At 41.0% G+C, this 497,401-nt stretch overlaps 3 protein-coding genes, 1 long non-coding RNA gene and 1 pseudogene across 25 annotated transcripts in view; 1 reads left to right on the top strand and 4 right to left on the bottom strand.

The window, feature by feature from the left end:
- Positions 1–19,837: 19,837 nt before the first annotated feature.
- On the bottom strand, positions 19,838–129,918 carry MAP7D2 (MAP7 domain containing 2). 8 transcript variants are annotated; one of them, XM_078065181.1, is made up of 17 exons: positions 129,678–129,918; positions 77,182–77,259; positions 75,889–76,052; positions 70,533–70,644; positions 69,616–69,714; positions 67,218–67,328; positions 59,126–59,280; positions 56,285–56,412; positions 37,612–37,880; positions 36,873–37,005; positions 31,866–32,121; positions 30,753–30,854; positions 29,685–29,741; positions 28,952–29,030; positions 28,024–28,210; positions 24,859–25,131; positions 19,838–21,482 (listed from the first exon to the last, which is right to left on the bottom strand). In XM_078065181.1, the coding sequence occupies exons 1-16, from the start codon at positions 129,802–129,804 to the stop codon at positions 24,882–24,884; spliced, it is 2,307 nt and encodes a 768-aa protein (XP_077921307.1). In that variant the 5' UTR covers positions 129,805–129,918; the 3' UTR covers positions 19,838–21,482; positions 24,859–24,881. The 8 variants fall into 8 exon arrangements, with proteins under 8 accessions (XP_077921307.1, XP_077921306.1, XP_077921308.1 ...); XM_078065180.1 differs by having other exon boundaries at positions 30,753–30,857; positions 129,678–129,917; XM_078065182.1 differs by having other exon boundaries at positions 30,753–30,857; positions 59,126–59,256; positions 129,678–129,917.
- Positions 129,919–140,615: 10,697 nt separating this feature from the next.
- Positions 140,616–161,392, bottom strand: EIF1AX (eukaryotic translation initiation factor 1A X-linked). Its single transcript, XM_078064756.1, has 7 exons — positions 161,239–161,392; positions 154,455–154,538; positions 151,717–151,820; positions 150,928–150,978; positions 147,574–147,655; positions 145,133–145,224; positions 140,616–142,662 (listed from the first exon to the last, which is right to left on the bottom strand). The coding sequence occupies exons 1-7, from the start codon at positions 161,252–161,254 to the stop codon at positions 142,657–142,659; spliced, it is 435 nt and encodes a 144-aa protein (XP_077920882.1). The 5' UTR covers positions 161,255–161,392; the 3' UTR covers positions 140,616–142,656.
- A 10,327-nt stretch (positions 161,393–171,719) lies between these two features.
- Positions 171,720–282,452, bottom strand: RPS6KA3 (ribosomal protein S6 kinase A3). Of its 15 annotated transcripts, XM_078064480.1 has the most exons (27): positions 282,078–282,153; positions 279,499–279,654; positions 278,268–278,309; positions 258,361–258,454; positions 257,343–257,443; positions 252,643–252,685; positions 251,632–251,688; positions 224,461–224,577; positions 219,764–219,845; positions 211,072–211,152; positions 210,154–210,233; positions 209,444–209,550; positions 205,300–205,337; positions 204,718–204,860; positions 204,470–204,540; positions 195,803–195,891; positions 195,533–195,597; positions 195,354–195,456; positions 193,069–193,193; positions 190,301–190,426; positions 187,713–187,802; positions 185,594–185,752; positions 183,262–183,423; positions 180,250–180,326; positions 179,581–179,698; positions 173,733–173,873; positions 171,720–173,095 (listed from the first exon to the last, which is right to left on the bottom strand). In XM_078064480.1, exons 6-27 carry the CDS (start codon positions 252,643–252,645, stop codon positions 172,973–172,975), a joined length of 2,157 nt encoding a protein of 718 aa, XP_077920606.1. In that variant the 5' UTR covers positions 252,646–252,685; positions 257,343–257,443; positions 258,361–258,454; positions 278,268–278,309; positions 279,499–279,654; positions 282,078–282,153; the 3' UTR covers positions 171,720–172,972. The 15 variants fall into 15 exon arrangements, with proteins under 15 accessions (XP_077920606.1, XP_077920604.1, XP_077920605.1 ...); XM_078064478.1 differs by lacking the exon at positions 279,499–279,654 and having other exon boundaries at positions 282,078–282,160; XM_078064479.1 differs by lacking the exon at positions 279,499–279,654 and having other exon boundaries at positions 257,343–257,379; positions 282,078–282,160.
- A 99,633-nt stretch (positions 282,453–382,085) lies between these two features.
- The window catches only part of LOC144380556 (uncharacterized), a 945,783-nt gene continuing 830,467 nt past the window's right edge, over positions 382,086–497,401 (bottom strand). Inside the window, exon 9 of the long non-coding RNA XR_013444728.1 lies at positions 382,086–382,557. This is a non-coding gene — a long non-coding RNA (uncharacterized LOC144380556). The remainder of the gene's footprint in view (positions 382,558–497,401) is intronic.
- LOC144380639 (U4 spliceosomal RNA) lies at positions 410,509–410,639 on the top strand (annotated as a pseudogene).

Raw genomic sequence — 497,401 nt, 5'->3', positions numbered from 1 at the left:
CAGAGACAGGAGCTTGGTCCCATGGGCTTTCCACAAATTAAGTTTTCTACCCAGAAAACTAAACCTCCGCTCTGGACCTCCCAAATAGGTTAACAGTACCAACATCTCCCCACCATCCAATTCAAAATACTCACTTTTGTCTGCTCTCTTGATTTCTCTCTTCTCCCACTCCATCCACCAGCCCCGAAAGTAGTATATCCTCACTCTTGGAGCTTTCTCACTAGACACTTTGATATAGTTTTTACTCCCTGCAAGATTTCTCTTTCAGAGTCCACCTCATCTAGTAGTATCACCTTTTACCCTCCCTTGTCACTGCCAGCTGATTGCATTAGAATTTTCCTCTCCATCTAAATTGAATTACAGCCATCATCCCAATGAGTCCAACACCCATGATTGAGCCATGTTTCCTTAACTTCCCCAACCCAGATGAATTTACCTCTACTCTACTTTATCCACCCATTCCCAGGCACATATTCTAGCAAATCTAGACATTCATCACTTTATACAGCTCCATCTCTAAAACCTTAGAGATTTATTTCAAATCCTATTTATTTGGACTCACAGTCCTCATCCTTGCAGTCCTATCTCTCCCTTATTCCCAGTGAACTTGGTCTTCAAAGACCAGAGAGCTCTCACATCCCCGGAACCTTCTACCTGATTTAAGTCCATGGCCTTTGACTTCAACAACTCTTGTAAGCAGAGCCCCTGGAATTGCCCTTTGACAACATGGTAACATCAAACCACCACCTTTTAAACACTCCAGTTATCTGCATTTTCCATTCCTACATCTGTGTTTTCAAGTACCACTTGGGAAGAAAAAGTCACACAACTATAACAGAATGATGTCACTACAAATGTATGGATACCCGCTAGAACCTTGGTGCCTCTTTTACATGACCTCTCTCATTTCCAGTAACTGCTGTTATTAACTCTTACTACTCTCTTTAAGCCCCATAGCAATGATCATTTTCCTCTCTTCACACATGATATTGTTTCCTGCTTCACAGAGAAAAGTTCTCAGCACAGTATATAAGGCCTTTCTTTCTCCTTCTTCTTCCTCTTCCTCTTCCTCTTCTTCCTCTTCCCCTTCCCCTTTCCCTTCTCCTTCTTCTGTTTTGGCAATCAAAAAAGACCATGTTAAATCAACTTAAGACAGACTGGTCAGGATGAGAGAATAGAAGAGGCGACTGAAAAGAGAGAAACCTTTGGTAGCTGGAGCCAGGACTGGCCCTAGCTGAAGTAGTTGGGACATTCGTGGGCAACCAGGTGCCAGGCTCAATCAAAGCCCTGCACCACGGCCAGCTTCAGGGGCCCTTCCTCGGTTGCTGCCAAGTTCTGTGCCAGCTACCCCACGCTGGCCATGCCCAGGATGACTGCGTCCCCATGGGCACCTTGGAGCTGCGAGGGGTGGTACATCCACCGGAGGGCGGCCAAGCTCATGTGGGGGCGCTGCCGCTGTATGCGGCCTGCAGGGCCTTCTCCACCAGGGCAATGGCCTCGCAGTGGTGCTCCTTCCAGAGGCGATTGCTGTAGATCTCAGCCCAGTTATTCCCGAAGAAGCGGCCCACGGGTTGTTTCCCGTCCTTGTCCTCATACTTGTACTTGCGGGTCAGCAGGCCCCTGCGATAAGACTGTGATCAGAGCCGTGGGCCCACACTGCTCCCAGAGGCTGTTCTGGACTGGCAGGGGGCGGGGGGGATGGCGGGGGGCCATATAAGGCCTTTCATTATCTGGTCCCTACTTCACCTTTCTAGCCTTCTAGAGAAGTTTTTGGTGGGAATGTAAGCTGGTGCAGCCACTTTGGAAAACAGTATGGAGTTTCCTCAAAAAGTTAAAAATAGAGCTACCCTATGACCCAGCAATTGCACTACTGGGTATTTACCCCAAAGATGCAGATGTAGAGAAAAGAAGGGCCATATGCACCCCAATGTTCATAGCAGCAATGTTCACAATAGCCAAACTGTGGAAGGACCCAAGATGCCCTTCAACAGATGAATGGATAAAGCAGAAACAATTCTTGAAGGTAGAATAGAAGAAAACCTTCCTGGACTGAAGCCATATATATGCTGATAAAAAGGTCCACCCTTCTTAATCAGACAGATGGGACAATACGTGCAATGGAATGGAAGCAAAAGCAGTATTTGTCTTAAACTGCAAACACTTCAGTACGGTCAGAACACTGAGTACAAAGAGAGACAGAGTGAGAGAGGGAAAACAAGGCAGGAGGAGTGGGAGAGGGAGAAGTGCGCCCCTCTTTATCCTTTTTTGACATTCTGTACAACTCAAATTTGCTTTCAATATTACTGATAAGGGGCACCTGGGTGGCTCAGTCGTTAATCATCTGCCTTTGGCTCAAGTCATGGTCCCAGGGTCCTGGGATCAAGCCCCGCATCAGGCTCCCTGCTCCGCGGGAAGCCTGCTTCTCCCTCTGCCACTTTCCCTGCTTGTGTTCCCTCTCTCACTCTGTCTCTCTCTGTCAAATAAATAAATAAAATCTAAAAAAATATATTACTGATAAGGTTTCCCAAAGCATTATTTCTGCTTCTGTTTTTACTTAAATTCCATTATTGAGATTTTAGTTTCCTTGCTTCATTCCTTCCTCTCCCTCTCTCTCTTTCAAATCGTCCTATTGCCTTTGCATCTCATCTTACCTTCTTGAAAAAGGATGCTAAACTGGTGATAACATTTCCCTTTTGGATACTGTAGTCAATCATTTTCATAAATATGCTCTTTTCTCCCTTCCGTGATTAGTTTTTGTGTACTTTATTATATATAGATAAATAGATAGAGATATATATTCTTTGAATCATCTTTGAACAAGGTGATCTTTGTTCAGACGTATTGGTTAACAGCACAAGCAGACGGCCCTCACACTATTTGCTGTTCACTTGTGTGGACAGAGAGGTTAAGTAGCTTGCACAAGGTCACATAGCTCTTGGTGTGTATATGAATAACACACAAGTACACATAACACAAAACAAGCCAAACAGAAATAGGTTATTATTTGCCTTTCCATTTATTTTCTTTTTCTTTACGAAGCCAAATCTGCTACTGAATGCTGAGTATGCTTTTTTTTTTTTTTATTAACATATAATGTATTATTTGTTTCAGGGGTACAGGTCTGCAATTCATCAGTCTTACACAATTCACAGCGCTCACCATAGCACATACCCTCCCCAATGTTCATCATCCAGTCACCCCATCCGTCCCACTCCCCACCACTCCAGCAACCCTCAGTTTGTTTCCTGAGATTAAGAGTCTCTTATGGTTTGTCTCCCTCTCTGGTTTGTCTTGTTTCATTTTTCCCTCCCTTCCCCTATGATCCTCTGCCTTGTTTCTCAAATTCCTCACATCAGTGAGATCACATGATAATTGTCTTTCTCTGATTGATTTATTTTGCTTAGTGTAATACTTTCTAGTTCCATCCACGTTGTTGCAAATGGCAAGATTTCATTTTTTGATGGCTGCATAATATTCCATTGTGTGTATATATATATATATATATATATATATATATATATACACACACACCACATCTTCTTTACCCATTCATCTGTTGATGGACATCTTGGCTCTTGCCATAGTTTGGCTATTGTGGACATTGCTGCTATAAACACTGGGGTGCAGGTGCCCCTTCAGATCACTACATTTGTATCTTTGGGGTAAATACCCAGTAGTGCAATTGCTGGGTCATACGGTAGCTCTATTTTCGACTTTTTTTTTTTTTAAGATTTTATTTATTTATTTCACAGAGAGAGAGAGACAGTGAGAGAGGGAACACAAGCAGGGGGAGTGGGAGAGGGAAAGCAGGCTTCCTGCTGAGCAGAGAGCCCTATGCGGGGCTCGATCCCAGGACCCTGGGATCATGAACTGAGCCGAAGGCAGACGCTTAACGACTGAGCCACCCAGGCACCCCTCTATTTTCAACTTTTTGAAGACCCTCCATACTGTTTTCCAGAGTGGCTGCACCAGCTTGCATTCCCACCAACAGTGTAGGAGGGTTCCCCTTTCTCTGCATCCTCACCAACATCTGTTGTTTCCTGACCTTTTTTTATTATGTTATGTTAATCACCATACATTACATCATTAGTTTTTGATGTAGTGTTCCATGATTCATTGTTTGCGTATAACACCCAGTTCTGACTTTTTTAAGTTTTAGCCATTCTGAGTGGTGTGAGGTGGTATCTCATCGAGGTTTTTATTTGTATTTCCCTGATGCTGAGTGATGTTGAGAACTTTTTCATATGTCTGTTGGCCATTTGGATGTCTTGTTTGCAGAAATGTCTATTCATGTCTTCTGCCCATTTCTTGACTGGATCATTTGTTCTTTGGGTGTTGAGTTTGTTAAGTTCTTTATAGATTTTGGATACTAGCCCTTCATCTGATATGTCATTTGCAAATATCTTCTCCCATTCTGTCGGTTGTCTTTTGGTTTTGTTGACTGTTTCCTTTGCTGTGCAAAAGCTTTTTATCTTGATGAAGTCCCAATAGTTGATTTTTACCCTTGCTTTTGGCGATGTTTCTAGGGAGAAGTTGCTGCACCTGAGGTCAAAGAGGTTGCTGCCTGTGTTCTCCTCTAGGATTTTGATTGATTCCTGTATCACATTTAGGTCTTTCATCCAGGACCCTCGGGGTCACAGAAAGACCGGGGGTGCCTGAGTGCGGCAGAGCTCCCAGGGATCGGAGCGGGGAAGCCGGCTGCAGAGACGGAGCCCAGGCGCGGGCTCTCAGCTCGGGGTTGTCATAAACCGTGATCCGCGGCACAGTCGGGCCACTGCTCCTCCAGCAGGGACCCAACAAGCGGCAGATCCGGGGAGACTCACCTTCTTCCCCCGGGAGGAGAGGCGTGGGAGCGCACCGCGGGGATCTGCTGGGTTTGGAGACTCCACCCGGGGTCGGGTGCCAGATAGAAAGGCGCGGTCACAGGCCAGGTGAGCGCGGAGTGTGGCCGGAGACCGGGGAGACGGGAGTGACTGACTGCTTTTCTCTGGGGGCGCACTGAGGAGCGGGATCCCGAGTTCTCGGCTCCGCCGGGGCGGAGACTGGGAGGCCGCCATTTTCACTCTCGGCCTCCAAAGCTGTACGGAAAGCTTGCAGGGAACAAAAGCTCCGGAGAGCAAACCCGAGCAGATTACTTTAGCCCGGACCGGCAAGGGCGGGGCAATTCTGCCTCCGGCAAAGACATTTGGGAACCACGGCAACAGGCCCCTCCCCCAGGAGATCAGCGAGAACAGCCAGCCAAGACCAAGTTTACCGATCAGTGAGAACGGCAGAACTCCAGCACTAGGGGAATAATGCACATAGAATTCATGGCTTTTTTACCATGATTCTTTAGTCTTTCAAAGTTAATTTTTTTTAATTTTCTCTATTTTTTCTTTTTCCATTTTTTTGAACTTTTCTTTCTTTTTTCAACTAACATCAATTCCTTTTTAAAAATGTTTTTTTAATTTTCATTTTTACAGTCATATTCTATCCCTTCATTGTATTTAACCTTATTTTTGTGCCTATATATAAGTTTTTCTTTCTTTAAAATTTTGGGATACAGTTTCTTCTAATAGACCAAAATATACCCTAAATCTAAGGTATGGCTTTGTTTAGTCTCCCGCCTGATCACATTCTCTCCTTTTATTTTATTTTTTAAATTTTTCTCCTTTCTTTTTTCAACCAACTTCTTATCAATTCCTTTTTAAGAATCTTTTTTTAAATTTTCATGTTTACAGTCATGTTCCATCCCTTCATCGTATTTACCCTTATTTTTGTACATATATGTTTTTCTTTCTTTAAAATTTTCAGAGGCAGTTTCTTCTAACAGACCAAAATACACCCAAAATCTAGTGTGTGGCTCTGTTCTATTCACTAGCCTGATCATATTCCTTTTTTTTTTTTTTTTTTTTTCTTTTCCCCCTGGTTCCAGGTCTTTTCTGAGTTGTTTAGTGTATATTTTTCTGGGGCCGTTGTTACCTTTTTAGCATTTTGTTCTCTCATTCATCTATTCTTCTCTGGACAAAATGACAAAATGGAAAAACTCACCTCAAAAAAAAAAAAAAAAACAAGAGGCAGCCGACTGGCAGGGACCTAATCAATACGGACATTAGTAAGATGTTGGAACTTGAGTTCAGAATGACAATTATAAAGATACTAGCTGGGCTTGAGAAAAGCATAGAAGATACTAGAGAATCCCTTTGTGGAGAAATAAAAGAACTAAAATCTAACCAAGTCGAAATAAAAAAGGCTATTAATGAGGTGCAATAAAAAATGGAGGCTCTAACTGCTAGGATAAATGAGGCAGAAGAGAGAATCAGTGAGATAGAAGACCAAATGATGGAGAATAAAGAAGCTGAGAAAAAGAGAGATAAACAACTACTGGATCACGAGGGCAGAATTCGAGAGATAAGCGATATCATAAGACAAAACAATATTAGAATAATTGGGATTCCAGAAGAAGAAGAAAGAGAGAGCGGGGCAGAAGGTATATTGGAGCAAATTATAGCAGAGAACTTCCCTAATTTGGGGAAGGAAACAGGCATCAAAATGCAGGAGGCACAGAGAACCCCCCTCAAAATCAATAAAAATAGGTCAACACCCCAACATCTAATAGTAAAATTTACAGGTCTCAGAGACAAAGAGAAAATCCTGAAAGCAGCTCGGAAGAAGAGGTCTGTAACCTACAATGGTAGAAACATTAGACTGGCAACAGACCTACACACAGAGACCTGGCAGGCCAGAAAGGACTGGCATGATATATTCAGAGCACTAAACGAGAAAAATATGCAGCCAAGAATACTATATCCAGCTAAGCTGTTGTTGAAAATAGAAGGAGAGATAAAAAGCTTCCAGGACAAACAAAAACTAAAGGAATTTGCAAACACCAAACCAGCCCTACAAGAAATATTGAAAGGGGTCCTCTAAGCAAAGAGAGAGCCTAAAAGTAACATAGACCAGAAAGGAACACAGACAATATACAGTAACAGTCACCTTACAGGCAATACAATGGCACTGAATTCATATTTTTCAATAGTTACCCTGAATGTAAATGGGCTAAATGTCCCAATCAAAAGACACAGGCTATCAGACTGGATAAAAAAACAAGACCCATCGATATGCTGTCTGCAAGAGACTCATTTTAGACCCAAAGACACCTCCAGATTTAAAGTGAATTGGTGGAAAGCCATTTACCATGCTAATGGACATCAAAAGAAAGCTGGGGTGGCAATCCTTATATCACACAAATTAGATTTTAAACAACAAAGACTATAATAAGAGATGAGGAAGGACACTATATCATACTTAATGGGTCTATCCAACAAGAAGATCTAACAATTGTAAATATCTATGCCCCTAACATGGGAGCAGCCAATTATATAAACCAGTTAATAACAAAATCAAAGAAACGCAGGCGCCTGAATGGCTCAGTCGTTAATCATCTGCCTTCGGCTCAGGTCATGATCCCAGGGTCCTGGGATCGAGCCCCGCATCAGGCTCCCTGCCCTGCAGGAAGCCTGCTTCTCCCTCTCCCACTCCCCCTGCTTGTGTTCCCTCTCTTGCTGTCTCTCTCTGTCAAATAAATAAATAAATAAAATCTTTTAAAAAAGCAAAGAAACACATCAACAACAATACAATAATAGTGGGGGACTTTAACACCCCCCTCACTGAAATGGACAGATCATCTAAGCAAAAGATCAACAAGGAAATAAAGGCTTTAAATGACACACTGGACCAGATGGACTTCACAGATATATTCAGAACATTCCATCCCAAAGCAACAGAATACACATTCTTCTCTAGTGCACATGGAACATTCTCCAGAATAGATCACATCCTGGGTCACAAATCAGGTCTCAACTGGTACCAAAAGACTGGGATCATTCCCTGCATATTTTTGGACCACAATGCTTTGAAACTAGAACTCAATCACAAGAGGAAAGTTGGAAAAAACTCAAATACATGGAGGCTAAAGGCAGCCTACTGAGTATGCTTAATACAAGGATTCTGTATTAGTAAGAATAAATTATGCTACAATAACAGTCCCCAAACCTGATTGACTTATAACAACAAATGTTTATTTCTTGCTTACATTTCGAGTCCATCAGAGGTCAGCTTTGGTTCTTCTGTCTGGGACACCGGCTGAAGGAATAGACCCTCTCTGAGATATTACTGGTGTCAGATCAGAAGAAAAGGAGCAAGAGTGGGACCATGCACTAGATCTTAAAACTTCTGCTTCAAAGCTGAATCGGAACCTCTGGGGGTGTGGCTCAGTACATTTCCAACAAAGGCCCTCCAGGGGGTTCTGAAGCACTCTCAGGTTTGAGAACCGCTTCTCTAAGTCTTGTATTCCCTGTAAACCAGAAGATGGACATAGAGGCTTGTTGAAATTCATGGCAGTTTTTAGAGTACTAATTCTTAAACCAGAAAAAAAAGTCAAATTAAAAAAAAAAAAAGAAGGAATCATGTATTGATACAGACTTAGACCAAGTGCCCACTGTCATTGTCATTTTTTTGGAGGGACACTGCTTTGGGGGAACCCTGCCAGCCGCCCTGACATGTGTCTCCAGCTTTCTTCTTCTTCTTCTTTTTTTTTTTTTTTTTGGATTTTATTTATTTATTTGAGACAGAGAGAATGAGAGAGAGAGAGCACATGAGAGGGGAGAGGGTCAGAGGGAGAAGCAGACTCCCTGCCGAGCAGGGAGCCCGACGCGGGACTTGATCCAGGGACTCCAGGATCATGACCTGAGCTGAAGGCAGCCACTCAACCAACTGAGCCACCCAGGCGCCCTCCAGCTTTCTTCTTAAAAGGCTGATGTGAGAATTAGATAATTAGAAATAAGTAGGACAAATAGCTTTCTCATCCCTTGACAATGCTGTTGGCCCAGATTTTTCTCATAGTTTTTGTATAGATGGTTTGTATTGCGCTGGTCATGCCTTCAGCATCTACATTAGTCCTTATAACCCAGGACTGCCAAAACCAGGTGAGTTTTCTCTTTCCTTAACTATCTGACTTTGGGTTGCTTATTACTGTAAATGAAATTTGATGTGTATTACTTACCTGGCCCTGTTTCCTCCTCCTTTTCTTCCATCCCATAAGATAGGCATTTTTTTTTTTTTTTTTTTTTTTGGTGGATGCTGTCCTTTCTTTACTTTTACTTGTTTTTTTTAAAAGATTTTATTTATTCATTTGACAGAGAGACAGCGAGAGAGGGAACACAAGCAGAGGCAGAGGGAGAGGGAGAAGCAGGCTTCCTGCAGAGCAGGGAGCCTGATGCGGGGCTTGATCCCAGGACCCCGGGATCACAACCCGAGCCAAAGGCAGACGCTTAACGACTAAGCCACCGAGGCGCCCCTACCTTTACTTTTTTAAGGGTTTTGTCAACAACAGGGCACAGACAGAAATGATTTATAGTGTTTGGAAGAAAATGTTTTTATTTTTTTATTTTTTATTTTTTTATTATTATGTTATGTTAATCACCATACATCATTAGCTTTTGATGTAGTGTTCCATGATTCATTGTTTGCATATAACACCCAGTGCTCCATGCAGAACGTGCTCTCTTTAATACCCATCACCGGGCTAACCCATCCCCCCACCCCCCCTCCCCTTTAGAACCCTCAGTTTGTTTTTCAGAGTCCATAGTCTCTCATGGTTTGTCTCCCCCTCCGATTTCCCCCCCTTCATTCTTCTCCTCCTGCTATCTTCTTCTTCTTTTTTTTTTTTAACTTATAATGTATTATTTGTTTCAGAGGTACAGGTCTGTGATTCAACAGTCTTATACAATTCACAGCACTCACCATAGCACATACCCTCCCCAATGTCTATCACCCAGCTACCCCATCCCTCCCACCCCCCACCACTCCAGCAACCCTCAGTTTGTTTCCTGAGATTAAGAATTCCTCATATCAGTGAGGTCATCTGATACATGCCTTTCTCTGATTGACTTATTTCACTCACTTTCAATCTGGGGGTGTCTTTGGGTCTAAAATGAGTCTCGTGCAGACAGCATATCGATGGGTCTTGTTTTTTTATCCAATCTGATAGCCTGTGTCTTTTGATTGGGGCATTTAGCCCATTTACATTCAGGGTAACTATTGAAAGATATGAATTCAGTGCCATTGTATTGCCTGTAAGGTGACTGTTACTGTATATTGTCTGTGTTCCTTTCTGGTCTATGTTACTTTTAGGCTGTCTCTTTGCTTAGAGGACCCCTTTCAATATTTCTTGTAGGGCTGGTTTGGTGTTTGCAAATTCCTTTAGTTTTTGTTTGTCCTGGAAGCTTTTTATCTCTCCTTCTATTTTCAACGACAGCTTAGCTGGATATAGTATTCTTGGCTGCATATTTTTCTCGTTTAGTGCTCTGAATATATCCTGCCAGTCCTTTCTGGCCTTCCAGGTCTCTGCGGATAGGTCTGTTGCCAATCTAATGTTTCTACCATTGTAGGTTACAGACCTCTTCTCCCGAGCTGCTTTCAGGATTTTCTCTTTGTATCTGAGACTCGTAAGTTTTACTATTAGATGTTGGGGTGTTGACCTATTTTTATTGATTTTGAGGGGGGTTCTCTGTGCCTCCTGCATTTTGATGCCTGTTTCCTTCCCCAAATTAGGGAAGTTCTCTGCTATAATTTGCTCCAATATACCTTCTGCCCCGCTCTCTCTTTCTTCTTCTTCTGGGATCCCAATTATTCTAATGTTGTTTCGTCTTATGGTATCACTTATCTCTCGAATTCTGCCCTTGTGATCCAGTAGTTGTTTATCTCTCTTTTTCTCAGCTTCTTTATTCTCCATCATTTGGTCTTCTATCTCACTGATTCTCTCTTCTGCCTCATTTATCCTAGCAGTTAGAGCCTCCATTTTTTATTGCACCTCATTAATAGCCTTTTTTATTTCGACTTGGTTAGATTTTAGTTCTTTTATTTCTCCAGAAAGGGTTTCTCTAATAACTTCCATGCTTTTTTAAAGTATCTTTAAAATCATCATTCTGAACTCTAGTTCCGACATCTTACTAATGTCCATATTGAGTAGGTCCCTGGCAGTCGGTACTGCCTCTTGTTCTTTTTGTTGAGGTGATTTTTTCCATCTTGTCATTTTGTCCAGGGGAGAATAGATGAATGAGAGAACAAAATGCTAACAGGGTAACAATGTCCCCAGAAAATATACACTAAACAAATCAGAAAAGACCTGAAACTGGGGGAAAAGAAAGGGAAAGAAAGAAAAAAGAAAAAAAAAGATAAAAACAAATAAACAAAAACAAAACAAAACAAAAAACCAGAATATGATCAAATATGATCAGGCTGGTGCATAGATCGGTGCCACACACTAGATTTTGGGTGTATTTTGGTCTGTTAGAAGAAAGTGCCTCTGAAAATTTTAAAGAAAGAAAAACTTATATATGTACAAAAATAAGGGTTAATACAATGACGGGATGGAATATGACTGTAAAGATGAAAATTATAAAAGATTTTATAAAAGGAATTGATAAGAAGTTGGTTGAAGAAAGAAAGAAGAGGATTAAAAAAAAAGGGAGAGAATGTGATCAGGCAGGAGACTAGAACAAAGCCATACACTAGAGATTTAGGGTATATTTTGATCTGTTAGAAGAAACTGTATCCCAAAATTTTAAAGAGAGAACAACGTATATATATATATATCCCAAAAATAAGGGTAACTACTATGAAGGGATAGAATATGACTCTAAAAATGAAAAATAAAAAAGATTTTTTAAAAAAGGGATTGATAAGATGTTGGTTGAAAAAGGGAAAAAGAAAAATTCAAAAAAAAAAGAAAAAAGAAAGTTAAAAAAAAATAATTAACTTTGAAAGACTAAAGAATCATGGGGAAAAAGCCATGAATTCTATGTGCAGTATTCCCCTGGCGCTGGAGTTCTGCCGTTCTCATTGATCGGTAAACTTGGTCTTGGCTGGCTGTTCTCGCTGATCTCCTGGGGGAGGGGCCTGTTGCCGTGGTTCCCAAATGTCTCTGCCGGAGGCGGAATTGCCCCGCCCTTGCCGGTCCGGGCTAAGTAATCTGCTCGGGTTTGCTCTCCGGAGCTTTTGTTCCCTGCAAGCTTTCCGTACAGCTTTGGAGGCGGAGAGTGAAAATGGCGGCCTCCCAGTCTCCGCCTCGGAGGAGCCGAGAACTCAGGGCCGTTCCTCAGCGAGCCCCCAGAGAAAAGCAGTCAGTCACTCCCGTCTCCCCGGTCTCCGGCCGCACTCCGTGCTCACCCGGCCTGTGACCGCGCCTTTCTATCTGGCACCCGACCCCGGGTGGAGTCTCCAAACCCAGCAGATCCCCGCGGTGCGCTCCCACGCCTCTCCTCCCGGGGGAAGAAGGTGAGTCTCCCCGGATCTGCCGCTTGTTGGGTCCCTGCTGGAGGAGCAGTGGCCCGACTGTGCCGCGGATCACGGTTTATGACAACCCCGAGCTGAGAGCCCGCGCCTGGGCTCCGTCTCTGCAGCCGGCTTCCCCGCTCCGATCCCTGGGAGCTCTGCTGCACTCAGGCACCCCCGGGCTTTCTGTGACCCCGAGGGTCCTGAGACCACACTGTCCCATGGGGGTTCCACCCCCCACTCAGCCACCGGAGTGACGTCCCTCAGCGGAGCAGACTCTAAAAGTTCCGATTTTGTGCTCCGCGGCTCTATCACTTGCCAGAAGCGGCCGACGGAGGCCCCTCCCCCGCCGTCTATCCTCCCGAATATCGCCTCGGATTCACTTCTCCGCACGTCCTACCTTCCAGAAAGTGGTCGCTTTTCTGTTCAGAGAGTTGTTGCTATTCTTTTCTTCGATCTCCTGTTGCGTTTGTAGGTGTTCAGAATGGTTTGATCCCTATCCAGCTGAATTCCTGGGACCAGACGAAATCCAGGTCTCCTACTCCTCCGCCATCTTGCTCCTCCCTCCGCCTGGAAGAAAATGTTTTTAAACAGGCTTATGCTGCAGATTCCTTTTTGCTCATTCTAGTCACTGTCTTTATGTCTGTTTTCTACTGAGATGGAGGACAAATCCCTAAACAAGATTTGGTAGTTACTACCAGCTCACTGGTCCCATAAAGTATTTCTGACGAACTCTTGTGTAATGCAATGTGTGAAGTGGCTTGCCCCTGATTCTGAAAAGTCATATCATATTTGTATTAAAATGTGTTGCAACTCAGCAATTATTTTGAAAAAAAAAAATGATATGGACTACCTACATTGATGCAAGTCAAAAAGGAACAATGAGGTTAGGTTTAAAACTTAATTTTACTGCAAAATGTTTTTTTAAGCTCATTACTCCCCTTATTTAAATCTTTACTGCCTCTTCCCCTGAAGCTCTTCCCTCAGATCCTTGATAAATTCAGTTCATATATCTCTTCCTACCATAAACAGTCTGGTTTTGTGTCCTGGTGCAACCCAGATGCCAATCCAAAAGTTATTAAGCTCTTAAAAATTTCATTTGTCTGATAAATTTGACTTAACTCCATATTTATTAAGTACCCCTCACAGTTTCTTCTACTTTTTCATACCAATTCTTACGGTCCCTTAGACTAGTAGGGAAAAAGAACATAATGGACCCTGTGGTAGATTTTATGATAACGCAATCAAAATATTTACTGCCCCTCTCTTCCCAGGTCCCCTAGTTGACACTGAAAATGACATATGTGGCTCACATTATATTCCCATTACACAGCTCTGGCTAACTTAATCATGGCATGGCAGAAACAAAGAACTATACACCCAATTACTTGTGCTCCCCTTTGCATAGTACAGGTTTCCCCTTCCATCCAAGCTTCCTATGAAAACTTTCCTAAGCCAAAATAGCGTACAGCCAAGAGTATCCCGTTTTCTGAAAGTTTGCATTAGGCCACTTCACTTTTATGAAAGACCTACCTCAGTGTGGTAACAACTTTTTTCTTGAAAGTGAAAATTATTTTCTGATTTCTTTCAGTTAGCAAAAACAGGTATGAATGTAGGTCTTTCGTAAAAGTAAAGCAGTATAACCAGAATTTTTGGAAAGTGAGGGGTTAGCAATATCTCTGTTAAGAAGCAAACCAGCCAGGGGCTACACTTCCCAGCATCACTTGCATTTATCTATCTATCTATCTATCATCTATCTATCTATCTATGTGGGGCCATGTGAGTAGTTCTTGCCAATGAAATATGAGTGGAAATGGTATGCGTCCCTTAGAGGACAAGTTGGTTGGTAAGAGATATGTCTTCTCCATACTCCTTCCCTATTCTGTGGGCTTCATGCAGAAAAATATGATAAAGTTGGAAGATGAAGGAGCTACAAGATGGAAGGAGCCTGGTCCCAGAATTACAGCTTAGAGGAGAGTTAGAAGAAAGCACATCTGTTTTGGACTTCACATGAGGGAAAAAAAAGTTCTGTTGTATCTGAGACATTTGGCATCTTCGGGGGGTAATTGTTATAGAAGCTGGCATTACTTTAACATATTTTAACATACATGATCATCATCTTCCCTTTGGCCAGTGATTATCTTCGGGGTCAGTATAAGACTTAGTACTGGCCAAGGAGAAGTAGGTATCTGCTGGGAGCTTCTTCCTGGTATAAGAAGGGAGCAGTACAAGGAGCAGGCTGCTACTAACATCTTGATGCATTTGACCATAATGACATGAGGATGGGATGCCACCCACAGCAACCTTCTTAAAGCCAAGACACTCAGAGAAATGCTGCCCCAGAATCCTGTCATTGAGCTGCCTTTGGAGCTTATTATATATGTGATTAATAAATACCCTTAAAATTGAAGCCACTTCCTGCTGTGTGCAGTGGAACCATCCACACTGGTATACTTATCCCCAATTAAAACAACAACAACATTCATTTAACAAAGATTTATTGTGGGGCAACTCTGCGACAGGTGGTGTTCTAGGTGCTAAGGAATCCAAAAGCAAACACAAAAACCAGGATCCTTGAGAGTGTCATCCCATGTTAGAATGTGGGTCTGGCAGAAAGATATGCAGATCAGAGGCCATGGATTTTAATTCATTATTTCCTTAGTAACAACTGTGTTTATTCACTCACAAATATTTATTGAATTTCTGTGTTACGTGGTAGGCATATTAGGCAGTTAGACAGCCCTGATGTCAAGAAGCTTACAATGAAGGAAATAGACATTAAAGAATCACACAAATAAATGTCTCATCCCAAACTGTAATAATACACAAATATGTAACAGCAGACCTGACCTCATTACCCATCACAACTACAAATAATAATTGGGAAACTTGCAAATATAGCTAGGAGATGTGTCGATTGGCAAGAGCCTCAAAGGGTTGAGTCTGTGTGATTTCCCTAAGCAGGAACTTTGAGGTGTAGTAAGCCAAGGCAAGCACAGGCTTAAAAGCAAACCTTGGATTTGGAGCCCAGCTGTGTACTTCCTGACGTATGTGGCCTTGCATGAGCAACTTCACCTGTCTTGGTCCTCATGGTAAAGTGAGCATGACAACAATAGTGCTTGGTTTAGAGAGAGAGTGCATGGACAGCCCTTAGTACAATGCCTAGCTGGCTCAGGTCTGGTTCTCCGGGAACAGAGTCTGAGACCGGGTGGCGTGCAGGAGGTGCATGGGGAGTGCACAGAGGAGCGGAGGAAGTAGGAGGGAGAAAACTTGGGCTGCAATGCAGCCTCAGCAAAGGCCTCAGGTGAACACACCGGGAGCCGCTCTGAAGCTGAGACAGCCTTTCTGAACTGCCCCACCTTGAGGCATGGGGTTTTGTACACCGAATTATCCACTGGACAGGCTACCCAGGTGAGGGGCTTTCACCTTGGTGAGGCAGCCTCCCTTAGTCAAGGCAATTCTTAGAGAGCAACTCCACCAACAAGCCTCACGAACTGTACTTCCAGCATCTGGAAGGAGACATCTGGAAGGACAAATACCTCCGTCTTAAAGAGGAGGCCCACCCAGGTGGTACACCATGACATCCGCTACATCAGCATTTAATGTAAACCATTAAAGCCCTTATAGCAGCTGCTCAAAATTTCCCAAACCTGCTGAGGACTTACGGCTTCCTCATCGTCAAAGTATAACTTCCTAAAGGTTACAAGCAGAACTGTGATGCAAATATACATGAGAATAGGTAAAAAATGTGCTGAATTCGTTAAGGAGCAGGATGACAAAACTGGATTGGGGGAGGATATGGGGATTGCTTGGTGGGCACATGGATGTAGGTATACACACAGCACCACAGGACATATGTTTAGTGGGGAAACAAATGCTGGGATGAGATCACAAAGTTAGATACAAAACTGTTCAGTGCCCTGCAGGAACAAAGAGACATAACCTTTAGAGTTAGCTTTTCTGTAAGACAAAAGTCATCTGCAACTTTCTGTCTACAAGTAAATAACTCGAGCCCGGGTCCTAGTCCAAGCACATGGTCTGTCATACAAAGCTACATCCCGAGACTCAGCGGTCCTTGGGCTGCTCAGGTGTTAGCAGGTCTTTGAAAGGGCATACAGTTATCTTTTGGCCTTATTTCCATGTTCTGGATAATTTCTTACCATCAGTGAACACTGAACACCCCATACCAGCTGTCACTGCACAGGAGTGACCCCTGAGAACCCTTCCGAAGGTCAGGTCCCCTGAGCAAATGAAATTTATTCTTTCCTTCCGGTGGTACCAGTAAGATTCTGTTTGTTCTAAAACAACCTTTGCATCCCACCCTGGGGACCACATTCATTCCAACAAGCTCTCCATACGTCTACTGTGCGTGACCTAGCCCCTTCTTAGCTATCACTTCTTTGTTGACAACTTTCTGGTCGTTTCAAAGATAAGCATACACAAGCTGTTAGGAAAATGTGATTAAAAGACAAGTACAGTCAACAGAGGGCTGTTGGTTCTAATTTGAAGAAATTATTTTACACAAAGGTTCAATTCCTTGGAACTCTATTCCTTGTGTTTTGCATTTCCTGAGATAAGGGGACATGGGGAAAACCTGCCTTAATACTATCTTAGAAGTCCAGAAGGCTGGTCACTTTAGACTTTTTTCCCTAACATCAATCATCCCTCAGAGCCAATTGGAAGGATTAAACTTTGGCATTTCCTAACTGCTTCATAGAAGCTTCTCTCTTATTTACTGCACAGCTGAAGGGAGGGGTGGGGAGTGAAGTCTCTAGGTGTCACATCTGAAGCCTACCGGCTCCCTCTGCCTTTTGCAAGGTGACTCTCAGGCTCTGGGCTGCAGCAAGGGTGATTTCTTTCCACCGTGTGTGGAGTGCCCACTGTCTTGAACCCCGACCTGGATCTTAGGGTCAAAAAAGAAAAATATTTCCCTCCTGGTTAACATGGGCCATCTGTCTCGAAAACAAGAACAAGTAGAGCCATTCCACACCCACTAGATCTGATGGTCACTGTTAAAGGCATGTATGTCTTCAAGGGTTCAGAATTTTCAAAGCATTTTGTTTCACCCACTCCATGTTTCTCTTCAACTTAGAAGGCCCACACTGGGCATCTGAGTCCGTGTCGGGCATTTGATCCAATATTTATGCACAGAGAATGTGGAACAACACAAAACAGCCTACATAAATCAGGTTACATAAACACCACATTAATCTGGCCTGTTAGGACAGGAAGATGGGGAAGTGATTGGTTCAGGGAATACTACTTTCAAATCCCATGTTCTTGCTTCTAGGTACGGTGGGGACATGAACTAATAATACAACCAAGCTCTGCTGCTTTGAGTGAATGGATGGATAAGACACGCTTACAAAAGCACACTCGAATGAAAATTAAGATAGTGGTGATGGTTGCACAACTTTGTGAATGAATCAAAGATGGAGTTGTACAAAAGGGGGATACTTTTTATAGTATGTGAATGATATCTCAATAGTTTGTTTTTTTTTTTTTAAGCACACTCAGAACTAGGATTCCCCATGCGGGTCCTGGCCCTTCTCAGCTGTAAACACCTGCTCTAACAAAAGAGCTTCAGCTGCTCTCAGGGGCAGAAGAACCTGTCAACTCCCCTGGAGGTACCAAAGCAGGGGCCTGGAGTCAACCCCAGCTCTGTCAAGTTCTAGCTCTCTGTCCTCAAGGAAGTAACCCTCTCCTACCTACCTCATAACTTGGAGAAGTCTTAGGACCACCTCATGTACAGCAGGAACTGAGAATGTATTGCTCTTCAGGTACATTCCTGCAGAAGCAACTTAAACCATGGCAAGTAGAGGCCACTGCTTCTCACCTCTTGAGATCATGGCGGGGCATCTGTTCAAGATCTTTAGAGGCTCGTCCCAAGCCTTGTGCCTAAATTTTCCCCTGAATTAAACCTTGAACCAAACCTGGTACCCAACCTTGGACCCTGATCCTGTCTTTATAATTTACTCATTGACTTCTGGGCCCTTATTCACATCCCACCAGAGATATTAAACTCAGTTGACCCTCAGGAGACATTAAACCAAATGCTCTTTTTCCACAGGAAGAAATAATCCACCCCTGCGCCATCATACATTATATTCTTATGTCTCTTGGGTATGTCACTGATGTCTATTTTCGATTCCAAAATCTATTTATCAGACTATGCTGTTTTAGTTTGGAAGTTTTATCATAATATTTAGCTATTTGTTCAGGGAAATTCTCCCTTTTTAAAAGCTCATTTTTTTAAAGCTTCTTAGCTTTGTGTTTACTTTCTTACATGTACTGTATAATTATATTTACAAGTTGCAAAAAAAGAAATTCCATTAACTGGGACTTGATTTAATTTATAAATACTGCACAAATGTGAGGGCTACCTACTATTAGTCTACTTCACACACACAGTTTTCCCACCTGGGCACATGACATGTCTTTCCATTCACATCTAATGTCCCCCAATCAAGTTTTAGATATAGCTTGTTATTTCCAGGAATTTTCTGAGTTTTCTTTGCATCAATTTCCTATTGTTAATGTGTAAGAAAACTACTTATTTTTCTTTAGTAGTTGGCTCACCTGTGAAAATATTGTAAGAGTTTTTCACTTGTTTCTCTTTGGGTCTGCCCCGCCCCCAAACACTATCTGTAAAGGCTTCTCTTTTCCGTTTCTAAGCATTCTCACTCTACTTTCTCACATAATTGTGTTTCTTGAACAATACTGAAGAGTGGGGATGGAGGTCACTCTGTGTTGTGCCCCAAAGTAATGGGTAATGTGCCCCAATGCACCTCTAGAAACAAAATAGTTCTTTACATTTGCTTTCCAAATTTAGTTTACAAATTATTTGACTAGTAGAAAACCTGTACATACTAAGAAAAATTTAGAATGTTCATAAAATAAAAATTGCTCTTAGGAGTGACTGGCCACCACCACGACCTGTGGCCAGGGCTCAAGATGACAGAAGCTACTTGTAATGCCACTGTCAAGGACCAGCATAGGGAAAGAGAATGTCCACTCCTGTGCACTCAACAGAGGTTTTGTCAGCAGAGCTGAGGTGGGCTGCATTGACTGGATCCCTGGCTTCAGAGACGGCAGCCCAGAAAGTTATCATGAGGGTTCCAACATTCCCATTCCTGTTCTGCCCTCCTGGCTCTTGGTCTTGGCTGGTACTGTCTCCCAGGCTATATAGACAAGCCGTGAATCAGATACAAAAAAAAAAAAAAGCTGGTCTGGGTTTTAGCTTACTGGAAAATAAGGGTCACCATACCCACTATAATTCTGTTTAAATGCCAGATTGCTATGTGGAATGTTTTTGTGGATTACACTAAGGTTAACCGCATCTTAGCTAGCTAGAATTGCCTACATCAGTGGTATGAAAGTACAGCAACTTTACTGTACCTAGAAGTTCATCATGTCCTGGGGACAGCTCATCACTTAAGCTTATTTCCACAGTTGGCTGCACTTGGAACCGACAACAGAGAAATTTTAATGAGTTTGACAAGGAAAGGACACCAACACAGGATTTTTGGTTTTTCTCCACATAGGTTTTTAAAAATGTGATTTGGTTTCAGAACATTTCTTCACTGAGCCTACAGAAACAAACAAAACACTAGCAAGTCATCAGACTCTTCAATGAAAATGTGTTTCATGTTAAACACAACATACACATCATGCAAATGAGGCATCACCATGGTCACAATGGTGCTGTGAGGTACAACAGATCACAACAAAACAGACATTTAGCAAAATAAAGCTGTAAGAAAGATGGTGAGGCATTTTTTGAAAGTCAGACCATGCTATCATTTTCTGTGTGCTTGTCATAAAAGGGATTTTCCCCTGATATGCATCAAGATCAATGGCACTGCATTACTGGAGGCATGTATTTTATTTAATATATACACATACACAAACATACACAGTTTCCATAACTAATAAAGTCTTAAACTGTAGCTGGTTTTAAAAGCACATGAACAAGATTACTATTGAGACGTCTTTTTATCTCCTGGTTGCAAACCTCAGTCAAAATTATGGATCTTTCCAAACGCTTTATCGTACAAGTCAAAAAAAAGTTTCAAAGAAGGTCATTTTAATTTGAAAGTCACATTTCACCACAAGAAATAAAATTAAGAAAACACATTATTATATGTGTCTTGAAAATGTGCATGAAACACGTGGAGTATACATTCTAGTGTCATTTGTCCCCCGCTCAGATGTTTTTATGTTGAAGTCAAAGTGATATATTGGGTCCAGTTCAGGGCCCCCTTGTTCCAGAGCACTATCATTTTCACTTGTGCCTGGCTTCATCAGAGTTGAGCAAACACAGGAGCAAACAAACAAGGGCCCCAAGATCCAAGAGAAAAGCAATAGCAACAACATGAAAACCAACCACCTGTGCATGAGACAACACAATTCATTCAAACTTCCTTCGGTCCAAAAGCCACTCAATGGCTTGGAGATTTTTTAAGGTGCAACAATGACAAGATCCTTGCTAGACTGAGGTGCCCACGTCTATAAGAAAATGCATAAGTGAACAGAAATCAGTCCGCAGTGCTTGTTTCCATAATCAACCAGACTTATTCTGGTAGGTCCCCAAGGAGTAATGTGGGGCAACACATTTTACAGGTAGTTAAGCTTAATATATTTAAAAAAAGCTTCTTGATAGTAACTTCCAACAAAGAAACCCCAGAGAAGGGGGAAACCCTCTGGAATTTCTTCTAAACACAGACAAGGAGATAAGCAGCCCAAGTTCAGTATATATGTTTAAGTAGAGTCTGGGTTAATGTCTAGAATATTTATAGGAAAAGACATCTACATGTTTATGTACTCCAACTTTGGGAATAAGAACAGTTGTAAGGTGAATTTCCAACACAGAATCACCTGGGCTATTCAGGGGATCACTATGATAATAAAGTAGTACAGGAAGTGCTTTATCAGCAGCTGAAGCTCATAAATAGAACTGTAACATGAAACTTTGCTAAAGCCCAACAAGGCCAATGTTTCAAGGTTTCTATCAAGAGTGGCCAGTGTTTGACATACTAACTAGGAATATACAGTTACATTTGATCTAATAATTTGGAATCCAGGGATTTAGGACAACAGAAGCTTCTTCAGAGGACCAGCAGCTTGGATTTGACTACCAGCAGCTTCATGGGTTCTCCAAACACCACCTGTGTCAATTCAAAAACAAAACCACGTGAAATCAATGAAGAGACCACATTGTACCTATTCTCCCTCACTAAAATGATCACACTCTCTGGGACTTTCTACCTTCTTGGTAATTATATTTTCCTTGGCTCATAAAGTATGTTTCAACTGAGGTGCTACAGCATTTTGGGTAGGACTATTCTATTAAGTGGCCAAATTCTCTTTGGGTGGGACTGTCCTAAAACCTGCAGGATGCTTAATGTCCCGAACTCTGCCTTCTAAATGGCAGTGCTGCCCCCCAGCCATTAGGACAACAAAAACCCCCCAACACATTTTAAGATTTCAGAAGACAACTTATTTAAGAAGCCAAATGCAGTCAAAACAAACAACTAACAAAACACATGCTTATATATGTTTATTTCTATCCCATTCTTTTTAAAGTTTTTAATTCAGTTAACATACAGTGTACTGTTAGTTTCAGGTGTACAATATAGTGATTCAACACTTCCTTACATCACCCTGTGCTCATCAGCACGAGGGCCCTCTTTCATCCCCATCACCTGTCTCACCCATCCCCCCCACCCACCTCTCTTCTGGTAACCATCAGTTTGTTCTCTAGAGTTCAGAGTCTGTTTCGATAGCATGAAGGACATTAGGAGAAGGAAGGGAAAAACGAAGGAGGGGGGAATCGGAGGGGGAGATGAACCATGAGAGACTATGGACTCTGAGAAACAAACTGAGGGTTCTAGAGGGGAGGGGGGTGGGAGGATGGGTTAGCCTGGTGATGGGTATTAAAGAGGGCACGTACTGAATGGAGCACTGGGTGTTATGCACAAACAATGAATCATGGAACACTGCATCAAAAACTAATGATGTAATGTATGGTGGTTAACATAACAATAAAAAATAGAGTCTGTTTCTTGGTTTGCCTCTTTTTTTTTTCCCTTTTGCTCGTTTGTTATATTTCTCAAATTCCACATATGAATGAAATCATATGGTATTTGTCTTTCTCTTGCTGGCTTATTTCACTTAGCATAATACTCTCTAGGGACATGGTTTATTCCAAAAATTACCTGCCATGCATTCCCTTTCATGTGTGAAAGGGCCACAACTTCTTTCCCAAGAGTCAGGAGAAGAGATGCACTGTCTACAGCCGAAAGCTGAGCACAGGAAGATGTACACAAAATACAGTGACCTTGGTCGTGTGGCCTCCCCAACCTGTTTCCTCATTTGATTTTACTTAAGTAATCTCTGCACCCAACATGGGGCTCAAACTCCCTGAGATCAAGAGTCTCATGCTCCTCCGACTGACCCAGGCAGGTGCCCCAAAATAGACTTTAATATTCTTTTTAGTAGGCTCTATGCCCAACATGGGGCTTGAACTCACAACCCCATGATCAAGAGCTGCATGCTCTACTCACTGAGCCAGCCAGGAACCCCATGTTTCCTCATTTGAGAAACAGAAAGGTTGGACTATATCATATCAGGCATTGAAGTTGTGTTATAGGAGTGGAGCATAAGAGACATTTAACTCTAGGAAACAAACTGAGGGTTGCTGGAAGGGAGGTGGGTGGGGGATTGGGGTAACTGGGGGATGGGCATTAAGGAGGGCATGTGATGTAATGAGCACTGGGTGTTATATGCAAATGATGAATTACTGAACTCCACCTCTGAAACTAATGATATATATGTTAATTAGTTGAATTTAAATAAAATAAAATTTTTAAAAAAGAAAGTGAGAGTGTGCTGAGAATATAAAAATGTTTTGAAGAGGGGCGCCTGGGTGGCTCAGTCATTAAGCGTCTGCCTTCAGCTCAGGTCATGATCCCAGGGTCCTGGGATCGAACCCCGCGTCAGGCTCCCTGGTCAGCGGGAAGCCTGCCTCTCCCTCTCCCACTCCCCCTGCTTGTGTTCCTGCTGTCGCTATCTCTCTCTCTGTCAAATAAATAAGTAAAATCTTTTAAAAAAATGTTTTGAAGAGTCTAAAGTGGGAGGACAATTGGAATTAAGTTATGAAAGGATTTGATGATAGATTCTAATTATGTTTTCATCATCAAAAACAAGTAAGCCCCAAACTGAAGTAAATCCAATGTGAGGTATGTATAACTAAGTCACACAAATGCAGAGTGTTTATAACCCATTTTGGCTATAAAAAAGGCCAAAGGCGGGGAACAAAAGCTTTGGGACACAAACTTCAGTTCTCCATTCCTCCACTGCCTCAGGTGTGATCCAAGAATAAATGTTTGCTTTAAAAGATGGGTCAATAGAACAGCAAATCATTTGGCCCAATGCTCATCACTGTATATAAATGACTGTAGACAGAACGTGGAATGTCACTGAGTAAAACTAGGGGAGACATTCATTTTATTAATACCACCTTGTGGGGCGCCTGGGTGGCTCAGTCGGTTAAGCATCTGTCTTCGGCACAGGTCATGATCCCAGGGTCCTGGGATCGAGCCCCACATCAGGCTCCTTGCTCAGCAGGGAGCCTGCTTCTTTCCTGCCTGCTGCTTCCCCTGCTTGTGCTTGCTCTCTCCCTCTCTCCCCTTCTCTCTGTCAAATAAATAAAAAATCTAAAACAAAACAAAACCAAATCCACCTTGCACCACTATTACAGCATTCTCTCTTTGCCTCTAAAAATGGTGCTACTGCAGACAGATGGCTGGTCAAACTTTAGGCAGTGCTTCTCAACACACACACCCATCCACAAACCCCGAACAGCAGGGGCGGGCACGGTGGAGTGTGGCAGTGAAGACTCTCATACAAAGGATTTACTTGAAATCCATCTCAATTACTGTGTATGTGTTGCAGGTTTTCCCATCTGAAAGAACCTTCCTATGAAACCTTCTGTAATGGCATAAGGTGAAGAAGCAATTACCACTAACTTACATGAAAAAATTTTTGAGCATTTCCAGGCTCAAAAATAACCTCTTAGGCTTTTCTGACACTTTAGGACACATCTTGCCAATGGATGTGCAAAATAAATGGAGATAAAGCACAGATGCTCACAGACAGTGCAAAGCTATGGCAGCTGAATTGAGTGCAGTTCTCAGGAAGGAGCTTGGCGGAGCTACTCTCACTACTCTCAAGCTTCTGTAACAGCTGGTTCCAAGACGAACACTGAATACTATTTTCACATTTTTTTTTTTTTTGTAAGAGTGAAACCCTCTTTGGATTACTTTCAGTTAATATAAACAGATACTAATGTAGGTCTTTTGTAAACTACATTTGGCCTAGTGCAGAACTTTTGAAAAACAGGTGACACCCGTATTCATGTTCACGTTTGTACTTTTCAAATAAAACTGACCATCCAAGAGACTGAGTGATGTTTATCCCACCTTCACAAACCCCAGTTGGAGAGGTATAAATTTAGACTATAATCAAAAGACTGTACTATACCTTTCATTAAAGAGATGTATTTGTCAACAGAAGGTGTTCAGAGTATTTTCTTGGCCAGGACTGTTAAATCCTTCAATCAGGTTTTTGTTACAATCATCCAGGCTGAGATTTTCACTGGATCGCTTAGGGTACATGGGGGGGCCGGTGAAATCTAAGAGATCTTGAAGTGCTCGGGCATTACCAGTTCCATTTTGGTCCAGAGACACCCCAGGAATCATTTCACTTACTGGTGAAAATTCTGGGATGGAGATAAGCTCTTCCTTTGAAACAGGACTGGAATGTGGGGAGGGGAAGAGAAGGAGAGAGGTAGAGAGAGAGAAAGAGGCAAAAATTAATTCTATTTGCAATATTTGGTTATATTACTCTTCTAGAGAAGATGCATTTAAAGCCAGAGCTGGTGTGAAACATACTACACAAAATACAAGTTAGTTCAACTCTGAGACACTGATAGACACAAGGCCCCCATGGAGGAGAACAAGGGAAGTAGACTGAGCAGGGCTGTGAAGGCCAAGTTCACACTGTCCACAGGAAGAAAGAAAATAAAAACCAAAGGCACCAGCACTGCAGAGAAGCCAACCACTTCCAAAACCTTCAAAATGGGAAAACCAAATAGAAAGCAAATGCTAGAAGTTAAAACTGAACTGAGGAAGGGCCCTAGTCAGCACTGGGGCTCCTGGTGCCACTTTTCTTTTGCAGTGCCACTTTGGACGAGCTGCTTTTTCTCCCCTGGCTTCAGTTTCTTCTGCTGTACAATGGGGTGAATAATCATTTCTCCCTACCAGGGCTCCTCTGACCGTGGTGTGATCATACCTAGGAAGTCTGTGTAGAGCCACCTGCAGTAAGTGTTCAGTTTAGATGGGAGCCATTTTTTTTTTTTTAAAGATTTTACTTATTTATTTGACAGAGAGAGACACAGCAAGAGAGGGAACACAAGCAGGGGGAGTGGGAGAGGGAGAAGCAGGCTTCCCGCGGAGCGGGGAGCCCGACGTGGGGCTCAATCCCAGGACCCTGGGATCATGACCTGAGCCGAAGGCAGACGCTTAACGACTGAGCCACCCAGGCGCCCCAGGGAGCCATTGTTAATAAGGACCCCACCATCCACCCAGTCACCTGCAGAGCAAATCTCTCCCACGTTCCCTCTCTAAAGTGAGGCCCCACTCCACCCTGACTTATCCAACTCCTGCCCAGCAGGCCTGGCTCTCTCTCTCTTCAACCTAGAGATGGAAGAAGGAGTTTCACAGCTGTGTCAACCACAGGCCTAGCTCAGATGAGTGGTGGGCTGGCATGTGAGGTCCCATCACTCGGAGTCTTTCTTAACAGCCAGAGTAGGGCTGTTGCCAGGTTTGACTGTTCTTTTCTTCCTTGATAAGATCTGAGAGAAGAATCTACAAAAACCAGCTGAACTGAAGAAACTCAGAAAATCCATCTCCCTCATACTCAGCCTAGTTAAGGGGCAGGAGAAGACCTAACACCACTTCTGGTGGCTGGAGCCTGGGAAAACTGCCCCATCAGCAGAAACACCCACCCCATCTCCACCTTACCTTGCCTCCTTTCCCTGGGTTTAAACAGCTGGTCAGAGCGTGAGGAGAAAATTCCACAAGCTCGGACACAACCTCCAGGAGTCATCTCTCTCTAAATGCAGAGGTGGCCACAGGAGAACTTGGAGCACATACAAAGCCCCTTCGCTTTCTTAAACCCGGGCGGGTGCTGTCTTATCCCCTACCCCACTCCCAGAGATATAAAGAATAAGCAGAGGTAGGCTCAACATGGGGTGGGGGCATAGATGTTGCCTTAATGTTTAAGATGCCTCAGCTGTTTTGCCCTGGGGGCTGAGGAGACCGACGATGGAGGCAAGGGCTGTCTGTGGAATTTGCTCTACTGGTGACGGGGTGCTGAACCCTGGGTTTTTACATATCTGGCTCAAGGCCAGGATGCACAAGCTGGGATATTTACAATCACTGTGCCCTAGGAAATACCCTCCTCCCCAGACGAAGCTGAGAATTCACAGCCAAGGAGAGAAGGGTAAGCTCTGGCCAGCTGGAGCTCTGACAGAACTTTTGCAAAACACTGTCACTGCCTCCGGACTCAGACTGCTGCCCCCACTCAACTGCCCTGCCCAAGGCTCTCTCTTTCCAGTGTTTCTGCCCCAACCACATGCTGAGTTCTCCTTTTGATTGGGATTAATTTGCCAGGTGATATCATCTACAAACACACTAGTTTAAGAATTCCTTAAGATTTTAGCACCTGAGAGCAAATTAGATTCCTTATCAAGTCCCCAATGACAAGTTTATTTAACATAAGACACTGGATACAGTGAGTCCTGTTGGTGTTCCACTCAGATCCCCTTTGGCTATAGGTGCAGCCATCTTCCAGCTGCAGAGAAAGCAGGCTGCTAATAGCCATCTTCCAGCTGCAGAGAGAGCAGGCTGCTAATAGCTGCCACCCTTTCTCTGAACAACTGCCTTTGGCTGACAGGAGCCCTATGCCCACAGTAGTTAGACCTGCATCCCCCACCTTGGGTGACCACACTCAATGACTGATGGATACAGTGGCACAAAGGCTGCCTCCCTTAATCTGACCACTCTCTGGTAGAAATTCATCCTCCAGAGCTCCCATAGGATCAGCTGAAATAATCCTTGCTTAGTGACTTCCCCTGCCCCATCCTGCTTCCCATCCTCCACTTGCTCCAGAGAACTCTTTCCCTATAAATCCCATGCCTTAGAATACCTATCCCAGGCTCTACTTCTTTTTTTAATATTTATTTATTTGAGAGAGAGAGAGAGCACATGCACACGCGCACGCACATACACACACACACACATATGCATGCACAAGTCGGGGAGAGGCAGAGGGCGAGAATCTTCAAGCAGACTCCCTGCTGAGCACAGAGCCGGACATGGGGCTCAATTCCATGACCCGTGAGATCGTGAACTGAGCCGAAACCAAGAGTTGGACGCTCAACCCACTGAGCCACCCAGGCACCCCTCCCAGGCTCTACTTCTAAGGAACCGACCTAAGACACTAATAAACCACTGATAGCTTTCCAATGCCAATGGAACCTACTTAAGTTAATTCAGGTGTATAAAAGATGAAAAAAATCAATGAAGAGGCAGTGGAGGTGTTTGGAGAAGAGATGAGGCTCATATGCAAAATAAATCAACTTACCTCACATCCATAGACTGAACCTCTTCAGTTGAATCATCCAGACTGTTTGATTTCCCATCAAGGGTGTCCAGATGAACAAGTCCCCCAACTGGTTTAAGCCCATTAGAGAAAATGTCTCGAGGAAAAGTTTCTGGGGCAGTACGCCCCATACCATTAACTTCCTGGCAAGTGTTTAATCCATTTATTTCTGATTGAGAAGACAAAATCATTCTGTTAACCATAAAATATCCAGAACAATGAAATAACAGAGGAAATATATATTGAGGCAATTAATTTAATCCTCTGCTTTACCAACAGTGCAACATCTTTTGCAAAAAACAAGAAACAAAAAACAAAAAACCCCCCACAAAACCCATGTCATCACCTTCACACAGGGAAAAGAAGACTAATGACATCATCAGTGTCTGTGCAGGGCTCCTGACCCACCCAGGAGGCTTGGGGTCTTATACTGTGCAGGTCCCCAGGCTCTGTATAGTGTTTTCTTGAGCCCCAAGGCAAAGGAGAGATGTAAAGTGCCTCTGAGATGGACACGCCCTTCTGACTTTGGTTGCCATGATATATTCACATCTAAGGAGTTTTAAGTATACTCGAGAGAGAAGAGCTGGACTGCCTGGAAGTCTGGAAGACAGGAGAAACCACTGTAGAATAGCAGAGTCAGTTCTGAATAGAACCTGACCAGCTGTCTCCCTGGAAAGTAGCATGGGCCAGGAGGTGGCCAGCTTTCTGTGCTGGGACTATTAGAGTACCACCTTCTGAATGGAGCTGACAGACATGTGGTAGAGATGGGAGACTCCACCAGAAGGGAAACTACACAGTCCCCTTCCAGCAGTAATGCTCTTAAAACCCACGGGTGTTTGTCCTCCGCAGGAAGTGTTATGAGCCTGTACCTGCTGAAAGGAAGAACCCGAGAACCAGTTCTCACACTCACCTATTTTGTTCAGGACAGCTGGTTTTGTCTCTTTTTCTACACACACAGCAGACTGAAGCTCCACCTTTGGCTCTTCTTTCTGAAAACAAATACAGGGAAAGATGACTTTACACAGAAAGACAAGTGCTTCTGAAAAGCATCAAAGGATATTTGGAACTGTGCTGAGCCATCTGCCTGTTCCATGGTAATTCCTGGAATCTTTTGAGTTTATTACAAATCAGCTGTGTTTCCCTTATTAATATGTCACCATTTTCTGTTTTTTTTTAAAGATTTTATTTATTTATTTGACAGAGAGAGACACGGAGAGAGAGGGAACATAAGCAGGGGGAGTGGGAGAGGGAGAAGCAGGCTTCCCTGGAGCAGGGAGCCCGATGTGGGGCTTGATACCAGGACCCTGGGACCATGACCCGAGCTGAAGGCAGACGCTTAATGACTGAGCCACCCAGGCGCCCCACCATTTTCTGTTTTATTCAGGGACTACTATGCCTCTCTCTGCATCCCTACCCCTACCTCTCGGAGGAAATTTTTCACTATCACCCAGTCTCTGAAACTCCTCTTAAACTTCTCTTCCCTTCCAGGTACGTACAGCCTCCTTAATCTAGTCAGGAACAAAGTAGGAAGAATTCAGTTTTTCTGGCTGTTCCTCTCCAAGACCTACAATTCCACTGAATATACTGTGCCATTCTTTTCTCCTCAGTCCATAAACTGCTAAAATGACACTCTGAACACCTACCTTCACTTCTAGAGACACATCACTCTTCCTTGTTCTCTTCATGATTTCATCAATTCTCTGGAAACCAAAAAGAATCAGGTAAGAGGACTATAATACCAAATACATATAAAAGCAGCTGGGTCTATATGCAAATTCATAGGTCAGAAAACTTATAAAAGAGAAACATTAGTAGAGGATAATGAGTACAGAAAAGTTTTCCATTGGTTTTGCAGATATACACCTCTGCCCTATGAACAAGGTCAAATGCTTGAGAAGTGAACTAGTATCTAGAATCAACAGTTTAGATCCCATCTTTTTCCTTCCTCTCTGTAGGTTACCTAAAAATCAACAAATCACCACTTGCCATTCTAGAGGACCACCCTAGAGAAAGTGAAGCTGAGGTGCAGGTCAGGAGGGGAGGCCAGAGATTGGTCTCCTAGCTCTCAGGCCTAAAGTAGTACAAAGCCTGGGCTGGATCTAGGACACCTTGGGAATGGAACTTTATCATCAGCCTCCTTAAACCCAACTTTATCCCTAATCACGTTAAATGTAAATGGATGAAATACTCCAATGAAAAGACAAAGACTGTGAAACTGGATTAAAATAACAAGCCCTAACTATATGCTGTTTACAAGAGACATACTTATAAGGACACACATAGGTTCAAAGTAAAAGGATGGAAAAATATTTACCATGTAGACACTAACCATAAAAAGTCTGACAAAGTGGACTTTAAGACAATTATTCCTGGAGATAAACATATATTAGTGATAAAGGGGTCAATTCAACACGAAAATTTAATAATCTGAAATATGTATTCACCTAACAGCAGAGCTTCAAAAACATATAAAACAAAAGAAATGGATAAATCCATAATCACAAATAGAGCTTTCAACACTCTTCTCTCAGTTACTAATAGAACAAGATGACAGAAAACCAATGGAAATACAGAAGATTTGAACAGCACTACCAACAAACTTGACCTAATTAGATAATTTTAAGATCACTCTACCCAAAAACTACAGAACAGAACTAGATTCATTTCCTGTTCTTGCCTCACCTTAACTCCTCCTGATCCTTAGCTCTTACCTTCTTCCTCTCCAGTCGCTCCTGCTCAATCTGCAGCATGATCTGTTCTCTTTCTAGACGCATCTGTTTAGCTGCCTCCTGGGCCTTTGCTTCTGCCACTTCCTTCTGACAGAAACAGGAAAACCAAGGCACAGACTTTACTAAGCTGAGAAAACAGTGTAGTGGGATTCCTTGGGATATGCACATGTCCTTCCACTTTATCATCTACCTCAAAGTGGATGTTGTTTCAATATTCAGTGTGGATTTACACGGCTTGCTCTATGACACAGCAGACATGGCCAGGCCTCACCCATATACCCTCAGTCCACCATGCAAATTACCTGCAGATCGTTCCCATACTGCCTGCCAAAGTCTTTCTGTGTCTGAGGGCAGTTTCTAGCCATGTGCATCTGGCCAAGAGTTTCAGAAACTTTTGTTTTTTTCTTTTCAAGATTTTATTTATTAGAGAGAGCATGCATGCACAAATGCAAGTGGTGGAGGGGGGGCAAAGGGGGAGGGAGACGAAAAGGTAAAGAATCCCAAGCAGTCTCCACACTGAGCGTGGAGCCTGATGTGGGGCTCGATCCCATGAGCACAAGACCACAACTGGAGCCGGAATCAAGAGTTGGATGCCCAAACAAATGAGCCACCCAGGCACCCCAGGAGTTTCAGAAACTTAATTCCCCAAGTAATGACCTACAACCATGATAGGGAGGAGTTCACAGATAAATAATCCAGTTTCCTCACCCCTCAGGGGGACAATTCTAAGGCATACTGCACAGTCTCTTAGAGAATCCAAAGGGACTAACTCCCAGTGGTCCACAATAAGCTACTAATCAGTTCACTTATATGGGATTTCCTCTCACTTCCCTACCAGCTTCCTGGGATCTTATCCCAAATAAACTATCGGCACCCAAATTCTCATCCTAGGGTCTACATGTTGGGGAATGTGAACTGACATACTGCAAACACTATAAACTTCACTTTTATTGCCCAAAGTAACTCATACTTAATAACCAGCCCAGTTAAAGAAAAAACTTCAAGTAAATATTATGAGTCATTCAAATTTAATTCATTTTACCTAGTATTAACTAAAGCCCATAAAGAAAGTCCATATGAAGACTCATACAGTACCTGCTTTTCAATCATGACTTTTTCTTGCTTTTCTTTTTCTTGTTTTTCCTTTTCTTGCTTTTCTTTTTCTTGTTTTTCCTTTTCTTGCTCTTCTTTTAATAACAGCTCCTCCTTGGCCTTTCTCTTAGCCTCCTCTTCTGCCTTTCTTTTTTCTTCCTCTTCCTGCCGCTTCTTTTCCTCTTCCTGCTTACGGGCTTCCTCTTCTAGGTGAAGTCTTTCCTCCTCTGCCTTTCTTTTCAATTCCTCTCTCTCCAGCCTTTTGAGAACATAACTGTTGTTAGGAGATGATGACATTCTCAAAAGGCAAAGTGCCAAAGAACTGTGTGTTGACAGGGAGCGTAAGGTACAACACAGTCACAGATATGTGCACTTGAATTAGTATCCACTCAAGAAAATGACTCATCCTTCCCAGAAAGCCACTTCAGTCTATACATTTACCAAGATATATATATATATATATATATATATATAAATTCTGTTAAGACAAAGAGTAATGATGTACTGACTTGTGAACATACCGTAATGAAGACACAAATGTTCCCTAGTCAACCTACAAATGACCACAGCCCCATCATTCTTACTTAATGACAATTCTTTTAAAAACTAAGTGAAATAAATATTTAAAACTAATTGGAGCTGAAAAAAAAACCCTACAAGTGTCTCGATGGCTACAACGGTGCCAGTCAGCAATTTAAGAGCAGAGACTATGAGCTCAAAAAGTTCACTTTGGGTTCCAATTGCTACGTGACTTCTGAAGCAGCAAGTGGAAGAAAATGCTCAACAGAACCCTTATATTTAATATAGAAATTAAAACATCTATTTCTCATTTGTTTTACCAATCTTTAAAAATCTCTTTTAGCTTTGGGTGCCTGGGTGGCTCAGTCAGTTAAGCATCCAACTCTTGATTTCAGCCCAGGTCATGATCTCAGGATCGTGAGATTGAGCCCCACACTAAGCGGGGAGTCTGCTCACAATTCTCTCTCACCCTCTCCCTCCGCCCCGCTCCCCATTCATGCTCTCTAAAATAAGTAAATAAATCTTTAAAAAAAATGAAGTGTTAAAAAACCTCTTTTATCTTTTATTCTTTGCTATATGAAAATTAAATGACATTTAGAAATTTTTCATCCACAGATGAATGGTTGATAATAGAATGATAAAGAGCTCTAAGCAGTGAGGGAAAACCCTATAAAGTCTAACTGCTTGTTTTTACATTTCTAACATTCTTCCTGTTCACAAGTGTGTCACTTTCCTCATCCATAAAAAAATGTAAGTAATCATACTCATCTTACAGTATGTTACTGAATGGCAATGTGACATACGGGCAAGACTGCACCTGAGGCACCTGGGTGGCTCAGTTGGTTAAGCGTCTGCCTTCAGCTCAGGTCATGATCCCAGGGTCCTGGGATTGAGCCCTACATCAGGCTCCCTCCCTGCTCTGCGGGAAATCTGCTTCTCCCCCTGCCCCTCCCCAGGCTCGTGGTCTCTTTCTCTCTCAAATAAATAAATAAATTGTTAAAAAAAAAAAAAAAAAGATTCTCTCTCTCCCTCCCCCTCTGCCCCAGATCAGGACTTAAGAAGAATATCTTCCTATCTTGCAGGAACTGTGGAGGCGATTAGCCTATGTATCACCAAAGAAATATTTTAAAAGGTAAAGAAATACTGAAAGACATTAGCCCAAGACTAATAGTGCACAACATATTCTACATTAGCAAAAGTTGCAGTGCCTAAAAGCAGTGCTGGAACAACTGAAATTATTAACAAACATTCTGGACAACTCTGGACAAGAGCATTACAGGGCCTAATCAGAAAGAAACTCCAGTTCTTAGATTCCTCAAGGAAAGACCAAGTATGTCTAACACAAGAGTATCAAAATGGGTGTGTCAATAACAAAACTTACCCAAAGATTAATTCAGAGCACTGTTTTAGTTCTTATCCCTCATTTGATGAGACGGTTTGACTGTCCCCAAGAAGTTAATACACAAACAGTACACTGTATATGAATTAATGCACAAGCTACTTCATCTTTATCTTCATCTTCAGGATCTGAAAAGCCATTCTGTTTCTTCTGTTTTACCATGAGGACTTCAGAGGTGCCCAATGCATCTGCGCGCGCGTGCGCGCGCACGCGCGCGCGCACACACACACACACACACACACACACACACAGAGTAAGTGACACATCCTCTTGGCCCCTAAGTCTCCCTAATCCTCACCATCATGTATCCACATTCCTCTCCACAGGCCCATTAGCCCTTGCTTGTCCCTCCTGTTACAGACAAAATACCCTCCATTAACCATAGTGTGCTTCTCCCAAAGTAGGTGAAAACTAGGTTCTTATGTGAAGCTGAGTCCCTCAATATCCTCTGCAAGGACAAACATTCTTTCTCTACCTGCTTAAGAAACCAGAGAACATGGATTTCGTCATTTCTCCAATGTCCTGCTGCTGCAGGCTGCCCCACCCCCTTGCCCTTGCCATCTTCACCAAGTTCCCTCTGGAGTTCACAAGACATGTGCAGTTCTATCACTCCTCTGTCTTAATTCCTGTCATCTACTCCAAACCTATCCCTTTTCCTTACCAGGTAGAAAGTACCAAAAAACTATGCACCATAGTCATCATTCAGGATTTAGCATATGCATCCCTTATCCCTGTCAATAGCCACAGGTGAGGGTCTTTGTGTAATGACCCCCATCTCTCATCCTCCAGCTCATGGCCCCTCTTGAACTTGCATCACATCCCTGACACATGCTTAGCCTTGAACTACTAAATCTGTGAACAAGGTGTGGGTTTCACGATTCTCTCTCCCTTGTGTGCTTAAAAGTTTTCATTAAAAAAAAAAAAAAGCTTAATCTTCAACATCCTGAACTTGTACTTCTTTGATCTGTTCTCACCCTATCCTTCAGCACCTTCTCTCCTAACCTGCTCTGGACATGGTGAATTTGAGATGCATATGGGACACACTCAGATGAAAGCATAAGGCAGCTGGGATATGGCCTCTAGGTTCTAGACCAGTGCTATCCAAGAGAACTTTCTGTGATGAGGGAAATGTTCTAGAGATTTGTGCTATCCAATATGGTAGCTGCTAGCCATGTAGCTATTGAGCACTAGAAATGCAGGAACTGAATTTTACTTAATTTTAGTGCATTTGCATTTTGGTAGCTGCATGGGAATAGAGGCTATGGTAGTGGACAGCACAGCCCCAGCAAGAGACCGGGCCACAGGCACAGAGTCAGAGGTCACCAGTGTGCATGTGTTATTTACTGCCTCCCTTGTACCAGGAAGTACTGAAGGTTTTCAAAACAAGAAATTAGCTTCAGAAACAGATGGTAAATGAGGCAAAGGGAAAATGAGGATAGAAGGGGGGATGGGAGCAGAGTTGCTTTAGCACATCAAATGCTCAACAGGAAACCGTTGTGTGAAATGTGGGCCCCAAATCTTTTGAAGCCAGAGGAAAATTGCTGAACAGGAGGGAGCACCACTGCTCACAGAGGGCTTGTCAGGTGAAGCTGGCCAAGGACTGAGGGTTGAGAGTCCAGGCAACATGTGAGGGGATACTGGGTGAACAGAAGAGACCGAGAAGGAGAGGCCAAAGAAGCAAGGGCAAGCCTGACAAGGTCAAAGTCAACAAAGAAATGGATTAGGAGTCTGGCAATTAGGAGGAATGTGAGTGTGAAGTATGAATATGAGCCGAAGAAATAAAGACAGCAAGTATAATCAATCCTTTTAGGAGCTGGGCTGTGTGGGAAGTGTAAGAGAGAGGGTGATTGTTAGAAGGTAAAGAACTTCACCTTCCTAAGCATATAGCCACAATCACGTTACCTACCTGCTTAGAACCTGTAATCACCAAGGCCTGTCATCTGAGGTCCTGTGATTCATCTTTACCTCCTGTGACCTCTCTTCACACATCCTATGGCCCCCTCAAACCAGCCCAAACACACCACTCAACAAAAAGATGTGTCACTGTTGACCAGAAGGCTGGAGGTGGGAAAATCATCAGAAAAGTACAGAATTTGAAGAAGTGATAATTAAGACCTACTGCCCAGCCTTAAAAAATAAATAAATAAATCAGCAAACCTGTAATTAGAGACCACAAAGGACTTGCCAAGGTCACTTAAGGATCAAGGCTATTCTATTATTTATCACTCGAAATTCAGTACCAGTCTTGAAGTGCTGTGGCATGGCTTGCTTTCTGTCAAGTTAATTCTCTCAACATATTGGGCTGCACCGTGTGATTACCCTAAAAGTTTCCTTATCAATTTAATGATAAAATCTACCTTGTCCTTCAACGTGTTCTGAATACAAAGATCAGAAAAGGCAGAACTGTCTGTACTTTGACCAAAGTGCCCTGGTACTAACAACACAATGATTCTCACACTTTGGTGAGCTATTGAAACAGGGTAAGGCCTAGGCCTGTGTATTTTCACTGCACTCCCCGGATGGTTCCGACACCTCCCTCCCATATTTAAGGACCACTACTATGATGTCCTCTGTTGTGCTCCAGGAATGGAGTCCCTCTACCTTGTTGCTTGTGGACAATGACATCAGCTTCCACCCCACTTAGGGGCCTTTGGTCAACCTTCCTCCCTCTCACCTGGGGGTGCAAGTTAGGATAATTTAAGGAAAAAACATGATTTGGGAAGCAGAATCAAGATCTCTACCTCTGGAACCTCCTACCTTCAGGGAGAATCTCATTCCATGAACAAAGCTAAAAAAACTCCCTTGATAGCTCTACGAGGCCTCGCTGGTCCTAGCGTCTAAGGGGAGAATGGGAAGCCATTGGTAACATTTAGATCCAGGAGCTATGAGTTTCCAGGTAGTCTTAAAAGGGCAATGTTCCATTGCTGTTAATTATACATAGTAGAAGACGCAGTCTCCTGAACACCTGCCATGCAGACCTGTACTTCTGCCCAGTTTTTATCAATAGTCAAACCCTAGAAAGAAAGGTGAGTTGCTCTTTCTACCACAGCCTCTTACACGAGATGGCACCGAAACGCTGAGCAGCCCCATACCTGTCCTGTTCTTCCTTCTCCAGCCGTTCCTGCTCCTCCTGCTCCTTCTGTAGCCGGGCCTGTCGTCTCTTTTCAGCCAGGATCTTTGCAGCCTCTCCTGCGTCCGTGGTGCCTGCTGTAGGCTTCCCTGAGGCTGCATCAGAGGAAAAGATCACGGGACATGAAACACCGATCGCAATCACAAGGGCAGCTGCCACTTGGGAACAAACAAGTCCAACTCAGTGGGTGATGGGAAATGCTGCTGGGATGAGCACAATTAGCCACTGAGCAGAGAAGCTGCAATGGGACAGCTGTGACCCTGTGAACATATCTCCCAGTGGAGGGTAGCGGAAAGGTGGGGAGGAGAGACAGGGTGGAGAGCCTGATCCACAGGAGCCACCACCGCAGCGCCCATCTGGGTGAACTCACTGCCTCTAGCGGAAAAGCTTGAAGGACTAAAGGAAGACCTTCTCTGTGGGAAGTGCTGATGCTGGCTGGAAGCAGCTCACCCCCATGAGCTTCCAAAGCCATGACCAGTGTCAGTCCCTCCTCCAGGAGACATAGGAGACCAAGGGGAAGGATTCAGGGGCAACGCGCAAGCCTGAGAAAACAGCGTAAGGGCATGAAGTTGTCCCAGGGAAAAATCTCCTTCCCTCTCTCCCTCCCACCCCCACACATGAGACTCCAACATGGATCCGGCCAGAGAGAGAACCAGCTTGTAAATCCAAGCCCTGGGGCAGCATCGACAAGAAGGGCTTACCTCCGCTGCTCTCGGCCTTCCCTCCTGTGGCCACATGCTTCTCAGTGACATGCTTGTCCACCACATGTTTCTCTGGGGCTTCCTCTCCACACAGGCCAGCTGCCTGCTGAGCCAGGGCACCTTCCCTTTCCTTATTGCTCTTCTCTTTCTCTGCTTTCCTCTTGGGCGTTTCCTGGCTGGGAAAGGTGGGAAAGCGGTACTTCACAGGAGACCCTGGGTATGGCGGCTTCGTATTCTTTGGAGACTGTGGATACGCTTTTGAAGTTGCTCTGGAAAGCCAAAAACGTGCCAGAAGATGATTACTGAGCCTGACCACAGAACCTTCTCTGGGTTCCTAACAGGCTTGGTTCCAAAAATCCATCCAAAAGGATGAACAATTTCATCCTTCAAGAGGAACAAGTGGAACACTTAGCACACACTCAAAAGTCCTTGAAGTACTATCACCCTAATAGCAATATAGGTATCTATAAGATATCCCTGGTAGAAGGGACAAAATTTTAGGAAGCCCAGCCATGTCCTAACTTCACTGAAGTTTGACTGACAATGTAAGGATAAAGTGTTAGGCACTGTCCTCCCTCTTTTCAAATGAATACCAGGGTTGGATCTGGCTTCAGCATATGGCAATGGATGAGCTAGCTCTTTTTTTTTTTTTATTGTGGCAAAATACACATAAGACTTACCATCTTAGCCATTCTCTTTCTTAAGATTTTATTTATTTATTTTAGAAAGACAGAGACAGAGAGACACAGAAAGGGTAAGGGGTCGTGGGGGGGAGGGGCAGCGGGAGAGGGAGAGAATCTCAAGCAGACTCTGTTCTGAGCATGGAGCCTGACATGGGGCTTGTTCCCATGACCCTGAGATCATGACCTGAGCCGAAACCACGAGTTGGGCCATTAAATGACTGAGCCACCCAGGTGCCCTTTAGCCATTAAGTGTACAGTTCAGTGGCATTAAGTACATTCACAATGTGGTGCAACTATTACCACCATCCATCTCCACAACTCTGTACCTATTAAACACTAACTCCCTATTCCTGCCTCCCTCAGCCCTTGGCAACCACCCTTCTGTTTTCTCTCTGTAGGAATCTGACTACTCCAGGTACCTCAAAGAATTGAAATCATACAGTATATGTCCTTTTGTTTCTGGCTTATTTCACCCAACATAATGCCTTCAAGGTCCCTGGTTCCTTTTTTTTTTTAATTCACCTTTACTGAAGTATGATTGATATCCAGTTCCTTTTTATATGCCAAGGAGCAAATTCATCCAAGAGGTGGGGAGAAGAGGTGCCCTTTTTTTGAGGTTCTTAAGGTTTAAAAGAATCTCTCCTGCTACTGGAAAGATGTGAAAGCTGAGAACAAGCCTACTGTCACTCAGGGGAAATACTGCTTTGTTAAAATGCAGGAGCCTGTCTTATGTTGAAAAAAGGTCCATTATAAGTACACTGGTCTAGGCTTGGCTCCTGGTGCGTGCTAGGTGTTGAGGATACAGGTAACAACCCAGCTTCAGAAGCTGATTTTACCCAGAAGGTTGCACAGGGAGGAAGCATTTGCAGAGTTCCTTCAGGAAGAAGTAATCTGTACATAAATTACAAATCGTCACTCTCAATCCTGTAGCAGATTGAACCATATGGAACTGCCAATGTTCAACTGTTTTTGATCTATGAAAATAGCGAGAAAAAAAAATAGCAACTCAACATAATATTAAAGGCCAATTTATCACCACAGGCTTAAGAGTTACCTAATCAGAGGAGGGGGGAAAGATGGCAGAGGAGTAGGGGACCCTATTTCAACTGGTCCCGGAATTGAGCTGGATATCCACCAGACCACTCTGAGCACCCACAAAACCAGCCTGGGATGTAAGAAGATCTGGATCTCTACAAACAGAATATCGTAGGCGGTTGGTTTTGAGGTACCAAGCGGGGAGCCGTGATTCCGCGGGCAGATATCGGAGGATAAACTGCAGTGGGAGGGAGCCTGGCCGTGGGGATCCTACACCGCAGGTGAGCGACAGCCTCGCGCACTGCGGACGGGCACAGACTCGCAGCCCGGTAGCGGCGGGAAAGGACTCTAGGGCAGCCCCCACCCCCACCCCGGGGCAGAAACCCGGAGCGGTGGGGTCACGCTGGCGAACTGCAGCCACCCCCCCCACCCGCACGGAAACCCGGAGCGGTGGGGTTGCGCTTGCGAACTGGGAGCGGCTGGCGGTTTTAGAAGCACAAAGGACAGAGACGTGCCCCGATCTGGAGGCAGGACGGGGAGCGCTGCGAAGGGGCGCACAACCCAGGCTGCTGCAGTTTATAGCAAGCAGCACGGACAGAAACGGAGACGGTGTGGCCTGGAGGGCTCACTGAAGAACAGACTGCGGTCTCTCTGCTCTGAGGCAGAGGGTTGGAAACGGTCTCTTCTGCTCTGACTCGCGGAAGAGACGAGGAAAGCCGCCAGGGAAAGGCGCCAGAGAACAAAAGCCCCAAAGACTGATTCCCACTGAGCCCATCCCCCGCCACAGGGGCGCAGGGCAACTCCGCCCACACAGGGTTGCCTGAGTAACAGCAGGGCAGGCCCCTCCCGCAGAAGACAGGCTGGGAAAACAAGAGGCCAGCAACCCTAAGGTCCCAAGAAAACAGGTGCATCTTGCTTGGGTTCTGGTCAATAATTTGGACTCTATACATTCCCTCAAACACCCATCAACAGAATGACTAGGAGGAGGAGCCCCCAAAATAGAAAAGACTCAGAGATTATGACTTATGCTGCAGATTTACAAATGGATGCAGATATAACCAAGATGTCGGAGATGGAATTCAGGCTAGCAATTGTGAAGACAATGGTTAGAATGGAGAAATCAATTAATGGCAACATAGAGTCTCTAAGGGCAGAAATAAAAGGTGAATTGGCAGAACTTAAAAATGCTATCAATGAGATCCAATCCAATCTAGATAATCTAACAGCTAGGGTAACTGAGGCAGAAGAGAGAATAAGCGACCTGGAAGACAATATGATAGATAAAAAGGGAAAAGAGGAGGCCAGGGAAAAACAACTCAGAATCCATGAAAATAGAATCAGAGAAATAAGTGACACCATGAAGTGTTCCAATGTCAGAATAATTGGAATCCCGGAGGGAGTGGAGAGAGAGAGAGGACTAGAAGATGTATTTGAGCAAATCGTAGCTGAGAACTTCCCTAATCTGGGGAATGAAACAAACATTCGAGTCCTAGAGGCAGAGAGGACCCCTCCCAAGATCAAGGAAAACAGGCCAACACCCCGGCATGTAATAGTAAAACCTGCAAATCTTAGAACCAAGGAAACCATCTTAAGGGCAGTTAGAGGGAAGAGATTCTTTACGTACAGAGGGAGGAACATCAGAATAACGTCAGACCTATCCACAGAGACCTGGCAAGCCAGAAAGGCCTGGCAAGACATATTCAGGGTACTAAATGAGAAGAACATGCAGCCAAGAATACTTTATCTGGCAAGGCTTTCATTTAGAATGGATGGAGAGATGCAGAGCTTCCACGACCGGCAGAAGCTGAAAGAATATGTGACCACTAAGCCGGCCCTGAAAGAAATATTAAGGGGGGTTCTATAAAAGGAGAAAGACCCCAAGAGTGATCTACAACAGAAATTTACAGGGACAATCTATAAAAACACGTCTTCACAGGCAACATGATGACAATTAATTCATATCTTTCAATAATCACTCTCAACGTGAATGGCCTAAACGCTCCCATAAAACGGCACAGGGTTGCAGATTGGATAAAAAGACAGGACCCATCCATATGCTGTCTACAAGAGACTCATTTTGAACCTAAGGATACATCCAGACTGAAAGTGAATGGAGATCCATCTTCCATGCCAGCGGACCTCAAAAGAAAGCTGGGGTAGCAATTCTTATGTCAGACAAATTAGATTTTAAACTCAAGTCTGTAATAAGAGACACAGAAGGACACTATATCATTCTTAAAGGGTCTATCCAACAAGAAGATCTAACAATTGTAAATATCTATGCCCCCAACATGGGAGCAGCCATCTACATAAGCCAACTGTTCACCAAAATAAAGAGTCATATTGATAACAATACGTTAATTGTAGGAGACCTCAATACTCCACTCTCAGCAATGGTCAGATCATCTAAGCAGAAAATCAACAAGGAAACAAGAGCTTTGAATGATACATTGGACCAGATGGACCTCATAGATATTTACAGAACATTCCACCCTAAAACAACAGAATACTCATTCTTCTCGAGCACTCATGGAACTTTCTCCAGAATAGACCATATACTGGGTCACAAGTCAGGTCTCAACCGATACCAAAAGACTGAGATTATTCCCTGCATATTCTCAGACCACAATGCTCTAAAACTGGAACTCAATCACAAGAAAAAATCTGGCAGAAATTCAAACACTTGGAAGCTAAAGACCACTCTGCTCAAGAATGTTTGGGTCAACCAGGAAATCAAAGAAGAACTTAAACAATTCATGGAAATCAGTGAGAATGAAAACACATCTGTCCAAAACCTATGGGATACTGCAAAGGCGGTCCTAAGGGGGAAATACATAGCCATCCAAGCCTCACTCAAAAAAATAGAAAAATCCCGAATTCACCAACTAACTCTACACCTTAAAGAACTAGAGAAAAAGCAACAAACGACGCCTAAGCCATGCACTAGAAGAGAAATAATTAAAATTAGAGCAGAAATCAATGAATTAGAAACCAGAAACACAGTAGATCAGATCAACGAAACTAGAAGTTGGTTCTTTGAAAGAATTAATAAGATCGATAAACCACTGGCCAGACTTATCCAAAAGAAAAGAGAAAGGACCCAAATTAATAAAATTATGAATGAAAGGGGAGAGATCACGACTAACACCAAGGAAATAGAAACAATTATTAGAAATTATTATCAACAACTATATGCCAATAAACTGAGCAATCTGGATGAAATGGAAGCCTTCCTGGAAACCTATAAGCTGCCAAGGCTGAAACAGGAAGAAATTGACAACCTGAATAGGCCAATAACCAGTAACAAGATTGAAGCAGTGATCAAAAACCTCCCAAAAAACAAGAGTCCAGGGCCTGATGGATTCCCTGGGGAATTCTACCAAACATTCAAAGAAGAAATAATACCTATTCTACTGAAGCTGTTTCAAAAAATAGAAACAGAAGGAAAACTTCCAAACTCATTCTATGAGGCCAGCATTACCTTAATCCCTAAACCAGGCAAAGACCCCATCAAAAAGGAGAATTTCAGACCAATATCCTTGATGAATATGGATTCCAAAATCCTCAACAAAATCCTAGCTAATAGGATCCAACAATACATTAAAAGGATCATCCACCACGACCAAGTGGGATTTATCCCTGGGATGAAAGGGTGGTTCAACATTCTCAAATCAATCAATGTGATAGAACACATTAATAAGAGGAGGGAGAAGAACCATATGGTCCTCTCAATTGATGCAGAAAAAGCATTTGACAAAATACAACATCCTTTCCTGATTAAAACTCTCCAGAGTATAGGGATAGAGGCAACATTCCTCAAGTTCATAAAATCCATCTATAAAAAACCCACAAGCGAATATCATCCTCAATGGGGAAAAGCTGAGAGCCTTTCCCTTAAGATCAGGAACACGTCAAGGATGCCCACTCTTGCCACTATTGTTCAACATAGTACTAGAAGTCCTAGCAACAGAAATCAGACAACAAAAAGAAATAAAAGGTATTCAAATTGGCAAAGAAGAAGTCAAACTCTCTCTTTTCGCAGACGACATGATACTTTAGGTGGAAAACCCAAAAGACTCCACCCCCAAATTACTAGAACTCATCCAGCAATTCAGTAATGTGGCAGGATACAAAATCAGTGCACAGAAATCAGTTGCTTTCTTATACACTAACAACGCAACTGTAGAAAGAGAAATTAAAGAAACAATTCCATTTACAATAGCACCAAAAACCATAAGATACCTTGGAATAAACCTAACCAAAGAGGTAAAGGATCTATACTCTAGGAACTACAAAACACTCATGAAAGAAATTGAAGAAGACACAAAAAGATGGAAAAATATTCCATGCTCATGGATTGGAAGAATAAACATTGTTAAAATGTCTATGCTACCCAGAGCAATCTATACCTTCAATGCCATCCCGATCAAAATTCCAATGACATTTTTCAAAGTGCTGGAACAAACAATCCTAAAATTTGTATGGAATCAGAAAAGACCCCAAATCGCCAAGGAAATGTTGAAAAAGAAAAACAAAGCTGGGGGCATCACGTTGCCCGATTTCAAGCTATATTACAAAGCTGTAATCATCAAGACAGCATGGTACTGGCACAAAAACAGACATATAGACCAATGGAACAGAATAGAGAACCCAGGTATGGACCCTCAACTCTATGGTCAAACAATCTTTGACAAAGCAGGAAAAAACATGCAATGGAAAAAAGACAGTCTCTTCAATAAATGGTGCTGGGAAAATTGGACAGCCACATGCAGAAGAATGAAACTCGACCATTCTCTAACACCACTCACAAAGATAAACTCAAAGTGGATGAAAGACCTCAATGTGAGACAGGAATCCATCAAAATCCTAGAGGAGAACATAGGCAATAACCTCTTTGACATCGCCACAGCAACTTCTTTCAAAATACATCTCCAAAAGCTAGTGAAACAAAAGCAAAAATGAACTTTTGGGAGTTCATCAAGATAAAAAGCTTCTGCACAGCAAAGGAAACAGTCAACAAAACAAAGAGGCAACCCACGGAATGGGAGAAGATATTTGCCAATGACACTACAGATAAAGGGCTAGTATCCAAGATCTATAAAGAACTTCTCAAACTCAACACCCAAAAAACAAATAATCAAGTCAAAAAGTGGGCAGAAGATATGAACAGACACTCCTCTGAAGAAGACATACAAATGGCTAACAGACGCATGAAAAAATGTTCATCATCATTAGCCATCAGGGAAATCCAAATCAAAACCACACTGAGATACCACCTTACACCAGTTAGAATGGCAAAAATGGACAGGGAAAGAAACAACAAATGTTGGAGAGGTTGTGGAGAAAGGGGAACCTTCTTACACTGTTGGTGGGAATGCAAGTTGGTACAGCCACTTTGGAAAACAGTGTGGAGGTTCCTCAAAAATTTAAAAATAGAGCTACCCTATGACCCAGCAATTGCACTGCTGGGTATTTACCCCAAAGACACAGATGTAGTGAAAAGAAGGGCCATATGCACCCCAATGTTCATAGCAGCAATGTCCGCAAAAGCCAAACTGTGGAAAGAGCCGAGATGCCCTTCAACAGATGAATGGATAAAGAAGATGTGGTCCATATATACAATGGAATATTACTCAGCCATCAGAAAAGATGAATACCCAACTTTTACATCAACATGGATGGGACTGGAGGAGATTATGCTAAGTGAAATAAGTCAAGCAGAGAAAGTCAATTATCATATGATTTCACTTATTTGTGGAACATAAGGAATAGCATGGAGGACATTAGGAGAAGGAAGGGAAAAATGGGGAGGGGGAATTGGAGGGAGAGATGAACCATGAGAGACTATGGACTCTGAGAAACAAACAGGGTTTTAGAGGGGAGGGGGGTGGGGGGATTGGTTAGCCCGGTGATGGGTATTAAGGAGGGCACGTACTGCATGGAGCACTGGGTGTTATACAAAAACAATGCAGCGTGGATCACCACATCAAAAACCAATGATGTATTGTACGGTGACTAACATAACATAATAAAATTAAAAAAAAAAAATTAAAAAAAAAAGAGTTACCTAATCAGGTTCTGATGGTAAGGAAAAACATGATCAAATCAACATTATACTTGGTCTTGAAATGGAAACTAATCGTCAAGTGGTATGTGGATTAGGTAAAATGCAGGCCAGTTTTCCAGTGATGCTCTCATGCTAAAAGGCCAGCTACACACACCCAGGAAACCACCTTCTTTTAGTCAAAGCCAGACTGAGGGTCACATAATGGTGTCATACTCGACCCAATGAATACAACTTGAACCTGATTTGAATTTTTAAAATTCAGCTGTTTCAATATCCACCGTTTTACTGATTTACTGATAATCAGTCCAGGTCTCACTTCCATGGTAGGCTGTCTGCCTTTATGAACAGTCTGCTCCCAAGCTGGACAGCTCTGGCCCCAGAAAGAATAGTTTCATACTGGCCACACCAACTTCCCTGTGTCATCATCCTGTAGGCTTGGGGCCACACAGAACCCCTGTGACAACTTGTCCACATGGATGGTGCCTCCTCCCTGCAGACTGTTCTCACTCTGCCTTTGGGCTCAGCTGACTCAGGCCCACGATTCCTAAGGGACTTCTCAGCAACCAGGTGTTTCTTTCCAGTTGCACCATTTAACCCTGATTTTCTAATTTTGTTCCTAGACTCTTACAAAAAAAAAAAAAGAAGAAGAAGAAAGAAAAAGAAAAGAAAGCCATGTACAGAATCCTGCCCTCTCCATATACGTATCCATATGTACCAGGGTTTTTCAACCCTGCTGTTATTGACAGTTGGGGCTGGACCATTCTTTGTTGTAGGGCTGTCCGTGCATGTAGGATGTTTAGCAGCATCCCTGGCCTCAACTTACCAGATGCCAATAGCTATTGTCACCCTCAACTCCAGGTTGTAACAACCAAAAATGTCTCCAGACACTGTCAAATGTCCCCTCAGGGACAAGGTCACCTCCAGGTGAGAAGCACCTGAGTGATACATACATACAGCTACCCCCCACACATTCTATCTGTATAAAGCTGATAAGAGTAGAGCTATTCTGGTTGGAGAGGTGGTGTCCTAATCCCCACAGTCACCCCAAGCCACAACTATGGGCTTCCTGAGAGGTAAGTAGTAGTGGCTTATGTGTTTTGACAGAGAGTCACAGCTGGATCCCTCACGGCTGGTGAGACTGAGCAAAGGTGCTGGACACATGCAGCCCAGTCCAACCACATTCACTCTGGGACTTGCCTATAGCAAGCATGCACTCTGAGCTTCTCGGAGCAGTGCCTGAAGAGGTGGGCTCTACCCAAGGGGGCCTGCAGTGTGCTGGTGCCTCTGCCAGTGAATGAGGAGATGGATGAGAAGCTCTTCTGCAGACACAGCTCCCACCATGAGGGTTCCCAGGGATGGAATGGGGGCAGTGAGTAAGAAGCCTGAACTGGCTGCAGGCCCAATCCATTCTATAATCCCCTTAGCAGCCTGAACATCTGCATGTGGATCCTGATACACCCCAGGGTCTGGTTTAAATGGCTCACTATCAGAAGGGAATGGAATGTGATGAAGTCACACCCTCAGTCAGTATGCCTGGAACCTGTAGATGGAGGTGCATGGCAGTACTACAATCCCAGGGAGAAAAGGCTGGAATGGCCTGGATGGGGGAGGTCTGACAGCCTCAGGTCAGCTTAGCCCTGAGCAGTCTTGCTTCAACAGAAAAGTCATGCAATGGTTCTGTTCACACCACAGACTGTGAGGTTCTATTCTAAGTAAATATGCAGAATTAGAACACACACACATAAACACACACACACACAAACACAACCTTTAAATTAGAGAAGTGTAGGGATTACAGATTATTTTTTAAACAGCAAGTAACCAAAATACAGAATACAATCTTAAAAATTTCCTATTTATCCCCATTTATGTAGTTTCCTGCTCATCCTGTCTTGCTACTTTTCTATATGGATTTAGGACTTTGTTAGGTTCTTGCAAGAGATGCTGAGTACAGGCATCCTGAACCAGGTGATATTGGTCTGGCAGGCTCCAAGCTCTCTGGCCAGCCCTGCTCACTACTGCAAACCAAATGAAGTCTGGCAAAGTTATTATTATTATTTTTTTTTTTTACAAATTCCTAGAAATAGGTATCTTTAGCTGTTGAAAGAAATTAAGTATTAATTGATCGGGGAACTTACCATGCTTTCACAGAGAAGTACTTTCTCATCTACTCAAAAAGTATCTATTTGACTGCCACAATAACCTAGTGAGGTAGGTGGGAAATTACTATTACTCATATCTGAGATAAGAAAACCATAAAGTCCTAAGCATTTAAAGGACCTTTCCCAAGAGATGTTACCAGTGAGACAGCCAGGGCTGGCCCCCAAGTCATTTGATTCTTCATCTTGTTTTATAGGCTTCCCATTTTAATTTTTTAAAAGTTCAATACCTCTGGGGTGCCTGGGTGGCTCAGTCAATTAAGTGTCTCCCTTCAGCTCAGTTTGTGATCCTGGGGTCCTGGGATCGAGCCCCGCATCGAGCTCCCTGCTCAGCAGGGAGTCTGCTTCTCCCTCTCCCTCTGTCACTCCCCTTGCTTGTGCACTCTCTCAAATAAATAAATAAAATCTTTAAAAAAAATAAATCCAGCCACTTTCTTTAAAAAAAAAAAAAGTTCAATACCTCCAGTGATTAAAGAGCTAACAAAGGGGATTCACAAATTTTGCTGGGGTGGTAGAGACAGGTCTTCCTGGTGCACAAGGTAGGATTATATAATATTCTGAGGTTCCATGACTGGTAGGAAATATGAGCAAACCCCTCTGTAAGTAGAGCAGCAAACATAAGTGTTGAGAGAGGGCTGTCACACTTCTGGATGTGAGTTTACTGCAAAGCAGAACCCCAAAGGACTTTTTTCCTCCACATCTTGGAATCTAATTCTAGTTTCTCTAAAGCCACTTGACTCCAGCCATAGTGAACAGAGCCCACCCACATGATGGGAGGGGTCTCTGGCCTCCTCATCAGCACAGCTTGGCCAACATTCTGAAAAGTCAATGTTTATGGTCAGAGTTTATTACTTTCCAGGGAGGAAAAGAGCAATTCTATACCAAAGAAACTTGTGGATACCACCTTAAGCCAGTGATCAAAGTTACCATCACCAGTAATGGAACAACCTGACGTCATGGCCTCCTGATATGATGTACTGAGAAGGAACCAACATGCCTTCTGTGGGATTCTTGCCCCAAGTGCACAACCTGAGTCTAATCATGAGGAAACAGTAGACTGACCCAAATTGAAGGACACTCCTCAAAATATTTGGCCTGGGGGCGCCTGGATGGCTCAGTCGTTAAGCGTCTGCCTTCCGCTCAGGTCATGATCCCAGGGTCCTGGGATCGAGCCCCTCGTCGGGCTCCCTGCTCAGCGGGAAGCCTGCTTCTCCCTCTCCCACTCCCCCTGCTTGTGTTCCCTCTCTCGCTGTGTCTCTCTCTGTCAAATAAATAAAATCTTAAAAAAAAAATATCTGGCCTGTACTCTTTAAAAATGTCAAAGGGTCCTGGGATTGAGTCCTGCATCGGGCTCCTTGCTCAGCGGGGAGCCTGCTTCTCCCTCTGCCTGCTGCTCCCCCTGCTTGTGCTTGCTCACTCTCTCTCTCTCTCTGACAGATAAATAAATAAAATCTTTAAAAATCTCAAGGTCATGAAGAAGAAAGGCTGAAGAACTGTTCAAAGTTCAAGGAGACCAAGAAGACAAAACAACTAAATGCAATGTGGGAGCCAGGGTTGGATCCTGGATGCAGGGGAAAAAATGCTATGAAGAATCTCGCTGAGACAGTTAGTAAAAGCTGCATATAGACTGTAAATTAAGTAACAATAACATGTCAAAATTAAATTTTGTGATTTTCCACAATTGTACTGTGGTTACACAAAAATAACGTCTTCATTCCTGGGGGTAAAGAGTCATGATGTCTTCAACTTACTCTCAAACGGTTCTGGGAAAAAGTGTGTGTGTGTGTGTGTGTGTGTGTGTGTGTGTGTGTCTATAGAGTGAATGAAAGTGAGTGGGGGGGGGGCGCCTGGGTGGCTCAGTCATTAAGCGTCTGCCTTCGGCTCAGGTCATGATCTCGAGGTCCTGGGATCGAGCCCCGCGTCAGGCTCTCTGCTCAGCGGAGAGCCTGCTTCTCCGTCTCCCACTCCCCCTGCTTGTGTTCCCTCTCTCGCTGTGTCTCTCTCTGTCAAATAAATAAAATCTTTAAAAAAAAAAAAAGAAAGAAAGAAAGTGAGTGGGGGGATGGCAATGATGAAGCAAATATGGTTAAACATTAATAGGATGAAAGGCATATAGGAGTTCTTTGGTATAGTTTTGCAATTCTTCTGTAGGGCTGAAAGGGTTTAAAAATAAAAAGGCTTTTGGGGTGCCTGGGTGACTCAGTTGGTTAAGGGTCTGCCTTAGGCTCAGACCATGATCCCAGGATCCTGGGATCAAGCCCTGCATCAGGCTCTCAGCTCAGTGTGGAGTCTGCTTGTCCCTCTCCCTCTCTCCCCTGCTTGTGCTTGCACTCTCTCAAATAAATAAAATCTATTAAAAAATAAAAATAAAAAGGCTTTTAAAATTGGTCTAAACTAAAAAAAATGGTCTAAACTCAAATTATCCTCTAGTAAAACTGAAAAAATACAGGGCTATAGACTGGGGGAATGTATAAGTATGGCTATGAAGAGGGAGCATAACTTAACATTTTCAATTATCCTTTTCAAGAAAATGTTCAAATAAGAATGTAAAAGCCTATCTGAGAACAATGGTGGTGGCAAAAACAATAGGCAGATTGTCAATACAGAGGCCCTGATCCACAGTAGATGCTCATCCGTAGGCAGGGGTAACCACACCATATATGCACCAGGGAAATGTATGCAATGATGCTCAGTAATGATTGATTAAATGTCCTCAACCATTGAAGGAATCAGCTGGCTCCAGGAACCTTCCATGAGCCCATGATTCTGAGTGGGAGGTACTTATTTTGGGCCACGCTGACAACCTGGTCTTAATTTTTTCCCTTATGTGGACAAACAAAATCTGTTTTGTTTCTCAAAATGCATGATAAAGTAGAGTTAACCTAGGCTCCTGACACAAAACTGATCTCAGGTATAAGCTATCTCTCAAAGTGATTATGTTTGGCAGACTGTATTTTCCAAAGATGATCACAAAAATATCTCCTCTGACCCCACATGATCTTTTGAGTTCCTTTCTCCATCCCACTGAATCTCGGATGGCCTGACTGCTTTGACCAATAAAACACAGCAGAAAAGGAACGCTGTGACAATTCATGGCACAGTACTTAACTAGCCTGGCAGCTTCCATGTTCTGGGAGATACTTGCTCTTGGGAACACTCCCTCTTAGAACTCAGTGCCATGTTGTGAGATGCCAAAGTGATATGGAGAGGCTATGTGTAGGCATTCTATTCTGGTTCCCAGCCCCCACTGGGCTCCAGCCAATAGCCAGCATTAACTGCCAGCCAGGTGAATGGGCTATCTCAGACTTCCAGCTCAGTCAAGACAGGTAACTGCAGCCCCAGGTGACAATGAACCTATGGTGGAAGACCCCAAGTGAGAACCACCAGGTGAACCCAAGTCAAACCTCAGAAAAACCACACAAAAGACCCCAAGAGAGACCCTCCTGGTAAGCCCAAGTCATAGAGCTGTGAAAACTAGTAACAAATTGTTATTTTGTGCTACTAAATTTTGGGGGATGGGTTATTACAGCAGCAAGAGGTAACTGAAACATTCCCCATCATAATGACCAAAGTGACTTAGAATATATTTCTAAAAACCTGAAACCATTAGAGAACATTTCACACTGAAGAATTAGGAGTACAGGCAGCACTAACACTCAGAGGCAGGGACAGGTTGGACAAACGCACATGACCACACTTGATTTCCTCTCTCTAGGTTACAAGAAGAAAGCTATGCTCCATCCACATCTTTGAGAGTGTTGCTGAAGCTAGTTTTCTAAAACCCATACAAGTACCCAACAATGCAAACAATGGAAATAAACTTGAACGCTTAAAAGAGCAATGACATTAATATGCACAGCCACGGAACACTGACTTAATTTATCTGAGACTCAGGAGGAGAACAATGCACTGCCAGAGCCATTTATCACATGACGTGTCTGAGTTTCTGGATGGGGGTTCAAAAGGACTGACTAAACCACCGTTCAAAGCCACATTGCTCCCAGTATGCTTTAAAGATCACACACACTTAGTCTGCACAGAGGGAAGGTTGAAAATTCCACTCTGGTTGGGATTTTGTATGTGACACCATTTTAAAAATCAAGGGTTTCTTTTTTTCTTTCTTCAATATTGAACATAAAAAAATTTATAAAATAGGGAAAGTATGAAGAATGACATAACAAATACCCACACACCTAACAACCAGTTCCAAAGAAAGACATTAGAAATATTCTGGAATCTCCCATGTACCCCTCCCTCACCCCTTCCCCCACTTCCCACTCAGAGGCCATCATTACTTTGCATTTTATATTTGCCATTTTCTTACCTTTTCTAATCATTTTTACCACATTTATATTCTTAAAAACATGCTGGTTTTACACATCTGGGAACTCAATATAAATGTCACTGCTGATATTCTTTTACAACTTCCTTTTGCTGCTCAACTCTATGTTCCTGAGATCCACCCACTGGTTGTGGGCAGCGGCAGTCCATTCTTTTTCACTGCTGTAGAGTTTGGCTGAATTTTCAGAACTTATTTACAGTCTACCTGACTTTCCACATTTCTCAGACCTGGTTCATACCCATTGTGGTTCAGCCATTAATTTTCACCTGGGGAGGGGCGCCTGGGTGGCTCAGTCGTTAAGCGTCTGCCTTCGGCTCAGGTCATGGTCCCAGGGTGCTGGGATCGAGCCCCACATCGGGCTCCCCGCTCAGCGGGAAGCCTGCTTCTCCCTCTCCCACTCCCCCTGCTTGTGTTCCCTCTCTGGCTTTCTCTCTAGCAAATAAATAAAATCTTAAAAAAAAAAAAAATTTTTCACCTGGGGAGAAATTATCTTTCTTTTTGAATGTCTTAAAATCAAGAAATGTTTGCTTCTCCTTAGACCTCTCAAATTGGTGATTCTGATTTAGAGGTACTGGAGCAAACTCCTGTCCCCAGGGCACTTCTTTTTTTTTTTTTTTTAAGATTTAATTAATTTATTTGACAGAGAGAGAGAGAGAGCGAGAGAGGGAACACAAGCAGGGGGAGTGGGAGAGGGAGAAGCAGGCTTCCTGCCGAGCAGAGAACCCGATGCTCCATCCCAGGACCCTGGGACCATGACCTGAGCCGAAGGCAGACGCTTAACTACTGAGCCACCCAGGCACCCCCCCAGGGCCCTTCTTAAGGAGAATGATTCTGGTAGTTTTGACAATACACACGAAGTCCAGCTGTGTTAGAGTTTACTATTTTTCCTGCCTGCACGAGGGATGGCATGCATAGGGCTCTGAAAAGAAAGGGCATTCCATTAATTTGTCTTTGCTGAAGTAGCAGGAATATACTGTAGTACTGTAGAAGCCAGTATCACTCAACCTTCAGGCATTTCCCAGGAGAAATACATGGCCCAGAAAAGAGAACATTTAAGGAACTGATTAGTAGGAGAAAAAAACCAACGAATGGCTCAGAAGGAAAGAGGAGGCAAAGGGCCTGAGTCCTTGGGCAGGAATGGTCCTAGCATTGCCCATACCCACCAGCCAATCCCCTCCCGCCCTCTAGGCTCTACTTTCCTTCTAGTTTTTGTCACATGGACACACACTAAGCACCTACTGTGCAATAAATCCAATCAGTCCCCACCCTCCCTGCAATCTAGCAGATGATACAGTGCAAGAAGCCACAGATCAACATGGCCTGCTTCCTCCCTCACTCCATACAGGGCTCTGTTCAAATGTCACCTCCCCAGAGAAGCCTTCCCTGACCACCATATCTAGCTACTACTCCCCTCCACCACTCTCTGGCATCTGACCCAGTTGTATTTTTCTTCATAGAACTTCTCACCACCTGATGTTATATTTGTCATTCACTGTCAGGTAAGCTTCCCATGGGCTGAGAACACTGGGCAAAGAGGAGGCACTGAGCATGCCCATGAGGCTCTGTGAGCACAGAGAGGGGGGTGAATTCAGTTTTGGCTGGTTCTGTAGAGGATGACAGCTGAGCTGAGTTCTGAGGGATGAGCAGTTTAAGTTGGACAACTCTCTCTGCACTAGGCCTGCAACTGTCCTCATCTGCATTCCCATCTCTCTCTCCCCTCACTTGGGGTCTGTTCAAATGGAAACTGTTCTCACTCATTTGGGGATTCTCCGAAGCATACGGGACACAGGGACTTGCATTCATTCATTCCACAAATATTTATAAAGCACCTATGAGGTACCCATTACTCTTCTATATAGAGGGGAAATTCAAAAGATTTCTCTCAATTGAATTGCATTAAAAATTCCGGGATTTTGGGGCATCTGGGTAAGGCTTAGTCGGTTGAGCATCTGACTCTTGATTTCGGCTCAGGTCATGATCTCAGGGTTGTGAGATTGAACCCCACAATGGGCTCTGCACTCAGTGCACAGTCTGCTTGAGATTCTCTCTCCCTCCTGCTCTGCCCCCCTCCCCCGCTTGCTCTCTCTCTCTAAATAAAATCTTCAAAAAAAGGTCTGGGATTTTGTTTAAGTCTCTTTGGTCAGAATGAGCTTTTTATAAAATTTAGATGATGTGTCCTTTAAAATATAAAATAGCTCCATATATATATACAATGGAATATGATTCAGCCATAAAAAGAGAATAGAATCTTGCCATGTGCAACACATGGATAGAACTTGAGGACATTCATTGTGCTAAGTGAAATAAATCAGATGACAAGGACTTAAAGATCTCACTTACATATGGAATCTAAAAAATAAACAAAACCAAGCTCACAGATCCAGAGAACAGACTGGTGGTGGCCAGAAGGGGGGGCGGGTAGAGGAATGGATGAAATGGGTGAAGGGGTTCAAATGGTACTAACATCTGGTTATAAAATAAGTAACCCATGGAATGGAATGTACAGCAGGGTGACTCCAGTTAATAATACAGTACTGTAGTGCATATTTGAAAGTTGCTAAGAGAATAAATTTTAAAAACCCTCACAAGAAAAAAAAGAAAGAAAATGTTGCACCTATGTACGGTGATGGATGGTAACTAGACTTATTATGGTCATCATTTTGTAATGTATACAAATATTGAACCATTCATTCTGTCCACCTGAAACAAATATAATGTAATCTGTCAACTGTATCTCAATTTAAAAAATATAAAATAGTTCCTGAAACACACCATCAAGATTTTCAATGTCAAAGAAATAGCACAGAGCCCACTGTGAGCCTGCTTCCAAAAACCGAATTCTCATCTCTACAGAGGGCAACAACCCCCTTAGTTTACCTTAGTGAAATTTACAACGATGATGATGAAACTTGCCAGCTACTCTCCATGCAGGGACCATGAGTCAGTATCTATGAAAGAAAGGGGTGTAATCTGGAAAAACCCCAATATGAATAGGCTTTTCTGTTACTGTCCCACCCTAACACCGGAGTAGTAATGTGAATGGAAGGCTCAGAAATAAGACAGACAGGGCGCCTGGGTGGCTCAGTTGGTTAAGCGACTGCCTTCGGCTCAGGTCATGATCCTGGAGTCCCTGGATCGAGTCCCGCATCGGGCTCCCTGCTCGGCGGGGAGTCTGCTTCTCTCTCTGACCCTAACCCCTCTCATGTGCTCTCTCTCATTCTCTCTCTCTCAAATAAATAAATAAAAATCTTTAAAAAAAAAAAAAAAAAAAAAAAAAAAAAAAAAAAAAGAAATAAGACAGACAAATAGAGACCTTACAGCCCACCTAATGGATTCAGATTTTGCAAGAGAGCAATACCATAACCAAAGACAGGCAATACAAGCACAGAAAGAACACAATGGACTTAAAAACAAAACAAAAACTTGATGCTGTTAATTCAGCAATATGTTATGTAAGGATTTTCCTTATAGAAGACAGATATATCAATAACAGGTATTAGTAATCTATAAAAACTGTATGTTCTCTAAACAACATAATAGAGAAAAAGTTTCTGTTAGAAAGCAACAAATTAGAAATAAGAGCTGATGTCACTGAAATATTTTTTTACTCTGAAATATTTTTAACAAACGCCCAAGTGTTCGTTAAATCTGTGTTTTATCCTATGTTCTCTGAATCAAACTGATGCACTAAACAAGTCTTACATGATTCTCTACAGAGTTTTCTATTTTCCAAATTAAAATCATATTTCTCTTTCTCTCTCAGTACTACAGAAGACGATTCCATTCTGCTAGACTGAGTTATTTACTGAGTCATTCTTGTTATAAGCAAAATATTTTAATGACATACGAGAGTGGTCACACAGGGTGAATTTGCTTTTCAGTGACACGGTTTCATTGGCGAGTTTACCCAGTGCTTCACAAAAAAAAAAATAATGGCTTCATTTAAAAACAACATACTGCTGATGGTGACTGACAACTTATTATTTCCTCTCTGTTGAAGAGACAGATGAGGGAGGGAGAGAGTGAGTGCCCAAGTACATGAGCTTGAGCACACAAGCACAATGCAATCACTTCACTCCAGATGCAGGTGAAGGAGAATGCCAGAAAAGCAGAATGGAACTGATGGACCAAAAGAGAAAATGTTGAATGGATCATCTCCGGAAATCAGAATCTCATACTTAGCAGGCAACAAACCTCTGAAGAGCCCACCATTTATGCAAAAGATACACAGAGAGTAAATGAGGTAACTCAAAGTCCAGCATTCCTCCTGCTCACCTCTTCGGGTTGGCCATGACTCATGTGGCAGCAGGAAGCACACACCGCAGTGTACAGAGCCCCACCAAATTGCTTTCACTGTCCAACTATGGCAAAGCGAAAACATGCTTACTTGGATGTCACTGGAGAAGAAGACCTCTTAGCAATGCTTCCTGGAAACTCGCATCTTCTCAGAGGAGACCCAAGGCCCACACTGGGAACAGAAGTTGTTGTTCGCGGGCCCCGCTTCATCTTCTCTGACTGGAGGGGACACAGAAGAGGTCAGCCATGGCCCATCACTGGCAATACTTCTACAATTTCTTAAAAAAAAAACAAAACCCAGATGCAAGTGATGCACAGCTTTCTTCCAGAAGGGTCCATATGAAGCTATAGTGCTTCCCATAATGGGAACCTTTGCAGGAAAGCACCATGAGGTCATCAATTTGGTGGCCAATATTGAGGTCATCCAATTAAAAAAAAAAACTTCACCCTCAAAATGCAAAGATTTCCTACTCTTTGTTATCTTGCAAAAAGCTAACAACAGAACAGAATATTATGAATGTTATGAACAGAATATTATGATTCTGGACATATAGAAACTAGATCACTCATCATCAGGGAAATGCAAATCAAAACCTCCATGAGCTATCAGCTCACACCTGTCAGAATGGCTAAAATCAAAAACACAAGAAACAACAAATGTCAGCAAGGATGTGAAGAAAAAGGAACCCTCGTGCACTGTTGGTGGGAATGCAAGCAGGTGCCACCACTGTGGAGAACAGCATGGAGGTTCCCCCAAAAGTTAAAAAATAGAATTACCCTGGGGCGCCTGGGTGGCTCAGATGGTTAAGCATCTGCCTTCGGCTCAGGTCATGATCCCAGGGTCCTGGGATCGAGCCCCACATTGGGCTCCTGGCTCAGCGGGGAGCCTGCTTCTCCCTCTCCCTCTGCCTCTCTCCCTGCTCATGCTCTCTCTCTCTCTCTCTCTCTGTGTCTCAAATGAATAAATAAAATCTTTAAAAAAAATAAAAAAAAATAGAACTACCCTATGATCCAGCAATTACACTACTGGGTATTTACCCAAAGTATATGAAAACACTAATTTGAAGGGATATATGCACCCCTCTGTTTATTGCAGATTATTTATAACAGCCAAATTATGGAAGCAGCTAAAATGTCCACTGATAAATGAATGAATAAAGAGTATGTGAATATTAGCCATAAAAAGAATGAAATCTTGCCATATGCAACAATGTGGACAGATCTAGAGAGTATTATGCTAAGTGAAATAAGTCAGAGAAAGACAAATACCGTATGATTTCATTCATAAATGGAATTTAAGAAACAAAACTGAAGAAAGAAAGAGATAAACAAAAAAACAGACTCTCAAATACAGAGAACAAACTGGTGGTTGCTGGAGAGGGGAGGAGATGGGTCAAAGAAGTGAAGGGGAGTAAGAGTACACTTATCATGATGAGCACTGAGTAATGTATAGAATTGTTGAATCACTATATTGTACACCTGAAAGTAATATAACACTGTAAGCCTGTACTGGAATTAAAAAGAAAATTAAAAAAGAAAAAAAAACTGGGAAGAGTAGAAAAATACATAATCACCCAAAAAAACTACAGGTGGGTGTAAATGTGGTTAATACCCAAGACAGTGAGCTGTGGACTCTAACAGTGTACCTGGTGTAACGGGGACTACAGCCCCATAGGGACCACCTGTCCCTGTACATCATCCCCACGGCCTCCCTCGGCAAGAAGCAGGAAGTATGGCCTCTGTGCCTGGCACAAGGTGAGGGCTCCACAAGGGTGGTTCCCTTCTCTCCCTATTGCACTTTTCCACAACAAACCCTCCTTTGCCCCCACCCCATACACACACATACAGTAACTGACCCTACAGTAAAACCCAAGGTCGGACACATTCACTTCTCATGTAAGAACCTCAGGGCCACAATGGATTTTAAAAGTACATACAGTGTTATAAAATAAATGTCCAATAGTACAGTAATGTGGCAGTCTTAAAACAAGTCCACACGTCATTTGATGCTCCTCCCTTCGAGTGTGGGTTGGTATTAGTGACTTATTTTTAAGGAACAACATATGGCAGAATGATGGTGTGTAACATATAAGATTAGAGCATAAAAGGTGCTGCAGCTTTTCCCTTGCACGCCTGCACCCGCACCCCTCCCCTGGATCTCTCACTCTGGAGGAAGCCAGCTGCCATGTCATTTGGACATTCAAGCAGCTCTATGGAGAGGTCCACACAATAAGGAACTGAGGCCAGCAGCCATGTGAGCGAGCCATTCTGGAAGAGCCCAGCCACGCTTTCATAGGACTATAGCTCTGGCCATTATCCTGACCACACCCTCATGACAGACCCTGAACCAGAACTACCCAGCTAAGCCATCCTCAATTTCTGACCCAAAGAACCAGTGTGGTAATAAACATTGTTTTAAGCAGCTAAGGTTTGGGGTGATTTATTACATAGCAAGTGATAACTAACAAAAGCAGCATGGTATGTATAATTTCTAAATAAATACACATAATTGGGAGTACCCATTCAACATGTGTTTTACTGATGGTGTCAGTATGATGTCAAAAATGTTTAAAGGCCACTGTTATGGATTGAAGGCTGACCTAGAACCTTAGTTCTAGTTGCCTGTAGAGGCGAGACTGGCATCCTTAAAAGCAAAAAGACAACACTCAGAACATTCCTTTTGACTCCTGTCCCCTGGAGGGCAGTCTGTAACAAGGACAAGGTCTTTAGGAATTTGCTCCAAGGCACTTAGATTTAGGAAGATGCAAAAAGTTAAATGATTTTCAAAGGATGAGTGAATTTTTAAACCAAATCCACCAGTTGAGTAGTCTCTGGAGACTGATGGAAACAGAGACCCCCGGTGAAGCACAGGGAGTAATCATACTGTCAAATAAACCCGTCCCAAGGGGTGAGAGAGTGGGTTTAAACCTACCGGAGAGGCCTCCGCTCCTGCAGGGGCTCCTTTCCCAGAATCTCCTACACCAGATGTAGATGGAGTCTTCTTCCTCTCAGCACTCCGAGTGGGAGAAGACTTGTAAGAAGATTTAAGAGGACCAGCAGGAGCTACACGAGGACAGGCATGGGATACTAGAAGGTTACAATATCACAGCCAAAGAGACAGGGAGCACAGAAGGAAAAAGTAGGGAGAGGAGGGAATTGGGAAGAACACATTTTCTGTTAAAACATAACATGGGCAATCCACATTCTCTAAATACCACCATACTTTTTCTAGTATATGCAGAATAGATGCTATCTTGAAAGATTTCCATACTCCATGCTCAAGAGTCCAGTTCATTTCATGAGTTCAAAGTCTGGGCTTTGGAACCAGACAGAACTAGCACTGTCACCAAATAACTGGATCACCTTGGGCAGATTACTTAACCTCTCTAAATGTCAATTTCCTTGTGCAGGAAAGAGTTAACATAGCAGCCCTGAAAACTGTCCTTAGAAAGGCCTGCTTTACAAGGCTGGTCCTTGGTCAGCACCTGAGAACTTAGAGAAGGGTTCTTGCTATTAACTGACAAGTGCCTCACTGTGTCTAAGCTATATGTAAAACAACATGACTTAGCCGCTTTCCTTCTGAGAGTCTGGAATTCGGGTATGTAACTGGCCGAGGGTGCCTACGTGACCAGCCCTCAATAAAACCCCGACCACCAAGTCTCTAACGAGCTTTCCTGGTTGGCAACATTTCACATGGGTTATCACAGCTCGTTGCTGGGGGAATTAAGCACGTCCTGTGTGACTCCACTGGGAGAGGACTCTTGGAAACTCGCACCTGGTGTCCTCTGGACTTCGCCTGCGTGCCAATTCCCTCTGCTGATGTGCTGTGCAGCTTCTACTATAACACATCACAGCTGTGAGTGCCACCATATGCTGAGTCTCCTGAGTGCTCCTGGCAAATCAACAAACCTGGGGCTGGTCTTGGGGACCCCTGATACAATTGGTGACAGAAGCAGGAACTGCAAGAATGACCCTGATTCACAGACAAATGGTAAAAGCAGTGTTTGAAGAAGAAAGGCTAGGGGCACCTGGGTGGCTCAGTCGTTAAGCGTCTGCCTTCAGCTCAGGTCATGATCCCAGGGTCCTGGGATTGAGCCCCACATCGGGCTCCCGGCTCAGCGGGAAGCCTGCTTCTCCCTCTCCCACTCTCCCTGCTTGTGCTCCTGCTCTTGCTATCTCTCTCTCTGTCAAATAAATAAATAAAATCTTAAAAAAAAAAAAGAAAAAAGAAAAAGAAAGCCTAAAGGCATGGAGGATGATGACCTTCTGGTGCCTGGTGGCTATGGAGTCGGCCACTGTATCAAACAGCAACCCAGCTGCTGGCCGTTGCAAGAGGTAAAATACCTATGGTATTTGAAGATAACCCATCCAACTCCAAGAGTTGGGTTTGCTGGATCCTCTGGCTGGTTTTGGCCATGCTGGCTAAAGTGAGGGGAGAAGTACAACCCAGGTAATGTCTTTGGTTTTGGTTTTCTCCTCCAAGTGGGAGTGGGACACAACCTCCTTGTTTTTTGCCATCAGTGATTTGATAGGAATTTAAAACTCTAAGTACTAGAACCAGAACAAACCTCCATGCCTGATGATTTTTGCTATGACTTTTGCATAATGGAGCCTCTGGAAAAAGGGAGACATGAAAAGAGAGGCAATCTCCAGACAGAGATAGGTTTGGAGTTTTAAAAATCAACCTGGATCTATTACAGATACAGAACACCCCTCCATGGGGCCCTATCCTGTGAAAGTATCACGGATACTGGTTGCACCGTCTGGGTCACAGACAAATGCTCACAGGAAGGAGCTCGTTCCCTGATGGGACCACCTGACATGGAACTGCTGGTCAGCTCTTAATTTCTGATGCAGAGCCTAATTACATGCCTAACCTGTGATTCCTGACACAGCTGTGAGCTAGGACAGGGTACTTACAGGGAGTATGACCCCTTCACCCTCCCCTGATGATCAGACTCAACACCTGCTGACAAGATGTCTGGTATTTGACTTGCTGGGTTGGGTGCAGTTTGTAACAATGGACTAGGAGCCTAACTCTACTTCCCTTACCTTTCTCCTGCTACACACACCTCAGGAAGGCAATGCACCTGTCCCCAGAGAGGGACTGCTTTTTCCCTAGGCTGTTCACTGGATAAATGAATGGGACTACAAGAGATGGCAGTTGATGCAAACCTATCCTGAAATTTTTTTGAAAATTCAGGATTTTGTTCTGAACATGGTATGTCTTTCTGGTTAAGTTAAAATTTTTTTTTGTAAAAAAGGCTCTTGTCCTTCTTGCATTCAGCCTTTCCTTATGAAGGGTCATTTTAAAAGTAGAGGATGGTTGAGAAAATGTAAAGTCTTGATTACTGAATGGGGTACCGTGATAACAATGAAAAAAATAACAACAAAATCTAACACCTGTAGTGGTGCCGGGGATGGGAAGGACATTCAGGATCTTTGTTTTCCAGAACTGTTCCTGGGAACTCTGCCCTTTTCCTGAAGAAAAACTGTGCTGCCTGTGCCAGCTGCTGTGAGCACTTCAGATCCCCTTGGACTGCTGAGCCCAGGTCGCTGATGACAATGGGACTGGGAGCGGCAGGGCAGGCCAGTTCCTGCACGGTCCCTAAAGACCACCTCTATATGCCGCCCGCACTCAGCAGGTAATGAACTCATGTTGTTGACAGAACTGTGTGGAAAATGACCACCTCAAGTAGTCCCTCTGAAAGCAAGGACTGACCTGAATTCCTCGGGCCAGATTGAGAACCCTGGGGTGGGAGAAAGCATGGGGGGAAAGCCACAGTGGGGGCGCTGTTAGCCTGTACTGCCTGACCAATGTATGTCCTGCTTGGGGTGCGTGCAACATCGTAAGTGGTTTCCAGGGGACATGTGTGTCCTCAGGGATTATACTCCCTAGGTGTGTGTTCTGACTATTGTGACACTGCCTCCACCCTGGAAGGCTTGAGGACGGCTTCATCTTACTGACCAGGTTGTGCTGGGCCTGAACTGATGATGCCTTGGGCCAGGTTAAAAAAAGAAGTGTGGGGCGGGCGGCGACTGGGTGGCTCAGTCGGTTAAGCATCTGCCTTCGACTCAGGTTGTGATCTCAGGGTCCTGGGATCGAGCCCTGCATCGGGCTCCCTGCTCAGCGGGAAGCCTGCTTTTCCCTCTGCTGCTCATGTTCTCTCTCTCTGTCAAATAAATAAATAAAATCTTAAAAAAAAAAAAAAAGATTCATACAGAAAGTCAAGGAGGAAGCCACCTGGCTTTCTAAGACAGACCTTTATGCTAACCATCTGTGTTTTAACTGGCTAAGTCCAGAACCCCTAAAGGGTATAAGTGAGGTCAATACTGTAGGTTGGCCTCACCCTGCTGTGTGGAATCCTACTGATGGTAATTCTGCTGTAAAGCTGCCTTTGCCAAAGACCAAGGGGATGGACTGTGCAGAAAAGAAAAAAGAAGGGGTGCCTGGGTGCCCTATTCTGGACAAGTCATTAAGCGTCTGCCTTCCGCTCAGGTCATGATCTCAGGGTCCTGGGATCCAGCCCCGTATCGGGCTCCCTGCTCAGTGGGGAGTCTGCTTCTCCCTCTCCCTCTGCCTCTCCCCCTGCTCATGCTTGCTCTTGCTCTCTCCCCCAAATAAATAAATAAAATCCTTAAAAAGAAAAGAACAACATAGAAGGTCTGACTGCTGTCCTTGGAAAGGCCAGCTTACAAGGTTGGCCCTGGCATCAGGGAACTTGTTTTCCGGGAGAGCTCCCACCATTAACCGATAAGAGTGGCTCACTGTGCCTAAGCTGTTTGTATAAACAACATGATTTATGCTCAACACCTGCTTTCTTTCTGAGAGTCTGGAATTTGGGTATGTATCTGGCAGGGGGTACCTATGTGACCAGCCTCCAATAAAAACTCTGGGCACCGAGTCTCTAATAAGCTTCCTTGGTAGGTAACACTTCATACATGTCACAACTCATTGCTGAGGGAATGTGCTCTGTATGGCTCCACTGGAGAGAGGACTCTGGAAGCTTGTTCCTGCTCTTCCCCAGACTTCATCCCATGGCCTTTTCCCTTTGCCGATTTTGCTCTGTAGACTTTCACTATAAAAAATCATAGTTAGGAGTCCTCCTAGAGAATCAGTGATCATGCAAATGGTCTTGGGGACTTCCTGACACATTCCTTGTTCTCAAAGGGGGATACTTCCTACCTCCCAGGAATTTTTTGGTTAAGAGCTAATTCATGTACCATAAAATTTACCCTTTAAAAACTGTACAATTTAGTGGTTTTCAGTATATTCACGTTTGTACAATCATAACTACAGTCTAATTCCAGAAAATGTTCAATACTCCCAAAACAAACCCTGTAACCAATTAAGCATTCATTCCCTTTCCTCACTCCTCCAGTCCCTAGCAACCACAAATTTACTGTCTTTCTGGATTTGCCCTATTCTGGACAAGTCATATAAAGGGACTCAAGTAACTTGTGGCATTTTGTGTCTGGCTTCTTTCACTGAGCCTAATGTTTTCAAGGTTCATGGTGCAGCATATATCAGTAATCCATTCTTCTTCATAGCTGAGTAATATTCCACTTTATGGATATATATTTTGTTTATCCACTCATCTGTTGATGGACATTTGGGTTGTTTCCACTTTGTGTGGCTAATGATGCTAAGAACTACTCAGGGACAAGCTTTTGTGTGTTTTCAATTTTCTGGGCCCTATACATAAGAGTGCAATTGCTGGGTCACATGGTAACTCTATGTTTAACCTTTTGAGGAACTTGCCAGGTGGTTTTCCAAAGTGAGTACATCATTTTATATTCCTACCAGCAATGTATGAACGTTATAATTTCTCCACATCCTTGCCAACACTTACTATTTTCCCTGTTTTCTTTGAATTTTAGCCATTCTAGTAAGTGTGAAGTGGTATTTCATTGTGGTTTTCATATACATTTCCCTAATGACTAATGATGTTGAGCATCTTGTCATATGCTTATTGGCCATCTGTATATTTCTTTGTGGAAATACCACAACTACTCAAACTAGTATGCTGTCTCTAAAAACTAGTCAGAAGTAGATAGAGGATTTATATGTCATCTAAGTGAACACACTCTCTTGGGAACTAAGACCAGACCTGCTTTAATGTGGACACAGTGTTGCTAATCTGCAAACAGAGAATGTCAGCCCTCATTAATCTTGCCATGACAATTTAATCTGATTTAGTCAAGAAAAAGCTTTGATAGTGACGCCCATAGTTTCTCAGACTTCAGTGTGCAGGTCTGCTGGGGCCTGAGAGTGTGTCTTCCTAACAAGTTCCCAGGTGATACCAATATTGATGGTCCACGGGCCACCCCGTGAGCAGCAAGGCTCTAGATATTTGTTGAGCTCTTACTCTGCCAATCATTGTCCTATCTCATTTAATCCCCATGACAATTTAAAGTATTTCAATTTTGGATAAGGAAACTGAGGCTTTAGGGGCACCTGGGTGGCTCTGTCAGTTAAGTGTCCAACTCTTGATTTTGGCTCAGGCCACTATCTCAGAGTCATGAGATCAAACCCCGAGTTGGATTCTACACTCAGCAGGGAGTTTGCTCGAGATTCTCTCTCTCCCTCTCCCCCCAAGTGCGTGCTTGCACTTGTGCTCACTCTCTCTCTCTCAAATAAATAAATTAATCTTAAAAAAAAGGAATCTGAGGCTTAGAGAGGTTAATTAATTTACCCAAAGCGGTAAGAACTAGTAAGTGGTAAATCTGGTTATGGGACTCCAGAGACTGTGGTTTACAGGCTACTTTGCCAAATCATCTCTTTAAGAAAGTCTACTAACCTCCACAGCTCATGAAATAGATTCTTTTTCCTAATCCACATGCCCTCAATCAAAAATAAGTTACTCACCTCTGTGACACTGAAAAGAAAAAAAAAACATAGTAACAAAACACTGGTGGGTAGAAAATGTTATTAACCACTGAAGACATTTCACGAAGTAAGCAAATGGGAAACAAAATAGAAAAATTCAGGAATAACTCATAGGTCGACCAACACTACTTTGGGCATTTTCCTCAGTGTCACCAGCTTGGCCTCTTTTACCTGAGTCATTGGCCTGCTCAGAGAGTATGAGTGCACTTCTGCTTCTGGCTAAAGAAGCCTGTGTAGGTGTCAACAGTCGCATAACAAGAAAGGTTTCCATGGGACTAAGGTGTGTGCGATGAGCTGAGGGATGGAATCAAATGAAAATTTTAAAAAGCAAAATAAAATGTTTAAAACAACACAGTGTATGATGCAAATTAGCTTTTGGGTGGCAGAATGAATGTGGAAAATAAAAATACTCTAGCAAAGGATGGCTTTGGAGTTTGTCATAGTAAAATAAAACAAACGATGTGTCATTTGGAGTTTGGGAGAGTGTGTTAATTCTTTTGGGGTGCCAGAATTCATTCAATATGCTATTACAGTATCACAATATTACCTGTATCCCTTGAAGAGAATTAGCCCATCTCCCAAGATGTAATATGGACTCAAGAAACCATTTACTCACCAAGTAGATCTAACATTGAAAAAAGATTACTCCTATGAAACACTTTAGGGTCCTCTGTTAAAAAACATTTCATTATACACTGATTTTGTTAATGTATAAATATGCATCTGTTCATACTTTTTCCATGTACATAAGGGCAAAAATTAAATAAGAACCACAAAAACAAAAATAGCCAACTAATTATCGGCTTTAATGGAAGTAGCAGTAATCATAATCTAAAACACAGTGACTGAAATGTCATTTTGATGGCTTTGGAATATATTATATGGTAATGGATTAATTTTTCCATTACTTTGAATTTCTTGGGTACCCATTAGCCAGTAAATGGTTTGGGAATTAAAATTTTTCAATTTATAATCCACAAGCAGATAATTCAGTTGTCAATAATATGTAATAACATCTGGTATCTTTACATAGTAATCAATGCAAATATGAATTTAACCTCAATTTGTAACCATGTGAATTAATGAAAACATATGGAATACACTCACTATGGAAAAGCCATATAGAATTAAAAGCAAGGAGATGTTTTCTCATTCAGCTCTCAATTAATTCAAGGTTTCCAGCGTTCAGTTCAACCATGAACTGCATCAGAGATCAGCAACACTGACACTTATGGGGTCTCTGACACACATGATAGGCCTCTGTGCTGGAGGTGCAAGGTCAATGCCACTGAAAAACAACCAGAAAGGCACACTGGCCTCTTCAAAGTCACAAACACTCTCCTGCTTGCCCCTTGGTAATGCCTGACCTGTTAAATAGTCCACTGGCATCTGACACTTCTCCAGTGTTAAAATACGCATTTAATGCATGGAGTTTCCCTCACTTCCTTAACCTACATTCTCTGGAAGGTACAAATTCATACTTTTAGTAACTTATCTGAGCCTCTATTAGAACACGAGCAGTTTTAAATCTATTCAGTTCCTGGAACCGGCACATGTCCTATACGTATCATCCTCCACCTCAAAGTGAGTGCCGGAACAGGCCACCCGTCCTTTTCCCCTTTTAAAGGCTTCATATTAGCTCTGAACTTCTGTTTTCAAAACAGAAAGGGCAGGCCTACAAACCTCAGACAATAAAAGAGTCCAATTTTTTTTTCATACAACTAAGTTTTCCACTTATCTCTGCATGATCAATTCTGCTGTTTCTGGCTAATCAAGTAGATCACATCAATAACCAGTTACTTTTTTAACAGTCATATCTGCCCACTGGTCAATTAATTCTAGGGCAGGATAACTCCTACATGTACTGTGGAAAATGGAATAATCTCTTTCAGACTGAAAGAATATCATTAATTCCTGTAGCTATCCAACAACGAACTGGCTCTAAAGAGTGATGCCACTTTCCAAAGTCCCATTAAGTGAGGCCCTGGGGCTCCCACATTCACACCACAAGGCTGAATGCAAATAATGGAGGCATTTGCAGAAGGCTCAAGAGGGGCTCTCACAAAGACTGATGTTAAGACGCTCACACTAGAAAGAAGAAAACCAGAGAGACCAGGTCTACACATTCACTTGCCTCGGTCTGGGGAATAGGATATTGCCACGGTGGATGAAGACAGGCGCTTACTCATGGGAGGCTCCGTCTGCTTTGGCAAATTCATGGTTGATGTTGAAAGTTTGTCACATGCTGCAGAGAAACGCATTAAAGACATTGGTATTCACACCATTGTAGACTGAGAAACACATATCCCAAAGTGTTCTTCCTGTCCTCATCCACACGCCTCCTAAACTGCTGTGGCATAGCACATGGCTTCCATCATCCTGCTATGCATTTAGCCTATCTGGAAATGCCCAGGCCACGGCAGCCATCAGTCTGAAGCAAGATCTTCTCTTCAATTTCAAATATTCAACCTCACTCAACTATTCAACTAAAGCCATGCTAATCCCACCGGCAAATCATTTCCTGTGTCCAGGGACTTTTAAGCATATTCAGACTACACAAAAACAAAACCAATCTGGACCCAGAGACAAATCACCACTGGAAAAATGTTCTATGGTCTGAGACTGTGTGAACTGAAAGCAGACGTTTTCTGAAGGTTATCTACAGGCTCAGGGTGGAGAAAGGAGTAATATGGACTGCAAGTAGCTATATTTAAAGCAGAACAACCTTTAGCAGTTGATTTCTTTCTCCTCTCAAGAGATGGGATCACAATAGCCCTTTTTCTAATGCTGTGACTATTTATGGTTAGGATTTTAACATGTGGTCCTACATTTGGTATTCTTAATTTCCAGCCATTATTTTAGACTGGTTTCTGAATTAAACCATTACAGCAAATGAAGAGGTGCTGTTAATGCCCTGTCAAGCCATATCAAAGCCTGAAGCAAAAAGAAGGATGTGCACCCTTGGCTTTAAAGGAAGCAAACTCATCACTAATTAGGTTTAAAACTATTCCTCTCATCTTGTTTCCAAATGAGAAATTTGCTGTTTTACAATATGTCCTGACCAAGTGAAAATCTTAAGTAAATTTTAATTCTCTTAAGCTGAAGTGAAATTATAATAAATTCTATTTTGGTATAAATAAAATATTTAAATTTAAAATGATGTGAGTTTTAACATATCTACTCAATTTTTCAACTACTTTTTTTTTAAAAGATTTTATTTATTTATTTATTTGTCAGAGAGAGAAAGAGAGAGACAGAGCACAGGCAGGGGGAGCGGCAGGAGAGGGAGAAGCAGGCTCCCCCATGGAGCAGGGAGCCTGATGCGGGACTCGATCCCAGAACCCTGGGATCATGACCTGAGCCAAAGGCAGACGCCCAACGACTGAGCCACCCAGGCGCCCCATTTTTCAACTACTTTAATGAAAAAAAGTTAACCAGTAGAAATTATGTAAAACTATGTGTAAAGGGGTACACATTCCACCCTTTTGCCTCATGCTCCAATATGGCTGGCTCAGTATGGTACTTGTCTTTAGAAATTTGATATTTTGTTCATCATGGATTGTTCTGTATTAATTTTGATTTATTCAAATATTATTTAATCTTGATAAGGTGTTCCCTTAAACTGTATGCCCAAATCAAGTACTGTGGTTGCCTCACCCTGGCCCCAAACCTTGGGTGTGATTCCCAAGGGGTAATTATCAACTCTACCTACTGCCCCTCTTTTAGGAGCAGACTAGCGCCACACTACAGTTAATCTGACCCATGGAGCAAATTCTCTGCTACTCAGCAACACCAATAAGGAATTTTCTTTGTCAAAGGAATGCTGGGAACCAAAGATATCTATTTCTACTGCTGTAATTTGACCTGTACTCCTGGTAAATACTGCATCCCTTTTACGTCTTGTTTTTTCTCTGCCAGCCAAAGATAGATTGAATTTCTAAAGTATTAACTGGGAGAAAAGTTTTACTAATTCCGTTCTTGTCCTAGAACCTAAGAATTTCCCAGGCTTGAATCCAAAAACAAAGAACCTATTAGACGAAATCAAGAACAAAGCAAACTTATCTCCTTGCTTGGATTCCCAGTGTTAGCACTGATAAACTCCCTACCACTCCGTCTCAAACACCTCTTCCAGGAATCCATCACATTAACACCCAGAACTCTTTGTAAGAGTACAGGTTTTGGTAATCAGAAGTGACTCAAACACCCTACTACATAATGCCTAAAACCAATAATTAATGAGAATGTTAAAGATCTAAATGCACAAAAGTCAAACACTGACAAGATTTCCAAGGCAGAAGTTAGTGAGCTAAAGATGAAATGTTTCCAGGGCACTAGGGTGTAAGGCATGCACAGCTCCATGATGACAGAGGAACAAAGAAATATGGGCACGTCATTCACATTTCTAGAAAAATAGTTCTAAGGGGTCAGTCTACGAAATCAATTGTAAAGCGCTTGAGACAGACACAGTGATGGAGGGGAATGATCAGAACAGTCATCACAAAACGCCATGGCACGGTGAAGCTCAGATATACCGTTGGTGGACTCGGCAGCGGTGGCAGTGGTCCCTGGGTCCGGAGGGAGGGTGCTGGCTGCTAAACCTAGAGGAGGGGGTGGGGTATTTTCTGATTCACCTACACAGCAAAAAATCAGAGCAAAGAGAGGTAAAAGAAAAAAGTCCCAATTTCTGGTTGACTTTAGTTTCTAATTAGGAAATTAGAAAAAGTAACTGAAATGGGTTATTGACTTCCCAAAAAGAAATAAAGTATATTCACTGACAAAAGGTTAAAAGCACAGCACAGCAAAGTCAAACAACTGTACTACAAACAGAACCCATCTGTTCTCAGAAAGAGCTGTGTAATAGAATGACAAGATCACAGAAAAGACATTGAAGAGAGAGAAAGGCCACCCAGAGACTAGTGAGAGTTCACACATTAAACACTTGAAAATTTAAAGATGAGTATGATCTGGAAAATGAAATAAATAAGTCACCTTGAAACAAAATTGAAAGAGCAACAAAAATGAATAATGAGGAGGGAAAAGCCCCAGCCCCTTTTGGAGGTTAGGTAACCACTGCTCAGCCTTTCCGGGCCATGGTACAGCAGTGACTTAGTCTACTGCTACTTGACCTTCCCTGAAATCAGATTACCACTAGGCTTGCCAGGTGCATCTGGTTAACCAGGCTCTGCATTCATTTTCTTCGCTTTTCTTTTGCTTTCCCTTAAAGCCCAGTTACTGTATCAACTGCTGTTTGCTAGCAAAAGGAACACACAGACTCCCTTCATGAGAAATGCATACACAGGAAGCTTGGCATCACATCTGAAAAAGGTACCTGCAGATGACTACAAAGCATGCCCCGGATCCAATGGGCACCAGCCTGTGCCCATGATCTGCTGCCGGCCCCATGATCTCCCACCGGGGCCCTGCAATGCAGGGACAGCCCTATACTCACCATCACGACCTCCAGGCCCGGTGGCCAGCGAAGCTCCCCACGAGCACTTCTTCTTTAGCTCCAGTTGCTGCGTGCGCTCCAGGGACCTGCGCATCATCGCCTCCAGCCGCTCCTGCCCAGTTCACGCAAGGGAGAGCAACATAACCACCCAGCCCCACGGTGCTACTGTGCTCCAGTGCTCAGGGTGAGTCACCAAATGGGGCTGTCGGTGCTCAGCATCCAAAACCCAGGCACACGTGCTCTCCACCACACTAGCGAGATCTTAGTGGGTGGAGAGTAAACAATGCAGCTTGCGCTGGCTCCGAGCCCCAGGGGGCAGGCTGCTGCTGCAGCCAGGCCTTGATTAGTTTAAGAATAATGCCAGACAAGCATTAACTCTTTCAGGCCTGTCTCAAGTACCATTTTGCCTCATTGAATAGAACTGGAATTGTGCTCTGGAACCAAGGGCATTCTCTCTAGTAGAAAAGCATAAAGCATTCTGATTTGAGAAAATTTAAATTAAAATATAATTTAAATTTTTATAGCCCTAAGCATAACTTTTTGGGGTAATACATGGCTTTGAGATCTATTTTACCAAGCCTCATTTTCATCTTAGAACTTCTTAAAGGGAAATCAATTGTTTTCTACCTTGTAACATTTTCCTGCTACATAGTATTCTGGGGATAATGCTGCATATTTCAAATTTTAAAAGAGACAACAGTAGAGAACCTACTGGCCATAAAATAAAGCATCTATACATTCCCAAGAGTTAGATGGGGGGTAGGGGAGGAGGAACTAAACAGTTTTTAGCCAGAAGAAAACACAACAACAACCAGGCTTCTCCCTTACCAGAGTATTTATTAAAAGCACTCTCCTGTGTTAACCAAAGTGTTATTTTCATAAAGTTGGGTCTGAATGCTGGCAAATATTTCCTTGGCACTGGAGTGAAGCTCTTTTAATTTTCCATTCCCCGCCACCCCAATGACATTGCAAATACCAAATCCTCTCCCTGCCTCTACTGGACAAGGCCTGAAGCAAGGTAAACAGGTACATGCTGATGCCCTTCTGCCTTCATAAAACCCAACCCTGAGGTGCTCTAGGAGATGGGGTCATCCTAGCCCAACTCCAAAACAAAAAGATAACTATTTTCTCATGGCTTGAATAAAAAGTAAGCAAAATTAATTTAGGGCAGCACCAACTGTGTAACCATGACTTAAGAATCAGGGAAAGGCTCCTTTATTTTACTTACTAGAAACACAGAAAGGTCACTTAGGAGGTATCTGCATCTATCCCTTTTGTCTATACTAGAGGGATGGGATGAGCATCTCGGCTTCCTCTGCATAATTTTTCTCTGAACAGCACTTTGCTAAGAGATGGCCTCTCCAGGGACCTCTGAGTAGAAAGGGGACTTTTTTTTTCCTCCTGTAAATCTCAGATTTTTATTTGCACTAGTTTCTGGCTGAGACTCTACAATCATGAGTGTGCATTTCCTAGCAAAGTCCTGTCCTCATGACCCTGGCCCATTAAATTCTAACAGCCAACCCCTGGGGCCTACCCAAGAAAACTTGGCAGTTTGGAGGGACTAGAACTTTTTGACTATTCGATACTTGAAGTACAGTCGCTTGAGACTGGGGCTGAAAGGTATTTAATTATATGGATTTAACATAAAGTATTTAACCAATGATGTAATTTAAGTGTTGAAACCTTTTACCTCAGAGTGAATTTAGTATTGAGTAGGTTATAGGAGATTTCCTACATGCCAAAAGGACCTCACAAGACAGTCCTTCATTTATTAGGAGACCAATGACAAGACTTGCCAGCCAAACTTACCATTGAGCAGCTATATAGGGGTATAATTATAAGGGAATGCTCACCCAAATCCAGACCTACCACTGGACTGTTCAGTTACCCTAAAAAAAAGCCAAAAACAAAAACAAAACTTCTACCATCTACCTCCAACCCACTGAGCTGCTCCAAATTCCACTGTTAGAGATACATTCCTCTGAATCATAAGCAGGCTTATGAAAATGAAGCTATCCCTGAGAGAGGACACAATCACTCTGTGTCACCTGCTTTTGCAGAGATGATGAAAAATAGGTGGTAACCAAGCTCTACAGTAAGGAGACTTATGGAACCCCAAATCATCAGAATGGGGTGATTCAAACATGTCAAAAACAGAACTGGTCCAGGGGCACCTGGGTGGCTCAGTCGGTTAAGCGCTTGGCTTTGGCTCAGGTCATGATCTCAGGGTCCTGGGTCCTCAGGAGGTACTCTGTTTCTCCCTCTGCCCCTCCCCCTGCTTGTGCTCTCTCTCTCTCTCTCTCCCCCACCTCAAATAAATAAAATCTTAAAACAAAACAAAACAAAACAGGTCTACTTCACTCTTGTTAGAGGTTAGTCCTATATAAGTCCCTATTACCCTTTGTGTGTGTGTTGGGGCGGGGCGGGGGAGAGGGAGGCGGGAAGGGAATTTTTCTGTTACTTCATTTGATCGAATGGGGATGAGGGCACCTGGGTGGCTCAGTTGGTTAAATGACTCCCGGTTTCGGCTTCAGTTCAGGTCATGATCTCAGGGTATTGGGACTGAGCCCTGTATCGGGCTCTGTGCTCAGTGTTAAGTGTAGTGTCTGCTTGAGATTCTTTCTCTTTCCCTCTTTAATAAAATCTTTAATAAAATGGGGATGACATTACCTGTATCATCAGAGCACTCAAGTCTATGACACAATGACTAGCATAGTAAGTCCTTAACCAATACTAACTGAATCCAAATTGGTAAAGGAAAATTATTAACAGGACAGTTTAAAGGAGTGATTCTCAAACTTGAGTGAATTTGCATCAGAATCCCCTGGAGGGCTTGTTAAAACACCAATTGCTGGCCCCACATGCAGAGTTTCTGATTCTACAGGTCTGGGGTGGTACCTGCTAAGAATCTGCATTTCTGACAAGTTCCCAGGCTACGTGGATGCGGCTGGTCCTGGAACTCACTGTGAGAACCACTGGTTAGAGGAAAGGGTGAGCATGAGAGAGCATGCGAGAAAGTTCAATCACACCAGAAGAACAGTATTAATAAATGTTAGAGCTGCATACTGCATACCAAAATTCCTGCCAAATTCTCGTTCTCCTGAGTATCATCAGATGATCAATAGAGGATGGGAAAAGGGCAAGGCAGATTCTTGTCCTTAGAATGTCCTCTATTGGGTACAGCTTAGTGGAAGGAATGAGGGGACCTCACCCTTGACCCCTTTAGCTCTGGATCTGCCTGGATGAACTCAGAGAAGAACCAAGACCAAGATGACTCACGGAGCTGGCCAAGGAGTATAAAAGGCCTCCAGCAGGGCACAGCCTAGGCACTGCTGATGACCCAGACAGCCATCTCTGGCAGGAATGGAGAGCTGGCTGTGCCTTTTCCACTGCCCTTACTACATGTGTTCTTGGGAAAACAGTGTGGGAACAAGCCCCCAAGGGGTTCTCAGTCGGGCTCTGCAGAAGGTCTTTCTCTTTACAAACAGATGTCTACATCTGGCCAGGAGGCCACACTGTCACCACGACCCCATGCCAGCCAATGCCCTCTGAGACCAGCTAGCTCTCAGTTTAGTGAAGTTTTTGTTTAGGTGAGTTTAGAAATTTCCCCTTTTTACACTCAGCCTGGTGGGTTTTGTTAGGTATCAAGCAATAAGATTTTGAGAAGTAGGAGATGAAGCTACTCTTTGACAGAGGCCTTTCCTGGTTATCTGTTTAGCATGAGGAACGTGGAGTTGGCTTCACCAAATTCCATTTCCAGTCTGGGGCTCACCCACACAGATGTGAGGAGTTACCAAAAGCAACATCATGGCAACTCTAAGGACATGGAACCAGGACAGGGCTAGGAGGGAGGTGTGGAGTCAACAGGTCTTTTATGAGCTCCTAGTATCAGCCCCAGAGAGGTAGGCCTTGGAGGGCAACCCAAACAATTTCCAATAAGCTACAGAAGCAAAACTGGCTACAGTGGAATGAACCATTCCTGCAGAGGCTTCTCTCTGGTTGACAGAGACAGAACATGACAAGAAGAACGAGAAAAGATTGGAGAATCTACGTAGCCATGTGCCAAGCAGTCAGTAGCCCTGTCAAAGATTTCCAGGGAAACATGAGGGCAAATGCAAGGTTTTCCTTTGGAAAGGGGCCCCCGCACTATAGACCTATCCATCCTCTCCAAAGTTCACCCACAAGAATGCCAAACAGGTCTCAGCACTAGCAGACTGCTGACACTGATGTAGTTAACAGGCTGGCAGGTGTGTGGAAAGTCCCTAACCTCCACCTGGGACTCTGGGGGCCCTGAAGGTGGGAGTGGTGGCAGAGGAAGGCTGCTGTTTCCTCGTGTTGCTACACAACCACAGGAGGCCCAGACTCTCAGCCCTGCCGTGTTGTGTCTGGGGAGAAGAAGGAAGCAAGCTCAGTTTGTATTTGTAGGGACAAAGGTCAGGCAGCATCCCCCATACCCCATTATCATCCATGTTAGGGGTGAAAGGAAGCACACAAAGCAAACAGAAAATTATGCTGAAGTGCAACCATTAAAGATTCAACTGAAGTCACTGAAGGGAATCTAACATTTCTGAACACTACTCTGTGCAAGGTGCTTTGCTGGAACTTTTACAGAAGTCACTTCCTTTAATTCCTGTGACCACCTCTGCTTTGGGCTGAAGAGACTGAGTTAGAGGGTTATGAGGAGCTAGGTGACTTATTCCTGGCTACCAACAGCCCAGTAGTAGAGCTGGGATTTGCACAGGGAGCAGATGAATCCATGCAGTTGTCAGGCCCACAGCCACCAATGGTGAACTGGAGCTAAGACCCTGGCAATGACCCTCATTTGCCAAGAGGAACAAAGCAATCACCATTTAAACGAGTGCTTTGTGGACAAAGATGGGTCTAATTGTGGATGTGTGTGTATGTACACATGTGCACATGTTCACGTTTTTTTCATTTAAAAAAGAGGAAAGGGTAAAAGATGTATAGTCATAAACTATACAGAGATTTAAAAAAGATACCAAATCTATACAAATGTCTCTGAATCCTATAGAGCCGGTGATTAATAAACCTCTATATTATTTATACTAAATGATGAGTCATTACACCTTATGAATAAAAAATGATCATCACCTGATACAAGGCTTTGATTACATCCTTAAAATATACTTGTTAAGAAAATCTATACCCCAAATATCCTTTCTAAATATATTTTCAAAGTTTAGTAATAAAGGACTCTACAGTGGTAACAACATTCTGTTTCTTTTTTAAAAGGTAATGTAGAGAAAGGATGATTAAAGCAAGAGATTGCATTAAAATTTAAATATACTAGCATGTTTGTATTTGAAGGCAGACTGCTGTGAACCTGGGACCTTACCTCCTCCTCCCGGAGCTTCTGCTTCCTCTTCTCTTCCACAGCTGCCCTCTTCTGGTCCTCCCGCTGTCGCTGCTCTTCCAGTTTCCGCCACCGCTCCTCAATTTGCTTTTCATACTGGAGCTTCGCTCTTTTCTGTTTCTCCAAGATCTGCTGCTCCCGGGCAGCTGAGGGAAGGAAAGCAGAAGGGAGGTGTCATTATGAGAGCACCCCATGCGGTTTGGATTAACCAAAATGCAGAAGCAAGAGTGAGACCAAAGAAGAGCCCAGTGGGATTCTAGGCTACAGTGATTGAGATGAAAGGTTCTGGCATCTCTGCCACTAGATGGGTGACTCTGGGCATGCTAACCACATCATCTCTCTGCCTTGATTTCCTCTTCTGTGAAGTGGGGACCATCATGTCTGCAAACTCACAGTGTGGTGAAGATTAGATGAGACCAAGCATGGGAAGTACATGGTAACAGCCCCTGCACACAGCAGCCACAACTCCTGCTGCTACCACCAAGTCAGAGCTGTCATGGTGGCTAAGCCACACACTAGATCAAGAAATGACTTCTAAGTCATTTATTTAAATAAAGAGCATTTTTCCTAAAAAAAAAAAAAGAAAAAGTGGAAGACACTGAGCTAGGCGAGGGTGCAAACTCATGATATTCCCCTCAAGACATTTTCTAAGGACTATCTACCTGGTGGTGTCAGGGAAGGGTTCCCTGGGGAAAACAATATGTGACCAACTGGCAGGAGCCAATCAAGAAGAACCTGAAAGCTCACTTGTGTCAATTTAGTGGGGAAACCACTAGTTACCTACCCCACAGTACCCTGTGGGGAACACATCGTACTAATCTGTCTATAGTTTGTAAGAGCCAAGAGAGCCTTTCTCAACTGGGTTTCCCATCCTAACACAGAAAATGTCTTAAATGCTAATTTTCTCAGTTCTGAGGATGGCCCTTCTAGATGCCCGGGAAAGAGCCTGAGTGATTGCACATAGTGGATGCCTGAGGAGGTGGGGGCACTGACTGTTTCTTGTTCTTCACCATCTTACCCACAGTCTCTAGCAGAGTATCTAGAACATAGCAGAGGTTCAATGTTTGCTAAGTGAGTAAATGAACTGTTCTGAGAATTAAATAACAATTGTGAACATGCCAGCCAAAGTGTCAATTTGCTTCCCAGTGCTTCATGTTCATCTAGCAATTGTCCTAGCTCTCTCCCCATTCAGTCATCAATTTCTAAGGGTGTTCAGAAAAGGCACCACCACATCTCTATTCCCTTGGACCTAAACAGCCAAAGGGCACAACTTACCAAGACATTTTTCTCTTTCTTCTCGTCTTTCTTTAGCTAGTCTTTGTCTCTCATCAGATCTTAAAAATCCATCCATACCTATAAAAAACAAAACATGTTAAAATAATTCTTCCCTCTTTCCTTACCTGCTGAGTGTCAGGGGCCACTGGTCCCGCACCCTGGGTCTGGCCACACACATCATCCATCGCCATCACTTTATCCATGGAGGCCCAATACACCATTCCCCACCACACACACACACACACACACACACACACACACACACACGGCCAGGCCTTGAGAGCTGAGGGGTGGCAGCCACAGCTTCCACATTCACCCACCAAGCTGTGCTGTAGTGGCCCCAATGCCAATCCTGGAGAACCACGCCCTTTCCCTCTGTCCCCAGGACTGGACCTGGAGAGGGTCAGAAAATGCCAGGGAGGCCTGGCAGGGTGCAAAAAAGCCCACCAGGCCTCCCCAAGCCTGGCTCCCAGGGGAGAGAAAAAGCACAAAAATGGACACAATTATTACACAGATAGTCAACATTCTACTTTCTGAAGGGAGCCAACTGCTGAGGGACACATACAAGCTCCTTGGGTAAGCCCTGAGAAATACAACACTCAAGTTTGATTCTGGTTCTGCTAAATTTGCTCCAATGTCAATCTTAGTATTTTAGAATCAAAAAAAAGAAATATAACATATTCCTGTTTGTCATTTAAATATCTACAACAAACAAAATGGAACAGATGGCAGTTTCCTCCATAAATGTCCAGGAAACACCCCAGGAGCTCTGCATCTCCACCCACCCTCTACAGGACCATAAAGGGCTTTCTGAATGAAAGATCAAATGAGCTTCATGGTAATTTTAGGATTAGAAATAATTTACTGCACTCAGTCACAATCAATCATTAATGAGCATTACTTACATAACGTTCAAGCACGTCTTGGAGAAATCAGCTTCTGTGTTACTACAACCAGACTCACTGTCATGGTGCCCAGGCCCTCCTTTCTGGTAGTGTCACATGTTGACATCATTGTGTGCCTTGCTGCCACAGTTACCTGCACCCCTTTTGGGGAGGTTCCTGTGACTGTCCAAGAGAGAGACCAGAGACATGGACTCGGTATAGGCAGCAGGAATGCAGATAGGGATGGATGTGATAAACACTGGATTGTCACAACTCCCCATGGGCATCTGATTTTGCATCTTGGATTACATATCAGGGATATTAAAGCTCAAGACTGAAGTACTAGAAATCAACCTGGACTATAAATGCCATTATCCATGTTTGTTTTTAGTTAACTCTTAACTATGATACTACCAACAACATAAACATCATCAAGAATTTGAAGGCCCACTTCTTAGCTCATCATTGCTGGCTCCCCACAGTCTGACCTGAAACTCTCTTCCCAACTTGACATCAGCACTGCCCCTTTCTTCCACACACCTTCCAGCTCAAGATACCCCTTCTCCCACACCCCAACACCTATTTAAACCCCACCCACCTTCAAGACCCCACAGTTCCCCAGAACCTATAATGCTCTGTGCTCCCACACAGTTAGCAGAAGTCTAATTTCATTCTGCTTGGCTGCAGAATTCTCCTCTGATTCAGTCTCCCTGGGAGGAGGGAGAGGCTACTGAGGCAAGGGTGGCTTATGTATGTCTGGGTCACCCCAGCTCGGGGCACTGCCCCCCAACAGTGCCCCTAAAGTGAACACACAATGCTCAAAGGCAGGCATGTAGTCGGTGGAAGGGAGACAAAACCAGGTTTTTCTTTTCTCTAAACACTTTCAGGCTCTAGTGTCTACCTCAAAAGTTTGACTAATTAGAATTTCTTCTGTGTGAAAAGTTACAAAAAGAAGCTTAGCACCCCTGAACGGATGTTTGCTTGTGTCAGCACCCATATCAACCTGTCCATCCCAGCAGGACCCGAACCTTACTCTGTATTGCCCATGCCACCCTTCAGATGTTAATGGGCCAGCCCTCTATCTGAGGTACAGCCTGAGAACCACTGAAAGTGTTCTTCAAACAGAAGAAAAAAACTGAGGGAAAAGGGCCAACCACATTTGGAACTGGCCACATTACCCAGAGGCTTTACAAACACAAGTTGCTCTGTTCCAGGGATATGCATTATTTTGGGCTGCCCCCTTGTGGGCACTTGTAAGAGTCACAACTACAAATCATTTCCTTTCCAGAAAATCTTCATTATCATGCTCATAGTCATCACGTGCTTCATCATACTAGGAGGTCACCCAGTTACTATGGATCTAATGCACTTCTTGGATTTACTTGACTCAATCACCTTATGATGCAGGGACTATTTCGATCCTCATAGGTGCAGAAAGGGAGGCACATAGAGGTTAATTAACTTGTCTGACGTCACACCATCAGAAAGTGGAGAAGCCAGATCCTACCCCAAGAACGTAACTCCAGGACCCACACTCTTAATTACTGCTCTCCTGCAAAGGAAAAAATGTAACAGCTTGATCTTAGTGCCTATGAACGAAAAGCTGTGACCCAGTATCACACATAAGGAACAAATCCCATCCTTGTCCCAGGAATAAGCCTGCAAAGATGGGGAGAGGTCTAAGTCTAACTCATTAGAGAGGGATCAAGTAAGCACTACTATGAGCCACGCACTTGCTGGCTGGCCACAGATATGGCCACTGCCCAGACAGAGTAAATATTTGCTTCCTCTTCAAACTGATGGTTTGGAAATGTTTTAGAGAGGCTGATGCTGGGTGGGAAAGGGTGTTAGCCAAAGAATGTTGGGAACAACCATGAAAAGCAGTTCTGCTTTGGCCTCACTAAGGAGGGTGAAGCAACTCAAACAGTCTAACATGGGTAACTTGGAGTCTCTGTACTGTCACACACAGCCACAAGCCACGTGTGGCTACTTCAATTTAAGAAAATCAAAATTAAATGCAATTAAGGGTGCCTGGCTGCTCAGTCGGAAGAGCATGCGACTCTTGATTGCATGGGTTGTGAGTTTGAGTCTCACACTGGGTGTAGAGATTACTAAAATAAATAAATAAACTTAAAAAAATTAAATGCAATTAAAAGTTCAGTTCCTCAGCACACTGGCCACATTTCAGACACTCACCAGCCACATGAGGCTGGTGGCTACCATACTGGACAGCACTGAAAGAGAAAGAGAGCTCTGGCAGCTCCCTCTTGTGACTCTCTTCCTTAACACTCAGCTGCTCTGGGATGCATGTGGATAAGGAAGATCTCAGAGTTCAATCAGGGTTGAGTTTTGCTAGGTGAGTAAGGCTGAGGTAGGGCCTCATTCCTCCACACAGCGTCAGCCTCTCCTGATTACAAGAATTGTCAAGCAATTGTTTCTAGAACATCTGTTTGAAGAGAAGCCAAGTAATTAACTCATATCTCCAACTTCCATCTTGTGACTTTCCATGATCCTCTAGGAGCCCCTGCTGAGAAGCACAGGGCTTATCCCAGGGGAGAGCACAAACCAGACCACCCCTATTTGTTAGGGGCCATGGACTTAACCAGTTATTACCACTAGCACAACACAGCCAGAGGAATGGAGGTAGACCATGATTAATACAGCCAGGGTAAATAATACATGAACATTAACAATACTAAGAGACTTCCTCTAAAGACCCAGTATACTTAAGGGTTAATGCTCAATTTGGTTCCTAAAGGTAGCCTTCTTTCTGTATGGCCTGAAATCCTAAAGTATTTAGTTTTCCTACCCAATCAATCATCCTTTGTCCATTATACCTCATACTTTATGCGTATCCTTGTGTTTTATTAAACCAGAGACCCAATTTTATCTTTGAACCCCATGAGAAGAGATGGAGAATAGATCTGTGCTTGTCAGGGGGAAGGGAAGTGGGTGGCTATAGAAGGGCAGCATGGATCCTTGTGGTAATGGAAATGTCCTCTATCTTGACTGTACCAGTGTCACTACTCTGGTTGGGACAGTGTACTATAGTGCTGCAAGCTGGTGCTGTTGGGGGAAACCGGGTAAAGGGTACATGGGATCTCTCTGTAGTATCACTTATAACTGCATGTGAATCTACAATGACCTCAAAATAGGAACTTTAATTTAAAAAAAATATGGTTCAGGGGTGAAGCCCTGGAGGAGAACCAAATACATAGAGGGAGCAGAGGACACCTTCCTGGAGGTGTCCCACCCAGGAGAAGGACAAGCCGTATACATGTCAGAGCCAAGCCTGCCCCATTCCTGATGCAGTAATGCTTCCCAGGACAATAGCATTCAGGTAACGTGCACCACCGAAACGGAGGCCTTTTCCTGGGCAACTCATACCATGGAAATGAGAATGAAACAGGGATACTGAGTGGCTAAACAACTATTTTATGTTAACAAAGCAGCATAAAATTTCATACTTCACTGATGTGCTCTTGCTTGGAGTAACTTTCTGTTATCCTTGGGCTGTAGCAACACATTTTTAAAAACTAATTTTAAAATGAATTTTATTAGCCTGAACACTCTCCCACTAGAATATTAATGAGCTGGTATCAGTCAATTATTCATGGTACTGGTAATAACCATTATGAAAATACAAAGTTTTTAGGGGAAGCCAGCTGTGTTCAACTTTTAAAAATTAATTGTATTAAATGAATTTTAAAGTAACTTTCCCAATCACACTCATATCACTGCAACTGAGTCAGTGTCCAGAAAAAAGAAAGGGAAAAGAAATGAAGAGCTTATCAAATAAGAAGTTCAGTGCCAGCCAGCGCCCTTCTGTGGGGCGCCCTCCCCTCTGTGGACTGGCAGGCATGGACACATTTCACCTCCATGGTGACTCATTTGTGCTGTCATCTGTCTAAGTGCATCAAGACCAGTGGTTCTCAACTATGGCTACACACTGGAATCACCTTGGGAGCTTTTAAAATGACAGATGCATGCATCTCCCTCCCAGAGGCTGACCTAACATCTCAGGTGTAAATGGGGTGGCAGTGCTTTAAAAGCTCCCACATGATTCTAACATGCAGCAGGACTTAGAAATGTCTGGCCCATTACTCCTCCCACTGGAGCATGCATCAGAACCATCTGGAGGGCTTGTGAACTCTTACTGCTGGATGGCACCCCCAGAGCTCGTAACAGAGTGGGCCTGAGGTGAGCCAGAGAATCTGCCTTTCTAACAAGTTCCCAGGTGAGGCTGATGCTGTTGGTCCAGAGCCCACATCTTGAGAACCACTGTTGTAGATTGTGCTGACTCTGTAGTACATGGCCCTGCCTGTGGCTCCTCTGTGGATGTCCAGAACCCAGAAAAATGTGGGGCTCACAAAGTGGGATGGAAGGAATGCAAAGAGATGATCGACCACCTGCACCCCCCTCTCCTCCCCACACACAGCATTTCCCTTTGCCACGGTTGTTACTGCTCCACGTGCTATGGTCTGGGCCTGTTCATTTGCCCCATTGCCCTCTAAGCTCTTATCTGTGAATCTCCAGCACCTTGCACATGGTACTTAAATACTTATTGAATGAATAGGCCATGAATATTATGTCCCACTGACCGAAACTTCCCCATTTGTAGAACATTTAAACCTTTTTATCAGTAATATCTATATAAACAAGTAACATCTTGAAGCATCTTTGTACCTGTTATACTGCTGGAGTTGGGACAAGGAGTACAAAGGTAAAGAAAGGAAAGCAGCTTTTCCCACTGCTCCCCATGCTCCCCCACAAGGCTAAAATGAATCTTCCCTCTAAATTCCATCAGTGGTCCGCCTCTCTCAGTCCTTTTCCTTCTTTAATTCGAATTGGGATCCCTCTCTCATTCATGGTCCTCAAGCACAGGAAGCTCTACCCTCCAACCGTCCCCCTTTCCAGTCCATCTGTCAGGATATAAGCTTATTTTTTCTTTTTTTTTTTTTTTTAGATTTTATTTTTAAGTACTCTCTACACCGAATGTGGGGCTTGAACTTAAAACCCCGAGATCAAGAGTTGCATGTTCTACCGACTGAGCTAGCCAGGCAACCCAATATAAGCTTCTTAAGGGAAAGGCCCATGTCCCATTTCTTCCATAGCCCCTAGGGCCTAGCATAGTATTCTGTACATATTAAGCACTTAATAAATGCTCTCTGAGTTCACAAGCACCTACTGTGTGCCAGGCCTGGAGGGGATATTAAGACACACATTTCCTACGATCCTATGACAGCATCAGGACAAGGACATCACTCCTGTGGCCTCTGTATGACCAGGCCCACTTATTTGAGAAACGTCAATTTCCCATACTTAAAAGGGATATGGAACGCTAGCTCTGGGAACTCACCCTCTTATAATACATCCCCACGCTATGAGAAGGCCAAGTTAAACAGCGGGTCTCAGGGAAGGCTCCAACCAGCAGAGCCAAAAGCTACCACCAACTGCAGCCTCTGAGTTTGCCGTCTCAGCCCTTCAGCTGCCCCTCAGTAAAGACATCAAGTGAACCACCCAGTCAACCCCAGGCAACACACAGAACCCTGACAAAGAAGACAACATTATAAACTGCTCAGTCTTGGTGTAGTTTGTTTCACAGCAATATAACCAGAAAACCAGTCCACCGATCAACCAAAAGCAAACAAGCAACCGTTTCTGATCGCTCAGTGTATGGGACCCAGATTATGCACCACCCTAGACTCCTCAGCCTCATGGGCTCACCAACCCAGGACCTCAGCCACCTGGCATGCTTCTCAGGCAGAATTTAGTGATGGCTCATGTAGTTCCCTCACTCAACATGCCCTGGAAGCAGCTCCTGCCACTGACTCCGACAGAAGAGCCCCCATACACGGCATCAGCTGAAAAGGAACAACAATAGCACCTTGACATTGACTAGGCCAATCCTGCAGAGGCCAGGAAACATGACCCAGAAGACAAAGCGGTTAAGGCCCTGTGGCATGCACTCTGACTGAGACAGGAAGGCAACAATGGATGAATTGTTTGCCCTTGTTCCTACCAGCGACTGCTCTGAGTCACTGGGATTCATAACCTCCCTGGACATGGCCTGTGGATCCAAGCATCACAAGCTGTGTTCGGCTGCAAGGCCTTGGTCAGCTTGATGACGCATCACCTTTTATTTCCTTTCCTTCCTTTCCTAGATCACATACCTTTCCCCTCACTCTTAGTTCCCAGGGAGCAGACCCCTCAATAAAGTGCTGGTAAGTATAAAAGAGGAGGAGAAACTGTACATGAATGTTCATAGCAGCATTATTCATAATAGCCACAAAGTGTAAACAACCCAAATGTCCATCAACTATTGAATGGATAAATAAAACATGTTATGTCCATATAATGAAATATTATTCAGTTATAAAAAAAGGAATGAAGGGAATGATGGGCTGTTAATGGGTACAGGATTTCTTTTAGGGGTGATGGAAATAAATGTTCCGGTGTAATGATGGTTGTACAACATTGTGAATGTACTAAAACCCACCAAAGTTTACACTTCAAAATGGTAACTGTTATGTGAATTATATTGCAATAATACAATTTTGCAGAAAGAAAATAAAACCATCTTATGGAGGGCTCCACAACGAGATTTAAAATCTATAACCGGGGCGCCTGGGTGGCTCAGTTGGTTAAGCAACTGCCTTGGCCTCAGGTCATGATTCCAGGGTCCTGGGATTGAGCCCTGCATCGGGCTCTCCACTCAGCAGGGAGTCTGCTTCTCTCTCTCCCTCTGCCCCTCCCACCGCTCGTGTTCTTTCTCTCAAAATAAATAAAATCTTTAAAAAAAATAAAATAAAATCCAGAGCCTAATTAATCTCATCTGTGGCCTTCATCCAAGTCTCCCAAGTTACTGCTTTTACTTTTTCCTCTCAAACATCCAAATGATATATCTGGTTCCAACAAAGCATTTTCCATACAATGAGAATAAATGTAGTTCATCTGACTACGTAAAAATCATACATATGTGTATATATATGTATATATATACACACACACATCTTTGTGAAGTATCTGCCACACAATCTCAAGATCTTTGTTATATTTTATAAAACTGGGGAGCAAAAATGAATGTTTGTAATTGAAAGAAAATGAAATATATCTGCTATTTGTTCAAAAAGGGAGAGGGTAGAAAAAATACCAATAAATGGTAAATGTGTTATGATCAACAGTTATGATTACATGAAGTGATGTATATGAAAAACTTTCCATTATGATAAATGCTCATTAAATACTAGTGGCTATTATTTTTAGGGGGGATTATATTTTGAGATTAAAGAAATGGAGACTCAAAAAGTCAGTGACACACCCAATGTCATATTAAGTGGGAAGATTCTCATTACCTCTCTGACCCTCAATCCACTGTGATTTTTTCCTAGGCTCTGCTGTAGGATCAGATTCAGATCAATGAAGGGCAGGAAGGTGAAAGTTCCAGGAAGGGATAATGGTGTATGCAAAAATATGCTAGAAAATAATAGTTAAATCCTCAAATCTCATTGAACTTCAATCCTACCCGTCTAAACTGAAAATCAGTTGATAGAATCTAGAACCTTTTTCATCTTTGCATGAGGGTACTGTTATGGTCCAGAAAGCATGACATATCCCTGCCTTATATTTTTCTTTTTTTTTTTTTTTTTTTCTTTTTTTTTTTTTTTTAAAGATTTTATTTATTTATTTGACAGGGAGAGACACAGCGAGAGAGGAAACACAAGCAGGGGGAGCGGGAGAGAGAAGCAGGCTTCCTGCGGAGCAGGGAGCCTGATGCGGGGCTCGATCCCAGGACGCTGGGATCATGACCTGAGCCGAAGGCAGACGCTTAACGACTGAGCCACCCAGGTGCCCCCCTGCCTTATATTTTTCAATTAAAATCTCAAAAACAATTATAATCCCATAGGGTCACTAAACTTTCTATTTAAATTTCTTTCAATGTGGAACTAAATCTCAATTCTCAGTAGGTCCTGTCAGCATCCATCCATACTTCAGGATGACTGCTTTAATGCAGTGGACTGTAATGAAAACCAATAGCACTAAGAGTTGAAGAAGATTCTTGTCTGGCAACCTGATTTTTCTCCAAAATGAAATCCATATCCATTAAAGGCATTCTGAGAATAAAAAATCAACCCTTACACTGTTAAAATCAGGGCTTAATCATACCAGTGTACAATGCACAAAAAAATCCCCATAAAGTAAATTTAATAATGTATGATCGGCACTTTCGAGATCCCAAATCATGGAATTTCGGGTGAAAGAGCTCTCAGGGGCCCAATTCAACCCTCTACTTGCTGTGAGTGAACAAGCGAGCAGGCGGCAGAGATGGGGGGGGGGGTTGGTCCCTTTCCTCCACCAGAAAAAGAACTATCTTTATCCTCTTCGCTTCCTTCATCTGCCCATCGGATATGCTGGATGAATTCTTGGGCTTTTGTTATACAAATGGAGAATGTAGGTAAAAAGGGTTTCAGGACTGTAAGAAGTGAATCAGCTTTGATTAACAGACACTGTAAAGGGAAGCAAACCTTTTGTATGAGGGAACAAAAGAAAAAAGGAAGTAAGAGGTGGACATGGGAGTCAGAAGCCATGTTAAGGCTGCCTCTGGGTACAATTCTGCCTGGGAGCTGAACACAGGAAGGGTTTCAAGAAACTCCTGGAAGGTATGGTATGTATGTGTGTAATACTGGGAGCCAGAGGAATAGGCAAAGAGCTGCAGGTTAGAATTTAATCCTCTGACACTTTGCTAATCTCCTGTAAAGATCTGAATTGCTTTTAATCTCTTTTGGTTACTGAGTTCTATTTCTTTGGTTAACACATGAGCTTCTGATATTTATTTGGGATATTTATTTTAGAAACAAATACCTAGGGAGGAGCTAACCTCAGGAGAATCAAGGGTTATAGAGACCCTTTGGTGGCCATTAATTCCATTTTCTGTCTCTGATAAGAGCAGAACTGGGTGGCTTCAACTGCAATTTGTGTCTTAGAAAGATACCACTTCTCCCCATACCTTAATAACTTGCCGGACAATTTTGGGGCAAACACTAATCCAGTGATTCTCAAGCTTTAGCACACATCAGAAGAATCCCCTAGAAGGCTTGTGAAAAACAAATTGCTGGGCCCCACCTCCAGAGTTTCTGATTCAGTAGGGCTGGCCGGGCCTGGGAATCTGCAGTTGTAACAAGTTCCCAGGTGATGCTAATGCTACTGGTTTGGGGACCTCACTTTAAGAACCACTGATCCAATCCATTTCTCAAATGCTACAATCTTCTGAACTGGTTTAAATTCTATTTTCAATGGTGAGAAAAAGTCACTATTACCACCCAGGTCACTACTTTCAACATATCTCTTTTTCAAGGATGATGTCATAATTTATACTTTTGAAGGAGGCAGGGCTGGAACTAGCTTTTATGTTCAACAGCAACTGACTTACTAGGATGAAGGTATAAACATCCAGGTATCAAAATAAATTTTTAAAAATGCATACAGATACTAAAACATCCTTGAAAAGAAAGAAGTGGAGAAAGAGGGAATGACATAAGAATGTACACAAATCTATGCTGTTGTTATGTTTTTATAAAATACGCTCACTAAATTCCTATAGGTTTCCTTTAAAATAGCTAAATGAATTACATTTTCCAGAAAAATGCAGACGTGATAAGAGTATTCCCTAAATGATTCTTTTTTAAAAAAGATTTTATTTATGAGAGAGAGAGAGAGAGAGAGAGCATGAGCAGGGGTGGGGGATGAGCAGAGGGAGAAGGAGAAGCAAACTCCCCGCTGAGCAGGGAGCCCAACATAGGGCTCAATCCCAGGACCCCGACTTCATGACCTGAGCTGAAGGCAGAGGCTTAACCAACTGAGCCACCCAGGTGCCCCTCTTAAATGATTTTCTTAAACAAGAATTGCACAACAGAGAGAATGAACAGTTGTTTTTTTTTAAGTGTAGAACTGGGTGAAGTTCAAACAAACATAAAGAGCAGAGCACTTTGACATTAAGGTTGAATGATGAGAAGGAATCTCCTCCTCATCCTGGAACCTGGCACATAATCATCACCAATATGCCACAAAATTCTCTGCAGAGGGTTACTGGAAGAAGGCAGAAGGGTGAAGTCCTGTAGCAAGTGCTTTCAGATCCCTCTTCTAAACAATGGCGATAATAGTAGTCCCTATCTTACTCACAATGAGGGTTAAAGGGAAGATCACAGGCACTGCTTCACAGTGCCCAGCACATAGTGGGAGCTCAACAAATTGAACTATTCCTTGTTAGCCATTCCAGCCAGCCTGTTCCTGTTCAGTGCTCTTCTTTTTCCACTACTGAAGTCTTCTGAAAACCAATCCTGCTATCTTTCCTAATGGGGCAATTAGATAGAGTGCGTGCATGCAATAGCACCAGGCTAAAACCAGGGCAAGCTTTCTTCTTCCATAAAAATTATATTATATAGATATATAGATATAGATATATAGATAGATGATTTCTCATCTTCTGCCAAGAGTATTAGTTACCAATCATCATTTGTATCTACACACGTAGACACATGCCCCTTCTGGTAAATAAGTAGAAATGAGATCCTGTCTTTAACAGCGTAAGTAATTTCTTACCAGAAAAAGAATACATAGATGACATTTCACAAACATTAATTGTGAAGGCTGTATGATGCTGACGCTGTTCTTCACTACTTCAACAGTAAATTTCTAATTATATTCACATACACATAATCAGCTGTCCCAAGAATACCACCCCAGCAACTCCAGTAAGCTCCCCAGAATCAAGTGAAAATGTGTCACATTATAAAATGCAACTGTGCCCAGTTTCGTGAACTGTACACATATTCATGAGCCAGACTGTTTTTTTCTAAAGGTACCATTTATTAAGCACCTATTTCCTGCCAGGCATTATACTCTCCAAATGTTATTTAATGCTCACAATAATCCTAGGAGGTGGAAGGTACCTTTATTTCACAGATGAAGAAACAGACTCAAAGTTAAGAAATCTGTCCAAAGTCACAGGTGCTATGTAGCAAAGCCTGGATTTGAGGCCAGTCTGGCTGACTCCCAAGCTGACAGGCACCAACTCAGGACTGATGAAAAGGAAGGCCACCTAAAGGAAAGAATACTGCCCTAGGAATCTAGATGTCCAGAAACTGGGAGCTATTCTTATTGGGATGCACAAAGGAGCATAAGAAAATGGGCTCACTCAAATCCCTGCTCAGCACACACTGACAGTGTGACTACTAAGGAAGCTTCTAAGCCTTAGTTTTCTCATCTGTTAAACAGGGATAATAGTAGTACCTGTGCTGCAGAGTAATGTGAAGTCTGAAGTAGAATATATGTAAAGCTCTTAGCACATATTAAAAGCACATAATAAATATTAGCTAATGATATCACCATCATCATCATTATTGGTTTAGATGTGGTCCTTAAATAAGAATGTAAATACAAGTGCTTAGGACATATTAAGCTCTCAGACTGCATTCATATTCGTCAGTATCAATCGTTATTATCACCCTTACCACCACCACAATGGCTACTACTACTATAGTCTAGAACTAGCCCCTGATCCCCCCTCCTTATCTTTAAACCCTGCTTTCAAATCAGCGATGTCTTCAGCTCGCACCAGGCCTCCAATGGCCGACCCACTGGGCACCTCAGGAACTCTTGCCCCTGCCCGCCAAGGCCCTGACTGTTGGAGGACTACTATGCTCATGAGGGGGGCTTGGGTGAAGGCAATGTACACACTTGTCAAAAAAATCACCTGATGGTACACTTCAAATGTATGCATTTTGTGTATGATACCTATTTGGTTTTTTTTTTTAAGATTTTATTTATTTGATAGAGACACAGTGAGAGAGGGAACACAAGCAGGGGAAGCAGGAGAGGGAGAAGCAGGCTTCCCATGGAGCAGGGACCCCGATGTGGGGCTTGATCCCAGGACCCTGGGATCATGACCTGAGCCGAAGGCAGATGCTTAACGACTGAGCCACCTAGGCGCCCCTGTATGATACCTATTTGTAACACTACAACAACTATGATAACAAACTGAAAAGGCAAAATTTAGTGCTGGGTGACCTGCCATATGTCGTTAGTGCCCCCAGGCTGCCATGACTAACCCTGAATATCCCAGGCAACCACATTCTCACTGTGACCCTGTGAAGAAGTGTGCGGACTCAGACTCTTAAGGGCAGCATGGGAGACAAGAGGTACGTACGCCTCACCAGGGCCAGTGTGGAAACGGAAGTCACTTGCAAAGGCCCAGGGAGGGTGACTCAAGCTGCAGGGCTCTTCAAAAATGCCTCATGTTTCAGGAGATAAGGAGGTCTAACAAGCCAGCTCCTTGGTTCTGAACCCTGCCTTGAAAATCATCCTCTTTCAGGTTCATTATTAAACTTTACCTGTTTCCACACACACCAGATCCCAGCTACCAATGTCCAAATGGCTTGGCTCTTTTCTACAGCCACCAGGAAAACTGTCTCTGTTGATCACTTCCCTATTCATGTGTAAAGCATGGCCCCGGGGGCTTCTTCTTGGTTCCATCCATGCGGCCTGCCCAAAAGTACCCCAGTCAAAGGACCTTGAGTAAAATCTCTTCATATCTCAGAGCTTCCAGCTGCTCTTCTAAAAGCAGGAACATCACTACCTACTTCAGGGTTATATGGGCTCTTGTGAAAACACCTGGCAGCAGGAGTAGTCACAGTTGGCCCCATGCCCCTGGTGATATATGAGAACACAGACCAAACAAGTTGTGGCAGACACTCACTGGGCCCAAGCCTGGGCCATGTAATCATAACCTCCACATTTCAGTCTTCCCAAGAGCCCCACAAAATTCCCCCAGGAAACCCCCACAACATCCTAAGAAGTCACAGTTTCCATTCTAAGACTTGTTCTGCCTTGCTGATAATTCACTTAGAAAGTGAGAGGAACAAATTCAAAGGTGCCTAAAAGAAGACAACAAACAGCTAAAAAATTCAACTTGATTAATTATGGAGCACTGTGATGCACAAACTTATCTCCCACCCTGGCTCTTGATCTGGGAGGCAGGAGTTACCTGGATTCCTGTGTTTCCACAATAAATTTAATATAAATATATATCATTTCAAAAGGACCCAATATGCTCAGCATACTCTAGTCACAAAATGATTTGCTACTTAAATGAAACCTACATAATTTTCCCTCTACCGTCCTGAGTTCTTGGCCTGGACCCCCTGTAATACAAAGAGAAGTTTAAAAACCATCTTCAGCTAGAGACAAAAGAAAGATGTTGTTGGGGGGATGCAATTCATGGAAGGTGAGAGGAGGAAATATTAGTTAAACAAAAGTTGCCCTGCTGTGCAAGTGTGTCTCTCAGGTGAAAAAGTTTGCTCTGGTAATAGCTCTCTTCCTGGTATAGGCCCCCTTTCTACTGCAAAAAATTTTTTAGATGTACTGATTTTAGAGGGGGGAGGGGCAGAGGGAGAGAATCTTCAAGCAGACTCCCTGCTGATACAGGGCTCTATCCCACAACTCATGAGATCATGACCTGAGCCAAAACCAAGAGTCAGTTGCTCAACCGACTGAGCCACCCAGGCACCCCCTACTGCAAAAAATATTTTTTTAATAAACATAGACTTCCCTTACAAAATAATCCTTATGTAAAAGAGGCATATTTTGGGTGGCATATTCTGCCACCCTTCATAGCTAAGCACAAGGCTCACCAAGCAACGGGGTTGGTTCCATGCTGAAATCCACCTTCCCGGCCTTCTGTGCCATGTGGTGGCCAGACAATCACCTCTCGTCCACATCCATGCCCACTCCCCCATGTGTGTCTCTAGTCATCAAAGAATTGTTTGCAGTCACAGGAATTTGGACTCCACCCATCCTGTGAAGCGTGATCACAAAAAAACCAGAGAAGTAGGAGCTGGCACCAGAAAAGGGAGTGAACACGGAAAGCAGAGCAAATATAGAGGTTTCTACCATGGACAGGGCACACAAGGCCAGGTGTCTGAAGTTGGTCTCAAGGTCCTTTACAGGTGGGGAGGCTCTGACACATGGGGCTTTGGTTTGAGTATCCAGAGGCTCACTTGATGCAGGTATCCAAGCAAGGGGTAAGCCTCTGATTTGCAGACCGAATGACCCTTGAATAGCCCTCCCATCCCCAGAAAGTATGGAGAAGGCAGCTGGGTACAGTGTCTGGAAGCAAGAGCTCAGGAGCCAGATGGGCCTGGTTCCAAACCCACTGAGATCAAGGAGCATCAATGGAGAGGGAGAGGGAGGAGGAGAGGGGGAAGGGGAAAGAGGGAGGGAGAGAAAAAGAGGTGGGGAGGCTTTGAGTGAGTGAATAAGTGTGTGTGTGCACACATGTGTGTACTGCTCAGATAAATGTTAGGCATTGATATTTCTAAGCCTAAATCACCCAGGACTGTCCTTCAGGGGTGTGGCAGGGGCAGATTTTGGGGTTGCACACCAGGACAAGTGGTTGTTTACAGTGAGGGTTATGTGTGAAAATGCAAGCCCCCAACTCACCATCATCCTGAGATAAGATTCAGAAAGGCCTTGAACATCTGTTAAAAGGGCTAAATACAGGGGAAAAGGATGATTCTTACTTGCTTTGTCAGCAACAAAGTATAAGAGATTTACAAACATCTCTTTGAAACTGTGGACAGAATCCAGCAGGTAATAGCTAGTAAAGAGACATTAACTGTGACATTCCATTATTAGTACTGTCACTTGATGTTCTCTTCAGGGTGGTGTGTATGTTTGATGACCATGAAAGTGAAAGATGTGTCAAGGATCCCAGAGCATCACTGGAGGCCCTCTGGCCAATCCTCATGCCACTCCCAACCTAGCTGCTCATTAAGTCCCAGAGTCCCCATGGTGGGAAGAGCTCATGCCCTTGAGCATGAGCTAGGCAGGCCAGAGAGCTCCTTGTCCTGAGCCCCTTATTTTGTCCTTGTTTCCTCAGTGTTTCCACACAATGACATGCTCATAGGTACTTAAGATCCCTCCATCCTCACATTACAGAGTTGGCAGGAGCCTTCAGACACTCTCCCTGTGGACAGCCCCTTGTTCCTAGGCTGCCTGCTCCCCCTCTGCTGTCTCACTGGGCACTAGACCTGAACTTCGACCACAGCTGTACATTTCAACCATTCAAAGTGAACCCTCCCTGCTCCAAGCCCCTCTATTCCCAGTTTCAGTTCATGGTAGTACAACCCCACATCAGAGAAGTCCCCAGTTACACCAGCACTTTGAGGGACCGCTGACAGGGCTTCGGAAACCCAATCCAAGTCATCAGTGTGGTTGTCAGACCTGCAGTTCGAAAAAGATTCCTGAATTTTAAAACAAAATACAAAGGGGAAATAAAGAGGCTAGGGAAAAGACTGTGTATTACAAAACCTTTGTATTACAAACAATTTAGAGACATATTAAGAATATTCGAAGTCGGGGAGCTTGGGTGGTGCAGTCAATTAAGTGTCTGACTCTTGGTTTTGGTTCAGGTCATGATCTCAGAGTCGTGAGACTGAGCCCCACAACGGGCTCTATGCTCAGTGTGAAGTCTGCTTGTGACTCTCTCTCCTTCTCCCTCTGCCCTACTCTCCCCTTCAAATGAATAAATCTTAAAAAAAAAAAAAAGATTTTTCAGTTATAACCCCCTGTTCCTTTATTCCCTAAAAAGCACACCAAGGGGCGCCTGGGTGGCTCAGTCAGTTAAGCGTCTGCCCTCGGCTCAGGTCATGATCCCAGGGTCCTGGGATCGAGCCCCACATTGGGCTCCAGCCCCACATTGGGCTCCCTGCTCGGCGGGGAGCCTGCTTCTCCCTCTCCCTGCCACTCCCCCGCTTGTGCTCTCTGACAAATAAATCTTTATAAATAAATAAATAAATAAATAAGCAAGGAAACAAATAAATAAGGTTTCCTTAAAAAAAAATAAAATAAAAAATAAAAAGCACACCCAACAAGGTTGCTCCACCCCCATCCCAATATACAAGCCTGGCATCTGACATTCACAGCTCAGCCACAATAGAATTCTTAAACAAGGACAGTTTTCAAGGACATTTTGAGACCTTGAGGCAGAAACAGCTTCCTGGCTCAAATACATTGTTCTTAAACCACAGGAGCAGAGCAAAATGTGTGCCCTCACTCAGCGTCATTCAGAGCAATCTGATTTGTCTTTTTAAACAGCAGATATCTCCAGCTTGTTGATTAAATTTACCCTACACCTCATCCCCCTCCAACCGCCCCCCAGTACCTCTTTGGAAAAAACAAAAGGTACACGAATCTTAAAGTTCTACTTATTGCTGCCAGTGGTCAAAACCTTATTTTGTTTTTTGTTTTTAAGATTTTATTTATTTATTTATTTGACAAAGAGAGGGACAGTGAGAGAGGGAACACAAGCAGGGGGAGTGGGAGAGGGAGAAGCAGGCTTCCCGCTGAGCAAGGAGCCTGATGCGGGATTCAATCCCAGGACACTGAGATCATGACCTGAGCCGAAGGCAGACAGACGCTTAACAACTGAGCCACCCAGGTGCCCCAAAAGCTTATTTTGAAAACAGCCACATGCAGAAGAATGAAACTGGACCATTTCCTTACACCACACACAAAAATAGACTCAAAATGGATGAAAGACCTAAATGTGAGACAGGAGTCCATCAAAATCCTAGAGGAGAACACAGGCAGCAACCTCTTCGACTTCAGCAGCAGCAACTTCTTCCTAGAAACATCGCCAAAGGCAAGGGAAGCAAGGGCAAAAATCAACTATTGGGACTTCATCAAGATAAAAAGCTTTTGCACAGCAAAGGAAACAGTCAACAAAACCAAAAGACAACCGACAGAATGGGAGAAGATATTTGCAAATGACATATCAGATAAAGGGCTAGTATCCAAAATCTATAAAGAACTTATCAAACTCAACACCCAAAGAACAAATAATCCAATCAAGAAATGGGCAGAAGACATGAACAGATATTTTTCCAAAGACGACATCCAAATGGCCAACAGACACATGAAAAGGTGCTCAACATCGCTCAGCATCAGGGAAATCCAAATCAAAACATCAATGAGATACCACCTCACACCAGTCAGAATGGCTAAAATTAACAAGTCAGGAAACGACAGATGTTGTCCGGGATGTGGAGAAAGGGGAACCCTCCTACACTGTTGGTGGGAATGCAAGCTGGTGCAGCCACTCTGGAAAACAGTATGGAGGTTCCTCAAAAAGTTGAAAATAGAGCTACCGTATGACCCAGCAATTGCACTACTGGGTATTTACCCCAAAGATACAAATGTAGGGATCCGAAGGGGTACGTGCACCCCAGTGTTTATAGCAGCAATGTCCACAATAGCCAAACTATGGAAAGAGCCAAAATGTCCATCAACAGATGAATGGATAAAGAAGATGTGGTGTGTGTATACACACACACACACACACACACACACACACACACACACACACAATGGAATATTACACAGCCATCAAAAAAAAAAAAAAAAACAAAAAAACACCGAAATCTTGCCATTTGCAACAATGTGGATGGAACTAGAGGGTATTATGCTAAGCGAAATAAGTCAATCAGAGAAAGACACGTATCATATGATCTCACTGATACGAGGAATTCTTAATCTCAGGAAACAAACTGAGGGTTCCTGGAGCGGTGGGGGGTGGGAGGGATGGGGTGGCTGGGTGATGGACATTGGGGAAGGTATGTGCTATGGTGAGCGCTGTGAATTGTGTAAGACTGATGAATCACAGACCAGTACCTCTGAAACAAAGAATACATTATATGTTAAAAAAAAAAAAAAGAAGAAGAAGAAGATAGTAGGAAGGGTAAAATGAAGGGGGGAAAATTGGAGGGGGAGACGAACCATGAGAGACTATGGACTCTGAGAAACAAACTGAGGGTTCTAGAGGGGAGGGGGGTGGGGGGATGGGTTAGCCTGGTGATGGGTATTAAGGAGGGCACGTACTGAAGGGAGCACTGGGTGTTATACGCAAACAATGAATCATGAAACACTACATCAAAAACTAATGATGCAATGTATGGTGATTAACATAAAATTAAAAAATAAATAAAATAAATAAATCTTAAAAAAGAAAACAGATAACAGATGTGATAGTGACAAGAGAAAAAGTAAAATGTAAATCTTGGTATTTGTTTCTGGGCAAGATTTTTTTTTTTAAATTTTATTTATTTGACAGAGAGAGCCACAGCGAAAGAGGGAACAGAAGCAGGGGGAGTGGGAGAGGGAGAAGCAGGCTTCCCGCTGAGCAGGGAGCCTGATGTGGGACTGGATCGAGGACCCTGGGATCATGACCTGAGCGGAAGGCAGACGCTTAACGACTGAGCCACCCAGGCACCCCATGGGCAAGATTTTTGTAAAGTAAAACAAGGCCTTCAGAGAAGTGAAGTCGCAAGGCATATGGACATGTAAAGGCTTCTCTTTGGCTGTTTCACAGAAAAAGCCCCTGCCATTCAAAACAACACATAAGAAACACCCTTTTGTGCACTACAGTTATATCGAAGCACAGCTGCCTTGCCTATGGTGGCTGTCACTGTTTCTTTCCTTGTTTTTCACTGCAGGAAGAGAAAAACTGATGATGTACGTATTTTAAAGATTTTATTTATTTATTTGACAGAGAGAGACACAGTGAGAGAGGGAACATAAGCAGGGGGAGTGGGAGAGGGAGAAGCAGGCTTCCCGCGGAGCAGGGAGCCCGATGTGGGGCTCGATCCCAGGACCCTGGGATCATGACCTGAGCCAAAGGCAGTCGCTTAACGACTGAGCCACCCAGGCGCCCCTGTACGTATTTTTAAATCGTGCATGTTGCCTTTCATCTGCAAAAACCGCGAACAGAGAACAACAACATACTGTTGCTATTTAAGCATGCTAACCCATCAGAGCAATCCAGTTTTGGATTCACCACATTATTTTAAATAAGCCAAAGTGTCACACTTAAAGGTCACTACACACATTTCTATTAAAGCTGACTCAAAACCAACGCATAAATGACCACTGCTTTTAAAAACAGCATGCTACACAAACCTTATACTCTAATACAGAGGTTCTCAACCAGAGGTAATTGTGACCCCAAGCGACAGTTGGCCATGTCTGAAGACATTTGGGGTTGTCACAACTAGGGTGGAGGGGGATGCTACTGGCATCTAGTGGGTTGAGGCCAGGGATGCTAACATCTCACAGTGGACACAGGCCGCTCCCCTCCCCCCCCCCCCACACACATAACGAATCTTCCAACCCTAAAAGTCAGTAGTGCTAAGGTTGAGAAACCCTGCTCTAGTAAGCTGTGCCACATGTGACAAGGACAAAGTCTTCCTTTCCACACTGTAGACACCTTGGTTCGCGCTACAACAATACAGAGCAGTAAGAACAAAGCTAGAAAATGATAAATACAGAATAAATATTATTGTCATTTGGGCAGCTTTGTTAAAAGCTGTAGCAATCTGTAGTAGTTTTAAAAATTCTTCTTCAAAAATAGAGAATCAATAAAATTCTTATTGGTGTTTGACAGCATCAATAGGCACAATTTGTTTCCTTAGGCAGGACTGTGACTAAATGCATTAGTAGTACTGTTAAGGGTTTTATAACATCCTTTATGGAACAAACTGCCCCAATGCCACTTTCCTGGATGACAGTGCAGTGAAACCATGGTGCAAATCTGCAACAGAGGCAAAGATAATGCATTGCCCTGGGGACCTGGAGTGAGAAAGCTTACTTGGCCAGGTCACCTCCTCAACAGGCCACTCCAGGGAAGGCATACATATTCCCTCTGCCTTTAGGTGGCCTTCACAGGCCCTACTGGGCAAAGGAATTCCCTCCTAAGACCATTAGTACAAATTATATCCTTTATTACAATCCCTGCTAATGGAAACAGTTCATTCGTGTCTTGCAACAATTATCCTGGGGGCACCAGGGAAGAGGGTGAGAAGAAAGATGGATGGGAGCAGCTTTGGTCCCTGTAAAATCCAACAGCATTTAAAAATTGGATTTACTTGGGCGCCTGGGTGGCTCAGTTGTTAAGCGTCTGCTTTCAGCTCAGGTCATGATCCTGGGGTCCTGGGATCGAGCCCCGCATCGGGCTCCCTGCTTGGCGGGAAGCCTGCTTCTCCCTCTCCCACTCCCCCTGCTTGTGTTCCCTCTCTTGCTGTCTCTGTTAAATAAATGAATAAAATCTTTAAAAATGGATTTACTTGATTTGATCAGCACTAACAGGAAGTTTTATGTTTTTGATTAGAGTTATTAAAAAATATAGCGTTTCCCTGTGGGTACTTTTTTTTTTCACCACAAAGAATCAGTAAAATGTAGGTTGCCTCATGACTGCAGTCACTGTGTTCCTTTTTATAGTAACAGGAAGGATGTCTGTGTTCCCAAGGCAACCTGAGGTTTCACTCATCAATACAGCACTGGGTTTTTTCATCAAGCATAGTATCAATCTTCTGAGGTTTCAAAATTGGAGTTCTCTGCTCAGGACAGGGCATGATGGTCCTACACATACCATAGCTAAGATGGTCACCAAATGTCAGAAACAAAGATAAAGAGCAGGTATCGGGGTAAAACACTTTCTGAAGTTTTTCTCCAGGTGATCATTCAAGCTGATAATGAACGATTTGGTTCAATTTGATCTAAGGACTTTATGCAAAGAGATGTCCATGAAGAACATAAAAGCTACAGGCAATTCAAATACGGGGGGGGGGGCCTCTGAGGTGTGGCTTGGTCCTCCTCACAGCTCTCTCCCTACTTTCCTTTGCCCTGTCCCTCACACTGCCGAGGCCCACCCTGCACCCCATCCTGTCCTCCCAGCCCACCCAGGTGGGTCCAGGACCTGGCCCACAGAAACCCTGTCCTCCTATGTCAGCGCCACAGTGAATGAATAATCCAGATGAGAGTTTGTGAGGATTTAAACTGGAATGGAATGGAAAGGAAAGGATAAATTCTAGCACAGAGAGGTAGATGCTACACAAATAGGCAACTGAGTGAAGGTGGAAAGGAGAGAACCAAAGGCAAGCTGAGGTTCTGGGCCTAGGCAGCCTGGAGAAGAGTGGCTGACACCATTTACAAAAATAAGGAGAACTTGGGGGGAAGGTGATGAGCAATGAGTTAAGTCTGGTTGTTAAGGAATTTGGGGAGCCTAGAAAATAGCTAAATGGGAGATTTTGCCAATAGCTAGTTTAGAGAATAAAGATAATAACAACAATGATGATAATGATAACCAATATTGATCATGGCAGGCCCAGTCCTAAATGCTTGACATGTCTACACTCACTTAATTTTCCCAACAAATCTATGAGGTAAGTACTAATATTGTCTCCATTTTCCAGGTGGGAAAACTGAGAGGTTAAACACTTGCCTGAGGCCACACAACTGGTAAACAGCAGAAGCTACAAACTCAGGTGTTCTGACTCTAGAACTATAGACTGGCAGGTGGCAGGATGGGAAGAGTTGCCTAGAAAGACAAGGCCTTGCCTTAAAGTCATTGCTTACAAAGGAAAATGTATTACACACTGACAACAGAAATCTACAATATGTACTCAACTCTGGGCTTCTAAATCATTTAAGGACTGGACTTTTAGAACCTGTCGTGGACAATAAAACTTCACAAATCAAGCCCTCTATATTTTTGGAAATTGTATTATTTCAGACACATGTGACTGGCTACTGCTGAACAAAACAGCTGAAATCATTTCACCTCTTTGCAAACTGTTGGTCTAACTCACAACCAAACAACTAAACTAGATTCAAAAATATGTAGACATATCAACTCAAGGGTTTTAGATGGTCAAGATTCTTTTAACTTATAGATTCAGCAACTAATTTCTACATGTTTAAGTTCTTGTAAATATATGATGCATTGTTGTGTGACAGAAATATACTACAAATAACTTTCTGTGTAAAAGTAGTTCTGTGCTTGGAAGTCATGTCACAGGGCCTTTGGCCCAGTTCAGAACCACTTTTCGCCGAATCTGAGCACTGCTGTTATAGAGCTAGTCCAACTCCAGTGTAGGACTCTTTGCAAACTGTAGGTAGCTACCAGTATTTTAAATAAATAGTGTAGGATTGATTGTAAAAAGGCAGAAGGGAAAGTTTTGGGATGATGGAAGCATTCTAGAATTTGGCTGTGGAGTTAGCTGCACAGCTATATAAATTCAAACTGTTCACTGAGAATGGGTGAACTTTATAGTTCAACAGGAAAGAATAGGAAGGGAAGGAGGGAGGAATATGGTAGAAGAGAGGAAAGAAAAGGGAATAGAAAAGAAAGCAGAAATAAAGGAAGGGTAGTCACTGTTTTGTAAAAATCTGTTTCAGCTACATCGATAGGCACATTGTACTATGTGTTTCTAATTGTGGAGTTATTCATGATCCAAAAAGCTAGAAAGCTCTGTTTCAGGGGAATTACATCTAGGAGAGTGCTGTGCAACCCTGATGGGAATCAGCTGGGGATCTCATTATAATGAGTGCAAGTTCTAGTCACTAAGTCTGGGGAGAGGTGAGAATCTGCATTCTGAACAAGCTCCCGGATACCGCACTTTAAGCAGCAAGGAGCTGGAGTACAAACTGAAGCTGAGCTGGCAGGAATACAGAGACTTAAGATTGTCATTCTTGGAAGGATCTTTAGAAAACTCTAGTACAGTGTTTCCCAAGTGGACATGATCATGAGAAACTTCTAGGAGTACTTACTAAAAATATAGATTCCTATAATCAAGATAGTATGGTGTTGGTATAAAAACAGACACAAAGAACAAGAGGACACAATGAAGAGTCCAGAAATGTAGCCACACATATATGAGCAGCTGAATATTCAACAAAGGCATCAAGGTAATGCAATGAGGAAAGAATGGTCTTTTCAAAAAATGGTGTTGGAACAAGTGGCTATCCATATGCAAAAAAAAATGAACTTCAATCCGTACTTTGCATCATATACAAAAATTAACTCAAAACAGACCTATAAAACTTCTAGAAGAAAACCTAAGAGAACATCTTCATGACCTTGGAGTAGGCAAGGATTTCTTAGAACACAAGAAGCTCAAACTATAAAAGAAAAAATTGAAAAAAAAATTGATAAATCTCACTTCAACAAAATTTAAATCTTCTGTTCTTCAAAAAGACATCACTAAGAAAATGAAAAGGCAAACCAGACAAGTAGAAAATATTCACAATACTGACCTCTGATAAAGAACTTGCATCCAGAATATAATAAAAAGTTATAAAAGAGGGGTGCCTGAGTGGCTCAGTCGTTAAGCGTCTGCCTTCGGCTCAGGTCATGATCCCGGGGTCCAGGGATCAAGTTCCACATCGGGCTCCCTGCTCCGCAGGAAGCCTGCTCTCCCTCTCCCACTCCCACTGCTTGTGTTCCTGCTCTCGCTATCTCTGTCTCTGTCAAATAAATAAATAAGTAAATAAAATCTTTTAAAAAAAAGTTATAAAAGAAAAACACTTGAACCTAACATAAAAAAACTATTGACCAATCTTACCTGTGAATAAAGATGTAAAATTCTGAAATACAAGCAAATAAAAAATTCTTTCAGCTCAATAAACAAACTCATTAAAAAAAGGGCAAAATATGTGAACAGACACTTCTCATGCCAAGAAGCATCTGAAAAGATGCTCAGTATCTTTAATCATCAAGAAAATGGAAAGTAAAACCACAATGAGATTCCATTATACAACCACTAGAAAGAGAAAAATTTTTTTAAATCCCATAAAAATCTGACCATACTGAGTGCTGGAAAGGATGCAAAGCAACTAGATCTCTCCTGAACTGCAGGTGAGAATGTAAACTGGCACAACCACTTGGGAAAAGAGTTTGGCCGTTCCTTTCCCAGTTAAAGCATACATTTATCATGACCCAGCAACCCCACTCTGAGGGATCTGCCCCAGAGAAATGCAAATGTATGTCCACAAAGCGGTTTTGCACGTGAATGCTCACAGTATCTATTGCCCAAAACTGGAAACAATCCAACTATCAGCAAGAGAATGGTTAAAACGGCAATGCAGCAGAAACAGTGGTATATTCTTAGTACTCCTCAGCAACAAAATGCTTACACACACACACACACACACACACACACACACCACATATGAATCTCAAACACATGCCAGATGAAAGAAGCCAAAGAGAAAAGGGTACATTCTGTAAGATTCCATTTATAGGAAATGTTAAAAATGGCAAAGCTGATCTATGGTAACAGAAAGCAGATCAATAATTGCCTAGGGCTGGGGGTGGGGAGTGTCTGCAAGGTGTTTGGACCGACTGGTCTCTATTCTGATTGCGGGAGTGATTTCTGGAATGTATACATTTGTCAGAGCACATCTATTGGTACATTTAAGATGGGTGCATTTTCAGGGCGCCTGGGTGGCTTAGTTGGTTGAGTGTCCGACTCTTGATTTCGGCTCAGGTCGTGATCTCAGTCAGGGTCGTGGCATCAAGCCCGGCGTTGGGATCCACGCTCGGTGTGGAGGCTACTTGAGATTCTTTCTCCCTCCCCCTGTGCTCTTCCCCCTGCTTGCTCTCTCTCAAATAAATACTTAAAAAAAATAAAATGGGTGCATTTTTTGTATGTAAATTATATATACAAAAGTATGCCTGTACATAAATTATACATACACACACACACACACCATAAAGTTAATTTAAAATGTACAAATTCCCAAACTTCTCAGACCTGGTGAAATGGCATCTCCCAAGAGGAGGCAGAGAATCTGAATTTCCAACAAGCAGACCAGATAGTTCTTAGGATGAGACAAGCTAGGGTAATACTATTTTAGTCCACTTCAAAGGAGCAGAAAAGGGAGGCCTAATGAGATGAAGTGGCTTTATGAAGGTCCCAAATAAACAGCAAGTGCCCCTGTTCACAGAAATGAGTACATATCATTATTTTACTCAACAGCAAAATGCAGAGGGAACAGGGCAGCACAGGAGGTGAGATCAAGGCAGTGTCCATGACATGCCTGTTTTGCCCAAGCAGCATTTAGCGGGCCTTAATAAAAAGCAGTAAATAAATTATTTCCATTTAAGACAATGAGAGCCCGGTTCACATTAATAAATCATTTAAATATCATTCTGTCTACATCTGAACCTGCTTCTCAGATGCATCCCTGGGTCTGAGAGCTTAGAACCATTTCCCAGGGGACTCTGCCCTCCTGGCACACTGAGCTCTTGTCCCTTCTCTGAAGAAGCCAGGGTCTCTCTTACCTCTAGGCCTCTGCACAAGCTGCAGCCCCTGCCTGAACACCCCAATCTGTACCCCAACACATATACTTTGAATACTCTTGGATAAGCAGCTACTTCCTCCCGGAAACATTGCCTGCTCTACTTTGGTATCCCAGGAGGGAGCATTCTACGTGTACCCACAGTCCCTATCTGTCCTCATCACTGCAGTTGTGATACTTGAGTTCCACCATGTCTTTTTATCTTGTCTCCCACTGTTTTCTCTGCACTCAGCCCAGAGTCCAGCCCTGAGTAGGCCCTCAGCAAGTATTTGCTGTCTGAACACCTCAGATATCTGTGAGACTTTTTAAGTCTGGTGTCTCCTCCATCACCCTCTACTTACTGGAGAATTCTTTTCCACAGGGGAAACAAATATCTATACGTGTCACATTCAAAGGACTTCTAGAGCTCCACTGGGAATGGCAGGATATGGGGGCTTAAGCTGGGCTCAGACAGGGGCTTGCAGACCCAGACACTGACACCTCCAAACCCAGGCAGGTTTGACTGGGGCCCCCTGGGAAAAGCATCATCAAACCAATTGAGCCAATAGATCCACGTCACAGCCACTGGGGTAACTTGGCTGCCAGTGTTGACAAACCTGGTCCTCATCTTTACACAGAGGACTGATGGGTGAATGGCAGCTCTTTTCTTATCGACCCTGACAGCATCAGTTTTAGGAAAGCTACAATGGCTTAAACAAGGCCCTGAAACTTGATTTTGCATCAGAATCACCTGGAAGGGTTGTAAAAGTACAACTGAGCTGGACAGCACAAAATTCTGATTCAGAAGGGCTGGGAAAGAACCCATGAATTTCCATTTCTGACAGGCGCCCAGGTGACAATGATGATGCCGGGCTCTGAATCACACTTGGAGAAGCCCAGGACAAAGACATTTGTGATCTCATTCATCAAGAGGCATTTAGAAAAAGAGTCTTGGGGTTCCTTCAATGGCTGGAAGATGAAGGACTCAAGATCTGTTTGTTTTTCTACTCAGCCATCCTTCAGTGTATCTCCCCCTCATGACCACGAGATGGCTGCCACAGCTCCAATATCATATTCTCACAGGAGACCAGGTGAAGTGCAATGAAGAGGGTAGGAGCCAAAACAGGAAGGAAGGGGCTCTCTCCTCATGCTCATTTCTCTTTGATCCCAGAAAGACCTCTAGGTGTCTTCCCCTTAAGTCTTCATGGCAGGTATTAGGTCACATGGCTATAAGGGAGACCAGGAGAGTGAATACATGGCAAAGGAGAATGCAACCACCAAGAATGACTTAGGCTTGAAGTGACTCAGAGCATGGCCCCACTGCTGTCTACCCCAATACCTGAGCTCTGTAAGAAGGGAAGGATGGTTGTGAGGTAGGCAGTCAGTAGCCTGCCCCACCATTCATGCTCCTGTGTGGATGCCCCACTGCCAGCCAGTAAGAGGGTGTCCCTAAGCAAGGCCTTCACCAGCATGCTGCTAAAAAGCAATCTGGCTCCATGCAGTAGCTGTTTAACAAATCAACAGTTCTTTGAGTCTCCTTTCTCCCTGTAAAAGGAGGTTAGTTCTGCCTTTGCCCAGGGTGGAGGGGAGAACTAAACAAGAGAATAAATTTGTCCACTTTTTATCTTTACCAGACTGAGCTCTGGAAAGCTAAGGACTGTGTTGACTCTATCATGTATCACAGGTTGGCACATGTCAGGCACTCAATAAACATTTTCGGAATGGATGAAGCTTCATTTAAGCACCTGTCCTTAGACTCTGTCAAGGCTGTTAATAGAAATGTCTTCTGGACATTTTCACGCTAAAGGAGATGCTGCTGAAATAGAAGCTAGAAAGAAATGAGGACTAACAGAGATGACAAGCAGAAAAGACTAGCTGCTGTGGAAAAAGAGCAAAGAGTGTTACAGGGTTGTGATTCAGCCAGGCTCATGTTTAGATAGGACGTTCAAGAGACACTGCCATGGAAGAGTGGGGGTGCAGGTCAGCACCCTCACCCATACTACATGCTACAGGGGTGACAGCCAGCCTGCGTCTCTCCTGCTGACCTTGACTGCCTGGCAGTGGCTCCCTGGAGCATGGTGTTGGAAGCATGTTGAGGCCGCTTCCAGGTGATGAATTGAGTCTAGCATGGGATGGATGGGATAAAGGAGTGTCAGTGTGTGTCACACACTTTTTGCTCCCCCTGGATAAAATAACTGTTTTGTTTGTTTAAGTAGGTTCCACATGGACCTTGAACTCACAACCCAGAGGCCAAGACCTGAGCTGATATTAAGCTGGATGCTCAACAGACTGAGCCACCCAGGCGCCCCCTGAGGGATGTTTAATTGACCAAAAGAAACTGATTGGCCTGGTCTCTGTGCTCATTTGAAGGTGCCACAAAGCAAACTCACCATTCTTTTCCAAGCCCAGAAAGACTACTCAACAAGTCTAACCCCTGAAAGGCAGCATGCTGTGTGCTTTAGATGTATTTTTTCTAATCTTTAATACAACTGCAGGAAGTAATACCATTTTACTGATGGGAAAGTGAAGTCCTAAAAGATTTTTTTCCCAAGACAACACTGAGTTAAGGGGCTGAGGCTCTATCTAAAGATGCCTTTGGGAGACACTCTAATGCCCAGCCCCTGGCCCTATCCTCCTGTAGGTCAGAAGGCTTAGCCTGCACCAGACTGCAGCTGACTCTGACCATCTACAACCAGGTCAAACATGGTTCTCTCATGCTAAAACTGATACATGACTTCTACCATTAGAATGCTCACCATTTTCTGTTTTAAGAAATAAAAACCCCAAAGTTCCTCCCCAAACAGAAGTTTATTCTATTTCTCTCAACCAAAGTAGACTCTGGAACACAAGAAAAGGCAGGACAGATCTTGTTCTAAGACTACACTGTGCTTCTCTCTCACGTGGCTCAGAAAATTCCACAGAAACAGCCTGCTGGTACTCGTTCTGACAGCAGCAATATGGAGATGGAATAGAAGACATGTATACAGAGCATGCCTGGGAATGAACACTACTGATGTCTTTTTAAGACAAAAAAAATTAGGATATTCATTAAGTAGGATCATGACTACCCTTTTTTGTCAAGTTTGTTTTGAAAAACATGGTTTGCCTTGATTATGGCTACCAGTGGCCAACAGTAAATGATAAAATGTTTTAATTTGCCCACAAGAAATGACAATATCTAGGAGAATGCAACCACCAAGAATGACTTAGGCTTGAAGTGACTCAGAGCATGGCCCCACTGCTGTCTACACCAATACCTGAGCTCTGTAGGAAGGGAAGGATGGTTGTGAGGTAGGCAGTCAGTAGCCTGCCCCACCATTCATGCAGGGGATGAATGGAAAAACCTAACCTCAGCCAAATCTTTCCTGTGTTGATGTTTATAATCAACACTGTGTTTTATGAAAATTATTTAATAAAATTTATAGTTCTAAGGAGATAAGTAAAATGTGGATGCCACCTAGCCTCTGCTTCCCCAGCATTAACCATCAAGCTCCAGGCACAACTATAACACCAAGAGGGCTTGAATTCCATTCATGAGACCCTGGTTTATTTCTTGTAGAACCTAACCTGGCACCTTGTATACAGCAGACACATAATAAATACAGCCCCTTAATACCAGCTAACATTTATTCATCTCTTACTCTTAGCCAGGCACTGTATTAAGTGCTTTGCTTGTATTATCCTATTTAAATCTCACAACAACCTCATGCAGTCAGATTTATTATTCTCCCCTTCAGAGAGGAAGAGAGGAGTCTTCCAAAAAGGTGAAGTGGACTTGCTCAAGGTCACCTAGCTAAGAAAAGCAGAACCAGGATTTAATCCCAGGGCATCTGACTACAAAAGTGAGAAAAACACTATACTAAATGAATAAACTATTTATGCTCAAGTGCACCAATCTTTTCTCATTGCCAGTAATAGTGACTGGCATGGTACAGACAGATATTTGCAGATTCTGAAGCTCTTCTACCATTAATGACTATTAAATATTGTTCCTGTTAGAGAAGAAGTTACTGAATTTACACATCTGGAAATTGTGTATTTGATTTCTGTCCTGGAACTTACATGGGATCAGGGATCAATCCCAGGGCAGCTTCTGGCCCAGCGGCTCTCACTGGCTTAGCTCTCAAGGTCCTGGCAGCCCACCCAGTGAAAAGAAAGCCGGCTTCAAAGTATAGAATAAAGGCAGGTACCTTAAAAGGGTGTTCCAGGGCTCAGCAGTGGCTACCTGTCCATCCTTGCTGTTTTAGGATGAATTCCTGCAGTTGTGCCCCATCTACTTTGAAGGATTTATAGCTAACCTACTACTATCACAAGAGTTAAAAAAAAAAAAAAAAAGAAATAGACAAATGACAAGAATGCAACAGGGAGGGAAAGATGGGTGGGTGGCTTAGAGTACAATTTAGGGGAGAAAAAATCACTGTTAAGGGGGCGCCTGGGTGGCTCAGTCGTTAAGCGGCTGCCTTCAGCTCAGGTCATGATCCCAGGATCCTGGGATCGAGCCCCGCATCGGGCTCCCTGCTCTGGGAAGCCTGCTTCTCCCTCTCCCACTCTCCCTGCTTGTGTTCCCTCTCTCGCTGTGTCTCTCTATGTCAAATAAATAAATAAAATCTTTAAAAAAAATCACTGTTAAGGATGCAAGACAGCTTGCCCCAAATCTATAGAGACAGAGTAGATTAGTGACTGGGTTTCCTAGGGCTGGGTGTTGGGAGGAAACAGGGAGTGACTGCTAAAGGGTATGAGATTTCTTTTTGAGGTGAAGAAAATTTTCTAGAATTGATTGTAGTAATGGTTGTACATTGCACAACTCTGAATATGCTAAAAACCACTGAATTATATACTCTGAGTGGGGGAACTATACAGTATAAAAAAATGTAAAGAGGGGCATCTGGGTGGCTCAGTTAGTTAAGCATCCGACTCTTGGTTTCGGCTCAGATTATGATCTCATGGGTCATGAGACGGAGCCCTGCATCAGGCTCTGTGCTCAGCATGGAGTCTGAAGATTCTCTCCTTCTGCCCCTCCCCCCACTCACATGCATACATGCTCTCTTTCTCAAATAAATAAATGAATAAATCTTTCAAAAAAAACAAAGTAAAGAAAGCTGGCCAATTATCAGAAGACCATCCCTAAACCATAAAATATTAAAACCACAACTACACGACAAGAACAAGCAAAAATCAGAGCACCCTGGTAATGTATGAATGGCATATACAGTTGACCCTTGAACAATACAGGTTTGAACAACATGGGTTTAAATTATGTGGGTTCACATACATGAGGATTTTTTCCCAATAAATAAAGTACACTACTGTAAATATATTTTCTCTTCCTAATGATTTTCTTAACACTTTCCTTTCCCTAGCTTACTCTATTGTAAGAAAAGAGTACATAATCCATATAACACAAAATATGTGTTAATCGACTTTATATGTTATCAGTAAGGTTTCTGGTCAACAGTAGGTTATCAGTAGTTAAATTATGGAGGAGTCAAAAATTATATGCAGGTTTTCAACTGCACAGAGGGGTCAGGACCCCTAATCCCCGAGTTGTTCAATAACAAAAGTTATTATTAAAAGTTTTATTTGCTTCAAAGCAGAGCAATCTGAAATCTAAAAATCAATACTGAAGGTATTTATTGTAAACAATCTGATGTTTGGAAACCAAGAAGTTGCAGAATTTGGGATCAGCACCAGAGAAGGAATAGAACCACTTTCAAGCCAGGGAAGAATATCTGACAAAGCAAACATAGGGGGTGCAGTAAAGAAGAAAGAAGCCACAGCTTCCAGAGCATTCCTGAGCAGTCTGACCCATTTGTGAGGTTATTCAACATCCCGTTCCATAAAATAAGGCCTCATAAGTAGCTGAAAATATGTCAGGTAGCAGGGGAGACTTTCTGAATTTCAGTCTAAAAGCCTCACAGTGAGCAGAGTATTCTTGCTAAACAATGCACAGCGTTCCAAGTGTTTGGTAGAAGTATCTTTTTTTTTTTTTTTAAAGTAATCTCTACCCCCAGCGTGGGCCTTGAACTCATGACCCAAGATCAAGAGTCGCATGCTCCACCAACTGAGCCAGTCAGGTGCCCCACAAATTACTTTTTTAAAGAGTCTTATACTAATCTTGAAAGCTCCCTTCCTTCCACTTAAGCTGCCTTCAAGATTCTCTCTCTCTCCCCAACTCTGCTTTCTAAGAGGCCATAAAACAAGTGGGGGTGATTGTAGAACCTTGTGAATATACTAAAAACCACTTAACTGTATACTTCACAAGGGTGACATTTATGTTATATGAATTATATCTCAATAATAATTTTTAAACTGTTTCCAAAAAATCAGAGCCAAAGATAGAATTACCATATTACCCAGCAATTCCACTTCTGTGTATATATCCTAAAGAATTGGAAGCAGGGACTCAAACAGATACTTGGACACCCATGTACATAGCAGCACTGTTCACAATAGCCAAAAGGTGGAAGCAACCCAAGTGTCCATCAACAGATGAATGGATAAACAAATGTGGTCTATCCATACAATGTAATATTACTCAGCCCTAAAAAGAAATGAAATTCTCATATATGCCACAACATGGATGAACCCTGAGGACATTATGCTAAGTGAAATAAGCCAGTCACAAAAGGATAAATGTTGTATGATTCCACTTATATGAGGTACCTAGAAGAAAGAGACAGAAAATAGAATATTGGTTACCAGGGATTAGGGGGAGGGCATAATGCAGAGTTACTATTTAATGGGTATAGTTTTTGTTTGAGATGATATAAAGTTCTGTAAAAGGATAGTGGTGATGGTCACATAACACTGTGAATGCACTTAATGCCACCAAATTGTACACTTTAAAATGGTTAAAATGATAAAGCTTATGTTATATATAATTTACCACAATAAAAAAAGCAATTAAAAAAATAAGGGCTCTCTCATCTAAGAATCCACACTTGATAGCTGCTTCAGGGTAACATGGCAGTACAAAAAAGACTTCAGAAAGTGAATACCGTTTTTGCACTACACATTCAAAGTCAAAATACTTTACATGCATTAGTCAAGGTTCAGTTGATTAGGCAGTTACATTTAATGCTTATACATCCAACTTGGATCATTTGGAATAAGGATCAAGGAAGAAGGATCAAAACCATCACAGCATGGATAAACATCTATGTCTTCCTCTCTCTATTAAGTAGCTTACAACTGTTAAGATAACCCTCTAAACCAGTGCTGTCCCATGGAACTTTATGCAATGAAAGGAATGTTCTGTATCTATGCTGTCCAATACAGTAGCCATTAGCCACATGGGACTACTGAGTACTTAAAATGTGACTAGTGCAACTGAGGAGCTAAATTTTAAATTTTATTTAATTTTAATTAATTTAAATAGCCACATGGGGCAATTGGCTACCATACTGGCCAGCACAGAGTCTAAAATTCTAAACTTATAGCACACCACTCAACTCTCTTATCTTGCCAAAAGCCATGACAGTTTCCACAGTTCCAGAAAGTTGAATGATGTCTTGATCTCCAGGCCAATTTATGGAGCAAAACATCTAGCAGTGGGTGTCAAAGAGGGATAGAGGACAAAAAAATAAGAATTTTCCTCTATTCTCCTGTGTCCCTTGTGGAAAAATGCTAACTACACAAAGTGAGAAGAGTAAGTTCACCTAGGACAATGAGAAACTGGACATAGGACAAGTCTCTGACATACTTACAGGAAGAGGAAAAGGAATGCCACTGGCTGAACAGACTCCTGAATATGGTACAACTGTATCCTTCAAGAATTTCAATATATAAATTGAGTCTGAGTGGGAGAAAAAGAACCACCATTCCTATGTAGAAAGTGGAGAGTCTGGCCAAAGACAGGCCTCCAGTAACAATTCGCTGAGTACTTGGCAGTGTTGTCCTGCTAACCACAGGACACCTAATGTAAGTGACTGGGAAGACTCACACATGCACAAAGACTGTCCCTGGGTCCTCTGCCAGAATTAACTGTGCTTATCTATGGCCTCGTGGTCCATTTTTGTATTTCCATTTAAGGTACTTTTCAGTGTTAGACTTGGATTATATTAAATTAGAGAAAGCCTATCTCACTAGGTCATTAGTTCCTTGGAAGGCAAAGCCAAGATACAAATATATCAATATAAGTACATTGATATAAATGTATGCTATATACAAATATATACATATATATAGATTTTATAGATTTTATTTTTAAGTAATCTCTACCCCCAACATGGGGCTCGAACTTGAGATCAAGAGACATATGCTGAACGGACTAAGCCAGCCAGGCACCCTCAAAATATTTTTTATATTCATAGACATAAGCTCTGGGGTCTTACACTCGATGCACAGATGATGATGGCCATACCACCTACCTCACAGAGCACCTATGTGCCAGACACTGTACTAAATACTTTACATGCATTACCTCATACAATCCTCCGGTCAACACTGTGAGGAATTTCTGTTATTTCCCCATTTTATAAGTAAAGAAACTGAGGCTAAGAACAGACCAAGAAACTAGCCCACATCCTCATAGCTACTTACTTAGCTACATAGCTACTAAAATGGTAACTGATCAGATTAAGGTCTTAAATGGTAAATTCTTTTTAAATTTTTTGTATTTTTTTCATTTTATTGTGGTAAGAACACTTAACATGATATCTACATTCTTTTTTTTTTTTTTTAAAGACTTTTATTTAGGGGCACCTGGGAGGCTTAGTCGGTTAAGCATCTGCCTTCGGCTCAGATCATGATGCCGGGGGTCCTGGGATCGAGCCCCATGTTGGGCTCCCTGCTCAGCGGGGAGCCTGCTTTTCCTTCTCCCTCGGCAGCTTCCCCTGCTTGTGCTCTCTCTATCACACTCTCTCTCTCAAATAAGTAAAAATTTTTATTTATTTATTTATTTAGAGAGGGAGAGAGCGTGAGTGGGGAGAAGGGGAGAGGGAGGGAGAGAATCTTGAGCAGACTCCACATTGAGCATGGAGCCGGATGTGGGAATTGATCTCATGACTCTGAGATCACGACCTGAGCCAAAATCAAGAGTGGGACGCTTAACTGGCTGAGACACCCAGGTGCCCCGAGAGATCTACATTCTTAATAAACTTATATTTTAAAGATTTTATGTGTGTGTGTGTGTGTGTGTGTGTGTGTGAGAGAGAGAGAGAGAGAGAGAGAGAGAGAGCACACAAGCAGAGGGAGTGGCAGAGGGAGAAGCAGGCTTCCCGCGGAGCAGGGAGCCTGATGTGAGACTCGATCCCAGGACCCCGGGATCATGACCTGAGCCGAAGGCAGATGCTTAACTGACTGAGCCACCCAGGCGCCCCTCTTAATAAACTTATAAACGTACAATACAATATTGCTGACTCCAGGTACAATGCCGTACAGCAGATCTCTAGAACTTACTCATCTTGTTTAACTGCAGCTTTATGTCTGTTGATTAGTACCTCCCCGTTCCCTGCTGCCCCTACCCCCTGGAAACCACCAATCTACTCTTTGATTCTGTGAATTTGTCTATTTTAGATGTTTCATATATGTGGAATATATGCATACAGTATTTGTCTTTCTATGACTGGCTTATTTCATAATGTCATCAAAGGTCCATCCACACTGTCACATATTGCAGAATTTTCTTCTTTTTTAAGGCTAGATAATATTCCATTATATGTATATACCACATTTTCTTTATCCATTCATTTGTACATAGATATTTGTTAGGTTGTTTCCACATGTTAGCCGTTGTGAACAGTGTTAATATCCCTGAGATCCTGATTTTAATTCTTTTGGATGTATACTCAGAAGTGGGATTGCTGGATCATATGGTATAATTCTATTTTTACGTGGTTTTTTTTTTTTTTTGAGAAACCTTCATACTGTTTTCCACAGCAGCTGCACCAGTTTGCATTCTCACTAACAGTGCACAAGGGTTCCAATTTTCCACATCCTCACCAGCACTTGTTGTCTTTCGTTTTTTGATAATAGCCATCCTAACAGATATGAGGTGATACCTCATCAGTAAATTCTTAACTGAAGAAAGAGGTAAAAAGGCTACACAATGGGTAATTTGTGCAAAAAGTTAGATAAGGGAGACACCAATGTTACAGAAGTAAACACCAAACAAAAAGTCATGTAAGGAAGGTTTAGGGAACTGGGCCCCACAGAAGGCCCCGGGTTTCTTATGGAGACTGGGAGGTTTTGTCAAAAGGATGCTGAGTGGTTGTTCTGCCTGTTCACAGAGGGCAAAGCAAGAGGAGAGGCATTTAGAGGAGAGATGTCTATATGAACATAAAGGACTTCTTGACCTAGGAGATAAGGGGTGCCCCTCCAGCCTCAGAGAACGTGGAGCAAAGATCCACTGTCTGTCTTGGAAAAAGTTAACATGCACCTGCTTACAGGGGCAGTACCCCATGTTTTCTCTCAAGATCCCCTCCAGACCTGGTGTCAACCGAGGGTAACTCCAAAAGGCCAGGCCCTTGGTCTGAGTGTGGGAAGGTCAGTTCTCAGCAGGAATGCAGCCACATGACTTTTCCACAACTCAAATACGCCAGGCAGAGAGGAGAGGACATCCAGGAAGTCACTGGGACTCCATAAACATAGCCATGGCTCTGTTCAGCCTATCCCAATCCTCCTGGTATATGTGTCAGCCACACGACCCAAGGCCCAGTCATGCCTCCATGCTGGCATGGCTGGCTTGTTTGTAGATCATCATGTGAATCACATGTGTACTTATTCAAATCCCTAAAGCTGTGACATTGTTAGTATGTCTCAACTGGGACCAATAACCCCAGCACAGGCCCAACATAGTAACTCCTACCCTGAGCTAGTATTTTTCTCAAAAGGCCAACTCCTTTATGATCTAAATACTGACCAGTCAGGTCTTGTCAGTGACAGAGAGGTTTTCTCGTGAGCGCCAAAGAAGTCCTATGCCACATCAATGGCAACATTTCTCTCACATATGCCACACCCCACAGGGTCAAAGTAATGCCAGGCTGCAGGAATGCTGCCAACACGTCAGTGGCCTGGAAAGATAAGACTGAGGCCCTGAAACCTTATAGCCCTCATGAAACCAGGGGTGTGCCCAGCAAAGTAAACTGGGAACAAAAAGAACAAGAGAGTACTTACTCATATTAGAATCTTCCCAAAGGAAGCCACAATCCGGTCTGCCTTTTGTCTAATACTAATTCCTCCTGCCAGGTTTATCTCCCTAGTGTCAAGACATTTGCACCCACCACTCTGTGTCCAGGGGCATAAGAAATTCTTTTCTACTCTGGCTTCACCTTCACCTCAGAAATTCCAGCCTCAAGTCTTCAAGGTGGTTTTAAGTCTACACACACTACATTCCTTGAGATCAAGAAACCCCACTCACCTTCCAGTCCTTCCTTCTGCAAGCCAGAAGCTGAAGTGTGTTGCTATACTGGAGCAGAATCCAGGGAAAAGGAAAACTTCAGACACTGCTAAGGTCCAAGATCAGACTCCCCAGAAGACTGCCTGCTGGAACTGCATTCCCCTCTCATTTACATATAAGGTGAAGTCATTTCCAACCAACGCCCTCAGGAGTTGAGGCCCACATCTCCTTCTACAGCATTACTCACTTATAGATTAACTATCTTGGGAAAGACAACAGCATGCAAAAGCTAGAAACCAGGTTCTTTGCTCTGGTCCTACTTTTTATTTGGGAGAAACCCTACTTCAAGCCAGAGATGGGACTGTAAGCACATGCTTTCATTTACATTTTTAGCTCTGCTCACTTCTCTATTAAAAAATGCCCTCAGTCATTACTTACCATCCAAGGAGCATTTACTGAACCAGCTATGACCTGCTGCATGAAGGATATATGGTTTGGCCAAGACAGAAGCATGTAAACAAATATTTATAATACTTGTCAGCTGCAATAAAGCTGTATCAGAGCAAAGGAAGACATACTGTCTGGAGGTGGTAGCTGTAGATGTACCCCCACATTCCCCTCAGAATGGCTAAAATTAAAAAGACTGACAATACCAACTGCTGACAAAGATGTGGAGGAACTGAAACTCTGATGCTTTCCTGATGGGAATGCAAAATGGTACAGCCAGGTGGTAGGTAGAATAATGTCCTCCCCTTCATCCCTGCCAAGATGTCCATGTCCTAATCCCTGGAATCTGTGAAAATGTTACCTTTTGTGACAAAAAGGCTTTTGCAGATGTGACTAAGTTAAGGTTGTTGAGATGGGAAGATTATCCAGGATTTCCCAAGTGGGCCCAATGCAATCACAGGGGAGGCAGGAGAGTGAGGGTGAGAGAGGAGATATGACAATGGAACAAGAAGTTGGAGAGAGAGATACTGGAAGCTACTGCTATGTTGCTGGCCTTGACAACAGAGGAAGGAGTCATGAGCCAAAGAATGCAGGCAGTCTCTAGAAGCTGGATGGAGAAGGCAAGGAAATGGGTTCTCGCCTTGCAGCCTCCAGAAAGGTTCTACTGACACATATTTTAGGACTTCTGACTTCCAGAATTATAAGATAATAAATTCATGTTGCTACAAGCCATTAAATTTGCAGTAGTTTCTTATAACCACAATAGGAAACTGCTTCCAACTGTTTGGAAAACAGTTTGGCACCATCTGCTAAAGATGAACATGTGCCTACCTTATGACCCAGCAATTCCACTTCGAGGCATATAAGCAATAGAGATGCATTTGTATGGGCACCAAGAGATGTGTACAAGCATGTTCATAGCAGTTTTAGTCAAAAGAATAAGAAGCTGGAAATAACCCATGTGTCCATTAGCAAAAGAATGGATGAAACAAACTACAGTAACAGTCACACAATGTAATACTGTTCAGAAATAAAAATAAATGAACAACTGATATATACAACATGGGTGAATCTTACAGACATAATACTGAGTGAAAAAAACCAGACAGAAAAAAGCATATACTTGGGGCGCCTGGGTGGCTCAGTCGGTGAGTGTCTGTCTGCCTTTAGTTTGGGTCATGGTCCCAGGGTCCTGGGATAGAGCCCTGCATTGGGTTCCTTCTCAGTGGGGAGCCTACTTTTCCCTCTGCCCCTCCCCCTGCTGGTGCTCTCTCTCTCACTCTCTCTCAAATGAATGAATAAAATCTTTAAAAAAAAAAAAAGTATATACTTGATGAAAAAGTTCTGGAGATGGATGGCAGTGATGGATGCACAACAATGTGAATGTCCTTAATGCCACTGAACTTAAAAATTGCTAAAATAGTTTTAGATTATGTATATTATGCCATAATAAAAATGGGCATGCTATGTGAATCCATTTTAATAAAGTTCAAAAACAAGCAAAACTAAACACAGTGAAAAGAGGTGAGGGGGCACCTGAGTGGCTCTGTTGGTTAAGCGTCCGACTCGTGATACTCATGATTTCGGCTCAGGTCATGACCTCCTGGGTGGTGAGATCGAGCCCTGCGTAGCACTCCGTGCTCAGCGCAGAGTCTGCTTGAGTTTCTCTCTCCCTCTGCAACTCCCCATCACACACATGTTCTCTCTCTCTCAAATAAATAAATAAATCTTCAAAAAAAGAGGTGAGAACAATGGTTCCCTTTGGGGCCCACTGTCTAGGAGGGGGCATGAGGAAGCTTTCTAGGTGCTGGAAATGTTGGTTTTTGATCTGGGTGTTGGTTATATAGGTGTATAAATAAACATTCATCACACTATATGCTTAAGATCTGTGTACTTAAGTTTCCAAATGCCAACCTCAAGTTTATTTGCACATGATCTGATTTACCTGCATTAACATTATCAACACCATAATGGAAATGGGGGAGAAAAGAAAAATCCACCAAAAGTGTATGGTCGGGGGAAGGCTTCAGGGAAGAGGTGAGATGTGACACAAGTACTAAAGGATGAACATGGCAGATACAGAGAGGAAGGGAATTCTGGGCACAGGGAAGAGCATGTCCATGAGCAGTGAAGCGTAAGCGGGTGCAGAGTGTGCTGGATGCTACAAGCTTCAAGTGGTCACTGGCCAGAGAGAGGGGGCTGGAAGGGTAAGTGGGAGCCCCATTTCAACATACCTGCCCTATCAGCAGTTTAGACTACACTCATGCTAGGCAAATGTCAGAGGTGGTTAGGTAAGAGAGTGATAAGATGGATCCATGACAGGAGGGTGACGTGGATGGAGGGACAGAAACCTCTAAGGCTCTTGTAATAATGGTCAGGCCCCAGATGACAGGTCTAACCCAGGCAAGAGGGATGGGGTCATAAGAGATCAAGGAGAAAGCAGAAGTCCCTGCTTGGTCGTAATGGGGGAGGTTAAGGGGAAAGTTGGTAAGTCTGTTGGCTCCAAGACTACTTGGCTGTGATCCCCATAACAAAAGGGTGAAGGAAAACCTACCCTTTCCCTTGCCTCCTGAGCTGGCAGTGGAGGATCACAGTATCTCAAGAGTTGGAAAGCACCAGTCAGATTTCCTAGTGTACCGTCTTACAGACAAGCAACTAAGTTCTTCTCATGGGCCAACAGCTGTGGCCACAGTTTGTAAAGAACAAGCTGGAACAAGAGAGCTGAGGCTTATCTACTTAGGTGAGTATGTCCTAGAGAAGAGGGAATATGACTCATTCAGCTGTGGTGCCCAATGCCCCCAAATGCCCTCACCAACCTCACCTTCCACCATAGGGTTCTCTGGCCTAAGCCTATGGTCTCAGTCCCTGCCAGTCTTTCACTAGAAAAGTTCTCCCCACAGGCCACCCAAATCCTGTACAGCTCATGGTTTCATCTAATGGTTTGGTAATGCCTTGTAAGTCAATCCAATTTATCCTCCAGCCAATTTGTAGAGCCAAAAATGAGGCAGGGACAGAGAGGAGTTGGCTGACCATGGGCACCCCAGGGCCACCAGGAGCCAGAAATAAGTCTTGGGTACTAGATTCCATCATGGCCCTACAGATCTGATATGAACAACAGGAGGTAACTTCTGGGTTCTGTACTTGATGGCCTGTGCACATGTGAGAATGGCTGAATAATGACCAAATACCACAGCTTGTAGAGGAGAAACCAAGAATAGATGAGTTTGAAGTAACTTGTTTAAGGCCTGAAACTTATTCCTCATTTCAGATCCTCATCTGGCAAGGTTAGTCAACATTTAGTTAACTGCACAGTCCAATTCAGGAGCCACTACCACATGTGGTTATTTGAATTTAAATTATCTAAAATCAAATACAATTAAAAACTCAGTTCCTCAGTGCTCCATAGCCCCACAGTGGCTGGTGGCTACCATGTGGAACATAGAACATCTGCATCCTCACGGAAAGTTCTATTGGGCAGCCCGGATCCTTGCATGTGGTATCTCCTGCTTGAACTGGCCTGATTATAAGAGGCATTCACTCTAGAGGCGTCTGGGTGGCACAAGTGGTTAAGCACCTGACTCTTGGTTTTGGCTCAGGTTATAATCTTGTGGTCGTGAGACTGAGCCTTGCGTCAGGCTCTCTCTCCCTCTCCCTCTGCCCTCTCCCTCTGCCCCTTTCCCCCCAGCTCTCTCTCTCTAAAGTAAATAAATCTTTAAAAGATTTCACTCTGAAATCTTCTTTACACACGAAAGTGGCAAGAATCCTTTTAATTTTTTTAAGTTATTTTTTTAAAGATTTTATTCATTTATCAGCAAGAGTGAGCACACAAGCAGGGGGAGCCCAATGTGGGGCTTGATCCCTGGACCCTGGGATCATGACCCGAGCCGAAGGCAGACGCCTAACCCACTGAGCCACCCAGGCGTCCCAAGAATCCTTTTAGTTTTTAACTAATAAAGATGAAATTATGTACCACAAAGGATATTCAGTACTCCTTAATAGAAAGGCCCCAAGTCTTCTGGGGTCCCTTAGTCAAAACTGAGAGAAAGTAAAAGACAACTAAGAGAAATTAAAGCTAACACAGTAGAGTGAAACGGTCCACATTCTGCTTTCTTGACCGTTCTACTATAAAAAGAGCTAATCTCATCCCAGAAGATTAGGGATATGTCAAAACTAATGGACCATTAATAAGAAGCAATTATTCTTTAGAAATAATTTATGACTGACAAAAACAAAATCAAGTTAAGTGGAAATTTAGGTGGGTGAGGAGGGGAAAAAAAGGAAAGCAGAAACACGTTTTGCAGTAAGAAAACTACAATTAGAATTAGTAATTTCTAAAAGAGAGCTTATAGTCTGAAGATGTAACTAAAACAGCTTAAATAATATTGGTTACCTAGCTAATGAAAATGATCACTTAAATTTTGTTCATAACATACATCTCCACTGGGGGAAAAGTTATCCAAGTGAAAGGAAAGCTTCCACTGAAGGCTATCATAATATCTCACCACCACTTATCACCCTTGACGAGTGCTCCAGAGAACCCAACACACACAATTAAGGTAGAAAAGAACAAAAACTCCTAAGAGGGAACACCACTCCCATGCACAAGGATGGTTCCTTCTCTGGTAAGTGGAGAGCACACCCAGGTGCTCAGGAAAGGGGAAAGGAATCTTGGGGGGGGGGGTTAAAAAATAAGCTCAGGAGAATCCCATTTTGTCCAGTTTATAATTCAGATAGCTATTTCAAGTTAAGAGGACATATTAAGGTGGTGTTTTGAAACAAGGACACAAAGCACTGTTTAATTAAGGGCTTTAGGTGCCTGGTAAATAAAACACTCAAGCTACAGGGGCATTTCCTGCTCTGTATTTATTAATTTCAGGCATTCATTTATGCCCTCCTTCTGCTTATATAAAATAGAACAGAAATAAATAGAAAAATAGAGCTAAGGGGTGCCTGGGTAGCTCAGTCGGTTAAGCGTCTGCCTTCGGCTTAGGTCATGATCCCAGGGTCCTAGGATCGAGCCCCACATTGGGCTCAGTGGGGAGTCTGCTTCTCCCTCTGCCCCCCCATGCTCTCGCTCTCTCTCTCTCTCAAATAAATAAAATCTTTTAAAAAAATGGAGCTAAGGGGCCCCTGGGTGGCTCAGATGGTTAAGCGTCTGCCTTTGGCTCGGGTCATGATCCCAGGGTCCTGGGATCGAGCCCCACGACCAGCTCCTGGCTCAGCAGGGAGCCTGCTTCTGCTTCTCCCTCTCCCTCTGCCTCTCCCCCTGCTCATGCTCTCTCTCTCTGCATCTCTGTGTCTCAAACAAATAAATAAATCTTTAAAAAAAATAAAAATTAAAAAAATAGAGCTAAGAAGGAAGTTAAGCCAATATACCTACCACACTAAGCCAGGTTCCACACTGGTGGACTTGCTAAGCCAATAGGTAATTCTTTTTTTTTAAGACTTATTTATTTATTAGAGAGAGGGAGAGGGAAAGGGAGAGAGAATGAGAATGAAAGTGGGGGAAGGGGCAGAGGGAGAGAGAGAATCCTCAAGCAGACTTCCCACTGAGCAGGGAGCCTGATTCGGGGCTCGATCCCAGGACCCTGAGATCATGACCCGAGCCGAAATCCGAGAGTAGGCCACTTAACTGACTGAGCCACCCAGACTCTCCAACCAGTAGTTAATTTCTAAGACTTAGGTGTCAAAGAGAGAGAAAGAGCAATGGCTCAGGAGGAAGACAACTTGGTCTGGGCAGGGACTTGTCCTGCAGGCCCTGAAAGTGAGTGCTGGCTAACTGGCCCTGCCCAACTAAGTCCCTTTCTAGCCAGTGCCAGCTCTCTCACATAATCAAACCCAGGACATGGGGGTGGGACCAGCCTGTGAATTCACTGGAACTGCCCAATAACGTGGTCCCCAGAGTTTGTCCTGTCAACCAATAGGAACCTGCTGATCATAATGAGCAAGTAGCTTCTGTAAACAGGTACTAGGAAGACACAGCACCAACTCTGGGGGGAAATGATGAGACCTGACCTCACAGAGCCCATCCTAACCCAGAGGATTCCCCACAGGACCCCAACACTGAACTTGGGAGATCCTGAGCTGGTTAATACTTCTGTCTCCTGGGCGCCTGGGTGGCTCAGTCATTGGGCGTCTGCCTTCAGCTCAGGTCATGATCCCAGGGTCCTGGGATTGAGCCCCGCATCGGGCTCCCTGCTCCGCGGGAGGCCTGCTTCTCCCTCTCCCACTCCCCCTGCTTGTGTTCCCTCTCTCGCTCTCTCTCTCTCTCTCTGTCAAATAAATAAACAAAATCTTAAAAAAAAAAAAAAATACTGCTGTCTCCTCCCATCTTTCTATCAGTATTATACCATGCTTTCCACTGATAACAGCTTAACAATTACCACAAAGTCAAGCCTACCCTCTTTCCACAGCGTGTCAGGTCACCAAGACAACATTTTGTGTGAGGACCTTACCACTTGGCCACACTGGAGAAAGCAAATGGTGCTTCTCCCTTTAAGCGCCTGGGGATTAAACCTGTTTTGCCTTATTGTAGGGGAGACCATTTTATCAAAGCCTCTTTCCATTTCCATCATGCCTACCCATGTTGCACTGAATACCACAGCACACATTCATACCACTCTCGACAGCACTCAAAACCATTGTGCCCTATGTGACCATGGTGTCATTCCTACAGCAAAAGAACTTTCTGCCATGATGGAAATGGTCTAGATCAGTGAGTCCTGTCCAATATGCTAGCCACTAGTCACAGTTGGCTCCTGAGCACTTGAAATGTGACCAGTCCAAATGGAGACATGCTGAAAGCATAAAATAGATACTGGTTTTGGAAGACTTAGTGCAAAGAATACGTTGTGAGATCTCTTATTAATAATTCTTTATATTAATTACATGTTGAAATGATAGTATTTTGGGTATACTGGGTTAAATAAATTTTTAAAAAGACTTTATTTATTTGACAGAGAGAGACAGCGAGAGAGGGAACAAAAGCAGGGGGAGTGGGAGAGGGAGAAGCAGGCTTCCCGCCGAGCAGGGGGCCTGATGCGGGGCTCGATCCCAGGACCCTGTGATCATGACCTGAGCCGAAGGCAGACGCTTAACCGACTGAGCCACCCAGGCATCCCTGAATAAACTGTATTATAATGACTTCACCTTTTTCGTTTTTACTTTTTCAAATGCAGCTGCTAGAAAATTTAGGATTATATATATGGCTAGCATGCTAGGTGTATTATCCAGCACCAACCTATACTATTATTATTTTTTCTTTAAATTGAGTTCTTTTCATTTTCTACTCATTCTGAAAATATTCATGAAATTACAGTTTGATGTACTAGTTGTATTTTTATAATACAATTTAAAAATCCCACAACTATTGGGGCGCCTGGGTGGCTCAGTCGTTAAGCGTCTGCCTTCAGCTCAGGTCATGATCCCAAGGTCCTGGGATCGAGCCCCACATCGGGCTCCCTGCTCCGCGGGAAGCCTGCTTCTCCCTCTCCCACTCCCCCTGCTTGTGTTCCCTCTCTCGCTGTGTCTCTGTTAAATAAATAAATAAAAATCTTAAAAAAAAATAAAAAAATAAAAAAAATAAAAAATAAAAAAAAATAAAAATCCCACAACTATTAACCTAAAATTGAAAAGATTAATCTGTCCATATGTAACCTAAAACCATCTTGTGTACCACACCCTTTGGGAAATGCTAGCCCAGGGCAGAGCTACTCAGAGTGTGGCCCGTCAATGGGTGCCAGTCTCCTTACTGTTCGTTATCACTCACAATAAGGACATGCATTTAGAAACATTTATAGCAATTTGACAGACTAATCTAATATCCACTGATGCCTTGGAATCCACTATCTAATATTTAAAAATCAGGAGTTATATTTTCCATGTCCTTTACATTTTATTTTTCTAGTAAGTCTTTTTTATTCTATTTTGCCAAGATACTGGTCAACAACAGATTGGAAATTAGAAACAAGAAACAAACACCAAACTGGTCACCAGAATTAGTTTGAGACACACTGGCCTACAGTGTAAGAGAATCTTCCCTGGGCCTTCTGGAGTGATAACCCAAGAACTGCAATCCTCAGTCATACCCAACAGTGCCCTAAGACATAAAAGTGTAGTAAGGAGATCTTCCAGAGCCCAACAATAAAGGCTGGCACAGAGAGAGTAGGAAGTTGATTCCTGGCAAACCAGAAATCCTGTTAAATGGAAATTTTCTTCCTCTAAGCATTTTAATTTAGAAAATTTTTGCTGTAATTCTAAGAAATGTGGGTCCTCATTACCTTTGGGGAGAAAAACTGTATCCTAAGGAAAAGGCACACAAAATCCTTATAAAATGTGGACCTAGAGTACTGAGCTAGATCTCGAGAGGGGTACAGTTGTGTCAGCTGGAGTCGCAGTAAGCCCGGAGCTCACTTGGTGTGTGAGAGGAGTTTGTTATAATCTATCTAGGAAGGCACATGTGGCATGAAGGTTAAAAATACTTAACTCTGGAGTCAAAAACACTGGCTTGCCACTTACTATATGACCTTGAGCAAATTATTTAACCTCTTTTACATTCAACATACCTGTTGCAGTAGAGAATCTCCAAAAAAGGAGATTCCTCCTCTACCCGTAGGTGCTTGCCACTCCTCACATCAAGAGGTAGAATCTAGCTCCCTCCCCTTGAATCTGGGCGGGCCCTGTGACTTGCTTTAGCCACTGAATGCAGGAAAAGTGACATTCTGGGACTTCCAAGCCCAGGCGTTAAGAGAACTGGTAAATTCTGCTTCCTCACTCTTGAAGAACAGCTGCTATGCTGTGAGAAGTCCAGGACTGACTCCCTGTGATTAGATACCTGGCCCATGACAGGCCATGTTGGACATTACAAACCCAAGTGAGCTCCCAGCTGACTGCGACTCCAGCTGACACCACATGGAACAGAAAAACCAATCAACTGAGCCCAACGAACACCCAGAATCGTGAGAAATAGTAAGTTATGGTTTGCTACACAGCAATAGAGAATTGAAACATCTCTAAAATGAGGATAAAAACAGAAAAAAAACAGTATAAAGAGTGGTTGTAAGGAATAAAGTAAAATAATGTACGACAAGTGCTTATAATGGTGCTTGGCACATAAGTGCTCAACAATCGGCAGCTGTTACCATTTGAGGAGCTAAAATGAACACGTGCAGTGTGTAACTGCAGGCTGTCTGGGAGGGAGATTACATTCAGGGTCTGATTACATTGCAGGCGCTGAGCACCAGAAAGCACAGAAGGTGGCAAGGCAAGGCTTTGTGGTGAAACACGTATTGGACCTGAAAGATGGAGACTGCAGAATGATGGTTTCTAAACCTCTGATGCAAGGAGACCCACCCATGGACTGCCGGGCAAGAACAACATGTGTCTGCACCAAAGGCTGAAGACCGCCCGGCAGAACCCCAGAGGTCTCTACAGAGTAGATGGGTGGCTGCCCGCACCTGGGGGGAGGGCAGCGAGGGGGAATGGGGAATGACTGCTAATGGGTATGGGGTTTCTCTGGGAGTGATGAAAATGTTCTAAAATTGGCTCTGGTGATGGCTGTACAACTCTGTGAAAATACTGAAAATCATTGAATTGTGCAATTTATTTTTTATTTTTTATTTTTTTTAAAGATTTTACTTATTTATTTGACAGAGAGAGAGACACAGTGAGAGAGGGAACACAAGCAGGGGGAGTGGGAGAGGGAGAAGCAGGCTTCCCACGGAGCAGGGAGCCTGATGCGGGGCTCGATCCCAGGACCTGGAATCATGACCTGAGCCGAAGGCAGACTCTTAACGACTGAGCCACCCAGGCGCCCCTGAATTGTGCAATTTAAAAGGGTGAAATGTATTGTATATAAAAAATGTCTCACTAAAGTTATTACTACGTAGTAAAGAGGAGAGTAAAAATGAAGAGGGTGGAGATGACAAAGGAGCAAGAAGCATTCCATAGGGTTGTCTGGGGCTAACAGATGCCAGCCTATTTGGCGTCAAGAGGAAAAGCAGGTATTTTCAGATAGTGAATGAACCCAATGCCAGCCAGGAGCTGTGTACCCTGGAGACACACCCTACTCTTCCAAAGGATCACGGGAATTTTGCATGACTATTTGACGGCTGTGTAGCTCACTCATACCTGTCTTCCTTTTGCTTAAGCCACAACCTGAACTCTGCTAATCACATGGCTTTTAAAAAGAGGAAAACTTCCTAGTCAAAAAGATAGCAAAAATGCTTCCTGACAGAAAAGCAGATAAAGGCCTACATTCAGACAGACCTCAGAGGTGGATGAGGGGGATTCCGAAGCTTAGCCTACCCCAGAGCCCCAGATGCCAACTCCACATTTGAAGGAGGTCACCTGAGATGTGAGATGGGCAGTGGGCAATCTCCTCCAGGCCACAGTCCCCCAAAAGCAGCTACCCCCAACCACAGCCACTTCCTGGGAAAGTTTTCAAATCCTTGGACTGCTGCCAGAGCCAATGCAGCACACCAATAGTCCCCCCAAACCAGGCAGTATCAGCAGCAGCAGCATACTGGGAGCTGAGTGCATTCCGAGTTATATCCTGTTAAATCCTCCCAACAAGGCCCACCAGACTGTGCACCAACATCCCCCAGAAATCCCCATCTCTTCCTGCTCAAATCAACCCTGCAAATCCTTGTTTTATAAGTCAATCCATATAATTCCTATAAAAGAGGGGATGTTCTTTTAAAAAAAACAAACTACTCCAGAAGATGGGGCATCTGAATAAGAGGAAAACATCTTTTAATCTTGGAGAGGAAGAAGGGTTAGAAATAGAAATGAAAGACTTTGACTACTTGTGTCACCAGGGTTGGGACATCAGAAGAGAAACCGCTGATGGTCAGGCAGACTTTCAGCGGTTTGCCCTGACGGTCCTGCCAAGTCCTAGTCCCATAGTGCCATCACTAAACAAGGCCAGAAGCCCCAGACCAAACACAACTTTGTGTCTTTCCCTCGTAACCCATGGGTCCTTCCTAATGCCAAGAGGACCCGAGAGGTTAATACGCATGCACAAATTCAACTTGCTCTTCTTAGGTCCAAGCAGTTTTAGAATTCAACTGTTCAGGGTGCCCGGCCAGGGTGTTCAGTTGGTGGAGCATGCAACTCTTGGTCTAGGGGTTGTGAGTTCAAGTCCCATACTGGGTGTAGAGATTACGTAAAAATCTTTTATAAAAAAAGAACTAAAGTATTCAAGAATAGTCTTAAATACAATTTTTAAAAAAGATGAAGAATTCTGATTTCTTGGGGACCTACTTTCAGCCTTTCCTACTCAGTCCCACCCTACTTTGGCCCCTGAGGGAGGGTCTCCTGAACTTTTGCACCCCTACTTTCTCCTGATCTAGGGTAGGGGATGGAAAACTTGCAAGTGGAAGGACAAAAGGGAACCTCATCTTTCCTCAAAGCAATTCTCTCCTTACCAGGGAACAATGGGCAAATGAGTTCAACTCAATAAACAACATTCACCCATCGAATGCACCGGAAAACTCAACAGGTCTTAGGAAACATGTTTTGTAATTCCACTATTAAACACCAACACACTGCTTTCATCCAACTCATGAATATTTACTGAGCACTGGACCCAGTTGTAGCTGCTCCCAGCATAATGCAATTGTTAAACACCAGTTATAGACTTACTGTGTACCTGTATCAGGTGGCACTGAGAGAGGCACCTATAACCTAGACCTAGGCCTTGTTCTCAAGCCGATGATATAATAAGAAGTAACTGTTAACCAGCTTGACACTTACTGCATGTCAGGCACTGCTTTACAGATACTAATTCCTTCCTCAAAGCAGTGCTTCTGTCTCCCCATGTTGTTCTTTTTTTTTTCTTTTTAGATTTTATTTATTTATTTGACAGAGAGAGAATGAGAGAGAGAGAGCACATGAGAGGGGGTAGGGTCAGAGGGCGAAGCAGACTCCCTGCTGAGCAGGGAGCCCGATGCGGGACTCGATCCAGGGACTCCAGGATCATGACCTGAGCCGAAGGCAGTCGCTTAACCAACTGAGCCCCCCAGGCGCCCTCCCCATGTTGTTCTTAATCCCATCTTAAAGGTGAGAAAACTGAAGCTCAAGATGTCCAATAACTTCCCTGAGGTGAGACTGCAGGAAAGTGGCGAGGTGGCATTCACACCCAGGCATTCTGGCGCTCAATCTCCTCAGCTTCAGCAGCAGCAGAAGCCACCAGCACAGGGTCTGGCTTACAGTGGGTACTCAAAGAAGGCCTGCTGAGAGGAGCTGATGGTTAATGTAACAGGCAGAATAAGAGTGTTTTGCTGAAGGTGCCTCAGGCACAGACAATAAGAAGCTCCTTAATTCTGACTGAGAGGAGCCTAGAGGGAGGAAGTGAACCCTGGAAAGGGAAAAGGGAAGAAGGGGGCATTTCAGGCTGAGGGGAGCACAGGATCTGTGTGACACCGAGGCAGTCTTACAGCTGAGATCCGGTGATTCTATCTGCTGGCTAAAGGTATTTAAGCAGATCCAAGCAACAAGGGTTTGCTCGTCATTAGTTAAACGGTGCATACAACAAAGCACTAGAAAGAACAGTAAATTTGCTAATTTCCATCCTGGGGGTAAATAAAAGGAAAGAAAAAAAGGATCACTGGTGGGTAATGGGAACGTGCACAGGATTTCAATATTGGAAGAACCTGTTGTTAAAGGAAACCACCAGAGGTATTCCCTAGTCACCTTCTACAACAGTTCCTAGGAAAACCACTCACCAACTCACATCCCCCAGATGTGCAGGTTGAATCTCATTAGGAATGGATCCCAAATGATAAGGCCTCTGGGCAACCAAGAATAATCAGCATCCAGAATGGACTATAATAAAACCTCAATAATTCAGATTTTACTAAGGATATTATTTTTCTAAGTAACTGGCCTCACTAGCCCTCAAAAGAACAAACCATGGTACTACCTGGCCCCTAAATTGAACACTCCCAATTTTTCCACACCAACTGTAACGCATGTAAGTGTAATATTTTAAACCTTCACATGCGTTTCTACGGTTCCAGTTTCAAATAAAGGAAAACAGCTTTAAGCTAATCTTAATATCAGTAGAGAATGCATTAAATGGTTCTACAATAAAGTTTCCTACTAGGGCTTAATAAGAATGCCCCCTTCTTAAGTTCCTTCAAAGAAATTTAAATTCCACAGATAAATTGCAAGCCCAACCAAAAATCCCCTCCCTGCCCTTAAAACATGGAAATAACCTATTATTTAAACTCCCAAATGAAACTGCAAACTTCAACAACCTTTCCAATATTTTCTTCTGCTAGGTTTCCCTCCCCCAAAGCTGATTCTGACGGCTGGGTGGGTTGGTGGGTTCTGGGTTCTTTCCTAGCAGACACATCTGAGTTTCTCAAATCAAGCAAAAAGAATGAAAATAGAAGTATACATATTTATAGTATTTATATCACTAACCTGTGATATTTGTTAAATTCTGCCTTTAAAAATGCACGATGAAAAACGCAAATTGGGAAAGACTTAAGCCACCTCCTCCTATGAACGATGCAAATGAAGGCCCAATCAGAAAATACCTCCCACCCACCACGAAAAGCATGTTTTAAGTGACTAAAGAACATTTCCCTTGATTTCTTTCTCTTCCTTGGTTCACCTCATATAAAATACTCATATCTTCACTGTGTGATAATTCTTCGAATCAGATACTTAAGATCTGTGCGCTTTTGTGGTATGCATGTTATACTACAGTAAAAAAATGTTTTAAAAATAGGTCACATTAACTTAAAAAAATAAGTGTTGCTAGGAAAAACAGCAGGAAATCGGTTTCCTCGCTGCTTGCACCCCCGCACTACCTGCAACCACTTTACAGAACGTCGAAGACATGAGACCTGCTTATCTAAAATTCTGCCATATGTCCTCAAAATCTCCCCCTGCTTCGCTCATTTTTGGGCAGTCCATTGGGGCACCAGCCCTCCATAGCTCCTAGCAGTTGCAGCCTCGCGGGCTGGGAGACGCAGTGGTCGCGCTGCCACTCGAGGGGGCCTGAGGCCCCCCGCCAGGCCCCTGGGCAACACACCCGAGGCCTGCGGGAGCGCCTGCGGGTTGGCGGGGGAACCCGGCCCGGGGCTCGCGCCCGGCCGCCCAGACGGCGCTCCGCCCCTGTCAGTAGGTGATGTGCCGGATCTGCCCCCGGGATGCCGCGAAGCAAGAAGCCGGGCCACCTTCAGGGCCGGCTGCAGCTGCCGCTCGCGCGCATTTCCCAAGACGCAGAGCAGGCGAGCGCGCAGGCCCCGGCGACCCCCCGGAGCCCGCTCAGCTTTCCCCAGTGCCCCCCACGCCGGCTGCTCCCTGAGAGGGGGCCGGTCCCCCGGGACCCCTGGGGCACCCAGCGTGGGCCCAGATTCCCCACACCAAACATACTTGCCACCCACCCTAAGCCACCCCCAACTGCACCCACTCACTCAGGCCACCTGAGAGGGGCCCCTGCCACCGGCACCGCGAGCGTCACCACCCTGGGTACCGCACCCAGTTGACCGCCGGCCGGCAGAAGGGCGTTTAGCCCAGCACCCGCTGCGTCCCAGCCCCGCGCGCTCCAGAGCCGCTGCCCTGCGCGGCCCACGGTGGGTCCGCCCCGCCCCCCGGGGGGGACCCGAAGCCCCCACGCGCCCGCCGCACCCCGGGGGCCCTACCTGAAGGTCGGTGGTTGGGCGGGGAGGTCCGCACCGCGCCCGACTCGGCCATCTTCCCGGAAAGCGGGGGTCCCCGCGCAGCCCCCTCCGTCCCGCTTCCAGCCCCGCAGCCGCCGCCGCGCTCCATCGGGACCCGCGGGCCGCACAGGCGCACTGCCGGAGCCGCCGCGCGCACCGGACCGGCGCGCACCCGCACGCGCACGCGTCCTCCTCACACAGCGTGCGCACAGGGCGTGCACGTGCGAAGTGCGCACCGGTTCTCACGCCGCGCACGCGCACCGCGTGCACATGCGGGGGGCACACCGGCCCTCACAGGGCACATGCACGCGGCGGGTACGGGCAGCGTGCGCACTAGTTCTCACAGAACGCGCACAAACCGCGCGCACTTTCGCTGTGCACACCAGTCCTCACACAGCGCGCAAGCATCATGGTTCCTCAGACACTGCTTACACGCAGTGTGTACACACCAGTGTAAACGCACCTCCCCACAGTGTGCGCACACTCAAACCGTTGTACACATAAGATGCAGTTTCTGACATTATGCACGCATCCTCACAGAGTTGTGAACACAGTGCACACACGTGCTCACCCAGCACGCACGTGTTCTCACACACCGTGGACACACGTTCACACACACTAGGCGTCTACACACATACATACTCAGTACTGCTGCTCTGGAAACAGTTCCTGGCTAGGGCCTCAGGCAGGTGCCACTGGTGCAGACACCCAACCGACCCTCCCTCCAAGCGCATTAGGTTCCAGTTCTCAAGGTGGATGGGCGGCCTGTGCTAGGTTCTCCCTCAGCCCAGCCAAGACGTGCGGCGACCCAGGACAGCTCTACAGTAAGCCTGCTGGTCAACCTTCAAGGCAGGGCAGGGGCATGCAATCGTAGGGACCTACGACTTCCAACCATGCCCTCACTCCCTGGCAGATTCCACCGACAGCTACTCTATGGTTCCTTTTTTCCGGGGGAGAAAATAATGCCCAGTTGAGAAATCTCTGCGAGGACGACACACAAGAAACTGTTAAACGTGTAGTAGCCTCAGGAGTAGAGGTCGGGAAAGGGTGTGTGTGTAGTGGTGATGATGGGGTTCTCCTGGACATCCTTTTCCCCTTATCATTTTTTCAAAAACATACATATTGAAAAAGATATCTTTGCATAGCGCCAGTTCAAGCTTCCAGGTGTTTACCCAGGTATAGCCTGCCAAGTGATAACTGATCTCAGTGGGGCCCCAGGCTGCACATTTCTCTGTTGGACAGTGACCAGCCCTCTGAGGTTTTAACTCCCACCCCTGGGGGAGAGATAAATGCCTGATTAAAAAACGGAATTAAGCTGAATAAGAGTACAAGATTTCTATTGGGGATGATAAAAAACGTTCTAGAATTTGATTATGTGATGTTTGGCTCCATAAGTACACTAAAAACCATTAAACTGTACATTTTAAATGGGTGACCTGTATAGTATGTAAATTATACGAATTTTTAAAAACCCACCAAACTCAAACCCTCAGGAACCAGCATCTGAATTAGTAGTGAAAAGCTTGGAGAGTCCCTTTGTGGCAGAAAAACATGATGAACGTGTTGGTGGGACTCCCAAAGGTGCGCTGGGAATAGGGCGTGACCGTGGTGAGAAAGCCAGAAGGGGACTTTAGACACAAATGAGCAAGAAAGCAGGCAAGTGGGAGCTGGTCCCTTGGCTGTAAAGAAAACAGTTTCTAACCCAAGTAAGATTGAGCCAAGTTAATTAGGGCATGGGAGCCATCTTCACTCCCCCCACCCTCATTTTTTCTTACAGACCTTGGGTAGTAGTTCATAATTCATCCAACTCTTGAGCTCTTGTCTTGCTGACATGCCGGAATAGCACCCCATCCTACTTTTATTCTATTTTTTCCCCTATTTTTACTTTCTATTCCCACTTCCATTCCTCCAGTCATAGGCACCTCACTATTTTTGTAGCTCCATTTTCCAAATATATAGTGTCGTGAAGATATGCATGGTTTTAATTTATATAAATGATAATTGCACAATAGCTATCACTGTTTTTCCTTGCTTGGAATCGTCAACATCTATTCATTGCAGCTGTATACAAATTAGAAATAGGTCATTCATTCTGGTTTACTCTATTTTTTTAAAGATTTATTTATTCTAGAGAGAGAAAGAGAGCACACGAGCAGGGGGAGGGGCAAAGGGAGAGGGAGAATCCTCAAGCTGACTCCCGGTGGAGGACGAGCCTGAGGTGGGGCTCGATTGCAGGACCCTGAGATCATGACTTGAGCCGAAATCCAGAGTAGGCAGCTTAACTGACTGAGCCACCCAGGTGCCCCTTGGTTTATTCTTCTTAAATTGCCTACTCAATCCTTGTCCATCTTTTATTAGTCTACTTGTCTTTTTCCTGTTGATTTCCAGGAGTTGTTTTTTTTTTTAAGATTTTATTTATTTATTTGACAGAGAGAGAGCGAGTGAGCACAAGCAGAGGGAGTGGCAGGCAGAGGGAGAGGGAAAAGCAGGCTCCCTGCAGAGTAGGGGGAGCCCGATGTGGGACTCCATCCCAGGACCCGGGAATCATGACCAGAGCCAAAGGCAGTCGCTTAACCAACTGAGCCATCCAGGCTCCCGATTTCCAGGAGTTTCTTGTATTCTAGATAATTCCTTATAGGTTTAAATGTTGCAAATTCACACTAGTCAATTAACCTTTTTTTTAAAGATTTTATTTATTCATTTTGAGAAAGAGAGCACAAGCAGAGGGAGAGGGAGAAGCAGGCTTCCTGCTGAGCAGGGAGCCCGACGCGGGGCTCGATCCCAGGACCCTGAGATCACAACCTGAGCTGAAGGCAGCCACTTAACCAACCATCTGAGCCACCCAGGCGCCCCAACCTTTTCTAAGATTAGCAAAATTCCTTAATTTTTATGCCCAAATCCATCCATTTATAAAGCTTCTTATATGAAAATGATGTCAAACTTACAGAAATGTTGTGCGTTTACAAAGAACACTCATATACTCTTAACTCGGATTCACCTATTGTTAACATTTTACCCCGCTTATGTGATTTATCTTTTTATCCTCAACTGGTTTTGAGAGTAAATTGCATACATATGTATGGCCCTTTACCCCTTATTACTTCAAAGTGTATTGCCTAATAAGAATATTCTCTTAGACAACCATACTAGTTATCAACCTCAGTAAATATAACATGGATACAATAATTTTACCTAATTGGCTGCCACTTTAACCACTGTAGAGGTACTAATACGCAATCTGTGGAGAGGCACTGTAAAGCCATGCAAATATCCTCCTTGTCAAAACTTCCTCCTAAGATTTAGCATCCATCCATAATTCTTTTTTTTTTTTTAAGATTTTATTTATTTATTTGACAGAGAGAGAGATAGCGACAGCAGGAACACAAGCAGGGGGAGTGGGAGAGGGAGAAGCAGGCTTCCCACTGAGCAGGGAGCCCGATGCGGGGCTCGATCCCAGGACCCTGGGATCATGACCTGAGCCGAAGGCAGACGCTTAATGACTGAGCCACCTAGGCGCCCCTCCACCCATAATTCTTGATCCTAGTCTTTCCCATCGTTAAAAAAATTAATCAACTTTTCACCTTATGGTTTGTACTTTGAGGTATTTTTTTAAATGCAGCTATAAAAGGCCAAATTATGGGATGTTTATTGCAGCCCTTCAATCCCCGTGGAGATGGGAGTCAAGGGGGAAAGGGATAAATTCAAACTGCAGTCCTCACATAGTTAGAAGGAAGTAACAAAGATCAAAGAGGTATTGTTTTATATTTCCCTGGCCCCGAGATCATCTATACCTCTACTCTAAAGCAATTTACTTTCAGTCTATGGTGTGATAGGGATCTTTATTTACTTCTCTCTGTAAAGTGTAGCTTCTCAGCACCATCCATTAAATAATCTATCCTTTCCCCCATATTTCAAAACCACTTTTATCATATATCAAATTATCATATATACATGGACTTGGTTCTGAGCTGTTTTTGTTACTGCATCTGTTTGTCACTATGGCGTGACTTGTTATTTGACCAAGAGGTCCTCTTTCCCGTTTTTAGAATTCTTAGAAATTCACGACTTCCATATGAACTTATTTTAGAATCCGTTTTTCTTTTTTTTTTTTTTAAAGATTTTATTTATTTATTTGACAGAGAGAGACACAGTGAGAGAGGGAACACAAGCAGGGGGAGTGGGAGAGGGAGAAGCAGGCTTCCCGCCAAGCAGGGAGCCCGATGTGGGGCTCGATCCCAGGTCCCTGGGATCATGACCTGAGCCAAAGGCAGGCGCCCAATGACTGAGCCACCAGGCGCCCCAAGAATCCGTTTTTCTACAACACTCCCCCATCATGATGGAATATTAATCGGGATTATGTCGAAATCAGAGGGGCAGTTGGGTGACTCAATCGGTTAAGCGTCTGACTTCGGTTCAGGTCATGATCTCAGGGTCCTGGGATTGAGCCACATGTTGGGCTCCTTGTTTGGCGGGGAGGCTGCTTCTCCCTCTGCCTCTGCCCCCCGCTCATGCTTGTTTTCTCTCTCAAATAAATAAAAATCTTAAAAAGAAAGAAATCATAGATTGCTTTGGGGAGAATTGGAATTTTTCAAAGAAAATTTTTTATTTAACATGTATTATCTGTTTCAGGGGTACAGGTCTGTGATTCATCAGTCTTACACAATTCACAGCGCTCACCACAACACATACCCTCCCCAGTGTCCATCACCCAGCCACCCCATCCCTCCCACCCCCCTCCACTTCCGCAACCCTCAGTTTGTTTCCTGAGATTAAGAGTCTCTTATGGTTTGTCTCCCTCTCTGATTTTGTTTTCTTTTTTCCCCTCCCTTCCCCTATGATACTCTTTGTTTCTCAAATTCCTCATATCAGTGAGATCATATACTTGTCTTTCTCTGATTGACTTATTTCGTTTAGCATAATACCCTCTAGTTCCATCCATGTCATTGCAAATGGCAAGATTTCATTTTTTGATGGCTGCATAATATTCCATTGTGTATATATACCACATCTTCTTTATCCATCTGTTTCTGGACATCTAGGCTCTTTCCATAGTTTGCTTATTGTGGACATTGCTGCTATAAACATTGGGGTGCATGTGCCCCTTCGGATCACTACATTTGTATCTTTGGGGTAAATACCCAGTAGTGCAATTGCTGGGTCATACGGTAGCTCTATTTTCAACTTTTTGAGGAACCTCCATACTGTTTTCCAGAGTGGCTGCATCAGCTTGCATTCCCACCAACAGTGTAGGAGGGTTCCCCTTTCTCTGCATCCTCGCCAACATCTGTTGTTTCCTGACTTGTTAATTTTAGCCATTCTGACTGGTGTGAGGTGGTATCTCATCGAGGTTTTGATTTGGATTTCCCTGATGCCGAGTGATGTTGAGCACTTTTTTCATATGTCTGTTGGCCATTTGGATGTTTTCTTTGCAGAAATGTCTGTTCATGTCTTCTGCCCATTTCTTGATTGGATTATTTGTTCTTTGGGTGTTGAGTTTGTTAAGTTCTTTATAGATTTTGGATACTAGCCCTTCGTCTGATATGTCATTTGCAAATATCTTCTCCCATTCTGTCGGTTGTCTTTTGGTTTTGTTGACTGTTTCCTTTGCTGTGCAAAAGCTTTTTATCTTGATGGAGTGCCAATAGCTCATTTTTGCCCTTGCTTCCTTTGCCTTTGGGGCATTTTTTTAAAAATTTTATTTATTTATTGGACAGAGAGAGGGAAAAATCACAAGCAGGGGGAGTGGCAGAGCGAGAGGGAGAAGCAGGCTCCCGCTGAGCAGGGAGCCCTCTGTGGGGCTCCATCCCAGGACCCTGGGATCATGACCTGAGCCGAAGGCAGCCGCTTAACCGACCGAGCCACCCAGGTGCCCCAGAATTGGCATTTTTTATAGTATGTCATATCATCTATGAATACAAAGACTTTCTATTTAAGCCAATATGTTGAAGTACTAGTGTGCTGGGCTTTTTCCATTAGATTAACTTCCTAAAAATCTAGTTATACTTGAATGGTTATCTTCAAATCGATTATACCATCTAGGGGCGCCTGGGTGGCTCAGTCGTTAAGCGTCTGCCTTTGGCTCAGGTCATGATCCCAGGGTTCTGGGATCGAGCCCCGCATCGGGCTCCCTGCTCGGCAGGAAGCCTGCTTCTCCCTCTCCCACTACCCCTGCTTGTGTTCCCGCTCTCCCTCCCTGTCAAATAAAAATCTTTAACAAAAAAAGAAATAAAATCTATTATGCCATCTAGTTGTTAGTCTAGTGCAGTTCTCACATTTTTTGTCTGAGACCCTTACCAGCAGGGGTTGGCAAACTATAGCCCATGCATGAATGAAATGTAGCCTGCCACCTACTTCTGTTCACGTTTTATTGGAATATAGACACACTCATGTGTGTTGCTATAGCCGTTTTTGTGATACAATGGCAGAACTGAGTAGTTGTTATAGAGACCATATGGCCTACAAAACCTAAAATACTACCTGGTCCTTTAGAGAAGTTTGCCAACCCCTACCCTTATACCTAAAACGGAGACTCCTTTCCAAAGAACTCTTCTATCTGCTAATAGTGGTGGATGTTAAGTTTTCCAAAACTTTAAAAAAATGTAACCCAACCTTGGGCTTGAACTCATGACCCCAAGATCAAGAGGCATGCTCTACCGACTGAGCCAGCCAGGCACCCCAAATTTTCCAAAACTTTAAATTTTTTTTCATTTTTTTGTTATGTTAATCACCATACATCATTAGTTTTTTTTTTTTTAAGATTTTATTTGACAGAGAGAGACACAGCGAGAGAGGGAACACAGTGGGGGGAGTGGGAGAGGGAGAAGCAGGCTTCCCGCTGAGCAGGGAGCCCGATGCGGAGCTCAATCCCAGGACCCCGGGATCATGACCCGAGCCGAAGGCAGATGCCCAACGATTGAGCCACCCAGGTGCCCCCATCATTAGTTTTTGATGTAGCGTTCCATGATCCATTGTTTGCATATAACATCCAGTGCTCCATGCAGAATGTGCCCTCCTTAATACCCATCACCAGGCTAACCCATCCCCCCACCCCCCCAAAACTTTAAATTTTTACTTGATAGTGCAAATGTAGTATTGGCAACACACACTCAGTTTTCCTTGAAAGGACAAGTTCACTTGTGAGTTATATTCATGAATATTGATGTATTAGAAATTTAAAATAATATTAATTCACTAAACCTGATGCTTTAGTAACAAAAAAAGCCCCAAAAGTAATATTAAGAGTGGCATTTTCACATTTTTGCAAATCTCTTTTCACAGTTTGGCTTAATAGTAGTCTCAGATCTGCTTTTGTATTTAATGTGTTGTCATATGTTCTTTTGGTTAAAGCAATGAAGAAAATCTGGCCTCAGAGGCATGTAGTTGGAAAAGGGAAAAACCTCATAGCCCCTTCAGGTAACTGTATGTTTTGGTACTACACCCAATCTCGACTAATGGTAATTTCTTCAAGGTTAGCTGCAATGTGGAATCTAACACTGAATCAATGACCTTTCCATCCTATTACATTAAAATCCATTGACCATTCAGAAAATACTGGTTGATTCAGCTATGAAGATCTTCCAAATGTCAACACCTTTAATATTAAAAAGTCACATTAATACCATCACTAATCCCTTAAGTCTTTACTGTGAAGTTGTAAAGCTGATACCAGTTTTTCAAAACTTGTAATTTTTGCTTGAAAAGCTTAAATCTTGTCAACACCAACAAATGCTGCCAGTTGTTTTCCTTGGGGCAACAGCCTCATCTCATTCATTTTTGAGAAAATGATAACCACAAACCCAGGTTTGTCAATTCTAAGTAAAAATAGTGTTCCATGAAAAACAGTGGCCAATTCAGCTTGCAACTCAATCACACAAAGGTTTTTGCTCGGGACAACTGTTACTATTCACAATATGCAGAAGTGCTTTATGTAGCACTTCCTACTTTGTCACATTCAATATTAAAAAGGTGTGAACTCAAGGGCTGGATTTAATGAGAGTAATAATTTTTATTGTTACTGAGGGGCATTCTTAAGTAAAATTGACTTAAAAAAAAGATTTGAGAGAGTGCGCGTACAAGCAAGCATGAGTGGGAGGGGAAGAGAGAGAGACAATCAGAAGCAGACTCCTCACTGACTTCGGATCCCAATGGGGGGCTCGACCTAACGGCCCTGAGATCATGACCTGAGCCAATACCAAGATTCGGACATTTAACCAACTGCGCCACCCAGGCGCCCTGTAAAACTGGGCTTTTTAAGAAGATTGTTTCTGTATTTGCTTCTGATAGATAACCTTTCTTAACAAAATTCCAAATATTCTTAGATTTCTAAGGTATTTAAAATCATAAATACACATTGTTTTTATTAAATTTGCAAAAATCCAACTAATTCTATACCTAATACTCCAGCGGATCAAATCAGCAATGGAGTATCAGGTATAGGGGACTTAAGTCAGATTTTGTCCCTACTTTTTGATCTGCTCATTATTAATTTGTGAACTGAACAAAGCCCGGATTCAAACAGAAAAGACGTTTTTATTTATTTATTTGACAGAGAGAGCATGAACAGGGGGAGGAGCAAGGGGAGAGGGAGAAGCAAGCTCCTCACTGATCAGGGAGCCCAATGCAGGGCTCGATCCCAGGACCCCGGGATCATGACCTGAGCTGAAGGCAGACACTTAACTGAGCCACCCAGGCATCCTGAAAAGACGTTTTTAAAAAGTGAGCAGGTTGGGAAAAAAAAAAAAGGTAAGCAAATTGACCAGAGGATATCTGCTTCATCCATGGGTCTCTGCAGAGCACAAAATAAGGTCCGTTGAATGTGATTTGGGCAATTTGAGGTCATTATGGAGAACTGATCTACCATTAGGAAACGTCTTCTGCACAGGTTCACCCACAAAATGCAACCCCATATTTGGAGTCTGAATGTATTCATTCAAATCAAACAACCAAAAACACAAAAATAAAACACAAAGTATACATTTTCCCTCAATCACAATTGGTTTTCAGAAAAGAATCTTCATGAAGTTTAAATAGTTAAAAAAAAAAGCCAAACAGTGCAAGAAGAATCAACTGCATACGGTTAAAAGTTATTTCATATTTTATTTTCTAATTGTAATAGTTTGCATCCATTTTTTTTTACATAAGTCCAAATGATGGGACTTTTTTACATAAGTCCAAATCTTCAAATCAGTCAATACTAATTAGCTGTCATGAATCTATATAGTAAAAGAACTCATTAGACTTAAGAATGAAATATGACCAGAGCTATCAATATTAATAACTATAAACTTTCTCTAAAGAAATATAGTTGGTATTTTGCAAAACATCCATCTTTAAGCAATTTAGAGACTTGTTAGTCTTACGCTGAATTAAATGAGGGTGGTAACATTATTTTATATATTGTGTCAACATGAATATATGAATATATATATTCTACAAGTTTCTTTTATTATAGGAACCAAAGACTGCAAGTGAAAGAAACGGTAAATAGAGAATATAAAAGATGTGCATATTTGATCTTATACAGTCCTGGATACCAAGTGAAAAGCGGCAGACACCACTCTAGGTGCAATACACCTATGGAGACATAATTAATCCTCCCACCAATTCTGCAGGTACTGTTCTCATCACCCCCATTCTTACAGGTAAGGAGCCTGAAACTCACACAAGTGAGAGAAGGTGCCCATGGTCACCTGGAGGTTAAGGGCAGAGTGGGGGTTGGGGCACAGGCCTTCTGACCCCAGGGCCCATGCTCCCTTCACTCTCTATCACACTGCCTCCTAAGTTCCCAGCAGCTGGGGGGAAGAGGATCCACTCCAATACTCTCCAAATCCCTTGGTTCACTCTGTACCTGAGAAGTTAAGTGTCTCAATGCAGCTGTAGTAAGACTTAAGATTTTGTTCTGAGTAGGAAGAAATAAGCAAGGATAAAAAGAATGATAGTTCAAGGTAAATCAAAAACACAAAAGTAGTGTGTACAAGTTCATGGGAGTCCAAACAGTATAAATGAAACTTCCTCTTGCTAAGCAGGACAAAGATCTAAACATCTCCTACCAATATGAATCTTCTTAATTGTTAGAACAGGTAACATAAAGAACCTCACTTTCATTCTGATACTTTAACTGTCAAGCTACAGTTAATACTGGATACTTTAAAATCTGTAAACAATTCAAATAAAGTATAAATCCAGCTAGGTATTTTTATTTCAAACATGCTTTTACCTACTTGATTACTCTGTTGTTCTGAAGTCAGTACTCACAGCAGTTTATATCTACTAAAGATGTTATTCATCATCCTATAATTTAATATTTACACAAGATAGATGAGATTAAGTTAAACTACAAGTCACAAGGAGTTTTGTAACCAACTATATTCACAGCCATGATTCTGTAGATGTGGTGAGTAAACCAATGGCCATTCCTTAATAAAATACACGAATTTTCATCATGCATAGTTTACAGGATCCTTAAGAGGATCTCTTAAGAGGCTGGATGTTCAAAAAAGATTCAACAGTCAAGCAATTAAATCTTGGCAAGTCTTTCTTCACACAAATGCTTGGTTTGGTTGTTGAGCCACCTTAGTAATACAATTTATTTATACTCTAACTGGAAGTAGAATCAACACTGCATGAAAAATGCAAGCCCATCAAATTCATTAGTAATAATTATTATACCCGCTTAGCAGGAAGAACCATTATTCTTGGATTTCAAACATTTTATTTTCTTTCAAGGCATACCTTATAGCTCTGTTATGGGAATCAAAGAGTATAACCAAAAAAAACCCCAAAACCAAAACCAAAAAAATAAACAAAAAAACAAAAAAATACCATACAAACCAAAAACCAACCAACCAAAGAAACTCAACAAAACACCACACATACACACACCAAAAAAAACAAAACAAAATACACCAAGGACTACTTCCATTTCTCATTTGAGATATAATCAATAAAACTATACAAATTTCACATTAAATTTAATAAAACAATCCCTCCAAGTAGTGTTGCGTATGACCTAGAACTTTACCATTTTATAATCATTATGATTTGAGATTTTCCAGGATGCAATGGCACTAGATTGAGCTTTTACTAGGTAGGCAAGGAAAAAAAAATATCACTAACACACACATGAATGGGGACCATAGTTGTAATTTAAGAATCTTTAGACGAACCATATTTGTTAGAGGAGGTAAGTAGAAAAGCTAATGTGTGAGCTGTACCATCCCTACCATGAACTGTACCACAGATGCAGAGTTACAGCATTCTTGATAAAACAACACGGAAAAAGGATCTATATATACACCACAAATTTAGCAAAACACTTTTTGTACAGAAGCCTAAATATCTTAAGTTTAGATTTTGATGAAGATAATCACTAAGTCGATTCTTCAAGGCTAGTTTCTTACAAGTCTTAAAAAAACCAGCTCATGGTCTCGGATGCATTCCCTCTAGGTTAAGTGTTCAGAACTCCAGAGAATAAGAAACATGAATTCCAACTGTCTACTCATTTCTATTCTTTGATTTAATAATGTTTTATAGTACCTCAGATTCTGATTCCAGAGTTTGCACACTTAGGAATAAGCATGAGATTAGAGAAGATTTGCTTATTTTTTGAAGCCACATGAAGGTTTATTTCCCTTTGTAGTACTTTTCATCATTGAAAACACCTCTGGAGACCGGTAGAATAGAAGCTTCATTACCTTAATGATGGACCTCTTCTTTTAAAGTTGCATAAGATTTCAATGTGGCTAGTGAGGTCTAAATAGCCCACCCATTAATTTCATCTTTGTAGAATTGAAAACAAAACTAAGTAAGGGAAAATCCAAATTCCCAATAAAATACAAGCAAAACAAATCTTTACACACAATAAAATACATCCTAAACACAAAGTAAGGGTATAATATACTCTGCAGATGACATTGTCTTTATTATACTTCTCAGCTGTAGCTCTCCCATTTAAAATGAGAAACCATCTTTTCAGTAAATTGTTATTCCCCTCCTCTTTTCCCAGCTTAGGGATAGTTTGAAAAAGGCTTAATTTGTACAGTTGTTAGGAAATTAAATTTTCATTTATACATAATTCAGGTGTTTATAAAGCACTCAAAATTGTAGCTTATAGGTATATGACTTCTGAAATAAAATTGACACTTTTAACAATATTTTTGTTCTTTAAAAATATTCTACATACATGCATATGATCAAAACAATCTTTTCTTGTTTGGGAAATTTCCTATGCATAGTAAGGAAAAAAACTGCCAACTACAGCAACGTTTCAATGTTAAGATGACTGGGTGCCACCTACTGTTCAATTCCTGTAACTACTAACCTTACAAATTAAAAATTGCTATTAAAACCCAGGTTGTAAAACCTGCATTTTGGAAATGCTTTTTTGCTGATACATTTATAGTGGCAAAATAAGATCATGAAAAGAATGTACATGATATCAAAATTAGTACAAAAATAGCCACATGCTACTTAAATATGAAAAACAGACCTAATCATTTTTACTTCAAATGCAGAGTTCTGCCTCCTTTAAACTGTATCAAAATCTCAAGGGAACATCAAAGTAACTGGAATATACAGTCAACAGGCTAGTCAAAGTTAGGGCTTAATCATAATCCATAATGAGTGTAGGGCAAATGGTTAATTCAGAACATCCATTTACTTATGGGAAGGGGTCAAAGTAGGAAAGGCAGTAATGCATTTCTCCCCTCTTTTTAAAAATAGTAGATGTGGTCTTTTACCCATAAGCTCCAATACATCAAAAGAACAAAGGGGGTTTAACTTTTCACTTAAGAGAATTCAGCATTACCAGTTTTTAAAGAAATACCTTAGAAACAAATCAGTCTGCTTTAGCAAATTGCACTCATGCTAATGAAATTTTAATCTTCTTTAACAGGTCACAGCCAAAATCCAAATTGTTGGAACAATCCTCAGAGAAATTGGAATGTAAAATGTTGAATTCAATTTAGATCTGGAAGGGAAAAGAACATCAGATCAAATGAAAGAATTCTTATATTCCAGCAGTCTACCACATAAGGGAGGCTTGCACACCCTAAAGCTATCTTTGAAGAGGAAATTCTACACACAGGGTTTTTCTCAATTACAGTTTGTTGCCAGTAAATCTTTACAACCATGTCATGCTATGCAAAATATTCTTAATAAACTTTAGTGTCTCCTCCCTTTTGTGTTAGTGATGAAAGATTTTTTTATTCTGGGGTGGGAGCAGACACAGGAGTATTATCTGAGAAAGGGGCAAGTCTGACAGTAACCAAATTCTCCTCTCAACCTGGGTACAGGAAAAAAGGCTAGCATACCTATAAACCATCTGGAGAAATGTCTTGGAAAAGTAGGGTTCTCAGGTGGTAACAAGGCAACCCTTGCAAAACGTTCAAGATAACTCAAATTCCTTTAGTAGCCACCATCTTTTACCATCTCTTTCCCTGCCAGCTTACTGGGTCCAGTTCCAAGGCATCACTGGCACAGATTCAGAAGTTTTTTTCTTAGAAAATCTTAACCCTGTCTAGATCCTCAATTAGGAAAATGTAATACATTTTCCTAAATGAATACACCTCAGTGTATTCAAATTCAAATTCACATTCAAAAGTGTTCTCTGATTAGGTTCTTAATTTCCAAAAGAGACCTTCTACCCCAGCTCTAAAAATGTTTGGATTGCCCCTTAATTTACAACACAATTCCATGTCAGGTTCTGGTCACAATATAATCAATAAATCTACTGTCAAAGTATCATTAACAATTCAGTCACAAGAATTCTGTGGCTCAGGATCTCTAAAGGGAGGTACATTAAAAAAAGAATGATGTATTTATGTAAAAATTCATAAACACATATACACATGGAGGATATATACTCAAATCCTTAATTCACCCTGAGTATTCTAAATGGTCTGAAGATGCATCAAAATATAAGATGGATTGATGGATGAATAAAGATATAGTTAAGATATATGATAAATCAGGTATAAAAATATTAATTATAGAATCCTGGTAGTGGGTATCACTTCTGATGCCCAACTCAGACTTCCCGAAGATCAGCCTTAGTATTTTTGAAAGGCTCTGGTAATTGTGTTGCACAGTCTTAGGAAATACTGCCCCAGGTACACTAAAATTTCATCTTCGAATCAAACCAAACATTAGCATAATTATTTTTAGATTTATATACACAGGTGGGTTCTCAACTACATTTTTATTTTAAGGAGTTGAAAAAGAGCCCACACTGGAGTTAAGAATAACTTATAATACTACTACAATTATTTATATTGCCAGAAACTAAGTATGAATTTCATTTAAATACTGTTAACAGCAAAAGGGCATTTGTTCTTGTGAGCATCACTGCTTTACCTTTCAGAAAAATAATACATTTTCCTAAAACACACCAACTCCAAACCAAGAGTTTGGCAACAGTGCATATCCAACAGATTGGCATTAAGTAATTGGCAGAAGGTCTCAACTTTTTAAAGATTTATTTATTTATTTATTTTAGAAAGAGAGATCACATGTGGGGGAGGGGCAGAGGGAAAGGGAGAGAGGCGCCCCTGGAATTACAACATATGTTAAAAGCCTTGTTAAATTTGAGACCTTTTGGGGTGTGTGGGTGGCTCAGCTGGTCAAGCGTTTGACTCTTGGTTTTGGCTCAGGTGATGATCTCAGGGTTGTGGGACAGAGCCCTGCGTTGGGCTCCATGATCAGGGCAGAGTCTGCTCGGGATTCTCTCTCTCCCTCTGCCCACCTCCCACGTGCTCTCTCTAAAACAACTAAATAAAATCTTCTAAAAAAATGTTGTAATTCCAATGCTTCATATCAAGCTGTTCAAACAAGATTCTTCTCTTAACATACTAGTATTTCAATTAAGGCACGTCTCTTTGAGAAGATCTTCTATTTCTTACAACTGTCTGCTAAATTCAGAAAGAGCTATCTCTTTAGATGCTTTTAAACAAGTTATGATTCCAATGCCTAGCATTCATTTCGCCAAAGCAAATACTCATCTTTTCTGGAAGAAATGTTGAAAAGATTTTTTTTTTTAAGATTTTATTTATTTATTTGACAGAGAGAGAGATAGCGAGAGCAGGAACACAAGCAGGGGGAGTGGGAGAGGGAGAAGCAGGCTTCCTGCCAAACAGGGAGCCTGATGTGGGACTCGATTCCAGGACTCTGGGATCATGACCCGAGCCGAAGGCAGATGCTTAACGACTGAGCCACCCAGGCGCCCGAAATGTTGAAAAGATTTTAAGAATTCTCAAAGTTTAACAGTTTGACTAGTTGTCTTCTATATTATACTGAGTATTTTAATTCATGGACAAGTCTTGAAATATACCCTAATTTAAGTATTCAACATTTTTAGTTTAAAGGAAGATAGGAGAAAAGGCTGGTTTCTCTGTGGATAATTCAGAAACAAAAGTTGGAAAATGCAAGATACATCTACTCACATCATCGATGTCTTCATCATCATCACCAATGTCATCAAACTGAATTTCATCATCATCTCCAGGACCAAATGTATCAGTTTCATTGATTTTAGCTAAAGAAACAATAACAAACACACTCATATAACCAAGATGATATTAAAATGAGTAACTGTGCACTAAAAGTGGTCTGATATTAAATGTTGAAGTATAAAAAGACTTGAGTCAAACATATCAATTCAAGTATAGTTGACATATATATTAATTTCAAGCGCACAACATAGTTGATTTGACAATTATATACACTACAATATGTTCACCAGAATAAGCATAGTTACCATCTGTCACCAAAGTTATTACAATATTATTGACTATATTCCCCATGCTGCACTTTTCATCCCCATGACTTATTTTAGAACTGGTAGTTTGTAACTCTTAATCCCCTTCACCTATTTCACCTACCCCCCCCAACCCTCCAGCAACCACTGGTTTATCTTCTCTATGAGTCTATTTCTCTCTTGTTGTTTGTTCATTTTTTTGTTTTTTTAGATTCCACATGTCTAACTGCAATCATATGGTATTTCTCTCTGATTTATTTCACCTGGCATAATACCCTCAAGGTCCAACCATGTTATTACAAATGGCAAGATTTCATTTGCTTTTATGTCTAATACTCCAGTGTATGTGTGTGTCAATCATATGTTCTTTATCCATTTATCTATCAGTGGACACTTGATTTGCTTCCGTATCTTGGCTATTGTAAAAAATGCTGCAATAAAACACAAGGGTACATACATTTTTCCAAATAAGTGCTTTCGTTTTCTGTGGGTAAATATCCAGTAGTGGAATCACTGAATTGAATGGTATTTTTATGTTTAACTTTTTGAGGAACCTCCATACTGTTTTCCACAGTAGCTGCACCAGTTTTCATTCCCACCAACGGCGCACGAGGGTTCCTTTTTCTCCCCATCTTCACCAACCCTTGTTATTTCTTGTCTTTTTGATACTAGATATTCTGACTGGGGTGAGGGGATGGTTTTGATTTGCATTTCCCTGATGATTAGTGATGCTAAGCTCTTTTCACAGGCCTATTGGCCTTTCTACGTCTTCTGTGTAAAATGTCTATTCAGGTCCTCTGCCCATTTTTAATTAGATTATTTGGGAGGATTTTTAGGCATTCGGTTGTAGGAGTTTTTTTTTTTTTTGAAGATTTTATTTGGGGCATCTGGGTGGCTCAGTCAGTGATCTCCCCTCTATGATCTCTCAACTTTTGCTCTCAAATAAAATCTTTTAAAAAATAAAAAATAAAGATTAATTTTTTTGAGAGAGAGAGAGCGCACACACGAGCAGGGGGAGGGGCAGAGGGAGAGGCAGACTCCCCTGCTGAGCAGGGAGCCTGATGTGGGGTTCGATCCCAGGACCCTGGGATAATGATCTGAGCCTAAGGCAGATGCTTAATCAACTGAGCCACCCAGGTGCCCCAAGTTGTAGGAGTTCTTTACATATTTTGGATATAAACCATTTATTAGATACATCATTTGCAAGTATCTTCTCCTATTCAATAGGTTGCCACTTTGTTTTGTTGGTTTCTTTCACTGTGCAAAAGCTTTTTAGGTTAATGTAGTCCCAACTATTTATTTCACAAAGATATTTTTAGTAATGCAGGCTCCAGTTACACAAATTCTGAAACTATTACAACTTCCAGCTATGCCTAAAAAAATGGTTAGAGCACATGCTAACAACTTACCAATCACCAGACACTCATCAATCAGAAACTTTAGTCAAATCATGATTACCCCCTAAGCAATGAAAATGAACTGGGAGGTGCTGGTCCTATTCCCCAATATACTAGCATTTCCTAGATTGAAAATGTCATGGAAATAATTTCAGTAGGATTTTCATGCTTAAGTATTGTTTTCATAATAATATGCAAGAGAGCCAAAACAAACAAAAAACACTACAAAACAAAAACATCAAATGAAAAAGGTAGGCTTACAAAGTAGTATGTAAAGGACATTTACTTTTGTATTGGTAACAGAAACAAAGAATGTTGGTTTTAAAAAATCCTATGGGATCTTATGATACTAGGATAAGAACTGAAAACTTTATAAAAATCAACAGTAACTACTATCCTTGCTTTACATTTAAAGTAGATGAACAATGACAATCTCTTGAGAAAGTTACTGTGAAATAAATACTGTAACAAAAGTATTCCTGATTGGTATTGGGCAGAAGTTCAGAGTTTATAAAGTGTAACTCCACACCAGAAAGTGTATTTATTAAGGACAGAATCCCAGTTACTTTTTTCTTAAGGTATCCAGTATTATGAAGTATAAGCAGGCATACTTAAAATGAACCATGTAAGCACAAAAGTAAATATGCAAAATTCTACCAAAATTCCTTCACCTAAGTAACACCAAGTACTAACACCGTATGACAGGTCAATAAAATAACTCAGACATTACCATGCTCTGGAAGCTCGCCATATGCCTTCAGACTCCTAGCTTCATCTGCATTGTATTTTAAAATTACATCGGCTTTATTATCCTGAAAAAGACAATTAACTTTTAGAACCGATTATGCCAAAATATTATTATTTTCCCAAATTATTTTCAAACTGGATAAATTAAAAACTGTCGTTACAATCTTTTCTCACATTTTAAAGTTTTCTCCTACCCAGTGCACTTGTTGTCATGAGCACTGGGTGACGTTCCATATACACTATAATTTCCATAATGTTGAATGACTATATTGTTAATTATACCAGAATTAAAGTTAAAAAAATAAGTATTATGGGCACCTGGGTGGCTCAGTCGGTTAAGCATCTGACTTCAGCTTGGGTCATGATCTCGGGGTTCTGGGATGGGGCCCCTGCATCAGGCTCCCTGCTCAGCAGGGAGTCTGCTTGCTCCTCTCCCTCCCCTTCTGCCTCTCACCCTGCTTGTGCTCACTCTCAAATAAAAGCTTAAAAAAAAAAAAGTATCAAAACAAACAAAACTTTTAAAAAATAAAGTTTTCTCCTACCCTCTAAAAAACATCCTCAGCATTATATAGTATGAAGCTGCTTACATGCATAAATGAATGACGATCAACAAGCTTAAGGAAGATATTTACAGATCTCACTTTAAAAAGAGCAGAACTGTACAAACCCAATCTTTTTAAGTTATTTACTATTATCCTTTGATTAGAAGTCTTTTTTTTTTTTTTTAAGATTTTTATTTATTTGACAGAGAGAGACACAGTGAGAGAGGGAACACAAGCAGGGGGAGTGGAAGGGAGAAGCAGGCTTCTTGCCGAGCAGGGAGCCCGACGTGGGGCTTGATCCCAGGACCCTGGGATCATGACCTGAGCCCAAGGCAGACGCTTAAAGACTGAGCCACCCAGGCACTCTAGAAGTCTTTGGAAATACAAAAATTCCCTGGGACCATAATTTACAGGATGATTAAACAGTCTAAAAAATTGAGACTGTGTAATCACCTAAGGAAATTAATATACCTTTCCATGAATCAGTGGTTCTTAGAATATGAACTGACTGGAATCTCCAGTGGAGCCTTTATATTTCCTGAAGATAGATTAGTAGAGATGGAGTGAAGCTCATGAATCTGTATTTTTAAAAGCTCTTTTAAGTGTTTCTGAGGCAAATGTCCCACTGAAAATTACTGCCATAGAATGTTCATACTTTCCCATTTGAAAAGAATCCAACTCAGTTAAGGAAAGAAAAGTGTTGAAGTTGATTGTTTCAACTTCAAAAAGTTCTTTGGACCTAAAAGCAGGTCCTAATGGCTACAAAGAGGATCAGTGATGCAAAGGCAGTGTGATTCAAACCAGTACTTCTTGAACTGTAATGTTTATAGAAGCTCAAAGGTTAATTGTTAAAATGCTTATTCCAATTGAGGAGGTCTGGGGTGGGGTCCAAAAACCTGCATTTCTGACAAGTTCCCAAAAGCCAGTGATGCCACTGGTCCCTGGATCACCCTTTAAGTGGCAAGGGTAGAGAAGGTGGTTTGTGGGAGATTTAAGAATCAGAAAGTTGGTCTTGGCTGTCATTTTATAGTCAGAATGGTACATGTTTTCGGAGCCCCTGGGTGGCTCAGTTGTTTGGCATCTGCCTTCGGCTCAGGTCATGGTCCCAGGGTCCTGGGATTGACCCCCGCATCAGGCTCCCTGCTCAGCGGGAAGCCTGCTTCTCCCTCTCCCACTCCCCATGCTGTGTTCCGTCTCTCGCTGTGTCTCTGTCAAATAAATAAATCAAATCTTTAAAAAAAAAAAAAAGAATGGTACATGTTTTCAAACCTTGGTTTCCTTATCTGTCAAACAGAGAACTAATTATTCTTCCTACTTCTGGGGCTATTTTTAAGATCAAAAGAAGAAATTGGACATCAGAATGGTATTTTGTTTGTTTTGTTAGAGAGAGAATGCACCCTTGTCGAAGGTTGGGGGGCAGGGCAGGACGGACACAGAAGGAGAGTATCTTTTTTTTTAAAGATTTTATTTATTTATTCATGAGAGACAGAGAGAGAGAGAGAGAGGCAGAGGGAAAAGCAGGCTCCCAAGGAGCAGAGAGCCCGATGCAGGACTCGATCCCAGGACCCTGGGATCATGACCTGAGCCGAAGGCAGACGCTTAACCATCTTGAGCCACCCAGGCGCCTGAGAATCTTAAGCAAGCTCCACACCCAGCAAGGAGCCCAATGCAGGGCTTGATCTCATGACCCTGAGATCATGACCTGAGCTGAAATCAAGAGTCGGATGCTTAACTGAGCCACCCAGGCAACCCAAAATGGTATTAATTAAAGCAGGCTTTTTTGCATTGTTCACATTTTGGGCTGGGTAATTCTTTGTTGTAGGGACTGTCCTGTGCAATGTAGGATATTTGGCATCACCCCTGGGCACTATCCATTATATGCCATCAACACTGCCTCCCCCAGTTGTGACAACCAGAAATGTCTCCAGACACCGCCAAATGGTCCCTGGAGGAAAAAATTCACTCATGGTTGAGAACCACTAATTTAAAATGAAAATTTTAGTTCTTTATTCTGGAATATATATCTTAAAAAATCAAAGTAGGATCAAGGTTATAGAAACATCACTCACGATGTGATTAAATATATGGTGATGAGTTCCAATAGGTAGAAACCAAACGGACTACAGCGACCCACAATGAGTAGTCTCCAGGTTGAGATCATGAAGGGGAAGTACCATTTTTTCCTTTAAGTGCTCATTCAAATTTAGAGCACATACTTCTATCATGGTTTGTACTGTAATTACTTGTGTGCCTGTCTTATTTTTTTCACTACCAGGCCATAAACACTTTCTGGGATGGGAGCTTGAGTCATTCAGGTGTATCCACTACAGTAACAGTTTCCAGATTTTGATTTCAACATGTATAAATTAAAAAGAAAAGAAAAATTGCCATGGGAGGCCCAACATAAGATTAAATTTTTATTTTAACAAATAAGAACATGAACAAAACCACCACTATATAACATCACTCATTCCAAAAAAGGGAACTTTTCAAATATCAAAAAAGGAAAAAAAAGACCATTTAGCTTTATGAAATATTCACATTGCCTGTTATTTTTTCCACATGAAAATGTAGACTCCACAGAATGGCCATTTGGGAACCACGATGCCTAGGGTACCTAGCACAATACCTAAAAAACGTAACTGGCCCTTATGAAATGTTTGTTGACACAGTGGTGAGCAGCATGCTGGGGTGAAACTGGTCAAATACAAGTTCTAAGCATTAATGGCTCACAAAATTCAACCAAGTGAACAATGAGGAAAAAAAAAAATATATATATATACATATATTTTTACCTGGTAGTCTCGGAGACCAACCAATATAATGTCTGAAGTATTTATCCAAACCTATGAAAGAAAAGTCACTGCATGTCATATTTAAAAATAAAGAATCAAAGCAACATTGAGTCAGTCTTTCCATAAAATACTATTCACCCAACTGTGGGTGAAGTACCTATACTTGGTAATGGGATTAAAAAATACCCATATAAAAATCAGAGTTGGAGGGACTTTTACCCAATTAATGTATCTGCCTCAACACCCACTATAATAGGAAATTAATCATTCCTTTTCAAGGCAGCCCATTCAGGAAATTTATTATCACCATAATACTTAATGTAATTCATATTCAAATTTTCTTTTCTTAACACTCTTTACAACTATTGCCCCCACCCTCAAACCAGAATCCAAACATGGGCCACCTACCCCATTTAACCATTAGGTTTCTTTCATCTCCATTCAACTGGAATAGTTCCCCCCCTCCCCCTTTAAGGTCATTAACATTGTATTAAGAGCCAGGCCATTTGTTTTGCAGGTCTCCCTCAATTTGTATTTGTTGATAGTTTCTTCATGATTAGATTCAGGTTAAACATTTTGAGCAGAAAAAACATAGGTGATGCAAATGTGTCTTTAAATATAATCCATATAAAACTACCATCAAGGAGTTGGCTGTTTTATTATAGGTAAATCACTGTTCTACTGAAATCTTTGGGGAACTTCCAAAAATGAGGTCCTTGACCCATAAAAACTATAGAGCCATTTTCCCCTTACTCATAATTTTAAAGTAAAACAAATTTCCACACCTACCTTTTTTCTCAATTTCCCTCTGATGTGACATAACCTCTTTACACCATCAAAACACATCGCTTCTAATCGTCCATTTCCCAACATTTTGATTACTTGAGCATACTCTGGGGGAGGGAAAACAAAAGTGTACAGGAAAAGTGTTCAACTTTTCATAACATCAACTTCAAAGTCCGCACAAAACGGACTAGAACAGTGGCGCCTGGGTGGCACAGTCCAACTCTTAGTTTTGGCTCAGGTCATGATCTCAGGATTCTGGGATCAAGCCCTACATAGGGCTCCATGCTCAGCACAGAGTCTGCTTCAGACTCTCTCTCCCTCTCCCTCCGCCCTAAGATAAATAAATAAATCTAAAACAAAACAAAACAGACTAGAACACATAGGTATATTGGTTAGGAATAAATATGTGTAGTAAAATAAATCCTAGGGATTAATAAACACTAAGCTAGTTAATGGCAGAGCCATAATCTAGACTCCATAATGTCATTTCTATAACAAGCTATCTCTGCTATCAGAAATGCTTTAATTATCGGGGCACCTGGGTGGCTCAGTAGGTAAGCGTCTGCCTTCGGCTCAGGTCATGATCCCAGGGTCCTGGGATCAAGCCCTGCATCAGGCTCCCTGCATCAGGCTCCCTGCTCGGCCAGGAGCCTGCTTCTCCCTCTCCCACTCCCCCTGCTTGTGTTCCCTTTCTAGCTGTCTCTCTCTGTCAAATAAATAAATAAAATCTTTAAAAAAAAAAAAAAGAAATGCTTTAATTATCTATTCATTTTGAATAAGCAGAAGGACTACTATCTTCATAACTGTATGCTTTATTTTTGGAGACCAAGGCAGCATGTCTGTAAACGTACATTACACCTCATCAATCTCTCACATTTGGAACGTCTCCCAAACTTGAATCTCCTTTCCCTCAGATCCTTTAGAGGCTAATCTCAACACAATTTTTGGTACATCTGGCAAATACAAGTAGCTTAATGTTAGTAACGTCTTTGTTATTTTTTCAAAAAAGATTTTGAGAGAGAGACAGAATGAGCATGAGAGAGAGAGAGAGAGAGCATGAGTGGGGGGAGGGTCAGAGGGAGAGAGAGAAGCAGGCTTCCAGGTGAGCAGGGAGCCCGATGTGGGGCTCGATCTCAGGACCTTGGAATCATGACCTGAGCTGAAGGCAGGCACTTAACTGACTGAGCCACCCAGGTGCCCCAGTAACGTCTTTGTTATATTAGAAGTCATTATTCTAAAGTTTTTGTAAAGCCAGAAAGATGTTCTCAGGCAAAATGCCAAACTTTTAATCAAAATCCTTCCAAAAGGAAACCCAGGAAGCCACCTGGTTTTACTGCCATTTGGAAAACTGAGATGATGAGCATTAGCTTGCACATGGGCCTGTCTGTTCTGCTCTTGTCATTAAATGACAGAAGACCTGGGGCGGAGGCGGGTGTTGCTTCAGAACCTTAAGCTTACTCAAGTTGTACATAAGACTGACCCCCAAAGGGAATATCCGCTGATTTTAAGTATACTGAGACCTAACTTTGAAAGGCTCAATTGTGGGGTTAACATGCTGAAGTGACTTGCTCAGAATATACTGAACCTAGAGCCGCAACATGGTGGGCCAATTCAAAGGCAGCTTCTCCCACTCCCCCTGCTTGTGTTCCCTCTCTGTCTCTCTCTCTGTCAAATAAATAAATAAAATCTTAAAAAAAAAAAAAAGTGAGGAAAAAATACGAAAAAAGTGGTGGTCATAACGAAGTCAACTGCTAATGGAGGCAAGCCTGATTAAGGCTAAGAAACAAAAAGGTCTTTTAGTCACAAAACACTCTTCATTTTTAGTGGCTTATATAAACACGGCCATGAACAAAATCCACCAAAGTTCTATAAAAAGACAATCAAAAAAAGTTCTTCATTAAAATATGCCGGAAATTATTGGGATAACTGGAAACTTCAAAAACAGATTATATACTAGATATATAATATATTCATGTTAAATTATCTGAGCGTGATTTAATTCTATTGTGATTATGTAAGAGAATATCCTTAAGAAACATAATGCAGCACGTAAGGTAAAAGTATCACGTCTGCAACCTGCAAGCTTTAAAATGGTTCAAGAAACACACACACACACACACACACACACACACACACACACACACACACACACACGAAGGGTTTAAGGGAATTCATTGTATTAATACTGCGACTTTCCCAAAGGTTTGAAATTGCTCAAAAATATGGGAAACTAGTGTTATGCATCTTAGTTTGGAAAAGTCAATTGTTCAGTTTCACTGTATTCTATGTCCTGAAATTATATGCTAATGGCATTGAGAAGTGAGGGAAAGGCCTCTAATTCATCCCTCAAAAATCCATGGTCTAATAAAAATACTACGAAGCACCATTTACTATCAAAAAAGGTCTACTAAATCATGCCAATTGTTAACCTCAGCTTTTGAGGCTTAATTCCCTCTGAACCGTACAATTCATTCTTAATTATGAGTGTTCATGCACAAAACAATGAAACCCAGACATTTACAGAAATGCCTCCAATCCTCATTGCACACAGGATACCAGGGAATGATTAGAGGCGCTCTAGAGAGGTGTGGAGGGCTGAGGAACAGAGAAGGGCAAAGAGGGGCACAGGATGTCATTGCTCAGGGTTATGAATAGTTCTATCTTTCATGTTTAGACATTGAAATTCCATATTAAAAAAAAGAAAACTGTTACTAAAAAAAAACCCTCACAGAAATGCTTACCTTGTCCGTCTTCTTTGAACACCAGCTCTCTTTTTTCAGATTCATTCTCATTCTTACCTCTGCGTCTATTTTTACCTCCTTTACCTGATGGTTTTAAAGAAAGAAAAAGACGTTATCTGTACAATAGTATTAAAGAAATAAATGACTCACAACATGCCTTTAAAAAATCATTTAAATTTAAAAATTCACCTAATGTGGTCACCCAATCATATTAAATTTAAAATTTCCAAACATATCAAACACATCACTCCCCTATCCTTCTTAGAAATTCCTTTTGGGTTATTTCTGACATAAAATACAAATAAACCAAAAGAAGGTATTACATAAAATTATATAGATCCCTGAGAACATCTGCATTCAATGACCAAAGTTCCTGGACCATAATGACCACTTGGTTGAGCACATTTCTCAGTGAACCCCTCCTACAGCGACCCACAAGGGCCAGGGTGGGAGATATAACGGGTTACCCATAAATTTCTAAATAAATAAGCTCCCTCTTTTACCGGACCTCCCCATGAAAAGTCTGAGTTCAATCAAGTAGGATGACTTGGGGTGGGGGCTGGGGGTAAAGTTATAGCTCCTGGAATAGGATACATTGATTTTGTGGTGGAGGGAAAACAACTCTGGCTGCTGTGAGAGTTTTATCTTATACCTGTAGGAAAGATTCACTGAGCAAAGTATTTGAAGTTAAAAACACAAGGCACTAATTCCTGAACTTGGAAACAACCAAGATGTCCTTCAGTAGGTGAATAAACAAACTGTGGTTCATCGACACAATGGAGCAATAAAAAGAAATGAGCTATCGAGTTCCCGAAAGACATGAAAGAACCTTAAATGCAAACTGTTAAGGGAAAGAAGGAACCCATAAAGGCTGAATAGTATGATTCCAACCATACATTTTGGAAAAGGCAAAACTATAGACACAGTAAAAAAAAAAAAAAAAAAAAAATCAGTAGTTGCCATGAGTTGGGGAGGAGAGGGCAGATGAATATGTGGAACACAGAGGATTTTCAGGGCAGTTAAATTACTATTCTGTATGATACTGTAATGGTGGATACATGTCATCATACATTTGTCAAAACCCACACAATGTACAACATAAAGAATGAACCTTAATGTAACCTATGGACTTGTTAGTAACAATGTATCTATGGCTCATGTAAGATGTTAACAACATGCTGGGGTAATATAATTTTAGTTTCTGCTCATTTCCCTACAAATGTAACTAATCTAAAAAAACAAAGTCCATGGGCGCCTGGGTGGCTCAGTCAGTATGCTTTGGGCTCAGTTCATGATCTCCAGGTCCTGGGACAGAGCCCCACGTGGGGCCCCCCCAGCCCCCCTCATGTGCACTCTCTTCAAATAAATTAATAAAATCTTAAAAAAAAATAAATAACAAAGTCCAATAAAAAACAATAAAAAGCAGCTACCCTACGACCCAGCAATTGCACTACTGGGTATTTACCCCAAAGATAAAAATACAGTGATCCGAAGGGGCAAATGCACCCCAATGTTTATAGCAGCGATGTGCACAATAGCCAAACTATGAAAGAGCCCAGATGTCCAGCAACAGATGAATGGATAAAGATGTGGTATATATACACAATGGAATATTATGCAGCCATCAAAAAATGAAATATTGCCATTTGCAATGATGTGGATGGAACTAGAGGGTATTATGCTAAGCAAAATAAGTCAATCGGAGAAAGACAATTATATGATCTCATTGATATGTGGAATTTGAGAAACAAGGCAAAGGATCATAGGGGAAGAGAAGAAAAAAATAAAATAAGACGAGAGAGACAAACCATAAGAGACTCTTAATCTCAGGAAACAAACAGCGTTGCTGGAGCGGAGGGGGGTGGGGGGGATGGGGTGGCTGGGTGATGGACACTGGGGAGGGTATGTGTTGTGTTGAGTGCTGGGTGCTGTGTAAGACTGATAAATCACAGACCTGTACCCCTGAAACAAATAATACATTGTATGTTAATAATAATAAACAAACAGTGGGATGTAGGAAAAAAAACAATAAAAAGCAAGGTGCAAATAGGATGCAATCAGCAAAATCCAGACTGCGGGAGCAGGGTCGGGCCTGGTTAGTACTTGGATGGAAGACATTTGTTTTCAAAACAAAGCAAGCAAGCTGCATACTCATATTTGCTTGTATATACATAAAATACCTCTGGGAAAGGCATATACAAAAAAAGTTAACAATGACTGCCTGTGAGGAGAACTGGTTTACAATGGGACATGTTTAGGAAAGAGATTTCACTTTTCATACTTTTGAAATTTGAATGGTAAATATACTATCAAAAAAAACACAAAACTTCAACAAAAACTGTACCATGAAGCAGGCCTAGCCTAGCCACGAAGAGGAAGAGAAAAACAGGAGGAATATTTCTGAGATGGAAACAAGAGAATGATGACCAAATGTAGAGGGAGGGAGAAGTAAAGGATGAAAGGGGCTTTCACAAAAACCTCTCAGGATCTCAGTTACAGACTATGTAAAATGAAGGAGTTAGAACAGAAGATCCAAATACCTCTACATTCCTACATTCCTTCTACCATTTAGGATTCTAGAATTCTATCTACTGCTGTCCTTAAAAAACTGTAATTCTCCCCCTCCCCTTGTTTTACACACTTTAAATGACACTAATGATCATTTTCCAACTCTTCTTTTTCTGACTTTTAAAGGGCCACTCACACTATTCTTGACTTTTACCAGCCACCCCCCCCCCAATTATGCCTATTCCTCTGGAGCTTCATTAATTCCAAATTCTCACTTTCTGTTAACCCACTCTTTAAGGAAATTAATTTTTCTCACCTATCACTTCTATGCTAATAATTTTACATCTAAGCCCACTATTTCAACCAAGCATTGGTCTCATATTTCTAATGGCTCCAGTGAATGGGTTACTGTCCTCTCAAGCTGGATTTTATTCAAAACTCTACTTTTATTTTTTACAAAGCTGGTCCTAAATCAATACCCTTGTTTCTGTCAGTGACAACATGATCACCTTAAAGAATATATGTATCTCTCAACCTACGAACACACCAATCTACCTCTTAATATTTCTCTTCCACTATCTTATGCTTTAATCCAAGTAGATTTTTCACTGTCCCAGTAACTCACCCTTCACAAGCCTATGCCTATGAGATAGGTACTATTTTGTCTTCATTTCCCAGGAGATGATAGTCTTTGAAAGGTTAAGTGACTTATCCAAGGCTATATCATAAGTGAGATCTGGGATTTGAAGTGAGCAGTAAGACCCCACCCCAGTTAACTATACTCTTAACCACTATACAATTAAGCCACCCATTTTACTTGTCACAATCACCCTATGAATAGGTCATTTATCCCCAGTTTATCACGGAGTTCACTGAAGCTCAGAGAATTAACTCACTTTACATATTTCAGTGTGTGGGGGTGAAGAGATTCAAACCTAATCTTTTTTTTTTAAAAAAGATTATTTATTTATTTATTTGAGAGAGAGCGAATGAGAGAGAGAGCACATGAGAGGGGGGAGGGTCAGAGGGAGGAGCAGACTCCCCGCAGAGCAGGGAGCCCGATGCGGGACTCGATCCCGGGACTCCAGGATCATGACCTGAGCCGAAGGCAGTCGCTTAACCAACTGAGCCACCCAGGCGCCCAAACCTAATCTTTTTTGTTGTTGTTCTTGGCCCTCACATTAAGGGTACCTCTCTGAAATAAGTCAAGCACAGAAAGTCAATTATCATATGGTTTCACTTATTTGTGGAACATAAGGAATAACATGGAGGACATTAAGAGAAGGAAGGGAAAAATGGGCGGGGGGAATTGGAGGGAGAGATGAACCATGAGAGACTATGGACCTGAGAAACAAACAGGGTTTTAGAGGGGAGGGGGGAGGGGGGATTGGTTAGCCCGGTGATGGGTATTAAGGAGGGCACGTACTGCATGGAGCACTGGGTGTTATACGAAAACAATGGATCGTGGATCACTACATCAAAAACTAATGATGTATTGTATGGTGACTAACATAATATAATAAAATTAAAAAAAAAAAAAAAAAAGACCAAATGCAATGTTTGAGTTTGTAAACTGTAAAAAAAAAAAAAAAAAAAAAAGGGTACCTCTCCCCAGCATTTTGTTCCCATTCCAGAACCTAAAACCACACTGGTGGCCTTTTTCAAAACATGGGAGAAAGGCTGTAAGTGGTAGTGATATTAAAGAACTCATGGGAAGAACCTGGAAGCAGCAAAAGGTTCACAGCCCAAACAGGATCAAGAATGTGCACACGGCCACTGCAAAGACAGACACATAACTTCTAGAACCAAGTGCATGTTATCCGTCTTGGGGTAAGTCTCACAATGCTCTGTGCTATTGTCAGGTGGGCCTCTATAATTTCCTGACCCACCCAGTGTCCTTAGAGTTCAGTATGTGAGGCATTCTTAGGGGACATGAAAACGGATTTCCTAGAAAAAGTATCTTCTGCTCCATGCCATTCATGCCAGATCTTCAAACCAGAGTGAAAGCTCCATTAGGGCAAGGATCCTACCAGCTTTGTTTACTGAGTTATACACCCAAGTTGGACAATTCTTTGAATCAGTCCAGAGTAGTCCGTACATTCCTAAAGGAGCGGCAATTTTAAAAGCAAAGGTAGTAACTTCCTCAAAGTGTGGGAGCGCCTTACCTCAAATAGTCTTCTTGAGTGGACCAAAAGATACCCTTTTTCCTGAGGTAATAAGCTAAAAGTATCTAGAGGATTCTAGAGGAAATAAGCTGGTAAGAATCAGTCCAAAGCAAAAGTCATTCAACACAGTTTGTGGTAATTTATATCTTTGTGAAACCATCACCAAAATTATATTCACAAGGCTTCTGGCTTTTCCAATGAAGAGAAACAAAAATAAACATGAATTTAATTCTACATTAGTAAACCTCATCTCATAAAATTCAGGGGTCTTGGAAAGCACTAACATAACAGATTGGTTTTACAAGTACTGAAATGATAAACAACAAATTCAAAATGGTGACTACCTCCCAAAACAGAGGAAGACAGGAGGAGGGGACTGGAGACGGGGACACAAAGGGCTTTAAATGATTCTGTGTTTTAATTTTCAAGTTCAGAGTAATAGACTCCCAGGTGTTCACTGTATTATATTTTTTGTATGCTTCAAATATTATTTATAGAATGATCCACTGCTTGCCAATTTATCAGAACTAACCATACCCCGATCACTAGCCTCTCTATTTTACTGCCATGTAATGGAATATAACCTTCAAATAGGCTAGTGAACTAGATGTGATTTAATGTAGAAGTCCTGTTCCCTGGGAACCAAAGGGGAACCTATTATTCATCTGAGAGTTAGAATCAACCAAAAGGAAGGTGACTTAATCCAACAAATATTTATTGAGCATCTACTAAGTGTCAATTCAATGTGATTAAGACAGATACTATTACTGCCCATTAGAGCTTAGAGTTTAGTGAGGGAATTGGAAATCTCATCACTAGAAATAAAGGTGAGAATAAGATACTTACTGAGGTGATCCAATTACCATCTAAAAGGAAATAAAGGATTGGACAAGTTACAAGAAAACTGACTTTTTAGAACTCCATTTCACCCAGAATAATTAGCAGTAATATGCTGCAAAAAGGACCTGCAAGTTAGATTTCTGAGGACAGTGGAGTGCCCTAAGGGAACTGCACCAAATCTTGCAAAGAACCCCAACCAAGTACCCCAGGGGATAGAATCCCTGGAGCCAGCTGTGAAGTAGAAAAGAGAACAGAAGTAGGCCTGGGTCAGGGAAGGGGTCTCAAGGATGAATAACCAAAGGAAACTTCTTGTGGTTTGTGTAATATGCTCCTCTCCTGAAGGAAATACAATGTTTCCTTGTTTCTATTGACACGATCACCTTAAGAAATATTTATAAAAATACAATTTCCTTGGGAAATTATAAAATACTTAAAAGATAGAAATCCCCTTAAGTCTAAAAAAAAGGATAATTTCTTTAGGACTCCTCTGCTTTTAGGTATATTAGACCTTCCATTTTGGAAATTCCAAATAAATTTATCTTCGAGACGAGTAATTTGTGGACGTTTAGCCTCAGAATGGAGGGAACTTAAAAAATTAAAAGGTCTTTACTCCGAACACATTTATACAAGATATGAGACAAAAATAGAAAACTTGGATAAATATGGAACAAGTGTTCTGGGGGTTAAAAAAAAAAAAGTTAAACCCCGTAAAGGGATGGGGAAGAGTAAATCTCTAGAAATGAACCTTAAATAAGTAAATATACATCAAGGTTTCGTCCACTGTTTACAAGGGAGAGGGAGTAGTCTCAACAATACTCAACAACTATCCATAAAGAAACCCATACATGAGTACCTGGTCACTAAAGCAGGCATTATCCTTTTAAAGTTAAGAACTGCTTTCAGGGCTTAACTCCTTGCCCAGGAAGCCAAAGGCACTCATTTGCGAAACCCTGGCCGCCTCAGGGAGGTCTCCCCCACAGGTCCAAAAAGCGCCGCGGTCAGTCTGGCGCGAATCGGGAGCAAAAGCCCACATTCTCCCGCAGGAGGCCCTACAAAAATGGCGTCGGCTCCACCCCAATGTGACCAAACTGGAAGACAGGAGTAACTCCCCAGCTTCTCTCCCAAGCCCCAAATCGCGTCCGTATCGTGCAGCCGTGTTCAGGCACAGCAGAAAGGAAGGTCACTGCGGCCTGGGCAATCCGGAGGCCGGGGGCAGGGCCGGAGAGACCGGGTGGAGTGGAGTCGTGGTCCCGGGGTCCAGGCAGCATTACCTTTATTCTTGGGCATGGCGGTGACGGAAGCCTCCCGGCGTTTCCGACTCCTATCCTGCGGTTGGCTGCGGTGGCGGGAGCAGCGACTCCTCCGAGGGGCCCCAGGGGCAACGCGTGGGACCTCGCGGTACCAAGCAAGCAAGAGAGGCCGGCTCGCGTGCGCGGGAGAGTCTCGCGACCGAGTTCTTCCGAGATCCGCCTGCGCCCACGCTCAGCCGCAGCAAATGGCGTCGCGGCTGCTTGCGTCGCTTTTCCCCGCCTCCCAACGCCGGCTGGCCCGCCCCCCTCCCGGCCCTACGGCGCAGGCGTGGCCGACTGAACCCCACCCCTTATCCCCCTCCCCCCACCCCCCCATTGTTAGAGCGGATGGTGACGCGCTTTTGAAGAGTTCGCGGTAGTTCGCAGGAACACGCGGGGGGCGGGACAGTGAGCCGAGAGGAGAAGGAGTCAGGGAGGGAGTGGGCGGGGCCCAGGCGTCATAATAAAGGGCGGATTCAGGTGGCGCCCGCTGCTGGCTGACATCAGACTTGTTTGCTGCTTTGTGACAAGCCCGCGTCTCGGGGTTTGAGCTGCTGCTGACTCATTAACGAATCTCACAGCTAGTTTTAACTAGGCCCTCTCGCCCACCCAACCTGGTCGGGAGCCTGAGGGGAAGGGCAAGGCTCTCCGGTCATCTCCATTACCAAGGCATAATAGTTGCAGGACATTTGTTATTACTTTAAAAGACTACATCTGTTGCTTACTATTACCATCAGTTAGCAGAATGTCTGGCATATAGTAGGTGCTCAATATACACCAGAAGGGAGGGAGGGGAGAAGACATAAACTCAGGGTTAAGGCCTGAACTGTGCCCTCCCAAAATTCATATGTTGAATTCTTAACCCCTAACATCTCAGAATGTGACTGTATTTAGAAATAGGGTCTTTAAGGGGCACCTGGGTAGCTCAGTCAGTTAAGCGTCTGCCTTTGGCTCTGGTCTTGATCCGGGGGTCCTGGGATGGAGCCCTGCTTAGGGCTCCCTGCTCAGTGGGGAGTCTGTTTCTCTCCCCCCCCCCACTCCTGTGCGTGTGCTCTCTCTCAAATAAATAAAGTCCTTTAAGAATTAAAAAAAAAAAAGGGTCTTTAAAGAGGTAATGAAGTTGAAATGAGTTCATTATGGTGGGCCGGAATGCAATATTGACTGGTGTCTTTATAAGAAGAGATTAGGACACAGGCACAGAGGGGAACACCGTGGGAACAAGAAGGTGGCTGTCTACAAGCCAAGGAGAGAATCCTCAGAAGAACCCAACACGGCAGACCTCTTGATCTGACTTCTAGCTTCTAACACTGTGAGAAAATAAATTTTTGCTGTTTAAGCCACTGTTTGTGGTATTTTGTTATAGTAATCTCTGCCAACTTACATAGCTGACCATACAGAACATATAACTTCCCTTGTAAGTAAACTTACTTTATTTTTTTAAAAGATTTTATTTATTTACTTGAGAGCACAAGCAGGAGGAGCGGCAGGCAGAGGGAGAGGGAGAAGCAGACTCCCCACTGAGCAGGGAGCCTGATGCAGGGCTCGATCCCAGGACCCCGAGATCATGACCTGAGCCGAAGGCAGACGCTTAACCGACTGAGCCACCCAGGTGCCCCAGTAAACTTATTTTTAAATAAGTCACTTTTCTGAAAACATTAGGGTGTCAGCATTATCTTTCCAGGGAAATGGACATACCTAAATGACAGAGAAATACAGTACAATTGTTGGAAACAGTGGTTTTATACCAGAGACATCTGACAGTCTCTGGAGATATTTCTAGTTGTCACAACTGGCAAAGAAGGATGATGCTGCTGGCACCTAGTGGACAGAGGCCAGGGATGCTGGTAAACATCCTACAGTGCACAGTACAGACTCCCCACCCCCAAACAAAGCATTATCCAGACCAAAACACTAATAGAGCTGAGGATGAGAAATCAATGACATGCATTTCTCAGAGGGAAACTGAAAGACGATGGGGGACTTAAAGTTCTGGGTTTCTCTTCCCATTTGCAATAATTTGCAATATTCACAATTGAGGATGAAGGATATCTATGAGATTTATTTAAATTTTGCTTTGAGGCCAAATGATTATGAACTTGGGCTTTGAAGTTAGAGAGAGCTGGGTTCAAATTCAGCTCTGCAGCAACTTATTACTCTATGACTATGGACAAGTTACTTAACCTATTTATAAGTCTTAGTTACCTCAGCTGTAAATTGGGTATAGGAATACTACTTACCATATTGCGTTATTGTGGGAATTAAATTAATATAATGCATTCAGTGTTTAGCAGTTGTGCCTAGCACCTGACAAGTAATCAGTCAGACTCCAAGTGTCTGAAAGTTCAAATATGTAAAAACCAAAAGTCTCTGCCAATTACTCAGTATAAAACCCCAAAGGAGAAAAAAATCAGGCTTTATTTGACTATCATACGATGGTTCCCACATTTGACTGATCATCAGAATCATTTGGAAAGAGGTGAGTCATGGGGCCATCTGAGGGAAATGACTACTGGGCAGAGGACAAAGACCCGGAGTGGGAGCATGCTTAGCGTGATGTGAAATGTTGGGGTTCAGGAGCGAATGGTCAAGAAAAAATTCTTGAGATGTCTTGGTGCAAAAATTAAAGCATGGGGACAGGACCTGTGGGCAGAAAGAGCTGCACTGGGGTTGTGAGGAATGGCTGATTATACACTTCCGAGTTGGGAGGGGGTTAAGGATGGCATAAGTCTCTAAGGAATTTGAAAGTAAGGTTTCCAGGACCTTGAGGGGCTAGCTGTTGTTAGGAAAAGGTCACTTACCACTATCTAGTAAAATCTTAGTCATGAGACCCTTCAGAGGTATATCAGTGGGCCGTATGTTTGGAGGATGATTGCTAACATATATCTTGGTGGGGGGCGGGTAGAGAAAAAGGAAGTTTCCAAAGGGGTTTTTGGAAGGATCCTAGAGGTCTGGTTAATGTCAAGCTAAGGTTGCCTTTTGCCTTTAGCAAAGTATTAACATTGAGGCAGTTGAGTTCCAGAAGGAAGGTCACTCTGCCTGTCTCAAGTGTGTGTCAATGGGCTGTAAGTTTTAAGGAAGTTTAATTTTTTTTCATTTGCCTTTGTTCTCCACACCAGGCATATTCAAGAAATAGCAAGAAGGCCAATGTGGCTAGAACGCAGTAAGCTGGGGGAGTTTGGGCAGATAAAATCAGAGAGGTAAAGGGGACCAAACCACTTGTTACAATCCTTGGTAGGTTTTGAACAGATCATTTCAGCTTCTCTATTAAGAATAGATTGTAGGACACCTGAGTTGGCTCAGTCGGTTAAGCGGCTGCCTTTGGCTCAGGTCATGATTCCGGGGTCCTGGGATCGAGCCCTGCATCAGGCTCCCTGCTCCGAGGGAAGCCTGCTTCTCCCTCCCACATTCCCCCCTGCTTGTGTTCCCTCTCTCGCTGTGTCTCTATCAAATAAATTTAAAAAATCTTAAAAAAAAAAAGAATAGATTGTAGAGGGGCAAGGGAGGAAACACACCATGCAAGGCGCTACTGCAATTGTCCAAGCAAGAGACAGTGGTGACTTGGACTAGGATATAAGGTTTCTTTGTGACATGATGACAATGTTCTAAAATTAGATTATGATAATGGTTACACAACTCTGTAAATATACTAAAAAACAATGACTTATAGTCTTTAAATGGGTGAACCTTAAGTATGTAAATTATATCAATAAAACTGTTAAAAAAAAAAGAACTGGGAAAATGGATGACCAAGGAAAAATGAAAGAATTGACTGACATGGTACTGAGAGCTTAGCTGAGATTAGAAAACATAAACTTGCAGTGGTAGCAATTTGCATAATTGTATGGTTTTTTTCCAACATATCAGTTACTGCTCAGTGGGTATAGTATAGAGGCAAGGATGTAGGGAATTTCAGGGTGCTTCTGAGGTAGAAGTTCAGATGATTAACTATAGGGCCATAAGGTTCAGCCTGGTAGCAGAGGAGCTAAAAAATGAGGATCGCCAGGGCATCTGGATGTCTCAGTTGGTTAAGCATCCAACTCTTGATTTTGGCTTGGGTCATGATTTCAGGGTTGTGATATTAAGCCCTGTGTAGAGCCCCGCGTCGGTTGTGGAACCTGCTTAAGATTCTCTCTCTCCCTCTGCAGTCACCCTCGTCTAAATATAAATAAGTAAGTAAGTAAGTAAATAAATAAATAATAACATGGTCACTAGGAAAAAAAAAAAAAGAATGAGGATTGGGGGTGAAAGGGTGGGGAGAAACAAAAGGGATAAAATTCAAATTCCTTAATATGACTTATTATTTCTGATGGTCTGACCCCTCTCTCTTGAACCTTATGTCATGCTTCTTATGTTTTAGATTCCATTCAGACAGAACTTTTTATTTTCTTGAGTGCCTCTAACTCTCTCTGTACATTCTATTCTACCCTTCCTTCCCCTTTTAGGTTGCAGCATAATCATTGTTTCCTTAGAAGGCCTGCCCTGCCCTGACCCTTAGGCAACTCTGCTATATATTCCTATAGCATCCTGCACTTCCTTTACCTAGCTTTGCTAGTGTCAATCAATTCTATCAATTTAGGGTGGGTTAACAAAATTTAATACCTGGATCTACAAAGCTGCAGAAGAATGACCATGGCAAAAATTGCTGCTCCACATTGGCTTGTCTGAGGAGCCAAATGTTTTTCTAGATAACCACAGTAGGCTGGTTAATGGACCCCAAAAATGTCCATGTCCTAATCCCTGGACCCTGTGAATATATTATCCTACATGGCAAAAGGAATTAGGATTGCAGATGCAATTAATGTTGCTAGTCAGTTGACCTTGAGATGGGGAGATTATCCTGGATTACCTGAGTGGGCCAATCACATGAGTCCATGAGTGAGCCAATCCATGAGAAAAGGTGGAAGAGAGGAGTCAGATTCACGTGAAGAGGACTCTACCCACCATTGCTAGTTTTGAAGATGGAGGAAGGGGGCCATGAGGCAAGGAATGCAGCTAGCCTTCAGAAACTGGGAAAGGCAAGGAAACAATTCTCTCCTAGAGCTTTCAGAAAGCAATTCAGTCTGTCCAACACCTTGGTCTTAGCCCAGTGAGACCCATATTGGACTTCTCACCTACAGAACTGTGAGACAATAAATCTGTGTTGTTTTAAGCCTCAAAGTTTGTGGTGATTTGTTACAGCAGCAGAAAACAAGTACATTAACAACCCTATGTTGCCTCTGTATAATACCAGGTAGACCTTGAAGCTCTCCATCTTAACCTGAATACCCAAATTAATCCAAGTGGATAGTCCCTAAACTATTTTAGGCTGAATTGTGTCTTCCTCCAAATTCGTATGTTGAAGCCTTTACCCCTAATACCCTGGAGTTAAAGTCTTTAAAGAGGTAATAGAGTTAAAATGAGGCTGTTAAGGGTGAGGCCCTAATGTAATATGACTGGTATCCCTGTAAGAGGAAGAGACAGCAGGGGTGGAATGACCACATGAAGAGGCAGCAAGAGGGTGGCCATCTGCAAGCCAAGGAGAGAGGCCTCAGAAGAACCCAACCCTGCTAGCACCTTGATCTTGACTTCCAGACTCCAGAACTCTGATAAATTTCTGTTGTTGAAGCCACCCAGTCTGTGATATTTTGTTATGGCAGCCTGAGATGAATAAATACACCATCATAATACAAAACTACTGAAAATGTCAACGGGGAAGGAAAGATCTAACTGTAGGCCTCTAACCCATTCCCTCTCTACCAGGAATCAATGACCTCAATCAAATTCCCTTAAATGTGCCAATGATATTTACTAACTAGCAGAAAGAAAACGAAAAGTCCTTATCTCTAAAATGCTTTTAGCAAGATACGTTTTGTCTGTAGAGATGGCTTATTGTAAAACATGGAATTTATGGATTGATGAAGCATGGTTGGCTGGAGAATGGGGACTCATCATTTGTGTAATTAATGAGGTATAAAAAGGGGATGTTGCAGAACCAAATGACTCCCTTTGTTTAAGCAATGTCTCCACATCGCTCAGAAGGAAACTTGTCCTTTAATTCTGAGTCCAAAATGTACCATAATGAGGAAGAGCAACGGTATTTTGGAGTTAAGTCTGATAATTTTGGACGTCTCCAAGAAAAGATTATTTCACCTATGCCTGGTGATCACTCTGTATCCTTTGAATCATTAATCACGTTTGGTATTGGGTTAAGATCAATGACTCATGTGAGTCTGATGTGACACTCTTTGGGCTAACCAAGACTTTGCATACAAAAATTATCTTGCACTTCTTATTAACTCAGAAATGTTCCCGTTTTAAGTTCTATCAACCCAGTTTGATAAATTTATAATTTGGATAGAATTTGACATTATGAAGGATTATCATATAATTGAAATAACCTGATAAATGACATACATGCATTTATTTGAAATTTTATTATATAAATTTTCATTTCTTTTAAAGATTACAAAACCTGTTCTGTGACAGGAATACAAGCAATATTGTTCCAGGATTATTCATGGATACATCTGAAAGAGCTTAGATTACACATTAATAGTATGATTTGAAAACTTCCCAGATTAAACTCTTAAGTAAAACAATTTAAAGTATTCAGTGATAATTAATCCTTTACAAGCATTTCATAATTATGGCAGCAGTGCCAAGCATCTGATGCAATTTAACCACCAATAAAAGGTACAATACATAGGAACTCATGATATGGTACCTTGGGCTTCTGGCATGCCTTACTAGAGAGAAACTAGTATAAAGTAAGATCATGTATAATAGTAGAAAAATATTTGTGATTTTTTTTCTTTTTTAAAAACTGTTTAAGTAGTTGCCCACCCCATTCCCACCCAAGGCCAAAAATGCAAAATAATTACATCCCTTAGGTGTATACCTTCCCTTTTGCTTAGGGTAAGAGTTAAGATAAACCTAATACATGTACACAATTTTAAGAATTAAAAACTCATCACCCATAATTATTAAGGATGCTAAGGAATGGCAATTAAAAAAAAAAGCTTTAGATGATAAACTACACTTAGAGAAACACAAACCAAAACCTTTATCCTTATACCCTTGCTTTGTATTTAAAAGTTCTACTTTACACACTTGTTTGAAAAACTCAGTATACAGTTCATTCAGTACTATAGTGATACTAGGAGTAAAGATTTTCACTTCAATTAGATATTGAACTAATCTACTTAGAGAGACTATTACAGAGACTCTCCTCTCACATACGTTTACACATATTGTACTGAAATGGTATGTGCTCTAAAAGAGGTTTTCTTGAGGTTTGCATCTCTGAACCTAGTCTCTAAATTTTCCTTTCCACTAATCTCTATTCAATGTCATATACTTTGCTAGTTGCTCTGGGAGAAGTCATGGACATTTAAACAGCTTATCATGCACTTCAAGGTTATATGGCAAAATAATGAGGAAAGTGCCGTAAGAGGTAGGAAGTAGACTCTCATCCCAACCCTTGGTATGCCCTGTTATGAACAGTTAAAAGACTAGAATCAAAGTGGTAAATGTGAGACTGATAGTAATACAAGGCTTAAGAAAATTAAGTCGACTTAATTACTAGAATTCTTTGAGAACACTCAGTCACATTGGAACCAGTTACAAGTCACTTGACCACACAAAATACAGCAGTGTCAGAAGTACATAAAGCACACTGTAGATACAAATTCTTCTTGGCCATCCATATTTAGGTATTATCATTCTGTAGATTCTTCACTAGAAAAAGTGGTTAAGCGTAGCTCTGCAGAATACCACAGTCCCAAGAAAGCAAATTTCATTCCTTCATTAATTGGTCTCCACCAATGGTCACTTGGGGAAACCAGCAAAATATAAGCAATCTGGAGGTGAAAAGAGGACTATTTTCACTGAAATATAAATACTGAGTTAAGTCAACTTATCTGTGAATTAAATAAAACTCAATGTATACATCTAGTGTGAGTCACATGGAGCTGGACCTTTCAGAGGGACAGAACTCTAGGACTAGATTGGAACCTCTTGGTTTAAGCACCAAGGGTCAACCATGGAACCCATCGTATTTCTTAAACACAGAAAACAGACCTTTTCTAACTCTTTACATTCCTGAGATACCTGTCCTAATGCCTTCACAAATCTCATGAATGCTTGATACCACCATGAGAATTTTCTCTATAAAATATGGTAAAGCAAGCTGAAAAATTTTCCATCATTTATAAAGGCCAGGAAGTAGAGAATATCAAAGCCCTGTTGAGATATGTATTGCTGACTTCCATGGTGATTAAGTACATCTATACCAAGGCTCCCAAATCTTAAATGTTTCTCTGCTCTCATCCCAGGCTGGACCTACCCCAGTTCCTTTCCAACCCAATTCATTCTGCTTACTCATGAAGCCTTTGCACCCCTCTCCCCCTTCAAATCTTTCCTGGGCTGAGGGTGCAGGGAACAGCAAACAGGCCAGCCCCACCTCTGATAATGTCCCCTGGCCCCAAAAGCAACTACTTCTTAAAATTAGGTGGGAAATGGTTGATCCAAACCCATACTTTGCAGCCTACCACATGTGAAATGTGAATCTCTACTGCATACACACACCCCCTCCAGACACTCACTAAGTGACTTTTCCCCACACATTAGCCTTGCAGCATCTTGATTCTGTGCCTTGTCAAAATCATTACATTTTTGCATTTTTGGGGTTGCTTGTGAATAAATGAATCCGTATTAAATCTGTTAAAGGTCTACTGTACTTAGAAAAAAAGACATCTCTATAAATTAGAAGGAGCTGAAATGACTTACATAAAAAATTAAAAGGACAAAAACTTACCTTAACATCATCACTTGAAAGGGAAGATACAAAACACGTGGTAGTGTAATCCATATTTTTCAGCATGTGCTTGGAAAAGTTAAATGCAATCTACCATTCTAGATATTATTTTGGATTATAGGATAAGAGGAGGTTTGTAAAAGTGGCCTGATGGTTTAGTTCTTTCTTTCACATTGAAATAATCTTTAAGACTGAACTAAAACCTTCTGGGAGAAGCCCTGGTAACTAGGGGAACTAAATGGTGAAGGGCCCAGTGGAGCTGGACTCAGTAATTAATGGAAAGGTAAACCCAGGGCAAGCATTACACAATTGTTGGCCAAGTTTGTCTGCCGTAAGTCAAAGGCAATAGGAACACCAGGACCACAGATGAAATAAATTAAGCTCACGAACTGCATTTTAGGCAACAAAAGCCTTCAGTTTTGTGAACATACAACTTGCTTTTCTCCAATAAAATTGGCAGCTGGAGTAGGCAAAGAAGGCAGTATCTTTGAAAGCAATAAACTTGCCATTCATCTACCAGTAGAGTATTGTCCTAAGAAATATGTATTTTTTTTGAACAACTCTGCTCCTGGTTGGGTATTAATATGAAGGGAAGGCAGCATGGTGTTATGAGGGAAAAAAACTGAATGGGAAGTTAAGGATTCTAGTCTTTGCTTTGGGTCTTAGGTACTTTACATGCAATATGAGAGTTATTTAGATAATTTATTATCTAAATTAGATAAGTTATTTAGATAATAAATTATATAGATAATTTATAAGGATTTACACCTTTACTTCTGGTTCTAAGACTCTGATGGACAAAACACCTAAGCAATTATGGAATAGCATCAGTGTCCAAAATTTGAAAATATGTCTTTTTTTTTTTGCTCAGAGTTACATTAACATTTTAAAAGTGACAAGAATTTGGGATGGTCATGGTTTGAAACACTGAATAGAGGAGAGAGAGAAAGAAAGAAAAAATGTTTTCTTTACAGGCAATGGGAAGCAGTTTTTGATAGTTAGCATTCATATACTCAAGAATTTTAATAAAACTTTCTCCATCTAGATCTTCTGCATCCTTCTTCCTATACATTTTTTTATTTAGAAGATAAACTTACATTTGATTTCTATGCAATAATCATTTTGTGTCACTTAAGCAAAATGAATGTTATAGATTTTCCCTTTCTCTTTAGTTGCATAGAGGAGAAATTAAGGAATAATAAGTGGCTTCTAAGACATTTAACTAAAGTACGCTTTCTTGGCTTTGTACTCTCAAAGAAAGATTTAAAGCTTCGGGCAGGTAAAAAGACTTCTGATGTAAATGGCTCAGTACATGGCTAAGAGATCTGTTGGGCACATTGTTGATGAGGTTAAGTTAAATCACTTTTTCCTTGTTCATGTTTTTCATATTACATATCAATGTATACTAGGTAGCTCGACTAAAATACAGGTAATAATGGATACAAAAGTTTCTTTAATCAAATAGAATTGTGGAAACTACCCAAATTAGATGTAGGTAATGAATACTGTAATCTAAGCAGACCCAGTGACCACTATGAAAGCTGATCATTTCTGAAGTTAAAGGAAGCATTATATGGCTATAAATTATCAGAAGGAATTCAGAAAACACTCAATGGTGAACATTCACTTAGGCTACTTGAGCTATGATTTCAGGTGAGAACAGATACTGTTTGATCAAGAATGTTTTATTCCCTCGAATAAGAAAGTTTAAATCCAATTTCATAGAGAGGCTGGTGGCCTTTATTACATTCAAATTAGTGTTTAATATAGAGCATTGTAATGGGATAGAACTCATTATGATTTACCTTTTTTCCAAAAAAGCATACTTTTCTTGCAGGTATACAAGAACAGGTATCCTGTTATTCATACGCTAAATTCTGCAATTTGATCTATTTAAACATGAAAGATCTAATGGGACTTGAATGACCTGTTGTTAAATTTTCCTTCGCCAATATCTTCACCATAACTCTTAAAGGCCTTTGATGTATATTGGCAAAATCCCAAATTATATGCCAAATACTAAGTATGGATACTATTCAAGATCAAAAGTGCAAGAACTACTTCCTTAATTAAGGAAAAAAGAACCCTAAGGAGTTGCAACGTATATGGACTAACTTCATAGGTGTACTCTTGATGTCATGCCACACACACGTGATAACTTTCTCTACCATAACAGCTCTCTAAGTTAGTCTGACAAAGCACCTGACTTTAAGAAACAAACAAATGAACGAACCAGTGAAACAGACATGGGGAAAGATATATACATTTTGGAAGTATTACATTCAACAGCTGTTCCACAATCTGGCCATTTTTAGGGCTGTCCAACAATACTGTTAATCCAGGTGAACTATTTAACCCGATTTAATAGTCAATTGATTAATAATAATAGATTCCAAGTTAAACAAAGCATGTATACATTAAAGAAAGCAGTACAGAAATGTACTGTATATGAACTGTTTACAAAAACATACAAAATGTTGGATGGCACAAGGGATACAGTGCTAATAGAAACGGATTGTTTAAGCTAAGTGCTTAACATAAACTGTCCATCCCTATAACTAACAAAGAATATTTCAGGGACATGAAATATTTCCTATAAAAATAATGCTATATGGTGTAGAGTACTTTATTCAGTGTATTTTTAGGTGGTATTCATATGTTCATTATTCTTGTTGATTCAGTGAATATGTCTTCATCATGTTTCCATTTTCATTTCACCCGAAGCTCCAGGAAAATCTAACTTGCTAACAATCATTTAAAGCGAGAAGAGACGGAAGCAGGAGCAGCAGCAGGAGCAGCAGCATTATGGGTACCAGCTGGGACAGTGTGTGCTTGCAGGTGTCTCTCAGATATGTGCTACCTGTCGCCAGAACTTGTGCTATCAGCTTACACCATGGTACCAAATAGCTCACTGAGGTCACTTCACAGGGCTGTGGAGGTGATTTTTTTAATACCTCTCCGCTGAGCAAGAGTAGAGCGGCCTACTGGTTCCAAAACTGGCGACTGATTACGGTTTAAAGCAGAATATGTAGCTGCCATAGCACCCTGAAAACAGAAAGAGAGGTCACAACACAAATGACAATGGCTAGTCACAAGTACACAGAATATGAAATGCAGACTTTTTTCCCCCTAGATAATTTCTTCATGAAATGTATATACATTTAACTGGGCTTATAATGAAAATAACCATACTGGTCAAACCCTCTGATTTAACTAAAATTAAAGAGGCAAACGTGGGAGGCTGAACTTGTGGATGAGAAAGGACAGGGATGGGCTTATAACAAGCAGGCCTCACTTTACTCAGGACTATTCAACTTTTTGTTTCTTTGCAATGCTTTAACATGAGAGGCAGCAAAGCATGCTCTTTTGGAACCTGTTTTGCCACTGCGACAACCTCAGAGTTTGCTCTGGGTTTTGCGTAAGAAAGCAAAGTATAAACAAAAGTTAGGAAATCCATAGGCCTACGTGATTGATAAATTCAGAAGTCATTCTTAAACTAGTTTTATTATATTTTGGCGTGCTTTGACTTTTTCTTTTCTAAACCGCTCATTGTAAGAGAATCTCACTTGAGGAAATGGATGCCGGCTGAGCGAAAGGGAAAAAGGTGCTGCGGGCATGGAGAGGGAGGCTCACAGTGTTCTGGAGGACATGCAGAAAACAGTGCCTGAATGGGGCCGCTCACCTTGACTAGATGGGGTGCGTCCTGTCTGTTTAGTTGGTATTGTGGCAGTTGGTCCCAGTGGACGATCCAAGGATGTCTGAGCACAAGGGCAGCAGTCAGTCTCTGATGAGGATCCACATGAAGCATCTTTGACACCAGGTCCTGTAAAGGGAAGAAGAAGAATAATAAAACAAGCTTAAACTTTTGTTTGTTTTTCTATAGCACTTGATACTGGTCAGCATTCTTCCTTAGCTTTTATGACACTATTTTTTCCTGGTACCAAACCTTGAGGTTCAAAGCAATTTGGTCAACATGACAATTTCTCCTTTTTTTTAAAGATTTATTTTAGAGAGAGTGAGAGAGAGAGACAGAGAGAGAGAACTGCAAGTGAGCATGAGCAGGGGGAGAGGCAGTGAGAGAGAGAGAGAGAGGGAGAGAATCTCAAGTATACTCCCCGACATGGGGCTCAATCCCACGACTCTGAGATCATGACCTGAGGTGAAATGAAGAGTCGTACGCTTAACTGACTGAGCCACCTCGGTGCCCCCAACATGGCAATTTCTTTGCGGGAAAAAAAAAAAAAAAAAGGCAAAAACCTAAGTCTCTGTTTTCTCCTCCCTGAGTAACAGTAATTTTGGTGCATTACAAAGAGTAAATTTACCATATTTATGTATCTTTAAGCACTTTGGCTCTTTTTTCACTGAGATATTCTGATTTTTCTACACTTTTGTAGGTTTATTTCTAAGTAATTTTTTGTGCTGCTGGTAATAATGAAAAGCAGAACATAACTGTCCCAATAATAGGAATTTAATTGGAGAGCTCCAAATGCCCCCTCCAAAAGATTAGAGTTCTTTTTTTTTTTTTAAAGTAGGCTCCACGCCCAACGCGGGGCTTGAACTCACAAACCCAAGATCAAGAGTCACATGCTCCACCGACTGAGCCAGCCAGGTGCCCCAGATTTTTATTTTTCCACTTCATGGGCATCGCACAGGCATTATTAAAAAAAAAATCAGAAATACAGAGAAGCAAAAAGAACATGAAGAACGCCCAGAATCCCACTCTTCCAAAGAAAATGCTTTCTATCTATCCAAATGCTTTCCTATGCATGGAATATAGATCCATATAATTGCTAGATAGTTTTATACTCTCTAAAATAACAACAGTTGTGACTTATAAAAGCCATCTACAACTTGTTTAATTTTTCATTCAAAATATAGCTATTGAGTATCTATTAAAGGTCAGGTATTCTGCTAGGCATTGGGTATTTAGCAGTGAATAAGATAGAAATGAACTCTGACCTCATGAAGCTTTCAGCCCAGTGAGGGAGAAACAAAGAATCAATTACAAAGCAAACAATAAGTTCTTTGATGGGATGAATAAAGAAAGCTAGAGGAACACAAAGAGACAGTGACCTGAACAGGATGGGGTGGCTTAGAAGTGACTTCTTTAGAGGAATGTTAGATCTGAAGGATGAGCAGTAGATGGATTAGAGAAGGGGAGGAGGAAACAGAGCAATTCAGGGAGATAGAGCAGAGTGTGTTTAGAGGAAAGCCTTCAGGGACGAGAACATGCCACAATTAAGGAACTAAAAGGAGTGCAGTGAGGCTGTAACAAAAAATGCCAAGTAGAACATGGCAGCAGATAAGTGGGAAAGGCGAGAAGGGACCAGACCATGAAGGCCCTGGTAAGCTACATTAGCAAATCTGGACTTTGTATGCAGGTAAGAAATTATTCAAAGCAAAGGAGTGATACAGTCAGGTTTGTACTTTAGAGAGCTTACACTCACTAAGTGTGGAGGAAAATGGATCGGAGGGTGCAAGCCTGAAGACTCCAATTTGAGACTCGTGAGAGATGATGGCTTCAGGGAAGTATAAGAGATGGAGAAATATGGATGGTATTGAGGTACTTAAGAGAAAGAACCAACAGAACCTGGTCGCTGACTGGTACTGGGAATTGAGGAGATGTTATTCCAAGTATTCCTCTGCTATTATTTACAGTTTCTTATTTTTAGTTATCATTAACAACTAAGAACAGGAACAAGCTACGGAACAGAATTAGAAATAAAAAGTGAAACAATTAGGAACTCCCCTTCCAAATTCTTTTTTTTTTTTTTTTTAAAGATTTTATTTATTTATTAGACAGAGAGAGAGAGAGAGAGAGAGCACGAGCAGGGGGAGTGGCAGGCAGAGGCAGAGAGAGAAGCAGGCTCCCTGCAGAGCAGGGGGAGCCTGATGTGGGACTCGATCCCAGGATCCTGGGATCATGACCTGAGCCGAAGGCAGTCGCTTAACCAACTGAGCCACCCAGGCGCCCTCCCCTTCCAAATTCTTAAAGTGGGAAAATGTGCTTCAAGTATATAAAAGGTTGCAAAACTGCCCAGGGGCATAACAAAACGCTATTCCTTCCATAGGTCTCATCACTCTGCTCAGATAAGCTCATTCGTGCTCATGGCTTTAGCTACTACAGATGATGACAACTCCTAACTCCACTGTCCACCCAAGACTTCTCTCCTAAGATCTGCATCCATATAGCCAGTTGCCTAATGGACATACATCTCTTAATTATATATCACAGTCGCATTTCTTTTCTTTTTTTTTTTTTAAAGATTTTATTTATTTATTTGACAGAGAGACAGAGAGACAGCAAGAGAGGGAAAACAAGCAGGGGGAGTGGCAGAGGGAGAAGCAGGCTCCCCGCAGAGCAGGGAGCCCGATGCGGGGCTCGATCCCAGGACCCTGGGATCATGACCTGAGCTGAAGGCAGACCCTTAACGACTGAGCCACCCAGGCGCCCCTCACAGTCACATTTCAAATTCTTCATGTCCAAATCTGTAATCATCACTCCTCTCAAAACCACTTCTTTTGTATTCCACATCTTGGTGAAGGACACCACTACCGACTTATTTGCCTGAGGTGGAAATGTGGACTACACGCTTACTATCTGCTTATCCCTTGCTTCTTTTTTCTTTAAAGATTTCTTTATTTATTTTGAGAGAGAGAGAGAGAGCGAGTGAGATAATCTCAAGCAGACTCTGTGCTCAGCACGGAGCCCAACGTGGGCCCTGAGATCATGACCTGAGCCGAAACCAAGAGTCGGGCGCTTAACCAACTATGCCACTCAGGTGCCCTTCCTTTGCTTCTTATGTCCATTTAACCACTGAGTCTATTTTGCCCCCTAAATTTCTCTTTCATTTGCCTCAAATCCTGCTACAACTGCTCTAGTTTAGGTCTTCATCATTTGTGACCTGAAATATTGTAAAACCTTACAAATAAAACTACCCTTAATATTAGGTCAGTGAGGACTGAATGAAATAATATAGGTATATGTGTTAGCACAGTCCTTGGCACATAAGTGCCCAGTGAATTGTAGTGATGGTACTGTTCTTCTCAAAGCCACATATGACACATATGGCCCATATGACTGATGACATTCACATATGCCACTTGCTCTTGAGGCAACACATCAGATTGATAGAACCCTCCCTCCCAATTTTGTGGGTATTCACTGTACCATATAATGCTTGTAATCTCAAGTCTTAACTCGACAAATTAGCAAAAGTTATCAGTAATAACGTGATATTTATAAGAAAGGCTGTGAGTTAGATCCAATTTTTTTGTGCTCTATTTTCATCTCATCCTCAGCTGTCTTTCTCTTTCATTCAAAAAAGCATACTGGAATGCAAGTCAATGAGAACCAAATTATCAAAATTAAAGCAAGTTAAGGTTATCTCTATAATTTATTTAAAAAGGAGGCAATGGGTAAGCTCCCATACTTTACATGGTGACATTACTTAATATGTCTCACAACTGATCATGACAATTTCTAGCAGACTCCAGAGATAAGAATTACTGCTCTACAGAACAAACTTGAAAAAGGAAAATCTGATCACTATAATGCTTAATATTTTTCAACAGTTCTCCAATACCTAGAATAAACCTGAAATCCTGAGCATAATCTACAAAGCCTTTTATAATTTGGGTTCATCAGCTACCTTCTCATGTGTACCCTGTACTAGTCACAACAAACTGTGCGCAGCAACCTGGAGGCATTCTGCCATTTTCAGGCTGTCCTGACCACAAAGAGCATGTGCTGCTCCCTCAGCCTGGGATGGAATACATCCTTCTGCTCCCTAAAGCTGCCAGGAAAATCCCTTCACTGCTTCTGGAAAGCTTTCCTGGAAATCTTTCTGACCGAGCACCATCTGTGAACTTCTTTAACACAGAAAATATACCACTGTAACAGCACACGTGACACTCTACTGTATACTTCTGGCCATGTCCCAACTAGACTATGAGCTTCCTGAGATCAGGAATTCTATCTCAGTCACATCTTTGATCCCTAGACCCTCACATATTAAGCATGTTGTAAGTGCTTAATACATGGATTAAAAAGAAATCCCAGAAAAAATCAATCATCTGGTTTAAGAAATATTGTTAAAAAAAGGGGAAAGGCTAACATTTAATTTTAAATCAGTTACAAAGCCAAATATCATCTATGCAGACATTAAATTAGTTAACAGAGGCTTCATGTCTATGCCAAAAGTATCAACCTACATTTTTGACATACCCTATTTACTTATGCAATCATCTGAACTTGGGCTTCCATCTCTAAGAGAAATCAGCAAGCACTTTTACCAGTATATATCTTCTTTATCTCCTCTATGTTTTTCCTTATTCAGAAGTGGAAAACTTTGCTTTTCTTTTTCGAATTTTTAAGATTTTCCCTCTTGTTTTTACAAGAGCATTTTCTATGAATAAAGTAAAACTAGAACAGAGTTGGAAATCAAGTCTGCTGGAGGATGGCAGATCTTCCAGTGAGAAAGGCTTTTCAAATGGATTTCAAGCAGACACTATAAAACTATACTACCATTTACTGTGAAAAAGATAAGACCCTTTTCTACATAATATGGACCAAAAATAGAACATGGTGCAGTTATTCTAGGGAATAAGGGCTTTGGAACCAACTGCTAGGTTTGAAGCACCCACATGCTCCCTGCATGTAACCATGGACAAATTCACACAAAAATTCTGTCCTTGGTTTCCTTCTGTGAAATGGGGATACTACCACCTATTTTACAGGGTTTGGAAGAGGATTAAATCTTTTTTTTAAATTTTTAAAAATTTATTATTTATTTGACAGAGAGAGAGAGAGCGACAGCGAGAGAGGAAACACAAGCAGGGGGAGTGGGAGAGGGAGAAGCAGGCTTCCCACTGAGCAGGGAGCCCGATGTGGGGCTCGATCCCTGGACCCCGGGATCATGACCCGAGCCGAAGGCAGACGCTTAACAACTGAGCCACCCAGGCGCCCCTGGAAGAGGATTAGATGGGATGATTTAGGTGAGGTGCAGTGTGAGGCACAGAACACACAAATCATGAAGATTACCACCATTATTATTATTATGGTTAACAGATTTATATATTTTTTCTTCCAAATTTTTATTTAAATTCTAGTTAGTTAACATATAGTGTAATATTGGTTTCAGGAGCAGAATTTAGTGGTTCATCACTTACATATAACATCCAGTGCTCCTCACAACAAATGCCATCCTTAACACCCATCACCCATCTAGCCCATCCCCCACCCATCCCTCCATCAACCCTGAGTTTGTTCTCTCTCGTTAAGAGTCTCTTATACCACCATTATTATTCATCATGTTTGTGAGTAAGTAGTTTTAGATGTATAGGTAATAAAGCCAAACCAATACCTTCTGGGAAACTAAATAATTGGTCCATTTTTGAGTTCAAGTTATTTGGTAACATCACTTCAAAGTAATACTTTATAAACAAAAGTTTGTAACTATTATTTTTTTCTCACCAGGGATTATGAAAAATTATTTTCTCAAAAGCTTATAATAGGAAGCCATACTTACCTTTGCTGTGTCTGAAACAGAATTCCAGTAACCACCACTGAGTGAGAATTTTCCGCTGCCTATCCGTGCCAATATTTCCTCTGGTGTATCATCAGGGCCATTTGCAAATGGAGTGTAACTAATTTATAATGAAATTAAAATGTTAATGAATAAAATTTCTTTTTTGGTTGGTAATCTTCACATTTATTTGCAGTGTTCAAGAGTACTCCGGGTAATTAAATTAATGTAATACTTTACTGAAATCTCCTAAAGTGAAAAATATCAACATCATGAAGCTCCATTAAGCACCAGGTCAAGGTATAAGCTATGAAATATTAATTAGACTTAATATATGATACTATAAATATTTTAAGATATGACACATAAGAATAGAATATTTAAAAACAGTGTATGTTTACAACGTAAGAGTACAAAAGAGATATGGAAAAAATCAAGTTAAGACCTTAAGACATTAACAAATGGTACATTAAAGAAAATCAGTAATGATACAGTTATAAATGTGGTGTATATATATATATATATATATACACACACAGAGAGATACACACACAGGACTACATTATTAGATAACATGAGAAAACATGAAAAGAAAGACATTACAACACAGAGATTAAAAAAGATAGAAAAAAATACTGATGAATAAATGCTTACAACATATGGTCCACTCACCCAGTAAGCATTGTATAGAGGAGGACACCAAGACTCCATATATCACAAGCAGCATCATAGCCTTGTCGTTTTAAAACCTAGAAAAAGTAAAAATTAGTATTAACATACTACTGTTTAGAGATTTGAATAGGCTGTGAAATGTACTATCTTCTAAATCAATGTATTTAAGAAAAACCTCAAAAGAACATGGTTAACAAACAAGGCAATATATTAATCCTATTTTATAACATTCTACAACTCATAATTCATATATATATATATATATATAAATTTGATTTTGGTATTTGAATTAGCATTTATTGAGTGATGCCATGGCAGACAGAGGACTATAAAATAAAATGAAGGTAAGTTTCTTTTTCTCCCCCCACTGCTTCCCTCTAAGTTTCTTATTTAAATGAATTTATATTCATTTTGTATGAGGCTGCAGAAGTGGTTACATAAAACACTAGTTTTAGGAACACATAAAAGTACAAACAATATAATGAAAAATTACACTTTTACATATATAAAATATGATTCACTTGAGCATTTAGTAATCACCAAGTATTATCAGGCATGAACAGTGATAAATACAAAACACTCTTGTTTCCTTAAGAAAATTAAGACTATGGCAGGGGAAATAAACATATAGTTAATAAAGCAACATATTATAACAAAATTATGCCTAAAGTGGTATAGGTATAAAGATGAGGAAACAATTCATTCATTTTTGTTTTTAAAGATTTATTTATTTTAGAAAGGGAGAGCGAGAGCAAGAGTGAGTGGGGGGAGGGGGAGAGGGAGAGAGAATCTCGAGAAGACTCCCCGCTGAGCATGGAGCCTGACATGGGACTCAATCCTATGACCCTGAGATAATGACCTGAGCCGAAGTCAACAGTTAGACACTTAACCGACTGAGCCATCCAGGTGTCCCAAAACAATTCATTCTTGATATGGAGAGAGAAGGAAGGCTACGGGGCAGCCTGCTTGTACTGGGCGTATAAGTAAGAATTCAGGAGGCAAAGGGAGGAGGTGGAGGAGAGTAGAGGACACTCCAAGAACAGAGGCAAGAGAGCAGAGCATGCTTAAGGACAGGCAAGGATTCAGTGTGGCCAGATGTCCAGGTAAGGGATACCAGAGAGAACAAAGAAGGGCTTTTATAAATATCTTAAGGATTTTTCCTGTAGGCAATCTGTGGTCATTGAAGCATTAAACAGGGAAATAAAATAAGTAGATGGGTATACCAAAAGGATAACTCAAGGTATAGAGGAAATGCTGGCAAGAAGACAGACTGCAAACAAGGCCATCTGATAGGAGGCAACTTGTAGCAAACTAAGTGAAAGGCTATGAGGAACCACACTAAGGCAGGACATGGAGAGAAAAAGATGTAATGATAAAATAGGAAGGACTTAGTAGAGCTGGGATGTATGGGATAAGGGAAAAGGGGTCTAAAATATTCAGGAATCAGAATGGAAAGGGTTTGGTGACTGACCGGATGTAGAGAAATGATGGAGGAGGATTTCAGGAGGACTTCCAAGTTTTAACTTGAACGACTAAGTGGTGAATCTGAGACAAAGAGTTAAAAGGTCAAGTCTAAGGATAGTTTAATCACGGAAGATTTCCTGAAGAATATGAATTTAGAGGCTTTGAAGCAAAAAAGGTTTTGAAGCAAAAAACATTTGAAACAAAAAACATTAGGTTTTGAAGCAAAAAACATTCCAACATGCCAAGGCAAAACAGCTACCTGGCGATTTCCAGAAGCAGATTGCTTGTCTGAAGCAGGAAAGAGGAAAAATGAGATGGCTAGATGAAGTGACCATGCTTGGACACCAATATGTGTGAGAAGCTGTGGCTATATGGACAAACAAGCAAAAAGTCTGTCCCTCATTAGTTCTAGTCCCACCAGGAGAACAGGTGCAAGTAGTCTTTTTAAAAGTATTATTTTATACCTCAAAAGTAACAAAATTACAAAAAGTTTGGAAAATAGAGGGGGGAAATCCAGCTCTACAATCCAATTGTCCTAGCATTACCAACTGTTATCATTTTTTGGTGAAATATCTAACGGTAAAAGCATAGACTTTGCAGCCATATTACCTGGGCTCAAATCTCAATCTGACCTCAAATTACATAACCTCTCACTGTGCACCTGGTTTCCTGTAAAACTCAAAGAGTAAAAGGTCTCACTTCACATAGTTATAAGAGAAAAAATTATTATATGTAAACTCTATTTGTGAGGATGAAATCAGCTAATACATGTGACTGGCACAGAAGCTTGATATTAGGGTTAACTATTATTTATTACATAGTTCACAGTTACATTTTTTTTAACATAGTGATAATAAAAAGGCAAGAAATCTTGAAGGCAAAACAGTGGACTTTAGATTTGCTACAATGGGGAACCAAAATTTCTTAGGAAAAGAAGCAACTTAATCACAGCAGTGCTTTAAGACTTCAGTAAGTCGATGGCTCTTCTGTGGAAGGATCACAGAACCAGAGAGGGAGCAGGGTGCAGCCAGGCTGTGGCAGTCATTTGGGCTGTGGTGAAGGAAGCAGGGGCTAGGATGGCAGTTCTGTGAAAAGAAGAACCTCAAACCGGTTTCAGGAGATAACAGAGATGATACCTAGTTACGTAGCTAAAGACAAGAAGAGACCATGATGCTTTAGCCTCAGAAATACAGGAAGATGGTGACAAAACCAGGAAATTAGAAGGATATTAGGAAAGGATGAGAATAAACTAGTTTCCATTTAATTCCATGTGCTCACAGCACAAAAGTGTCAGTGATAGCAGACCGCTACAGATGTGTGATTATGTAGAAAGACAGAAGGTAGAGCAACAAAAGGACTGTAGTGGACTAAGTAGTAGGGGGCTGAGGACAGGATGAATTACCATCAGAAGAAAAAGGGCTGACATTTTATTTTAATTATTTGTTCAGTAAGTCTTCAATGGAAAAACTATTAACTATTCTATATTAAACACAGCAAATGAATTTTTAAATATACTGAAATACTGGAAGCAAACAATTTCACAATTACCTCCGGTGCAACAAAATTTGCAGTATAACAAGGAGTCATGAGAAGACCATTTTCTGCTCTTAGCTGTTTGGCAAAGCCAAAATCACAAATTCGAATAGATTCTGGATTGCCAGATTCATCCACATAAAGAATGTTGCTAGGTTTCAAGTCTCTGTGAACCACCTAATTGAAATACAAATTGAAGAGGTACATTAACAATACATTTCAATTACGGAAAACTCTTTATTCACAAACTGTCAAGCAACGTACTTAACAAGACGATGAGTGTTGACCTTTAAATTATCTCATTTTAAAATGCTGATAATGTAAGTATAACTCTCTAACACAGAACTGGGGCAAGGAGAGAAGGAAGAAAAAATAGTATGTACATCCCTCCTCTTTGTCCAGTTGAGTAAGTGGGTTAAGGTAAAATGCAAATAGCAATAATATCTGTCTCTAGGTTATTCATTCATTCAACAAATATTTACTGAATGCCTATCATGTGTCAGGGTATTATATAAGGAGCTCTAGATACTATGCTCAACAAGACCCATAAGATCTTTGCCTTTCCATGCTAGGAGCTTACACAGTAGTGGGGGAGGCAGAGAATAAACAGGTGAGAGATGGGTCTCTATAGGAGGTAACATCTGATCCAAGACCTGAAGAACAGAATGAACAAGCCAGAACAGTGGGGGATGGTCATTCTAAGTAGAGGGAACAGCATGTATGATGGATGTATACAATAAACATATGCCCACAGGCTCAATGGAATAGGCATGGGGTTCAGGAGTAAAAAAGGAAAAAAAAAAAAAATCCAGACTTTAAGTATTGCCTATTTGATATCTAAGTGACAATGTCATACATACAAAAAGATATCGTTTCCTTTAGAGTTTTGTATTATTTTCCCCCTTTAGTTACCTACTTGAATAGTTCTCGTACATAAGCCTTCTGACATTCCTTATTAGACTTATATGTTTCTTCTACCGTGAAATTCTGAGTCTAGAGTGTAATCAATCGTCTCAGTTTTAGTTCCTAACATTGAGAACATTACTTCTCCAGACCATCTGAATACTAATTACTGCTGAGGCAATAGGAAAAGAACAGAGAAGACTCAGATGACTGCAAAGTCATCAATTCTTCAGTGAATACAGAGTCCCACTAATTTTGAGCTAGTGTACTAGGCGAATCTTGACCAGCTAGAAGTCAAGATGCTCTAGGATGAAATTAACACATTGCACTTGTTAGCTTCTATGAGCAAAGACAAAATGAGAATAATGTATTGAAAATAAACCCCTTAAGAAGTAAGCTCTTAGGGGCGCCTGGGTGGCTCAGTCGTTAAGCGTCTGCCTTCAGCTCAGGTCATGATCCCAGGGTCCTGGGATCGAGCCCCGCATCGGGCTCCCTGCTCAGCGGGAAGCCTGCTTCTCCCTCTCCCACTCCCCCTGCTTGTGTTCTCTCTCTCGCTGTGTCTCTCTCTGTCAAATAAATAAATAAAATCTTTAAAAAAAAAAAAAAAAAAAAAAAGAAGTAAGCTCTTAATTTCCTTTTATTTATTTATTTTTAAAAGATTTTATTTATTTATTTGACAGAGAGAGACACAGCGAGAGAGGGAACACAAGGAGGGGGAGTGGGAGAGGGAGAAGCAGGCTTCCTGCGGAGCAGGGAGCCCGATGTGGGGCTCGATCCCAGGACCCCGGGATCATGACCTGAGCTGAAGGCAGACGCTTAACGACTGAGCCACTCAGGCGCCCCTCATTTTATTTTTTATTTTATTTTTTAAAAAATATTTTATTTATTTATTTGACAGAGAGAGACACACAGAGAGAGGGAACACAAGCAGGGGAAGTGGGAGAGGGAGAAGCAGGCTTCCCGCAGAGCAGGGAGCCCGATGTGGGACTCGATCCCAGGGCCCTGGGATCATGACCTGAGCTGAAGACAGACGCTTAACGACTGAGCCACCCAGGCGCCCCTCTCTGGTTCTGCTTCTAAACTTGCAATGGACCCAGTTCTCAAGAGTACAGAGTGGCCTAGCAAAAAAGGTGATAGGTCTTCCAGGTCAGAAGACCTCACTTACTTTTTCTTGGGAAGCATAAGAATTTAATATAAACAAGTTAGGATTTCAAAGTATCACTTCAAGCTCGGTGGGAGAAGTTTACATAGAGGAAGAACAGCAGAATAAGCTAATAACAGTTATTTTCCATTAATGCATAAAGTAACTTCTACCTTTGTAATTTTAGTTTAAACATTAAGGAAAAAAAGGTAAAAAAAAAAGTAAAGGTATGTGTGTGTATGTATACATATGTGTGTGTGCGTGTGTGTGTGTATGTATATATAAAATGTTAAAAAGACTTACCCCTTGTGCATGAAGATATTCAACAGTTTTGGTTATAGTAAACAGGACAGCACTGGCCTCTCTTTCAGAGAAAAATTTCTGTCTAAGAATTTTATCCAGCAATTCACCCCCTTTCATAAGTTCTGTCACTACATACACATATTTTCCATCATCATATACCTGTAAAATTAAACATCAAAATGTAAAAAATTATTTGAAGCTTTATATGTACTCAGAACAAAGTTTAGCATATTCAAGAGAAAATAAAAACTCATTTTATAGTCAAGGAAAATTTTACTTATCACAGCCAATAGAGAGTATAAAATCTGCAAACCATTTTATACATATAAGAATATTAAAATACAAATTGATTAGATTGAATGTCAGAAAAATAAACTGTAATTTCCTTCTATGAAACATAAGTCATGGCAATCAAAGTAACTATGGGCAGCGTATATCAAGGGGCACTGAACTTTTGCTCTCAGGGTTTGTTTCTCTTGATCTTTCTATCTACCAATGACAGCAGGGACTGGTATAAAGACACATGCCTGTAATTTTCCTGGAACTTCTACAATTGCAGAACTGTATTTACATACGCAGTACAATGAATTATCCTGGTTTTGATTAAACTGAAAGACAAGTTGTGGCAAGAATTAAGTAGGAAGATTAAGTAGCAAAAAGAAATTCCATCTAACCCCACAGAAGCATGCCAGTTTACTCCTAATGTAGAAATAGAAAGCTCATTGTAATTTTGGATTTGTACTCCAGGCAATCCCGAACTGAAATAACCCCTTTATTAAACTTCAGTTCCTTTTATTCCCCCTCACCACAGGGCTACTATACACTTTTTATTTAGTTCCATAAGAGGTACCATGTACTAGGGCCCCCAAAATGGAGAAAACAAGGTACCCGTCCTTGATGTTTTTATTCTAGTAGAGAGAAACAGACATAAAAACAAGAGTTAAAAAAATGTTGGAGATACTGTAATAAAAGTAGGGAAAATTTTAGAGACTTTGGAATTTGAAATGAAGGAAGGAGGAAAGATGTGAAAAACAGTGACAGCTTAGGGAGTTTATAAGGCAAGGATGAGAGAAAATATTTTCCATACCTCCTTTTTGATTTACTTAGTTGGATTCTTGGAGATTATATCAAGGAGTCATTTAAGTTACACAGCTTCACATTTAATGGCACTAAGCTAACATTCTCCTTCTAACAATGAGCAGGGATAAATTAATCTGAGGAAATTAGGAGTTTTGGTTATGAAGAAGGGAGAGTAAACTTTGGAATTCACGAAATCTCAGAGGTGAAAGGCGAAAGGCACCTTAGAAGTCCTGTGGCTTAGTTGGCCACAGGACATATCAGGTCTACAACCCAGATACAGTCTTTGAGGCTCTGTGAGCACCATCAGCAAGAGAAGATTTAATGCTGTCTGGGGAGTTCACACCCTTTGGCAACAGCTCTGTTATGATAAAAAAAACAGAGGTAGCAAGGAGAGGATACTTTACTTGTCTGGGGTGCGGTGATGCGCAGGACAGGCTTCCTGGAGGAAGTAATGTTTTAGCAAAGTTTTAGATGCACAGTAGTTAGCCAGGCAAAGAAGGGAAGTGGTAGTATTAATTGAGGAAACCATAAATTCAAAGATAGAATGGCATGAGAAAAGGAGGAAAGTTTAAAGATGAGCACATAGTGGAGCATGGTTGGAGCACGGGGTGGAGAGGAAGTGTGAAAACCAGTGCGGACAGAGGAAGGTAAGGACTGGAGGTGAGAGGGGGTAGGAAATGTAGGCTGAGGGGTAACGTGGTTCCATGCGAGTGTTTGCTCTCTCTGGCAGTACTGTGGAACCATGAAGCATGAGACTAGTCAATCCCCAATACTAATTAGTACACACATGTTCCAACAAAGATATCAAAAGCAATAATGTCAGCTACACTTTTCTTCTTAAAGCAAAAGTATAAAAATTAACTATATCAACAGGTTTTTCTTTATAACTGAAATTATGCTATATATGTTGTCCTTAAGTCAATTTTTTAAAAACTTACTCTTATTAAGTTCTTTGTCTACCACATGATATTTGAAAACATTCCAAATGTGAGCTGGACAACTGATTCAAATGATCAGAGTTCAAGAATCTACTACTTACGTCCTTTAGAGTAATGATGTTTGGATGCTGTCCATAACGAAGAAGAATTTCAATTTCTTCTGTTGGGTCTCTCTTGCTTTTATCAATAATCTAAAAGGCAAATATTTATCATAAAATCTCATGAACTATTAAGGTCACAAACCTTAAGAATTTACAGCTACAGACTTTAGGTATTATCTTACATAAATACTGGACATATGAGCCATTTATCAACCAGTTTTATTCAAGTTCCTGGCCAGACTGTCTAATCAAAATTTGAAAGCCAGTCTAAGTTTAGGACTTTCTAAACACTCAAAAGCCTCAAGAAAAGGTACCAAGAACATATCTTTCTTCCATCCTTGAATGTCTTAAAACCTTGGAAACTCAGTCAACTTCTAACCCCTATCAATACAGATAATTAAGAACAAGATGTATCTGTAATACCACCACTAACATCTGTTTATTGAATTAACTTTACTTCCTTTAATAAAAGTCTTCAATGGAATAACCAATTAGTTGTAAGCTACTTATAAAAAATTAATTCACAGCTAAGTAGAACAAGCTTATTTTTGAAGCTAGGCAGAAAGCTAAGCAGAAAACCACACCTAGAATTTTACTTGGCTAGAGTTAAGTTTAATTATTATAATAAAGCCCTTTAAAATACTAATGTAGCTTTCCAACCCTTTTATGTCAGCTGCTTCTTAAAAATACACCTCTTAATGTTTTAATCTGTTAAAGTAATATTATATTTTTAAAAGGACAAGTTTGGCTTTCATTTTGTCCAGAGGGTAGTCTGAAACAAATTTTGTGACCTTCATATTTTCAATTTTAAAAAACTTAGTAATTAATGTACACAATAAATATTCAAATGCTCCAGCAGTCAAGGAAAGAGCTTGCAACTCACAGTATGAGCCAAATCTGCTATCTGAAATGGATTTAGTTGTAAAACAGTTCTGTATGTGGAGAACAGGGAATACAAACATTAGGTGTACACTGTAATCAAATGCAAATGACAGTGTGGAATTAGGCAAATGGATGATTAAGATGAAAGGTGTATGGAATAGACATCCTAATTCAGGGGATATGATCTGGAAATAGTCTTTTGAAAACTAGAACACACTGGGAGGTATTATTCCCAGCAACATTCTCTTTGATCTGTTAATCTGAGCAGAGTTTACGTCACATTCATACTTGTGTTTGTAGATCTTAGGTTTGTAGTAATTTCAGTAGAATGAAGTTGTGCTGGGATTGGTTTTATGAATCAAATTTAAGTCACAAGAATCCACAAATAGCTTGAAGATATTCTCAAGGTTTTGGTATACAGCTTCTGGTTTCTGTAATTCAAAGGGGGCCTCAGGGCACTTCTGCTTTTTTTCTGATGTGTTTATGGAGGGAAGATACACCCTTAAACTGCCCATCATGTACATTACTCACCTTCTCTCATGTAAGCAATCTGAAAATTCCTATGTACCCCAGATTTCACTATGAGCAATGAGTAGGAGAAGAGCAAATTAACATGCATTTCTATGGTTCATCCTACGTCCGGCAGAAAGCCGGACACTGATGATTTTTAAAACAATTACATCTAAGTTTAGAATAGTAATTACAATTTTTTTGTGTATGTGTGTGTCTTCCCAGATATTTGCTATGCATATATAAAACACATTTATTTTTATTTTTACACAGTGAAATCATATTAGATGATAGACGGATGGATGTACTGAAATAATAATTAATGCCCCTCTCCTACTAACTAAACATGAGCTACCCACACTTATAGACCAGTTCTAAGGTCCAAAATAAGTTGAAAGCTTTAGATATTAAATCGCTTGTACTGGGAGAGTAGTGACTACCATCTCAAGAAATGAAAAGGCAGAGACTTGAATATAGTATTTTTTCACTTACAACTACAGGTTTGTAACTCAAACTTTATCATAGAGCCATGTGATTTGGTTTTTGGCTTAGAAAATTCTTATTGTCTTGACACCTGCTGAAATTAAAACAGCTAATGATAATAAACTTTATAACAGTAGTGGTTCACTTTTATTGGTTCATAGATCCTTTTATATGTAAAGGACAGTATGAACATTTTTGCCAGAAAAATGGAAACACATAAAATTTGGCATACAATCTTGAGGAATTCCCTGATATTTAGACCACAAAATGGGGGACTTTTTAGAGTAAAAGGATGTTACTAAAAATCAGGTCGGGTGTAAACTACTAATGCCTTGAGCAAACTGGAGGTACGCTACCTTGCCTTTAGTTTACAGGTGAATCCGTGGTTCCAGATTAAGATCCCTAAGGGTTGCTAGGCAAACATTTAAATTTACCTTTTTTAAAAAACAAAACAAAACAAAAGGCACATTTACCAAAGAAGAAGTGTTTAAGTTTAACTGGTACTGACACATGTGAATAATAACTGTTAGAGTTGCATTTTATATTTTATTTTAAATTTTTTAAGTAGGTTCCATGCTGGGCGTGGTGCTCAACGTGGGGTTTGAACTCATGACCCTGAGTTCAAGACCTGAGCTGAGATCAGGAGTCAGATGCTCAACTGACTGAGCCACTCAGGTGCCCCAGAGTTGTATTTTAAATCTAAAAATATTTACCTTCACTGCAAACTCCATGTTTGTAGCTTTATGTATGCATCTCTTGCAAACAGAGTAGGAGCCAACTCCAATATCTTCTTTTACTTCATATCCATCAGTAAACTGAATACTGTTTCTGTGCAACTGCTACAAACACAATTACAAATTGACAAAGAGTTTTGTAATGACTATGGTACAATTCATAATAGGGGAATATGTTACCCATTATGCATTGTTGATGTTAACAATAAATATAAATGAATATAAGCAAAAATAAAAATGAATCTTTACAGCATTTATTCTTCTACAACTATGTATTTTAGAGGTGTCTACCATAAAACGTACAGCAAGAAATAGGCTTTTAATTTTTTTTAAGAAGTTTTTTTTTAAAAGATTTTATTAATTTATTTGACAGAGAGAGATAGCAAGAGATGGAACACAAGCAGGGGCAGGGGGAGAAGGAGAAGCAGGCTCTCTGCTGAGCAGGGAGCCTGATGTGGGGCTTGATCCCAGGACCCTGGGATCATGACCTGAGCTGAAGGCAGACGCTTAACGACTGAGCCACCCAGGCACCCCAAGAAATAGGCTTTTTAAAAAGCTTATGTTAAAAAGAAAAAATTGAGTATGTACAACAGAAAATGCAGAGTTACTTGATAAGGGGTTGAAAGCCCTGCCTGCGACTGAGCCCTATTCCACTCCCCAACTGGCGCTAGGCCTTTGAAGTACTTTTGCAAATAGGGAGAAGTTTGAAGCCTCTGATATAGAAGAAAAGATTTAGGAGGATTCAGAATTAGAATAACCGGATTCTTGTCTCAGATGCCCCTCTGGCAGACTGCAACCCTGAACATGTGTTTTCTCAGAGTGTAATGGTGAGGATTAAATAAAAATAACATATTTGAAGGTGATACCTATTATCATCATTGTGGACTATCAGTAGCCATGCCCTCCATTTCCACCCTCAAGTCAAAGTTTCAATACAACTTCTGCTAGAGAAGCTGTTAAAGGGTTAAGGACTAGTAACACGTGGTAGGATGATGGCTAGCATATTAGTAGTTCCATAAGCAGGCTGAGGGAAGTTGTGCTGTCCTTGGCTATATTGAAAGGAGACCCCCCCCCCCACCAATGCCTATGAACTGTGTATAGGTTAACATTTGAATTCTGTAGAATATATGTTTGTGATTTCTATGTTAGGTACAGAAGTTATAACTTAAAAACTTGCCATACATCACATGCTTGCTATAGTAAAATGAACAAACTACTTCAATCATGAACTTTATTTAAAAACCAGTGTTTAAATTGGTTTTCTAGAAAGTGGAAAGCAACTTAACTCAGGAAAAAACTTTAGAGCAAAAGCAACTTCATCATCAAGCAAATTCAAGCACTAATTAGTGCCCTAAAAACAATCAGTGCTTCAAAAGATATATCTATTCCCTCTATGATTTGGAAGATTTATTAAATTTACCTTTCCATGATGCTAGGATGGGATGAAATAAATCTAATGGTTTTTACTACTTGTGTTCCTCTAATAACATTTACTAGTTCAGTCTCCTGTTACAAACACACAGACATCTGGAAACCTGCTTCTGTTGTTTTTACCTTGTGCTCCAACTCTGATACACAGATGGGATAATGAGGTGGGGGACACCCTAAGATTGTACCTATAACCATTTCTTTTAAATAGCAATGGGGGCTCCAAAAGAACAAGGACACAAAACTTGGAAAACATAAGACTGAAGTTCACTTTTATTTCTTACACATTTCTACGGCAGAAGTTGGTGAACTATATAGCCTGTGGGCCAAATCTGTTTCATTACTAGCTTTTGTAAATAAAGTTTTATTGGCACACAGCCACGCTCATTTATTTAGCTATAGCCCATGGCTACTTTTGTGCTACAATGGCAGAGCTGAGTAGTTGTAATGGAGATCATATAGCCTACAAAGCCTCAAATATTTATTAACTGGCCCTTTACAGAATAAGTCTGCTGAGCCCTGTTCCAAGCCATCAGGGAACCAGGAGACCTCAGTTCATCATAACTGACCTGACAGAGGCAGCAGGTGAAACAAATTAGGCCAGATAAACATTATGAGGCATAGGAGAGGGTATAGATAAGATGGTGATATGCATCTCAACTCTCTTAGAATTCCCCCCCCTTTTTTTTTAAAGATTTTATTTATTTATTTGAGAGAGAGCGCAGAGTGAGGGAGAACACAAGCAGGGGGAGGGGCAGAGGGAGAGGAAGAAGCAGACTCCCCACTGAATAGGCAGCCTGATGTGGGGCTCGATCCCAGGACCCCAGGATCATGACCTGAGCCGAAGGCAGAGGCTTAACCAACTCAGCCACCCAGGCGCCCCTCCCCTTTCAAGTCAGATAGGTATCCAGGACTCTGGTGCATGCGATCTTTTTTTTTTTTTTTTTAAAGATTCATTATTTATTTATTTTAGAGAAAGAAAGAGCACGCATGGGCGTGTGCAAGCCGGGGCAGGTGGGAGGCAGAGGGAGAATCTCAAGCCGACTCCGCACTGAGTGCACAGCCCCGCCAGCGGCCTGATCCCACGACCAGGAGATCATGACCTGAGCTGAAATCAAGAGTTGGATGCTTAACCAACTGAGCCACCCAGGCACCCTATCTTTTTAAAGGCATATGAAAGGAATTCCTAAGAGTAACATCAATGATATAAAATGTATTATTTTAAACTGCCCACTTAAAATCAGCAGTTAAATCTAATTATTCACACAGTAAACTATATTTTACATTTCAAATTTTAAATTATTTATACATTCACTCACCTGCACAATTGAATGCACACCAACTGTCTGCATAGCTTGGCTTTCATCATCCGAGGTGATAGCAACAAAACTAAACCCCCGAAAAAGCTGATGTGCATTAGCACTAGGTGGAATACCCGGTGAATCTGAAAAGAATAATACATTACTAAGAAGGCAATACTCTGAAAGATAATTAAGGGAAGAACTGTTGACAGTATGACCTTTCTCACTTATTCTGGAATTCCACTTCTTAGGCATCCAGGGCTTCTAGGATAACTCAGTGAAACACTCTATCAGCTTTGTCCTGATGGCTTATTGGCATCACAACTCTAACATCCTAGTTCCTCTGAGCCCAGAAAATAGCTAACTCATTGAAGAATATAATAAATCAATGAATTACTAGGCTAATGTTATTCTAAATTAGCACTGTCTCATAGAATTTCCTATAGTGATGGAAATTTTCTTTATCTGTGCTGTCCAATATGGTAGCCACTGGCCACATGCAGCTCCTGGGCATTTGAAATGTGGTTAGTGTGACTGAGAAGCAAAATTTTAAATTTTAATTAATTTAAATTGAAATAACCACACGTGACTACTGGCTACCATATTAAACAGTGCAACCCTACATGATAACCTAACAATGCTATGGCTCCTAGTGAGGGGGAGATACAAGGTTCACCTACAGATAATTTAGGAGAAAGGGATTTAGTCTGGTAGTCTCAATATATAATATCAGAATCTGGAAATCTAAACTACAAGTTAAAAATTACTACATTTATATATATAAGGAACAAAAGTAATCCTTTTTTTTTAAAGATTTTATTTATTTATTTGACAGAGAGACAGAGAGAGAGCACAAGTAGGCAGAGTGGCAGGCAGAGGGAGAGGGAGAAGCAGGCTCTCCGCTGAGCAGGGAGCCGGACATGGGGCTCAATCCCAGGACCCCAGGATCATGACCTGAGCCGAAGGCAGCCGCTTAACCAACTGAGCCACCCAGGCGCCCCAGGAACAAAAGTAATTTCTGAGACAATCATGGTATGCAGTCCTTAAAATATATTTTATGACATGACATGTATGGTTACTCAAATTATTTGTGTGGAATCTACTGGCATTAACAAAAATAGAAAAATACTTTAAAAAATATAATTAATATTCACTACAAAAACAAACAATAAAAGCAGAACAAATGTGCTATTCATAAATATAAAGACACAATTAAGCATACTAATATTTATAATCATACTATAAAGGCTAAGGGCAAGCAAAAAGCAAACAGGCAAATATACTTAAATATCAACTCCACATAAAGTTCTTTTTTAATATCAGCTTGATATTCTCAGCAACAAAGATTGTTTAGTGCATTTTAAACCAATGTGACAGTATTATACTGAAGAACTCTGCTAAGAGAACCATACTGAAGAACTCTTCTAAGAGAACCAATCTGGGCAGAATACAATATATAACTGCTCTCTTTTGAGATTTTTCCTCTATCAGGCCAAATTGTAATGAGAAAGCAAAGTAAAACATTACCATATATCATCAATTCTATGCATACCACTGTTCATGTATTTGATAAAATTTTATTCATGTATTAATCAAAATTTCTAAGACTGTCTTATAAAAATAATAAATATCCACCAGTGTTTAACATAATTTATGAGGTTATTGACTGGAAAGCTTTATAATAAAGTGAGGTTTAAATGATGTACTCTATAGAAAATATATGCAAATATACTTTTTATTTCTTTGCTTGTCAATGATAAACCTGGGGTCTGGTACACCTAAATGAGAGAGTACGAGAGTGCAGAACACACCATTACATGCATACACACACTAATTTAATGAAATACAGATTACCATTTCAAAGATAATTTCTCTAATAATAGTCACTGTTTACGCAATTCTAGGATAAAGCATGACACAGGATATGAATCATTTTGAAATTATCACACCTCATATAAAGTTTATGTTTTGCATTCGAACTTGACAAGTACTTCCAGAATACTACCTAATATCAGAGTTTTAAAGAGTACTATCTATACTGAAGAGTATTTCATGTAAAAATAGCTACAGGTAAATAAATGCACAACCAAAGAATTTTTTCACATAAATAGTATCAAAGTTTAAGGCACAACCTAATTTGCTAAAAGATTTAACAAGGATCTTAACTGCTATAAAATGCTATAAAGGATTTATTAATTATCTAGTTATTGCAGCAGGGATATGGTATGACGGGGAGATATGAGGATAGCATTAAGAGTCATACATATATATGTTACATTTAGGTTTTTACATTTTCTCCTTACCTTTGGGAGTTTTTGCAGTAAACTCAGGATCAAAATAGAACGTATCTTCAGGCCTGCCAGTTGCAGGTTTAAAAGGTGGATGAATTTCTCTTCTGTACAGTTTCTGGTGGGAAAAAAGAGAGACTTAGACATGCATTAATTACAAAAAAAATTCAAACAAATTTTCATTTTATACTCACATTCCAGTCTATTGTGGAGAAAAATGAATGTCTTTTAATTTCCTCAACTCCATCTGGTCCTGCACCTATCAAAAATTAAATGGTTTAAAATTTTTGATTAAATGGTAATTTTATTTCAAGGAGGAATATATAATTTATTTAGTCTTTGCTTTTAATGTTTGTCCTACTATGTCATAATTCCACAACAAAAACAAATATCTACCTCCCCCCATCAAAAAACCCCAAAGACCAACAAACACACAAAAGAAACAAATTAATTACAAATTTTACCTAATCTGTTTGCAGGATTTCGTTTGAAAAGCATTCGTAAAAGACTCTGGGCTTCAGGACTCAAAAACTGTGGCATCCCAAGTTTGGCTCTAAATAATAAATCCACACAATAACATTTTATTTTTTGGAGGTATTTGTATTTTATTTTAAAATTTTTAATCATTTTTTATTTTGAGATAATTGTGGATTTATACTAAGTTGTAAGAAATAATACAGATAGATCCTGTGTACCTTTTACCCAGTTTTCCCCAATAGTCACATCTTAAAAAACTATAGTACACTATCACAACCAGAATACTGACATTGATACAATCCACTGATCTCCTTCAGATGTCTCCAGTTTTAACTGCCCTCATTGTGTGTTTAAATTTAGTTCTATGCCATTTTACCATATGTATAGGTTCCTGTATCCACCACCACAGTAAAGATACTGAACAGTTCATTACCACCAGCATACCTCACGTTATCCCTTTATAACCATACCTGCCTCCTTCCCTCTCCAATTCCTAACCTCTGGCAATCACAAATCTATTCTACATTTCTATAATTTTGTCATTTTAAGAATGTTATGTAAGTATAATCATAAAGTGTGCAATCTTTTTTTACTCAGCATAAATTCCCTTGAGATTCATCCAAGTTGTTGATTAGTATTCCACGGTGTGGATGTACCAGTTTATCTATTTACCTGTTGAAGGGCATCTGGATTGTGTCCAATTTTGGGTTACTACAAATAAAGATGCTATGAACATTTGTGTATAGTTTTTTTGTGTGAACACTTAATAGAATTTTAGTCCATAATTTTTTTTAAAGATTCTATTTACTTATTTGACAGAGAGAGAGTGAGTGACAGACTACAAGCAGGGAGAGGGGTAGAGGGGTAGGGAGAAGCAGACTACCTGCTGAGCAGGGAGCCCGATGTGGGGCTCGATCCCAGGATCCCAGGATCAATACCTGAGCCGAAGACAGACACTTAACTGACTGAGCCACCCAGGCACCCCTAGTCCATAATCTTCTAACAAACTTTTCCGTTTTTATAAATTTTGCAACAAGCACTGTTGTGAGAGTAAGATCATCTGAGTTTTAGTTCTGGCACTGTTACTAAGAACTTTGTGACCTTTGGGAAAAGACAATTCCCTTCGGTCTGTTACCACTTCTTTATAAGCAAGGGGACTAACCGTCAGATCAATGGCTCCCAAACTGTAGCCTTGGAACCTTTTTTCAAAAGAAATTTAAGAAATCCACTATTTAAAACTGCTAAAAGAACATGTGCTACATATGCCTATGTTTTCCTCCCATTCCCTTTAATAGTCCTACAAGGAAGAGGAGCTGGTGGGAAAAGGGTCTGTGGAACATCTAAGAGTCTACAGCACACAGTCTGAAACCCACCAGCTTGAATGAGCTTGAAGGTCAGTTTCAGCTCTAATATATAATTTTATTCTTTTTTTCTAACTTATAAACTAAGGAACTAATGATCCTCTAAGTATGAAAATAGTAACAGAGCTGGAGAAATGGCTAGCAGAGAAATTTCTACTTCAGAAATAGATCCATTTATTATTCAGTGAGTTGTTACTGAGCTACTACGTGCCAGATATTCCTTAGTGCTGAGGATATAGAGATGAAGATAGCCCCCCACAGTTAGTGGGGAAGACAGAGATGGATAACCCAAGGATAACCCTAATATGTGAAGAGGCAAATTCAGAAGGACATATGGAAAGACTGCTAAGGGAACAGCAGGGGATCATCTAATTTAACATGAGAGACTGAAAGGCCTTAAATGCAGTTTAAAGGTTGAGAATTTATTCACTTGGCCAGTGTTCCCCCAACATTTTACTAAATAACTTTAAATTCTCTAGACACTCAGCAACAACAACAAAATACTTCATGATCTAATAAATTTGTGGAATGTATCTATTATACCCCCTGTTGGAGACACAGAATAAAATACACTGCATATAAAAGGCTGAGAAATCTAAAGTAATCAGTATTTTTCTAAACATTTGCTTCCAGTACCTCTTTTTCAGAGAATACCTATTCACATCTTGTAGAATTAGGATTCTGTTGAACAAATCTGGGAAAATACTGCCATATTAGGTAATAAGGATATAGCAGAGGTCTTTAAACAGTGGACTAACAAGACCAAATTTATTTTCAACAAGGTAACTCCAAAGGTAGTATAGATTGACCTGGAGTGGGAAGTGGTGGTAGTTGTAGGCATTCTACTTCGGAGCTTGACTCAGTAGTGTAGGTAGGAAACCACCATGGTCTAAGAACTGTAAGCAGTGCAATGTAAAGGAAAGCCTAGGACAATGAAATATTTCTGAGAGCAAATTTGGTCAATACCTGCATGTGCAAGAGAGGGGAAGAAATCAAGAATGATTTTTGGGTTTCTGGCTTGGGAAGCAGCGTGCTTAGAAATGAGGCTAATTGAAAATACAACAAGAAAAAAGAACAGCAAACAGATAAATTTAGTTTAAAAATGTTAAGTCATACATATCACTTTTTCAGAGAGCCATGCAGGTGAGTAAATGCAAATATAGGTCTGATGCCTGGTTAAGTTAAAGAAAGAGTGATTTGAGAGTAATTAAAATGCTGACAGTAGTTATAGGAAAGACTGAAGTTAGCCAGGAAAATGAGCACAGAAGGGAAGAAAAGCGTATCAGAGATGAAACCCTGGGGTACAAGAACATTTAAAGAGTGGTCAGAAAAAGAACAATTTGAGCATTAAAAATAATGAATGCAACTGTTTGAAAATGCTGAATCACACTGATTATTAAATCCCATAGATTCATTTTAGTAAAATAAGAAAAAGAAAAAACTAACATAAAACCCAACTCACTGGACACCATCCCCACTGGAGGTAATCAGGGCTCTGGCAATTGGAAATAATTAAGAATCAAATATTTATTCTGACTTTCTTGTTTGAGCCTTATTTCAAGGTAACTAAAGAGCCCTAGTTGATTAGAGAAAGTTCAGTGTTTTGGAAAATACCAGCTAATAAATAAAGAAGGAATAAAAGTAATAGAAAATCACGATTTTTGAATCCCTAATAAAATAACTGTTTCAAGTAATGATTACCAATGGTTGAAACCACTAGATGAAAGCCTGCCAGGGAACTTTGTAATAGAGGAATCAGCTGTAACTATAGAACTCATCACTTAAAGTGGGACAACCAGGTGTTCTAAGCCTTCTGATGTGATGCAATAGGGTGCAGCATGAGCTATGAAATAATCTTGCCCAAAAAAACTTAACCAGAAATGCAATAAAGGAACAAGTTAAACAATATTACAAGGAGAATAAAACAATTTCAACACTCCTAGGAAAAGACTAATTGTGTAACCATGTTAACAAGAGAGCCACAAGAACTGGCTTTAAACTCATTCAATTGATCAAAAACAACCTGCCTAGGTAAACAGTTTGTTTGTTTTTGTTTTTTTCCAAACCAACCAATCAGTAACTGCTCTTCATCTGTGAAAATCAGCCAAACAAGAGTGGACTGACTCCCAACAACCACACCTGAGTGCCAAGTGATCAACAACAGTCCCACCCAAGTAACCACTCTTAGAGATGATGTCAACCCACTTATGGCCCTGAAAATCTGCCAATTCTTGAACTCCACCCTTCCCCCAAACCCTATGTTAAGAAGAGTGGTCTATGCTGCTTAGACACTATTAGATCAGCATCACTCTCCCTTACTATAGTAAGCAATAGGATTGGCTTTATGCTTTTTGTTTCATATACTGAGAGGTTGTCTTTTTGACAAGATAAATTCTGAAAGTGGAATTCTATAAAACTGTCTTGGTTTCTTCTACAAGTAAATGGTAGGGAAAAACAAGGTAGAGTGTTCTGGAAAAACAGAAGCTTGAGAAATACAACCAAATGAAATGTTCAGATGTGATTTGGGACTATAAAGACACAGTTCTGGAGAAAATCTGAAAAGTCTGGTTAAGAATTGGTATTAGTGGATACCTTAGCAGTGTCTTGTTAGGTGTGGTTATGTAAGAAAACATCCATATTTTCTAGAGATGCAAACTGCAGTAGGTGAGAAATGGCATGTCTGGAATGCTTAAAATATTTCAGTGAAGAAAGAGATGAAGCAAATGTGACAAAATCTTGATGTCTGTTGAATCTGCATGACTGATATATGTGTTCACTGTATTAATTCTATTTTTGCGAATTACATTAGAAGTTTTTCGTAACTAAACAGAGAAAAGCAGGCAGAGAAGGAATGGTCAAGCAGGAGATCAAAAGAGGAACTGTTAGGGAGGCAGGAGAAGCAGATGCGAGTAGGAAGATCTAAATGGGAAGAAAGTGGCCAACAATGTCAAATACTCCCAGAAACACCTTTCTTAACTGTCTCCTCTAAAATGGCTTCTGCCCCTGCCCCTTCCCTCACACTTCAAGAATAATCTGGTTTATTATGCCTATTGCTCCTATTACTATCTGATATTATTATATTCATTTTTTAAAATATTAATTCCTGGGGCGCCTGGTGGCTCAGTCGTTAAGCGTCTGCCTTCAGCTCAGGTCATGATCCCAGGGTCCTGGGATCGAGCCCCGCATCGGGCTCCCTGCTCGGCAGGAAGCCTGCTTCTCCCTCTCCCGCTCTGCCTGCTTGTGTTCCCTCTCTCACTGTGTCTCTCTCTGTCATATAAATAAATAAAATCTTTAAAAAAAATAAAAAATAAAAAAAAAATATTAATTCCTTGTCTCCCCGACTAGAATGCAAGCTCTGTGAGACCGGAAAAGATCCTGTCCGTCTTGTTCACATTGCATCCTATGTAAATGTAGCAAGAACTCAATCATCTGTTGAATGAATTGTGTGAACAAATGGTGCGGAGAGTCACCTTTCTAACAACCTGCCACTGGTTTAAGCAACCAGATCACTGCTGACCATAATAAGAGGAGTCTCAGGAGAGTGGTGGGAATGAATGATCAACAGGCTGTGGAATAAAAGCAGCCAAGAAATGGTAACAGAAAGCACAGACTATTCTTTAAAGAGGCTTTGTGATGAAAGGATGCATAAAGTTGGGCAGAAAGTTGAAAGGAAGCCAGGTCAAAGAAAGGTTTTTTTTTTTTTTCCCGACACTAGAGTATATTTGTTAGCTGAAAGGAAGGGGCCAGGATCGATGGAGTAATGAAGGTTTAGGGAACATTAATTTATATAGCAAATATTTTTTTACCTTTTTTATTGTGGAGAATAACATAACGTGCAAAACAAACCAACCCTGCACAACCCCAACATCACCAAAGTATAATTCACTGATTTACCACAAAGTCATGTGGCCAAGAAATATAACACTGTAACCCCTCATTCAATGTAACCACTTTTCTTATTTTGCCTTGGCTGTTGCCATCTAAATATGGACCTTAAAAACTGTGCTTTAGTTTGTCTACTTTAAAACTTTATAAATAGAGGGGCGCCTGGGTGGCTCAGTTGGTTAAACGTCTGCCTTCGGCTCAGGTCATGATCCTGGGGCCCTGGGATCGAGCCCCGCATAGAGCCCTCCATCGGGCTCCCAGCTCTGCAGGGAGCCTGCTTCTCCCTCTCCTTGCTCATGCTCTCTCTTGCTCTCTCTTAAGTAAATAACTAAAATCTTTGGAAAGAAAAAACAAAAAAACTATAAATAGAATCATATAGTTACTTATTCTTTTGTATCTGTCTGCTCAGCATTCTTACTTGATTTACCCAAGTACCTGCATATAACTGTGGTTTGTTCATTGTCTTTGCTGTATGGCACACTGTACCCCTGGGCCAAAGGCCTCAGTCTCTTTTTGTATGGCTTTCGAGCTAAGAATGGTTTTTACATTTTTTTAAGGATTTTATTTGAGAGAGAGAGTGAGTACAAGTGACAGAGAAGAACAAAGGGAGAGGGACAAGCAGACTGTGCTGAGGGCGGAGTCTGACATGGGGCTTGATCCCATGACCCTGAGATCATGACCTGAGCTGAAATCAAGAGCTGGAGGTTTAACTGACTGAGCCACCCAGGCGCCCAGGTTTTTACATTTTTAAAGTGTTGGAAACAAACAATAAACAATAAGAATATGTGACAGACACAGTGTGTATTGGCTTGCAAAGCCTAAAATATTTACAGATCGTTTGTCAACCCCTGCTGTATCTCATGTATGAATATATCATAATTTATGAATCCACTCTACTGCTAGTGATCCATTTTCCACTTTTTGGCTATTACAAATAATGCTGCTATGAACATCTTTGTTCTAGTTTCTTGATGTGCAAGTACCTTGATGCATGTAAACTGAGTGCATGCCTATGAATGGGATTACTGGATGAGGGTATACATATATTTGGCTTTAGAAGATAATGTCAAAAACTGCTTTCCAAAGTGGTTATAAGAGTATTTATATTCCTTCCAGCTATAGATAAAACTTGCCACTGCTCCACATCCTGTCAGCACTTTATACTGTCAGTCTTTTTACTGGTAGCCATTCTGGTGGATATGCAGTTGTAGCTCATTGTACTTTCTGATTAGTGAGGGTGAGCAACTATTTATTGGCCATTAAATATCCTCTTTTGTGAAGTCCCTGCATCTCTTACCCATGTTTCTATTGGGCTGTCTTTTTCTTATTGATTGACTGGAGTTCTTGATATATTCTGGATACAAGCCCTTTGCTGGTTATATGTCTCAAATGTTTTCTTCTACTCTCTCAATGGAATCTTTTGATGAGGAGTTAATCAGTTTTAATGTAATAATAATTTATCAGTCTTTTCTTTTATGGCTAGTGCTTTTTGTAGCTGAAGACTATATTTCCACCCAAAGATCATGAAAATAACCTCCTATACTCTTTTTTTTTTTTTTTAATTTATTTGACAGAGAGAGAGAGACAGCCAGAGAGGAAACACAAGCAGGGGGAGTGGGAGAGGGAGAAGCAGGCTTCCCGCAGAGCAGGGAGCCCGATGCGGGGCTCGATCCCAGGACCCCGGGATCATGACCTGAGCCGAAGGCAGCCACCCAGGCGCCCACCTCCTATACTCTTATAGAAGCTTTTTTTTTTTGCCTTTTTACATATATTTTACCTATTTTTGCCTATTTGCATATATATGTAAATATATATATATTTGTATGCTTACTTTGGCAGCACATATACTAAAATATATGTATATCTGTAATATACTTGGAAATGATTTTTGTGTGTGGCATGAGGTAGGGATTGTTTTATCTTTTTACATATGATTTTTCTAGCATTTGTTTAAAAAGGCTGTTACTTCCCTACTGTTCTGCAATTTCCAATGGTCATAAATCAAATGTCTATATATATATAGTTCTGTTACCTGGCTCTCTATTTTATTGCACAAGTATATTTTCTATACTTCTTTCAATGACATTTTGTCTTAATTAAATTTAGAGTAAGACTGGATACTTGGTAAAGCAATTCTTCCTATCTTGATTTCTTTGGGAGCGTTTTAGCTATTCTTGGTCCTTTGTACTATATATTATATTAGAATCAGTTTATCAAGTTTCGTACAAAAAACTTCTTAAAATTTAAATTCCATCTGCATTAAGGCTATAGTTATGCTGTCCAATATGGTAGCCACTAGCAACAAACAGGCACCGAGCACTTGAAATACGGTTAGCCCAAATTGCAAGTGTAAAATGCACCCTGGAAAAAATATAAAATGCACACTGAGTTTCAAGTAAGTATGAAAAAAATGTATCATATCTCATGAATCATTTTCTAATGTTGATTATATGTTGAAATGATAATATCTTGTATATATTGAGTTAAATAAAATATATTACAATTAATATTTTTTTACTTTTTAAATGTTGCTACTAAAAAATTTAAAATTAAGTATGTGGCTCACATCACATTTCTATTGGAAAATGCTCATCTATACAAACCCACATCTTTACAATACTGTGTCTGTCACAATGTGAATATGGTACAACCTTCCAAGTTATTTTGGCCTTTTAAATTTTCTTTAAATAAAATTTCCTAGTTTTCTGCATAGAGTTTTTGTATAACTTTTGCTAGATTTAGCCCTAGTTATTTGAGTTTTTTATACTATTGTAAAGACTATCTTTTTAAAAAATTCCATTTTCTGTTGTTAGTATATAGATATGAAATAGATTTTATTTATTGACCTCTGATCCAACAACTTTGCTAAACTCTTATTAATTCCAAGAATGTATACGAAGATTTGGATTTTCTATGGACACAGTCTTGTTATATAACAATGACAATTTTACTTCTTTCTTTTTAAACCTTAAACCTTACTTCTTTTCCTGGCCTTACTGTACTTGCTAGTATCTCCAGGACAATGTGAATGGAAGTGGAATAATGGATGTCCTTGTCATATTCCAAATCTTAAAGGTGAAGCTTTCAATATTTTAACATTAACATGAGGATTATATGAGTACTCCTTTGGAGATGTAACCCAGAGCCCTGGATGCCTGGGTATTTCTGCTTGGGGCAGGGGCCTTGTCTCTGGCTGTACTTGGTGGCGGGCATGAATAAAGGCCAAAGGCTCCAACATTTGTGTGGCCAGAAAAAAAAATAACATGAGTACTCTAAATCTACGGGGCTTGTTCATATTTGAAACACATTAATATTAAAATCCTAATATCGATGAATAAAATTTCATATTTTAGTTTGAAGCATTTATTTTTAAATCTCATCAAAACATATCCATTAGGGAGTACTTACTTAAGAATCATAGTCATTGTTTCTTTTCGGTCTTTTCCTTGGAAAGGTAGTGTACCAGTGAGCATTTCAAACTACAAAAAAGGCAGTATCATCAGAGGTATATTAGTTAATAAGTACAAAATCTCAAGGCCAGAAAGTAAAAAAGCATCATCTTAATTCAAACCAAATCTTGTAAAATTGCTATATAATAACAAGTGATTTATAGTTCTACCATATTACTGAACTCAAAAAAACATCCCAATCCTTACCATTAACACACCAAAAGACCACCAATCTGCACTCTGAGTATGACCTCGACGATTAACTACTTCGGGAGCCATGTATTCCACAGTTCCACAGAAAGAATATGCCTTCTTTTCATGGTCAATAGACTCTTTACTTAGGCCAAAATCTGCCAAAATAAATATAAAATTCATAAATATCCTACAATAATTTCCACATTTAAAGTTTAAGCTTTGAGTTCTAATATTTACATTATTAAAAAATTCTAATCCTAGTTTTCAAGGCAATGTGTTACTCAATATTTGTACCACAATCAACCTCAAAAGAAATTATATAGAGTAGAAGAGAATATTTTAAATTTTCTTTTCTTTTTTTTTTTTTTTTAAGATTTTATTTATTTATTTGAGAGAGGATGAGAGGAGAGAGAGAGAGCACATGAGAGGGGGGAGGATCAGAGGGAGAAGCAGACTCCCTGCTGAGCAGGGAGCCCGATGCGGGACTCGATCCCGGGACTCCAGGATCATGACCTGAGCCGAAGGCAGTCGCTTAACCAACTGAGCCACCCAGGCGCCCAGAAGAGAATATTTTAATAAAATGAGGATTTTTACCTGTTAACTTGATGTGACCTTCTTCATCAAGAAGTATGCTGAAAGAAAACAAAGTCAGAAAATCTTTTCAAACCACTAGATATTTATAGAACCTGGAACTGAAACTATGGTGTTAAGCACCAGATCACCACATTTGTTCTAAAATATTGTTTTAGACTGTGAATAGGGGAAAGGTAAAAAAGGAGAAAAATGTTTTGGACACATATACATAACAAAACCCAAAGGCAAAGCCTTATAAGTGTGTATTAAGGGCACCTGAAAACTATTAGGAAAAGAACCAAAACCTATACTCTAATTTCTAGTTGCTCTTTCCAATGCCTTTCTGCAGAGTTGGCCTAACTAAAATCCCTAGCGCTTGCACAATAGACAGAGGGTCCACATATTTAAGTCAATTGCATAAAAGTTGTCATTTTCTTGGTCATTTTTTTGGCATCTGACTCAATCATTCTTTCCTAGTTTCTCCATCCAATCCTCTTTTTCTTTTTTTTTTAGAGCAGGGGACAGGGAGAGGGAAAGGGAGAGAGAATCTTAAGTACGCTCGATGGTGGACGTGGGGCTTGATCTCACAACCCTGAGATCATGACCTGAGCTGAAATCAGTAGTCGGACACTTAACCAACTGAGCCACCCAGGCACCCGCTATCCAATCCTCTTCTTTTTTTTTTAAGATTTTATTTTATTTATTTATTTGAGAGAGAGACAGAGAGAGTGAGAGAGAGAGCACAAGAGAGGGTGGGGTCAGAGGGAGAAGCAGACTCCCTGCCGAGCAGGGAGCCCAATGCGGGACTCAATCCTGGGACTCCAGGATCATGACCCAAGCCAAAGGCAGTCGCTTAACCAACTGAGCCACCCAGGCGCCCTCCAATCCTCTTCTTAACACAACTTCCTTATACTCCTTGTTTTTCACTGACCCATCCCTTCACTGTATACATTCTCCAGTGTTTTCTCTCTTTCTCAGTAAACTCTGAGCTTCTAGGTTTGACCTTATTCATCTTGTAGCTTAGTGCCTGGCAGAGTAGAGACAAATAAGAAACATATGTTGAATGCATGGGGCCAGTCTACAAAAAGCCAATAAGGCATTCCAAATAGTTTGGGCTTCTCAAGGACACTGAAGATCATAAAAAGTTTATATGCATGAAAGGTAGAGATCATCAGATCTGCATTTTCATAGAACAATTTAGAGGGGAAAGTAAAGGGTATTTAGTGAGCTCTTAGATATGGATCATGATAAAGAACAAATGGAGAAGATACTCAGGTTTCTGGCTTTAGGAGATACTTGAGTGGAGAATAATGTCATTAATTAACAAGTTATAGGAAGGGATAAGTACTAGGCTATAGGCCAATAATTCTATTTCTGGATAGGTATTTTAGTATACTGACTTGAAAGGCCAAGTAATAAACTGTTTCACTTATATTCAAAGCCATTCCATAACATAGGCATTTCCTTACTTTTAATTCTAACTAAAAAAAAATGTGAAAGCCAAATTTTGCTATAATAAAATTTTACTATGTCAGAAATACTACCAACCTTTCTACATCAATTCAAATAGGATTACAATAAAGTTTACCACTGAGGATAATTCAGTAGGGACTTATTTTTCATGTCTTCTTCGTAAGGGACTTATGAAAAAAATACAAATCTTAATTATGCTTGATTACAAAGCAGACCAACCATTTACGGAATATAAAGGGAATTATTAGGTATGGTGGAAATCATCCTCCCTTCTGTCTAATAAATACATGAAAGACAATTCTAAAACTTCAAATTACTCTTCATAATTTTGAGAAAAAAAGAGAACATAGCTAAAAGAACATTACTTATGCCTTCTATAGCAAATGGATTTTTTTTAAGATAATCATGCCCATCCTTTATCTTTGAAAGAAAAAGCCAACTGTATTACTTTCAATAGGCAAAGTTCCCTTTCAACTACTACTAATAATTTTCAGCCATATTTATTATAACAGAGTTCTGGTTTAAAAGAATGTGGAAAACCCCTTATAGTGCATAAAACAACTGGTCTAAAAATTGAGATTTCTTCCAAGTTCTATATGATGGTATATACTTGAATTATTTAAGAACTAAATGTTATTTCAATTAATAGCGTCATCTAGGCATCTTTGTGAAAAATCTCACTTCTTACTTACATTTGATCTTATTCGACTTTAAGAAGGGCCCATGCTGTATACATAATTTTATGACCAATGCTAATCCAATGGTTTACAATAAATACATTCAACTAAATGACATAAAACACTAACACATATTTTTATTATGAATGTTTAAGCTTATGTTTATAGTAATTTTTTTCTTCTAAGGACTATATGCTTGAATATTTATTCTCACCAGGAATTATATTTTGTGTCTTGACAGTTAGAAATCAGGAAAATGATGAGAAAAACTTAATAATTATCTGAGGAATAACAACGGAGCCATATGAAACTTATCCAAAACCAAAATGTATGAAAAACAAAAGTAAAATGTGAAAGTATAATTTCTAAATGATCATGTAATAGGATTCCAAAGGATCATTTCCTGTTTCCTTTTGTAATATATAATTTAAATTTTGCATGTAACATTTTATTTTTTTATTATTTTTTAAAGATTTTATTTATTTATTTGACAGAGAGAGAGTGTGCGAGCACAAGCAAGGGGAACGCGGGCAGAGGGGGAGGGAGAGGGAGAAGAAGGCTCCCCCCTGAGCAGGGAGAGCCCTATGCAGGGCTTGATCCCAGGACCCTGGGAACATGACCTGAGCCAAAGGCTGACACTTAACCGACTGAGCCACCCAGGCGCCCCATATGTAACATTTTAATGTAAGTAATATCCAAATTCTTTTTTTAAAAGATTTATTTATTTATTTGAGAGAGACAGAGCGCGCGTGTGAGCGTGAATGGGGGGAGGGGCAGAGGAGAAGGAGAGAGAAAATCTTAAGCAGGCTCCATGCCCAGCACAGAGCCTGATAAAGGGCTCCATGTCACAACCCTGAGATCATGACCTGAGCCGAAATCAAGAGTTGAACACTTAACCAACTGAGCCGCCCAGGTGCCTCAAATATTAGCTTCTTGATACTTGCTACTACAAAAACAACGGGAAATTTGCTCAACTCACACTAAAAATTTGAGATGATGTGGAGAAGAAAATTTTCAGGGGCTCAGGTCATGACCTCAGGGTTGTGACACTGAGCCCCACATCAGGCTCCATACTGGATGTGGAGCCTGCTTAAGATTCTCTCTCTCCCTCTGCCCCCCCGCTCATGCATGCTCTCTCTCCCCCTCTCTAAAAAAAAAAAAAAAATTCAATAAATGGTATTTGAAGGAAAGCATTAGCTCTATGCTATCCTTCATACCAAAAAATTTCCAGATGGAGTTAAAAGTAAAAAAAGAAACCATAAAATAAGAAGAAAAGTATCTGATTATGGGATTGGAAAAGTTTTTTAAGAATAAAAGTCATGGAAGAGATCACAAAAGATTGGTATATCTGAGAAAAAAATACTTGTGTAGGTAAAAATAGAGTAAGTTAAAAATTTTTTAAAAGATTTTTATTTATTTGAGAGAGAGCGAGAATGAGAGAGAGAGAGAGAGAGAGCGCACATGAGAGGGGGAAGGGTCAGAGGGAGAAGCAGACTCCCTGCTGAGCAGGGAGCCCGATGCGGGACTCGATCCTGGGACTCCAGGATCATGACCTGAGCTGAAGGCAGTCGTTTAACTGACTGAGCCACCCAGGCGCCCCAGAATAAGTTAAAATTAAAAGACAAACTAAAAAAGCTATTTGCAATATATGTCAAATGGTTAAATTCTTAATTTCTAAAGGTCTCTTACAAAACAATGGGAAAGAAATATTCCAAGATAAATGAATGAAGGCCATGAACAGAAAAATCACAAAAATACAAATTGCCAATAAACATATGAACATGGATTTCAACCTCATTAAAAATAAAAAAAATGCAAATGAAGACAAGGTAACAATAACAGATATTATGACTGGCAGATTTTTAAAAGTATGAGATTATACAGCGTTAGCAGAAATGTGAAGCACAGGCACTCTAATGTAATTCTTGTGGTAGTTCTATGAAGTAATTTTATTTTTTATTACCTCCTAAATAATTATATAACATTGTATTCAACTTAGTAGCATGATTCCTTACTTTTCTGGTTTTAAGTCTCTATAGATTATTCCCAGGCTATGTAGATGGTCTAAAGCAAGTGCAAGTTCAGCCAAGTAGAATTTGACATCTTCTTCTGTGAACATCACCTAAAATAAAATAATAATTTTTCTGTCTTATTTTCTTTCTGTGTCTGTAGTTTTTATTTAAAATTCCATCCTAGAGTTTAAATATTCAAAAAGTTATAAATATGCTAATCACATGTAGTTTTATCCACAATTTACTAATGAAAGGAACTTGCAAAAATGATCAAATCAGTCAACTAATCACTTTCTAAATGCTAAATGTGCACTGTGGGGGAACTAACTTTACATATTGTTAAGTAACATCTATATTCAGATTGTGCCATTGTTGGCCTACCACAGTAACATCTTAAAAATGAAAAACGATCTTTTAAATGCATACTGAATTTCCACTACTAATTGTTTAAGGATATCTTGATATATTATTGCTTCTGAAAAACTGTAACTAAAAGAAGCAGGACAAAAGACAAAGACAGTTTATCAATTTAAAGTCCTACTTTCAGAATAACTTCAAAAGGTAGGAAAAGAACTCTTTTTGGCTCTAATTCCTTAATGTAAGAGTCTTGTACCACTACAGAAAATATGATAAACATAATATTGAAATATAACAAAGCTTTAGTTAAAATAGGATGCGTATAGATAGATTAAAAATAGAGATTAATTACATACCTCTTTGGATAAGCGTGTAAACAAATCTCCTCCCCTGAGAAAATCCAAAATAAGATACAACTTCCCTTCAGTTTGAAAAGCTGAATGAAGAAATGAAAATTTCTGTTTAACCACCAGAGTTTATTTTTTTGGCTAACATTAGGTCAACTCATTCACAAATGAATATTATTTTTAAGCAAATTAATGATTATATCATAGATCTAAACTGATTTTTACTGAGAAGATAACCACTGATTGCTCCTAGTTTCCATGCGGAAATGTTAAAGGCAGTGTTTCTCATCATGGAACCACTAGAACATTTGTTGCATTTTCTTCAGGCAATAGTCTCCCAGGAATATAGTAGTTTTAAAACATGTGATCAATAAGAAAAATTCCCAACATGGTTACTTAACCAGGAAACAAAATACAAGAACCATGTCACTTAAGTGCAGGAAAAATGTGGGTTGGCTAGCTTTAATTACACATATTAAGGGTATTTTACCCACTGAGAAAACTTAACCCACTGAGAAAAAGTACATACACCTTTGGGGAAAAGAAAGGTGATAAAAGCTTCAGGATGTTGACATTAGGGTTCTGTCTTGTTTTTAGGAAAAGTTGGGCTAACACATATGGACTATAAAATGCTGGTACACTGTTATTAATTATTATAATAAAAACAATTATTATGATTTATTATGAATTATTATGAAAACAATGATTATTATTACCTATTCCTATGGCTACTACTCAGAAACATAAGTATAAATGCAATAAAGGCTTCTAAAGTTTAAGAAGTAATGGCTTAATTTCCATGACTTTATCTGTTAAACACATATAAATATACACAAGTAAATATTTATATACATTAATATATCTGAATGCACTCAGGGAGTGGGGGATCAAGTGGAGGGATGAGGCTGCAACTGGTTCATAACTTACCATAATGCAACTTGACAATAAAAGGATGATTAACTTCTACCAAGATATCACGCTCCATTTTTGTCCGAACACGATCTCGAACTACAAAATATTGTACATATGGCTGTACTACAATAGCTTTCAGAGACAGTCTTTAAAACAAAATCTCTTTGGCGCCTATTTTAAATAAAATTATGCTAAAATGTGAATTCATATTTTTATACATACCAATAAAATTATTTATATGTACAAATAAAACTATTACTCTTGAATTTTCAAAATTAATATTTTTTTACTAAATTATACAAATTTTGTTTATATTTATAAAATCTGTGCTTTAGGTTAAAAAAACAGAGAACATATCAGATGTTGAATCAGATGTTGGCTTTAACATTAAATTTACAAGTATTTTATTTTATTTTTTTTTAAGATTTTTTAGTTATTTATTTGAGAGAGAGAGAGACACAGCAAGAGAGGGAACACAAGCAGGGGGAGTGGGAGAGGGAGAAGCAGGCTTCCCGGGGAGCAGGGAGCCCGATGTGGGGCTCGATCCCAGGACCCTGGGATCATGACCTGAGCTGAAGGCAGACGCTTAACGACTGAGCCACCCAGGCGCCCCAAATTTATAAGTATTTTAATCAAAGTTATGAAAAATGACCAAAAAAGAGGAACTCTTTAAAAATGAGGCATCCCAATGAAATATTAAAATACACACAAAAGAAAATGGAATAGGTTTCACTACCCCTACCAACCCTATCAACTCATTTCAACAAGCATTCATTAAGCATCTGTAAAGCGTGACAGACATGGTGAAGGATGGCTGTACCCAAAAAGGTCTATTTTGGGGGAAGGAGGAAAGGGAGAGGAAGAAGAAATAATGTGGTGCAGCTGAAAGAGCAAAGGCTTTATAGAGTTAAAAAAATCGGATTCAGATCTGTGTAATCTGGGGCGCCTGGGTGGCTCAGTTGTTAGGCATCTGCCTTTGGCTCGGGTCATGATCCCAGCGTCCTGGGATCAAGCCCCAGATTGGGCTCCCTGCTCAGTGGGAAGCCTGCTTCTCCCTCTTCCACTCCCCCTGCTTGTGTTCCCTCTCTCGCTGTCTCTCTCTCTGTCAAATAAAATAAAATCTTAAAAAAAAAGATCTGTGTAATCTTAAGCAAGTTACCTACTTAAACTCTTTGAGCCTCCGTTACCCCTCATCTATAAAATAGAGATAACACCACTGTACCTTTGTGGGCTGTGTGACCATTTGAGATAAGGTCTGTACATCCCAGAGCCTGGTATATAGGAGATATTCAATTAAATGTTAGCTATAGCACTATGAATATGATAAAAGGATAAAATGACTTATAACTAGCAGTAAGAAATACAGAAATTCAGAGAAGGCAAAGATGAGTTTTACTTGCATGGGAAAGCAAGAAGGAAGAGGTGGAGTTAGGAATTTTTGGAGTGGAATTTAGATGGATGTGAAGGATCAGGCCTAAAGAAGAAAAGTCCAGGTATGGAATACCAGCGCAAGCAAGGACATGGAGGCATGCATGAGGAAGAGAAAGGAACCAAATTGGTATGGAAATTGGGGAGGTGAAACTGGGAAGACCCAGATTCTTGACAATTGGTAATGGCAGATAAATTTGTTTGATCCTGTAGGTAAAGCTCTCTTTTACCAACCAATGATTTCCTGAGCAAATTCTATGTACCAGGTACTGTGAGATACAAATACAAACAAAATAATCTTCAAGGAGCTCATAATCTGGTGGGAATGACAGACAACTAACTAAATAGAATACATTCTGATAAGTATTCTGTGTTGGTAGCTCAATGGATTTAAGTGGTGAAAATAATCATTCATTAAAATTTTATTATTTTTTCTGTTGCATAATAAGGATAAATCATAAATGACTTGCAATCTTCAGGCCAGAGTGACTGAATGGTTATGTCAAAGATTAAGCAGAAAGAACAGGGAAGAGAGTCTTCTGTGGGGGGAGGGTAGGGACAGAGAGAAAGATGAACTGGTATTCTTTTCAATATAAAGTGACCAGATACTCTCATGTGCTCTCTCTCTCTCTCTCTCTCTCTCATTCTCTCTCTCAAATAAATAAATAAAATCTTAAAGTGACCAGATATTTAAAACACAGAAATAAGACCCCTGGAAAAAAGAAACAATATAAAAAAAATCCAATGTTTCCCATTCTACCAGTTTTCCACTTCCAATTAAGAGATTTCGGTGCCAGTGACTGAAAATGGGCAAACCAGATATAGAAATCATTTTGCTCTTGATATCTATAAAGCTCTGTCTTTTAAATGACTTGTCCAGCAAGTATATCAATTTCATTATCTTATCCTATCACAATAACTCTGGTGTGTTCTATCCAACAGGCCCCTTCTATTATTTCTATGAATGAGGTTCATCACCTAGGTCTGCTGATAATTCTGTTCCAGTCTAGCCCACATCTGTGCTTTTTCTACTGCTACCCATATGAACTTGGATTCAGTTTCTATTACCTTAAAGCTGGATTCCAAATTTCTATCTCTTTCAATAATTATACAAAGATTACAAAGCTTATCATTTAGAACTTAACTCTCTGCTCAGTGAGCAGCAAAAATACCCATCAATGTATTTACTGTATATCCCTCATCTATTATTCTACCACAATAAAAAGAACAATTATTTGGGAGTCAAGAACTACAGGTTTCAGTGGCCTTGCTAGTAACTAGATGAATTACCTGGTCAAATTCTTAACACTGCTCAGGGACTTCCAGCTTTCTTCTCTATAAAATGAGAGGCTAGAACAAGATGATTTTTTTTCTATTATGATTATCCTGTGAGGTGGTTTCCTTACATGTAACACTGATGAGAACTTGTTTAGTTGAAAATGAGCAGCGAGATTTACTTACTCAAGAATTCCTTCATTTGTCTGAGGCAGGACTGTGTAATAATTCTAATCTGGTTTCTTTTACTCATGTAAAGTCCTACATCATGCTACAATCAGGAATTTTGATTAGGATATACTGGTTTAGAAGAAGGCATGTTTTATATTGGTTAAACTCTAAACCCTAAAATAGAATTTGTTAATAATGACTCATGCTGGCAAAGCAACTACATTCCTCTGAAATAATTTTTCTCATATAGTAGTTATTAGATTTTAAATCCTCCTTGACTTGAACCTAAGAGTGAACAAGAAGAAATGCTGTTTATGTTTCTAGGGTTATGTATTTTTTTTTTTTAAAGATTTTATTTATTTATTTGACAGAGACACAGTGAGAGAGGAAACACAAGCAGGGGGAGTGGGAGAGGGAGAAGCAGGTTTCCCGCTGAGCAGGGAGCCCAATGCGGGGCTCGATCCCAGGACCCTGGGATCATGACCTGAGCCGAAGGCAGACGCTTAACGACTGAGCCACCCAGGCGCCCCTCTAGTGTTATGTATTAAGAAACTTTAAGGCCCACAGACTATTGTATTAGGACAAAAGTCCCTACAAACTCAACTTAACACTACTGACTTCTATTTGACCCCATTTATTGTATTAATAGGAACTCTGAAATAGAAAGAGACTTCTGGTTAAACATAAATGTTTTACTTTCTACTTTCTTCCAAAGCCCCACTGAAATCACTATAATGGAAAAATTATGCATAAAATCACAAGGACAAAGAACAGGAGAGGAAGCAAGAGCAGATGAGTAAGTGGTAACTTACACAGTAGATAAGAGAATGCTAAAAGCTAAGCCTAAGGGAATGAAGTCAATGAGAAATAAGGAAATTCTTGCCATAGAACTCTTTCCAATTGGCTATTTGGTACCTTACTCTTTTTTTTTAAAGATTTATTTATTTATTTGGGAGAGAGAGAGAGAGAGAGGAGAAGGGCAGAGGGAGGGGGGACAATATCAAGCGGACTCCCCACTAAGCATGGAGCCCAAAGCGGGGCTTGATCTCACGACCCTGAGATCATGACCTGAGCCGAAACCAAGAGTTGGGACACTCAACCAACTGAGCCACCCAGGTGCCCTGGTGCCTCACTCTTAAATGTGAAAAAGTTAGCAAAGGATCCCCAGGCATTTGAGGAAAGGCTCTAAAGATGAAAAAGAGTTATCAAAATAAGCAGAAAAAGGGGAATAAAGGGAAATAGAGATAATGTAAAGAAGAGGGGAAAACCTAAAAACCAACCTTGTAATTTAAATACCCCAACAGAGCAAAGACCATACGGCACCTATGAAACAAGAAGCTTTAAAAGGCGTAGGGGGAAAGGAACCAGTATCTTCAACAAATAAACTACAAAGAAAAAAAAACGGAGACAGAGTTCGTGGATTAAAAGACCTAAAGAGAAATCAACGAACTACAAAATAGAGCTCTTCTATAGATCTCGATTCAAACAAATTGCAAAAAGAGAGATGAATTACAACAATAGCACAACTGGAAATTCAAACATTGATTAGACATCTGTATATTAATTTTTTAGGTATAGTGATAGAGTTGTATTATTTCTTTTAAGAATCTATCTTTTAGAGATACATACTAAAATATTTACAGAAGAAACTGTACAATGTCTAGGATATGCTTCATAGTATCAAGAGAGGGGAAAAGAAAGGACACAGATGCAAAAAAAAATTGACCGTGAGTTGAGAAATGGTGAAGCAGCAAGGAGGGTATATAGGGGTTCTCTATATTCTTTTGTTTCTTTCTGTAAATGTTTGACACTTTCCATAATAAAAAGTTTTTAAAAATAGAATAGAGAACAAGGAAAATCTAGGAAATTAAAAATGCTGGTAGAAACAAAAACGTCAATAGAAAGTTTGAAAGATAATTGGTAATATTTCCTAGAAAATAGAAAAAAAAGACAAAACTGGAAAACAGTAAGGAAAAAAATTAAGAAATGATCCAGGAAGTCCAACATATTCAAAGAGCAGGAGTTACAAAATGGGGAAGAAAAGACAAAATACTTTGCCAAAATTGAAGAAATGAGTTTCTAGACTGGAAGAGACCACCCCATACCTGGTATGGTGAATTTTAAAAGTTCACACTAAAGACATACCACTGTACAAATTCGAGAACACCAGGGATAAAGAATAGAGTGGTTCTAGACTTCCAAAGAGGAAAAGCAGCTTACGTACAAAGGAATGGAAGTCAGTATTGCAATAAACCTCATAATTGCAAGACAGGAAACTGGAAGACAATGGAAACAATGCCTTCAAATATCTGAGGGAAAATTATTTCTCACCTAGAATTTTACACTCAGCCAAATTATAAATTGACTGAGGGGTAGAATAAAGGCATTTTAAGACATTCAAAGTCACAAAAATTTTACCATCCATTCACCCTTTCTGAGGTAGCTACTAGGAGATGTGTTCTACCTAGACTGGTGAGTAAACTGAGAAAGAGGTAGACACAGAATTTAGAAAATGAGATCTAATACAGCAAAGATGTGAAGGTAATGTGACTCCAGTATACTATTTGGCTTACTTAGGAACAGTTCTTATAAAGCTGTAATAATGTGGGACACATGGGTGGCTCAGTTGGTTAAGTGTCTGCCTTTGGCTCTGGTCATAATCCCAGGGTCCTGGGATCGAGTCCCGCATTGGGCTCCTTGCTCAGCGGGGAGCCTGCTTCTTCCTCTGCCTGCTGTTCCCCCTGCTTGTGCTCGCGCACTCTGTCTCTCTGGCAAATAAATAAATAAAATCTTTTCAAAAAAAGAAAGCAAGCTGTAATAATGAAAACATTACTGGGCAGACATGAAAGGTGGAATTATGTGTGGGTGGCAGCATGAAAGAACTAAATCCTAATCTGCCATGTTAGGAAGTCAATAAATTACGTCACCAAATGAAAACAATCAAAGAATTGCAAAAAAGAGTATTGAATATGGAGGTAAATGACAGAAATAGCAGTTAAAGAGATGAAAGTCATTGTCTCTGAGGGTTGAGAACTGGAATAGGGAGGAGGGTTGGTAAGGCAATGCTATTTTGTAAGATTCTATATACATATTACTTTGAAAGAAATTAAAATTGAATTTAAGAATGCATTAAAGTTATCTGACAGCTTACAATTCCAGTATGTCAAATACTTTCATTTTCCAGGGTTTCTTTTATAGCTTATATCCATATAATTTTATATACTTGTGGTAGCCAAATTTGTTATAATTGTTCACTTACATATTTTCATTAAGTTCATTTTGGGGATTATATCTGAAATATTTCTTTTATTTTTATTTTTATTTTTTTTTAAAAGATTTTATCCATTCATTTGACAGAGAGATAGACAGAAGAGCACAAGCAGAGGGAGTGGCAGAGGGAGAGGGAGAAGCAGGCTCTGCACTGAGCAGGGAACCCGATGTGGGACTCGATCCCAGGACCCTGAGATCATGACCTGAGCTGAAGGCAGACGCCCAACCATCTGAGCCACCCAGGCGCCCTGAAATATTTCTTTTAAATAATATCCTATTAAATGGTATACTATAATTTTTAAACATTCCTTTATTTTCAATATTTGTGTGATTTCTAAAATCTCAACATTATAAATTAATGTTGCTGCAAGAATTTCCAAGTGCATTAATTCTTTCTTTGAGATTATTTTCTCAGGTTAATTTAGCAGCAATAATGGCTCTCTGTATATATTGCAAAACCACTTTCCAATTTATGTTGCCATTATATGAAATAACATTATTTTACATGTATTTCTTTATCATCAAAATGGTACATTTTTCCAAACATTATTTTATCCCCCTTCATAAAATTCATTCTGAAATCCTTTTAGGTAGAGGTTGTAATGCTACTTTTCAGGACCTCCTAACTCAATTATTCCTTTTACATTTATTAGTTGGAATTCTACTGTGAGGAAGAGCTTTCCCTTGCTCCACATTACTTAATTTATGGATCAATCCATGGATTTTTGTTTTATTCAGTGGTTTATTCTAGCACTATCATTAATTATTGCAATTTTCAAATTGTCCTAGATTTGGCCCGTAGGAGCCCTGTACTCATTCCTTGTATTATTATTTTCTAATATTTGAGGCAAATAATTTCATGATTTCTTATTTATACTATTTTTCATTGTGTGAAAGGCTAAAATTTTTGCAGTGTCAATCTGTTTATAACTTGTAATTTGCTCAATATCTGTTCACAAGTTTCCTAGATGTGTTAAGTTGTAATATTCAGTTAGACTGTTTGGTTAGATTGTTAGATTTTTTTTTTATGGCATAGGGTTTAAGAGAAGACTAATTTTTTTTCCAGGTTGCTCAGGAGTATTTCAAACAGAATTTGTGAAACCATTATTTCTCATTGTTCTGTATACCTGGTTTGCCATATAGCACAGCACATATTCTCTTTGATGTGTATGCTCTTCAAATGAAATTTTAAATATTTAAAGGAAAATTCAATTGGAATCTTGATGATATAGAGCTAATTGGATGGCTAGATGAATACTGAGATTCTTAACAACAGTTAGCCTTCTCTAAAAGGAAATGGGCATTTATTTCCTTTCCTGATATCTTTTAGGTTTTTCAGTTTCATAGTTTCCTTTACGTATATTATGCACAACACAGATCCTGTTAAATATATGAAACCTACTCTTGTTGTTTTTGTGAATGACCTCTTTTGTGTAAGTTCCACCAATGTAGTTTTATAACTTGGGAGTAGGCATAAAGTTATACGAGTAGTGATATAAAGTAGGGCACTGAGGATATAATTTAACTCCCTGGTCCTAGCAAGAATCAAGTAAGTAGTGTGCCAGTTGTAGAGACTAGATAGGAAAGAAAATACATTCAGGAAGGGAACAAGAGAAAGGAAGCAAAGGAAGGTGTTTATAGAGAATGGTGGAATTTCTTGGAATAAGGATATCCAGGGTAGGTGACTAACTGGAAAGAATAACATCAGAAATAATAAATGATCATCACAAATATTCCTTCCTGAATATTTTATTATTTTTTATTTTTTTTTAAGATTTTGTTTATTTATTTGACAGAGAGAACACAAGCAGGGGGAGTGGAAGAGGGAGAAGCAGGCTTCCCACCGAGCAGGGAGCCCAATGCGGGCTCGATCCCAGGACCCTGGGATCATGACCTGAGCCGAAGGCAGACGCTTAACAACTGAGCCATCCAGACACGCCCCCCCTTCCTGAACATTTTTAAAAGCTTTAAAATTACATGTAAATTGAAGAGGAAAAAAATGATGCTGGGAATCAATACATTAACAACTACAGCTTATGTGGTAAAATAACCAAAACTACTAAATAAAAGATTTAAGTATTTTTAAAACTATGTATAATTTCTTCTAGATGACTACTTACCTAAAAGAATCAAATCCTATATAAGATTGTTCAAAATCAGAGGCTTAGAATAAAAACTTACTTGGAGACCAGAAGTCAAGATGATAAAGTCCTTAAGATAAAAGCTATTTTGCATTGGGTAAATCAGTAGGTTTTCAAAACATTAAAATAATCACACTGATTTGAAGATGAATCAAACCCAGTTTGAATTTTCTAAACCTCTACTTGCATAAGCCCAAGATGAATTTATAATACTTCTTTTGTAACATGGCAACTCCTATTCTCACTAGTCATATGATTCCTAGCCCAGTAGGAAAAATTCACTAAAAGAAAGTCTAAATTTAAAGACAGTAACAGGAACAGATTCAGAATGTAAGTAACTGGCCTAGGAGTCACTGGAGATCTGTTGAGACCTTCCAGTTTGCTTAGACTATGCAAACAGTATAAACAGTTGCAGCACTCACCTTTCAATGTGGCCTTCTTCAATACTTTCATGGCATAAAGCTGTCTAGCATCAGAGCCTGAGATTTTTTTGACTAAGAAAACCTGTATTTAAATGAGAGAAAATAAGTTCTACAAAGTATCACAAACTATGCCATTGTTAAAAATAAGACCCTTTCTATAATACAGTGTATTATTACAGAGACTCTGATACACTGTAGATGCTTATTTTTCTTATGTATCAATTATAATTACAATGAGTTGTAAACAGTGGTAGTAACTTGGGGTGTCAACATAAGTGAATACGTTGTTTTTTTTCTTTTTGTTGTCTGCCAATGCCCAGAGCATGTAATATATAAGTCACAAAAATCTTTAAACTGTGTAATTAAAGTCTAACATGTTTAAAGTATAACACAAGTGGTCATTGCTCTGCTTTTAACAAAATAAAAATTCTTCCGATTTGATAAAAATTGTCACAGAGGAGTTCCCCTTGACCACCATTTTCCGTTGATACAATTATTCACTGATAATTGGTCTTGTCTATGTATGAAAACTGTACATAAATTTCTCATCGCTGGGAAGAACAATTAAAACACACTGAAGAAGCCTATTCACAAATATTTAATGTGACTTAAGACAGAACCATACCTTTCAACCTTTTAAAAATCAAATTATCACATATACCTAAATATGAAGAACACAGTTCCTAGGTATGTTACTGAGCCTCTTGATTTTCCAAATTATTTTTATCTGCTTTCAAAATATAGTGTGAAATTTATGCAAAAAGAATAAAGTCTGCTCTAAATAATTCACAGTCATGCTATAACATGGCTAATACAAAACTATAAATCTTTTCTGTTCATTTTGACCATTAAGTTTGTGATCTTTTTTTAAAGTTTTTATTTAAATTCCAGTTAGTTAACATACAGTGCAATATTAGTTTCAGGTGTACAATATAGTGATTCATGATCTTTTTCATTCAATCTTTAAACATATTTGCTAAATGGACCTGAATTTCAACTTTTTTCTTCTATTCTTTCCTAGCAGTTGCTATTGAGTTGCCACAGATGGGAAGAGAAGCAATTATAATTGAGAATTAACTTTCAGGTCAGCTCTCAATGATCTGCACTAGCATGCCAGGCTATTAGCAAAAATAAAAAAATGCTACATTCAACTGATTCTAGGGCGAGGCAGAGTTCCTCACTTTGAGAAGCTGTGCCAAAGGTGATTGGCAATGACCTCAAAAGTTTAGTGAAGAGCACCACAACTTGCACAGAAACCCTGATGCATTGTGTGTTCCTCTCCCCAAATCACTCCCTCTTGTCCCTTCCATGATGCCCCACCCTTTAGTTCTTTTTAGCCAGTTAGTAGTGAGCCCAACTAGGGAGAAAAAAGCATTCTTAATCAGGTTCCTAAGATGGAATGATGTTCAAATGTTAAAGATAATCAGAGATTATTAATATTTTTGAACAGAAAAAAATTCTAATTAGGTGGAGATAATTAGGATTTATCTGGTATTTATCTTAAGATTCCCTAATCAAGCTTCTTTGTGCCATTCCACAAGAAAAATTCTCCTTGTGGATTCCAAACTTTTTTCACCCTTCTTTGAAAGTACCTTAACACTTGTCAGCACTTCTTAGTTTACAAAGGACCTCCACAAGCATTTGTAATACGTCATCATGATAATTTTGGGAGGCAGGCAGACTAAGGAATGCCTATTTATAGCTGCCCAAGCTAGGGCCTTAGAGAGGTTAAATAATTTGACTAGTGTCACGGTAGAGGTATTGGAACAAGAACCAGGCCAGCCACCCAATTCTGTGCTCTTGCTCAGGCGCTCTTAATCTGTTCCCTCTGGCAGGTCACCAGTTAAGTGTAGCAGGAGCAGCAGTGGTCCCAGATGCCATCGGATCTTCCCCAGCCAGAGCATTCATGACCTTTCGAACTCCCCCATGAAGCTATTCTAAGCTCTGACAGGTCATCCCTGTTTCCTTGGCTTATACGGGCTTTTTAGGATGAGTAAGAAAGGAGACGCCCTGTTTTTAATGTTTGCTATTTATAGTAAGGTATTTAAGTTACTTTTAAAGAAATAAAGGGAGATGCATGCTAACTACTGGCAACTTAAATATTGTGTTCCCTGAAAATCTAATGTATGGAAAGAAACCAATCTATTTGAGTTTATCCATAATATGACTGCATGATAATACAATTTCATAGCAGATATTATGTGCTTGGCCTTTTATCATTTAATTCTCACTACTAACCTCTGAGGTCAGGACTATTATTTTATCATTACTTATTTCCAGAATTATATGCTAGGCACTGTGCTACTAGCTCAATGCTGAGACATGGTACAAAGCATGTCCCTTGTACTCATGGAAAGAACACATAGTCTAGGGGAGGAGATAGCCAATAAACAAACAATTACACAAATGAAAAACTGCAATTGTGGTGAGTGCTGTGAAGAGGTATATAATGTTCTGACAGGGTAAAATAGAGGAATATGACTTAGCATGGCAGAGAAGACTTCTTTGAGATCATAAGCATGAGAGGCGCTAATAAGATGAGGAAAGAGTGTGGCGGGGTGTTTCACCCAGAGGGAAGCGCATGTGCAAAGGCTTTCTAGTGGGATGGAGCCAGGGGCTTAAGGACTGAAAAAAAGGGCCAATGTAGCCAGAACACAGACAGTGAAAAATATATGAAGTGATGTTGTTCAGGTAGCTAGGCACCAGAACAAGGGGCTTCTCAGCCGTCTTAAGAGTATGTCTTTATCCTAAAGGCTAAAGGAAGCTACTGAAGTATAAGATTAGCTCTTGTTGGCTGTTATGTAAATAGTGGCTTAAGGAAAGAATAAATTTGGGAGTCCCAGTTAGGAGCCTCCTTCAATAGGCCAAGGAGAAATGGGGGTGGCACAGGCTAGAGGAGTGGTAGTGGAGAAGGAGAGGACAGGCATGATTTGAGAAATCTTTACTAAATCAATAGGACTTGCCGATAGTTCAGATTGGTGGGGAGAGGCAAGCAGAAAAGGTGGGCAGTAGAAGGATATGTCAAAAATGCCTCCCAAGTTTCTATTTGCTTAACTGGATGCCATTCACAGTTGCAGAGAAAAATGAAACAGGACAGGTTGGGGTGGGGCAGGGGAAAATCATGACTTTGGTTGTAGACATGTTGAGTTTAAACTGCCTTTGAATCATGTGAGGAGAACAAAATATGCAGCTGGACATAAGAGTTCAGAGCTTAGAGGCACGATCTAGATTGGAGAGAGAAATCTGTCAGGACAGCTGTATGTGGGTTATAATTAAGATAGTGGGCATAGAGAAAATAATTAGTAGGGAGTATAAAGTGAGGAGAAGGCAGCCTAGAATGGAACCTTGAGGAATTTCAATACTTAATGACTGGCTGGAAGAGGAAAATGGGGCTTGAAGAGGTTAAGTAACTTGTTCAAGCACATGTAACAAGTAAGTAGAAGAAAAAAAAATCAAATCCATGTCTGGCTGACCTAGAGCCCAAAGTTGCAGCCATTATATTCTACTGCCTCCTTAACCAATATTTGAAATAAAAGCATCACTTTGGGTTTAAAGGAGGTTAACAGCTGTAATAAATTACCTATATTAGCCAAGAATTGATAAACAGTCCCCCTAAAATACACAAGGGAGCTAAAGTGGTGTTGTTTTGAAGCTTGCAAACCATATTATCTTCAGATGTTTCCTCACAGGGAGGTGGTAAGCAAGCATTGCAATGTGAAAGTTGAATGCAATCTCAGAATCTTCCTCTTACTGAGAAACGTAATAGTTAGATCAAATAACAGTAATCATAATGCTGTACTTCTCAAAATGAAGGACAGAAAGTGCTCCTGAGGTATGCAGCAGGGGAACAAGGAATATTTGAAGAAAAATGATGAAGATGTTGCATCTCCAGGAGCAATTTTAGTTGGTGGCTTTGGGAAACGTTTTTGATATTAAATACAAACATGGATATCATTGACTAGAATCTAACCTTTGCATTCTTATTTATTTATTTTTAAAAATATTTACTTGTCAGAGAGAGAGAGAGAGTGAGAGAATATGTGGGAGCACAAGCAGGGGGAGTGGCAGGCAGAGGGAGAAGCAGGCTCTCCGCTGAGCAATGAGCCCGACCTGGGACTTGATCCCAGGATCCTGGGATCATGATCTCAGCTGAAGGCAGATGCTTAACCGACTGAGCCACCCAGGCATCCCCTTTATATTCATTTTAAAGACGAGCTGTAAGTCTCCAAAATTTTATACTCATAGTGGTAATCCACCACCCCCCAATTCCTTTGGAGTAGGCATTCACTTCCTGCTGGTATTAGGGATATTATGAAGGAAAGATTGAGATATACTGTTATAATGTATCTGGCAACATCACCTTCCAAATCTACACGAGGACTCAAAAAGAGTATCAAAAAGTGTATGAGGGGATTTTTTTTTTTATTTTGAATCATTTGCAAAGTGCAATTAAGAGAAGTCACATGGTCTTGAAGATAAAATAAATATGAAGTGATTATTGTCAATTTATGAAAATTTCCAGTGTACTTTTGAATGACTTTATTCACTTTCTCACACTACTGATAGTGAGAAATGTAAGAACAGAGAAACACTGCTTGTACGGAGATTGGTAGTATTTCATTAAATATTTCCATTCTCCATCTGTATGAAATACACACAAAGAAACAACTTTTTAAAAACACACACTCATGACTTACCTTTCCAAATGATCCCTGCCCTAATACTTTTAAAAGTTCAAATTGGGAAGGATCTGCCTTTTCATGTCCTTCCTTTACATGATGTGTGATTGCAATTTCTTTGATACTGCCTTCTTCCTGTTGAAGCAAATATAAAGGGAGAAAAGAGAGTTAGAGATACTTTCTCCAGCTATAAATCAAGAAATATAAATTTAGCATATCATATTAGAAATCCTCAAATTATTATTTATTTTCTTAAAGTAAGCTCTACGTCCAACTTGAACTCATGACCCCCAAGATCAAGAGCTGCATGCTCTACCAACTGAGCCAGCCACGTGACCCCAGGAATATACTTTCAAGTTAAATGTCAGAGAGAATGATACCAGCCCACTGCATAGACCAATTTAACCTCTACTTAACATTAGCACTGAGTATTTCCAAGTCTTCATTCTTCCTATTGGAGATAATTAGAATAGTTTCATGGGGTGAGGGCAGAGGGTGTAAAGAAGTCTGAAAACACAACAGAGTAATCTGCTGTGCTCTGACAAGTGCTTGTATTAGGTAAAACCAATGCTACACACACACACACACACACACACACACACACACACACACACACCGTATTTATTAGGGAGTGGGGTTGAAAAATATTCCAAGGCAAACATGGAGATTTCTACCCTCAGCAAGGCCATTTGGATCAGTATGCTGAAATTTATTCTGTTGGAAATATGTAAGTTACTTTCTGTTTCTAGGACTACTTGAGATCTAAGGGAGAAAGATATAACTCTAAAACACAAAATCAAAAAAGATTTAAACATTTGAAATGGAGGATTAGACACAAGAAAAAAGTTACTACCCAGCATAATGGAACAGTGGAAGGTCTTAGTGTTAAGGGAAGGATTGTTAGACAGTGGATGCTTCAGTATATCTGAGGGAAGGCGTCAGAAAGGGAGAAAGGTTGAAAATATATGTATGTATACACAGAATTTCAATTACTTATTCACTCTGGGATTAGCAGATATTTAATCAAGACATGTACTATGTTACAGCCAAAAACTACAATAAAACAAAACCCAACAAAACCAGAAATATAAGCCAGTCAAAGACTATTTTTCTTTTTTTGCCTATAATGTTTTTTCCTAGTGCCTAAGTATTATTAATAGAATCGAAATGTGTTGTACACAAATAATTCATTGTTTTTATTATTGTTGTGTTCCATATGCATGTTTGAGCTCAATTAGCATTTTCTGAGATAGAATGTTGGCTATATATGGAATTACAAAGATTTCTCAAAAAGATATACTGGTATACTAATGTGGCAGGTTTTGAAAATGAGCAGTAAAAGGAAGAAAAGCTCTTATAGGACAAGAAAGGAATCTAGGCCCACTATTTTAATTCTGTAAGACAGAGTTTGTAGACTGTGCTAATACTTAGGCAGCTTCATCATTTTGGATGCTCTCAGAACTGTGGCAACAATAAAACAATCCCCTAATATGGTTTAGTCCTTTATTTTGTAATTTCACATGCACTATCTCCTTTATTTTTCACAACCATCCTGTGCAGTAGGTGTTAGCGTAGAATCAAGCATTACTTGACTCTGAGACTCTACCCCCCCTTCCTGTGCACCCCTTCTCTGCAAATGAGACTGGTGTATAGGGGCTCAAGAGTGATAGCTATTTGTAGCTACATTAGGAAAGGCAGGAAGCAAATTACCAAATTCTTCTAAGAAAATTTTCAAAGAACAATGTATGTGTGGAACTGATTAAAACCCAGCAAATATTTATTAAGCACCTACCATGTACCAAGCCTGGTTAGGTGCTTTTTCACCTTTTATCTTATATTTATTGCTTCATAACAAATCTTTCACTACATATCAATGTTAGAGAGGGCTGATAACAACAGGGTGGAGTATACCTCAGAGCAAGCAAAAACATCTCAGAATACTCTACAGACTCCCCCATTCATCACTAGAAATTTGACAGATCTTTTAAAGGCTAAATGGTTTGAATACAGATTGAAGTTTAAAGCGATTAAGTAAAGATCACAAGCGAATAACTGGCAGATTTATGGATCAATTCCAGGTTCCGACTTCTAATGACTTCTAAAACAAGGCTCATAGCATTACACCATACTGAGACTGTCATAGGCTTCTGTGGTTCCCCATCCAAGATCAATGACAGGAACATACACACTTACTCCCTTGATCCTTGTAACTGGTCTGTTTCTCTTGGGTCAGTTAGCTACAGTGATTAGAGAAATGTCTCTGAACTTTTAGTAGCATATCCTCATCAGTTAAAAAAAACCTCTGTTTTGTGTATTTGTACATTTATTGGCTTAAAAATTATATATACTTTTTGTATTACTAAATTATATACATTATACATGGAAATGAAATTATAAAGAAGTTCTCCTCTTTCTTTTCTGTAACCCATAGTGCTGTCACATTGCACTTTAAAGACTAGTAGATTACAGATTTAAACTCAAAAGGCCAAGGTCATGGGTTGGATTCTAGCATGTGCCAGTCAGCCTACTATGGAAAAAACTATCTGTTCAAGAGCCTAACTGGAATCTAACAGCCATTTATGCCTTTAAATTATGAGGCTGTGAAGAAGTATACTCTATAACATTCCAAATGTCTTATCAGTTTTCTTTCTTGGGTAAGTGGGATGTAATTTTAGGCTGCAATATTGTTTCATCTTTTATTTCATAAAAATACTATAATTATGTGTCACAAAGATGCAACACAGGCAGGGAAGGATCACTGAATTATAAATGTTTTGCATTCTGCAGCAGGCATATAGGATCAAGTCTTACTCTCATAATGAGAGCTACAATCAGGTCATGGGTCTCAAAATAAACAGCAGTAACTATTCAAGAAAGATTTTGTCTTGGATGACTACTCTTCCTTTCCTCTCATGTCAAACAAGTTACCAAAAAACACAGAATCTCCCTTTGAACCCTTCATTCAACAAACATACACTAAAACATCTACTGTGTATCAAACATGGAAATGGGAATACCCTTCTTTCTTTCTTTTTTTCCCCCCCTATTTCCAATAGCATCACCCAGGAACAATTCTTCATTACCTTTCCTGTGGAAAACTGAAACTAGCTTGGTTACTCATAATGCCCCTTTGTGCCACTGCCAGTCCACTTCAACCTCCCAACAAATTCATTTTTTTTTAAGATTTTATTTATTTATTTGACAGAGAGAGAGAGAGCGAGAGTGAGCACAAGCAGGGGGAGTGTCAGGCAGAGGGAGAGGGAGAAGCAGGCTCCCCACTGGGCAGGGAGCCCGAAGTGAGACTCGATCCCAGGACCCTGGGATCATGACCTGAGCCGCAGGCAGACGCTTAATGACTGAGCCACCCAGGTGCTCAACAAATTCATTTCCTGAAAGGAGATAGCTCCAGTCATATGACCAGACTGCCCAAAAACTCCTGTAAATTTTCCTAAATTAAATGTACTGCTTCACCTTGGCATGTAAGACCCTCTACAATATGGCTGCACTTAGTTTTATGGTATTATCTCCCAACATTGCCTTACACATAATCTTTTGTCAACCTGGGTTATTTCTTGTTCCTTAAACTTTTTGTTTTTAAAATTAAATATGTGCACATGGATGACAAATCAAATAGTGACAAAATACCCTATGATGAAATGCAAGTCTCCTCTCACCCCCATACCTAGGCTTTTAAAAAAAGTTAGTTCCTTTTGCACTTACATTGGTAATTTCTTGGTTTATTAAGACAATGCCTGCTGATTTAAAAATAAGATGAAGGATTCACTCATACCCCTTTCATCATCTTCTTCCCCACTATTTGATAATTATATTACTGTTTACATAAATTTCTCATCTTTTCTATTAGTTTTGGATAGAATCCTAACTCCTCACTTAGTTTTGTTGTTTTTCAAGATTTATTTATTTGAGAAACAGGGAGAGTGTGCAAGGGGGGAGGGGCACAGGCAGAGGGAGAGAGAGAATCTCAAGCAGACTCCCCCCTACCCCAGCACAGAGCCCAATGCGAGGCTTGATCTCATGACCCTGAGATCATGACCTGAGCTGAAACCAAGAGTTGGAAACAACCTATTGAGCCACTCAGGCACCCCCTAACTGCTCACTTTATAAAAGGAGGTTAATAGTGCCTGTACTGGGACGCCTGGGTGGCTCAGTCAGTTGTCTCTGCCTTTGGTTCAGGTCATGATCCTGGGTCTTGGGCTTGAGTACCGTATCAGGCTCCTTGCTCAGCGAGGAGGCTGCTTCTCCCTCTGCCTGCCGCTCCCCCTGCTTGTGCTCTCTTGCTGTCTGACAAATAAACGAGTAAAAAAAAAAAATCTTAAAAAAAAATAGTGCCTGTACATTTTTTCTCTGAAACTTCCCTAACCTGCTAGCTATATTTTTACGTTATTAATATTGAGAAAATTAACATTCTCTCCTGTAACCACAACCAAACCCTTCATACTGTCTCCACAGCCTGATTTTAAAAGCAAAAGGCCCATACATCAGCATTCACATTTTTATGACAATATATTGTTTAAATGCAGGCTAGAAAGTACATTAAATTTCCTTTTATATGGGCCCATAGCAGTGACTTCCAAGACAATCCGAGGGGACTTAAAAAAACCAAACTAAAACAATACTTCATCAAATGCTTAAATTCATGATACATTTTACTTTGAGTTCTATTGGGACCACGAATTTTTTACATGTTTTTCTTTTTTTCCTGTTTCTAACAGCCCCATCATTCCTGGCGGGAGGGAAAGGTTAATCTGACCATTAGTCTTAATTTTTCCTTAACCCTTTACCATACTTCCCATTCTTCTGAGAGCCCTCTCTTACCCTCCCATCAGGAATGATTGGTCTCTAGGCCTTGCTGCACAGCTATTACCTCCAGATATCTCTTCAGGGCTTTCCTGGTCGAACCCACTCTTCTCAGTTTCCCATATCATTCTCTTTCTTAGATTACTCCCTTGTAACTTCCTAAGAAAGGTAATGTGGAAAAAAAAATTTCTGAACCTTGCACATCCGAAGATGCCTATTTTGTCTTCATATTTGTATAGTTTGGCTTGGTACCAAATTATAGAATAAAAACAATCTGGCCTCGGGGGTGGCTGGGTGGCTCAGTCTTTAAGCGTCTGCCTTTGGCTCAGGTCATGATCTCAGGGTCCTGGGATCGAGTCCCACATTGGGCTCCTTGCTCAGGGGAGAGTCTGCTTCTCCCTCTCCCACTCCCCCTGCTTGTGTTTCTTCTCTCGCTGTGTCTCTCTCTATCAAATAAATAAATAAAATCTTAAAAAAAATAAAAAAAATAAAAACAATCTGGCCTCGAACAATTGATGCTAATGGTCCATTGCCCTCTAGCAGCCAGGACTGCTACTGAGATGGGTGATGCTAGCCTGATACACATTTTTGGGAAGGTGGATTGTTTTCTTTCCAGAAGCTTTAAGAATTTTCTCTATCCTTGTACTTCTGAAATTCCACACTAGTGAGATAAATATGGGTCTTCTTTCCTTTAGAATGCTAGATGGTTGGTGAGCCTTTATAATTTAAAGATCTGAATTCTTTGCCTCTGGGGGAATTCTAACATTTTTTTTTTTGATAAATTTCCTTCCATCAATTTTTCAGGGTTTGTCTTTGTGCAACTCCTCTATTAGTTAGGTATTGTATGTCTGGAATTGAATCCTGTATGTCACTTATCTTTTTTCTCCTATTTTCCGAGAGACTTCCTTGGTTTTATTTTCCCACCCTCATACTGAATTTCTTATTCTGGCAAATCTTATTTTAAAATAAATTTGCAAGTGCTCCTTTTGTCAATGTTTCTTAAAAAAAAAAAAATAGCAACTTCCTCCACTCCCTACCCTCTTACCCCAAGAGGGATGCAATCATTCCAAACCTCTTTAGGATATAAACTAGAATTTCAAAAGTCTTTTTCTACATCGGGGCTCAGAAAGTGCAAAACAGTGTGCTTGGGGGTGGAGAGAAAAGATCGAGGCCTATGGCCCAAGTTCTAAAGACCTGTCACTGTTTTATCTTCAACACATTTTTTTGTTCCTTCCAAGTTTAAATTTTTACTAGTCACATTAGCAAGCTACCTTCTATCTACTTTTATGTTATACGGCCATAGCAGTATAATAGGCAAAATACCCTTGGTTGGTATCTTAATGCCCAGAATGTGCTTAATGTCACCAGTTTTTCCAAGTTATGGGACCATGGGCATTTTAGAAATGAATTTGAGGTTCAACTAGGACATAATATTAATGCTTGGGCAATCTTGGACAACAGGTAGAAAAGCAACAATGTGCTCTTCTAGCTCATACCTAGAATCTAATGAGATGGATGCAGAGAGGAATATCAAATTTCCAAAGGCACTGATAATCCAAGCACACACATTTGCATGTGACAAACATATCATGTGAATAAATCACCTGTAACTGAAATAAATCTGTCACATGGAAACACAGAACTACAGTTTGACCGTTTGTAAAACTGTGTTTTTGCCTGTAAGCACACAGTAAAGCAACTATAATTTTATGGAAAAAGAATTTTGTCAATGAAGTTGAGTACAGATTTAAGTTATATCCATTATTCCCCTGTGAGGTTCACATATTTTTACATTCTCTGGTACAAGTATATTTTAAATTATACATGGATAGCTGCCCATTCATCATCATGAAAAACTTACACTGTGTATTTCTAAAACTTATGGTAAATTCTGTATTTTATTTTTACAAAGTCTATGTTTATTTGATAAGTAAAGTTCTAGCTGTAGGTAAAAGTGTGAGGCTGGCGGCTGGTCTCCATCACAACCCTGTATCATCTGTCTACAACCCCATCACTTTCAGGTATTTCCCACCCCCAGCCTAGATGTTCAATACCCTGAAGCTATATATGGGAATTCATTCATTCATCCATTTAAATATTTATTTATTGAGTACCTAATACATGCCAAGCACTCTTCTAGATGCCTGAGATATATAATAAATGGAATAGACCTAAAATCTCTGGCGTTTGGGGGAGAAAACAAACAGTAATAATAGGTATATTCATGTTAGAACAAGATAAATACCATGGGAAAAAGATACTAAGTCGGGTAAGAGGAATCAGAAGTGCAGGGATAAAAAGGAGAGCTTACAATTTTAAATAAAACCATCACTGCAGGTTTTACTGAAAAAGTGCTATTTGAGTAAAGACCAGAAAGACGTGATGGAGTCAACCATCTGGGGGAAGAGCATTTCAAGCAGAGACAAGCCAGTGCAAAGGCCAGTGTGGGAGCACACATGGAGATCAGTGTTTGGATCAGAGAGGAAGAGAAGAACAGGTCCAAGAGGGGACTAAAACTTAGGAGACTCTGGTGCTTCTGCTTCTTCCTAACTGCCTGGTTCTAATGGAAATGTTTCTGATCTGTAACATATTCTCTTAGGCCCATTCCTTTTTGTTAGAAGGCAATTGAGATTATGAACCAGGTAGTGTGCTAGGTATTAGAGATACTAAGATAAAGAAGAGTATCTGCCCTCTAAGAATTTACTTAGGGTTTCAAAGATTTATTACTGGATAAATACTTGTTGAGATGTGACCCATGATAGAAAAAAAACAAGGTCAATTCAGTTAACAAATATATAATTTTAGGAATTCTATAAAGGATGTCATTTTAGACATCACAGAAAAATGGCAGAAGGAAATTCATGGGCAGGTGGATCTTTTGGTGTTCATCCAGTCACACAGAAAGCCACCTCATTTGCTTCCCAGGACCATCAAGAGGTCTGTAGGTTCCTTCTTAAATGGTCCTTAAGGTTCGCCCTTTAATGGAAAAAAAATTAACTTAATGTTTCCTTTTTAAGTTGAGAGGAAAAAGATACAATTTTCTTCTTAAAATGTAAAAGGATTAAAGAAAAGGAACAGAAAATGATGCTGTCTATTTGAGACAGAAAACCTAATATTGTAACACACTACCATTAAGTAAACAAACTGCGTGATATTAATTGATTTTAAAGAATGATTCAACTTTTGGCATTATGCCCTGACTTGTATACATAATTTCCTTTTTCCTGCCCTCCCTTGGGTCAGGAAGTGTGTTCTTAAGGCATTTGTATTTTCTAAATTGTTTTGAATGTCAGAAAATACGGATGAAACTTGAAGTAAATTATTTAAATGTTCCTTGGTAAAAACTAATAAATAAATCTTTTCTAACCATGGATATGTAACTATTTTTTGGCCTAACATAAAGAAGACCTTACAAATGAAAAATGTATACTTCATTTGCCTCTTGAATGTAATTCAAAATTCAAGTATTAATCTCTATACAGAAACCTAAGGTTCTATAACATACAGTTTTTAATTTTAAAAAGAGATGTTAAATTTTTAGATGATCAAGATACATAAAAATTTGGCTGGGATACATAATTAGGCTGGTTATTCAAGCCATGCTGAAAAAAAAAAAAAAACATTTTAAGGTATTCTGGATTACAATTTGACCAAATCCAATTTACTTATTTGCCAATGGATGATAAATATGCTCAGCATTTTTCATTTAACCAAGTTCTCTAAGCGTATTCCAAGCCAGCTTCTATGTTTGAGAAAACAGCATTGCTGTTCTCCAGACTAACATTCCTAATCACTGCTACAGAGAGCACAGTTTTCTCCTAATCGGGAATCCCAATCAAAAAATTAAATTCTCTTTAAAGAACAGCAGGATAGCACAATTCTCATGGCAAAATATCGAGTTAATTTGGCAGAATTTTAGATGAAACAAAATGCAAATTATCATTTGCTAAGCACATTTTAACAAAGTAATGCTTTGAAAACTGTGCCTATTCTTAGATAAAATTACTTAAAGTTACTTAAATACAGTTGGTTAAAAACTTCAAAATTTGAAAGGAATCAATTTCAACAAAAGTCTGACTTTAAGGTCTTGACTGTTTAAAACAATACATTCTCCAACCCATCAAAATATTGCTTACATTATAGTAATCTCCTAACTATCAATAAGTTCACAATTTTGTTCATGCCTGGTTTAATCCTGAAAGTTACTGTCATCTGCTTTATTATACAAAATTACAAACACAAGCAAAATAAAAACTACTCTACCACTAAAAAGCCAATGTAAAAATAAATTTACAAAATATACAATTGAAACGAATAATACACATAGGTGGCTTACTTTTAGCAAACAGAAATACTATCCCTTAAAAGTTCTTTAAAAACTGGTTTTGAATTTTGAAAAGCTTCTTAAAAGAACATATAAAATGAAATAATTGTTTAATTAGTATAATTATACTGAGCTCCAACTAAAACATTTTAGTTTTTACAGAAGTTGAACAAAGCTTACCTGTATAGAGCGAACACGAAAAGACAAAAATTTAAACATGGCTACGAAACCATGATGGTGATAAAAGAATTTCTGACCGTAAAACTTAGGTTGGAAAGGGAAGGCCAAGCCCCTGCAAAGTTTTCTCCTACCAGCTGTTCCGGCAATTAGAAAATTTCCTGTCAGGCGGGTCCTGAAATGCTAGAAAAAGAGTCCTGACAATTTTCCTGTGGTAAAAGAAAGGAGAAACGTAATGGCGAGGGCACTATGTAGCTGATAGGTAGGGAGGCCAGAACAGGAAACCAAAACAGATTTGCTGATAGCAAAATCCTGTTGAAACGTTCTTAACTCCTGGTTCCCAGGAACCTAGACAATTTTCACAACTAGTGAAATGAACATTATTTTTAGAATCCTGAGAAATGCCAGTATTTCTTAACTATATGACTCTTTAAAAGCAAATGAAACTAGTCAGCACTATTAAAATAGTAAGTCACTGATGCACATGTGAAATTTTACCCTTTGTAATGTTTATACACACACTCTAAAGGATAGTCTCAAGACTATTTTAAGGTTATATGTAGACAAGTCATGGGTGTTCCCTGTCAATGAGGCATTGTTTCATAACTATGGGAAGAAAATGACCACATGCAAGAAACTTTTTGATTGTGATATAAGGACAAATTCTTCCTGTCTTAAATGGAAGTAAATTATATTTAAATTCACATTGGTTATAGACATCAATTATCGGCCAGGTTAAAGACTTCAAGGTCTATAGCTAAAAATCCTAGTTGATAAAATCTAAGTTAAAAGAAAGACCAACCCCTGGGTTATTAGTGAGCAAAAGGAACACTTACTGATATAAGCCAAACTGGAAATGGAGAGGTTAAGTTACCGGACAATCCCTTACTCCATTTCATTCTCTAATAGCCTCTAGAAGTTCTTCTAAGGTATTTTTAATTTGGAAAATAGTTTTTAAAATATGCCAATAATCAAAATATGATCACAGAAATAGTGGCATTTAAACAAAACCCAAGGACAGAAACATCAAGAGCTGTGGGAAAATGCTCTACTTGATGTGTATTTAACCTATGTGGAAGCAACAAACACATCAATCATTAATATATATAACCTATACAAATTTAATGAAATAACTGAATTTTCAAAACCTGAAGACAATTTATCATATGATTTCACTCATATGTGGAATTTAAGAAACAACAGATGAACACAGGGGAAGGGAGGAAAAAATAAAATAAGACAAAATCAGAGAGGGAGACAAACCATAGGAGACTCTTAACTATAGGAAACAAACTGAGGGTTGCTGGAGGGGAGGTGGGTGGGGGATGGGATAACTGGGTGATGGGCATTAAGGAGGGCACTAGATGTAATGAGCACTGGGTGTTATATGCAATTGATGAATCACTAAACTCCACCTCTGAAACTAATAATACACTATATGTTAATTGATTAAAAAAAACAAAATAAAACACAAAACCTTAAGAGTCTTCAGAAAACACCAGAAATGATCAGCTAGTTTTCTGGATGAAGGAACCATGGTCAAGGCAGGCACATATTCGATGATGCAGCTATCTATAATGAGAGCTCAGTTCAGCACTACTTTACTGAGCAAACGTTAAGAGTGTCCATTAGGTGCTACACGTGCCATATGAAAGGCCAGGGCTCTTCCTGCCATATCAAATTTTTGCAGCTATGTTCTATAATGTTCTATATATGTTCCTGCTGCATTTACCTTTTATGGCAATATTTTATAAATGACCTAACAGAAGCTGAAGAATAAAAAAACTGCTCAATTTAAAAAATTACCTTACTTAACCAGGTACATTAGAATCAACTGGAACCTAAATAAATGTCCAAGATAAAATTTTGAATTCTGCTAGGGAATTGTGCAGTCCTCTTGATTAAAAATGCATGCCTCAATTTTTCAGCAAGGAAAGCACTTAAGAAAACTTCCATTAGAACATCAACCGTTCATCTCCCAGAAGGAATTATTTAAGTCTCCTTATAATGCTGCAAAAGGGCAGCATGGTTAGGACAACCACCTAACATAAAATTGCAGTCTGAACATGAGATGCCTTTTAAGACTGTCAAGAAGCAGCAAACAGCAATGGTTACTGCGCAACTGATTAAGACGTACAAAACAAATAGGATTGTCTCTGTATACAGCACTCATCAACTTTATTCAAGTAATACTTAAGAAGCAACCAAATAACCTTTTTTGAATTTAAAGGATTAGTTTGAATTGGCTTTAATGACTACTGATGCTCAGGTTAACAGTCACATTTTGTTGTGTGCTGTGCTTTTTAATATTAACACTAAGAAAATGAAGCAGTATTTCAGATATCAAAACCTAAAATAAGTCTGAGTTGAAATGATACCTAAATTAAAACAGTGTAGTACTGCTGTGTAAAAGATAAACAGAGTGTCAGAAAAGAATAAAAGAATAAATTTGACACTTTACATCTGACGGAATGTTAGGACATTTGGCTACCTGTCTGGGAAATGCAGAAGCCATAAAGGAAAATATTAGTATAGATTTGATTATAAAATTCAACTTCTCTATATCAAAAGGTACCATAAATAAAGTTTAAAAGACTGGTTCACATGATTGGAATCCCTTATAATCATATTACAACTCAGCACTAAGCAACAGCTTTATTTGGGTGTTAGTTGAGTCCTAACCAAAAATGAAAGCGCTTAAGGCCCTTTGGTACATTGCTTAAGACACTGATTACTGTTTAAGCACATGCCACTGCCCCTACCAGATTAATCTTCAGAACAGGCACCATACTTATCTTTGTATCCCCATAGCAAAGAGCATATAGTAGGAATTCAAATAATGGCTGCTTGAGTAAGAAGTATCATATGCTGAAATCTGAAATGGATACTACTTGTGTGGCTGTGTGCATGAAACTAGGTATTATTGTTTATATTTTTCCTGCTTCTTCTGACTTGCTTTAAATTTATCTTAATAAAATTTCAGCTAATCTTTCTTTATTCTTATATCTTACTAGTTTTAATGTTTATCTTATTCAAAAAGTAAATTTTATTATAAAAAGTATATATGTCCATTACAGAAAACTTGAACAATAAACAAGGAGAAAAACAAAGGAAAAAATCACTATTTTGGTGCTTATCTTTCTAGTCTTTTTCTGTATACACACACGTCCACACTTGAAGCATACTATACATATTATCACTTTTTTTCGGTAAAGGGCCAGACAGTAAATGTTTTTGGCTTTGCAGGCCATATGGTCTGTGTCAACTCTGCTACTGCAGTAGGAGAAGGAATGGGTGAGGCTTAATATATAGCCAGAATAATCTTAAAACAGAAATCAGACTGGGTCATGCCCCTACCTCAGATTCTTCAATGGTTTCCTGTCACAGAACAAAACCCAAATTTCTCAGTCTGTGGACCATAAAGCAGGCACTAACAAACACTACTTGATGATGACTTGGGAATATACTCACTAAATCATTCAGATACAATGTCAATATTTGGTTTTAGACATTATTTTATCATGTTAAGGTCAGATTACTTCCTCTTTACTAAAAGAGGAATGAATAGTCAATTTTATATAATGTCTTATTATCTATTAATATAGTCACTTAATTTATCTCCTTTGACCTAATGATTTGATAATGTAGATCAACAGATGTCCTGATATGTTTGTATTTCTGGGAAAAATCCATTGTTTTAATATATGTATTTGATTTGTAATCTTTTAAAAGGATTTTTGCATCTATATTCGTAAGTTAAACTGGCAGTTTCCTTTTGTGCGTTAACTTTCATTTTCAGGGCTATGCTAACTTTATAAAACAAACTAGAAGGCAATGTAAATTTTTTTCCTATGCTTTGGGACAATTTAAAGACTACAAGAATGATCTATTTCTTGAAAGTTTCAAAGATTTCTCCATGAAGTCACAGGGGCCTGGCACCGTAGTTGGAAGGCGGAGAGTTTAACGCCTTAAATTCCTCCCTTGTTATTGGTATATTCAGTTTTTCTATCCCTTCCTAAATGATATCTTTAGATTTTCCTAGAAAACCACATTTCAGCAAGACTTTTATGTTAGTATACAGTTACACTTAGTATTCTATGTTTTTAAACTTAAACTTAAGGAACATGTCAAGCATATCTAAAGTAGACAGATGAGTATAACAAACCCTCATGTACCTATCATTCACCTTTAACGATTACCAACTCACGGCCAGTCTTGCTTCATACACTCACTTCCCCCCATAACTAATTATTCCCATAATTCATTCCCATAATTAATTATTTTGAAGCAAATCCCAGATATTATATCATTTCACCTATAAATATTTCTGTTGTTAAGATGTTTTAAACTCTTTCCTATCTGTGGCTGTATCACATTTTGCTTTCCGAATGTTGTATATTTGCTTCCCCCTCCACCCCGTTTTCTCATTCACTGATTTTGGAATTTGTATTTAATTCCTTGTTCTTGCTCTCTAGAAGCTTACTTTGTAGTTCTTTTTCTAGCGTCTTTCACTGAAATAAATTCCTTTATTTGAATTCTCATTCATTAATAAATTTTTCTTTCTTTCAAGTATAATTCTAACAATATCATTTAACATACTATATTCTAAGCACTGTGCTTACATGAAATTATTTCAGTTAAATCTCACTACACTGAGATAAGTACTATTATCCATACTACAGATGCAGAAACTGAGGGGTAAAGAGAAGTTAAGGAACTTGTTGCTCAAGTTCATACTTTCTTGAAAGTCAGAATGGCTGTGATGTTGGTGGGAGCATAACCAGGCAAGTCTATCTGGGGAAGGAGTGTGTATTATGTATGGCCAGTGGCTGACTTAAGTCAGAAACCAGGAAGTGCTAAAACTTGTGATAAGACCCAGAAGACAGTATAGGGTCCATAGCAGAGTTCCTGAACACTTTTCTACAGCATACATTATATTTGTCTGGCAAAACCCCAACCCTGGTCAAACCCAATTATCAACCATTTTCTTAAGTCCATGAAAGCAGAACCATGCTGGAGAAAAGTCAACCCCTAGGATAGAAACTTAAAATGAACATGTTTTTTGAAATGAGTCCTTTGGATATGATTTTTTGTATGGATCAGTTTTTCAGGTACTGAAGGGTTTAATATCTAAGGGTTTCCATTTAAGTACAGAAGAATTATTCTCTAGCACACGTCCATCAGTAGATAATGTTGCAAAGTGCTAAAGTTCTATGGTTTTAACTTAGAGACAGGAAATATCACCAACCTTAAGCAAATGGTAGTGGCTTCCTAGAGCACTGAGATGGGTTCCTTCTAAGGTCCCGTCTCAATGACCCCTTGCACCATTTCCCACGAGCATGGAGAGAGGGCAAGGGGGCAGCTGTACCAATGCCCCAGGTAGGAATACTGCAGTAAGCAGTAATACATCCTAGGTAGTATTGCTTGTCAATCTAGCCACATTTTTTTTCCCCCTCATGTAAGTAAAGAGGTTACAACTTTCAATATATGACAGTATTTCAGATTGACTCAATAAACCAGTCATACTTGAACAGAACTTAATCAAATCAGTTTGCTCTCTTTCCATTTGTGTATCAGATCACTCAAACTGAAAAAATGTGTAGACTGCAGCAGAGGAGAGGCAATTTTGGATCAGAGGCACCATATGAGGTAGGCAAGCCATGAAAAAAGGGGGGAGATTTTATTTTTTTTAAAGCTCTTATGCATGGATGAAAGGGACACTAGGAAGTGAAAAAATAGCCCTGAAAGAGAGCCAAAAATGTAGCAAAGGGAAACCTTACATGTTTGGAAAATTTGCCAATTATACACATACTCGATTTAATGCCACCATGCAGTGCTAATTATAATGCTATTTATCTCAGAAATATTTTCCTAAGTGGTATATACTTACATGTACTAGATTATATTTTTCCCATGCTCTGAGTGCTAAAATATACTCTCAGCCAATGAGAGAACAACAGACAATACTCTACACAATTAATCAGTAAGTGCTGTCAATGTACCACTCCACAAATGTTCCCTGCCAATGAGAACTCTATTGTACTTTCCTGTGTTGAGTGGGTTTTTCACTGTCTATTGTCTACTACGCTAGGGCTTCTCCTTCTATAGTTTATTTTGTGTTGAATCCACGATGACTGCAAGAGGTGTGCAAGTATATGCAGGACTCATGGCTATGAGTATCACTTTGGATGTTCAAATGCAAGGTTTAAAGCAGCCTGAAGGAACCTTCAAGGAAATGGAGGAAATCAGTGGACAACTGGGAACTGGTGAAATTCCCTGGATACTGTGAAGGCCATCATACACATTACTGCAGCCTTAGGGTTACTATATGAACAATTGCTAGAGTAACGGCATGTGTGTAAGTGGAAGAAATTACTACTAAAGGCCTATCATGACTTCAGGGGATTTGTAAAGAATGCGGGCACTGTCAGTGTACTACCTGTGTCCTTCATGGAGTGCTGCTCCTTAACCTGGCATTTAAGGTCATCTATGAACTATCTTCACTATACCTTTATAAGCCATTTTTATCACTATTACTTTTAACAAGCTTTCTCTAATTCTTGACAATCACGCATGTGACCATGATACAAGAGCTACAAAAACTGAGTTGATAAATGCAGTGTTTAAGACTGTAGTCAGGGGCGCCTGGGTGGCTCAGTAGGTTAAGCAGCTGCCTTTGGCTCAGGTCATGATCCTGGAGTCTTGGGATCGAGCCCCACATCCGGCTCCCTGCTCAGCGGAGAGCCTGCTTCTCCCTCTCCATCTGCCTGCCACTCTGCCTACTTGTGCTCTCTCTCTCTCTGTCAAATAAATAAATAAAATCTTTAAAAAAAAAAGACTGTAGTCGTATAATATTTACAAAGTTGATGTCATAAATAATTGATGTATGCATGGTCACCAGAAATAAATAATAAGAGAAACAGAAGGGTCAAAGGACCAAGTTAAGAGAAAATTAACTCATTTCACAATTTTGTCTGAGGCCAGGCCTATTGCCAGCCACAAAATTACTGGATACCACCATAGTTCCTAAGAAGCATACTTTATCCCTGGTGAATAGTCTGAAAGAATAGGATCAGACTCTGGAAGAAAGAGGACAGGAAAATGAACACTTATTGGGTTCTTACTTTGTGCTAGGTACTTATTTATCTCCTTTAATTCTGAAGCCTCAGAAGAACCTTTGCCTGGTACTGTAAGAACCACTAAGAGAATTATTTCCCAACTAAGCAAGAAATAGCTTTAATGATGGTTCTTGGATGACTACAGAGATGTAAACAGTCAAGACTCCCTAATAGCTAAACTGTGGAAAGAGCCTAGATGTCCATCATCAGATGAATGGATAAAGAAGATATGGTATATACATATATATGTGTGTACACACACACACACAGACACACAGACACACAGACACACACACACACAGAGGAATATTATGTAGCCATCAAAAAAGTGAAATCTTGCCATTTGCAATGACGTGGATGGAACTAGAGGGTATTATGCTAAGGGAAATAAGTCAATCAGAGAAAGTATCATATGATCTCACTGATATGAGGATTTCGAGAAACAAGACAGACCATCATAGGGGAAGGGAGGGAAAAATGAAACAAGATGAAACCAGAGAGGGAGACAAACCATAAGAGACTCTTAATCTCAGGAAACAAACTGAGGGTTGCTGGAGTGGAGGGGGGTGGGAGGGACGGGGTGGGTGGGTGATGGACATTGGGGAGGGATGTACTATGGTGAGCGCTGTGAATTGTGTAAGACTGATGAATCACAGACCTGTACCCCTGAAACAAATAATACATTATATGTTAATTAAAAAAAAAAAGACTCCCTATTTCTTCAGCATGGATCATGCAGAACATGGAGTCCTCTAGCCAATTGAGAAAAGGGAAATTCCAGAGTCCAGGAAGATATCTTGGCTTAAGGTACTATATAGCACTCTTATCTTCTTTTTTTTTTTTTAAGATTTTATTTATTTATTTGACAGAGAGAGAGAGAGCACAGGTAGGCAGAACAGCAGGCAGAGGGAGAGGGAGAAGCAGACTCCCCGCTGAGCAAGGAGCCCGATGTGGGGCTCGATCCCAGGACCCTGGGATCATGACCTGAGCTGAAGGCAGACGCTTAACGACTGAGCCGCCCAGGCGCCCCAGCACTCCTATCTTCTGCTATAAAGGTAGTGTCTCCCCAGCTCCACCAGAATAAAGGCTAAAAATAATCAAGTCTCTCCAGCAGGGGAGGGAGCACAAACGACACCAGCTAGAACAAGTTAACTGGTGAAAAATTCAATGAATTATACATAAATATGGATTAATATGCAAACATCCCTGGGGGAGGGAGATAAAGGAAGGTGATGACTACCTGTTATATTCTGGTATGAAATCAATTTAATTGGATAAAGTTCTTATATTTTATGAGATACATGGAGAATATAAAAGTTTTTACTTCAGGTGAGTGAAGACAAGAAAGGATTGAACTTTTAAAAAGCCAGAATAAAGGAAAAGAGTATTAAAATTTCAGGAGATGGAAGAGAAGTGGATCTAGGATCTGGGAAGAAGGCAGAATGCAGGGCAAAGAACAAAGGGAAGAGAGAAGAGATGAGGTGTGAAGGAGGAAACAATCCAGCCAGAATGAAATGACTCTGCTACAAACAGAAACCAGGGGACATGTTCAAGATAAAACAGAGGGGGACATGTTCAAGATACAACACAGAGGCAGCTCCGTATGTCAAGAAGATCTGAGTGAAAGTATTTTATGTTTAGGAGAAATTCGCCTTTCCTTTATGGCAGGCAAGAATTCTACCACTGAACCACCAATGTCCCACTCGCCTTTCCTTTATGATTATCATTTTAGTCAAACCTGATTTAGCTACCTCTCACATTTTTCCCCCTTTGGCTTTTGTTTACACCACTGTCCCATGAGAATACCTTCACCCAAATATTGACATTTACTTCTAAAAACCTATACCAAAATTTTATGTCTTCTGTGGATTTTTACCTGATTATACCAGTTATAACTAGTTTTACTCTAAATTCTAGTTAACATAGGGACGCCTGGGTGGCTCAAATGGTTAAGCATCTGCCTTCGGCTCAGGTCATGATCCCAGGGTCCTGGGATCGAGCCCCACATCGGGCTCTGTGCTCAGCAGGGAGCCTGCTTCTCCCTCTCCCTGCCTGTCTGCCTACTTGTGATCTCTCTCTCTCTCTCTCTGTCAAATAAATAAATAAATAAAATCTTTAAATTCTAGTTAACTTAAATTTTTATCTATGGTTAGATGGTCAGATAGTACTGTAAGGCTTATATGACCAAAAAGCAGCAGTACCTAGTGCTCCTGGTACCCTTTCAGCTCTTTTCATTGCTCCCTCTGGTATTTATCTCTAATCAACACAAGAAACAACAGGTGTTGGCGAGGATGTGGAGAAAGGGGAACCCTCATGCACTGCTGGTGGGAATGCAAACTGGTGCAGTCACTCTGGAGAACAGTATGGAGGTTCCTCAAAAAGTTAAAAATAGAACTAATCTATGGTCCAGCAATCGCAATACTAGGTATTTATCCAAAGAATAAAAAAACACTAATTCAAAGGGATTCACGCACCCCGATGTTTATAGCAGCATTATCTACAACAGCCAAATTATGGAAACAGCCCAAGTGTCTGTCAACTGACGAACGGGTAAAGAAGTGGTACATATATACCATGGAATATTACTCAGCCATCAAAAAGAATGAAATCTTGCCATTTGCAACAACATGGATGGAGCTAGAGAGTATTATGCTAAGTGAAATAAGTCCATTATAGAAAGACAAAAACCATATGATTTCACTCATATGTGGAATTTAAGGAACAAAACAAATGAGCAAAGGAGGAAAAAAAAGAGAGGGGCCCACCATTGTTCTTAATTATAGGGAACAAACGAATGGTTACAAGAGGGGAGGTGGGGGGGAAATGGGTTAAACAGGTGATGGGGATTAAGGAGTGCACTTGTCCTGATGAGCACCAGGTGATGTACTAACATGCTGAATCACTACAGTATACCTGAAACTAATATTACACTGTATGTTAACTGGAATTTAAATAAAAAAGGAAAAAGAATAACCTTATACTACTTCCTCTTGACTCATCAATTTCAGATATTATCTTTAGACATCCTATTAGAGATGACTTAAAACTCATATCACAAATTTTGGTTAGATTAGTATTTAGTTTTTATATTATTATGATTATGCAAACACTGTTCACTGCCAAGGTAAGGAATATACTCTAGTTACATTTCTTGTGTACAACTTCTGTTTTCTTCTTAAGTTTGCAGTTGATTTTAAAATTTGCTTTCTTTTTGCCTACAAATTCTTCTCACTCTGCCTCTTAAGTGAATTTTCAGTACTCCAACCTATTGGATAATTCATCACTTCTATTTTTTTCCCCTGGAGACAGCTTTCCTGGAATCATCTGTCTGCTTCAATCTGGACTGAGTACTCTCTAAGCCTACTGAATGAACTAGTCTTCTGAAGCACCCTTTATTCATCACAATGTGAAGGAACTTTCTTCATTGTGCTTATAAATGTTGGATCCTTTGTTGCCTGAATCTCATGTCTTTTTCTTGTTAACAACCATCTCATGTTGGCAGAGCCCACTTTCCAGCGACTTCCTAAAAATAGGTATATGTCTGAAAATATCTTGGTTGAAAATCATTTTCACTAAGCACTTCAAAGGCATTGCTCCTTGTCTTCTAACTTCCAATGTTGAAATGTTTGATATTATTTTTACACCCTGTCCTTTATATATTTTAAAAATCTCTTAAAAGCTTGTCTTAGCCCGCTTGGGCTGCTATAACAGAATACCATACACTAAGTCATTTATGATAAACAGTAGAAATGTATTTGTCAGAGTTCTGGAGCCTAGGAAGTCCAAATCCAAATCACCAGCAGATTTGGTGTCTGGTGAGAATCTGTTTCCTGGTTCATAGACAGTTATCTTCTTGCTGTGTCTTCACATGGCAGAAGGGACAAGGGAGCTCTCTTGGGTCTCTTTTATAAGGGCACTAATCCTATTTATGAGGCATCTGCCCTCATGACCTAACTACCTCCCAAAGGCCCCACCTCCAAACACCATTACATCAAGGATTAGGCTCCAACATATAAATTTTGCGGGGAGACACATTCAGTCCAATAAAACTTCTAGGGTTTTGTATCACTGGTGTTTGATAATTCACAATAATGATTCTTCTTGAGAGTACGTGTTTTGTTTGTTTTCATTAACAGGCTTTCAGTAGGCCATTTTAATCTAGCAACTCACAGTCCTCATATTAGGGAAAATTTTTTTTTGGTATTTTAGTACTCCATCTAATCTAAGAGCATGATTATCACTGTACCATTATAGAAGAAAATGCAGCCAATTAAAATGTGTCACACCATTGGCTTTAACAAACATTTCGATTTCAGAAATATTAAAATGTGGGAAAAAACAAATATATTTCTTTCCTAGTTTCTTCCTTTCCATTTCCCTGTTGTCTCTGGAATTCCTATTAAGTAGATGTTAGATTGCTTCTTTCTTTTTCTCTCCTATTTTCTATCTCTTTCTCTTACTCTGTTTTTTTTGGAGATTTCCTTAACATTAGCTTTTAAATATTCTACTAAAATGTAGAACATTCCTATCCCGTTTTTAATTTTCTGATTAAAAAAATAGCATCCTACTCTTATTTTAGCATATTAATTTTGTCTTTTAACACTCAGAAGGTAATAATTTAACTTTTCTTTTTCCTTTTCACTGCATTGTCTGTTCCTTCAAGAGCTTATTCTTTCATTTGGAAGCCTTTCTCAAATGTCCAGTGATATTTGGCTTTTCAGTCATACTTAAGAGTGAGACACTAAGAAGTAGACCACATGTTCTCGAGCTTGTCAACTGTTAGGCTTTTTTGGTAGGTTAATTGGTCAAATAGCCTTTACATTGAAGATCTCCTAAATGTCTGTTTCTAAAGGTCTTTTATCAGGGACCATTCAATTTCTTCATGAAAGAAAGCTTTACTTTTCTGTCGGGAAGATATGGTCCTGGTTGGTGTAATGGGCTTTCACTTGATCTCCTTGTTTCTAGCCCACTGCCTCACACCACTTCCTACTATACCTGGGGTTCCCCAAGTCTGGAGCTATTCTGATTCATTTTTCTCTAAAAAATACACCCTGTCTCTTCCAGGGGTGGGAGAGAGGAGAGAGTGGAGGCTGTTTATACTGACATTCAACCACTCTCTGTTTTCAGCCCCATGCCATTCCTCCACTTTCCATGGTACCTGGTGACCTCATTCTTGAGCTCTTCTGAAGCTGTGAGGGCAATAAATAAGGCATGCTTCCTGCTGCTATACCCCTCTAAAAGCACTTAGGTCCTTTAACTTCCTCTTGTTATGACTCTTTTATCTACTTTTCACATTTCTATGTTGTGGTTCAAATTACACAAGTCTTCTAATTTAAAGATCACGTTTCTGTTTCTTATTCTCCTTGATGTTTTGGGTAATTATTTACCAGAAGAGAAGAAGACAAAAACAACTTTATTTTGCCATTTAAAGACTGCAAGTTTCCCTCATATGCTTTTGTATCTCCAACAACCTAGCAGAGTTCTTGGCACCTAATAGAAATTCATTAAGTGCTTGGTTAATGAATGATTAGCTGTAGTCAGAGTTCAGACTAAGCTGCTGAAACAAAAAGACCCCAAAATGTAATGGCTCAAACAAGATAAGTGCCTTTTTTTTTTTTCTCATGGAGCAGTCCATAGGTAAGAGGGTAAATTAGGGTGAAGAGGTATCACACGATCATTAGGTCAATAAAGGACCCAGGTGTCTCCTCTCTTGTTACTCTCCATCCATCCTACAGTCTTGTTGTGGTCAAAACTGGCTATTCATCATACTCTGTGTTCTAGCCCATTAAAAAGTGGCCAATCAACCTACAAGAAAGCCTACTAGTTGACAAGCTCCATACATACAACTATCATCTCACAGTTTCTATGGGCCAAGAATCTGGGCTAACAAACATGTGAGCTTGGAAGAAGAACCTTTTTCCATCAAGGTTCAGATGAGAATCTAGCTCTGGCCAACTCCTTCACTGCAGTCTGTGAGAGACCCTGAACCAAAGGACCCCGTTAAGCTGTGCCCAGATTAATGACCCACAGAAACTGTGAGATAAGAAATGTATGTTGTTTTAAGCTACTAAGTCTGAGGTAATTTGATATGCATCAAATAGATAACTAATGCAACATCTCAACTTTTGTTATTTAAATTATCAGTAACTGACAAAATGAAAACTTTTAGCTGTACATTAAAGGCAAATACAATTTAAAAGTATAAGGCTAATATATATTTTGACAATCTTTTGGATTTAATACCATCAATGAAATAGTAAATATTAGGCTTTTTATACTCAATCCTAATTCCTATAATCTGGAATGATCTGCTCAACAACTTCACCCACATTGCTAGTAATACTGTAGTCCTGTACTTTTTTCTTTTCTTTTTTTTTTTTTTGGAGAGAGTGTGAGCTAATGAGTGAATGTGGGTGGGGGGGGGAGGGGGAGAGGAAGGGGGACAGCTCCCCGTGTGGAGCTTGATGTAGGGCTCGATATCACAACCCCGTCCTGCACCTTTTCAACCTGGTTATAAAATGCAATTTTCTTCCAGATGTAATGTTACTAATGTCATGAGTACTCTGAGAGAAAGTATGAGCCATATAATATCACAATGGAAAATGTTTCTAGGCTACAGAGAGAATAAAAAATTTGAAGGTTTTCCTTCCAAAGAAATTGTTACCTAAGAAGAACAGGTAACTGGTGGCAGAAAAATCAATATTAATGCTTACTGTTTGTTTTTATGTTTGCTTAAATGCTAATAAATATATACTCTAGATGAATGAAACAGAATGCCTCAAATGGCCTGGGAGGTACAGAAATCTAGACTAAATGTGAAGGTAACCTCAGGCACAGGTCCCACGCTTGGGCCCCATTATGCATTCATTTAATTAACAAGCACTTACTGAATACCTACTGGATACTGGATATAAAACAAGGAATAAGTCAGACATGGTCAAGCTCACAGTTTAGTAGGGAATAAGTAAATAAGTAATGGAATCTAATGTGGTATTCCCATTTAGGGTTCTCATAGGCTGCTATGGTAGCACAAAGGAAAAACGCTTAACTCAAAGCGGAAATGGAACTGGTAGTTGTGCCAGGAAGATGTCTCAGTTGAAGTGATATCAAACTTGGACCTGAATGATGATTGGGAGTTAACTGGAAGGGGTACTAGGGGAAAAGAATTCTGAGAGAGGGAGTATTACCTATGAAGGCCTAGGAACAAAAGAAAACCTGATGCATTGGAGTGACCGCAGTTTCAGGAGGGGGTTGAGGAGTACAGCTGGGGAGGATACAGAGAAGTACACAAAGACCTTATTATAAAGGGCCTGATAGGTCACACTGCAGTGTTTGGGCTTCATTTAAAGGAAGCACAAAACTACTGAAGGATTTTAAGAAGATCATAATGATCTCACTCTTCCATAACTGACAAAATGTTCATGACAATTTGATTTCTGAAAACTTTCCAAATATGTTAAAAAGCATATAGAAACATTTAACATTTTTTAAAGATTATTTATTTGATCTTTATTTGAGAGAGAGAGAGAGAGAGTGTGTGCGCGCACACGAGCAGGGGGAGGGGCAGAGGGAAAGGGAGAAGGAGAAGCAGACTCCCCGCTGAGCAGGGAGACCTATATGGGTCTTAATCCCAGGACCCTGGGATTATGACCTGAGCCAAAGGCAGATGCTTAACTGAGTGAGCCGCCCAGGCGCCCCAACATTTAACATTTTTATGTATTAGCAATAATCAGATAGAAGACAGCAGAAAAGAAATCCCATTGCAATATAACAAAAACTATAAAATACCCATGAATTATCTTTTTTTCTTTTTAAAGATTTTATTTTATTTATCTGAGAGAGAGAGAGCACAAGAGGGGGTAGGGTCAGAGGGAGAAGCAGACTCCCCGCTGAGCAGGGAGCCCAATGAGGGACTCAATCCGGGGACTCCAGGATCATGACCTGAGCCAAAGGCAGTCACTTAACCAACTGAGCCACCCAGGTGTCCCCACCATGAATTATCTTAATAAATTAATGTACAAAACTATATGTAAGAAACCATAAAATTTTGATAAAGGATATAAAAGAATGTCAGAATAAATGTTTTGGGGATGTGAAGACTCAACATTATTAAAATAATTTTCTTCATGTTAATTAGCAAATATAATGGAATTTTTATAAAATCCCAGTAACTTTTTCAGAAGTACTTGATAAATTGATTGTAAAGTTTATCTGGAAGATACAAAGACCACAATTTTGAGAAAAAAAAAAAAAAGGTGGGAGGGCTTGCCTTGCTACATATAAAAAAAACATATAATAAAAGCACAGTAATTGAAAATGTATGTGAAGTCAAGACACTCAGGGATGCTATGGGTTGAACTGTGTCTTCCAAAAGGTACTTTCAATTTCTAATCCCAGTACCTGTTGAGTGTGATCTTTTTTGAACACAGGGTCTTTGTAGATTCAATAATATTAAGATGGAGGTCATACAGGAGTAAGGTGGGCCCTAATCCAGTAACTGGTATCCTTATGTGAAGAAGGAAATTTGGACATGGAGACACATAAGGAAAATGCCATGTGACAATGGAGGTAAAGAATGGAGTGATGTGGCCAAGGAATGCCAAGGACTGCTGGCAGCTACCAGAAGCTGGAAAAAACAAGGAAAGATCCCCTCCCAGAGCCTTCAAAGAGCATGGCTCTGTGGACACAGATTTTGGTGTCCTCCTGACTGTGAGATAATAAATTTCTGTTATTTTAAGCCACCCAGTTTGTAGTATTTTGTTAGGGCAGCCTAAGAAACTAACACAAGGAGAATATGGCAATTTTATATATGATAAAAGAGAAATCTCGAATAAGTTGAATAGGTTTTATTTGTTCAGTAAGTAGAGATTAGGACAACAAGCAATTTGGAAAAAGTTAGATTTCTATGTCATAATGGGTACTACAATTCCAAGTAGACCACAGATCTAAATGTAAAACACAAAACTATAAAGGTGGTAGATGAAAATTTAATAGGTTATTTTTATAACCCTGGTGCAGGGAAGGATCTTCTAACCCAAAACACAAAACCCAGAAGCCAGATCTGACCATTTAAAAATGAAAACTTCTGTATACAAACAATGAAAGACAACATAATCAATGTTAAAAAATAGGGAGAAAATATTTGCAAGATACATTAAAGACATGGAGTTAATATCCAGGATATATATGATCACACAGACCCCAAGGAGATAAGCAACCAAAAACACAAAGGCCAGTAATACATGGATACTCAACTTCATTAATAATCAAATGAGATGCAAACTGAAATGAGAAAGTATCATTTATTTAGAGTGGCTCGAATGAAAAATAATTTCTAATAATATCCAGTGTTGAATAGGGTATGGTTGAACAGGTACTTTCACACAGTAACATTTTTACAACCTTTTTGGTTTGGACAGCAATTTGGCAATGTCTATTGAAATTTATTTATTTTTTTTTAAAAAAATATTTATTTAAGTAATCTCTATACCCAATGTGAGGCTCGAACTCACGATCCTGAGATTAAGAGTTGCATGCTCTTCTGATTGAGCCAACCAGGTGCTCCCTATGTCTATTGAGATTTAAATGTTCATACCCTTTGTTATAGCACATCCTTCTCTAAAACTATATCCTACTGAAACACAAGTTCACAAAAATAAATAGGGGGAAATTCCATTAAGTGTAGGACATGCATAAAATAGAGTATCATGCAACAGGGGTGCCTGGATGGTTCAGTCGGTTAAGTGTCCGACTCTTGGTTTCGGCTCAGCTCATGACCTCAAGGTCCTGAGATGGAGCCCCATGTGGGGCTCTGTGCTCAGCACGGAGTCTGCCTGTCCCTCTCCCTCTGCTCTTCCCCACTGCCTTCCCCTGCTCTCTCTCTCTCAAATAAACAAATAAAATCTAAAAAAAATAGAGTATCATGCAACAATTTAAAAAGAAGATCTACATGTACTGTCATAAAAAGATGTTCTAGACTTTAAGTGAAAAGAGCAAGTTGGAGAATATATATTTTGTAAATACCAGTAATAACTATCTTACGTACAGAATAAAATGAAGATACTAACTGTGCTAACAATGGATATCTTAACGGTAGGAAAATTTATTAATTCATTTATGTAATATTTAATGAGTGTCTATTATGTGCCAGTCACTGGTCTCGGTGCTGGGGACTTAGAAGTGAATAAAAAAACAAGATGAGGAAATGGTGAACATTCATCTTCTATGTTAAATACTTCTATAAAATATCACCTTTATATTTTTGTCTCTAATAAATCTATGTTTAGTTTGATTTTTAAAAAAATAACCTTTAAGGGGGCACCTAGGTGGCTCAGTTGGTTAAGCATGTGCCTTTGGCTCAGGTCATGATCCCAAGGTCCTGGGATGGAGCCCCTCATGGAGCTCCCTGCTCAGTGGGGAGTCTACTTGTCCCTCTCCCTCCCCAACCCCTGCTCGTGCTCTCTCTCAAATAAATCAATGAAATCTTTAAAAAATAAGCTTTAAGGTACTAATGAAAAACTTTCAACAATATAAAGCAATTCGTTTTATCATTCTCTTAAAATCAGTCTTATTAAACAGTTTTTTAAAATGGTATAGCATATTCAAGACTATATTTTGGTAAAATTAATGTGAAAGCATCAACAAGTTTCTAATACCGTAAGATCATTACTTTGCTCAGTTTAAAAATAAGAATCCTTAAATTCTATGGTATCTGATTTATCTAGATCCCTTATGATACAGTATTTTACTTACAGTTTGTGGATTAATCTCCTCCTCTCCCATAGGTTCATCCATAATTTGCTGTCCATTCTGTGAAAAGCACAGCAAGTAGAAAGTTACCAACACAGATTTCACATCAGTTAAAGTTAAATGAAGGCAGACAAAACAAAATCACATAGGAATATTTTCACCCCTACAGGGTTCTAATGAAGTACCAAACCACCATATAAGTATGTAGTTGCCAATATGCAACAGGTTGTGCTTTAAAAGTTAACTATAAAAACATTTTCCATGGAAATGATATAATAAATGATGATTACCTTTCCAGGTGAGCCCTTCAGATTATTTTAATAGTTAAATGCATTACAAATGGTGTTATTTAAACCTCACTGAACATCATTTACAATACTTTCTTTGGCAAAACACATTCTAAATTCCAACTCCACTGATTAATCAGGGAAACTGATTATTTTGGGGGAAAAGTAAGCTAGATCTCCATATCAAAATCAATTCCAGATGCATAAAACATTTAAATGTCAAAAATAAAATTATAGAAGTATTAGAAGAAAATATAGGTAAATAATATTTATGGGGTAAGGAGGGTGGAAATCATAAAGGAAAAAAATGACATTTGAATCGATAAAAGTTTAAAATGTCATCTGTCAGACACAAAAAAGATAAAAGACAAATTGATTACAAAAAAAGCAACATATGACAAAGGGTTGGTATCCTCAATACATAAAGAACTTTGTTTTACAAACCTGTAAGAAAAAATGATGAACCTCAACAGAAATGAGCAATAAGGGAAAAAAGAGTTCAGCCTTAGTACTAATCAAACAAATGCATTTAACCGGAAGATACCTTTGCCTTTCAAACTGGTAATGATTAACAGAAAAAATAACACCCAGCACTAATATGAGTATGGGGAAAAGAGCACTCAGGATATATTGCTGGAGAAAGTATAAATCAGCACAACCTTACAGGAAGGTAATCTAAGTCTGTATTAAAACAAGTGTGCAAAGATGTACATACAAGAATGCTCACCATAACTTTTTCCAAAAAGAACTCCAAATTGGAAACCTAAATTCTTAACAATAGAGAACTAGTTAAATATATGATGGTACATTCATATAATGGAATACTATACAGTCATTAAAAATGATAATAAAGATGTAAATTTATTGACATGGAAAGACAGTCACATGTAATAAGTGAAAAAGCAGTTTACAAAAAAATATGGATTGTAATGATCCCATTTTAAATAAATATATACATATTTCAATGTATATATTTGTATGGGAAAAACTCTGTAAGGATATACACCAAAATGTTAACAGTGGCTATTTCTGGGTGGTAGAATTTTAGACAATTTAAAATATGTTTGTTTTTGCGTATCTGAATGTTCTAATGTGTCTACAATGAATATGTATTATTTGTGTAATAACAAAACAAAACAAAACCAGAAGTCAAGAACACAAGGTCTTCTCTAGTTACTTCAATGGAAAAAGGAGTAAATGTCCTTGACCACTTGTCTATTCAACAAATGTAGAAGGATCTAAGCTAACCATCTTTGGAGCATTACCAACTGAAAAATAAAAGGCAGCCCACTCATTACCCTACATCCCACATGAGGCAGATGCTCTGAATTTGAACTCTCTCTACTCTCTAAATCCCTATTTATCCATCCATTCATCCACCCATTTCATTTCATTCATGCTATGTTCTAGGCACCAAGCTGTAGATGAATGGTTAATAAAACATGGCCCCCAACCTAGAGATCTATCCTAGAGGATCTCACAGGTCTACTGACTTGTAAAAAGAGTACCTTTCATTTTCAAACACTCATAGAGTATGTTCCTAGGTTAGGGAATGCCTATACAATATTACAAAGCACAGAAATGGTGCTAAAATGCAGAAAAAGGGAGGCAGTTATAAAATCTTTATTATCCTAAGACACTTTCAGAGACTATAGTATTGCCCACTTCTATGGTAAGGACTCAAATAACTCCAGGAGACATCTTTCTCCCAAAAGCCACAACCATTTATTCAACTGAATACTGATCATTTTTATCCAAACATCACAGACAAACCTTAAACTAGCTCTTAAGAACACTAGTTTTGGAGTCAGACACCTAGACTCAAATTTCTGCTCTTACACTAAGTATGAAGCCTTGGACAAGTTATTGAAACTAAGCTGTAGTTTCTTCGTATGAGAAGTAGAGACTTAAAAGTCTCATCTTCAGAGAGTTGTGGTAAAGACTAAGTGAGATAAGTGATATAAAACTCTAAGCACAGTACCTGACACTTAGTAAACAATCAATGGTAGCCATTTTAATTACATCCAAAATTCAGTCACCCCTTTTATGGCTCACTAATCTGCTACTTCTCCTATATTTGCTATCTTAGTGAATGGTACCATCATTCATCTAGTAGTACAAACTAGATTTTCTCATTAATTGGTAGGCAGAGTTCTCTTTCTATAACACAGATCTGTTGAATGGCTCCCAATTATTTGACTTTTAGAACCCTTCATCTAACTGAGCTACAATTACACTTTCCATGGGAATATAATTTGAGAACCATCTGATCCTTGCAATTTTCAATGTAATACAAAGCAAGAATTACAACTAATAACTTACTTTTAAGGCCAACTGGTATAGTAGAAACAGCACTAAACTTGGAAGGTAGACCAGGGATAGAGTCCTAGGTCTGCCACTTATAAGCTTTATTATTTTGGGCAATTCAGACTGTCTCCTAGCCTATTATCTTATCTTTTCAAAATGAAGATACTTGCCCTGTCAATCCAAAGGGTTAATGTTAGACTCAAAACTGAGATAACTTAAAAGAAGTACTTTAAATCATAAAGCACCGTACCAATGCAAATTACTATTATTAAGGTGAGGTAGCTTCATGAGGATAAAATAATACTCCATAAAGTCCTTTTAATCTTGGAATCAAAACATTTCGGATTGGTAAGGGATCTTGAAAGTCTTTCGTTCCAAATAAACATCATATGCTTCAATTCTTTTTTTGCCATTCTCACCTAGATTTGAACACTATCAGGACATGAATGTACTACCTCACCAGGCAGCCTAGATAAAATTTTTCATTATATAGTAATTTTCCTCAGCTACAAACTCCCTTTAGTAGGATTACTAATATATGATGACTAACTTGCCTGTATTCTATCTGTAAAATAACTGGAAGTAAATCTACACCTACTACTGTAAACCATCCTGAGTCTGTTCTTTACTAGCCAACTCAAGTTCGTTCAAACATTCCTTTCAGATAGATGAGACCACCTTCTTTTCTGAGCATGCACCCAATTAATCTTAAAGGGTAGTATACAGAACTGCATTTAATTAATATTGCAGCCTTGATATGACCAATGAAGAGTAAAGAGCGTATCACCTCCCTTGTCCTAGATAATAAACTTATATTAATGCAGTTCACATATGCATTATTTTTGAAATGCCCAAAACACATTGCTGAATCATACTAAATTTTCTGTTGATTAAATCCTTGCCTTCTTCATACTGCGACTAAGCCCTGTATACTTGCTGGTACACTTACTCTCATGAATAAAGCCTTAAATTTTAAGTTTTGATTCATCTTTTTCTAGTTCTGATCCTCTATAGGATTGCTACAGCCTCTATAAAAAAGATTCTGAATCTGCTAATCAGCCTCTTCGCTATTTTCATCTTCATGTAATCCATAAATCTTATATTTCTATTCTAAACAATTCACCCAGCCAATTAACAGTAATATACTAACAAAGCAATCTGAAAAAAAAATTAAGTGAAACATGATCTTAAGGTAGTTTATGCTCTATCTTTTGCAAAAATATCTACTTCCTTTCTGAGTTTAGGAAAGATTGAAAATTTTGAACAATTTAGTTTTAAGGAAGGAAAATATAAAAGCCAACATTATCCTACATATTAGTGAAGCTTTACAAAAATTTACTTTAAAAAGCACTTTTACTTCAATCCTTTCATCAAAACAAGGATTCAAATACTACCTACTAGAAATGAGCATAATTACTCATGCAGCTAGTAAGTTTCCTTTTTGAAAAATGACTCCTGGCTTCACTAGAGATTAGGTTACATGGGCCATCAGTCTGACTTGATACTGCAATTTCTATAGTTCCAAAAGTTCAAGGAATAGTACCTATTAAATAAGAAAACTTATTTAATTTTAAGAAACAGATAGAAAAAACATATGGTCTGCATCTCACTAGTACCAGGTTTAAACCCCAGCTCTGTCACTTACTGCTATAGTTACCTGGCCTTGGGTAAGTTACTCAACATCCTGAGCCTCAGTCTCTTCATCTGTAAGATGCACATAATATCTACCTCACAGGGATGTTGTACTTAAATGGATCCACCAAAGGATAGTAGATGCTCAGTAAATGCTACTTTCTGTTCCCTCTCTTTTGCCTGAATTGTGTAATATATACATTTCTACAGTTAACTTCTAAAGACATAATGCAATGAAGAAGTACAGGAGAGTGCTGAGATACTTGTTTTGCTACTTAATACAGCCAATTTCCCACCAACCAGGGTGAAAGAGATCATTCATAAGTGTAGTATATTTTTATACAATGTGGCCAAAGAATGAGTACAGACAAAAAAGAATAGTTTAAAAGTGAGGCAAATGTATTTATCCTCTCTCATCCCACCATTATGCCTTCCAGCCAAAAAACTGCAGAGCTTGGCAGATTGTACATATGCAAATATTATGTGAAATACTGGAAAAGGTTAGGAAATGCTAATCATGCTTTACTCTGTTAGTCTGAAATGTGTAAAAGTCAAAAATAAGAATAAAGTACAATATGGGTCTCATCAGAACAAATCAGACAAAGGAGACTGTTAGCCTGCATTTCAGCAGGAATTGTTTTCAAAATAACTTCTAAGGTTGTGGAATGAAATTATCACTAAAATCATCTTTCTGGTTTAAAAAGGATGAACAATTAAAAAAAAAGATCAAACCAGTAATTCTGAACCAAGGTTTCAGGACTTCTAGAGTATTCCCAAGTATTTTAAGGAAAATTCTCAAATGTTAAAAATAAGAATACTTTACTAAATAAAAATTTCGTTTTAAGCAACTTTATTAAACAGATTGTTTTGTTGTAATGGTACGTTACAACAATGCACATTTCTAGGTTGCTATTTGATACCTTTGAAGAAAGTATAAAATACATTAAAAAAATGCTTTTAGTCCAGCAGGAGATCATCATGTACAAGTATACTAGAACTAAAAAAATCATCTGTGACTGACGATATGCTACCTTGAGATTACTAGGAAATATCATCTACTGACATCCTCCTACATAGGAATGAAATATACATATGAACACTGGGAGAAAAGAATTCTTCACAGAGAATAACAGCCTGAAATAATAGGAAAGGAGGAGGAAAAGAAAGGGTCCAGAGGCCTGGTGTACTAATTTGGAGACCAGGTTGTAGGAATGAGCAAGGACCGTATTTTTTTTAACCACCCTCAAGTTTCCACAAGTATTATTTGCCTTCCAAACTCCCTGAAATCAGCAGTGGCTCTCCTGCCCAAAGCATATGCAATAGGAGTCCCATGAAGCTGCTGAGGATGAGGCATGAGAAACCTCTCTTGAATTTCAGTTCAGATACCATCAAATTGTTCAGAATCCAAAAAATCTTCTATGCAATCACATTGAAACAATAAGAAACAAGCATTTTATATTCTTAATAAGGAATGTATATAATCCTTACCAATATGACAGGATTAAGAATCAGCTCCTCATTTATCCTAAGGAAATATCAGAGATGTGCATAAAGACTTATGTACAGTGATATTCATCATACTCATTATACTGAAAAATAGAAAACAATCTAAATGACCAACAGGGGACTGGTTAAATAAATCATAACACATCTATTCATATGTAGGAATACTATGCAATGGTTAAAATAAGGGCCTCAAAAAATTAATGATGCAAAAATATGCTTGTAATATATTAAATTAAAAAGGATACAAAACTATACAGCATGACCCAATTTTGTGCCCCCCCCAACATGTGTGTATGTAACTGGAAAAATATATATCAAATCTTATCAGTAGTTACCTGGGTCATAGGATTTTCTTCTTGTACTGTATTTTCAAAATTATATGCATTTATTATTTATTATTTTTATAATGAGGAAAAAACACAATCAATATAATTGGAAAAATCCATTATTTCTAGTTAAGTTGCCCTTATGGGTTGCTTTGCTATTCCTCAAGCAACTGAAGGCCTGCTAGTACTCAAGACTGTTCTATTTTCTAGACTAGGGTAGAAATGACCTCTGGTTATATCCATGTTTTTAAGTTTTAGAGGACCCTTTCAGAAGCTTTTTTTTCCTGTATGGTCCTGTGGTTGTGGCCTCGGAAAATAGATACACTTTAGGCCTGAAACCACCTTATGTTTTTTGGAGTGTACCCCTAAGGGGAATTCTGCTTATGAAACAGGAGTATGTTGAGGTAAGAATAAAGAAATGAAAACACAGTAGCCAAAATTAAATCTGCATTGTGAATAGCAAATATTAGAATCGACACTGCAGAAAACGGAATCCATGCCACAGAGGACAAACTTGAATAAATGAAAAAAAATGAAAGAAAAGATTAAAAAACTATGGAGGACAGACATAGAAATAATCTATGAGTAACAGATGTTCCTAAAGAAAAAAAAAACAGAGCATTTTAATCAATCAAAAGTATAAGAAAACTTTCCAGTTCTGAAAAAAAAAATACCTGAGACTGGAGACTGAGAAGGTTCAACAGAGATCATCAACACCAAGACATATCCTGGCAAATGTTTTTAAATTTCAAGGATAAAGATATAATCCTACAAGCATACAAGCAGAAAAAAATAGGTTATTTTCAAAGGAACTAAAATCAGAATGACCTCAGATTTTTCCTCTGCAACAATAAAATGCCAGAAGACAATGAAGTAATGACTTACAGAGAGTTGAAAGGGAAAAGTTATGATCTAAGAATTGTATACCTTGTCCTAGTTTTTCATGTACAAAGGTCACAGGAAATTATTCTTAGATCAGCAAAATCTTATAAAATTTCACCATCCTGGTAGTATCTTTTTTCATAAATTGTTCAAAGGTATGTCCTAGACCATTGAAAGAGAATCAAAATAAGAACTTAAGAACACTGAGGTAGGGAAGAACTGGTGAAGTATACTGACATCAACTTAGTATCTAGAAACAAATGAATAAAATAATTAACCCCACTAAAGGAGAAAGGGTCAATAATGAAGAGTAAATAGTTGATATAAGTATATAAACAATATAAAACTTAGAAAGTTAAAGGTAAGATTTGTAATCTCAAGCTAAATTAATGTAGACTCAAATAAAAGAGGTAGTGGAAGAAGGGAGAAAAAGATTCTCAGTTCTCTCTGTCCTAAAAGGATTATTTAAAAACCACTATTTTTAGTAGTTAGCTAATAAATATAAATTTTGGAATGTTTTAAGAAACCATATGATAACCAAAAATTGTATTTCTTTATTACAGTCCAAATCACTAGAGAAGATAATAACTGGCAAAGACTGTAAAAACTACTTTATGAAAGCATCACATTCAACCCTAAGAACATAAGGTAGGTATAATCACCCCTACTTTACAGATGAGGAAACCAAGGCTCAGCAAAGTCAGTGAATGGCAAGAGTAGGACTCAAACCCAGGTCTTTCTAGCTCTACAATTCTTTCTTCAGTATTTCATAACCTCCTCAAACAAAAACAATCCATATGTCAGAAGAAAAAAAACCCACAAAGAAAGAATAAAAAACTTAAGATGATAGAAATCATTTCAAAAGAAATAATGTAAGAAATGTAAAGTTTAAAGTGTCTAATTTAAAGAAAGTGTCTTACTGGAATTTGATGCTATTACAGAATTACTGACATTTTTATGAGGGATGATGTTATGGTGGTTATGTGTTTTTAAAAGTCTTCATCTTTTAAGAAATATAAATGAAATATTTACATCTGAATATATGTATCTAGGATTAGCTTCAAAATAATCCACTGGAGCCAGGGTGGGGAAGAGAGAATGTGTGTGTGGGCATGAGGGGAGTACAGATAAAATAAGATTGGCCATGAGTTGACAATCTTGGAGGCTGGGTAATGGGAATATGGTAGTTCATTATACTATTCTCTCTATATTATTCTCTCTTACTATGGTAGTTCACTATACTATTCTCTCTATACTATTCTATACTATGTGTTTGAAATACTTGATAATAAAAACTTTAAGAGTGACAGGTTATATCTTTTAAAAGGTTAAAAAGCCCATACAATTATTTACTGCTTTAAAGAGAAACTCAAACAAAAGACGTAAGACTAGAAAAGCATAATGAAAAAGAAAGAGTTTGTAATATTGAGGCCAAAAATAAAATGTGAGGCAAAAACCTATAGCCAATTAAAAAGATCATCTGATTTGGACTAAAAATGTAATTAGCATTTAATACATATAGCAATAATAATTGCTATCATTTACTGAGCAATTACCACACACCAGGCAAGTGTTAAGTACTGTAGATCACCTTTGATGCTTCTAACAACTCTGTGAGGCATTATCACTAATTTACAAATGAGGAAATTAAGCCAAGATGGGTATGTCAATCTTTTTAAGCACTATATCCTAAGCCCCTAGCAAAATGCCTGGCACAAAGTAGGTGCTCAATAAATATTTGTCAAATAAATAAAAAAGTCTAATATTGTGCCTAAGGCTAGTAAACAGGGCCTAAATTCAAACCCAAGTCTGAATCTAACACCCCTGCTCTTAATCACATTTAAATCTTTTTAATAACGATATATCTTAGTAAGAGTAAAAATGTTTTTTTCCTTCTGTGTGTGTTTCACTATTTTTCAGATCTTCTACAATTAACATGTTATTTTTTCAAACAAGTCACTAAAAACATTAAATCATAGACTAACCACAAAACACAAAAGATGTTTTGGGGACTATAACATGAAATGAACAAACACAAAACAGGAGGGGAAACTTTAGCACACTAGTATCAGCTAGCATAATAAATGAAATAAGGACAAAGCATTTGAAGTAATTTACATTAGATTAGGTAGATATTGAATTTTATAATGCAAAAAGAATATGGGTCCTTTTCAAGTATCTATGAAAAATTATAAAGAGTATGTCTAAACCATAAAGTAAATCCAAAAGTCTTCAAAGCAGGAATTTTACAGATCATATTTTCTGATTATGATAAAGAAAGTGAATAAAGAAATAAAGCAGTCATTCAGAAATTAATATTCTTATAAAAAACTACTGGCTCAAGGAATTAATAACCACAGCCATCCCTTACGCAATGCTCATTTTGTTCAAAATACAGTGTTAGCCATGTTACATATATTCTCATTTAATCCCAATTAATCATTAATAAACCATGAGATGTGTTATTATGTATAGCAGAGAAGAAAAAACTGAGTAACTTTTCCAAGATCACAGAGCTATTAGGTTTGCAGATAAGATAACCGAACCGAAGTCTGAATCCAAAGCTCGTACTCCTACACAGAAATGCTGTTAGAATTCATGTATAGACATCTACCTTTGCTCATTTTTCTCTATAAAGTTTTTTAATCAAAAGTAGAGAACCTAGAGTCCTCCATAACACATGTTCTTAAAGTGTCCATTTGTTAACTCTACTATTCTAAGAGGGTAATGGTTCATTTTTCTAACATATTCATGTTCAGACATAATATTTAAAATCATAATCTCCTAAAAGCAATCCCTTTGAATATATTCACTCTCAATAGGGCATTTAAAGAAGGAAGAAACCGTAAAATTAGATAAAACAAAGTAGGGAATATAAGGTAAACATGATTTGCCGTAAATTTATTTCTAAAAAGCAGTGTGACTGTGGAAAAGTCACTATTTTTTGGTACTTATCTGCAATCTGTAAGAGTTAGATGGAACCTTGGCCAGCATGGATTTGAAAGTTTGCCATAGGACTGTGGGCAAGTCCTTAAGCCTCTCTTGAGTTGTGGTTTCTTCATGCATAAAATATGTGGTTATCTAAGAGCTCTTCCAGCTTGACAATGTTATAATCTTGTGACTTTAATCCTTAAACTTTAAGGATTAAAGTTATTAAAGATTTTCTAGGGTTTTCACCTGAGGAAATTACTGATTCTGTATTTAAAGCTGTTTTTATGTTATTTCTTTTTTTTTTTTTTAGGAGAGAGAGAGAGAGAGAGAGAGAGTGTGTGTGTGTGTGTGTGTGTGTGTGCGCGCGCGCGCCACCTGCGCGCGCTTGCGTGCACACCGACACACAAAGGGAGGGAGAGACAGAATCTTAAGCAGGCTCCACGCCTCAGGGCAGAGCCCGAGGATGCGAGGCTCCTTCTCACAACCCTGAGATCATGACCTGAGCAGAAATCAAGAGTTGGGCACTTAACTGACTGAGCCACCCAGGCGCCCCTTTATGTTATTTCTAAGTCTAATTCTTTCTTTCTTTTTTTTTTTTTAAAGATTTTATTTATTTATTTGACAGAGAGAGAGATAGCGAGAGCAGGAACACAAGCAGGGGGAGTGGGAGAGGGAGAAGCAGGCCTCCCGCCGAGCAGGGAGCCCGATGTGGGACTCGATCCCAGGACCCTGGGATCATGACCTGAGCCGAAGGCAGACGCCTAACGACTGAGCCACCCAGGCGCCCCTAATTCCTTCTTTCTTATCTGCATCCAAAATACAGTTTTATCTATATCCTTCAGCGGTGCCTTTGTACCCAACTGTAAACAAGGATAATGTCAAAGAATGATTGTATAAATACTGTCACCTGAAAGAGAAGTACTAAGAAAAAGAAAACATTATTTTCCTGTGAAGAGTAAGGAACCTAAAGCAATTTTATAATTTCCACAATCCAATTTTACTATTTTTTTAAGATTTTATTTTTAAGTAATTTCTACATCCAACACGGGGCTCAAACTTACAACCCCGAGATCAAGAGTTGCATGCTCCACTGACTGAGCCAGCCAGGTGCTCCCAATTTTACTATTCTTATTTCACTAGTGTTGAAAATTAAGTGTCAACTTGTTTTTTTAAGCTCCTCTATCTACTCCGAAACCTATTCCTGCCTTCCTAATACCTTAGTACTCTAATGGAGTTGGCAGTATTTTCCAAACCTGTCTGATGATCAGAATCACCTAAGATTCCTGGTAATGATACACTACCTGGCCTTATCCGAAAATGAATCAGAAGTTCCAGAAGCCCCATGGTATTTCATTTTTTAAACAGCTACTTTAGATGATTCCTGTGATTAGACAAGTCTGGGAAATCAGTGTAGAGAAAAGATCGTGGGCTTTGGAGTCTGACATATTAAGCTTCAAAACCTGACTATGCCCTTTTTTATAGGTGTGACTTTGGGCAAGTTACTTAACACGAGCTTCAGTTTTCTAATCCACAAGATTTGGATACTAGTTATGTTGGAGGTTGTGGTAAAGTTCATTGTGTCTTGGGTGTTCAGTGTTAGCTTCTCTTTCTTCCTGCTCGCCTTGCCAGAGGAAATGACAAATAACAAATATTTGAGGGGATTCTGATGAGTCTCTTATCCTAATGGGTACACTTCCATTTTGAGGGCTAAAAATTTGAGTACTAGATAACTCTTTAATGCATTACTTGGGTTGGCTAATTTAAGAGTCTAAGGAACAAGTCTAATGATTTCTTCTGGTTTCCAGAGGCTTACCGAAGCCCTCCTACCTAAAACAGATACACCATGATGATGGGCTTCAAAGCTCAAGCTTTTGTTATGTGACTATGGCAAAATGACCTGAATCTCTGTTTCCTCACTGATAAAACAAGTGGTGCTTGAAAGTCTGCTGAACTGAACCCAATATATGTTACTGATAATGTAATGGTTAACAATCACTTAAAATTATATAGTCTTATAAAGACACTTATGAACAAAAAGAAGACAGCAATAATAGCCTGCAAGTAGTAAACTGAGACAGAATGGGATTTGCTCAAATACACAATAAATCAGAGCTTAACATCCAAGCAAAATTCCTATTTGTGTAGTATCAACTGTATCTTAACACAAAGTGTTTTAGACAAGTTTGGAGTTGAATTTACTTAGAAAAAAACAATCCAAACTACTCGCTCATTAAAAAAATATGTGTATACATATTTAAAAATTACCAAAGGTATAAACACAACCTGGCAGCAAGGTTTATTTCTGAAAAAATAATCAAAGATAAAAGTTCCTAATTATAGCTCCATGTTAATTCTAGCTGTACATGTATTAAGCATAAACACTATTAATAAGTGCATTTTACTAAAAATTGTTGGCATTGTTCAGATAAACTATAAAATAACTAAAAGAAGCTTAAGAAATTTTTAAAAAACTAAAAATCTGGGAATGTTCATTCAAGACAGGAGGTTACCCTCAATTCTTAAATATAAACGATAAGAAAAAAAAACCAAACCTTGAATCTTATTTAAAGTAATTTAAAGAACCATAGCTTTTCTCTCAATTTATTCAAATTATTCTTTAATGCAACTAATTTTTAAATTTAATTCCTGCCCTTTGCTTGTTATGTTAATTTCCAAAAATATAATATTTTTACTATTTTGAATGAGATTTTTTTCCATTACCATTTTTTAAAGATATTATTTATTTATTTGACAGAGAGAGAGAGAGAGAGAGAGAGAGAGAGAGAGAGAGCATGAGCAGGAGGAAGGGCAGAGGGAGAAGCAGACTCCCCGCTGAGCAGGGATCCTGATGCAATGCTCGATCCTGGGACTCTGGGATCATGACCCAAGCCGAAGGCAGACACTTAACCAACTGAGCCACCCAGGTACCCCTACCCTTTTTAACTAGGAAAGCTATTCATTGATTTCTGAATATGTATTTTGTATAATACCACCTTATGAGACTATCATTAGTTTTTAAAGAACCTTTTTAGTGGCTTCCTTAGATTATCTAAGTAGAGGGGCGCCTGGGTGGCTCAGTCGTTAAGCGTCTGCCTTCGGCTCGGGTCATGGTCCCAGGGTCCTGGGATCGAGCCCCGCATCGGGCTCCCTGCTCAGCGGGAAGCCTGCTTCTCCCTCTCCCACTCCCCCTGCTTGTGTTCCCTCTCTTGCTGTGTCTCTCTCTGTCAAATAAAATCTTAAAAAAAAAAAAAGATTATCCAAGTAGATAATTATATCATCTATGAATAGTAATTTTTTACTATTCTTTTGAATACTCTGATTTTCTTGTCTAATTGCATTAGCAAACTCTTTCTAGAGTATAAAATAGAGGTGAAAACAGCAGGCATAGTTTTAATGAGATTGACTTAAAATATGTACCCATCAGGCATGATGCTGGCTATTGGTCTGAGACTGTTTTTTAATAACATTAAAGACACACCCTTTTATTCCTATTTTACTAAGTTTTTAATTGAAATAGACATTGAATTTTATCTAGTGCTGACTTTTTTTTAACTTTTAAATTAATGATTAGATTCACAGGAAGTTGGAAAAATAAAAGAGTGGTCCCATATACCTTTAACCCAGTGGTTACATCTTACATAACTTCCTGTCAAAACCAGGAAATTTATACCAGTACAAAGCCCAGACCTTATTCAGATTTCACTAGTTTTACAGGTTCTTGTGTGTGTTCTAAGCAACTTATCACATTGTAGGTTCCTGTATCTACCACCACTATAAAGATACTGAACAGTTAGTTTATCAACACCAGGATCTTGTGTGCTGACCCCTTTATAACCACACCCACCTCCCTCCTGCCCCTTTCTAACCCTTGCAACTACTGATCTTGTCTCCATTTCTACAATTTTGTCATTTCAAGAATGTTATGTTAATGGAATCATACAGTATTTAAAGTTATTCACGGAATATAAATTCATCCTTGAGAGTCATCCAAATTGCTCCATGTATCAATAAGCCATTCCTTTTAGTTGCTGAGTAGCATTCTAGTGTGGAGGTATCACAGCTTGTTTAACCATTCACCCACTGAATGACATTTGGTTTCTAAGTTTTGGATATTACAAATAGAACTGCTATGAAAATTTGTGTACAGACTTCTGTGTGGACATTCGTTTTCATTTCTCTGGGATCAATGTCCAGGAGTATGACTGTTGGGTCATACAATAAGTTGATGTTTAGTTTTTAAAGAAACAGCCAAACTATTTTCCAGAAAGGCTTTATCATTTTACACTTCCACTAGCAATGCATGAGAGATCCAGTTTGTCCACATCCTCAGCAAAATTCAATATTGCCACTATTTTTTATTTTGGCTGTTCTAATAGGTGTGTACTGATAGCTCATCATGATTTTAATTTCCCTGATAGCTAGCCATGTTGACATCTTTTCATATGCTTATTGACTATCCATATATCCTCTTCAGTGAAATGCTGTTCGTCTCTTTTGTCAGATTTCTAAATGGATTGTTGAGCTTAAGTTACTGTTAAGTTTAGAGAGTTCTTTATATATTTTAGATACAAGCCCTCTCAGATACAAGTTTGCAAATATTTCTACCCAATCTGTAACTCGTCTTTTCATTGCCTTAACAGGGTTGTTTTCATAGAGCAAATGTTTTGAATTTTAATAAAGTCTAATTTTTTTCCTTTTATGGATTGTTTGGTGTCTGGTCTAAGAATTCATTTAGCCCAAAGTCCTGAAAAGTTTCTTCTAGGTCTAAATTCTAAAAGTTTTATATTTTACATTTAAATCCATGCTACATTTTTTTCTGTTTGCGTTTTTTCTTTTTTGTGTCTTTTTATCAGACTTTTTTTTTCTATTTTCTATTTTAAATCCAGTATAGTTAATATGGTGTTATATTAGTTTCAGGTGTACAATACAGTGATTCAACAATTCTATACATTACTCATTGGTCATCAAGGTAAGTATACTCTTAATTCCCCCATGATACATTTTGAATTAGTTTTGTATAAGGTGTGATGTTGAGGTGCACTATAATTAATGATTATAGTTATATAGTTATATATATATTATATAGTTATATATATATATTATATAGTTATATATATATAATGATTATAGTAAAATAGTTTCACCCATGGATGTGTAACTGCTCCAAGCACCACTGTTGAAAAGGCCATCTATCCTTTTTCCATTGAACTGCTTTTGCATCTTTGATAAAAATCAACTGGCTGTACTTGTATGGGTCTATTTCTGCATTCTATATTGAACTCACGACCTGAGCTGAGATCAAGACCTGAGCTGAGATCAAGAGTCGGACACCCAACCTGACTAAGCTACCCAGGTGCCCCTGTGTTTATCCTTTTACCAATACCACAGAATTTTGATTGCTGAAGTGTCAATTTTGATCACTGAAGCTTAAAATTGGGTTGATCCTTCCACTTTATTTTTATCTTGCATTAGATATTTTAGTTCCTTTACCTTTTGAATTTCCAGGACTAGGCTGAATAGCAGTGGTGAGAATGGACATCCTTGTCTTTTACTTGATATTAAAGGAAAAGCATTCAGTCTTTCACCATTAAGTATGATGTTATCTGTGGGTTTTTTCTGTGTATTCTTTATCAAACTAAGTTCCCTTTTATTCTTAGTTTGATGAGTTATTATGAATGTTTAATTCAGTTTAATGCATTTTCTGCACTGTTAACATGATGTGATTTTTCTTCCTTTTTAATATGGTGGGCTATACTGAATGATTTTTGAATATCGAACCAGTTTTACATCCTTGGAATAAAATCCATTTGATCACAGTGTATAGCTCTTTTCATATATTGCTTGATTTCTTTTGCTAATATTTTGTTGAGAATACTATGTTTATGTTCTTGAGGGATACTGGTCTATAGCTTTCTTTTCTGTACTGTCTTTAGGTCTTGGTTTCAGGGTAATACTGGCCTCATAAAGTGAGTTATGAAGTGTTTCCTCTTCTATTTTCTGGAAAAGACTATATAATTCATATTATTCCTTTATTCTTGATATTCTAGATCGTTCTTTTAAAAGCACTCAGTCGTTAAGTGTCTGCCTTCAGCTCAGGTCATGATTCCAGGGTCCTGGGATCGAGCCCCACATTGGGCTCCCTGCTCAGCAGGAAGCCTGCTTCTCCCTCTCCCACTCCCCCTGCTTGTGTTCCCTCTCTCGCTGTGTCTCTCTCTGTCAAATAAATAAATAATATCTTTAAAAAAAATAAAGTAAAATTTCCTTCCTGCTTGAAACTACCTGTAGTAGTTCTTTCAGGGTCTGCTATAGACAAATTCTCTTAGCTTTCCTTCATCTGAGACTGTTTTGAGTGCACCTTCATTCCAGAAGGATATTTTCACTGGGTATAGAATTCTGGGTTGACAGTTCTTTTCTTTCAGCATTTGAAAACTGGTGCCATTTTCTTCTGGCTTCCATGGTTTCTAATGTGGTATGTGCTGTCATTTGAATGTTCCCTTATATGTAATAGTTCATTTCTCATTAGCTGCTTTCAAGATTCTTTGCTTTACTTTTAGTTTGATTACAAATTTTTAAAAATTGTGGTAAAATACACACAACATAAAATTTACCATCTTAAACACTTTTTAGTGTATAGTTCAGTGTGTTAAATATATTTATACTGTTGTGCAACCAATCTCCAAAACATTTTCATCTTGCAAAATTGAAACTCCATACCCATTAAACAAGTTCTCATTTCCAAAGGTTTGATTTTGATGTGTCTGGGCATGGATTACTTTGGGTTTATCTTGTTTGGGGTTCAGTCAGTTTCATGAATCTGTAGATTTTGTCTTTTGCCAAACTGAGCAAGTTTAGGCCATTATTTCTTCAGGTCCACCCTTTTTCTTCACTTTCTGGGACTATGGTGACATGGATGTTAAATCTCTTGTTAATATTCCCCAGGCTCCTAGGCTTTTTTTTTTGGTCAGTTTTTTTCCTCTGTTGTTCCAATTAGGTAACTGGATCAATTTCAAAATTACTCTTTCCCGTTACCCCCACTCTTCTATTAAGCCCATATAGTAAGTTTATTTTAGTTACTGTATCTTTCAGTTCTAAAGTTTCCATATTCTACTTTATATCTTTTGAGACAATTTTTTTTTCATTTGTTTCGAATGTGTTTGTGATTGCTCATGGAAGCATTTTTATGATGGCTGCTTTAAAATCCTTGTCAGATAATTCTAACACCTGAAGCATCTTGGTGTTGGTAGCTGTTGACTTTTTTCTCATTCATGTTGTCATTTTCTTGGTTCCTAGTACAGTGACCTTCAATTGTATAATGGACATTTTGGAGAGAAGACTGAATCCCATTTAATCATTTTTCAGCTGGCAGTCTACTAGGTGAGAATTAGTGTAAGGGCAGGGTGAATGTGTATGTTCAGCTTCCTGCTGGGCCCCACTGACACCACCCTGGCTAAAGTGGTGCAGTGACTCTTGCTTTTTTGAATAGGAGTGGGATGGAAGTTAGTTCCATTCCTGGTACCAGTGAAAGTGGGGAACCAACCTGCACCATCGCATTGCCTCTGAGTAGCGGTACAAGCTCATCTACCTAATGGATCACACTGCCAATAGGGAGAAAGAAAGCAGGGGGCTGACTTGCACTGCTTTGTTGCTGTAAGGTAGAGTGGAAAGTTCAGCTTCCTTAAGGGCCCAACTAACAGGGGAGGGAAGAAGGGGAAGTGGAGTGCCAACCAGCCCTGCCATCCACCATTTTGTTCTGTCTTGTAGATGCCAGATGAGGGGCAGGGAGGCTCAGCTGCCCACTGGGCCCCAATGACATCAGGAAAGAAGGGAAGCAGAATTGACTAGTCCACCTCCAACCATCTTATTCTGCCTTGTTGATTTTAGGTGAAGGTATAAGCTCAGCTCCTCACTGACACAGGGCAAGGGGAGGCTTAGTGGGGACTACCCCAGCCTCACACCACCTTGTTAAGTTTCACTGCTTCCAGATTGGGATGGAGGCTCAACTGGCTCCTGGACCCCACTGACACTACCTTAGTGAGAGCATCACCTCCTTCTGCAGGTGGTGGCACGGGGGGGGGGGGGGGGGCGCGGGGCAGTGAGGGAAGATCAGATCCTGCTCACCCTGCCAAAACCACCCAGCAGGGGGAATCAAAGTGCTATCTGCTTTTGCTAGGCAGGGAATGGGGAGATCAGGTCCTTGATCTGCACAGCCAACATCACTGAGTGGAGGAATTCAAGCACTGCCACTTGCTTCTTTGGTGTAGGGTGGGATTTTTCTGGGGTGTTTGGCTACAGTAGGGTGAGTACTGTCAAAAAGATTTACTATTGTTAGGCTACCCTTTCCTCATTCACTTGGCTAAAGAGAACAGGCTTTTCTTGGAGTCCCTTTTGTCTGTGTCTATTGGTGGTTCAGGTTGGAGGCTTTTACAGGACCTGTCCAAGATATATGGGAGGCAATAAAAAAAACCCAAGGAACTCACTATTTGTGTCATTCTTTGAGTCCCAAAGTCTGTAGGCAGTCTCCCTTCTTGTTTCCACCTTTCAGAGTGTTCCTGTACTTGTTTGATGTGTTATGTCTAAGGTGTTTTAGTTGTAAAAGAGGACCTAGGAGGAATAGGGCTTCTCCAACTTGGCAGAACCAGAAGTCTCCTCCAAGTGATTAATTTTTATGTTGAAAAAAACATTTCTTTGTTTTGTGTATGTGTGTTTTAAAAGGAACTTTATTGGGTGTCAGGGGTAATAATATTTACTTTCTAATATTCCACATTATGCTTAAAAGTACACTATGGAAAACTGCTATAACATTATAGATCATAATTTTCTTCTAAAGTTCCAATTATATTTGTTTGGAACATTCCTGGCTAATTCAGCTTGCTTCAGGTTATTTAACTGCCTGTCCACCTCAGTACTTTTAAACTGTAACATTCCAAAGGAAATAATCCTATTTCATTCATCATCACCTAGTAATATACTTCACACTCAGAAGAGCCAGGGGGAAAAGTTCACTTTAAAACTCATTTACAGGGGTGCCTGGGTGGCTCAGTCGGTTAAGCGTCTGCCTTCAGCTCAGGTCATGATCCCAGGGTCTTGGGATGGAGCCCCGTGTCAGGCTCCCTGCTCAGCAGAGAGCCTGCTTCTCCCTCTCCCTCTCCTCCTCCCCCCTCCCTGTGCTCTCTCTTTCTTGCACTCTCTCTCATGTTCTCTCTCTCACTCTCCCTTAAATAAATAAATAAAATCTTAAAAAAAAACCCCACATTTATGAGCTCTTTTTAATAATCCAAAGGAAATCCTTTAAAAAAAAAAAAAAGCAAGCAGGCTCCACACTCAGTGTGGGGCCTGAACTCATGACCTTGAGATCAAGAGTCACATGTTCCACCGACTGAGCCAGCCATGTGCCCCAGGAAATCTTATTTTTAATTTGTCTGTGACATTTCTCTCTTTAAGTAACCCCCCTTACTGCTTATACCAATAGCCAGCAGGAACTTGAAGGAAAGGAGGCAAACAGGCTTTGTTTTGCATTTTCCTACTTCTTTAAATGAAACACCTGTATATCTCAGTTAATCTAAATGAGTATTTAATTTTTGAGTCTAGACATGTGGTTTTGATTGACCTTCAATTATTTCCTGTACTCTTGCTTTAAATAAGAAACTACAGAATAGTATAACAACACTGAGGAGACTGTAATGAAAAATATCACTGCTTCAATTTTTGCTTTCTTGCTATAATTTTCTATAATTAACATTAACTCTTTGTTGTATTCCTCTAGAAACTCTGCTCTGGCTGGGAAAAGGGGTGGTCCAGGTAATGAGGTAACATAAGGTATCTCCATAGAACATAGGACTCTATTGACCCAGTTGGAAAAATCAGTGTTCTAGGAAAAGCTTTGAATTTATCACATATAAAAATGAAAAAAAAATCTTTTGAAAGCACAGATTGAAACTAAGTTTTCTGAAGAACTATGTACAGACAGTCCCTGACTTATGATGGTTTGACTTATAATTTTTCGACTTGACAATGGTGCAGAAATGATTATTTAATTTCATTCAGTAGAAACCACGCTTTGAATTTTTATCTTTTCCTGGGCTAGCAATATGTGGTAAGACACTCTCTCATGATGCTGGGCAGTGGCAAGGAATGGCAGCTCCCAATCAGCCATGTGATCACAAGGATAAACAACCAATACACTTAAAGCCATTCTGTTTTTCACTTTCAGTACAGTATTCAATAAATTATATGAGATAACCAATACTTTGTTATAAAATAGACTTTGTGTTAGATGATTTTGCCCAACTCTAGGCTAATATAAGTGCTGAGCATGTTAAAGGTAAGCTAGGCTAAGCTGTGACATTAATATGATAGGTGTATTAAATGCATTTCCAACTTATGATGGAACATAATCCTATTTAAGTCAAGGAAGATCTGTATACAATATAACATAGACAAGGATCTTCTATTAACAGCATTAATGCAAAAACCCCACTTAAGTCTCCAAATCAGTAAAAAATAAGCACAAGAGGGGCGCCTGGGTGGCTCAGTTGGTTAAGCAACTGCCTTCGGCTCAGGTCATGATCCTGGAGTCCCTGGATCGAGTCCCACATCGGGCTCCCTGCTCGGCAAGGAGTCTGCTTCTCCCTCTAACCCTCCCCCCTCTCATGTACTCTTTCTCTCTCTCATTCTCGTTCTCTCAAATAAATAAATAAATCTTAAAAAAAAAAAAATTAAAAAAAAAAAATAAGCACAAGAATTAATTACGTATACAAGTAGACAATAAGCACACGAAAAGATCCTTAACATCCTTAGTTATAAGGGAAATGCAAATCAAAACCACAATGAGATACCACTTCTTACACACTACAAAGGCTATAATGAAAAAGACAATAACAAGTGTTGATGAGGATATGGAGAAACTGGAACCCTCATACACTGCTGGTGGGAATGTAAAATGGTTTAAGCAAGTTGGAAAACAATCTGTCGGTAATTCAAAATATTAAACATAGACTTACCATATAACACAGCAATTCCACGCCTAGGTGTATACCCAAGAAAATCAAAAACATATGTTCACATAAAAACTTGATACAAAATGTTCATAGCAGCATTATTCACCATAGCAAAAAAGTGGAAACAACCCCAATGTCCATGAACTGACAAATGGATAAACAAAATGTGGTATATCCATACAGAATATTACCCAGCCATCAAAATGAAGCATTGATACATGCTATAACATGGATGAACTTTGAAAACGTTAAATGAATGATGTCAGACACAAAGGTCACATATGATATGATTCCATTAATATGAAATGTCCAGAATAGGCAAATATAGAAAGTAGATTATTGGTTGCCAGGGGCTGGGGGAAAGAAGGAAAAGGGACTGACTGCTAATGAGTATGGGGTTTATTTTGGGGGTGATGAAATGTTCTGGAATTAGATAGTGGTGATGGTTGCAGAACCTTGTGAATATACTAAAACCCACTGAACTGTATACTTTATAAGAGCGAATTTTGTGGTATGTAAGTCGTATCTCAATTTTTAAAAAAAGATTAATTAGGGCTATTTAACCTAACAGGTGGTAAAAAAAAAAAAAGGAAAAAAACCCCACCAAGGATCATGTAAACTTTCTTTAAATTTCCTTTTCTTATACTATAGCAAGATAAATGGTAACTTTTTCAGGTTGAGTAAGATCCTGTTTTCTGACACTTTGAGGGAGTGTCAAATAGATTTTTCTGAAGAGATGCAAATATAAAGAGGTAATGATTTAATTAGCAGCAATTCAAAAACAGAGCACAGTTACCCAAGCACACACCTAGGGACTTCTATATAAAGAGCTGTTAACTAATATCTGGACATCACCCCCCCCTTTTCCAAATACTGTAGTTTTTGTTTCAAATATTCATTTGTAAGACAGCTGTTTAGAAATCCCAAAACATTTTCTCATACAATGTCACAAATGCTGTTTTTCAGGCTAGCTCACAAAAGCCTATTTAACCCACAATGTATTTGGAGAGTTGAGTCAATTTCACTTTTCTAACTCTACCTATACATTCCCATAAAAATATATTCTCATACAAACCACTGAGAACCTTTTTCCCCTGTAGATTTCATCTACAATGAGTCACCCACATGCTGTTCTCAACTCAAGCATGGCAGTCTAGCGGAAAGTCAATGGAATTTGCAATCTGAGACTTGGGTTTGAATCCTGCCTCCTCTACTAACTAGTGGTGCAACCATGAACAACTTACTTAACCTTTCTAGGCTTCAGTTTCCTCATCTGTAAGCTGAGAAGAATTATGTCTACCTCATTCAAGTTGATATAGAGAGTATCTAGTCAGAGAGGGCATTCAGTAAACGTTAATCTACAAGATGTATCAATCCACTTTTCCAGTATTAATTAGCACAGTATAATTAACAAAATGCAACATTTTTTGATAGCTAATTTCCCCAGTGCTTGGTGTTATCACTTGAATGAGAAATGTCACTGTAAAACTAGCAAAACTATAGAAAGTGCAGAATGGTGATTTGAAGGGCACATACCATGTAGTAGGGTTTATAAAAATCTTCAGGGTAGGTGAGGAACAAGACAAAGCTGATTAATTTGAAAAAGCATAGCGAGTATTTTTTCATTTAGAAAAAGCTTTAGCCTATTAATTTCAAAATACAAATAATAGAAGGCAGAGCTGAAAAACACTGGTATAGAAAAAAAAGTCCAATTTGTACTAATCCTATAATCTTTAGAACTGTGCTGTTCAATGCGGTAGCCAATAGGCACAGGTGACTATTTAAATTTAAAATAATTAAAATTAAATTTAAAATTCAATTCCTCAGCCATACTAGTCACATTTCAAGTGCTCCATAGCCACATGTAGCTAGTGGCTACTGAATGAAGCCAATCTAGAAGTTATGGTTTTTTGTTTTTTTTTAAGTGAATCTTTCCTGTTATTTTGTATTGTTTTCAGGCTCCTAAATGTAAAAAACTGAAATAGCATTCTGGGTAACTGAGGTTTTTAGTATAGGTTCTACAAGATTTCTGGAGAGAAGTTTTCTCCCAAAACACTGTATGTGAGATGCACCTCAATCTATTATGTCAAAATTATCTTTTGCTTCAGGCTATCATTTGACATCTGCTTCTAACACATATCAAATGACTGAATCAAGTTTCCTATAACAAGCTTTGTGGACCACAGGATTAGAGGCAAGGTCACAGAAATCTAGATGACCAGGTCAAGTTTGAAGATGAGATCATTATTATACAGAAGATTATAAAAATCAATTTACATGGTAGATTAAACATAACTAGTTTTTAAGGTATGTAAGATACCATGGGTATATTAGTTAAGGTCAGGAAATCTGATTTAAGTTATGCTACTGCTGTAATTCTATTTATATTAATAGAGGAAAAGAATGACAGGAGGTATAAAAGAGCTTTTGGATTTACACACAAATATAGTGTAGCTAATAGTCAGGAAACTAGCACTATTTCATGGGGGAAAAAAATCCCACCAAAAAACTCCAAAAGACAATGTGTAGACCTGACTCCAGGTGGGGCAGTAGGCTAGCTTTCTGTCTTGTAGCCACCTGTTCTCCAGATTTTTCACATTCCTTTCTAGTTGACACCTTCCAGAAAGGAAGGTAAATATGCTAAGTAGGTAATGCCAGTTATTGAGCCATTTGGTCACTGTTATGTTGAAGCATAAAAAACTGCTTATTAGTAGGTAATATGTCCAAATACCCCTGACCCCAGAGGTATGTGTATACGATGGGCAGAGATCACAAAAAGGGTGAGGATGCTATTTTGCATTATTTGGTAAGCTGCAAATGTAAACTTTTTTTAAGATGGAGTAACAAGGTTCCCAAGTTAAAAATGACTGCATCAAAGTATCACTAACCCTAGCTGTTTTCTAGTAACTGCAAGTTAGAAGCAATTAATTTAAAAAGGAGAACAGGAGAGATAGATTGATGGCAGCATAAAGTTGCCAAATGTTAAAAAGAGAGTTTGTAAGAATTATGAATTTGAGATGTAAGTTAAAGAGCAAGTCAATGCAGGGTCCACTTAATAGGGGCAATTAGCTTGATATTAAGGTAGAATATGACCACTAATTTTCAGAATATGGGATAAAAAAGTTTGTTATCTTAAACTTTCATTTAAATTATACTTAAATGTTTAGTCCATTATAAGATGGAAAATCATACAATTTAAAAGATTTCAATTCAAAATGAAACAAAAACTCCTGATAAAGAAAAAAGCTTTGATACAGTCAATTAAGCATAACAGCTCAATTGCAGGCAATACTGGATCATGTTACTATAGTTATCAGACTGTTCAAACTGTTCTGCAAAGCACTTGTGTCCTTTGAGACTTCAATAGAAGGTTCATGAAAAAAGGGTTCTGACATCAAGTCTCAAATGCTGTGGGCTATATCCTTTTTGCCGATTCATCATGTACAATATCTTCTTAAAAGTTCTAAGAAGTTATGAGGTAAAGACATTGGTCAAATACTGTTTAACTCTATAATTCCCAAATTTATTCGATTATGTCACGCTCCTTTGTTTTGTTTGTTTTTGCACAGCAGAGATTGTTGTTGGGGCATAGATACACCTTTAACATTTCCAGAGATTTCTCAGTTAAAAATACTGTATATCCTATTTCAAATTCTTTAAGTACAAATACCCATAAAAGACCAAATCCAAAGGATTCTATTTCTAGATAGGAAAACCCAGTTACTCGTGGCATATTCAAATAACCAAAACAAATGTGTTTAGAGTAATGGGGAGGGAGGTGTGCCATACTAAGTTCTGTCCCTAAAAGTGAAATTAATAGAACTGATCCTAAAATATAAAAAGGTGTGCACATTTTGTTTTGGTATGTTTTAGAAAGTAAGTTAAAGTTCTACTTATTAACACTATATATTGACTTTATCCATTTCTTCAAGGACATACTTCCTTCAAGAAGTTGACATCCAGGATATACCAGGTTTCATCAATCATAAGACACTATCATGTGTAAAATACACTATCTTATATATCACTAAGAGGAAAAAAAACACTGCTAAACAATCACATGCCATGGATTGTGAGATGCCTTCCAAACTGACCAATGTTGAAATGTGAACACAACTTTCCTTTCTTCCTTCTTCCACACATATTCTTCAAATGTTCTTTATCTGTTTTCCCCCTTTAAAGATGATATTGAAGAGGGGAATAATACAAAAAGGGACAAGATTCAAGAGATCTGCATTCACCTTACCCTTACAATTATATTCAGATATAATAATGGCTCTGTTTAAACAGATCAAACAAATAATTTTTAATTGTTCTGCTTGATTCTGAAAAAATTACTCCAGAGGAAAAACACAGAACTTCCTCAGACAATTCTGTTAGAGGACTCATTATATTATTTATTAAACACTGAAACCATGCAGTGAACCACATACTTTACATATAGTATCATTTCACTTAATTCTCACCACAACCCTACGAGGTAGATATTATTTCATCCTTATTTTACAGATTAGAATGTTGAAGCATAGAGACACTAAACAACTTGCATAAGATTACTAAGTTATTAAGTGGCAGAGCCAGGACTCAAACCCAGGTCTTTATGGCTCCAAAGCTTATGTTCTTTAACACTTGCCATACATCAGAATTATCTCAAAAAGTACCTTCTAAATTTTAAGGAGATAAGTAAAACTGGAATATTTAATTGCTAGTAACTAATGTGTTTGCTTAAAATAGGCCAAGTGTATAAAATAATAGTTATGTCTTATATAGATACATTTTATCCTGAATCTGCTTCAGAAAATGCATATATTTGTGTTTTTTTAACTCTACACATTTTACAACAATTATTTACGGCTGTTTTACCTTTGTTTTTATGTTACTTGGTATTAAATTGATAAACTGGAATATATGAGATCTGCTAATTGTTCCAGATTAATGATATAGGAAACTATATCAAATCTGAAGTGGGGTAGTGGAAGACATTTAATGCCAAGTATAAAAATGCAGTTGGTTGTTTTTATTTTCTATTATGTGAATTGGGGAATTGCATGTATAATATATAGATTTGCACAATTACATTCCAATGCTTTAAAACTTGTTATCCACCAAAACACATAAACAACCGAGCTCTATCACACTCATGCATTATCAAGAGACCACCAAGATGTCACTGTTGTACACTGTAATCTGAACCACTGGGTCTAAAGCATCCAGTCTGCACTGGGAAACTGGTGCCCTTGACATCACCGAACATTCACAGCCCGGTATATCACATGTCCCTGAGTATGGGACTCTAGAGCAAATCTTGTCAATGATCACAATGGTATGAATGTTGTAGTGTGTGATAAATTTTTAAAATATCTTTACAATAATTCTGCAATTCAGACTTCTGATAAATGATCTGCTATATTTTTGATCTATAATTTACTGATTATCACATCCTTGGTCAAGAGTGCACATCCCAATTATGCCACTCTCCTTAAATAAAAATAGAATATACTCATTGTGATTTCCAGAAACATACTAAAGAAAAGGCAAGTCTGCCTATACTTGTTTCTTTAAGTTTACCCCTTTATTTTAAAATTTAAATGTACCAAAGAATTTCACATTTTGGACCAACCCAATTAGTACAGGGAGAGCTGCCAAAATAAAGCAAACTTTCCTGAATTTTAGTTTAACAAAAACTGACATCTTATATCATAATCACTGAAAACAATGAAGTGTTCAGTAATGTGTCACAGTTACTATTGACAGTTGACATGTAACAATACCTGTCCTCTCCTCAGATCTTCACTTGGGGGAAAGAAAAAAACCTGAAAGGTGGTAGAAATGAAACAGGAAAAGGAAGAAACTTAATAAAACATTTTTTCAAAATCAATGATCATACTTTAATAGAATGTTTTTCCCTACAGATAAAAATAAGAAACCTAATATCAATATAGTAGAAATAGTACAGAATCCAATACAATCTTTGAAAATAAAAATGGATGCATATCCACTGAAGATGGTTTCCAACACAAGGGTCTCATTTTTTATAAAGAAAATATATAGTTAATATTTTTAATGCATTATGGGTACTTGCTATTTAAAAGAATTCAAGGTGGCTATTTTTATACAGCACATTTCTATAAATTAAAAATAATCTTAATTTTAAGGTTAAATTAATTTAAATTGTTCTTATTTACATTTACTATCATTTATCCTTTACTGAAAACTGAGAAAAAAGTGTCATTTTAGGTCAGGCTTATGATCCAGTAAATGTTATCCCTGACAGCAGTGGCAAGAAATTTACAGAATAGTCACAATTCCTTGATAACTGTCTCCTAAACAGTCAGATACTCAAAAACATATTAGCATCTTTAAATAACTCATTAAAGAGTTGTGAATTCACCTGGACTATTTAGGACGCTATTTTGTTTTTAATTTTGTACTAACCTTGACTGCTTACATAGTACTTCCTTTATTATCCAAATTTGCTTCTTTAAACATTTGGCCTAGTTCTAGCCTATCATGTTCTGACCCATGTTTGAGTTAACCACAAGGGTTTTTTTGTTTTGAGCACCATGAGACCCATGTGAGGTCTTAAAGCAGGAAGGCTATGTAAAGGAATGAAGAAACTGCCTGTACTTTTGGTGAGGTACTCAGGTCTTTTAAGATTGCTCATATTTCAATGTAAGATTAAAATGATAAGAACAGAAATAACATTGATAATCACCCTATTCCTGACCATCATAATTCATTCAGTGGACGTCTATTGGGTCCATAATATATATGTGCCAGGCACTGTGTTAAGTGCTGAGAATACAGAGAAAAAAAAGGCTCTGCTTTCAAGATTTCACAATCTACTAGGAATGAGACCACAAATGTAAATTCCTATAGAGACCAATTCTGAAACCTTTTAGCCTGGAGAGAAAAAATTTGATGTATTTACTCAAGTAAATGTCTTTCAAAAAAAATGATTTTACTCTGGTAAAATATAATTACTTTCTGATAAGGACTTACTGGGGAGGAGATGGCATAATAGCAGGCATAATAATAAGTCCAATATTAGACTTCTGAATGAAAATTCTCAACCTTCTCCTTACTGGCTTCAATTTCCAAAATTGTATCAGCAGTAATTTACTTGAAACAGATGAACCACCAAAGGCAACAAAATATCTAAAGGCAATTTAAAAAGATCTTTTTAAAATTAATCCAGGCAACACTAGCTGTGTGTGACATATCTTATGCCAAAATATCAAGAAAATTCTTTGAAAATGGCAAGTTGTGGAATCCTATCTGCCAGGTTCTGGAAACCATGACAGTAACTGAAATAACTAGGCTTTAACAAGTGAGACCGCTTATAATACCGTAACTGTTTCTGAAAAATACATGACCTCTAACTACTGGCTTATTTATTTATACCCTGAATTTTTCCACAAAGGATTTGAAACAGCTACCCTAATATAAAGCGAAGCACATGAATTATACCCACCCGGCTTTGAATTGTGGCTCTGCCATTTACTATTTATAATCTTTGTGCCCTTAACTTCGGAGATTCAGTTTCTTAATCTGTAATAATGAGGATCACAATCCTACTCTGTTGGGTCATAGGAAGGATAAAATGAAAGAGCATGTACCACAGTATCTGGCATATAGTAAGTGCTAAATAAATATCAGTTTTGTGCCTTCCCTATCCAAATGTATGCTATGTAGAAAAAGGATAAGGTGGAATTTTAAATGATTTTTTAACACACTGATATGTGCCAAGCAGAAATGTGGACTGATTATGAGTTGCAAATGTTACCGTTTGCATGTAACAATCAGGCTCAAAGCAAATTCAGTTTCTTTTCATAAGGTCAGCACTTTGAGAACATATTTTATAAACCTTTTAGCTATATTATTTAATGCAAATAAAATCTGAAGAAAAAGATGAATGAAAAGAGCCCATTTGCATACTAATTTTCACACTATCCATTCAAAGGATGATTAAACAGTCTAAATTCAATTTTCTTATAAAACATCTATAGTATTAATCAGGCTAACATAATTTTAAATGTAATTCTGCTAGTCTTAAAAACGTGATTTCCTTTTAAAAATATTTAGAAAACATCTATCAATATCTTTTCTATTGAAGAGCAGCGTTTAGTTTAGATTTTTAAAATATGATCCAAGTCACAAAATACTAAGTACCAGCCGTAAGCACTATTACAACTCTGCTCACGTTAAGGAGAGCAAGTAAACATTTTATACAGCAGTAGAGGTGACTAGGAAAAAACTGAAAAGCTATTTGAACTGATTCCCCCTCCCCCTCCATTATACCCGGGAATGCAAGTGTCCCGCATCTCAGATCAAACTGAGCCTCGGTCTTACTGACGTAACCAGTAACCCTATCCACCTCTCACACTGCGGAGGCCGGCAGGGCAGCGGCTGCCGCCAAGTACACCACTCATCAGAGCCTGCCCCATTCCACCCCCGCGTTTCAGTCATGCTTTCCAGAAATGGGGTCACTCACTAACTATTACACACACGCAGCCTATCATCCTGTAATCCCCCAAAGTCCGCTGCGGGGATAGAAGACAGCAAAAAGTCAAGAAGGGAGAATCACAGACATGCCACCATCAGGAATTGATTTTCCACTCCGGAGAGGAGCGCTGATGCCCTGGAATGGGTCTTGTCTGGATTATTTTCGCAGACCCCGAGTTGGTTCTGGGACAGGGGCGGCTGCGAAAGCTCGATGCTGTGCCGTGTCCGGGGAAATTGTTTTGCCGTCTTTGGGTACATTGTTTTGGTTTTTGGCACTCGGTTAGGTGTCTCTGGGATGGTCACCGAATAGATCCTGGGGGAAGAAAACCTGAAAGCCCTTTAGGGCGGCTACTGATGGCCTTGAATATCACCCTCTCACCTCCATGGACAGGAAACTCAAGTTAAAGCTCCTACGGACTGGGTCCTCGAGCTCAGCGACCTAAGAAATGGGGGAGGGGGGAGGACCTCAAGCTTCCACTTTCTCCCTTGCACCGGCAGAAACCGCTGCGGCAGACAAACTGTGGGGAGGCAAAAACCCTTGGCTGTCCTGCACCCCCTACCCGAAACCCCCACAGGTCGCCAGTCCTGCCTTGGGCCGTTCCAGCCCCCAGGCGTCCGACTCACAGCACCAACTCCCTCCCCTGGCCAGACTCGAGAGTCCCCGCTTCCCAGTGAACCCAATCCATACCCCTCCCTTACACCCCAAAGTCGCCAGGGTCCAGGGAAGCCCCCAACCAGGCAGGGCCAAACTTCCCAACTCCTCTCCGGCCCCCGCTCAGCTTCCCGCTCCCCCCACGCAAAGTTGATTAAAATCGGCTTCTTGCAAAGCCCCAGCGCCCACTCCAAACCCCACGCGCCACCACACCACAGCCCCCCGAGCGAGGGAGGGGAGGTGAGGGTGCGGGTGGAACAGAAGGGCAAACAGACCAACCCCAACTACCCAAACCGGAATCCCAGACAGAGGGGAGATGCGAGCAGCAGAGGAAGGGGCCAAGTGGCCAGCCCCAGGGAGGGGAGCTGGCCCGCGGGGGCGAGGGGAGGGGCGCGCCGGCCCCCGGCCGCCCGGCTTCACTCACCTCAGCGCTGTCGGACGGGCTCTCCACAGCCATCTTCTGCCACGGGTCCGCCAGCTGCGCCAGCGGCATCTTCCCCCCCGGCCCGCCGCCTTCACCGCCTCCTCCCTCCCCGCCCGCCCCACGGCCGGCCCCGCTCTGTCGCCGCCCGAGCCCCACGACAGCAGCAGCGGCGGCGGCAGCAGCAGCACCAGCGCCGGCTGCCCGGGAGAGGGCTCGGCGCCGACACCGACCCTCGAACGTCGCGCGCCTGGCTGGAGATGTCCGCGCGCGGAGCGAGAGCCTCGCGCCGCTGCCGGGCACCCGGTCTCGCCCCTTTCTTCCTCTCCTCCTTCCGCCGCCGGGACTACAGCTCCGCCCCCCCCGCCGGTTCCCGCGCCCGCTCCCAGTAGAACAGCGGCGGCCGCGCGCTCCCCCACTTCCGCTCACAACATGGCGCCTAAGCGATACCTGTCTCTCAGAGCGAGGCTCTGCCGCCGCCGCCACCGCCGCGCGCACCCGGGGGCGGGGCTTGGGAAGACACGCCCCCGGCCGCCGGGCTTCGCTCCTCCCTCCTTCCTCGCCCCAGCCTCAGCTTCTGGGCCTCGCCTACTTTCAGGAAGGGCGAGCCCGAGAGATCTGGGGGCGTCGGCGGGCGGCTGGCAGTGGGGGAAAGAAGAGGGGAAGGGTAAGAGGAGCTAAAGGCTGGGAGCCTTGAACTGCTAAGGGTCCGAGCAGGTCGGAGGCTACTTAAGGATGTAGATAACAGTGGTCCCCGCTTAGCTGGGGGAGGGAGATGGGCGAGGCGCAGTGGGCACAGTCCGGTGCCAAAGACCCGGAGAGTGAGCGTGGGGTGTCTTTTCGGTCTCACTCCTTGGTGGGTGTTTGTGGGCGCGTCGTGTCTATGGGAACATCCTTTAATGGACCAGGACCCGCCCTATCCAGGCTCACACGCTGGGCATTCACCTGCCCCCGCCCCCCCCGTAAAGTCCCCCACGACGGGGACTCGTAAGGCTTTGTGCCCTGGAGCTCCCTGGAGGTTCAGCTCTCGGTTATGATTCAGGGCTCTCCAAATCGAGGCTCTGGTGTCATCTTTTTAATATTTGGAATTCATTTGTCCTGCTTGAGTCGCCCCCCACCCAAAGTCTGCAGAGCCCTCAGGCATCAGCCTCGACTCTCGAAGTCCCCCACTCCCTGCACGAAGAAGAAAACAAGGAGGTTCCTTGAGGTTGCCCCTCTCGGCAGAGGTTGGGGAATTATTTTAAAATACCTTGTTGTCAGAAGCCTGGGGTTTCTGCTCCTCTGTTGACTTTAAATAAAAGATTAGATTAAAAAATCAGGCTGGCCGAGGGTGGAGGAGGGAAAGCGAGGGAGGGGTTCTAACTCCTCCTCCAGCCCAAGATAGGGAAGCCCTGGGTTAAGGAAACCCAATCCCCAGACGGCAACGGAATCCAAGAGGACCGAGAGTTTGTGGGGAGAGGCCTGGGCGTCTGGACTGAGTCCCGCCGGGGGGGGGGGGGAGGGCGGGGGTTCTACCTCGTGTTCCCAACGCCAGGTGCCTAGCAAGCTTAGTGCGCCTGGGCAAAATTGTGTAAAAGTCGCCGGGCTGAGTGGAAAGCTACTGCAGCCACTGGCCAACCCTCTCTACGACGAGAAGGAAAAAAAGTAAAGGGAAATCTCCAGGACTGCCAGTGCCTTCATCCCCTCAGGCCTCGGCGCAGGCGTCCCGGTCCTCCCACGCCCAGCGGCCACACCGCGTCCCCCGCTGCGCTTCCGGTGCACGCCTTTTAACAGCTCGCTTTCATCATCCCGGGACCCAGACACCTGGAGAGCCCTTGGCTTCCTCCCTAACGCAGGTGTGAGGTTGAGATTAGAGCCCCACTCCTGGCCGGACAGGTCTGCGCGGGCGGTGCGAGGTTTCTCGCTGGGCCCGAGAGAGGCAGGTGTTCAACTCTTTCTTCTGCCTTAGCCTGCGCGCCCTCTGGCACAAGCTCGAGGCCCGGGAGCCTCGTGGCCACCAGAAAAGGCTCCATCTGTTGAGGGAGCCCGAGGAGGTGGCCGGAAGTCCTCGCTGCGCGCCCTCTCTCGCAGCCTTGGACTCAGGGGGACAGCTCAGGGTTGAGCAACATCTGGGCAGGCACAGCGTGGTCTGTGCGGTGGGGGGTGGGGAGGACTTAGCTTGTGATTTTGTCACCTTCCCCTGCAGGCTTGATTCTAGTGCTGCAAATCCAGTCTGGACCCAAACTCAACTAATTTGGCAGCACCGTCTCCGTAATTCCTGACGGTAAAACCAGTTCACAGAAGTTTGAGGATAAGGAGTTGTGCATTGTTTTGCATTTATGTAGGAAGTGCCTAATTTATCTTTCATTTACATTGCAAAGCCACATTACCATTCCTTACAGCGAAAAGAAGTTGGTCAATTTGGTTAGTTTAAGGTAAATTAGTCCGCCAAACAGTGATCCATTATTCCAACTAACATTCTTGCTTTAGGAAAAACATACTTTATATTTAAGGAGACAGTTATTATGTGTCTAACACTGCCCCGTGCGAATTACTCCACTGTAATAAATCAAGTTGTATACTGAAAAGTTGATTTCAGCATCAACTTTTATTCTTTTTACCTTGAGGACTAGAACTTCTAAAACAAAGTTACTGCGAACAGTGGTCACATTGCAGGAATTAGGAATGAAATGAACTGTTAATAATGGGCTATGTACCACTAGCACAGCTGTCTTGCACATAGGATCAACTTGATAAGTATTTGTGAATTGATTTAGAAAAACACCATTCTTCTTCCTTTTGTCCAAAGAGAAAAATGAATTTTTTCTTTTAGTTAACAAAATTTTTTTTCATTTATTTCTTTTATAAATCAAAAAGCAGTGCAACCACTCTCTCTGGGTGGGAGAATTTGAGAAAATCAAATGAGGCTGGGGGATGTTTCTTGTAGGCGGCTGCAAAAAGAGTTATTTGAACATAGAAGCTGATATTACCCTGAACAGGATTACTTTTTTCTTTCCTGTTTAAGAAAGGAAAACTCTAAGTGTAGTTATTCAAAGAGTAGCTGCCTCTAGAGATCACCCTGTGCAGCCTAATATGGTAGCTACTAGCCACACATAGCTCTTGAAATACTTAAAATAAGATTGGCTGATCGCAAATGAGATGTGCTGTAAGTGTGAAGTTCACACCAGATTTCAAAGACTTAGTACAAAAAAAGAATGTAAAGTAGCTCAGTAATAATTTTTATATTGACTACATGTTGAAATAATGTTGAATATATTGAGTTAAATAGAATAGTTCATTAAAATTAATTTCACCTGTTTCTTTTTACATCTTCATATGGCTACTATAAAATGTATACTTATATATGGGGCTTACTTGTCAAGATTGGCATTATAGTTCTAGAGGACAGCACTGCTTTAGAACTTTCACACTGAGGCTTTTAATGTTAAGTGATATCCTCACATTCTACTGTCTTTTGGGCTCCTTGGTGCAAAACCAGCACAAAGGGCTGATTCTATGCCCCACCTCCTGCATAAATCTCCCAGTCAGAACCAAAATATTGGAAAGTTATTACTTGAAACTACAGCAGAGGGAAATAGCAAACCTCAGTCGAAAATCCGGACTTGATTTCCAAGAAATCATTCCTGATGTATGACAAGACAACCAAATTTAACTTCCTCTGTCCCCAACAATTTCCTGCTATAATTATAACCTTTGTATAGAAGTTTAAATGGGCATTTACTTAACAAAATAACATTTGTTCAAAAAATGGAGTTCCATCAGTCTGGAAAAGTTACAAGATGACTAACTACGGCTCATGGCACAATCTCTACTTTACACATATCCCGAATTCACAGCTCTATTACATATAGCTTTGTTACTACTATAGAAAACCCATAGAGTGTAATCATCACCATCTCTCTGAAAAGTCTTTTCCCTTTACTTTACATTATTTTTCACAAAAAAAGAAAAAGTAATTGCTAGAGACTATTTCTTTACAGAGAGAAAGAAAGATAAAACTTAGGCTCAAATTTTATTTCATGTAAGATAATAATCAAACAAAATACATGGTGACATATCTTCCATGTGTATGAATTTTGTGGGATTTTTTTTAAGTTCCCAAATAAAAATTAAGAACATTTTCTTGATTGATACACATCTTAAGAGACGACAGGAATTTCTACATCTATTTGAACATTTTAGTTGAGAGAATTCAAATTTTGGAAATGCAAGGATCTTCTCTAGGTTCCCTTCCAGATATAAATTCAATGATTCTAGAGTTGCCTATGATGAAAGATGGTAATAAAATCTATAAAGAACTAAGAGGAGGGCGACTGGGTGGCTCAGATGGTTGAGCGTCTGCCTTCAGCTCAGGTCATGATCTCCAGGTCCTGGGATTGAGACCCACATCAGGCTCCAGCTCAGCGGGGAGTCTGCTTCTCCCTCTCCCTCTGCCTCTCCCCTCTGCTCATGCTCTCTCTCTCTCTCTCTCTCTCCGTATCTCTCTGTCTGAAATGAATGAATAAAATCTTTAAAAAAAAGAAAAGAACTAAGAGGAAGACATTCTGTGATACAAACACTTGAGTTATTTCTTGAACATTCTTCCCAGTAAGACGATATGGGATCATTATAAGAGCCGAGACAGGCCTGTGCCCAAACTGAAGATTCCTTTATATGTCTCTAAGCTTCAACCTGATGGCCTAGAACAGGGTCTGGCACATTGTAGTTGCTCAATAAATATTTGTGGACTAAGCTTTGTTTTCCTCATTTGAAAAATAAGGATAATAATACACACCTGGTAGGATTGATGGGAAGATTGAATGGAAACAATGTCTGTAATGCATTGAGCACAGCGCCTGCCACATAGGGAACCACTCAATAAATGGAGGTATTGTTATCAGCTTCAGAAAGGGAGTATTCCTGCATACATAATGTAATTCAAATACTCCACTCAAAAGTTATTGTTGAGTGAGCATTTTATTATGGTATAATCTATTTCTTTAGTGCACTCTTGGATCACAAAAAATGATATGGTGAGTAACTTCCTGTGGAATTCAAATAAAAGAGCATGTAGGGTAACTTACTGCTCTGTTTTTCAAGCCACATGTGTTGAAATGCAAATGATTACAGGTCAGTTGCCTCATAGGCTATGATCAAAACTTTGTTTATGTAATGCTCAAAAGAAACTAACGAATGTATGATTCAAAGTTAACATTACCTGACTCATACTTATGTAGGGAGGATGGGAGGAACAGGGAAGTATGGAGGAGAGGTCTGTGTCAGACATGCTTTAATGTTTTCTTTTATTGGTTTCCAAAATGCTTAATCCTTAGAGGTGTCGTTTTGTTTCAGAGTTGTTTGAAGGGAAAGAATTATGGGACTTTGAGACTTGACAAAGAACTGAGAAGCCATTCTTGGTGCTTTAATAAGCTACTGTTTTCCTTCAGTTTACATTTTACTAGAACAGAAAAAACCCAGTACATGTTCTTGTTTATGAACACTAATTCATAAGAGGGAGATAATACATTAAAATTTCATTTTCAAACTGATATTAAAAACGGCTACTTTAACATTAACCAAAAATTGCAGCATAAAGTATTCCTTCAGAGGATAAACATTCCCGTTTTATAACTATCAATTTAGTTTGGTTGGTCAGAGCAGTGGTTCTCAAATTTTTTCAGTCCACAAACCATTCTAAAGCAAAAACTCAAGGACCACCGGTTTGTACTCATCACTATGAAAAAACCCCCAAAACTTTATGGAACTGTTGTTTTAGATCATAGCTGTTATTGTGGTTACATTTTAAAAAATATTTGTGTTTTTGAATGTACATTTGAGTCTGCAACTAGAAAAGATACTTTAAAAAATATCCTGACTTTTTTAGTGACTTGAATGTAAGACCAGCCCCACAACAGCACCTCAGCTGGGGAAGTGACGTGGAGGAAAGCTATGGAATTAAATGGAGCTCTATTCCTCGATCACCAACTGAACTCCAAACCATATGCTTGGGAAACCTGCAGCTTTAATCACAAAAATTGAATGAATGAAGGAATGTCAAATCAAGTCTGTTGCAGGAAAAACTGGCTGTAGATTAATAATGCCATGCTTGTAGATGAAGTATATATATATTTTTAAAGATTTTATTTATTTATTTGAGACACAGAGACACAGAGATACAGAGAGAGAGAGAGCATGAGCAGGGAGAGAGGCAGAGGGAGAGGAAGAAGCAGGCTCCCCGCTGAGCCAGGATCCCGATGTGGGGCTCCATCCCAGGACCCTGAGATCATGACCTGAGCCGAAGGCAGATGCTTAACCATCTGAGCCACCCAGGCACCCCGATGAAGTATATTTTTATCAAACAACACACTGATTATGACTTCAGTAGATCATTTTTTTTAAGATTTTATTTATTTATTCATTAGAGACAGAGAGAGAGAGAGAGAGAGGCAGAGGGAGAAGCAGGCTCCCAAGGAGCAGGGGGCCTGATGCGGGACTCGATCCCAGGACCCTGAGATCATGACCTGAGCCGAAGGCAGACGCTTAACCATCTGAGCCACCCAGGCGCCCTTCAGTAGATCATTTTTAAGTCATGTTCCTGTTAACCAGTAAATAAAATATATACTTTGGGGGCATATAAATATTAAGGAATCCTTTTATTAAAAAAGATACTGGTACAATTTCAAAAAAATTAAATTTAAATAACTTACACTTGCCTACTAAATAAGGGATGAATTCTATAGATTAAATGCAAATTAAAGAAACCCTACCTAATGAAACTATATGAAAATGTTGAGTTCAAGTAGTGTTCACAGTTTTGGACACTCTACTATCTTATATTTTTTTAAAGATTTATTTATTTTAGATAGAGAGAGTGCGAGAGTGAGCAGGGGGAAGGGCAGAGGGAGGGGAGAAAATCTCCAGCGCATTCCCTGCTGAGCACAGAGCAGGGCTCTGGGACTCAGGACTTGGGGCTCAATCCCAGGACCCTGAGATCATGACCTGAGCCAAAATCAAGAGTCAGTTGCTCAACTGACTGAGCCACCCAGAAGCCTGGACACTTTGCCATCTTATATGACAATGGTGATGTTGACAGTAAAGCTAGATATTTATTGCATACATACTATGTGTCAGGCACTATTATAAGTGTTTCACAGGTATTAACTTCTTTAATACTCATGGCAATTCTAAGAATACTAAATATATATTAATAGTTAACAGCTATTAAGTACTTGCAAACTATTAAATTGCTTACATACATTATCTTGTTTTGTTCTAACAATAGGTACTGTTAGCAAAAATTAGTGTATCAATTTGATAAAGAATGCATGTTTTGCACTATAATTTTTTCAGAAAATGTTCAGGAAAATGTTTGGGGAAAATGTGCCATAAAATACAATTATATAACTACTTAAAAGGATCTTTATTAAATACATTTGCATGTCATATCACTTTCTTATTCTTTATTTTTTTTCACCTTGCTAGAGACAGCAAGGTTCTGTGAATGTCATTTTGAAAAAAATGAAACTAAGTTCTAGTTTCTCCAAAGGGCGATCAGTAAAATGCTTTTGAAATAATGCTAAAGGAAATAATTTTCAAATGAAAACTTTTCTTTCCATAATTCAGCATGGGTCTTTAGACCACTCTACTGGGTTGAATTATGTCCCCCAACAATGATACACTGAAGTCCTAACACCCAGTACCTCAGAATGTGACCTTATTTGGAAACGGGGCTGTTGTAGATATAATTAGTTAAGATGAGGTCACACCTGAGTACAGTGGGCTCCTAAGCAATATGAGTGGCGACTTTATAAGAAGATATCCATATGAAGACACAGACACAGAGAAAACGTCATGTAAAGACAGAGGATTGGAGTGCTACATCTACAAGCCAAGGAACACCAAAGATTGCCGGCAAACCACCGGAAGCTAAGAAGAGGCAAGAAGCTAGAAAGAGGCAAGGAAGGATTCCCCTACAGCTTCCAGAGGGAGCATGGCCCTGCTGCCACCTTGATTTTGGACTTCTAGCCCCTAGAACTGTGGGCAATAAAGTTCTATTGTTTTAAGCATCCCCCACCACCCCAATTTGTGGTACTTCATTATGGTAGCCCTAGCAAACTAATACAACCACTGAGAAGATTTTTGCTTATACACTTGAATAACATTTTTCACTTCTGAAAACATTATATCTACTATTAAGGATTTCTTAAAATAGTTGGTACATCTTTGTAAGCAATAGGAAAAAAATGATAGGTCCGAATTTGGAACATGTTTAAAAATGGATTAGAGCCTGGAATTTAATTTCTTCGGGTTAAACACTTAATGCTAACAAAATAACCCCTGATTTTTATTTATAGATCTCTGGAATCCAGATGATTCTATATCAGCAATTTTCCCTGAGTATAGTATGGTATGCACTCACTCTTATTTGTTAGATTCGAGTGAAAAGAATTATGCTGCAGCTTCATAAATCATTCCTTCTGTCTGGGAGGTCTGTGTTTGGGCTGATTTCATTTTTCATTTGGAAAGTAACTTCTCTCTACTTCTCTTCCTGTATTTCTCTAGGTGGTTTGTGGCATGACCAGCTACTTACTTCACCAAATTATAAATCTAGAGTTCATCCTGTCATCCTACCCTACTCCCTCTCGCCCCACCCACCACATTATTTGACAGCTGTATTTTGTTGATTCTGCTTTCTAATCTGGATTCTGTCAAACTCTCCTACTCTACCACAATCGCTAGAGTTCAGGTCCTCACCATCTCTGACCTGTATTATATGATGGCTCCCTCTAGAATCTGCCTGACTTTTAACCCATTCTCCACACTATGGCCAAAGGGTGCTTCCTGAAACGAAAATCTCATTTTGTTCATCCCCTTCTTAAAACTCACAATGGCTTTCCATAGCTCAGGATAAAATCCCAGAAGCTTTGCATAGATGCAAGACACCTGCATTTCTCTCCAGCCATCAACGGCAATTAAGAGAAATAATTAAGGATTTATCATGCCTTTTCTTGTATAAACTGTATTTCAGACCAACCATATAAAATTAGTCAATGAAATTTCTTTATAGAAGAATTTCAGCTTATAAATGTAGACAGAGTGATAGACTTAGAAAAGCACTATTTTGAAACCCATAATGAAAGAACTGATTTAGGCAAAAATTGTAAGTGAATGAAGCCATTAGATAAAAAGTGGATGGGTAATTTGAACTGGAAGGATCAGGCTATCACCACTTGAACTCACTGATCAGTCTTAACACCAGAAAAGGCAGGAGAACCAAACACTCTAAGCCTCTTATGTCATGCAATGGGAAGCATATAGTACTACCTATGAAGTATTCTTTCTAAGAACTTGAAGGGGAATTCAATGAAGCATCTAGAGCTGTGCTGTCCATTATGGTAACCACTTGCCACATATGGCTATTTAAATTTAAGTAAAATAAAATAAAAATTTAAAATTCATCTCCTCAGTCTCACTACATTTCAAGTGTCAATTTTCACCTTTGGCTAGTGGTTATGGTATCAGTGCCCTTCGTAAGACGGTTCCACTCTGGCAGAGAGTTCCAGTGAACTGTGTTGCTCTAGAGCTAACTTTTGTTTTCAGGAAAAGTGGGGCTAGAGAAAGAAATTAAATGATACTAGAAGCAAGAAAATAGACAAATATACAAAGCAATATTGAGAAAGAAGAACAAAGCTGGAAGTAGCACGATCCCAAATTTCAAGATACATTACAAAGCGGTAATAATTAAATCAGTATAGCACTGGCACAAAAATAGACACATAGACCAATAGAACAGAATAGAGAGGCCAGAAATAATCCCACACTTATATAGTCAATTAATCTATGATAAAGGAGGCAAGAATATACAATGGGGAAGAGGCAGTCATTTAAACGGTGCTGGGAAAACTGGACAGCCATGTGCAAAAGACTGAAACTGGACCACTTTCTTACACCAAACAGAAAATAAACTCAGAATGGATTAACAACTAATTGTGAGACCTGAGACCATAAACCTCCTAGAAGAAAACATAGGTAGTAATTTCTTTGACATGGGCCTTCGCAACACTTTTCTAGATATGTCTCCTAAGGCAAGGGAAACAAAAGCAAAAATAAACTATTGGGACTACACCAAACTAAAAAGCATTTGTAGAGTGAAGGAAACCATCAACAAATGAAAAGGCAAGCTACTGAATGGGAGAGGATAATTGCAAATGATACAACCAATAAGGGGTTGATATCCAAAATATGTAAAGAACTAAGACAACTCAACACCAAAAAAACCCCACAAATAACCTGATTAAAAAGTGGACAGAGGACCTAACAGACATTTTTCCAACAGACACATGAAAAGATGCTCAACATCACTCATCATCAGGGAAATGCAAATCCAAACCACAATGAGATATCACCTCACACCAATCAGAATGGCTAGTATCAAAAACACAGAAATAACAAGTGTTGGTGAGGAAGCGGAAAAAAGGGAACTCCCAGCATTGGTGGGAATGTAAATTGGTGCAACCATTGTGGAAAACAGTTATGCAGATTTCTCAACAAATTAAAAATATATATCCATATGATCCAATAATTCCACAACTGTATATTTACCCAAAGAAAACAAAAACTGATTCAGAAAGATATACCCACCCCCATGTTTACTGCAGCATTATTTACAATGGCCAAGGATGGCAGCAACTTAAGTGTCCATTGATAGGTGAATGGATAAAGAAGATGAGGTATATATGTACAATGGAATATTACTCAGCCATAATAAAGAATGAGATCTTGCTATTGGCAATAACATGGATTAACCTAAAGGATATTATGCTAAGTAAAATAAGACAGACAGATAAAGACAAATACCAAATGATTTCACTTATATGTGGAATCTAAAAAACAAAGTCAAACAAACAAAAAAGCAGAAACAGACCCATAAATATGGAGGACTGGTGGTTGCCAGAGGGGAGGGAGGCAGGGGGATGGGCAAAATAGGTGAAGGGGAGTGGAAGGCACAAGCTTTCAGTTACAGAATGAGTAAGTCACAGGGATAAAAGGCACAGCATAGTGAATATAATCAATGGTGTTGTAACAGCACTGTACGGTAACAGATGGGAGCTACACTTGCGGTGAGCACAACATAGTGTATAGAGTTGTTGAGTCACCATGTTGTATACCTGAAACTACTGTAACATTGCGTGTCAACTATACTTCAATTAAAAAGTAAAGTATCACTATTAAATCATGAACTTTAACAAAAGAGAAAGTGGGCTAACGTAAAGAATGTGATACAGTCTTTAGGTTTAGTTGGTCAGGTTTCTGCAACAAGTCAATGGAAGGAATAAAAGAGGGCAGGGAGTAATGCTTTATATTGAAAGAAATAACCAGATGTAATGCGTGGACCTTGTCTGGATCTTGATTTGAACACACAAACTGTAAATATGTTTTTTTGGGACAATCATGACATTTTGATTATGAATAGAATTTTGGTGGTTTTAACATTTTTACTAAACTTTGGTATCCCATTTGGCTGTTAGGATGGATGCCCACTTCCCTGACTTTACCATCTGCAGCAGCTTCAAGTGTGAAGGAGGACTTCAGGTCTGACCACAAGACATCCTGACTGTAGTGAGTGAGCAAGCAGGGAATGAGGCAGAACCAAGCAAATATGTCCATCTGGGATAGCAGAAGAGTTGTCCCTTCTGTGTCAGCAAAACAACAGCCCAGGACAATCAAATCCCTGAGTGCAGCAGAACCTCAGAACCATTCTAAGGTGTGTATCACTCTCCCAGAGATGTCTGCTCCCTGGGAGCAAGATGGGGCTGTGGTTCTGGGAAGCACTGGAGGCCGACTGTATCGTTAACAGGGAATAATTAATTTGATGTGAAGCCAATAGACCAGAATTGAGGTCCAGGACTAGGAGATGGGGCTGACAGGAATGAGAAAAGAAGGTGGATCTGGGGTTGGAATTTCCATCATGAAATTATAAGCCTGGATGATTGAAGAAATCACGTGAACTCTAGAATCCCGGAGAGAAGAGGCCCAGATGAGCAAATTGCTTTCCCCTTTCCTTTACTGAGGAAAGGCTCAATTCCAGAATCCTTTATCTTACAGGGGTCCTTCAAGACAGAAGAGTAGAGAACCATTTTCAAATCCCACTTGCTAGATTGGTTTCCACTAGTTCCAGACTGGGCAAAATTTGTTTCCTTTGGTTCTTTTTTCCTCGTCTCCCCCAAATATGGGTCATATCCAAAGTTCTATCTTTTAACAGATATTTTATTTTTAACTTTGACAACAAACACATCATGTAAAATTTACCATCTTATCCACTTAAGGGTATAGATCAGTAGTGTTAAGTATATTTACGCTATTGTGCAACTGATCTCCAGAACTTTTTCATCTTGCAAAACTGAAACTCTGTACTCATTAAACAACTTCCATTTCCCCTTCACCTCTCTGGCCACCACCATTCTACTTTCTGTTTCTATGAATTTCACTATTTTAAATGCCTCATATAAGTGGAATCATACAGTTTTTATCTTTTTGGTGACTGGCTTATTTCACTTAGCATAATGTCCGCAAGGTCCATCCATGTGCAGCACGTGCACATTTCCTTCCTTTTTAAGGCTGAATAATATTCTACTGCATGTATATACCATGATTTGTTTACCCATTCTCCTGTCGATGGACACTTAGGGTTCCTTCCACCTCTTGGCTATTGAGAATAATGCTTTTGTGAACATGGGTGTGCAAATTCAAAGTCCTCTGACTACTTTGGTAGATTGCAAAATGCCCGTAAATTATTCCCCTTTCTGTATCCATACCCCTTTGTGATGTGACTTTGCAGTTTCTCCCATCAAAGTGTGGAGTTTACTTCCCTACTACTTGAATCTGGGACAGCCTGATGACTAGCTTTGGCCAGCAGAATGAGATGGAAGCAGTGTGTTGCTGGTTCCAAGTCTGAACCTTAAAAGGTTTTGCACACTTCTGCTTGCTCTCTTGGAATTCATGTGAGCAAGGCCAGGTTAGACTACAAGAGGATGAGAGAGCATATGGAGCAGAGATGAACCATCTCAGATGAGGTCTGAAAGATGTGCATCCTACATAATGGATAGGTAGCAATTATGGAGTCATACTCATAAAGTTTGAATGGTGAGTTTTATCAATATCCATTTCAATCTAATTCCAACAACTGTCAGCAAAGCTGACCTGGCATCTGCTGGTGGATACATGAGTGAGCCTGCAAGAGATCAGTGTAAATGTCCAGCTGAACCCAACTCAAATTGCTAACCCACAAAATTATGAGCTAAATAAATGGTCATTGTTTTAAGTATTTTTGATTTGCTATGCAGCAATAGGTAAATACTACATATCATTTATCTCTTAACTATATGCATTCTTCCTTGAAAATTTAATCCAACTTCAATGGTCTTCAGGGACTTCAATGATCACTTCCATATTAAATGACCCTAAATCACCCTTCCTGGCCTTGACTCTGACCTTTTGCACAGCTTTATCTTGAATTTGGAACTCTATGTTGCATACTCCATCTGGATATGTTGTTAACACTTCAAGCTCAATGCTTTGAAAGTTGAATTTGTCATCTAATATCCAAGCTTTATATCCTCTATTGATGTTTCTATTTCTGCCGGCGGTGCTATCATTCTTTCAGTCAGCCATACTTAAAACCTTAGTGTCGTCTTTGATTCCTCTCACTTCTTCCCATAGTCAGATGATATTTTTCAAAGTAATTTTTTTTGCCATCTTTCCTATCTTTATATCCATAGAACCGCTCACTCATCAAAGCTTCCTTACTGTTCTCCCATCTCTGGCCTCTGCATCCTCAAATTAATCTCATACACTGATTTAAGTTCTATTTTTCTAAGATACAGAGGGATGAGTTCACTCCTCAGCTTTATTCATTACAAGCATATTTTCTTTATGTCTGCTTATTTCAACATCTGGGTCATCTCCATTGATTTTCTCCACTGCTTGTTTTCTCTCTTGAGTATGGGTCATGTTTTTCTATTTCTTCATACGTCTAATAATTTTGAATAGTATGCTGGATATTGTAAATGACATGTTTTAGAGATCCTGGATTCTGTTCTGTTCCTCCAAAGGAACTTTTTGTTTGTTTTTGCAGGCGGTTAACTTGGCTGAGCTCAAATTCCAAACTGTCTCCCCCATGGTGGGCAGCAGCTAAAATCTCAGTGTGTTTTTTTTTTAACCTTACCTGGACTTCTTGGAGTCTGCCCTCTATATGTGTACTTCCAGGATCAGCCAGAGATTTAGGCAAAGTTTCTCAACACAGACCTGAAGTACTCCCTTCCTGGGGATCCCTAGCTGGCTCAGTTGGAGGAGCGTGGGACTTTTGATCTCAGGGTGGTGAATTTGAGCCCCATGTTGGGTGTAGAGATTACTTAAATAAATGAAACTTAAAAAAAAAGTACTCCCGTTCTGCCTCTCTCCGTTCAGATTTCTATCTCCTCCCCCACCTCAGTCTAAACTCTGTCCTTGGGTTTGTCAAACCAAGAAAACAGGGTTTAGCTGCCCTGCCAGGTGAAGAGTGGGACTTGCCTTCAGGCAAGAGGCTGTAAAATAAATATGGGAAACTCACAAAGAGCTAATGCTGTTCTTCAAGTGTTGACCCCTCCAGTATCTGCCTGCTTTTGTTTGGCTCTCCACTTGTCTTCAGGCAGGATTTAAAAAACAATCTTGTCAAGGGTTTCTAGTTGTTATCTAGAGAAGGGTGGTCACAAAGAAGTTACTCTGACTTTATCAGGGGCAGAATCACTCCACTGATTTAAAACCTTACACGATTTCCCATTAAAGTCCAGACCAAATCTAGGACTTGGTATCTATTATAGACTCTCCCTAAATGGATTAGCCATGTTCCCCAACTTCTGCTCAGCACTTTGCTATCCCTGAGCTTTTGTTCACTTTGTTCCTTCCTATTAAATGCCTTTCTGATCTCTATCAGAATGTTATCCTTCTCTCAAGTGCCCCAGGGCTTGGTCCTAGGTCTCTGTCCTAGTCTATCAACACTTTCTCCCTGCTGATCTTATCCAGGTCCATGGCTTTAAAGACCATCTATATGCTAATGATTCACAAATTTATATCCTCAGCCCTTTTGTCTCCAGTGATCTCCAGATTTGTATGTGTAACTGCCTACTTATCTCCATGTGGATGTCCAAAAGGTATCTCAAAGTAGCCTCTTAAATTAGGATTTTTGTTTACCTCTTCCCTCCACTCTAGTCACGCTGCAGGCCTTCTTGACTTCAGTAAATGTCATCACCATTTATAAGCCGAAATCCTAAGAGTCACCTTTAATTCTTCTACTTCCTTTACACTTCACAGGGCTCCAGCAGGAAGTCTTTGGGCTCTATCTTCAGAACGGATCTTGAATCTAGCCACTTCACTCTCTGGTTGCCAATGGAATTTAAGTCACCATGATCTCTCACCTGGACTTTTTCATTTGCTTACTCAGAGTTGTTCCTGCTCCCACTCTTAGTTCCCTACAATCCCTTCTCCAGCCTGCAACCACAGGGATCTTTTAAAAATGCAAACCAGATCATGTTACCTTCCTGCTCAACTCTTGAGTGGCTTCCCAAAGCACTTAGAGTAAAATTCAAACTCCTTCCTATAGCCTACATGGTCTTACATGTTTTGAACCCCACCTAACCCTTTGACTTCATCTCTTATCACTCTCCCCTTTCCTTATTACACTCTGCCCACACTGGTCCTATTTCTTTTTCTTTCTTCTTTTTTTTGAGAGAGTGAGCACAAGTGTGTGCACAAGTGGGTGGGGGAGGGGCAGAGGGAGAGAGAGAATCTTAAGTAGACTCCATGACCAGCATGGAGCCCGATGTGGGGCTCCATCTCACGACCCTGAGATCACAACCCAGAGATAACAACCTGAGCCGAAATCAAGAGTTGGATGCTTAACTGACTGAGCCCCCAGGCACCCCCTTATTTCTATTTCTTGATTTCACTAAACTCTTTCCCTTTCCCTGGAACACTCCACTCTCAAATCACTATCTTCTTGTCGGTTGTCTTTCCCATTGGATTGTACTTTCTGTGAGGGCTGAGACCTTTCCAGTAAATTTTTCTTTAAAGAAGAAATGAATTCAGCATTGATGCACTTTCTCCACAAAGCGTTTCCTGTACCTCTCCGATGGCAATATTCTCTCACTGTTCTTGAATTTTATGTCCACATCTCCTTTAACATTTACTACTTCCTATCTCCTGTTATATTCGTTTGTGTTTGTGTTTTATATTGTCAAATTAACTGTGATATCAGAATGAGCAGAATCCCTGTCTGATTCATCTAAATATTCCCCACTTGGCATACTACAGGGCTTTGCATGGAGCTATGATGATAAATGTTGAGTGAATAAATAAATAGCCAAGTCACTATTTATTTCTCTTGAAGAGGAGTATTATTAACATTAAAAACAGCACTAACAATTGTCTTAGGCTATTGCTAAATTCCTTTGAGATTAATGAAACAAAATTCACTAAAACCTATCTTATGAAATGTTTTAAGTGGTTTGTCATGTTTTAATGCTGATTAGAAATGGCAGAAACTACTGAAGTATTCTGATTGAGGTACATCTGGACAACACTGCCTGAAATGTTCATGCAACCAATATATCTAAATGTTCTAAAAAAATACCAATGAGTCACGACTAATTCAGCCAACAGAATTCTGTGGGTACATTCTATATAATGGATAGGTAGCAATTATGGAGTCGTACTCATAAAGTTTGAATGATGAGTTTATCAAAATCTATTTCAACATAATTCCAGTCCCTGAAATGGAAAAGTTTTCACTTTGATTATACAAATCTTAGAGCCGAACCTCAAATAGACTGCTTTTTATGATCTCATCTTCTTCCTTGGCTCCATTTTACTTATTCTTTCTAGTTTTCCAGCCCTTGCTGCTGAACTGTGGTTTTCCCTGGTACTATTTCAAGCTCCTACTCAGCATCTAAACTCATTCACCAAGCCCATTAATGTCATATCACCTTCACCTCAGAAAGAAATACTTTTAAATATATTTTTTCATCTCATAGAACTATTCACGAGTTTTATTGTCATTGGCTGTTGGTTATCTTCATCTCTTTTTACTTGCTTTATTAACTTTTCGTATAGCAAAACCAATGCTTTAGATTGTGGATTATTTATTTGGGGGTGATTGTTTACTTTTCCATATTCTCTACTTAGGCATTTTGCATGTATTCTGCTGTAGTTTGCTTGGGTTCAACAAAGAAGAGTTTTAATAAATTGAAAAGAGAAACTGAAGCATAGCCAACATGGAAAAATAAATTGAAAACTATGTGACTAAGGTAAATTAAATGCAAAGTTAAGATGCTTCTAATCTTGAACTGCAAAAGACATTGCTCATAAATGACACTGTGGAACAAAGTATTAAATAATTCAAGACCATTGATGTCATTGTTATCTGCACAAAAACATTTAACTGAAGATAGCCTTTCCTCTCTTCAAGTTATTTTGTATAAGAAATTTCCCCTTCATATACAAAGTTTTGATTCTACTCATCTTTTTATCCCAGTGGCTAAGCTTTTAGACTAATGCACAAAAGTCTAGTTAACATGAAATGAAGCTAAAATATTGCCCTTTTGTATTTACACAAGAAGTGGCTTATCAGTTAGGATGTTTTTGACTGCAAAGAGCTGAAGACCCAACTGAAAGAAGCTTAAGGAATAAGGAAATTATTATCTTATTTAACAAGAAAACTGAGGCTAGAATGGTTGCAAGGTTAATTAATTCAGAGGCCTGATAATATTATTAAAAGCCGGGGCTCTTTTCCTATTTTTTCTCTGCCGTTCTCAGAGAATTGGTTTGGTCCTCAGGCTTGTCCCATCGTGGCTGCAAGATGTTTACAACAGTTTCTGCTGTCATATGCAGACAACAGAAATTTATTCTCTTATAGTTCTGTTGGCTAGAAGTTCAAAATCGGTTGTCGCCAGAGTTGGTTCCTTCCAGAGGTTCTGAGGGAGAATCTGCTTCATGCTTCTCCCCTAGTTTTTGCTAGTTGCCAGCAATCCTTGGCGTTCCTTGGTTTGTAGATGCATCCCTCCAATATATGTCTCTGTCTTAACATGGCATTCTCCTCTGTGTGTCTCTGTGTCCTCGCTTGGCCTTCTTATAAGGACACCAGTTATTGGTTTAGGGGCCTTCTTAATCCAGTATGATTTCATCTTAATTACATCTGTGAAGACCCTAATTCCAAGTAAAGTCACATTCTGAGGATCCAGGTGGACATGTATTTTGGGGGGATACTATTCAACCCAGGACAGTAGTGAAATGCTTTCTAGATCCTTGTGACCCTTGACAACTTACTGGGAAAGAAAGAAAAATTTGTCCAAAGGGAAGTCAGTAGCCTGTCTGAAGGAAAGTGATATGAAGAAAGTGTAATGAGCTTCTCTCATTATTTAAAAAAATTATACTCCCATGCGTAAGTGTTTAACACATTCCTATACATACAACTCTGTAAAAACTACTATTTTATTTTTGAAAGGCTCATTCTCTATTCTTTGAATACATTATAGGTATTGAGCAACCCTCTCTATAATGTTCATGCACAGTTATGTATACATGTGCAAGACTACATGAATACTATAGGTATCAGACAGCTTGCTTTGTAGTGAATGATTAATGGCATATATACATTCGATGAGTTTTCAAGAAAATTATATTAAAATAAAGCAAAAACATAAACAACAAATCCTGATTGGATAGTATTTAACAAAGAAGGATTCTCAATATAATTTCCCCAGGTACGTCCAATCAGTTGTAAAGTTCTTGATGCAATCTTTCCCAAGGCTTCTTCCTTCCATAAGTAGAAACTCAAGGAAACTCATTCTTAAATATCTCTGGCACTATTATTGCTCTACTCTTAGATGTTAAGGTGCACATAGATTTTAACATTCTGGACCCTCAGGGTAAAAACTGGCCAGCAATTTATCAGAGCACCATGGAAAATCAGTGAACTCAGACCACTTAGCAGCATTGCTAGAAAGAGCAGGAAAGAAGACAGGAACTGGTGTCTTGAAAAACTTCCTTTTGGTTTTTGTGACAAATATGGGTAATAGATATCATATTCTTCTCTTGTCCAGAGAGTCTAGAGGAATTGATGGATAAATTGTCACAAATATAAGAGCACTCCATTCTTTCTCTTATGTAACAATTATCACACTTATTATTACTTAGTTCTGATAGTCCCTATTCTAATATAAGCCCCATGAGAAAAAGGACTAAGCCTGTCTTATTTGTTTTTGTGTCCCTAGGGTTTGCTTGGCACAGTGACTAGCAAAAGGAAACAATGAAATATTTGTTGAAGTAAGTTGAAATAGAAATGGGCTTAACTCCTTATGGATATGGAAAACTCTACTGCTAAATATTGAATGAGATGTCCTGGTACCCTATTAGAAGTATTGATTTTTTAATGTCACCTTGGCTGACCCTGCAAGGTGCTCCCCACTAACCATTCTTTTCATCTTTAGTTGGGAATATGAAGACTACAAATGAAGACTACATTTCCCAGTTTCCCTTGAAACTCAGTGTGGCCAATGGGATATTAGCAGAAATGATGTATGGCAGTTTCCAAGAATCTTCCTTAAAAGACGGCTGATGTGTGCTCTTTGTTTCTAATCTTATTTTCCCTTTTTCCATCTTGCTGTCCAAGGTATGATGACTGGAGCTCCAAGGTATGATGACTGGAGCTCCAGCTACTATTTTAGACCACAAAGATGAGGGCCACACCCTAGGGTTGTAAGGACCTTGGGTTCTTGAGGACTTTGTGAAGCAGGGCTGCTATACCAGCCCTGGATTGCTTACTTCTTTAGCGTCCTCTCCCCCGCCACAAGGTTTTTTTGTGAGAGAAAAATAAATTTGTACCTATTTAAGACACAGTTATTTTGGGTCTTTGCTATTTGCTACCAAATCTAACCCAAGTGATAGATGGAAATAAGATTTTAGGATGCTACAGCTGGAAGATGGCTTGGTTGGACCTCACAACTCTCATTTGACAGTTGATGACCAAAGAGGTTAAATCATACACTCAGGTCACAAAACTAGAATGGAGGTAAAGCCTGGTCTAAAATCCAGTTCACTTCAGATCACTTTTTCCTACTCCATGTTGCCTATTTGATGAAACACATCTGTCAAAAATAGTCTGTAACTACATTCTTATTTTTTCCATTGACTTTAGTTACAATATTATAGGTATTACCAGTCACAAGTAAATAATCTTTCAGTGAATTGACTTGAATATTTGGTGGAAAAGGTGGTGTTTCTTCCATATCTACTGATCCCTCAGCTATCTGCTTGAAAATCTCAGAATTTTGTCTCTGTTTTTGAGGACATTAAATTAGGCTAATACAGCTGGATTATAAGATAATGCTTCACAGTTGGTGTAACCATGTACAACATGATATACCCTAACTTGAATATTCTTTGGACATAATTTTAGCTTGACACAAAAAAATGCCTAGTTATTTTACCAAGTCTTTATGCCATGTTTATCAATAAGACATACTTTATTGTGGACTGTATAATAAAAGTCGAATAAAGAGATCATGAAAGTTAATGCAGTTTCCAGAAGTTATTGCCTTGCAAAGAAGCTTAGGTATTGGGGGAAATCCTTAGCTATAAAATATATTAAAAGTAACCAAGGACAGAGGCAGGGACTTTTCTGCCTGAGCTCTGGTTCTCAGTCTTAAATAGTTCATTCTCCATTTCTTTCTAGTATAAATCTTGAAACTATCATTGCCAGACAATCAGAGATCACATATACAATGATTTTTTTCTAACCAAAGACATGATTGGTGCCTCCCATTAACAGTAAACTGAGCAATAACATATAACTTGAAAAACAACCAAACATTGCCAGGAGATTGACTGTGGAACCTGTCTTTTTGGCATGATAAAGTTGTTAGTTTGATTCCAATAATTTAGAATTTGTAGGAATATTATTGTATTTACTTTGTACAATCCTTAAAAAAGTTTTTTTTTAATTTAATTTTATTGTGTTATGTTAATCACCATACATTACATCATTAGTTTTTGATGTAGAGTTCCATGATTCATTGTTTGCGTATAACACCCAGTGCTCCATTCGATATGTGCCCTCTTTAATACCCATCACCAGGTTAACCCATCCCCCCACCCCCCTCCCCTCTAGAACCCTCAGTTTGTTTCTCAGAGTCCATAGTCTCTCATGGTTAAAAAAGTTTTAAGTAATAATGCAATACAGAAACATTGATGGGAGTATATGTTTATCTGCCCTAGTTTGGGAGAATGTTAAAGGACTTAAGTTGCACTAAGGCAGTAGTTCATAAATATTTTGAGGTCATAATCCCTTGAGAATTTGATGGAATTTCTGGATCTATCCCAAGAAAATACCTATACTCAGGGTAGCAGACTTAATTGGGATTATCTCCCTAGCACTTTTCTTCAGGAAACTGCCTTTCCATCCACTTAGTTATCATAGGAGACCCAACGCTGGTGCAAGAGGAGCTCACCCCTGGCTACATTTCATTGGTCAATAGATGATCACCTGACCCAAGTCAAGCCAATCAGAGTCTGAGCCCAAGACTTTAGAATGAAAAAGGAGAAAGATGGCCAATCTATCATCAGATACTTTAAAAAGTGAGATTTAAAGTTCTTAAGTATTTGTTAGTCATGTTTTCCATCACCTGGAAAAAGTCAATTTGCACCAAGGGAGAATAAAGCCAGTGAGCAGAGAGAAGTATGATAGAGTTCATCAACTGTGTCTCTTAGTCTAGTGGTTTTGAAGGCTCAGCCAATCATACTTAAGACTTGGGATTCTGTGAGAAATCTTTATCCTAACTTCCTCTTTCTTCTGGAACAAGTTTAGTTTGAGTATTTTTCACTTGCAGAAGAGAGAGTACTACCTACAGCACACGGATGTACATAAAACCGTCCCTTCAATATTAGGGGATTTACCAGGGGCTAAGAACTCCTTGGTATTAGTGTGATTGCTCACAATCAAATGGATTTTGCTAATTAAACATGAATCATCTATTAAATAAATTCAACATGTCTTATATTTATAAAAGGCTGTTTGCAGTTTAGGTTATTGTACGTATGTATGAAACAAATTTTGTTTCATTAGCAGTGTCCTACAATTTATATTTTCCCCTATTTCAGACTTCTCCATCCATACTCTCAAGATTTTAAAAAAGTTTTAAGTGCTTTTAACAAGATCGTATTGATTTTCCTTTTGAATATAAAACGAGAGAAAAGAAACAACAGCTTGCCACTTTATTTTCACCTGCTCTAGGAAGCAATCGGGACCCAGCAAACCATAAAATAAAATTTACAGGAGTTGAGTTTGTGAACCAGAATGAAAATTTTACTAGTTTATATAGGGGTGTAGACTTTCCTAGTGATTTGAACCACAGAGTCTTTTCTCCAAGGTACCCCCTTCATTATACACCTAGAAACCATCTTATTTATGAGAAGGTCATGCTGAGGAAGATGGAATTGCAGAGAGAAGAAATCAGATGATAAGAGATATAGTATCCAGGCTTTGCCCAATCCTAATGGACTACTCCTCTCAAAAACAGAATTGTAGTCAATTGGAAAGTTATAGATATCCTTCTCATTGCACTGACAATTATTTTTTGGCATCTGTTCTGCTGGATGGATCCTGGATATCTTCTTGAATTTTTAAAATTTTCATCAGAGACATTACCTTCTCTCTGACTTTTGACTGATTCACTATTCATGTAGCTCCTGGCTTTTGCCTTTACTTCCTGGACCAGGAGCTCTTTATTATTACCAGGTCCGGCAGATTTGACCAGGAGAAGGTCCATAGAGAGTTGGCTACTGAGAGCAATTCCACTTCTAATCATAAGAATAAACTTAATAAAACTAAAAGAAAAATATGGAACAACAACTTATGCAAATTATAGGGTCACAGCCTGAGAATAAACTTGTAACATAATTCTGAAAGGAAAGACTAAGCTTTTGGAGGATGGAATAATTCTCTTCAGCTAAGTCTGCTCCCATTTCATTTACATGAGGCCTCCCCTTTTATAAATAGGTAGATGTAATAGAGTCTCCATGATGAGAGATATTGCCTTTTATTATGTCTGTAATAGAGTAGGAGCTACACACAGTATTTCATCAAAGAGAGTGTCAAAATCTAGAGGCTCTCCATATTTCCTGTTTTAAAATATTCATGCTTCCTTCCTTATGTCCTTTTGATCTCATAAATTCTATTGTGTTTCCAAAAGAGAACATTTATAGGCTTTAGAAATGTACACAGGTTGTGACGTTTGCAGCCAGGCTCTGACATTTAGATGGGTTCATATTCAAAACACATCTTTCAAAATTAGCATACAAGACAGGGAAATATAATCAGAGAAAAGTGACTATGCACACACTTCAGGGTTTTACTTCAGGTATTAAGTAGGAATTGAATTGATTGAAATAAAAAAATGTCTGCAGCAGGGTTCTTGTGAGTAACCATCCTAGAAGTTGATCTTCCAGCCCCAGTCAAGCCTTCAGATGACTGTAACCCTGATGAACAGCTTGACTGCAACCTCAAAAGAGGCCAGGAGTTAGGACCTCCTGGCTAAATGACTGACAAATCCCTGATTCACAGAGATTGTAAGATAATAAATGTTTATTTCTGCTTTAAGTTGCTAATTTTGAGGTCATTTGTTATAAAGCAATGATAATTGATAAACCCTATAAGGTACTATGTAATCTTGCCCAAGGCTATTTCTCTGACTCCGTCTTCTACCACTCTTCCTATTGTCCACTGCCTCCAACTGTAGTGATTGTTTTACTCTGTACTGACTCATTAAGCATGTCCGGGTCTCAGAGTTTGTGTTCTTACTGTTCCTCCTATTTGGAGTGCTATTTCCACATCTCTGTACATAATTCACTCCCTCAAATCACTCATGTGGAAATAAGAAGATATATATTTTTAAAATCAATAGTTTTTCTCTTTTCTAGCAATAAATGCCTAGAAAAGGAAATTGAAAACATCTATTCAATTCATAATATTGGGGGAAAAAAACCACATGAGATTCATAAAAGAAGCTAATAAGGAAGGTTCAGAACTGGCAAGAAAAGGCTTATAAACTTGAATTGAAGGTTATAAAACAAAATCTTACCAAATGGAAAGACATTTCTAATCTTGGAGAAGGAGACAATATAAAAAACTTGATTCTCTCCAAATTAATATATTAATCCAATTAATTCTAGTTAGAATGCCAATAGGTGAATTTTTGTATTATTTATTTGTTTATTTTTAAAGATTTTATTTATTCATTTGAGAGACGAGAGAGAGAGAGTGCACTAGCAGGGGGACTGACAGACAGAGGGAAAGGGAGGAGCAGGCTTCCTCACTGAGCAAGGAGCCCAATGCAGGACTCAATCCCAGAACCCTGGGATCATGACCTGAGTCAAAGGCAGATGCTTAACCAACTGAGCCACCCAGGCACCCCGAATTTTTGTATATTTAAAAAAATCTTAATAAAATATTCTTTTTTTATCGGGTGAAAAAATAAAGGTCTGAGAGGAGTCAGGCATTTTTTTCTTTTGAAGTATTAGAACAGCAGGAGCAATATTTTCAAATGAAAGAACATATTATAAGGCCTGATCAATATAGTAACAGGTAAGAATAAACAAATAGTTCAATGGGAAAACATGGAGTCCAGAAAAAGCTTTCAACATATATAAGAATTTAGTAATGACAAATAATTGTGAGGGAGAGAAGAGAATTGTGGGAGAGAACTGAGAATTGTAAGAGAAACAAAAATTATGTGAGAAAGAATTTTGAGAACAGAGAATTATGGAAGAGACAGGGAATTGTGGGAAATAGGGAATTGTGGGAGAGGACATAGAATTGAGGAGAGACAAGGAATTGTGGCAAAATTGTGAAAGCAACAAAAACTGTGGGAGATATAGGGAATTTGGAAGAGACAAAAAATTGTGAGAAAAACTAGAGAATCATGGGAGCAAATGGAGAAATGTGGGAGAGATAGGGATTTATGGGAGCAAATGGAGAATTGCAGGAGGGAATGGGAAATTGTGGGAATGAACAGGGAACTGTGAAAGAATTGTAGGAGAGACAAAATTGTGGGAGAAAATGGAGAAATGTGGGAGCCACAGGGAACTATGAGAGAATGGGGAATTGTGGGAGAGAATGGAGAATTGTGGGAGAAATAAGGAACTGTGTGAGAATTGTGGAGAGGGAAAGAATTGTGGGCCACATAAAGAATTGTGAGAGAGACAAAGAATTGTGGGAGAAACCACAGATTCATGGGAGAAAATGGAGAAATGTGGGAGAGACAAGGGAATTGTCAGAGAGAATGGGGAATTGTGGGAAATACAAAGAATTTTGGGAGACATAAGTAATTGTGGGAGAATTGTGGAGAAACAAAGAATTGTGGAAGACCTAATGAATTGTGGGAACAATAAAGAACTGTGGTTGAAATAAAAAATTCATGGAGGAAACTGAGATACATGGGAGAGAATGGGGAACTGTGGGCAAAAAAGAATTGTGAGAGAGACAAAGAATTGTGGGAAATATAAGGAATTATGAGAGAACGGTGGAGAGGTAAAGAATGTGAGAAACATAAGAAATTGGGGGAGGGAAGGGGAATTGGGGGAAGAATGGAGAATTGTGAGAGAGAATGAAGAACTGTAGGAGACAGAAATTGTGGTAGAAACCACAGAAGTGGGAGACAATTGAATTGGTGGAGAGACAATGAGTTGTGGAAGAGAATGGGGAATTGTAAAAGACAGAGAATTGTAGAAAAGGGGGGAATTGTGGCAATGACAGTTTTAAGAGACAGAGAGCCAATTATGTAAGAGAGAAGGAGCTATATGAATGTAATGGACAATTGTAGAAGACAAAAATAATTATGGAAGAAATTGGAGAATTGGAGGAAAGAGAAGGAATTATGGGAGAAACCAGAGACTTGTGGGAGAGACAAAGAATTGTTAAAAGACAAGGAATTGTGGGAGAGAATGGGGAATTTTGGGAGAGACAAAGGATTGTGGAAAAAGGCAAGGAAGTGTGGAAGACAGTCGAAAATTTTAGCAATGACAGAAAGTTGTGAAAGAGACAGACAGAATTGTGCCAGAGAAAAGAAGTCATGAATGAAAATGGGAATTGTGGGAAACAGTAGGAATTGTGGAAAAGACAAAAAATTGTGGAATAAACTAGAAAATTGAGGAAGAGAATGGAGAATTATGGGAAATACGGGGACTTGTGGGATAGAATGGAAAATTGTGGGAGAACTGTGGAGAAATAGAATTGTGGGAGACATAAGGAATTGTGGGAGGGACAGGAAATTATAAGAGAGAATGAGAAATTGTGGAAGAAACCAGAGAAATGTGGGAGACATTGGAAATTGTGGTGGTAACAGAAAGTTTTAAGAAAGACAGAGAGACAGAATTGTGTGAGAGCTAAGGAGTTGTGTGTGAGAAGAATTGTAGGAGAGACAAGGAATTGTGGAAGAAATCTGAGAACTGGGGGACAAATAAGGAATTATGGAAGAAACCAGAGAATTGTGGGAAAGACAAGGAATTGGGGGAGAAAATGGAGAATTATGGGAGATAATGGAGATTTGGGGAAAACATAAGGAATTGTGGGAGAGAGGTAACTGTGGTATAGAATGGGAAATTGTGGGAGACATAAGGAATTGTAAGAGAAACCAGGGAAGTGTGGGGGACAATTGAAAATTATGGCAAAGACAGAAAGTTCTAAGAGAGATGGAGAGACAGAATTGTGTGAGAGACAAGGAATTGTGAGTGAGAATGAAAATTGTAGGAGAGACAAGGAATTGTGGAATAAATCAGAGAATTAGGGGAGAAATAAGGAATTGTGGGAGAAACCGGAGAATTGTGTTAACAACTAGAGAATTTTGGGAGAGAGGGAATTGTGGGAGAGAAGGGAGAATTGTAAGAGAAGGGAGAAGTGTGGGATAAAGATGGACTATTTATTTTTTATTTCATTTATTTTTATAAGATTTTATTTATTTACTTGACAGAGAGAGAGAGAGAGAGAGAGAGCACAAGTAGAGGGAGCAGATGTGAGGCTCGATCCCAGAACCCTGGGATCATGACCTGAGCCGAAGGCAGACGCTTAACGACGGAGCCACCCAGGAACCCCACGATGGACTATTTAATGCATAGGGCAGGCATAACTAACTTGGGCATCTGGAAGAAAACAAAATTGGACCTTATACATCAAATAAATTTTAGATGGATTAAACACTTAAATGTTAAAAATGAAATAATAAGCATCCTGTTAGAAAATCTAGGAAACTACACATAGCAGGTGGAATAAGTTAGACTTTTGTAACCAAAACTGGGCCCAGGTACATTTGACTTTATAAAATTATTAAAGTGTTCATAACTTTAATCGACAAACAATATACTTGGAAAAACTTAAGCAACAGCAGGCAGACATTATATATTTAATAAAAAAGAACTTTTTAACTCAAGGTAAAAATGGGCAAAAGATTTAAAGAGGCAATTATTTCAAAACTCACTCTTGAAAATATTTTTCAATCAAGTTCTTGAAGGAGAACACATTTTTGTCGAACAACTGAAAAACACTTAAAAATCTAGATCAGGGGGCACCTGGGTGGCTCAGTCATTTAAGCATCAGACTCGGTTTCTGCTCCGGTCATGATCTCAGGGTGTGGGATCGAGTCCTGAGTCAGGCTCCACCCTCAGTGCGGAGTCTGCTTGAGATTCTTTTCCCTTCTCCCTTCCCCTCTGCTCTTCCCCTCTGTTCCTCCCCATGCTTGCGCTCTCTCACTCTCTCTAAAATACATAAATAATTTTAAAAAATGGTCTTTTTTTTTAAAAAAGATTTTATTTATTTGACAGAGAGAGAGAGAGCACAAGTAGGCAGAGTGACAGGCAGAGGCAGAGGGAGAGGGAGAAGCAGACTCTCTGCTGAATAGGGAGCCCGATGTGAGACTCGATCCCAGGATGCTGGTATCATGACCTGAGCCGAAGGCAGACGCTTAACGACTGAGCCACCCAGGCGCCCCCCCAAAATAAATGGTCTTAATAAGCTTCCTACATTTCTATTTCATACATAAAATTTCTCTGCCAATAGAAAAAAACAGGCCAAAATGAAATCCAGATGGTCAACAGCACGTGAAAAGATGCTCTTAGCAAAGGGAAATACAAATTAAGGTAACAGTAAGACATTGCCCAAGAAACAGGTACAAAATGTAAAAGGATCTGTAACTTACTGCTAGTTGATGTAGGGCAAAGCGTACTCTCCTTCACTGCTGGATAATATCTGACCTGCTACAGCTTTTTGCATGACAGCCTGGCAACACCTATTAAAACTAAAAATCTACAGACCACTTGACCCAGTTATCCCTTTTCAGAGTATCCAAGTCTTAGAAATTAAAAACAACAATTATGAACACACACACACACACACACACTGCTTGTAGTGGCCGGAGATGATTATCAAAGTAAATGCCTATCAATAGGGAATAGTTAATTAAATTATGGTATACCAGTTTACTTGGAAATTTCTAAATGGTATTTCTTTTTTTCTTAAGATTTTATTCATTTATTTGTCAGAGAGAGAGAGCAAGCACAAGCAGGGGGAGTGCAGCAGGCAGACGCAGAGGGAGAAGCAGGCTTCCCGCTGAGCAGGGAGCCTGATGTGGGGCTCGATCCCAGGACCCTGGGATCATGACCTGAGCTGAAGGCAGACGCTTAACCGACTGAGCCACCCAGGAGTCCCTCTAAATGGTGTTTCTTACTGAGAAAAGTAAGGTGCAAAAAAGCATGTATAGTATAAACCTATCTTTCTAAAACAAGACCAAAATAACCCCTTAACTGTATATGTACAGAGGGTGTGTGTGTGTGTGTGTGTGTGTGTACAAAATATGAGCTTGGAGAAAATATGTATGAATAGAGATGAAATTGCTGTCATGGATTGTTTGGAAGGGGGATATATGCCAGAGAGGGAGGCAAGAAGGGGAGAGGGAAGCCAAGCTGAACAGGAAGAGAATTAAAAAAGACTGTACCCAAACTCCAAATGTGTATGATATGATCACATTTATGCATTTTTGTAAAATTATATTTGTGAGTAGAAATGTAAAAAGGAAAAAATTTTGAATGTGAATACCAGATTTTTTTTTTTTTTTTTTTTAAGAAAAGTAAGTGCTCTGAGCCCAGGGCATAATTTGAAAACATTTTTGTAAGGTGAATTCTTGCCATGAAATTCTTTTCATTTTTCTCCTTTCCTTTTCCTTTTTCACTATGAGCCAAAGACCAGAAAAGAAGTGGTAATGCAAAAGTTCTAATTGAGTTCTGGTTATCATAAATTTTCCCTAAAGAGAGAGAATTACATTTGCTAGCATGCCCCCAAATTTTCCATGGAGATGCACTTTAGCAGAAAACAATAAATTTATATTTTGCATTTTTCTCTTTAATATATCCATGCTTGTGATAATATAAAAATATTTAAATACCTTAGTCAAAGTATTTAACATCCTGTCTATCAGGTAGAGCCTTTCCTGGAAACAGAGGGCATACCCAAACAGGGTACCTGAAGAGGGTTTGATGGAGGGACTACTTACAAAAGCACCAGCAGGGGTTAGGGGATCAGGAAGGGAGAGTGCATTACTCTGGAAGTAGTAATATTGAGAAGCTGTTGCCATGTCTGGGCCTGCAGGAATAAGGGGAGGGAGTGGCTATGGGGACCCAGCTGTGTGGAGTGGGCTGTCTGAGGGTAGCTGTGGCCTTCACCAGAGGGATGTGGCCAGTCTGTAGATCCCGTGGAGACAGAACTAAGGGAATCAGTATCCCAACCTCCTGCTCTTCCCACCCTCTGACCTGTTGATGCTCCTCATTCTTCATACACAACTGGAGGCCGAAGACAAGGGAGCTTTGTCCAAAGAGCTCAGCCTCCAGGAGCACAGAACTGGGTAGAGGGGGATGGAGAGTGGATCCGAAAGGGCAAAGATTTCATCACTCTTTTTCACAACCAGTTTCTTTAGATAACTTGACGGTTGGTAAAGATCAATCATAATATTTAATCCATGGCTTCATTTATCCCATGAACTTGGCCTTATACTAATGGGAGCCCATACTTGAAAAGCTTAGCATGAAGCCATATGACACTAACTATCATGTGACATAATTAAAGTAGTTAGATGCCACCCAAAACGCAGAAGAGAAGTTTCTGAATTTAAGACCCAGAACAAGTAAACTCTGATGGGAGTTGGGAAGGAGAATAGGGAATGAAAAATTTAAGTTTTCTCAAGGGGAAAGGAAAATCTCAGGACATAGGGGATGAGGTTCAAAAAATAAATTTAACTAATGTAACCATTTTGTCTGAAGTTGGTTATGTTCAGATGTATGTACCCTACATGTAGATCAAAGATCATTTGTCTAGGAGTTAGGATATCTGGGTTTGGATATCTGCTACTACTTGGTTCTGGCATTTTGGGTAAATCATTTCTCCTCTCTGAGCTTGTTTCATTCTCCACATAGAAGGGTAGGGCTAAAGATCTAAGCTTCCATTCAGTTCTATGCTGTACGATGCTATTATTTCACTCAAACAGAAATTTTCTTAAAGGTTTTGTTTTTAAGTAATCTCCACACCCAACATGGGGCTCATACTCACAACCCTGAGATCAAGAGTCGCACACTCCACTGACTGAGCCAGCCAGATGCCCCTCAAACAGAAATCTTAAGAATGACTTGATTAAAAGCTTAAAGTTGAGTTAGAAAAATATTTCAGAGCATTTAGAACAAGAGTCTAATTAAAATTATGATTTCAAGCAACTTCTAATTTTCCCCTTAGTATACCTCACTGTAGAATTCAACAGGCCACTAAGAGACAATAAACCTCCTTGTTCGATGAACACCAAGTTCAAAGCATTATATCCATAGGCAACACTATTATTAGGTAATGACAATAGAGTACTTTAGGAAGAGACAGTAAAAAGCAGGAGATAATCTGGTTTTAGTAGATTGTATTATAGCTGAAAAACCACTGAATAATCTACAGTCTACTTCTTGTAGTATCACACAGAAATCTCAGAAAAACAACACTGGTAAGAATGTAAAAGAAGTGGAAAAAAATACAAAGATGGAACCATGGTATACTATGGCCTATTGTACCCCTTTCTATTTAGCAAAGGGAGTACCTATCTCAAGGCTACCTCTGAATTACATGAGTGGGTATGAAAACAGTCACATTGCTGTGGTATGCCAAGAAAGTGGCAATGGAAGTCGCAGTTTGACTCTTTTTCTTTCTTTACTCCTTATTTTTGTATGTATCAAATGTTCTTGGATCATTTTTATAAATTGATTCTCTCTCACTGTCATGACTGGAGGACAAAAACACTGATATCTATAAAGATTTTTTGATGATGGTACTTGCTACCAGAGCCTCTCTTAATTTTAGAGCAACACTGGTTTAGGTATACTTGATTAACTCATATTAACAATAAAAAAAGGAGCGCGTCCCTCAAATGGGAAAGGTGGAAGCAACTTATAATTTGTCAATATCTAAGTATGAATAACTTTAGAGATACAAAGCTCTGGTAGTAGGCAGTAATATCTAAAACACTGGAAAGCCAATATTCTATGATAATTAGTCAATGTTGCCTAGAGGAAGATGTTCTATGATAGAATATGGTGTAGACCATTAGCCAATGTTGTATGGGGAAAGATCAAGTAAGGTTAGGGCCCGGGATGTGGCCCATCTGCCAGGGTCAGGGCAGTGGGTGTTGGGAAAAGAGGGATTGAGTTTAGCAGATAAAGTACAGCATCCATAGGGGGTGGTAAAAACCTGAATTTCGGGTAAATAACACGCACAAGGTGTTTAAGAGTTCTGGGAGTTCTAATGAATAGGTTGAATGCATTTCGAAGGAACCCGGGGAGGGGAGAAATGGATGAATCCAGGTAGTCAGGGGGGTAAACAGGGGGTATAGCAGCCTGCCGTAAGAGCAGGACTGCACTAGTTTGCTAGGGCTGCCATAACAAAGCACCACAAACTGGGTGGCTTAAACAACAGAGACTTATTGTTTCACAGTTCTGGAGGCTAGAAGTCCAAGATGAAGGTGGCAGCAGGGTTCCCTCTGAGGGCTCTGAGGGAAAAATTGGTTCAGGCTTCTCTCTGAGGCTTGTAGATGGTTGTCATCTTCCTGTGTCTTCATATCATCTTCCCTCTATGGGTGTCTCTGTGCCCAAATTTCCCCTTTTCATAAGGACTCAGGTCAGACTTGAATAGGGCCCGCTCTAATGACCTTATTTACCTTGATTATCTGTAAAGACCTATGTCCCAAATAAGGTCATATTCTGAGGTACTGAGGGTCAGGATTTCAACATGATTTTTTTTTAAAGATTTATTTATTTATTTTAGAGAAGGAGAGAGAGAGATAGAGAGAAAGAGAGAGAGAGAACACGAGAGCATGAGTTGGGGGGGGAGGGCAGAGGGAGAGGGAGAGACAGAATCCTGGAGCAGACACCCTGCTCAGTGTGGAGCCGTGGCGGCGGGGAGGGTGGGGGGGGTGGGGGGTGGAGGGGGCGGGCTCCATCTCACGAGGCTGAGATCATGACCTGAGCCACAATCAAGAGTCGAACTCAACTGATTGAGCCACCCAGACGCCCCTCAACGTGTATTTTTGGGTGTGTGTGTGTGGTGGGGGGGCGACACAATTCAACCCATAAGGATTGATGAACACAAGATGAAGCCCTAGTGCTGTGAGGGGATTGGGGGATGAGACCAATTACCAAGACAGGAATTAAACACAGGACCAAGACAGAACTTCGATTATTCGAACTGGGGTACAAAGTGGGCCAAGCCTTGGAAATGAGATAATTGCCAGAACTGGAGTCTGGAACCAAGGCTGATGGATGCTCAGGTACCTGAGTTGAAGTACAAGAACTATTGAAAGCTGGGCTAGAAATAACTGTCTAAGCCTGTGTGCACGGTCAAGAGGAGGTCTCAACTTCTGGGAGAGAGAGGCCAGCAAAGACTGAGACTCCATGGGACTCCATGACGAATTGGAAAATTCCACACGAAACGGAAAATCGAAGTGGGAGGCATTGACTCAGTCGGCTCCTTGGTGAAGCCTGTACAGAAAAGTTCTGCCAAGATTGCCTGCTCCTGCCGCCTGCCCGGAGGGGTATAGCCAGAAGCCTATTATCGCTCCCGGTCTCCTCAAAACTGGAGGATCACAACCATAGGTTCTTAAAGGCATGTCAGGGACAGGTGCTTGGAGTCACCAGATAAATATAGTCCATATTCCTAGAGCATCACTTTCACGTGGAGGATTAAAATGGAATGAAATGCAAAGTTTGTGAATTTTTTTTAAAAAAGATTTTATTTATTTGAGAGAGAGAGAATGAGAGAGAAAGAGCACATGAGAGGGGGTAGGGTCAGAGGGCGAAGCAGACTCCCTGCCGAGCAGGGAGCCCGATGCGGGACTCGATCCCAGGACTCCAGGATCATGACCTGAGCTGAAGGCAGTCGCTTAACCAACTGAGCCACCCAGGCGCCCCAAAGTTTGTGAATTTTTATGATAAATTATGAGACTTGAGAGAAATTTCACTGCTTGTAGAGTTCAGTCTACTGTTTGGGTCCCACCCATGTCCCCTTGACACTCATCATTCATGTATATGCCAATTGGTGTCTTACTGCAAACACCTGCAGCTCTCTGCCTGAGGGCTTTCTATTGGTTTGAGGAGTAGACAGCTAATAATCCAGGGATCCGTCCTCAGTCAATGAGAGTCGGAATTGAAATACCCCAGCTTCCTTGACCTTGGGTGGGGGTGGGGGAGTGGGGAGGAAACTTTGATTTATGTTCCATAGTGTCTCCCAAAAGTCCCCAGTGGGATTGAGCCCCATGGCCACAGAGGTAACCTGTTCATTGAAGCACCATGGATTGACTTCCTTACCTTTTTTTTTTTAAAGATTTTATTTATTTATTTGAGAGAGAGAATGAGAGAGAGAGAGAGAGAGAGCGCATGAGCGGGGGAGAGAGGCAGAGCGAGAGGAAGAGAGACAAGCAGCCTCTCTCCTGAGCGTGGAGCCTGATGCAGGACTCGATCCCAGGACCCTGAGATCGTGACCTGAGCTAAAGGTAGACGCTTAACTGACTGAGCCACCCAGGCGCCCCTGACTTCCTTAGCTTTTTGGCTCACTTCCCCCACTCTCCCATGGGTGCTTCTTGGGATTGCTTCCCAAATAAACCACTCAAATCCTAGTCTCTAGGTCTGCTCTGTGCGGGCAACTTGGCCAAGCCCCTGAGTCTGGTCTGAACCAGGCCCCCAGACTCTAGGGTAGGTGGGATGATGGTGGAACTTTAGGAGTTTATATCCTCTGCCTTTAAAGTAACTTTGTTGGTCAATTGAGAAACACTGGTTTAAGAGTGAATCATATTGCACTTGCAACTGCTAAACTGGTAGCCCTCCACCTTTTCCTCCCCCTCACTTATCTCTGAGGTACTGCATGTTATCTTCAATGATTCAGGTGAAGTCTGACAAAAGCACTTTAGGTTATCCTCTCTTTATTGCCCTCCAAATACAGAAACCTAAAAAGTAGCAAGGACCCGAAAGCAACACGCCAACTCACACTGAAGCTCAGGGCCCTAGGAACGCACCATAGATTGTGGAGGAATCACCATGATTCCCCCAGAATTAGCTTCCTTCCCTCGAGTGTGATTTACCTTTTATTCAAAAGACGCATGTATTTAAAAAGTGCTAGCGGATTTCTCTGTTGTTAGAAATGCTTCTTTTTCTTTGGCTCTTATTTAAAAATGAGAATTACAAGAGAATTTCCCAGGACTCTTTATTGTTGCTTAATAAAACACGTTTAGTAGCAGTGATGTCCCTTGATTTGAGCTCCAACAACACGAAGTGGTAAGTGTGAATGATTCCATCATCCTTCATCCTGCTCAGGCTTTATTACTTAATAATGCTGTTTTGCATGGAGCATCCGCAGGCGGCCTGAGCAATGATTACAGTATCATGGCAAACACGTAGTACGTTCAGTTGCTGTGGCTTCTACAAACATTGCTCCATGATCTAGGCACTTAATTTTTATCTCAATCTTTTGTCATTATTTCTGTAAACAAATTTTGGTAGCAAATAAAGGAACACAATAAATAAATAAAACAATAAACAACCTGCTCTTGGGGTAAACTGAATGCTAGTAAAGGCATGCTATCATTGATAATTTAACTAAAATGTTTCTAGTTTACCATCATTCTTTATTAAAAAGCACCGGGTTATTAAACTGTACCAATTTAATTCTTCTTGCCCTTCTCAGGATTCCTTGAGATAACAAGCAGGTATGTTGGAAAAGGATTTTAAATAACAGAAGCAGAATTGCTAAGAAAGATCTATCCAAAGTGAATCTATTGGGATGCTGGAATGTTCTCTATTTAATTTTGTTTGCTTTTACTCACACTTCCATGCAAGAATGTGGAATAATAATTAAGGTATTTCTAAGGAAATGAGCACAATTATTGAATTGCAATGTTATTTATGGAGAAGCCACTAGCAAGATTCATTTATGCCTAGGGTTTACTTTTGTCCAGATTAGAAAGTAACCTCATGAAATGTATGCTGTTATAAATGGATTATTCACCTCACTTTGTTTACTGAAACACTGAGTTGTTTGTGGATCTGGACCTGAAAGCAATGGTAGGGCCCTTTCCTCATTTTTCTCCAAGTTTAGAGACTTATTCCAGTTTTAAAGATATCTTATTTCCCTGCAAGAATTGAGTCTCTTGGCCCTGTGCTTCCATTTTTTGTCCTTGGAAAAGCAATATGTATATATTATGAGGTAATTTTAGTAATACATTTATTATTTATAATCTCTACAATATAGTCTTTTCATGAGGGTTTAGAGTGATTTTCTCTTGCAACTTGTTCCACACTCTGGAATCATGCAAAATAGCTCAAATTCTCTGTATTCCAGGATTACAAAAATGGTTTGTAAGACATTTGTAATAAGTAGGATGCATGTGACATTAAAACCACAGGATTATACTTGTCCTACTACGGCCACTTAGATTTATTTAGAATATTTATTAAAGGTCAGACAGATGGCCACTTCTAGGTGTCAATGGAACTATGCTGGCTTGAAATTTGAAAGAAATTTGAATGTTGCCATGATATTCTATCCTCTCTGCAGTTAAATTGGCGTTCTCTCCTTCCTCCCTACCCTGTCCACAATGTTGATTGTAAAAACAAAATTATAAAATCTAAAAGCATCAAGAGAAAAGAAACAAAATTTCTAGTAGGACTAGTACATTTTTATTTGTTGCCTTCTATTCTTTGCCCATTGGCATTTATATTTTTTTAACATAGTAGCAATCATATATGTGCACGATATTGTATTCTGCTTTTTTATTGTCAACTCTCTTTTGAAGAGAGATCTGGAATTTCAGAAGGAGATCGCAAAATAGGAAGCTATGCCACTCTAGCTGGAAAAAAAAAAGAGGGGAACGTGTTGATTGTATGAGTTTCAAGCTTTTTAAAAGTGGTGTAACATTTACCTTAGATTTTCTTAACCAGAGCTTTGAACCCAATCATCTTGGGTTGGAAAAGGGTATGGAATGTAATCAAACTCAAATTTGTGAATGAAAGTAGAGCAGCATTTGCTTTCTGCCAGATTGCTAATTAAATGCCATGGAAGACTTTGCGTATTTAATTTTAGTCATGTAAAGAATGTGCAATAGTTGGTAGGCAAGAGTTTTGGCCAGGAAAGAAATGGCTATATTTTTAGATCATTTTGCTACCTCTATAAATTTATTATCCTTTGATGTAGCTGAAGCGTAGAAATGGAAAAGATTCTTCATTTGATCCAGAATTAGGGTTTTGCTGGGTTAAAGGGCAAGGTACTTGAGGATATCAGCAAAAGAATGGTTGAAATGATGTGCCATGAATTCTAGACAGAAGAGGCAAGGAGACAGAGACAGGGGAAAGCTGACAGATGAAGACAGAGTAGGAGATATGGAGGGGCTGGAGATCTCTGTAATAAGAACAGACATAATGGTAAAAATAGAGCAAGAGAACTGGAAGAATGGAGGGTTGTGTTGAGCAGGTTTATTAAAACTGAAATAAAACTGAAATAAAATCTGAAATGCAAGTGAGTTGGCCTATTTAAAAAGTTCTTCTTTGTGTTGTTTTGGTTTTTATCTTGTAAAACATTAAGCCCAGAACAGAGAACAATGCATGGGAACTGAAATCCGATCATTAACTCATTCACACCTTAATTCAACAAATACCTTGCTAAGCCCCTCATATGTGCCAGGCACTATTTTAGGGGCTGGGAATACAGTAGTGAATGAGGCAGAAATTTTTAAAAAAGATTTTCTTTAAACAAGATGTGGTCCGTATATACAATGGAATATTACTCGGCCATCAGAAAGGATGAATACCCAACTTTTACATCAACATGGATGGGACTGGAGGAGATTATGCTAAGTGAAATAAGTCAAGCAGAGAAAGTCAATTATCATACGGTTTCACTTATTTGTGGAACATAATGAGTAGCATGGAGGACATTAGGAGAAGGAAGGGAAAAATGAAGCATGGAACACTACATCAAAAACTAATGGTGACTAACATAACATAATCAAATAAAATTCAATTAAAAATAAATAAATAAAATCTTTTTTTAAGATTTTATTTATTTATTTGTCAGGGAGAGAGAGAGAGCGTGCACAAGCAGGGGGAGTGAGTCAGAAAAAATTTTGATGGTTTGGAGTTTATCCTTTCATGGAGTCAGACACCTAAATAAATAAAATATCAAATTGTGGTAAGATATAAATTACAGCAAGGACATAGAAGCACAAGGGGTGGGGGGCTATTTCAAACATGATGGTCAAAGAAGTGAAGAGGGGGGATGGGAGGGGGAACGTGAAAGAAATGAAGGAGGAAGCCAAGCAGATAGCTGGGGGAAAGATGTTCTAAGCATAAGAACAGCAAGTGTGAAGGCAGGCCTGTCCCTAACATTTGCACAGTCCAGGGCAAAAGTACAAATGGGGCCCATGAACTTTATGTTTAGATGGTAAAAGTTATAAAACATATTCTGCCATCCAAACTTGAGTAATATACCTCAATATTGGCCTAGCAGGTCAGGTTTAGATTTAGTACTCTTGGACTGCTCAGGGTTTTGCAGTAGAACCTGGGGACTACAATAGGACCTGGTCCCAGCCAGAGGTCAATCCCCCTTTCTCTTCCCACCCCATGATCCTCCCATCACGAGGGGTCTTGCACAGCATGAGTGGCCACCGCTGCGTGCATGTCTAAGTTCTGTCCACACTGCCTCAGACAGCTACCCTCTGATGGCTCTTTGAATGAGGGCACACTTGTGGCACAGTCAGCTCTTGGGAAGATGAACCAGGGAAGGGGCTCATGTTGGCCCTGGAAACCAGCTCTTGGTCCCTCGGGCAGTGTATTCTGCGGTTCTGTACCCAGAATGTGGTCTAGATGGGGCACAGGCTCTGGATGGGCACCGCACCTTGACCTCACTGACTCTGCCCTGTGGGGAAGGGTGAGGCTAGGGGAGGGTCAGAGCAAATCGGGGGGCCCAGGGCAGTGGTCTGTTTTGTCAGGACTTAAGGGTGGTACGTACCTTGACTTGTCGTGCTTACGGAAGAACAAGGAGGCTATTCCCTATAGACTCAGGGTTTGAACTGTGATGATGGCGCAGAGATAACATTTCTTTTCTGTGGATGGTCTATAAAAAGTAAAGGAAGGAAGAAAAGGAATCCTTGAAGGGAAGAGTTATGAAGTTCTTGGCAGTTTCGCTGGTGTGAACTGTAGAACTACTACGACCCTCCCATCTTACAGATAAGGAAACTGAGTTACACACCAGTTGTGAGGTGGTAGGCTTTCACAGCTAAAGAATGCCAGACCAGTACCCAAACCAGGCTTTCTGCTGTCCACTCTAGAATTCTCTTGACAGCACCATGCAGTTTCCATGCCCCTGAAGGAGATCAAAGATGAAGGAAGAAACAAGAAAAATGTGATGTGCAGGCAGGAGGAAGGAAAAACTTCATAAAAACAAGACAAAAATGTGGTATTTTAAGGAAGAGGTTTGCCCTTCATATGAATGATTCTTGGATTTTGGTGTATATTTTTGGTAGCAGTATGCGGTGAGTCACTAACAAAGAGCTTAAGACAGATGAGTTAACATAAATGGACCAAAATAAGCTGTGGTCTCTAGGCTGAGCAGCTGTTGGACAAACCTGCCAATATTTTATTTCCCAGAGACACTTGCAGCAGATTAAAGTGAGCAGGCGGTGAGTGCCACATTAGAAAATTGCATACCGTTCAGAGTTTCCTGTGCCTGAGGTGTGGCTCTCTAGGGGAAAGGGGAATCCCCCCCCCCCCCCCCCCCGCCGCTATTTGTTGAAGCTCCACTTTGTGGAAGAGGGTAGGCAGGGCTGCAGGCTGCAGCAGGGTGACTGAGTGAAAGGATAGTGCAGAGGCACAGCATCAGGACATCCTGGGGTTTGGGCCCTGATTGTGCCACTAGCTGTGTAACCAAAGGGGGTTCCGTCAGCTTCTCTGTGGCCCTGTTTTCATCTTCTGAAAGGGGGTGCTTGGATTGAATGACATCCTAAGTACGTTCCAGTTTCAAAATGTAGAGTCCACATTCATCAAGCATTTACCTTGTGGCAGGCACCTCGAGGAGGGCTTGACATGTGGATTTTCTCCTCTTTCCAATCTTCAAGGTGATTTCAACAATAGACCCATTTTGCAGATTAAGAAACCGAGGCTGAAAGATGATAAGAGACCTGCCTCAAGTCATACAGTGAGCGATGGCAGCCTGGACTCAGATCGCAGGCTGTCTCAGAAACCCGGCTCGGGCGCCTGGGTGGCTCAGTTGGTTAAGCGTCTGCCTTCAGCTCAGGTCATGATCCTGGGGTCCCGGGATCGAGCCTCGCATCAGGCTCCCTGCTCAGCGGAAAGCCTGCTTCTCCCTCTGCCCCTCACCCTGCTCGTGCTCTCTTGCTCTCTCGCTCTCTTGCTCTTTCTCTCAAATAAATAAAATAAAATCTTAAAAAAAAAAAAAGAAACCTAGCTTCTTAACCACCACTCCGCCTTGTCCCTTCTCCCGAAGCAGGAAGCTGGGATCACATCCTTTCCGTCTCCACAGCTATGTATCTGTTTCAATCGTTATGCTTCCATTGCACCGTACTGGATTTTCAGACCCTAATTGGAGCCCTTCATGGCATCTACACACTACACTGTGGGAGAATGGCATTCAAGATAGTAAATCAAATTCAGGACACACACCTCACACGGGACAGAAATAGTGTCAAGCAGGGCACAGCAGGGCCATTTGATTCACAGAATCACTGGCGTCTTGAATATTTTGTATGTCTCTCCAGTGAACACTCTGTACTTCATGTTCCCGCTGATGTCACTGGCAGAGATGTCTCATGAGGAGACACCCTGTTTGAAAAGCCAATTCAGTAACGTCCCCTCTCCTGATTTAATATGATATGGCCATGGCAACGGCAGTAATAGTGGGGCTCCTTTGTTCCCTTTCATAAATTACACACAGTTTAAGCACCTTCTTGTCCTGCCTCTCTTCTAGCGAAGGCATCAGACATAGGAGGAGCATCCCTCTCTCTGAAACAAAATAAAATAAGCTGTAAGATTGCGGGTGATTTATCTAACTTCTGCTCAAGATTGATCTTTAGTTGGTGACCGATAATCCTGTTTTTAAAGTCTATAGGGATATTTATGACTGAAATCACACTTGCTGTAGTTCTTTCTCTGATGGTTACATATATAGAAATGGAGAACTGAAGCAATATCTAATAATTCCAACCAAAAAAGCACTGCTGCTTATATTTATTTGGATGTCTTAAGACACAGAGACAAGAAAGAAAGGGAAAGAAATAGACATTCAACCTTCTAGGTGAAAAAGCAAATAGTAAAATATGGTGGATTACATTAATGACCTTGATTCTTTACCTCTTCCTATAGCCACATCCTTTACCACGTGACTCTGGGATTTCTTTCACTGAAGAGTCAGAGTTTATTTTCACTCCCTTTGAATTTGACTTGGCCTTGTAACTTTTGGCCAGTGGAATGTGATGGAAGTGATGGTGGGTCAGTTCCAAGTCTAGGCTTCAAGGAACCTTGAGTGTTTTCATTTGCCTGCTCTTCTTCTGTGTTTGCCAGGAGAACATGCCCTGGTTATCCTGCTGGCAGACGTGACGTGAGGAACAGAGCTGAGTCTCCCCAGTCATCCAGCCGAGTTTATCCTAACTCAGCTGAGCTGCAGCTGACTAAAAGACACCTTAGTGAGTCCAAGTGAGGTCAGAAGCACTATCCAGTCTAAATTGCCAACCCACAGGTTTATGAACTAAATAAATGCTTATTGTTTAAAGACATTGGGCCTTGGGGTGTTTTGTTACCCAGTAGTATGTGGCAACTGATAGCTGATACAGAAAATGAGACTTTAGTTGTCAGGAAAACACCCAGGAAGTACCAAGAATCAAACTGAGATTTAGCATAAATTTGAAGTCTTTCCAAATCAGCATGGTTTTGGATTCTCCCTCCCTCCCCAAATAGTTATTCCACACACACATACTGAGTCTATTATTGGTAAGACCCTATGCTAAAATGGAATGCCCAGTGACCGGGAGCCTAAGAGAAGCATAAATAAATGATCCAGAGAGGTGGCCGTGGGAATGAAGTTGGTCAAATGGCTGATAATATTTAGGGTGGTAGAGAAGGGTGAATTCAAGGAACTGGCTGTGGGGCCAAGGGTCAAAGAGAAAAGAAATGACAACAGGAAGAAGTTAAAAGCCGAGATAAAGAGGAAGGTATTGAATGTCAGTAATGAAGGAAATACCTATAACAGAGGTGTCTATGTGTGATTAAGTATTTAAATAGAAAATTGGTCAAATTAACATAAGAAAGCACAGCAAAGCCATCAGTACTCTCCCCACCCCGCCGCTATCCAGTCTAATGGGTTCTGGACAATTTTCAGCTGCCACTATCTATCTGCTTCCCTGTATCCAAAGGCTTTTTCCAAAATTGTGGAAGCTCACTTTACAGGCCAGAAATGCTGGGTAACTAATATCTATGCTCCCCCAACAACATGTCAGCAGCAATCCTCAGCCAATGACTATGGCAGTTGGTACATAAATCCCCCGGCTCTCTCGGCTCGTGGGTGGGATAGTTTGAAAACTATCATTTGCCCACAGAACTAAGCTTCAATCACCCTATTGTGGCAGCTGGCTTAACAACATGCCCTTTATTGGCTGCTTTCCCGTCCCCTCCCTGTCTCACTTCCCCACTCGCTCCAAGGCCACTAGCCTCCCTTCTACTCCTTTTCCTGCCCCAAAGCCCTTGCGGTTGCTGCTCTCTCTGCCTGAACTACTCCTCCCCTGACATGTGCACGACTGATGGCTTCTTGTCCTGCAGGTCTCAGGCTAAATCTCACCTTGTTGAGGAAGCCTTGCCTGGCCAGCAGATCGAATGGAGCTTCATCATCTGATGTTAATTCTCAATGTCACTTATTTTACTATCAGATGTTTTTCTTACCTATTTGTGTGTTTGTTTTCATATGTTTTTCAGTACAAGTGTAAGTTGGTAAAACCCTTTTAGGAAGGTCTTTCAGCAGGGGGGACTAAAGCCACCTACGACTGAGCAACTGCATTCCTAGGTATGCGTCTCAGGAGAATGAATGCTATGTCCACCAAAACATTTGCCACAGCTGTATTCATAACAGCCCCAAACTGAAACCCAACCAAAGTTTCCTCAGTAGGGGAATGGATAAATAAATTGTGAGACAGTTAACGGAATGTTCTACAGTGGAGTACTACACAGCAATAAAAAGAACGAGCTGCTCCCACATATACTGCATGGATGAATTTCATAGAAATCACAATGAACAAAAGAAGCCAGGCACAAAAGAGAACATATCATATGACTCCATTTCTATGACATTCATGAACAGGCGAAACTAATCTATGGGGGTAGGAGCTGAAATAGTGCTTACCTATAGGTGGGACGATACTGACTGGGAGGGAGCCTGAGGTGCTGGAAGTAGTCTCTGTCTTGATGGGTATGTCCAGATGTAAAAGGTCAGTGAGGTGCATACTTAAGATTTGTACACACTCTATGTATGTCATACGTGAATGAAATGAAAAATTAAAAAATAGTTTCCATGACCGCAAGGACCTTTTTTTTTGACTTACACACTACTGCATATGAAAACAAACAAACAAATAAGTAAGAAAAACATCTGATAGTAAAAGAAGTGACATTGAGAATTAACATCAGATGATGAAGCTCCATTCGATCTGCTGGCCAGGCAAAGACACAGGATGCTAGCAGTAAGTACTTCTTGACTGAGCAAGTGAATGAATGTGGATTTGCCTTTTTAAAAAAACTTTAAACCAAAAATTAAGTCAAGTCTTATTGAATATCTATTCTACGTGCTGTAGTTAGTAGAGGAATCAAAGATGAGTCGGCCAAATGAGAAATACACAACTGATTATATAAAATGGCAACATATAATAAATGCTATAAAAACAGATGCCAAACAAAGTGTTAGCAGGGCTAGAAAGAGAGAAGAATTTCAATTGCAGCTTTGGGGAAATGAGATTTGATCTGGCCCTGGAAATGTTTCTGCAGGTAGGGCTGAGTGGGAGAGGAAACAAAGAAGGGGGTGGGTATGAGTGGCAGGGAACAAAGACTCAGAGACAGGAAGCCCAGGGAAATGGTGAAACCTGAGGTGGCTGCAGTCAGGGGTGGAGTGTCATGGGGGAGGGAAAGATGAACATCTGTCCAAGCTGCTTGGGGCCTGCTCAGAAAGGGCCTGGACTACTTTGCAAGGAGTTTGGCTTTTACTCCATTCATAGGGATAAAGTTTCAAAGGTTCTAAATCAAAAGAGTGATTTTGAAGGGAAAATTGTTATCCTCCCTAAATTAATATTAAAAAATATGTTCACTTACAAAAGAATCTGAAAAGCCAGTTCAACGCAAAGGACACAAATCTGATAGAATCACTGTTGTCTCTTTCACATGGCAACTCTGAGAGACTTGAAAAAATTGAGATACGATTCACATACCATAAGGTTTACCATTTTGAAGTGTACAGTTCAGTGGATTTTAGTATATTCATGAAGTTGTGCCACCTTCACCACTAATTCCAGAATATTTTCATCACCCCAGAAAGAAATCCCCAAACTCATTGTACTTATTCTATTTCCCCCTTTCCCCAACTCCTGGCCACCACTTAGTCTATGTTCTGTCTCTGTGGATTTTCCCAGAGATATTTTTCTATTTGTATATGTGCAAATATATATATATATATATATTTTTTTTTTTTTTTCTTCTCCCCTCATTCACACAAATGAGTTTGTACACACTGCAAAGTAAGGTGTGTTGACTCTCGAGCATACATCTTGACTATTGACTTTTGACCATATCAGATCGGTTTGTAACAGTTTCTGGGTGGCAGGGCAAGGATGGATGGGAAAAACAGGTTGGGGGCACTGAGAGCACTTAGCAATGCCTGCACTACAGAGGGGGTGAGACGTCCTGCCGGTGAGAATCTGGACGCCAGCAATCTCGTGGATGCTGGGGTGTGCTTCCAAGATCCCCGCTTCAGGACTGGAGTGTGCTTCCAGGATCCCCACTCATTAGCCCAGCCGGAGGAAATGCTGATGGCCAAGGGACCTCGGCTGAGTCTCCCGCGCCTTGCCTTCACTTGAAGAGAGCTTGCTAGCCCAAGATCACACTCTTTCTCTCGGGCAGCTTACATGCAAAGATTGGTCGATGCTGGGGGCAGGGGTGGTTATAAAGGGCCAGACACCTTCCCCAGTTTGAAAAATCTCTGAAGGGCTGTCCCAGCTCCAGAGCTCCCTAAAAGCTGAGGCTTTTACTGTGACACTGTATTGCTGTCCAGTTCTTCCCGCTGCCCCAACCTGCTCCCTTCACTCCTCCACAGGTACTGTTCCTAACAAACTTCCCGCACTCATATCTCCGTCTCAGAGTCCGTTTCCCAGGAGACCCGGCTTGTTGCAAACAGTGAGGATGGAAATGGAGCTGGCACATGTCCATGTCTTTGTGGAGCAATTGAGTGGACAGAACTTGGTGATCACTTTGAGATGTGGCGTGGGAAGGGTGGGAGAGTTAAAGAGAAGGAGCAAAACAAACATTTATATATTTATATATAATTTATACATTAAAATTATATAGACACTCACACACATTGTTTCTATATATGTAATACATAAGAGAGCCTCAGGCACTGACTCAGTGTCTAGATGGTACCAGAAACAGTTCTGGAAGCTGAAGGTGCAAGATGAATTAGATCTGGCCCTTTTGTTCAGTGAATCCACAGTGTTTTGGGTCAGACAGAGAATAAACAACGAATTCTAATACAATTTGTTGCAAACCATGGTAAGTGGCAGGGAAAAGTGATGAGGGAATGTAACGGGAGTGAAGATGCTGCCAAGGTTTGAAGCCGCGGTGTCTTGAAAGGTGGTAAAGTCATCATGTGACATGCAGCATGGAGATGAGTTTGCAAATAGAACATCCTCGAAAGAGTTAGAAATAGGGGTTTGGAACTCCTGCGAGAGGTGTCATGGATAGAAATCTATGTTTCGGTGGCGTCTATATAGAAATGATAGTTAACGCTTTGGGAGTAGATGAGATTGTCAAGGGAGATCATGTAAGATGGGAACTTGAGAAAGATCTGCACAGAGCTGACTCATATCTGAGCCTAGTCTGCTACTCCCTATGCCAACACCCATGGCAGACGTAGCTAACTGAACATACGGCCTCAAAATTCTTAACACATGGCTTCAGGCAGCCATTACCAATAAATCCACTTACCATTCCTGGTTTCTTCTCAAAGTCTAGGCGTGGTGACCATGAGCAACTGTGGGCCTCAAAGGAAGCGTGAACTGCTCTGATGCCCAGGAGCAGAGGGAGCCCCCAAGAAGGCGGGAGAAGTAGCTGGGGAGTGGCGGTGTGGGGTCCCAAAAGGAAGAAGAGGGTTTCAGGAAGGAACTAAATAGCATTTGTCAAATGACTGAGTAAGTTGAGGACTCAATGGGACTTGAGTGGGAGGCCGGTGGTGACCCTACGGAGAATGCTTTCACTAGTGGTTCGCAAGAGAAGTGAGATGAAGGAAGTCTGTGTACAGAAGGGGAGGTCTTTCCAAGTGCTTGTCTATAAATGGCTTGCCTCGGACCCCTCTGGGGAGCTGGTTGAAAATGCATTTCTAGGACTCACTGGAGAGCCATTGCCTCTGGCCTCCCAGGCGCACTTCTCTCAGGGTTTTCTGGGTGGCTGAGAGAGGATAGAAGCTCCGCGTAGGTGCTCACTGTGGCAGATGCTATTGATGTCCCTTTCACATGCATTAGGCCTCGCCACTCAGTAGACACTGTTGGTGTCCTACCCAAGCATATGGGACTCTCTGCCCGAGGACTTTCTCTGGCCACTGGAGCATGCTTGCCTGCTTGCCAGAAATGCCAAGAAGTTCACTTCCCAGTGAGCAGCCCTCAACCAATGAAGGACAGAAGTCAGCTGATAAATATTTCAGCTTCCTCGCCTCTCAGGGGGGAACAGCGGGGGGCTTGTTTTATACAGTCTCTCAGTAGTCCCCAGTAGGATTGAGTCTGAGGTGCCCAGAGCATGCTCATTAACATACTCTGCATTGGGCTTGCTTCCTTCCCTCTCTGTCTCACTTCCTGACTTTTCTACTGGTAATCCAAGCTCACCTTTCACCTAAACTATTAGTACCCATTTCCTTGTCTCAGAGTTGGCTCCTGGGGAAGCCCAAAGCTGGCCATCTCATTTCATCTTTGTAGGCACACAGAACAACTTCGAGTGGCCCTTGCAGTCTGGTTGAGCCCATGTGACTAGGCTCCGACCCGTGGGCAGAAGTGGTACACAATCCTCCAGGCCTGGCCACAAAACTCCTGGTTGGTCATCCCTCTCAATCTTTCCTTCCATGGTGACTTCAGAGGCCATGCATTTCAGATGGCAGCACCACAAGCTGGAAGTGACCTGGATTCCTGAGTCATCAGTTGAATGAGAAATAGAACTGCACTATGTTAAATCTCTGAGATCTGTTTGTTACAACAGCTAGCATTAATTACCCTGATTCACATACCTGCCCTCTCAGTCTTGCCTTATTCAACTCTCCAAAATGACTGCTCTCCACCCTCCCTTAAAAATGCCCATTCCCTCAGTGTGGTTGACAGCATAGCTGAAAACTGCCATGTGTTAAAGTACACTCAATTATGAGCAATAAGAACCAAATTAGCTACTGATAGTTCTGTTTTCAAATGGATTCCTATTTGGTAGGGTCTACGAGGGCGGTTCTCCTACATAGCGGGGCCCTCTTGACGTCTTTGTATAATCACTGGCACAGCCCACTCCCAGCTCTGCCGGTGTTGTTCAGAAGAAAGAGGGGTCAACCACTTCTAAGAGATTTCTGGCCTCTGACCCCTGGGATAAAGTCCAGGCTCGTTAATCTGGCATTTCCAGGTGTCCCAAGTGACCCTAACCTACATTCCTCCCCTGATCTTTGCCCTCCTTCCTATGAAACCTCTCAAATCATACTATTCGTGACAGGGCGGGCTTTCCCACTTGTGCACCTTGGCTCCGCTCTACCCTCCACTTGGGGTGTCATTTCCTCTCCTCTGCTCCTTTCCAGACCCAGCCCCAACTCACAGGCCTGACTCAAATTTTGTCTCCTCTTTGGAGCCCTGAAATCCCATTTCGCCTTCCCTTCCCACTACTCATTTGGCCCTCAGCATTTGCTGCTTATTATTATTTCTATCTTTTCATGTGTTTATGTCCTCTCTTCTGAACTACAAACGAACCATTTAAAAGACAAGTTATGCCTATTTCTCTTTTTAATCCCTATAGCTATTAACATAGTGTCAGGGAAAGGATTACTGAAGATAGACAGATAGATAGCAAATTGAACTTCATAAATATCACAAATGCAAAGTCTTGTTCACACACAATTTTTTTTGAGAGACAGAGAGGGAGAGTAGGAGAGAGGGAGAGCATGCACACAAGCAGGGGGAGGGGCAGGAGAGAGGGAGAGAGAGAATCCCAAGCAGACTCCACATTCAGCACGGGGCTCGCTCCCATGACCCTGAGATCACGACCTGAGCCAAAATCAAGAGTTTGATGCTTAACCGACTGAGCCACCCAGGGGCCCATTGCTCACAGGTAATTTTTAAAAACCTATTCAGGGGCCCCTGGCTAGCTCAGTTGGTAGAGCATGCAACTCTTGATCTCGGGGTTATGAGTTCCAACCCCACATTGGGTGTAGAGATTACTTAAAAATAAAAGCTTTAAAAAAAACCCCAAAAATCTTACTCAGAAACAATTTTGAACTTACAGAAAAGTTGTAGGAATAAAAATAGTATAAATAATATCTGTAAATGCTTTGCCTAGATTCACTTGTTCACTTCCTATTAATATTTTACCTTATTTCCTTTATATTTCCCTATTTATCTATCTTTTATGATTTTCTCTTTATTCACACACACACACACACACACACACACACACACTATGATTTCCTGAGTCATTTGAAGGTAGCTTACATACACCATGAGCCTTTACCCTCAAATACTTCAGTGTGTGTTTCCTAAGAATAGAGAGAGTCTGTTACCCAACCACAAAAAAGTGATCAACTTCCGCCAACTTAATACTGATACAACACATTTGTATCAATAATTTGTTCTCATCCCACTTTTGTCAACTGCCCCAATAATGTCCTTTATGGCATTTCCCCCTCCCCTACAGGATCCAATATAGGGTTAGATACTGCATTTAGTTGTCATGTCACCTTAGACTCCTTTAATCTGGGAACATCTCTGTAGCCTTTCTTTGTCTTTTAAGGCACTGTTGTTTTTCAAGTTAACCCTTCTCCCCTTTTAAAAGAATGTCAGAATTTGAAAACATTTAGGTCTTGCTGGCTATTCCAGATGCGTGCGAATGGATGGGTGGGGGCTTCCTGAGTAGTGCTAGAAATCACTTCCAGCAGGACTGCAGACTTGAGCCTCCGCTGCCTCTCCTTTTGAACCTATAATCAGTGGCAATATTTTTCATGCTGTTATACAGGAGCCATTGACTTATTCTATTTACAATATCTTTCTCCTTACTTAAGTGGAGTTGGAGCGGAAGAGGAAATGGCAGATCTCTTTCTCCTTTAGCTTCTGCTGGCCGGCAGGCTGCCGGGGAGGAAAAGTCAATAGGGGAAGTGAGAGAGCGAACTGAGAAGTTGATTCTAAGTGGTGGGGTGCTGAGTCTCGCCTGTGGTGTATCTCTCCTCCGAAGTCAAAGCCTTTTTACACACAGCATTCAACCATAGTTAAATAAAATCCCTATGCTGTAGAAAGGGAAGGCATTAGTAATTTCCGTTGTCTATGAGTAGAAACGGAGACACTGACAGGCACGATGGCTTTTCTGCTTTGAGTCTGAGAGGCAGTGAGGAATCATGGAAAGAGCTGATAAAGGAGTGAATCTGTTCAGGAGATTTGAATCTATTTATTACCATTGCTGCCAAGTAGCTATGGAGCTCAGCAAGTCATATCCTCCCTGAGCCTTGATATCATTATCTGTGAAATGAGGGTTTGGAGTGGACCCGGCTGGCTCTAAGTTTCCTTCCGCGTGTCTGACACTCTGTGATGAGGAACTCCAGCGTACTTCCCCGCATATCTATGGTGGGCCTACTGTGTGCTGGCCGTTGGCTAGGATGAATGAAGTGAGGGCAGTGAGGCTGGAGTGGTGGTGAGGCAGGGCCCGATCTCGGCCAGGCAGAGGAGTTTGAGGGGTGGGGTGGGACTCAAGGCAAGGTCATTGGAGAATCTCTTGCAGAAGGTAAAGGATTGAGAGATGCAGGGGACACAAAGCAGCAGAGTGGTTGGAAGCACGTTTAGGAGAAAGATTGAGAAGGTTCACCAGCTGAGGGTGGGGCTGAGGGAGAAGGTAGGCTGTCACGGGACTCCGTGTTTCTGACTTGGGCAATGGACTGGACCGTGGTGCTAAGTGGAGTGGCAAGTCCCGAAGGAGGAGCAGGTTTGGAGATGTATAATGAGATCAGGTTAAGATATGTTGGTCTGAAGGTGTGTGTGGGCCACCCAAGTGGAGGTTTCCAGCAGGCAGTTGTCTACATGGATCTGAAGCTCAGGAGAAGTCTGGGCTAGAGGCGGATTTGATGGTTACCATGTTAGAGGTGTGAAGGATGTCACCCAGCCGGGAGAGTGTAACTTTAGGAAAGGACCATGATTGACAGGGAAGAACAGGAGTTCTGTTGTCTCGTTAGGTTTCATTCTTGATCTGCTGAGATTTTCTTAGCTCTGTGATAGCGGGGCAAGTACTTTTGAACCTGTTTCTTCATTTTTAACAATGGCCCCAATTTGTAGACTTATGAGAATTTGAGATTTATAGAAATCCAGTCTACAAAACTCCTGAGAGGAGCAGGAAGGACGCCCCTGGAAACATTATCACACGTTTCCTCCAGGTGTCAGGAGGAGCCATTTGCCAAGCTCCCCTCTCCCTCACTGCCTCGCTTGCCACAGTAGTTTGTACCAGTTGCTGAATTTCTCTGAGCCTTGGCTCTGTCCTCTGCGAAACAGAGACAATAACAACTGTTCTGGTTATCTCAGAGAAGCCTTTGAAAATCCAGTGAGATAAGGCTTGTATGAACACTGCCATATACATGTTAGTTATGATCAAAATGAACGGAACAAAGAGACATGACCAATTTGCCAGCATTTTCTTTCAGTATCAACAACTGTGGAATGTCCTAACCAGTCAGTGGCAGAACTGGAATAAAACTGAAAGTCTCTGACTCCTGGTCATAGATATGCTAACTACTGTGTGAAGCTGTTTTACTGACCTGGGATTTCCCCGGGGTTGTGGGGCAGAAAGGAGTAGGACTGTGAGTAGAATTTGTGAGTCTACCAGGGGCTTGAAGTCTCTTGTGGTCGCCCCTTGTCTGTTCTGTGGTGCCCCCAGTGAGGACGCGTAAAGATGGACTCTGCCCTTAACAGCATGATCACAGCTCCTCCTAGAACTTTCAGTTCTCGACTCCATGTGGGAAAGAGAACCCCACTACACAAACAGAAGCATTACCGAAATAACACGTACAGCATACCAGCACGCAGAAGGTTCTGGATGGATTAGTTCGCTGGGCAGGACAGATTTTTGACACAGAAGAAGACAGCAGTATTCACTGGGTAGGGCAACCCCAGGTCCAAACTAGTCCATGATTACAGAGGGCCTGGGCCAGATTCCGGTCCGGGTGGCAGGGATGGGCGAGCCTGACGACCTGAGCTCACGTCAAAGTTGCTTTAACTTGTTTTTTTTCCCAAAGCAGCTAATAGGCCTTGCAAATGATATGTACAAGATAAGAATGCAGGGATGTGGATGCAGTTCCCTGTCACTTGTCTTGCTTTTTTTTAGTGATCCTGGAAGCCGGAAAACAGTGAGATGTCCCTTAGGCCAGAGGAGCCCAGAGCTGTGAGCCCATTGCCGTTTAAACTCCAGCCATGGAAGCATCCAGAAACTTGTACAGCCATATAAGGCAGCAGTCTGGTACTCAGCAAGCCCCTTCACTCAAGCCTAAGGCCTAGGTTTGGTCCCTGAAATTCTTGCTGGAGAGGCAACTGCCTCTTATCCTCGCCTAGGAGTTTTTTACTGATGATTCCTTCCCGGTTTTCTGTAGCAGGTCTGTCTGTGGCTTACATTACAGAGTTAAACCCTGTATCTTCTCTTTCCTTTCCATTCCTTCCTTCCTTCCCTCCCTCCCTCCCTTCTTTCCTGTTCTCTCTCTGTTTTTAATAGACTGTATATTTTCAAACACTTTTTATTGCAGAAAAAGTGATCAAATAGTACAGATACACGTATCATTCCCACATACCTCCCCGGCCCCACTACCTTGCACAGTTTCCCCTATCATTAACATCGCACGTTAGCAACACACATTTGTTAGGATTCACGAACTAAAACTGATACATTTTTATTAACTAAAGCCCATATTTTCTTAAGATTTCCTTAGTTTTCCCCTAACGTCTCTTTTTCCAGGATCCCATCCAGGATACCACACGACATTTCGTTGTCACATCTCCTTAGGCACCTCTTGGCTGTGACAGTTTCTCAGATTTTCCGTTTTTTTGATGACCCTGACAGGCTTGAGGGGTACTGGCCAGGTGTTTTGTAGGATGCCCCACTACTGGGATTTGTCTGATGTTTTTTCTCACGGTTGAACTGGGATTGTGGGTTTGGGGAGGAAGGCCACAGAGGCTAAGTGCCATTTTCATCACATATCAAGGGTACGCGCTATTGACATGACTAATGACTTCTGATGCTAATCTCGGTCATCTGGCTAAAGTAGTGTTTGTCAGGTCTCTCCACTGCAAGGTTACTCTCCCCCTCTTCCCGTACTGTCCTCTTTCAATGGAAGTCACTCTACGCAGCTCTCATTTCAAGCACGGGAAACTATGGTCCATTTCCTTTAGGGTGGAGTGTCTACAAAATTTAATTTCCTTTTTTTTTTAAAGATTTTATTTATTTATTTGAGAAAAAGAGAATGAGAGACAGAGAGCAGGAGAGGGAAGAGGGTCAGAGGGAGAAGCAGACTCCCTGCCGAGCAGGGAGCCCAACGTGGGACTCAATCCCGGGACTCCAGGATCATGACCTGAGCCGAAGGCAGTCGCTTAACCAACTGAGCCACCTAGGCGCCCCGAAATTTAAATTTCAATTCTTCTGCAAGGAAGATTTCTTTCTTCTCCCCTTTTATGAATTTATTCAATCATTCATTTGTGTCAGTATGAACTCTTGGATATTTATTTTCTATTTTGAGTTATAATCCAAAACTATTTTACTTACTGTGTTTTTTTGCATTATTCCAGCTTTGGTCACTGGAAGCTCCTTCAGTTCCTTCCTTCCTTTCCTCTCTTCCTTTCTTTTCCTCTTTCTTTCTTTCTTTCTTTCTTTCTTTCTTTCTTTCTTTCTCTCTCTCTCTCTTTTCTTTTGGCACTTCCTTACTTTCTGGCATTATTAGTCTCTTTTGAAAAATAATTCTTGTTCAGATGTTCACTCAACCAAAATGCAGTCTGAGCTTCCTGTATACCAGGCAGGGAGAATTCAAGGATGAGCGGATCTTAGATCTGCCTTCCAGGAACTCTCAAGGGCGGGGTGGGGAAGTGGGCAGAAGGAAGGAGAAACAGGCAAGAAAAGAGAGCAAGGCGAGCGCTTCGGCAGAGAGTGGAAACTCAGGATGCTTGCCCCAGTTATGTGTACTCGCTTCTCTGCCTCTCCTGAGCATTTCTGGCTGATTCTCTTAGAAGAACCTTCAGCTCCACACCCTGGGCTAGTTTTTCTTTCTTCCCTTGGTCACTGCTCAATTGCTGCACTTTTTAAGGCAGGGGAGTATGATAAGTGTTAATGATAATCTACATTGATGTTTATCACACACAAAATGGCTCCTGACTGTAGCAAAGAAGGACTGTGACAGTCCTCTATTAGCACTTTGCAACTCCTGTGGACATGGGGTGGCTTGTGATCGCGGATAAAAGGGAAAGTGAGTGAGAACTTCAGGAGCAGGAATTTGATTTTCTTCCCTCCCAACCTGCAGCCCTGTCGAAGATCCAAGATTGGTGTCCCGGCAACCTACTCTTTCAGTCCCTAGCTTCGCATTTCTGAAGTCCGGCTAATGGCCAACCCTTGGTTAATCGACATCTGAGCAGTAATTATTTTTAGATTGCCGACTATATGTTCTGCCACTCAGTGTTATGTGAGCATGTAATGAAATCCATGCCCTAGTGCATTAACTAACCTTTTGAAAAAACCTTTCAATAGCATCTCCCCCTACTTCCCCTTTCACAAAGAGCTGGCAAAAAGCCCCTGGACTTGAGTGCTAAATGTCGAACCATTAAAAACTCTGGTGAAAGCCATGAAGTCATCAAATATTGACCTGAGAGAACATTTAGCACCATCTGATTTCTCCATCCCGACATCAACTTGAAACGGACGTTACATGCCAATGAATCACTTTCTCTATTTAAGTTCACGGGGTTTGTCTAAAATAGCTCCCTTGGCACAAAATGGAAATTCAGCCCAGGGATTTTAATGGTGAGTGGTAGACTCAAGTTTTGTGCTTTCATCATAAGAAAAGGAAAAGGAAGGCTTACCAAAATTAGATTTTTTTTTTTTTTTTGCTGGGGGAGGGACAATAGGGTAGAAGTGTCTTCTTATTCACAGAAGCCATTAGGAAATTAGAAATCTAGTCCAACTTGTACATTTTCTTGATATCTTATGTTCTCCAAATGTAGCGTGAGGATCTTATTCAAGATGTAGATTCTAGCACCCCACACAGAGATGTTGATTAAGCTGGTGTAGCAGATGATGTCAGGTCCCTGTCCATGTCTTCAACCCTTACCATTTCGGTGCACCCCAATGTGACCATCAACTCCTGGGACCTTCATCTTTTTGCCAGAGGACTCTGATTTTGCCGGCCGGAAGTGTTAGGGAATTAATGCTAGGCAAGTGCAGCTTCAATCGGTGACTGAGGGGAGGTGGTGTCCAAACACAACTCCCTCTCTTGCTCAGTGGCTGAATTCTGAGATGCGTGTACTATACTGTTTCCAAAGTTCCCCAGTGGGATTAAGTTCGAGTTGCCCACAGTGGTCACTGACATGAGAGTGCACCTTTTATTGGCTGTCTTCCCTTCCCTGTCTCACTTCCTCACTCTCCCCTACTTGTGTTTCCTGGGACCACCTCCCAAATCAACTTTCTGCAATTGAATCCTCGTCTCAGGGTCTGCCTCTGGGGGAACTCAAACTAGGACAGCTGGTCTGGAGTTGAGCCCAGTAACCTGCATTTTTAACAAGCACCCTAGGATGATTTGGTGCACATGGCATAACAGCCAACGTTTTGAGAAGTTCTGTTCTGAGAATCTTATGATAATTAAATGTAAGGTTATTAGCATTCTTTTTTATTATTATTATTCTACCATTTTCTAGAGACTTTCCATTGCCCTCAAGTTTTGGGGAGAGAGATGGAGAAAGAGAGGGAGGTTTTATCTGCTTGACCTCTTTCCTCTAGGGTCCAGCAGGGGTGGGGGTTGGGAAGCCAGATGGTGTCCACCTAGGTCTCCCTTGGAAGTCAGGGTGGTATGAAGGGGACTTGAAGGTGTTGAAGGGGCCCATTCCTGAAAGAGCTGTCTCAAGAGAGTACCATGAGTGGAGAAATAAAAGTCAAGGAATGAAATAGGATCAGTGAGTGTTGGAGCCGCAGAGTTGTTGGGTCACAAACTGCAAGTGTGGAACCAAAATAGAGTCAGAGAGTGAAGGAACAGGCCCAGGGCATGATGAGAGGGGGTAATGAGACTGAAGGCCAGTTCGGGGTTAATCACATGAATGCCAGTGGTTCATGCCGGAGTTTTGATCACATGTCCTTGACATTCTCTGTGGAGCTGGGGACAGGTCAGTATATATGACCCCTGAGGCAGACTAAACATGAAATTATGGTGTGCATGCGTGTGCACACACACACACACACACACACTCATTTGAAGGAATTGGATATTGAGACAATTATGAAGAAGAAATCATGGGTAAAGCAGAACTTTGTTCTTTTTTTAAAAAATTTTTTATTAACATATAATGTATTATTTGTTTCAGGGGTACAGGTCTGTGATTCATCAGTCTTACACAATTCACAGTGTTCACCATAGTACTTACCCTCCCCAATGTCTATCACCAGCCACCCCATCCCTCCCACCCCCCACCACTCCAGCAACCCTCAGTTTGTTTCCTGAGATTAAGAGTCTCTTATGGTTTGTCTCCCTCTCTGGTTTCATCTTGTTTCATTTTTCCCTCCCTTCCCCTATGATGCTCTGTCTTGTTTCTCAAAATCCTCATATCAATGAGATCATATGATACATGTCTTTCTCTGATCGACTTATTTCCCTTAGCATAATACCCTCTAGTTCCATCCATGTCATTGCAAATGGCAAGATTTCATTTTTTGATGGCTGCATAATATTCCACTGTATATATATACCACATCTTCTTTATCCATTCATCTGTTGATGGATAGCTAGGCTCTTTCCACAGTTTGGCTATTGTGGATATTGCTGCTATAAACATTGGGGTGCATGTGCCCCTTCGGATCACTACATTTGTATCTTTGGGGTAAATACCCAGTAGTTCAATTGCTGAGTTGCAGGGTAGCTCTTTTTTCAACTTTTTGAGGAACCTCCATACTGTTTTCCAGCGTGGCTGCACCAGCTTGCATTCCCACCAACAGTGTAGGAGGGTTCCCCTTTCTCCGCATCCTCGCCAACATCTGTCATTTCCTGACTTAGAACTTTGTTCTTTATACTTATTTTTCACTTTAGTGTTGTTTTTATTCTATATTACATGTCTTTTCAGAGTATAGAGCCTGTAATGGTCTTAAATTGGACTTGGAACACACCCTTCAAAGAGCTCAGCAGGTAGCAGCCATATACCCATTGAACTGCCACCCTTTGTTCTGAATCCAATCCAGAGTGTCCATTCCAGCTAGTTGTTCCTACTACTAAAGTCCCCAGGTGAAAACCAGCTCATTTGACTAAGAGGCTACTCCTGCCAAGCCCTCACCAGACCCCTTCCTTGAAGGAGCTGGACTTTGTCCCCTGTGCCTCCAGATCCTGGCTGAGATTGGTTTCCTCCTAGATCCCACTGAAATCAAGATGCTGCCACTCTTAGTTATCTTGCCCAGAGACTTTTGCTCTTGGGTCCCTGCCCACTAGATTATCAGATAACTGACTCTTGGAGCCAGCTGTACAGGCCCTGGAACACTGTAATATAGATTGCTGGCCATGCTCCTTGGGACCAGCCTTATTGGACCACTTAGAATATTTAGCCAAGCTCTACTGAACCCTGCTACGTTGCTCCTAGATCCCAGCATGCTTTGCAGCTGAACCTGCATGGTTAATTGAAAAGAAGCTTTAAAAAGTAGCAATTACAAATGTAAGCTCCATCAACAATATCCATCTGTGTTTTCCAAGCCCTTTTTTTTTTTTTTTTTTTTTTTTTAAAGATTTTATTTATTTATTTGACAGAGAGAGAGATAGCGAGAGCAGGAACACAAGCAGGGGGAGTGGGAGAGGGAGAAGCAGGCTTCCCGCCAAGCAGGGAGCCCGATGTGGGACTCGATCCCAGGACCCTGGGATCATGACCTGAGCCGAAGGCAGACGCTTAACGACTGAGCCACCCAGGCGCCCTCCAAGCCCTTTGAACAGCGCCTGGCACAGTAGGCATTCAATCAGACTTTGGTGAATAGATGAATGATATGATGTTGACAAGGAAGAAAAGGCATATGGCATGTCACATAGAGAGCTTTTCAATTAGCTCAAATATGTATGTATTGTAAGTGGAAGGGGGACTAGACATAACTGTTTAATGAAGAGTTTCAACTCAGTAGGGATAGAAACATGAAAGTGTTTTATTTAGCTTTAATCTCTGCTTCCAACTGTGCTCTGTCTTATTGCCTTTCCTGTTTTCTTAATAATGTCTTGGGCAAATTCCATAACTTTCTGGTCACTTCTGATTATTAGAAGTCCAGTCCAGTTTAAAATTTCAATCTCAACTTTGATCTCAATCTCATTTCCTCTCGATGCCCAAGCCTAAGTTTGAGCTGTGTTGGAGTGGCCTGGTCTAGCTCTAAAATCTATCCTCCCCTCTCTCCAAGGCCTAGCTCACCAAATATGTTGGCTGAGGGGTGGTGGGAGAGGAAAAAGAAACAAGGATCTCTTTACTAAATGGGCTGTGATTGTTGCTCTCTCTTGGTTGCTGTGGCTTCTTTGGTACCCACTGCCAGGTCTCTGTACCCTCTGGTGGCCGCCTTCCAAATGCTGACATTTTATGGGACACATGGTGAGTTGCTTAGGGCAGTGGTTCTCAGAGACCGTTTCTTTGGTCTGCAAGATCAAAACTGTTTTCATACAAATACTGAGATGTGATTTGTCTTTTTCACTGCGTTGGTATTTACAATGATAGTGCACGAGCAATTGTGGGTAAAACTGCCTGTGCCTTAGCATGGACAAAAGCAATGACACCAAACTGTACTAAGAGCCATGGTGTTTTTTTTTTTTTAAAGATTTTATTTATTTATTTTTCCGTGCACACGTGCGCAAGAAAGAGCACGCGCGCACATGAGTGGGGAGGGGAGGGGCAGAGGGAGAAGCGGACTCCCCACCCAGCTGGGAGTTTGATGTGGGACTCGATCCCAGGACCCTGGGATCACAACCTGAGCCAAAGGCAGACACTTGACTGAGCCACCCAGGCGTCCCAGCCACGGTATTCTTCATTGCTGTCACTTTTGGTAACAAAACAAAATGGAATCCAATCTAAGATTGACCTTGATGGGGCAGTAAAATTACTAATTATGTTAAGTCTTGACCTTTGAGTATATGCCTTTTTATTATTCCGTGTGATAAAATGGTAAGTGTGCATAAAGCACTTCTGCTGCACACTGAAATATGATGGTTGTTTTGAGAAAAATTATGTGTATGAGTTGCGAGCTGAACTAGCCGTGGAAAATTTTCATGGAAAATCATTTTCGCTTGGAATAATAGCACCATTTTCTTGTGAATGACTCAAGCAAGCCTGCCGCTACAACTGCTAAAAAAACAAAACAAAACAGAACAAAAAACAAACAACTGTTGTCAATGATAAAATTTGACGTTGTAAGCAAAAATTAAAATTTTGTAAAACTTGTATTCACCATTGTGAGCATGAAAGCTTCTGAGTCTTTGAAAACTTTTCTGGTGAGCTGACTGATGAGATCAGTGGTGATATTAACAGATGTGACTTTTTGAAATTATACAACAAAATGTGTGAACATTTGGATCATCTGCATAATTCGGTGAACCAATACTTTGGAATTGTCAACGCATGATTTTACATTATGTATAGGTAAAAGATCCATTAAAAGTACAAGGTGGACCAATGGGTTTTAATGTAACAGAATATGAAAATTTCATTGTTATGATCTGAGATTTCACATTGTGACTAACCTTTAAGAAAATATCTATCAAGTTTTAGTGTAGTATCAAAGAAAAGCATTTATAATTACCTGAAAGGGTCATTAAAAAACTCATCCTTTTTAAAAAATTTTTTTTTATTTTAAAATTTTAATTTAAATTCAATTTAGTTAACATATAGTGTATTATTATTTTCAGGGGTAGAATTTAGTGATTCATCAGTTGTATGTAACACCCAGTGCTCATTACATCATGTGCCCTCCTTAATGCCCATCCCCCAGTTACCCCATCCCCCACCCACCTCCCCTCCAGCAACCCTCAGTTTGTTTCCTATAGCAGCAATTGTACTACTAGGTATTTATCCAAAGGATACAAAAACTCATCCCCTTTCTAACTACACATCTGCATGAGGCAACAAAGTGAATGCAGAAGCAGATATGAGGACCCAGCTGTCTTCTGTTAAGTCAGAGATTTGCAAAAATGAAAAACAATGCCACTCACTATTTTTTGTTGTTGTTGTTTTGGAAGGTAGAGCTATTTTTCATAAAAAATGTGTTATTTATGCTAACGTATAATGGGCTTTAATGTTACTTTAAAACGAATCCATAAACAAATGTAAAAAATTCTCAGTTTCAAATTTGAGTACAGTAAATCTCAATAGCTATAACTCATATGAACTCTTTGGGATCTCAATAATTTTTAAGAGTGCGAAAGGATCCGGAGACCAAAGAATCTGAGAACTAGTGATTTAGAGCTTTGCCACTCCGAGTTGGTCCACAACCAACATAATCCAGACCACCAGGGATCCTGTTAGAAATGCAGAGCCCCCTTGGGATGCCTGGGTGGCTCAGTCGGTTAAGCATCTGTCTTCAGCTCAGGTCATGATCCCAAGGTCCTGGGATCAGGTCCCACCTCGGGCTCCTTGCTCAGCAGGACCCTGCTTTTCCCTCTGCCTGCCGCTCCCCCTGCTTGTGCTCTCTCTCTCTCTGACAAATAAATCAATAAAATCTTAAAAAAAAAAAAAAGACAAAGAAATGCAGAGGTCTATCCCAGACTCACTGAATCAGAACTTGCATACTAACAACATGCCCGGATGACCCATAGGGTCAGCACAGTGAGGGCTGAGAAGTGTCGTTGTAGAGAGCCCCGGAGGCCTCCCCACTATATAGGTCCCTGTTGGAGGAGATCTGGCTCAGCTTCTTTTCCCTCCCTGTCCCTCGGCTGCTACTTAGGTGCATGCCCCACACCTCCTGCTGCTGGGGGTTCCTATGTCTAGCGGGCAGCCCTCCGGAGTGGGATGCTGGCACGGTTGCTTAAGTCCAGATACCTTCTTCCTCAATGTCTCCTTGGCCTGGAGGAAATATACACATTGTTGCCTTGCCAGACTGAAGCGCGCAGGCACGCCGCAGCCCTCCTCCCTGCCGTTCTAGGCGTGCTGCTCAGCATGGACCTTGCCCCACCCCTTTCTGTGCTGCCAGGCTAGAGGCAGGCACCCGCTTCCCCGTTCACAGGAGCCTCCAAATCCCACCCGTCCCTCACCGTGCTCTGGTGTGTGCGCTAGGATGGGGCTGCAGATTCTGCCCTTTAGCGAGTATCCAGCTGGAGGGGGGGGGGGCGAGCCAATCCTCCTCCTCCTTTTCGTCTTCTTTTTTGGTAACAGCTTTACTGAGATACCATACAGTTCTCTCATTTAAAGTGTACAATTTAGTGGCTTTTAATATGTTCACAGACTTGGGCAACCATTACCACACTCAATTTTAGAACATTTTCATCACCTTAAAAAGAAACCCTGTACTGCTTAGCATCATCCCTCCACCCTCCCACCATTCCCTCCCTCCAGCCTCTGGCAACCACGAATCTGTTTTCTGTCTTTATGGAGTTGCCTTTTCTGGCCATTTCATATCAGTGTAATCACACAATATGTGATCCTTTGTGTCTGGCTTCTTTCACTGAGCATCATGTTTTCAAGGTTTATCCGTGTTGTAACCTGTGTCAGCACTTCATGCCTTCTCATGGCCAAACAATATTCCGTTGCATGGATGTACCACATTGTATTTATCCATTCATCTGCTGATGGACATTTGGTTTCTTTCTACTTTTTGGCTGCTATGAATAATGCTGCCGTGAGCATTCGTGTACAGTTTGGTGTGAGCACATGTTTTCATTTCTCTTGGGTATACACCCGGGAGAGGAATTGCTGAGTCATGGGGTTAATTCTGTGTTTAACCTTTAGGAACTGCCAGACTGTTTTCCATTTTTCCATTCCCACCAGCGGTGTATGAAGGTTCCAGTTGCTTCACTTCCTTGTCAACACTTGTCATTGTGCCTTTCTGATTATAGCCGTCCCATGGGACATGGTCTGTCATCATGGTTTCGCAGTGTGTGCTTCTTGCAGGCGCTGCTGCACCTTGCCCAGGCCGAGGTGATAGAGAAGCCGCTCATCACTCTGTGACCCCTCACAGGCTGATTACCCTGTAACGTTTGTAGCTCATTCTCAGTGCTCAACTTACAGAGGCTGGAGGGACTTGTGCCACGGGAGTGGGGCGCAGTCAGTGGGCTGACTGGTCTCGGTAGTTCACGGCTCTCTTCAGAATGTGGAGCTACTTAGTACTTCTCCTTCCTCAGCTTTAGGCCCAAAGTTCTTTTTTTTTTTTTTTTTTAAGATTTTATTCATTCATTTGACAGAGAAAGACACGGCGAGAGAGGGAACACAAGCAGGGGGAGCGGGAGAGGGAGAAGCAGGCTTCCCGCGGAGCAGGGAGCCCGATGCGGGGCTCGATCCCAGGACCCTGGGATCATGACCTGAGCCGAAGGCAGGCGGTTAATGACTGAGCCACCCAGGCGCCCCTAGGCCCAAAGTTCTATCCAAACTTCTCTAGTTTATAAAAGAACAAATACAAACCTGTAAAATTATCAGAACTAGTTCAACCCCAGATGAATCCAGGTGTGGCCAAGAAAAGCTAACTCTTTTGGGGGTTGGTCTTTCAGCTTATCCTTGGCTCACCACCAAGAATGCAGATGGGATCAGCCTGGCTGCCTGGGTCTGATGGGGTCATGTCGCTGGGCGATAGACAGAACGCAGAAAGGTTGGAACACATTTGGTTAAGAGGAAATGGAGGCAAAGATAAGTGAGGAGATCATCAGAGAGCCACAAGCTGCTATAAATGGATTTATGTCTTCTGACACAGAAAAATGACGATCTGAGAGGATTTAGACAAATGCAGACGATATCGCTGAGCCGCCACTGGTAAGTCTGAAGAATTGTGGGAAGAGGAGAGCTCAAAGGCTGGAACAGGGAAAACGTCTGAATTTCCCAAAAACTGTAACCTCAAACTGGAAATTGAATTCACGCACACATTCTAGAATAATTATTAAATCGAGTGGTTTCTGGGTACTTAGGAAGAAGGGTTGGCTAGCAAGCAGTGTGGAGTCACTGAGTCCTGCCCCGTGAGAGCCCCGGCAGATTAGGGCTGCGCTCCGGCATGGAGACTCTACAACTGGGTTTTCATGCTGTTTGTCACAGTGCTTTACAAAACTCCACTCCTGATAAGACGGGGAATCACGGACTGGATGAAAACCAGTTGGGGATGGCGTGCATATGGAACTGGTTGAACAGCTCTCCTCAGAGAGTGCTAATTAATGTTAAATCAAAAGCAGATCACTAGTAATAATACTAGCAATTCTAACAATGGTGATGGAAACAGTAGCTGTTACTTGCTGAGTTCTTACTATGTGTCAGGCATTGCTAGTAATGCTTTATTTATATTAACTGATTAACCTCACCATCACTCCACGAGATAGGAGCTGTTACTAGGGCTGGGTTTACAGATGTGGAAAGTGAGGCTTTGAGCCATTAAATTATTTGTCTAAGGCCACGCAGTAAGTGATGGAGCTGGCCCTTGAACCCAGAGCCCGTCCTCTCAGCAAGCATGCTCAGTCCTGCTGAGGGTGAGGGTATGTGTTAGAAGATAGTCAAGATTGTGCTGTAGAAATCCTGGCTCCAGGAAGCAGTATTTTATTTTTTCCCTACTAGGTTGCTCTTTTGGGGTATGTGATTCAAAAGGGATTGGGGTGTGAGTTGGCAGGTACATGATGTAGCACTTCAGGCCCAACCCCTGGTCCCTAATGCTCAGGCACTTCAGTTCAGCCTTATTTGTCCAGCATGAGCCCTTCTTGCCCCGTGGGAAGATAAGCCTAGGGGATGGGGAAAAACCTGACGTGTGAAGTCAGGATGAGCAGGTTTGTGTGTGGATTGAGTCAGTGCCCTCCCTTTCCCAGGAGCTGTCTTTTCCTAGAACTTAACTCTGATTGTGGAGTGAAATGGTATGACCCATGTTGAAGATATCTATCTGCAAATGGCTATATTTTGGGGGGTCTTTCTCTGAGCCCACTGAATTCCGTCCAGAAAAACCCCATCACTGATGTCCAGGTGGAACTATTTTTCTTCAGCCTTTTATATCAGTGCTTCTCAGACTTTATATTTTAAAAAGACTCATTTATTTATTTTGAGAGAGAGAGAGAGAGAGAACATGCACGAGCAGGAGGAGGGGAATGGGGAGAGGCAGAGGGAGAGAATCTCTCAAGCAGAATCCCTGCTGAGCGAGCAGCCTGATGCAGGGCTTGATCCTACAACCCATGTGACCTGAGCCAAAAACAAGAGCCAAAACCAGGCACGCTTAACCGACTGAGTCACCCAGCACCCCAGTGCTTCTCAGACTTTAATGTGAATGGGAATTTCCTGGGGATCTTCTTAAAATTCAGGTTCTGATTCAGTAGATCCGGGAGGGGCCTGACTCTGCATTTCTAACGAGCACCACCTCTGGTATCAGCATCCACCTCTGGTTAGTGGATGCACTTCAAGTAGCAAGATTCCACATAACTCTTCAGAGCTCTGAGCCTATTAGCAGCTCAAAAATGCTTAGTAACTTGTAAATTGATCTGGACATGTCTCTAATTTAAGAACATTAGTCATCAGTTACCAGGTTATGGAAAGCACTGTAAAATAGAAGATGGACTTTTGTGGGGAAGGTTGGGGGAAAAGAATACTTTATTTGCAATTCAGAATGAGATCTAACTGACCTTCTGACTTTAGTCATTTGAGGGTTCAGAGATGCCTGGGCTCACTTGAAGAATCAAAACATTACCATTACATAGATGGCCAACACAGAGCTTAATTCTCATGACAAAGATGGAAAGACAAGCATGGCAGAAATTTACTACTCACATGATGAGTCAGTGGTGAGGGAAACCCACAGGGATGATGTCATCAACTCTTCTCAATTTATATTTACTATAGAATCTATAGTTTTTTTCCTCCCCAATACTATCTTCTATCTTAAAAAAAAATGAACCTTTTATCAAGACTTTCCTTCCCTCTTTGTCACTCTGGAGGTTATGAAAAATGTTCTTGCTTTTTAGCTAAAACTCTTTACAATATGAGATCTAAATTTGGATTTTCAGATTTTTTTCTTTAGAAAGGTTATAAATATTCTCATTTTCTACATTTTGCACAACATTCTTATCCCTTCTAAAATTAGTCAGTCTACCTCTCTACCCCCTTAGAGTAAGAAAAATGAAATGAGCCATGTCAACATTCTAAAGCCTGGGGGAAACACGCCAGAAATGAAGGTCTGCAGAGACTGATGGAAGAGAAAAATGCACAGAGACAACACCCAGCGCAAGTCCATTCTCCATTTCTAGATTTTTTTTTTTTTTTAAAAGCCAACCCACTTTAGGGTGAGGGTAAGAGGGGGAATTAATGTATAGCCAAAGATTATGTTTGAGGCTCTCTCTTGCTGATTTTTTTGGTATGATTTTTTCATTTTTATGTTTGGACACTATGTGTAGTGTGCCAAGAGGGTCATTGATATATGTCTAGGTTTTCATTGACCTCACTGACTTGTGTTTCCTATCAGTGGCTCTAATAAGTTCCCTTTTGAACGTTAATTATAATTTTTGGAAGGCAGGAACATCCACAAGCCGCAAAATTCTAGACCTGGATGCAATAGTCTATCCCCGACAAGCTCTGTTATTTAATATCCCTTTGCCTTATGAGATCAAATTTCTGCTCTGGTGTAGAGATTTCTGTAAAAGGTCAGTTCTGATATTGGAAGGGAACATTTAATCAAAAATAGTATGTAAAAAGATAATGCAGAGATTATATCAAATAATAACCTTTATTCTCTCTGACATAAACCAACCATTACCAAGAATATTGAAACTCAAAGCTGCTGTGTGTTGAGTCATATTTAGAGAATTAATATTAGCTATAAAGTAGCTATTACAGAGAATATTACAATGCAAAACCATTATGTTATATTTATAGAATTAGTATCATCCATGGAAAAAATAACTTTTTATATTATTAAAGTTAGCAGATGCTCTTGTTTCATTCAAGGCAATGCATCATTTAGTTATTATTCATACTGTTGGTAAAACTGTCATTGAATTTTTAAATATATCTCATTTAGGTTCGGCTGCATTATGTTTTTATTTTAGAAGAAAAAAAGAAACACAAGTACAGTAAACATTTTGTTTTAAATGATAAAATCCTCAAGTATTGTTAATGTAAAACCATGCAAAAATTAGTTGTCTATGCCTGCTTTTCAACAACTTATTAGGAAATAGAGAATTAATAATCTAGAATGTACAACAAAATTCAAGGAATAATAATGATTTTAGTCAGAACTAATAGGCACCAGTGTTGCATGTTGTCTTGAGAATTTTGGTATTTTGCAGGATGCTAGTTGGGTAATTCACACTCGAGTATGTTGTTGTCATGCACAAGAGGATCTATGGCAGTCCATCCCCAACCCCACCCCATGCTTCCTCCCTATAGTTAACTGCCCCAAGACCCCTCCTGCCTCAGCTTTGCCAATCAGCCCTCTTTCTTTGTACACTCCTGTCTGGTCCTTCCCCATCCAGGTGCAGCAGCCTGCTTGAATCTCACTTTAGCCATAGTGGTTACCTGCATGCGCTTTGATGGTGGACTACCCTGGGCTCAAATCCCAGCTCTGCTGTGTTCCAGATGTGTTCTCTATACCTGGGCTAATAGTACCTCATTGTCAGGGTGGCTGTGCGAATCAAATGAGATAAGGTACGGAGAGTGCTTGTGGGTGTGCCGTATGCCACTTTTTAATGCCACTTTCTGTTGTTCTTCTCATTTCTTCTCACTCGCCGTGGTCACGTATATTCTCCCCATCTGGTACTGGCCCCATCTTCTGCCCTCTCTGGGTTTCACGGCAGTTTCCATCAGTGGGTGCAGTGTAATCAGGGCCTTGAAATGGCCTCTACATGGCCTCTACAGAATCCTGCAATTAGGCCTGTAGTGGGACATGTGGGTGGTTCAAGGGGTTACAAGTTCTGGAAGCTTCACAGTGAGTTCTACCAGAGAAGGGGCCATGTATTCTTCATCCCCAACACAATCCCTGTGCCTGGAACGTAGCAAGCAGGTACTGAATAAATGTTGGTGGAATAAATTCACTGCTGCCTCCTGCCATCAGGGGTTCCAGACTGGGCTGGAGGAGGAAATAGAGGAGGGCATTCAATTGTGTAAATGAGGACTTCTAGAGTAATTTACCTCGGACTCAAAATATTTCACAAGCTAATCATCTCCACAGTTTACATTGTACTTTCACATTCATAACCTGATTTAAGATAAGATTTTACTCCAATCTACTCTCCACAGAGCCTTCAGAGTAATTTTTATTAAGATGAACCTGAACTTGGCATTTTCCTGCTTGAAATCTTTTAGGGCTGATTGGCTGACTACAGATAGATTTTCAACTTCTTCACAGGGCAGGCTCAGTCCTTTTTTTTTTTTTTTTTTTTAAAGATTTGTTTATTTATTTGACAGAGAGAGAGAGAGAGAGAGAGAGACAGTGGGGGGAGGGGCAGGAGTGAATCCTCAAGCAGACCCCCCACTGAGTGCAGAGCCTGCTGGCGGGCTCCATCTCCTGACCCTGAGATCATGACCTGAGCTGAAATCAAGAGTCTTACACTTAACCGGCTGAGCCACCCAGGCGCCCCAGGCTCAGTGCTTCTACACATAATTTCTGCTCCTCCTTTTGTTACCCCTGCCCTCCCTTCTCCTTAGACATAGGGAAATCTTTAGACATATAGACCCCCTTGCTAGTCCCACTTTCACATAGGCATCTCTGCCTTCTGTTTATGTTGTTCCCTCTGCCTGTCCTTCTCCCATCTATCTGGGCCACAACATCCATCTATCAGTCAAACTCAGAATAATTTATGAGGCTATGGTGTTGGTGACAGAGGCGTGAGGCCCAACTGGCCGAAGCTATAGGGACAGGAGATGTGTTTAGAGCATCTGTATCCAGGATATGGGGACGTCATGGAAATGGTTGGACTTAGGGTCAATTAGGAAATTGGTAGTCAAGGTGGAAGCAGAATGTTTGAGGCCTGGGGAATGTTTTTTTTTTCTTTTTTTAAAAAAGATTTATTTATTTAAGAGAGAGAGAGCTCACGTGTGTGCGAGTGAGTAGGGGGAGGGGCAGAGAGAGTCTTAAGCAGACTCCACTGAGCACAGAGCTGCTGAGATAATCCTTGCAGTGGGGCTCTTGCTGAGTATAATTGCTCCTGGTGTCAGCATGAACTGTCACAAAGGGAGAGTAAGAGGGTTGTCTCAGCATCTGGAGGATGGCTGCCATTTTCACCAGGATGTCCAGTATCATTTTCCTCAAGGGATCTTGATAATGGTATACTTTTTGGTGAACATTGTTTAATGGAAGGCATTCTGTGAGAGTCTTGCAAAATATAAAGGCTTGACTTGATGGTTCAGCTCATACACTGGGATTTTCCAAATGTGGGGCAATAGTACTGTTAAAAAAACCAGTGAATGAACTAATGAGGGAGGATGTTGCCTGTGATGACAGAGAATGTAATAATACCATTTTATTGGAGTCAAGTAAGATAAAAATATCATAGTGGGTCTATCTGGGAAGCCCCTAATTCTGGGAACAGGAAGGACATAGCTAGGATTTTACAAATAATCTCTTTAAATAGAATTTCCCTCACTTCGGCAGATTTCTCCCTTGCCTTATGCAAAATTCTGTTACGCCTGACTTTCTGTTTGCCTATTATTTTTCCGTCATTTACTAGTTTCCCCCATTCCATTCCTGACTGGTAAATTACCACTGACATTTGGATTATTTTCAGAGACAAGGAGAAGGTATTGGAGTTTGCCAAATGAGGATGCAGTAACTCACGCCAGTCAAAAGTTGGAACTCTAGGTATCTATGCTGGGCTTATAAGTAAGAGCTTCCAAACAACAGGATTTTACTTGGCGACTACTAGCCTTTTCTCTTCTTTAGCACTGCCTATACGTCTCCCGGAGTGCAGGGAAGCAAGTCTGTGTTGATTTACACAGATTTCCTAAGTTCCTGTCAAGCAATTCTAGTTTATTTTAAGCCCTTTCCTCCTCTAATTTCACAGTTGGGTACCTATAGGAATGCCTGGGTTTAGCAAACCCACTTGGAACCTCTCCTCCCCGTCCTTCCCTAAATACATGGAAGGGCCCCCTATGGCGTCCTTTTATATGTTAGCTTAGGCATTCCCTCACAAGGCCATAGAAGTTTCCTTGGGGGTTTCTTTTTCTTCACATTAAATAATATATCCTTACTTCACTTACCTTGGTCACGTACTCATTATTCGTTTCTGGGGCTTCTCTCTGAAGTTACATCAACTTCTCCAAGGCTTTCTTATTAATTTATTTGGCCAAGAAGCATAATCAATAGTTTAGGAGGAATAATCACTATGGCTACAACAAGCGCATTAGGCGCCTCTCCCACCGCACTCCCTGGGGGCTGGTGTGGTTGGAGTTTGCAGTCAGTAAAGCAAACCCTACCAAGCTTTGTCCCTTCCTCTGACCTCTTCCTCTCTCCCCAGTGTCCTCTGTTGCTCCAGTTCCCTTTGCTCTCTGTTCTCGAGCTTACTGAACCTTCTTCAGCGTCCTGAATTTGCCATACCTGTTTCAGTTCTGTTGCAAACAAGAGAACCCAACTGTATCATGAGGGAAACGCTGGCTATTGTAACAGATGAGCTCCAACATCTCAGTGGATTAACTAAGAGAAACCTCAGGGAGGCCAGGAAAGCAATGTGGGGCATGGGGACCTAACAGGAGAGTTCCCTGAACATAAGGAAGTTGTTCAAAAGATGCCAGGAAGAACATATGTCCACCACTCTCTTAGTTAGGGTTCCCTTAAAAGCAGACCCTGAACAATGGACTTGGGTCCAGGCAGCTTATTTAGGAGTTGGTCCTAGGAAGCAGGAAGAACCAGTTACATGGTTATCCCTGTGAGCAGAGGCCCAATGCCTCCGAGGACCCTTTGAAGAATGGTGTGGAATGTATCTCAGAAATGTCTTCCCAGTGTTGGGGGGATGCCGGAACATTTATCTCCTCTCATTCCCCATTGGTTGAGAGTTTTCTTGAGGACAGTAACTGCATCCGCCCCACCCCAATTGTGCTTCTGGACTGCCCTTGGAGTCCTGGACAAAGTTTTGGAAAAAGTCCCAAGACAAAAAAAACCCAGAAGCATGAGGCGCCTGGGTGGCTCAGTCGTTAAGCGCCTGCCTTCAGCTCAGGTCGTGGTCCCAGGGTCCTGGGATGGAGCCCCGCATCGGGCTCCCTGGTCAGCAGGAAGCCTGCTTCTCCCTCTGCCCCTCGCCCCACACGTGCTCTCTTGCTCTCTCTCTCTCTCAAAAATAAAATAAAATAAAATCTTAAAAAAAAAACAGAGGGACATGGAAGGTCATGAGGTGACATGCTCGTAGCATGCATGGTAACTGTCCACACAGCTGAAGTGAAAGTCAGAGGTGGGTTGAGGAGACATGATACAGACACAAAAAGTGTCTGCCACAGCCCCCTCTTCTTGGCCTCTTGGTATTTGCATATTGTTGCCCGCTATGTACCAGACTCTGTGACAGGCCCTGGATACACAGTAAAGAACAAAGCTGTGTAGTCCTATCTCTCATGAAACTTAGAGCCGCTGAAGGAGAGCAACGTTAAACATATACATAGCACACTTAATTACAAATTATGGTACTGCCACAAGGAAACTGAATGATGCGATGGGGAGTGAGGGCAAGATGACAAAGGCCAATCATGCAGGGCTTTGCAGAGAGTATTAAAATTTTTGCTTTTTTCCCCTAAGCAGTATTGGCAATCGCTGGAAGAGCTTTAATCAGGGGAATGACACGCGGTCCTCATTATTCATAGGTTCCATGTTTTCTCATTCCAATAGGGTCCAAAATTTATTTGTAACCCCCAAAGCAATACTCTCAGCACTTCGCGGGTCCTTTTGCATATGCTCAGTGTGGCAAAAAGGGTGAGTTGCCTGCCATGTTCTCAGCTAAGGTCAAATAAGGCAACACTCTGCCTTCTCGTTCCAGCTCTCATACTGCAAACAAGTGACATTTTTGCAGTATATTCAGTGCCGTGTTTTTCACATTTTTGTGATTTTTTTTTTTTTTTTGGTTGGTGATTTTGTTGTTTAAAATAGCTCCCAAGCCAGTGCTGAGGTGTTGTCCAGTGTCCTTAAGTGCAAAAAAGCTGTGATATGCTTTATGACGAAAATACGTGTGTCAGATAAGCTTCATTCAGTGCTGTTGGCTGTGAGATTAATGTTCATGAATGAACAATATATATTAAATAAGATGCCTTCCAACATAAACACATATAAAACAAAGTTATCTATTGATTGGTTGATGGAAATGTGACCGGAGGCTCACAGGAACCTAAGTCTGTATTTCCCCTAGGAGCAATGCTTCAGTATTTGCCAACCCAGGGTTCACAGCAACTTTTAGAACATAACCACTGTGTGGGATGCCTGGGTGGCACAGTCGGTTAAGCACCCGACTCTTAATTTCGGCTCAGGTCATGATCCCAGGATTGTGGGATCGAGCCCCTAGTCGGGCTCTGCACTGGGCGTGGAGCCTGCTTAAGATTCTCTCTCTTCCTCTCCCTCTGCCCCTCTTCCCCCCACCTCTCTCCCTCTCTTAAAAAAAGATTCTCTCTCTCCCTCTCTGCTCTCTCTCTCTCTCTCATTCTCCCTAAAAAATAAAAGAACATAACCACTGTGAAGAACAAGAATCGACTGTATCTTATGCTTTAAAGGAGGTTCCTTTGGTTGCTCTGTGGAGAACAGATGGGAAACAAGCAAGAGTGTAAAAGTAGAGGTAATTTCTAAGTTCACTGCAATCATGCAGGTGAAAGATGATGGTCGTGTGGGTCAAAATGGTGGCAGGGGAAATGGAGAAGAGTGAATTCTTTCTAGGTACATCTTGAAGGTAGATGAGGTATGACTTGGTGATGGACTGGATAGAGAGGGCAACAGGAAGTGGGCGGTGGTAAGGAGAGAGATGTGTTAGTTAAGAATGACTTCCAGGTTTTCGGCTTGAGCCGGAAGCTTTTTGCTAATAGAGCAAAGTTTGGGAAAGTTTGGAATTACACTAGATTGGGGAGGGAAGAGTCAGGTGTCCTTTTTGGCCATGCCATGAACTTCTAGGCACTTAGAGTGGGAAGAGAAACTAAAGTTTATGGAAGAGAGTTATCAAATAAATTGATACTTTCAAGATAAGTGTTACAAGCTAACGTAGGGGAGCGCATAGGCATGTCTGACAGCAGAGAGGGCCGGCACCTGATCCCGGCAGTGTTCAGAGATGGCTTCCTGGGTCATCTGGCATCTGAGCTGGGACTTGGAGAGTGAATTCTAGTTGTTCAGCTGAGTGTGGGAAGGATGTTCCAGAGGTAGCATGTTTACGTGTATTGCTGTGATGGCTTCCCAACTGGTCTTCTTGGATTTTTCCTCTTAATTCATTCTACACCCCATTAGCTGATAAAGGCTCAGCTTTAGTCCTGCTACCCCTCTGTTGGGAAACTTCCGAAATCCATTCCTGACATTCACAGTCCTCTCAGGCCTGGTGTCACAGACCTTTCTAGCCTTCTCTCCTGTGAGCAGTATATGAAGGGACAGCATGGCACTCGTAGAATTGGTGGTATTTGTAAAGCAAACAAGAAGGGCAGCGGTGTTGCGGAAATCTGATCAGAAGCCTGGTGCCCAGGAGGGGCACCTGCCATGGGTACGGCAGGCTAGCGCACCCTGATGAGACCACCTCTCAAATCATCTCCCAGACTTCCTTTCTCTGGAAGAATAAACCAAAAACTCTGGATGACTTAAGTGGGAGAAGGTTTAATAAAAAGATTTGGGGCTCACGACATGTCTCCAGGACGGCTGGACCCTAGTTCAGTGAACCCTGGACACCACAGCTTGGGCCACTGTCGTCACTGCTATTGCCACCACCACCAAGATGGATTCTCCATTGTCCCTGCTTCTTTGTTTTGTTCTCTCTCAACTGCAAGTCTGGGAAGAGTGTGAGCAACTGTTAAAGTAGTCTCAGACTGGCAAGTAATGTGAAATAATAAGCGTAATAAGATATTATCCGCCTTGAGGCGTCTTTTCCCCATTGCCAAACTTATTTCTTTCAAAAAATAAGTTACACAGCTTGGTCTACATAATGTCACATGATCTCTAAGGTCCTTTTTGCCTCGGAGAGGTTATGATTTGCTCATGTTCTATAGCTAACTACTTTTTCAGTGGGGGATTTATTCTCCAGGGCAAGGCTATTACAAAAAATATGGACATCTTTCTTGGTTCATTTACTTCTCAATTTTATGCTACCAATTTTTGTTTCAAACTAGAATGGAAGGGCAGAATCCACATTTCTTCAGAGCAGCAGACTGTATTCACTTAATGTCTCAGTATTACGAGACAGCCAAAGGGCTGTGTCAAAGATATTTAGTTGTTTTTACTCTCATAATTACACTGGTTTTAGCAAGATGGGTGTGATTTCTCAGGCACTCTATTACAGTTGGGAATATGAGACTCCCTTTCAAAATTGCTAAAAGCACCTCAGTGTATCTGCAATATGATAATACTAATCCTAGCTTGACATAAATGCTAGTTTTATGGCTGCATACTCTGTAAAAAGTGTATTTTAGCCTGAAGAAAATGCCACTGTTCAGATAGTTTTGACTTTATTTTGTCTCTCTTGGTCTGTAATAATCATGTTTAATTTTGACACATTTAGTTAGACATCTTGAAACCCTAAATGCTCTGTTACAGTAAAAGAACTTGGAGCTGAACTGAAATTTCAGTAATTTGTTGAAGAACTGTGTAATCGTTGGGGGAAAATTTAGTCCTGTGCACACTGTCACTTAATTATATCAAAATGTAAAAATCACTGTCACATTTCTATTAGACCTTCAGTGGAGGATGAAGTAACAGAATTATAAAATCTCTGATTTGGTAAGGATTGTTCATGTTCATCTTTTGCAGTGTTGCATTGAATTAGATTTTCTGTGAGAAAATGGTGGTTCTGAGGTCAAAGAAGTCTGAGGAATTCTACATTCTGTGTCTCTCTTGGGGGGATTCAAAGTGCACTGTTAATACCTTAAAGACACCAAGAAGTTTTATGGTAAAGAAAGCTATTTAACTTTGTAGTGTGTTTCTTAAATTTGATCATAAAATTTGTTTTTGTTTGTTTGTTTTTTACAAAAACATGCTGACATAATGAGAGAATCAAAGGTTCCATACAGTTTGAGACGCCTGGGGTGGCTCAGTTGGTTAAGCATCTGACTCTGGATTTCAGCTCACATTGTGATCTCAGCGTTTTGAGATGGAGTCCTGAGTCAGCCTTCACACCCAGCACGGAGTCTGCTTGGGATTCTCTCTCTCCCTCTGCCCCTCCCCACCCTTGGCTCCTGTTCTCTCTATCTCTATTTTAAAAAAAGTTCCATAAAGTTTGGGAAACACGTCTATCATAGCCTCCTACCCCATTTGTAACATTCTTGCCAGACATATGGTCATCCAGATTTTGTCTGATGATTACCTTGGCAAATTCAAAGAAAGCATTAAATAAATAGACCTTGGTACCGAGGTGAACACAGTGACTCCTTATTACGTTGGGACCTTCAAAGAGAGAACTCACCTGAACTGTTAAGTCACAAAGGAATAATTGGATGAGCTAAAACATGAAGTTAGCAGTTTATCCATGAAACTTTTTTTCTATTTTTAAAAAAGATTTTATTCATTTATTTGAGAAAGAGAGGGAACACAAGCAGGAGGGAGCAGGAGAGGGAGAAGCAGACTCCCCGCTGAGCTGAGAGCCCGACGTGGGGCTCGATCCCAGGACGCCGGGATCATGACCTGAGCCGAAGGCAGACGCTCAACTGACTGAGCCACCCAGGCGCCCCACCCATATAATTTTCATCAGACTATCTTACAGTCAAACATTAGTATCAGACAGAGTGCCTTGAGACATCCTCTAGTATTGAGCACTGCCCTCAAACTGTCATCTCATATTAGTTCATTTGAACTTTCCATCCTTCTGGAATTACTATTGCACTGCCCTTAGTTAGAGTTGATGCATATAAGTTACGTGTCACAAAACTGTGGTTCTAGTGCCAAAATAGAAAATTTCAGTATCAGTCAAGAGGCATTTTCACAGATTTGTGGCCACAGAGTGATTATTGCCATCATCTGTCACATTTGGAAATGGAAGGTGTGGGACGGCTGTATGGTTTTTGCGTCGCAGCCAACCCCTCTCCCCAGTTCTGGGAAATGACTCAGGCCTGGCCAGTGATTGATCCAGCAATGAGCAAGTGACTCAAGGCAAATCAATGAAACTCGATTCTGGAATTCTGTGTTGGGAGACAATTCTCCATAGGTCTTTCACTTTTCTGCACATCTTGCAAGTGAGGCACTGAATGCCCTTTATGCCTATCTTTTCAAGGAGTTTTCTTTTTTAAGTTTTTCTTTAAATTTCAGTAAGTTAACATACAGCATAGTATTAGTTTCAGGTGTACAATACAGTGTTACAACACTTGCATACATCACCTGGTGCTCATCACGACAAGTGCACTCCTTACCCCATCATGCGTTTCCCCCATCCCACACCCCCCCCCTCTGGTAACCTTCAGTTTGTTCTCTAGAGTTAGGGTCTGTTTCTTGGTTTCCTCTCTCGCTCGCTCTACCCCCCCCCACTTTGCTCATCTGTTTTGTGTCCTAAATTCCATATATGAGTGAAATCATATGGTATTTGTCTTTCTCTGGCTGACTTATTTCATTTAGCATAATACTCTCTAGCTCCATCCATGTCATTGCAAATGGAAAGATTTCATTCTTTTTTATGGCTGAGTAATATTACACACACACACACACACACACACACTTCTTCTTTATCCATTCATCAGTCGATGGACACTTGGGCTGTTTCCATAATTTAGCTATTGTAGATCATGCTGCTATAAACATCAGGGGGCATGTATCCCTTTGAAGGAGTATTTTTGTATTCTTTGGGTAAATACCTAGTAGTATGATTGCTGGATAGGGTAGTTCTATTTGTAACTTTTGGAGGAATCTTCATACTGTTTTCCAGAGGGGCTGCACCAGTTTGCATTCCCACCAACAGTGCCCGAGGGTTCGGGAGATTTATGTAGCCAACAATCTTGGAAGATTGAGATACTGTCTCTCTCCAGGGCAAAAGACAGGCATGCATACTGTCTACTACAGTAAAGATAACAGTTCTCTCCAGACCACTGAGAAAGATTCAGGTTCAAAAACTTCAAGGTTCCTCTCCGGTAATGCAACCCCCTGCATGTACAGGTGTCCCCTGGCCCTCTTTGTATTGTCCTGTGGGACTTGGGTCTGGGGAACCAGAGCAAAAATGCTGATCCTTTAGCTACTGCTATTGCCGTGAATAAGCTATCCTTCATCTCTGCCCTAGGAATCTTGTGCCTTCTCCCAGCATCCATGAAACTATGGCAGGCTAAATTGTTAGCGTGCAAGTAGGTTAAAATCTCAGACCCTTGACAATTCTTGATACTTTGGTTGTAAGTTGTAGCTGTCTTCCTGCTGAAGTTGCTGAGAAGATGGGGTGTACACTTGGGCCTGCTGGCAGCCATCTTGCCACCACAAGAGGTGAGCTTTTCTGCCTTGGAATGGAACCAACACAGAGGAAAGTAAAGCATAAAATGGAGGGAGGGTGGAGAGAACCATTATTATAGCTGCCGCTTATTAATCACCTACTATGTGCCAGGTGGTGTTAGGCACTGTTTGTACTTTTGTCACGAAATCCTTCTAGCAACCTTACGAAGTTGGTTTTTTATTCCCACTTTACAGAATAGGCAACCAAGTATTGGCAGTGAGGCTCTTCTTCAGTGTGGGCAGTAAAGACAAATATCATTCTCTTTCCTTTTTGTTAAGGCCTTTTAAATGAAAACATTAAATAGTATAAACATTAAGTGATTTTCCAGTAATTATTTTTTATATGCACTAAAGAGTAATTTTCAAAGAAGGACAAATCTTAGGTTCAAATGGCACATTTTTCTAGTAGTAAACTGCAACAATTATCTGCTCCACCAGAACCTGTGCTTTCCCCTCACCTTAGAACTCTTAGGCTCAGAAGTTGCAAAGACCTTGGACAATCTACCATTGTGTGCTTTAGTTGCCTGATCATACAGTGAGGATTAATAAGAGTATCCACCTCACAGGCTTGTGGTGATTGAATGAGTTGCTACATGGGAAGTGTTTAGGGCGTGGGAAGGGGTAAAGGGAGGAAGGAGGGGGAAGAAGAGGCAGAGCTAAGGATTTCAGAGAACCTTGTTCACTGGGAGAATATCCCTCCCACCTCCCAGCTTCCTTTGTTCTTTTTCTTACTCCCACTCAACAGAAAAACAAGCAGAAAATAACTTTGTCCATCCTTTTGATAATTTCCCTCAGATCACCGTCCTGGGTCCCAGGGTCTAGGTTTCTCTTTTCTATGTCATTAGTAGTCATAATTTTGTTATGCTCTTCAGTTTTATTATCTGTTGAGATACCAGCTTTTTTTTTAAAGGAGGCTTTACCTCTCCTCCACTCCTGACTTCCAAGACTCACAAGAACAGAACAGTTTAAAATGTATTTACACATGGCTTCCTCCTGTATAATTGTGACTCCATAGTAAAAAACAAAGAACAAAAAAAAAAGAAGAAGAAAAAAATCATACAAAGCTTAAACAACATGACACAGATACTTCTTTTGGCTTTTTTTAAAAAAAGAATTGACCCCCTAAAATATGCAAGTACACATTTTACCACTCCTTAATTTATTTCTTAATAGTTTATCTTAATACCAATCTTATTAGCAGCCACTGATTTGAATGCAAATCTTGCTCAAGTCAGTGTTCTCTTGGCATCATACCCCTCGGGTTTAGCTTTTTTTTTTTTTTGGTCTCAGCTTTGGACTCTTTTCCAAGAGGGTAGGGACAGGCTGAGGGAGAATAGGGCTAGGGGATGCGGATGGGAGGGGGGTTCCTGTGCTCATTCTCATTGCTTGCTGCTCTGCTTCCTGGTTCATCTTGCTAATCTACCAGGGAGACAACAGAGCCCTTGTTCTCCTGTTCACGCCAGTTTCATTCTATGAGGGATTTGAGATGATTGTCTCCTTAATGCTGCCACAGACAAGCTGGGAACAATGGGAGAAATCTGGGCTGGAACCAGTCTTTCTTATCTAGTGATGGGTATATGTCAAACACAAGAATGAAAACAAAGGTGAGCAGTGCTGTCATTAACACTTAATAACATACCTTGGCAGTGCTCCAGCTTTTTCATCTCAGGACCCCTTCACACTTAAAAATAACTGAGGACCCCAAAGAGCTCTTGTTTTTGTGGGTTATAGCTATCAATATTTACCATATAAAATATTAAGACAGATCTTTAAAATTCATTCATTCATTCAAAGATAATATTAATAAACTATTACATGTTATGATAAATAACATTTTTAAAAATAAAAATAACTATTTTCCAAAATAAAAAAAACATCTCATGAGAAAGTAGCATTGTTTTTACAATTTTGCAAATCTCTTTCAGGTCTGGCTTAAGAGAAGATGCATGGATTATCATATCTGCTTCGGTGATATCAGACATCATGTAGCTTCTGGAAAACTCCACTCACATGTGGAGGGAATGAAAGTAGAAAAGATAATATCTTAGTATTACTATGAAAATAGTTTTGACCTCACAGACCCCCTGAAAGGGTCTTGGGGACCCTCAGGGATCTCTGGGCTCCACTTTGAGAATGGCTGACATAGACGAACTTATTTTTAAAGTAAACTCAGGCAGTTAAGAGTCATAAAGGAACAAAAGGATGGTACTAAAGGCAAAACCAGATTCTGTCTGATCAAGGAGGAAATGATTTTTTTCTAGGTGACTTTGAGAAATAAGATTTTGACTAAGTCAAATATAGGGAAAGCTAGACCAGCGCTGTCCGATAGAACTTTCTGCAGTGATGGCAATTTTCGCACCTGTGCTGTCCAATACTGTAGCCGCAGCTACGAGTGGCTCGTGAGCACTCGAGGTGAGGTTAGTGAGATGGAGGAATGGAGTTTTAAATGTTATTGTTCGATCTAAATTTAATCTGAAATAGCACTGGCGCACATGACTAGTGGCGACCATACTGGACGGCGCAGTTCTAGACAAAGGAACTGCCTGGAGGAAGCCACTTTGTCAAAGGAGCAAGAAATCTTCCCATTGGAAAGAGACACCATTTCCTTTGGGAAGAAAGAAGCCTCCACTCCCCAGTGACCCTAAGGGAAGGGTCGGCGAGACGAAAATGAGGCTACGGATGGCTTTTCCCGGTGGCGGTCACCACTCTGCTTTTTACAAGGGAGTTTGTGATTGTTAGAACACAGGGAAATCTGTAACTATTATGGCACAACACTGTCCCTTCCCAAGGTGCACTCTTCTGCCACAGTCGCAGGCACAATGTCCCTGGAGATGATGTGACTCTCTCAGGGACACTAGGATCGCGGCATCTCCAGAGGGTGGTTGTTTCCGAGCTGAAGGTGGTGGTCCTGCTTGGGATTCAGCCCTCTTCCTGCTTCACCCTAGTCCTGACATTGGCCTTGGTGAGATGGTCCAGAGACACAACACAGACTAGGCCCAGTGCATTGTCTTGAACACGCTAGGGGCTCTAGGAGCGTTAGCATTATTGTTTCTTGGGGATGGGGAGCCTGGTGAGCAGGAGGTGGGGCTGGGGTTGGTGCACTGGCGGCTGTTGAAGTTCTTGGGCTGTGAAAGGCCCCCAGCTGCAGGCCTCATTCTGGATCCCAGAGCAGGATGTTCCCAGGACAAGGGGGTCTGCAGCACGCTAAGGCATATGCCTGTGAGTGGGGCCTCCGTTTCCTCCTCTACCAAATGAAAGGCTTGGAGATCAGTGACCCACCCTCACCCAGGGGTGAAAGCCGTTCTTCCGCACCACCGTGCCACCACCCATGAAACCCACTGAACTAGATGATCTCTGTAAGTCCTTCTAGAAAAAAACACAGTTCCCATGGGGATCGTTGGCAAAGAGCTGCAGCAGTTCCTTCACTGTTTGAACACATGGGGAGCCTTCTCTGTTGCACTTGTGGGTGATTAAAGTGAGCTGGATAATTACGCTGTGGTTTTAATCAGTGTAGACACGGCCAATGAAGGTAATTCACAAAATGACCTGCCCTTTTTTTTGGCTAGGTAATAATTACCCTTAATCTAGGTCTTGATGGAATAAGGACCTGCACTGGAATGTCAGCAACGGGAATGGAGAGGAAGTACGTTGGAGAGGATTCAAAGGAAGTTAAGAGGGTACTGAGAGTGGCTATAGAGGAAAAGGAGAGGCAAGAGGCAAAGATGAGGTAGGGCCGTGGTTCTCAAAGCATGGCTCCTGGACCGAGCAAAGCATCACCTGGGAACTTCTGAGAAATCACTGAGCCCTTCTCTACTTACTGAATCAGAAACTCTAGGGCTGGGACACATGGAGCCACACGGCCCGAGAGGTTACAACGCTCTGCCCCTGACCCCAGGGCCCAGAACCTGATATGAGGGTACAAAAAGCTGGCCCTTTAATCTTGAGGAGGGACAATTTGGGGTGTGATTTGTGCTCTGAACTTTACCTGAGGCCCCATCTTTGCTTGTTTCTTTCCCTGCCCTATTGTGCCTCTGTCATTCCCTAACAGGCTTTAGCTTAGAGCCGGTTTTCACTCAACCACAAGCATCAGAATCCCTGTCTCAGGCTCTGCTTCTAGGCAAAGCAGATGGCTCTAATGTTGGGAAGCTGAGAAAAGGCTCCCATGATGGCAATGAATATGCAGAGAATACGTGACTTATAATCACCCAGTTCGATGTGGAGTTGAAAAGAATCGTTTTTTCAAATAGTAATACATTTACACGTTTCAAAAATCAAAAGGTATAAAATGATGTGTGGTGAAAAGTCTCTCTTCCTAACCCATGCCGTGTCTGCCCATTCACAGGTCACCACAGTGGTTAATCACTTCAGTATTATTCCAGGGACTTAAAATTGCATACACAAGCAAATACAGATTTATATTCTTTCCCCTGTCCCTTTTTGCCACAAAGGATAGATTTCTATATACGGTGCTCTGCGTCTTGCCTCTCTCCCCTTTACACTGTATTTTGAAGGACTTCCCCTATATGTACATAGAGAGCATCCTCATTCAGTTTTTACAGGATTCCGTTGTAGGGGCATAACATGGTTTTGGTAACCAGCACCCCTGTTCATAGCCACTCAGGTAATACTCAATCTTTGGCTTCAATCTGACTTTTGAAAACTACTGAGCCACGTAAATTTGCCTGTATAAGTGCGATTCTCCACAATGTGGGTGTCCTAGTGTTAAGGAGGGACAACACCCCTTCCCTAGGGAGCCATGCTAAAGGTATGAGGGGCGTATTATGGAGGAATTTCCCGTTTACAAAAACTTGACATATGAAATAATATGGGAAAAAAAGCACATAACTTAAGAGGTGATGATTTTCTTTTAAAAATGCTTCATTTAATAGGAGATTTACCCAAGTGTTCCTTTAGATGGAGAGTTGCTAAGTCTTAAAAATATGACTGAATCCTACAAAAACTTAAATTACCTTCATCTTTGCAGAAACACATCTACGTGTTAAATAAAGCAAGCTGCTCCTGTATTGTTCTATATTTATCACATTCTGTATATGGAATTCACAAAGACCATTTAAGCATTAATATTCCTGTGCTGAAGTTTTGTTACAGTGAGTGGGTATTGGTTAGGGTTTGGCAATCCCACTGTTGAATAAACATTTTTGTCAAAATGGTACTTATTTTTATGAAATTCAATCTGAAATGATCCTTGGGGATCTTGAAAGATGTAGCTCACTTCTTAGAACCTAGCTTTGGAAAATATTTTGGCTTGGCATTGTGGATATTTTATCTTTAATCTGAAAAATCTTTTTAACTCTCTTTACCAGTTTTCTCCTTCATTTATTAGAATCACACAGCTAAGACAATAATTAACATTGTCTCCAAGAAAAAAAGGAGGCATTCTGAATATTTACAAAACTGATTTCCAGTGGTCGAGGAAAGCCTAATTAAAGCAGAGCTACTCTTGTGACAAGTAGTTTTCTAAATGTTTTCTCTCTGTTTTGATATATCAGACCTATATGGCACAAATTATCATTTCATGTTCAAAATTTGTTGTTTTTGTTCACTTAAAGTAACACTTTACTGTTAATTTCCATCAGTGTTACACCTAAACAGATTGCAGATACAGAGAAGTGTTACCAATACTGTTCCCACAGAGCAGGGAAGTTGCAAAATGTTAATTGAATGGAAGAATTTGGTCTTTATACACTAGCGGGTCTTATCTCGGTTATCTCAAAAATTGGGATTTAAAAATCCTCAGCCCTGAGAATGCACTATTATCCCCTGAAAATGCAAAATAAAAATAGTAGTTGTTGCCGCTTGGGTATATACAGGTAAGCAAGGCGAAGAGGAGGGAGAGCGGGGACAGAGAGAGAGAGAGAGAGAGAGAGTGGGCTCTCATTACTCTGGGAAGGAATTTGAACCGAAAGGGCACTTTCTAAATTTCCGGATGAGCCCACAGAAATGACAGACAGTGAAGAGTCAAAGACATTTTTGAGCAGGGTTTTGTGGCAAAACATGGAAAACAGGGAAAGCGTGTCATGTTTTATCCATGTGCTCGGTTGTGCCAATATCGGCGGAATGTTGCCTAACAACACAGTAGCTGTGCTTACCGCAGCTGTCGTTTAAGGAATGTGGCAGATTTGCTTGACTTAAAAAATCTTCCAGCAAAAATTCCATTTTTACTTTAGGAATTTTACTTAGGAATCGGGGAGAAGGCTCAGAAGAATGCAGAGTGGGATGTTCGCTGCTACTTACTTGTCCCATCCGTCCCCCGTTCCCCCCCTCCCCCCGATATTTGGGCTAGGGGAGGGCACAGCTGGGAGGGGAGCGCTAGGGGCTGGACAGGGGTGTGTGTAGGGGGGGGTGGGGGGTGGGGATTACTGTTTCACCCGGGGGTTACAGTGTGTGAGGCCAAATGGGCAAATAGAATCAACTCTGTGGGAGTTGGGGAGGGAGGCACTCGCCCCAAAACAAGACGAAGAACAGAAACAAGGCCATCTGCCTAATAAGGACTTAGGAAGCCAGTGGCGGGGAGAGTCAGCCTGCAGGAATCTGGGAGCCCGAGCGCACATGCAGTCTCCTTGCAGGTTCTCTCCATTCTCTCCCTTTCTTCACGGCCCCCTTTCACCAGTTGAGCTGGTGTGGAACTCTGAAAATCTAAGAGCTCACCCATCTGGAATGTTAAGAGGCAGCATCTAGATAAGAGGGTTTGGATTACATGAGAGAAACAGGGCTGCTTTTTCCTAATTTTTTTTTTTTTTTACCTGCTATCAACTTGGTTTTTAAAAAGAAATTGTAAAATATACATAATGTAAAGCTACCGTTGTAACCATTTTTAAGTATATAGTTCTGCGGTTTTAAGAACATCTGCCTTGCTGTGTAACCATCACTGCCACGCATTTCCAGAACTTTTTCATCTTCCCAAACTGCAACTCTGTCCCCATTAAACACTAGCTCCCCATGCCCCCAGCCCCTGCCAGCCACCCTGTTCTTTCTGTCTCTAGGTGCTTCATGTAAGTGGCCGTTTTTTGAGAGCATCAAAATCCTTCATGGCCCTATTTGCTGTGTATTTGCTGACTGGGGCCTTTCATTTGAATGTGGACACCACTGTCTACCACTACTGATGGGGACAGACGTGAAGGTGTCTGTCCAGTCAGGCAAATGCTCAGTGAGGACTCATAGCACAAGGACAACATGCACATGTGCCCATGGGGACAGCTGAGGGGGGAGGTTGCGGAGGAAGCTGCCATTTTAGACTGGACTTTGGGAGGAGAGCCTCTGTATTTCAGTTACTCACTGGTAGACAGAGGAAGTTGAATTTTAAAAGCTGTTTAATGAGGGAATGGTGAGGGCTGGGCAAACATGATTAGTCACAGAGCTCCGGGCCTAGGTTATTTATTCTCTGGAGAAGCCCAGCGCTTTTGAGTGGAATGGATTGCCGACTGGGAAGCTGAGTAAATTTGACCAAGAGGCCTAAACCGAGGGGGAGACTGGTCTCTTTCTGAGCTCTATTGACACTGAATAGAAACGTGGGCTTAATTCCAATTTGTTTCCTAGCAAAATAAATACACAAATATCAAGGGAACTTCCTTGTTTTCAGAAAGAGGAAAGAGTCGAAGTTATTATAAGTATGAAAGGCAAATGAAAAGGAGATGAGTGGTTTTGAGGATACGATAAAAATATCTTGGTAGGCAGTTCCATGTACGTGTAAAAGGATACTCTGAAATCTTTCCTGGCTGCAAGGGCAAGCGGCAGTGGATTACATTCCCCAGAAAGGTTGTGGGTGTGATTATATTCAGGGATATGCTGGGCTTGGACACCAGACCGAATCACAACATAAACATTAGAAATAACGCCTTTGTTTTTGCAAAAATCACGACAAAATCGTCTCTCTTAAAATGCCAACATTATGTTAAAATCTAGATGCAAATATGCGTGTAAATATTTATGGAGTGGATGAGCGAACAATATATATACTCGAGAACTATAAAGAGTTCCAGTTTAAAGACACCCTATGCATTTTAAGGTGCAGCCACAAATCCCCTGGTCCTACACCGTTTTGCTCCTGGCCCTCACTGCTGCATTGGCTTTAATTAGGGGCTTACGAAGTGGACCCCTTCTTGTTAGGAGCTAAACTGTTACAACCAATGTTTTGCGCTCTCAAGCAGATAACAGTCTGCCCGCGGGCAGTGTCTATCTAGTTAGTCCATATAATAAACCAAACGTTTAAAAGTGAACTGAAAACTCAAGGTGGGTCCTTCCAAACTTCCCGTTTCTTATAGCCGTTTTGATCATTTAGTATTTATTTAACATTTTCATGTCTCGATTCTAAAACATAACACATGCATATTGTAGAAATTGTAGGTGTACAGATAGGTATAAAGGAAAAAATGAACATGACTGGTAATCCACTATTCAGAGATAAAATATTGTTCTATCCTGATGTATTTTCTCTAGTCCAGTTTGCTATATATGTCAAAAATGGAGGCGGGCAGTTTTGGATCTTCCTTTTTCATTTAACATTTCATCATAAGCATTTCTCGCGGCCATTAGAGATTTTTCACACGTGGTTATGATAATGGCTGCATCATTTCATCCTGTGGCCATACTGTTCCCCTGGTGTCGGACATTTAGGTTCTTTCAAGCTTTTGTTATCAGAAATGGCTCTTTGACGAGCTTTTGTTTTCCACTGATCTTTGTTTGACCTTCTCCTCAGGTCAGAATCCCAAGGACAGGGAATGAAGACTTTCTAAGCTTCTTAAAACATCGTACAACATTCCCTCCCCTTAGTTACACTCTAGCCTGCAGAGCAGGAGAGTGGCTGTTAGTTTTGTCTTTAACATAGAGTAAGCACAAGAATGTAAAAACAAATGCTTTTTGTTTTTTCCACTTTGGCAGGTGTAAAATGATTTTTCCACTTTGGCAGGTGTAAAATGATCATCTTAGGGTTGTTTGAATTTGCATTTCTTTGATTGCTAGTTAGCCTGAAACACTTCAATATGGTGATTGGTTATTTGTGGTTCTCCTGAAAATTGTCTGTTCGTGTCCTTTGCCCACTTTTTTTTTTTCTATTTGTTTGTTTGCCTTATTTATGCTTGATAAGAGGTTTTTTTTGATGCTAAAAATACAGTCCTTTGTCACCAGTAGAACCAATAGAGAATTCCATAGGAAAACAGATGTTCCTACCAGCAGTACAAATTAGAAAGCTCCTGGGAGGATTTTATGAAAATAAGTTTTAAACTTTGTTGAAGGATCCGAATACATGGAAAGCTGGCTACATTTACACTTAGGAGGCCTCAGTAGTCTATAGATACAAATTCTCCCCACAGTAAGTTATAAATTTAGTATAATTAACAACAAAAATCTCCACAGGATTATTCTGGGAACTCAACAACTGGTTCTGAAATTAATATGAAAAAATGACAGTCCACACAAATCATAAATAATTTTGAAGAGAACAAAAGATAGTGGGGGGCGGGAGGGAGAGACCCATTTTACCAGATATCGAGACATATTTCAAATTTCCAACAATCTGACGATCTGACAGTACCAACAAATGGTATTCTGACACAGGAAGGGACAAACTAATACACGAAACAGAGGAGAGACTCCGCTCCCCCCCTCAGAAAGAGTCAGTGATGTATAAAATGGCCTGCTTCACAAATCAATTGGGAAAAGACCAATCATATTCAATAAACAGAATTGAGACAAGTGGCTCTCCATATGGAAAAATGTTCAAATTAGCTCCCTACATCATATCCCAAAATACATTTTGCTACATTGAAGTCCTAAAAGTTAAAACAACAGCAACAACAACAAAACAAACGTGCTTTGAAAGAGAAGAAAATATAAGAAGAGTGTCTCTATGACCTCAGTGCGTGCAGTTATTAGCTCTTGCCAGGATGCTGCAGTCCCTTCCAGCTTGTCTCCCTGGTTTCCTTTCAGCCTCCCTCCACCTGTTCTCTGCACTGCAGAACACAGTGACCCTTCTAAATTGTAGCTAAGATCAGGTCTCTCCTGCCTCTCTGCAGTGGCCCATGGGTGGGCCCTCCCCTGCCTACCTCCCTCTCTTCATTTCCTACCTCTTGCCCCTGCTCACTGGATTCCGGTCCCACTGATCTGCTGACTGTTCCACAAACATTTCAAACATCCTTACCACCCCAAAGCCTCTTCTCTGGCTTTTCCATTGATCTGGAATGCTTTTGCCCCTGATATATCCATAGCTTATTCCCTCACTCCTCCTGGGTCTCTGCTTAGAGCGGCATCCCCTGATGGCCCTAGGTAGAGTAGCTCCCTTGTCCCTCTCTATCTGCTTACCCTTGTTTACTTTTCTTCATGGCCCCTTCACTCCCTGACAGTAACTTCCATATTTATGTAAGCTCCACGAGGGCAGGGGTCTTGTCTGATTTATTACTATAAGTAATAATAGAACAAAGAACAAAGCAGACATTCAATAAACATTTGTTCAATGAATGAACGAACAATCTTAGGTTAGATTCTTTCCTTCCTTCCTTCTTTCTCTTCCTCCCTCCACTTTCCCTCCTTTCCTCCCTTCATCCCTTTCTGTCTTTCTTTCAACAAGACATAAAAAGCATGAATCTTAAAGGAAGAGATTAATAAATTTGTGTAACAAATTGTAAAGTATCTGAGTGGCTCAGTTGGTTAAGGATCCAACTCTTGATTTTGGCTCAGGTCATGATCTCAGGGTCATGGGATTGAGCCCCTGTTAGGCTCCGAGCTCAGCAAGGAGTCTGCTTGAGATTCTCTCTCTTGCTCTGCCCCTCCTGCCCCTCCAAATAAATAAATAAATAAAGTCTTCAAAATGTAAAGTATTTGTTTGGCACATGATACCACAAAAATGTTAAAAGCCATATGATGAACAATGGTAGGCATTCAAAACAGAATAGAAAGCCCAGAAATAAACCCATGATTATATGGTCAATTAATCTTCAACAAAGCAGGAAAGAATATACAATGGGGAAAAGATAGCCTTTTCAACAAATGGCACTGGGAAAACTGGACAGCTACATGCAAAAGAAGGAAACTGGACCACTTTCTTACACCACACTCAAAAATAAATTAAAAATGGATTAAGGACCTAAATGGGAGACCTGAAACCATAAAAATCCTGGAAGAGAGCACAGGCAGGAATTTTTCTGACATGGGCCGTAGCAACATCTTTCTAGATCTGTCTCCTGAAGCAAGGGAAACAAGAGCAAAAATAAACTACTGGGACTCCATCAAAATAAAAAGCTTCTGCACGGCAAAGGGAACAATCAACAAAACTAAAAGACAAACTACTGAATGGGAGAAGATATTTGCAAATGACATATCAGATAAAGGGTTAGTATCCAAAATACATAAATGACTTATACAGCTCAACACCAAAAAACCCCAAATAATCCAATTAAAAATGGGCAAAAGACACGAACAGACATTTCTCCAAAGAAGACATCCAGATGGCCAACAGACACATGAAAAGATGCTCAACATCACTCATCATCAGGGAAATGCAAATCAAAACCATAATGAGATATTACCTCACACCTGTCAGAATGGCTAAAATAAAAAACACAAGAAATGACAAGTGTTGACAAGGATGTGGAGAAAAAGCACACTGTTGGTGGGAATGCAAACTGGTGCAGCCAGTTTGGAAACAGTATGGAGGTTCCACAAAAAATTAAAAATAGAACTACCATATGATCTAGTTGGGTATTTACCCAAAGAATATGAAAACACTAATTTGAAGGGAGATATATATATATATATATATATATATATATATATATATCACTTCTTCTTTACCTATTCATCTGTCAATGTATAATATATATATTATACCCATTCATCTGTCAGTGTATTTTATATATATATATATATATATATATATATATATTCCATATATAATGGAATATTACTCAGTCATAAAAAAGAATGAAATGTTGCCATTTGCAACAACATGGATGGATCTAGAGAGTGTAATGCTAAGCGGAATAAGCCAGTCAGAGAAAGACAGATACCATATGACTTCACTCATATGTGGAATTTAAGAAACAAAGCAAACGAACAAAGGAAAAAAAAAAAAGGAGATGAGCCAAAAAAAGACTCTTGATTATAGAGAACAAACAGATGTTTACCAGAAGGAAGGTGGGTGGGGAAATGGGTGAAACAGGTGAAGGGGATTACGAGTGCACTTATCTTGGTGAGCACTGAGTAATATATGGAGTCATTGAATCACTCTATTGTACACCTGAAATTAATAGAACTCTGCATGTGAACGACACTGGAATTAAAATTTAAAAAAGCAAAAGTGACAAAGGTTAGTACCCAGAATATACAAAGAGCTCTTATGAGTCAATAAGAAAAAGACAAATAATGCAATAATAATGAATAACAAATATGGCTAGGCAATTTACAGAGGAGAAAACACTGAGGACTACCACCCCCAGGGATGAAAAAAAACAAAAGGAAGAGGTTGGAGTATTAAAACTGAATGTTTTGGAGAAGAGACCCCGTGCAGCTTGGACTTATACTTCTGAGTCGGTGGGAGCTTATTATAGGCCGATACTGGTGTTTTTGAGCTCAAAGGGAGCCTGATACTCTCGCTCTGGGAGTGTTGGAAAAATCGCAAGCTGGAATCCACTACCACTGGCATGTATCGCCACCCTGGGGTGAAGAAGCACTGCATTAATGCTGACAGGCACAGGATGTAAATAGGAAGAAGCATTGACTCTTCCTTCTTCCCCAGACTTCTAGTTTTCTTCTAGAGTCCTCCACCGGCAGGGTCAATACAGGGAGCAGCTGGCCAAGGAGAAACTTGGTTTACAGAGTCTCAGCCTCCACATCACAAAGTGGTTCACAGGAGACAGGGCTTGAAGCCGAGAACAAAACAGCTTAATAACTGACACTCCCCAGCTTTGTGAGTCTTTTTGGAAGACGGGGTCTTGCATCTGCAAGGGGGTCAGCTATATCCTCTCTCCTCAACCCTGACAGCTGGAGTGTGACCCAGGCCATTTGAACGGACTATGAATCTTGAGGGAGTGACATCAAGACTGAGGAAGAGTTGAATAATTACTCAGGGTTGAATCTGCCATAGGGGGAGTCCAGAGCTGGGGGTGCCTGATGGGCCGAAGTGGTAGGACCAGCGGCAGCACCGAGTAAGACTGTTTTTGTGCCATAACTTGGCTGTGTTCCCTACTGTCTGGGCGCCCTTGCTCTTGCCTACCTTAGGAGACTGTCTCCAGACATTCTTTCTATACTTTAATGACCCAATTACCAAGATATCCTTTTTCTGCTTACTTGCATTCAAGTACTTAAACTTATAAAAACATCATGCACGTGAATTTTTAACAAATGACTGGAAGCAAACATAAAATATCAAGAGTCGTTCCTTCTGGGTGATGGAGCTATAGGAGTTTGTTATAGTTTTATTTGTATTTTTGTGACTTCTAAGTTTCTCAAAAATATACAAAATTAAAATTTGAAAATCATGTGAAAATTACTTTAAAAATTCATAGAAGGCAGAATCTGGCTAGTCACCCATATATTTTCCTGTATTTTAAAAAAGATACATTTAACTCTCAAATGTATCTGAATATTAACTGGCAGATACAGGAATGAAGCCCTATATCTGAAAATTTTTTTTCCAAATTGTCCGTTTTCCTAGTGCCTACTTTCCGAGGCCCATTTGCCAAGTAATATTAATTTGAGTTAGTTTTTTAAAATCTTAATACATTTTAGGGGTTATTTTCTGGTGTTCTAGAATTCTTTTAGTAATAAATTTGGACAAGCTGTATTGGTACCAGCCAGAGCTAATCACCATTTTAAACTCTGAATTCCAACTATTCATTTTTTTTCCCCATACTTTCCTGTTGTAGCTTGGGTTGTCCGGGAAGCAGGCTCTGAGACAGAGTTTAGTGGGCAGGATGTTTATTAAGTGTGTCCTTGGAGTGAACACCTGGGGAAGGGAAGGGAAGGAAGCAAGAGTGGACAGAGGGAGAAGCTGACCTCCGAAGCAGGCCCAGTGACAGTTTAGGGCAACCCAGCAGGTTGCTGTCTGACTAAAATGGCCCATCAAATTTGTCCTGTGTTGGGCTCAAATGGCCAGGCCTTTATACCCCCAGGCTTTCCAGGGTGTGGGCCTCTGCAGCCGAGGTACTCCCTGGGAGGGGGGTTGCGACAGCACTCCCTGAAGTGGGGGCAACCAGCCCTTCACTGAAGGGGGCTCTGGGCAGTGCGGCTCCATGTCCACCACAGGCTTTGACATTCGAGAAGCACTTTCTACGTGTCGGGCCTGGGCTGGGGTGTATTTGCGTTTGTTATATCACAATTCTTACAGCACTCTGAAGCACAGGTTGTGTTTTACATTTTACACATGAGGAAACTTGGCCTGTGTTTGTTTTTCCTGATGAAAACCCAGCATGGGGCAATGTTTTACAGGTGGCCAGCCACTCGGAGCAGCCTGCCTGCTTACAGAGAGAAAGCAAGCCAGCTCTTTACCGGGGAGTGTCCAAAGTTTGGACTTGACGTTCTGCTCTTAACTTCCTTTTATACTCTCAGGTAACCACTCTTCTCTCCTTGCTCTCATTCTCTCTTTCGTTTTAGTTTATAATTTTGTAAAGATGTGTAAGTTGAAACAAGACTGGTGAGAGCTAGACGCCATTCTCATTTCTCTTTTCCTGTTAAGGTGTTTGCAGCAGGGTGGGTTGTGTTGACCTGATTCTTCGGTACAAGCATGATTGTACTGAAGACTCGATGTCTGCTCCTCTGACTCGTTGCCCCGAATTGCTTCCCTGCCCTTCATTGAATTTCTCATTAGTCAGCAACTGGATGTCCCAACCACATGGAACACAGAGGTGACTCAATTTGTTATCTGATGATCTGGAAAGTTAACACCAGCAGGGCGCAGGGCGGTGCTTTTGTATCATTAAGAGAAGCAAATCTGTACCTATGAGAACTTTGGAAGGCATTTCTGCTTGGGAAATGGTGAACACAGATTTCTATGTGAGCATGTGGACAGGGAGACAGAAGAAAGCCAGATTATCAGGAGAAAACCAGTGGGGACGGAGCAGGGGAGAGGACTGGTGTGAACTTCAGGACTGGCTCTCACATCGACTCGTGAGACCAAGGACAGCTCTTAGGGCTTTGGCAGCTTTCTCTGTCAAGGTTCCTCAAAGCTCTTTGTTTCTACAGAGAGTCACTTGGAAAGGGAAGCATGGTAATGATCAAGACACGAAATTTTAAACATTGTCCCGGGAATAAAGAGCCCAGCATCAGGAATACAGTCAGTGATAACGGCACGGTGTGGTGACAGGCGGTAGCTATCCTGGAACAACATAGAAACTTGTCGCAAAACTATGTCGTATGCCTGAAACTAATGTCACACTGTGTGTCACCATACTCAAAAAATTAAAAAAAATTTTTTTAAATTGTATAAAAGCATAAGAGATGAAGCAAAGGGATTGTATTAGATGTTCCTATCACTTTGATTCTTTTAATCAGATGAAACTGTTAAAACAGTCAGCTTCTTTCATAGTAAGATTTGATGATCACGTGAACTGACGGGGAGGCAGGATTGCTCAGTACTTCAGAAAATGAAGACTCAGTCAATTTTCTTTTGGTGAGTTATAAAGTTCAGTCTCGGGATGACCATCTTGATACTTGGAAAGGGTAAAACCGATGCTTTTACAATGAGAGAAAGATTCTGAAGAACTTGGCATATCACAGAAAAAATTATAAATTCTTGGATCTAGCAGATTGTGGCTCATGTTTACTAAAAATACTTTGTTGGCCCAAATAAAATGATGAGAGAATAATAATTCAGATGAACAAAGGCACAAGAGGTGGAATTGATTTTAAAAGTATACAGAGGTAAAGCCTTAGTAGAGACTCTGCTGCAACAATGTAAAGGAAGTGCAGGCCTCTACCTTTTCTTTAGTAAAAGGAATGTCACTGAGCTCAAGGACACCCTCGCTTCAGGTTCCAGCTCCCAATTTATTAGCTTCATGTCTTTGGGAAATCGACTGAAATGTCTTTGAGCCTTAGTTTGTTCAGCTGTAAAATGGAGATGATTATCAGTGCCTATCCTTGTTGAGGATTAAAGTTCCTGCACTACGTGACACAAAATAGAAGCTCAAAAATATTAGAAGAGTATAAATCTGAAAAATGAATGTCTTCATTTTTACAAAGCTCTTCTGAAAATAGCACCATGGAACGGATAGAGATGCAAACTGAGGACTTCTGTCTAATGTAACTAAAGTCATCGACAAACTCAATCGTGGAGATTTTAGCACAGGGAGAAGCCAAGACTTGAAATTTTATATTCTAGTCATTATGCTGTTTTTGTGCCAGAACTCCAAGGCTTCATTACTATTTCCTGTCGCTTTAAATATTGCACTAATTACTATGTCCTCTGAGAATGAATTAACAAAATTACGTCTAGACTCATGAGTGTAGAAATCATCTTATTTTTTAGAAAGATTTTAAATGGTTACATTGTGAGTAGGTACATATGCAGCAGGATATTCATGTAATTGATTCTCTTAGCTTAGAAAAAAAGGTTAATCAAATGCTCTGTTTGAGGAAGAGATAGAAAACAGCCGGCTTGCGCTTCTTCAACGTGCTTTCGTGGCGTTATTGGTTGGTTGCCTCAAAATGTGACCTTATGCTGTGGGCAATGAACCAATTCCTTTCTAGCTAACTTGAGAGCTAACTGTGTGTGTGTGTGTGTGTGTGTATGTAAGTTATACATATTAAAAATTCACATATGTATATAAAATATACACAATTTTCCCCTTAGGGACATTTTGGCTAGTTAACTCTGTCCTATTCTATGCTGTACCTGTTCTGAATTATCCAGAATGGAATGTTGCTTTTGGCTCCCTCCTTTCTCCTTGTAGCTTGAGTAGTTTGTTGTGTGTAAATATGTATGTATGAGTATGTGTATGAACAAAATACTATGATAACACTTCACCTCAAATGAATGCAGTACTATAGCAACCCGACCTTTCAGGAACTCGGTTGAGAATGAATAAGTAAGTAAAACAGGACTCTGAGTGGCTCAAGTAGGTATATCACTCAGTCCGTGCACAAAGGCTCATGCCTTTTAGCATAGCAAAGCTTCCCAGGTCCTTCTTCAGGGCTTTTTTATTTGTACTTAACACACAATTCTTATCCACATGATTATCTGCCCTCTCTCCTACCCCCCAAGAGTTCATAACAGATTCGAAGCAGCGAATCAGAAGTGTTGTTTTGGGAGAGCACGTTCACGGGGTGGGGGTGGGAGTGGGGGTGGGGTGGGAGAGGAATGAGGGTGGCAAGGTGTGTCACTGCTGATAACTCAGAGGAAGGGGAGGACAAGGAAAACCTATAAAAGCAGTCACAGGATTAAAAAGGCCCAGCAATCTGGGACCATTTAGAGTCAGGCTAATGGACTCTGAGGACATCAGTTTTCTACAGAAGAGAACAATTTTAAGAATTCACAATTCTTTTCAAGTCCCAAATCAATAAAGAAAGGTCAGCTTATGTTTAGAGGAAGAAAATGCAAGACAGTAGGTGGGAAGATTTCAAAGTATTTTAACCTGAATTGATGAAACAGAGTTTAGGCATAATTTCCCTATGGTTGAACTTATCTTTTTTAGGAGCGCAGGTCTATGACTTCCGGGGAGCGTACACGGCTGTGTCACGCAGTACGTGGCCCTTCGAGTCTGGCTCCTTCTGCTTGTCAGAATGCTTGAGATGCATCTGTGCGGACTGATCAAAATTTAAAAAAATGGTTTGTGCTTAAAACTGGAAGAACTTGCTCATCACCTAAGGTTTTCTGGTAACTGAGATTTGCTCTGCAGATAATTTAAAAATAGTGGGTTCTCAAAGAAAATCCAAGCTGTGGGAAAACAGGCAGCCGGCATTCACTGTTGGTGGGGAGAGTAAATTGATACAAACTTTCTTATTCTTTCCTAAGTTTTTCCTTCTCTCCTCTTCTTGTCAAACGAACACACCAGAAGACCTGTGGTAAGTGCCCAGCATATCGTCTGGCACAGAACAGCTATTCAACAATTAGTCATCTCCTTCCCCTTACCTTTTCTATTCTTCTCTGTTTACATCCCACTTTCTCTTTCTTTCCCCCACACCCGTCAATACTCTCTCGTCAAGTTGCTTTACAGGTCAGCCAAGGTGAGTAATTATGTTAAGAGTTGCTCATTATTGCCCCAATTTCCTTGACTTCGAAGAGGTGCTGCACGAATGTTAGTCTTTTTTTCCAAGTCTCTGGGACTTAGTCACCCGTTGAAAAGTCACCCAAAGAAAATAGGGCTTACAATTTTGGCCTTTCACTCTGTATTTATTTACGTGTAGGTGTCAGGCCCATTTTAGGATGCTAACTGAACTCACCCTTCTTTGCAATTGCCCTTGTGGAAGCGGAGGGTCCACACAGCCATGTTAGTACTGTGTAACCTTGGGCCTCAGCTGACTAGGCTGGGAGTAGACAACTGATTGGGGACAGCGAATCATAAGCTGGGCTGGCTTAATCAGACCATCTCTCTTGAGAATTGAAACAGAAGAATCCAGAGGGACACTCTGTGGTGGACTCCTGAATTGAAAAGCTATGTAGAGCTGGCTCTCAAATGTGGTGGCTGAGAGAAACTGCAGACATGCTGAGAGAACTTAGGGGCCCATGAGAGGCCCCAGAATTAGTCTCTGTCACTGACCTGCCAGTCGTTGCCTCCTCGTGGCCTGACAAAATTATACTTCCTTCTTCTTTTTTCCTTTTTAAAAATCTTTTTTTGTGTGTTTACTTACATATGGCTGAATAAAACATGGGATAATATAAACTTAGAGATCAATTTAAACAATAGAGCTGCAAATCACTTAGTAAGCATTTATATTCATGAAGCTCCGTCAGGTAAAATGCTTACTAAGTGAACACTGCCTTCTCCACGCTTTTCCAGGAAAGCCTCACAAATGATTGGAAAAAATGTCTGATGTGTTTACAGATAAACGCTCAATGTATGTGGATTTTCAGAATTGTTTATTTGGAGAAGAAAGAGGAAGAATATGATAGTTTAGAGATATTCACAATTAGAATGTTCTCACGTATGGGCATTTATTGGCCCTGGAGCACATGACATTTAAATATGTTCATTATCCAAATGGGTGATATATTCTGAAAAAACCAAATACGATGGTAAACAAAATTACATTCCTGAATATGGAGCACTTTTTAGTTTGAAAAACTTCTGATGTCTAGGGATATATTAATTTTGGATAAAATGTTTAAGGGAATAATATATGCAAATAATTGCACGTTTAGAACATTTCACTTTACCTCACATAAGAACTATCTTTATGAAAGCTGACAAAACAGTGAAACTTGGTAAGTACAAATGCCAAATATGGGTTTTAGAGTTCACTTGTGGAAGGTGGCTGAAAATGAACTATTAAGTTACCAAAATCATGAGATGCTAATTAAGCAATAACAACACAGGCTTACAGTCCATATTGAAACTTGGAAAAGCCAAGGATTGCAGTATATAGTACCTGATAAATTATGTAGGCCTCTGTCATTTTTTGTCTCTCTCCTATATTAAAAATGAAAAAGTAATGTTGGTATTATTGCTAGTGCTATAAAATTTGGTTATGGTAGGCAATCAAGGTAGATAAATGAATAAGGCCACTAGAATATCATAAAAACGGAAATATTAAATAATAAAAATTTGTAAAATGTTGAATTTATTTTCCTGAGGACACTGGTGTACTATATTTAATCCAGAATTGTTGAGTCATGTGGGTTCAAAACAGTATTAATGATCTTGTATATACTTCCTCCTTGAATGTCCCTAACAGTTGACACTTCTCTTATTCCTGCAAATGTGAATGGCTTCCAGTTCCCAGCAACCAAACAATGTCTATTAGAACAATCGCCTTGCAGTTAATATTTGGTTTTGGGTCTTCTGATAGAAATGTGCTTATACATGATAGAAGCTTCATGGAGTATTTCAAAATTGCAGTGTAATGAGTATATTCGTTTCTGGTTGCTGTTGTAACAAATTCCCACAAATTTAGTAGCTTAAGGCAACATAAGGTAATTTTCTTACAACTCTGGAGGTCAGAAATCCCTAATCAGTTTCACTGGGCTAAAGTCAAGGTGTTGGTAGGATTGCATTCCTTCTGGAGACTTCAGGAGAGAATCTTTGTCCTTGCCTTTTTCTGCCTTCTAGAGGTCGCCTGCATTTCTTGGCTGTGGCCTACTTCCTCACATCGCTCTAACCTCTTGCTTCTGTCATGGTATCTCCTCCCATCTCCTTTAACCTTCTTCCCTATCTCTTATAAGGAGCCCTGTGATTATATTTAGGGCCCACTCAGATAATCCAGTATAATCTTCTCATCTCAAAATCCTTAGTTTAGGGGCGCCTGGGTGGCTCAGATGGTTAAGCGTCTGCCTTCAGCTCAGGTCATGATCCCAGGGTCCTGGGATCGAGCCCCGTATCAGGCTCCTGGCTCAGCGGGGAGTCTGCTTCTCCCTCTCTGTCTGCCTCTGCTCATGCTCTCTCTTTCTTTCTGTATCTCTGTGTCTCAAATGAATAAATAAAATTTAAAAAAAAATCCTTAGTTTAATCACGTCTGCAAAGTTCCTCATCATGTAAGGTAATATTCATACGTCCTAGGGATTACAGTGTGGATATCTGTGGGGACCATCATTCAGCCTACCACAGTCAGGATTTTTTAAGTCTCACAAAGTCAGAGTATATCAGGAGGAAGGGTGTATTACTGAGTGAAGAATGGAGTGTGTGAAGCTGAGTGAAGAATGGAGGAGGAATTAATGGACAAGCAGACACAGAGTCTTATAGATTCAGAGTCCCAAAGGCCACGTAGGGGGCAAAAGAAGTATATTCTTGTGAGGTTCTTATATTATATGTGAAGTGGCGTATTACTTGAAGGCAGACTGTGGTTAAGTTAAAGAGAAGTATATAAACCCTAAAGCAAATGCTGAAATAACACAGTGAAGAGTTTTAGCTAATGAGCAAGCACAAAAGATAGGAGGGAGTCATAAGAAAACTCAATCCAAAAGAAGGGAGAAAAGAGTAAGAAAGGAACGAAGAACAGATGGGACAAATAGAAAACAAAGAGCAAGATGATAGATTTAAAAACAACTGTAGCAATAATAAGATTAAACGCAAATGGTCTAAACAACCCATCGAAAGGCAGAAATGATCAGATTAGATTAAAAAAACAAAGCAAGACCCAACCGTATCAGAAATATGAAGAGGCTGGTTAGTTATATTTATTTGATTTTTTGATTATTTATTTGGTTATTTTCATTCAAATATGGTTAAGCATACTAAATATAACTTGAAATGAACATCTTATGTGTGTTTCGTATTGAAATTTTACTCACCAGTGAAGTTTAGAAATCTATTTCTTATTACAAGACTATAAGATTTTAGTTTTAAGTAAATGGTTAAGAACTCTAAGATAGCTAAAAAAGAAATAAACGTACAGATAATAAGAATATTAGAAGAGTGTCTTAGCTTAATAACTTTAGGAACTTCATCATATCCTTTCTGAGTCAACAAATGTTTACAAAAATGTAAATAATAATATAAGGAGAAACTCCCAAGTCACATACAACAATATCAATTAGATATCATCCTAATCCCTACATAATGAAGAATATAAAGAGCATGAAGATAAGAGGAAATTGCATTAGAAAAAAAATGAGTTACCTGAAAATATCTCACTTTTCCACTAGCCTCAGCTGAAAGAGAGCATTTATTGATTACCCCAAATTACCATGCCATGCCATAATGACAACTTTAAATTTTTGACTACTAAAATTTTTATAATAAAATTGTAATTACAATTAAATTTTGGATTAAAGCCCTGATTTATTCTTGTAGTTCAGAAGTTCATTCTGTGATGGTGAGGTTCATTTTCAGCCAAATATCAGTTTTAATACTCAGCCATTTGACACTCAGCCAAACATGCATTCTGTGTAACTCTTCCGTGTGCATGTGTCCATATCCTGTTTTACAAACTAAACATTATAATAGGAATACGAGAGGCCCTCCATCTCCAATGTTCTTTTATAAGATGACTTAAAATAACTATAAAATGAAGTCATTAGACTATATCAGAATTTAATTATTTATTCCCTTTTGCTGACCATTCAGTGTTTTTCCAAATTTATGAGTGATTAAAAATGTTCTCAATGTCTGGTACAATATATCTTTAACATCATCTCTGAATTTTTTTCTCAGAAATCCTGTGCTGACTTCCACTCCTACATCTAATGTATAAGAGTGCCATCTTCCTACAGCCTTGCCAATGTTGCCTATTACTTGTTTTATAAGTTCTGACAACGTGATGGGCAAAACTGGCATCTTATTAATTCAGCTTGCGGTCTCTTTGGTTGCTTGGTCCAATTTCTTCTTTTGTGACATTCTTATTTATGTCCTTTCCCTTTTTTTCAATTGATGTTAGTATTTTTCACGTTTATTTACAAGAACTCCCTGTTTATATAGTAAGGGTATTAACATTAACTTGTTGAAAATGAAAAATGTTGACTTAGGAATGCCTTCCATATTCTCATGTGTTCGCTACTTTGATAGGCTCAGATGGAGTGTGTGCGGAGGGAAGGCGAGGGTGTTTACCGGGCATATGATTGGTGGGGAGCATGTAAGCATGGGCGGAAATTCAGTTCATTCTCTATATGCCTCCAGACTGATTCTCCTAGAATAATACTGTCAACATGCCTTCTGCAGTTCAGAATCTCCCCAGTTATCTTCATCAGCCCCCTAGCAAAGCATAATTTCATCAGCCAGCCATGAACATTTCTCCATATTTTGGCTCTAAATATTTATTTTCAAATTGTGTCCAACCCAGCCCAACTCCATCAAGACTAGTGTAATGTGTAAGTGCTAGAGATAAAGAGATGACAAGGTGTCTATCTTCAAGGTGCTCACAGATGAGATGGAAGGGACAAGTAAACAGAAAGATTGCAAGTGGTGAGGCAGACCTCATGTGCAAAGTGCGGTATGGGGGAGTAGGGGATGGACGGCCTCACTGGCTGAGGTCAAGGAATCTTAGCTAAATAGGGGATGGCTAAAATGCATCTTGATAGATGGATAATTGTCAGTCCGCCAGAGAAACGTCATGGGGGAGGGAAGGATATTCTAAGACGAGGGGAAATCAGGTGAGACTCAATTCAGGTCCAGTAGAGGGAGGTAGGCAGAAGTGGTCAAAGCTGAAGTGGGCAGACTCCGGATAGTCCGTTTCGTCAAGGGGGTCGGATTTGAACCTTAGGGAAATGGAGAGCAATGGAAGAACTGTAGACAGAGGTCTTACCTGATCAGGGTTAGGCTTTAGAAAGACCACCCTGGCTGCATCCTAGAGAATCAATCAGACGGGGAGTACTTAGAACCACTCTAAGTGCCAGTTGGCTTGAGACAGCCTCGATTTACACCTGTTGTCCCGGAATTCTGCCCAGTTTAGCATTAGTCCTAGGTTTTTCATTTTTAAATTAACTATGACAATTACAAAGCATTAAAATAAGTCTGGGCGAGTTGAGTAGACCTCCCTCTTGTACTTCCAGATCTTTCATGGTCTTGTCTAGAGGTGAGATGCATACTCACCGAGCAGAGGTCTCCCTTTACCGTGCAGTTACATCTGGAATAAAACCAGTGAAAGCCTATCTCTCTTTCCCCACCCCTTTCCAGATGTCAGCTGGCTAACACCTGTCTTTCAATGAAGGGGAGCATGCAGGTGGCTCCCTGACAAAACCAAGTGGGTTCAGACATTAGCAGCGGGGGGGATCCAAGCCCTTCAGGTCTCAGGTGGTGGTGGAGGAAATACGTGAAGCTTCTATCCCTGCCAAGCTCTCTGTGTGCCAGCCAGTTGCTGTGACTCATGCTGAGAGGCCACTTCTTGGCAGTGTCAGTGGGAAATGCGGGGCAGCACAGGTTAGATAGGTGTAGAGTATGTACAGGAAATAAGAAGCTGAGCCGGGCTGCTGCAGAATATGGAAAGAGTAGTCTCGGGGCTTTTGCTACAGGGGTTCTGTGGTTTATAGTACAGTGCGAACCTATGCCTATTCCCTTGGTCATTGGATTATTTGCTAATGCTTAATTTTTTTGTTTTGTTTTGTTTTTTTGCAATAAACCCTTTTGATATCAGTGAGCTTAAGGAAATGTTAAACGAAATAGTAAGTACCGAACTTCCACCACTCCAGTCTATTGCTGTTGAGTGTATAACCTGCCCGGGGTTTGTGCGCACGTTATCACGTGCCACGGAGGCCACAGAGGTGTTACTGACCACGCGGGAAACAGAAGACCCAAAGCCGCTGATGAAGCGTTACCATCGGCTTGGGAAGAGAATTGTCACCGTGAGGAGACGGCCTGGAGCTGGTGATTTTCCGCACGCAGCTGCAGTGTGTTCCGGCTGCTCCTGACATCTGTGGGCAAGAGGACAAGCGAAGGCCCGCATTCCATTAGGTTTAAATATTTACAAGGTCTAAAGCAAGCTAGCAAAGTGTTAAATAAAATATGTCCTATGCTCTTACCTTGACAAAATACCTTCCTTATGATAAAAAATGTGTAAAGCTATGGTTTTTGTATGGAGTTGGCAAAAACTCAAAGATGATGGAACTTAAATATTGAGCATGTCTGAATGTTGTCTTGATGGCCTAGTGAAGTTTAGATGAGTAATAAAAGTCAAGTAATCTGTAATTCATGAATTATTATATATTTATTCCACAAAGTTTTTCCTCCATTTTGGCAAAATCACTATGTTTTTATATTTGAGATCTTCACATAATTTGTTTTCTATTTCTAAAGATCTAAAGGATTAAAAAAGAAAATCTAATTATACTAAAGATGTATAAAACTTGAATATATGTTCATCCAAATATGTAAATAAAAGTGAATTTAAAATATAAAAAATTGGGGTGCCTGGGTGGCTCAGTCAGTTAAACACCTGACTCTTGATTTTGGCTCAGGTCAAGATGTCAGGGTCGTGAGATCAAGCCCCATGTCAGGCTCTGTGTTGGTGTGGAGCCTGCTTAAGATTCTTTCTCTCCCTCTCCCTCTCCCCTTTCCCCTTCTGCGTGTGTGCGCCCTTGCTCTAAAATAAATAAATAAAAATTTAAAAGTAAAAAAAAAAATCAAGTTACTTTTCATGGTTTCAAAAATGGTACCTCCTGAAATATTCAGTAGTATCAATTAAAATTAAAGGGAAAATATAATTAATGAATATCATCAACTTTTACAATCAACATTAAATGAGGGTGAACGTTTCAATTTAAGTCTGAAATTGAAAGTGAAATCCAACTGTATTACGGAATTTTATAAAAACAGAACTATTCACAATTCTAGGGTTCATTGTCCATCTAGCTGTAATTTAAAGACTCTGCAGCATGTTTCACTCATGTTATAGCTCGACTTATATTTACTTACACATAAATAGAGAAAACTAAAATAGATATGTGTATGTGATTGGATATGTGTACATACACATACCAATTTAAGAATAGTATGAATTGTTTAGGATTAGAAAACATTACAGATACATAGTCAATCACTAGTACTTTTGAAACCAAGAAGTTAAACAAAAAGAAAAGCAAGGCAATGGATGCTCAGCACTAATTGGAAATAATACTTGATTATGCATCAATCCACTGTATTCTTGTTATCTGCAGGGAGATAGTTGACAAGTCAATTGATCTTCCTTTTCTCTTATATAAATCTCTCTACCACTCAGCTCCTCCTTGCATTCTATAACTGCTTCTGTCTCTGATTTCAGCAACAGCATTTGGATACAGTTGCTTTCTGTTTCTGGAACACTGGGAAAGAGTTGTGGAGAAGAGATTCCTGAGCTGAGAAAGGCGTTAGTCTTGAGTGTGGATGGGCAGAGTTTTGCTGCCCAGTCTACCAGCACTGGGTTTTGGATCTTGAGTGAGAGAGCTGGCCACGAGTTTTTAAATGTACTTACTTTTTTGTGTTTGTGATGTGCAGGGCCCCTAAAATTCAGGGCCCAGGGCAGGGATCCTTCCTGTCTACATCTAAGGGTATTTATATCTCGCTTTGTGTTGAGCTTAATTCAGCTGAACTTAATTCCAAGTTTTCTTGTGCATATATAAAAGTGAAGCCATTCTTGTCAATGTGCTGCTCCAGCAGGTGCAGAAGTTCACCAAGAGTTAAATGATACATTTTATATTGGTGTCATCACCTGCCTCAAGTGAAAAATTAGTTCATTCCAATTACAGTTTGATATCTGCATTCAATTCACGGAATCAAATAAAGCTTTTGAAGATTCATTCAAAAGTAAAAGGTGAAACGTCTGCCATTATTGTTAGTAAAGTCATAGTAAATTAATTTAAAAAGTTCAGCATTTGCAGATAAAATTACTTGTTTTGAGGGTAATGGATAAAATACAAATTTGGGGCCAGCACATCATGGTGAAAACAATGTCTTTGCTAAAATTAAGAAATTCATGGAACTGAAATATACTTGGAACTAGTCCAGGCGCATGCATAAGTTATAATCTGTGTATAAACAAGCTGCAATATTTTACCAATGAAAATAGAAGATGCAGTTGTCAAAATTTACAAATGTTTCTATTTATATGATGTTACAGTAACTGAAATACACAATTTTTATGACAAAACTGATGTTGAATTAAAAATACTTAACATGACAGTATGTGTTTTCTCTTTCTCCTGGTGGTGGACAAGCAGATTTTCGAAATGTTTGAGGCTTTGAAGAACTACTTTGTAAATCAGTCTAAGTGTCCTACATTGTCATTGAACATTTTTGTGAGTGAGTCCTCTAAATTTTATTTCACTGTTTTCTCAAAACCATTTGGAAATCTTTAATCAAAGCATTCAAAGAATGTTCACATTTGAAGATTTTAGAAAAATAAAGTCATTGCAAACAAAGCTTGCAAAGAGAACAACAGTGAGATTAAGCTATTCAAAACAAAAGAGGAACTAAACAAACGTGTGGAATTTAAGATGCCTGCTTACAACTCTTCCATGATTTCCCAACGGGCTTACCATTATCCTTAGAATTAAGACTGAAATCCTTCAAATCCCAAATAACTGACTTATAAACAGACTTGGAAGAAACCCATTCTCAAGTTAGGGCAAAGAGTTGGGTATTTACTTTTTAGGAGATGTTGATACGAGGCTGCGATGTAGTCACCAAGGCATAAGCTAAGAATGTGCGTGCTGGGATTGGCTAGGAATGCCGGGCCGGCAGCAAAGTTCATTCAAGGTCGGCCAGCAAGTGACCCGGTGTTCGGGTGGTTCGGAGGGCCACCCTGGGAGTGAAGTGGGATGGGGGAATCAGGCAGAGCAGGGGCTCCTGTCAACACTTGCACTTTTTCTGAATGCTGAAAACCAGGGCTGGGATCAGGCAAGAGAGCTGTGAAGAGCACAAAATTCAAGGCGGCGTTCGCTTTCAGATGTGTGCAAGTACACCCGAGACCCCAGGAGTGAGAGTCTCTGGAAAAGTTACACTTTAGGTGCTTTTCTCTCCTCACTCTAGTCCGGGCCCTGCAGAAAACACTTTCTCTTTACACCCTATCAAGGACTTTGAAATCTAATTCAATATCATAGTGCCCTAGGAAATTCTTCTTCTTTCCTCTCCTTTTCTCCTTCTCCTTCTCCTTCTCCTTCTCCTTCTCCTCCTCCTTCTTCTTCTTCTTCTTCTTCTTCTTCTCCTTCTTCTTCTTCTTCTTCTTCTTCTTCTTCTTCTTCTTCTTCTTCTTCTTCTTCTTCTTCTTCATATTTATGTGTTTATTTGGGAGAGAGAGAAAGAGCGCGGCTGGGTAGGAGGGGCAGAGGGAGAGAGAATCTTAAGCAGACACTGCGATGAGCCCAGAGCTGGATGCAAGGCTCAATCTCACCACCCTGAGATCACGACCTGGGCCGAAACCAAGAGTCCCACGCTTAGCCGATTACATCACCCAGGCGTCCCCCTAGGGAGTTATTCTTGAGTAATTTTTGAATGTAGATTGTAAAATGCAGACTCCTTTATCTCCACTTCAAATATGCTGAATTGGAATCTCTGAGGGTAGAATTCAGGGACCTATATTTTATTTTATGTTTTTTCAGGGACCTATATTTTAAAAAAGTACTTAGGTGGTTTGGTTGCATGAGGTGTATAGGATCCACTGGCCATTAGCGCTTAGATGCTTTTCTTCATGTCTGACCTCACAGTTTGATCCTGGTAGGTAACTGGGTGGAGGATCTTAATTCAACACGCCCCTTTGTCATACCCATTCTGAATCAACTGAGAAATAGAGGCAGGATACATGTGCGAATTAAAGAATAGCATCACTGGTCAAAGAAGAAACCACAAAGCAAATGAGATGCTACTTAGAGTTGGCTGTATCCAAATTGTGGGACGCACATAACACCGTGCCTAGATGGAAATGTATAGCATTAAATGCTTATATTTGAAATAGATTCTCAAATCAATGGGACATGCCTCTACCTTATGAAACTAGTAAAAGAAGAGTAAATGAAACCCAAAGCAAATGGAAAGAAAGACATAATGAAAGAGCTGAAATCAATGAAATAGAAAATGGAAAAAATTAAAGAAAATCAAACTAGAAGTTGGTTTTTTGAAACCATCAGTAAAATTCATAAACTTTAGTCAGACTGATCAGGAAAGAGAGATAAAATGCAAATTAATGCAATACCAAGAATGAAAGAGGAGATATCATTAAAGATCATACAGACATTAAGACCTATAATAAGGGACTATTGCAGACAGTTTTATGCCAATAAGTTTGATAAACTAGAGGGAAAGTTTTGAAAGACACAAATTACCAAGAGCTCACTGAAGAAGTTACAGATAATCAAGATAACTTTATACTATGAAGTACACCGCTTTCATAGTGAACACTCTCCCAAAAAACTACAGATGAATTCTACTAAGCATTCAAGGAAGCAATAATACCATTGCTATACAAACTTCTCAAATAAAAGAGGAGCAAAATTTTCTCAATACATTTTATGAAGCCAACTAAAACCTGACACTAAAACCACACAAAGATATAATAAGAAAACTATACACTAATATCTTTCATAAACATAGATGCGAAAATCTTTAACAAAAAGTAGCACATCAAATCCAGTAACATGAAAATGATATTACATAATGAAGAAGTAAGATTTATCCCAGGAATGCAAGGCTGTTTTAATATTTGACAACCAATCAATGTAATTTACCTTATTAACAGATTTGAAAAGAAAAACTGATCATTTCAATAGTTGCAAACAATTTTTGACAAAATTCAACACCAATTTTTAATAAAATCTGTCAGAAAACTAGGAATAGAAGGGAATTTCATTTACAGCTAAACTTAATGGAGAAAACTGAATGGTTTCCCCCTCAGACCAAGAACAACACAAGTATATTTTCTCTGATTATTTCTATTCAACATTGTGCTGGAGGTCCCAGCTTATAGCAGGAAGGCAAGAAAAATTAATAAAAGGCATACTGATTGGATAGGAAGAAACAAAACTGTCTTTATGAGGAGATGGAATGTTCATCTACGTAGAAAATCCAAAGAATCTACCAAAAAGCTACTAAAACTAAGTGAGTTTAGCAAGGTTGCGTCCTTGAAAAATGCAATACACTAGCAATGCAGAACTGGAAATTGAAGTAAATGATATTATTTACAGTATCACAAAATATGAAATACTTAGGTATAAATGTGACAATATGTGCCAAATTTTAACACTGAAAATTGCAAAACATTGCTAAGAAAAATTAAATAAGACCTACTAAATGGAGACATCTATCATATTTGTGGATTGGAAAACTCGATATTAAGATGCCAATTCTCTCTGACTTGATCTATAGATTCAGTGCAATCCCAATCAAAATCCCTGCAGGATTTTTGATAGAAGTTTGCATGTTGATTCTAACACTTGTATTTATGTGCAAAATATTACATCAGCTTTTTATTGCTAGAGAAAATGCTGGAAAACATTGATTGAATGTTCACCATATTCCAGGTATTGTTTCACATAATTTGAATGTATTAAGAAATCAAATTGTTCCAAAAACTCTCTAAGGGAGGTAGAGTAACGTTATCCCCATTTTATGGATATGCAGACACAAAGCAGGAAAATAACTTGTCTGGGTTTATCAGCTTTTGGGTTGGAGAGTTTGCCTTTGACTCCAGGCTACTGGAATCCAGAGTCTGGCTGTTTAATTACTTGGAATCACCAGTTTCTATACAAATTAGCTATTGCTACAAACAACCACAAAATCTCAGTGGCAAATAATAATAAGCATTTTGTTTCCACGTGTCTGCAGGTTGGCCAGCATTGGCTTTGCTGATTTGGGCTGGGCTCAGATGGGCAGCGCCAGCTATAAGCAGGGCTCATGTCTGCTCCCCAGGTTTCCCAGCCTCCCTGAATTATTGGTTTAGCCACGGCCTGTTCTTCACACGGCAATAACAGAAAGCAAGAAAGAGCCCCCCCTCCTTGGTTCCATTAGAACCAAGGCCCAGATCACTCTTCTACTCTTCTACTGTTTCTACCTTTTAACTGCCTAAGCAGAGGGGGAGCAAGTGGACAACTGCAGGTCTCTCCTAGAGGGCAAGGAAGCCCCACCCTGGTGCACTTACAATGGGGAAGAGACAGTAAGCCCTAGGGATTCCTCCCATAGGCAGGATGTCTCCAGAAAGTCAAATGCAAGAGGAGGGACCATTTGTGCCAGTGACATTTATGCCACCTGATGCAAGATGAACGGAGGTCAGAGTTTTGTCTATTTTTGTAAGTGTCTCACGAAGAGAGGAGCAAAGGGTGAAAGCTTCTGTCCACCACGTCTGTAAGGACACAGAGCGTGAGGAGAACTTTCTATTTAAGGGACGAGGAGGAAAGGAGAGAAGAGCTTTTCCTCTCACAGAAGGTGAGGACTGGGTTTCTACACTTCACAGTGTTCCTCTTCTAGCACCGAACACAGAGCTATTAACAAAAAAGGGTCTCAAGAAATATTTGCAGTTGTACAGTAAAAGAAACTGTTGCATTTTCCCTCTTGAAGAAACTCCAAAATTTCCCTCTCTCGAACCTTACTCTTGGGGGTTCATCTTGGCTTGGCAACACAAACAGTTGTTTGCCTTCCGAGGAGTATTTTGGCCAATTGTTTCAGTTGCCCTGAGTTCCCCCAATATGGCACAAAAGATGCTTGTCCTGCTGGAGTTTAGAACTGATTGCAAAACTAACCCCGGTTAGCAAAACTGGCAAATTCCATTTAGTGTGTGTGCATTTTTGTTGTATTTATGTTTGTGATTTGTGTGTGTGTGTGTGTGTGTGTGTGCGTGCGCACCCGCTCTGAACAGAGTTTCCATAGGAAAAAGAAAAGCAAGATGTTGCCCAGCTGCATTGTTCTGGCAAGACTTTTTCACATACTTCTCCATGGAAGTTTCTGCAGTGCTCCCCTCTCTTCCTGGCTTCCTGTTTCTATAGAATAGCAAAGATCTGCAGAATCTCTCCAGCTGTAGCTTAAAGCCATCACTGAAACAACTTTGGACTGACCATTCTGAGGTGGCGGGGGGAGGATGGGAGGTAAGGAGCTTGTGCCCTTATTATATAAACCAGTCATTAGTGGAAGGAATTTGGGGTAGGCAACTAGTAGTGTCTGCTCCAGATGTTTTATTTCCAGCAATAGCTTCCAGCATGAGTTTTCTAAGAAATCATAGCAGAAATGCTAATGTTTTAAGGATGGAATGTAGCTCCCACCCGCCTCTGGGTTTTATTCAATGGGCTACAGAAGCTCATTGTGCCTCAGACCCAACTTCTCCTCTTCAGACTCTTTCAACCTCACTTGTCTCCTGGACCTTCTGAGCATTCCCCTCTGTGCCAGCATCCGCTGTTCTCTAGCCCCAAGACCACTGTCTTACATAAAGCCCTCACCATCTTTTGTCTGCGTTCCTCTGCCTGACTCCAGTCTTGCTTCCTTCCAATCAGTTCTCTACTGGTAAGGATTATCTTTTGAAAACCGGAATCCTTTGTTTAGGTTCCTTCGAAGCTTCCCCATAGCCATTAGGATGTAATCCAAGCTCCATACTTTGAAAACAAGGCCCCTTGTGTGGGACTGGAAGTAGGGTGAGGCAAGCAAGACACCTTGGGTGCAAAATTTAAGGAGACACTTATTCTCAAGGATCAGGCAAATGTACGGTTGGCACTTGAGAATGAATGCCACCTTAATTTTTTTTCTTTTTTAAAAAATTTTTATTGTTATGTTAATCACCATATATTACATCATTAGTTTTTGATGTAGTGTTCCATGATTCATTGTTTGTGTATAACACCCAGTGCTCCATGCAGAACGTGCCCTCTTTAATACCCATCACCAAAAGAAACAGTCAACAAAACCAAAAGATAACCGACAGAATGGGAGAAGATATTTGCAAATGACATATCAGATAAAGGGCTAGTATCCAAAATCTATAAAGAACTTCTTAAACTCAACACCAAAAGAACAAATGATCCAATCAAGAAATGGGCAGAAGACATGAACAGACATTTTTCCAAAGAAGACATCCAAATTTGCCACCTTAATTTTTACTCCCTTGGTGGCTCCCTGGCCCTGGCCTTGTTGCTGTGCCTTCGCGCTGGCCCTGTTACTCTCTGGTCTCATCTTTCATCACACGCCCACTCAAGTCCTCATTTCTAACCCAGTGGGCTGCTTGCGGTCCCCTGAACTCACCTCATTCTTACCATTGCTACCGTAAAAGCTGTCTGAGCAGTGGATTCTTCCTGAGGCTTCAGGTAATGATAAAGGGACAGAAACTCAGAAAATACTGGTCTCATGATGAATCCCAAATAGCAAAAGGGCAGCAAATGTGATTATTTTTCAAAATTTTTTGTGATAAAATACACATGAGATAGAACTTACGATAAAGTGTATCCTTGAATACATTCATGTTGTTGTATAATCATCACTACCATCCATTTCCAGAACTCTTTTCATCTTGCAAAGCCAAGACTCTATACCTATTAAACAATAATACCTCATATTTCCCCATCCCCTAGCTACTGGCAACCATCATTTTATTTTCTGTCTTTATGATTTTGACTACTTTTAGGTACCTCATATAAGTAGAGTCATAAAATATTTGTCTTTTTGTGATTGACTTATTAAACTTAGCATAATGTCTTCAAGATTCAACCATATTATATTTTAGAATTTCCTTCTTTTGTTAAGGCTGAATAATATTCCATTGTATGTATATATCACATCTTTAAATCCATTCATCTGTCTATGGACACTTGGGTTGCTTCCATGTTTTAGCGTTGTAAATAATACCGCTATGAACAAATATCTCTTTGAGACCTTTTTTTCAAGTCTTTTGAGTATATACCCTGAAGGAGAACTGCTGGATCATATGGCAATTCTAGCAAATATGTTTTAAGCCTAGCTCAAAGGCATTCATTTTGTCTAAAGCTTTTACATGTAAAACAAACAAAATATTGAAATCCATCTTTTATTACAGTCATTGCCATAACAACGTCGGATCTCATGGCATATGGTCACTGCAGTGCAATTTACTTTAAAATACTTCAGCAAAGATAGTATAATATATACTTCTGCACGTTAGTTTTAATCTCTACCCCAGGGCAGTGGTGAACATTCAAAGTTTTCTAATTGAGGATATTCATTCCGGGGATTATTCTTCCTTGAAAGACCCTAATCAGATACCAACATGCCCAAAGCAACTACCATAAGCCTGCAAATATCTTTATCTCAGATCAATATCATAGGATTTGTTAATTAGCCTAATGGATGTTAGAAATAATTTCTCATCGGTGAAATGTATAGTATTCAAACAGTGTGCATTAGCTAGAAATACTGTTTAAGAAGTCCTGTCCCTTGCATGATAGGGGTCTAAGAATCTGGTGAAGCCAATAGCCCACGGTCCTTTAGAATGGCACTCCAGGCTTAGGATTCCAGACTGGTCCCTTGTCTGGCCACTTATGGGGGGACTCAGTTGTCTGAATATCACGTGAACCTTTCATGCAAGAGGCGGTAGGAGCAGCTCAAGGGTCACCAAACTGGGCAAGGGTCACCAAACTGGGACTTCACTCAACTTCCAGGACAGATTGTATGGCCATCTGGGGGTCTCCATGCTATGAATGTTTGTATTAGAGTCAGAATTTGGTCTGACATTTGCTTTTATTATAACATACTACCTGACAGTGAGGTTGTTGGAAAGGAGACCTATTGCCCTCACTTACTTGTGACTAGTGAAGACTATTCCTACCCATCCAAAAAACATCCTAAAATCTGAGACTCACCAATCTGCTCAGGTCAATTTGTGGTAGGTGATTTACTGGAAGCAAATGGGAGGGTAAACCTGCCTATGCAATCTTCGTCCCAATTTGGATACACTTGCCTTCTTGTCAAGGAGATCTCACCCAGTAATCCTATCAGCCTTTGGCCCTTAGTATCTTGTAAATATAGCCCTTGCCCCAAAGAACTGGGAAGAAATTGTCTCCATGAACTAGGTATTCCAACACTTCGATAACTTGTTCCCATATATTGCCTCCCCAACGTCCAGCAATCAAGCATGTGTAAATTTGAAAATTACATATAGATGAAAGGTAAAGGTAGAATGTTCAACTCCATTTTCCTTTTATGGCTCTGGCCCCAGGAAACACAAGATGTTAGATGTACTTGGCACAACTGAAGAGAAACACTGCATGTTAAAAGTGTGTCTGAGAGAAAAAAACAAACATTTCATGGTGCCACAGTCAAGGATCATTGAATTATTTAAATGCGAAATCATAGAATTTGTATAAACAATTAAATGGAGAAAAAGCAATATGTGATTTGAGTAAGAGTTAACATTTTCTTTAATTGTTTAAGCTGTGACCATATTTTATGAGCAGCAAATTACAAAGACTGAAAATTCATGATATAATTATAAAGTGTGAAGACTGATTTTCATATATTGCTTACGGAGTGAGTCTCATGGATTACTGTTATAATCAAATATAACTTGAAACCATATCAACAGGACACATTTTAATGATATGCACATAATTGCTAGTGTGCTGAGTAGTGATTTAGCCTAAACGGTAAATAGATCACTTAAAGGATATAATTAGTATTATATTTACAGAGTTGAATTAATTTTTGTGCTTTTCTCTTCTTACTCTGATGCAGATTATAGATCTTGGAGAATTAAGGCTGACAGTTTGCTCTCATCTTTAAATGGTCTCATGCACACACAGAAAATGGCACACACTTAAAGCTGAGGCTGGCCTCAGACATGTCAACACGTGGGGTTCTATTTGTTTCTCATTCATCAACCCTCTGGGCCCCAAGGTAGAGGCCCCTATGCTGTCACTCCCCCCCTTGGGGTCCTTGTATCAGCTGTCAGCCTGGGTTGTAGCATCACCCCAGTGAGTGTGGTGGTGTGGTGAGGAGGGTGTACCCCTGGGGTAGAGAAGGGAGAACCTGAAATGTGAGGAACAGTGGGCCCAAGAGTGACTCAAGTAGGCCCTCACTTCTCCCTCTCATTCTTTGTTCAGTCTCTCCCCAAACCACCTTGGAGCCCAGTGCAGGGAAAACACAAAATGAAACTGAACATTCCAGTGCACTTGTTCAGCATCAGACTGCTAGGAAAAGCTTTCAAAGTGAAATTTTTATGTCAGTATGCTTTAACAGTTATCTGCGGGTAGCTTAAGTCTCTGATTAAGTTTTGGGGGATGTCGATTAATTAAAAAAAAAAACCCAAAGCTTCCCTGGTGGCTCTCTTGGGACTTCTACTAGTGGCACCCTGACATGCCCTCCTTCCTCTTCTGGGATTCCCCATCTAGGCTTATCACCTTCAGCTCAGTGGCCCAGAATCCACAGCCTCAAGAACTCCTTGACGCTATCGCTTTGTCTGAAAGCTGATACAAGTACCCCAAGATGAGGGATGGCCTGAATCTTGGGCTATGAAGGGTTGGGGAATCAGGGACAAGGTAAGCCCAAGTATGCATGTGTTTGAGCCCAGCCTGAGCTGTTAAATGTGTGCTCTTGTGGGTGTAGCAGTGAGTGCCATTAAGTTTGTGCCTGGAGAACACCAGATGGGAATTACCTCTGGAATCTGAGTTGTTGGAAGTCCTAGAGTAGATGATGATAATATTGGTGTAGAGGCTAAAGAGGAGAGAAGGGGAGATGAAAGCACGTCTTGTTTTGCAGCTCTACCAGGGACCACCCAGTGAATATGTTTCCAGGAACTGAACGTAACTGCATATTCCAAAGGTAGTATGATATCCTATGGTTAGTGGATCGAGCACTGCCTTCGGATTCAAATCTATCTGGGTAACTTTGAAATAGTTTCTTAACCTCTATAAGCCTCAGTTTCATTATCTACCAAAATGAGGATGCATCCGGATTTTTTTTAGCAAAAGAACATGCTAAAGTAGGACTATAGTACAGGGGAGCTGTGGTCGTCCATTACAACCATAGCCCCCATGTCTCCCCATAGTCCTGCCCTTGTGTAGTTCCCGTCCCTTGAATTGGGCTGGCTTTGTGACTCACTTTAAGTAATCGAGTGTGTCCAGTGCCTAAGCCTTAGGAAGACCCGGTAGCGTCTGCATTTGTGCTCTTGGAAGTTCTGAGTCACTACGTTACAATCTGGCTATCTGAAATGTAGAGAGCATGTGGAGAGGCTATGTGGAGAGAGAGAGAGAGAGAGAGGGAGCTCCAAGCATCCTAGGGTCCCGGCCGAGCCCGGCCCTCAACAACCTGCCAGCTGAATGCAGACACAGGAGTGATGGCCGGTAAGACCAGCAGAAGAATTGCCTAGGGGAGTCCAGCTCAGATTGTGGAATTGTGAGCCATGAAAATATTTGTTGCTTTCAGACATTAAGCTTTGGGGTAGTTTGTTATGTAAGAATAGATAACTGAAACAGGGATCATGAATATTATACAGATTTTTAAAATGCAGTAAGCCCATGTCATTCATAAAGTGTGTGCCTTAGGCTCTTCTTGAATACATTATGGCATTTAAACTCATTCCATGCAGTCAGCTAAGACTAAAATATTTGAGTAGCCCTTTCAGACTTAAGATGATTTTCGAACATGCTGTGTTTGCAATCTATTTAGAAAAGATCTCGTCACTTCTTCACTTCAGCACCGATATCCATAGTTGCCATCATCTGAGGGAAGCTTTCACTAAGGACAAAGTTTGCCTCTTATTAAAGCTTCCTGTGTAGATGCAGGAGAGAAGAACAAAGCCACTTGGAGATGAGGTTGACAGGTGGTCAGCCAGGCTTATTCGCTAGCTAAGCACCTTTTCACTGCTCTCTGGCTTGTAGCATGGGCGATGCAATTTTGTGCCTTAGTGACAAATTATTATTAAATTATTTATGTCATAGATATTCAGGGTGATTCAGGAATAGCTGGAATTATGAGTGTTAAATCCACAAATGGAAACTGTAGTAAACTGGGGGTAGGTGTAGTTATTGTCTACCTAATATTCTGTCCTTCCCTCCCCAACTTTCTTCTTGTAGCAGAGTTTATTTTGCTTCCGGAAAATCCATTCTGTATGCACCGGGTCGAGATGACCCTTGCTCCTTGCCACAGGGTCGGGCACGTGATCCAACCGGGCCATTCAGCATACGTTGGGTTCCCTTCGAAAATGTTGGGAGCCTCTGGTGGTTAGCTGTTGGTGGAAGTCAGGTATCTTCTCCCTTATAACCCAACTCCCAGATAGTATCCTACAGGGAAAACAAGTCTTAGACTAAGCCTCACAAGAACTACAAGTATTTATTAGCAAGCAGCTCCAAACACGCTATTCGGTCTGTTCTAGAGTTCAGAGAAGTTCTGTTCTTACCTGGACAAATAGCACCTAGCATGACAGTCTTTTGTGGATGCCTCAATATTCCAACAGTAGGACAGGTCAACCCTGTAAGTGGGCCTGGAGACAGAGTTCTCCTTGAAATGGAGTGATGCAGGGTAGTGGGGTTCCATCCTTCCAGGGCTGCCCGTGATATGAGAATGCTGCTTTTGCCAGATTCTCATGCAAGTGTTGTGGGGCTTCTACAGTCTTCCTAACCATTTACTACTTTGGACATTATTCGTTTTCCCTATATCATTTTTCTAACCTTCTTTATGTTAATTAGGAAACATTCCATGTGTAGGTCTTGATAATATAGGCTAAGTGCTATATCACCTAATCTTGTGCTGAATATTTTCTGTTTACCTGTCCGGATTGCTCTCTCCATGCTTTCTGTCCCCGCTTTCTGGCCTGGGAAACCGACCTGTATGGACTATATCAATGGGCTTCCTTAATGCTCTGGCTTCCAGTTGGTTTTGACTAGTTGTGAGCCAGCCCAGCAGGTGATTGGGAAGAGGGAGGAAAATGAGGTTAGGGTATTTATCCACCCATTTCCATCCCTGCAGGACTGCCCCAAGCTGGCTGTGACCCATCTTGAAGGTCATAGCTCCTGTCAAGGCAGCAGTCTATATGACTTTCTCCTTCCAGGTACTGGTAACTGATTTTTTCTTGCATCCCTTTGGGTGGAGGGATGGAAGAGCCCTGTTGTTACTAGCTCCTTAATACTATACTACATCCTTTCCAGACCTTTGTAAATCATAGTTTTATTAAGCCCTCCTTGATTTATCCTAATTTGAGTGAGCTTTTTCCTGCTGGGAACTTGGGAAGGTACTGATTTGTGATTAGAGTACTTCTATGCTAGTTAGTCTCTCCTGGAGTGTTGATTCCTGATTAGAGGATTTCAAATGCTAACTACTCTTAGGATAGAGATCAGACTTGATTTATACACATATTTCATATTGTTCATACTGGAACATTTGAAAAATAAATTGTCACACAGACCATTTAGCACAAAACTTCTTGGCAACAGTGATTGATTCAAAAATGGGTCTATAACCCTAGATGGACCAAATGGAGCTTTCCCAGGAATTTTTGCTAGGACATATAGTAAAGAGACGACTTGTTGTTGTTGTTGTTGCTGTGATTGCTAGATATAAGGGTAAGTAAGTCTTGAACTTCTAATGGCTGTATCTTCCACCCAGAGAAGAAAGCTTACCAGATACCAAAAGGCAACAAGAAGAAGACAGAACTGGGAGATGGATAGAAAGGGACAAATTTCTGGTTATATCATAGTGCTCCTTGATCCAGCTATGCCTGAGTCTGAAGCCTGCTCTTGGAACATCCCATTTATGAGAGGAAATAAATTTCTTTTTGGTTTGTGTATCTAAGCTAATTTGAGTTGGAGTTTATTTCACTTGCAACTGAGTAAGTCTCGACAAATGTATCAAGGGCCTATTTTCATAATGTTCTTCTATCTTTGTGAGAAAAGGCTGTACCTTGGGGTGCCTGGGTGGCTCAGTTGGTTAAGCGTCTGCCTTTGGCTCGGGTCATGATCCCAGGGTCCAGGGATCAAGCCCCACATCGGGCTCCCCTCCTCAGTGAGGAGGGGAAGACTTTCCCTCTGCCTGCTGCTCGCCCTACTTGTGCGTGCTCTCTCTCAAATAAATAAATAGAATCTTAAAAAAGAAAGAAAGAAAGAAAAGGCTGTACCTATACTGGTACTGAAACGAGTTCAACCAATGCAGGCAACTGTTCTATTTTGACAGAGGAGATGGAGATGTTACCAAGGAAAGATGGCCGGCTGCCCAGGCTGGGGGTCAGTAGGCTGGTGACATCATCATAAACTTGCACACTGAGACTTCAACAGTGCGGGTCTAGAAAATTGATTCTGTCAGTGTGATGGAGCCTACCAAGTTTGGGGCAGTTGGCTTCCGCTAGTCAGTCTCACAGAGACTGAGGCAAAAATCTAAAGTAAATTCACCATAGAAAATCTAACTGCTGAGCAGACCAAAAAGTTTGTCTTTGGTTGGTGTGGTCTGTCTCTTCTGGCAAATCTAAAAAAAACCCACCAAATTATTATCCAGAAGGTAACTGGAGAACAAGGGATTAGAGCCAGACAGCAGACAGCGCAGGCCTGGGGGTAAGGGAAGAGAGGGTCCCTTGCGTGCGCGTAATAGTGAGTGTCTCCGAGCTGCTCCTGTGAGGTGGGGGTTGTATGAGCTCGCTGTGGTCGCTGTAACAAATCACCACAAACTGGGTGGCTTAAAACAAGAGAACTCTCTCACAGTTATGGAAGCCAGAAGTCCACAGTCAGTTTCACTGGGCCAAAATCAAGATGTTGCCAGAGCCACACTCCCTCTGGAGGCTCTAGGGGAGAATCTATTCCTTGCCTTTCTCAGCCTCTAGTGGCTCCCATGTTCCTCGGCCGCTGGTCACATCACTCTAATCTCTGTCTCCCCCTTCACACCACTTTCTCCTCTGTGTCAAATCCCCCTCTGCTTCCTTCTTATAAAAATACATGCGAGGGCGCCTGGGTGGCTCAGATGGTTAAGCGTCTGCCCTCGGCTCAGGTCATGATCCCAGGGTCCTGGGATCGAGTCCCACGTCGGGCTCCCTGCTCCTTGGGAGCCTGCTTCTCCCTCTGCCTCTCTCTCTCTCTCTGTCTCTCATGAATAAATAAATAAAATCTTTAAAAAAAAAATACATGCGGTGGTGTTTAGGGCCCATCTCAGTAATCCAAGATAATCTCCCCATTTCAAGAGCCATAACTTAATCACATCTACAAAGTCAATTTGTCATATAAGGTAACATTCACAGGTTCCAGGGATTAGGACTTGGATATCTTTGGGGGGACCTTTTCCAGCCTACCACAGGGGTAGATCTGCTGAGTAAGGTGGAATGCCCATTTTGGCTATTCAGGGCCCCTTTACCCCTCGATGGTCAAATAGACCCCGACTGATTCTTTTTTTCTGCTTTTTCGTTTTCTAGCCCCAGTATGAGCATCCCTCTTCTGCCATTAAAATCTTAAAAAAAAAAAAAAAAGAGTCTAATCCAATCAGCTTTTTAAAGTTCCAGTCATATTCCTTGAGATCATTCTCAAAATCTTTTTGATGGTATGTGAACGTCCTCAAATATTTTCAGTCACAAGTTTACAGGGCGCATATAGATTGTTTTGTTGAATGCTACTCATATCTGTTACTTAACCTCGTCCCTTTCTGGATGTACCTAAATGTCATCCCTCCTTAGATACATGCACGCGCACACACACACACACACACACACACACGTACACGCACACACCCAGAGTTTCTTACATTTCTGGAACCTGCTGGATACTTCTCCCAATTCTGTAACTCTTTTGGCTTGTTTAGATTTAGACAGAAATGAATCTTTGCCTTTTATCAAATGTCAGTACAAGTAAGATTTAGCTTGCTTTACACTCCCAGTCAGCTCTGAATTAGGTAGGACTACAAGTATATGCAACAGGCACATTTGTTATGTTCTGACTTTTTCTTACTTAGCAGAGAACATTTAAAACACCTATGACGCTGGGCAGCTTTCAGAAAAATATAAACTCTTCCTTCAACTGTGGCTGGCATGATAGCCATGAGTAAACTGTGAGCATATGCTTGAAAATTTAAAGTTTAGAAGATGGAACCCATAATTTTGACAAGCTCTTTTTGCTCCATGTATAAAGGTTGATGATAAACAAATCTTGATTAAATGCTTATCTGGGGCACCTGGGTGGCTCAGTTGGTTAAGCGACTGCCTTCGGTTCAGGTCATGATCCTGGAGTCCCTGGATCGAGTCCCGCATCGGGCTCCCTGCTCAGCAGGGAGCCTGCTTCTCCCTCTGACCCTCCCCCCTCTCATGTGCTCTCTCTCTCTCATTCTCTCTGTCTCAAATAAATAGATAAAATCTTAAAAAAAAAAAATGCTTATCTGTACTATTATTGGCTTTCAGAAGAAGAAAATATTTAATTCCGTTCTGACTGTGGGCTATGCTTCCTGGGACTCGTGCCTCTGTTTAGCGACACAGGGTAGATTTGATTCAATATTTAATGTGCAAACACATGGCTCAGGCTCGTGGGTGACCACTTCGGCCTCACCTGAGTGCAGCATGTCCATTCAACAGAGGTCTTTGTGTTAGTTTACAAAGGTTGAGGGACTTGTGCAAATTTTTTCCTCTCTTTCGCTACATACTATCTTCTCTATTAAGTAGATGACTCGAATCATTCAGGTCACCTTGTAATATATAGTATAATCGTGTTTTGCCTGTTGACAAAAAACAATTTCCAGAGAAAGCTTAGCCGATGCTACCTTCTTGCTTAAAATATTAATCTGTGATGCCTTGTGACTTACAGAATAAAGAGTGAACTCATTTTCATATATTCCCATCTCTGTCTCCCCTGCCCCCATGTAAACCTCTCCCGTCTCATCACTAATCATTTGTTATTATGAAATGATCCCTGAATATTAATTTTTACCTCCCTCTTTCCTTTCTTTTCCCCCTCTCTCTTTCCTCTCCTTCAATCCCTCTTTCCTCTCTCCTTTCCCTTTTTCTCTCCCTCCCTCCTTCTCCTCCTTGCGTCTTTCCAGAGCATACTCACAGGGCACCTCTATAGTATGATGGACTCTGTGCTCGGCTTGGTAGGAAAGACGTAATCATCAGTGCAGCTCCTAGCACCGTGGGACAGATGGACAGAAACAGCAGTACTTGGAATATTGACCCTGGTGGATGAATCCCCCAACTTTGCTTGAGGACATCAGCAAAATCCTGAGGGAAATGGTGACTTGTACTCTGAGTTTGAAGGGCTCACCAGGCAGACAAAGCCAAGGCATTTATTGTGGGCGGAGGCAAGAGCACAAATGGAAGACCAGGGGTAAGAAACATCTTCCCTCCCTCCTTCCTTCTTTCCACATATATTTACCAAGTGCCCGGGACAGGCCCACCCTGCTCGAGGCTCCAGAGATACAGCACCGAGTAAGAGAGAATCTCCCTGCCGTAGGGCAACTGATCTGCTAGTGGTGGATGGCCTGTGATGTGCTGAGACCAGCATGTCTCAGATGTGTCCAGGGGCACCCTTGTCCCATGAGACACCCCAGGCAATGTTCGGGAGATGTTGCATCCTGAATACTCCCTCCTGCTGGAGATTCACAATGTACAATTTCACAGTCAAGGCCCTGGGAAGCCCGACATCAAGAAACCTGTTATCCTCATTTACTTAGCATTTCCCAAATGTGTTTAACCAGTGGAGCCTTCTTTTAAGTAGTACTTATTAATATCACACAAAGCTAGTTTTCTAAATGAGTCTCTGCAGGAAATGCTCAAGTGTTCCATTCTTCCAACCTCTTTACCTATTATATCAGTCACCTATTTTCATAATAATGCTGCATAAGGACAGCCACAAGACCACAGCGGTATCCAATAATAAGCACTTCATGCCAGTGTAGCTGGGGTGGTTGGCCAGGGGGCTCTGGTGATCCTGGCTGACCTGGCTCAGATGTCTGGGGTCTGGCTGGCTCTCGGCTGGGACAACTGGGGCAAATTGGCTTTGCCCTGCTTGCCTCTCAGGCCCCAGCAGGCTAGCCTGGGCGTGCACCCCGGGGGGTGACCGAAGAGTATAAAGCAAGTAGAACTATGTGGGCACATTTTCAGACCCCTGCTTTGTCAAGTCTTCTGATACCCCAGTGTCCAAAGCCAGCCTCACGGCTGAGGTCAGAATCAAAATGGCCAGGGGAGGGGGGGCCTACAAAGTTACACGCCAAAGGGTGAGGCTACAAGGAGGGGGAAGAATTGGGACTGCTTGAGCAATAGACCACATGTTCCTCGGGACCCAGGTCAGGTATCAGCTCTTCCATGAATCCTTTCCTGACTTGCTCAGACCCATACCCGTTTCTACTTTCTGAGATTCTCCACTGCACATCTGGTCCTTACTTCACAGTTGAGTGTTCTCTGGAACTCTCATGAATTCTCAGCTTGCTTCATCCTGGCTCCCCCGATGAAATGACAAATCCCTTGAGGGTAGACACCATATTTTAGACTTCGTTTGTATTTCCCAGACCACCTAGCATAGTGCTAGGCCCATAGGGGACATTTACTAAAGACTAATTAATTGAGGTCAGAAGTCTCATTAGATGCATGGGAACCAGGGCCCCAGGTCAGGCTGTCCCCAGGGGGCCACCCAGGTGCTACCACCTCGGTTTGTGCCCAACTATGGGGCCCAGAGCAGCTCCAGGAGGGTTGGCTCTTGCGTCAGAGAAATGCCAGAAAAGCTCCTGTGGGTGCGCTTCTTTTGCTCTTGTTGTGTTCTCAGCCCTTGTGAGGACTCTAACCACTTCCCCTGAACTTCGGGCCGTACGTGAACCTCACCTCTCTTGTGGTCGTGATCCTCCTAAATTCAGGCCACTCAGCTCATTCCTTCCTGTCTCACTGTGGGCTTCCTGTCTTTTGTGACTGTGGGGGCCCGAGAGCCTGGTGTCGGTTTCCCTCCCTGGCCATGCTGTATTTCTGACCCCACAGTTGCATGGCCAGAGAGGAGAGTGGTGGTGTGAGCAAAGTACTCTGGATCCGTGCACCTCAAAGTGACAGTGGACCTGCAGCTGGGGGGCTACCCAATGACAGCCCGACCTGGGGGGCCCGCGTTCCCTAAGTGGGGTTAACAATGCAGAGTCTCCCGAACCAGACTCTGCATTTTAACCAGAGCCCGGGAGGCAGAGCCAAGGCTGAGAAGCCAGCTGGAGCAGAGCCAGCATCTGGTCACAGTCCCCCAGCCCCCAGCTCTGTGGCTGGGGCAGATCACTTCACTTCCTTGATTTCTCACCTACAAAGCGGGGGCATTGGACAAACCGGTCTCTCTGATGTCTCATCAGACGCATTTCATTATGCTTGCAGTAATTCAGGTTGCTTTGTTTCTTTGTCAGATAAGTACAAAGGTGTGGGGAGTGGCAGAAAATTATATTCTGCACAAAATCAAGAACTTTTAGAGCTAGAAGGAAACTTACTGAACATCTCCTCCAGCGCCCTCTTGTTTTACAGCAAAGGAAACAGGTTGCCCAGCCATGGAGGGTCAAGCCTTGCTCAGGAGAACGTCCATCTGCCGTCTGGACCCTCGCTGCCTCAAGTGTGGGCCCCGGACCAGTAGCATCGTTGTCATCTGGGCACGTGAGAGAAATGCAGATTCTTGGGCTCCAGCCCAAAACTTCTGAGGCAGAATCTGCATTTACCAAGCTCCCCCAGGTGATCTGTATGCACAGCCAAGTTTGGGAGCGCCGGGCTCATGGCCACGGCCACTGGGAATGCTCGAAGACAAATGAGGCCCAGAGCAGAAGGGTCATTTCACAAGCAGTTAAGAGTGCTGGCCCCAGAAGTGAAGAAAACCAGGATTTGCGTATCAACATGCCGCTCCCAACCTTGTGGCTTTCAGGAAGTCACTTAAGCCTCCCTGACCTTCAGCGTCCTCTGCTGTAAAATGTGTAAAGTGCCCAGCAGGCCGCCCAGTGCTCAGGAAGTGCTCCGTAAATGTTAGCGCCGCAGAGCGTAGGGATTAATAGCCCAGATTCTGCATCCAGAGTGCCTGGCTTTATAATTCTTCCTAGCCCTGTGACCTTCAGCAAGTCACTTAACTTCACTGCCAGATTCCTCATCCGCAAAGTGGGAATAACAAGAGGGTTGTGGTGACAATTTCATGGGTTCCTATTTGTAAAGCGTTTAGACAGTGGCTGGCATACGGTAACAGCTAAGTGTCTGTTAAGAAGTTATAATGTTGTTATTTTATCAACTTGGTGCAAGGAGGAGATCCAGGCACACATAACATTTTGAAGCGTCAGCAAGAGAGGAGTCCGTTTCTCTCTCACATAAGGGAGGTCAGGAAATACGCAGCCCCATGTTGGCCTTCGGGTACCATTAGGCCCCAGACACCCATTGTTTTGCTTTGCCATCCTCATCGTACAGATCCTGCCCTCACCGGGGAGGACGGCTCCTGCGGCTTTAGCTCACCTCCCCCAGCGCCAGGGCAATGGAATGAAAAAGGGGCTCTGTATTAGCTCCGCATCGCTGCATAACGAGCTGCCCCAAAACTTGGGAGCTGGAGCCAACGAACGCTTATTATCTCAGAATCTCTGTGGGCCATACTGGGGAGAAGCTCGGCTGTGTGGTTGTGGCTCAGGGGCTCTCAGGCTGCAATGAAGGCCTCAGCTGGGGTGGCAGTCATCTCTAGGCTCAACTCAGGAGAACTTCCTTCCGAGCCCACTCACAGGGTTGTGGGCAGGGTTGAGAAGGTCCCCTTCCAAGCTCACTTACGTGCGCTTCTCCACAGGGCTGCCTCATGCTCAGAAGCTGGCTTCTCCCATTAGAAGCCTGGCCCACACTCAAGCAGGGGGACCTGCATGAGGGCCTACGTATCGGGAAGTAGGTCATCGCTGGGCCCTCTGAGAAGCTGCCTACTCCAGGCTCTTCCCGGGGACCCAGCTTCCTTCAAGCCACTTTCCTGGAGCTCCCACACACCACTTTTTCTTATTGCTCATAAGCTAAGGACTTGGTCATGGAGCCACATCAAGGTGCAAGAGAGACTAAGAAATACAATCTTTCAGCTAGATGCATTTCCACCCTGAATTAAAATCAGAGTTTCATTACTAAAGAAGAAAGAGGGAATGATTAGTTCATTTTCTACAGCCTTTCTACAGAGGGGCAGGTCTCAAAGTCTGGCCTCTTGACCATCAGCATCAGCATCAGCATCACCTGGGAACTGGTTACAAAGGCAAACACTTGGGTCCCCCTCCAGACCTGTTGGTTCAGAGACTCTGGGGGTAGAGCTTGGTGATGTGTTTGAGCAAGCTCTCCAGGGGATTCTAATGCAGGTTCAAGTATGAGAACCACTGCTACAGAGGACAGGTTACCTGACATTTATACGGATGTTTTAATAAAACCTAGTTTGTTTACAAGAACCAACAACTTGTTGTCTTTAGCATCAATCATGAAATAGGAGGCTTTTAAAAACAAGGTGGGTACTATCTAACTAATTACAGTTCACTTTGTTGTTTTCATCTTGAGATTGCTTGGAATTTTATCAGGTGATAAGCTCCATTGTACAAATAAAGCAAAGCAATCTGCTCCATTATACAAATAAAGCAAAGCAGATCATGAATGAAGTTTCCTTTATGATGAGAAAAGAACTATAGAGTCTCGGTGGCTAGAAATTCCGTATCTAAATGCTAGAACCGTAGCAGAGATACGTAACGGACCACTTAAATAACTGAATCCAGCAAAGCTGAATGTTTTCATCAAAACTCAAGAAACAATGAGGGCAGGCAATAAAAAATGGGTGCTATGATCTGCATGTTTGTGCCTTTCCACCAAATTCATATGTTGAAACCTAACCCCCAAGGCGGTGGGGCCTTTGGGAGGTGATGAGGTTATGAAGGCAGAGCCGAATCCCATGAATGGGATTAATGCCCTTCTAGAACAAGCCTGAGAGAGCTTCCTTGCTCTTTACACCACGTGAGGTTACAGCTCGAAGGTGCCATCTACGAGCCCGGAAGCTGGTTCTCACCAGACACCAAATCTGCTGGTGTCTTGATCTTGGACTTCCCAGAGGGATTGTGAAAAATAAATTTGTGTTGTTTATAAGCCACCAGGTCTCTGGTGTTTTGTTATAGCGGCCCAAACATACCAAGACAAGGAGAAAGTTCAATAGTCCACAAGTGGGTTGTTGAGAGGGACCCACATGGTAGGGAAGACAGAACATGGAGCCTGCGGCCCAATTCCATTTGTCCACGCACCCAGATTTCAGTAAGATTTGGGACCACTGAGCTCCATTTTTCTCCTAAAATAGGGACAGTCATATAGCTACAGGTTTATTTGACAGCAGAGAGAAAATTCTCTGATGTGCTCCATACAAAGCACTGAACTCAATCCCTGGCATGCAGTGGGGGTCAGACAATACGACGTGGTGTCTTCTTTCCCTTTATCTAAATAATGCGTAGCGAGATGATTCATAGTCATAATACTTTCAAGTAGTTTCAGAACTTATGAGGAAATAAAGTACTCTAAACTTTGGTTCTGATCTCCTTATAAGTCTGTATTTTCTTTTGTTTTATTCCATTTCTCATTATGCCAGTTTACAGCAAGTTGCAGGATTCTTGCTCCATTTGGTGTTTATTGTTAATTGTTATTTTTTCTTTATTGTTGTTACACTCTGTTTTTGCAAATGGATTTTGCCATTTAAAAACTCTGGTTTGGGGCGCCTGGGTGGCTCAGTCGTTGAGCGTCTGCCTTCAGCTCAGGTCATGGTCTCAGGGTCCTGGGATCGAGCCCCGCATCGGGCTCCCTGCTCGGCGGGAAGCCTGCTTCTCCCTCTCCCACTCCCCCTGCTTGTGTTCCCTCTCTCACTGTGTCTCTCTCTGTCAAATAAATAAATAAAATCTTTAAAAAAAAAAAAAAAAACAAAAAAAACAACTCTGGTTCTTCTTTGTTTTGTGTTGGTTTGGTGTTTTGGCTCTCCTTTTAACGAAATATTCCTGACAATGTCTTGCTTTTGAATAGCTGAGGGGAGCAAGCCAAGTGTATCATTTCAGGGGTGGCTCTACCGTAGGAGGGAACCGTGACCTCATGCTGAGGTGACACACTGCCCGAAACAACCCCGTGCCTTCTTGTCCCTGCGTGCGTGTGCGTGCGTGCGTGTGTGTGTGTCGGGGGGAGCACTCTCCGCCTTGCCCACCTCTGCTCCGGCATCATGTGCAGCCTCCCCCTTCAGCTCCTTGTGTGAAGTGTCTGCCATTGTTGGGGGAGGCCCCTCAACTCCATCCCAAGAAGGGAGCTTTTCTTTTTGCTGAAGGCAGGGCCTCTTCTCTCAGAGTGGGACCCCACGTGGCACAGAGCTGCTGAGGAAGAAGCGCAACAGTGAAAACTAGTGGGTCCCCGTGGGGTGACAGCCCACAAGCCCCTGTCTTTGGCCCTCTTCTCTGCCCTGGTTTCTTGTTTGGCTTTCGCTTTGACACTTAGGCAGAGCAGGCACATCCTCTGGGGGAAGAAAGGGCCTTTCCTTGGGGGCCGTGGGGTGTGGTGTTCTTTTCAGGTTCTCCTTGTGGTGAGGAGGGTGGATTAGAAAGTTGTCTGGCTGCCCCCCTGGGAGCAGCCTGTCCCTGGACCAGTTCTGTGTGTCACCCTAGGCTCTGGTTTTAGGCAGGGCCCAGTCAGGGAGCAGAAGCCACACCAGTTATTTGAACCGTGAGGATTCCTTCCGAAGACACTGTTCACCAGGTATCAGGTTGTAATCTAGGGAACCGAAAGGGGAGAAGGGAGCGCTGAGGTGTCACGGGGGGTAGCAACTGCAGGAAGCCGCTCCCACCCCGAGGCTGAAGGAACCCACGAGGACACTGGGAACAGGAAAGCCAGAGGAGGGCCCCTGCGGCTGGAAGGCGGCCCTCCGAGGAGGAGCACTGCTCGGCTGGGGCTGCCATCTCTAAGCTCGGGAGGGGCTGGAGGGGTTGGACACAGACCCCTGCGGGGGCGGGGGGGCGGGGGCAGGGAGGAGGGCTGGCAGAGCCGCACAGCCCCCGACCCGCGAAGCAGAAATGCAGCTGGTGGCGGCCGGGCCCTGGCAGCGCCGAGCAGAGCACGGAAGGGCGGGTTTGCGACTGCGAGACAAGAAACGAGTAACAGCACAGTGACTTCATAACGGCTACCAGTCCTTTCCTACAGCTGCACATGTCCTCACACAGCTTCTCTCCGCTTCGATGTGCGCGCCAGTCACCCGGGGAGCTTTCGAGGGCGGTGGGTCTGGGGCGGGGCCTAAGACTCTGCATGTCCAACAAGCTCCCGGGGACTTGCGTGTGGGAGCAGCGCGCTCCCGGGAGGCCTCCTGTCGGGTGCGGGGAGCAGCCCCGAGCGGGGCTCCTTGGCGCCGGCTGGGCCTGGCCTGCGGCGTGCCCTCCTTCCTCGCCTTCCTTGCTCTGGGGCTTTCTCATGTCTCTCCTCCACATCAGGCATGTGTTCTCCAAACTTCTGTTTAGGAGGCAAGGAAGAAGCCCCAACACACACACGATCTCTACACAGCCTCTCAGTTCCATATCCGTGCTTTTCTAAGGAGATCGTGTTGCCAAATTAGTTTGAGGAGAAAGCAGATTGTCCTGGAACAGCTTGAATTGCCACGCCATGCTTCATAAATCGAAGGTATGACAAACAGGGTGGTGGCCTCAGGCAAAACAAATGGGAATCTGGGAACATCCTGAGAAAACAGGAGCCAAATGATGAACTCAAAGCAGCCGGGCCAACCCAGGGTCCTGGCAGCTTGCTATGGGATCCAGGGTTGGTGTTGTTGAGTTCGTGGCTCCACAGGAGGACCTGGCTCCCAAATTCCCTCTGTGGCGCATATTTGAAGCTGGCCTTTGGCTTCCTTCCCGCCAATGAGCTTCCACAGGAGAGTGGATACAAAGGTGAGCAAGCAGGTGAAGACAAATGCTGCGGTTCAGGTACCTCAAGCTGCAAAAGAGAAGCGATTTCTCACCGAGGTCATTTGTGCTCTTCAGGATGGTGTCCCCGGGAAAACCTTTGTCCTGGCATCTGAAGTTACAGGGCTTTGATACCTTTCCCCATTCATATATTAACAATATGATTTTACGGATGATCAGCTCAGCCTTGTGAAATAGGAGCAGAGGGACTGTTCGTGGGACTGATTTTGCAAATGAGAGAACTGGCAGAGAAATGACTTTGCAGGGTCCCAAGGTGGCAAAAAACTGTGATATAGTCCCCAGGCCTGCAGAGGTAAGTGCTCCACTCCGAAGACCCTAGAGATATGGCTGCTCGATTCTGGGGCCTATCCTTTATACCCGGGCTCAGCAAACTTGTTCTGTAAAGGACCCAAGAGTAACTGTTTTTGCCTTTGTGGGCCACACGGTTTCAGTTGCAACCACTCAACTCTGCCACCGTGGCAAGAGGGCAGCCATACACAGTGTGCAAACACATATATCTGGCATGTTCCATCAAAACTTTATTTATGAAAACAGGCAGAGGGTTAGATTGGGCCAGAAAGCTGTATGATTTCAACTCCTGCTTTAGGCTAATGGCAAAAGTGGAAAACACGATACCTGTACCTGATTTAACTCATAGGAATAGAGAAGGGTAAAGAATATGAAACAGAAAGGAAGGGGGAGGTGCCGGGGAGACAGGCAGGTGGGGCTGGGAGAGCCGGGTGCGAAGGAGGAATGGGAGCCAGATGGATAAAGTTGACGGAAGGACACAACAGATGAAAAGAAAGAGAAAAAGAAGGGATAGCTATTAGAAGAACTTCAATTTTTGGAAACCAATACGATAAAAGAAAAGTGAGTTTTGAGCCTCACCCAGAGCTATGGGAAAGCCAATGAAATTTTATCATAATTTTTCGGTGTAAGATGAATTTACTTCCCTCAAACCATTTTATTTTCGATCGACAAACTTAAGCAAAGCAGGCACGATAAAGTTTGCAATATTAAATCACTGTCAACTTATGCCTCCGTAAAAAGGATTGTCCAACTGACTGTTAGCTGGCTAACAACAATTTAGGAATACATAATTTATGACCAGGCATGATGAAATCTAGAAAATATTTCCTAGCAAAGAAATATGTTTTAGCTGCCCGATAGCAAAACAAGTCCTTTGTTATTAATATGCTGATCTGATGTTATGATGTCTTTACTATTTCAGAGATAAAAGGTTTTTTTTTTTTTTTTTTTTGCACAGATGTCAAGTGCCCAGTATTGCTAAAGCTATCAGAAAGTCTTGGAGACAGTTCTTACTGTTTTGCAAACATATCCTTCTTGTACATACTTTGAAAGCTGATTTCAGATCTCTTTAGAGAAGCTTTCTTCTTCATAGTTTCCTTATTGGCTTCATTGCTTTCCTGTGCCAGCGAGAAAGCTATCTGAGCCAGCGGCACAAAGACTCAAAAACATTTGAAGAAGCAATTCGTGTTGTTACTTTAGAGAATGTGTTTTTCTAAAAACACAGGAACCTGGGGGCTGGGAAACTGCATGACTGTGGACAGTGAGGAAAATCAAAGAAGACTGATGATGGTTGCTCCGTTTTCCCTCCTCGGCGTTAGAATTCCAGAGTATGCCACGTGCCCAGAAGTCCTGTGGCTGTTGACGCCTCCTCTTCCCAGGGGCAGTGAGGCCCGGGGGTTACGGACACTGGCTTTGGAGACAGGCCACCGTGGCTTGATTCACAGCTCTGCCAACTTACAGGGTGGGCAATACTAAAACAGTTTGTGCCTCACCCTTCTCAACTGTAAAATGAACATGACGATATCAGTATCTACCTTAAAGAATCTTTTCAAAGACTGAATGAATTAAAATTATATGTGAACACTTTGGAAGATGCCTACAGAAAGCACACAATGTACGTTACTACTGATGAGGGATAGAGAAAAACTGTAATGAATCGGATTTTCTTTTGAAAGTTCGTCCCTATGGAATGGTGTACGTGTGGTTTTCTTTTCTTTTTTCCAACCAGTCTGTTAAATATTGGCAACGTACAGCTTTATAATGTACAAATGTAATGCAAAATTGCCCTGACAGTTTTTGTGCTGGGGCAATATTTCAGCTAATGAGATTTTAATCAAAGCACAATTACTGCTGATTGAAAGTTGCCATGACATTAACACATTGGTTAAAATGATTGTATTTAAATGTTGAACTTTAGCCCAGATATCTCCTCCCAGCTCTAGACCCCTTTTGAACATTAAAGGTACCTCAAACTCAACATATCCCAAACTCGTCTCAAACTTGGTCCAATTCCAGCACAACCCAACTCAGTGGATGCATCATTACCTGTCCAGTTTTGCAAACCAGAAACTTGGAGTCATCCTTGACACTTCCCTATCTCTCACCATATCCAACCCACCATCTTGCCAATTTTATTTAAATCTTTCTCGAATGTGGGCATTTCTTTCCATTACCATTCTAGAGAACCAAGTTACAAATCCAAGCTACAAATACCTCACATAGACTATTGTTAGCCTCCTAATTGGCCTGCAACCATCTATTCTTTGCTCTGTTAAATCCATTCTTCATAAAATCCAGATTCATTTTATTCTTGTAACGGACATCCACGTAATCAATCGGCTGGAGTGACCAGTGCTCCCCATTTATACAACCCATGCCCATGGCATACTGATTGCTCATTGCTAGTAGACTACTAACCAGGATGCTCACATATTTCTGCTCCTACCAGTTGAGCTATATGTTTACTAAGAGTCTCTAACCTGTTTTTGTCAGTTTTTGAAATAATGACCCAATTTAATGAAGTATTATGTAAGTTGATGAAACATGAACACATTTATATTTCAGAGAATGTTTTTCTCTGAAAACCAGGTTGAATGCTTTGGGAAGACTCACTAAAGGCAGATGGCTATAAAGAATGTTGTTCAATTAAGTATGAGTGAGAAATCTGCAGAAGACCTCATAAAATAAAACTCTAGAAGGACCCGGCACTCAGAATGCTTTGCAAGTGTCTTTTAGTTCTTTCTTAGAAGAAACTGAAGTGGAAAGCCATAGACAACACCTTAAAGATAAGAAAGAGACCAAAGAAAGACACTCATCTAACCCATACTTAAAGACCAAGTCTTGAATCTTCATGGAGGGACTGGGGCATGAAGGCACATTTCAAATAAAATGTTAAAGGTATCCATGTGTCATTTTTAATGATTCTCATTTTCTGGAGCTTTTTCAACCAACTGCCTAATTTTCTGTATGGATTACATACCATACTTTGAACTTAATATATGTGGATTCTTCTCTGTTGATCTTACATTATACACCAAAGTCCTTAAAATGGCAAGTGAGGTCTGATCAAGGTGAACTGGGCTGACCTCATCTTGAAACCTCAAGGTCATCTTGAAAGTCACCTCCCCTTCCCCGCTCCCTGCACCTGGTACTAGCCAGTGCCGTCTTTTCTCACGGGGACTTCCCATGTGCTGTTCCCTCTGCTCTTCATCCCTCAGATCATTCCCTCCCTGACGAGCTCAAATCCCTGACGTGAGTGCTTTGGCTACATCACTTAATTTTTCATCATAGCTTTTAGCACAGTTGCAATTTTATATTTATTTTACGGTTACTTGACTAGAGTCCGCTGTATTAGTGTCCTAGGACTGATGGACAAATTACCACAATTTTGGTGGCTTAAAAGAGTGGAATTGTACGGAATTGTATTCTCTCACAGTTCCGGGGGCCAGAAGTCTCAAAGCAAGCTGTTGGCAGAACCATGCTCCCTCCAAAGGCTCTAAGTGAGAGCCTTTCCTTGCCTCTTCCAGCTTCTGGTGGCTCCTGGCCTTCATTGGCCTGTGGCTGCATCGTTCCAATCTCTACCTCTGTCTTCACATGACCTTCTTCCCTGTGTCTCAAGAGTCTTCCTCTGGTCTCTCAGAAGGATACTGATTGGATTTAGGACATATTCACAAGTTTCAGGTGAACATAGCTTTTGGGGACCACTATTCAAGCCCCTGGCTCTACTTGCCACACTAGACTCTAAGTTTCACAATGGCAGAAAGTGTATCAGTCTTTGTCTATTGCAATGCCGGACTTACAGTGGGTCTCCGACAAATATTTATGCTTTGAAAGAATAAATGGATCTTCTGTGTAGTCTTTAATGGTAGTGTTGGATTACTGACAGGCTGATGTAGATAAGCTGATTACATTTTAAGTAAACAGAATTCATTCATCTCTATAAAAAATTCTATTGCTCTGCAAAGTAAGTACCTGCTATTTTGTAAATGTACCAAGCCCTCTTTTTTTTTAAAAAAGATTTATTTATTTATTTGACAGAGAGAGAGAGAGAGAGAGAGAGCGCACAAGCAGGGGGAGTGGCAGGCAGAGGGAGAAGCAGGGTCCCCGCTGAGCAAGGAGCCCGATGCAGGACTCAATCCCAGGACCCTGGGATCATGACCTGAGCCAAAGGCAGCCGCTCAACTGATTGAGCCACCCAGGCACCCCCAAGCCCTCTTTTCAAATCAATTAGCCACCTACTTCATAATTCTTCTTAAAAAGATTTATTTAAGTAATCTCTACACCCAACGTGGGGCTCGAACTCACCACCCTGAGATCAAGAGTCATGCACTCTTCTGAATGAGCCAGCCAGATGCCCCTATAATTCTTTAAAATAAAGCTTTAAGATCTAAGATCGAATCTCTTCTGGTTTATTATAATTCATTTAAAATTTAAAACAGGGTCTGTTTACACTAGCCCAGTTAGCATTCAGTGTTGAAGAGAGAAGCATGGGGACAGCAAGAAGAGAAAAGGAGTGACAGGAGGCGATGCTAACAGCTAGGAACCACACTGTCTCACAAATGCAAATACCTTACAGCAAATGTCCTTTAAATACAGTATCTTAGACTTATCCATTTCTTGATAGTGATACAGCTTATTATGACTATTAGAGCTTATAATAATACATGGAAGTTTCACTTAGGGACAGAGGGGAATAAATATCAGTGATCCCAAACGACACCTCCCTCCCGAAAATTTGAAGCTCAGGCCACCCATTTTATGAAATTTTTTGTCTTGAGTTAAATGTGGCACAGCCAGGGTGATTTCAGCAGTGGATTTATACATCCTACAATTATAGAAAAATGTATTTATACTATAAGTTACTGGGCAGAAGCTGTGCCTGGTTTTCCAGACGTTACTTGGCGCTGTGGGGTAGGAGAGAATGAGAGAGGCAGCACACATAATAGAGGTGTCATTAGTGACCCCGTTCCGTGAAGCAGGTCCCTGGCAGGTGAGGTGAAGGCTGACTACAAGTCAATCACTGGATCAAGGAGTCCTATCCTCTTCCTGATGAGAAGCAACAATCGATTTCTAGAAAGTTTTCTTTTGGCTGATGCATATGGGAGTGGGCTATTAACTTCTCTTCATTCCCAAGAGCTACAGAGAGGAGGCACTTGGAAACCAACCAGGAAAGGCTGTAATTTCCATTAGCAGATAATGACACCAGCAATTTAGCATTTCTTAAGCATCTAGGCGGTCCCAAGCACTCAACCTATATTATAGCAAATCCTCATAACAACCTGGTATGTTAGAGATTCCTAGGTTCAGTTTATAAACAGGGAAAGGCTCAGAGAAGTTAAGAAACTGGCTCTAAGTCACACAGCTAGCAGATGACGCTTAGGATGGGAATCCAGCCTGCCTGCCTCCAAGGCCATGTTCTCCACTTTGCCAAGCTGCCTCCCAAGGTTTGCTCTCTAAGGACAAGTGCTAGTGCTTTGGTGACCGACTGCTAAGATAGTTTCAGATAGCACCTGGGATTCTTGCTTTTCAAACTGAGTTATTTGCACCACAAAGGCATACGCGGTCACACGCCAGGGTAAGCAGAACCGCATGATAAACTCGATGCATCTTTAATGTCAAGTCATTCATGATGCATATTTTTATAAAAATAAAAATGTTAACATGAAACAAGATACTGAAAATATATCTCCTCCTTTGGGAAACTGCTTGGGGCTAAACCATCAGATGCCAGGTACGCAGAAAAAAGAAATCACGTTCGTCCTTCTCTACCTTTAGAAGGGCTTCTGTAGGAAAGCTGAAGAAATACTGCAGGAGGGGCGCCTGGGTGGCTCAGTCGTTAAGCATCTGCCTTCGGCTCGGGTCATGATCCCAGGGTCCTGGGATCGAGCCCCGCATTGGGCTCCCTGCTGAGTGGGAAGCCTGCTTTTCCCTCTCCCACTCCCCCTACTTGTGTCCCCTCTCTTGCTGTCTCTCTCTCTCTGTCAAATAAATAAATCTTTTTTTTTTTTTTTTTAAAGAAATACTGCAGGAGTGTGGGAAAGCTCAGTTGTGGGGGGGTATCAGTCAGGACGGCGGAGCCACCCTAGGTCTTTCAGAGGGAATTGAATACAGGAAATGCTTTACAAGAGTGTTGGCCATGCTCAGGGAACACAAGGGGAAAGGAGGAGACCCCAAGAGTAGAAACGGCAGGAAGCTACCCTACCCAGAAACCATTGCTAGGACCGGAGGAGCCAAACGGAAGAGGTGCTGTTCCCACAGCCCAGGAGCATGCTCTTCACTGAAATTGTTCCCACACTGCTGGTGCTCTGAGAATCCTGTCACTCCCGAAAACACCAAAGGCCACCCGAGCCTGCAGCTGCGCGTGACGTCAGAGCTGCTACTGTCACCCTCACTTGCTGGCAGCTACCAGCCACTGTCCATCACCACATGTGCTGGAAAGACAGAAGGCCATCTCTATGCCACAGACACCACCAGAAGCTGGAGAAAAACGTCTTCTCCCTTTCTTCCACCTTCCAATCTCCTCTCATCCTCTCCCATTGGCAGAACCCAAGCAGAAGCCAACAGGCAAGGGAGTCTGGGAAAGGTAGTTTGCAGGTAGCCAGAGCCCTCCGACAAAGAGAGGAGTGAAGGAGGGTGGGAATGGTGCAATCAGGCGATCAAGGGGCCATGGCCTGTTATGTTATTATTAATATAAACGATTTCCATGCAGGTTTACCTTATCTCTTTCCCTATGGAAGTCAGGGCATATGTGTCGCATTAGAGAAAAGTAAATACAAGTATTCCTTGCTTTCCCAAATCTATTTGGGTATTGAGTTCAGATAGTGAGAACATGGATAACAAGTCCAGATAGTGAGGGCGATGAGGGGGATACCTATTTTTTTTTTTTTAATGACCAGCCTTTATTAAATGCTCCAATATCAAGTTTCACACACAGAAGCATGGAAGTGCCAAAGACACCCATTGGATCCACTTCTAGGTCCAGCAAGCAATCCTATGATGACTCTCTTGATAATAATTTCCTTAGGGAAGTGTTTCACATACTGTACCCTACCGTTAACATGTATTATAACAAGCTTTCTGTGGGCCAATCCTTTCTTTTTGGTAAATGACATATATCACAGCCTACTTGTTCTTGGAGTTTGCATTGATTCTGTGTTCTACAGTTTCCTGAGATATAATTGATATATAACATTGTGTAAGTGTAAGGTATATATACAATGTGATGATGTGCTACGCATGCGTATCGCAAACTGATTACCATGATAAAGTTAGTTAACATATCCATCACCTCACATAGTTACCATTTGTTTCTGTGGTGAGAAATTTTAAGATTTTTCTGTCTTAGCAACTTCCAAGTATACAATACAGTATCATTCATTGTAGCCACCATGCTATTTAGCCGCTGTTTTACAGCTTTGCAGTGCACACATACATTAGGGTTTTTGGAAAAGTTCTGCAGCAGACAGCCCAGGTTCACCTAATCTTTTTTGATCCTGGAAGCCTCTTTTCACTAAGAGCTCGGGACCCTATGCTGCCATGGGAAGTCACCACGAGAGCCATCCCAGCCACGGTTTCCAAATTTTCTTTCACGGAAGCATAATGTTAGCTCTGAACTTTATTCTTTGGCTCCAGCTTTCCTTGCTTTTTAACTTTGGCAAATTCTTTTTCACCCGCTAAGCCTTCATTTCTTCATCTATAAAATGGGGCAAATAATATTTACTTCACAGACTTATTCTAAAGACTAAATGAGATTGCATGCAAACTCTACGGCGAAGAGTAAAGTACCATACAAACATCACACTTCATCTCAGGTGAATCCTGACAGCCATAACTGATTTACCTGCCTCTCTTCTCTGTCCCCCTCCAGACCATCCTAGACAATGCTGCTACAGATATCATTCTAAAATAGATCTTTGATTTTTTTCATTCCCATACTTAAAATAAAACTTGCATTAATTCCCCTTTGCTTACCACATCAAGTCCAATTTGATGTTCTTAGGTAGACGTGCAAGAGTTTTTCCTAACCTCAGCTCCCCTTCACCTCCAGCACAAAAATACTAGTCATACAGCCCATCTTTTGCTCTCTACTAAAACTCTAAGAAGCCTAGGTTCAAATTCTGATAGAACCACTTTTTAGTTATGTGATCTTGGACACGTTACTTAACCTCACTGTGCCTCAGTTTTTCTCTTCTATAAAAGGGGACAATAATAATACTTATTTTATGGGATTGCTCTTTAGGATTACGTGAGATAATGTATACTGAGCTCTTAGGACTGTGTCTGGCAGTATTAAGTGGTCAAGAAATGCCCGCTATTTACTATCAATATTTTTGTGACAATTCGTATCTTCTCATTTTCTTCCTCTTTTCTTGCTTCTTCTCCATCTGGGGATGCCCTTCATCTTAGTTCCACCATTTAAAATGTTACTCATTTGTTTTTAATATAACTTTGGCAAATTATGTTAGCTCTCTCGGCCTTCATTTCTTCATCTACAAATTGGAGAAAGTCATATATGCTTCACAGGATTGTTCTAGTTCTATAGGATACGTGAGATTATACGAAAGCTCTATGGCAAAGTATAAAGCATCTTGCAAACCTTCTCTGTAAGCTCTCTCTGACCATTCCCTGCCTATTCCTCTTTCCTTTGACATTCCCTGAATGCTAGCTTCTACTAGGAGTGTGGTCTTCATTTTTGGTATTCGTCATATCACAGTCTTGTTATAATTTGCCTTGGTATTTATGTACATGTAGAGATAGGAATCTTCTTAAGAGTAAAACTGTTGTCTTCAGCGGGCATAGTGCAAGACAGCAGAGTAAGTTTGCGGAATTGAACTGAAACCCAAAATAAGAACACAGCTTTCTTTAGTTGGTCACATGGGCTGGTATTTAATTTGCACATTTCTTTACCCCAGGAAAGGAATCTCCGAAGGTGAAATGCCGGCGTTCACTGAAGAGGCTACTGGTGTAGACAAGTGCTGGTCAAAGGGTGGTTGGTTCCCAGACCAGCAGCATCAGCACTAACTGGTGGCTTGTTAGAGTTCAAGCATCTTGGTCTCCACCCCAGACCTACTGAATCAGATTCTCTGGGGGGCTATAGGAATCTGCACTTTGACGAGCTGCTGAAGTCTTACACATGCTAAGATCTAGGAAGCCCTGGTGTAGAAAGCTTGAAGGAGGAAATCTTCATTTTCTTCACTTGACATTTTACAGAGGAGTACCTATCCAGCGTGTTCAACCAAAGGCAATTTATTTCTAGCAAAGTGAACCATGTTTTCTTTTCTTTTTTTTTTTTAAATTTTTATTTATTTATTTGACAGAGAGAGAGACAGAGAGAGAGGGAACACAAGCAGGGGGAGTGGGAGAGGGAGAAGCAGGCTTCCCGCTGAGCAGGGAGCCCGATGCGGGGCTCGATCCCAGGACCCCGGGATCATGACCTGAGCCGAAGGCAGACGCTCAACCGACTGAGCCACCCAGGCGCCCCCCATGTTTTCAAATAAGCAAATTTCTTAGAATCTGACAGAGTTTTCTCTAGTTCCCCAAGGTATGAGGAGCAGTAATTTTTATTGGTTTTTCTGTGGCGAACTTTAATTTAAAAAAGAAAAATAGTGTAAGAGAAAAAAAAACCTGACACCTGCTGGTACGTTGTTAATCAAATCTATACAACTGCGACTTGTTTTTGCAAGCATGTGAGGCTGTTGACCATATCCTCCTTAAAAGGCTGATCCCAAACTGTTAAAGGAGACAAAATATCTTAGGTTTTCTCTTTTTATACTTTGAAGGCTTTATCCTCCCATATTGCAAACAGTAATGGTTCACGGCTGGAACCTCTTATAAATGTTGTTTTCTCGGCGGCGGGAGTAAACACTTAGAGCTGAGATAGTAATTACTGTCACATGAAAAGCAGGAGACATATTGTGACTTCTTGGGCTGTCAGAAAGCCCTTCTTGCAAATGGCAGCACTTCACAGGGACTTTTATAAGGTACAGTTTATAATTTCCATGGGTGATCTGTTATTTTAAAACACCAACGGGAAGATTAAGAATGTGTCCACACAAAAGCAGCACCAAGTGATGCCCTTCGGCCCTCCCAAACTTGAACCAGAAAGTTCCTTCGCCTTTTAAGGAAGATTATAATCTGCCAAGATAGAAAAGGGGGTTATGAAAGGATTATGTTCTATGATAAGTTTAGGACAATCCAGATTTTTCCTCAAGCAATTGCAGGCTGTAGCATGATTTGTTTACATATTTGCTCTGACTGGGTAATTTGGGCATAGGTTGCTTCTAACACAAGAGTAAGAGAAAAGATGGCTAGCTCTGGAAAGATTTTTGTCCAGAAGTTTGATCTGTTCCTGAATTCTGGGCCATTTTGGGGTCTCATCCTTGAGTGGATATCCAGTAGAATAAATTATATGAGGTGTTTGTGAAACAGGTATGACCTAAGGACATTGGGCTTCACTAAGCAGACAGAACTAAGTGGGATTAAATGAATTAATATTTGTCAAGCATGTTGCCTAATGGCTGGTGCAAAGCATGTGCTGTGTCAGTGTTTGGTAAATAAATGAGTAGCTCTACTTTGAATTAAGGAAGGCTTCATTTGTGCTTCTAGGAAGATTTTGGATTAGAAAATGGGTGGATCTGGAAAGAAAGGGTATACAGGATGGAGATAGAATGTGGAACTCCACCGTTCTGTTGGCACCAATAACCTCTCGTGACTGCCATGTCGGCCGAATTTCTACCTGGAATTGCTAGTGGCAAAGCAAAACAGCAGAAAGCAATTGCATTTGTGGTCTCTTTCTAGATAGTACTGCCACTTATTAGCTAAGGACCTTGGGCAAATTGTTTCACCTCTCCCTGTTCCTCATTCTTCTCAGATGTAGAGGCTCACATGAGATAATATGTATCAAAGAGCGCTATTCGTATGGATGGTTTTATCCTTAGATACTCAATTCCAGTACAACTGTGAGGGGCAGCCCACATATTTGGTGAGTCACTGGGGAGGAATAGCTAAGAGTTGACATACTTCCCGGGGGGGGGGATGCTATAGCAGGAATGTCAGGAAACTCCCTTTGGGCAAAATGGTATGGAGGGAGGGGAGGTAATTTCAAATCTGTCAGAAGGGTTATCTAAAATATTCCAGAAGTGTCTTCTTCACTTGCAATAAAATAAGTTAACGGGAAACATCTATTGTAATTGCTAGTGCTTCTTGCCTATCTTGCCTACCTAGCATCTAGTCTACTTTCTTTTCTAACAGAACCCTACATTTCTTCAGCCATGTGTCTCAGAGGGAACTGATCCCATCTTCAGGGATAGCCTGGTTAAGATTATTCCCATTCCCCTTAAATGGCCATGTGACTTAATCTGGCCAGTGAGACTAGGACAATTTCTGGGAAGCTTCTGGAAAATGTTTTCTTACTCCCAAGAAGGAGCCACAAAAAGAGATAGGCTTTCTTCTTCCTTGGAGTTGCTGTGCCCAGAGGAGATACCTGGAACAGCTGCCGCCATCTTGCTGCTTGCCTGATGCTGAAGCCAATAGTGAGGAACAGAAATGTTAAGGGGCGGAGGTGGGTGGGGAGCTGGGGAGTGCAGTCGAAGACATTGTGAGCTGAAACCACCCCAACTGACACAGAACTTCCCATATGTTATCACAGAAATCATCATAGCCATCTTTGAGGTGGTGGCGTTGTCCCCATTATATGGGATGAGGAAACCAAGAGGTGAAATTGCTCAGGGTCACCCACCATGTAGGTGGAGGATTTAGAGCTCGGACTGAGCTCTGTTTGACTTCAAAGGCTGTGCTCCAGTTGTTGCTTGGTCTCCTAAACCTTGCCTCAGATAAAAAACGGTCAAAAGGCAGTCTATTCACTGTGGCCGTGAGGCTCGCAGAGCCTGGGAGTTGGACAGCCTGAGTTTTCTGTTTTGTTTTGTTTTTATGTTGGCTTTGCGGCCCGACATTTGACCTTTCTGAGCCTCCATTTCATCATGTGTAAGACAGTTGGACCAGATGTTTACTGAGGTTCTTTTTGGTTCTAAGATCTTTCGAAATGCTTGGTAAACCACAGGGAGGGATAAGAGAAAATAAATAACATACATTCGGTATCTTGAGAAAGGGCGCTGGGCAGGATTTCCCCTCTCGGCCTGAGGTTCAGGGTTACAATGCATCAGTGGAGTTGCTGAAGAACAGCAGAAGGTTCCATGTGGCACTAAGCAGGATAAGCCAGAACCAGATAAGAGTTCTCGCTACGGTGAAAGGAAGAGAGCTAAGAGGAGGCCAGATGAGGGCTATTTTCTGTAGCGTCCTCCTCAACAATCCAGCCAGCTTGGTCGCTGAGTTTCTGGTGAAGAGTTAGGTTCTGAAGGGCATTTGTGCTTTCAGGTCCTTTGAGTTGTTAAGGTGCTTAAAACAGAGCAGGACAATGGTGTACCAGGCACTTTAAAATTCTTGACTTCTGTTCCCTTCTGATTGCTAGGAAAGTTGTTTCTGTGATATTATCACCCAAGATAGCCATAGTGCTTAGATAATCTTCAGCCACGAAGCAGCAGGGAGGGAATCCTGTGGAGGAGACCCTGGCAGGCCCTGGCCTGGGGCTCAGAAAGGGGGGTGGGTACGATTCTACAGACAGTTTGCAAGCCCCATCCACACCCTTGCCCATCTTAGTAGTTTCCTAGCGCTGCCGTAACCAAGTGCCACCAACTGGGTGGCTTAAAACAACAGAAGCCTTATTGTCTCACAGCTTTGGAGGCGACAAGTTCAAAGTCGAGGTGTTGGCGGGGCCATGCTCCCTCTGCAACCTGTGGGGGAGAATCCTCTCTTGCCTCTTCCAGCTTCTGATGGTTGTCAGCAGTCCTTAGCATTTCTTGGCTTGTAGATGCCTCCCTTCAATCTCTTCCACCATAGTCCCCTGGCCATCTTCTTCCTGAGTGTGGGACACCAATCATATTGGACTGAGGGCCCACTCCACTCCGCTGGGACCTCATCTTAACTAATTACATCTGCAAGGACCCTATTTCCACATACGATCACATTCTGAGGTACTGGGGGGTTAGGACTTCAACATATCTTTTTGGGGGACACAATTCAACCCTCAAGAACCCCCACCTAGGCAAAGTCTTACCGCTACCTAATTGAGTTCTTGCTATATGAGGCAGTGTGTTGGTCTATTTGGGCCTGCTTTTCTTCTTCAAATCCACTTTCCATGTTTCTTGAAAAATGATTCTGCTTGCAAGGAATCTGGGGAGGGGGAGGAGGATGGGGAGGAGCCGGTTGTTTCTGGAGCAACCACCAAGGGATGTGGTCCCCCAGACCAGCACTTTTCAAATGTTACTGTGCACACAAATCCCTTGAGGATCTCATTAAGCACCAGGTGCGGGTAGCAGTAGATCCAGGGTGGGGCCTGAGAGTCTGCATTTCTAGCGAAGTCCCCGGTGCTGCTGGTCCACAGAGTAGCAAGGCTCTAGGTCTAAGCTATATGACGGCCACATCTATTTACCCAGAACAACTAAAAATGATCATTCTTGGGATGTTTCAAAACTTGAACAGCCAGAAAAAAGTCCCAATAAACTAAGTCAGAGTTCCCAAGATGAGAAAGAGCAATTCAGTGACATTTTTCATGGGACAGTGAAGTCGGAAACACCTGTGCACATTCATCTGGATGAATACAGGGTTTTCTAGTTTCTGGGCTGTGGTGACTAGTGGGATGTGCATGTCAGAAGCCGTGACTCGTAGGGACAGACTGACTTTAAGGTTTAGGGAAACCAAGTAACTTCCTGTCTCGGTGTGCCAGAAAAACTGCATTTGCAGAAGCTTCTGGCCAAGTTTGACAGGGACTGCCCATTTCCTGCTGGGAGAAGTCAAGTAGCCAGATTTTCTTGGGTCTCATTCTTGTTGGCTGCTTAGTCCTAGGGCCCACCCAGATGATCTCTGAAGGCCACATCTGTGGCTTTTCTCCCACCCACACCTGTGACCCTCCTCACTTGCCAGCTCCCTCAGACCCTCAATGACTCCCAGACACTCTCTATTCATGGTAGTCAGGGCCGAGACGGGCATGGAGAAGGACCAGGTGGATGAGCCAGGGTGGATCCCTTGGAGGGTCCAGCCTCTGGATGAGCTCGTGCAGAGCAGGTTCCAGAGAAGAGCAACCCTTTTGTGATGTCAGGGGCTGGCAATTTGGTTTTCCAAATTCAACAGTGACCTGATTATTTCCAGCTCGAAAACACCCATGCACTATTTTGGCTCTCTGACAATACTTAGTTGGAAGTTTCTAGGAAGATAGCTTTCTGAGTGTTTGGCACAGTGCATCTTTTGGGTCAGAATGTCAGTTTGCATGGTCAGCACTGTGGTTACAGGATTTGTAATAAAAGCCAGCTCTGTCAGACTACACATCCCTGCAAAGTCTTCTTATAGTTGGGAGAAGGGGAGAAAAAGAACAGCATAGAGAGTTTTGGTTACCTAATGCTGAGTAAGAAACTACCCCAGAACTTAGTGGTTTGAAGCAATAGCTATTTTACTTGCTTATGATTTTGTGATTCAGGAATTTGGAGAGGCATAGTGGGGAGGGCTTGTCTGCTCCACAGTGTCTGGGTGCTTGGCTGGGTGGCTTGAAATGACTAGGAATATTGGTGGGGCTGGTCATTTGTGGTCATATGTCTGGGCCCTTAGTTCTTTGCTGGGTGGCTTCTCCACATGGCTAGCTGGGCCCTCACATGGGAGTCTCAGAACAGTGAGACTTCTTCACTGCTAGCTGGCTTCCCCCTACATAGTGGAAGCTGCCAGGCTTCTTGAAGCCTTGGCCCAGAGCAAGCCCTCTGTCATTTCTGCCATGTTCTACCGGTCAAAGCAAGTCACAGGACATGCCTAGATTCAAGATGGGAAAGAGACTCCATTTCTTGATGGGAGCAACATCAAATAATTTGTGGCTATCTTTAATCTACCACAGAGAGAAGTGGAAAGAACATTTTTTTATTCATGTTCTATCCAGGTTCTGATCAGATTAAGTTAAGCCCCAGCAGCCGACAGAATTCCCTGTGATTCCTGGCCTCTTCCTCCCACTGGCCAATTTTTAACTTTGGGGTAGAGAGTCCGCAAGTGGTCTTTGAACCTTCAGTCACACACAGCCACTCAGTCTTTTTATTTTTCAGAACTTCCATTTTGCTTTTCTGCCTTCCGACACCCACTTCTTTCTAGATGAAGTGTTTCAAAAAATCTTTTATCGTGTATTTTTTGTTTTTATAAATCATTGAAGCAGTACATAATTGCATTTTCACTTGCAAAATTACGACAGTACTGTAGCACACACAGTAAAACATAAAAATGTCCCTTTACTTTGACTCTCCATCTACTCACCTGCGGACAAGTAGCAACTGGAGTTCATTGTGCCTTTCTTTATACCCCCTGTCCATACATATACATTCAAGTATATGTACGTAACTCATAGTGTTTTGTTCCTTAAATGAGATCTAATACTATGTGTTATTCTGCAAGTCGCTCTTTTCATCTAACAATATGTCATGGTGATGGTTCCATATTCATATACTGACCCACTTCTTTCTTTGAACCTGCTGTGTATTAGTCCATTGGACCAACATGGCATAATTAACACAATGACTCCCCTGGTAATGGACCTTTAGCTGTTTGTAATTGTTTATTTAAATAAATTGTTTATTTATTACAATAAATGGTAACTGAGATAACTCTTCTTGCATATGCATTTTTCTGCACATGTTTTTAGAAGGTAGATGCCTGGAGGTGAAAAAGCAGGGTCAGAGTATAGGCGCTTGCAATTTCAATAGATATAAATGTAGGGTACACTCCTCCAATATTTTTCTGCAACCTTGATGACGCTGGCTCTTACTGTTTTCCATTCTTCCAGGCTGATGGATGGATGAAAATGACATCTTACCACTGCACATCTTTCCTATAACTATTTATTCTTTTTATTTCTTCCTCTGAAACATCTTCTGTTAAAGTCATTTGCCAAGTAAAAAAGTATGCTCTTTATGTTTTTGCTAAATATTTGTGGGAGCTCTTCACATATCAATCTTGCGCTATTTCCTAAAGCTAAATTCCCAGATGTGTAATTGCTAGGTCAAAGGATTTCTTGAGTCTTCCTGCAGATTGTACTCTTGGAACGGACTCATCTCACCACATTGATAAGTTGAGTCTCATTTTTCATCACTACACGAGCTCCCTGTCCATACCCTGTACCCCTGTCCATACATATACATGTATGGACAAATGCACAGAGGAAATAAAGCTGAGAACCGTACACTAATACATTCTAAGGCTACTGGTGCCCAGCTGTGCCAAGTTACTTTACATATAATTAGCAAACTTTTTTTTAAAAAAGATTTTATTTATTTGAGAGAGAGCACGAGCAGGGGGAGTGGGAGGAGGACAAGCAGACTCCCTGCTGAACAGGCCCAACGTGGGGCTCGATCCCAGGACCCTGAGATCATGACCTGAGCCAAAGGCAGATGCTTAGCCAACTGAGTCACCCAGGTGCCCCTAATTAGCAAACTTCTTCCTTAATGCAGCTGAGCTGATAGGTGGCTCACTGGCCAGGACAAGAGCTAAGATCTTTTACTCAATGACTTTACATTTTCTCTTTTTCCTGAAGATTTAGGTGGAAAACATAGAGCTCTGGCTCGTCACTGAGCCATTTGCCGAGTACCTACTATGAAAAAGGCACTGTTTTAGGCACTGCTGCTTATTACTATGATCTGGATTCTCCAAGGACGAGTTAAAATCCTGAATATGGCAGTACAGTCGAGGAGGCCATTTGCAGTTCCAGATTTCGTGTGTGTGTGTGTGTGTGTGTGTGTGTGTGTGTGTGTGACTTGAACTGTGAGCTTCATGAGGGCTGGGTTACAGAACTTGTTGCTGAACCGCTAAGTTTAGCTGACTAGCCTCTGAAGCTCAGTGTGGTTCTTATGTTCTCCACTTACAACAGGTACACAGGCAGTTAGAAATGTCCCTTTGTTACACATAGCCGTAAGCGAAAGAGAAAACATTAGCAAAAGTTGAAAAAGCAGATAATTTGTGTATGGACACGCACAGGAAATAAACTACTCTTAAAGGAAATATGATTTAGGAGATATCCAGGAGCTCGTACGAACACTTCTGTCATTTGAGAATTTAGAAATTGCCTGAGCATATAATACGTGTTTGACACATTTTATTAAAAACCGTTCCTACAGAAACGGTTGTGCTTAGATGATTTGTGTTTCAGTTATCTGAAGCCTTTCAAAATTGAGACCACTAAATTCTGTACCACGAGTGACTGAATCGTTAATATTGGAGGTCGTTTTTGTTGTTGTTGGTTTGTCGGGTAGACTGGTGACTTGTTCAGGTGAAACCTTTGAAGCAAATGTGGGGACCCTGCCCATACATAGCATGGGTGTATTTGCTGTTGCTACTCATTAATCGGAGGGACACAGTTAATCCTAGTATGATGCAGGAACACAGGATTTGAAGTAGGGAGAATTGATTTGAGTCCTGACTTTCTTCCTAATTGATTGTCATCTTGGGGAAGTCACCTAAATCTTAGAGCCTCATTTTCTTATCTGTAAAATTGTTAATGCTGGCCACAGAATTTTGTGAACACCAAATAACCTTTGGATGGGAAGGTACTTTCTAGACACAGAAGTGCCTTTCCAATGTGAGTTTTATTATTTTGCCATAATAACAAAAAGAGGGGAACTGCATCCATCCATCCATCCATCAACAGTTTCTGATTACCTGCCATGAGCCAGGCATTGAGCTAAGTGCCAGAATAATGAAATAAACAGGACCTGGTTCCTGCATTGTGGTTTACAGACCAGTGGAGATGGTGGTCAAGATAATGTCCAGTCCAGTCCAGTCAAGGCTGTGTTGAAGCTGGCTCATTCAGGCTCACAAGAGCTGATTGCTAAATTTTCAGGAATTCTGTGAGTAGACTGTTAAACACAGTCATTGCTAAAAATTATGTATATAGTTGACTCCCATTATTCACGGATTCCATATTTGTGAATTCACTTACTCGCTAAAATTTATTTGTAAGCCTCAAATCAATAGTTGGGGCACTTTTGTGGTCACTTGCAAACATGTGCACGTGCAGAGTTGGAAAAATTCAAGTTGCCCAATGTGCAGTCTCCCAGCTGAGGTCAAACAAGACCTTCTTGTTCCAGCTCTCATACTGTAAATGAGTTTCTTTCTCGTGGTATGTTTAGTGCCAGGTTTTTCACATTTTTGTGCTTTTTGTGAGTAATTTCGCTGTTGAAAATGGCGCCTAAGTGTAGTGCTCAAGTGCTGACTCGTGTTCCTAAGCACAAAAAGGTTGTGATGTGCTTTATGGAGAAAATACATGTGTTAAATAAGCTTTGTTCAGACATGAGTTATAGTGCTGTTGGTCATGAGTTCAACGCTAATGAATCAGCAACATATATTAAATAAGTTGTCTTTAAACAGAAACATGCATAAAACAAGGTCATGCATTGATTAGTTGGCAAAATATTTTGACCAAAAGCTTGCAGGAAACTAACCCTGTATTTCCTGTAGAAGCAATAATTTAATATTTGCTAATTGAGTGTTTGCAGCAACTTTACAGAACATTAGTATCGTGAGTAATGAGAATTGACTATATACACTTATAATAATAAAAATGAATTATATCACACAAAAGGCAGTAAAGACTCAAAACTCCTTACTTCCTAATTATTTTTCTACATATTACTATCATCTATGCTCTTGAGGTTATTTATGTGTATTATAACTGTATAGTAGAAATACGATACAGTGGAGGGTCTGTGCATCTCTTTCCAAGACCCCGTGGTCAGTGATGACAAGCTGGTAGTCGGACACTGGCCACAGTGGGAGTATTTACACGACAGAAGTCAGCAAATGCTACAAATCACCTCAGCCCCCTCACCTCAGCCCCTAACCAGTTGTTAAACATTTACTAGAACACAACTACCTTCAACTTTCTTTAGGGACCTATCTTTGTGCCGCTGGTGGAGCCAACTCTCAGACACCAGGAGGGAAGCAAGTTGTTAGGAGTTTATCTCCTCCTACCTCCACCCTAGGGCCATTAGCCGATGACTGACTGGTGCTCTTACGCCTCAAAGTAGCATTTACATTCCAGAGCTCCCCATGGGATCCACATGGCGGAGATCCCCAGATCCCTGCGGTCATACCTGTTAGGCTTCCTCCCCTGCCCTGTTCTGCTTTCCTTTTACTGGTTTCTCCTGGAAGCTCTTCCTTGATAAATCACATGTACACACACCCGAGTCTCAGGGCCTGCTCTTAAAGCATGCCATCAAAGACAGTACTCCAGGAAACCCAAGAAGAAAGTCGTGGGGTCAGCAATGAGTGTGTGGGTCCTGAAGATCTACTGGTAGGTCTTGATTTTCTGACTCTAACTCCTCCTTAAGAAGGCAATGCTTTCCAGTTTTAATCTTCCATTTATATGTTCTCGGAACCTGTAAACAGGTGTGAATGACAAGTTCTTTAGGTTTTACAACTTAGGTGTTGAATGCATTCACGTTTTGATAAAATCGACAGGATTACTGGAGTGTCCTTTACTCAGTCTAGCTTGTTGGTGGGTTCGCCTCTGCTGAGCTCGGCTAGTGGCCCTGAACTCTGACATGCAATAATAAACCAAGCTTTCATCAAGTTCTTCTTAGCCTGTTGGGAAACAAAAACCCTATAAGCAATGCTGCAACAACTTCCTTTGAAATTCTAATTCATCTGACCGTGATAAAAAAATGTGATAAGTAGTCAAGAAGTCCACTGTGCTGTTGTCTACAACTGGAATATGATTTTCTAAAGAGTTTCTTTATTTTCAAATTATTCTTGCTCTGGAGTTAGCAAGTGCCAGTTCAGATGCAGGGTCTAGTAATTGTGCAGTAATTAAATGCTTGCTTGGGAAAACAATTTTAGGTCACTGAATTGCTTTATTGCATTCTGAAAAGCTGAAAGGGCCATTCAATCAGGTAGAGCCTGTGTGTTTGTCTTCTAAACCAGACTTGTCATAAATTATTCACACGGGCAAAGACTGAATTTGAAAAGGAAGAAACTTGGGGCATAGGGCAGTTATTGTTCCAACAGTCATTGGAGAGTTCAGTAGGGCGCATGAAAGGAGGCCTGTCTCGAAGATTCCTGGCAAGGTTTTGGGGATAAGGATGAAGTGCCTCCCTTAGCAAATCTGCTTTTAAACTGAGACCACTCACTGACTGGAGGGCTTTTGCTTACTCTCTTGGATGCTGCTCCGGCTCAAACAGCCCCAGAGAAGAAAGGGCTCCCATCAACTTGTGCTCAATTACATAATTTAGAGGAAAGCATAATAATATGATTTCACAGAGTATGACATAGGTGAGAGAAATATTAGTATAAACATTGGGCATCACACGTATTACTGCATACAAGAGAAATTCTTCCCTGAGACTTCTAAATACAACATTTTGCATTTGCCCTAGGAGTTTTTTATTGAGGAATAATTTACTTACGGTAAATACACAAATCTTAAGTGTATCATTTGACAAATTTTGTTTTAAAGAATTTATTTATTTGACAGAGAGAGAGAGAGAGAGACAGTGAGAGAGGGAACACAAGCAGGGGGAGTGGGAGAGGGCGAAGCAGGCTTCCGCTGAGCAGGGAGCCCGTCCGACTTGGGGCTCCATCCCAGGACCCTGGGATCATGACCTGAGCCTAAGGCAGATGCTTAACAACTGAGCCACCCAGGCGCCCCTCATTTGACAAATTTTTTAAAAAGATTTATTTATTTATTTCAGAGAGATAGAGAGAGTGCACGTGCGTGCACACATGGGGGGAGGGTCAGAGGGAGAGGGAGAGAGAATCTCAAGCAGACTTCCTTCTGAGCGCGGAGCAGGGCTCGATCCCATGACCTAGAGATCATGACCTGAGCCAAAACCAAGAGTCAGATGCTCAACCTAGGTGCCCCCATGAATTTTTATCTATATACTCATATAACTACCACCCAAATAAAGATATAGAACAATTCCATCACCCTGGAAAATCCCCTCATACTCCCACACAAAGACACCCTCTCCCAGAGGTAATCACTGCTCTGTTTTCCTACACCACACATTAGTTTCACCTGTTCCTGAAATTCATCTAATTAGACCCATTCTTTTTTTCTGGTCTGGCTTCTCTCACTATGCACAGTACATTTGAGATGGTGGTAGTATACATCAACACTTCATTCCTTTGTATTGCTAGGGTGTATCCCATTTGCCTGGGTGTACCACAGTTTGTTTACTCAATCTCTTCTGGATGAGTTTTTCTGCACTTTTTGCCTACTATGAGAAAAGCTGATATAAGCATTCTTGTATAGGTATTTTTGTGGACAACATACAAAAAAGCGCTATTTTGGGCACTTAACTTCTTTTGGATATATACCCAAGAGTAGCACTGCTGGGTCTGTCTTCAAAATTAACCAAAAAAAAAATTATACACACACACACACACAGAAAGTGACTATTTCCCTAATATCTGTTCTTGGCAAAGCGAGGACACAACCTTGTACTGCCTGATGGCATTATTTTAGCAATTAGGCTTGGAATACTTCAAGTGATTGCTTAGCCATAGGGAACTGGAGATAGAGAACTCGGATTCTTTCTTGGTGAGATGAATACAGGTCCTGTGTGTCTGAATAGATGGAAGTGTTCAGGAGCCCTTGCAAAGGAAATTGGGTTAAGTTGGGACTCATTGCCTGGAAACAGGACAGTTTGGTTCACCTTGGGATCACCCATGGCTGTAGATAATCAAACTGTGTTGGGGGAAGGAATCCAAGCAGGTTGGATTATGAGACCTCGGTACAGACAAAGGGCTATGGGGCTACCAGAATTGTCCTGGTTGCTCCCCATTGGATCACATTTGAGAGTTATTCTTTGCTACCAATCCTCTGATAATGGAACTGAACCGGTTGCAGACCAGCCTCACCACCTAAGAGAGGGCTGGTAGGCCTGCGAAGGGGTTATGGCGCCCCCTGAGGGACACTGAAATGTTCCTCCTTACAGGACATAACTTCCTCGTCTGAGATCAAGTTCAAGTTGTGTTGAATAAGGTCTCAGACATCACTACTTCAATAATCCTCTTTGAAAGTTTCAGAATAAATTTAAAGTATATTGGAGATTTATTGGGAACAACCCAATTCAGAGAAGGCTTAAGAGGAACATATATAATGTTTAAGCTCTCACAAAGGGGAGGATGAATCCTTTCTGGTTTCTTTCTTGTTTCTGGTAGAAGGGAGTCACACGATTGGATGAGTTCTAATTTTTGTTTTGTTAATGAAGGTGGTAAGGTAAGATGACAACTTCATCTTCAAAAATCTGTAGGCAAAATGCCTCCACAAGATGGCTGTGAGCCTTTTGTGTCTTGCTGGCTCAGGGTGTAAAATGAGCGATTCTGAACCCACGCCAGTACCACGCTTCCAACGAGCGTTTGGAAGTGTGTGGGAGCATTTTTGATTGTCACAATGACTGGGGGGCGTGCTACTTCCATTTGCTGAAGTGGGGGAGAGAGCGAAAATGTCTAGCACGAGGAAGAGTTGTCCCATCCAAAATGCCAGTAGGGCCCCTGTTGAGAAATACTTTTTCTTTTCCCCCTCAGGCGATCTGGAGACATTTATATGCAATTTATATTCAGAAGGTTTAACAACACAAACAAAATATGTCAAGTAAGTTAAAGTTAGCCGACTTAAGGAGCTTATTGAGACAGAAGGACTGGAGCTGTCTTGGACATTTTGAGTGAATGACCACTTTATCCAAAGCAGAAGTGGGGCAGTACTTAGCAATGACCTTAAGTGGGATATGGAGGTGGAGAGATTTGTTTTCCAGGCTCCCCAACATTTTTTCTTTATTCTCCTCCAGACTTTCACTGATCCTTTCCTTCTTCTTCCATGCTTCTTGGGATCAAGGAAGCAGCTGATAAATTCATTAAGTTGAAAAAAAATTCATTAAGTTGTGAGAGTTTTCTCTTGCTCCTCCTAGCAGGCTATCAGGAAGGGAAGAATCTCAAATGCTGGAATTTCAGATGTGGGGGAGGTAGGTAGGTGTTTTTGGCTGTGAGGTATTTCTAGAACTTCTTAAATTATTCCTGGGCAAGTAATAACTTATTTTCCTCTGAGGCTGGCTTTAGATGTGGAAACCAAAGTGTTAGAATTTGCTGTAACCATGGCAAAGAGAGTGAAGGGGGGACTGGATACCTTTGTGAGTTCACTGGCATATGATTGGGCTGAACAAGACTCTTTTGAAGTATCAAGTTTAGAACGCACCATGTGCGTTGTCAACTTTAACGTTCTATGCAATTTTGACGTATTATTATTATTATACAGAACCTTCCTAGTGTTTTTCATAGAACGTATTTCAGAACCTTACACAAAATGTCCATTCAGTAAACGTGTCCCAATTGAAACAAATGATTAGACATGGGAGTTGCAGTGGGGATTACGGAATCAGATCTCGGGCTGCCATATGTATTGATAGACTGGCATGCCTCAAGTTGGACTGAGAAGGAAATCCTGCTGCAGTATTCTTTTTGTTTCCATTAAGCATTTCCTGGGAGGGAATTCTTTTCCTTTGTGAACAGGATTGATGAGCTCTCTCTCCCAGGCTTCCAAATGACATGGAATATCCTGTAGCTATTCAATTTCGGAAGGAAGGGTTTGGGGGACCACCACTAGTATCATCGTTATCCAGGGCCTGACCCAACCGGTGATCATGGGAATCTAACTACAAGAGCCTCTGGGATTACTGGACCAAGATTCTAGGATCAGAATGTTAGGGATATCCTGATCACTTCCTTCCTTAGTTGGGAGAGAATCCGAAATGACAAGATCTTAAACACCTACCTACATGTATTGAGCAACTCTTGTGCCAGCCACTATGCTATGCGCCTGGGACATGAGAGTGAGGAGGACACAGTCACTGCCCTCATGATGTTCACAGTCGAGGGAGGGTGCTGGCCAGAGGGTCCGAACCTCCGTTGCAGATGACGGTCACCCGAAGGGCTTTAAAAAATGCCCAAGTTGCACCAAGTTCAGTAAAATCAAAATGTCTGGGGGGTAGAACCCAGACTTCAGGATCTTTTAAAGCTCCCCAGGTGATCCCAAAGTGCAGCTGAGGCTGAGAAACACTAGGGAAGGGGGGAGGGGAGAGGCAAATCTGTAAAGAACATTTTAGATGAAAACATGACAAGTGCTCTCTAGAGGTAAAAACAAAGCGCAGCTGGAGGAACGCAGAGGCAAAGAAGCTACTTCTCACACCCAAGAGCTGCTTTTCACCGTCAGAGCTAGAAGAGCACCGACAGACGGGGAACTCTGGAAATAAGAACGAGGGTGGCGTCTGAATCGTTTTCTGATGGAACAAATTCCCCTCTGCAGGTGACTCTGTATTGCTGACTCTGGGGGTTTGAGAATGAGAGTTGACCATTTGTGCAGTACACTCCCCACTCCGTCTTCTGGCCTCCCTGTCCTTTCTTTATACACATACAGAGTACGCTGAACGCTACGGACAGGTTAGCGGTTGCTAACTTATTAAAATAAAAAAGGAAAACGAAAGCTTGCTGTTTCTCTCTGCTTGTGAGAAACCAAACCAAACCAAACCCTTATTACAGTATGTGGTGTGGTCTTGTGGCTAAGTCTAGACCTGAAAATAACAATATAAAGGAACCACTTAATGTATTAAATTTCTAGCTCTAAATACATTAACCACGATCCTTGTTACACCCTCTAAGAAAGTATGATTATCGTTGGTTCAGAGATGAGGAAACCGGCTCAGAGAGCAGGACTAACTTGCCAAAGCCATGTGTCTTTCTGGCGGCAGAGGTGGGATCCAAATCCATGTCCGTCTGAGTGGAACGTGCTGCTTTCCATGTTGCATTCGAGCTTGCTCTATGTGCCAAACGACTTCGTTGAGGTGGGAATGTTGATGTATTTATGGGATTCATCTCAGTATCACGCTGACACGGTGGCGCTGGCAATGAATTCAGTACTTTTACCGGAACCGCTACCACGGCCGCCATGACTGAGCAAAAGGATCTGGTGGATGAACTCCTGAGGAAACCTCAGTGGAAGGGAGAGATATCTTGTAGGGAGAAGTAATTTGAGGGTTCATTGGGCTGTGAGATTATAAAAATAATGAGAACTATAAAGTATCTAACTGGATTTTTAATTAAAAAAGAAAACACAGGACAGGATTTAATTGTGCATTCTAGAGGCTCCAGCTTCCAGAATGTGCAACGATGTGGCTATAGAGTAACTGTTCTCACCTCCATGTAGAGCCCCATCGCCACACCACTGCTAAGGTGATCAGAGCTTCTGGGAGAAAAAAAAAGTATGAAAAACAATCTAAGCTCTAAAAACCAAACCGACTGCCGCCACTCCCACCACCAGTACTAACAACAACAACAGAAGCCAAGGGCTATGGGCTGGATGTTTACATCCCCCCCCCCCACCCCCGCCCTATTCCTCTGTTGGAATCCTAACACCTACTGTCATGGTATTAGGAGGTGGGGCCTTTGGGAAGTGCTTGGGTCATGACGGTGGCATCCTTACGAATCCTTATGAATGGGATTTCTGCCCTTATGAAAGAGACCCAGAGAGCTCCCTCAGGAAATGGGCCCTCACCAGACACAGAATCTACTGGGGCCTTGATCTTGGACTTCCCGGTCTCCAGAGCTGTGAGAAATAAGTGTCTGTTGTTTATAAACCCCCCCAGTCTGTGGTATTCTGTTATAGAAGCCTGAACTGACACACTTAGGCGTTACCCCATTTTCCCCTTTCTCTTGAAGAAAACTAGTGAATCTGGTTTTTAAGGCGTTGCTTTCTATCCTTGTAGCAGAGAACAATTTAGATGGTAACCTCTGAGTTATTCATCCACAGGAACGCACACTTCCCTCTCTGTATCTCGCACCGTTCACACAGCAGTGAAACCTTTCCATACAGACTGCCACAAAGGAGGGCGGTTACAGCAGGAAAGCAGAGAGAAAGACATGCATCTCGGAGCTTTTGAGTTTCTAAACAGATTCAGAGAAAAGGCTTTGGGATCGACCAGCATAGCTTTCAACACTGGCAGAACCAAAACTTACGCTGCAAACTAGTAGTTCTCAAACTCCTTGTATCACCATCACCTTGGGGTGTTTTAAAACCTACCAGTGTCTGGACTTTACCTGTGAAGACTCGGTTTTAGTTGATTTTTGGTGGGCATTCATTTATTTTATATATATACCCACATACATATGTATATTTACACACAAACTTCCAATAACACTAACGTGCAACCAGGTGGAGAACCACAGCCTTAAAATAGTTGTTCCCAAACTTTTCTGCATGTTAGTATTACCTAGGGAGCTTTTAAAATCCCCAGTGCCGAGGGTGCACTCATACCCATGATATTAGAATGTGTGGAGGTGGGAATTAGGTGCCTTTAACAGCAGATTTGGGAAGAATTCCTGTTGAGAGTTCTAGTGCATTATACTTAGAAGTTTACACAGATTGGCAAGTGAGAAGGGAGGTGAAGAGGAGAGAGAGAGGAGCTGGGCCATCGGTGTGTCCTTGAGAAAGCGCTCTGTGACATGTGTGCCCTACACCCCCATCCCCATCAAGGTGTGAAGTGTAATGGGCAGTGATGTGCTGCTAAATGTTTAACAGATGGCTATCCATGAAAAAAAGTCCTGGTTTGTAGTGTCTGCCACTTTCTGTGGTGTCAATACTCCCACCATCCATGGCCAAGTTCAAGTTACCAACACACACAGCATCGCTGCTGGTGGAGCTGGAAAGAGATATATACACCTGGCTCTAGCAGGTGCATATGAGCTGGCTCTAGCCTGTTAGCTAAGAGGTGAGGAGCAGGAGAAATCCTTCACACAAGCTTGGGGATCTGAGGGCAGAGAGTCATGCACTTTATTTCTAGACGTGAACCAGAAAAGAGAAGAAAGAGCTTAAGGTTTCCTCATAATGTGTCATCTAGAGTGGAAATGGGAGCATATCCAGGAGGGTCTAGGTAGCCAGGGCAGAAGACCACCTCCCATGTCTCCTATCGCTTCCTGGTGGTATGAGAGAGCCAGACTTCCGTATGCCTCTGACAGCTTTGTGGAAGTGGCTGGACATAGGCTGGAAGAGCTCAAGGGGCCTTGAGGTTATGATGAGAAAGCCATGGAGAGCTTTGAGTGACTGATTATTGATGGGCACAGAGAAATAGGCTACAGATGCAAATGTGGAGGGTGCCAACAAGGACAAAAGCCGGTAACAACTGACAATCAGTTACCTCCTCTTAAAGCCACGAGGCTACCAACCTCTAGGACCCATAGTCAGAGAACTAACAGAAACACCTGAGGCAACTGAAAAGGTGGCGGTTGTTAATCACTGCGGTAATTAAAGGTTATTACAGGGAATACAGCCAGGATCTCTCTCTCCCTTTTTTATTTCTTGGCGCAAGACAAAAAGGAAAACAAAACCCGATTTTAGATTCATCTTGTTAGAGCTACTGAAATGATGCAGTAGGGTATTTTTCTCCTTTCTTGCTTCTGGAAGATATGACTGGCAGTATTTTGCAAATTTCCTCTGACAAAGAACAGCATGCCCCAAGTTCACTGCAGTGACCTTACTGAAGGTTGATGTAAGTAGGACAAGATGGAACACCTTAGAAAAGTCCGCAAGCAAACATACCGCTTAGAGCAGGGATATAACGTGAGCCGCTGTCCCCTCCCTGGGATGTGTGTTGCTGAACCTCTCCTCGGCCATTTGCAGATGCCCCGTGGATCACACTCACTGAGCGCCTGGTGGCATTTAAGCCAGTGCTGGCCTCACATACTGTCAACAGCAGGAGAAATTTTATTAGGAGAGGCCAAACAGCAAGAACACCAGAGTGAGGTCAGTGGACCTCAATTCTCATCCTGGCTCCCTATCAGCTATGCGATCATGAGCAAATCCGGTTTTCTAAAGAAAGTTTTATAGGAACACAGGCATGCCCCATTCATTTACTTATTATCGATAGCTGCTTTCACATGCCAACTGCAGACATGAGTGGTTTTAAGAGATTGTGTGGCCTGTAAAGGTGAAGATATTTACCATTTGGCCCTTTACATAAAAAGTTTGCTGGCCCCTGATCTCTGTTAATGGGACTATAGCCACTCAATTATTAAGGCCCCAAACCAGAGCCATCCCTCACTCCCCCCACACCACTGCCATCCTTGTGGCTCTCTCCTAGAGAAAAATTCTGATGTCTCATCATCACCACTGGTCCAAGTCAACGTAAGCTCTTGTTTCCACCTTCATCCCTTGTCTGGATCAGTAGGCCAGCTTTTAGTCTTGTCTTGTTTCCAGTCTGTTCTCAACATAGCAGGTGGAGTGATCCTTTAAAAATGCCAGATCCTGTCACTGTCTTGTCCAAAACCTAAGATGGTTTCCCGCTGCATTCAGAATGAGATGGAGAATTCATAGCGCGGCCTCCGACATTATTTGCCTGGTCCCCAGCCTGCCCCCATCATGTGACTCATGTCCTTCCACTCTTCCCTTCCTTTTCTCTGCTCAGCCACCCTGGTCAGGCCTCCCTGATGCCGACCTCTGCTAGCGCCAGTGCATTCCTGCCTCAGAGCCTTGGCACTTGCGGCCCCCTCTAAGTGGAATATACTTGCCTCCGCATATCCATGAGCTAACTCCTTCCCTGCCTCCTGGGCTCTGCTGAAGGCATCCTAGACATGTCTTCCTGGACTGCTATCTCTCAAACTGCACCCCTGTCCCTCCCTGTCCCCTTCCCCTGCTTTTTCTTCAGAGCAGTTATGTGGTTATTGTCTACTTCCTCATTAGAATGCAACTCTCGATACTGTAATGCAAGCACAGTGTTCAATAAATATTTGAGGGAAGGGACTCAGTTTCCTCATGTGTAAAATGAATGAGAGGGCCATCTGGCCGGAGCATCTGTTACTGAACTGGTTGCCAGGATTGTTTCCACTGATCTGACTGGCTAAGTGGGAGTCCCTTTCCTCCTTATGTCAGTCCCTCCCAAAGCCTGTGGGTGGAATGGCGTCTTCCTTTTCTTTGGTCAACAGTATCTGAATCCCGACGCATGCTTGCTGGAACCTCAAAGCCAGCTCTCTTTCACAAGGGGCCACCACAGGAATGCCTTTTCTGCCCACCTCTTGTAAGTCTGGTGCAAATCAAATACAATAATAGACTTGACACTCTAAAGCTCTACGTAAGTGGAAGGAAATAAAGAAAAAGCAACACAGGTGAGGACTGAGTCTCTTATCACACAGGATCCCCGGCTCTGCCCTCACCACGACTGCTTTCACGGGCTACCTGAGACACAAAGCAGGGATTGAAAACAAAATAGAGAAGTGGTAGGAACTTGAGGTTAATAAGATACTTGTTAAAATGGTAAAAAAAAATAAATTAAAGAAAGGAAAACCCAAGTATTTCCATCTTCGAGTTCTGACTAACCCCGCTACCTTACTGGGCACTAGCACGGGAAGCAGAAACTCCCTGCCTCCCCTAAAAGAAACCACTTGACTCATTTTGGGATTTCAGAAAATAAGGCAACCGGTTAGACACTCAAATAGCAATAATTCAAACGCCGAAAATTCTCCTAAGATACCGAGACTCCTGAAACACTCAATTCACATCCAAGTTGTGAAGCACTCAGAGTTAACTTTGACCTGTTCCTTGGCCGTCCCCTGATGGACTGTGAGGGGGACATATGATGAGGGTTTGTCTCTGGGTTTTGCAGGAGATCCAAAGAGACAATTGAGTAAAACTACTGATGTACTTTCAAGCAAGCTAGTACAGGTGGCTCATGACCATTTAACTCAGGCATTTTTCACCTGGGCAAAAGTACTATATGCTTTGGATCATATTTTTTGGCCTTATCTCTGTCTTCATAAGGATAAAAGACTGAGTATTTTGAGTATCTAATGGGATAGAGCCGACCTCAAGCTATTTTATGTTCTCCTGGGACGTGAGCTGCATTTGGAGACAATGAAGACACCAGTGAGTGAGTTGTGGCCTTCCAAGTGGCCCCAGGTCCCCAGGTTTTCAGGGCCCCGGCTTCTGCTGCCTTCTGGCTGGGAAATGATACAAATCCATGTGAGCAGTGACAGTGGGACATGCACCAGTGAGAAATCCTGGTCAAAATATGATGCTACTTTCATCCTGAACTTCATAGCACAGACACTAAGTGCATGGCTGTGGAATCAGACAGATGCATTCGATCCCACCCTGCTACTTACTAACTTGATAATTTATACAAGGTACTTGATGTCCCTAAACTTCAGTTTTTGATCTGTAGAATGGGGGAATGAAGTTATCTAATTTAGAGGATTGTTTTAGGACTGGATTAGGCAATTGCATGTAAAGTACTCAGTCCAGTGCCTTGCACATAATAAACACTCAATAAATGTGAACTAGTAATCATCATAATGTTACTCCTTTTGAATTTAGGATGGGAGGGCAGCCCAGTAGAGTAGTTTCCCAGGACTGTTATAACAAAGCTCCACAAACTTGGTGGCTTAAAACAATAAACATTTATTCTTGCACATCTCTGGAGGCTAAAACGCTGAAATCAAGGCGTTGGTGAGGCTCTGAAGGCTCTAGGGGCGGATCCCTCCTTGTCTCTTCCTAGCTTCCGGGGGTCACTGGCAGTCCTTAGCATTCCTCGGCTTGTAGACACCTCACTCCAATCTCTGCCTTGGTCTTCACAGGGTCTTCTCCCCGTGCGCAGGTCTGTGTCCACAGTTCTCTCGCCTTACAAGGACACCAGTCCTAATGGCTTTGGGCTCACCCTATTCCAGCATGACTTCATCTTAACCCGACTGCATCCGCAAAGACCCTATTTCTAAATAAGGTTGGATTTTGAGGTTCTGGGTGGACATGAACTTTGGAGGGACACTATTTACACCAGTACACCCGGTATGGGCAGGTACGAAGTCCTGCAAAAGATTAAGAGCAGACTTGCAGAGCTCACTCTGAATGAAGCAGAATCTGGGCAGGAAGGGATGAGACTGGGATGAGTCACAGGGGGGACTATCCCTCTTCCTCCCCTCCAGGAGAACTGTGCATATTTAGCAGGTGACTGCTTCACCCCACTGTGTACAACAGCACTTCTTCTGACCAGACTCCCCTGCTCAACTCTGGAGTTGAAAACTGGGAGCAGCCAGGAGCAGTTAGAAGAGGAGAATGATGAAGGCAGATGGGTTAAGTAGAGGCTGAATCCTGTGGGCTCAGGGGCTAAGTCTCAATCCTTTTTGGGGTGCAATCAGGCACACAGGGAGCTGGAGGCAGAAGCAACTGACAACTTTTTTACAACATTCTTCAGTGTTTCCTTATGTAGCAAGATCCGGCCCTACAACCCTGCTTCTCAAACTGTGTGTGCAGAGGAATCCCAAGGGGATCTTGTGGACATGCACACTGTGATTCAGTAGGTCTGGGGTGATGACTGAGTCTGCATTTCTAACACGTTCCCAGATGATGCTGACAGTGTTGCTGGTCCACGGATCACGCTTCGTTCTAGGCTTGGCTTCTGCTGCACACCACTCAGAAGGAGCTACTAAATACGCACCTTTAAAAAATACCTTTGGCAAAATAACATTATCACACTTGAAGTTATGATTATGCTTATTTAAAATAAGATCTAATATCCAGTTGATATTCAGATTTCCCCAATTGTTTCCAAAATGCTCCTTAATGAACCAGAATGTGCTCTAAGACCATCCACTGCAGGTGGTTAGTTCCCTTAAGTCTCTTTTATTCCGAAAGAGTGTCTTTTTCATGATCCTGACTTACTGATGGGCAAATTGTCCATAAAAAAATTATTTCACTCTCTGGATTCGTGTGGTTGATTCCTTGTGGTGTCACTTTGCTATATTGAGTTCTATTTCCTGTAAACTGGAGGTTGGCTCTAAAAGCTTGATGGGTACTCATTAAATCTTTGCCATTATAATTGGTCACAGATGTTGGGTACATTATAATGCATTACAACAGGTGACATGTGATACCTGCTTGTTCTACCATTAGTGATGTAAAGATTGAGCCCTGGATTAGGGTGATAACAGCTTGACCCCTCTGCCATACACTTGAGTTTGAGTCTTTGAGACCAGAGTTCTAAGACTGATTGGTTTTTCTTTGGACCTACTGTGAATGCCTCATTCCTCATCTAGCATTCCCCTAGTAGTTGTTTTCTTTTTCTTTCTTTCTTTCTTTCTTTCTTTCTTTCTTTCTTTCTTTCTTTCTTTCTTTCTTTCTTTCTTTCTTTCTTTCTTTCTTTCTTTCTTTCTTTCTTTCTTTCTTTCACACCAACTGATAATCCTAGCCTGAATCAATAATTTCTCTGTGGGCTGCAAAATGATGATTGTATAATTCTACCATTCCTTTTACATTTACTAACTAGCATTGTTCTGGAATGAAGAGGTATTTGGTTACCTTCCCAGGATAAATGTTTAACTCTTTTCCTTTAATCACCAACTTGCAAAGGAATGAGTCACTTTAAGAGCTGCCCTGAATAGTGCCAAGTGAGTTTTCCCCCGGCTCTCCCTTTTTTGATTTATGAATTTTCAGAGATTTGATACATTTCAAACAACTACATTGTTCTTTTTGATGGTCGTTTGTCACAACTTTGGCCAGTAGGAGGGGCACTTTCAATCTGGCTCCTGTGTCCTTTTGACATGACCCAATTAATCTTGAAAAGCTCCCTTTTTTTCTTGCCCACAAGGTGTCTCAGACTGTAATTGTACCTTCTCTGCCCCAGGCCTGGAATCCACCATTTCTCCAAGGAGCCCTGGTTCCTTGGAATGAGAAGTATCAGAGGAAAAAAATAATCAAGGTTATGTATTATGATTGGGATTGCTTCTAGGGCATTTTAAATCAGAGCTAGAAAAAAAAAGTATGTATATATATATATATATATATATGCTTATATATATATATTTCTTTTTACAAATGACTTCATATTGATATTGTCAATTAACTTTAACATCACTATTTTTACTTAATTTCTTTGATTTTATAATTCTCTTTTATTCTCAAAGTCTTGACTCTTAATATCATTACTTGTTTTATCTTACAATATTTAAAAAATGGTTTCTGAATAAGGATACCTCTATTAAGTGTAACAATATTACTGATTTAAAATTTCTTTATCACTTAAGATAAAAACTTCCCCTTTAGACTGAGCTCAAGACTAAAAACCACGTCTTGGTTAGGTATTATAAACTCTGTAAATGTTGCTTGAAAGAATAGCTTGTTGAGTAAAAAAAAGTTTCAATTCCTAAATATTCCATACAACAGAACAAAAATGTGGAGGAACACGGGCGAGTTATCGAGTGGACTTTTTAAAGTCAAGTTCACATGGTAAGTAATCAGTAGCTATTTGAAATCCATGAGCCTGTTTGCATAAAATTTTCATTTCCCATTTCAAATACATGGATGGAATTTAAGAAGATGGTTTATATAGAGTCCTGAATTTGGACCGAATCCTCATTGACAGGATTTTTTTTTCTTCCTCTTTTCTGTTACCATTAAAAGGCAGGAGGAAAAGAGCAGGGAATCATGGGAGGTTGTGAAAGACTACGGCGGGGTTTGCCCCGTCAAAGTATTAGCGTTGTGAATGATGCCCAGCCTACATGTGCTTCAGTTCTCCATCTGTAACTTCAGAAATGAGTTCATTCTCATCTTAACCCTCCTCGCAAATGGATCTCAAGCATTTCATCAGTAACCTTACATTGAAATATTAGCTTTCATGGGGTAGAAGAGAAGCAGAGAGAAATGGCCCTACGAGAAAAGAATCTCCAGGAGCTCTTCTGATATTGCTGGGCTGTTAGGGATTTTTCTTCCTATCCTAGAAGGAGGGGTCAATAATCTGAAATTGTTTTTTATTTTACTCTGTTCTGAGTCAGGGAAGACTTTCATAGTCATATCACACATGCTTCATTTGGCGATGAAGTTTGAGAAAGGAATGCCAATCTAAACATGTAATTTAACTCTGTTCCTGACAATAACCAATGGGTGCAATTTATTCATCACACATCAGTACTCCTGACTTATAACAACAGGAAGGTTATCGAAGACAGTCATTTGGGAATTAAAGGAGTCTATACATGCTGACAGGACAAGTGGCTTGAAGCATTTTTTGTCAATTTATTATTGACCCGATGGTTCTTTTGAAAATTCTCCACACAGCAAAAGAAAATAGGGAGATGCGAAAAACAAATTGTTCACGGAGTCAATACAGAGGCTCTTTCACATCGGCATGTTTTTTGTGGATTTGCTGGCTTGAAGCATCCATCCCTCTGCAACTTTCGACTCTCTTTGCCTCCTTTATAAGCATAACCTTGGGTCAGGAGCCATGTGGCAAATTGGAGAATAAGAATTCATGTTATGTATCCTGGCATAAATGTCAGAGCCTGACAAGGATAAAAATACCCGTTCCTTTTTTTTTTTTTTTTTTTTAACAATGTCTTTATTGTGTCCCAGGGTTGTTGCTCTTTGATTAAGGACATTGCTTGTCAAAGGCAGGAACTCCGTCCTCGTGCTTTCTGAGCCCTTAGCATGATGACGGGTGATGTAGTCCACTTTCACAGGCCCAAAGGCTCAAAAGTGAGAGGCACCTGTCAAAATGTTAGGGTAGAAAGACTGTCTTTCCATGAGACAATTGTTCACTCAAGGTGGAGTTCCCGATCTCTAAGACTTTCTTCAGGAAACCCGTCCTGCAGGGAGACTTAACATAACCTACTGCTGAGACTCCATCCAGCACATCACTACGTGTTGTGACCATATTGCCTCAATGAAAAATCAGCACCGGATCTGGCAAGATGATAAAAAAAATTTGAAATTGGGACTACTCTAGAAATCATCCACATATGGCTGCCATACCTTGATGTCTTCAGAAAAATCCACACTTGATTTGTGTTTGATGTCATCTGGATATCATATGATATCATATTCTTTGAATCACCCAAAAGGAAGTTGGGCTTTTTATGATTTGAGGGTTAACCACCATCATACAGAATTTGCAGTAAGGGGAATATGAACATCAGTAGTGTCCTTAAATTATTTAGTTTTGATGTGTGTGTTTTATATTTGTCTTATGTTTTCAGTTAGATCTTAAACTCCTTGAAGGCAGGTCATTTTGGACCTGCCATGGAACCTAGAATGGTAGACTTACTGTCTACTGATATAATATATGTATTTTTCAGTCTCTACCCTCCAACCCCAAACCCTCCGTGAGTGAAATTTCCAGTCAGATCTGTGTTTTAGGCAATCATTGCCTCCTGATGGGACTTCGCGAGGACATAGGCAAGCACTGCACCAGGCTCATCAGGGTAAGGTGGCTATTAAGTGCAGGCTGAAACGTTACTCCTTTTATAGAAAAGAATCTCTGTGCAGAAAATTAGGCCTTTGGGGCAGGTGGTCTTTGAATAAATGTCCTTGTCATCCCCGGTGAATGTATTGCTCTCATAATAATGTGGAGATGGGAGAAATGGGTGAACGCTCTTAGTCATCCATTTAATGCTTTAGGCATTTTAGAAATGGCAACAAATTGCATCCTGCTAGTGCACAGTTTTTCTATTAGGTGTTTGAAAATGTCAGACATGAGCTGGAAGGCAAGGTGCCGTCCACCTGCCTCCTTTCATGCGTGACACTGTTCACTGCTTGCTTTCTTCACAAGAAACTGAACAATGAAGCAAGACAGCAGCATAATATACCTTTGTGCTGATGCTTTGAGCCTGGATGGGGCAGGAGATGAGAGACAGGAGTCAAATGTCTGAAAAACCCAAGTGTCTGTGATGTAAGAAAGAAGGTTCTGCATGTATAGGGAGAATTCACTTGAGCACAAATGCCAACTTAACGTTTCTATTAAACCTTCACTGAAAGAGATGTGACTTGGGCTTACTTTGCCTTCTATTCCTTGTGTCTTGGAGTATGCAGGGAATTTGCTGGGGGGGAGGGTAGAGATGCAGCTTGGTGATTTAAATGAATCTGTTCAAATTCTGCTCTATAGTGAAAAAGCGAAAATTAAAAGACTTTTCTGGCTATTACATCGAAAGGGAAAAAATTCATGCTTTTTAAACGTTGAGGAGGCATGAAAATACTCATCATCTTAACCTGTCATTAGCCTTTGAAACACGAAGTCCTGTCCCTTCACAGAGGTGGCACTTTTGCTTTGCTTTGCCTCGAGCTGGGTGATGTTTCCATGGAGAACACTGATTGATCTTTGTGTGATCTTGAGAAAGCAGCGTGGGTTTTATTTGCCCCATAAAAAGTACCAAATGTGGAAAATGTACTTAGCATATGCGGATGAGCATGCAGTCTTGCAGCGCCTTGGTTTTCAAGTCAGAGCAACCGTATCTGGTTCGTAGCTTCCTGTGGTGATCAGCAGCTTCCTGTGTGAAGTCAAGAAGCCCAGCCAGACCCCAGCCACATCACACATGTGTTAGAAAAAAACCTCTGATGAGTAAAAGTTATTTCAGGCAAAGGTGGTATGTAAATTAAGTAATGGAAAAAATTCAAGTATTATTAGAACATTTGGAACAGGGTTTTTCAATCCTGGCACTTCTGACATTTGGGGCCGGGTAATTCTTTGTTGTGGGGGCTGTTCTGTGCGATGCAGGGTGTTCAACAGCAGCCCCGGCCTCCACACAATCCCCCCCCGGCCCCCGTTGCTAGTAGCATCCTCTCCTGAGTTGTGACAACCAAAACTGTCTCCAGTGTCGCATGGAGGGCATAACTGTCCCTGGTGGAGAACCACCGATTCAGAATTAGATATGGAATAAACGTGTGCTCCCAAAGGCAATGAGTCACCTGATAGACGTGAAGTTTGGAAGGCTTGTTAACTGATGATTACTCGTCTTTGCCAAAACCAGCTTCTTGCCAAAGCGTCAGTAAATAGACAATTTTCTTTCAAGGGCTGAGAATTGACAAGACGCTATACAGTTTGCAAGGGCAGGACGGCATTTGGTTAAGCAGGTGATTGAGACGCTCCCTTTGAAAGAGAGTGCAAACTCCCCTCCCCACCCCAACCCCACACTCCAGGGGGAAAGCGGAGTTCCCGAGGTCCCAGTGGAAGTACTTAGGGGAACAAAGTCTCTTTTCCGTTTGTTCATCTCCCCCACCTCCCCATTTTAAAAGCCACCTCTGTCTTCTCTTTAACCTCTATCTCTTAAAGAACAAAAATTGGGGGCTTTGCAGTCAGCTTTAGAAGGTCTTACCTCCCCTGCTCAGCTTTTGGAATGGGTGCTGTTATGGGTTTGAGTCCTAGAGATGTTCTATGGTTCCCTAGACTCCATGTTCTTTGTCCTTTACCCTTCCTTCTTCACCCACTCCTTTCCTTCGCCGCCCGTTACATCCTCTGCAAATTTACCATCAGGTGCCCCAAATGCCTTCTTAATCTCCTTCCTTCTCACTCTATATAAATCAGATTTTGGGGGAGGGGGAGAAGGAGATTACCTTCCACATTGTAGCTAAGTATACATCTCTGTTTTTCATTTTGAGACTGGCATACATGGTTTTCAATTTTTTTTTCTAATCGACAGACTGTAAATTTATTTGATACACAGTTCTCTGAGTTTTAACACGTGTATAGGTTTGTGTAACCACCACTGCAATCAGGATATAGAACAGTTCCATCACTTAAAAAACAAAAACCCCCAACAACAACAACAACAACAACAACAACACAACAACAAAAACCATCTCTGGGCTACTCCTTTGCAAAACTCTGCCCTCGCTCCTGAACCCTGGCAATCACAGATCTGTTATCCATCACTACACTTTTGCCTTTTCCAGAAGGTCACGTAAATGGAATTATACACAATGTGACCTTTGAGGGCGGCTTCTTTCACTCAGCATAATGCCTTTGAGATTCATCCATGCTGTTGTTTGCATTGTTAGTCATTTCTTTTTCTTGCTGGGTAGTATTCCCTGGGGTAGAAGTACTACAGCGTGTTTATCCATTCACCTGTTGGAGGAAATTTGGGTTGTTTGAGCTCTTGGCAGTTATGAGTAGAGCTGCTATAAACCTTCCTGTATAGGCCTTTGTGGGAATGTAAGTTTTCAGTTCTCTAGGAATGGCATTGCTGGATCATACAGTAAATAGGTCTTTTTATTTTCTGGTGGAATTTTTACTTTAATTGGGTCCAGGAATGAATTCAACATTTAAACTGTAATAATTTTTTTTTAAAGATTTTATTTATTTATTTGACAGAGAGAGACACAGCGAGAGCAGGAACACAAGCAGGGGGAGTGGGAGAGGGAGAAGCAGGCTTCCTGCCGAGCAGGGAGCCCGATGTGGGACTCGATCCCAGGACCCTGGGATCATGACCCGAGCCGAAGGCAGACGCTTAACGACTGAGCCACCCAGGCGCCCGAAACTGTAATAATTTTTTAAAAATATTTTTATTTATTTGAGAGAGAGAGAGAGTGAGAACAAGCGAGAGAGATCACAGAGGGCGAGGGAGAAGCAGACTTGCTTCTGAGCAGGGAGGCCAATGCGGGGCCCCGATCCCAGGACTCTGGGATCATGACCTCAGTCAAAGGCAGAAGCTTAACCGACTGAGCCACTCAGGTGCCCCGTAATAATTCTTTAAGTGTGGGATTTCAGGCTGTGATTTTGAGATTTAGAGTAAGACTGTGTACGTGAATGAGTGAGTGTGTATGAGTGTGTGAGTACACATGCCGGGCGTGTAAAAGGTTGGGAGCCCCAAAATCACGTTAGCTCAAATGGGTAGCCTATTCTTGCCCACATTGTGCTTGTGGGTCGACATGCCAATTTTGCTCCCAAATGCTTTAATCCTGACCTATGGTATCATACAGGAAGAGCTATTTAAATTGGATGACTGACAAACAACCGTCTGTTCCTGATGAGTGGATTTCCTTCCATTTCTAAATCCCATGACTATGACTGCAACTCTTATGCTTGAATCATTCTCTAGCTACATCAATTTCATGGTTGTCAGCAATGCCTAATCCATCTTCCATAGTCTGGAGCTACTCAGGCGGCAGACTCCCTGGAGGTGGGAGTGCTCCTTGTGTTCACTAATGTACCTGCCATCCTTGGGGGGCCTACAGTTTGTATATCCTCGAGAATTATTTAATTTTAATTTTTGCTGCAAGAAATCTTTGCCAAAAGAAAACACGAGCAATGCATCAACAATTCTATTGATATCATTTTTCTTTTTTTAAAAATAGCTTTCCCTGCCAGCAGTTTTGTTGTAAAGTTCTAAAATTCAGATTTTGCTTACACAACTATTCTTCATCTTAAATATCATTGCCATGTGTGACTTATGTTATGTGTTCCATACTATATGTTGAATGAGTGAGAAAATAATTTGATGGGCAACAATAAGGTCTATATAATGATAATTTTCTTCCTTCTTTTATCACTATACTATATCAAGCCTTTTTTTTTTTTCTGAGCAAGAATTGGCTTCAGATGCCAAAAAATGTTTATTAACTATGTTTTTATATTGGAAACTTCAGAACTCATTTGTCTTAGGAAACAGTGACCCCTCTGAATTTTGAAAGATGGATTCACCAATTATTCTATAAACTGGGATATTAATTAACTACTCCAGTTACCAGACAATGCATACTCATTCTTTCGACTCCAAATAAAATGCCCCTTTCTCAATGACATTATCCCACACCACCCCTTGCAAAATTGTTCTGTTGGCCACATTCCACAGTCCCATTGTCACTTATCTGAATACAGATCCATCTCTGCCAATGGTCTGTGAGCAACTTGAGAGCGGGACCCATGTCTCATTCTCCTTTGCAATCTTAGCATTTAGCACAGTGTCTGGCACATTTGTGTTAAATAAGTATTTGTCACATTGAATAAGATACCTGAGGTATCATGATAACCATGGCCACCATTTCAGTTTTTTGCATGTACTTATATATGTATGTATGTTTATATATGTGTGTAATATATATATATATATGTGTGAGAAACTCATAGGTGGTAAAATTGAATGAAAGCAGAGATCTTCCCTGGAGTTGTATAGACTGGGCGGGTGGATTTCTTTTTTTTTTTTTTTTTAGTGGGGCTGATAAATCATCAGCAAGGGAAAAAGTTTTGGAATATTTTATTATAGAGGGGAAGCAGGTCTTTGATGAGTTTGTCAAGACAAGAGCCCCAATTCACTCTGTTAATTCGATTTCAAGAGCTCTCTGACCATGCCTTGAGCCAAAATGTCTTCATGAAATAGCTTTTCAAATTGCAAAAATAATCCTGTTGCCATAACTTGAAACCACTCGGTAAAGTGACGGATAACCTCGCTACATGGGAAACCCTGCATGAAAACTGTGAACCCCAGTGAGGCTAGCAGTGCAAATCACATTGCCTTCAGTTTTATTTTGCAGAACATGTTCACAAAATTCCTAATGAGATAAAAGTGCTAAGGGCTACGTCAGATTATTTCAGCTGAAATGAAGTGGGAACAGTAACCTTTTAGGCTGACACTGCATGTTACTGCTTTCTATTCTAGGTGGAGATTTAGCTTTTGGCACAGTCTTTCCGGGATGGCTTGCTATGATGCAGGCGTCAGTATGATAATGACCTAAGACCGTCGGTGAGGCTTCATGGGTAGCTACGCCAGGCAGGGGGCCAAACCGTCTTGGAGAGAAGTGGTCTGGTTGGATTCCTTCTGAAGGAGAAGGCCACACACAGAAAAGCAGACTTTCTTACTGGAGGATGAGTCCAGGTAGCACACTGTGACAGGCTGTTGGTGCTCCACTCAGACGCTTTTTACTGGGCTGGGGCAGTATACTGTGAGAACTCACTGCTTACGGCTCCTAGTTGTACTCTTCTTTGAAGAATTATCCTTGGTCAGTTGGAGCTGCTTTCCTAGGAACTGCCTGGGAGATTATGCCCTTCTCCTGAGGGCTTACACAGCCTGCTTTAGGGGGAGGGTACAAAGTTCTGTCCCCCCCACTTGCCTCAAGCTGGGACAACTATATGGTGCCATTTTCAAGTGGAGGCCAGACTTCAGCTGAACCTATATCTCTGCTTGGCTTTTTCTTTTCTTTTTTTTAAGATTTTAGTTATTTATTTGACACGCAGAGAGATACAGCGAGAAAGGGAACACAAGCAGGGGGAGTGGGAGAGGGAGAAGCAGGCTTCCCGCGGAGCAGGGAGCCCGACGTGGGGCTCGATCCCAGGACCCTGGGATCATGACCTGAGCCGAAGGCAGACGCTTAACGACTGAGCCACCCAGGCGCCCCTCTGCTTGGCTTTTTCTGTCCTTTCCTGTTTCCCTCTCTTCCTTACTCATGAGAGTCCTTCTTCAATAAATCACTTGTACAAAAATCTCCGTTTCATGTTCTGTTTCTAGAGAAATCAACCTAAGCCCCACGCTTCTGACTAAATGAGCTGGCACAACAGGGTGCTAGAACCATCATCCACGTGGATACTGAAATTTCCAAGAATTATGACAGCAGTAACATTGGAGGGAAAGACAGTTACCTGGGTATTACAATCACTGAGGCTGAGGCCAAGAGACCTGGGATTCAAAACAGGACTCTGTTTACTCCACATCTGCACTGAGAAGCTGAACACAGTTGGAAAGAAACCCATCATCACCCAATGATGTGCACTTTGAAAGAGTGATCGCAAAAGTCCTGTCAGTTCTGCATGCAGCCTGGTCATCTCACTACATTGCCCAGCGCACTTGCTATCTGAATTGACTATCCTCATTTATGTTATTTTACCTATTGAAAAGATGAACTCCCAACATCACTGGCTTAATCTGTTAACAGTTTCTTTCTTTCTTCTGACATAAATCCCAAACAAGTATTCCTGATCGGCAGGTGGCTCTAACTCTACATGATGATTCAGGGATCCCAGGCTCTTACCCTCTTGTCGCCTTGCCATCTTTGTCTCTTGGTTGTCAAGGTTGCGGCTTGGGGAAGGAGCATGGAGGATCACGTGTGGGAGGACATTATTATCACATTTCATTGGGTCTATGATGACTGTACACCTGATCTTCCACGGACCACATGACAGCATGTAAGTCCCCCATGCTTTTGACACAACTGTGGGGAAGGGGCAGTGCAGAACTGACAGGGATTTTCTACCACTGACTGAATGGGGTCCTAAAAAAGGAAATTAAGTTTAGCTATAGAAAATAAGTTAAATGCTTTTCAACTTGGGATTGTGTGCTGAGATCCATACATACCGCATGTGTTTGAAACGCTATCTGGAGGAGGTAGTTTTGGAGTAGAACGGGCAACCAAAGGGAAAGAGCATGGAATTGAAAAACCTGATGAGAAAGTTTAAAATTGCATCCAGTGGGAGGACAGTGATACAGTTTTTGAAGCCTTTAATGGTGAATTGCAAACAGGGCTCCACTAACCCATGCAGCACTTTTGTTAGAAAAGGGCCACAGCCCCACGCCAGGGAGCATGGCTATGGGCAGTGCAGTGTGGGCTGGTTTCTAGCCCCTACCAAGCCTTTTGCTGCATACTGTTGTGCATGATACATCCGCGCATCGATATGTGGCAGTCCTGATATCAAAGCAACTATATATGCTCCTTCCCTGTGGGAGACTGAATTCATGACTCTGGTTTGTTGTTGTTGTTGTTGTTTTGTTTTTTTACTTCTTCCTGTACCCACACCCTTTGCCATATGACTTTTTAGTTCTTCCCACTAAAGAGGTGGACTTTATTTCTCTGATGCTTGACTTTGAGTTTGGCTCTGTAATGACCTTTGGCCAATGGAATGTTAAAAAATGATGTGAGGTGACCCAAAAGTAGAAGCACTTGCATGACTCGGCTTGCCCTCTTATATTTCTGGCAACACCTTGAGAAGCATGTGCCCAGGCTAGCCCACTGGTCCCAAAAAGAGGATGAGAAACATGTGGAGCAGAGCCAAGTCACTCAAGTCAAGCCCAGACTAGATCCATTGATCTTCAGTGAACCCTACAGATGCATGAGTAAGCCCAGCAGAGATCAGCAGAACCACTCAGCCAAAGCCCTGCCTCTATCAGCTGGGCTCTTGTTGACTCATAGACTCATGGGCTAAATAAATGCTTATTGTTGTTTACTGCTGGGATTTTGTGGTTGGTTGTTACCCAGCATTATTGCAGCCATAATTAATTGGTAACATCCTCTTTCTTCCCAAGAGGCACTAGGAGTATGGAGCATATAGATTGTTGCTTCTGCCATGACTGCCCCATCCCATCAGAAATTTGTATTCCTTTTCAGAATCAATGCCTTCCCACCTTTTCATTAGAATCAGTTTAAAACATACTTAGAAAAGACTTAGGGATGCTCGATTTAAATGGTTCTGATGAGAAATCATCAAAGCTGGTCCTGGATCCTAGACCCAGAGGAGGAAAGCAATCAGAACTTACCATCAGAGAATTCTGATAAAAGAAGTGTGGATGGTGCAGAGCAGATGGAGGGGAAACTTCTTTGTGAGAAAGACTTCTCAGCGCAACAGCATTTCAATTCATAACTTTCCTTCTATTTATAATTCCTTTCATGTAGAATTTGGATATATAGTGTAATTTTAGCAGGCCATAATTTTCTATTTATAGATAAGAGAGATGTCATTTTTCACCTTGATAGAATATAGGAAATGAATATATCTGAAGTCCCTCTACACGATGAGAAAAAAAATAAAGGGACTCAAAAATTCTTGACATGTGATGCATTACAATGTTTTTATTTCCTTTCTATATTCTTTGTTTGCCTCTCCTTGCAAATGAAACCATTGATGACACTTTTCATGTCACTATTCACATTAAAATGTATCTCTATCATTATATCTAGTGAGTTGAATAATTTTAGCAGCTAAATAAACATTTTAGTCATCAGTAAAACTCTTCTAGCAGCCAGTCAGCTAGATTGGATTGTTAGGTCAAAAGACAGCACAGTGTGATAGCTGTGACCACTATGGAAAATTTCAAATAATGACAATTTTTTCTTTTTTAGTCTTGAATGCTTTGGGGACCAAGTCGCAAGTCCACCCAGAGCTATTGTCAAGCATATTTCTTTTTTCATCAGTAATGAGGAGTGATCCTTACTTTGCCTAAATTTATTATCCTGGAAAAAGATCTAGAGATTTGTGTTGCAATGATGAATTCCTGGTGTCTTATTCTCTTCTTCTTTTTGACGTCTGCCAGTTTCTAATTTAGTCAGAACCTCTAATCTTAATATTAAATGGGAAGGTCTAGATTTTCTAAACCTAAATATATTTACTACATTGAACATCCTTTCCTATAAGATTTGATTGTTAGGATTTTATGTTTGTTTTTTTTTTTAAATCCAGTTTTCCCATCTTTTCTGGTTATCAGCCAGTGTAGCTCATGAGAAGAGATGGGTATAGTCATAAAGGCCATTGTGCTCTTCTTGGCTAGTGGGTGTTTTGGGTTAAATCTCCCTGAGCCTAAGGTCTGACCATACTCAGATGAAATCATACTTAAGCTGAATGGGCACAAACAGTTTTATTTCCTTATACGAAGTGCTATAGTGCATAGCACCACTGTTGCAGGTTGGGATTCCCAGGAAGCAGATCCTGAGATGGAGTTTCGGGGGCAAGATATTTATTAAGTAGTGTCCTTGGGATAATCACGTTACCACTCAACTTTTCTCTGCCTAATTCTGCTTCCGTCCCTCCCTAGTAATAACGTTTAATTAGTTTGCATGATATGTAAAATTAACTAACATACCTACAATTACAACTGGAATAAATATATTTGAGAACAAAAACCCAAATGATCTTTTTAAAGCATACAACTTAAAAGATGGAAGCTGAGTTGTGTGGGTAAACTGGAAGGGAGCCTGGTATCTGTTGGTATTCCAACTGTCATGAGGTTTGGTCACCTTGTTTTACAGGTCACCTTGTTTTACCCTTGTTTTATAGGGTCTGTTCCTCAGTTAAGCAGAAGACTGTAAGGGAACTTCTAGTCTATCTTCACTTCAGAGGCAAACTGTGCCCTTAGCTGTATTCATGCTTGGATATAATATAAAGCACTTGTGATACCATTTGACATGTTTTAAAGCAGTAATTCAACACATTAAGAAATTGAAGACGACACAAATGAATGGAAAGACATTCTGTCCTCATGGAAATAAAGAATTAATATTGTTAAAATATCCATACTACCCAAAGCAATACACAGTTTCAATGCAATCCCTATCAAAATTCCAAAGGCATTTTTTACAGAAACAGAACCACAAAAGACTCAACAGCTAAAGCATTCTTAAGAAAGAAGAACAAAGTTGGAAGTATCATGCTCCCTGATTTCAAACTATATTACAAAGCTATTGTAATCAAAACAGTATGGTCTTGGCATAAAAAGAGATGTGTAGGCTGATGAAACAGAATAGAGATCCCAGAAATAAACCCACACATATATGGTCAAATAATTTATGACAAAGGAGCCATGAGGTTACAATGTAGGGGAAGGACAGTCTCTTCAATAAATGGTATTGGGAAAACTGGACAGCCACATGCGGAAGAATGAAAATGGACAACCCTCTAATACCACACACACAAATTAACTCAGAAAGGATTAAAGACTTGAATGTAAGACCTGAAATCATAAAACTCCCAAAACAAATCATACACAGCTCCTTGACATCAGTCTTGGTGATCATTTTTTTGGATAGGACACCAAAAGCAAAGGCAACAAAAGCAAAAACAAACAGATGGCACTATATCAAACTAAAAAGCTTTTGCGCAGCAAAGGAAACTATGAACAAAATGAAAATGCAACCTACGGAGTGGGAGAAAATATTTGTAGACTACGTATCTGATAAGGTGTTAATATCCAAAATATATAAAGAACTCATACAACTCAATAGCAAGAAAAAAATCCAATTAAAAATGGGTAAATCTGAGCAGACATTTTTCCAAAGAGGTCACATAGATGGCCAACAGGTCTATTACAAGATGCTCAACATCACAAACCAGGGAAATGCAAACCAAAACCACCATGAGATACCACCTCACACCCATTAGAACGGCTATTATTAAAAAAGCAAGAAATAACAAGGATTGGCGAGGATGTGGAGGAAAGGGAACTCTCGTGCACGGCTGGTGGGAATGTACATTGGTGCAGCCACTAGAAAACAGTATGGAAGTTTCTAAAAAGAATTAAAAATAGAACTACTCTATGACCCAGCAATTCTACTCTTCGGTATCTGAAGAAAGAGAAAACACTAACTGGAACAGATATCCATGCCCCCATGCCCCCATGTTCACTGCAGCATTATCTACAAGAGCCAAGACGTGGAAGCCACCTAAGGGCTGGAAAGACCCTGGCGAGGATGTTTGTGGCTGTGACTGGGGAAGTGGTTTGGGGTAGGGGTAACTCTAATTTTTTTTATTAAGACAGCTTTTAAGGGCAGTTTTTGGTTCATAGCAAAATTGAGGGACAAGTATCGAGATTTCCCATTTACCCCGTCCCCACACATGCACAGCCTCCTCCATTACCAACAGCCCCTATCAGAGTGGTATGTTTGTTACAACTGATGAACCTATATTGCCACATTGTCAACCAGACTTCAGAGTTTATAATAGGGTTGGGTTCACTCTTGGTGTTGTACCCACTATGGATTCAGACAAGTAAATAGTGACATGTATCCATCGTTATGGTATCCTACAGAGAATTTTCACTGCCCTAAAAATCCCGTCTGTTCCGCCTAGTCACCCCTCTGCAACGCTTCCCACCCCAACTGCAGCCCCTGGCAACCACTGACCTTTCTATCGTCTTCCGAGTTTTGCCTTTTCCATACTGCCATATAGTTGGAACCATACATTGTGTAGCCTTTTCACAGTGTCTTCTTTCACTTAGTAGTGTACACTTCAGGTCCCTCCACGTCTTTTTATTGGCTTGCTAGCTCCTTTCTTTTGAGTGCTGAAGAATATTCCATTGTCTGGATGAACCACTGTTTATTTATCCATTCACCTACATATCTTCCAAGTCCTGACAATTATAAATAAAGCTGCTATAAACATACATATGCAGGGTTAGTTGTGGACCTCAGTTTTCAGCCCTTCTGGATAGATACCAAGGAGTAGACAACTTTAGTTTTTAATTTCATTTACTTCTAAATTGTTTGAGACTTAACAGTAATGATCTACATTAATTTTATAATGCAAGTTAACTAAACACTTAGTATCCCTATTTAATTAAATTGACTGAAAGATATACAGGAACTTGTGAACCCACCAAGACCCGAGTGTGGGACAGAATGATTGCACTGGGTTTAGCATGACACCGTTGGCTTAGGCAATTGCCCACAAAGCACAGATTGTGCGTTACCATAGAAAATAAGGCACTATGAGTGCACTGATCTGATTTGTTAAATGTAGTCTCTCAAACACACATTTAAATTAAATGGTTGTGAGCAGAATCATTCTGGTACTGAGCTATCTTACCGATCAGTTTTCACAGGAAACAAAATGCCCAAGAAAGCATAAACTTCCACTAAAAGAATTTCCCAAGATCATGGAGATCTTCACATCTAATAGACAAGCAAATAGCTTTCCAAAGAAGAATTCGAAATAACACAGATATCAAATGGTCCCCTGAAAGTGCAGCATGGTTCAGGCAATGATGCTCGTCAGCGAGATGTGGAGGGAATATGGCAAGGTGGCCCCATAGGTGGACGAGCACCCACTGCTCGGTTTGGCTGCATTTTTTTATATTCTGAGAGAGTTGCTTTCAAACAGCGCTGCCCCTCAGCGCTTTCCTTTTCATTTACTACCCACTTTGAGTCATCTTTTTTTCCCAGGTGGCAAAGCTCAAGTATCAGCATTGCCTTTTCTCTATGCTTAGTGAAGGTATATTTTTGAGGAGTTTGTTTATCCTTCTCTTCAGCAGAGCGAAGCAGTAGATTCACCAAAGGCAAAATACCAAAGGTGCAAAGAGCAGGGGCAGAGGCGGGGTGAGGGGAACTGAGGCCGGGGCAGGTAGCCATGGAGGAGAAGTAAGACTACTACGTGCTCAACCACAGACACCGGGCATTGCATTTACTTCACCCGGTTTAGCCTTCCCAAGACCCCGGCACCTAAGTATTATCTACATTTTACAGATGAGGAAAATGAGTCTCAGAGCACTTCAACAACTTGTCTAGGTCACATAGGAAGCATCATGAGAATCTGCTGCGGATTCAAAATTCTAACCAAGGTGGATCTGGTCTCCGGTACGTCCTCTTCCATTACGGCAGGCTGCTCTGGGGAAGCAGCTGAAGGCAGAGAGCAGGGTGACGGGTCTCTGGGGCTGGGCGTGGGCCAATGCCTCACCCAAAGGCATCTAAAGTCTGATCTTTAAGAACGTCACAGAGGTGAAACTGAACCGATCTGCAGAGCTGAACTGGCACCAAGAATGAGCATGCCACATCTGCAAATAAGGGCAGAAGAAAACCCCCACACACAGGTATATGCTACATCCAATACTTCTTTCTTCAATTCTTTAAGCAACCAGATAGGGGCTGGTGGTGGTTTAAGAAAAATACCCAGGCAAGTGAGAGAAGACAGTTTTCACTTCTCACAAGTTAGTTAGTGCAGAAAGATGTGTCCTATTTTGAACACACCTTAGATGATATTGTACAGGTTAATGGAAAAGGGGTGGTGACTTCTAAGTCACTGCCAATGGCTCTCTGATTTCAAGGAACATTGGCCACAAAATTTAAATAAAAAATAATTTTGCCTATGGCATGTGCAGTGAATGTGACTTAGACCAACTAAGGTTACTCATTGTGTGGCCCCTGGACCAGCCCCAGTCCACAAGCTGTTACCAGTCTACGTTAAGGACAGGGATTGAGAATAAGCATGTAGAAACGTCTATAGAAATTTGACACTGCTGTAACATCATGTGATCAGTGGGCTTGCATTTTGGATGCTTTTAAATTTTTTTCAAATAAATTATTTTCATTGTATTTTATAAAGGTATTGGTCTGTGGCAATAATAGCTTGACAAGCAATGATCTAGGTAACATGGGAATTAAGAGGATATTAAGTTCAATCCTAGTGCCTGTTAAACCATAGGAACATGCATGGCTTCTGTCTCTGATTTTTTATTCTTTTATTTTGTTTTTATACTAATTTTACTTTATTCTTTAAAGAAAAATGAGGGATCTTATACACCTTTTCGTTGTGTCTTCTTCTTTTTTTTTTAAAAGATTTTATTTATTTATTTGAGAGAGAGAGAGAGAGCACATGAGAGGGAGGAGGGTCAGAGGGAGAAGCAGACTCCCCACTGAGCAGGGAGCCCGATGCGGGACTCGATTCCGGGACTCCAGGATCATGACCTGAGCCGAAGGCTGTCGCCCAACCAACTGAGCCACCCAGGTGCCCCTGTTGTGTCTTCTTTTTGATTGATTCCGTTTCAGTGATAATGCAAGTACCGCCACGATGGCACACTACAAGCCAATCTGATGGGTAAATTGGTACTCTATGGGTGGCTCGGTGTGTTTCAGAAAAGAGAAATAACAGCTCTGTCATATTCTAACAAATATAATCGTGAGAGCTTTAATTTAAGAAATATAATAACACTTGCAAGGGAAACAAAATCAAAAATAAACCACTGGGACTTCATCAAGATAAAAAGCTTCTACACAGCAAAGGAAACCATCAACACAACTTAAAGGCATCCCACGGAATGGGAGAAGATATCTGCAAATGACGTATCTAATAAAGGGCTAGTATCCAAAATCTATAAAAAACTTGTCAAACTCAACCCCCCCAAAAAACAAATAACCCAGTTAAGAAATGGGCAGAAGACATAAAGAGACGTTTTTCCAAAGAAGACATCCAGATGCCTAACAGAGGATGTGAAAAGATGCTCAACATCACTCACCATCAGGGAAATGCAAATCAAAACTACAATGAGCTATCACCTCACACCTGTCAGAATGGGTAAAATTAACAACACAGGGAACGACAGATGTTGGCGAGGATGCAGAGAGAGGGGAACCTTCCTACACTGTTGGTGGGAATGCAAGCTGGTGCAGCCACTCTGGAAAACGGTATGGAGGTTCCTCAAAAAGTTAAAAATAAAGCTACCCTACGACCCAGCAATCGCACTACTAGGTATTTACCCGAAGGATACAAAAATACAGATCAGAAGGGGCACATGCACCCTGACGTTTACAGCAGCGTTATCAACAATAGCCAAACTATGGAAAGAGCCCCAAGTGTCCATTGACTAGTGAATGGATAAAGAAGAAGTGGTGTGTATACACACACACACACACACACACACACACACACACACACACAATGGAATATTGCTCAGCCATCAAAAAGAATGAAATCTTGCCATTTGCAATGACGTGGATGGAGCTAGAGTGTATTATGCTAAGTGAAATAAGTCAGTCAGAGAAAGACAAATGCCATATGATTTCAGTCATATGTGGAATTTAGGAAACAAAACAGATGAACATATGGGAAGGGAAAAAAAAAGGAGAGAGGAGAGCAAACCACAAGAGACTCTTAACTATAGGGAACAAAGTGAGGGTTGCTGGAGTGGAGGTTGGGGGGGAATGGGCTAAATGGGTGACTGGATTAAAGTGGGCACTTGCTGGGATGAGCACTGGGTATTATACGTAAGTGATAAAATGCTAAATTCTACTCCTGAAACAAATATTATACTATATATTAACTAACTAGAATTTAAATAAAAACTTGAAACAAAAAAACCCAACCCAACCAAACCAACCAACCGACCAAACAAACAAGAAAACAAAGCTAAACTTTCAACCCAGAAAACTCACAAGTTCTAAAAAGCTTTATTGTGGTGTAATGTGTATAGATGAATTCAACTGTTTTAAGGTTATAAAAAATAGAAAATAAAAACACTTTATAAAAGTGGGAAAAAAAGAAATATAATAATACTCGAATATTCTCTTAAACAGCTCTTCGTTAAATGTCTTGATGTGTTAGTTGCATTTCCCTTAAATTTGTAAAATGAATTTTATTTTTATCTTAAGTCTGCCTATACACACTTCATATTTACTTCTCTAATTTCTCATTTACCAATGAACGATCTCAGTATCCACAAATGAAGCACTTTGCTGCTTAACTGTAACATAGAATTTGATTTCAAATGTTTATTTCAACCCATAGACAAGTGGTCCCTAATTAGGTTAAAATTTTCAGATGTTGTTCTAAATGTCTGCACCATCGAAGGGCCTAGCGTCAACCATTTCTCTTTCCATAAAATTCTAGAATTCTTGGCTGCTGTGCCATTCTGGCAGTGAGAGGGCCAATCCAGGGCAGGGGCTGAGGAAGATGGATCACCCACAGGCCATCTTGGGTCACAGCAAGCCCTGTGGTGGTTCTCCTCCAATTACGAAGATGCCTAGCAAGGCCACGGATCAACAGATAGTTCTACATCTGGGCCACTTCTAAGGCACACGGTGCATCACCCCATTTCTTCTTTTTAAGGCCTTTCTTTTATAAAGCTAGCAGCCTCTTGAGGGGGTCTCTCCCAAACTAGCTGAGGGGTTGAATGGGGTCTCCCTGGCTTCTTCTTTGTTATTATTGAAAGTAAGCAGTCAGGTTTTTTTGCATGGAGGAGTATTTCTTTTTTTTTTAAAGATTTTATTTATTTATTTGAGAGAGGTAGAGAGCATGCGTGAGAAGGGGGGGGCAGAGGGAGAGAGAGAATCTCAGGCCAACTCCACACTGAGTGCAGAGTCCAACAGGGGGCTCAATCTCACGACCCTGAGGTCATGACCTGAGCAGAAATCATGAACTGGACACTTAACTGATTCAGACACCTAGGCGCCCCCATAGGGGTATTTCTTGACCTGGAACCCATTGCAGGGCATTACCCAGAAGCTACAACCACCCCTTCTTAAATCCCCACTCACCTTCAATACTTGCCCCTTCTGGTCTGAGGGGAGTGATCCCTTCCTTTGTAAACCTCTTAGTGCCTTCAGTGGTTTCTAACTAAACATGTAGGTTTTTTAACTAAAAAAATTGATGTTCAATTGACATGGAATCAGTTTTGATCAGTGATAATAGCATTATTTCAAAATAGACATTTTTCTGAAAGTAGTGTACTATTTATTTTGTTTCTTATGAGTGATAACAGTATAATTTTGCAGGGCGTGTTTTCATAGTAATCCTTTCTAACCAGCTTTCTAGTCCTTATTAACCTTTTAATGATGTGATCATGGTAAATTTACAGGACATGAGCAAATTAACAAATACTATGGTATTTGTTAACGTGTTTTTGTGTTTTAACAAATACTATGGTATTTGTTGCAGTGTTTTATTAACAGCTCTAACCGCTAAGAGTCCATGGACATATTTTTAAAAATTCTCTGGACGGGACCATATGAAACGTGATTATAACAATGAACTCTGGTGACTCATCAGAATAAAGGACACAATTGAATAGAAGATGTATGTCAATCACGGGTCCTACTTTTAGTAGTCAGAGCCCCCTAGTAAAACAGTTTCTGACCTTCAGATTGTCATGTTTTATTTACAAGATCAGAGTGTGGCGTACTTAGCTAATATTGCTTCAGGGACTCTGGGATCTGAACACACGAAGCCACAATACAAAGAATCTTTTCTTTTAACCAATGATCTCTGTACTCTCAGTAAGTTTGCCTGATGCTCAAAGCCATTGCAATTTCCATGGAATTTGTAAAACAAATCAATTCCATAATTTAATTCAGCAAAGAGGAAAAATGTGTGTTTAACATGTGGGGATTCAAGTCAGATTAGAACATTCGTCTTTGTGGAAAAGCCCAGAGTCATGTTCCTTTCTTCTCACAATGAAAGGTCCAGCATATTAAAATCTAAATTCCTGAATTTCCTTGAACAATCCTTATATATAGTGTAAATAACTGATTTCAAGGATTTACACAGACGACATATTCCTTGAGTTCAACGAATGTGCATATTTCTAATAGTTCAGAGGTCTGAAAAACACTCAACATATGATATGAAAATCATGTTTTTTTAAAGAACATAAAATATCAAAGTTGTCACCAAAGTATTTGTTAGCAGAAGTAATTGATCATAAGGAGACTTTTTATCCTGGCCTTTTTGAGGAACTGCATTCTGTGATCACTCTTAAAAGCTTCTACTGTGAGCATTGTTACTTTAAATGGGCTGCTTGCTATGTTTAGCTACAAGATGCCTGACAAAGAACAGTGCACACACTTCATAAACTCTTCATAAATTTATTATAAGCAATATCTACTTGTCAGTCCTTGAGCCATTACTTTCAACATCAAGCGAAGATTCAAATGGAAGGTGAACATAGAGCTTCTGCAATTATTTTAAATGACTAATATATATCATGAGGAGCAGTTAATGAGAGTAAACATTTGCTGGCAATATGATGGCTGCTTTTATCAAACCAAGAAGTGGTTAAAATTTGAAGTTGATTGGGATCTCCGAAACCAGAGGTGAGCAAGTGATGTCAAAAGAAATCCAGATTAAAAACGATTTTTACTGAATATTTTATATGTATTATATATCTTTTATACCAAATGTTATCAAGTTTCTCTTTTGCAGTTGCTGTTAAAATGATGTTCAAATGATGTTCATTGACTACCCTTGTGCTAGGTACCACTGAGGATATGATCTAATGCTTCACCAAGAGAATCTTAAACACATAGCTATGATCACAGGTTTAGCGATCTAGGGAAGGGACTGAGTTCCTATTAAAATTTAACTCCCATTAAGATTAATTTGGTGGTTCCAATAAATCACTTTACATATTATTGAGCTGATGTGGTCACAAATCACAGATCATCTACCTCCACTGGTCTCTGCCCTCCAGGATCTTAAATATAATTGGGAAGACAAGATATACAGACATGAAAAGTTAAATAATTGTCCTAGACAGTGATCTAAGAGCTATCAAAAGGAAACACACGATTCAATATCAAATCATGCCTCCTGTCTCTGAACTAGTGACATTTATTGCTGCATACAGAAGAGATCAAGCCAAGAAGTACACAGGCGTTCAGAGGGGAGAGAGGGGGGAATGTGGCCTGAGGGGCATAGAGACAATGTCATGAAGGAGGCAAGGACTAGAGATGGCCCGTTAGGGTGGGTGGACTTTGCAAAGATGGATAGAAGGGCTGAGTATGTCCAGTAGCTCTATGCTACTGGGTTCTCAATTCTATTTCTGCTTGATTTTATTCTGGTTATTATTCTGTCTATTCCTGTGGAATGGTCTGCTGACTGCTTAGCAAAATCCATGTTCTCCTCTTCTTGGTGGGCTAGACTACATTTCCCAGCTTCCTTTGCACGTGGCTGATGTCTAACTAATGAGTGGAAATGTATTCCTAATCTGTTGTTGCTTAACAAATGACCCTGAAACTTAGCAGCTATAAACAAGAGACATTTGTTATCTCCAGAGTTCTTGAGGTCAGGCCGTCAGGAGTGTATTAATTAGGTGGTTTGACTCAGGCTCTCTTGCGAGGCTGCAGTGAAGATGTGGGCTGGGACTACAGCCATCTGAAGGCTTGCTCAGGGCTGGTTTCCATTTCTAAGCTGGCTCACTCACATGGCCGTTGGTGGGAGGCCCATGGGCCCCTCCATGGGGTTATACGAATGGCCTCTTACTATGGCAGCTAGCTTCCTTCAGAGTGAGTGAGTCAACAGAGTAAGACTCAGCCTTGTAAGTCACACACTGTTATTTCTGCAGTATCTTATTTGTTACATAGATCAACCCCATTCGGTGTGGGAGGGGGCTACACATGATCATGAATACCAGGAGGCAGGGCTTGTCGGGGCTATCCTGAAGGCTGGCTACCATAGAAACTGCTACCTGCTAGTTTCACGCTTGGTACAGGAAGGACTCCCAGGTGCCCCCCCTTCAGTCTCTTTCCCCTTCTGGCTGGCTGAAATGAAATGACTCCCAGGGCAACCTGGGACCCACATGTTGAAGGTAGTAACGCCTCCATCAGCCTGCATCCTGAATGACTGCATGGAGAACGCCCTGTTGATCTGTCGACCTGCTGAGTACTAGTCAGTGAGCAAGAAATATAGTGCCGCTGTATTTGAGCCACTGTCCAGTCTCACGTCTATCTGGTTCAGCAGTTAGTCCATCCTAACTAGTGTAATTCCCATGGAGCGCATCTTTACGGTGCCCTCTACCGAGGCAAGGTCAAGTACCACAGCACGGTGAGCCAGTGAGTCACCATCCGTATTCCATCCGTTTGTCCTGTGGCACTTTTCCTTAGGCTTTTTAAAAAATTTCAGCAAGTATCTAATGAGGGCCTACCACGTGTCAGGGCTGGATCTAGCTGCTAGGGGCACAGGTGTAATAAGATGTGTCTTTGCTTCGTGGAGCTCTCATTCTAATGGATCATCTAGTGAATGTCTCATGGTGAATGCACCAAACAAGTTTGCTAATGTTCCTATTCAGGTGTTCAAAAACTATAAAGGCGTTTGCTGAATCTTCTGATTGGATGGGGGGCCTGCATCCTAGGGTTTGTGAGAATAAAGTGGGATAATGACCATAAAGCAACTATCAATTTGCTGGCACTCAACCAATGTTAGCTACTGGGAACCCAGCTGGATTTAAGAGAAAATGACTCAGTGAATTTCCCCCCCAGATGTGTGAGACCTGGCATGTTGAAAATAGAAGTGAAGAAATAGCCCTGGGAAGTTAGTGAAGGTCACTGACGGAGGCTGCAGGAGGGAGTCCAGGGTGACGGAAGGAACCAGGTTTTCCACATCCCATCTTAAAGCTAGCATCCTGAGCGCACTATGAAAAAGATGATTCCCGAAGGAATAGCCCACCTTAACTAAATAGCAGTTGTTTACCAAGAAGAAACAGTTATTCTTAAAACGTGTGTGTTCACATTATTATGTAATAAAATTTGTCAATTCCTGACAGTTCAAACTTCCAGGTAAAGATTGCAATTGTCAAATATTAACCATTTTCTGGTTTTGTACCTAAAAGAAACTGCTCAATTAATATCGAGACATTATGTTTGGTAATGATTATTATATAGCAGTTGGTTTATCTACTATAACTTAAACTCCCAGGCAAAGATTCAGTTTCAGTTTTGAAGTACTGACTTTATTTTCATGCTTGTGTATCTCAGCATCCCTGACCGGTCAGCAAAGAGAGAAAAAAGGATCTAATAAGGAGTTCTCAAGGATGCATCCTTGTGGTACAAAAAGCTATCTGGGTGCTGATAGTGGTGGAGTTAGCCCGACTGTCTGTGTGTGTGTGTGTGTGTGTGAAAAAGCAAAGAACTGTACATGGAGAAAGGGTGAATTTTACTCTGTGAAAATGATACCTCCATAAACCTGATTTAAACAAAAGCCAAAACAAAGAATCTCCCCTCGAACACAAAGTCTGAAGACAGCACATAAGCAAATTAAAAAAAACCCCTCATTTTATGAGTGAACCAGGAAAGAAAAACTCCAGCGTTGTAATCCAAATTCCCACAAAGGAGACTCCCCCAGCCCACCACACTTCAGCCGGTGCGATGGGCCACAGCTCTGTGCACACTTGGCCCCGACTGGCTAGGCGAAGCACAATGCCAGGGCCCTCGACTAGAACCTTCTGGGTGAGACGAGACACAGAAGGAATACCTCCCTTAACCACTGGGGCCATGGTAGGTCTGCTCAAACACGGTCCCACGAAACACGATGTTTTCAAAATAGTCATTAGGATTTCAAGACTCTTTTGGTTGTGACTGACAGAAATTCTACTCCTTGCCCGGGTCCTCGCCCCACCCACACCCTCACTTCATTCAGGTCTCGGCTCAGAGGTCCCCCTGCAGAAAGGCCTCCCTTGTCAGTCCTATTATTACAAATATCTCCTCATTCTTCGCTCTGCTTACTCAGATTTGCTTTTTTTCACCTTAGCACTTGTCCCTTTGGGACACTGCATTATTTTTATATGTATATTAAAAAATGGAGCTTATAGTCTGGGGAGGGGTGAGATAACAAATTCACAAATATAGTTGGCTGTCTGCCCCCTGAGATTGTAAGCTCCATAAGGGCAGAGGGCTTTATTAACTTCCATAGCCTCAGCCCTCGAGCAGGGCTTGGCATAGGTGCTCAGTAAATGTAGAATAAAGCCAAAAGGAAAATCAACTGGTGTCTGAATCTAAAATCATAGCAAAACAGAGGCATAACTAGAATGAGGGACTCGAATACACTCAGGGCTCACTTTGACCGTTGGTCTGACATTCTATCTGGTGTGCCCTTCGTTTTCTCGATGTTGCCCATCATGGCTGCCTTTGACGCTTCAGCCTACTTTATCTCAACTGCACATTCAGAGGGCGAAGGGTCTCTCTCTCTCTCTCTCTCTCTGCCCCAGGCCGCAGCCGCAGTGCATCTCATTTGTCACTCTCTGCCCCTGCTTGCTGCATCGATTGTGGAGATGTTGCCCCAGTTTCAGTAATGATGCTTCAGATGCTGTCAGAGCTGGGCCTCTTACCCCGCTGGGTCACCTCAGCCTTGCTGCACAACCTGTCCCCAGCGTGCATGCTCTCTCAACAACAGCACCTGCGTCTCCTTGTGGGAGGACCCCCAGCCTGCTGGCACCTACTTTGCTTGCGCAGAGAGAGAGTCGGAGGTACCCTCACGCGTAGCCCTTGACCAATGACCGACAGTCCAGGAGTAGCAAACACTCCAGTCCCTGTGCTCTGGATGGGGACAGCACTGAGGTGTGACCTGCACAACCCCCAGAGCACCTCAGGAGCGAGGCCAAGTTACCCTCCCTGGGGCTTTGCTGGCTGCCGCACCCCTGCTTGGTCTTCTTCCCTTCCCAGGCCTCCTTCCGACCGGCCTACTTGGGAATACCTCCTCATGAACCACTTTCATGTGAATTCTCATCTCAGGGTTTACATCTGGGAAACCCAATCTACAACAAGCTCCATCTGGGCCCTTAGCTCCCCACCCATTTGTCATAAATTGGTTTTTCTTTCTTTTTTTTTTTTTTGAGAGTAGGCATCTTTTCACAGATTTGTGTCTCTCCTCCACACACGTGCACTACAGAAATGTTTACTTATTTGCTTTTAATATGTTCCTATTCATAGAGTTCCTTCCCATCTTCCCTGTTTTAACTTGGGATCCTTTCAATGTTTCTCAGATATGCTGCTAATTTGCCCATTTTGTTTATTGCTGGTGGCTTGTCTAGCCAATTCTCTCTAATTCAACATGTTAAAGAAACATCACTTGTTTTTTTCTTCCCATACCTTTTGTCTCTCTCTCTTCTATATAAGGTGCTTGCTCAAGCTATCTCAAGGTCATGCTTGACTTGACCTTAACAGTCAAGTCATTATTAATCATACCACCTTTCCCTAGTTTACATCTCCAAAATATAGAAATGTAAAGGAGGGAATACAATGAAGCCATAAGAACACCCAGTGGTGTCTTTACTTCTTAATTATTTCCCAAAACATTATTTAATTCAGTTCAATTCAGCGAAACTTCTAGTAATCATTGGATGAATTTATATATACACCATGGTAGACAATAAAACAAGTCATGAGTATCTTTGATTCAGCCTCAATTAACATAAACATTGAAACCAGAAGCTCCAAGTTGCAAATAGCAGTACATGGAAAAACCTGGGGAGAGAGTTTCCGACGCTGACACAAGCATTTTGACAATGCATTTCGCTGGATTAACCATAGCCCTTTGCTTAGACAGATAAGGAAGAAATTTAGCAAATATTTACATATCAGTTTTCACAACCTTTAAGCTAAATCTTGACTTCTATATATTGTTAGTATAAAGGTTAACTTCTAAGGCTATTGACTAAGAAAGAGCAAAGAACATTTCTATACTATTGCAATGTTTGTTTTCCTAACTCTAAAGACTGTTGACTTGTAACTCTGAGACTGAATGTTTACAGGAAACTGCCTGTTAGAACGTTTGGGGTAGAAAATTGTACTTGTTTGCTTCAACTTGTAAACTACATTTGTCCTAGATGGTTGCTTTTACTCCTCAAACCTTTGATAATTGATCTGCCATTTTTGACCTCACTGATCCAGCTCTAATTAAGTCGAAGAGTGAAAAAGAGAATGTGCAATTAGCTTGGAATTAAGGCCTTAGCTGAAGGCATTCCTTGGGGAAAGTGATTCCACCAACAAAATAAGTGACTTAACAGAAGAACTTTAAAATACAAATACAAATCACAGCACTCTGTAAAAGCCCCAAACCAGAAACTATCCAAATAGTGCATGATGATAGTAGTTTGGATATACTGTGGTATATTCACATAATGGAATACTATACGGAGATGAGAACAAACAAACTACAGTGACAACAGCATAGTTGGAGCTCATAAATGAAATGGTGAGTGAAAGAAGCCAGACACAAAGACAGCATATGATTTGCTCTCATTCATTTGAAGTTCAAAACCAGGCAAAACTAATTTATAGTGCTTATCTGGGGGCAGTAATGCCTGAGAGGGGGCACACCAAGGCTATTCTGGGGAGCTGATATTTTTCTATTTCTTGAGTTTTAGGTTTGTTTGAGTAGTTTTCTATACGCTACCCTATAATCGATATTTTTAAACCCCTGCATAATACGAGATCTCTATTTTCAATAGCACTTTCTCTACTTCCCAAATAAATTTGATTAGTCATTCAGATCCAGGAAGGATGCTAGACACTGGGAACATTAAGGTGAGAAAGAGACTCTGTCCCCAAGGTCTCGAGCTATGATGAGGGAGTGGCTCTGACACAGGGTGAATGACGTAAGCAGAGGGTTCTTGGATGGTACATAGGTGGGAACCTCTCTCATTCTGGAGATGGGAGGGGTCATGGAAGGCTTCCAGTAAGAGGTGATGCTTGAGCCACCTCTTAAAGATTGTATAGTCATTAGCCAAGCAGGGAAGGGAGCAAAGAAGGATCTCAGCGGGAGGAATTCTCAATGGGCAAATCATAAAAGAACATGCCCATAATTGGTATGGTGTGAGTGCAACACACAAATAAAGTAGTAAAGAATAAGCAAGGGCCTGATCCCTGTGCTCATGAGCTAAGGGGGTTTGGACTTTATTCTGGGATCAACGGGAAGTCATTGAAAGGTTTTAAGCGGGGGGATGCTATGACTGTTGTGGTCCTATTGGTATTTGTTTCAGTTTTACTGCGATACAATTGACAGATAAAGTTGTAATACATTTAGTGTACAATGTAGTGATTTGATGTATGTATAGTATGTATAGTACGTATACATTGTGAAAGTATTCCCACAATTGAGTTAACTAACACATCCATCACCTCACATATTTACTTTTTTTTTTTGGTGAGAACACTTAATATCTCTCTTAGCATATTTCAGTATATACTTCAAAATTGCTAAGAAACTAGATCTTAAATGTTCTTTCCACAAAAAGAAAAAAAAGATAATTATGTGACATGATAGAGGTGTTAAGCTAATGCTTTGGTGGTAATCTTATCGCAACACATAAATGTGTCACATCAACGCACTGTACACCTTAAACTTACACAATGTTATGTGTCCATTACATCTCAATAAAAAAACCATACAATATGATATTATCAACTATAGTCACCATGCTGTACATTAAACACTCAGACCTTTTCCATCTTATAACCGAAAGTTTGTACCCTTTTTCCAACCTCGCCCCATTGCTCCCCCAGCCCCCAGCCTCTGGCAACCACCATTCTACTCTCTGTTTCTACGAGTTTGACATTTTATTTTTAATTTTCTTTTAGATTTCACATATAAGTGATACTATGCGGTATTTGTCTTTTCTCTGACTGGCTTATTTCACTTCACATGATGCCCTCCAGTTTCACCCATGTTGTTGCAAAGAGCAAGATATATGTATCACATCTTTATCCATTCATCCATCTATAGACCCTTAAGCTTTTTCCATACCTTGGCTATTATAAATAACACTTCAATGAACATGGGAGTGCAGATATCTCTTCAAGATAATGATTTACTTTTCTTTGAATATATACCCAAAAGTGGGCTTGCTGGATCACATGGTAGTTCTATTTTTAATTTCTTGAGGCATCTCCACAGTGGCTGCACCAACTTCCATTCCCACCAGCAGTGCACAAGGATTCCTTTTTCTCCGCCGCCTTGCCAACACTCACCTCTTGTCATTTTGATAATAGCCATCCTAACAGGTGTGAGGTGATATCTCATGGTTTTGATTTGCATTTCCCTAATGATTAGTGATGTTGAATACCTTTTCATATACCCATTGCCATCTGCATGTCTTTTTTAGAAAAATGGCTATTCAGGTCCTTTGCCCATTTTTATATTTGGGTTATTTGTTTGCTTGTGGTTATTGTTGTTTTGCTTTTGAGTTGTACGAGTTTCTTGTATATTTTTTATATTAACCCTTTGTTAGATATGTGGTTTGCAAATATTTTCTCCCATTCCATAGGTTGCCTTTTTATTTTGTTGATGGTTTCCTTTGCTGTGCAGAGGCTTTTTAGTTTGATGTGGTCCAACTTATTTTTTGCTTTTGTTGCCTTTGATGTCAGATCCAAAAAATCATTGCCAAGACCAATGTCAAGGAGCTTTTCCCCTATGTTTTCTTATAGGAGTTTTATGGTTTTAGGTCTTATGTTCAAGTCTGTAATCAATTCTGAGTTGATTTTTGTGTATGGTATAAGATAGGGGCCTAGTTTTTCCAGCACCATTTATGGAAGACACAATCCTTCCCGTACTGTATATTCTTGGCACTTTTGTTGAAAATTAATTGACCATATGTGGGTATATGACTCTGTGGGTTAAGTGTCTGACTCTTGATTTCAGCTCCAGTCATGATCTCAGGATCATGAGATTGAGCCCTGCATCAGGCTCCCTGCTCAGCAGGGGGGGGTCCTGCTTCTCTCCTTCTCCCTCTCTCTCTGCCCCTCTCCCTGCGCATGCTCCCCCACCCTAAAATAAATAAATAAATAAATAAATAAATAAATCTTAAAAAATTTTATGCATGGGTGTATTTCTGGGCTCACAATCCTGTTCCACTGATCTATGTGCCTGTTTTTAGGCCAATACTATACTGTTTTAATTATTATAGCTTTGTAATATAGTTTGAAATCAGGAAGTGTTATGTATGCCTCCAGTTTTGTTCTTCTAAGATTGCATTAGTTACTTGTGATCTTTTGTGGTTCTATACAAATTTTCTATTTCTGTGAAAAATGCCATTGGAACTTTGATAGTGATTGCATTGACTCTATAGATGGCTTTGGAGAGTATGGACATTTTAATAGTATCAATTCTTCCAGTTCATGAACCCAGAATAGCTTTCCATTTATTTGTTTCCTCTTCAATTTCTTTCATCATTGTCTTATAGTTTTCAATGTATAGATCTTTCATCTTGGTTAAATTTATCCCTAAATATTTTATTCTTTTTGATGAACTGTAAATGGGATTGTTTTCTTAATTTCTCTTTTCAACAGTTCATTGTTAGTGTATAGGGCTGCAACACATTCATCTATGTTGATTTTGTATCCTTCAACTTTACTGAATTCATTTATTAGTTCTAACAGGTTTTTTTGGTGTGGAATTTTTAGGATTTTCTATATATATAAGATCATGTCATCTGCAAACAGAGACAATTTTACTTCTTCCTTTCCAATTTGGATGCTTTTTCTTTTTCTTGTCTAATTGTTCTTGTTTGGACTTGCAGTACTATGTTAAATAAAAATGGTGAGAATGGGCATGCTTGTTTTGTTCCTGATCTTAGCGGAAAAGCTTTCATGTTTTCACCGTTGAGTATGATGTTAGCTGTGGGCTTGTCCATGTCTGGCTTTTATTATGTTGAGTTACGTTCCCTCTAAACCTAATTTGTTGAGGGTTTTTTTTTTTTTTTTTTAACAAGAAAGGGTGCTGAATTTTGTCAAATGCTTTTTCTGCATCTGTTGAGGCAGTCATATGATTTTCACCTTTCATTTTGTTAATGTGGCATATCATGTTTACTGGCGTGTATATTGAACCATCCTTGCATCCCAGGAATAAGTCTCATTTGACCATGGTGTATGAGCCTTGTAATGTACTGTTGCATTCAGTTTGCTAATATTTTGTTGAGGATTTTTATATCAGTGTTCAAAAGGGATAGTGACCTGTAATTTTCTTTTCTTGTAGTGGCCTTGTCAGACTTTGGTATCAGGGTACTGCTGACCTGGTAAAATGAGTTTGGAAGTGTTTCATTATCTTCAATTTCCTGTTGGTATTTTTGAACGATCATTCTGGCTGCTGTGGGGAACCAGGTGGGTTCTCCTAGGTGGGTGGGTGGGTGAACCTGGGCAGATACAACAATAACAACAATGGCAAACATTCAAACAAAAATAAAAACACAAGATCTGGGATGTAACAGGGTATCTAGAGTGAGGCAGGGAAAGATTGGAAACAATTATTTAGAGTCTTGTATGATAGGAAAGCACCACTCCTGGACCCTATCAAAGATATTAGCAGTCCAAATAAGCCCACTGGTGGCCACTCAATACCACAGTGTTGCAACAGTCCTTTTGCTTTGCCTTAAACCCATAATCATTTACTGAAATACATCCATGGGAGCTTTCATTGCACAATTCTCCCATAGATGCATCCAAAAATTCTGACCATTGGAACTGTGAATAATTTTGTCTTCAGTGTCTTCAGTTGTTTCAGGTTCCCAGCCCACGAACCTGTGATTCAGTAGAGAGATGTGTTGAGCACCTCAGGAGCCAGCAAAAGCATGTCATCAAGTACTTGCCTGCCTTCCAGTTCAGTGGGTGAAATATCAACCCATGAAGCCTGGGCTGTGAGTCCAGAAGGCTTGGAATCAGTCTAATTATCTTTGTTTCAACTGTACTTACTAAGTTGTTTTCTGTCAATAAATGTCTAGATGAAGGGGATTCCTGCTTTAAATAGGACAGGAAGGGCAGAATAGGGAACAATTTCTTACCCAAAAGCAATGTTGGAATTTACAGTTGGGTGCTCTCCTCATCACATTGATCAAAGTGTGTGTGTGTGTGTGTGTGTGTGTGTGTGTGTTTAACAGCAAAACAAAAACTAACCCACAGGGTTTTAGCTAGGCACGATAAAGCAAAACAGAAATTATGGTTTTGAAATCCAAGGCAAATGATGTTTTGACTTTAATGCTTTTGCTTACTTCTACAGAAAAAAGAAGCGCTGAAAAATTAGAGGGGAAAGAAGCATTCCCTAGGTGTTAGAGGAGGCATAAAATAGCCCTTCTAAGATGCTTTGTTCCTCCAAAACCCAGACACTCCATATGCTTTATAAACGAAGAACTTCTGCTCATTTTTAGTATACCAAAAGTGAAACCTGCACGGAGAAGTGTGGCATGAATCAATGTCTGAGAAGATAGCCCAGGCAGCCATTTTTAACCAAGCTTTGAATGTAGCCAGTGTTCAGCATGCAGGATGAGAAACGCTCCATGACTTAAAGAAGTTCATTCACAGTGTGGAATTCTGGAGCTAGATATTTATTGACAGATAACAGCTGGCTAAGTACTGTTGCAACGAAGAATTAGACTGATTCCAAGCCTCCTGGACTCACAACCCAGGCTCGGTGGGCTGACACTTGACCCACTGTACTGGAAGGCCGGCAAGTACTTGATGCCATGACATTAGGATGTCACCTTTTCCCACCCCTTTCCTCCACATGTGTGCCCAACCTGGATATATCCTGCCAGTTTTGGGGTTAGAGCTTCCATTGGTAACCCTGCTTGGCAAAGCGCTAACTATGTAACGGGAATTGCAACATCTCTGCAATTGTTTTGTCTTTCCCAAACTCATTTGCTAAATTAGTTTATCCTTGCAAAATGGAATATTTAATATTTCTGAAGTCTTCAAAAGATGATGCTGAAGATTTAAAGTTGACATTTTCTACAATCCCCTCGTTGCAACAAATTTTCTTCTTGATCCTTATAAAATAAAGGCATCGGTGATCCAGACTGAGCAGAATCATGTTTCCCACGGACACACAGGGGCTAGAATTTAGGATTGCGCCATCTGGCACATAGTAGGCACAAAAAAATGTAAAGTATCCCAGACTTGCTACCACCCAAATGAGCATAGCAGTGCCTCGCGAAAGAAGTTCAGGCTCCTGGGTTCATAGACCCACACGAGGCCGTGATACTGTTGGTCGGTTGGCGTGGCGCACACCTGCCTCCAGAGGGATTAGGATGGCAAAGTTTTGTCCCCTCCTTCCAGGTTATCATCCCATCTATGACAAATAGAGTTGAAAAAGGAAGCAATCTGAGTGTTTAGAAGTAACAGAGGAGATTTTTTCCCCCCACCAGGATGAAGGGTGTGCAAAGGGCAATAAGCAGTGATTTTCTGGGCATTTAAAGAAGCCAAGGCTACCGCTTAAGCTTGGAGTCATAAGTTTGGAGCCAAAAGATGGTGGTTCAAGGCAGAGGAACGCTGCAGGCAGGAAACTAGGGTGAGGGTGGGAGTGGGGGAGGGGGTGTACAACAGATGGGAAAGCTGTAAGAGGTGGAGGTATTTACGAGGCTGGGGGTGAAGGGATGTGATCCTTAGACAACTTGCAGATTTAAAGTTTATGATATTTTTGTCTGTGAATTAACTCTCTCGGTAGCTTGGAGCTGAAGAGGCATTTTCTAGGAGCTGGGCACCTGCCTGAAGAAAGCAAAGCATAAGCTAGACTCCTTCTCCCACAAAAATAACCCAGACCTCTGGGTGCCAGAGGATCGGCAAAGTCAAGGGTTACACTGGTAAGCAGTTTCAGCCCTTGAAAATGAGTTCTGAATTGCAGTGCTTTTCTTAAAACAGATGCACTATTTCTAAGTCATTTGCCCCAGCTTTACTATTTGACCTAAATCAATCTTCTGGCTTTTGGGGATCTCAGCCATTCTCTTTATCTATAGAACAGACTTACTGGCTCATCTTGAAGAGATTCAGACGGGATGAATAATTGCCTTGAAAAAAACAGAAGCAATGACTCATCATTCTAAAAATCCATACTGCTTGGCATTTACAGCACTCCTACTCTGTATCATAGGAGATGAAACAAGAATTTGCTGTTGGTGCCCTCTGAAGAATGAATCTTCTTCCCATCTCTGGAAGAGGAGGTGCATTATCAATGGAGCAGGTCATTTCAGACAAAACCTCCAGTCCTTTCAAGGACATTGGGAGCAGGAAGTACACATCCCTACAGGCTTGAGGTCTTGGGCCCATGGGAATCTGTGCCTTTGGGTACAATGCTAGGGACCAAGAAAGGCCCTAGTAGCAGTGCCATGAGTAGGATCCACAGCATTTGCTTTCTGTTCCTTACCACTGGTTGGTCCTCGGGCTCTTCCCGGAAACCAGAGAGACTGGCAGAATTAAAAAAGCAAGAGAAAAGGCAAAGAGGTTAGAGCTTGGGTCTTAAAGGGATCCACCAGGGACACATTGCCCCAACCAGGTCACAAGGGCTTCTCCATACCTTAGTTGTGGTGGAGATAGGTCAATGGAGAAGAGGAAAAGAGGTGGACCTCAAATGGCACTTGTGGCAGAAACTGACTAGCTGTTTAGGCGACCTTTTTCTTTTCCTCCGGGCCCCTTACTAGACTACATTTCCCAGCTTCCTCTGTAGTTAGGTCGTGCCACGTGACTGAGTTCTGGCCAATGCAATGTGGGTAGAAAAGCCACATATGCCACTTCCAGGCCTGGGCTTTTTGAAACCTCCTGTGTAAGCAATTTCTGTTACTCTCTTTTTCTCTCCTTCTATCTTACCCCTCCCTACCATCTGCTGATCGAATTGGTGCTCGGGGTAATCTTGGAAGCCACATTTTGAAGATTTTTAGAACCTTTTCTGCCTGAGGTCCTGAATGTGAGAACAGAGGCCCCCCACCCCAACTTCCTGTACTGACTGTACTTTTTATGATTAAGAAATAAACTTCTATTTTTTAACGCCACCAAGATTATGGGGCTGATCTATTATTACAACTAGCTTCATCTTAACTAGGGCAGCATTCAACATAATAGAAGAAACACTTCAGTATGGTTGTTGAAATTATTATTCACATCTCCTTGCATACCTGTTTAGATTTTTTCCCCCTAGTTTTCCACTGTGATGACATCGTTTTAAAGACTTATGACTCCCCAGGAAGAAGGGATTTCAGACACAGGCTAGGCCAGAGCCTAAGCACCTGAAGAATGGGCAGAGTTCCTTCGAGCACAGAAACATGCCCAAAGAAAGAAGACAAAAGGTGACCTCATTTCTCCTGATTACAGAGATGTGGGAAGAAAGGGTGGTAACCTCTTAAATTTTTTAAAAAAGATCATTCCCAACTGAAGTGGCCTATGTTTAGAAAGTTTGAAAAACATATATTTTTAAAAAGGGCTTTTAAAAGGTACATAATTAGAAACATATGATCTTGACTGGTCTTCTCCAAAATTAGGCTGATATTTAGCACTGAGGCTTTGTATTGAATTCCCAGAGAGTTTTTGGTATATAGTATCTCCATCTCACGCTGTCCATGACAAGCTGGAGTCCGCAGCTCTGAATCGTCGGATTCAGCCTCACTTGTCCATCCTGCTTCCGGGCGCTAGGATGTCGAAGCCAGCCGGTACGAACTGCGTCAGCAGCCACCCGAGGCGTCTAGAACCCCTTTGGAACTTCTCCAGGCCACCGAGATTGGGCTATCATACATCCTCAGCCGCTTGCTTGGTTTCTTGATCACTTTTAAATTTGATTTCTCAGTTCCACTCTCTGCCTAGCCCTCTTGGGTCGGTCATCGAATATGTTCCTGGCCTCTGGCATGATCCTAAAAGAATGCTCAATTGTCAACTAATATTCAGTTGTCCAAGCCACAACATGGACCAGCCAGTGGGAGTGTTTCCATGTGGACACAGCAGGACTCGTGGCCGCAATTCTGGTTACCATGGGCTTGAAGAGCATGGTCAGGCTGTGTGACCCGAGGCACATTGCTGTGTACAGGACACTTGTCATTTACAGATAGGCCCGGGTCTCAGTTTGGGCCCCTAACTTTCACCAGCAGCCATGAGCTGCCTTTACCAATGCTATTACAGAGGAGCAGGGCCAGAGTTGGAGTGTCCCGTGCTAAGCCTTTCCGTGCATTGCTGTAGCAGATGCTCCCGGTGCCTTGCCCGTATGTCCTTGGCACTGTGGCTCTTCACCGCGAACACCCGTGACTCTCTGTCTGAGGGCACGTCTTACGGTCGCAAGGCAAACTCAGTCGGAAGTGCTGAAGAGTCGGTGCGCCCCAAAGTAGCCCTCAACCCACAACTATTGGAGAAGTGGTGGGGAAGTGCCCCAGCTTCCTTAAGCCTCAAGGGGACTGACTCTGAAGCATATTTTACATGGTCTCCTAGAGTTTCCCAGTAGGACTGAACTCTGGTTGCTCACAGTGGCACCTGGTTTGTTAACACACCATTAGCCGGCTTTCTTCCCTTCTTTCTCTCACTTCCCCATCGCAGGAAGTGATGCTTCTTGCGATCACCTTCCAAAAAACCCCTCACACCCAAATCTTTGTTTCAGGGTCTGCTTACAGAAGTACCCAAGCTAAGAAATCTATTCTTCTCTAATTATACAATGAAGCAGAGAAATTACCCCGAAATAGTTAACAAAAGAAGGAAAAAGCAATGACAGAGGTCTATGTCTTCCATGGAATAAACAGTGGAGCTCCATGCTAGAGACGATTTTATTCTAGACTTGTGCTGTCCAGTATGGCAGCCGTTAGCCGCATGTGGCCACTGGGCACTGGAAACCTTGCTAGAGCAACTGAGGAAATACATTTTAAATTGTATAGCTACGGACTAGACAGTACAGCTTATGGAACACTTTCATCATTGCAGAAAGTTCTACTGGGCAGCACTGGTGTGGAGCAAGGATAGGAAAACTTTTTCTGTTAAAGGGCCAGATAGCATTTTAGACGTTGTGAGTTATACGATCTCTGATACGACTACTCAGCTCTGCTCTTGTAGTGTGAAAGTAGCCACAGACAACACGTAAATGAATGAGCACGGCTGTGTCCCAATAAAACTTTATGGACATTGAAATTTGAATTTCATGTAGTTTTCACACGTCCCAATATACATTATTCTTCCTTTGATTCCCCCCCCACCCCCAACCGCTTGAAAGTATAAAGCCATTCTTAGCTAATGGCACTGTGCAAAGGGGTGGTGGGCCATTGTTTTCTCGCCCTTGTTCTAGATAACAGGATCGTTAACCATTATGGAGGGAACTATTATTAAGATGCCCCAACAATACAATGCAGATGTGACATCATTGACCAAAATATCAAATGAGCCGATCACTCTAAATTAAATCAGCCTTTGAAGACAAAGCTTAGTCCACAGTGTGTATTACTGTCAACTGAAGTCAGCAAAGAGAAATTTTTTTCTAATGTTTCCAAGGTTCCTTCCATGGTGGTCACAGAGTCATCAGGGCTGCTCTTGAGAGAACCGTGGAAGCCCAGGGCGTTCCTGTATCACTCCCCTCACCCATTTTGCTCCTCACAACAGCACTCTCCTCACACAGAGGAACGCGGCGGTGTTCTCTGACCTCTTGGTTCCCATTCACTTGCCCTGTCTGCTACATTTCTTTCTCTACCTCCTGCCCTTGCCACAAAGATCAATACTTAAGCCTGGCAAAAGATTTCCTCAAAGCTTTCAAATGGCTCCCAGCATGATAAAAGGTTACTTTTCAAAAACACAGTGTTCTCAGAATATGAGGCCATCAAAATAGCTAATTTAATCTTGAGGCACCAGGATTTAAAGAAGTGTTATCTGCACGCCACAGACAATTCTTTATTTTGGAGACCTGTTTCAGAGCCAGCTGAAAGCAAGCTGGGGAGGCGATGGGTAGTGGGACCGGGAGTGTTTCCAGCTGGACAATTTAACACAACAGTTCTTCACTGTAACTCAGCAGAGAATTGGCCACATCAAGCTAAAGGATCAAAAATGAGGTACCTGGCAGGGATCAATAAAGCAGTAGGGGAGACCCGTTTCTGGAAAAGACCGAGGTATCCGCTCAGTCAGCTCTCAAGAGCTCCCAGAAGAAATGATGGGCACGGACATTTTGTCAGCTCTGCCAACAGAGCCCAGAAACCCAGCTGGGACCTCTGATGGTAGCTCTTGCTGCACAGTCAAAGGTCTTGAGGCAAGAGAAGCAGGCTTTTTGGCTTTTTGGCTTCCTTTTTAAAAAATGATGCATGGTGTTTCAGCAAAAAAAAAAAAAAAAAAAAAGAAAAGGACTATCCTCTTCAGCTGGGGTTTAAAACAGCCACTGAAAGCTCTTTGTAATCAATAATATAGATCTCATTCTGGGGCCTGCATTAAAGAGGTAGGAGCTATGTTAACGTGACAACTTCCTTGTGGGAAGAACAAGCAGAGTTTGGCCAAGGGTGCTTTTTTGTCTCTGTCTCACCGAATGCACACACTCCAGCAGCAGAAGCGTGGAGCCCCTGTAGAGAACTTGACCCATCATGATGCTGCCACTCACCTCTCACAAAGAGGGCTGTGCTTCTTTGAGAGGTGGGGAAACGGAGCCTCGGAGAGGCCGATTTGGCTGCGTCTCTCGGTGAATGGATGGGAGAGGCAGGCCGCGATACTAGTCTTCTTCCCGACCCCACGCCTGCTGCAGCCTGCTCTACGCCGGGGGAGAGATTCTACCCTGGGCAGTGCCGCACACCGGGTCTGACTCCGGTGTGGGCGCTGCTGAAGGCCACCGGCGGACCCAGAGAGCCCAGCCTGCCTGCTCCTCAGCTCAACCCTCAAAACGTTACAGAGAATCCGTAAACAAAAGATGTTGCTTTCTTTGAAGCCCTCACCAAGGCCAGATGCCCGGAGCGGCTGCTCTGTTAGCTGCCAGCCAATGGGTTTACGCCATACATGTGCAAACGAGATCCCTTAGTCCCAGACGAGCCACAGGTTTCCCCTCCTCTCCCTCCAATCTCTTATACATCCTGTCGAGGACTTCTTTGGCTCAGTCCACCAACACATTTCCTAACATGTAAGAAAATAATCTGCGTGCAAAAGAATTAAATATCTCTGGGTTTTTCTTCAATATAGGTAAACCATGCCATAGACAGTGGGACTCTACATACTCTAGAAGTTGGTACTGTTTACTTTTTTTTTTACACTGAGCATGTATTTTTTTTTAAATTGAACTTGTTATTTTGAGATAATTGCAGATTCACATGCATTGCAAGAAATAATACAGAAATCCCATGTGCCCTTTACCTAATTTCCCCGATGGTGCGTCTTGCAAAACTACAGTACAATTGTATTTACTTTTTAAAAAGTTTTTTTTTCTTTTTTCACACTGCGGTGATTTGATATACCTGAACATTGTGGAAGGATTCCCTCCATCTGTTAAGTAACACATCCATCACCTCACATATTTATCTTTTTTCTTTATTGGTGAGGACCTTTAAGTTCTACTCTCTTGGCTAATCGCAGCTATACGATACAGTGTTATCAATGACAGCTAACCATGTTTCACATTAGATCCTCAGACCTTATTTATCTTATAGCTGAAAGTTCGTATCCTTTGACCAACTCCAGCCCCTGGAAACCACTTTTCTATTCCGTTCGTGTTCCTATGAGTTTGACATTTTTTAAAGATTGCACATATAAGTGATGTCAAGAAGTATTTGTCTCTCTCTGCCTGACTTCGCGTAGCATAATACACTTGAGGTCCAGCCATGTTGTCATAAATGGCAGGAATTCCTTCGTTCTGTATTACCTTTTATAGTAAACGAAAAATTGTTTCATTGCCAGGGGAGGAAACAGACAAGCGGGCAGCTGGGGGTGAAGACAAAGTGGCGGGGATGGGACTGCTTCCTCCTGGAGAGGCCAAGAGAGCCCGGAAGTAAGGAGAGGTGAGAGAAGACGGAGACCCTGGGCCAGGCACTGTGCTCTGCCCCACGGCTTCCTGCCACTGTGCACCGTGCATCTGCTCTGCTCCAGGAGCAGAGAAGGGAGGGGTATTTTATTTCATTCCTGTTTGGGAAAAAGAGTCTTCCTGGTGGGGGCCCTGTAAAAGGATTCCCCACCGGACAGAAACATGAATGGGATCGTACTTCCGGCGTGCTACCTTCGCCATCTCTCTTTTCTGGTCTTCGCTCCACATTCTAGCTCATGGGTGAGTTCACGTAACCACATCAAGCCCAACTGGGGGATGCGTGGCTGACCAACTTTATGCCACTGAGCTGTTCATTACTCCCAGCTATCTCCTAAACTATATCTCAAAAAAGAAAAAAAAAAAGAAAGAAAGAAAGAAGGAAAAGCCTACTTTCTGTAATTTCCTTTTCTCCTTCATCTTCACACAGAATATTTCATTAACTTCCTTTATCATTTGTGATATAAGAGGGACCAAAGATAATGTGGCAGCAATTTCTATTTTAATTTTCAAAGGAGACATGCTTCTGTGTATCATTTGCTCATCTTTAGTCCTAAAGCAAGAAAACATTTTAAAAGACCATAATGGACAACTTTACTTTTAGATGTTACTTGAAGTATTACTCATCTCTGATAGCATTTTCATAGAATAAGGCATGTAAATATCTCCTCTTGGTATATAAATATGCTGAATAAATATTCCCTCTTACAGGAGGTCACACGGGATAAGAGTCAGTCAAGAAGCTTTATTCTGATCTATTTTTGTGGATTTATTCTACATTCATCTTAATGTGATAATTCCCCTGTGGTTGAAAATAGGATATGCTTCTCTTCCTAGAATTGAGGGACACTAAAATAAATTTGACTTAAATAGATCCACCTGAAAAAAATGCACTAAGCTATCCAGGGATAGCACCATAAGAATGAGATTTTGAAGCAAATCATACTACATACCTTTTTTTTTTACCCAAATCCAGTATAGATGACATAATAGAAGACATCAGGGCATTCCACCCCAGGCTCTGGAAATATCACCCTTGCTCAGTAATCACGAGTACAGGAACCCACCCCTCTCTCTTCCCTCATCCCAGTTTGCCTTTCCCCAGTTCAGGCACATGGTCACCCACAGCACTGGTGTGGTGGGAGACACAATTTAATTTTGGGTTGAGCGGGTAGAGGGAAAGCACAAGACCCAGGGCAACGATCTTAATTTATAATATCCTGTGAACAACTCTGATGTGAATTCCCAAATTAAGGCTTTGAATCCACTCTTTTTTTTTTATTATTATTATTATGTTCAGTTAGCCAACGAATCCACTCATCTTAACCATGGCCTGAAGCTTATAGACAAATTAAAGGAAAATAAGGAGAAAATAGTTGTATCAGTTAGGACTACCTTGGACTGTATATAATAGTAACTTTTTATAATGTAAGAAAAATAGTAACTCTGGAAGTAGCAGAGCAAGATGCCCCCAGGGACACAGGTTTCTTTTATCTTTCCATCCTGCCGTCCTTGGTCTCTAGCTGTCATCTTGAAGGTTGCAAGATGGCTGCTCCATCTGCAGATAGCATGCCCCCGTTCCAGGGAGGAAGAAGGTGAAGGGTGAAGGGAAAGGTACAGAGTTTGCCCCTTTCTATCAGGAGAGCAATAGCTTTTGGAGAAGCCTCACTCAGTTGACATCTGCTTACATTTTGCTGGACAAAACTGGGTCACATGGACACTAGCCGTAAAGGAGTCTAAGGAGGCATTTTTAACGGGACACATTATAGCTCTGAACAATAACAGGCTCCTATCAGTAGAAAAGCACAGAGAATGGAACGACAGCCATCAGTATCTGGCAAAAAAGTTTAAGACAGTATCTGTCCTATGTCTGCAAATTTGGAGGGTCAAAAGAGAGACCTTGGACTCATTCTCTACAACTTCGGGGAGACATGCAGAGCAGTAGAATGCATAGTGTCTAGAACTAAGGCTTTAGACTATGGAACATGTGTATTTGAATCTTAGCTTGGCTTGTTATCAACTGTGACCTTGAATAGATCATTTTGTTTCTGTTTTCTCTTGAGTACATTTCTCATGCCTACATAGAGGGCTATTTAAGGATCAAATGAAATCATGTTTGCACAATGCCTTTCCTCCATTCCCCTACATTACAAATCCCAGCACACAGACCCCAGCAGGCACACTCTCATGCGTTCAAAGTGGAGAGCAAAATTATCAGCAGCCCATAAATGAGACAATTTCGATAAAGCAAAGCAATTCACCTCTTAGTTTACATTCTCCTGCCGTGTGAAGTCAATTAAGTAATGAGACATGATGAAATGGCAACAGCATCTACCCCACAATGTCTGGTCTCTGTGTGTTTTGATGACATGTAGAAAATGTTCACCTGAAGATGATGAATGTGCTGGCCCCCAGATGGGCTCAGATACTGTGAAGTTCAGAACTTTCCAGCAAATGATATAGACCTCAGTTTCTAACAAATTGGGTCTAACAAATATGACATAATATAGTGCCCAAGTTAAGGGAACAAACAATCCTCAGCAGCTTCTATGCAATTTTTGAGAATGATGATGAGTGGATTGACAGAAGAACACTGTCTAGGGAAACCAAAAAATTAACATGATCTTTGAAATGGCCCCAACGTCTTTGATCCTCAGCAATGTGTTCTGTACTCAAATACACATGAAACCTTACTTAGACCGCTTAGATATTTGACCATTTCTAAGTTCCATATATTTTTACATTTCTAATTAATTCTATTAAAGTAATCTTTTAAAAAAGATTTTATTTATTCATTTGAGAGAGAGAGAGAGAGAGCGCACAAGCAAGGGGGAGGGGCAGAGGAAGAGGGAGAAGCAGGCTCCCTGCTCAGCAGGGACCCTGACGCGGGGCTCGATCCCAGGACCCCGGGATCATGACCTGAGCCGAAGGCAGATGCTTAACCGACTCACCCAGGCACCTCATTATTAAAATAATCTTATTCTATATCACAGTTCAGGAGATAAGCTTACTATGCATTTTAAGGAACAAACATTCTCTGACGGTGTTGTTGTTAAATGATTAAAATAGTTTTATAATTTTGAATAGTCTTGACAAAATTTCCCATGGCTAAAGAATTGCATCTCTGGGCTATGAACTCCATAATCCTTCCACAGTAAAAAACAGTTATGCCAGAGCAGCTCTCCGTGCTCAGCCACAAGCTAAACTCTGTTAAGCTTCTCTAATGGAAGTGTCGCTCTAACGACAGTGTGTGTTCTGTGTGTCTTTCACGCCAATAAATTCCACTGTGTTCAAGGGTTGTATGGGTCATTTTGAATGTATCCAGAGCAGGATCCAAAAACTGCATATCAAGGAGCAGTGATTGAAGAAAGTAGGGATGTTTAAACTAGGGAAACAGAAACTAATGGGAAATATGATCACTGTCTTCAGAGAGTTAAATTGCTCTCAGACTCAAAAGAAACAGTTTTACTCTATGTTGTTTCAAAGGTCAGAAGTAAGACCGATGAATACAAGTTGCCCAGGGAGGGCATTCAGTTCAGAGTAAGAAGAAACTGTTCCAACAAGGAAATGAGCAGCCTCATAAGAAAGGAGTTCCTGTGTATTAAATATCCATCTAGGGGCAGGGTGATCATCTGTCAGGGATATTGCATTAGGTGGGAGGATAGAATAGATTAATCTGAACATCTCTTCCAGCCCTGAGTTGATTCTAACACTCACAGTGCTTGGTGAGTCTGACTTTCCAAATTCAGAAAGAAAACACCTCTAAATTCAGAAAGAAAACATCTTCAGAGATGTTTTTTAGAGAAAAAGATGTTTTTTAGAGAAAACATCTCTAAATCTAAATCTGAGCTAGAAGCCATAATGATATTCCTTTGTTTTTAGTACATTTTAGGCTTTGAGGATTTTAGAGGATTACTGTCAGGGTTATTTTATTCTAGTAGCACAAATAAGCTCTCTTACAGAAGTACCCAGAGTCCTTTAAGAAGGGCTACTCTGTTTTGATGAGTTTTTGGTAAGTGTTCCTCTTTATTATGTGATCCAGAGACATCAAGGTCAAAGTCGCAGTTCCAAAGGTGTGCGCACCAAGAAACAAAGGATTTCTTCCATCCACTGCTCACTTTGCCATGTGCACTTTTCTGTCTGCTGCTCTGTGCTCTGAGGAGGGTCCCATATCTTACCCCCTGGCTTGTGGCTCCCTGTCACAGATGTATGGCATTCCCTTCTGATCTAGAACTTGATCTACAATGGGCCAGAAAGGACTGGATGAAACAGAGGCTAGAGGCTGTCAGCTCAGGATCCAGACCGAGGCCCGACTCTCCCTTCTCCTCCAGGCTCAAAAGGTTTTTTTGCAGAAACACAAAGGCTACATCTTACCCGTAACATTAACATAGAATGCCAAGCACAACATGTCTTATATGAGTATTTATTTCATGTGAGTATATGGAATCAGCACAATATAAAAGGCCTAAGTAACCTTGTCTCCTGCCACCAAAGAAGTGAAGAAGGCTAAAAATCCTTTAGTGGTCTGAGACAGATCAATACTGAACTCTCAGGCAGGAAATTGTGGTGCTCTCACACGGCAAGCTCCTCATCACCCGCACCAGACTTGGAGCCAGACAGCCTGACACAGGCCAACATAATGGCTCATAAGCAGTGAATGGCTCCTTAAATTGCAGCCTAAATTCTCCCACAATATCTCCAACTCAGAAGCCCCTTTGCAGAAGAGGCCTGAGATGAAAGAACACTCAATATTTCCAAACAAGTTTTAAATTTCCTGATTTGGGTGAATTACATTCCGGAGAACTAAGAGCATGCAAATGAGATGACAGAATCATTGTTTATTTCTTTGGGGAATTGGCAACATAAAAAGTCACAGAAAACTGAGACAGGAACGAAGACTTTTCAAAGGATGGAAGAGGATAGCTTTCACATAGTATGGTTGGAGGAACTTGATATTGATTGGCAGAAACGTTCTAGAACACATTATTAGAAGGATAATTTGCATGTACTTAGAAAATGATGTAGCAATCTCTAGGACCCAGCAGGAGTTCATGAAGAAGTCGAATGAGACTAATTTAATTCTTTCTTTGATCAAGTCCTCATGATAAACCAGGGAATGAGATAAACAAAATATATATTTTTAAAAACCCATCTCTATGGAGATGTTATTTACATAAAATAAGCCACACCCATTTCAAGTATATAGCCCGTTAAATTCCACATATGAGTGAAATTATATGGTATATGTCTTTCTCTGACTGACTTATTTTGCTAAGCATTATATTCTCTAGCTCCATCCATGTCATTGCAGATATTAAGATTTCATTCTTTTTGATGGCTGAGTGATATTCCAGTGTGTGTGTGTGTGTGTGTGTGTGTGTGTACCACAGCTTCTTTATCCATTCATTAATTGATGGACGCTTGGGCTGCTTCCATATCTTGGCTATTGTAAATAATGTTCCTATAAACATAAAGGTGCATGACAAACAAGCAAAGGGAAAAAATAAGGGGGGAGGAGGGACAGAGAAACCAAGAAACAGACTCTTAACTCTAGAGAACAAACTGCTGGTTACCAGATGGGAGGTGGGTGGGGGATGGGTGAAACAGGTGACGGGGATTAAGGAGGGCACTTGTCAGATGAGCACTGGGTGATGTATGGAAGTGTTGATTCCCTATAGTGTATACCTGAAACTAATACTGTATATTAACTAACTGTAATTAAAATAAAAACTTAAAAAATAATAAAGTATATAGTCTGATGAGTTTTGACAAACGTGTATCCCCATGTAGCCATCACCATGATCAAGATATAGAACATTCTATTCCCCAAAGTTTCCTTCGTGTCCCTTTGCAGCCAAACCTCCCCCAACTCTTGGTCTCAGGCAAGCATTAATCTGCTTTTCGTCACTACAGATTGGTTTCATTTTTCTAGAATTACATATAAACATAACTACATGGTATATAAATTTTTGTGTCAGGCTTCTATTACTCACCCTATTGTTTTTTAAATTTGTCCACGCTTTTGGGTGTTACTTTTATTTCAAGTCATGGTCCATTGTGTGGATATACCACATTTTGTTTATCTATTCACCTGTTGATGGACATTTGGGATTGTTTTTCATTTTGAGGTATTATGAATAAAACTACCAAGAACATTTGTGTGTAAGTTTTGCGTGGATGTATGTTTTAATTTCTCTTAGTAAGCAGTGATCTCAATGCCAAAGACATTTTAACAGGTCTTATATGCAACTGTGAACAAGACAGAGATATATGAGCCAAGTACAAGAATTTTGTGTGTGTGTGTGTGTCTGTGTGTGTGTATACTCACTTTGTGAGTGACTATACTTAGAGAGTGCTAATTAATGGATCAATGCCAACACAGTGAGAGGTTTCTGCTATGGCACAGGGTTCTATCCTCAGTATTCTTGTATTCAGTATTCTCATCATGACTTACAGGTCCAGGATCATAAAATTTATATAATTCTGTGAAGCTAGAAGGATTAGCTCATCAATAGCAGATTTAGGCTCCAGAAAAATCTTATGATGAGTAAGTAATGCTTTTAAACAACTAAAATTAAATTTGACAGGGATAAATGGGAGGTATTGGTTATGATTGCCAAGAAACAACTGTCCAAATTCAGAGTGAAGGAAACGTGACTCAGTAGCATATGTGTAAAAAAAAAAAACTGAAGTTTTCGGTGGATAATAGCTTCAATGTCAGTTGACAGTCATACTACCAAAGAAACCAAGCTGACTGAGGACTGCAGTAATAAATGTAATGCCCAAATGAAAAAGTAGTATTTCTTCTCTAGCCTGTTTTTGTCAGAGCACACGTAGAACATTGGATGGAATTCTGAAACAACACAAATTGAAGAACATACAGAGGAAAGGGGCCGCAATGGTGGTTATTCAGGTTCTGTGTTGTATGAAAACACTTTGAAAGAATTGGAGATACTTGTCTGGGTAAAAATGACTTATGGTGGGGGCGAGCAGGATATGGTTATAGCAGTTTGCAAAACTCCAAGGGACTATCTCACGTAAAAGGAATCAGATTCACTGTATGGCTCTGAGGGCTAGAATTATGGCTTGGGAGAAGCTATTAGAAGACATAAGAAACAGCACTCCAGCTATTAAACTTGTCCAAAGAGAAATGTTTATGTTTTTTTTAAAAGATTTTATTTATTTATTTATTTGAGAGAGAGAGAGAGAGAGAGAGAGAATGCATGAGAGAGAGCACAAGCTGGTGGGGGGGAGAGGGAGAAGCAGACTCTGGGGCTCATTCCCAGGACCCTGAGATCATGACTTGAGTCCAAAGCAGATGCTTAACCCACTGAGCAACCCAGGCACCCAGCATCTGACTCTTGATCTCAGCTCAGGTCTTGATCTCAGGGTCATGAGTTCAAGCCCTGCACTGGGCCCCATGCTGGGCATGGAGCCTACCTAAAAAAACAAAAGAAAAAACAAGCAAAAAAATGTATTCTTGCCATATGGCTTTACTGGTGAGTTCTTTCTATCTAGCAAGAAACAGATCATTTTTATGCTACATAAACTGTTCAGGAATAGAAAAAAATCTTTCCCATTTATTATCATTACTAAATTTATTTTATGAAATTAGCATTAAACTGATACTAAATCCTGACAAAAACTCAAAAACAAAAATTATAGTCTCACCCCAGTATGAGTATAATGCAACAAAATAATAAAGTAATAAATCAAATTTAATAGCATATTAAAAGAATAACTCACCAGGTAACATTATCTCAGGGATATAAGGGTAATATAATATTAGCAAATATATTAATATAATGCATCATATCAGGATGACAAATAAGAAAATCACTTGATTATTATAATAGATGCTGAAAAAAGGAGTTGGTAATTCAATAGCCATCCCCGATTTAAAAAAAAAAAAAACTTGAAAAAGGAAAGAAAAACTAGCATAGTGTTCACAACAATATTAATCTCAGAATAGCATTAAATATCCAGTTAATTGTGGTACCAAAAGAATTATTATTTAACATTGTTTTAGTAATTTGGAAAACCAAAACCAAAACCCCAAACAACAAATATAAAAGAGAGGTAGTAGAGATTGACATGAAAGAAAGGAAGAAACTCAAATGAATCAACTAAAAATTATTATAATTGGCATAATGGCTAGATAAAAGCACAAATGTACAAAAATAAATAGATCCACTCTGTAACAGAAATAACTAGTCAGAAGAGATTTTGGAATAAAAGAATCCACTTGAAATAGGAAGAAGAACATAAATACTAGCATAAACTTAATAAGAAAAGTTTAGGAGCTTTTGTAGGACATAAAAGAAGAGATTAATGAATTGAGAGACCATCATCTTAATGGATGGAAACACTCAATACTTTAAATATATCCTTTCTTCTCTAATTAATATTTAAATTTGATATAAACACAATAAACCCACATTGAAATTTTTTGTAACCTGATAAGATGATTCTAAAGCTCATACGGAATAACAAATGATGAGAAGAGCTGAGAAAATATTTGGGGGGAGGATTATAGTACCATTCCCATGACAGATGTTAAAACCTATTGCAAAGCTTCAATTACTTAAAACATTGTGATCCGTTACAAATGAAACTTCATATGACAATGGGGACAGGAACTCAATAAATAAAAAGTTGGCTAATAGGGACTGCATTTGGGGGAGTGGGGACATCAGTTTTGTATCATACTTTACTGGATTTAAAAGAAATGTAATGCAGAAATACAAACCATAAGATACTAGAAGAAAATTTAAGGATTTTATTTTTTTATTTATTTGCCATAGAAGAAAATTTAGGTGGGGAATTACCTAATCCCTAGATGGGAGAAGACTTTCAAAGCTCATATGTAACAGGGATAATCTCAAAGAGAGAAAGGTTAGGTTTGATTTCAGGAAACATGGAAACTTTTTTTTTTCTTTTTTCGTTTTTTTAAAACCCTTGTGTGGAGGGCTGACATTCAACAGATCACAGCAAGGGCGCTGCCCTGCTACATCATTTAAACTGTTTTAGGTCAAAAATTGAAAGGAAAAATGGCAAGATGAGAATTTTTCCCATAAATATAATAAAGGACTTAGTAATTTGTAAAAGTGATAAGAAATACCACAAGAACCAGAAGAAAAAGTGGTAAATGGTATGGACAGTTTACAAAAAGGCGAGACAAGTGGTCAGCAAAGAGGGAGAAAAAAGTTAACCTCACTGGAAACCGAGGTAATGAAAATGGAACCAGTAAGTGCAACTTTCTCTTAGGGATTTAACAAGTTTCTAAAAGGATGAAAATACTCAATGTCAGCAAGGGTGTAGTGGAAGACACTCTTGCATTCTCCTGCTATGAGTACGTACAGCCTTTCTGGAAGCAAGAGATATTAAAACCCTAAAAATGTTGTCATCCTTTAAAAAAGTGATTCCTCTTCTAGAAATAATCCAAAATGCGGATAAAGACTTAGGTACAGAAGTATTTTTTTTTTTAAAGATTTTATTTATTTATTTGAGAGAGAGAAAAAGAGAACAACTGAGAGAGCACAAGCAGGGAGAGGGGCAGAGGTAGAGGGAGAAGCAGACTCCCCACTGAGCAGGGAGCCCCCGACCTGGGGCTCGATCCCAGGACCCTGAGATCATGACCTGAGCCAAAGGCAGAAGCTTAACCTACTGAGCCACCCAGGCGCCCCAGACTTAGGTACAGAAGTATTGATTTCAGCATCTGTTCTAAGGGTATAGAAAGGAAGCAATACAAATGTTCAATAACAAGGGAAGAGTTAAGCAAATTTTGGTACGTCCATATGTCAGGAACATTATGTAGCCTTTAAAATGTGTTTATAAAGATATTTTTTTTTTTAAAGATTTTATTTATTTATTTGAGAGAGAGAATGAGAAAGAGCACATGAGAGGGGGGAGGGTCAGAGGGAGAAGCAGACTCCCTGCCAAGCAGGAAGCCCGATGCGGGACTCGATCCAGGGACTCCAGGATCATGACCTGAGCCGAAGGCAGTCGCTTAACCAACTGAGCCACCCAGGCGCCGTATAAAGATATTTTTAATGGTGTGGGGGAAATGCTTATAATGTAAAAAAAAGCGAGATGGAAATATACATACACACAGAGTATATTTTCAAACATCTTAAAATGACACAGACAATTGGGCAAAAGAAGATGCCCACAGTGTCAACTCTGTGTGGCAGAATTAGGAGTAGTTTGTTGCAATCTTTATACTTCCCCATTTTTTCCAAAATCCTTATAATGCATATATATTTCTCTTATTATCAGAAAAAAATATTTTAAGATAAAAATTAGTTTTCAATGAAGCTTTAAAAAGCTGTCAAAAGGAAAAAGGTAAGAATCATAATGTAGCAAGGTTTTTTCACACTTTCTGACAGGTTCATTTTGAACATGTTGCATTTGCGATGCCAGTAGAATCCTGGTGAGCACAGCCAGTTGGCAAATAGAAATACTAGTTAGAGCTTGGAGGAGCAATACGGGTTGTAAATAAGGGCAGAGACATCAGCATACACATGTAACCTTAGACAATTTAGCTCCTCTGATTCTGTTCCCTCCTCAATAAAATGTGGATGATAATGGTCACCAATAGGGCTGTTGTGAGAACGAAATGAGCTAATACAGGTACACCACCTAACCTGGTACATAAATGTTCGCTATTATCATTGCTAATTTTATTCTCACGGACGAGAGTAACCCCGAGATAATGGTCAAAGTGAGGCAAGAAGACAGCAGCCCTTCACATCCTGCACATACCAGCCTGACCTCCAGCTATTGGCACTTGCAACTCTCTGCTGGCGGGCAGGTGAGAAGTGCCAGGGAAGGAATACAGCCCTCAACCGATAACTGATGGGATCGGTAGCTAGAGCTTTAGCTCTCTCACTCTACAAACAGGGCAATTCTGAGGCATGTGTTCCACAGTGGGATTATGCCCCAGTTGCCCGTGGTGGTAACTGGCTTGATAGGACACTCTTTGTTGGCAGCTTTCCCTTACCCGTTCATCTCACCTCCCTACTCCCCTACTGGGATCATCTCCCTAATGAATCATTTGCATGTAAATCCTTGTCTCAGGGTCTGCTTCTGGGAGAACTACAATCAGGACAGCCAAGGATGAAACCTGGTCTACAATAACATTCAAGGGATGATCAGCGGAAGAGAAGCCCGTGATGAAACTAGAGAAGGAATAGATTGGGAGAGGCACTGGAAAACTTTGGAAAGTATGGTCTAAAAACCCAAAGTAAAGGAGTCCCCCAAGTAAGGTAGGAGGAAAGCATCAAATGCTATGGAGATGAGATGTAAAAAGAACTGGAAACTGTCCATCTGAGTTGGCATCTATGAGGTGCTAGGTGACCTCTGCCAGGAGATTTTTGGTATAGTGGTGGAAGAAACCAGATGGCAGTGGGTTGAGGAAGTGAATGGGAGGTGAAAAGCAGAGGCAGCAAGTGTAGGCTATTCATTTAGGTTGCGAAGGGGGGTGGGGGAGAAAGAGACGGGGGTAGATAACTAGAGGCACACAAGGAAATCTTTAATCTCCCATCTTTAAGATGGAGAACTTGGGTATACTCTAGTTTGATGGTGAGAGAAAAAGAATCAACTGAAATGTAGTTGAAAAACCATATTATTCTTGGTATAATGCTTTAACCATCACCTTATTCCAAGAGTTTCCCAATATTCTCATCTTCGGGGCGCCTGGATGGCTCAGTTGGTTAAGCGTCTGCCTTTGGTTCAGGTCAGATCCTGGGATCCTGAGATCGAGCTCTGCATCGGGCTCCCTGCTCAGTGAGGAGCCTGCTTTCTCCCTTTCCCTCTCCCTCTGCCATACCCTCTGCTTGTATGCTCTCTCTCTGTCAAATAATTAAGTAAAATCTTAAAAAAAATTCTCATCTTCATCAGCACCCTTTTTATTGAGCACCTACTGTCTGAACAGCTCTGCTCAATATTGAAAACAAAGGAGTATAAGATACAATTGTTGACCTCAAAGAGATTAGACTCTAGTAGGGAAAGTGACATATCAACATATGAAAAGGTTATTAAAAATATAAGATAAGACATGATGATGATAATACGAGAGGTGTAGTTAATTACTTTAGTGATTCAGAGGAAGATAGGACAGGCGGAGAAAGCTTCTTGGATTTGCGGTGTAGGATGATTTGGCAGAAAAACTCACTGGGGAGAAGGGTTCAAAGGGGGCAACTTAAGAGAGAGGTAGAAATTGGTAACAACAGATGCGGAAGGGGTCTGAATGCTAAACTAAATTTAAAAACCTGGAGTTCACTTAGTATGCAAAAAAAGGAGCCATTTTGAGTTTGTGAACAGAGTAAAAAGCAGTATTTTGGATAAAGTAATTTGAAAAAGGTGTGCAGCATGGTTTGGAAAAGAAACCAAAGGGAGGAGGGCTAGCCTAGTAGGGATGAGAATCAAGCTCAGACTAGGTTAGGGGAGAATGGAGGGAAGGGACAGACAAGGGACTTTTTATATTTTGGGTGTTAGGTTTGCCTTATTCCATCCTTTAGATTATGGGCTTCCTGTACTGTGCCTTGGTCATCACTGGAGCCCATATCATGCCTCAAAAAAGGCCTATTATGTACATGTGCCTGAATAATTGACTAAATGAAGTAATAGATGAATAAATCAATGCACATCAAATGAATGAGCATTATAAGAGATGAACTACCAAGTGGATTTTGGAAGAAAAAGAAATCAAAGAAGCACTGAGGTTTTCCAAAAGTGCTAGATGCGGGGGGTGGGGGGGCACGCGGGGGGCGGAGCGGAGAAACAATAGCATCATTGATTAAGTTGACTGACACCTAGTGAACGTCAGTGAGGATAACCTTATATATTTAAATACTGTAGTCCTTTCTATTTATGATATATATCATGTTTATCTTATATATTTATATCTATTATATAGTTAAGATATTTATCTTATATATGTATAATATTGAAAGGAGACAAATCTGGAAGGCACTTCACTTTTTGGTAGTTTAGCAGAGAGCTAGCCCGGCATGTCTGAGTCAACAAATGTTAGTTGCTAAGTTCCAGAGGCTCTGCCTTTCTAACCAGGCCACTTCCTCAGACTCAACCTTCTGTTTTACATAGTTCCTGAGAATTCCCTACTCCCCATGTTTTACAAATACATAGGGTATAATGGGAGATGGAATCTCTCTTTTGGAATCCTGTCTGTCCAACCCTGCAATGACCAACCCGTATATATCTCTCTATGGGGTAATGAGAGCTTCAGGGATTGTGTGCACTCTCTACTTCTCTGATGTAAGTTTTCCTTCAAAAACCCTTATGATATATTTATGTCATATGGTCTTAGTGCGTGTGGGACTGAACGATCTAACATATCATGAATAATACATAACAAACACATCTAGTTGAGATTTTAGAGGGAAAATGTTTTTGAGGGAGATTTTAATTTTAGACATGATCCAGAGAGCTATCATTTGCAAAAATAAACATCAACCCAACAGAAATAATGAAATCCTATTTAAATCCATTTGTAAATACTTAACTTTTTTAACAGAAATTCCATAAAATTTTTGACGAAAAAATTAAATATGAACTTCAGATCAAATCAGCTACCTCTTTATTGAGTGCAAGCTTATGCTTGGCACTGTTTCAGAGCTGATAAATGCAGGAAGAATAGAATGAGAAAATTGCCAATTTTCAAATTCAGATGGAATAATAGGTCTAGAAAAAATGACAAGCAATGGATGCTGAAATCTTTAGGTCTGAGGTTCTCAACTTTGTTTGCTCATTGGAATCATTTAGAAGATTAAAAAAACTGAAAGCCCATATCATACTCCCAGTGATTCTGATTTAAATGTGATGGATGTGGGTGTGGCACCATGATTTTGTAAATCTCCACAGGTGATTCTTTTTTTTTTTTTTTTAGAGTAATCTCTACACCCAATGTGGGGCTCAAACTCACGATCCTGAGATCGAGTCACATGCTCTACCAACTGAGCTAGCCAGGCGCCCCATCCACATGTGATTCTAATGTGTAGCCAAGGTTAGGTAAATAGGTTATATGTTAGGTTATATGTCTCACAAAGTGGTGCAGTGGGATGTTTCCAGCACCACTTAGGAAGTCTTGATGAAAAATTATTGAACCTAAATCTAATCAAGTCTCTAGATAGAACTCCCATTTTATCAGAAATAGCAGTCTAATAGAAATCACAAAGAGCATTTAAAAGCATCTGTAGATACGTGAATCATTGTTATACAGAAACTATGTAGGAGGTAAAGGAACAACTCAAATGGCACCAAAACAATCAACCAAATCCCAAATGTGGGACATTCTACAAGACCCAAAACTGAATTTCTCCATTAATGTCATGTTGAAACATACAAATAAAAGAAAGGTGGGGACTGTTATAGAATCAAAGAGCCTTAAGAAACATAACAACCAAATCCAATATGTAGACCTTGTTGGATCCTAGGCCAGAGATCTTTTCTTTTCTCCTCCAGATGGCTCTACCCCTTCTTTCTGGCCTGGGAATTGACCTGTATGGACTGTGCCTTTAGGTTCCCTGGGGCTCTGGCTTCTGGTTGGGTTTGGCCAATGGGAAGCCCCAGTAGGAGATCAGAGTGGGGAAAGAAAGGGCGTCTGGGGCTGTATTCTATTGGCTTTCTGTCTGTGAGGTCACCTGGGCTGGCTGGATCCCTCCACAGAAGGACACTGTTGCTCTCAAGGAGGCCTTCTCTACAGACTCTTTCCTTCCAGGTTCCGGCACCTTACCTTGTCCCCCTTACTCCTTCACACCTAGCAGTGGTAACAGCTTTGCCATCGCAAAGACTGCTGCGCCATCCTCTGGGATCCCCTCACACCCCACAGGGCTTGTATAAACAAACCCTCCTGAATCATCCTCATCTGAGAGTGCTGTTTCTTGATGGGATCCATACAGATCCTCACTGGACCAAATCAATTATCCTTGGAGACAATGGAGAAATTTTTAATATGAAGTAAACATTAAAAGCTATTAATGAATTATTGTTAATTTTTTAATCTTTTAAAGATTTTATTTATTTACTTGACAGAGAGAGAGTGAGCACAAGCAGGGGGAGCGGCAGGCAGAGGGAGAGGGAGAAACAGGCTCTCTGCCAAGTGCGGAGCCCGATGCGGGGCTCGATCCCAGGACCCTGGGATCATGACCTGAGCCGAAGGCAGATGCTTAATGGCTGAACCACCCAGGCGCCCCAAATTATTGTTAATTTTATGAGGTGCAATAATGGCATAGTGGTTATGTAAAAAATAAAAAAAACCTTACTACTTAGAGATACATACTGAAGTATTTATTAATGAAATAATATGCCTGGGAATTGTTTTAAACATACTGCACTGGAGGGCTGGTCAGTGGGGAGGGAGGAAGGGAAGAAAAAAGTGGAGGTGAGTAGATGAAACGAGGTCATCAAAATGTTGATGATTGGAGCAGGGTGATGGGTACATGAGGGTTCATTATACTATCCTCCTAATTGTGTGAACAACTGCAAATTTCTATAATAGAATGTTAAAACAGAACCACCAATCTCTCTTATTTCTTTCTTAGATGAGATCTAGTTTGTGATTTTTCATTAGAGAGACAGGTGCACAAAATCTGAATTTACAGCAAATGAGGACTTTAAGGGTGTGTTGAAAGCATGCAACTTTAAGGGTGTGTTGAAAGCATGGCAACATGAAGATATTCCTACATTTTATTCTTTTTCTGCAGAGAGGAATTGATGAGAAAGCTCTTTTTCTCTTTAGATGTTCAGAGAGTCACCACATTCTGTCAATCTGCCTGTGAGCATCTGCAGAGGGAGGGACAGTGCAGAGGGTCTGGGGAGGGAGGAGGGGCCCTGAGGGGCCACACGTGCTAGGCCTGAGTTCCTGCTGCCTGCGTCTCGTGTGCTATCCAGAGCCCATCTGCAATCTCAGGGACAGAATCTGTTACGGCTTGGAGCTTCCTCTTTGTTTTGTTTTGACTTTCTCTGGTAATAAATATTAGTAATGGAGCAAATTTATGTATAAAAATGGTCATTATTTATAATCCTTTCAGGGGATTTAGTCGCTCCAGGGGTAGCTCAGGAAGCAAACATAATTTCTTCTGCAACAGATTTTGCCCTAACCAAAGGAAGAAAAGTGCCGGATTGGTTCTACTTCAGTAGCCTTTCTGCTTCTCAAACACCACAGATAAGAGAATTTCGCAGATATTTGAGAAGAATGAATGAATACAAATTGAAAGACATACTTATCTCACCACTAAAATAAACTTCCTTTTATATGAACCAAGCAGCACACAACAATAAGGAAAAACCAAGTGCAAAGAATGCTACTGCATGCTCAAAAGTAAAACGAAAATAGAAGCCAAAGTATAATGTCTGTTGGGTTAATAAAGTCACTTTGTTTTCTTATAATAATAAAAGTTGGCAGGACTCCACTTGCATTAAAGTATTTCCTGGCATAATGTTCTTCATTCTGCTTCCCCCCACCCTCACTTTGCTAAGCTTATTTTATTGACATTACTGTTAATTGATGGTTACTATATATAACCATGAGGCAGACAGATTAGGAAGGAAAAGTTGAAGCTTGTTTATAAAACAGGAAAATGCTGCTTTTAAATTGTAGTGTTAATATAGGGACCTCAATTCTCCAAAGTAAATATAGTATTAACACAAGAACCTCAATTCACCAAGGATAAAAGCATACTTAGTACAACTACAGTGTAAGTTGTAGTAAATATTGACAATAAGGATCATTACTGGGGAAAATAAGTTGATTCAAAGGTGTTTGAAAAGACCGACCCTTCTAGAACATATCTGAAAGAAAGCCTCTATCTCCATATTATTTCTCTCCTAGGTATCATTTGCAAATGTTGACTAGGATATGGGACTGGATAGTTTGGATTGAGGCATCTGGTGAAGTTAGTAGTGTAAAGGTTCTAAGAGCAAG

The sequence above is a fragment of the Halichoerus grypus genome, chromosome X (assembly GCF_964656455.1).
Source record: "Halichoerus grypus chromosome X, mHalGry1.hap1.1, whole genome shotgun sequence".
NCBI classification, from domain to species: Eukaryota; Metazoa; Chordata; class Mammalia; order Carnivora; family Phocidae; genus Halichoerus; species Halichoerus grypus.
Note: the sequence above shows the minus strand (reverse complement) of the source record. Positions and strands in the feature narration are given on the sequence as shown.

What these genes read in the sequence shown, in the direction of transcription:
- RPS6KA3 (XM_078064475.1), bottom strand. Translation starts at nt 282,146, where the DNA reads ATGCCGCTGGCGCAGCTGGCGGACCCGTGGCAGAAGATGGCTGTGGAG. An exon ending in TACTGCAAAAACTCCCAAAG is followed by an intron (nt 193,194 to 195,353) that starts GTAAGGAGAAAA and finishes TATTCTTTTCAG; the next exon opens with ATTCACCGGGTATTCCACCT. An exon ending in AATATCTTCATGCACAAGGG is followed by an intron (nt 183,424 to 185,593) that starts GTAAGTCTTTTT and finishes TATTTCAATTAG; the next exon opens with GTGGTTCACAGAGACTTGAA.
- EIF1AX (XM_078064756.1), bottom strand. An exon ending in GTTCAAAGAAGACGGACAAG is followed by an intron (nt 151,821 to 154,454) that starts GTAAGCATTTCT and finishes TCCCTCCCCCAG; the next exon opens with AGTATGCTCAAGTAATCAAA. An exon ending in GAGGGAAATTGAGAAAAAAG is followed by an intron (nt 150,979 to 151,716) that starts GTAGGTGTGGAA and finishes TTTCTTTCATAG; the next exon opens with GTTTGGATAAATACTTCAGA.
- MAP7D2 (XM_078065180.1), bottom strand. Translation starts at nt 129,804, where the DNA reads ATGGAGCGCGGCGGCGGCTGCGGGGCTGGAAGCGGGACGGAGGGGGCT. An exon ending in CAGGAGCGGAGGCCTCTCCG is followed by an intron (nt 56,413 to 59,125) that starts GTAGGTTTAAAC and finishes TGTCCCCTCCAG; the next exon opens with TCAGAGAAGATGAAGCGGGG. An exon ending in AGCGACTGGAGAGGAAGAAG is followed by an intron (nt 29,742 to 30,752) that starts GTAAGAGCTAAG and finishes TTTGGTTTCCAG; the next exon opens with AGAATTGATGAAATCATGAA.